Here is a 576,716-nt window from a genome sequence, read left to right on the forward strand (position 1 = left end):
ATCATAAATATATGTTTTTTCCAAGACATAAATATATGCATTATTTTTTAGAAGATCAGATCTTCTATAATCATTTATATTATAACCAAATATTTTCATTCTGCATTTATACTGATGTTTATTTATACCCCATATATACACACAACTGGTAGCTACTTGTCAGTTTATTATTTTAAAGTAATTATTGGCAGCATTATACTAAACTGGAAAATAATTGCCACTACTTGCACAGCCATTAATTCAGGTAACTGAACTGGGTGGTGAGGGAATGAAGAAAAAAGATAAACAAACACATAAATAGAGAAAAAGCCGGATCTCAGTGGTGCACTAGCACCACACATAGGAAAGCAGTGACCATGAACAAGTTTGACATGTTTATTATATAGGTTTTAACATCAAAAGGATTTATTGTGACAAAGTTTCTTCAAGATAAACAGAGCTGAAGTTGAGGGCATAAACACTCCAATTAGAACTCTCAGCTTGCACCCATAATTTTCTAACCTGGTCTTATGGCATTTGAACCTAGACCATGAACTGATGATTCCTTGACTTTCATGGACCCTCCTTTTGAACAGGGCATCACCACAAGAGGTGGGCAGTCTCAAATAGATGCCTTTGCATGGACAGTTCCTGGAAGGGGCATCGCTTCTGTTGCTTCTGTTGCCTCTGTTGCCAGACAGTTCAAGGATCATTATTCATTTACTGCTCCTGACAAAAAATCTCAATCATGTGATTTGAGGTATTATGAAAATTATACATTCCCAAATTATTATTTTAAAAAGCTCCTTTTACAAAATTCTGTTTGAAAAGTTCATGTTAACCTGCTAATGTCAAAGTATATCTAAAAGGCAGAAAAAAACATTAAAAGTGAAATATATGGGTCTTGGGCTCAGAAAACAACTTTGTTGAGAATAATAATTTGGTTATGATTAGAATACAATGCACTTCAAAGAAAATATATTAAAGAGATATTTTAATCAAATTTTATATTTCACAGATGAGTGACACATGAAGAATAATTTAGAGGAAAATATAGGAAGACAAGTTAGATGTTTACTATGTTCATCTAAATAATAAGAATGGTTGTTGTAATGAAAATTGAATACCATATTAACTACATTAGGAAGAGATTGAGAAAGCAAAATTCAAGGAACTTGGTGAATTGATGTTGATCTAAAGGGTGATTATATGAAACTTGCTCCATGGTTCACACTTAAGTTTAAATTAATAAGCAAGTCATGGCTTTTATAGTTCCCACAAATTCAAATTACGTGAATTTCTTTCACTCAGTTGCAGTGGATAGAAATATCAGATAGTATAAAATAGTATGTATTCATTTCAACAAAGCACATCTAGTTTTTCAATGGGTGCCTTTCTTTTTCAAATGCTTTTTATAGTGGCTTGTGAAACCATGGGTTCACTTGGAGATGGGCAGTCTGGTTAATGTAGTGCATAACTTATTCCCCAGAGAGATATACTGCTCAATGAAATGCACAAGATTTTTATTGATAACAAGTGGTATTTCTATAAATACTAAACCTCAAGTATTTCCATATATAAGATGGGTAGGAACAATGGCTTGTTAACTCATAAACTTCTTCTATCAGAAGCTGACTCTTTGAATTACTAGTCTGAATCCCTACTGCAGATTTTTCTTTCATTAAACTTAAGATGGGAGAAAAACAATATTTCATTTATATCTGTTGTACCATTAGATTCATACCCAAAGACTGTCAAGGGCCAAAATTTGACAATAAAATTAACATTCAGAAAAGAAGCAGTGAATGAGAAACAAGAGAAGTGTCATTCCTGTGTTAGGTTGAGTTAAATCACAACTTCATGGTAATTACAGTAATTCATGACTATAGGTCAATGAATTACCCCTTTCTCCATAAACTATTTTCCCTTGAATTTGTGAGTTCAAAGTCAATAATTTGGTGATATCATTTTGTAGAAATTATTTGTGACTTTTTTTTTGCAGTGCCGGGGATTGAACCCATGGTCAATCACTCTACAAGGCAAGCACTCTACCATCTGAGCTACATCTGCGGCCCTATTTGTGATTTTTAAAAGAGGATTCCTTTACATGAAAAATGAAATAAATTTTATTATATGACACACATATTTTTAATTATCTAGTTAATCAAACTGCAATAATAATTTGGGATTATTTACTATATTGGTTAATGAGCATATTTTACTATTATAAATATATCCTCATATTAAAGACTTAACTGTTAATTTCTGTCAATTCAATATTTGCCAGTTCCTTGGGTATTTAAAAACTTAAGGGTCTTCAATGGTATCATGACTTTGTGTTGTACAGCTTGATATGTCTAGAATTCCTTGTATTGATTTTTATGCAACACTGGTTGTAGCTGAAATTTATGTAAGTATACTTTAAAGACTTTGATATAAATGAAAATAAAATGTAGAATTAAAAAAATGCCAGTCAATATATTTACTCATCATTATAATCTTAGGTGTAAATACAAGGCTCGCAGTGAATAATAGGTTGAAAAACTATTGAGTCAATAGAAAATAATTCAAAGTATTTTATGTGTGAGATCTAAAGAAATTGCTGGAATTATAAAGTAATATATAGATATGATCACGCCATCATAATCTTGGCCTAAACATAATTAGTTTTTGATGAAGCTTAAACTCTGGCTGCATCAAAGCAACTGATTGAGGATCAAAGACAGAAAGTCTGAAATATTTAAGGAATATTTTTCCATTTTAATAACTACAATTTTGAAATAATTATTTGACCATCAATAATTTTATTTCTGTGAATATTAATGTCAGTAGTATTCTTTGTGTAGCTATCATAAAATTTACTTAATTAAATACATAAACATGTAATGCACACACACACAAACACAAACACACACATACATAGAAGAAATATCAATAATTCAGCTTAGAAAAACAGTAGTTTTCTGGGGTTTGCTAAATACCTTTAAAAATCTCACACTATCAAGCATATAAATGAAAAATAATTTTCTTTAAATATAAGTTAGAAATTCTACTTGGTTTTAATATCTCTTTTAGAAATATTAAACATTCATTTATTTGAAACTTTTCCCCAAACAGAGGTTATCATTGTAGAAAAATAGAAGATAACTTGAGTTTCTGAAAGAATACAGAGGAAAGCAGGGTCAAGCCCTCTGATATTGTCCTTAGAGCACTGTGCCATAATTACATTTTTACCATTACTTAGTCAGATCCTTAACAGAAGCATTCTGTCTTATTGAGATAACATTGTGATTCCTATATCACTCACTTATGACTATTCCCTGTGCTCTAATAATTTTACAGATGGTTGTAAATGACTTTACCACACATTTAGTAATAGCGTAGAATGGACCAAGCCTCCTCATTTGTTTTGTAACAGTTTTCTAGTTGGTTGCCAATGAAGGAAACCAAACTGGCATTACACTAGTAATCTAATTAGCACTCAGAATTTTTAAAATGCAAATTAATTGGCAACACCTAAAAATAAAACTATTTAATATGAAAACACATTTCTGCTTCAGAAAATTTGGTAAAAATCTGTTCACATGCCTAGAGAGACAATCCAATTGAGTAGCGGTTGTCCATTTAGATAAAACATCACTACTTCTTATTTTTATTTCTTGTGTCTTTTCTTTTCTAATTTGTGTTAAAGTATGGTGTCTTTAGCTCTTTATGATCTACTTCATGTCCAGTCATACGGTGTATGCTAGTTTCTTGGATCCAATAATAAAAATGTAATGTAATGTGAAATCATAATGGACTAGTTATTTGAACTCTAAGAATAGTGTTGACACCTTAAAGTTCCAATGACTGCTTATATTATGGGTTCTAAATAGCAAACAAAAAGTTGTAACATAATATATTTTGATAGGGAACAAAAGATCATCGTAAAATAAGAAATATACATAAGTTTTAATGACTGTAAGTGCAAAATTGTTGCCCATGTCTATTTCTGTAGGTAGGTAGAATCAGTTTTCCCATTTAAATAAAATATTATATCATGTGAGAAGTATTAGTTCTGCATATGTGATGCTACTGGAATTCTTGTGAGTGTAATTAATCAAATAATTTAATTATATCAAGAATTTCTGTATTCTGTAATGAAAAAGCAATGTTTTTGTACAATTTCTACTTATCATCTTAGAGCTTTTTTATCAATTACAAGAAAGTGTATAAAAATCTAATTTTAATTGCCACTATGACAAATCAATAAATTGGTTTTGAAAAGTCTTTGGAATTGGTAAAATATGTGAGAAATATTTGCTTTTTTTAAACATTCAATCTTAATTAGACTCCAACACTTTTGTTTGATTATGAGTTGAAGGCATTATATAAGAACAACAACAACAATAGAGCTTGCCTCAATTATTAGAATAAATATTGTGGGATCCAAGATGGCGGCCTAGAGGGTGACTGCACCCCCAGTCGCTCCAGAACCCAGGAGTTAAGAAGGGGAGGCATTGAGAGACTCGTACTGAAATAGAGTCATGGGTGAGTCTGCCCACTGGGTAAAGCTCGGCACGGGTGGCAGGCCCAGATAGAGGTGGCTTATCGGAGCCGGGCAGGGCAGCTAGAGTCTTCCACAGGCAGCCCTGCACACTCTGGCGGTGGGCCCCGCCCACAGAGCCAGCTTCTCCAGGTTCTCTGAGCAGGCCCCCTAGTGAGAGCCTTTCTGAACAGAACAAGCTCCAAGTCCCGGAACCAGCGCAGCGCAGCGTACCCCAGCACGCAAGCAGCTTCAGGGACCAGGATAGGGCAGCCAGAGACTTCCCCAAGTAGCCTGGACCTCTGCGGTGGGAGGTGCCTTTCAAGGCTAGCTTCTCGAAACAGACCGCCCAGTGAGAGGCTTTCTACATAGAACCAGCCACAAGATCCCAAACCAACGAAGAGCTTCAATCCGCAAGCAGCCTCTGGGATCAGGGCAGGGCAGCCAGACACTTCTTCAGGCGGCTCTGCCCACTCCGACCGCAGACTCTTTTCACGGGGCGATCCAAGATGGCAGCCTAGAGGGTGACTGCACCCCCAGTCGCTCCCGAACCCAGGAGTTAAGAAGGGGAGGCATTGAGAGACTCGGACTGAAATAGAGCCACAGGTGAGTCTGCTCACTGGGTAAAGCGCAGCCTGGGTGGCAGGCACAGATAGGGGTGGCTAATCAGAGCAGGGCAGGGCAACTAGAGTCTTCCACAGGTTGCCTTCCACACTCCGGCGGTGGGCTCCTTCCACACGGCCAGCTGCATGGTGCAGGCCCCCAGTGAGAGTCTTTCCGCACAGAGCCAGCTCCAAACCCTGGAACCAGTAGGTGGTTAGGGGCAGCTTTCTTCAGATGCACTGCATTATCAAATTCCTCCAAGACATCAGGCTACTGAAGGCTGGGAGGTGATACACTGGAAATCTACCGGGACACTATAAGCCAATAGCGGAAATCTGCAATATCTCAGGGTTCCACTGACAGCTGACCAATATGAGAAAACAAGGGAAGAAAATGCCCCAAACAAACCTAGATACTACATCAATAAAACCCAATGACAGCACAGCAGAAGAAATGTCAGAAAGGGAGTTCAGAATGTACATAATTAAAATGATCAGGGAAGCTAATGAGGAGATGAAAGAGCAAATGCAGGCATTGAAGGAGGAGACGAAAGAGCAAATGCAGGCATTAAATGATCACACCAATCAACAGTTAAAAGACCAAATATGGGAAGCAAGAGATCATTTCAATAAAGAGTTAGAGATACTGAAAAAAAAACAAACTGAAATACTTGAAATGAAGGAAACAATAAACCAAGATAAAAACTCCATAGAAAGCATAACCAATAGAATGGAGCACCTGGAAGACAGAACCTCAGACATTGAAGACAAATTATTTAATCTTGAAAACAAAGTTGGCCAAACAGAAAAGATGGTAAGAAATCATGAACAGAATCTACAAGAATTATGGGATATCATGAAAAGGCCAAATTTAAGAATTATTGGGATTGAGGAAGGCTTAGAGAAACAAACCAAAGGAATGAACAATCTATTCAATGAAATAATATCAGAAAATTTCCCAAATCTGAAGAATGAAATGGAAAACCAAGTACAAGAGGCTTATAGAACTCCAAACATACAAAATTACAACAGACCCACACCAAGGCACATTATTATGAAAATACCTAACATACAAAATAAAGACAGAATATTAAAGGCCGCGAGAGAAAAGAATCAAATTACATTCAGAGGGAAACCAATAAGAATATCAGCAGATCTTTCAATCCAGACCCTAAAAGCTAGAAGGGCCTGGAACAACATATACCAAACCCTGAAAGAAAATGGATGCCAACCAAGAATCTTATACCCAGCAAAACTTACCTTCAAATTTGATGATGAAATAAGATCCTTCCAAGATAAACAAAAGCTAAAGGAATTTACAAAAAGAAAGCCAGCACTACAGAACATTCTCAGCAAAATATTCCATGAGGAAGAGATGAAAAACAACGATGCAAATCAGCAACAAGAGGTGCTAGCCTAAAGGAATAGCCAAATAAAGGAGAAACCAAATCATGTCAAAAACAAATATGAGTCAATTGACTGGGAATACAAATCATATCACAATAATAACCCTGAATGTTAATGGCCTGAATTCATCAATCAAAAGACATAGACTGGCAGATTGGATTAAAAAGAAAAATCCAACAATATGTTGGATGCAAGAGACTCATCTCATAGAAAGAGACACCCATAGACTAAAGGTGAAAGGATGGGGAAAAACATACCATGCACACGGACAGAGCAAAAAAGCTGGAGTATCCATCCTCATTTCAGATAATGTGGACTTCAAACCAAAACTAATCAGAAGGGATAAAGAAGGACATTACATGCTGCTTAAGGGAAGCATAAATCAGCAAGACATAACAATCATAAATATCTATGCCCCAAACATTGGCTCATCCGTGTACGTCAAACAAGTCCTTCTCAATTCCAGAAATCAAATAGACCACAACACAATAATACTAGGCAATTTTAACACACCTCTCTCACCACTGGATAGATTGTCCAAACAAAAATTGAATAAAGAAACTATAGATCTCAACAACACAATCAACAATTTAGACTTAACGGACATATATAGAATATACCATCCAACAAAGAACGAATACACTTTCTTCTCAGCAGCACATGGATCCTTCTCTAAAATAGACCATATTTTATGCCACAAAGCTACTGTTAGCAAATACAAGAAGATAGAGATACTACCTTGTACTCTATCAGATCATAATGGATTGAAATTAGAAATAAATGACAGAATAAAAAACAGAAATTTCTCCAATACCTGGAGATTAAATAATACACTATTATATGATGAATGGATAACAGAAGACATCAGGAGGGAAATAAAAAAATTCTTAGAAGTAAATGAGAACAAAGACACATCATATCAAAATCTCTGGGACACTATGAAAGCAGTACTTAGAGGAAGATTTATTTCATGGGGCGCATGCAAAAAAAGAAGTAGAAATCAACAAATAAACGACTTAACACTACAGCTCAAAGCCCTAGAAAAAGAAGAGCAGACCAACACCAAAAGTAGTAGAAGACAGGAAATATTAAAATCAGAGCTGAAATCAATGAAATCGAAACAAAAGAAACAATTGGAAAAATTAACAAAATAAATAGTTGGTTCTTTGAAAAAATAAATAAAATTGATAAACCCTTAGCCACACTAACAAAGAAAAAGAGGGAGAAAACTCAAATTACTAAAATTCGGAATGAACAAGGAAACATCACAACAGACACGAGTGAAATAAAAAATATAATTAGAAGCTATTTAGAAAATCTATACTCCAACAAAACAGAAAACCTCGAAGACATCAACAAATTTCTAGAGACATATGAATTACCTAAACTGAACGAGGAGGACATACACAATTTAAATAAACCAATTTCAAGCAATGAAATAGAAGAGGTCATCAAAAGCCTACCAACAAAGAAAAGTCCAGGACCAGATGGGTTCTCAGCCAAGTTCTACAAAACCTTTAAAGAAGAGCTCATTCCAAAACTCCTCAAATTATTCCATGAAATAGAAGAGGAGGGAACCCTCCCAAACTCATTCTATGAAGCCAATATCACCCTGATACCTAAACCAGACAGAGACACATCGAGGAAAGAAAATTTCAGACCAATATCCTTAATGAACATCGACGCAAAAATTCTCAACAAAATTTTAGTAAATCGCATACAAATATATATTAAAAAGATAGTGCACCACGATCAAGTGGGTTTTATCCCAGGGATGCAAGGTTGGTTCAACATTTGGAAATCAATAAATGTCATTCACCATATCAACAGACTTAAAGTTAAGAATCACATGATTATTTCAATAGGTGCAGAAAAAGCATTCGATAAAAATACAGCATCCCTTCATGCTAAAAACACTAAAAAAATTGGGGTAGTGGGAACATTCCTTAACATTATAAAGGCCATCTACACTAAGCCCATGGCTAATATCATTCTAAATGGTGAAAAACTGAAACAAGGCAGGGATGCCCTCTTTCACCACTTCTATTCAACATCGTCCTTGAGACTCTAGCCAGAGCAATTAGACAAACCAAAGAAATTAAAGGGATACGAATAGGAAAAGAGGAACTCAAACTATCCCTGTTTGCTGATGACATGATTATATATTTAGAGGAACCTGGTAATTCCACCAGAAAACTTTTAGAACTCATAAGTGAATTCAGTAAAGTAGCAGGTTACAAGATCAATGTTCATAAATCCAACGCATTTTTATACATAAGTGATGAATCTTCAGAAAGAGAAATTAGGAAAACTACCCCATTCACAATAGCTTCAAAAAATATAAAATACTTGGGAATCAATCTCACAAAAGAGGTGAAAGACCTCTACAATGAGAACTAAAGAACACTAAAGAAAGAAATTAAAGAAAACCTTAGAAGATGGAAAGATCTCTCATGTTCCTGGATAGGCAGAATTAATATTGTCAAAATGGCTATACTACCTAAAGTGCTATACAGATTCAATGCAATTCCAATTAAAATCCCAATGATGTACCTTGCAGAAATAGAGCAAGCAATTATGAAATTCATCTGGAAAAATAAAAAACCTAGAATAGCTAAAGGAATCCTCAGTAGCAAGAGCGAAGCAGGGGCTATTGCAATACCAGATCTTCAACTCTACTACAAAGCAATAGTAACAAAAACGGCATGGTATTGGTACCAACATAGACAAGTAGATCAATGGTACAGAATAGAGGACATGGACACAAACCCAAATGAATACAATTTTCTCATACTAGACAAAGGTTCCAAAAATATGCAATGGAGGAAAGATAGCCTCTTCAACAAATGGTGCTGGGAAAACTGGAAAACCATATGCAATAGAATGAAATTAAACCCCTATCTCTCACCCTACACAAAACTCAACTCAAAATGGATCAAGGACCTCGGAATCCGACCAGAGACCCTGCATCTTATAGAAGAAAAAGTAGGTCCAAATCTTCAACTTGTTGACTTAGGATCAGACTTCCTTAACAGGACTCCCATAGTACAAGAAATAAAAGCAAGAATCAACAACTGGGATAAATTCAAACTAAAAAGCTTTCTCTCAGCAAAGGAAACTATCAGTAATGTGAAGAGAGAGCCTACAGAGTGGGAGAATATCTTTGCCAACCATACCTCAGATAGAGCGCTAATTTCCAGAATCTATAAAGAACTCAAAAAACTCTACATGAAGAATACAAATAATCCAATCAACAAATGGGCTAAGGAAATGAACAGACACTTCACAGAAGAAGATGTACAAGCAATCAACAGATATATGAAAAAATGTTCAACATTCCTAGTAATAAGGGAAATGCAAATCAAAACTACCCTAAGATTTCATCTCACCCCAATTAGAATCGCGATTATCAAGAACACAAGCAACAATAGGTGTTGGTGAGGATATGGTGAAAAAGGAACACTCATACATTGCTGGTGGGGTTGCAAATTAGTGCAGCCACTCTGGAAAGCAGTGTGGAGATTCCTCAGAAAGCTTGGAATGGAAACACCATTTGACCCAGCTATCCCACTCCTTGGCCTATACCCAAAGGACTTAAAATCAGCATACTACAGAGATACAGCCACATCAGTGTTCATTGCTGCTCAATTCACCATAGCCAGATTGTGGAACCAACCTAGATGCCCTTCAGTTGATGAAGGGATAAAGAAACTGTGGCATATATATACAATGGAATATTACTCCGCAATGAAGAATGACAAAATTATGGCATTTACAGGCAAATGGATGAAATTGGAGAATATCATGCTAAGTGAGATAAGCCAATCTCAAAAAACTAAAGGACGAATGATCTCGCTGATAAGCGGATGAGAACATATAATGGGGGTGGGTGGGGTTACCATTAGGTTTATCGTTAGGTTTTGGGTTAGGGATAAGGAGTGTGGTAAGAATGAAGGAAAGAAGGACTGTATAGTGGGGAAAGAGGTGTGGGAGGGGTAGGTGGGAAGGAAAAAAAAATAATCAAACATCATTGCCCTATGTAAATGTATGATTACACAAATGGTATGCCTTGACTCTATGTACAAATAGAGAAACAACATGTATCCCATTTGTATACAATAATAAAAAAATAAAATAATAAAAAAAGAATATTGTGCCAAAAAACACAAATTAATTCTAATATTTTACAATTTTTTGATAATATTAATGAGGATCAATTTAAAATTACAAAATCTATGTGAATACATTTTTTCCATTTTTTTAATTCATTGGTTTTTCTGAGTATGTTAGTAATCCAATATTTTTAATATTCTTTGAAATTCAAAATAATTCGGCATGATCATGTGGATTCTGAAAAATCTTTAATATCAAAACAGAGACCTACGCATGGAAACTTAGAGATCAACTATATCCATACTCTAAAAATGTTGCTTTGATAGTGTGCAATTCGTCTGGAAAATAAGATATTGAGTATTTCAAAGATGTCTAAATAATTAAATGAAATACTTCCATTTCTAAGAAATAATCGTATAGATTATTTTGACATAGGCAAAAAGAGATTACCATTTATAATAGAATAAAATTATAAACTATATATTAAGCAATTAGTGCACAAATATTTAATAGAATATATATGTACAACAGTACATTGTAAACTTTTTAAAATTGTTTTACAAATACTTTCTATAGTACTATAATATTGGATCTTTCTCATTGTACAATATAAGCAGGAGGCTAGAATTCAAAGCATAAAATAGTATTCTACTAGTTCCTTCAGTCTACATTTATGATAATATGTATGATTGATTATGACTATTTAATGATAAAAGAATAAAACATGGAATTTTCCTACATCCCTATGCAAAACATTGATCTTATCTTAAAGTAATTGCTAAAGAAACAACAGCATCACTTAGGGATTGCCATCAGGGAGAGTAAGAAGGAGAAACCATCTCAGTGGGTATAACTGTTGACAACACTCAATTTCCACTTTGTGTGGATGACCGGGGGTATGAATTTATACTGATACTGACTGATAAACACTGAGTTGTCTAGAAAGGTGGACTTTCAGGGACAAGGGATCTGAGAGATATGTATGCTGAATGATCAAGGAAATTTGGTAGCTCCTGTTTCTTAAAGATTTTCAAATGAAATTTCTCATTCCATATTTCCATCTTCTGCTCTGTGTCTCAGATATGGTTTTAGCAAAGAGGGCCTGTGAAGGATGAACATGTCCTCTCTTTTGCCATTCTCATATCACATAACATCAATGACCTTCTCCTTTCATTGTCCTGACTTTCACCATAATTTACCACGTGGATGCAAGAAGAATCTCTATTAAAGATGCCAAAACGTACCTCTGCTTTGCATAGTGTGCCTTAATTGACAGATGCCCTGAGTAGCCTATAATGATAATATTATAAGGATTTCCAATGTATCCAGTCCATCATTACCAAATCAATGTTATAGCCTAGACTTTATCCATCTACCCTATTCTCTACCTTCCTTCTGTACCACAAACCAATTAACCACTGATGAAAACTTTAGTGACTGTTAATTTTGCAGTACATAAAAGATTGTTCCTTAAAACACCTACATGAGCACATAACATTGATCATAAATAATAATGCTGCTACTGGCTTCCGAATAGCAATGAATGCAAACCTACAATCAATATTGTGAATATTTTCACATGTTCTCCTGATTCTATTAATTTTTTATTGAAATCCTTCACTAAATCAAAGCATGAAAAAATAATTTCTCTAAATTTCTGTACATGAAAATCAGTTCATATTGTACCTTGGGGTAAATAAAGAAAAATAGGTCTAACATACAAATTTAATTGCAGACATTTATGTATAGTATTATAGAATATGTTTTTTTATATTTTATACATAAAAACAGTGGAATGTGGAATATTTCTTTATACATAGGAATATGGAGTGCTTATCATTTTTTCCCTTCTATTTTAAATTAATTTTCCCCCGCTTTTCTTTGCTTTCTTCCTTCCTTCCTTTCCAATTTTTAAAAATTTTTCTTTAACTTTTCATTTTTGTGAGGTATAAAGATAAAAATATCAAGACAAAAGACTAAACCAAAGTCAAATAGTGGACAGTATTATCCATATATTTTTTCTCCCATATGTGAAATGTGGTAGCATAAAAAATATTAATCATATTTTCTTAATAAACAAGAACAAATCCTGAATCTCTTAATTAACTATTGCCAGTTTTATTAGCTATACAAAATAACCCTTTGTTTCAGAGTTTACTAATAAATATGGACTGGAGTCAAAGTGGTGCATCTCTAATTAGCAGTCACACTAGAAAACATTTCTTTACTAAGGGAATTTCATTTATTCAGATGGTTTATGTAGTGCAGTAATTAAAATCTTCTGTGATAAAACTGAAGGCAAAGTTCCATAAATAACAGGACTAAAAATTAAACATAAAGTCAGGTTTATGAAGGGATCTTATCAGATGTATATTTGTAGTATACTTTCTAAAAATTTCTCTCCTCTTTTGTAATACAATTATCTTAATGTTATTGTAAACAGTGTAGATATCCAAACTCTAAAAGTAAATGCTATTTTTTCATTGTCATGAATCTTCAATCATTCCAAAGTAATTGTCACATGAAACTTAATTTATCTTTTCTTTGTAAACCATGTACATATTTCTAAATTTCCTCATTTGCCAAATGTTTGTACTTTTTGTTATTATATTTATCTGTTCCTCCTTTTTTTTTAATTTGGCTTTTAATTTTTTACAGACTGCATTTTGATTCATTGTACACAAATGGGGTATGTAATTTCATTTCTATGGTTGTACATAATACAGATTCATACCATTCGTGTAATCACACATGTACATAGGGCAATGATGTTTGTCTCATTCCACCATTTTTCATAACCCCTCGCTCTCATTTTCTTCTACATATTCTAAAGTTCCCCAATTATTCTCTCAGTAACCACCCCCAACCCCATTATATATCATCCTCCACTTATCAGAAAAAACATTCAGCCTTTGGTTTTTTTGGGCTTGGCTTATTTCACTTAGCATGATATTCTCCAATTCCATTCATTTATTTGCAAATGCCATGATATTATTCTTCTTTATGGTTGAATAGTATTCCATTGTGTATATATCTCAGAGTTTCTTTATCCATTCATCTGTTGAAGGGCATCTAGGTTGGTTCCACAATCTAGCTATTGTGAACTGAACTGCTATAAACATTGATATGGCTGTGTTACTGTAGTTTGCTGATTTTATCTGTTCCTTCTTTAGGCTAAATATTATTAATATAATCAATAACTCCAGATAAATATTGGTCTTAAGTTGGTGTTACACAAATATTGCTACTGTATGAATGGTGGTAAAATCATCCTTAGCTTACATCTGCATACTCTGCTGGTACATATAATCACTGAGACTTCCTTCCATATAGTATCAGACTTTATACTGAACAGAATGAGAGAGGCAAGAATGTCAAAGAACATGACTCAGTTTTGATACTTACTATTTTGACTCAGTTGTCATTCATTTTAAGGTTTCTTTCCTGGTGTGCCATATGAGAATATTGACTTTGGTAATCTTCCAAGTCAGGTGTTAAACTTCTTATTCTGATAATCAATTTGTGAAAAAGATTTCACACATTTTAGAGTAAGGTAGAAATTTATTAATAACTAAAAATAATAGAAAATACCTGTCCAAAATCTTACTTGGGTTCTTAAAAGCATTGATTTGAAAAGCCTATTATCTTCTTTTTTAGTTGAATTATTTAATTTTAATGAAAACCTAAAGGATTATGAACATTTTTAAAAAAATTTCTACACTATAAATGGCTTACAAAAGGTCATTGCATTTTTGTGTTATTTCCCAAATAAAGCAGATGCATGTATATGAAAAGTAATAATAACCCAACTTTGAAATTTTTAATAATGTCTTCTGTGTCAATAGATTCAGTTATGTTCTATTGTACTTTTACAAGCAGATTCAGTTATGTTCTATTTTATTTTTACAAGCACTTCAATGTAAATAATCTAGTTATTAAAGTCTGTTAGAAATACAATTTGTTAAAGGGACAGAAAAAGCAATCCCCATGAAGGAATAAATTATATGAATTGGACATTGAGCTAATAGAGATTGAATTCACTATGTTTATACTAGATATACCATTAATTTTACTTTGCCCTTTTAAGTTAAATTGTATCACTAATATGGCTAAACAAATTGTAGCTAACAATATTTTTCCAAGTGTTTTGAAAACTTTACATACTTTTCAAGTAGGTTGAAAAGGAGCAAGAAGTACTGATAATTAAAGTGATGATAAAGCAGAATACAAAGACACTGAAGGATTTATGCAATGTCATCATTCATTGCTTGTTTGATGACAGATTTTAATAATTTTAAATTAGTTTAACTTCCTGAAGAATGATAGTAAGGATGATCTGATCACTGTGAAAACAAAAAGGACTTAATCAGAAAGTTAATAAACATTAGATATAAGGCAATTTTAAATCAGTAATCTATTTTATATTACCAAAAATAAAGGTTATTTTCATGAAAGCTGAATGATTATAGTATTTTTTCTGTGGAATGATTAAAAAACAAAATGACATACATTTGAGAAAAGATAGCCTCTTCAACAAATGGTATTGGGAAAACTGGAAATCCATTTGAAGTAGATTGTAATTGAACCCCTATATCTCATCCTTGTACAAATCTCAAGTCAAAGTGGATCAAGGAACTTGGCATTAGACCAGAGACTCTGATCATAGTAGAAACAAAAGTATGCACAACTCTCTATCATATCAGTTCAGGAACATACTTCCTCAGTAAAAACTTGAAAGCACAAGAAGTGAAACCAAGAATCAATGGGATGAATTCAAACTAAAAAGCTTCTTCACAACAAATGAAAAAATCAAGAACATGAACAGATACCTTAGAGAATGGGAGAAAATCTTTACCACCTGTACCTCAGACAAAGCATCAATCTCCGGGATATACAAAGAACTCAAGAAATTTACCACCCAAAATAAAAATAACCCAATCAATAAATGGACAAAGGAACTTAACAGGCACTTCACAGAAAAAGAAATACTGGTGTCAAAAAATATATGAAAACAATGTTGCACATCTCTAGCAACTAGAGAAATGCAAAGTAAAATTACATTGAGATGCCAACTCACTCCAGTCAGAATGGCAATTATCAAAAATACAAGTGACAATAAATGTTGGCAAGGATGTGGGGAAAATGTTCACTCATACATTGCTGGTGGGACTGTAAATTGTACAACCACTCTGGAAAGCAGTATGTATACTCCTCAGAAAACAAGGAGTGGAACCACCATTTGACCCAGTTATTCCACTACTTGACTTATACCCACAGGACTTAAAATCAGCATACTACAGTGATACAGCCACATCAGTGTTTACAGAAACTCAATTTGCAATAGCTAAGTCATGAAACCAACCTAGGTGTCCTTCAACAGATGAATGGAAAAGTGCTATATATACACCATGGAATATTACTCAACTTTAAAGAAGAATGAAATTATGGCATTTGCCAGTAATTGGATAGAACTGGAGGATATCATGCTACGTGAAATAAACCAGTCCCAAAAATACAAAGGTCAAATGTTCTCTCTGATATGTGGATACTAAATAATAACAAGGGAGGACACAAGAGGAAGTATGGAAATTTATTGGATTAAACAAATGGGAGTGTTGGGAAAGAAAGGCAGATGGAAATAAGCAAGATAGAAGAATGAGTCAGACATAACTTTCCTAAACTCATATATGAACATATGACCAGTGTAACTCTACACCCTGTTCAACTAGAAGAATGGGATTAAAATTAGAGTGGGTAGCATCCCATGTATGCGTCAGATGTCAAAGTACACTCTACTGTCATGTATATCTAAAAACAACAAATAAAATATTAGATTTAAACTATAAGAAAAAATCCTCCTTTAATTACATGTTTGACTAAATGGTAAATAGGAAAAAGTCAATTTTGATTAACAAATTTGAATGAACTTTTAAACTTCATCATGAAAAAAAAATCAATTATGAATGCTAAGACTTTAAAAAATTCCATCAAAAAAAGGAACCACTAGTAATACTAAGAAGATAAATGAATCCCCAGGCACAGTGACTGTACAACCTTAATCCCAGTGGCTTAGGAGGCTGAGACAAGAGGATCGGCAAGTTTAAAACCAGCTTCAGGAATTTAGTGAAGTCCTCAGCAATTTAGCAAGACCCTGTTTCACAATAAGAACTAAAGATGACTGGGGATGTGGCTGAGTGGTTGAGTAACCCTGGGTTCAACACCAAGTATTAAAAAAAAAAAAAAAAAGATAAATGAATCAATTTTTAATTAGGTTCTTTTAAAACTGATTTTAATTCTAGAATGTCCACCATGATCAAAATGATTTTATTTTATTTTATTTAAGGTAAAATCAACACTACAAGGACTGTCTCTAAAACATGAATAAGAGACTGCGTCCTTCTAAACAGCAGACTAAATTTACCATCCCCTCACTAGAGAGGTCTTTTGAATGCATAGAATAATGTTTCTAGACACTTATTTATTTTTATTTCCAAATTAAGGGTGGGAGTAAATAGAAATATTTATAGTCCATTAAAGAATTAATGTGAATGATGTGGATGAAGAGATAACATGGTAACAAAGTACTTCACAAAAATCTGCAGGATGAAATAGAAATATGGACTACAACCAAAGAAAGAATGATCACTTTAGAAAATAACATCAATGAAAACAACTGTCACTGTCTGTAAAATACATATAAGGAGCCTTTATTTTGCATGTCTATGAAGCTATGGGGGCCAGTGAGCATGGTGTCAAGTTGCTGCTTTGGGGTGCTGCCTTTACTTGATAAGATGCTGCTTTGTCTTTCTGTTGTCCTACCTGGCTCTTTATACTTGTTCTCTAAGTTTGCTGCTCTCAACTTTCTTCCAGCACTCTGATCCTGATTTGAAGACTTTTCAAAAGACAGTTCTTAAAGAGTTAAACCTATACTCCAGCACTCCATACCAAATATTCTCTAGCCAAACTTCCTCCAAATGCACTAAATTCATGAGTAACCTTTTTAGCATTTGTTTTTCTTTACTCCCTTTGATATCTACTGAATTATAAAACTTTTTTTTAGGATTAAACATAATTTCAGATTTTATTTTATATGAAATCTCATCTGCTTTGTAATGGCCCAACTATCCAAAAGTTATTTTCTGTTTTAATACGTAATTTAATATATATTTTATCTTTCCACCATGTTAAAATTTACAGACATTGAGAGCAGAGCCTTTATTATATATATTCAACACTCATTGTCTGTGGGGAGATCAGTTTCAGGACCCACTTCTCTTGGATGTAAAATCTGTGGATGTTCAAGACCCTTTTATAAGATGGTGCAGTATTTTCATATGATCTAAGAACGCTTAAAATCATCAAAGATCACTTATGATATTTAATAAAATGTAAGTGCTGTCTTAATAGTTATTATGCTGCATTGTTAAGGAAACAACAAGAATAAAATAGGTCTATAAATGTTCTTTAGAAATGCAGTTTTTTTCTGAATAATTTCAATTGACAGTTGGTTGAATTCATGGATGCAGAACCCACAGAAACAGAAAGCTGACTGTATCTAAATTTAAACTTACAGTAGGTGAGAGCAGAAGTTGCATATTCTTTCTCTCTCTCGCTCTCATATATATGTATGTGTGTGTGTATATATAATATTCCCACCTACTCTAAATTTTAAATTCCTAAATATGATAAATATTCTTTTCGTGGTACATAATGCAGTCATCACCATCTGAATTTCGCCAAAGAATGTCATCAAAGGAAACTGACTAGATTAGCACAATCAATTCTGAAGACCTGAAAAGACAGCAACAACACAATGATCATTGTCTTATGCCACTAAGTTCTGGGGTGATTCATTATGCCACAATAGACATCTCAGACGATCACTATTGAAATTTTTATACTATTGCAGCCTTCCTTTACAGACAATATCTAAATGTTCAAATATTTTATATCTTTGTAAGCATTTCACTTCAGAGTAATTTTATTTTACACTGAGAGAAATTCCCTTAAATTGCTGTTACCAGAAGAACACATGATTTTGAATAAAAAACACTGTTAATGAAAGCAGTGTTAATGAAATAACAAATGATTTAGCCAAAGAGTCAAAAATGCAAAGCAGATTTTATTTACATGCATTTTAATTCCTGTTATGAAAAAAAGAACTTCCTTTGTTCAAAGAAATTGTTTGCGAGCTAATAAACATTGCATCAGAATGCATAGAAATATCTCTTATTATTATTATAATTGGAATTATTTTGAAAGGTTAGTTCAGCTTTATTTGAGAGCTTATCTATAATTCACATCATGTTGGAAATGCAGTGTGATCTTCAGAAATTTTTAAATATAATTTGCTACTAAAAAATCTGGATATTTTCCACATAAACTTTACATATTCGTAAAATTTAATTAATATATTTTATAACAATGCAAAGTAAAGAAAGGACTTAGCTAGAGTTGTATACTCATAGTCACTGACCATGTTGCTCAAAGCTATCTACTACTACAAGGAAAACCAAAGCCCTTATCAAACATTAATATATTTGACAATTTGAATGTGTGCAAACTCTGAAAACTGTCTACCCTATTGTTACCATTTGTGTTACCAAAGTTCTACCATTTGTGTCAAAATTTAGAAAAATTGAAAAGGATTAACCTCATAATTTAGGAGATTATCTATAAAATGGATTAATGGTCTATAGAACATATACTATGCACATTAACTGAAGTGATAGTGATATAGTATTCTGTTAAGTTTGTATTTGTTTTTCCTATTGGATTGGAACCTTATTTTTTTTCATAGGAATCCTGCCTTTACCAATAAATTTTGTTTAAAAAAGTGCAAGTAGAGCTATAAAATCATTTGTACTTTGAAATAACAAATGCAATATCTTATCCTTAGATATCACAAAGTAAAACAAAGATATAATCCACCAACTTACTCCCTCTCTAGATAAAAATGCTCATCATATTCTAAGGAAAAAAATTGAGGTGGGAATTATTATTATCATTTGCAAAAGATATTCATCAGACTAATCTGTTAATATAACAGTTTTCTTTGGGTAGAGTAAGAAATAGTGTGAAGATTTCTGGAAAGAATGTTCAGATCAATAGGTCACTTATACTTTCAATATTTTGTGTTCTACCAAATAAAATAGCATGACAACACTTACAATTTATACAATTTTCCTACACTATGCATTGTCATATTAAAAGTAAAAGACAATTTAAGAAAGGTCTATCTACTGAGACATTTACATATTTTAATTATATACTAAAGTCCTCTTCTCTGCAATGCTACAGTTTCTTTAAATAAAATTTACTAGAAATCTTTTATCTCTCCATGAGACTAGATTTTATTTGATTTAATTATTTCATAAATGTGTTAATGCTGATATAACCTTCTTTAAATGTAAAATGGATTCTGTGATACCAGTAGTAATGATTTTTTTTTCTATATAGTACCAGGACATTTTGACTTGGTTTTGATTTTTCATAAATAACCAATATATTACTGACTATATGTGAAAATGTGAATCAAATAAAACAATTAAAAGTGTATTTTTTTAAAATGAAGAATAAGCAATTCCTGCAGAGTTATTTCATTGGCCTATACATATATATATATATACACACACACATATATAAAGAGAGAAACTGTTTATCATATTCCCAAATGTAAATAAGAAATTCATTTTCCATTTACCAAGATATTAAATTAGAGTGAAATTTGCATATATAAAGACATATGTTTATTTATAAACACATATATATATTTCTAATAAAATTCTTTACCCAGGGTAAAGAGCAAGAATAAGCATAATTGAGACTCATTGAGACTCATTCATCAAATACAGACCAGAAATATATATATATATATGTGTATATATATATATATATATGTGTATATATATATATATATATATATATATATATATATATATATATAGAGAGAGAGAGAGAGAGAGAGAGAGAGAGAGTAAAGATATTATCATAGGTTACTTGGGGGCTTAATGTCATATATATAGCCTACTTGTTCTATCATTCTTGAGACCCAAAAGATATTATTCAATACATGAAATAAAGCACCTGGAGTTTGCAAGTTAATGTGTAAATATTTCTCCTTCCTGTTATTTCTTCTGCCTTCAATAATTTACTCATCTAAGTGGATTGAACTGCATGGTATTAAAAAAACTTACATTTTCCCAACTGGTCTCCAACTGGTTATTAGAATCTTTCTTCTCACCTTGGTGGGACAGATTTCTGGGTCAAGGGGTCAGTCTCCCCTAATGATTTTCCCTGTCATGTGTTCTAGTATTTTCCTAGCAGCATCACTTGGTTTAAATGGAAAAGAAAACACATACTCCCTTGTATGGAGTTGTGTCTTTGTTTAAGTTTCCTTTGAAAAGTCTGTTTCTCAATGAACCATTTGGCTTCTCTTTTATGTAGGTTGAGTAGTATGATAATCATCTTTCTGTCACTGTGACAAAATATCTGATAAAAATCAATTTAATGGAGGGAATTCTATTTTGGGTCACAGTTTCAGAGGATTCAGTTTATGGTCACTTGGCTCTGTAGTGTCTGGGTCCATTATGAGGAAAAATATGAATATGAGGAGGCTATGATAAAGTAAAACTGCTCACTTTAAGGTGACTGAAAAGCAAAAAGAGAGGGATGAGAGGTTGGAGACCCAATGTCCTCTTCAAAGGAATGACCCAACAATGTAACCACTTTATACAAGGCCACGCCTCTTAAAGGTTCTACCACCTCCCAATAGAAAATTAAGCTAAGGTTCCATCAATGAATTAATTCACTGATCTGGATAAAGCCCTCATGATCTGATCACCTCCCAAAGTTTTCCACCTTTAAAGGCCTGGCCCTCAATACATGAGATTGTGGCAGGCGAGACATTTAATATTCAAACCATAACAGGAAAAGAAAATTGTAGAGGCAAGATGGGGGGGGGGACAGGGTGAATGGGTAAAAGTCCAGAAAAGCCATCTCTGAACAAGTCCCTTAGAATGGGATTAACCTCTCTGTTAAGAAAGTATAGGCACGTGGTACTAGGATTCTCATCTTTTTGGATCCTTTCTCAGACCTTCTGAAGAAAAGGTAAAATATCATTTACCATTTTGTTCAATTTGGTTTTCCACAATGAGTCATAAGCTTGAACTAAGGGGAAAGTTAAGAAAGATAATGGAAGGAAACATTTTACATTTCCAAAGAATCAGGTTGTAATGTCCCTTTAGCTGATCAAAGTATTTCCATCAAAGTGTTTTATTTTCAAACACTGCTCCTTTCTGTTACCATGTATAACTTGAATTGAGCAGAAAATGGTGTTGTATTTTAACCTAATAAATGATTCATTACTTATAGCTGTAATTCACATTGACCCCAATACCTTACTTTTAAAGCATTTTTACACTTATACAGTATAAGCAAATACAACCAACATATAGGAAGTATAATATTTAATATACTATATAATGAACAAATTTGTTTGTTCAAGTTTTTGTTTGAGAAGAATCTATTTTTGTAGAACTGTTGAGGAAGTTCAGGGTTAACTTATAAAATAAAAATTCCCATCATTCAAGGGGCAATATGTTTTATCTTATAATTTAATAAACTATGAAAAAAAATTAGCCAAGATATTATATAATTATTTCTTTCAACAAGATATGCATATTAAAAGGATTTGGTACAAATTGAAACATTTTACACAATTACATTGAATATATTATCATGATCAATATGAAATACATAAAACCTATCGCTAGGAACTGTTATAATTTGCAATAACTCTAAGGTATAGTCCTTGATTTCAAAACTTACTTTCTGGTTAAGGAGGCTACATGAAAATAATAATGATGATAATAATAATAATAATAATAATAGTTACATAATAACATTGAGATTGCAATATCAAATGCAAAAACACTCAAGAAATATGTAAGGAGGTCATAGAACTTACATTGGGTTAAAGCATGACAACTTAAATGAAGTCCTGAATTTACATGGTGTGATAACTTGCAGAGGTAAGACTGCATAAGTATTGCCATTGGGCATGAAACCATCAATAGACAATATGTAAACCAAAGAATATGGTAGTATTTCCAATAGTATTTTATTTGTAGATACTGATGTTTTAAATTCATTGAATAGTAACACATTACAATATTGTATCCTTCTTTTAAAATTTTTCCCAACCTAATAAAAATGTAGAAACCACCTTTGGACCATGCAAAAATAGAAAGGTCTATATTTTGCTTATGGACTTATATACTATATGTCAAGGAGTAACAGAAGTAAGTAAAAATATTAATACAAAGTTGTTAATTCTTTTGTTTCCATATGTAGTTCTCAATTAGATTTATAAAAGATATGGCAACTAAAAAAAAATAAAATGATTTTTTTTCTATAGCAGTGTCATAATTATCAAATCATTAGCAGTTCAAACTCTTACCCTTTTTTATGCCACAGTTTTGTGAGTAAGTACAGCTCAAATGAACTGTCTGCTTACTATTTGTAAGACCAAAACCAAGGTTTTGCCCTCATAAACTCTGTGTTGATGCTCTGGGTATAAATCTATTTTCAGACTCAGTTGAGGTGAGAGAACCATTTCCTTGCTTATGTGGGAATGAGTTCCCCATTTTCCTGTGGGACAACACCTGTATTCTTTCTCATGTAGACTTCTCCATCTTTAAGCCAGCAGAATTATGCCCCCTCATGTTTTCATTCTCTCTGCCTTCTTCTATCTTCCTGTATTCACCATCTCTGAAAAACAATTCCGCTTTTTAGGATCCATGTTACTAGATTATGCTTATCATGCTAACCTGCTCTTTTAAGGTGAATTGTATCAGATAACTTAACATTCCTATTTTAATATCTCATCATATTCACAGATTCTGAGGGTTTCAGTCTGCATCTTTTCAATTCTTCCCACTATAATACCCATTTGAGGGACTTCAGTAAAAGGTGTGTAAAGTAGGAAGATAAATTGAGAAGAAAGATTAATATGTCAAAAATCTAGATGGTGCCATGGATCCACTTTGTCAGCTTTCTAATAGCAAATGAAAGAAATAAAAATATGAGCAGGTGATCTCTTAGTTTTGACGAATTAACAAAAATTTATGGTTCCCTTTAATAGGGCTGGATAGCAAATCACCCTAAAACCTACTCATGTGAAAATGAGTCATTATGTCATGGATTCTTTGGGTCTGTAATTCTGACAGGTAGCTGTAGGAACAGATTGTCTTTGAGCTATGGTTTCTGGGGCTTCAGGTAGAATAGTTCAAGATTGGGAATTGGAATCATTTGAAGACATGTTTACATGTGTGTTTAATATTGGATGCTGGCTGTCAGCTAGGACTTTTGACTGATACACCTCCGTGCAATCTCTTCATTTGGACTGAACTTCCTTAAAACATAACAGCTGAGTTTCAAGGTCATGTATCTCAAGAGAGGGAAAAAAAAAAAAAAAAACTAGTTAAATTTCACAGTGCTTTTTATAACCCAACCTTGGAAGTCATACTGTCAATTCTACTGCAATGGAAAAATGTACTTCAGAATAAGAGAAGTACAATTGTATCTAGCTTTTGAAAGTTGAGAACAAAGTTCCAGAGGAGCATCAGGGATGACAAATATTGTAATGGACATTTTGAAAAACAGTCTGCTGTACTTATTGTTCAAGAACAAGCAGCATTCTATATCATGTTAGTACATGGAATACTAAAGCTAATAAGAACATACATATTAAATAAAATAACTTGTGCAACAATGAAGTATTAAGATACTTAGTGTTTGTTGAAATGTGTATGAACACAAGCATTTTGTAGAGTTGTAAAGAATGATAGTATAGAGAAAAAAATTGAAAAGGGATTCTACTTTTAAAATAAATGGCTATAATTAACAAGTTTGTTCATATAGCAAATGTTTCTAATGTTGATCATGGGACACTTTTCTAGATTTTTTACATTTTAATCAATTTTATTAAAATATTTCCATTGACATACGTAATAATATTTTAAAATGATGTTCTGAAGACAAATTTGATTTTTGTCATTCCACTTTGTTTACGATTTTCTTCAAGATGTATAATTCTTTTGATCAGTCATTCACAGTTGAGTGTCTTCCTTTTGTTCAACAAACCCTTACAAGATACCTCACATGATGCCATGGAGCAGCTAAACTGTAAGATCTCAGCTTGCTACAGCCAGTGGTGTTGGCTACTGACTGCAGAAGGGCATGTCATCCACTTTCTGTTTAACAAAGCTGTTTCCCCTTTGACTCAGTCTCACAAATCTTTTCTATCTCAAAAGGACAAGATAAACATATACCACTGAGAGCTTACAGGAAAGAGAGCTACATAACTCCTAACAAATAGAAAAATCATCATGTCTATTAAAAAATATTGGTAGAAAGACAATTTGAAGGGAAAAAACTTAATTCACAGTGAATTCAGATCATACAATAAGTTGTAAATTTCTCTTATACAGTACCCATATATGTAACTCTAAATTTAAGTAAGAAGCTCAATTCCATAATGAATTCAGGTATCAATATTTAGTTTCAATTCGCAAAGAGATGGTGGCAAAATGTTTGGTGATACTATAATCTGTGTTCCTATTTCTCTACAGGAAACGAGTGGTATTCTGTGCATTCCCCATCACTATGCCCCTGTGGTATTCTTTCCTTCTTTAGGATTTTCAATTCCTAATTTCTTTTAGGTAATAAGTAAGTGTAGCACTTAAGAACATAAGTTACGTCCTTATAACATTGTTATTGCTAAAATTGTGCTTTCTAACATGATCATGTAAACCTAGGATTGGTTGCACTATGGTGCTATTCTTTGAGAGAAAGAGTTGTTATGCTATCAGCACTATCAGTTCTGAATTCCTGATCTTTTCAGCTGACAAGCTTTTTCATGTTCAGCCCATTAGTAAATTATTTTACCTTTTTTTTTTTTTCTTATTTTTGGTAGGGGTATGTGTGTGGAGATTAAAAACAACCTGAAATGGAGTTTGGGTTGATTTGATTGGAGAGAAAAATGTGAAAATATATATAACATCCTGTTCTGAAATTCCTGTGCAATTATCTCACATCAGCATGCTTGCATCACTTAAGGTGGTCAGGAAACAGAATGAGAATGTGCAAAATTAAAATATTATTTTAGACAGAAAATTTTGAAACAAGAAAGAGTAGTCTGTACTTTATTCCAAAGTCTATAAATTTACATCACTGTTCTTAACCAGCAACGTAAAATTTCATGTGACCTGCTATTCACCATAGTCCTTGGTATTAGCACACAAACTCACCATCCTAATGCTCATCAACATTATTAGGTCATCTCAGAGCATGTTAATAATGGTGATATATATATATATATATATATATATATATATATATCTGTTCCATGTATACTTTGATATATTTAACAACCTATACAAGCACCAAATCTTCAGCTAAATAACATCATTCTATTCTAGAACTATAAATATTATTATTATTTTAAAGTTTGTCAGTTAACCATTTAAAAATACAGCAATTCAATTACAGGTTTATGTCAAAAAAATTGACATAAACATATACACACATATACAATACATGCATATAAATTTATGAATAAACTTGCAGTGAGTTGTACAAATATATTTGCATAGTATGTGGTACTGTGAAATTTTTTTCATGATAGAGATTAAAAGAGGGAAGTTCCAGACTTTACTTGCATTTGTTGGTTTGTGTATTACCCAGACAATACAGTCAGTCAGAAGCAAGAAATTGAAACTTATTTAAATCTGACCAAAACAGGTAGAATGGTAGACAGGGTCCTATTGGAAATAGATATGGATATTAAACAAAATCTGAAAAAATGGCAAAAAGATCAGTAAGTTTACACAAGATTCTTTTACCATAAGTGGAAAGTCAAGAATCAAGATAGAGTAAAAAGAAGAGTTCCAGAAAGAAAACAAACAAACAAAATCTGGTTTGTATTGGTTTTGTGTTTGATGCTTTTTTTTAATCTGTCATGGTACTTGTTTCAACATTATCTTTCATTTGTAATTACAACTTCCATCTGTCTGGGGCAACATGACATAGGTTGGTTTTCCTACTTCTCTCACTGAGAAAATTTGTTATATTCCAACATTCATAAAGAATAAAATTATCCCAGAAAATGACCTGACCAATTTAGTTTACACAATACTTATTCATAGGTTATCTGGTATAATGGTGCAAAGACTTATATGAGGTTATGGCCAAAGTTTAATTTCTACTGGGATGAATTTACTTAGGTTTCTATTTCTGTGTAGTATATTATATGGAATTGCAGAAATTGTTTATTTCATTTTTCTCTAAGTACTGTAAGTTTCCTTTTCTGAAACAAATGACTTCATACACGTGTTTGTAGTATTGGCTTTTACTTACCCATAAAAGATAGTTTTCTATGTTTTAAAATTTAATTTTTAAAATCATCCTTATCTAAGATTATCTTTATATATCTATTTCGATTTATCTCCAAAATAAGCAAAGTAATTTTATATATCTCATTACAACCATATACCAAAATAATGAAATCAGTGACTAATATTATTATATTTGCTTCAACATAGAAATACTACCTTTAGTTATTTTTGAGTCAGAGCAAAAATAGAAATGATCAAGTAATTAACAAAAGCCAAGTCAAAATAAGTTTGAATTTTATTTTCCATAAGTATTATTTTATTGTGTAAGAAAATCTAAAAAAAAAAGCCGCATTCTTCTCTTCTTATAGGTAAAATGAAGATAAAGTACAATTTGTTTTATTAATATTGTTAAAACTCAAACATTACCACTGCCTATAATTATTTTATATCATTAATTTTACTTGCATAAATGCGATTGGAGAATTATAACATTTTTTAAAGAAAGTGACAGCACATTCAAATCTCTTATAGTTTCACTTAATCACATGTACAAGTAAACATTGTTCAGTAATGGCATGTTATGGTAAATTTTACATTTTAGTTACAAAAAGCTATTTATTCCATTAGTAAAAATGTAACAAGAGCAATAAGATTAACTTGATGAGTTTTAAAGTACTAAGTAGGAGGTATCTCTCTATTTCTTTAACATGTTCAAGGTATCCATTCATTTTTAATTATTAGAATAGGTCCAGTAATTTAAAGCATTCCTACTGGTCTTCTTCCAAACAGATAGTCTTAGTGATATTATTGCTAAGATAGAGAATTCAAATTCCATTATCTCCCATTATCTTACAAAGCATGTTACTTCTGCTAGCTTTAATTAAGTTAAAATCTGTTTCACTTACATTACTGATTAAAACTAATTGAGTTTGTTGCTTAATCCTATCAAGAAAGTCTTCTATTGCTTAGAATAGGTTCACTCCCAAATGGAATTGTTATGGAGGGTAAGTGAGTACAATATCATGACTAGATTTTATTTCATTTATTTTATTAATATATTCTTTGAATTTATGCCACTTTGGAAAACATGTCACATTCAAATCCTAGAGAATATTTCTTTACCTTTAGCAATAATAACTGTCCATAGTGATGATAATCTTTTCAATTTCATGAAAAAAATTGTCAAAATGACAGCTTTAGTTTGTTTCAAGTCAGAGAATAAACACTGACCTGCTTTACCCCTCCTATCATTTATTTTTAAAAATGTGTTTCTGTAATTTAGGAATAATTATCAATAAATACTCAAAGTGCTGAATTATAAAACATTGCACAAGATATCAAATATTGTATACAATGTGTCATAAATGTGTTGGCTAAATTTTTTAAGAACTAAGAAAAAATTAAAATACAGAAACCATTCATTTTTCTTTTCTGAATTATTAAAAATAAGACTTTAAAACCAATGAATACTGTTCCAAATTTACAACTGATGCTGTTTTATAAATTTTCCAGCTCGTGTAGCTGAACCATTGTACTGTAGCCAAATCTCATAGGAGCTCTTTTAATCTTTTGCAACCACTGAGAAGATGGCAAGAATTTAATCCTCAAAGCAGAGTAGAGCTAGGATAAAACACAAGTCCCAAACTCACTGGCCTGTGGCTCACAGCTGGCTGAAGTCGACTAAGTCATTCTTGGGCTTCTCTTGCCTTCAGCTCTGTCCAAGGGCAGTTATACCTCTGGCAGAAATATAATTTGTAGATAGTCAAGGGGGAATAATAAGATCTAAGTTGGATCTTTGCAGTTATCACTGATAAAATTTTCACAATTATGATAGCATGATTTTTTTAAAGATATAGTGCTATCTTGGTAGATTAGGACTGAACACTGTTTTCATGTACCAAATGTTCATGGCTTCTTGTCACTTGGTATATAGTAGATGTGAATCTTATGCCAACTTACTAGTTAAATAAGAACAGCTAATTATATAGCTCACATAGTGCTTGCAAAGCTGTTATTGGATGATACATGCTGATTTTTAAAAAGAGCACAATTCAATTTCTTTTGTTAAACCATATTTTCCCAAGGAAAATCCATTAGCAATATTGGTTACAAACATAAAGAATATTTATAAAGGTTTCAGAATATGAGGAACTTGGACAATGAACAAGCAGGCAACTCGCTACTAAATGTAGTAGTGAGTTCACTGCTCTTAAATTTCATCTTCAATGAAGCTTAATATAAACAATATTTTTGTATTATATGTTGCTATTAATTATGGAAAACACTATAAGCCTTATCAGTCAGACTGATAATGCTACCTTTAGGATAAAGGTCATGTCATGTTATTGAAATGATATCAAAAGAGAAATGAAATAGTGACAGCAGCTTACTAGTTGTTATAATTTATAAATAAATTCAATGCACTAGAAGGAGAATATACCCTCAGTGGGAGATAATATTTGCTTGCCCTCCCAAGAGGTTAAGAAAAAAAATGACAGAGAAGAACTTGCCCATATAAGACATTCATCAACTGGCAAATGTAGCTTAAAATCTGTCTGTGAGTCCAACATTGCCTGTAATCAAAGCTACTTAGGAGGCTGAAGCAGGAGGACAGCACATGCAGACCAACCTGGGCAAGTTGGTAAAAAACCTGTATGAGCAGAGCTCTTAGCTCTGTGTGAGGCTCAGGTTGGAATACCTGGGCAAAAGTGGGCAGAGCAGTCTGTGAGCAAGGTCTTTGATGGTCTTCAATTATATTTAAAGACACTCTTTCTTATATAATTATTTTCAATGCATATTGTGATATTTGATAAAAATTTAAAGATCATATATATATAGAACATTTTTAAACATAAATATAAGAATCAACCTGATCATTAAGCAAAATCAATGTTCTGCTTTAAAATATCTATCATTTGGCATTTGAACATTGTAAAATGTATACCTTTAGAATCTGAAGAAAATACTAAGACTACAAAATTTTTTGAGAAAATAAATTACTCAAACATAATTCAATGTTTGAATTTAGTTCAATGGAACTAAATTTACAATAACTTCAAACATTACTTTCTGTGTTAAACATAAGCTCCCTAATAAGCCATTTTTATTCTAAACTGCAGACTCATTTGAAATATTTATTTTTAAGTAATGCAGACATTATAGATATAAGTACATTTCTAAAATTTGTTCAGGAAACATAATTGTTAATTATTACATATTTTTAAAAAATCCCTATTTGTAGAACCTCATTTTCTACATTTCTAATGAGTCTTTCCTAAGACTACTAGTGTTCTAGTGTCATGTTACATCTCTCAGAGCCTTCACAGCTAGATAATTCCCTGTGTATCAGTGAATGACAATAATCCTGTGCTGAATTTCAATATCTCCAGTTCTAAGTAATTCAGTGGAGAGTAAAGATGTATCCTAGATGTACTTTCCTTCAAGCAATGCCATATACTATAGTCACTCAAAACCTCAGAGACCAGCGGCTCAGCAGTATCTGGCTCAAGCTGGCTACATGCCTGTAGCAGCATTAACTTTTGATTTTTGCTGGTGCTTGTTTTCTATTTTTAATATTACACAAGAGTGACAGAATCCAGACTGTCACAGAAAGGGTAATATACAGATACCTTGGGATCTGTGACTCTATTGCAACCTTTCTTCATTTCCCTTGCCCCTCTTTAAGCATATAATTTATCTTTAAGAATTATGATGAAAACATCATCCCTTAATAATTCTTAGCAGTTTGAGGGGACAGTAAAAGTAGGGGTAGAGAGAACACCTTTAAAAAAATAAAGGTGCTGTGTACCTCTGACCCTGTGATTTTTACCTGTCTTTGTTTGATGATTGAAGACCAGTTTTACCATTATTGCAGATTTTGTATTGTATTGAAAAATAAACCAATAAATTTAGAGAAGTCATAATGGACTCTTGTTAATCTCAGAATAAATGAATGATGAAATTTAAATATCCCTTAAAGTCTTTACTTTTTAAAGTCATATTAAACTAAAAGCCAACCAATAATTTATAATAGAATTGAGAGAAATAGTTCCTGGGATAGTAGAGAGTAATATTACAGGCATATTTGAATGTACATAGTTACACATGAAATGAAATGCAGCAACATATCACCCTCATGAACTCGGCTTAAAAATAATTCTGCAAAGGTCAAACAATTGCTTTAATATTCTTTTATTAGAACATAGTTTTATCATATTTTCTTTCAATTCTTCACTTAAATACTTTACTTTCAATTTGTAGATATTTTCAATAAGTGTAGTAATTTGATGTCCTATACATAAATATGATTCAAAGAAAAATTAAGAGGGGGGAAAATACACTAGAAAACATACTGTACAATTAGAAAAAAAAATGATCATTGACTATAATAGAACATGAGAACACTAATACACAATACAGTGGCATTCTGATATAATTTCACACAAGATTAAATGATCCTGAACCACATAATTGACCTCCAGGATGTAAATGCAGTAATTTCAGCACAATTGCAATATTACGATATTTAGGAATGATTTCAACACTTCTCCTGAAAAAAGTTGAGATAAATATATGGTTCTGTCACTATATTTGCATAATACAAATAGATTTTCTTATTAATATTTTCTGAATAAATGTTAAAGTTTTGAATAACAAATTTGAAATGGACAATCTTCCTAAAAGGAGAGAAAAGAAGTTCAAGATTCTCCTAATATTTATTTGTCAAAAAATGAATTTGGAAAATTTCCATTTGATGCATGATAGTCTGTAAATAGTTACTATATTTTTATAAGTATTCCAGGAAAATACTAAAATAATTAATAAAAACTTAGCATTTAAAATGTCTCAATGATTGAGGCAAAATATCCTTAATGACAACATTTAAGCAGTATTAGGAGGGACAGGCTAGTGGGTGAATGCTTCCATAATGTAGCCTCCTTAGGGGAAAACTCCCAAGCTGAGAATAATTTCAGCTGACCCGTATTCTGTTATGCAATTAAAGCAGAAGAGGGGTAGAGTGGATGTTAATAGACTCATCAAGTGCAGAGCAAGACCTTAGACAGAGGACATTCCTCAGGAAATTTCAAGGCAATTCCAGTGTTGTTATAGAAATCTCTGTAGCAGATTTCTCATTCAAGATTGCCACACACAAGGAGGAAGCCTCAGGATGGCCTCAGGCATTGTTCCATAGAAAGGAACAAACAGTATGTTCAGATATTCTTCCATCAGTTTCTTATCATCTCTTGGTTCTTCTTTCTTTGCACTATGATTTCATGCTTTTGTGTTGTAAGTTTCTTCCTCCACTTGGTTAACAGAGATAGTCACTTGAAGTCATTCTGGGTAAAATCGCTTCACATTTCTAATAATGGGTTCTCAAAAGCATTATCTGTCTTAACTGGTGGTAGCAAAATAGAATTGAAAAAGACTTTCATTATCCTGACAGAGTTTATATATCTCAAGCTGAAGAAATCACTGCGGTTCAAAGAACATAAAACCACAATTAGGAAGTCTAAGTGAAACGTGCTCTTCTTGAAAGTGTTTGGGAACAGAACAGTGTCTCTACCTGGTTTACAAGTGGGAGAGGTGCAATTATCCAAAAGAAATGCTAGGCAGGTGCAAACTGGGCATTTCATGGTCACTTGAAACAGTGGTGCTCAGGGAAAAAAAATAAATACTTTAAATGGAAAGGAAACTATTTGGCACTTTATAGGAGAAGAACACAAGCCCATACTTTATGGAAGCTACTGAGAGATGGACCAAAAGTAGGTATGAAAATATATGAGAAAACAAAATTAAAACAAACAAAGGTGATCTATTGTAAACACTGAATCTCAAATAACCAATTTCTACTACAATTAACAGTAATATTAGTGAAATTTTTTTGGCACCTATGCCAGGCTAGCATGTGATGCAATTTATCTCATCCAATTTTAAACAGAAACTCAACGAGATGGATGTTATTATCCTAATGTAACAAATGACAAGACTAAAACTTTCCTAGTTTTATTAATTTGCCCAAGTTCATAATTAATAGAAGCAAGGATCAAGATTCTGAATCAAATTTGATTTTAAATGCCATGTTCTTAACTAAATAGCATATTATACTCTTTTTCTCCTAGCAAGAAATGTGCTTCTAGAAATTTGTAGTTCAGTTCCTATGATTTCATATATCGTACAATATAAGAATAAGTAAAACATTTTTTTCTTGAAATGTTACTAGATTCATTCACTCTTTCATTAAGAATATATTAGCAGATGGTCTTAGAAGTACTAGGTATTGCTTTGACCATCAAGACTGAATAATTTATATCTTAACAAAAAGGATAGGTAGACATAAACAATGAAAATAGTAAAAAAAATAAATTATTTACCTTCTCAGAGCTAATAAGTATCTTGGAAAGAAATTACACAGGATAAAAGGTGATTAGATATGCAAACGGTGAGAGTGGAGCAGGTAGGTGGGAATATAAAATAGGATCAGCCATGCGACTATTTAGCTGTGATCAGTAATGGACATGAAAAGGTTATAAAAATCAGTGAGGGTTCTTTACTTTTCTGGAGTCCCTTTAATGGTTCTATTTTATACTGTGTTTGAATTTTTAACCCATTTACCACATCAGCAGAAGTATCATAGCGTGTCTTCTAAAAATATGAAGTAGAAGATAGATATCATGAATTTAGATTGTCATACACATAAAAATAAAAATCCTAACATTTACATAGTAATGGCTGAGATCTGAACTGTTAAACTCTGTCTAAATGTTAGCACAGTGGATAGAAAGAAGTGGAAATATGAGTTCAATTCATTTTATCATGGTGTATTGCTGCTGCCCTAGTAATAGAAAGAAAAAGAAAACATGTTTTTGTCTCTAAAGGAAAAGCAGATATTTATCTTTCCTTACCTGCTAACTATATAATAATTATGGAAGAATTTAGTATTTTTATTGTGTGGAGAATCTAAAATTATCACATTATTAATTTATTACAGAAAACATACTTATTTTCTTGAATAGTAATTTTTAAAAAAATATTAAAGAAAACATTTAGGCGAAGGAAAGGTGATATAATGGGAAAATACAGATCATAGTAGTGTTCTTTTGTTATTTTCTCAAAGAAGGATAACTGAAAGGCCATCTTGGTGGTAAAACGTTTAATATCTCTTAAGAACAAATTTGTAGTTTGTTATGGTTTGGATCTTTTTAAAAAAAATTTATTTTATTTGTTAGTTTTAGATATACATGACAGTAGAATGCATTTTGACATATTATACACATATGGAGCATAACTTATTCTAATTGAGATCCTATTCTTGTGGTTGTATATGATGTGGAGTTACCTTGATCATCTATTTGAATACAAGGATAGGAAAGATATGTCCAGTTAATTCTGCAGTCCTTCCTACTCTGCTCTCCTCCCCCTTTCCTTCATTCACATTTGTCATGCTAAGTGAAATAAGCCAGTCCTAAAAAATCAAAAGTCTTATGTTCTCGCTGATATGTGGATGCTGACTCAAAACAAGGGAGGATGGGAAGGGTCTTAGAATGATGTGGATCTTAATCATCTCCCAAAGGCTCATGTATTGAAGTATGTTTCCCAGTTGATTACACTATTGGGATGTAGTACAATATTTAGAAAAGAAGGAGGAACGGTCACATGAGGGATACTGACCCTGTCTGTCCTTTCTTTCTCTCTTTTTTCTCTGCTTCCTGGCTGCCAGGGTGAATGGCTTGCTTCCACCACACAGTTCTGCCATATTGAACTGCCATTCAACAGGCCTAAAAGCAACCAGGCCAACTAACTATGGACTGCAATTTCTGAAATCATGAGTCAAAATAAACTTTGCATCCTTTAAGTTCATATCATGTATTTTGTTATAGCAATGGGAATCTGACTCATAAAATTAGTATATAGAATTTTTATAAGCATAAATGCAATAAAAATGTTTTAGGTACTTGAAAATAAAGTTCTCTTAAATATTCAAATCTTTTCTGGCAAACTTATTTATTTCATTTAGTTAAACCACAAAAGAACTGTTTAACTAACAAAAGAAACTTTTGCCAGATGCTATGTAAATTACCACTTATTCTGAGTTAGTAAAATCCAAATAAATGCTTTTTGGTAATTTATTATCATGGTTACCATTTTAAATATACCTGTCAAGTAAATAAAAAATGGTGCTTCTTATTTGAATATATGCTTAAAATCGAGACTACTACCAGCTAAGAAAATTTGTTAGAATCATAGTTCATGTAAGATAGTATCCATTCACAATCTTAACAATATGGTGGTTATTATGACTCTTGATAAAATCTGTAAGGAATATTAAAATGATTAAATAATATATCTTAAAATCACTGTTTCTCAAAAATAATTAAGTATAAATAGCATTAAAATTGTGACATCTGAATTTAAAATGCTATCTCAATCACTTACTAATGACTTTTTCTGTATCAATGAGCTTCTTTTTCTTAACCTAGGAAAGAATAAAAATAATACCTAATTTCCAAGGAATTTTTTGAGAATTAAATTGACAATGTAGCTGAAATTGCTTTGTCAATGTCTAAGTATATTACGACAGCATAGATATATTATTTTCCCAACAAGGTAGCAGAATTTGTTTGTTTCCCTCCAATCCTAGTTCCTAGCACATAGGTGAGTTGCTGGTGGTGCTGTTATTGCTTTGAATAAAAGTCCACTGGCAGAATAAATTGTAAATGAAGTTCCTCAATAAATACTGAACAAATAAACACACACACGCACACACACACACACACATACCCACTAGTTTTCAATCATTTGTGCATGTTTGCCAAGTACCTAAGTATAAAATCTATATGGCCAATCAGCAGTTAACCTTAAAGATTAAAGAGGAAAAAAAAAAAAAAAGCTATGAAAAAAAAAAAAAAAAGGTTACTGCAGAGCAGTTGATCCATTCTGTCAAAATGCCAAATATATCTTACTCTATGCTCCTGGATATTATTAAATCTGGCTTCAAGGCTTCTCTGTCTCTTTCTCTCATTTTCTTTCTCTCTCCTTGTCCCAATCAACATGCTGACTGTGATGCTCAATTACTGGACAAATGAAACTTCCTGTCCTTCTCTGCTCAACCACTTTCATAGCAGCGCTAACAGATGCTATCATTAAGACCCTCAATGGGAAATCATGAACCAAGTATGTTCTGTGCCCTTCTTGCTTTTCAATTTTCCTTAAAAAGAGAAGCCATCTGTTTTAACCCCTTTAAAATTGCAAGTTTTTTTTTTTTTTGTAATGTCAGTCTTTCATTTTCCTCAATGATGAACAGATATTTAAACACTGAGTGTAGAAGTTTAATTTTATAGGTATATTTGTTGGTAGTGAAATAAATTGAGTCTTATATCATAGTATGGGTCTCAATTCCCGATGCTATTTTTGTATTTTAATTGTACATATAGAAAGTAAGAATTGTGCTTGCCTAATTTTACCATGTGCAATGTTAGCAAATAAAATAAAATTGATAACACTTCCACTAACATAAATTGCGATCATATCCTGAGGACACTAAATAATTATTGCTTATGAAAACTTCCATCATAATATTACATGGACAATTAGAAATGTTAGTGATATTTATATTTACACATAAAAATTATCAGTCCTAGCCTTTTAAAGCTAAAATACAAAACTAAATATAGGGATATAAATCTTAAATGTATATAGATTATTAAAGGAATATCTCAGAATTAATTCAGAATATATGAGCAGTGTTAGCAATTGTATTTTTCAATCCATAAATCACTATTATATAAATGTTAATTTAAAAGAAAATATACCATTATTCTTTCACATAAAGGCTGTGAATTATAAAGACAACTACAGTAGTTTAAGAGAGGTAAGTTTTGAGAGTTGGATAGAGAATGCAGAGGAATTACCAATTGTTCCTGTGTTTTTGATTGCTATATTCAAGCATGCAATTGTGCCAACCTCCATCAGAAAAAAACAAACTTGAACTGTATTTTGTGGCATTAATAACAAGTAATTTTTATTTGTATTATTCATTGTTCCTAAAGTAAAATCAGCATCCTTTTCTACTTCTCCTTTCACAAGTTTTCCTCATTTTTACAATTCTTTCTCTTCTTGAACTCTACAGGTGAGAGTGCCCTGGCATTCTATTATTTCTTAGGATTCACCCATACCTATGATGCTTTGCATACTGTTAGTGTTAAATACACCAGTGATTAAAAAAAAATATTTCAGAGACTTCTCTCCTGACGAATGGACATTTCCATTCTCATATTCCCAACTGAGTCCTAACTCCTTTACTCCAAGGTCCCATTCTTCCTGCTCATATGTTATTCATATATAGCTCAGTAAATATAATCTTACCCATTATCCTGTTGTTCGTTTTGTTGTTCTTCAGAGTTATTTTCTTCATAGTCACAGAATCTGGGAAAAGAACCTAGAAATCTTTCCAAGAGATTTCATTCTTAATATTATAAAAAAGCCAGGATATGATCACTGCATAATATATATATAGTGTGTGTACATTGTTCATTTGCCCATCACCACTATACCTCAAAACATATAAAGTCTAATGAATAAATGAATAATGAATGAGAATATTAATGAATACTACTGATGCTGGGAATATAACAACAACATAAAAATGGAATACTGTATGTGTTTTCTATTCTGCTATAATATATCACACATTGAGCATCTTTGAGGGTGAATTTTTCTCATAGTTACTAGTTCTTCTTAAATATCTGTTTGATCTTAGCAGTGAATCCTTCTGGTATTGAACTTTACATTGATGGAAGACTTCTGATTATTGATTTAAACTCATTATTCATTTTTGGCCTCTGTTTCATCACAATTCAGTCATAGTGAGCTGTTTGTGTCCAGGAATTTGTCTGTTTCTCTCAGACTATCAAATTTGTTGGTATATGATTATTCTCATATTTTTGTATTTCTGCAGTGTCAGTTGTAAAGTCTCCATGTATACTTTTTCATCTCTCATTTATTTACTTGGATCTTATCTTCTTAATCCGGATAAGGGCTAAGGGCATAAGGGCTTTTATTTATTTTATTTATTTGGGTTTTTTTTTTTTTTTTTTTTTTTTTTTTTTTTTTTAGTATTTCAAAGAGCCAGGTCTTCATTTCATTGATTTTTTGGCAACTTTTTAAGGTTTCTATATTATTTGTTTCTGCCTAATCTTTATTATATCTTACCTTCTACAATTTTGAGCTCTGTTTTTTTTTTTTTTTTTTTTTTTGTTTCCTTGTGATGAAGCAATGAGTTGTTTATTTGAGAATTTCTGGTTTGTTATTATAGAATTGCAACAAATTTTCCTTTTTTTAAAATTGTTTTTGCTATATCCCTTAAGCTTTGGTATGTCATGTTGCCATTTTCAGTTACCTCAAGAAATGCTTTAATTTCTTCCTTGTTTTATCCATTGATTCATTTGTTATTCAACAGTAAATTGTGTATTTCACATGTATTTGTGTAGATTCCAAAGATTTTGAGTTACTGATTTCCAGTATTATTGCACTGTAGTTGGAAGAGATACTTGACTTGATTTCAATTTTCATAGCATTTTTGAGACTTGTTGTGGAGAATAAGATCCATTCCAGAGAATATTTCATGTGCTCATGAGAAAAATGCATTTTATAGGTGTTTGTTAAGTCCATTTGTCCTGGTCTACTGTTTCTTTATCAACATTCTCTCTAGGTGATCTCTCTATTGAAGAACATGGGGTGACAAAATTCCCCAACCACTACTGTATCAGATTCCATATCTCTCTTTATTATCTCCTTTAGGTCTATTAACATGTGTCCTATACATCAGTGATCCAATATTGGATGAGTAAATGTATATTAAACTTTTATATGTTTATAATGAAAATTTCCTTTTGGTGAGTTGACACCTTCATCTTATATAATGAGCTTCCTTATCTCTTTAATTCCTTATACCTTAAAGTCTATTTTAACTGATAAAACTATGGCTGTTTGGAGTTGCTTTAGGCTTTCATATTTCATGGAATATCTTATTCTGCCCCTTCATTTTCAGTTTTTTCATATTGTTAGAAGTGAAGTGAGTTTCTTAAAAGTAGCATATAGGTGGATCTTGTTTATTTATCCATTACTCTATGTCTTTCCTTGAAAAATTTAATCAATTTATATTTGAGGTAATTACTGACATGAAAGATTTTAGTATTACCTCTTTGTTACCTGTTTTCTACTTTTTTGTAATTCCTTTTTTCTTTCTCCCATTCTTATATTCTTCCTTTTTTAGTGATTTTATTGAGTGTTTCTGAGTCTTGTTTATCATTTTTATGTACTTATTATAAATTTTTACTTCATGGTTATTATGAGACTTAGAAACATATGTTTGATAATAACTTGATAAGATAGGAAAAGAAACATAAAAATCCTAAAAATGTACACTAGAGCTATAATCCTCACCATATTTAAACTTTTGATGATGACCCATTTTGTAACTTTTCATATTATATATCTTGATATATTAATAAAGTAATAATTTCAACTATTTTGCTTTTCATTCTTCATACTTAATCATATAAACATGGCAAGTCATATAAATTCACCAAGTTTACAATATTAGAAAATTTTGAATTGGTCTTTATACTTATGATTTCTAAGTTTTATAGCCACTGATGTATTATTCTTATTCATGACACTGTATCTTTCAGTTTGAAGAAACTGAAACTAGGAAACATCTAAAAGAAAACATGAATAAATGATTTATAACATTGGAATGAACAAGGTGTATTTTTTTTAAGTCCCCAGAAAAAAATAAACAAAAGCAAAAATAGAAAAATGGAACTACTCAAACTAAAAAGCATCGGCATAGCAAACAAAACAATGAATAGAGTGGAGAAAACAGAATTAGAAAACATTTGCAAATTTTACATCTGTCAATGAATTAATATCCAGAATATATGGAGAATCCCAAACAAATCATTACCAGAAATGCAAAAATGGGCAATGAGCCTAAATCAACATTTCTCCAATGAAGAAATACAAATGGCCAATAGACTTGTGAAAACAATGCTTAACATCATTAATCATCACAAAAATGATAATCAAAACCACAAAACCTGCACTTCAGTAAGAACAGCTATTATAAAAAACAAAACAAACAAAAGGTTATTATTTCTTGCACTTTAGGGATGTTGTTAAGGAAGTTGAGGCCTGTGCATATGAGTTGGAGTGTTGAGTCTGTGTTTTTTTTTCTAGCAATTGCAGAGTTTCTGGTCCAATTCTTAGGTCTGTTATTTGTATAAGTTGATTTTTGTGCAGGGTTAGAAAAAGGGGTCAAATTGCATTGCCCTACAGAAGGATTTCCAGTTTTCCTAGTACCATTTGTTAAGAAAGTTCTTTTTCTCCAAAGTCTATTTTTGGTACTTTTATATAGTATTAGATGACTGTACCTATGTCAATTTGTCTCTATGTGTTCTACTCTATTCCACTGGTCCACATTTCTGCTTTGGTACCAATACCATGATGTTTTCATCACTATAGCACTGTACTATAATTTGAAGTTCAGTATTATGATGTCTCCAACTTCACGTTTCTTGGTCAGTATTACTTTGGCTCTCTGGGTCTCTTATTCTTCCAAATAAATTTTAGCACTGCTTTTCTTTTTTAGTTCTGTGAAGAATGTATTGGTATTTTGATGGTATTATGTTAAGTATGGATAATATTTTTGTTAGTGTATCATTTGACAATATTAATTCTGCCCATCCAAGTACATGGGTTGTCTTTCCATCTCATAAGATCTTCTTCAATTTCTTCAGTTTTCTGTAGTTTTCATTGTAGAGGTCTTTTGTCTTCTTGATTAGATATATTCCCAAATTTTTGTTTTGTTTCATTGTGTTTTGAGGTTATTGTGAATGAAATAGTTTTCCTAATTTTTTTTCAGCAGATTCATTATTGGAGTATGGGAACCAAGAATCAATAAATTAGATAACATTAAATTAGCAAGCTTCTGCAGAGCAAAGGAATCAGTTAAGAACATGAAGAGTCTACATAATGAAAGAAATGTTTACCATTTAATCCTTAAGGAAATAATATCCAGAATATTTAAAGAACTCAAAAAATTTAACACCAAAAATACAATTAATCAATTTGCAAAAATTAATAAGTGGGCAAAAGAACTAAATAGATACTTCTTAACAGAAGAAATACGAATGGCCAACAAATGCCTGAGATTTGATCTCCTTCTAGTCTTAATGGCAATTATCAAGAATATAAATTATAAGAAATGTTGGCAAGGATGTGGGAGAAAATGTACACTCACATTGTTAATGGGACACCAAATTAGTATAAAGACTGTGGAAAACAGTATGGAGATTCCTCAAAAAACTGGGAATAAAACAACGCATGACCCAGATATCCTACTCCTCAGTATATATTTAAAAGATCTAAAATCAGCATATTTTAGGGATGCAGTCACATTAATATTTAAAGCAGCAAAATTTACATTAGCATAGATATAGAACCAACCATCAAGAGAAGAATGGGTAAAGAAAATTTGCTGTATTTACACAATGGAGTTTTCATCAGACATAAAGAAAAATGAAATTATGGCATTTGCTGGTAAATGTAGAACATAATGATCGGTGAAATAAGCAGACCCAGAAAGTCAAGGATTCAATGTTTTCACCCATATGCAGAAGCTACACCAAAATGAACAAAAAAAGTGTGGGAGAAATGGAATGAAAATAGAACAGAGATTACTGAGGAAGAGGAAGGGAATTGAGAGGAAAGAAAGAGGGAGATTAAAAGGAAGACTTGGTGGAATGAATCTGACCAAATGAGTCTTATGTGTATATATAAATAAATCACAGTGAACCTCACCTTTGTGTGTATTCATAATGAATTAAGTTTAAAAAGCTATGTATAAATAGAAGAAAGACAAGTAGCGTAAAGGGAACAGAGGAAGAAGAAGGGAAGGGAAAGGGAAGTACTGGGGACTGAATTGGAGCAAATTATATTTCATGCTTGTAAAATTACATCAAAATGAATTCCAACATTGTGTATAACTAGAATGCACTTAGAAAAAGAAAATGCAAAATAAAATAAAATAAAATAAAAGGTAGCAAATGCTGCCAACGAAGGAAGAAAAAAAGAAAAGAACCTTACGTATGGTTTGTGGTAATGTAAATTAATAAAATTGTTATGGAAAACAGTGTCAAATTTTCCTAAAAAAAGTAGAAAAAAGAACTACTATGTACTTCAATTACTTTGGATATATATATATATAGCAATCCCATTACTGGGAATGTATCCAAAGTAATTGAAGTCAGTATGCCAAGAAGATATCTCCACTTCCATGTTTATTGGAGCACTATTCACAATAGCCATATGTGGAAGTAACCTAAGTGTTCAACAGCTGAAAAACAGACAAGAAATTGGGGAGAGGTGTGTGTGTATGTGTGTGTGTGTGTGTGTGTGTGTGTATGTATAGATAGAAAATTTCTTTGGGGAGATATAGATGTGTATTTACACACACATCTGATATATATAAATATACTATATATAGTATATATAATATGTAAAATATATAGTATCCATACAATAGATTATAGATACACCACATATGTATATTATATACAATGTGTATATACTTTATTATTCAGATATATGGTTACCCTGGTTTTAGCACTATAGAATGAATGTAATCATTTAAAAATAACAGTCATCCCATAAATACATAAAATTTATATGTGTCAAAAAATAAATGAATTTTTGGATAATCTACCCTCTTGTAGATGGAAATAATATGTCAGGTTATTATTTCATGTGTATCTCAAAATAAATATTCAAATAGTATTGTTTAGGAAAAGGGGGAGAACATAATCAAAATAAAAATACAGAAAAGGCATTGTTACTATCTTAAGGAATAGAAAAAGATTCTAAAAATAGATGTTAATAGATGGATCATAAAGGGAAAAGTAGAACATATAAGAATGAAGTTTGGACAACCACATTCATACTCAAGATTGAAAGGTAAAAATCAAAATAAAAAACATAGATTTTGCAAATATAATAGTCAATATGTTAAAATATTTTATAAAAACATTGAAGTCTATGAAAAATACAAATAATCAAGTCAAATGCATACCAAAAATTTTTTTTAAAAAGTAATTTTAAAAAAGCAAAACTATTTGACATAAGGGCTGCTAATATAATGATTCCTTTAAGACACACTCTTCATGTCTTTTTTTAAAATTTATTCTCTTTATTTATACATTACAGTAGAATCCATTTAGATAATATTATACATCATAGATTATATCATATTCTAATTAGGATTCCATTCCTGTGGATGCACATGATGGTGAGATTCACTTAGGTATTTTCATATATGTACAAATGAAAGCTATGTCGGATTCATTTCACTCTCTTTTAAATTATCAAAAATTTGAACTTGGTAATACTACATGCCTACAAGGTTTGAGTATAATACTAGGAAATTTCTTAAAAATTTAATGTAAAATTATTAGTGGTATTTCATGATGGATTTGTAAAATGAAAATCTGAACTTTGAAGTCAGCAGTTTTTCTTTTTCACTTGGTAAATATTACAAATTACCTAATTAATCCAGAAATTTCTACCAAATATCTCAGACATTACAGGGTAGGGGAGTGTTCCATATTAGTATTTTTTTTTTTCAATTATGGGAAATGCCCTTAGAAAACAATAAAAAAAAAAATCCATTACTATGATAATTATAGTGAGAAGTGACTGGAAGAAAAATAATAGCAGAAGTAGCATGGAAATTAGTTAGGTGTCATCATGAGAAGCTATGTTGTCTCAAATTACTTCTGGATGTTTTATTAAACAGCATCATCAAAAGAAACAGCTAATGGAGAATGATAGGCCAATATTATTTCCTTCTAAGAACAAATAGAAATAAATAAATAGCATTGATTTTAATAACATTCAGAAATGCATAGAAATAGCAAGATTGAGTGCATAAAAATGTGTCCTAAAATTTTAATGATTTTTTTCAGATGTTAAAACAACGTATTACATTGATTTTCCTCATGTCCACCAAATGCATTTCAAAACCCACCTATGTTGATGTATGTTTTTATTTCATTTTATTTGACAAAAATCATAACTCACTTCAATCCAATTTTATTTCTATAAAACAATGAGGTGTGGAGAAAAATATGCATGCACATAAAAATTGCACTTTAGTAAAATCACTCTACCAACTTTCTCAAAATCTCACTGATAATGGAAAAGAATTCTTAGTTTTATTCATGTCAACGATTACCTTACAAAAATTGCTAATGAACTTTAATTATCTAAATAACATCTGTCCAGTCCCTCTTGCTTTTTCTCCTCCTCTTCTGTCCAATATTATTTATTCTAATTGTAAAATTTGTCTTTTCAGGATCACATTTTTCCATGACATTTGTGAAGAATTGAAATTCATTTTAAGAGCTAACTATGCCTAGAAGTCCTAGTAGGTTTAGATAACAAGTTGGATATTTTGTCATTTTCTGTGTTATATATTATTTTGCCCTTATCTGCCTGAATAAAATAAAGTATATTCCTTCTAGCCTTTTCACCACAAGAAGAATGAAAACAGGTATTATAATAATATTTTTTCTTAAAATCATGTTAGAATAGATTCAGTTTGCTTGCTTGTTTGTTTTTTTGTGGTGTATTGCTGTTATTAGTTTGTTTCTGTTAAACAAAATGTGTGATGAAAAGGATAAGAAACCACAAATGATTTGCACTTTAGAACTTAAAGATGACCTTCTCCTCAATTTAGAAGTTCTAGATAGTGGATATTTAGATTCTTTCAAGTATAATCAGTTACCTATTTTATAATATTGTTGTGAGTGCATGTGTGTGAATTATTCAACTGATTTATTTTATGTGTCTTACTTTATATCTTCTTAATAATTAGGAAGACAAACACATTTGTTATTTATGTATTTTCATTCTGCCTTCATATATCTCTAGCAGATACGTAGGCTAGTCCACATTAACTGAGAATCTGAATCTTTCCATTTTCTGTTATTTTCTAAAGTACAAGATTGTAAATGAGAGTCAGAGAAATTCAAAACATTAATTATGTAATAGATATGAGACAAACATCCCTGGAGAGGAAAGTAGGTTCCAGGGACCCAAGCTCACTTCTATCACCACCTTCCTCACAAGTGACTTATTTGTATTTATCACCAAGAAAGGTGCCAATGACTATATTTACTTCCAGATGCAGAAGTTTTCTTTTTTATTTCAATATAATCTTAGTCATTTGTGATTTTAGTGATTTTAACTTGGTGATCTTAGTGATTTTAACTGTTTTCACATAACACATACACACAGAAATATCTGTTTAATGAAAGCTACTATTAAGTGTTTGCAGGTAATGTTTTTTGAAGACTGCTTTATAGTAGTATAGTTAATGATCAGGTGGTTGGATTTCTGTGTGCTCCCTGGATGTCAGTTTCCTCATGTTCACAGGGTTAGCACATTCTTAACCAATTGGTCCTGAGGTACTTAACTTATGAACAGGTGACTCTACCCTCATTAATCTTTTACCCTGTGGACTTTTAACCACCATAAGAAAGGGTTAAGTTAATCATTATTACATTACACATTGACTACTTTGCACATGTCTTTAAATTGACCTTTATTTTCTCTTAAAGTCATATTTGAATTGGTTAAACTAATAGCTCTGTTGTTATGGTTTGGATGTGAGCTGTCTCCCAAAAGCTCAAATGTGAGACAATGCAAGAAGGTTCGGAGAAGAAATGATTGGGTTACAAGGGCCTTAATCCCTTAGTCAATTAACCATCTGATGGGATTAATTGAGTGGTAAATGAAGGCAGGTGGGATGTGACTGGAGGCGGTAGTTCATTGAGGCCCTGACTTTGGGGTATATATTTGTATTTGACAAGTGGAGATCTCTTTCCCTCTCTGCTTTCTTACCATTCTGTGAGCTGCTTCCCTCTGCCACACTCTTCTGCCATGTTGTTGTCACACCTGGAACCCTGAGGAATAAAGCCGACTGTCTATGGATTGAGACCTCTGAAACTGAGCACTCAATTAAGTTTTTCCTCCTCTACAACTGTGCTGGTTAGGTCTTTTAGAAAAAGTCCCAAAAAGCTGACTAAAACATCTGGTCTCCTGGATGATTGTTTCTGCCTATTTCGTCTTCCCCTGATAATTTTTCTCCTACTTTCCAATTTAAAATGATATAATGATGATGATACCAAGACCTCTCTGTTTCATCCCTGTTTCCTCTCCTGGATTCTATTTATCTTCTATTATTCAAAAGAATGAAGTAATGCTTTACAGTTACTAGTGGCTGTGTCTTCCAAATTATTTTATAATCTTAGTCATTTTCGGGGAATTATATATACTTCCGTGAAAAGCTTATAATAACCTTTATTCCTTCTCTTAATATAAAATTTATTAAAGTTCATTTCTGCAAAATATTTAGTTCATAAGTTTCTTCATGTGATGCACATGGAGTAATCCATTGAACACACAGGTACCCTACCTCTAGGTCAAAAACTGCTGTTGTATATCTTTCCTTTGAAAAGTCAAATTCACTCTGTCCTACAGCTGGTAATCTTGGATCATTTAGAAACAGTGCGATGTCAACTCCCTTTCTTAAAAATGCTTGGAAATACAAAGGTCAAGATTCATTTGCCTTTAACCACTTGAATAAATAAACTATCATATCAACTAAGTTTACACTGATGAAAAAATATCTAGGCTTTATAAACATTTGGGAAAGGAAAATGTAGAGATGACTAATTGAAAAAGTCTATATATTAGGGATTTTTTTGAATAAAGCATCAAATATACAAAAGTGAAAGCTATAGACACAGATGATCTACATATCACAAGTTATTGACCATGGTGTAGATTAGGTATATCAACACAGTGCAATAATTGAGTACAGATGCTTATAGGCATATATCATATTGAAAGAATGCTTGCGTTAGAATTTCACAATGGTGTTCTAGAGGCAGAGAAAAAGAGAAGAAAGGCAGCAAAAAGAAAAACACACACACACACAAAAGATATGTGACTTTAAACCCTGTAATTTTGTACATATAGAAATAGAAGCAAAACGTGATGAGACATGCTACACAACAGCCCAACTAACTAAAGCCCAGCAGGAAGACAGGTCTGCAGTAGACTGAATGTAAGAAAGGTCTTAGTCAATGTTCTACCATGAAATTAAATATTTGAGACAATTAACTTAAAAAGAGAATAATGATTATTTTGGTTCGTAGTTTTGACAGTTCCGTTCCATGATCCATTGGCTCCATTGTTCTGAAACTTTATGCGGCAGCACATCATGGCAGGAGTACACGGTAGAGGAGAACTGTATACATCAGGAGCCAAAAGCCAAGAGAGAGATGAGGAAGAAGACTCCAGTTTCTCATAGTATGAAGACCATCTCCTAAAGATCCATAGCCCTTCCGCGAACATCACTCTGAGGCCAATCCTTTAACACATGGAACTTTGGGGGACATTTAACATTCAAACACAGCAAAAGTTGCCTGCTGGAGCTGAAATTATGACTCCACTTGTATAGAGGATTGTATTTGCCACTCTAATTTAGCATCAGTTATTTAAATACCTTATACCTCAGGATTTTCACAAAATGAGCATTATGGCAAGACACTTTCCACATGGCAATGTTATAAGAATTAAAATTCAAAAACGCTGATTCTGTTCATGACCTGGGCACAACCTCAGTACTGTGTGATGTTAGCCATCCCTACTATTAATGTCTCAGCCCAGGTCTGTTTGTATCTTTTTGATAGCAATCATTGATCTTAATATAAAAACCATATTACTATGGAAATGATGTTTATATAAACATTACAAATATTTATGTATGGCTAGTTTTATATCAATATATCCCAAATGGACAGTTTTCACATTTAATATTATTTTTCAATGTCTGTTGGCAAAGGCTTAAAATATTCAGAATTTCTAAGTTTAACTCAGCTCTTCCAAGTACTTCTTTCCCTTCCTTTTCTCACCAGCATCCTCAAAGATGAATAATATTTTAAGACAATATTTCTACATCTAAAGCCTAATAGACATTCCTCTTTCCTTTGTACCCTCTGTAAAAAGTCTTTCTAATGGAGAATACTTGTCTTTGCATTTTGCATTTTCCCATATCTAAAGAGAGGGCTGCCTGCAGGCAGTCCCTTTGAGTTCTAGGAGGTTGCTATAACCTTGTTTGTGATTCGATTACCAGCACTCTGCTGCTTTCCTGCACTGCATTTCTAAAACTCTAATGAAAGGAAAATGATCCAAACAATGACTTCCTATGATTATGTGGGGCGACAGGTGGGTCATTATTCTTTTCTCAGAAAAAGAACACATCTCTCGCTTTTACTTCAATATTACTTTGGAACACTATGGGTTTTCAGTTTTCTTTCCCTTTTACTTTAAGATATATAATAGAATAGTTTAAAAGGAAAGCAAGATTAAAGCTGAAGATTTCCAAAATCATAAAGGCTAATGATTTATAGCTTCTGACAGAATTCTTTTAATTTGTGTATTTTCTCTAGTGTTTACATCATAAGTGTTTAACCTTTTAAAATGTGTTGTTCTACTACTTGGTAAGAACTAAAAAACAAAATGCAGTATATAAGCAATCGTGTAATAAATTCTACCAAAAACATCAAAACAAATGTCTCTGGCTTGAAGTATCATCAAACTAATGCATAAAATGTTAATTTTCCTAGTTAAGTCAGTGGTATTCAAATCATGCATAAGAAGGGTTGGTAAGTGAATGTTTGCATTCTGGCTTTGGAATGCAATTTAATGAATTGTAGGAGTGCAGATGATCAGAGTTATAGGCAAAAAAAGACAAATATTATTAGGTCTGAAAATGAAGGTTCCTTCAGGAGATGAAAATGAGCTTGAATTTTATGAGATAGAATAAGAATTTGAAGAAACTATAGACAATCTTCTTTCCCAACTCTATCAGAGAGAACACATACACTTTAGTTTAATTTTGTTTGTTGTCATTGGTATTGTTTTACAAACAGTCAGAATTTGGAAAAGGATGGCAGTGGAATAGACAGTATAAATGTGAAGTGGTATAAGAGGTATCAAGACAGCAAAATATTCCATTCCGATGAATCTGGAATAGTGTATTGACAGTCACTAGTGCTACAGTTCACAGACTGCCAATAATCCAAAAAAAAAAAAAAAAGAAAAAAAGGATCCAGAGGGGCTATCATAAAGAGAAATTTACAATATTCTCTCTCTCTCTTCCAATTAAGGATTATGCATTCCTATTGTGATTCACATTCAGGAAAATGAAAGAAATGGAAAATATGAAAAATATGGAAATATATATTTTGAGAAAGAAGCCTGAACATTATGAGAGAAGCCACATAATTTAAGCTATCTGGAAAAGTTTGGTGTTTTTCCAAACACTTTGGTGCTTGATCCAGAATTTTAAAGAGGTCATTATGAAGCCAGAATTAAGGACAGGTAGTTAGTGTAGAAATAGAAAATCGGGTCAATTCAAGGAAATGAAGCCATGAAGCCATCTGCCTTTGGAAGTTGGAGACTGCCCCTGGAAGAATGGAATATCAAAGATCTCCGGAGCCCATTGATTACCAAATTTACCTGCCTTTATCAAGGACTGCAAACAAGGAGCTGCTAATTAATGCCCCCTGGCCCTTACCCGCCTGAATCACCTTGGCCCTCCCCCTGCCCTTGGCTTCTCACTTATGCAAAACCGGGCCTAGTCACGAAGGCAGGAAGGAGAGATAAGGGGGGAAAGAACTGGAGAACAAAAGAGACTTTAACCTATAAAAGATGCAGGGTGTGCTCACTTCTTGGGACTTTAGAACATCAGCCATGGCCCCCTTCTCCCTGCCGGGAGAAGTCTGTATTATTCCCTTTAAATAAACCTGCTTAATATGCTTGCCTTGGCGTGCTTCTCTAGTGCTTAATCTTCAACATTAGAAGAAGCAGAACTCGTCACCGGTAAACGGCGGTATCAATTATACAAAGGCAAAGATAAAGTGATAGTGATAGTTTGTTACTAACAGCATTTTTAAATTGGCACACTGTAGTACAATACAAATTGTCATCTTTGTCACCAAAGAAAAACCAAAAATCTTACATTATAATTTTGGTACTGTCAAATATGGATTCTTAGCTGGGCATGGTGGTATAGGCCTATAATTCCAGTGGCTCAGGAGGCTGAGGCAGGAGGATCATCAATTCAAAGCCAGCCTCAGCCAAAGTGAGGCACTAAGCAACTCAGTGAGATCCTGTCTCTAAATAAAATACAAAATAGGACTGGGGATATGACTTAGAGGATGAGTACCCTGAGCTTAATCCCCAGTAACCCCCCCATATGAATTCTTAAACAATTAATTTCTTCAGGAGCTGTACTAAACATTTCTCTAAATCACTCTCCATTTTGTAATTCTATAATTCCATGATAACCTCCCAAGAGTGCTGATTGTATCACTATTATAGTTGTGTAATGAAAAATGATATGCTATTCACAGAAATGTGATATTCATGTTTAAAAACTTCGTATTCCTTTTTAGCTCTACATTTTTATTACTTTGGAATTAACTCATAGATTTAACAAAAATATAATTATAATAGGAACTCCATACCAGCACTAAATTAGAATTAAAGTTAAAATACCAGGTAAAACAAATTAATTTATGCTGTCATGAAACTTCCTGTCTGCAAATACACAAAAATAGTTAAAATTTAAACACATAGATGTCAGGGGCGGGCTCTGAGGGCCCCAGAGCCGCACCGTGGCCTAATCTCTAAAATGGCGCCTGGCAGCTTGCCAAACAATGCTGCACTCATATATAAGTTTTAGGAAGTAACTCTGGTTGGCTGTTGTACATGAAGCGATCCTGATATCTGCCTGGAGACTGTTCCTTGATAGGCTGACTTTCCTGGTAGTCTACTCTCTGATAGGCTGATGTTCTCAATATGTCTGAGACTTGTGGAATAAAGCCCTTTTGGTTCCTGTGATCAAGAAGAGCGTATGCGTTGTGATTGTCCCCACGGGCGGTTGCGATCATACATAATAAGAGAGAAAACAACCTGGGCATCTGAAGAACAGTAAAGGAAGTTGCCTAAATTGTTGGAAAGGCTTCCATTTCAGTCATCCTGCAAAGCTTCACAGAAAAGTTTGTGTTGGAGGTGAAAAGTAAAAAAATTACAATGAGAGGTCCTGAGCCAAACAAAGGGAAGAATCCAAAAGTAGAAGGAACTGGACTCAAGAAGAAGCCCATGAATTTTCAAAGAGTAAAGGAAGGTCAATGTGGCTAGAGTGTAGTACTCGGGGGAATGAGTGGGTGAAGGTGATGTTGGAAAGAATGTTGCACCTCAGTTCTGAAAGTGCTGTGGAGGAGTACTGATTTTATGGGAAAGTATTTGTATGACTCAGGGTTCTCTAGAGGAACAGAATCAACAGGAAGTATGAATATAAAAATGGGATTTATTAGATTGGTTTACATGATTAGAAGCTGGATAGTGCACAATGGCTGTCTGCAGGCTGAAGAGCTGGGAGAATAAGTAGCTGCACAGTAAAATGGCAGAAGTCCCAGAACCACAAGGATCAACAGTGCTACCCTAGTCCAAGATTAGGGCTTCTGGAAACTACCTGGAGAATCACTGGCAGAATGTTTTGGAAGAGTGAAGAAGAGAGTCCAACATCCTCAGATGATTGAAGCAGCAATCAAGAATCTGTTCAAGAAGAGGTGAGCTTACATCTGCATCTGCTTCCTTGTTCTTTCAATTTTTATTCCATTGTACTGGGTAGTGCCGCCCACACTTATGGAGGGGCTCCTCTTCAGTTGACTATCCTACATGCCAATTATTCTTAAACAAACCCTCATCGTCACACTCAGAAGTTACTTAATCATCAGCATCTATTAACCCAATCAAGTTGACATTTCAAATTAACCATTATGGTATTCATAATGAAAGGAATTTATAATCTATTGGGGAAATATGAACAAATATACAGTAAATATGAAAAATAGTAATAGCTCATTAAATATAAGAATACATAAAAAGGGCATGTGATGAGTTTGAAGAGTGAGTTTTCCTATCAAATGTGACATCCTTTCAGTATAAAAGGAGACATGAAAACCAAGGACTAGATTGGCAAAGGAGGAAAATGTGAAGGAAGGAAAGAGGGAAGTAAATAAAGGAGGAAGGCTGGAAGAGAAGGAAGAGAGCTAAGGAGAGAGGGATAAAGGGAGGAAGGGAGGAAGGGAGTAGGGAGAGGAAGCTTTAGGAATGCACATGCCATCATTCAGAACCAAAGGGCTAAGCTTTTTTTTCTTTGCTACAAAATTATAGAAAGATAAAATGTGGGAATTTGCTTTATTATAATGCCCTTACTTTATTGTAGTGCCTATAATGCCTATCTGCATAATATACTTACAGTGGTAAAGAATATAAAATAAGAATGAGAGGGAGTTTAAGACTCAGAAGCAAAATTAAATGCTGGGATTTGCATTTGGAAAATGAAATTGGCATTTGCCAATTCTGAGCAATCATCTGTTACAAAATAATTTTAACATATTGAAAGAGCTAGATGAAAATTTTCCATAGAAAAATTATACAAGAAAGAAAGAGGCATGGAAGTGTTGTGAATTCCTTAGTAGAAACATGGAACTAATATTATTGTAATGTTTATGCCAAAACTGTGTGAACCTGTGCTTAAGAATTTACTAGAAATTGGACTAGTGATAACACAAACATGAGGCTGGAGAGTTAATAAATATCAATTTAAAAATGGGTACTTCTAATGACTTTTCATGATAAATAAGCCACCAAAGGATTTTAGCACTTTTATAATTTTGAATTATAAAATTTCTATGTATATATTTAAATGCATATATTTTAGTGCTTGTGAAATTCAAACCAAATAATAATGGAGAAAGAGTTTAATAAATAGCTTTATAATGAAAAGCACAGCATTCTAAACTATTTCATTTCTGCTCTACACAGGAAAACACTTTTTAATTATTTTGTGGTGATTATTTTCTTTTTAATGACTTCCATTTACTAAATGATATATTTAAATCATTTTGCACTTACTGTTATAATAAATAATAATTTAGCCTATGTTAATACAATTAACCACAATTAGTCAACACATATTTCATGACAAATATGTAATTTAGGGTCTTCTATTGGCTTCTTTATAAATTTAAGAAATACAATCACATTTGCTTTTGTACCAATAATACTACAGTCATAATTTTATTAACCTTAAATTTTCCTGATTCAAATAACAGTTCCAGAACTTTCTGAAACTTCTAACTCAAATTGACTTGAGTTAGAAGTTTTGCCTCATTTTGCCTATTTCCTCTTTTTTAAAAAATCAATAAGAATAAAATGATAGTGTAACGGAAGTGGATCACGGAGGGAGGTAGAACAAGGGAAAGTACTGGAGAACAAAAATCTACCAAATTATGCTATATCCATTAAAGATAATACAATAAATTCTACTTTTATATATAATTATACTTCACTAATTAAAATACTACTAATAATACTACTACTAATAATAGATAATAGAAGGGAGATTAGAAGAGAAATGTGATTGATCAAATTGTGCACATGTGAAATATGGCACAATGAATTCCATCTTAAGGATAAATATAATATACCAATAAAAATAAGTTAAAAACAGAAAAGAATATACCTCATAGTAGCTGTTAGAATTAATGTTTTTTTGTTTTTTTAATTTTGGAAGAAAGTGGCTCATAGTGAGTTCTCGGTAAGTATTAATAATTGAAAATTTTCATTGTTTGACCAGGTCTAATATGCACAGTTTCGCTGATGACCAGGATCATACTTTAACTATCAATGTTCTTTCTTTGAGGTACGTGAGATAACAATGAATCCTACCATTAGGATTCCAGTCTTAGATTCCATCTAATATTTTTTTGGTTTTTGTTTGTTGTTTACTATTTATATTATTGTACTTAGGGAATATATCTTAAATTTGAAAACTAAAATGGTACCCATATTACACAAAATGAAATATGGTTAATGCAAAGTTACTTAAAATACCGTGATTGAATGAAACAGACAGTATTACCCTATATATATGTATGACTACATTAATGGTGTGAATATACATTGTGTACAACCATAGAAATGAAAAGGTGTACCCCATTTGTGTACAATGAATCAAAATGTGTCTGTAAAAATAAAAAAAATATTTTAATAAAAAAAATACTGTGATTGAGTTTTTCCTTAGAATGTCTTTCTCACTTGGAAGCCTTCCTCCTAGAGGCCGTGCAGCATTTTGACATAGTCTTTACTGAATTCTAATCAGAAGAGGAGAGGAGAGGTGTCCATGGAGCATTTTATTGCTTTCCTAATTTGAAACTTTTATTACTTCAATTCTATACCAAAACTTATTTTGCTTAAGTACATTGTGCATAACATGCCAGTAAACAGGTTGTGAAAGTTTTATTTTCTGAAAGACTTCTTTTTATGGAATTGTCTTTACATTGCCTTCATTATTACTTAGCAATTTAGTTGAATTTTATAATTCTGCATCAATTATAATTTTTCTGATTTTTAAAATTAAAATTTTTTATTGCTTTTTAGCATCCATTTTTGCTTGTAGGAAGATTCGAGTCTGGTTATTGTTTAGATTTGTAGTCATCTATTTTATTGTTCATGATTGTTTGGTTTATTGTGGCTTTTAATGTTTTCTTCATGGAAGCTTTGAAGTCATCTGTGTTGTGAAATATCACAATATATATGTAATACTTTTTTATGTAGTTGTGTGCATATCTTTGTGTTATAAACTAGTATCTTTTAATCTATGAAATTTTATCTTTTGATTCTGAGAAATTATCTTGTACTGTTTCTTTGGTATTTTCTTGTTTTCTTTTTTTTCTTCTAGAGAATGAGAATGACTCTGTTCTGAGTCAGATAACAAGTTCAGATTATCGACATCCTTCGTTAACCTGCCTTCTTTCCCTCTCTGACTCTGAGGATAACTCTGAGGATATTCATTCTTGCCCATTCGATGCAAACTTTGGTAACTCTTACTTCTATAAAATGTTTATGACAGACTGAGAATTAGTAGATGGTAGCTTAAGCTAAAAAAGAAATGTTTATTGTATGACTAAATGTTTGTATCTATAAAAAAAACTTGTAGAAAATATGTGATGGATAATATTGACAATTGAAATAACATTTCCATAGTACCTAACTGTGTCAGTGGAAAGGGGAATTAATTTTATTAGAAAACGGAAAAATCTGATATTATATTATGATGAGTATAAAAGAAGTAATAAAAAAACTAGTAAAATACACACCCAAGAAAGTACAAATCTCAAAACTTTCATAGCCTATTGAGGCATGGATACATGAATAAATAAATAAGGTTAAGGGGATATTTGCATGCTATAAAATAAATGTATAAAAGTCATGCTGATATTTCATAGAATTAATCCATGTATTTCCAAGTTTGAAGAGTGGGAGTAGAGAAAATGTTGGGTTTCTATAGTTTCTGAATTAGTCATTTATGGTGTGGTAAGGACATATATGAAACTGAAGAGTACATACCATGAATCACATATATAATTCCTTTATAATCATAATCCTTGTTAATTGAAAAATTATAATGATCTTAGTAATTTAAAAATATATTCCTAGGTTCTTTCACTTAGTGATTTATGGAGCAGAGTACTGAAATGTTGAATGTATTTGGAGAATAAAAGTGACATGAAATGTTAATCATCCTTGAGTGTCAGGCTGAAGAATGAATTGTATAAATTTGGAAACAGGGATTTGAGTGAGTCAGAGTAGATAAATATATTTTCAGAGGGTGGTGTTATTATCATCTAAAGCTCAGTATTAGGATATCCTTAGTAATTCATACCCTAAAAAAACTCACTGTATTATTTCAGCCTAATAAAGAAATCATATAATTAAAATTACTCTTAAGATTTGATATATCATCTAGTCAGCTTCTACTATTTAATCTAAGGAAAATGACCAATACAATGCTGGAAGTACACACCCTTTTCATATTCTGGAATTACAAAAATGATATTGATGTTTAGGATTCTTTAAATAATTAAAATCAGTTTGGAGCTATTTCAAAGAATGCTTAAGATTTTGTGATCTTACTATTGCATGTAGGCCATATGAGAGTTTCATGTTTTACATTCTGTACAGTTGATTTATGTCAACACATTAGCATTAATTTCCTAAGTATATATTTTTATTTGTTTTAATTAGTTATGCATTACAGTAGAATGCTTTTGATACATCCTATATAAATGGAGTATAACTTCTCATTCTTCTGGTTATATATGATGTAGAGTCACACCATTTGTGTAACCATATATGTACCTAGGATAATAATGTCCTATTCATTCTACTAAGTATATTTTTAAAGCGGATGGATGTGTAAGACATCTTGTATTTCTGGGTTTAGTCTTTGGAGAGAAGCAAGTATTAACCCAAATGCTATAGAATTAATAAGAAAACATGGTTCAATATGCCAATGACTCGCTTTACTAATATATTTTATTTGGAGATACTGGGAAAATATAATGTAGTACAATTTCATAACTGATGTCATATGGCATTACTTGAGCTAATCACATACAAATTTTCAACTTTTATCTGCCTACTGTTTGTTCCATCTGTTTGCTTGGTTCTCACCATATATTTTAGCATATGAAAGCCACTTGAATTTTTTTAACTTTTCAAGTTTTAACATTTATTTTTATGCACATTTCTTCAAATGTAAACTTGAAGGAAGGTCACTGAAAACATAAAAACTTAGATTTTGATGAAAATATTTGAGAAACCTATATTTTATAGCATAAATATGGGTAACTCACTTTTTTTGGAGACACCACTCTCTAAATGTCCACCCACCTATTGGAACTTGATAAGAAAGGACTTTCACTTTACTTTAAATGTGTTTGGGATCCAATGAAGTTGTAGGAAGTGAAGTGAGATAGAGGAGATTTGGGGGTACTGATTCAGAATGCTCTGGAGAACTACTGAATGTGCTATTGAACTTTATCTGGACTCTCTCTTATCTAAAGAAACTAAAAGAGTGAGATAATTGTTCCTGCTAGTATTTGGGATGAACTCAATACTGTCAGGTTAAAATTTTCTAGAGAAATTTTTGCAAGGGCTCTCCTCCACCAAGAGTTATTAGTACTAAACTTATGCCTTTCTTAATATTTACAGTTTATATAAAACTATCAATGCTATTTTATATCTGATAATTTCATGTGTAAATATATTCTCCTATATTGGTTTAGTACTTTCAGTTTCCTAACTTATATCCTTAATCCTATAAGAAATTCATTGAAAGCAAACATCATTTAGATGATCAGTTAGTTTTGTTATTTAACTCTTACTCCATAGTCTATGACTATTTGTTCCCAAAGTTTTCAAATCCATGTTATATATTTGAGCTATTCTTTCACTATTACTTCTGATCCAGGTAAGCATATGAATACATATTTTATTAGTCTATGATAGCCTAGAAAAATAATCCCTATGCTGAACCCCTTTCTTGTAAGTTATGATGTCTTTAAGGGTCAAATGTGTAAATATTTGTATTTCAAATATTTATTTTTCAATATATAATAAAGAAATTGAATTTGGTTAAAACTAATATAATGTATTATAAACATAACTTGAATATTCTAGTTGATATAACATTGAACTAATTGCCATTTTAGACGCAGAAAATGTCCTCTTCCGTCAATCTGTCTTTCAATATTTATGTCCATGAACATAGTAAGTGTAATATTTTTCACTCAACAATTGCTTATAAAATGATTTCTAGGGTGCTTTGCTTAGAGTATCCTCTTTTAAGGATGACACCTGATGTTATAATGTTTTACATCAGTTCTTTACATTGAGAATCTCTTCAAAAAAATGTTCCTGGGAGGGCATCTCAATTTTTCTCCCTTCCTGATTTCTCTCCCTTCTTGTTTTGGTCATGAGACATCTAAGTGCTATTGAATTCCCATAATGTGAAAAATCTTCAGAATAATCAGATGATAGGAAAACACTGAGTTTATCTTTATTGACTTAAAGAAGAAGTATACTTTGTCAGATTTTTAAAAAAAATTGATACATACTAATTGTACATGATTTGTCAAGTTTTAGTAACACATCAGTCTGAAATGGAAGGAGAATAAAATTGGGATGTTTATGAGGTTTTGAAGTCTATGTTGAATCTTTCAATTTTTCAGATTTGATTATATGTGGATCATAATGTACTGGGTTAGAATTATAACATTTGTTCAATGAAATCCTCTTCAGAGTTGACCAGTTTGATGTTGATTTTGAGGGAGAAGACAGAATTCTGCAATAGTAAGTAAAATTGTTCTCAACTTTTTGAAAATCCTAGGCAATACTTTCCAGTAATAATGAAGCCATGTTGATATAGTGGAAAACCAAAGTTGAATTACTGTACACAGTAGGATCTTTCGACTTAGATGGATTCAGGTCTTAGGGTCTTTCCTTGTGCTTATTCTGGAACCTGAGCTAAATAATTTACCATTAATATATAGAAGAATGAATAATCCAGATCCTTACCACATGAGGTGTTAGGCTCTCATCTCGAGTTACCTGGTGTGGTTGTTCAAATCTCCATATGTAAGTAGACTTTCAGTGTGTGTGTGTGTGGGATTTGTCTTACTGAACAAGATGGCTCCTGCAATGCAAAACTGAAAATTCAGAAGATCAAGATTTGAAAATGTCAATATAAAAAGATAGCAAGAGGAAGAATATCATCTGAATTTGTACCTCATGCCCGATGCCAGGAGTGCCTGAAGTAAACCAGAAGAGATTCCATCCACAATCTGAAAATTCCATGGAAACAGATTTGGGAACATATTTTGTTCTACATTTTTAAATTCATTTGATTTTCAGATCTCATTTGTAGAAGCAAAAGTCCCAATGAACACCACAGGACTGAAAGCACAACATGCTGTTCCCATGAAAGGCTAAAATTATATCTAAAGTGGCTCTCCCATGACCCACTGCTTATTCAACTTCTTGAGTGTCCTAGATGAAGATGTCTATGGTCTAGGTCAGAATGATCTTCTCCAAACCGTTGCACAATAAAATCCATCCTATTTTATGGGCCTCTTATAAAGCATTAGTCAAAAGTCTGAGTAGAAAATAAAACAATCCAAAATTACCATTGGATGGTTAAGATGTTGGTTCTTAAATAGAGATATAATATTTCATTACTTCCTGAATTAAGTAATTTTTATATATATTTTAAAAGCATATAAACTGATGGTATAAAGAGGACCTTGGTGGTAATGCCTTACTGGAAGAAGTTAGTTTACCAAGTTTATACCAGTTAACAATAGTGACCAGTTGACCTTTGTGCCACAGATCTAATATCAGGCATCTGACACCATAAAATGATCTGCAATTACCAAAATCCCTCAAAGAGAACTGTTAAATCATGTTGTGATGTTATGTACTACTTATTCAGAATATTTCAGTGTCTGGCAATTAAAGTTGGCAAAGATGAGATCTTTAGGTAGATCTAAAGCAAAAAAGAAGTTGAGTCTTAACTTGTAAGATCTTTGAAAATGAGACAGGCTCCAAGTATGCACCATCTGTTCTCTCTTTCCTTTCTGAGTTCTATTTCTCAAATTTTCATTTACAAAAGTTAGTTCCTATGTAAGGTCCTGAAGATATACTTTATTGAATGAAAGAATCTACCTTTCATCCTACACTGTGATAGAATATTTAGATTACTGGTATTTGCCATCTATAAGATCATGAATAGGTTAAATCAACTGGGAAATCAACTGATTCATTACAAAGAACTAGTACTAAAGGAAGTTAGTGCTTCTCAATAAATATGTATACAAATCCAACAATCAATTTTTTTATTAACTAATACTTGAGTTGTGGACTCATGCAAAAGAATGTATCAACACACAAAAAAGCAATATTAAAAAAACAACTGCTTTTCCAGTTAACAGAATTAAAGGCAGCCTTCAACCAACAAGGAAAGAAGATACCTAGGCAAATGAACAAAGGAATGTAGATTAAAACATGATGATCTGTTGTTTTTGTGTGCTTCTTCAGTGGATGTTATGTATAGCTCATACGATCTTTGATTTTATCCAAGAGGCTTGGATAGAAATCTCTGAAATTAAGAACGTCATATGCTTTTGGAATTTTCCTAATGAACATCAGCTTCAAGACTCCAGAAGGAATTATCTCCCAATGAATCAAGAATGTTATGTCTCTTTAATTGGGAGATATGAACCCCTTGAAAATTTGCTGCTGTGCTGTTTGGTAACATTATATCATAGGCACTTTCCATTCCATCTATCTCTGATACTTCATCCAGAATATTAAATCTCCAGGTTCTAAGTTATGCAAAATTTTTTTGAAAGATGTTCAGAAAAGGCTTTTCACTTCTGTTGATGACAGCTCCAAGGACATTATTTGAGTCCCCTGCAAATTTTGTCCAGGTCTTGCAATATGGTGATGTCTAGAAATAGAGAAGCCACCACTAGATATATGGTCCTGCCTATTACTGGCACACAAGGTAATAATTAATGAGACCCAGATGGAATTGATCATATTGTCATTAATCCAGTGGTAATTTAAGACATAAGAGTTGAAGAATCTTTGAGTTTTACTATTTTCAATTTTAGAGTTACATTCATTCACTTCTCTAAGAACATAAAATTTTCTTTTCCTTTCTTTTTTTCTTTCTTTCTTTCTTTTTTTGCAACATTCTAATCAAATGGGTACCTCTGTCTCTACAGGACACCTGAGGGACAGGTTGAGATTCCTAGGGAAGTATCAAAAAATCAAGTAATGGTCATTTTAGAACTCAGGCAATGAAAGATTTCAGTTCATCCTGAGAATAAGAAAACAGTGACACACATACAAAACCATTCAGATGTTAGTTAAATTAAATTTGTTTGAATATAATCCAGGGAGCACTGAAATTTGGGCTCTTTTCCACATCCCATCTTTATAGTTTTAACAAAAATTATACTGATAACTAATTAGATGTAAACCACAGACAGCCTCAAAAATGTTATCAAAGTTTTCCCACCAATGTTCATTGGATGCAGTGTTTCTTTGTCTTAATTTAGGGGGTGCTGGGAGCGGGGGCAATTTCATGTGTAGTTGGTGATTCCATTTTTGGTGTGCCAGGGCTTCTAGGCAGCCATCTTTGGGAAATAGTCTCATGTGGTTAGCATTCATACTTCTTCCAGTATTTTTTCTGACTCTGGAGCCTATTGCTGGTATAACATAATAGGTTGTTTAAAGCTTTTCAAAGATTTTTCTCTTTGAATATCATAAAGGCAGAAATGTTAGTGAGAGTTCTCTTTCTGGCAAAATGAGCATCCTAGGCACTTCCTTTCATCCCATGTCATTCCCTATAACCACCTACTACAGAAGTATTAAAGCACACAAAATCACATAATGTGTAGAATGTTCCGGGATGAGGTCAAGAACCCTCCTTGATCCTAAAACATTCCAAAATTATGGTACATGCCAAAAGTGTACCCATTACCACTGTCTCCATTGATGCTCTTATCTTTAGCAAACTGATAAGCTCTGAGGAGGGTGAGGATTCCTGCCTTCTGGGCAGATTTTGCCTCTGACAGGAAGTCATTGTCTCAGGATAAAGTGAGATCTGTCAGAGGTGCATCAGCTGATGGTTTCCTGTTTCAGTCTTAAGATGCGATCAATTAACTTGTAAGTCTGAACATTCCAGAGGCTTTTTCTAATAAATCTACTTAAATCATAACTCCTGAGAGAGGTTAGGCAATTGTGAGTCTCTTTTTCTTTTTGTAATGGAATAAAATTAGCAGGGCTTTAAGTATTACAAAGATGAATCGAAATGTATGGATAAGAAAATATAGAAATTCATAGAAAGTAGGGCAACTTGTTGAGAAATATTTTGTTTTTATTAATTAACAAGCATAAAATAGATGGGACCATAAAATTTAAAGAAGATCCAAAAATAAAATTGGTAGAAGCCTCTGCCAATTTAACTACTGTTTATTATTCCTATAAAAAAGTGGATAAGATCTTGCTACTGGATCAGGAATGATATAGTTAGCTATGTGACTAGGTCGTTCCCAAAATATTAATCAACAACACTAAGGGCATGTCCAAAGGAGGTCTCACGTATAAATAGGAAGAATGCTTGTAATAATTACATAAGCACATGTGCAATATTTTTAAAAAGCTAACTTTAATTCTCTCTCTCTCTCTCTCTCTCTCTCTCTCTCTCTCTCTTTCACACACACACACATGCACACACACACGCACAATCTGTCCTTTCACTTTTTCAGGGAAGAGACTCTATTATCAAGGACTTGGTTAAGTCACATAGTTTTAGTGATTTCAGAAAAAATGATAACCACTGCTTGCAAGAGTCAATAAAATCCAAGAATTTCTTTAACTGTCTCTATACCATTGACTTGGTGAAGTCTTGAGTGACTTACAGTCCATCATGAGGAAGAGATTTACCTTCTTTTGGGTAAATCATGTCCTAGTAGGAAAGAACTTTATTCAGAAAAATGGGTAAATTCTGTTTGGAAACAACATGATCTTTCTAAATTAAAAGAGCAATTATACATATAGAATAAGTATTAGAGCTATCATTATTTAAAGAAAAAAAATGGTAATATACATATTGAGTAAGGATAGAAAAGGAGAAAAATGTAACATTTCCCTTTTGAGAACTTGTGAGATGATACTTCATTAAACTCCTAGGACATAATAATTTTGGTGTTATCTACATTCGTTTGCTTTTGGTTGTTTCTTTTCCATTAAAAAGGCAAACAAAAACTGACTACATTGATCTAATCCTAAATAGATAGCAAAATTTAAAAAAATGAAGTAGAACAGATCTACAACAGCAAAATATGCAGTCAGAAGCAATGTAATGAAATGATTATCACATTGTTTATAGTCCTTACATTCTAAACAAGCCTGCATATTTTCCATGTCCATGTATTTTTGACAGGTAGAGCACTATAAGAACAAGGAAATGGACCAAGAGTCCTTTTCCTATTATTTGGTTTTCAATTATTAATTTTTATTGCTATTTAACCTGATTTAAGAGCACATTTTGTGAGCTTGTTAGGGGTTTACATGTGTCCCTGTGAATGTAAACTAATTCAGCACCAATAATCTTACTCATGTAAGTGGATTTACCCCCAAACAAGTCAGTATCTAGTTGACATTCTCCATGTGGGTTGGGTTCAGGTGCAAAGACAGCAGTTAGTCAATGTCCATTTAATGTAGAACTTATTTTTGAAGAGGGAAGTTCTTACAGAACTTAGGAAAGAAGCGATAGGTGAATATTTACGCTAGCAATCCCATTTGCCTAGTGAACTCCTCATTACTAAGTTAGCGGGTGTGTTCTCAAGCAGTAGGAAGAATGATCTCTGTTTAAACCTGTAAAGTAACAAGTTCAGGCAGGGGTTATTAGGGATACCCACAACCTGAGTAAACTTATTACCTGTGAAAGAAATTGCTTAACAGCGACCTGAATTAAAGCAATGATATAGTATCAAGATAATCAAACGTTTCCACAGCTGTCCTTTACAATGACATCCAAATTTTTATTTTTGTTTTTATTTTATAGCTTTATTTGAATATATTTTGTGTACCATAAAACATACCTATATAAAGCTCCCACTACAGTGATTATGCATTCACAGAAGCTATATTTCAGAAAAATAGGACAGTAGTACACTTTTCAACATTCCACAAAACCTTCGTACATACTAAGTGTCATTACACATTCTCTACCATCGCTTACTTTGACCCCAGAGAACGATGGGTGTAACTTCAGCATGTATGGATTTGCCTATTCTGGAAATTTCACATGAGAGAAATAAGGTAATATCTGGCTTTTGTGGTTGATTTCTTTGATATACTCTTTCATGGAGGATGGTGTCTTGGATCACGGTCTCTGACTGCTTCATGGCTGCTGCTGCACTTGCGCTGGGAACTTTCTGTGCAGAGGTACAGGCAAGAGTGCCCAGTTGCTATGGTGATGCCCTGCTTATCAGTCTTGTCCCTGAATTCAGACACCAGCTGCCAGGGATAGAGAATTATGAGCACAGCTAGATAATTATAATTTCTTGCCAGTGCTTCCACCTTCAAGCTTGCTTGCTTTGAAGAAACTTTCCCACAGAAACCCTTCTGAGGATAAAACCTATGTAATAAACATGCTGAGCTAACTCTGGGTCATTGTATCTCTTTCAGAGGATTGTGTCCCACCCTTTCCAGCTTTCTCTCTGTAAGTGTATGTTTTATCTATGTTTTTAGTATGTGTATGTCCTTTTTCATTTCCATGTAATATTCCATTCTGTGGATGTAATTTTTTTTTTTTTTAATTCATTCATCAACTGATGGGAAGTGGTTTTGTTTCCACCTTTTGGCTATTTTGACTAATGCTTAGTCTGTGTTCCTTTGTACAACACTCCCACACAAATTCTTGTATCTGTGTACAAGTTTTACCTACACAAATGTATTCACCTCTTTTGGATATAGCCTAGGAACAGAATTCTTGGGTCACAGTACCTCTATTTCAGAAATTTGAGGAATAACAAACTGTTTTCTAAAGTGGCTACACAGCTTACATTCACAAACTCAGTGTATGAGTGTTCTAATTTACCCACATTCTCACCAAAACTTCTTATTCACTGTATATTTTTTAAGTCACATAGTGACATTTTACCATGGCTTCAACTTGCATTTCCCTAAAAGCAAATGAGGTAGTATAAGGGTTCATATGTTTATAATGGCCATTTGTATACTCTTTTTTAAAATGTTTATTTACATTATTTGCCGATATTTTAACTGAGTTGCTTATCTTTTTATTGTTGAATAATATGAGTTTTGCATACATTCTGGATATAAGTCACTTGTTAGTTACCTAATTTGAAAATATTTTCTTCCATTCTTCAGATTTTCTTTTCATGTTCTCCATGGTATTGTCTAGAGCATAATTTTTATTTTTAATTTTGGTGAAGTCCAATCTCTGCAATTTTTTCGTTTGCTTTTGTTTCAATGTTTTACCTGAGAAATTTTATACAAAATTACCCTCATGTTTTCTTCTAGAAATTTTATAATTTTAGCTATTACATAGACCTATACATACTAAGATAAACTTAGTGTACGGTGTGAGATAGGTTATACATCCATGGTTTCACATGTACATATCTACAGAGTTTGGTCCAGCATCAAATGTTAAAAGACTGCTATTCTATTCACACACTGAATTATCTTGGTACCCTGGTTAAAAACAAATGGAAACATATTTAGGATTACCTGTGGACTCTCAGTTGTAGTTCATCAACTCACCTCTCTAATCTTATGTAGACATTCCTTGCTTTGAATTCACAACTTTTCAAATTATTTGAAGCTATGAAGAATGAGCCCTGTGGATTTTTTATTTTAAGCATATCTTGTTCCTTTTATTTCCATATGAATTTTAAGTTTATCTTGTCAATTTTTGTAAAAAAAATTTTAAAAATAGCAGATAGTCAAGAGTTTGTCTTGAATCTGTACATCTATTGTGGTAGAATTTATCTTAACAATGTTAAATCATCCAGTCCATGAACATGGTTCTCTATATTTATTTCAGTTTCTGTCAACATTGTTTTATTGTTTTATAATTTCCAGCACACAAATACTTCACAATTTTTTGTTAAATATAGTCTCAGACTTTTTTTTTTTTTTTTTTTTTTTTTTTTTTTTTTTTTTTTTTTTTTTTTTTTTTGGTACCGGGTGCACATTCTCAGCCTTATTTTGTGTTTTAGGTTCTCACTGAGTTTCTTAGCACCTCACTTTTGCTGAGGCTGACTTTGAACTCGTGATTTTCCTGTCTCAGCTTCCTGAGCCACTGGGATTACAGGTATACTCCACTGTGTTGGGCTATCCTTAACATTTTAATTGTAGCTATTATTTTAGTTTCAATTTTGTATTGTGCATTACTAGTGAATAAAAATGCAGTGAATTGTGTGTGTTAACATGAATGAAGCCTATCACATTGCTAAGCTAGTTTCTTAGTTTTAACAATTTGGGTGCATTTCTTCTGGTTTTGTATTTTGTATACATAACATTACACTATTCAGAAATAGAATATAAGAATTGACAATCTAGGAATTGAAGGAAATTAGCTCAACCTGACAAAAAGCATTTGTGTAAGCCAAAGCGAACACTACACTCAATACTGAAAGACTGAGTGTTTGTCAGGCAAACAAAATGAAAAGGAAGACATTTTTTCATTTAATCATGAATGGGTTTTAGATTCTGTGAAATGATTTCTCTGTACCTATTGAGATGATCATGTGTTTGTTTTTCTTTTATTTTTCAAATATGGTGTGTTACAATGACTGATATTTGGATATTAAATGAACCTGGAATACTGGGAAGAATTGCCACTTGTTTGTTGTGTATTGTTTCTTTGTTTTTTTTCTTTTAATGCATTCAAGTGTTTATTATTTCTTACATAATAAGTACAGATAGAGATCTGGAGCTTATTTTAAAAATTAAAAAAAAAAATTAACCAAGGCTCAAAATAAAAATATTCAGTAGGGAACAATAGTCATGTAACAATGTAGCCTTTAGCAGAGCACCTTGGAATAATGAATCATTGTACTTGATGATCTTAAGTGTATGTTTCTTTTTCATTATTGCGGGATTCAATTTTGTTGTCATTTTGGTAAGGATTTTTAGGTCTTTTCATGGAAGATATTAGTCCTTATTTTTCTTATGATATCTTTATCTGGCTTTTCCATAAAAGTAATGCAGAGAATAAATTGAGAAGCATTACTTTGTCTTCTATATTTTGAAAGAAATTGTGAAATTTTGGTTTAAATGCTTCTTGAAATATTTCATAGATTTAGCCACTGAAATCTCTGGACTCAATTAAGTTAAATATATTAAACTCACACATATTATGTGTTCTGATTACAATAAAATTAAAAATCAACAACAAAAGTAAATTTGTGCACTTTACGAATGTGTGGTAACTAAAATCATCCTCCTAAATAACCAATACATCAAATAATAAATCACAAAGAGAATTACAAGATATTTTAACATGAAATAAAATCAAACAATGTATGAAATGTTATGGGATACAGCTAACAATGCATCTTGTGGAATTTTTGTGTATAAAATACCTTTACTTGAAAAGTGGAAAAATATAGCATTAGCAAGAAGTAAGAGGTTCTTTGTCCTTCCACAGGTCTTCCTTGGGCACATATACAACTTTATGTGGGATTTCCAGAAAAATAAGAACTTTTCAAAGTTCCCAGTTGTCTTCAGAACATCTTTTTAAAATGCTTGCACATGTTCTTGTTTTCCTTAGCTGAAATCATACCCTTAGGTAACCGAGCTTGCTATTACATAGTAATGATAATGGAATGAGATTACCTCCAACCCACATCCCTACCACCACCTACTGTCCTGGGTTCTGGGTCAAATCAAATATCAATCACACTCTCAAAATAGAGATTTGCCTGGAGACTGCAAGTTTCAACAAAATAACTGACTACCAATAATTAGGGTACATTTAGTGGGGCTTCAAAATAGAGGCTGTCTGTTGTTTGCTGTGCTATTGGTTTTGTCCATTACACGACTATGGGCTTGTGGGGCTGTGGGGAATAACCCCAAGCTAAATGCCATAGAATTCATCGTCTGAGGTTCAGCAATTTTATTAAATACTTTTCAACTCTTTTGTGACTTTGACTAAGTTCCAGAATTCTAATGCAATTATTTTTTATTCCCTTGCTGTGTTTTTGTTTTGGAAAGAGAATTTACTGAGGTCTTGGCTTCACCATTGCCAAAGTCTATATCTCAAGGTTATCCTTCAGATAATAGGAAATTAGGGTACTTAATTTTCTTGGTATATCTTCATCAATCAATATTATTTTATTTTGTTTTTCATAGTCAGCATAGTATGTTCACCAACATATTCAACTTGTCATTACTTACAAGGCTGAATCATAGCAAAAGTATTTCATAAGGAAAACTTGGAATATAGCCACCAGAATATCATGTACAACATTGACAGTTTTGTTTTGTTTTGTTTTGTTTTCCCTAAGCACTTTTGATTTTCTGTTTAGTTTGGAGGTTTTTAAAATCACTGTTTGAATCTTCCCACTCTGTATTTTCTGTCCTTGTTCTTTCTTTTTTTTTCAACTAAGATTTTCTCTGAAATATGAATTAACAGATATATATCTCAGAGCCCTGGGTATACATTCTTGTAACTAATTTATATCCTCTGCAAATTTATTTTTATCTTGCATAGGCTATGAAAAAATCTTTGATGATAGCTGTCAGTTCCAAGGAAGACCGTTTCTTAAAATGCTCCTTCCTTGTTCTAAGAGTGATTTAAGTTTAAGAAGGAATTGAGTTTGGGGGCTTTGTGCTGTCTAAGAGGAAAGGAGAGCAGTTCAGAGGGAGGGTTGGACAGAGGAAAATGCAGGAAGAACATGGGGAAAAGGTTAGTAAAATAAAGACATTTCACTTCTATTTATGGTGTAGAAGATCTACAAGACAGTTTTACATTTTAAGGTTTTTTAAAAATTTTATTTTGCTTGGACAAATATTTCCTTAAAGAAGTAATTCTGAATAAGAATTTCTTTTGGAAGTATTCTCTTATGAATAAAAATGACAACATTTTTTGGTATTTTTTTTATCCTTTCTGTTCTAAACAAGATTTTCAAATATTCTTGCTAAGAAAACCATATTTTGAGGTTATTTACTAAGGAATTAATAATGTATAAATATATATTCATTTACCCTCCAAAATTTCCTGGAAGGAAAAATAAAATCATTTACAACTTTAATCTTTCTATGCAAATATTATCAGGAATAATAATCATGTTAATTAGTTCAGTGGATAGAAGTGTTATGTTACAATAGACACATTAACTGTGTTTGTGCAGATGCTTTCAGTTCTCAGTGGAAATGCCCAGTGAACAGCTGAACAAAAATATATGTGAAATTTCTTCCTATACAATTACATTTTCATTCATAAAGTTAAAACAGATGATTCAGATCATAATTTGAGGAAAAATTTCTACATAACTCTTTTTGGATAATTCTTATTAGGTACGTGCTGTATTAGTAGGACTCTCCATAAATGTAAAATATAAATGATTTTTTATGATAAATTTTACTGTACATTTTATGTTAATGTGGCTACTTATAAAATATATTGTTAATCTTCTTTTGCTAATTTTTTGAGGAAAATTAGTCAAACATGAAGTTTAGTGTGGTGTTTACACGGTTAGCAGATAGACAAAAGGTAAAGTGTCTTGTGACAAGTGTGTGATGCTCTGAACAAGTGTGACATTGGTAGGATGTCACACACTCACCTACCAATGTGTTCATGAAAACACCCAATCATATCCTTTACCCAAAGTATCCTGCCTAGTATTCCTCTCCTCTAGAATTCTGTTGAAGAGTAGTGTGGCATAATGGAATGATTATTGATCCAATGCCAGAAAACAGGTTATACTCATTGCTACAGCTCAAGTGCTGGTGTCTAAAGCAGGTGAAAAGTCATTGAAGATATTTTCTTGCCTTAAAATGAGGATAATCTTGAAACAATAATAAGTATGATTTACCAAAGATCAATTTTGGAAACACTGTCATGTGTAATATCAATTAATCCTCTTTTAAAGTCATTTCAGTAGATAGAGATGCTAAGTAACTTATGTGAAATCACACATAATGCAAAAAAAGCAAGTTTCAAGTCATTTTGAAATATGTAAAATAATTTGTACATATGTGATATTTTTGTTACAGTATATAAAATATTAAAAATTAATAGATATTAAAATTATTTTTAAAAGTATGGTAAAACATGTAAAAGATGAATTTTGCCATTTTAACCATTTTAAGCACATTATTCTGTGCCACTGACTACATTCACAATCTTATGCAACCATCAATACTGTTTCCAAGTTTGTTATTATCCTAAATCATAGTATAATTAGGAAAATATGCTCCATTCTGCTCTTTCCCCACATTAGTTCCTGTTAAACTCTAATCTGTTATTTTTAATCCTAAGAATTTACCTATCTCAGATGTTTCATGTAAGAGGAAAAACATAATATTTGTCATTTCAATCCAAATCATTTCTCTTGGCATAGTGTCTTCAATATTCCTTCGTGTTATTGCACATATTAAAACTCCATTCCCTTTTGATGGTTGACAAATATTCTATGTGTGATAGATCACATTTTGCTGATTCATTCATTTGTTAATGGACATTTGGGGTGTTTTCACCTTTGACTATAGTGAATGATGATGCAATTAATATTGGTATAGAAGTATCTGTTCAAGTCTATCATAATCTGCATCTGGAATGTCCTCTAAAGGCTCATGTGTTGAAGCCTTGGTCCCCAATGCAGCAGTGTTCAGAGGTGTGGCCTTCAGGAAAGTGAGTGGATCTTGGACTTTAATCTCAAGTGGATTAATCCATTGATAGATTCAAAACATGATAGAACTATTAGGAGGTGGTATTGGAGGTATGCACTAGAAGAGTTTATCTTGTCCCCAGTGTCCCCAGATCCTTATTCTCTCTCTTCCTCTCGCTAGGCTTCCTCAGGTGACCAGCTTTGCTCAGCCATGCCTTTCTGACATGATGTTCTGCCTCACTCACTACAGCCTCAAAAACAATGGGACCAGCCAACCGTGAACTGAAATCTCTGCTGGCTAAAATAAATCTTTTCTCCTTCAAGTTATTTTTCTCAGGTATTTGTGAAAGTGATAAAAAACTGACTAATACAAAGTCTTGTGTTTTCTTCAATCTCATTTGAGTTTCCTTAATACACCTTTGTGAGATCCATATTGATTGCTGATTGTTCAGTTTCTGGTCCTTATTGTAAGAGTTAGGTGTGATCAGGATTTTCTGAACATTGTTGATGTTGTCAGCATAAGGCAACTTCTAGGATTTTGGTGTGGTTGTTTTTCCAGAAATTCCAGTTAGGTCACTTATTTTCTCTGAGTCCATAAACATCTCTATTTCAGCACTGTCTGGGGTCCAGGTCCCGATTTGCCTAGAGTTCATGTTTGGTGTGTCATCATTGTTTCAACAATAGAGGGTGATCCACATCCAGATTTGTATCAAATCCACAGTTGGTTTAATTGGATTGAACCAGAGGAGTACATATGGTAGACCATTTCTACAACCTCTCCTTAAGGGTAGGCCCAAACATCTGTCCCTGGATACTGGTCTGTTGTCAGTCGTTGTGGGATTGTTCCTGTTGTTGGGCTAAATTAATGATTAGTCCCAAACCAGGTTTCTTTCTGTGGGCATCAATGCTGCCAATGCTGAGCCCAAAGCCTGCCAGGTTCAGGACAGTACTGGTGAAGGACCAAAGCCCATGCTGCTTTTGGCTGTCTATAATTGAATTGGATTTATCCCCAAAGGTCAGTGCAACAAGCTGACACTGACTGGGATGGTAGTATGATAGCCTGGGGCCATGCAACTCTGGTATCAAGGTTGTTCCAGAGACTTCATCCATAGACAGATCTGGTTTCCTTAGCTCTTGTGAAGGTAATTTATTGCCCATGAGGCTATTCAACTTGTGTCTCTAAAAAGATGATTACCAGAGGATCTTGTCTATCATCTTGTCCTCCCCTCCTTGTTTTCAATTCTTTTTAGTGTATACCTAGGATTAGAATTGTTGAGTTATATTGTGATTCAATGTTTATCATTGTGATTTATCTCTCTTTTTTTGAAACTATTTATCCATTATATTACCTGTGTATTTATCCATTGATGGATTTGCCATAATTGTTTTTTTATTTATCATTTTGCTATTTTTTATTTTTATAGACTGCGTTTTGATTCATGGTACACAAATGTGGTAAAACTTTTCGTTTCTATAGTTGTACATGATGTAGATTCACACCATTTGTGTAATACATGTACATAGGGTGATGTCTATCTCATTCCACCATCTTTCATATCCCCCCTCATTTCCCTCTACACAATCCACAGTTCCTCCATTCTTCTCTTACCCACCCAACCTTCCACCCCCTTTATGTATCATCATCCACTTATCAGGGAAAAATTTGACCTTTGATTTTTTGGGATTGACTTATTTCACTTAACATGATATTCTCCAATTCCATCTATTTACCTGCAAATGCCATAATTTTATTCTTCTTTATGGCTGAATAATATTCCATTGTGTATATATACCACAATTTCTTTACCCATTCATCTGTTGAAGGGCATCTAGGATGGTTCCCCAATCTAGCTGTTGTGAATTGAGCAGCTATAAACATAGATGTGGCTGCATTACTGTAGTATGCTGATTTTAAGTCCTTTGGGAATAAACTGAGGAGTGGGATAACTCCTCAGGGTTGGATCCATCCCAAGTTTTCTGAAGAATCTCCATCCTGCTTTCTTGAGTGGCTGTACCAATTTGCACTCCCACCAGCATTATACAAGTGTGCATTTTTCCCCCCACATCAACACCTATTATTGCTTGTGTTCTTGATAATAGCATTCTAATTGGAGTAAGATGAAATCTTAGGATTGTTTTAATTTGCATTTCTCTAATTATAGAGATGTTGAACACTTTTTCATATATTTGTGAATCACCTGTATATCTTCTTCTGTCCAGTTCCTTGACCCATTTATTAATTGGGTTCTTTGTATTTTTGGTGCAAAGTTTTTTAAGTTGTTTATAAATTTTGGAGATTAGTGCTCTATATGAAGTACACATGGAAAAGATTTTCTCCCACTCCGTAGGCTCTCTTTTCACATTATTGATTGTTTCTTTTGCTGAGAAAAAGTTTCTTCGTTTGAATCCATTCCATATATTCATCCTTGCTTTTATTTCTTGTGCTTTATGAGTCTTGTTAAGGAAGTCTGGTCCTAATCCAACATGGTGACGATTTGGGCCTACTTTTTCATCTATTTGGTGCAGGGTCTGTGGTCTAATTCTTAGGTCCTTGATCCATTTTGATTTGAGTTTTGTGCAGGGTGAGAGACAGAGGTTTAATTTCGTTTTACTACTTATGGATTTCCAGTTTTCCCAGCATCATTTGTTGAACAGGCTATCTTTTCTCCACTGTATGTTTTTGGATCCTTTGTCCTAGTATGAGGTAACTGTACTTGTGTGGGTTTGTCTCTGTGCCTTCTATTCTGTACCATTGGTCTACCTGTCTATTTTGGTGCCAATACCATGCCTTTTTTATTACTTGCTCTGTAATATAGTTTAAGATCTGATATTGTGAAACTTCCTGCTTCACTCTTCCTGCTCAAGATTGCTTTGGCTATTCACGAGGTCTCTTATTTTTCCATATGAATTTCATAATGGTTTTCTCTATTTCTATGAGGAATGTCATTGGGATTTTAATTGGGATTGCATAGAATCTGGAGAGTGCCTTTGGTAGTATGACCATTCTGACAATATTAATTCTACCTATCCAAGAATATGGGAAGATCTTTCCATCTTCTAAGGTTTTCATTTCTTTCTTTCTTTAGTGTTTTGTATTTTTCATTGTAGATGTCTTTCACCTCTTTTACTAGATTGATTCCCAAGTATTTTATTTTTCTTTTGAGCTATTGTGAATGGAAAGGTTTTCCCAATTTCTCTTTCTGAGAATTCATCACTTATGAATAGAAATGCAATGTGTCTTGATTTTATATCCTGACACTTTGCTGAATTCATTTATTAGTTCTAGAAGTTTTCTGGTGGAGTTTTTTGGATCCTCTAAATATAGAATCATGACATCCACAAATAGTGATAGCTTGAGTTCTTCTTTTCCCATTCATATTCCTTTAATTTCTTTGGTGTGTCTGATTGCTCTGGCTAGTGTTTCAAGGATGATGTTGAATAGAAGTGGTGACATAGGGCAACGCTGTCTTGTTCAAGTTTTTAGAGGGAATGCTTTCAGTTTTTCTCCATTGAGAATAATGTTGGGGGCTGGGGAGATAGCTCAGTCGGTAGAGTGCTTGCCTTGCAAGCCCAAAGCCCTGGGTTCGATCCCCAGCACCGCAAAAAAAAACAAAAAAAAAAACAAAAAAGAAGAATGTTGGCCTTAAGTTTAGCATAGATAATCTTTACAATTTTGAGGCATATTCCTACTATCCCTATTTTTTCTAGTGTTTTGAGCATGAAGGGGTGCTGTATTTTATCAAATGCTTTTTCAGCATCTATTGAAATAATCATATGATTCTTAACGTTAAAGTCTATTGATGTATGAGTTGTGTTTATTTTTACTATTTTCTACAGCATCAACACCATTTTATATTCCTACTAGCAAAACATAAGTGTTCCAATTATTTCTCCAGATCTTTGTCAGCACTTGTCATTTTCTGTTTTACTGAATATAGCTTTCCACATGGAATGGGATACTTTACCGTCATTTTTAAATTAAATTTTAAAATGAGTACTCAAAGAAAAGCTTTTGGACTCTCCATAACCCAACATAATGCTGCATATAAGATTCCTGTTTCAAAAAATGTGTATTCATTTGAGCTAATGTATTGGTTAAGGAAAACCATATCCATTGGTGATTTGCCTATGTGGTGGGATTTGAGATTTAAGCAATTAGCACTTCAGAAATGCTTGAGAATAATTTAATCATTTTCAATTACTTGTAATAATATATAGGTAATATGAAATTTTATAGGGAGTGTACATATGACAACTTTTGAGAGGTAAAATGAGGAAGAAATATCTCTGGAAAGTGGGCGCTGGAAAAATTCTTTTCCAAAGGAAAGCAGAGTGAAACTCAACTAGAAGGAAAGACGTGCATTTTCCTCAGAGGTACTACCTTTTGTGTATGATTATCCTTTCCAGTTTCGACTTTCTCATATTGCTGACAATGATCTAACTTTATCAGTTTCTGTTTTAGGGGTTTTCTGTTGTGGTTGTTTGTTCGTTTGTTTTTTGCCACTGTGACCAAAAGATCTGACAGGAACTTAGAGGAGAGAAAATTCATATCAATTTGTGGTTTTAGAGGTTCAGTCTGTGGTCATATGACTTCACAACTCTGGACTCCAATGTGATGCATCATGGTGGAAGGAGGGCATGGCAGAGAAAAGCAGCTCAGGACATAGCATCAAGAAGCAGAGAAGATGCTCTGGCTCACCAGGGATAAAGTATAAAAATCTCACACCCTCAGTGACCTACATTCTCCAGCAACACATTGCCTGCCTAGAGTTACCATCCAGTTAATTCATATCAGTGGATTAACCCACTGAATAGATTACAACACTCATAATCTATTCAATTTACATTCTTGCATTGTTTCACAAATGAGCTTTTGGGGGATACCTTATATCTAAACCCTAAAGCTTCCATCTCATTAAATGTTCACAGTGACTCCTCAGTCATTGTGATGTGATGAAATACCTACGCATTGCACTTGGAGAAACATACTTCCTAAGATTAGAATTAACTGCTATAGAGTGTCTGTTAAGGGGTCTGACATCTGAAGTGGAGGGCAGAAAAGAGTTAAATGTCCTAGAGGAAAGAGTTTTAAAACGGACTAGAAATACACTATTTAAAAATGAGAACAAGTAGAATATACCTTTAAATTATGTATTTTGGTATTTAGGTATTCAAAGGAGAGTGTGAGGAGAATTCTCAAAATAATAAAAGTAGGTATAAGTTCTAACAAAATTCTATAAAAGAAAGTGTCACAACAAATTCAAAGAAAGAGTGAGTTGTGCAGACTGGAAGTAACAATTTTTGTCTTTCATATTGAACTATTTAACCTTCATTATGGCAGGGGCGTGTTCAAATGTATCCATTTTTGAATCTCTAGCAAATAACAGAATTCTTAAATTATCATAAATCACCCATTAAGAGTAGGATCAATAAATTAATGTGTGAATAAACAATTAGTAGATTTAAATTATTAAGACTACTTCATGCTGCCTAAATTTTTTATTTTCAAGGATTTTTTTCCAGTTATATTCCACCTTTGGACAGGTAAATAAATTATCCTTTCATATTCCCTCATTCTTGTTCTACATTTTAAATCAACCACATGTTCTACACACATTACACAATTTCATCATCAAATGAAATTTATCTCTGGGATGCAGGGATAATTCAAAATATAAAAATCAATGATTAAGAAATATCTCTTTAACAGAATAAATTATAAAAATTCATACAATCTCAGTTGACACATAAAAAGCATTAAAGAATTAACTGTGTAATTATCTGCAAATGTTGCAGTCCTTGGGTTGGGTTTGAATGTTTCAGTCCTGATATCTTTTGTGTCCTGGTTTGTAAGCAGTTTCTCCTCTTCCTCCTCCTCCTCCTCCCCCTCCTTTTCTTCCTTCTCCTCTCTCTTCTTCCTCTCCTTCCACTTCCTCTTCTTCTACTAGAAGGAAAGTGCTTTTTGTTTTTCCAAGATGAATAAAATGCCTCTAGCTGGGAAATATGCCATGCCTTACTAAATACGGACTTTGCTCACAGTAGCTACTGGATCTACCTAGGTTCCTTATTCTGTGGTGAGACTGATAATTTACATGCCTGGTGGAGAGGAGAAAAAAGTGGGACAAAGACAAAGGACAATTGAAGATTGGTGGAAAGCATCATGATTTCAATTTTAGAAGGCAGCATTATTTAATATCAGGAAAAGCTAAGGCAAAAATCAAAAATGTGCAATTTTCCTGATTTTTCAAATGAAGTTGCATTCTTTAATTATTTGATGTTAGTGATTGTAAATATTAGCTGCACAGTCAGACTGCCTTGTATATCTAGCTTTGCCACTAAATATTAGATTTGGGCAGTTATTTACATTTTGTGTATATTAGTTTCCTACCTGTAAAACAAAGGGAATAATAATCCTGAACAATAGCATTGTGTTATTGGTAAATGAGTTATTGCCTGTACAATACTCACTGTCTGGCACATAGTTATTATATAATAAATAATAGTTATTATGATGGCCCCTTTGAAGCTTGTAAACATTTGAAGGAATGAAAAATATTATATGTCACCATTTGTCAATGAAATTATTACTATGATATTGAAAGTTCAAAGTCAATATGAATAATAACTGAGGTAAAATAAAAATAATAGTTAATATTTCAATTTATCTAAAAATGTTCTGCTACAACAAATAACATAATGTACCTGAAAAAGAATTAAGATACAGGTAAGGATATAATTTCTCTAACAAACTTTGGTAATGTTAAGTATTGAGTTTCCATAAGTCATTTGATTCTCAAATGTTTTTAAAAGGCTCTTTCTTTTAAAACCTATTTGTAATTACAAAAGCATGGATTTGATTAATGTAGTTCCTGATATAAGACATGAAACCTGAATACATGTAGATATGAACATAGTGTTAGAAATGTTGATATTTTGTGCACCTTTCCAATGGTACATTTTTTGTGGAGGTTGTACCAGGGATTGAACTCAGGGGCACTGAACCACTGAGCTATATCCCCAGCCCTATTCTGTATTTTTATTTAGAGACAGGGTCTCACTGAGTTGCTTAGTACCTCCCTTTTGCTGAGGCTGGCTTTGAACTTTCCATCCTCCTGCCTCAACCTCCTGAGCTGCTGGGATTACAGATACATACCACCATGCCTGGCTACAATTTTTTTTTTTTTTTTTTTTTTTTTTTTTTAGTACCAGGAATTGAATCCACTCATTGACACTTAAACACTGAGACACATCCCCAGACCCTTTTTATTTTTTATTTTGAAATAGAGTCTCACTAAGTTACTTATGGACTCAATAAGTTGCTGAGGCTGGTTTTGAACTTAGGATCCTCCTGTCTTAGTCACCAGAAGCCACTGGGATTATCCGACTTCCATGGTACAAATTTTTATCAAGGCAAGACAATTTTAAATGAATGCTTCACACAAAAACAATCAAAAACCCACAAAACCAGTTTTCAGGGTGGACAAGGTTAGAACTTTTCTCTTCCTAGCAACACATTGAAAGGAAACCTTTTAGTTATCCATTACTCTTATTAATTTTTTTTAATAATATGAGCATTATGATTGTGTGATTGGCCATTGAATTTCCTGCCATGTCATTTCTTTGTTTTGGAAATAACACCCTTACTCTTTTTTAAGAATCCAAGCTATTATCTGTCCTTCAATATTTCTCCAAGTAAGTTATGAAATTTAAATCCCTATTTATTTTAAAAATTATTTTTGATGAATTTATTTTTAATAAATATCACAACTTTTAGTTCTTTTATGTCTATTTATTTCCAGCAATTAAATATATTGCTTGCAAATAAAACTGAGAGTGCTTTTACTTTTGATAATTTTATTACTTACAAGGGGGATGCCAAAATATCTACATAGCTTGGCCTCTTCATAGTTCTGATTTTTAAATGGTCTAAGTTAAATTTTGTTATTCTTCATTGATGAGAAATGGACATAATATATGAGGGAAATTACAACAGAAAATACAGAGGAAGTAAGATAGTGCCTAATATACAGGAATCTGGAAGTTATGATACTAAATATGACAAGTACTTTGTATATAAATAAGGCTATCCTTTTATTTTGATAATGGCTAATGATTAATTCATGAAACATTTATAGAAACTGCTAAGAGTCAGAAATCATGCTATTTAACTTTACTCTGGCACCAAAGGAGAGAAATAAAATAGAAACTCTAACCATATAAAGAAAGCATTCATTCATCCATTCAATGTTGCATGCATACATTTATAATGAGCAATTATACCAAACCAGATAAAGATACATGTGATATAAGCAGATGTATACACACATCTTGTTTTCTACTCCCTTATTGGATATTGCCAATACACAAAATTATACTGGTATGTATTTCAGCAGAATGTAAATCATGTATTTATTTTAAAAATGTCAAGTTCACCCAATAGAGGAGCATTCACTCCAGATAGAGATTATAAACAAGTGAAAAATAGTCCAGAAAATTAATTATACAATCTCCTGGAGAAGAAATAGAATTGTCCACATAATGTAATCTCATGGATCACTATTATGGTGTTAAAATATATTTACACTACAAAATATATCCTGCTTTTCAGTTAAAAGATTATTAAAAAGTTTAAATCTTTTCTCTTGCTTTTCTCTCCTACACACTTACTTACTTTCTCTTCCTCGCTTTTCACACTCTTTCTTGATGCGCCCTTTCTCTTTCCCTTTCTTTTCCTCTCATTTTCTCTTACCCTACAGGTAGACACTCTGTTTGTTTAAAAAACCCTCTTATGTGAAAAAAAAAAAAGTTTAAAAGACATTGAAATAAATGAAAAAAAAGTAAGTACAATTAATATTATAGTAACTATTGTATTTAATATTTTTTCTAATCAGAGACCAACTCAACTTTAAGAGGAGAGTACCTAAGTGTGCATCAACTATTTTTCAAAAAACTTCTTTCTAAATATTTTTGGAAAATATTCTACATTCTCCATAGATTATTTCTTCAGTAAAATATTTAATGTCAAATTTAGAAATTTAATTATTTATATAATAATATTTTTATCATCTTTTCAAGGTAAAATTTCAAATTAAAATGTTTATATATACAAATATAGATATATGCATATGTATGTATGTAGATATGTTTATATCTCTTCTCTCTATATATATATAAAATAAAATGCATATATATATATATATATATATATATATATATATACCTACCATGCACCTATTGTTTTTATATGCATAAATTTTGGAATGTATAAATTGAGCTAAACTTTGATTGTCCTAATGAGCAAAGTATTATCTTAGATATTTAGAAACATGAATGCAAAAATATATAAATTTCTTAACCTATAGTCAAAATTTGATATTTGAAATAGTAATGTATTTAAAGGTGGAGCTATTTTATTGTCAATCTTACATTTAGTGTTTGTATTTCAATAAATTGATTTTGTTCTATTTTAAATAAATTTGTTTTTAAATTTTTTCCCTGGAAACATAAAACAGACACTCATACCACCCTCTTAGCTGTAGGGCTGAAATTACCAATATAAGGATTATACTTAAGTCAAGAACTCATGAAACATTTTGACTACTGCATTTTGGCATGTCATTATCAATTTGTGTGTATAAGTGTTCAGTGGGTATTGTTATCCTTAAACAGTAAGAAAATGACACCTCAGGGCTATCTAATTTTTTATGGCTAAATATAATGTCAATACTGCAGAGTAAAGCAACACTGGTATAATACCAATGCTTGCATTCTTCATAATGCTGCTAGAGATCAATACTTGTTTGTATTCTATAAAGCACCTGCATTCTGTTCACAGAAGGTGCCAATGAATATATACTCTTTCCCCAATTGGGGAGGGAGTATTCAGTTATATTTAATAAAAATTGATATAATTCTACTGTCCTCAGAAAAAAATTATGCTTTAATTTTTCATGGGAAATGTGTTCAATAGCAAATCACATGTGAGATAAATAGCAATCAGATTGATGTAGAAAAAAAATTTTAAAGATACTTAAGTTCTTAATGCACACTTACTATGTTGATCTTAGATACATAATATAATTAAAAGTACAGGTCTTTATGAGTATCAGTTTGTAGGAGAGGAATCTTAGTTGCATGCAATGAAAATTGATTTTGACTAATCTAAGCATTAGGAGAATTTTTTATTGATTGGTTATGGATACCTCAGAAATCACCAGAAAAACAGGAAGATAAGGTTTAGAAAAAGGGAAAGGAAAGGGAGAATTTAAAGAATAAAGGTTACAATCCAGAATATACTATGGAAGCATTCTATGAGTATCATCCTGCCATAAATGGACACAAATTGCTTTAGCTTTCACCACTACCACAAAAGTCATCAAGCACCAATTTCCAATACTGATAATTTTGCTACAGATTCCCCTCAGAACTAATAAGGCTACCATGAGTGTCATTATCGAATTGAATTTTTTCTTTGTCTCCACTATTTTATTCACTAGGCTTACACTAATTTTAGTCACTAGGCCAGAAGTAAAGCTACTGTTGAGCATGTCTCACTAAAAATTCCAGTACTTTGATGGGATTTCACCATCCATAAGAAAATGATTCAGTTGCTTGGCACCTAAACGAAGAGAAATATTTGCTATATTCCATATCATGGAATGAGATACCCATTTGCACCAGTGTTTCCTGATTGTGATTCCAATTATAAAAGCAAACAAACATGTTCTTTTTGAAATGTAGTACTGAGAGTTCCAACTTAGAGAATCAACTTCTGTCTCTCAGCAAATAAGTGAATAATGAAAATGCAGGGGGCGATCCAAGATGGCGGCCTAGAGGGAGACTGCACCCCCAGTCGCTCCAGAACCCAGGAGTTAAGAAGGGGAGGCATTGAGAGACTCGGACTGAAATAGAGCCACGGGTGAGTCTGCCCACTGGGTAAAGCTCGGCCCGGGTGGCAGGCCCAGATAGAGGTGGCTTATCGGAGCTGGGCAGGGCAGCTAGAGTCTTCCCAAGGTAGCCTTCCACACTGCGGCAGTGGGCTCCTCCCACACGGCCAGCTGCGCAGTGCAGGCCCACAGTGAGAGCATTTCTGCACAGAGCCAGTTCCAAACCATGGAACCAGTAGCAAGCTAGGGGCAGTTTTCTTCGGATGCACTGCTTTATCAGATTCCTCCAAGACATCAGGCTACTGAAGGCTGGGAGGTGATACACTGGAAATCTACCAGGACACTATAAGCCAATAGCGGAAAACTGCAATATCTCAGGGTCCCACTGACAGCTGACCAATATGAGAAAACAAGGAAAGAAAATGTCCCAAACAAACCTAGATACTACATCAATAAAACCCAATGACAGCACAGCAGGAGAAATGTCAGAAAGGGAGTTCAGAATGTACGTAATTAAAACGATCAGGGAAGCTAATGAGGAGATGAAAGAGCAAATGCAGGCATTGAAGGAGGAGATGAAAGAGCAAATGCAGGCATTAAATGATCGCACCAATCAACAGTTAAAAGACCAAATACGGGAAGCAAGAGATCATTTCAATAAAGAGTTAGAGATACTGAAAAAAAAACAAACTGAAATACTTGAAATGAAGGAAACAATAAACCAAGTTAAAAACTCCATAGAAAGCATAACCAATAGGATAGAACACCTGGAAGACAGAACCTCAGACATTGAAGACAAATTATTTAATCTTGAAAGCAAAGTCGGCCAAACAGAAAAGATGGTAAGAAATCATGAACAGAATCTACAAGAATTATGGGATATCATGAAAAGGCCAAATTTAAGAATTACTGGGATTGAGGAAGACTTAGAGAAACAAACCAAAGGAATGAATAATCTATTCAATGAAATAATAACAGAAAATTTCCCAAATCTGAAGAATGAAATGGAAAACCAAGTACAAGAGGCTTATAGAACTCCAAACATACAAAATTACAACAGACTCACACCAAGGCACATTATTATGAAAATACCTAACATACAAAATAAAGACGGAATTTTAAAGGCCGCGAGAGAAAAGAATCAAATTACTTTCAGAGGGAAACCAATAAGAATATCAGCAGATTTTTCAATCCAGACCCTAAAAGCTAGAAGGGCCTGGAACAACATATACCAAGCCCTGAAAAAAAACGGATGCCAACCAAGAATCTTATACCCAGCAAAACTTACCTTCAAATTTGACGATGAAATAAGATCCTTTCATGATAAACAAAAGCTAAAAAATTTACAAAAAGAAAGCCAGCATTACAGAACATTCTCAGCAAAATATTCCATGAGGAAGAGATGAAAAACAACAATGCAAATCAGCAACAGGAGGCGCTAGCCTAAAGGAATAGCCAAATAAAGGAGAAACCAAATCATGTCAAAAACAATTATGAGTCAATTGACTGGGAATACAAATCATATCACAATAATAACCCTGAATGTCAATGGCCTGAATTCATCAATCAAAATACACAGACTGGCAGATTGGATTAAAAAGAAAAATCCAACAATATGTTGCCTGCAAGAGACTCATCTCATAGAAAGAGACACCCATAGACTAAAGGTAAAAGGATGGGGAAAAAAATACCATGCACACGGACAGAGCAAAAAAGCTGGAGTATCCATCCTCATTTCAGATAATGTGGACTTCAAACCAAAACTAGTCAGAAGGGATAAAGAAGGACATTACATGCTGATTAAGGGAAGCATAAATCAGCAAGACATAACAATCATAAATATCTTTGCCCCGAACATTGGCTCATCCACGTACGTCAAACAAATCCTTCTCAATTACAGAATTCAAATAGACCACAACACAATAATACTAGGCGATTTTAACACACCTCTCTCACCACTGGATAGATTGTCCAAACAAAAATTGAATAAAGAAACTATAGATCTCAACAACACAATCAACAATTTAGATTTAACAGACATATATAGAATATACCATCCAACAAAGAACGAATACACTTTCTTCTCAGCAGCACATGGATCCTTCTCTAAAATAGACAATATTTTATGCCACAAAGCTACTGTTAGCAAATACAAGAAGATAGAGATACTACCTTGTACTCTATCAGATCATAATGGATTGAAATTAGAAATAAATGACAGAATAAAAAACAGAAACTTCTCCGATACCTGGAGATTAAATAATACACTATTATATGATGAATGGATAACAGAAGACATCAGGAGGGAAATAAAAAAATTCTTAGAAGTAAACGAGAACAAAGACACATCATATGAAAATCTCTGGACACTATGAAAGCAGTACTTAGAGGAAGATTTATTTCATGGGGCGCATTCAAAAAAAGAAGTAGAAATCAGCAAATAAACGACTTAACACTACAGCTCAAAGCGCTAGAAAAAGAAGAGCAGACCAATACCAAAAGTAGTAGAAGACAGGAAATAGTTAAAATCAGAGCCGAAATCAACGAAATTGAAACAAAAGAAACAATTGGAAAAATTAACAAAATAATAGTTGGTTCTTTGAAAAAATAAATAAAATTGATAAACCCTTAGCCACACTAACAAAGAGAAAGAGGGAGAAAACTCAAATTACTAAAATTCGGAATGAACAAGGAAACATCACAACAGACACGACTGAAATACAAAACATAATTAGAAGCTATTTCGAAAATCTATACTCCAACAAAACAGAAAACCTCGAAGACATCAACAAATTTCTAGAGACATATGAATAACCTAAACTGAACGAGGAGGACATACACAACTTAAATAAATCAATTTCAAGCAATGAAATAGAAGAGGTCATCAAAAGCCCACCAACAAAGAAAAGAAAAGTCCAGGACCAGATGGGTTCTCAGCCGAGTTCTACAAAACCTTTAAAGAAGAGCTCATTCCAATACTCCTCAAACTATTCCGTGAAATAGAAGAGGAGGGAACCCTCCCAAACTCGTTCTATGAAGCCAATATCACCCTGATACCTAAACCAGACAGAGACACATCGAGGAAAGAAAATTTCAGACCAATATCCTTAATGAACATCGACGCAAAAATTCTCAACAAAATTTTAGGAAATCGCATACAAACATATATTAAAAAGATAGTGCACCACGATCAAGTGGGTTTTATCCCAGGGATGCAAGGTTGGTTCAACATTCGGAAATCAATAAATGTCATTCTCCATATCAAGAGACTTAAAGTTAAGAATCACATGATTATTTCAATAGATGCAGAAAAAGCATTCGATAAAATACAGCATCCCTTCATGCTCAAAACACTAGAAAAAATTGGGGTAGTGGGAACATTCCTTAATATTATAAAGGCAATCTACGCTAAGCCCATGGCTAATATCATTCTAAATGGTGAAAAACTGAAAGCGTTCCCCCTAAAAACTGGAACAAGGCAGGGATGCCCTCTTTCACCGCTTCTATTCAACATCGTCCTTGATACTCTAGCCAGAGCAATCAGAGAAACCAAAGAAATTAAAGGGATACGAATAGGAAAAGAAGAACTCAAACTATCCCTGTTCGCTGATGACATGATTATATATTTAGAGGAACCTGGAAATTCCACCAGAAAAATTTTAGAACTCATAAGTGAATTCAGTAAAGTAGCAGGTTACAAGATCAATGCTCATAAATCCAATGCATTTTTATACATAATTTCTCTTCAGAAAGAGAAATTAGGAAAACTACCCCATTCACAATAGCATCGATAAAAATAAAATACTTGGGAATCAATCTCACAAAAGAGGTGAAAGACCTCTACAATGAGAACTAAAGAACACTAAAGAAAGAAATGAAAGAAAACCTTAGAAGATGGAAAGATCTCCCATGTTCCTGGATAGGCAGAATTAATATTGTCAAAATGGCCATACTACCTAAAGTGCTATACAGATTCAATGCAATTCCAATTAAAATCCCAATGATGTACCTTGCAGAAATAGAGCAAGCAATTATGAAATTCATCTGGAAGAATAAAAAACCTAGAATAGCTAAAGCAATCCTCAGTAGCAAGAGCGAAGCAGGGGGTATTGCAATACCAGATCTTCAACTCTACTACAAAGCAATAGTAACAAAAACGGCATGGTATTGGTACCAAAATAGACAGGTGGATCAATGGTACAGAATAGAGGACATGGACACAAACCCAAATAAATACAATTTTCTCATACTAGACAAAGGGTCCAAAAATATGCAATGGAGAAAAGATAGCCTCTTCAACAAATGGTGCTGGGAAAACTGGAAAACCATATGCAATAGAATGAAATTAAACCCCTATCTCTCACCCAACCCAAAACTCAACTCAAAATGGATCAAGGACCTCGGAATCAGACCAGAGACCCTGCATCTTATAGAAGAAAAAGTAGGTCCAAATCTTCAACTTGTTGGCTTAGGATCAGACTTCCCTAACAGAACTCCCATAGCACAAGAAATAAAAGCAAGAATCAACAACTGGGATAGATTCAAACTAAAAAGCTTTCTCTCAGCAAAGGAAATTATCAGAAATGTGAAGAGAGAGCCTACAGAGTGGGAGAATATCTTTGCCAACCATACCTCAGATAGAGCGCTAATTTCCAGAATCTATAAAGAAGTCAAAAAACTCTACACGAAGAAGACAATAATCCAATCAACAAATGGTCTAAGGAAATGAACAGACACTTCACAGAAGAAGATGTACAAGTAATCAACAGATATATGAAAAAATGTTCAACATCCCTAGTAATAAGGGAAATGCAAATTAAAACTACCCTAAGATTTCATCTCACCCCAATTAGAATGGCGATTATCAAGAATACAAGCAACAATAGGTGTTGGCGAGGATGTGGTGAAAAAGGAACACTCATACATTGCTGGTGGGGTTGCAAATTAGTGCAGCTACTCTGGAAAGCAGTGTGGAGATTCCTCAGAAAGCTTGGAATGGAAACACCATTTGACCCAGCTATCCCACTCCTTGGCCTATACCCAAAGGATTTAAAATCAGCATACTACAGAGATACAGCCACATCAGTGTTCATTGCTGCTCAATTCACCATAGCCAGATTGTGGAACCAACCTAGATGCCCTTCAGTTGATGAATGGATAAAGAAACTGTGGCATATATATATAATGGAATATTACTCTGCAATGAAGAATGATAAAATTATGGCATTTGTAGGCAAATGGACGAAATTGGAGAATATCATGCTAAGTGAGATAAGCCAATCTCAAAAAACTAAAGGACGAATGATCTCGCTGATAAGCGGATGAGGACATATAATGGGGCATGGGAGGGGTTAGCATTAGGTTAAGGTTAGGTTTAGGGTTAGGGATAAGGAGATCGGTAAGAATGAAGGAAAGAAGGACTGTATAGAGGGAAAAGAGGGGTGGGAGGGGTGGGGGGGAAGGGAAAAAAATAAACATCATTGCCCTATGTAAACGTATGATTACACAAATGGTATGCCTTGACTCTATGTACAAATAGAGAAACAACATGTATCCCATTTGTATACAATAGAAAAATAAATAAATAAATAAAAAAAAGAAAATGCAGCATTCATATGCACAATGGAATACTATTTAACTTTAAAAAAGAAATTGTAACATTTGTGACAAAACGGATAGAACTGAAGAAGATTATGCTATGTGGACTAAGCCAGGTACAGAAAGGCAAATACTGCACATTCTCACTTTTACGTGGAATATAAAAAAGTAAAACTTACAAAAGGTAAGAACAGAATGATGAATATCAGAGGCTGGATGAGGGAAATATGGAAAGAGTGGTAAGAGGGTAAAAGTCCTCAGGAGTAAGTTATTGAGTTTTTTTTCTTTTGAATAGCTATTATATAGCACAGAGAATATAGTGAATATAGTAAATAGCAAAGTATTGGACATATAAAAATTGCTGAAAGAATAAATTTAAGCCAGGAGCAGTGGCACACACATGCCTGTAATCCCAGCGGCTTGGGAGACTGAGGTGGGAGGGTTGCGAGTTCCGAGCCAGCCTCAGCAAAAGTGAAGTGCTAAGCAACTCAGTGAGACCCTGTCTCTAAATAAAATACAAAGTAGATCTGAGGATGTGCTCAGTGGTCAAGTGCCCCTAAGTTCAATCCCCAGTACTCCCACAGATAAAAGAAAAAATTTAAAATGTTCTTACCATAAAAATTTGCATTTTTATGTATTTCAGGCAATGCTTAATTGGGTTGATTTAATTACTTTATATAGTATTCCTAAATGTTAACATAACTTTTTACATCATAAACATATACAAATATAGTTTGTCAATTTACAATACAATTTTTTTTAATGCAATGATCTCTTTACAACCATCTCTCTACAAAGGAAGAAAGGAGAGGAGGGAGTGAGGGAGGTAAACAATGTGTAATTTTATCTTTTTAGGTTCAGGTACAAGTTCAGAGTCTTTAGGTGGAAATTATTTCTGGTTTGGTTTTATTTCTGGTATCATGATGATATTCTTCAGCTTATAGATAAGGATGTTAAGAGAACAGAATGAAGAATAAATTACCTTTAATACCTAACCTTTCATTTTCAGCATGTACAAGACTTTAGTTATTGAACTTGTGTAGACATAAGTTAACTTTCATTAATATTTTCCTCTGGACATGGAGTACATAAAAGATCTCAGGGAAATACCTACATTCTACTTATTTTCTTACTTAACTCTGATACATGGAAACTTCCTTATTTACCTTAGATGGTCAATCACCCCAAAGACTGTAACCTCCATTCATTTCTGCTGACTCAGAAGAAGAACAAAAACTCAGAGTTTGGGAGGCAGGTTCAATTTCCATTTCAAAAGAGTCATCTTATAACTCTTTTCTTTTGAGTGTTACATCCTTAAAAGTAAAGAATTCAGAGTTTTAGAGAAAAGAAACAGTGTTCATGAGGAGTTCAGTGAGTGATAGTGACAAGTGTCACTCTAGTTTTTCATCCCTTGATGTGTGTACACATACACCTTCATTAAGGAAGTTCAACATCTGCTGATAAGTAATTTGGTTATATACCATTTATTGAGGGTCATAATTTCATTTTTGGAAGAAATTTTGTCCTTCTGAAACCATAACTGCATCTTAAAAAAAATTATTCCTCATTTCAATAGGATTAACTTTTGAATATTTTATATTTATTACAACAATAATATCATTGTCAGCAAAGGATTGTATGAGGTACCATTATGCTGAATATCATAATATTGTTGGCAGAAAAATATTGACTGTGGAAGGTTATCTTATAGATGACCACAATTTCTTCCTTTTAGGTATGTGGATATCATTTACCTTTGAAATGTAGCATCTTTTCCTTTTTCACCACTTAATGACCTGATTGTCTAACAACATCGTCTATAATAATATCTTGGAGTCTTTACACTTATTCATAATAAGCCTGTGGCTGCTGCTTAGACTTTGCGGAGTACATGCTTCTGGAACACTGAAGCAATTGATCTAGGAAACCAGGCACATCTGAAGAAGACCGTGAAGAGGCCAAAGCATGCAGAAAGGATCTAGAAAATACATACCAGAGAGAGAAATAAGCTAAGAGACACCAAGAATCAAATGTATAAGAGGCCAACTTAGAAGTTGATACTCCAGTCAGTCTCACACAAATTGATGCCACAAGACAGAAATGCACTGCCAAATTTTGTGGTGGGCAAGACCCAGGGCCCAGGGTTACGCCACATGCATCTAAGATGGTGACTGGCAGAGAGCCAAAGGGCGTGCTGAATGCACCATGAGAAAAACAGGAAGCGTTTACCATTGGCTGTATGATAATTAGTTCAGCCGCCTAGCGCGTGGACAGATATATCTTACATGTATGCTTGAGCTCGTGATCGCTTGACCTTTAATAGGACTGGATGGACATATCTGATTACAATTGCTTATGCATGAGACTGCTTATATATTGAGGGTGTTATCCGAATAAAGCGGAAGCTGCTTCATGAACTTCTGAAGAGTACATGTAGTTTGTCCCGCTGGTCCGCGGCAAGCAGTAAAATTTGAAGGAATTTTCTTATGTAGATAACTGAAATAATGATAGGTAAAAATAAAATCCAAATTCAGTATAACTTCATGAGAACATATCACTGTCCCATGTCTGAACAAAAGGTTCACTATAATCCATTTGCTATCAAGTGGTTTCCTTTCCACTCTTTCCTATAGCGTCATATCAGAGGCTCAGGTTTTTCTCTGCTAATGGCAACATGAGCACTGAGAAATTCCCATAACTAGACTGACTCTGGTATGGAGAAAATGTACTTTTTATTCCATGAACAGTGTCTATTTTGACCATTCTTCTTACTTCATTCGTGGGCCTATTATACAAATGGGGAGATGGAGATGATTGGCATCACCTTTATACTTGATCAATTTTCACAGTGGAGTTTGACAGAGAGAAGTCAACAGGGTCAAAATATTTTTACAAATCAAATCCATTTTGAGTAATTTTCTCTCAAAATATTCTGCATATCTTCATTACTAGTCCTCCAATCTAATTTCTGTCATCATTGTTTACAAACTGTAATCATTTTAGATTCATTAATGTATATGTTCATCTTTATCTTTCCTCTAGGAAAATCAACAATACTGTGCTTTGCTCAAATCTATATCTTTTTCACTTATACAACACCTTTAAATTGAATTAAATCAAAACAATACTCATTTTACAACTGTTTTCAGCTTGCCATGAAAAATAATATGTGAAGGAGATTCTAGTCTTTTCAACTTTTTAAAAAAAGTAATTTACATTTTTAAATCACTATTTAAAATTTTTTAATGACTAGTCATAAAACTACTTTTGAAATAATATTTGTAAAAATATTATTTGTGGTTTATGTGACTTACTGTGCATCAACCCTGAGATGCAGGTAGGTACATCCAGCTATATTAGATATATCATGTTCTACCCAAGTAGGTCAAATGGTAAGACCTCTAGTCTTCTATGATTAGTCACATGTCTTTAAATTAAATTATTAAACCATGATCTATTTTTTAAAATTGCTTGGCTCCCAAAACTCAGTAAACTCCATTTTAATTCTGTTATGAGGGATTTCTACAGCCTCTTCACATCTTTGCCAATCACAGATGTTTTGATATTATGAACTGCAAGTTCTGGTTCTCAATGCTGTTTATAGTGCAACCCAAATCAAATGAAAATTTTCTCTCTAAAACATATTCAAAGTTGCCAGTTTTCCAGTTTTTATGCCATTAAGAGAATGAGATCACCATAAATATTTTGCTTTCAAGAGTCCAAAAAATTAGCCTATATTCCAATATTTTAGTGGTACAGGGTACAAGATACGATATAAAACTGCTCTCCTTTTGAAGAGATAACTAGCATTTATCAGGTAAATAAAAAAGAAATTTTATCAAGGAGCAGGGCATAAGTATTAAGACAGACCTTTAGTCTGAAAATATTTTGTCACTATAATGAGGAACTTATCTCCATGTCCAAATAGTATTATTTATCCTAAATGTTTTTAGTAATGCCTTCTGTAACCTTGACATGACAAAGATACCTGGAATTTACAGTGGTATTGAGCCAGGTGAGTACTAAGGCAATATAGGAAATGTACATTGCTGTGTATTCCAGATGAAGCTAGCAGATCATGATGGTCTTTGTTCTTTGAACTAAAAGTGTTTTCCATTTTAACAACTACAAACTGATTGTGAGGGATTGTTCAATTTGTTCAAGCAATAAGTTCACCTCACAAATAATAGCTGTAATTCCATTTCCAAATGATTAATCTTAAAACATACTTCCATTCTCAAATGCAACCTAACTCTTACAGTAGAGACTAGAAATATGGTTGTGGTAAGAATCAATACTCTTAATCCTTACAATTCTTCATTTTGACACTAATTATTGTAATTCCTTTAAGGTTATATGATTGGAAGTGATTTGCTATTTATTACTTTGGTAAGAAGTAGGAGTACCGAATCCTTCCAATTGACTTTTTATTATCATGATAACCATTAACGCTGTGTCAGAATGACATTGTGGATGTTCTTCTAGTTGGTAATAGTATCTGTTGTAATAATATGCCCAAGGTATGAGCAAAAATATAATATGAGTGATAGATATGATCCAGCTACCATGTAGGTAGGCTCGGGTAAAAATGCCATTTATCCTAAGTTTACTCTGACCCATAAACTACAGCTCTATTTTGGAATCTCTAGGAGTTAGTATTATTTTCAAATCAGTGTCCAATTATGTCTCCCAGATCTTGATGTCATTGAATGTATGTAGTATACACAGTGACACTGAAAAGTTGTGAGACATAGCAAGTGATTTGTGGATGGCCAAAGAATTTTCATTGTCCTTCTTCACTCTGAGACTGGGACAAAATGCCTCCCTAAGGATAATTTTTCTTTCCATATTAAACTCTTTGGTAATAGAATTTTGTTGATAATATCATCTTAAAATTTGTTCATATACTAATCTAAGTAAAGATGTCTATTTGAAATTAGTAGTACTTAAATTGTTACAGATTACAATGAATGAGACGGTTTTCAAAATATGGTATGAACTGGATATGGTGGCACTCGCCTGTCATCCCAGCAACTTGGGAGGCTGAGACAGGAAGATCATCGGTTCAAGGCCGAATTCAGCAACTTATTGAAACCATGCCTCAAAATTTAAAAAATACAATAAAAAGTGTTGGGGATGTAACTCAATGATAAAATATACTGGTTTCAATATCTGGTACCAAAAAAAAAATATATATATATATATATATACACATAAATATATACATACATATACATATATATTGGTATGAAAGGTATAGATCTTGACGAGAAGATGGGTTATTTATTGCTGCAAACTCTCAATTTAAAAAGCATACTAGCTAATAGAAATCAACATCATCTTTCATGAAAAAACACATGAATTATACCAATACAAGTATTTTTTTTTCTATTTCAATTTCTTCCTATCTTTACCTTCATGTTCATTTACTTTAGTAGCTATAAAACTCAGGAACAAACTTGATAATTCAGAAGACAATAAAATTAATTATTGTAATACCTCAGGAGAGTTTATGCGAAGTTTTTTGTTGCTGTTTTACTACATACATTTTACAGTATTCACATTACTATTTTAAGAACTTTGCCTCTCATATATATTTTCTCTACTGTAACATTAAGTATAAGTATATTAAGGATTCTCTAGAGTAATTGTAATTAGTGCCTGATAGAGGGCTTAATTAACAACAAAGAAAACATTAAATGAAAAAAACTGCTTTTGATTAACAGTTTTTTGAAATTAATGAATATTATATTAATATTCACTAAATATTATTTTAAAAATGACTAGAATGGATAGAAAGTATTACATTGCACTCTACATACTTTAGTATTAAAAAACAAAAAGTATGAATTAAACATTTAAAGGTTAATGATATCTATATTAACAGTATGTATTTCAATTAATTAATTTTTGTTTCTTCTTATTTTTATATATGGTATATTACATTTGATAAATAACTGTGTCATCAAAGAGGCCTTTCTGATATAAAAAAATCAAATGACATTTGCTCTCCAAAATGTGCAGTGATTAGCTTAAGGGAAGAATTATTAACTTCTAAAAGAAGACAGGGACCTAAGTGTCCCACAATTTCTTAGTTTATTAAATATATCAAACAAAATAAATGCTGAGACAGTCTTCTTTCTTTGGATTCTTAAATTAAGAAATATTCAATATGTTTTTACTTTACTTTGTGATAGATCCTAGTTATATCTTTTGAGTAAAATAGGTACCAGTTTCTGCTGTGGAGTTTACTGCAAAGTTATTTTTCTGACTCTTCCAATTAAACCCAGTTTAGTTTTTAATTGCCTTGTTATATTGTACTTTTCTCCTCTTTCAAGTCAGTTTAAACATTGATCTCACTGAATTTGTTAGAAACACTCCTTATGAAATGCATGAAACACATTAACATTCTTACAAGTACTTTATGACTATGGAATTTGACCTTGTGGAAACCCTTTTGTGCATTTTGAAAATCGTTTTAATCCATTGTTCAATTCTTAGACACCCTTGTAGAAGATGTGGGTTTTTCTCTTTGTCCTCTTCCTTCTCTTGTCTCTTAAATGATTGTGCAGTTTTACAATACTTTTAAAAAAACTTTCCACTCTTTCCCTGGGTATGTGCATCATCCTGCTTCATACCTACAAACAGGGAGAAAGTTCAGGAAAACTGAAAAGCACATAAACAGTTTTGATGTCTAGTGATGATCTTTTCATAGACTTTGCCAATAACAAGGCCGCTACTCCTGCTGATTACACAGTTCTCAGAGGAAATGATTCTAGTGTGTAACTGCAACTCAGAGAAAAAGATGAGAACAACAAAGGCAATCTGTGAACATTTACCCTGAAGCCGCTTGGAATCCAATGAAAGAGTCTATCTCAAGAAACAAGCAGGTGAAGAAGTGGACAGCAGTAACCACATGCAGTGTTGGCCGAGGGCAATTTTGTGGTTATGAGGGGGTAGGTGAAGTTCTAAAAGAAGTAACAAAATGTTAACATGCAAGGGGTAGAAGCTGAGGTGCAATGTTTGTATAGGCTGTTTGCTTACAAGATTATCAGTAGGTCTAAAAATGGTTTTATGAACTTAATGTTCTGTGTGACTGCTGTTTTTGAATTTGTGAGTCACCTGTACTTTACCTATTATTAAGAGAACAGAACTGGTAAGAAGGTCCTGTTATTCTTCAAACCTTTAAAGAAATGTCAGCTTTCTCCATCCCTAATTTCCATCCTCTAATGTTCTGTGTAACCACAGGAACCACTTGTAGCTATTCCTGTTTGGGTTCACTGCTCTTGTTGCAGTATGAACTGATTTCTATTTGCCAAATACAAATAGTGTTCTTTTTGTACTCCTCATCTCACCTGCCTGTTCAACATTAGTTAATATTTTATTATTCTTTTTTTTCTCTTGGAAACATTTTCTTAGCCATGCTTCCAGGAATAATCCACACCCTATCTGTCCTACTCTCCCTCTCTTCCTTCCTTTTTCCTTCCTTCTTTCCTTCCTTCCTTTCCTCTCTCCTCTTTCCCTCACATTCCTTTCTTCCTTTCCTCCCTCTTCTCGCTTTCTCCTTCCTTTCTTTCATCCATCTTTTTTTCTTTTTCTCTCTCCTTCCTTCCTCCCTTTCTTTCTCTTCCTCTTTTCTCTCTGTCATATTTTCAAAATTCATTCTTTTCAGTTATATATGACAGTAGAATCAATTTTGGTACATTAACATATGCATGGAATATATTTTATTCTAATTAGGGCCTGAGTCTTGTGGATGTAAATGATGCTGGGATTCACAGTGGTATATTCATGTATGTACATAGGAAAGTTATGTCAGATTCATTTCATTCCACTGTCTTTCCTATTCCTCTCTCCTTTTCCTTCCCTCCCTTCCCTTTTGTCTAATTCAATGAACTTCTATTCTGGTTCCCTTACGTGTTAGTATCCCCATATCAGAGAGGATACTTGGCCTTTGTTTTTTGGGAATTAGTTTATTTCACTTAGCATGATAGTCTACAGATTCATTAGTTTACTATAGAATGTCATAAATTCATTCATTTTAATGTCTGAGTAATATTCAGTTGTGTATATTTACCACAATTTCTTTATCAATTCATCTGTTGAAGGGCACCTATTTGATTTTGTAACTTAGCTATTGTGAATAGTGCTGCTATAAACATTGATATGGCTACATCAGTGTAGTATGCTGATTTTAACTCCTTTGTATATATACTGAGGAGTGGGATAACTGGGTTAAATGGCGGTTCCATTTCTAGGTTTTTAAGGTGTCTCCATATTGCTTTCCAGAGTTGTTGCGCTAATTTGCAGTCCCACCAACAATGTATGAATATTCCCTTACCCCCACATCCTTACAAACATTTACTGTTACTTGTATTCTTGATAATTGCCATTGTTGTTGGTGTGAGGTGAAATCTCAGGGTAGTTTTCATTTGCATTTCTATAATTGCTAGAGATTTTGAACACTTTTCACATATTTGTTAACCATTTGTATTTCTTTTGTTGGGTCTGTTTATTTACTTTGCCCATTTATTTAACAGTCTATTTGTATTTTTGGTGTTAAGCTTTTGAGTTCTTTCTATATTCTGGAAGATAACACCCAATGCCAGGTGCAGGGGCCAAAGATTTCTTTCCATTCTGTAAGTTCTCTCTTCATACTCTTGATTGTTTCCTTGGCTGTGAAGAAGCTTTTCAGTTTGATACAATCCCATTTATTGACTTTTTATTTTACTTCTTGCACTTTAGGAATCTTTTTGAGGAAGTCAGCTCCTAAACCAACATGTTGGAGTGTTGGACCAACATTTTCTTCTGGCAGTTACATGGTTTCTGTTCTAATACCTAAGTCTTTGATACACTTTGAGTTGAGTTTTGTGCAGTGTGAGAGATAGGAGTTGAATTTCATCTTACTACATATGGGTTTATTAAAGGGATATGTCCCTGCTTTTCCTATGAATAAGAAGAGGAGAGCTTGAAATATCTTTTTTCACCAATGACATGATCCTATATATAGAAGACAAAAAAACAAAAAACAAAAAACAAAACAAAACAAAAAAAAACCTCCACTAGAAGATTTCTACAACTCATAAATGACTTTAGCAAAGAAGAAGGATACAAATTTTATAACTGTAAATCAAATGCATTCTTAAACTCCAAGGACAAATCATCTGAAGGAGAAATTAGGAAAACTATCCTATTTACAATAGTCTCCAAAAAAAAAGAAAAAAGCTTAGACAATCTAACGAAAGAGGTGAAAGACCTTTATAATAAAGACTACTGAACACTAAAGAAAGAACTAGAAGAAGACCTTAGAAGATGGAACAATAGCCCATGTTCCTGGATAGGTATAATTAATGTTGTCAAAATGACAATACTACCAAAAGTGATATACAGATTTATTGCAATTCTTATTAAAAATTCCAGTAATGTTCTTCATAGAAATAGAAAAAGCAGTTATGAAATTTATTTGGAAACATAAGGTGCCCAGAATATTCAAAGCAATGCAGGAGGCATCACAATACCAGACCCTGAATTATACTACAAAACTATAGTAACAAAAATAGCATGGTATTGGCACCAAAACAGGCATGAAGAACAAGGGAATAGAATAGAAGACATAGAGACAAACCCACATCAATACAATTTCTCATACTAGACAAAGGTGCCAAAAACATACTTTGGATAAAATACAGCCTTGTACTTTCTTAATAGCTGCTTTCTCCTGGTTCCTTCTCACCTCCTTTTATCCTTCATTCCTTTACATACGGACAATATCCCTGATCTTAGTCCTTAGATTTCCTACCACACGCAATTCCTTGGTGAATTTATGTGACTGTCAAATAAATATCAGGTTCATTTTTATTCATTAAAATTCATCTTGTTTGTCAAACTGTCTATTCAATATACTGACTTGGTTATATGAAATTTAGCATGTCCAAATCTAAATTTGTAATCATCCAGTTCAACCTGTTCCACTTCCAATATTTTCCATCTTTGATTGTGAAAATTCTATTATTCCAGTTGCTTTTAAATTGCCATTGGTCTTCTGTTTTCCTCATATCCTACATCTAATATTTCAACAGATCTGGCTGGCTCTTCCTTAAAAAAATATAATAGGATAAATCAACCTCCCACTTTTATTCACTGTTTCCATCTTGGAAAACCATGATCTTTCACCTGGACTGTTGTAGTAATCTGTTATGCGGCCTACCAGTCTTAACAATTTTTCCTCATAGTCAGTTCTCAGTACAGTTGCCACAGTAATTATTTATAAAAGCATGTTGTCCCGCGCCATCATCTCATGGCTCCTAGTCTTATTTACAATATAATGAAATTTTACAGATTATAAAAAGTCTATACATGTAAGGGTACATTTTGTGTTATTTTATACTCCTCTCTTCCTTGACTACACATTCCTACTCATACTGATTTAGCTGGGTTTTCATTACCCCAGAGGATCCCTTGGCTCTGACCTTTGTGCTGGAAATTGGCTCTTCTTCCAAATATCTGTCACTCATTGCTTTGTTTTCTTCAATTTTTGCTTATGTTTCACCAGATCAGTGAGATTTTATCTGACTACTTTTAAAATTGCAAGATGCTTATTATATTCCACCTTATTTCTCTGTTATAATTTTCCATAATATTATAACTTTTTAAATATATTACCATTTATTTTAAATGTTTTTTTTCCTCTCAAACTGTGTTATTTATAATGTTTAGCATATTGATATGTTTTTCCTTCTTCTTTCCCTGGAATCTAGCATAATACTTATGAAATAACTATTTAAATATTGAATTGAATGAAGGTACTGAGGTTATGAAAAACTCTCTGGATTAGAAAGAGCACCTGAGTAGATATCATATGTGTCTTGTCCCTGGACATTTCACCTGTTTCTAACACAGAACACAAGGGGCCCTTAGTAATTTATGTTGATTTAACAGATGACCTCCATAACAAAATTATTCAGCAAGTACATTGACTTAGAATACATCCATTTACATTTTGACAGCAAAGTATTTATCTAAATAATTGAATAAGGAAATTTACCTAGTTAAAATTGTATGAAATAAACTATGTGAAATTAAAATAGATTCCCTCATAAAGAGATTTTTAGTAGTCATAAATTTTATATATTTGTGATACATATAACTATGTCCATAGGCATATATAAACATACATATGTGTGTATATTTGTATACACACATATTTTGGTTTGAGAAATTATATCATATTAAAAATAGTCCAGAAAGAAATTATTGTAAATATTGATGAATATCTAACATTAACAAGCATCTAAAAATAACACATAAGTTTAGTCCAATCAATATTGTATATTCATGAACACTATAGATTCAACCACCAAAAAATCACATAAAGCAAGCTAAAATATGAAAAAGTAAACTAGTTTTGAAAATATTGAAAGCATTCATAATAATTAATTAGATTGTAATTTGTAGAATAAATATTTACTTATAGGCACCAAAGCTTCTGAACTAGTGATCAAACTCTATAATTAAATTATGCTAGAAAAAGATGAAGATGTAGTTTAATTAACAAGATTCTTCTCTTCTGGTACCTTTGATCCTTTCTTCCTGGTCTATCTTTATATTTTGTTCTGTTGCACTAATACCACATTAGCTGATAAAAATCAACAATAAGCTGAAGAGAGTAGGAAACACCTGTCACATTGTTGAATTGCTCTAAATAAAACCTGATAATGAATGATGCAGTTTGAAAATACATCCACATGCTTTTATCTTGCTTAATATGAGCAACATCTATTATAAGAATTTGAGACTTTAGTAGCAGTTTTTCAATTAGAATATATAAAAATGAGACCTTATACTTATCTACTGTTAATGACATAATTATTCAATTAATTCATGAATTGGTTTATGCTGAAGATATAAGCTGAGCATCTTTACTGAAATTACTTTATGGAAACGTGCTTTAGTAAGGTTACAATTGAATCTTGCCTATTTTAGAGACGATAGTAATTTAAAAGCAGAGGAAGGTATGTATGCAACTCATTAAAGAATACAGAATGAAGTGAGTTCAGAGACAGAGTATAAAAAGAGATGCAGGGAATGAAAGGGAAACAAAGATTATACTGTAACAAAGAAAGAAAGACTGAAGAGTTGCCTGTAGTGATATTCTTGCTTTATTTGTTTGAAACTCTTGAGAGTGGAAGTATTCAAGTCAAGGGCATGCAAACTTGTGTTTTTATTTTAAAGTTCTGAAATTCAAATGATAAGAAAAAATTATTTGCCCAAGCAAAAGTAAGGGGTTTTAACAAAACCACATAAAAAGCATTAGCACTAGGTGTTTTTGGTAAAGGGATTCCATCTGTCCTGCTTGCATCTGAGCTTACTCTGCGTAGGGAAATGGAAGAAAGGAAGAAGTGCCTGTGGACATTCTTCATTACCCATGCCAGTCCTGAGCTACTCACACTGTGCAGGGAGAATTCCTGGAAATTAAGTTAGCTGTCTAGGTTGGCCTGGATAGTAGATGGAGTAGCTGGAATTGAAGGAAGATTGCATTAGCTATTTAAAATGAATGATGTCAGAATATTGGGTCATAGTCTTGTGAGATCCCCGATGAGACACATGTTAGCCCTTTCATGATGGATCATGGGGAAAAACCAGAAACTTCTCAAAAAGAAGATAACACAGATTTAGTTAGGGGACTAAAGACTGTCAATTATTCAATGAGTAAAAAGAATATTAAAGTTTTAATGAAAAAATAAGTTTTCATGGCATTGGTTTGTTATCTGCACTTTAAAAATTTTATATAAATAAAGCAAAAGTATCAACGAATCCAACTATCTAGTCTATTTCAAATGTATTAAATATGATTGGGATCTACTAGGGAATATAATATTACTTACAAAACTTTTTTTCTTTAATGTCTTCTGAAATTTTCATTCCAAAACTTGAAGCTTTGTTTTTCTAACTCAAACTGGAAAATCTAATTATAATCCTCACACTAACAGTAATCTTTCAACACATATACCCACACATATATTCTGTATATGTAATTCAATTTTATTTTTAAAGTCTAAAATACTGTGTACTGTGATCTTGGTGTTTCTAATAAAAATACAATAATTTTGTATGTAAGTAAAACAATGTTAATAATACTTATATCCTCTTTTTGCCATTTCCAATAAAGAACTAGTTTAAGGAAGTTATGTACTGTAGAGTCACCTTACATTAGAAACACTGAGTACAGAAGCCTTAGTAGAGACTTTCTCCTTTCATTTCAAACAATGTTTTCAATGTAAATATTCTGTCCTTGACAGTTTAATGAGAGTGATAATAAATTGTTCATATGATAAGTTTTGTACAGCATATAGTCATGCAGCTTCAGAAAATATTCTTCACATTATTGCTCGTATTTTTCCTGAGTAATAGTAAAGATTGGTACTCGTTTGCCCCTAACAGGATTAACGGGATGTAGCGAAGGTGGTGGGATGCCACTCTCAGGTTCATTGCATTGTATAAGACTTTATCATAGCAGACTCTTGAGAAACCTTTCTGTCAGTCTTGAAGAAGTCAGCTGACTGGTCTCTTTCTCTTTGGCAGAGGAGTCATTCTGTCGTCTTTCTGGGAGACTTTTAGTTTTCTCATAATCAAAAGTATGTTGATATATTTAGTGTCAAAATATCATAAGTAATGTATAAAAGTGTGTTTTCTTGCATTATAGTTACTTAATTTCAAAATCTGCAATAATTGTGAATCTATGGGTCTGTGTTAAAATCAAAGTCAAAGAAAGATAGTACAATGAAACAGATAGTATTACCCTATGTACATGTTTGATTGCATGAATGGTGCGAATCTACATTGTGTGCAACCATAGAAATGAAAAGTTGTACCCCATTGGTGTACAATGAATCAAAATGCAGTCTGTAAAAGTAAAACAAAAATAAATAAATAAATAAATAAATAAATAAATGTAGGAAAAAAAAAAGAAAAGTGCAAAGTACTTGATGCTTCTTCTGATCAGAATTTTTATTATTATTTCTGCTTTTGAAGGTGCTGGGGACAGAACCCAGGACCCTGTGAGTTTAAGGCAAGCACTCTTCCAACTGAGCTATATCCCCAACCCCTAACCAGAATATTCTTGACCCTACCAGGATGGCAGATTTGCTCTTGTATCTAACCTTACAAATTACAGATTTCTTCTTTGATGAACATTTCTAAATTCTCCTTTCTAGAATAACTACATCTCACAACCCTTCTTATTCTCTTATCATGAAGCACCTATCATTGTCTTTGCTTACTGATTGATTGTGGTTTAATTGATCGTTGTTCTAAATTTCCTTGTTCACATTTTTCATCACTACCTTTATAAAAGTAGTGTCTCAGACCCGGTTATTCTTTAAGGAGTATGTGTTGAATGAAAAGAAACTGTGAAAGTAAAGTTGTTTAATTTCACTAAACATGTTAAAAGTTGTCATAATTGTTAAAAACTCATATGAACTCTCAGAAAGTGAAATGTTACTGAAACAATTTAAGGAAGAAAGTCTGCTGGAGGTAGGGTTATAATTCTAGCATCAAAATTAGAACATCTAAATTTATTCAACATGCTAATAAAACATGAAAGAAAATACGAGGATGAAATTTTATAATTTAGATTGCTCTCTAGACCCATGTAAAATTCACTCTCATCATATTCTTATTTATCAATGTAAAATTACATATTTAATATAAGTGCAAAAGAGATACTTTTGCATACAACTGCATGTATGCATGTTATTTTAACTCTATTAATGTTTATTAGATATCACTACAAGTATTTTGCTCATTAATTATATTCAAAGACAGAAAATTACTTCATGGTTGACAATGAGAGATGTATTCATTACCATATTATATATGTGAAATAGAAACTAGTCCATTCAAAGGGTTATCATATCACAAATAAACTGTCTTCAAGTGACTAAATACTTAATTACATCTCTATTTTTTTCCTGAACAATGAGATACAATTATTAAACTTTGTTAATGTCCCTTTTGTTTCTTGTGAACTTCCAATTCTTTGTCTTAGTTTTCTTGAACATTTTGAATATTGCTTCCCAGTCAATAAAATATATTTGTAAGTAAAAAAAGATGCTGAGCTGTATGAAAGCTGCAAACATACTGTCAGAGAATAAATATTTTGCTACTTTGTCACTATATTTATTTGGCAAAGGAAATACAATTCTATTTCATTTCATTCAAGGTTTAATGATTTGATAACTGTGAGTGTCTATACTGACTAGGAAATCAAGAAGATGTATTGGAATCAAATATATGGGAGAGAAAAATGCTTCATTACATGAAAGTGTTTTAATTTATTATGCAGTTTAATGTGTATATTTACTGATTATGTAACTATATAATTAGTAGGAATCTTACATTCAGTTATTTTGAAGAATTTTATAACCAAAAGTCAATAATACTACCTCTCATTTTGTTGTCTGATCACTGGCATTATCCACATGCTAAATATTAAAAAACACTAAGATTCAATACCAAAATAAATTGAGAACAAAGGGTAGATGCCATTTTAATCTGCAGTTCTTTACAATAACATATGTTGTTAAAGCCTTATAACTAGATTAAAAATTGTTGTTATAATGGGGGTGGAAAAGTGATTGAATATTCCTGTTCTCTGTTAAGTATTTTGATTGTTCCACTTCTAAATCACTGAAGTGAATTTTTAATTTATATTTGGTAGTTAAATTACAGGGAAAATTCTTCATATGAATAATTGACTTCTTTTTTTGGTTATTTAAGATATATCTCACTAGTTGCAAACAAACTCAAACCTGAGTTTATGCAACTCATTCCAGCTTTGTACCTTTCCATACCCTGTTGAAAACATTCACCCAGCCATCTAAATCATTAAAAAAAAAAAAAATGATACTGACACATCACATGCTTTCTATTATTTCTAACAAAGGGTAAACAATATGGGTGTTAATCTTAGTTGTGCTGAACCAGGAATATATAATATATGTTCCACACACACAAACACACACACAAACACCTCTCTACCACAAGGAATTGGCCTGTGCTTGTATTGGAGGATAATTCCAGTGCTGTTATCATACATTTATTATCTTAAAATAAATGTATGGCAAATTAATTTTATAAAGATAATTTTGTATTTTGTAATTAATAATGAAATTGTGCAAGTTTAAAGTCTGGCTAAGCATTTCTGGTCAGGTTATGGGCAGGCTGGAAACTCAGGAACTGAAGCTGTAGTCAGCAAGGAGGACTCCTTCTTCTTCAGGGAAATCTGTTTCTGCTTTTCAACCATTCAGTTTCACTATTCTACATGTAGGACACCTATCAAAACTTAGAGCAAAAATATACCATTTTAGTAATTAGTAAAGTAAATATTAGGCTTTTAGAGTTCTATTATTTTGAATTATTGAATGAATAAAGCATTCAAAAAACTATATTAAATATATATTTATATATGTATTTTCAAAAATAAATATATATATTGTGTATATATATGTACTATATTTACATATGATTTATGATATATAAGCTCTAGATCATGATTTATACCCTATTTTAATGCACCTGCATCAATTTTTGGAATATTCACAGAACTGAAAAATTGGGACTTAGTGGTTTAAGGTATTTCAACGGAATGGATGAGGCCTACCTAGATTATTAATTATAATCTTCATTTAAAATCGATTCATTGTAGATATTGACTATATCTATAAAATACCTTCATACGAACATCCATATCAGTATTCAATGAATAACTATATACTATTTCCTAGCGAAATTGATACAAAAATATGTATAAAACAATTGAAAGAATAGAAAATATATTTTTTCTCTATGTATCTATAGGATAAAAAATTGGCTACCTAGTAAACTTGTATTGGAGGATAATTCCAGTTGTTATCACACATTTATTGTCTTAAAATAAATGTATGGCAAATTAATTTTATAAAGATAATTTTGTATTTTGTAATTAATAATGAAAAAGGCTTTTAAAAATATATACATGCAAAAATACAAATGATCTCTGTACTGTGGTATGTCAATTATGTATTTTTCCATTCATTCACATTTCTAATGAAACAAAGATGATATATCTTGATATGTTATGTGGTGTTTGTGAAAAACAATGAAACAGCATGATATATGAAGATAGATGCTAACTGTAAAATGTTCAAAAGAGCAGTGTGTGTCTGATTGCAGTAATAAAAGCATTATTTCATTGTGAATGAACTGTGTTTAACTACAAAGATATATTAAAGTTTTTCAAAACTACATTTTTTGATTTATTAGCCTTTGGAAATGTTCTGCTAAAACAATCAAATCACTAAAATTATCACTAATAAGTGCTGGAAATTTTTATTTATTTATTTATTTTATTTTTTTGCAGTGCTGGGGATCTAACCCATGGCCTTGTGCTTGCAAGTCAAGCACTCTACCAACTGAGCTATCTCCCCAGCCCATGGAAATTTTTATTTTTATGCAAGAAAATAATTTAGAAATAAATGTCTGAAAGTAACCCAATTTTCATTTTTAGTTACTCAAAATGTGATTGAAATTATTAATAGATTGTCTACTATCCCAAACACTATTTAGTAGAAAGCATTTCAAGTAGGGAAAAATAGCCACATTTTTACCAGAACAATTAATTGTTAAACAAAAGTGATTCTAATAGTTACCTATAATACATTAATAAGGTTAGTTAGGGCAAGATTTTAAGAAAACAGGTAATATTGATACTTCTAGATCATATCCAGTAGCAAATTTTATTCTAGTTATCAAATAAATTGAGGTTAGCTACACAAAAGAAAAAACAAAAATACAGGCAAAAATACCTTTACCATGTTAGAGTACATGAAGCCTTCTAAGTAATGATACATGGGAATGGTCACTTCATGATGTGGAGACTTTAGCTCTTTGGATCACAAAGTAAAATGCTTCTTTTTTTTTTTGTATTATAATTATTCTATTATTTTTATACATAAATAAATAGTTCACTATCTCAGATTAACAGAATGAAAATACATTGATTACAAAATCACAGTGCATATACTATCCTTTTAAGAAGAGTAAAAATAATGTGACATGATTCTTGATCCCTTATTGTGAAAAATATTGAAATAATTATTGTTTTCTCCAAAAAAATTAAAAATAAAAATAAAAACTTATGCAAGAGTACAAAAAAATCTTTAACTTACAGTTAGCCTAAACCTTATTTTAAAATTAATATTCTACTACTTTTGAATCTCTATATATCTATATTATATTCCTTTGAATGTTAAACATTTCTGCACAAAATTTAAAACTTAAAATATTTAATTCCACTAAAACCTACAAGCCTCTACAAGAAAATGTAGGCCCAATTTCCCATCATGTTGGTTTATGAACTGACTTCTTCAATGAGACTCCTAAAGCTCAAGAAGTAAAATCAAGAATCAATAATTGGGATGATATCAAACTAAAAAAGCTTATTCACATCAAAGGAAACAATCAAGAACATGAAGAGAGAGCCTACAGAATGGGAGAAAATCTTTACCACCTGCACCTAGTTAGAGCATCAATCTCCAGAAGATATAAAGAACTCAAAAACTTAACACTGAATAAAGAAAAGAAAGAAAGAAAGAAAGAAAGAAAGAAAGAAAGAAAGAAAGAACCCCATCAATAAATGGATGGCCAAAGGAACTGAACAGACACTTTATGGAAGAAGAAATATGAATGATCAACAAATACTTGAAAAAATGTTCAACATCTGTAGCAATTTGAAAAGTGTAAATTAAAACTACCCTGGGATTCCATCTCACTCTAGTCAGAATACAATTATCAAGAATAAATGTAACAACAAATGTTGGTGAAGATGTGGAGAAAAAGGTTCACCCTTATTGCATGTGTGACTGTAAATTGTTGCAACCATTCTAAAAAACTGTATGGAGATTCCTCAGGAAACGTAGAATGGAACTACCATTTGACTCATTTAAATCACTACTCAGTATATACACACAGGGCTTAAAATCAGCATAGTGCAGTGATGAAGCCACATCAATGTTTACAGCAGTTCAATCCACAGTAGCTAAGTTATGGAAACAACTTAGGTGCCCTTCAACAAAAAAATAAAGAAAATGTGGTATATATAGACAATAAAATATTAGCCATAAAAAAGAATGACCTTATGATTTTTGCCAATAAATGGATGGATCTGGAAACTATCATACTAAGTGAAATAAGCCAATCCCAAAAAACCAAAGCCAAATGTTCTCTCTGATATGCAGATACTAATACACAATAAGGTGGGGAGGAAAAGAATAGAAGTTCATTGGATTAGACAAAGGGGAAGGAAGGGAAGGGAGGGGAGATGGAAATAGGAAAGACAGTAGAATGAATCAGACATAACTTTCCTGTGCTCCTATTTGAATATATCAACAGTGAAATGCCACTCATGTAAAATCATGAGAACTGGATCCTAATTAGAATAAGTTATACTCCATGTATGTATAATATGCCAAAATACACTCTACTGTCATGTATATCTAAAAAGAACAAATAAAATAATAGAAGAGCCATGCTCAATATTAATATAAATAAATAAATAAATAAATAAATAAATAAATAAATAAATAAAACCTATAATACTGAACAGCAGTTAAAAGTTAAAGAAACACAAGAAAACTATTAAAGGTAAATGAATAAATATCAGTCTTTTATAATACAAATATTATAAAATGTTATTCATTACTTAATAACAAGCAAAATTCTATAATAGTTTTAAAATGTTTTATTTTGATTGAAAATTTTTCATATGATAAAATGTTTATAATTTTTCATGTCAGATTACACATCTGTTTGGCCAACATTGATTTTGTTGCTATCCATTGAGGTTGAGAAGACTGAGAATCAATGGTTATATGCATATAAGGAAAGACAGTAAGGATTACAGTCTGGTATAGTAGTCTGACAGCTTGCTGTTCTCATTAACTCTCTATCGTAGTTTTATGCTATTAGAAACTGAAATTTTTTTCTAGTCTAGGTGCTTTAAATATGGTAGAAATATATTAGCAATCTAGGTAATTTTGTTCAACGCTGAAAATTAAATATTCACAATTCCAGACTTAATATTGGACCCAAATAAAGCAAGTTTTGTGATATTTTATATACTTTACTTTTGCTTGATGAGGAAGTAATTCTTGTTCTTTGAGAAGGTAACCAAAAATTTAGATATATCAGACAGTCATTTTTAAAAGAAAATGGAATTTGTGATCTTTTGCTGAGAAGTCCTTCTGGGGAGATGGGCTTTCCATTCTGGCATCATGGGCATAAAATACACAATCTCTTTAATACTCCTGATTAAATTTGAGATACACACAAACTAGCTTGGAAACCTTCATTTCAATTAGCATGCCTTAGAATATTTTATTTCTTAAGATAATGCATCAGTTTACTATTTGACCTGAAATAGTAGATAATTTCTGTAGTCATGTCTGTTGGTTTCCTTTTTTATTTTAATAGAAGTTTTGTTTTTCTATTCACAGAAACACTAATGAGGTTTTCCAGTCTTATAATTCTGCTTAAGGAGCAGTAACATGAAATGAATCTAATGTTCATTAAAGGTGACTGGGATAAAGTTTTAAAGAGATAAAAAAATGTGTACATTTATATATAGCTCCAGTCCTTCCCCCAGTGAAAACTACACAATGTAACTATAAATTACAATCCATTCAATTCTTCAGTGCATGAGTAAAAAGGTGTGAGAATGTTCATTCATTTGGGAAATCAAATTGACTTCATAACACCATAGTGAAATTGTGGGAGTGTTACATACTTACTGTTTTGAAAATATATTTAAATTTATGTATGCATTTGCAGAAATAGTCATCTTGTCTCTCTACACATATAATAAAAGCAATTTATTCCAATATAAATCAACTTTCTGTCATTCTGATATCCTCAGGAAATATTCAAATTTAGTTGATACTGTAGTTACGGGAAACTGAGGCTTCATGAGATTATCACATGAATCCAATTTTACTTTTGACATTTATTCTCATGCATTTCTTTTAATGCACAGGAAAATCCATATTTTTCTGTCATCCTGTCTTATCCTGTCCGTTTAAATATACATTTGCAGACATCTATTTGAGAAAAGTCCTGGTGTAATTTACACGTATGTTTTTTTAGTATTAGGTATCTAGAATACAAAATCACCACATATAGTTTAAGCAGTTACAGATAAAATGTGGGAAAATCAATTCCTGACCATTTCTTTTTCAATCTGTGGCCAGTTTTTTTCATGTCAGTCAAGAGCAGCCCTGTATTTCCAGATATTTTTTAAAAAAATATATTGAAATTATCCTTGAGTACTCTTTCCAATCATATTCAACAAAGTATTAGTCATAAAATCATATTGTCATTACCCCCCATAATCTATCCTAAATCCAGCATCTTTCCACCAATTCATAGATTATCAAATGCTAAAGATGCTAAACTCAAAATCTTAGGATGTATATGAGTTCTGATCAGACAATGGTTTCAAAGTCAAGCCTAATTCCTAAGACTATTCCTAAGCCTAAAATTTATTATTATTATTATTATTTTTTTCTTCCCAGCACTACAAAAGGAAGGAAGGGAGCTGCCCTGCAAAGGGATAATCCCATAGAAGCTGCTTGTGCTGTGGGAACATTCATTCACCAAAACCAAAAATCCTTTAAGTTTATCAGTATTTTGGGCAAAAAAAAAAAAAAACCTATATAAAACAGTAAAAAATCAACACTGAGGGCTTGACTTTCCTTTTATTGTGGTGAGAAGGGAGGGAATAAAAACCTGGATGAGGGAGAAGACTTGCTGTCTTCTCAAGACCCTGTCAGGCAGAAAGGTGGGCTACCTCTCCTCACCTATCTTAAGGGTCAGGGTCAAGGACCCTATAACAAAAGCCAGGTTAACAAGATGAAAGTATAATAAGTTGAATCAAAGTTTCATGGGACACAGGAAGTTTCAGAAATGAAAACCTAAAGATCCTGAGAAAACAGTCTGTTTTTATGCTTAGGATCGATGGAGATTGAACAGCTATGTACAGGTGAACAAAAGGGAATGATCTAAGGATAATAGACTGAGGAGAACCCAGCAAGACCTGTCAGTTTGGATTCTGTGTAGCATTCCTTCCTCCCAGGCATGGGGCAGGACCCTTCTGGAATGAAGGTCTTCAAGGAAGAAGGGAGTGGAGGACTGTCCCACGTCGGATGCCTTGTTTTGAAGGCCTGTGGGGTCTAGTTTTTACGACCTGCCCCAGGGAAGAGAAATTCTGGTTTTTGTGACTTCCTACTGGGAAGACAGTGTTATCAGCACCCTGGGTCAGAGGCCTGACTCTAGGAGTCCCCACAAACCACGTCTGACCATATTCCCCAAAAAAAGAGCAGAAAAGGTAATGAAGAAGAGCAGAAAAAGAACTTTAATGGATACGGCCATATTGGGAAGGCAAAGTGAGATCTCAGGCCAGTCCTCAGAGAACTGACCAAAGCTTTAAGTTTAAATAGAGGAAGAATGGGGGCAGGGGCTAATTAAGCAGTCTTGGTCAAGGTGTGGTCTGATTGGTCATTGTCTCAGTTCTGGCGCTGTGAGGTGGCTCTGGAGAGGTCTTATCACCTGTCACTCAGGATGTATTTTCTACCTGTTGTTTTTTCTACTTGTCACTCAGGATGTTTATCCATGAGTCCTGGGATCCTGGAAGGGGGCAGTTCAGCTTCCATGAAGATGATTGCTCCTGCTTAGGGGAGCAGTGTCATCCTGGGGTGATGTGCCTGCCTCCCCCTGTTCTGAAAGGTATAGGACAAGGACTGGAGCTTTCTAGGCACCACATCAGGGATCTCAAACAAGATGCTGTAAATCATCCTGCAAATCTGACCCAGTCTTGAAGGGGGTGAGATAGGTTGGGTAAATTTAGGGCTAGTAAACCTCCTATTAGTAGTTTTAGATGATCAGTCCTTAAAGGCTTAACATGCCTATGTGCAGAGCTGAGCAGGAACCTGACACACAGTTTAATGTAATAAAGGAGACGGATACAAACTGATGGCAGAGATGCCAAGCTTTATCCTGCTTTATCCACATTTGCAGGTCTGGGTAGAGTCCCTGATTTCAGCAAAGGCTGCCTCTCTAAGTCCCTGCTACAACAGGAAGGCAGGAGAAGATCAGACAGAACTTGCTTCTGAGACATTTCTGATCTTGAGTTCAAAGTAATTAGCATGCCAAGGTGTCAATCTTGGGGGCTACCAGGTTCTGAATGCTGCCACCCATCACAGTACAAGGACACCTGGATGGGACATTAAGGCAAATTTCTCAAAGCTTCTAGACTAAGTCATCTTTCTTTGGTACAAATGGGTTAAATCATATTTGTCGAGCACCCACTAGGCACAAGTTTCTGTACTTAACAAACTATGTTGAAATTGGTTTTTTTATTGTACTTTAAGATGATATATGAAACTCATTAAAATTTTTTTCTCATATTTATATAAACAGTAAGCACCTGGTTGATTTGCATTTGATATGTGTTCAATCCATATTAACAGATACATTTTAGCTCAATCTCTTGAAAAATACTTTTGGAATCTTAAACATGCAATAATATTGGCACTAGAATACTTACACACGGTGCTTCTGATTCTCACAAATAGTCTGCAAGTTGCCAAGGATTTCCCCTTTGTTATAATTAAAGATACTGGAATAGTTAAAGAGAGCCTGTTTTACCAGCATTGTTTAATTTTAATAATATACAGATAACTTTAAAATGGTGCCTGGTACTCTATTTTTTCTGCAAGTACACATTGCTTTATATGAAATTTGGCAAACTTCACTGGTAGTTAGTTTGGGAGTAAGTATCTTTATTGTGTTGGCTACTCAGTCTCTTGTTATAACTTCACAGCTCTGTTATTAGAAACAGAAAACACTCATAGGAAATAAATGTAAATGAGTAGATGGGCTGTACTCCAAGAACGCTTTATTTACAAAAACAGGTGGTAGATCCGATTTGTCCCTTGACCTAGAATTGGCTGACTCCATGCTATACTACAAAAGTCATGCAAATGTGATTATACAAAAAGTGCTCAGGGAAACTTTTTGAACTAATGTTTATGTTACTTTATTAAATTCACATATTTTTAGAAACTATAAGAATTGGAAAACATTTTGTGTTCTTACTGTCTTCATTTAAAAAAGTTATCTACAATTGCTTATTATTTATTTATTTTTTTGATGGGGTTTACCAGTGATTGAACTCAGGGTCACTTGACCACTGAGCCACATCCCCACTCCTATTTTGTATTTTATTTAGACACAGGGTCTCACTGAGTTGCTTCGTGAATATTTCTTTTAAAATAACTTTATTAAATATAATTCACATAGTATCCTATCTAATCATTTAAAGTATGAAATTTAGTGTTTTTGAGTTCATCACAGAGTTGTGCAAATATCACCAACACTTAAATTTAAAATCTTTTGTTTTCATGTATTTGTTGATATGAGCAATCAACAAATACATGAAAAACTGCTCATCATCTCTAGTAATTAGAGAAATGCAAATAAAAACCACCTTCAACTCATTCTAATTAGAATGGTTATTATCAAGAACACAAGGAATAATAGGTGTTGGTGTGGATGTAGGGGAAAAGGCACACTCATACTTTGCTGGTGGGAGTACAAATTGGTGCAGTCACTCTGGAAAGCAGTATGGAGATTCCTCAGAAAACTTGGAATGGAACCACCATTTGACCCAGTTATGCTACTCCTTTGTTTATACCCAAAGGACTTTAAAATAAGCATACTACAGTAATGCAGACACACCAATTTTTATAGCTGCTCAATTCACAATAGCTAGATTGTGGAACCAACCTAGATGTCCTTCAACAGATGAGTGTATAAAGAAACTGTAGCATATATACACAATGGAATATTATTAAGCCATAAAGAAGAATAAAATTATGGCATTTGCAGGTAAATGGATGGAATTGGAGAATATCATGCTAAGTGAAATAAGCCAATCCCAAAAAACAAAAGGCCAAATGTTTTCTATGATGAGTGGGTGATGATACATAATGTGGGGGTGGCAGAGGGGTAAGAGGAACTTTGGATTGTGTACAGGGAGATGGGGTGGGGGGGCAAGGGAAGGAAAGATAGAGGATTGAGACAGACATCATTACCCTATGTACATACTTGATTACACAAATGAATCTACATTTTATACAACCATAGAAATGAAAAGTTGTACAATGAATCAAAATGCAGTCTGTAAATATAGAAAATAAAATAAAAATAAAAAAATTAAAAAGAACCTTTCCTTTCTTTTTTGTGTTAAATAATATTCCTTAATATGAAATTTCATATGTTGTCTATTCTTCAGGTGATAGAGTTGTTTCCTGACCAGCTGTTGTGAATAGTGTTTCTAATGAATATTTATGAACAGGTTTTATGTTTATTTCAATACTCTTAGGCATATATCTAGGAGTGGAATTGCTAAGTTGTTCAGTGATCCTATGTTTAACTTTTAGAGAAAGTTAAATATTTTTCACAGGTGATCACACCACTTCACATTTCAACCAGCAGCTTCTCCTGGTCCTCACTAATACTATTATAAGAATTTTTTTTTATTGTAGCCATTCCAGTGGTCGTAAAGTCACATTTGAATGCAGGTTTCATTTGCAATCCCCTAATAATTAATGATACTGTGTATATTATATGCTTATTGACCATTAATTAGTATATCTTGTTTGGAGAAATATCTCTTTTCAAATTGTTCATTCATTTTGAAATTGAAGTATTTGATTTGAACAAATTCCTTTCATATTTCTTTTTGTATCAGATATGATTTGCAAATATTTTCTGTCTTCCTCTAGGTTGTCTGCTTTTTTTCTTTTATATTAAACTAATTTTTAGTGGAATACATAATAATGTGGGGTTTGTCGCAAAGAGTATCATGTGATGGCATACATGCATACTTTGTGCAGATTAAATTTATCTATCTCCTCAAATACCACTTCTTTATGATGAAACGTTCAAATTCTTTCTTCTATCATTTTTGAGATACAAAGTACATAATCACTCCTTATAGACACTGTCAACTAGAATTTCTTACTACTATCTACAGCAATTTAGTACCTATTGATCAACATTTTCTCATCTCTCTTCTCATTCTTCCCACCTACAAGGACAAAAAAATTCACCAAATATTTACTTCATATTTCTGATGGATTATATTAATAATATGCATGTGTAATACATATAATTATGTATTATACAATAATACATACAATACAATACAATAATATGCATGATAAGCATAATATAATATGATATAATATGCATGAATTGTATTGCAATAATATGCAATACAATAATATGCATGATATAATACCTATATATACGTATATATATATGTAGATGTATACATACATATATAGTACATTATATATATAAATAAGTTTATTAAGTACATATGAATATGATTTGCTAGTGAATAGCTTAGTTTATACTCCTTTACATTAATTTTAATATATATAAGCAAGCATGTGTGCTAGACTGGTAGAAGAATCTGTAACTTGTTCTATCTGCTCTCAGAAAAATAAACAGATATGTCAAAATATCAAATGAATTTCTTCCATTTTTATGTATGGTGTGGGGTAATGAAATACTTTTTTGGGGATGTTTCATCCAGGCTACATCTTTGTTCTAAGTTCAACTACCAAGTTGAAAAATAGATACAGGATTTAATTGTACATGAAAATTGACAGAGATATGTTGAATATTAATCTAACATAATTTGCAAAGCATCTGCATGGATTAATAGCTGAATGTATTTCATATGGTTAATTATGTATTTAATATGATATAACTAGAGGTATCTTTCTGAAAGATATCTAGTTCTGATCTTTAAAGATGGTATAGGCAGCACATGTTTAAATGCAGAAAACAGTACAACTAAATTTAAAAGCTTATAAGCAGTGAAAAATAAGTTAGCAGTTCATATACCCCTGAGGCTATGGATTAGTTCTTGTGTTTTTCAGTCCTTCATATTTGGTATATTTTTGAAAAGTATTGTATATGATTTATATAAAAAATCTTGGGTGTTGCATTGATTTAATTCAAGGATTATAGCTCATCCAACTTCAAAGTTGTTTTTTTAAGTATCTAAAATTTCTAAAGTTGTTTGCCCAGTTCTTACAACAAGCTGTATGATTCCAGTACAGCAATGACTCCTGTGTGTTATTCAACAACAAAATTAGTGTGGAATATTGATAAATTTAGTCTAAAAGTAAGAACTTTTTAAAGTATAACACACACATATATAATACATTTCATGATTAAAAAGAATATTCAGCTTTAATAATATTGTTTCCAACTTGACCTGTAAATTTTTAGACTTAATAAAGTTTATTCAACCAAAATTTATTACTAATTACATTAATTGTAAGTACTTATTAATTATCATGATACTACTTCACTAATTGTGTTTCCAAATATGATTTACATTTGAATATAGTCTAAAAAGATCACACTTGAATCAGGATTGGTGGCACAGCCTAATCAAGACACTGCAGAGGTTGAGGCAGGAGAATTACAAGTTCAAGACAAGCCTCACTAACTTAGTGAATCTGTGTCTCAAAATAAAAAATAAAGTGCTAGAGATGCAACTCAATGGTAAAGCATTTCTGGTTCAATCCTCAGTACCCCTGTTAGAAAATCATATTAGATAAATTTTTGACTGCAATTTGTTTTTTAAAGAACAAAGGAAAGTTCATCTTCACAGAAAAACTAGTGATAATTTGTTTTATCTATAGCTTTGGATATAAATATTCTCAACTATTTCTGATTAAAACCAAAACAAACAGAACAACAAGGCTAGGCATTCTAGTTAATGACAGATGAACGGTGTGGTTGGGTAGACATGGAGGGGAAGAAAGGAGGCAACTGTGAAAGCTTGATGTACCGTGCATAAGGGAAACTTGGTAACAAAGACAGGGAGCCAGGGAAGTGACTGCCACGCAAGATACTATAGATCATAGATGCTAGGTTTCTTTATTTTTCTTATTTTTTCTGATTTTGTGATTTTTAAAATTGGTGTTGTAGAGTGAATTAAATTCACTTAAAATTAATTCCTTGAAGCTCTAATCACCATATGACTTCATTGGGAGCTACCGTTTAAAGAGGTAGATATGATTCATTCAGATCACAAGGGTGGGACACTGGTCAACTTTGACAGGTGTCTTTATAAGGACAGGAAGAGATTAAAGACCTGTGGAGGGCAAAGTGAGAAGGTAGTTACTTGCAAGCCAAGAACAGAGACCTTAGAAGAAATCAGACCTGCAGGCATCTTGATCTGGGACTTCTAATGAAAAAAGAATCAACTTTTGTTGTTTAGGATACCAGCTCTCTGATGTTTCCTTATGGCAGTTCTAGCTTACTAATATAAGTGGATAACATACACATGAGACTGCACAAATTATAAATTGTTGAATTTTCATATAGAACATAGTGTATGGAACCATTTCACACATTAAGATACATGTTAACTGGCATTCTCAGAAACTCTACCAGGATCCTTCTGTTCATTTCATCATTAAAGGTAGCCATTTGTTTATACTGTGCCCCACCTCCATATACATATAGTCTACTTTCTCTGGCTATTCTTTTCTCTCTAGCTATTTATCTCAACATTATGCTTCTCAAATTCTTTTTTTGTGATACGTATTTGCATTCACTCACTTTTATTGCATTGCATGCTCCTTTGATGAACATAACGCAATACAGTTATTCATGATATTAGTTGCTATTGTAGATGGGTATTTGGGTATTCTCCAACTTAGAACTATTAAAATGGTATTTGTATTCACATTCTTATTTATGTCTTTAGCTGAACATATGTACCCATTTCTACTGGGTATATAACTAGAATTAAAATGACTGGATTTATATATTCAATGTTAGATTCCGCCAAAATGTATGCCAAGTTGGTTGTGCCAACTTGCACTGCCTCTGGCTCTCTGTATGAAAACTCTCACGTTCTATAACCTTTACTGAATTTGGCATTGTCAGAAATTTTAATTTAACTGTTGTGGTGCTCTGTATGGCATTTTAATTTATATTTTTCTATGCCTACCTAAGTTGAGAAACTTAGGTTTAATGACCTTCTATAGAGTGAAAATATTTTATCCAATAAATCTCTGGTGTAGCTCTTCATATGACTAGAATTATAGTGTAGCTACTTCATTTGTGACCATAACAGAAACTGAAAGGAGAGACAGAGGAGGAAGTTATAGGTGTTTAGCTATGAGAATTTTACTGGAATTTTACCATAGATGTCCTTGTGGCACCATTGTTTTAGAAAAGTTAGAAATTAGATTAAGTTTATATCAACTGAAAAGTATACTCATATACTTACAGAGGTTTAGAATATAGAAATAGCCATGCATGAATTTTATCTCTTCATTATCACCATTTGCTCTATATCTGTCCTCGTATATTTATTTCAGAGTATTTATTTTTCTGCTGATCTAAGTAATTTAGGACTCTCTTAACTTGTCCTAATATAATGCATATCTGTTGTTTTATCAGTGTTTATGTCATTTCTTGAGGATAAGGTAGAAGGTAAAAGTCACATTTTATAATTTAATATTATATTAAATATTTAGAAATAGTCAAAACTAAACCTCTTATTTAGTGATCTGAGGTATGTTATGAAATGAAGTTTCCTTTTTTTAGATTCATCATTTTATTTCAGATCTTTATCATCTCTTGGTCCAATAATTGTCATAATTTCCTTTCATATACATCAACCTCAACTTTCTCTTCATTGGTATTCATATGAAATTTGCTACGTGGGATATATTCCACAAAGAATAAATGTCAACAAGTTTTATTGTATTTTCCCCTGACTCTTCCAGCTTGGCTCCATAATTCCTTTGTCTCTTCAGGATACAAAATCTGAATTCTATCTGGAATAACCTCCAGATAAGTCATTGACAACTTTGACTTTCCTCTACCATTTTAAATATATTGTAATGTAGTCTAATTACATTGAATCTGGTCCTGCGAAACATGGCTTTCCCCCTTGGTTTTCCTTCTGACTTGTATAGTTACAACTCATTCCCTTCTACTTAGTATATGTGGAAATTTAGTAAGGTTATAACTAATGTCTCTTTCTGTTCTTGCACATGGCATCTTGCCTTTCTCAATTGTTCTTAGAATGTAAATATTAAAGTGAATAATGCAAAATCTGAGGCACTTAAAACTTATAAAGTAAATACACATTTTGTGTTCATATGAAATTTTATTTATTTATTTTGGGACCACGGATTGGACCAAGGGAAGCCTAATCACTAAGCAACATTCCCAACCCTTGTAATTTTTTTTTTTTTTTGGGGACATAATCTCGTTGATTTGTTTAGGGACTCCCAAAGTTGCCAAGACTAACTTTGAACTTGTGATCCTCATGCCTCAGCCTCCCAAATCCCTGGGATTATAGGTATGCACACCCATGCCCAGCTGAAATAAAATTTTCTAACAGAAGCAGGTTATAAATAGTATGCCTCACTATTGACATATCTAACCATGGCATATAGGCACACTCCTATGTTAGTCAAATCCATCTTTAGTAGTTACAGGGACATGGACTTTAATGCAGAATATTCTTGTGCTATTTGCCACCTGAGTTATCCTAAAAAAGTTAGATTCCTTTATTAAATCACACTTTCCTCATTTGTGAAGATAAAAGAAAAAACACCTGGTATGTTGTTTTGGTGTACATGTGGCAAGTATGCATTATTGGAAACATCACAGAGTAGGAACAGTGAATTCCTGAGAGTTAGGCTTCGAGTAATATTGTAAACACCATAAAAATATTTTTTTTTCCTTTCTAACATCAGAAATACAAGATAAAGAAAAAGAAGAAAAAAAGAACCTGAAGCCTGCCTCACAGTCCAGTAAGAAATTGGAAATACATGGCTTTCACTTTCCTTGGATCCTGTGAAATTTATTGTTCAGAAAATGCAAGGACTAGGGGCTGGGCTCTCAGGAATACTGCAGAAGGAGTGCAAAACTTATCTTCCATGCAGGCTGTCACTGTGACTTGAGATGTGACTCTTAGAAGTGAGGCATTGTGTCTTTCATTATGAATCATCCCAAGGGCGTATGGTTTTAATACATTTCCAAGTACCTAGTTCAAGATTTATGTTTCTTTCTCTTCATTTAATTTGAACTGATTTTAGTCTACAGCTTTTAAGTTTGAATGCAACACATTTGTAAAATTGTTATGTTATGACAAATAATCAAAAAAGGATAAAACATCTTTTTTCTCTTTTATGAAGAATTTTCTGTAGCTTAACTCTGACACATTACATGATTGCCTGTCTAAAATCTTTATCTGTTTAGATCATAATATGAATATTTTTCTAAATTATAAAATGCTTAAGTCAAAAGGAATATAATAAAAATGGATTTTGTTTCATATACATTTTGTCTGCTGCTTTTAGAAAGGAATTTTCACATCAGTAAGCTCACTTTCAGATCTAGGAAAAAATGCTGAGCATTTGATTACCTGTTTTTTTTTTTTTTTTTTTTTTTAAGTAGACAGTCTCTCACAGATTCATACAGGACTTGCAATTTAAAGTTATCCATGAATCTGAACTATTATTTCATGAAGCAAAATGAATCTAAGCTCTGCCTGGAATTTGTCTCAACTGGCATGTTGGTACACACAATATAAGTGACCTCTTTCTGGGTGGAAAGATGAAATGTATACACAAATTAATGTACTTCTCCAGAGAGTGCTCACTAAGCAGCTACTTATTAGTCAATTTATTCACTTGATTAAAGAAGACTAGTCATATTGTATTTTGAAGAAGTTATATATTCATTTGAATCAAAGAAACAGGACAGTCAATTTACCTTGGCCACCGAAATTGTGTGTGGAGGATTGGACAGTTCACTCTGTCATACAGGGGCACTGATTAAGCTTGGAGAACAAATATCAAGTTGCATCTGTTGTAGTCCACAGAGGTGAAAATGCAGATAAGCCTGTGATCTTTAAGGCAAACAGAGTCTGTAGTTAATTGATAAAATATGTAGATCCTTCCAAAAGTGTGTCTCATAAAGTGAATGTAAAAAATGCATGCTAAATGGAAAATCAATTCATTAGATTAATCTGGATTGTTTTGATTTTGGAAATATTGAGTTAAAAGGAATTTATTGTAGCGGCATTACATAGTGCCATTTTCTTTTCTCGATATGGAAGTGTTTATTTCTTATGAGAGGTGAATGTGACATGCTATCCTTAATTTCAAATGGAATTATTTTTCCTGATAATCTATTTACATAGATATGCTTGATATAGGTAACGCAGGGTTTTAGTAACATAAACCTCTTTAAAATAATGCTTCATTTTTCAAATTTCCAACAAATTATCAGGTGAGCTATAATATCTTCAAAATGTCTTGTGAAGGTAGATTAGGGTCATCATGGGCAGAGGAATTATCTTAAGTTGTGTTTCCATGGGAAACACACTTCTTTCTAAGAGAATTGACAAAGATGTCATCTTTTCAACTAAGATTATTTAATCAATTAACATATGGAAGAAGTTTACAGACTAATTTAAAAACCAATGCTAATTCTAACTCTCAGAAATAACAATACATGACATTAAGGTCAAACAGTTGTATTTTTATACATTTATTCAGATAGATTAAAGGAAAAGCTTTTGTGAAAACAAATTCATATAATATCTGCTACATTTATCTTTCAAAAATGATGGGTAGAGGGGATAGAGCCACACTCAACTGGTTTCCCCTGCCCCAGCAGCCTTCAGATATTTCACCACGATATGAGCAAATTCATGGACTCTGCTCCAGATCAAGAGGAGACATGCAGATATTCTGATCCTAGTGGTCTCATGGTCAGTGACCAGGTTTGGTCCTCCACTCCCATAGCTGCTACCAATGGGACTTTGCAGGTGAGGAGACAAGGGGGCAAAGACAACCATTTTCATCACAGCTGATAATTCCCAATAGAGTTATCAGTTCCAAAGTTCAAATGTTTTAATTCATGCCTTTTGATGCATGTTTATAAGTTTATTTAGAATATACACTTGGAAGTAAATCACAGAATTTTCTAGTTCTTTCCCAATATTAATCATCTCATTTTTGTTTTAAGATAAACTAGACATCTTGTGCCATTACCTAGACACATGACTCAAAGTGTAAATTAGACTAATTGGCAGTCATGTTTGAAAATGTGATTAAGTGGGGATCAAGGAGAATGAGGTAGAAAGTTTTGGTTTGTCAAGTTAAATCACAGATAAATCAGATCTTACCCCTTATTAAGCTTTACTAGTAATTTCAGGTACACAAGTAATCATGAGGTTAGGTAAAAAAAGGATGTCCAAGGTGGTTTCTCATAATCATTCTCACTTTATCAGACTTGCTCTGGTCCTGATTCACATGTGTAGTAGCTAAGGGATATGTGGAACTATACAACTTATAAAAACACAAGTCATCTCAGTTATGAAACATTTCCTTTTTATATTAAGACACTAATACAGCTTTAGTAACAGGTAATCATTACCCACAGATACACAGATTTTTAGTTTTTTTCTTATCAACTGCCTTACACAACCTGAGGACTTCTCCTAAAAGTGTTCCATACATTCAGTCTGCTGCTAACAAATGTGGTTAGTTTGTTTGCTAGGAAATCTTGATTAACATGCCTAAAAAGTTATTAAGATAGGTCACCTGATTTCTTTATCTCCTTTATTGTGATTGTATTCTCAACTTTTTTCTCACATATAGAAGCAGAAATCAATGTTTATAAATTCCAGACAGTAGCTTTAACATTCATCTTATCTCCTTCCAATCAGTGTGTGGGTGTAGTGGTGGACAGTTACCAGTCATTGTGTCCTCTGATATGACCTTCAGAATGAAGATTTCCCAACTGCAGAAACAAATTTAGAGAAGTCCAAGTCACTATAGATTGGGGTGACATATATGGACTATCCTGTCTGCTTCTAGCCTTTTTCAATATCACACCCACAAAAAAACTGTATTGTTTAAATTTCAGTTTTTTATTATGTTTTGAAACTCTCGCATGACTCTAATCCTTATAAAATAAAATTTTGGAATCCAGAAGAGGAGTGCTGTATGCAACAGAACCAAAAATATGTGAGGTTGAAATAATAGAAGCAGATGGGTAGCAGGAATCAAGTACTCACATACTGCAGGCTGGCAATCTGATGAGGCCTGTTATAGAATGAAAGTCATATCATCACATATTTCAACAGAATTAAAGAGGCACTAGGGGGAATAGTTGAAAATTAAAAATATTGGTTTTGTTTGTCTATGCTCCACTCTCTATTGAAGTTTCTTTAAGTGGGGTTAAAAGAGAATACAGAATTTGTCTTTTGCTAAGCACAGGAAACTCCATGACTAAACTAGAGACTTGACGGGTTGAAAATCCAATGGATTCTGTTACCCATATCATATCATTACAAGCTCTGGTTGTCAATCAGTAGAGTTCACAGATAATCAGATTAAATAATTCTGACTTTGCCAGCTCCATGTGGCTATGTTACTAAATTTTGCCAAATAATGTAAATAGAACTGTGATCAATTTGGGGGAACTGTCCTTAAATAAAAGAGGCAGTAACATTTTTTCTTATCACCTACCGGTTGAATGTATATAGAATTGTTAGAGCTTCAACAGCAACTTTGGAACTAACACGGTCTTGAGTATGAAAGCCAACAGGACACAACAATATGGCTGAATAAGCCTGTGACTCTGTCTAAATGTAAAATAACAGCAGTCCTGGATTTCTAAACTTCTTGGATTAAATTCTAACAAGAAGTTTCTGTCATTTGAGTTGTTTCAGTTTCTAACAAAAAAGCAAGCACGACAGAGTTGTAGAAATTATTTTGAGATGTAAAATGTTATAAAAATGTTGACATTAAGAACATAAGGGAATATTAAGAAAAAGCAAGCAAATGAAATACAGAAATTCATATTGCATTTACATGCATGGGAATTTGGTGCTGAAAACATAAAGGGTAAAAGTATTCACTGATAGAAGTCTACATCTTCTCCTCCAAAATATTAAAAATCTTAAACAAATGCACATCAGGGAAAATGGGTTAAATGTTTAAAGTGGAGATTAGTTGGAATGTGAATTCGGTTTCTGACAGTATATTTTTATTAGCTAATCTGAAAATGCATAAATATCTAAAAATACAAGTGATAAGTAAAATTACAACAGATTAAAAACAAAGTAAAATTAGGAATATGAGGAAACTATCAAGCAACAAAGCCAGTTTGTGATTTGATAGTGGCAATTGGGCCTTGGACACACTGAACTTTTATTTTCAGAGTAGCACAGGAGAAAAGTTGGAGGTTCACCCAAATTTGGGAATCTAATTGAAATAATATCAGAATTTAGACTCAATGCACCCTTTGCAAAAAGGTAAATAAAATAAAAAGCCAGAAGGATAAAAACAAACTCTCCCTCTCTCTGTAACATTGTCTATGAGTTGGTGTTGTTTCTTCTAGAGCAATGTAAAACTATTTCATGAGTAGAGTTTAAATTAAAAGATCCATAGGTTTAGGGGATGGGGATATGGCTCAGTGATAGGGAGCTTGCCTAGTATGCATGAGGCCCTGGGTTCAATACCTAGCGCTGTCAAAAAATAAAATAAAATAAAACAAAACAAAATTTAAAAAGTCTGTGGGTTAGTAGTACTTTGAATGACCAGTAGGACTACATGTACATTGTTTCTGGAGGAAGACAACTTCAAGCTAAACTTCAAATAATTCTCAAAGAAAGGGTCAAAGAAATATTAGCATACACTGCAAAATATCTCAAAAATAAACACAAACACAGGAGAGTTAAAATGTGATGATCATGCAGGTGTGGCACAAAAGGAAGTATAGGAGAGGTAAAAGAAATTAACCATTATTTACTCAATGGTCCCAGAGAGATGTGTCACAGCATACCATACAGGGCCCTATTGAAAGCACCAGGTTTTGGTGAGGATTAGAAGACAAGGGAAAGGAGAAAGCCCAGGGCTATTGCTCTTTGAGAATATTCTCAGGAAAGGAAATGCAGGGTAATGAATTGAGGATTGACTTATTCAAATAATTTTTGTGGATTTTTGGATTACAGGAGTAGTTCCTGGTACTGGCACCAGAGTAAATAAGGCAGAGTGCTATTGTCCCATAGGACATACAGTTCAGATAGAGGAAGATGGATTTAGACTGTTTATTTTATATCAAAGACAAACTGGTATTACAAATGTATCAGGCTCTTCTTGTTTGTTCTATGTCCTGGAAGGGATACAATCATGGCAAGTTATACCTCAGTAAGCAGGGGTACACCTACTACTTAGTTATAGTAAAATCATTATTTCTAAATATGTTTCTTGAGTACTTTGCACCTATCCTACATGTACCTCTATTATGAAAACTCAAAATTATTTCATCATAAATCCATGATTAGAGTGTCTGTGATGCTAATAAAGTCTTTTTAAAAGAATTATTCCAAAGGCCATCTCTTTAATTGTAACTTCTGTAAACACTATATGCAGACATAGACATACTATTTTCGTAGTAATTCATGTATTGTCCCATTAGTATACCCTGTTGGAGTTATTTGTTTACATGTCAGTTCAATCATATGAGCATTAGTGACACTATTGATTCCACTGAGAGTTTTGGATTGAAAAAAAAAAAAAAACACATTGGATAAATAGATAACAGCTATAGACACCAGGAGGTCTAATATATTCATTCTGCACTGTGCTTCAGAGGTTATGAAAACAAAGGTTCAGAGAAGAATTGAGAAGCACATTCCTGATAAACAGAAGCTGACTACACTTGCAGAATTAGCATTTTATTTATTGCCTTTATGTAAAGAATGCCAACATTTAACAATGTCATGCTTGCATTATTGTCTCGTGCCAAAACAAAATGTAGAGTTTGCACATAGGAAGTAGGAAAAAAAAATTAGTGTTACTACTTGATATAGTCGCATAGCATAGCAGAAAATGTAAGGAAAAATAAGCATTACTGGAAGTAGAAAGGATACATTATTAACCCAACTGCTCTTCAAAGCAACCCTTCTTACATGCATGTTAAGATTGATGTTCGTAACAAACATTTAGGGCTATCTATTCACCATAGATTTTATTTTCCTAAAGGGGAGTATATAAAAGTTGTAGATATTTATGTGTGTCTGTGTGTGTGGTGTGTGGTGAGAGAGAAAACTTTTAGAGTCATTTGATGTGCTTTTTTATCATTTTTTTTATTTGGGTTTACCAGAAATTGAACTCAGGAGCACTTAACCACTCAGCCACATCTCCAGCCCTTTTTCATATTTTATTTAGAGACAGGGTCTCACTGAATTCCTGAGCTAAGTTGATGAGGCTGACTTTGAACTTACCATCCTCCTGCCCCAACCTCCCAAGCCACCAGAATAACAGGAATGGAACACTGCGCCCAGTTTCAATGTGCTTTCTAACAAAATAATAACAATGGCCTACAAACATTTTAATGCTGCATTGAACTTCAAAATTGAACTACCATTCACATCAATTGTAAATCTAACAATCTTCTTAAAATTATTTGGAATACCAATCTTGGGGTCAATCCTTGAGATAAACATATATGATATGCTTAATTTTTATACAGATCCAATTATCTTATTAGTCAAGTTTATAATCATAAAATTATAAGTCAAAATGAAAATATACTCAAACTGGCATTGTACTAATGCCTACTTTTTAAAATGTTGAATGCTATTAGGATAGTTTCAAAGATTTAACTTCACATTTTGAAGTGCATATGGCCAGCTGATGGCTAAACACTTTGAGCCTAAAGCAACTGACAATACCGTAGAAAAATATTGAAGGTCTATGAAACTAAGTGTTCTAAAGTATTATATAGAAATGTATATTATCTTTAGAAAAATTTAGCTAGATAAGAATTTGCTCAAATAACCAACAAATGTGCATGGGATACCCAATAATGCTTCACACACACTAGTTTAGAAAGAATTTTCAAAATTTGTTCTTTGATCTCATAATGGTCTAATTGTGAGATTTTTTTTTCCTGTAGCACAAATGAATCAGCATTTTCATAAATACCTTTGAAGCCATGCACTCCCCCAGACGACTGAAAATAAAGACCTCTGTCTCTGTTCAGACTGCTGTAACAAAAGCTCTATGCTGAATGTTGAAACTTCCAAATATTTCTCACAATTCTGAATGCTAAGAGTGCAAAGTCATGGTGTGGCAGATTCAGTTTTTGTTGAGAGAATAGTTCCGGGCTTTCTGATGGCCATTTTCTTGTTGCATCCTCCAAAAACAGAGAGATAAAGTTCTGGAGTCTCTCTCCTAATGGCACTAATCCTATTGTGGAGCTCCACTATGATGACCTCATTCAAACCTAATTTGAATAAGGCCCCACTTCCAAATCCCATCACATAGGGGTTAGTGTTGCAGCATATAAATTTGGGGGGCACAACAGTCAGTCTATATCAGACTTCCTATGTGGTATATAAGTAAAATCAAGGAAAATACATTAAAATATTTTCATATCAACTTCTGAACTTACTTGAAGTTGTCAATATATTTCTCATCAAAAGTACTTTATAACATCTACATTTTATTCATCCACGTATTGACCAGGAAATCAAAAGGACTACTGAAAAAGAGAAAGTAAGGACATATGTCAGGTGATCTGTTCTGTACACATGATGAAAATATATATTAGAGCCCAGTGCCATCTCCAAGTTCAATCCACGGGGAAGTGTAAGTCATGCCATGGTGGATCATACCAAGGACCTTCCAGTCCCAGTCTCATGGAAAGTCCTCCCAGATTGCAGGGCAGCTAACCTTGTCCAGAAAGAGCAAACACTTCACTGGCCTCAGCCTCCAACAAATAACCCATGCTGTTTTCTTCTGATTGCTGAATGTGAAAGAGGAGTTAATGCAAAATAGAAAACTATCTAAAGTTACTCCAATTATGTAAAGTTGGATTTTCTTAATTAATTATTTAATTAAATTAAAACTCCTATAGGCTTGCCAGAAAACTCTTGTTATCAGGTCAGGGTCTGGTATATATAAAAAGCAGCACATATTCTTTATTCAATGCCCATATATGAATTTTGCAGGAATAGTGATTCAAGTACATTATGTCATGTTTTCTTTAAACTTGAAATTAAATCTTTACTAGATAAACAAAATTCACTCAATTTCCTCAAAAGGTTGAGATTTTTGAGGTCTTTAAGAAATAAAAATTAAAAAAAAATAATATGGGGATTTGCATGTTTTAACATTAGCATAAGCTCAACTTTGAGAAGGTTGATATTGTACCTGGTGTTAAACCTTAATACTTTGATTTTGGAATATATGCTAAGCAATTGCTTTTATGAAGCACCTGGGTCATAAACAGCCCTGCATCATAAGTGACAACTCTATTTCCATTATGCATTCACATTTTTAAACTTAATATCATAATCTCTTATTTGATGAATAGATATTTTAACATAGTAAAAATTGCTTATGCAAAAGTCTTTGTAAAAGCAAATATACTTTTGATCACCTTTCAATATTCTCAGAATATCTGTTTAGGTTTCTTAAATTTTATAACCATTCATGATTGTAATAATATAGGCATGATATCCTTAACATAGCTTTTAAAGTTCTGTTCTCTGTACATTGCCCTTTCTCTTTTCAATAACACTAAAGTTTAGCAAGAATATTTTCCTCTACCCTATTCTATTATGGAACAATTGAGATTTAGGCAGATGAAAAGGTAATCCAAAGTCACAAAGCTAAAAAAATATTTAGAACTGAGAGTCAAATGCAAATCTAACTTATTTCAAATAATCCCTTTTGGTAAAGCATCAAGTTTCTCCTTAACTTTGACCAGTAGCATCTGGTTAAGCATTGACCCTATCAATTAAGGTAGGAAGGCAGACAGCAAAGTATTAGAAATGAAAACATCTTTGTCTAGTCTCCTCACCTAGGACTCATTTGTGTGTTTGGGTATACATTTAAAATTTATATTGTCTTATGTTTAAGATTTGAAAAATATTAAAATCCGGTATCTGTAAAATTTTCTATATTTAAGTTTCTAGATAAAGTGCTTTAAATAAATTATTTTATGTAAGTTTTGTCTTCTGTCTTAGATGTATAGAATATTATTAAATACCAACATTTTGTAAAGGAAAAAACTGATCTACAGGAAACTAAACTGCCTTAAGTGACACACCTAAGTATTTGTGATATTACGATGAAATTCAAATTTCCTGGTGTCTTAATAGATATGCTATATAGACTTAAAAGTCACTTTTTGAATTAAGCAAAATGGTAGAAGTTTCCTGTTAAAAGTTGAAGATTTAATAACAACTTATTTTGAGGTTGCTGAAATTTAATTAAAGAAGGTTGATAATATTGATTGTCCACTAAACAAGTCATATTCTAAAAGGCTGAGAACAGATGAACACAGCAAGAAAACAAAAGAATCCACATCAGAACAATCATTTTGTTACACAATTTATACTTAATCCTTACAGCAAGTATGTTTGGTACACACTATTATTTACACTTTTGCGTTGCAGAAAATGAAATTGAACAAATATAGAGATCTTGTTCAAGATTAGAGGTATAGAATATTTGAAGTAGAAAACAACAGCATAGTTGGAATAAGGACTTAATAGAAACAATTTGACTTCAGAAGTCTGGATATTCAGCAAGTTGAATAATGTCTTAGTAGCTTCATTGAAATATTTGCAAGGAAATTTTTGCTGCTGCTTGAAAAAATAAATTTGAAAGTGTGATTGATTTTGATTATGATCTGATTAATCTGGATCAGTTTTTGATTGACAATGTATAGATATTAAGTCTAGTCTTTGGTGTGGTTATTTTTCTGTGGTAAGTGTGATCAGCCAAATGTAACAGTGATAAGCACCAGACCTCAGAGAGTGAAAGGCTCAGTAGCAACTTGAATCAACTGAAAAAAGAGTCTTACAAGCATTTATATACATATTTAATTAACTATTTATATTTTATTTATGTATGTATATTTATATATATTTTTTCACTCAGACCTTGATATACTGCTGTGGATTTTGAGGTCAGGACCAATCCAAATATTGACCAGGTATGTTTGAGGAAATCTAGCTCTATTTTCTAAACTCAGCAAACAACTGTACTTGTTATATTTTCTTTTTATTTATATTTGCACTCGAAATTATATTCACTTTATACCACAGTTCTCAAAATTGGATCCTGTAAAGTCCCTATCTTAGGTACTATTTTGGTAGTAATCTCTTTCCACAAGCAAGACTTGTCTGAGCATGTCGTACTTAAAATATGATGAATTGGGCACTATTAATAGACTGATGTCAAACACCTTGAGATTCTTCATTTTTCTTTGAGTCTGAAGCAAATTTCTTCAAATTCATATTTTATTTCATTGACCCTTAAAATTTGCTGGGATACCACCAATTTCTTTTAATATCTACCATATAAAACATTATTAACTAACTAGCCTGTCACACCAATCAATCTCATTAATAGTTGTGGATACCATCATTCATTGGAACAGGATTGGACAAGCATGGAGGAAACTCAGTCTGGAATGTGCCTGATACTCCCAGATAATGGACTGACAGTTGATCTAATTTGATGAGAATCACAGGTCCAGGAATACAACAAAATAGCTCTCAATAATAGATAAGTAATAAGCACATTATCCTAGTAGGTTAAAAAAAATAACAAAAGCTTAGTAATGGTGAATATGAGAGGATAAAAATGTCTTATATCAGGAAGTCAACATTGGCATATTATCAAAAGATTTGGATGCTGCTTGTTATTGATTTGCTCTTTCTGATTTACTAACTGATAGTTACACACAGTAATTCTCTAAAATTTCTGAGATTTTTGAAGGTACAGGGTTTAGTCTGCATATATTTTGACATCTATGTTTCTTAATATGAAATATGAATCCTTTGAAAATCATATCTAAACATAGGGACACAAGAATCTTGAAAATGTTGAGCAGTGCTAGATTGACTAAATTAAAGAATTAATTGATTTCTAGGCATGTTTACATTTTATCTGGTAAACTCACGCTGGGAATGGAATATCAATATGGTTTATATTACAGAAATAATTAACTATTCCAGGAAAAATTAATTGGTTAATGATGGGAAGATAGTGTTAGATCAAAAAAATTTTAAATGTCATTTTATGAGGTACTGAGGGCCTGGACTCCATCAGGAAGAAAAGTACAGATGAAGTACATTTCATGCCAGAAAAGACACTAGTATGTAACTTATACACAAGTCATATATGAATTAACATGAATACTGATATACATCCTACTGTCAAAATCCATTACTCACTTTCCTATTATCCTTTCATTTGAATCATTTGCCTTTTTTTGTTCAAAGTGTCATTTATGATTCTAACATGTAAACAGAACTTGCTTATCCATCTATATAAGTTTCTTATGTGTAATATTCTCTACTCATGTTTTAGTATTTGAATGTTATAATAAATTGCTTTTTGCATCAGAGATGTAGATTATGATAAATAGATTATGGTATAAATATGGTATAACTTGAAACAAAACAAACATGACACATGGAAGAGAGAAAAAACATATCAAAAAGACTTGTCATTCAAATTTTGGAAACAGTTATTCAAAGGCATAGACTGGGTGTTAGTAAATATTTTTGATTCACTTACAATATGAGGATGGGAGACATGAACATCCTCAATTTTTAAATGATTGTTAATTACTTAACTAATCACTACTTCCTATTTGTGGAGTTGACTTAATTTGAAATAATGAGATCGTCATGTCCATTTCACACTTTTGAGTCTTCCTAAAATAGGCAATGAGACAGCAAATAGAATTGAAAAAATGATGCTATCTTTTTTCTTTTCAGAAAGTAAATATACAACCAGACCATGTAAACCCATTGTCACTTCATATAGTAGCAATCTAGACTAAAATAAAGATGAAACTGCTTCCCTGGCTGGAATGAAGATATCAACTGCATTAAATTAGATTTTTTTGGTACTTAAGTGAAAGACAATTTTTCCAGTATCTGAATTACCTGCCTCAAATCACTCCATAAATTGGACTAAACAGTATTGAGTTTGGGGGTTGTTTTTCTATTCCCTTTGCTTGACACAAAGTTATAGTACTCCATTTCTTCTTTAACTATGAGAGATGCTTTAATAACAGGGTCTACATAAGTAATATAGAAATGAAATGCTTCAAATTGCATTTGTGTCCCCAATGTCTACTTCAGACTTGTCCCAAGAAAAGCACATATTTTGAAGTAGTTTTAAAGGGCTCTCTTTCTGAATAGATAATAATTTTTCATGAGACTCACATTTTCTCTCTTGAAAGTAAGAGAAAAACAATTCCTTTGTTCGCTTCTCAGTATAATTGTCTGGAGAATGTTGATGTTTATACCAATCACCTCTTTTCAACGTTAGAATATATACTTTAATCCAGGTGTTGGTGCGTGTGGGGTGCGTGTGTGTGTGTGTGTGTGTGTTTGTGTGTGTGTGATTGTGTGCTTGTGTAACCATGAATCTTAACATGACCTTGGAAATAGTTATGTAAATACAAGCTTATTAATCTTGCAGAAGGAGGAAAGTAGTGACTTCTCATAATTCTATACTGTTTCAGTATCCATGTTGAAATAACTGAACTTTCATAAATCATAAACAGGGCTTAGTCACACATGACAGATTTTACAGTACTACCTATACTCCCAGTTCTTCAAAATCGTAGATCCAGATATCTGCCTTATACAAGTGAGTACTGATTACCACTTTCCTAAGGGACAGCTTGAAACCATCTGCTTAACTGGGCCTGTTTATCCCCACACCTCTCATTTACTGTACAGATATTCCATAGTGATCACTGCTCAATTGCAGAATCATATCCTGGAACTTTTGCCTACTTGCTTTAAGCCACCAATTAAAACTCTCCATGGGAAATCTGGATGATTCCCTGCACCCCAATAAAATGACTTGACCATGAACTCCTATTTTTTCTCCCTCCATGACCTCTAGGACCTCCATTATGTGGCCTCTAGGCATGCCATGTAAACTCCAGGGTCTGTAAGCCATGAAATTTCATTTTCATCTCCTGTTTGTTCTGCTTGTTCAAGAGTTGCTGTCCATCTGAAAAATCTTAAAACAGCAACAGATATGAACCTGTTCACTATACCCAGAGAAACGGACTTTCAAAAATAAGAATGTGGCAGAAAGTAGTACTAGAGTAGAAATTCAACATTTATGTTATCCTTTAAAGAATATTGCAAAAATATAAATGAATATCTAATAATTTTGAATAGCAGCAATTAATTTTAAAATCTTATCACTGAGGTACTATTTAATCAATTACAAGGTTTATTTGTTTGTTTGTTTTTTGTTTTTTTGGGTTTTTTTTGTTTGTTTGTTTTTTTGGGGTGCTGGGGATCGAACCCAGGGCTTATGCTTACAAGGCAAGCACTCTACTAACTGAGTTATCTCCTCAGCCCCCAATTATAAGTTTTTAATAAAACTATTCCAGTGGAGATTGAATGAAATATTACATTAAACCAAACTTATCTCATAGCAACTGAAATACTATAAATATAAACACTATATTTTCTGAACCTACTAATCTTGAAATGTACAAATAGTAGTTTCCTAATTGATACTTATGGAATTAAATTTATAGGACAAGGCTTTTACAAAAATTAAAGAGTTAATACTACATTCTGTTGTGTTTTGGCATAAAGGCTATTAACTTTATATCCATAAATTATACCTTTGATTATTTAAAATAAATCTTTGTTTTTACTTAATTTAAACTAGCTCTAGGTTTTTAAGGATTTAGTTGCTTGATTTCAAGCTAGATATCTTTACTTTTGCATCAGATATTTCAGAAGAAAAACCAAGATAACTGAACATCCAATTGTATCTTTATTGGATTTAAGTGGTACTTAAATCAATAACATTCAAGATTAAAAGAGGCTACTTGATTTTCAAGATATTTAATTAAAATTACATTCCATTAGCTGGAATAATCTGAATTTACCCTGATCTATTGAATCATTTTGATCATTTTATCAGTTCATTCCCTGCTGAAGATTGTTGATTTGGTTGTTCCTCATAGATCCCTCCTCCTTACAGAATTTTAATTTCCCATGAGACACCTGATAATCAGACTACTAATATCTGAAACCACATTTTACTTTTACTTTTAGCACAGAAAAAAGTAGATATATCTATTGAGACTTACTATCAGTGATTACTGTATGGATAGCTGCAATAAAATTAAAGTCATAATTTCTCCAATGCATGTGAGCCACCATCTCTTTATACTTACCGACTCTTTCTAAATTCATGAAATTTATGATAACACATGATGGAGAAGTGTAATACCAAACATGTATACTCGTCTAACTTTATTGGACCATATTAAAGAGCTATTGAGAATATATCCAAAGACAATGATCATATATCATTGCAAAATATCTAGAGTAATAAATCACACTCCCCTTCTGAAGGGCATTCTACATAATCCATATCCTCTTAATAGATTTATTTTAGGCACTATTTTGTGCTTAAATACAATGCATTTTTAAAGTAATATGATTTTAAATACTTCCTTTCTAAACAATATCAAATATTTAATGATTATATTTGTAAATATAAAACCCAGGTATACTTTCCTAGTCTCTTCAATGGGTATAATGAAATTGTGTGTGTGTGTGTGTGTGTGTGTGTGTGTGTGTGCGCACATATATTTTAATCTTACATTGTGTAAGATTATCAATTGTCATTCCTCAGGATCCCATCATTAGCCTTATAATTTCTGTTAGCAAAACCTTGATGGTTTTCTAATAATGATAATAGCATAAGAACTGCTACTATCTATGAAAAAAATGACTGTTTAGGCACTGTTTAAGATATTTAAATATTATGTTTAAATTAATTTTTAATAGGTTTTATGAGTTGTCAGTTTTTTTCAGATAAAATAGTACACACACATAGGCTAAAACACAATAAATAGAATAACAATAATAAACAAATAAAATCACACCATCCCATAACAGCAGAGGTGGATTGCTTCATTTTAAGCAAGTATTTTTTGCGTGCTTGCCTTCTTAATACTTCCTTATCTGTGGACTCTTTGTGTCTTAGACACTGGTTTTCTCATTCTTTGCCAGTCAAGTAGAAATCTGGTAAGTTGTTCTTCTGAATATTTAAACACACACACACACCTTTTGTGTTCTTTCTGTTCTTCAGTTTTTAAGTGTTCTCATACTAAATGTGTTCTCAGTGTCATGATTACATATTTGAGTCTTTAAGAAATGTATTGAAATGACACTATCCAAGCATCCTAAGGTTATCTACACATTCTATGATTATTTAATAATTTATAATTAAAGTATATTTATTGATATTTATGTGCCAAATGTTGATAAAGATCAAAGGATAAAGTAGAGAGAATAATGGATAAGTTCCCTCCAAGTAAGAGGCTAATTGATTAGTATGGAAAAAGACATCATATACTTAAAATGATAATAAGTGATCAGAAGCAGATACTATATCAACTTTAACAGGGTACAACTCCAAAGTGTTGGATAATTTTTTTTTAATTTAATCTTAGAATGTACTTGTTAGCAAATGTCCAGTTTATTTATAATTGCTGGTGTATTTACATTCATGAATTTAGTCTTCCTAATGAGTAAATAATATGTTGATAATTTATTCAGATAAAAAATTGTGCATCTGCTTCCTCTTCTTCTCCCCCTCTTACTCAAGTATTCTGAAAAGAAGAAAGAGAAGTAATTACCTAGCCCTGATTGAGTTACTTACGGAGCCTAGCACAAGACTATATTTGAATCAGTTCTCTAATATTTCACTCCAGAACTAAATTAACTGTTAGCTCCCTAAGGTTACCATATTATCACAAGCTGGAAGACTTCAAACAATAACAGATTATTCTCTAAGAATACGCAATGCTAACAGTTTTAAATCAAGGTGTTAATATAGTGCATACTTTGACTGCTCTAGGAAGAATCTTTTTCTTTGCCTCTTCCTAGCTTCTGGTGATTGCCAGCAGTCCTTGGCTTTTTAAAAATTTATTGCAGCTGGTTCCTGCATTCATCTTCATGTGGCTATCGTATCTATATCTCCATGATTCTCCAAATACCCTTCTTATAAAGATAGCAGACATGGAATATGGAGCCCACCCTTATATACTAAGACCTCATCTTAACTTGCTTAAATCTACAACTTGTTTTCAAATAAGGTTATATTCACAGGTTCCAGTGGACATGAATTTTGAGGAACACTATTTGGCCCAGTATGTTAACCCACCAACTCACACAAGTAATACCAGGCAACTGTAATATCTGATTGCATCAGCATGTAAGCACTGAATAAAAAACAAGATACACTTGCTTAACACTGCCTGTCAAATTCCTTCTCAAGTCCACCACTTAGAAATCATATTTCTTGTCCTTAGGAAGGCATAAAGGAGAAAGAATGGGAGATCTCTTCTCTTTGTTGTTCTTACTGCAAATAATAGCCAAAGGCAGAAAAACCTGGAGGAGAAAAGAATGTTCTGCCCTATGACAAAGAGGAGAAAAATGGGAAAACAATGCAGATGGACAAAATATCCGAAACATGTTGTACTGTGTATTAGTCAATAAGGGACCATAACTGAATTCACTGAAAAAGAATGACAAAAGTCTTAATAGAATGATCATTATTCATAAGTTTTATATTTGTGAACTAGCTTAATTTCTGAATTGTATTTGCAACCCCTAAATGAGTGATCATACTGCTTTTGAGATTATTTTTAGACATTCTGTAACTACCAAAAGATGGAGGTGCCCAAGGCACACATTCGCAGCTGTGGCAGAATAAAGCAAGTCCTGCCTTCCTGTTTCAGCTCTTATGCCATAAGAAAGTAGCACTTCTGCAAACTATTTAGTACTGTATTTCTTCTATTTCTCTGATGCTATGATTTTTGATGGTGGTTTTGCTAGTTTGGGGATAGATTCAGCTATTTAATACTGAAGTGCTCCCTAATGTTTCTGAGCTCAAGAAGGCTGTCATGTTTCATGGAGAAAATATGCATGTTAGCTAAACTTAAGTTCAAGCATGAAATACAGTGCTATTGGCCATGAATTCAATGACAATAAATCAACAATATATACTTTAATACAAGCACATGTGAGATAATTATTAATTGATGAAAATGTTCTGAACAGAGGCTCCCAAGAACTAACCCAGTATTTTCCAAGCAGCAGTCAATGCATTGAATACCTATTCACTTATTGTTCTTCACAGTAACTTGATAGAACATAACAACTGTGAATAATAAGTATGGACTACACAAAATAGAGAACACAGAGAAAAGGAATAGGTCAATGTGATAGCAAAAAACAACTAAACATATTCTATAAGTAAAATAATTTGAATATACATCAATATGTGTGCAGTGATAGTTTTCAGGTGATGATGTTTCTTGTTTTTTTTTATTTGCTCTGCCTTGTCTGCTTTTTCAAACTTTTATTTCATGATCATTTGCCATATTTATCTTTAATGTTAAAAAACCTAATAATAAACAATTCTTAAAAAAATTGATCTAAACAAAATATTTAATGTTATATGCCTTAACAGTATCTGGCATAACAAAAATTATTTAATCAAGGATAACTTTCATCCTCATTTCCCTTAGTACATAGTGAACTGAACTGAATTCCCATAGTGAACTGAATTGAATCAATAACCACATGATGAGCCTAGAAGAACTGCTTTCAGTGGAAGAGCGTTTCAGACTCAGCTCATGTATTACAGCCTTATGTGAGACACAGAGTCAAAACCTCAAGTAAGTCATGCAGACTCCTAATTCACAGAAACTGTAGCAAAATAAATGTTTGTTTAAGCATTAAGGTTCATAGTAATTTGTTATGAAACAATTACTGATAATGCAGAGAATGTGAGTATAGATTAAGTTTGTTGAATTTAACAATTGTAATGTGATGGCAAATTAATATGTATAGTTTACTAGTAAGGACAGAAGCAAAGTCTCAATAAAAATGTATCAAGGTAAAAATGAGCAATTAGGAAGGAGATACAAAAATATGATGATACTCTTTAAAGAGAGCTTACAGAAAATATCTGCAAAATAAGCAGAGTTTCTGAGTTACTGTGATCACAAGGGGGCGTGAAAACTTGGGAAAAAGCAATTAAAAACTGTATTATAAACAATTTTAAAGTATATAGAGGCTCTTTAAAAAAGTTATTACATTAGTTCATAATGAAAGAAGTATTACAATTTCCTCACATCTATTCCCAAGAACGCAGAGATAATTTAGAGTATTTTGGCAAATAAGTTGTACATAAATACTAATTCTTTCATAGTAAAAAATAATATAGTAAGGAAAGCAATAAAAAACTACAGTGATACAGAAATTTCCTACATCTACGACTGAGTATATGTACATATAGGTATATGGCTGTTAAATGAACACAAATTTACAGTACCTCAAGTCTAAAAATGATACATATTGAGTCTTTTGCAAAGTATAAAAATATTTTTTTGTTGTATACAAATGGGGTACAAATCTTCATTTCTGTGGTTGTACACAATGTAGATTCACACCATTCATGTAATCATCCATATGCATAGGGTAATACTGTCTGCTTCATTCTACTACCTTTCTGTCCCCCACCCCCTCCCACCCTATTTTATTCTACACCATCCAAAGTTTCTTCATTCTTCTCCTCCCACCGCCCCCCCCTTGTTATATATCATCATCCGTTTTGTATTTTAAAATATATATCTTATATATACATATGTATATGCCGTAAGTATGTGTACTGCATATGTAGTAGGCCAGAGAAAAGTACAATGCTACACAAAGTGAAATATCTTCATTGAACATATTTGATCTTTGGTTTTCTTATTCTTTTTCATATGTATGTTTTTTACTTTGAAAAATAGCCACTTTTGAAAAACTAAATAAATATAAATGATAACACCATCATTTAAGAAAAAGCTGCTAATATGTGAAACATTTTTAAAATAGTATAAGGTCTACAAAATCAAAATTTTCATTCTATCTGGGTTAAGAGATCAACTGTGTTTAAATCAATCGTCCCCACTCAAAGTTAGTTTGAGAGCTTCTCTAAATTTAACAGCCTTCTTAGAGGAGCACAGAAGATTCTCTAAATCTTTCACATCATTCTATAGGTCATGAGGTTACAAATACATTAGGTTACCTATACTCATTAAACTAACATCTGAATCCCAGATTTGCCACTTGTTAGTGTGTTTTTTACTGAAATTCTGTGCATCCTACCTTCACTCACCACTCACTCTATAGTGACAGATCTGATCACTGTGAAAGCCTTTATCCCAAAAATGCTCAGTTTACCCCATGGACAACTATAACTGAGCATTCCACAAGCAACTTACATTTAATACCAAACTGAATATTCTACATTTTCAGCATAATCTCTTCTTTCTCATGTAAGTCTTATTTGAGTCAAGGTACACCTTCTGTTCAGGTTAAAATGTCAGTTCTTCATGAGCCCATCTATCAATGTCTTGGTAATACCCTATACTAAATTATTAATAGTTGGGTTATTAAAATAATTGGTATTTAATGAACACTTAATACATAGTAAAAATATCATTAGTAATATGAAACATGTGTATGTACATATACATATATGTATATATATTTCTTTAGTCTAATTCTCAAAACAACCTTATAAAGTAAAATCTACTAGTCCCCTCATCATAGATAACTCAAGACACTTAAATATGAGCCTAAGTAAACTGCTCAAGATGCATATGTAGTTAGCAGGAAAAAAAAAAAAACATGATTCAAATTAAGATAGAATTTATCTTCACAGTTTGAAAAGTAACAACTCCATATAGTGTATTTTAATTCTTACTGCTCTTTATTCATTTACATTTATTATGAACTTTTATCAAATTGATCTCTTGTCACTCTCTGTATTACATAGTTTTTCCTTTATTTATTTATTTTTTTACTTATTTAGATTGTTCTCTACAATCTCCACATAAAGTCCTTAAATGTCTTCTTCATCCATGGATTTTTATTTGGCTGTTGAGTGCAACCCTGTTACGGTTTGAATGTGAAGTACCCCCCAAAAACTCATATGTGAGAAAATGCAAGAAGGTTCATAGGAGAAATGATTGGGTTGTGAGAGTCTTAATTCAATCAGTGAATTAATCCCCTGATAGGGATTAGCTGAGTGTAACTAAAGTGGTAGGGTGCAGCTCTCTCCTCTCTCCTCTCTCTCTCCCCCACCACCCCCATTATCATGTGAGCTGTTTCCCTCTGCCACACTCTTCTGCAATGACGTTCTGCCTCACCATGAGCCATGAGGAATGGAACTGGCCTTCTATGAACTAAGATCTCTGAAATTGTGAGCCCTCAAATTTCTTCTCCTTTAAAATTCTTCTGCTCAGATCTTTTAGTCACAGCAGTGAAAAAGCTGACTAAAACAAGCCTGTTTCTCTGAATTTACAACTTTTCCCCTATCATAAAACCTACTGTAATATGCTATGTCAATATGTATTAAAATGACTGAAATGCTTAAGGTAGTATGTAACAAATATTCCAAGTGCCAGACTCAACATTCTGAGTGTATTGTTTAAATCCATATCCTATACATCAGATAATATAATAATTTTCATATTCCACATGAAAGAACTACAGCATAAAGGTAAAAATGTTCAAATTCACATATAGGTGGAATAGTGATTTGAACAGAAAAGTTCAAGACAATCATCTATAGTATGTGTTTTCATGGATCTTATTTGAAATTTTGAATTTTTTAAGGAAGGAATTTATAAGACAAGTAAAGTCTTATAAGTAAATGTAATTGAAATAAAGTGTAAATAGGGTCAATATGCAATATATTATTCAAATTAAGATACCTTTGAGAGTACATGTGATTCAAAAATTATGCCAGGTTAACATGTTTACATCAGGTCCTGGGTTTAGAGTCATCCTATATGAGTGTAAAACTAAAGCAGATAGTTGTTAAGACATGGGATTTAGTCTTGCTATATTCAAATCATTCTCACTCCAGTTTCTAAATCAGTACAAAAACATTCCAAAGATCTCCATTCCACTACACCCCCATCCAATATGTTGGCCCTTTCAGACTTTTGAATTTCTATGCCATTGAGTCACCTTATATAATCAGACTTATCATTTAGGAAATCTATGGAAAAATCATTCACTCAATTCTATTATAAATTCAATTTTGCCTTATTAATCTGACTTATCCACATTTCTAGAATTAAGCTTCACCTTCTATTCCTATTCTTTAGGGACAGTACCCAGTTCTTTATTAGTCCTCCCTACTTAGAAACATAATCAGAAAACCTTTCCAGTGGCAGAGAATAGATCTCTTCTGTCATCTTAATTTTCATCTTTTAAGATCAGACTTTGTCATCATATCGAAACTCACAGCTTGGATGTTGTTGATGATAATAAGTCAATTATCAAACCATCTTATGGATGTTTATGCATTCAACAAACTAACTATACTCAAGTTGGAAGAACTGGGGACAAAAGGCAAATAAGATGTAAAACCTACCATCAAAAAAATTTTGCAATCAGGTGGTAGAGACAAAACATTAATGGTTAACATATGTCATCTGAAAGGCTGTTTTTAGAGAAAAGCTTTGCAGCTGGATTCATTTTGTTTGTGCCCATATTGTTCAGCTGGACATATGTCATAGTGTTATGTGCCTACTCATTGCTAAAATAGCAATTTAATCATACTACTATGTTTTGACACAGAGCTTAGCAGTCATAACTCTATGCTTGGTGAGGAACAGTTGAATAACAATGAAATATGAATTAAATAGCAAAATATCTTCCTCCAATCTTGCCTTTACCCATAGAAAACCAAAATATATTTTCTAAAATATGAAAATAGTCACCACACTAAAAAATCAAATATGTTAATGAGAGAAACAATGAATAGTGAACATCCTTGCTCCCTGATTTGTAACTTCCTTGTTATCTTCATAAATTTCAGGGTCTCCCTTCATCATATAGAGAAAATTATTTTGTTTTTAGGATAATAAAATTCTTGAATCTCTTGTATCAATGTTCATTAAATGTAACTATTATGTGATGGTGCACTTCATTTTAAACACCCATGCAATGTAATTTACTGTGTATTTAAGCATTGACATCTAAATGCATTATACTGATTAAGATATTAATTAAAACTGAAGACTAAATCTACGAATTATGAACCAAAAATTTCTTGGTAAAGTAAAGCTTATCACAGAATCACCTGTCATTTTGTGTAAATGCACAAACATGTAGATTTTTGATATAATTTATGTTGGGTGAAAATTAATACTCAGATTTAGGTGTTTCTTATTTTTGTACTCAAAATCTGCATGTTAGGAAATTTATTTTACAAATTCAGTTCTGAGTACTGAGATGAATACAAATAAAATATTGATCTTCGATTTTATTTCTAGGACTTTCTATATAGTAGAAGAATTCAAGACATATGCTTACTAAGTAATTGATATAAAATAAGACACAATTCTCCTGAAGGAATAAAGGGATTATTTTTTACGACTGTTAAAAATGAATTGAAGGAACACTGGTCACAAAAATCCCTAAGGAAAAGTCAAGATTTTAAAAATTAGAAATGTGGAAGAGATAATAGGTAGAGACTCATTCACTCAACTCTAAAATGTGAGTGTGTTTTAGGTAGAATAAATAAGTGTGTCAGAGTGAAAAAGGAAAATGCACTAATGAGGATTGGGAAATGATTCAATAGAAGGTCAGATATATTGAACTTACCTTTCTTACCTACTAATATGCTAGTGACAATTTTTCTTTTATATTCTATTTTTTCTAACTTTAGCTACATCTAATTATGATGTATAATCGTGTCCAGAATTTTGAGAGAGGATGTTTTGTATACATGTACATTATATTCCATTATATAGAACTAATATAGTGTAAGTGGGTACACTTAAACTAAAATGGATTAATAGGTTATTATTTCAAATATCTATATTATACTTTGAATTATTCTTTGAACAACCAATAAAAAAAAGTTGTGTTTTTACTTGGTTATGCCATTAAATCTTAATTATGCTTTTAATCAATGGAAGGATTGATATCCAATGTGAAAACTTAGCAAATGTCCAAATTTTATCCCCAAAAGTGAAGATTTGACAAAATAAAAGTTGCATATTCCATCAAGGCAAATATTTTTACTTTATAATATGTAGTATGGGAAAAGAAGTCTTGAATATTTAAGTGATTTGAAGTTTGTATTGCTTAGTGTTGAAACATATAAGATCTAAACGAATTTCAAAAAATTATTTGTATTAACTATACTTATTGTTTTATCAAGGATAAAATTTGTGATTTGTGATAATCTACATAATTTTTTCATTTTTGAAATTTTAATTTTGACAGTCATATATTAAATCTGAAAATCTCTAGATATTCTTTGTATTTAAGGTTCCATGATAAAATATATACTTTTTGTTTAGTCAATTTCCAGCAGTTCCTCCTTATATATTTAATGTTATCTTCTTGATAAAACAATCAAAACAAGTTTTTCCATCTTTCAAATCTATTACTTAACATTATACTATGTATTGCAAATCTTTATCATATATCCAGTTAAATGACAGTTTAAAAATATGAATTATTTTGGACAAAATGAATGGAAATAGCATGCAAATAATATTTGAATAAAAGTATGATTATGTCAAATGAATAAAGATATTTAAATGTAAATAGTTGTTCATCTAGCTTCTATGTTGACACTACAGATGAGTAATTTATATTTTCCTCTTAAGTTCAATGTTCAGTAATTGTAATAAAACACCACTCCATACTTTTCAATTTCCAAATTTATGCTGATGAATAAAACAGCATGTAATTCATGTATTTCTTGGTTTACTTCTCCATGTAATTTGATTTTACAATTCATAAGAATTTAAAATAATCAGAACAAATTATCAAATCATAGAAAAAATCTTATGAAAATTTTTCTTTTCATTTCATCCACATAAATGATTATTACTTACCTTATCTATTATGTAAGAAAGGACTGTAAATTAATTATCTTAATATCCCCAGGTCATTCTTAATTTTAAAAAGGTGTGTTTCTAAGTCATATCAAGAACCTATGGAACACATTATCTCCTATCAGCAATGCTATATGCAAAGTTGAAATTTTCTTGCTGCCCCCACCAATGTCTATTTTTTCAATAATGAACTTGAGCTATAGCAATATATTGAGTGTTTCAAATACAAATATCTTTAATGAATTAATTTCTGTAACAATATGCATTTATACTCAGCAAAAGTAGTCATAAATTCAAAACTTTCTAGGCTCCTTAATCACAGATCCCATCAGCTATTCTTTTACAACTTCCTACCAGTTCTTTAACCTGACCAGGATGGCCATGGCTAGATCTTGATTAGCAAATACAAACCCAGATGTTATGGAAGAAAGTGAATCATAGACACAAGGAATTTTAAAGTAAGTGCAGACTGAAATCTGGGTAAATAAATAAAGCAAGAGTTAAGTAGACACTGTGAATAGATTTCTTTTGAAGAAAATCTTTTTTCTAACTCCCTAATAACTTTCCTCAGTCACCGATGGTATTGCCAATATGGGATGAATGTGGTATTCAATTAAATGTTTCAATCAGATATAGCAGTAGCAGATAGATCTTGGGAATATTGGGGTTTTACCCATACTCCCTTCTCATATTAATATTTAACATGAGCTATATTTTTACCTTCAGAATAAGGATTCATTATTATACAGTATCCATTTCTGACCTGTTTATCCAAACACATGTGTTTTTTAAAATGGTGTTCTAGAGCAAAGGAAACCCAGATGTTCTACCTTATACATATAATCTTTCTTTGGTATGATACTAGTGAATAATCAGAGTATTGGCTTGCCTAGAGTAGACCACTGATTTTTAAGTAGGTTATGAATGTGATTGTGAAAGAAACCTCTTCCATTTCCATTTCTTATAGCTGAACTCATATATTTTTTTGGAAGGGGAAATGACATCCTGTATTAGTCAGTTTATTATCCTTATGAAAAAAGAAATTTATAGTCATCTAGGAATTATTACATATTTTATATAATTTACATATTCTCTCTTTTTTAAAATTTATTTTTATTGTAAAAAAATGGGATACAACTTGTTTCTCTGTACATGAAGTAGAGGCATACCATTTATGTAATCATACATTTACATAGGGTAATAGTTTTTGATTCATTCTGTTATTTGTTTCCTTCCCCCCACCTCTCCCACTCCTCTTTTCCCTCTATACAGTCCTTCCTTCCTCCATTCTTGCCCCCCTCCACCCCCCATTATGTGTCATCATCCACTTATCAGTGAGATCATTCGTCCTTTGGTTTTTTGAGATTGGCTTATCTCACTTTGCATGATATTCTTCAATTTCATCCATTTGCCTGCAAATGCCATAATTTTATTATTCTTTATGGCTGAGTAATATTTCATTGCATATATATACCAGTTTCTTTATCCATTCATCAACTGAAGGGCACCTAGGTTGGTCAGCAACTTCTGAAAGATGCACTATATAGTAAGATCAAATAATCCCATGAGCAATAGTATATGAACATTTCTTTTTTTTTCTTTTTTCTGGTACTGGGGACTGAACTCAGGAGAACTCAACCACTGAGTCACATCCCAAGCTCTATTTTGTATTTTATTTAGAGACAGGGTTGCTTAGTGCCTTGCTAAGCAACTGAGTTGCTTAGTGCCTCATTAAGTTGCTGAGGCTAGCTTTGAACTTTTGATCCTCCTGCCTCAGCCTCCCGAGCTGCTGGGATTACAGGTGTGCACCACTGCACACAGCTGATCATTTATTTAACTTTAAAGATCATTTTTGTTTATAATCAATATTGTGGATTAGATCAAATGTTGAATAAACTATTCAGTTAATTTCCTTAAGGTCAAGTTAACTAAAATATGTAAAACATTAATTTCAAACCAATAGAGTTTTTTTTTTTTTCCTCACAACGAGAAATATTTAGTGAACAAAAACCTACCACTGTACTTGCTGATTCACTGAAGGTACGATGCCACATATGATTGGTTCATGTCATGACACATTGTACCTCTTCTCGTACTTTAGCCAAGTCAGACTTGGTGAGGGAACAACCATCTTGCTAAGCCTGTGCATGACTTTTGCCATGCCAACACTGTCATTTGATTCATGAATTCTTTGTTTAAGTGTAAGAGTGTTTCCTTTGCTGAGAGAAACCTTTTTAGTTTGAATCTATCCCAGTTATTGATTCTTGCTTTTATTTCTTCTGCTATGGGAGTCCTGTTAAGGAAGTCTGATCCTAAGCCAACATGTTGAAGATTTGAACCTATCAGCAATGTGAAGAGAGAACCTACAGAGTGGGAGAAAATCTTTGCCACTCATACTTCAGATAAAGCACTAATTTCCAGAATACATAAAGAACTCAAAAAACTCTACACCAAGAATTCAAATAACCCAGTCAACAAATGGGCTGAGGAAATGAACAGAGAATTCAAAGAAGAAGATCTACAAGCAATCGACAGATATATGAAAAAATGTTCAACATCTTTAGTAATAAGAGAAATGCAAATCAAAACTACCCTAAGATTCCATCTCACCCAAATTAGAATGGTGATTATTAAGAATACAAGCAACAATAGGTGTTGGCGAGGATGTGGGGAAAAAGGTACACTCATACATTGCTGGCTGCACTAATTTGCAGCCACTCTGGAAAACAGTGTGGAGATTCCTTAGAAAACTTGGAATGGAACCACCATTTGACCCAGCTATCCCACTCCTTGGCCTATCCCGAAAGGACTTAAAATCAGCATACTACAGAGATGCAACAACATCAATATCCATAGCTGCTCAGTTCACAATAGCCAGATTGTGGAACCAACCTAGATGCCCTTCAGTTGATGAATGGATAAAGAAATTGTGGTATATATATATATACAATGAAATATTACTCAGTCATAAAGAATACTAAAATTATGGCATTTGCAGGCAAATGGATGAAATTGAAGAATATCATGCAAAGTGAGATAAGCCAATCTCAAAAAACCAAAGGACAAATGATCTCACCGATAAGTGGATGATGACAAATGGGGGGTGGAAGAGGGCAAGAATGGAGGAGGAGGGACTGTATAGAGGGAAAAGAGAGGTGGAAGGGGTGGGGGGGAAATAACAGAAAGAAAAACAGAATGAATCAAAAACTATTACCCTATGTAAATGTGTGATTACATAAATGGTATGCCTCTACTTCTTGTACAAACAGAGAAACAAAATGTATCCCATTTTTTTACAATAAAAATAAATAAATAAAAAAGAATAAGTGTAAGAGTGTAAAAAGCTGACACCACTGGCTTCTTCACAGTGGAGTCAATGATGAGCATAGGACACAGGTGTTCCATTCCTGGTACATTGAAGCAGATCATTTACTTAACTCTTTCCCAAAGCTCATAATTGAAACTGCAGCATGACCATTATCAACTCACTGAAATGTACTTGAACAATTAATGCTGATAGGTTGATATCTCCACCTCTGTTTTTTTCTTAATAAAAATGGCAGTGAAATATATCAATAATATCTTCAGCTCAAGATTTCACTTGTCCGCTAACTTTTTATTTGAGTTTTAATATGAAAACATTTAATTCTTTGCTGGTGCTAGAAAATTATGTTTATCTAGTTTTAAAATAAGCTTAGAATATTTTTTCTGAGCCAACTATTCATGTGTAATGTCCATGAAACAATTACTGTAGCTAGAGAAAAGAATGGTAGGCCAGATGCGTTAGGTTTATGTAGATTACTTGTACCTTCAAGAGCTATTTGAACCTGGTTCCAACTAGAGTATTAAATAATAAATATTTCTCTGTAGTTCTGTCTTCAAAGATCAGAGAATACCAAATCATGATGGACACTGAGTATTATGATCACCTGGAACCTAGAGTAAAGCATTCAAATTTCGTCATTTTTCAGAAATGATAAATTCTATTTCTTCCCCCCCCCCCAGAGGCCATACATTTGCTCCCAAACTCTAAGGGAATTTACTTTAGATCCACTTGGTAATTTCTCACATACTTAAACAGAATCTTATTCTGTTATATAATTATTAGCTATCATAACTAATAGGTCAGGATTATTACATATGATTGAGAAGGTTGGAACTCCTTGACTTCAGTGGTACCATTGATATTTTCAACTTTGGTGTCCCTGGAGTTTCATAAAGAATGGAACTATGTGACCTGAACATCGTATCTCATGTATCAAATGTTTTTTAATAACAAAGAAGAATATATTTGGTAAAATATAAATCTTAGTCCTAATGAATACGGGAAGAAATAACCACCTTAAAAATTCTAGGTATCAAATCATTCTGATAATCTCTCTGACTTCACTTGTATAATGTCTAGTATGTACCTGACAAAAATTTAAAATGGTCATCATTTACCATTGACAATCTGATTCCCAGAATGGCCATACCCATCCTGTTCACTTATGTATGTTCTTACCTTATTTAAGGAGAAAGGAATTTTTTCTGGACTTTCTTAGTTTGGGAACTAGTTTAGGATATTACATGTGACAATTATATTCCCAAGTTATTCACTTTCTTTCTATATCAAAGAAATTTCTAGATTTGACCCCTATGTTAATGTGAATAGTCTTTTAATCATAATTAACCATACGATCAAATGATTGCATATAAGCAAACTAGCTCAATAAACTCAGAATCTCTAGTTACACACCAGTATTTCAACTTTCCTTAAAATCATGGTTTTCCTTTTTATCCTCTTTTTAGTACACACAAAGCATAACTTCTCATGTGTTTTCTTGTTTTCTCAAACACATATTAACCAAATCCTGTATTTTGGGGATTAAAAGTATTTTTATTTCCTTCTGTGTTTGGGTATGTACTGACATGGATTTGCTGGGGTCTGATTTTTGCTATAGGTCTGAAGAATGTGACAACGATTGAATTCTTTGCAAGAAACTCCTTTGTTCAAATAATTGTAGGTTTGCTTGGTAGGGAAGGCATAGTCACATAAGACATGTCTCAGTTGGAAATACAAGTTGATTTAGAATGTGGATATTTGGTATATTTTAAGACACCCAAATCCCTCAATATGTCCTTATACCTACACTTGGTATTTTATTCTTTTCTTATCAAAGCTCTGTCACATTTGATGTATTGTCAGACTGTTAATTCAACCTACATAAGTTGGAACCCTTAGGATGAAACTTTTACTTGATTTTCATCTATCTCAGCCTAAAGGCAAAAAGAGATGAGAGATGCTGAAAATCCTTGGTTGTCTTTCTTGAGGTTTTAGCTGAGAATTTAAGACCTTGAGCTTGTCATGTCTTTTCTTTAAGCTACCCAGCAAAATTAAAAGCAAGCAGCCCACCCTAGAGCTTTGAATTCCTACGTTCTTCATTCTGTTCTCTTTGAGAGGTGACTCCATCTCTCATATTTTTGTCACTAATAGACATTTCGTTCTTGGGGACCACAGGTAATAATTTAACTAGCCGTTTCGCCACTATGTGCCACAGGTTGCCAGAAGCCCATATCTTAATCCAACATGAATGTTCTCTGCTTTTATCCACAAACAAACTGGACATCAAATCCAGGTTCCTCTACTGTTCCTAAAAAATTCATGCCTACATTAATCCATTTATTAATTTTTATATCAATCAGTGATCTTAACTGTAAACACCCAAAGCCTACTCTGTATGATTAAGCAAACAAGTGTTTATTAAACGGACACTAACTCAAAATTGTGTTGAGGGCTGAGGATATAGAGTTTGTGCTGATTCCAAAAAGAAGTACCTCCAAAAGTAGTGAAATGCTTCATTATTACTGTGTCCTATAATTTCTCAAACTTCTGTATCAGGAAGTTAACCAATACAAATCTAAACTCTGTGTGTGTGTGTGTGTGTGTGTGTGTGTGTGTGTGTGAGAGAGAGAGAGAGAGAGAGAGAGAGAGAGAGAGAGAGAGAGAGAGAGAAAGAGAAGAGAGAGAGAGAGGGAGAGGAGAGATTTGTATATATGTGTGTGGGAAGGGTGATTCCGGTAGAAACAGCTTAAAACCTGGAGAATAAAAATGACAGAAAAAAGATCACTACACTGGACATCCTTGGTTTTTGTTCAAGTTTAATTCTTAAACACATAGTCATTTTGTATGTTTTGGACACTTTTGTGAAAAGATTCACTTTAGATTGATGGATTGGGGAGCAAACTTCTGTACTAAAGGGTAACTATTATGCTAGAATATATATGTGAAAGCTATAATTGCTATTGTTTTCATGTCTGAATTGCAAGAGGAGAGAACGAGGAAGGTTTGGCATGATTTATTTCATGCATAAATCTTAATTTAATCCTTGTTTTCTGCTCTACTCAATAAAGCTCTGACTTAAGTAATAGATATCTCTAAGTAGTAAATCTAACTATGTATCCATGTGCTTTTTTGACTGTTTTCCAAAGTGAGTCTCTCTGTGTACATAACTTCAGTAGTATTCTTTCTTACTATAATTATGGGCATTAGGAGGCTCATGTGTCACACTGTCACCTTGAGTCAAAGGGAATGAAGATGTAGTTTTGAACCTAAAATGTAGTCACAAAGTATAACTCAGCTTTATAAGCAAGAAAGACAATAAAAACAGATAAATGATGATCAATGTTAATGAATTTCTTTATAGACCAATTTTATATCAGCATTTCCTATAGAAATAGAATGTCCAAACAATATGAATAATTCCATGTCTAAAATTAATTTTGTTCTTTTTGAGAAATATGTGGTTCCTATCATCCTAAACTAGATTTAAACATACAGGACCCTTGGGTCAATTTAGATTGCCTGATACGAGGTGAAAGAAATCAAATTACTTATGACAATAAACATCAAAATAGTGGTTGGTTATATATGATCAGTTCATCTCTTTTAAGATAGTAATGTGAATAAGAAATAAAAATTTTATTGTTTTCTTATAACTTTATAACAAGTTCATTCAGAAAATAATTTTTAAAACTCTTTAAAGTCCAAAGATTGATCATTATTTGTCATTTGTCTTTTCTCATCTATTTTACAAATTACTCCAATAAACTGCCTTTGCTCTCAATTCTATGTGGTAAAGTAATAAAAGTTGGAGTTCAATGTCACAAGGAATGTGGTCTAATAAACCCTAATATTCTGGATTAGAAATCCAAAAAGTACTATTATAAAGATAAATAAAAATAGGTATACTTCACAGAACCTGAAAAAAAGGATTCGATGCATATCATACCCTCTTTAGAATATGGCTAACATAGTTACTTCCTACTTCCAGAAATATACGTAAATATATCTAAAGTAAGAGGAGTACAACCTAGCTACAATGAACATTTAAAATATTTCATGAATATTTATAAGTACATAATCAATGTCCAACACAACATTGTATAATATTTAAAAAGAGCAATATTGCTCTAAATGTTAGATTATAAGAAATACATTTATTACTTGACTAAATATATGTGATTTGAATTCAGCAAATGTTAGAAGCCTCAACTTTAGAACCAGAGAATTTAAATTCCAAAAAATATATATAAAATACAATGATAAAATAGATGAAATTAAGAATAAGTCTTTAATAAACCTGAGTTAAAAGATGAACAAAAACTGGAGAATTAGTGAAATAAATTCTAATTTTTCACCTATAGAGATTCAGAAGAAAAAAAGAAAGACAATAAGACAGAAACAAAAACATTTAAAGATATAACCGATGGAAATTTTCTAAAACATAGTCTAAAATTTTAGAGGCACCATAGCAGAAAAACTCCAAAAAATAACTCAGAATTTCATAGCAAGACTGTTGACATTCATAAGACAGCAAGATCTCAAAATCAGAAAAAGAAAAATGATAGATCCTCTTTAAATAAGTAATAGGGCTAGCATGTTTTTTCTCAATAGCAAACAGTTGAAGTCAATGATGATGGAATATTTTTAAAGTGTTAAAAAAAAAGTACTTATATAGGTTTTAGATCCATGAATAAACATGAAATAAATTTTCATACAAAGATACTCTGAAGGAGTGTGTCTAATTTGAGGAGGCACTGAATGATTTTCTCAAGGCAGAGAGAAAGTGATCACAGATAAAAGTTCAGAAAAAGATTGCAGGGTAAAAATTGGTAAGTTATAAAATTAATATTAAAAATATTAAATGAATATTAAATACATAATGTATAAAAATATGGCGGTGAGGGGTTAGCATCAGGGTTAGGGTTAGGGTTAAGAAGGGTGGCAAAAATGGAGGAAGGAAGGACTGTATAGAGGGAAAAGAGGAGTGGGAGGGGTGGGGGGAAGGGAAAAAATAACAGAATGAATCAAACAACATTACCCTATGTAAATTTATGATTACACAAATGGTATGCCTTGACTCCATGTACAAACAGAGAAACAACATGTATCCCATTTGTTTACAATAAAAAAAAATATGGGGGTGAAGAATTAAAAAAAAAAAACAAGCAAGTATTTGTGACTTAGTAAAGACAAAACTATTCTAAGCAAACTACTTAACAGAAAGTTGATTAAAATAAATGAATTTATTACAAATTAGACTTTAAGAGAAAAGAATGTATATAAATTTTTTCAGAGTATTACATAGGAATAGTTGAATATTTTAACACACTTTTCTTAGAAACTGATAGGACAAATAGAAATCAAGAAATTCCATACAGATATAGTATATTTCAAAAGTAATATTACCTTAACCATCATAATTGAAACTTAAAGGACATGGCATCCAACATTTGCAGAATATATGTTGTCACTAAACACACATATAGCTTTTACACAAACTAACCATACTTTGAGCCATGAGCAACAAAACAAGCAAAAAGAAAAAAAACAAAGGATTGAAGTCATACAAAGAATATTTTCTGATCACAATGGAATTAATCTAAAAATTTATTTTAAAAAGATATTTAGAAGATCTCCATCTTTCAAAAATAACAAATATATTTATAAATCTCCCAAGAGTACTGATGAAATTTCAGTATACATTGAAAAATGTTTTTAAACTGATGTAAAGAGAAATGCCTTACATTTGTAAATTTTGTTAAAGTCATGTAGATATAGGGATTGCTAAACTGAGCATGGTGTGGCATGCCTGTAATCCTAGAAGCTCAGCAGATTGAGGCAGGAGGATTACTAATTCTTAGCCAGCCTTAGCAACTTAATGAGGCCTTAGTAATTTAGCAACACCCTGTCTCAAAATAAAATATGAAAAAGTCTGGCAAAGTGGTTCCATGATTAAGTACCCCTGGTATCAAAAAAAAAAAAAATAGGAATTTTTGTACTTAATTAAATATATTAGAAAAAAATAATTAAAAATGAAAGAGAAAATTACTTTGAAGAAATTATTAAATTCATAGAAAAGAAAATTCAGAATAAAAACAAAGATATTTGTACAAATATATGAAATAGAAGGACAAATAAGAAAAAAATCTTGAAATCAAAGATTAAGTGATTAAAACTCTTTCTTAAAAATGTTATTGGTGCATATTAATTATATAGAACAGAAGGTTTCATCATGGCCTGTTCGCACATGCACATGCTTATCAATGATGAATAGCTCTAATGTTCATCAAGGAAAATTTGTTGCAGACATGAAAAATCTATAAAATATGATCACACTTCAGAATCCAGGGTGGGTGGATTATAGGAACAACCCCTAAATATACCAAGCCCTTGGGTGTTCAATTCTCTTCCATAAAATGGCACAGTATTTGTGAAAAAACAATGACCATCCTCTCATATACTCTAAATTGTCTTCATATTATTTATAATATATGATATAATGTAATTGATATGTAAAAAGTTGATATACTATATTGTTTAAGGAATGACAAGGAAAGAAGACAATTTAAAATTATATTTTTTCTTACCACAGTAGGTTTAACCCTCCATATGGAACATGCAGATATAGAAGACTGAATGTATATGAAAAAGTGACATCACCAATAATCCTGATGATGGTAAAGTGCATGTAATGATAATAATAGTTAAAGTTACTTCTAATTCTCATATTGCTAGAAAAATGAACTCTAATTGGAATTGACATAAGAAAATATCAGAATTATTTTATAAATGTTGAATCAATCCCTTGTCAAATAATTTCTTACAGCAAAAAAGCAGTCCTACAAGGCTTCATTGTGTGGGATTTTACCAAATATATAAGAAAAAAACATGTCAATCTTGACATAAATTAAGATAATAAAAATATGCAAATACTGGGTAAACTCATGTATTGGTGTCATAATAATGTACTATGAATTTAATTAATTTTATCTGTCAACTTGACTGGTCCATGGAGTGCCCAGATATTTATACAAATGCTCTTGATATTTCTGTAAGGTTGTTTTTTGAAAAGAATAAGATTTATGTAGGTAGAGCCAATAGAACAGATTATTATTCACAACATAGATGAGTCTTATCCAATCAGTTGACAGCTTCAATAGAAAAACAATGCTTACCCTCTCCCAAGTAAGAGAAAATTCTTTTCACTCAGTGTCCCTCAAACCATGAATTGGCTTTTCCTGTCTTTTGATGGGAAATGAAATGTTGTCTATTGCTGGGACTTGAGGCTATAAAACATTTGGATTAAAAATAAGCCAGGTGCAGTGGCACTGGACTGTAATCCCATCCCCTCAGGAGACTGAGGCAGGAGGATGGCAAATTCAAAGCCAGCCTCAGCAATGTAGATACATTCTGTCTCAAATAAAAAATTTTAAAAAGTGGGGGATGGGGGGCGATCCAAGATGGCGGCCTAGAGGGAGACTGCACCCCCGGTCGCTCCACAACCCAGGAGTTAAGAAGGGGAGGCATTGAGAGACTCGGACTGAAGTGGAGCCACGGGTGAGTCTGCCCACTGGGTAAAGCTCGGCCCGGGTGGCAGGCCCAGATAGAGGTGGCTTATCGGAGCCGGGCAGGGCAGCTAGAGTCATCCACAGGCAGCCCTGCGCACTCCGGCGGTGGGCCCCGCCCACACAGCCAGCTTCTCCAGGTTCTCGGAACGGGACTGGCCCGCTAGTGAGAGCCTGTCTGAACAGAGCACGCTCCGAGTCCCGGAGCCGCTGCAGTGCAGTGTACTCCTGCAAAGAACCAGCGGAGAGCCTCGATCTGCAATCAGCCTCAGGGATAAGGGCAGGGCAGCCGGAGACCTCTTCAGGCGGCTCTGCCCACTCCGGCTGCGGGCTCTCTTCATGGGGCGATCCAAGATGGCGGCCTAGAGGGAGACTGCACCCCCGGTCGCTCCACAACCCAGGAGTTAAGAAGGGGAGGCATTGAGAGACTCGGACTGAAGTGGAGCCACGGGTGAGTCTGCCCACTGGGTAAAGCTCAGCCCGGGTGGCAGGCCCAGATAGAGGTGGCTTAGCAGAGCCGGGCAGGGCAGCTTGAGTCTTCCCAAGGTAGTCTTCCACACTCCGGCAGTGGGCTCTTCCCACACGGCCAGCTGCACGGTGCAGGCCCACAGTGAGAGCATTTCCGCACAGAGCCAGTTCCAAAACGTGGAACCAGTAGGGGGCTAGGGGCAGTATTCTTCGAATGAGCTGCTTTATCAGATTCCTCCAAGACATCAGGCTACTGAAGGCTGGGAGGTGATACACTGGAAATCTATTGGGACACTATAAGCCAATAGCGGAAAACTGCAATATCTCAGGGTCCCACTGACAACTGACCATTATGAGAAAACAAGGGAAGAAAATGTCCCAAACAAACCTAGATACTACATCAATAAAACCCAATGACAGCACAGCAGAAGAAATGTCAGAAAGGGAGTTCAGAATGTACATAATTAAAACGATCAGGGAAGCTAATGAGGAGATGAAAGAGCAAATGCAGGCATTAAATGAACGCACCAATCAACAGTTAAAAGACCAAATACGGGAAGCAAGAGATCATTTCAATAAAGAGTTAGAGATACTGAAAAAAAACCAAACTGAAATCCTTGAAATGAAGGAAACAATAAACCAAGTTAAAAACTCCATAGAAAGCATAACCAATAGGATAGAACACCTGGAAGACAGAACCTCAGACATTGAAGACAAAATATTTAACCTTGAAAACAAAGTTGAACAAACAGAGAAGATGGTAAGAAATCATGAACAGAATCTCCAAGAACTATGGGATATCATGAAAAGGCCAAAATTGAGAATTATTGGGATTGAGGAAGGCTTAGAGAAACAAACCAAAGGAATGAACAATCTATTCAATGAAATAATAACAGAAAATTTCCCAAATCTGAAGAACGAAATGGAAAACCAAGTACAAGAGGCTTATAGAACTCCAAACATACAAAATTACAACAGACCCACACCAAGGCACATTATTATGAAAATACCTAACATACAAAATAAAGACAGAATTTTAAAGGCCGCGAGAGAAAAGAATCAAATTACATTCAGAGGGAAACCAATAAGAATATCAGCAGATTTTTCAATCCAGACCCTAAAAGCCAGAAGGGCCTGGAACAACATATACCAAGCCCTGAAAGAAATGGATGCCAACCAAGAATCTTATACCCAGCAAAACTTACCTTCAAATTTGACGATGAAATAAGATCCTTCCATGATAAACAAAAGCTAAAGGAATTTACAAAAAGAAAGCCAGCATTACAGAACATTCTCAGCAAAATATTCCATGAGGAAGAGATGAAAAACAACGATGCAAATCAGCAACAGGAGGCGCTAGCCTAAAGGAATAGCCAAATAAAGGAGAAACCAAATCATGTCAAAAACAAATATGAGTCAATTGACTGGGAATACAAATCATATCACAATAATAACCCTGAATGTTAATGGCCTGAATTCATCAATCAAAAGACACAGACTGGCAGATTGGATTAAAAAGAAAAATCCAACAATATGCTGCCTGCAAGAGACTCATCTCATAGAAAGAGACACCCATAGACTAAAGGTGAAAGGATGGGGACAAACATACCATGCACACGGACACAGCAAAAAAGCTGGAGTATCCATCCTCATCTCAGATAATGTGGACTTCAAACCAAAACTAGTCAGAAGGGATAAAGAAGGGCATTACATGCTGCTTAAGGGAAGCATAAATCAGCAAGACATAACAATCATAAATATCTATGCCCCGAACATTGGCTCATCCACGTACGTCAAACAAATCCTTCTCAATTCCAGAAATCAAATAGACCACAACACAATAATACTAGGCGATTTTAACACACCTCTCTCACCACTGGATAGATCGTCCAAACAAAAATTGAATAAAGAAACTATAGATCTCAACAACACAATCAGCAATTTAGACTTAACGGACATATATAGAATATACCATCCAACAAAGAATGAATACACTTTCTTCTCAGCAGCACATGGATCCTTCTCTAAAATAGACCATATTTTATGCCACAAAGCTACTGTTAGTAAATACAAGAAGATAGAGATACTACCTTGTACTCTATCAGATCATAATGGATTGAAACTAGAAATAAATGACAGAATAAAAAACAGAAACTTCTCCAATACCTGGAGACTAAATAATACACTATTATATGATGAATGGATAACAGAAGACATCAGGAGGGAAATAAAAAAATTCTTAGAAGTAAACGAGAACAAAGACACATCATATCAAAATCTCTGGGACACTATGAAAGCAGTACTTAGAGGAAGATTTATTTCATGGGGTGCATTCAAAAAAAGAAGTAGAAATCAACAAATAAACGAGTTAACACTACAGCTCAAAGCACTAGAAAAAGAAGAGCAGACCAATACCAAAAGTAGTAGAAGACAGGAAATAGTTAAAATCAGAGCCGAAATCAACGAAATCGAAACAAAAGAAACAATCGGAAAAATTAATAAAATAAATAGTTGGTTCTTTGAAAAAATAAATAAAATTGATAAACCCTTAGCCACACTAACAAAGAGAAAGAGGGAGAAAACTCAAATTACTAAAATTCGGAATGAACAAGGAAACATCACAACAGACACGAGTGAAATACAAAACATAATTAGAAGCTATTTCGAAAATCTATACTCCAACAAAACAGAAAACCTTGAAGACATCAACAAATTTCTAGAGACATATGAACTACCTAAACTGAACGAGGAGGACATACACAACTTAAATAAACCAATTTCAAGCAATGAAATAGAAGAGGTCATCAAAAGCCTACCAACAAAGAAAAGTCCAGGACCAGATGGGTTCTCAGCCGAGTTCTACAAAACCTTTAAAGAAGAGCTCATTCCAATACTCCTCAAACTATTCCATGAAATAGAAGAGGAGGGAACCCTACCAAACTCGTTCTATGAAGCCAATATCACCCTGATACCTAAACCAGACAGAGACACATCAAGGAAAGAAAATTTCAGACCAATATCCTTAATGAACATTGATGCAAAAATTCTCAACAAAATTTTAGCAAATCGCATACAAATATATATTAAAAGATAGTGCACCACGATCAAGTGGGTTTTATCCCAGGGATGCAAGGTTGGTTCAACATTCGGAAATCAATAAATGTCATTCACCATATCAACAGACTTAAAGTTAAGAATCACATGATTATTTCAATAGATGCAGAAAAAGCATTTGATAAAATACAGCATCCCTTCATGCTCAAAACACTAGAAAAAATTGGGGTAATGGGAACATTCCTAAACACTATAAAGGCCATCTACGCTAAGCCCATGGCTAATATCATTCTAAATGGTGAAAAACTGAAAGCATTCCCCCTAAAAACTGGAACAAGGCAGGGATGCCCTCTTTCACCGCTTCTATTCAACATCGTCCTTGAGACTCTAGCCAGAGCAATCAGACAAACCAAAGAAATTAAAGGGATACGAATAGGAAAAGAAGAACTCAAACTATCCCTGTTCGCTGATGACATGATTATATATTTAGAGGAACCTGGAAATTCCACCAGAAAACTTTTAGAACTCATAAGTGAATTCAGTAAAGTAGCAGGTTACAAGATCAATGCTCATAAATCCAATGCATTTTTATACATAAGTGATGAATCTTCAGAAAGAGAAATTAGGAAAACTACCCCATTCACAATAGCATCGAAAAAATAAAATACTTGGGAATCAATCTCACAAAAGAGGTGAAAGACCTCTACAATGAGAACTACAGAACACTAAAGAAAGAAATTCAAGAAAACCTTAGAAGATGGAAAGATCTCCCATGTTCCTGGATAGGCAGAATTAATATCGTCAAAATGGCTATACTACCTAAAGTCCTATACAGATTCAATGCAATTCCAATTAAAATCCCAATGATGTACCTCGCAGAAATAGAGCAAGCAATTATGAAATTCATCTGGAAGAATAAAAAACCTAGAATAGCTAAAGCAATCCTCAGTAGCAAGAGCGAAGCAGGGGGTATTGCAATACCAGATCTTCAACTCTACTACAAAGCAATAGTAACAAAAACGGCATGGTATTGGTACCAAAATAGACAGGTAGATCAATGGTACAGAATAGAGGACATGGACACAAACCCAAATAAATACAATTTTCTCATACTAGACAAAGGTTCCAACAATATGCAATGGAGAAAAGATAGCCTCTTCAACAAATGGTGCTGGGAAAACTGGAAAACTATATGCAATAGAATGAAACTAAACCCCTATCTCTCACCCTACACAAAACTCAACTCAAAATGGATCAAGGACCTCGGAATCAGACCAGAGACCCTGCATCTTATAGAAGAAAAAGTAGGTCCAAATCTTCAACTTGTTGGCTCAGGATCAGATTTCCTTAACAGGACTCCCATAGCACAAGAAATAAAAGCAAGAATAAACAACTGGGATAGATTCAAACTAAAAAGCTTTCTCTCAGCGAAGGAAACTATCAGAAATGTGAAGAGAGAGACTACAGAGTGGGAGAATATCTTTGCCAACCATACCTCAGATAGAGCGCTAATTTCCAGAATCTATAAAGAACTCAAAAAACTCTACACGAAGAATACAAATAATCCAATCAACAAATGGGCTAAGGAAATGAACAGACACTTCACAGAAGAAGATGTACAAGTAATCACCAGATATATGAAAAAATGTTCAACATCCCTAGTAATAAGGGAAATGCAAATCAAAACTACCCTAAGATTTCATCTCACCCCAATTAGAATGGCGATTATCAAGAATACAAGCAACAATAGGTGTTGGCGAGGATGTGGTGAAAAAGGAACACTCATACATTGCTGGTGGGGTTGCAAATTAGTGCAACCACTCTGGAAAGCAGTGTGGAGATTCCTCAGAAAGCTTGGAATGGAAACACCATTTGACCCAGCTATCCCACTCCTTGGCCTATACCCAAAGGACTTAAAATCAGCTTACTACAGAGATACAGCCACATCAATGTTCATTGCTGCCCAATTCACCATAGCCAGATTGTGGAACCAACCTAGATGCCCTTCAGTTGATGAATGGATAAAGAAACTGTGGCATATTTATACAATGGAATATTACTCCACAATGAAGAATGATAAAATTATGGCATTTGTAGGCAAATGGTCGAAATTGGAGAATATCATGCTAAGTGAGATAAGCCAATCTCAAAAAACTAAAGGACGAATGATCTCGCTGATAAGCGGATGAGGACATATAATGGGGGGTGGGACGGGCTAGCATTAGGTTTAGGGTTAGGTTTAGAGTTAGGCTAAGGAGAGCAGTAAGAATGAAGGAAAGAAGGACTGTGTAGAGGGAAAAGAGGGGTGGGAGGGGTGGGGAGGGGTGGGAGGGGTGGGGGGGAGGGGAAAAATATAATAAACATCATTACCCTATGTAAACGTAAAAAAAAAAAAAAAAAAAAAAAAAAAAAAGTGGGGGATGTTGCTCAGTGGTTAAGCATCCCTGGGTTCAGTACCAGGTACCAAAAATAAATAAATAAATAAAAAATAAAAACAAAATATCAACTCTCCTGGTTCTCAGGCCTTCGGTTTTAGACTGGTACTCAACTATCGGCTTTCCAGGATCTCCAAATGGCTGATTTCTGTTGCAGATTAGGGTTCATCAGGCTCATAATCATATGAGCAGATTTCTTGTAATAAAGAAATATAAAGACACACATCCTGTTTCTATATATACCTATATGTACAATGTATTGATTCTGTTGCTCTGGAGAACCCTGAGTAATATAGGAGCATAATCTGATAAAACTATACAAAAAAGGAGATTTATTGGCCTATTTTCTAAATATAAGTTAAATTCTTATAAATATAATATGCAATTTGCAAAATAGTAAGCCACAATAAATCTTATGCAAAATACATAATTGATATAAATTGAAAAATAAATAGAAAAAATAAAGGAGATATGTTATATTATGATCTTCATAGATGCAGAATGAACTTTTGCTAAATCCAAATGTTCATTGTGATTAAACACTTAGAACAGAACAATTTTATATTGTGATAAATGGAGTATACAAAATGTCCATTATAATCATTCCACTTAATGGTAAAATTGTTAAAGATTTTCTTCTTTCTTCAGGATCCTGCTGTTATATCCATTTAATTTTCCTAGAGGATTTAGTGCAATAAGGTAAGGTGTAGGATAAGGATTGGGAAAAAAAACAAACTAAACTAGCACTATTCACAGAGATAATATTATCTATTCCTTCAAATCTAAAAGCAATCTAAAAGTACATTGATTTACTTAGCAAGAGAGTTTAGCAAGATTGTTGAATTTGAAAAATCAATTGTGGACACTGATCATGGTCCTCTGTATGCAGCTGGTACATTAAGAGCTCAGACAGCCTGATTGCAGAGACAGTCATGCATCCATTTTTCCTCTTTGGTAAATTCACCTTGGGTGAGAGTACCAGGAAACATCCACTGGTCCAAGTATGCAACATATCAGTGTCTTTAGCAATGTCTGTGCTTCTGACTTAGAAACCAGGGAAGCATGGGATAGTTCTACTTCCTGGATTGGATGGGGAAGCACAGTTCAATGAATAAAATATGTAAGTATGATTAATGTTTGAAGTGCTACAGGCTGTGGCCTTCTGAGAAACTGAGGCACTGCATAGATAGACACCCCTTTGAATTTTTATGATTGAGGCAGAAAGACTTCATGCACTTCACTTAGGAAACATGCATGAGTCTATTGACAGGATAGGAAAAGGGAAAGGGGACATTCTTAAGGGAAAGAGTGGCTTCTGACAGAGTGGGGATGGACAGTGCCTCTCCTACACTCCAGTTTTACTGGGATCCCAGAGCAGTTTCCAGTGAGTCCTGTCCAAGTTCACCTCTTGACTACTGACTGACAACAAGATGACTTCAGACTTTCAAGTCCTCACTGCCATGACACTGTAGGTCAGTTTGGCCCATGCTAACTGGTTCCTAATTGAAATCTTAACCATAAATTCTTACATATTTGATGGTTAGGAGTAATTTTTCTTATCTTCCTGAGTTTTAGGATTTAGTTTGTGAAAAGGGTCTAAAAATCTCCCCCTTCGGGGTAATTTGAGTTTCTCTTGTCAACCTCATTTCGGGCCTGAACTTTTCTTGCAGGAACAGGTAGTTTTCTGAGGAATGTGACATATCCTGTCAACCTAAGCCAGGCAGGGCTGTAGGTAAACTGCTTCCTGGAAAGGAAAGCATGTGGTGGTCAGCACCATTTTATAGAATTATTCCCTTAACCTTGTGTTTCTACCATTCTCATCTGTCTGTCCTCTATCAGAAGTACATGCTACTATGTGAGGGAAAGAAGACACTGCCCTGGTGCCAGCAGCCATGTGGCAGAGAACATGTAAGGGTGACAGCCTTGATCCTTTTCAGCTTGCACAAGATGCATCCCTTTTATTAATTTTGGCTAATGCAGTTCTTTGAGTGCAGGAAGAGGGAGTTGGCTCAAATGCCTCTTTGCCTCCTGCTCTTACTTCTCATAATAACCATATAACGTTCAGAGAATGCATGGTTTGAAATAAGGAGAAACTACAGACTAAGAAAGGCTCTGTCCTTGCTCCTTCTAGAACAGAAGAGTTTTCAATTGTTATGTTTAGTGAGCCAAGTAGTGACCCCATGGTATAAAACTCAGGGTGGACTTTTTTTGGTTTCCCAGGAAAAAGGATGCAAAATGAGGCATGTGCAGACAAGATTCCATCTACTCTCTGCACTTTTCCTGAGCCTTATGGGACTGCTTGGTATGGATGTTGGGCTTTTATTGATTCTTGCTGTTTATCTCTGAGTAATAAATTTGATTTCTTTGTTTTCCTGACTTACATGACTTCTTTGGTTTACTGGATGTGTATTCTGGTAGCTGGATTTATGCAAAATCTCTGTTGTTTGTGCTTGTGCAATATACCTCCTGCCAGACCTGAAACCAAGCTTGTGCAAAATCTCTTGCGACTGAGCTCTTGAAAATCTATCAGACCTGAGAAACTGTACAGTGAAGTGATAGAGAATTTCCTACTCTTGCTGGCTCCTAAGGTCCTGCAGCCTACAGGCATTGCACCATACTTTCAGCATCATCTGCTCCTGGAAAAGGAATATGATATATTAAGACTTTTACAGGCCCCTTCCTTGATTACCTTAGGCCCTGGTTATAAAAAGCCAGCTTTAATTATGTGGGTTATAAGTTCAAGTTGAAGATCATGTGCTTGCTCAAATAGTTCATTTCCTTGTAACTCTTACCAAGATGAAAAAAGAGCACATTTTGGAAATCTACTCAAAAGTGGAAAATAAAGGCCACTCTGAACAAGTCTTTATGAATGAGTTCAAAAGTAACCTAAATAAAGAACAAGTCTTATCAGGTGCTCTATGGTGGCAAAAAAAAGCGCATGTTCTTGCAATAAGCCAAGGACCTAATGTCCTATGTGACATCACAGAAGTCAATCAATAAAAATTATAATAACTTAGTGTAAAAAAATGAAGAAAGGATCTGAACAAATATTTCTCCAAAGAAAACATAGAAATTTTCAACAGGCACATGAAAATGTTATGTTCTCAATGTCACCAATAATCAGGGAAATGCCAATGGAACTAGGACATAATACCTCACACCTTTAGAAAATCACCATCAAAACATAACATAACAAACCAAAGAAAATCCCAGAAAATAAAAAAAAAATATTTGTGAGTATGTTGAGAAATTGGAAAACTTGTTTACTGTTGATGTAAATGGAAATGTAAATTAGTACGTCCATCATCACCAACACTATCAATTTTTTAAAAAAGAAATACCATATGATTCCCTAATATAACCTCTGAATAGTTAGCCAAAATAATTAAAGCAGGATCTTGAAGATATATTGGCACTCGCATCTTTATTGCAATGTTATTCACAACCACCAAGAAGTGGTAACAACCTAAATGTTCATTGATGGAAGACTAGATGAAGAAAAGGTGATATATACATACAATAGGGCATCAAAAAGAGGAAATCCTATCATATGCTATGCATGATTGAAGTTTCAGGACATTATACTAAGTAAGTTATTCATAGTATGCATATTCATGCATATGCAAATATTGCATGATGTTTTATATGAGATATCTCATCTGAAGGAGTCAAACTCATGGAAGCATGAAGTAGAATAGTAATTTCCAGAGGCTAGCAAAAGGGAGAAATGGAAAGTTGCTCTGCAGTGAATATTGCTGCAGTTATGTAAGATGAGAAATTTCTAGAGTTCTGCTATACAATAATGCATATATAGTTAACAGTACTGTTCAAAATTTGTTAATAGTGATAGGTAACAGACAAGAGTGGTGGCAATATGAGATTAAGGGGATAAGAGTCTACTGACTCCCACAAGTTTTCTTTTAAAAGAAATTTACCTGCTACCCTTCCTGGTTTAAGTCAATAGGATAAGTTACATTTTTCAACAAACTACCTGTTATGTGCAGGAGTGCAAAACTGAAAGGCTCCTCTTAGTGAATAAGAAGAACACAAGTTACCCTGAAGTAGGGGTGAATGGGGGCCTTTTATGAACATTACACAGATTGGATTTCAGAAATCAGGGAGATATGGTAATTAGAAACAAGCCCCCTAACCATAAAACCTGTAAGAATACCTTCCAATTAGGATGGTCAGCATTAGCCCAACTAACCCAGAGTTGTCTTAGACCTTTAGCATACCAATATAATAGTAAACTCTCCCCTCCATTGGGTAAGATCATGCACAGTAGGGACTTGGAAGTGTGTTGTATCCCATGGGGGCTATGTAATGGGGGGTGAAGGGCGCAGTGTCAACAACCACCCAGACACAGGGAGCCAGGTAAGAGCAGGCGAGAGCTGCTGACTCCTTTATTGAGGAAGCTGCTTCTTCTTTTATTGAGTACCTATCCAATCAGCGCGTCACACCACTCGAGACCACCAATCATTTAGTCTCCTAGAACCACCAATTATTTGAAGGTTTTGTATTTTGACCAATGGGTATATATGACTCCACAGAAGTGTATTGCAATCATATTGTCAATAAAATGTCAAGAAGTGGGTCTGGGAAGGACTCTCTGGAAACTTCCCTGGGACTCCCAGTAAAATAAGAGGGCATGAAGGGCATGCCATCCCTTTCCTCTCTGAGGTGATCCACCCTCACTCAAGAGTGTCCCTATTTTCCCTATAACCTACTCCTTCTAGTAAATTCATGCCTGCTACTACATGTGTTATGTCTGAAATCTTTCCAGTGCGATGGCTAGAACCATTGAGGGAGAATATTCACATTTACTTAGGCTCCATGAATGGTCTTTCAACTGTGAATGACTTTCCTCTGCCACAACAGGATGGATTTTATTTTGTGTTTTTAATCACAATTCTTTTTAAAAGATATTAAACATGTTACCTCATCTAATCTCAAAATGCAAACTTAAATAATACTTTTAATAGTAGTTTGTCAAATTGAAACTAGACTTTGAGATGAAAGTAGATTATCTGTTTCACTAATTTTTTTCTGGATTTTTTTCTCACATATTTGAGGAATAAAATCCATGGACAATAATAGAAGGAAAGAGTGAACTCAGTAGAATTTATTTGAGAGGAAGAGATAAATTCCCAGAAGGTAAGAGGGGAACTGATACCAAGTTTTCCACCTCAACATACTAGTCTAAGGGCTTCAGGATATGGACACTGATCAAGATTCATATTGGAAACACTTATTGGAAAAGTGGTAAGCTTATTGGTTTGGTTCACTAACCTACAAATATCTATTCTTGAGTCTGAACTTTCCCATAATTTCTATTTGTGTCCATCTTCACTTCTATTTTCTCTTAGCTCCAGGACAAAGAAGTTGACTGGAATGTTTGCAATGTTTCTAAAGATTAACCTCATTGACTGTTCTTTACATTTGAAAAAATATATATAATAAAAAAGCAAAACTTGTTTGAGGCCCATTATCCTGACTGCCTGACCATGGACTTTCCTTGTTTAAAAGGTCATGAGGTATAGAGATATATTTAATAAGATCATGGTCTTGCTATTAGATGATACATTCCGGAGTAGTTAGGAATGAATGCATCTCATATTTATAATTTTTTCTCAAAAGATTCAAAGAAAAATATGTGTTTATAAATTCTTAGATTCATTTTGCATTATCAATTGTTGAGACATAAAATATTAAACAACAAAAGGGGAAAAGCAGGATACAGCTGAAGTATTTAAAACCCTGAGTGCCATCATCTGATTTATATTCTGGTATGATTCAATTTGAGAAAAAAAAAAAATTCCAGAAGAGGCAAACTACAAATAGATCTGAAGCTAACTTACCATGAATCTGATAAACTTTAGGCTTCAAGACCCATTTCTTGTGGGGTACTTTCAAAGGCTTTGGGGAAAGTTGCACCTACCTTGGAGTTCACTTAGATACTGTTAGGGGACAGATAGATGAGACAGGTGGGAACACGAGGTTTAGTGAAAAATTCTATAAAATCAGCCCACTGTACTGACCTCCACATCTTTTTTCATCCAAGATGCAATTTACCTGGAGTCCTGCCTGGCTTAAGTGGACAGGATATGTCACATTCCTCAGAAAACTACCTATTATCTGCAAGAAAAATGCAGGCTCAAAATAATGTCCATAAGATGAACCCAAGTTACCCTAAAGGAGAAGACTTTAGTGACCCTTTCCACAGACCAGATTCTGAAATCCAATGAGATAAATATAATTCCTCTTAACCATAAGGTATGTAAAAAAAAATATTGTGGTTAAAAGTCCAATTAGAACCAGTCAGCAAGGGCCAAAGTAACCTAGAGCTGTCATGGCATCGGGAACTTGAAATTCTGAAAAAGTCAAAAGTCAAGAGGTAGTCCTGTATGGGACACTTTGAAAAGTTTTCTGGGATCCCCAGTAAAAGTGGAGTGCAGGAGAGAAATCCTGTCCCTCTCTCTGTATTCCTTGGGACTGTTCCCTTTCCCTTTTCCTATCCCTTCAATAAATTAATGCTTGTTACTCTGAGCAACATGTCTGAAATCTTTCAGAATAAGAATCAGATAAGAATCAGAGTTTGAAGGAGGGAAGGATGTTTGCACTGCCTGAGTTTCTCAGAAGGCCCCAACCCTGTAATATTACCACTGACTCAAATATTTCAACTAAAGGTTGCTGTGTCATCTGACAAAGGAAAATGGAGACATATGCTCAAATTCAGTTTTGCAAATCACTCCATCCCTCTTCAACTTTATTTTACTCTAAAAAGGGGACTATCTTTCTAGAATTCTTGCCACTACTACCCTTTCTATCAGAAAGCCAAATGGGATATAGAAGATCATATTGAAAGGCACAGCTGGAACAGAGAGCTACATATCTATTTGACTGTGAAATGAGAAATTTTGACACACTGGGACACTTCTGATGGCTCTTTTCTTCAGTCTTCTCCCCAAATATAGGGATCCCCACCTGAGCTACTCATCTCCATGCCAAACATACACAATTGCCCTGATTCTAGTATTAGATGGATATCATCCTATGTGGTTGTTACCCAAAACTGTCCTTATCCCCAATGCCAATCCAATAATGAAGACAAAGTTTCCAGAAAAAGTAACAAGAAATTTTATTGCTTTGCCAGCAAAGAAGAAATAGGTTACTCCTGTCCCAGAGTCTGGGATTCTCTCCATTAAAGGGAACAGAGGGTTTTTGTTTGTCTTTTTTTTTTTTTTTTTTTTTTTCTAGTACTGGGGATTGAGTCTAGGGGTGATTTACTACTGAGACGCATCTCCAAGTCCTTTTTATGTTTTATTTTGAGACAGAATCTCACTAAGTTGCTTAGAGCCTTACTAAGCTGCTGAGGCTGGCCTCGAACTTGGAATCCTCTTGCCTCAGCCTCCAAAGTCACTAGGATTACAGGTGTGTGCCAAACCATTTGGCCTAATAGAGGATTTTTAAGGTGTGTGTGGGGGGGTCATAATTCACCTGTTAATTAGGGAGAATTCTTAGATCTTCTGGATCTATTCTGAATGACTTAATTCCTGTGGTAGGAGTGTGCTCAGGACATAACTCAGCCTAGGATGGGAAAGAAAGGTAATCCTCTGTTCCACCAAGATTAGGGAGGGAGAAAGAGGGAGAAGATAAAAAATGGCCGTTTAAAAATATAAGTTGCTGTGGCAGAGCAGCAAGGGATGTATTCAAAGTATGATGTGGACCACTATTATATCACCACAGTTCAGTTCAGCTCATGGCATTTGTGAAGTTTCCCCCAACTCGTTGAACCCTGGACATTTTAAAACAAGAATGGCTTCCTTACTCTTTCTCGTGTTCACATATGCCCCCTCACTATAGTATAATTAGATACTTTTAAGATGTTTTTCTGGAAATGTTGAGAATTTAATTTTGTTGCTATCTATAAAAACCGTAATGGGTTTGTTAGTTTTCCAAGGTGGGGTCTCATGTCCCTTATATCCCTTACATTTATATCCTCCACTCATTATAGCAGCAGTTTAGATTGGAGATTTGGGGAGAATGGGAGCAACTAAAATGATGTTTTTTTTTTCTTAGGTTGATGGGAAGTCACTATCTTCTTTACGATGAATATACATATATATTTAGATGATAGATAGATAGATATGTCTTCCTTCCTTGTACAGTTAGTGGTATAGTGTGGCTGTAGAGGCGAGGCTGTGTACTTGCTGACTTCTAAACTGGTGGCGACTCAGGCATCTCAACCTTCTGATCGACAGTCCAGTTCTTTGGTGCTTGCATTCCCAACTTCTTGAGCCTTGTTTCTGAAGGAAAATCATTTGGGATTCCCACCAGCACTCCATCACAATCCTCTTGCCTTCATCTGTTTTTAGGATTCATCCACAACATTTGCCAATCCTTTTCACTGAAAAAATGAGCAGAAATCTAGGTATATTCATCAGACCGCTCCTCAAATATTTAGCTGAGAATAAATTATTGCAAATAAGCCCCCTTATAATTCCTCATATGACTTACTGAACCCTGGCTTTTTCTTTTAAGATTGCAAAACAGGAAGGGGACAAGAGTGTAATATTAAAGTTTTTTGTAAAGTAATAAAACAATGTGTTTTACATGTAAGTATCTGTGGTATATTAAATATTATAATAATTTATATTAAGTGAGTAGTCCAGTAGAAAGATTTGTTCAGTTCCTCTGCTAATTTCAATTTGAGAGAATTTTGAGACCACTGGGAATTTGCTGTTCTTCCAGCTCAATTGAGTGATTTTGAGATTTCCAATTCTTCTATGGCAATTTTTAAATGTATATATTTTAGATCACATGTGGCACAGTATGTGCATATATAGCTGAATTCCAACCACATTTAAGAATGACCTATACCCAAAGATTCATATTTGATGTGTTTCTTTTGTACCTTTCAGAACTGGCAATTCTTATCTTCTCCTGAGAACTCTAGGTTTTCATTTCTAGATTGCTACTCTAGCACTACCATAAGTCCCTTAACCAGCCATTATGCTACAGAACATAAAAACTTAACAACAACAACAGTAACAACAAAAGGAAAGACTAATGTGAGAAGAAAAAGTCCAATGTATCTATAATTATGGAAAACTATGTTCACAGACTAAAATACTGCTATTTCCCCAGGTCCAGCTGCTTGCCATTTGAAAACTAAGCACATTTTTTTTAATCGTCTGAAGTTTTGACTTCATATCCAAATGTGCATCTAAATTTCATTCATCTCTTCTATATGGAAAACTTGTTTGATGATGATTGAAATGGCATCTTTATTGCTTGTTTTAATTCTAAAGCTAAAAATGCATAATTTCAAAAGAAAACACACTTAGATGCATGTTCTCTAGTAGCCTATATATATTTCAAAGTAGCAATATATAGAACATTTGTACATTAGAGAAATTATGTATTGTATATAACATGCATATATAATCTTGATTTAAAATCTAATTTATTCAGTGATTCATGATTTAATCAAGGTTTTTTCTTAAAACAGTAACAAACATTTTGGGGGAGAAGTTGATAATTACTTTGAAATTCTTTTCCTAAAATTTCAGATTCTAACCTAATCCCACAATTAGGGCTATTTTTCTACTTGTATTCAGTCTCTTGAGCCATTCCATTAAAAAATGCAATTATATATATATTTTTAATTTGTTCTAATTAGCTATACATGACAGTAGAATGCATTTTGACATTGTATACAAATGGAACACAACTTCTCATTCTTCTGGCTGTACATGGTACAGAGTCATAGGGTGATAGTGTCCCTCTCATTCCACCATCCTTCTCACCCTGACACCCCTTGTCTCCCTTCCTTTCCCTCTGCCCAATCCAAAGTTCCTTCATTCTTCCCTACCCACCCTCACATTATGGAACAGCATCTGCTTATCAGAGTAATTATATTCTGACTATTAATGACCTTATGTTACAACTTGATGCCACTCGGACTGAATCATTATTTTGCTGGCATAACCATATCTGTTCTTCTTATAAGAAAGATTGAACTTCTGTCTCCTGAATATCTGGTCATTCCTTTTTCTAATATTTGTTTGGTATATGTATACATAAACTTGATTTTTACATAAGGTTATTTTCATTAGAAATTGAATTATTTTCAATTTGTGTACAAATGAAAGAAAATAGATCATAAAGAGCATACTCAAGTACAATAACTGAATTGACTTTTGATAGATTGCAAAAGATACCTCAAAATAAGCTTTAAAATAGTAAGTACAGCATGATCACAACTTATAATTATCATAATGGTGTATGTGTGAGGTGTTCGTAATCAACTAATGATAAGCAAATTGTTGGCTTTATTTCTTTGTTTTTATTTTATAAGAATACTATGCTTTTAAAATATTTTGTGGGGTAAGACAACTCTTCAACTTTGTATAGAGTTTTCTTTACTTATTTTTACCTCAAAAATTATTCATAAGACTGTATTTGTACAATCCTTGAATGTTTGATTCACAGTTCAGTGCTGACTGAGCTAGTACATGAGGAAAATTTGTGTATACAGGTAATCAAAAGTATATCATAAGAGCATCCTCAAGTATGATCACTTAAATAATGACTTATAAATGGTGGTAATTTTAGATTTAACCATGCATATATTTTTGGGATTTAAAACCTAGGATATTTTTTCTCCATCTGGTACTAAATACTTTGGTTAGCAACTGCTTTTTCTATATCTGTGAAGAATGTCATTGGTGTTTTGACAGGGATTGCATTGACTCAGTATATTGTTTTTGGTAATATGGCCATTTTGACAATGTTAATTCTGCCTATCCAAGAACATGGGAACTCTTTCCAACTTCTAAGGTTTTCTTGAATTTATTTCTTCTGTGTTCTATAGTTTTCATTGTAATCTCTCTCTATCTCTTTCTCTCTCTCTCTCTCTTTCTCTCTCTCTCTCTCTCTATATATATATATATATATGTATATATATATATATACACACACACACATATATATAAAATATAAGTATGTATTTAATAAATGAAATAGTTTTTCATGGTAACTTGACAGCTTATGATATGACATTCCTCAATTAAGAATCTTTCTTATTTCAGGTGCTACAGTACTCACACCTATTTTGAGAGAAGGGATTCACACTGTTCTGCCTCTAGGGAGGAATCCTAAAGTAAAAGTACAGAGAATTTTTGCAATCTCTTTAATCAAATAATTCAATATATTCCATTTTGAATGCAAACAGAACATTTAAATAGGTTCTAAGGGTGTGTCTATGTCAAATTTGTCAAGAACAATCCACGGTATAATTTTTTTAGAGTGTTTTCAATTCCTCTAATTATTTTGTATTAAAAAAAACTTAGAGAGATTTCCTTACTTATTATTATAAGCCAAATTTTAATGAGTAAACACACATAAAAAAGTCATTCTTTCACTTTTATGACTAACAAGAAGGTAAAGAACTATTTCAATATTAATTTGGAGTATCTCATTAAAAGGGAACAGGAAAGGAAGATTCTGTTAATACTTTGGACCTGACTATATGCTTTTATAGGTTTGTTTTTTTATATCATCTTCTGGGTCATAATTTTATATAATGAATATCAAATAAAATTACAATCTAAAAAGCATGGACTGGTTAATTACCTAACTAGTCACAGAAGTTTGACTCAAATGTAGCGTGTACATCACTTACACAAAAAAGAAGAAGTACTTAACAGAGCAAGCAATATAGAAAACAAATAATCATTTTAAAAGAAGAAAAAAATTGTTAAAGGCATTGAAATATTTCTTTATTAATTATTTGGTTTCCATATTGACATACAAAGCAAAGTTCAGATAAAAGCTTAATATATTTTGTCACTTAACCATTATTAGACTCAAAATAATAAAGTACAGATTAGTACGGTTTCTAATCCTCTCATTATATTTTTTTAAATTAATAAATCATGCAAAACACATTCATGCACATTAGGATTATATTGCAGAATTTAAGATCTTATTGCGTATTTATCTCAGTTCAGCAATGAGCACAAACGGATATTTGAATTGAAGTTTAAAGACAAATTATGTGTCCATAACAGAGATTATCCCAAGCTAGGCATCCCTGCCTTTTTGAAAACAAGAACTCAGCTATATTTAATCAACATTTACTGGGTAGTTATGGGAAATTATTACTTAAATTGTTTGATCAGCCAGGTGTTGATAGACAAATATTAAACACATTCATGTGCTTTCTAAATCCCCTTTATTTTCTTCATCTCTATCAGCTGCAGACATAATTCAAGCAAAGCCTTTGCAAAAAAATTTTTCACATAATTACAGATTAATTTTAGTAAGTTATTCCTTTGAATATATACCTTTGTTTCTGAATTAGCCTATTTATGTTTTATCATTAGTCACCAATATGAATGAGTGTTTCCTTTTAATTAATTATGTGCTTCTGAAACCAGTCTCTCTAATATACTACATCATCAGTGGGAATATAAAATTATTTCTATGGAAAATGAGATACCTCTTGACATATATCCAATTCTTATTTTTCTTGCTTGTTCATATTATACTGCTGAATTTTAATAGTCTGGTGATTCATTAATAATATTTACATACAAGTTAGTTAAATACTAACCCTAAAATTAAAAGTTATCACTATACAAATAACCACCTACAACTCTAGTTTAACATTAGTTGCTTTTATAAACATATGTATGACATAATGAAAATAGCTTATTTTTTTAGAACAGAAGGAGGGTCAAAAAGCAGAAGCATTTTTTAAATGTATTTATCAAGTTATCAAGGACCTTAGGTAAAAAAGATGCTATATTAAATACTTAGAGTGATTCAGATTAAAGGAGGATACAGATAACTTCTGTTCCTAGAAGATGACAGGCTGGGCTATTCAGATCAATGCACTCTTTCTCTCTCTAAAAATGCATGTAAATATTGCAAGACATCTTTCTAAACACCCTAATATTAAAGAGAAAATGAGAAGACACTCGTGGTAGTGGAAATCTGTAATTGCAGCTACTCAGGTAGCTGAGTTAGGAAGAAAAAGTCTTGAGACCAATCCAGGCAATTTAGAAAGGACCTTTGAGAATATAGATCAGTAGTAGAGTGCTTGCTGAACATGTAAGAGACCCTGGGTTCAATTCTCAGTATCAAGGAAAAAGGAAGGAAAAGACAAAAACAAAACAAAACAAAAAAAAAACACAAACGAAAAAAAAAAAAAAAAAAAAAAAAAACACCCAACTCCAAGCAACTATTTAGAAAATCAAAAAGAATTTAGAGAGAAGACCAAAGCAAAAATGACAGTGTCCAAACATGTCCCAAAACGTGAATAATTTTTTTACAACCTTTTAAGACTAAGAGAGGTGTGAATCAATATTTGAGGTCCAGTCAAATGGAAGAGTTTAAAGAACATCATGTGTGTATTTGGCTGGATTTCCAAGTGATTATACTTTCATTTTGAAGTTTAATTCTCAATGTAGAGGTGTTGTGTGGTCTTCAGGCTTTAAAAAAGTGATAGGTCAATAAGAAGGATTAATATTTCTCACAGGAATACATTAGTTTGTGTGAGAATAGGCTCTTATAATGCAAGACTGCCCATTCTGTTTTGCATTTTCTTCACATATCCACTTTTTTTCTGATTTCCACCACAGGTGAAACAGCAAGAAGGCCCTCAGGAGATGTGACTACCAGATCTTGGATTTCCTAGTCACCAGAATCCTGAGCCCAAAATAACCTGTTTTCTTCATAAGTTACCCTGTTTCAGATATTCTATTATAGTGACAGAAAATGCTTTATCTATATATGTTAAGGAATATGATGTGAGTCATTGGAAGTACAAGTCAGGAGAATGCATTTACAAATAAAAAATAATCTTAAAAAATTTGAAGAATCACCCAAACCTCAAGTGGAATTTGAAATCTTAAAAGCATGGAATGGACTGTAGTTATGAAGGTCACAGCATGAAGAAACAACTTTCACTTCTCCCAGATATTCACAAAATCGAAAACTTCTCCAGAACCTGAAATTCTCAAACTAAAATTTAGAAAACTGATGTTCTCTGGACTTTCAAAAACTACCAAACACATTTGAAGAAATCTATATGAATTTGACATAAAAATGTTTAACACATTACAAAAAGAAGTATTCTTCAACCTGATAAAGATAAATGTGAAAACAAACATGATACTTAATGGTTAAAGCAAGAATGTTTTCTTTCCATGACCAAGAGATTGGACAGCATGTCTTTTCTTACCCTTATGTTAAGCATTCAATGAACATCATATGTTTTATTAAAACATCACGTTTTAATGCTAAATAAACATAAATTTGAAAGTTTAGGAAATATCAACATTGCTATTGTTTGCTCTCCCTTATAATATCAGAGAGGGCCTGGCCTATCCCAAATAAAAATTCGAAACAGCACAGTCATGGGACAGGTTTCTTTTTCTGGAATCTAGAGTCTCTTCCTTCTTGACATTTGCGTGATGCTTACGGTGAATAGTGATCTGAAAACTTGCCACTGATTCTGTATTCATTTTCCCTCCTGAATACTGCTCCAGTGATTGGTGTGTATGCTACTTGCTCAATTCTTTTGTTTTTATTACAAAAACAAAAACTACCACAAAACTCAATGATACAGTAGAAATAATTTCCTTGAAAAGGAAATTTAGACCATATGTTATGCCACAAACCAGTCCTTAGTATGTTCAAATAAATAGAGATACTACCTTGTATAATATCAGATCATAATGGAATTAAACTAGAAATCAATGATAAAATAAAAAACAGAAACTATTCCAACACCTGGAGACTAAACAATATGCTATTGGATGAAGCATGGATAACAGAAAACATCAGGGAGGAGATAAAAAAAATTCTTAAAGGTAAATGAGAATGATGAAAAAACATATCGAAATCTCTGGGACACTATAAAAGCAGTACTAAGAGGAAAATTAATTGCATGGAGCACATTCAAGAAAAGAATAAAAAGCCAATAACTAAATAACCTAATATTATATCTCAAAGTTCTAGAAAAAGAAGAACAGAAGAATACCAAAACCAGTAGAAGACAGGAAATAATTAAATTCAGAGCTGAAATCAATGAAATTGAAACAATTCAAAAACTTGACAAAGCAAAAAGTTGGTTCTTTGAAAAAGTAAACAAAATAGATAAACCCTTGGTCACGCTAACAAAGAGGAGAGAGAAAACACAAATTACTAAAATTCATGATGAAAAAAGAAATATCATGACAGACACTATTGAAATACATAATTATATAATTAGAAGCTATTTGAAAACCTATAGTCCAACAAAATAGAAAATCTTGAAGACATTAACAAAATTCTAGAGACATATGATCCTCCCAAACTGAACCAGGAGAACATACAAAATTGAAACAGATCAATTTCAAGCAGTGAAATAGAAGAAGCTATCAAAAACCTACCAACCAAGAAAAGCCCAGGACCACACCAATTCTCAGCAGAGTTCTACAAGACCTTCAAAGAAGAACTTATACCAATATTCCTCAAAGTATTCCATGAAATAGAAAAGGAAGGAACCCTTCCAAATTCATTCTTTGAAGCTAGTATCACTCTGATACCAAAACCAGACAAAGACACATCAAGGAAAGAAAACTTTAGACCGATATCTCTGATGAACAGAGATGCAAAAATCCTTAACAAAATTCTGGCAAGTTGCATACAAAAACATTTTAAGAATATAGTGCACCATTATCAAGTAGGGTTCATCTTAGAGATGCAAGATTGGCTCAACATCTGGAAATGAATAAATGTAATTCATCACATCAATAGATTTAAGGTTAAGAATCATATGATTATTTCAATAGATGCAGAGAAAGCATTTGACAAAATACAACACTCCTTCATGTTCAAAACACTAGAAAAAATAGGAATAGTAGGAACATATCTCAACATTGTCAAAGCTATTTATGCTAAGCCCAAGGTCAACATCATTCTAAATGGAGAAAAACTGAAAGCATTCCTTCTGGAGCAAGGCAGGGATGCCCTCTTTCACCACTTCTATTCAACATCATCCTTGAAACACTAGCCAGAGCAATTAGAAAAACCAAAGAAATTAAAGGGATACAAATAGGAAAAGAAGAACTCAAACTATCACTATTTGCCGATGGCATGATCCTATATTTAGAGGACACAAAAAACTCCAGAAGTAATAAATGAATTCAGCAAAGTAACAGGATATAAAATCAACACTCATAAATTTGGTGCATTTGTATTCATAAGGGATGAATCCTCTGAAAGAGAAATTAGGAAAACTACTCTGCTCAAAATAGCTTAAAAAAAAAATACTCGGGAATAAATTTAACCGAAGAGGTGAAAGATCTCTACAATGAAAACTACAGAACAATAAAGAAAGAAATTGAATAAAGCCTTAGAAGATGGAAAGATCTTCCGTGTTCTTGGATAGGCACAATTAATATTATCAAAATAACCATACTTCCAAAGGTGCTATACAGATTTAATGCATTTCCAATTAAAATTCAAATGATATTCTTCATAGAAATAGAGAAAGCAATCATGAACTTCATCTGGAAGGACAAAAGACCCAGAATAGCCAAAGCAATCCTGGGTAGGAAGAGTGAAGCAGAAGGTATCACAATACCAGACCTTAAACTCTACTATAGAGCAATAGTAACAAAAACAGTATCGTATTAGCACTGACATAGACAGGTAGACTAATGGTACAGAATAGAAGGCACAGAGACAAATCCACATAAGTACAGTTATCTCATACTAGACAAAGGTGCCCAAAATATACAATGGAGAAATGATAGCCTGTTCAACTAATGGTGCTGGCAAAACTCTAAATCCATATGCAGTAAAATGAAATTAAACCCCCATCTCTCACCCTGTACAAAACTCAACTCAAAATGGATCTTATCTAGGAATTAAACCAGAGACCCTGCACCAAATAGAAGAAAACATAGGCCCAAATCATCATGTAGGCTTAGGACAAGACTTCCTTTTCAAGACCCTCAGACCACAAGAAATCAAAGCAAGAATCATTACATGGGATGACTTTGAACTAAAAAGCTTTTTCTCAGCAAAAAAAAACAATCAATAATGTGAAAAGAGAGTCTTCAGAGTGGGAAAAAATCTTTTCCACACAAATTTCAGATGGAGCACCAATCTCCAAAATTTATAAAGAACTTACAAAACTTTACACCAAAAATACAAAGAACCCAATCAATAAGTGGACTAAGGAACTGGGCAGACACTTCATGGAAGAAGGTATACAGGTGATCAACAAATGTATGAAAAAGTGCTCATCATCTCTAGTAATTATAGAAATTAAAATTAAAACCACCCTAAGATTTCATCTGACTTCATTTAGAATGCCTATTTTCAAGGATACAAGCAATAAAAATGTTAGTGTGGATGTGGAAGAAAAGGCACAGTTGTATATTGCTGGTGGAATTTCAAATTGGTGCAGCCACTCTGAAAAACAGTATGTAGATTCCTTAGAAAATTTGGAATGGACCCACCATTTGAATCAGCTATCCCACTACTCAGTTTATACCCAAAGGACTTAAAATCAGCACATTATAGTGACGCAGCCACTTCAATATTTATAGCAGCTCAATTTCATAATAGCTAGATTGTGGAACCAACCTAGATACCCTTCAATAGATGAATGGATAAAGAAACTGTGGTATACATACACAATGGAATATTACTCAGCCATAAAGAAGAATAAAACTATGGCACTTGCTGGTAAATGGATGGAGTTGGACTATATCATGCTAAGTGAAATAAGCCAAGCCCCAAAATCCGAAGGCCGAAAGTTTTCTCTGATAAGTGGATGATGATACATAACAAGGTGGTGGGCAAGAGAAGAATGGAGGAAATTTGGATTGTGTAAAGAAAAAAAAAAGGAAATTTAAAGCAAAGTTTTGATCAAATCTATGCAAGTGAATCTCAAAACCTTGTCAAATTGAATGCTTTTGTGAAAAAATATGATTTTCAAAAGAAGCAAAATATTCAGAGCAATTTCTTTTTTGGAAGCAGGAAGGATGTCAACAAATTTCCATAGCTCCACTTAAAAATAACTATTGATGTTACAAAGTAACTCCACCCAAGATTTTCAAGACAAAGAATGCAAATGATGTTTAAATACTTTAAAAAATTAAATCACTAATAGAAGAATTTGAAAGTACGTTAGTCACAAAAAGTAAGACAAATTAATTCATAACTATTGAAGTTAGCACCCTAAATAAAATATTGACAAAAAATAATCACACAAGGAAACATTACACATTAGGAACAATTAGGTTTTATTTGTGTAAGGCAAGAACTTTTTTTCTTAGAAAAACTAACACAGGTATTATTTAATACACATGAAAGGACACATGCATTCAAAGCATGGCACCCAAAGATCATAATTTCCTAATAAAAGAGAATTGCATCCACTTTTGCTAAGGAAGGGCAATATTCCTATTGTAAGAACCAGAAAACAGGATTATATTTTAAGTTATATTTTTAAAGACAGTTGATGAGTGAGAATTACATTAATTAAAATTATACACAGAACAAATTCTTCCTATATGATCCAATAATCACTATAGCTATTTGATGGAACAAAGAATATGCTGATTCTAGAAAAATATTCAAGGTGATCCTAGACAGATTCTAATGATGGAAAGGGAAACCAACGCCATTTCTGACATTATATATAAAAGTGGAGTTGGCATGTTTGATTAGAAACTAAAGAAGTTTAGACCACATGGATATTTTTCCCCACAGAACTTAAACTCCAAGCTGCAGAAGGTGTTTAAAACTGGGGACACTAAGCCAGAAATCTTGAAACCCTGAAACAAATTCTCTGCAACCTCATGGTGTCTAAGGAAGAGTCCTGTCAGAGAGAGACCTTTCACCCACACAGGAAATTTCTTTGTTGGACACTTGCAGGGTTTTGTGATTTCACACAATGGGGGATTTAATTCCTAAACTCAATATCTCTGCTGTGTAAATGTGTGCTCTTATAGTTTTTTTGCAGTGGTCTGAAGTTCACAACCAAATCATGGAATGTGACTGCTAAATTAAATCTTACTAAACATGCAATCCTACTCTAATCTGAGTAAACAACTAAATTGATTAATTTGGGTCAGTATTCCTAAAATTAAGACTTCGGATGGAGATTTTTGTTCAAGTGATTTATTAAAGGAAATTCTTTCAATAGAAACCTGTACCAGAGTGAAAAAAAAGAATGATTGACTAGGAGAAAAGAAAAAGAGAACATTTTAGGAAAAGTCTAGTCTCACACTGAGTGCAACAAGAGTTTTGATACCTAAGTCACAGTCACACTATTTATCTCAAACTGAAATGAAAGGGGTTGCTTGTCTGTAATATCGTCAGAGCCATTAGCCATTTGCTTCAAGTTAATCATTATGACCTGAAGAGAGCGGTTATACAATCTTGGACATCTCTAGACAAGAGTTTACCCTATGTAATCTTTGTACAATCTTTGTAAATATCCCACTTTTGTGATGGTGGTGGTGGTTGTTTAGTGCATGGTGTCTGACATACTGATTCTAAAATTCATATCAAAATGCTCATATCTGTATTAAGAAAACTTTAAAGAATAGGAGCTATATTAATGAATTCATATAACTAGATTTCAACATTTATTCTGAAGTGCCAGTAATAAAAATAAAATTGCATTAGTTCAAAGCCAGACAATAAAACATATTAGAAAAAGAGTTTTAACAGTAGTCACTTGATATACAGTTTGTGAACAATTCACTAAGGAAAATCTTTTTAATAGCTTTTGACATTTATCATTTCCATATTGAAAATTAGTAAACTTTGACCCCTCATTCATACCCACAAAAAATATATGACTCTAAGCACTAAATAAAAATATTGAAAATTGAACTTAATGCAAATTAGTTTTTTCACCTAAAGATGCAATTAAAAGAAAATAAGACAAGCCACAGGAAAAAATGAAGTGTCACAATATAAATATCACACCAACTACTTACACAGATTATATAATTGATTTTTCTATGTTAATAAGAAAAGTTCTAAATGTTAAATCAAAAAAATGACTAAAGACTTGAAAAGGTGCTTTACCAAAGAAAATTTTAAAATGGCCAATAAGCACATGAAAGGGTGTTTGCCAACATTAATCATCAGTATAATACAAATTAACACTGTAATCTCTCTCTCTCTCTTTCTCTCTCTGTCTCTCTCTCTCTGTATATATATATCATTCTCTACACATGCAAATTTAAATTGTGTAATTTAAATTTTTAAAGACTCACTCTACCTTACATTACTATTGATGTTAGAGATCAATGAAAACTCAAACCTGTTGCTCATGGAGGAACTAATCAGTCGTAAAAAAATAAAGTCAAAAACTGCATGGAAGCATTCTCTATACTTAGAGATGCACGTGCTCTATGACTCAGCAATGATTTGCCTACTGAAGTAATAGAAATGAGGATGTACATGTGACTAATAACTACAGCTTTGTCAAAATAGTCCCAACTGGAACAAATCAAATATCAATCAACACTTAATAAAATAAACATGAGAAGATATAGTCACATTTTGAAATAATGCAAACTAATGTAGTTGTTCATAATTCCTGGGGGCTCCAGGCCCTTATACAAAACTGCATATATTTCCATACAACTTATGTACATTTCCTATGTATTCTATCATCTGTAAATTACTTATAATACCTAATAGAACCTAAATACTCTGTATATAGTTGTCACACTGTACTGTTTAGAGAAGAATGGCAAGAAAAAGAAGTTTGTACTTGTTCCATACAGATACAATTTCATAAACATTGTTTTTATAGGTGATTGGTTTAACTCAAGGATGGAAAACCCATAAGTAGAGAGGGAGCATTATATTTAAAAATAAATTACTGATTCATAAAACCACATGACATTGAAAGAAATAGGTCAAATGAAGCATATTATAACTGCACAAATCCATTTATAAGAACAGCAAAAAAGGCATACAAAATTTTATGGTTAAAGAATCCTGGGAGAAATGTCTATGGAGGGATAGGAGCCTAGTGTTGTCCTATATCCAAATACATGACATACATATGCATAAATAAATAAATAAACATAGCCCATATATTAAAATTTACAATAATAGAAAGTTGAAACAGTTTCAAACAAATCAAAAATGTCAGAATATATCATTGGCAGATTCACTAGTGTTTTAGTCAGCTTTTTTCACTACTGTGACTAAAGGACCCAACCAGAACAATTGTAGAGGAGGGAAAGTTTATTTGAGGGCTCATGGTTTCAGAGGTCCAAGTCCACAGAAGTCCCACACTGTGCCTCAGGACTCCAGGTGAGACTGAACATCACCACAGAAGAGTGTGGCAGAGAGAACTAGCTCACATGATGATCAAGAAGGAGAGAGAGACCACTCTGCCAGATACAAATATAGACCCCAAAGTCACATCTCCAATTCCCACATCCTCCCACCACACCCTACCACTCAGTTAACCCCTCTCAGGGGATTAAATCACTGATTGGATTAAGACTCTTACAACCCAATCATTTCTGCTCTGGACCTTCTTGCATTATCTCATCTGTGAGCTTTTGGGGGGCTATAAATGGGTGAAATAGTATAATAAAATATACAACATAGGAAACAAATAGTACATTTACATGCAAATATATCAGCATTCATTGTATAGGTTAATGAAGAAAATATAACAACTAAATAGATTGTCATGTTGGACTTAAAAATTAGTACTTTTTACAAATGATGAGTGCTTTTTACATAAGGACACAAAAAAGGGTAGGGGGTTCAGATACTCAGTGGTAGAATTCTTGTTAGAATGTGAGAAACCCTGAGTAGGATCTCCAGCGATGCAAAGACACCAACCAAAGATATAGAAAATGTGGTGTATCTGTCATGGCAATCTTATTACACTGAGAAATGTTGAAGCATTTTCAAACCGAGAAGCAGTCTCAGTTTTCCATATCATATTAAGTCGATCTGAAAGCAGGAAGTTGAAAATTTCAACTTAGTGATAGCAGTAAGAGATTATTAATCTGCCCTTTGGTTGATTTTAACTTTGGAAAATATTTCTTTGCATTGAGTTGCAGCATTTGGCTTTTTTCCAAATGAGCTCAATGATATGCCACTGAGTGCTTTCTCTGATGTAAGAAGAAAAATCATTAATATTATGCTATCTGCACTACAGTTTGACTTCCTAAGAAATTCTTATATTTTATTTTCCCATTAAAAAATATCAAAACACTTCTAGCTCTAAGTGATAGGATCAGGTTTTTGAAGTACTGAATTTAATTTTAAGCAATATGTTTCAACAAGTCACTTGAAATCAGAAAATGCTGTCAACTGGCATTGTCACATTTTGGAGAAAATAAGAATTATTTGTCACATAAGTACTATTTGGAAAATTTCCCACAGTATTAAAAAACAAAAAAATAACAACATGAAAACACATGTTGTTATTATTACTTTCTAAGTACTATTGCTAATAGTCCTTTTTTGCATACTTCCAAGTGAAAATTTGGAATGCAATTGTCTGCTTTATGTCAAATTATATTTAAAATCTTTTGGTATTCAATCAACACGATTTGACAAATTGAGAGGAAAAAATTGTGGTCAGGGTAGTTCAAGGACATATTTTTTTTTCTCTAAAACTGTACATGAAATTAAAACCAACAAAATTAATAACAGCTTAAATCTAATAAGAATTTGAGATATGGTTATAAAAGTATTCAAAATTCATGCTTTATCTCACACCACCATCCCTGCTACCTACCCTCCAACACAGACTCAGCTTATTTTCTTGGCAGAAATGCAAAACAAGTCAATTTAGTTCAGCACAGAAGATAACATGCATCTTATGTGAATATTTCTTTAGAATATATTATTTCTATTTTCTCATGGACAAAGTAGTTTTAAATGCATTATAAACCATATTATATAATTAAAAACAAAATTTAAGACTCAGCTGCTGTCAGTTGCTGTGGAACATGCCCTTAATCATAGTGACTTGGGAGGCTGAGGCAGAAGGAGTGCGAGTTCAAGGATAGCCTCAGCAAATTATGGAGAACCTCAGCAATCTAGCAAGACCCTGTCCCAAAATAAAACTGTAAAGGACTGGGTATGTAGCTTAGTAGTCAGACCCCAAGGTTCAATCCCCCTGTGTCAAAACAAGCAAACAAAGAAAAACAAAAAAGATTGACATATATATTTAAATATCAGAGGCGTTGCTCATATGTTCTGGATATTAAATGATTTCCAAGGTTCTGAATTTTTCATCTGTGTAATGGGTATAATTATTTCTCCTGTATGGGGCCATTTTCAAAATAAAACAATGCATATGTAAAGCATTTAGTCCAAACAGGTATGTTACAATAATGTTACTTCCCTTAACACGTCCCTTCTATTCTTTTTAAAACTTGCATAAGTTCTTTACTTCTTTTAGAAAAGAGAGATGATAATTGTCCTTGTTTATTACTTGAAATTTAAATTTCTCATATTTTAGCATTGTCCCAGTGAGACTAAGACTGTACACAAAGTTCTGAAAATAGGAAATTGTTTTAATTTCTTTATGTCTAGCTAGTTCTTATATATATACTCTATTGAAATTATTCATTGAAAGTTCAAACTGAAATCATGAGCATTTGCTGCAATAATTTCCAATTCACTATTGTTAAAATAAAATAGATACTAATTGATAGCAATGAGAGAAGACTATAACTGAACATTTTTTGGGGGGACATGCTTATTTTTGTTTCTATGTGAAATAAAGTGAATAGAAATAAAATGGGGTATATACAAAATTCAAGATTGACATTTTTCAATTTATGTTAGGATAAAATAATGATGCCAAACTTAATCTACCATTTTCCACTTTGATGTTTAATGAAAAATAAAATCATCTGGTTTGTATTATTTCAATCATATGTATATTCCTTGAGTTCAATCGTCTCTTTATCTGAAAGAGGATAACAATAAATAAATACCATTTTTTAAAGGAAACTAGTAAATTACTGGAAAAGTAGAACTTTGTGAACTTTAAATATTCTCAAGTGCAAGTTTGAGTCAGAAAACAATAGATGCCTGATGAATTGCATTTCTGAAGTTTCTTTTAAATAGCTCATAATATTAAATTATGTCTGTTTAGTACTTTCAAGGAAGAGAGATATTTGGTCTTCAAAAATCTTAAATTTTGGAAAACAAAACTGCATTCATCTACATAATCATCCCTTTAGGTTTTTAGCAATTACTTTTATCAGAGGCACACATTATGCTTCTGTAATACAAATACTCATTTTCTGGATTCAAAACCCCTCTGATTGCAAATGCCAGAGTTTGTTTATGGTGGCTTGATAGTTGGAGCAGACATCTCACTGTCAATCTGATTGTTCTTCCAAGTAATAGTTTGTTACTTCCTAAGTAGCTGGGACTTCTGCTTTTTATTTGATAGCAATCAAACAATGCCCAGGGAAGATACTGGTTACAAAGCGTTTTTTGAATTCCATATGTGACACACTTATAAGTGTATTGTTATCCTTTTGAATTCTATTGTAAGACATAGCAGCTTTTATATAACATTTGAATGCACTGACATGTCAGATAGTAGAGTAGTATATATTTTTTCATATAATAAAATGAAGAATATGACTAAAAGAGTGAGAGGTTTTAATTATGAAATAATTTTTACTATTAAAGTAATTGATAGCGAGTAAGATATTGCTTTTGTCAAATATTATGCTAAATAATAAGTATAAAAATTTTTAACACAGAAATAATAAGATCTGGAATAGGTACATTGGGACCATCAATGATGTAAATGATCGTTTGATTTGATGCATATTAATAAAAAAGGTTATGATACCCATTCTATTTAAACCATTGAACTGCTCCAGAAGCAAACATTCATAAACACAGAAAACTGAAAACTTTAATGTCTCAATGGTGATGGTAATGCTTACTTGTATTTTGTGGTTAGTAATTTTAAAGGACCCTGACCCTTATCAAAATGTAAACAGTAGAGTAAAACAGCTTTAAAATGCATGCCTAATTTATTTTAAGTTATTTTCAACAAAATTCCCATTAAGGTAAAGGTATACCAAGTTATATATTTTATTATATACATATTATGTCATGTTATATATTTTATTATATATGCATATATATAATATTACATATAATATGTATTATATATGCATATTATATATAATGTACATTTTTATGTGTAACATATAATAAAATACATAACACATTTACATATCCATATTATAAATGCATATGTAAAATGTAGGATATATATAAAATATATAATAAATTAACCAGTCATCGCTTTAATTATTTATTTATTCATTTATTTATTTATAGTGGGGATTGAACCCAGGGGTACTTTACTACTTAGCTACATCCCCTGTTCTTTTTTATTTTTTATTTTGAGACAGGGTCTCGCTAAGCTGCTGAGAGTCTCACAGGATGCTGAGTTTTCCATTGAATTTGAGGTGGCTCTGCCTCAACTTCCAGAATAATTGGTATTGTAGACATATGCCACTGCACTCAGATAATTTTTAAGTACAAACCATACTGCTAGTATATTATCTCTTATCCACTCTATCATCCGTTTCTCAATATATGTCATAATGAGTAATATGTACAAAAATAAAAAGCATGATTTTAATTAAGCATGTAAGAAAGACAGAAGGAAATAGAGATAAACATATTTATGCTTGCTAATTCTGTCACCATTTGATTCTTTCATTCCTAACATATAGGTGGCAATTGGCTGTCAGAGACTCCTAGAGAATGTAGTATGCTTTATAAATAATGATATAAATTTTAGAGTGTACCAAAACTAAATTGTTAACAAATATTTACAGAAATTAATTTCTATTGTGCTCACTTCTTACAAAGCCAAGTAATATGGGCTGCATGAACATAGGATAGTCCTTTAAAATATTCTACTTCCACTATTATGTTTTATTCCTGACATAAAAAAGGGGACAAGCACCTCAGTGGTCTACTACCAAAATGGCTATATCATAATAAAGGTTGTAATTCCATTTTCAGGGGAAGCATTTAGCATTGGATTAACCACTGTTACCTTTTAAATTTCAACATTTTCTGAAGATTTTTTTTCAAATTTTTCTGCAATCATTATTGGGTTATTAAAATGCTTAAAATACATAAATCTATATAGCATATATCTTTGCATCATCTATTCAAATAGATGAGATAATCAGAAACAGAAACCTAAGAAATAACTTGCCATTTCATGAGTTCTCTATACCTCATGTAGGTTTATAAATTATCATTTTCTTCAGAGGCAGGTTATGATTTGGGTGTAGAATGAAGTCTTTTATCTGTTACAGACCATAAAGTAACAATTATATAAACACATATCTTGATGTACTCTAGCATAAATATATTCATTTACTCACTCATTTATTTATTCCAAATTCAATGTTTATTTACTAAGAAAAACATGCAACTTAATTTTATGTTTTCTGGATATGATGCAAATTTAAACATCACTTTTTTTATATGTAACAAAAACAACTCTAAAAAGTGGAGGTAAAATATATTAGAGAAGGAGAGTCATGCTGCACATTATTAGTTGCCATGGAGGCACTCCCATCTCTGATATCTTTTATCAATACATTTTTTTGCACTTTTGCTTAATTTTCTTAAACTGCTTTTCCTCAAATGGGTTATTACATGGCATTAAATTCTTATGTTTAAGCATCTATGTAAATAGAAATTAAGGTAAATAATTAAATAATGAACTTTGACTAGTCAAGCAATAAATATAAACTATCAAGAGTAACTCAGTTAATCTTCATAAGAGTCCTTGAATAAAGCTTAAAACATGGTAACCCATTTTGCCACCAATTATCAAAATACCAGAGCTTGCAAAATTGATATAAAGCACAGAGATCATAACTTCTACCATATCTGTACTTGGAAGCCATATTATTCTTATACAGCTATAACTAAAAATAATTGTGGTTTTAGTTACCGTAGAGTGTTTGCTTCAGATTGACATATCCCATGGATAAGTCTGGTGTGACCTACCCCAACAAAACCTGGGGAATTGATATTTCTACATACTCTTTGGGAGGATGTGCTATTTAAGTGCCAACAAATTATTCTCATTCAAGATTCCCAATAAAGCAAAAGATCTCATGCCTGTGATTGACTGCGTCATTTGGGCCCTTATAAATGGTAACTTTGACTATACACCCTATGTGAAAGAGTATCTCTGGGGAAATGACAGGATTTGTGATTTGTAGTCAACATAATAACCTGATTTATACTAGTAGTAATTTCCAAAAGGAGTTTTATTGCTGTTACATCCGTGTCACATACATACATGGAGATATTTGCCTACCTTGTTAGTCATCTTTTCATTGTTGTGATCAAGAAACATGTACAAGAACAACTACGAGGAAGAAAAGTTTATTTTTAACTCATTAAGAGGTTTCAATAGTTGTTTCAGTTCATGGTCAACCAATTCCATTGCTCTGGGCCTGAGGTGAAGCAAAATATCATGGCAGAAAGGCATGATAGAGGAAATTGTTCAGCTCATGGCAGCTAGGAACCAGAGAGAGAAAGAGAGAGAGATAGATAGAGAGAGAGAGAGAGAGAGAGCACCTGGGGCAACATCAAGCCCCCAGTGACCTGTTTCCTGCCCACTTACCTAAAGCTATGACCCAGTAGTCCATTCAAATTTATTAATCTATCAAATGGATTGATCCACTCCTGAGGGGAGAGTTCTCACAATTCAATGATTTCACTTCCAATCATTGCTGCATTACCTTATACATGAGCTTTTGAGCTTTTGAAGGCATTCAAGATTCAATCCATAACATTATCTCTCTGGTCCTCAGGTTTATGCCTGTCTCACAATAAAAAATGCTTTCAGTCCATCTCCAAGTGTTCACATAGTTTTAATAGTTCTAGCATTGCCCAAAAGTTCTAGCCCATAGTCTCTTCCAAGACATAAGATAAATTCTAAGCTATGAACCCTTACAAAAACTCAAAAGCAAGTTGCATGTTTTCTATATGTAGTTGCACAGAATAAACATCCCATTCCAAAAGGGAGGGATAGAAGTACAGAACAAAAGAATCAAACCAAACCAATAATGAAACCCTGAGTAAATGTTAAGACCTGTAACTCCATGTCTAGCATCTGGGACTTATGATGATGAGATGTGGTCTCCAGAGAGTTTTGGCAGCACTGCCCATATGGTTTAGTCAGTGTAGCTGTCATGATCTCTTGTTTGGCCAGGTGCTTCTTGTTTCCTAAAGTTTTCCTCACAATGCAGTCCATATTCCTGGCATCTCTTAATTTCTGGGATTTCCACTGCAACTTTGACTTTAATCACACAGTATCATGTATTGGCCTCTCACGGGCTGCCCACAGGGATTCCAATCCTGCTAGTATTGCCTGTTCTTCCAGGCTTTCCTTTGAGATAATGATGGAAGCCTCCATGACACCCTAATTCTGGCATCCTGCATTCCTACAGAACCAGCACCATGTGGACAATGTTGAGATTTGTCACCACCTTGCAATATTCAGGGTCCTTGGATGATGGCTCTAGTAGCTTCTAAGTGCCTGAATGACTGAGCACAAAGAAATGAGTCCTAGGGAAACACCATTTAAGGTATCCTGTTGGAGTAGGTAGCTAGATAGACATCAAAAATTTTTCAACAAGGCAAAATTAGTGCAAGTGCCCTAAGCCATGACAGCAATATGACAGTAATTGCCCCAAGTATATAATATATGAGGAAGAAGGTATCCAAGCCCAAGCACTTTATCTCTCTTGGAGGTGACCTGCTACATACATCTCAGAGCATTACTTCCATTTCATTATTTAAACCTTTATGTTTTCTTAACTGTGTCTTCTCTGAAATATTTCTTTTAGGAAGATAAGAACTGAGGAAAGATCTCCCAGGTAATACTCCTGTAGGAGCAATGTATCCTCAAGGTTTCTTCTCAAAGAAGTTATTACTTTTAAACCCTTGAGCCTGTGATGGATGTGGCATCTTCCTGAGATACCCTCAGCATATTTCTTATAGTCTCTGTTCAAAGTACTTCTTTTTTTTTTTTTTTCCTTTCTTTAATAACACTTATCTCTTCATCAACTACAATGTCTTTGGCCCAAATTTTACAAGTACTTTTCTGGCCAAAGTGTACATTTTAAAAGTATTTCAACTCTGTTTTCTGCTCCCAACTATCAGAGTAAACCTGACTTAAAGCAATACACATGCCACTGAATGAATGCTGTGTTACCTTGAAATTTCCTCTGCCAAATAAATTAGTCAATCAAGTTTAAATTCAATCTCACAGAAAGTATGAAAAAAAAGTATGACGACAGTATGAACAAAATCTAAACAAATTATTTTCCAAAATGGTACACAAATATCCTCTATTCCCTTTCTCAGTCAAGTTCTCATTCCCATCTAAAACCTAATGAGCACAGTCTTTATTGTCCACATTCTTACCAGTATTCTGGTTTACTAAGCTCCTACCAGAATATCCATTAAACTTTGCTTACAACATTGTAAGTCTTCTCAAACCCTTATCCTCAAATATTTCCAAAGTTGTCTCTCAAACGAGTTCTAAAGGTCTCTAAACTGCATCATCAAGTATAGCCACAACAATGACACCACATCGTGCTACCAATTTCTGTGTGAGACCATACGTGTATAGCAAAACCAGGCTTGGCTGAGCAAAAGAGGTCAGACTCCTAAAAACTGGCAGTCATGAGAGATGGTTTCAGATACTCTGGGATGGGTGTCCATGAACAGAGTTCACTCACCATCTAAGGAAATGCTAATTCTCTAAGTAAATGACTTTCCTAACTCCACCCCATACTGTTCCTCACAGAAGAAGCCCCTCCTGGTCTGGGCCCCTTTACATGTGGAACTATAAATAAAGGGGAAGGTGGGCTCCTCCAGATCTGGCATGGCCCAGCCCACCACAACCCCTTCCATTTGAAAAGATTATTGGCTCTTGTGTTTATTTGAGTAGATAAGTTTCTTGGTGATTAATTGATAGATGGCACCATCCTCCAACAGAAACTCTTCCCTTCATCCATGTGGAACATGGCATGAGAACCCCCCTCAAATTTCTATGTTAGCTTTTTGTTACTGGGACCAAAATAACTAACAGAACAACTCAGAAGACAAAAAAGTTTATTTGAGCTCAGAGTTTCAGAGTCCATGTTGGCTGATTGCCCTGCACTGGGTCAGAGGTGAGGCAGAACACTGCAGTAGAAGGGTGCAGTCAAGATAAACTGCATAGTTCGTGGCATCTGGGAAACAAAGATCAAAAGAGAGGAGTCACAAAGACATCTCCTCTGTGACCTACTTCCTTCATTCATGCTGCTAATTGTTACCATTAGTTCATTTAAATCATTCATAAATGAATTAATCCCCTGATGAGGTTATAGCTCTTATAATCCAACCTTTCTATCTCTGTGCATTGCTGAATTGACTAATGTTGTGACCTACACAATGGTTATATTCAGGAAACTGAATTAGGGGTGATGGGGGATTTGAAAACAACAAATAGACACACAAATAGAGAAAAGGGTAGGTCCAAATGGGCTCTATATCCTGATGGAGTACAATTGTCATGAGTCAGGTCAGCACATTTATTATACAATTTTTTCACAGAAAGAGTTATTGTGGAAAAGTTTCTTTAAAGCAAGTGGAGTCAAGGGCATAAGTATAAGCAGCATTATTATGATTTTCAACATGCACCCATAACTTTCTATTCCTGATCAGTTGGTATCTGAAACTCAAAGTCAAGAATTGAATAACTGTGAGTGGCACAGTAACTCCTATTGAACAGAGCATCATGATAGAAACTGGGCTATCTCCATTGGAACCTTCGCCCTGAGAGTTCTCCAGAGGGTCATTGCCTCTGTCACAGGATGCTTTCAAAATCCATAATTCAGTCACTGTTCCCAACGTCTACTCCTTTTTTTTTTCTTTATTTTTTAAGCACAAGTGATGGGCTATTATTTAAAGTTCTCAGATGTCTTCTCAGAAGATATAGCATCCTATTGTTACAACACAAAAGAGAATTGGTATCAAACACATAATTCCAAAAATGTACCATATTGAATGTTTTAACATATTTCAAGGATTAAAGGCAATTAAATCAAGTATTTGTTCAGCAAGCAATGCAGGATACACAGGATAGTGCCTGATTTCCTAAACATCTTGGAAGTGATGATCTAAATCCTTTAAGGTCTAGATTGTTATTAATTTTTTGCCAAATTCCCATTAAATTACTTTACTTTTTCCCAATACCATTGGGAAACATTATATCTGGCTGTTGTAACAAAAACAGATTTGTAATGAGCATGCCATTGGAGCCATTTAAATTTGAGTGCTGCCAGTTCATTTCATGCATTTATGACAATAGGTTCCAATGCTTCTGCGTTTTTCTCTCACCTCCCACCCCACAACCCCATTATGTATCATCATCCACTTATCAGGGAAAACATTCAGCCTTTGGTTTTTGGGGATTGGTTTATTTTACTTAGCATAATATTCTCCAATTTATCTGTTTTTCAGCAAATGTATAATATTATTCTTCTTTATGACTGAATAATATTCCATTGTGTATGTATACCACAGTTTCTTTATCCATTCATTTGTTGAAGTGCATCTAGTTTGGTTCCACAATCTAGTTATTGTGAATTGAGCTGCTATAAACACTAATGTGAATGCATTACTGTAGTATGCTAATTTTAACTACTTTGGGTATGGTGGTATGAGACAAACATCATTATCCTATGTACATGTATAATTATATGAATGGTATGAATCTACATCGTGCACAACCATAGAAATGAAGTTGTACCTCATTTGTGTACAATGAATCAAAATGCAGTCTGTAAAAATAAAAAAAAATAGGTTCCAAAGCATTTAATTTAGTCTCAATCTTTTCATGATTCTGTAGGGCATTGGAAGTGTTCTGAGTCAAATTATTAATAAATTGTTAGTAAATTATTAATAAAATGAGCATTTTGAATTCTTTTGGAGAGGTTATGGCAGATGTAATGGCAGAGACCAAAACAGATATCAAAGTTACTACTTCAAGTACAGTAATACCAATAGTGCACCATTCTCTGTTCAGCTGGGCATGCATCTATTGTAGGACTTGAACTCCAGCATCAAAATACCAGGGCTTTGAAACTCAAGTGGTCATCTTAACATAGAATAAGGTAAGAGGCAGAATCTTAACTCAGGTGAGGTGACCTCTTGACAAATCTTGGGTAAAGGGTTATATTTTTGAAACTGATCTTAGACTTTTTCTCAAATATCATTTTATTAAAGTTGTATATATCATTTTTTGAGTCTATATGAATTAGTTCACATAATTTCATATTACATCTGAAACATGAATCAAACAAGTTAAGAGAGCTTTTGCGCTCTTTATTTTTGGAAAGTGGCAAAATGTCTTTACCTCCCATATTGTCAGCCTTTAAATAAAGAGGGTCTCCTTATTGTCCTTTAATAATATATTTAAGTTCTCATTTCAGTGTGAAGAATAACACAAAATTTTATAACTTACGGCAGATTATCTTTAATTACAAAATGTCAAGTGACAAATTTAAATTTGTTATTTTTATATAAATTTATAATAGATTACTGTTACAGACAATTTTATGTTGGAGAAAACCAACTTGGTAAAATGTTCTCTTAAATCTTATAATTTAAAGATTTGTACATTAACACTTTTAGAATACAAAGAAGCCCATAGCAGCACCATAATTACACTAATGTTCTTGTATTAATGAAGTTTAACTTTTAAAGAAAAAAGTAAGTTTGGTAATATAGTGTAATACTCTAAAATAAGTTGTTGTTTAAATAGAATTGTAAAAAATTTAATTTAAGGCTAGTTTCTCTAACTAATAAAACTTAACAGACACAGAAAGTATCTTGCTCATTGAGTGCATATTAATATTTTAAGGAGTCCTTATTACTTCAACACATAGAGGATTAAAGTTTGGATTGTATCAGTATATTAATATTTGGCCTGTGTCTGAGGATAGGGTCAGTTTTTATTTCCTCTTGCATTCTTTATTTAGGAAGGTCGATTAGCCTCTTGAAATGTAACAGATGTCTGTGTAAGAGGCACTTTCTTTTCTCTGATTTTGTGAGCATGTTCCATGCCAGGCCTTCAGTCTTATATATTAGGACCTTTCTTTTTAAAAGAGGAAAAGTCCTTAAATAACTTTAACTGATTGTGGCAACTATACACAGTCAATTTAATTACACATAAATGCTTTGAAATTTATTCTCCATAAACTTTTGTAATTTACTAAGATATTTATGAGCTTTTATTTTATCAGAGAGACTTTTTTACCCAAAACATATTCTTTTACTTATCATATTAAAATATATTTTTATACCTAAAACCTCCTTGTATCTCTTTCCTACTGACTCTTTACAAATTTATTATTTTAATTCTTTTGAAATTTTTGAATGTAGACAAATACTCCACTTTTATAAGATGGATTATTTTTGTTTTTATAGTACTATAATTGAAACCAACCCAAAACTTCTTATACTTTTTGTATATGAATCACACCTGATAGAATCCTAACTCCAAGTTACTCTGTTTTTGGAAGACACAGAAACAAAGCAATCTCAAACCTTTTTTCCTTTTACCAATTTATGAAAACATGTATAATGTTTAAATATATTTAAGTTAAGAATGCTTGAGTATATATTTAGCTGTTGATATTTTAACCCTTCAACTTTGTAAATTAATCAGATGTTTTCTTCAACAAATACATTTATGATTAATCTCTTTTAAGTGAAATCTAGTTTACTCATTTTTAACTACAGAAACCAAGATATCAGACAAATGTAGTTAGCAGTATTAACCATCTCTTATTGAAGAAAAATCCTGGAAGCAATAGATATTATATTTTAGATATTTTGTAGAAACCACCACTTGATTGTTTGACCAGCTAGAAAATCTTGTGAATTAGTAATTTGAAGACATCTTTATTTTTATCTGTTTACCCAATTTCAATTGAACTTCTTTTTTAAGTCACAAGAATTAAAAATTTTTGGATCCATGTCTTATTTTAATTTTAATTTATGATCACTCATTTATCTATATGTCAATCTTAACACCATGTACACAATATATAGACACAAACACACGTGTAGACACAACAATACCATACACTGGCCTGCACACATACACAAAACAGGAAACAAAGATTTCATAACTTTTTGTAAGTGGAGCTCAACAGACTGGAGGCAATGCTGCAGATGTTTATTAAAGTCTCTAGTAGATTTAACATAATAGAAATTAAAATGTAACTCCTCAGACTTTTACATTTTGACTTAAATATAGGGCAGGCTATACAGTTGGAAATGCTAGGTGTGAGATCTGACAGCCATGAAAGACACTGAAAACAAAGATTCAGACAGCTGGGAATTATTTGTCCTTGATGGCTATCAGACCTACCCTCAACATCACCACATCTATGTCCTTTTTAGGATTATGTAAGAGGAGATTTTTTAATGTATTTTGAGAGTCATCCCTTGAAAAATTTGACCTTTGAACAGAGTGTGAAACCTCTATAATTAAATAAAACATTACTAATCAGGAAAATACACTAAGTTAGGCATGCAAGATCAAATGTGAATTCAACATAAAACCATGAGCTTAAACATAGAATTAAAAAAAAAAAAAAAAACAGGAGTTTTTAAAAGACATTACACAGAAATACTTAATTAAAAGAGCATGAAAAACTTCTTTATCAGTTCAGAGTTTACTCGTAACTTAGATTAGAGCCAGTTCAGATATTTAAAGACTATGGGAGCCCGTAAAAACTTCAGAAAAATGTTGTTTTAAGAAAAGGAAAGCTTGCACATTTGGAATCTTTCCATTTTCTTCTCCCAAGTGCTGTAGCATTAGAGAGGAATTTGTTCAGATAGCAGGGCAGAAGAGTGCTAGAAGTAGACAAGATAGCCAGCCATGTCTGATGTGACTTGAATTTAAAGGTGACACTTTTAACCTTTTGACTTAACCCCCACTATCTGCAAGTCTTGTTTCTGGAAACTTCCACAATTTACATTTTAGTTATAAGCTTAAAAGAGATAGCTAACAAACTAAGAAAGGAGGAAAGCTGTTGTTTTATAACTATTTTTTCATTTTAGTTTTGCTTGGTTAGCCCTCTCCACCTCCAATTCCTGTTTACTCTCAGTAGACAAGGGCTTTGTTGGGGGAGGGAGAGGTGCTGTAAGCAGAGGACCTGCTGTAAACTATAACCTCTAATGAGGTTTTTAAGGCTTGGAATCATGTCACAAGCTGACCATTTCACACTTTTGTGAGATAGGTCAAGACAATCTTTACCAAGGATCACAAAGTAAAACAAGTCGCAGGGATCTTACCTGGTTCCTTGGCTGCATATCTAGCACACAGCTGTTTACTGAGTTTCTCCCATGTCTCTACATTAACAGAATATTAAGAAACTCAAGGCAAGTTTAGTAATAAATTTTAAAAACTGTGACAACTGTGCCAGGCTATACTGTTCTCCTCACATCTATTTAAATGACAGCATCCTCCAGGAGGGTTCTCCTCATCTGATGACTGAAGCTCCTCTTTATCCTGTCCCTGATCAGGTGCCAACTGTGGGGGCCTACACAAGATTAATCTAGGAAGCCAAATGAGAGGAGATGGGGGATTAGAAAACAACAAACAGACATACAATTAGAGAAAAAGCTAGGCCCCAGTGGGCACCACACCCTGATGGAGTGAAGTGACCAGGAGTCAGCTCAGCAAATTTATTATATAAGTTTTATCATAGAAAGGGTTATTGTGGGGAAGTTTCTTCCAAACAAACAGAGCAAAAGGTCATGAGTATGAGCTGGGTGATTATGATTATCAGTGTGCATGCATAACTCTCTACCACCAAGCACTGGCATTTGAAAGTCAAGGTCAAGAACTGAATAGCTCTGTGACTGGCAAAGAAATACCTATTGAACAGGGCATCACCATAGCAACTGGACTATCTCCATCAGCACCTTCACACCAAGAGTTCTCCAGAATGGCACTGCCTGTGTTACAGCCCATAATTCAGTTGCTGCTCCAGACAGCCTAACACATTTGCTTTCTTGAGGTCATTCAAGATTCAAACCATAACACTACCTATACAAATACAAATAAATACATATAGATATATAGATATGACTACACACACACACACACACACACACTCAGTCCCATTGTCTCCAGGCTTATTTACTTTTTCTTTTCTTCATAAATGCATATGTATAGAATGTATATACATATATACATGTATGTATATGTATGGATGTATATGTATATGTATATATGTATTGTTGTTAATTTATATAATTCTATCTCATCTAACACGACCCTTCTATAGGAAAAAATATGCAGAAAAGGGAAAACAGAGAACTCCTTGTTATCATCAAATATTATGTAAAATAGAAACCTAAATTTGAAGACAGTGTGTTCATGAGAAAATCTACTCTTTCAAAGAAATTTTACGTAACTTCTCTTGATAAAATGTGTTGTCAAACTATCATAGCTACCTTAGGCATAAATAGCATTCATCAATTATAGAAAATGAAATATGGAATATGGAAATATTTTAAAAACATGAAATTTTCTATTTCCTGTACTAATAATTATTAAGGGCTAAAAACATTATTTGAAAACATAAATTTTGCAAATCGAGAGCTAGATTGAGCACTGAGATTCTACTATTTCTAGCAACAATAAGCAGTCCCACCTCTGCAGCAGGCAGAATCCTAAATCAAGAAAAACATAAACTGTTGAAAAATGTGAACATGTGATTCAAGGATTAATGGGCTCCCCATTAACAAAGTGTACAGGCATAGTCTGGATGATAACTGGTGGAGTGCACTGGATACAAGGCAGATATTAGTTAGGGGGAATCAGATCTTAGGGTGATAAATTCATCTAATCAAGATAAAGTAAAATTTCTTTGAAAAAACATTAATTTATAAATGTCTGTGTATTTTATTGCTTTTCTTGTCATACACAGCTATAAACTAAGCATTGGTGACATATAATCTTAGAGACTTCAGTGAAAATTCTAAGATGTGTACAACAGCTGTTACCCATATAAAAATGTTAGAGCCAGTAGTGTAACTTTGGTCTTTGCTAGTAGAATTTTACCTTCTTTTACAAAAGAAATTTTGAAACATATTAATACCTCAAATATGCAAGTTTTTAGGTTTAATAAACTTACCAGTTGTTGAAATTACAAAATTAAAATATGGTGTCTTAAAGAAGTATCTTTAATAGTTTATGGATATTTCTTTTATTTTTTAAATGAAATATGTTCAAAAATAAAGTAACTTAATATCTAGGTATTTCATATAGAGTAAAAACAATCAAAGGAAAGTTAGTCGTATTTTTACTGAACCTTGGAGTTTCATTTGTGTTTGGTATGAGAATTACCAAATATATATAAAGAGTTATTACAACCAGAATACATATTTTTGAGAATTTTAGGGGCAAAAAGGAACATTACCAGGGTTAAAATAAGTATAAATACACATGAATTTGAGAATAATAAAAAATATGGGGAAGAGAAAAATTAATTTTTTATAAAGAGCAAACAATGAAATAGCAAGTGTAAGTGAAAAGATAGATAAACAGGGTATAGAATAGGTAAGTATACAGAAAAGGCCTTAGATTCCCCCTAAAATCTTTTTTCCAAGATAGTAACTGACACCAAAGAAAAAGGAGAGAAATATTAAAAAATAGAAACACCAGTAAATTCTTAAGAGATAGTGGAGAAGGGTTATGCAGTTCCCAATTGTTTATTCTGCCATGGGGGAAAAAAAGGCATCAACAAGAATAAATGAAGGAATAAAATACATATTTTAATTCCTTTTTAGCAAAGTATTTTAATATCTTATTTTGTAACTACAGTCTACCATAATATTCACTAATTCAGGTGTACATAAATCATTAAAAACAGCTGCTACACAACTTTTTATACTTTAGGAAGAAAATGTTTTTCCCAAACCTCAGAACTCCTAATCATAAAATTCTTGAATTTTGAATATATAACTACTCATGGGATTTAACAAGAGGAAGAATTTAACTGACTTGTTACCTATTTTCATTTTATATGCTGGCAAGTTTACAAAACAGAATATTATGTATCCGTTAGGACAGAAATAAGATTGTTTTATTTAACAGCAAATCATGTCAAAACCAGAGCAATTAAATTAAGGTGAAGATGGTTAAAATATTCCCTGCTAAAGACAGGAAATAAAATATGCTCTCAGGTCAATCTTCATTTTTTTCCAATTCCTTGACGAATTCTGTAAATGAAAATAAAAATTATATCAATTTCTACTTCAAATAAATCTGATAGACATAGAAAATTAATACAATCTATCATTTATAACTCTTAGAGTAGATTATTTTCTGTTAATGTAAATTATTTAAAAATGCAGAATATATTCTAGAAAAGTCTTCCCTGTCTGACTTCACAATTCGAAAATTATAATCAAACAATGGTATTTAAGACAGTGTGATACTGATTCTATATTAAACCAATTAGTGGAATAGACTATAAAGTCAAGAAGTAAATCCATACAAATAAAATCGCTAATCTTTGAGAAAAGAGCAAAGGCAATACAGAGTGAAAAAAATTTTTTTCATGAAATGCTGCTGGAACAACAGTATATCTACATGTAAATACCATGAACTCAGGAGCTGCCAACGTTACTCAGTGGTACAGCACTAGCATGTTGCCTAGAATGTATGAGGCCTTGGGTTGGATCCCCAGTACTGGGGGGAAAAAAAAAAAAATACATATATATATATATATATATATATGTATGTATATATATATATATATATATATATATATATATATATTGTGTGTGTGTGTGTGAGTATATATATTTGCAAAACTTAACCCAAAATAATAGATCATTGGCCTACATATTAAATGCAAATCTTTAAAACTCATAGAAGATAGTATAGGAGAAAATCTAGATGATTTTTGATTTGGCCATCAGTTTTTTAGATATGACACGAAAGGCATGAACCTTGAAAGAAGTAATTGAAACAGTGAATGCCAGTAAAACTAAAAACATTTGCACTCTAACAACACTGTAAAGAGAGTAAGACAAGTCACAGAGTAGAAGAAAGTATTTTCAGAAGTCATCAAAGGACTATTATCTAAAATATATATAAAAACTCCTAGAAGTCAAGAATAAGAAAATAAATAATTCAATTGAAAAATGAGCAAAAGACACATTGCCAAAGAAGCCATAGGAGTAGCACATAAATATGAGAAAAGATATTAAACATATGTCATTACAGACATGAAAATTAAAACAGAGGTATCACAATATACCTACCAGAATGGCTAAAATTGAATTCTCGGACAATACCAAATGTGGTGGAGGATGTGGAACAATAGCATCTCTAATTCGTAGTCAGTGGGCATGCAAAATGGTAGTGATGCCTTAGAAGAAAACATGAAGGTTTCATACAAAATTAATTATACTCTTAAGTATGTGATCCAGCACTCATGCTCCTTTGTATTTATCTAAGAGTTTGAAAACTTATGCATACTGGATGCTTATAGCTGCTATATTCATAATCATCAAAACTTGGAAACAACCACAATGGCTTTCGTTATGTGGTGGATAAACTGTGGAATATCCAGACAATGGAATATTTTTCAGTGTTAAAAAGACAGGAGTTATCAAAACATGTAAGAATCTTAAATGCATGTTAGTAGGTGAAAGAAGTGGATCTGAAAACACTGCATACCTTATGATTTCATGGCATTCTGGAAATGTCTACATTGTGGAGAAAGTGAACAGATCAGAGGTTACCAGTGGTGGAGGGAAGGAGGAATGAGTAGGCAGAGGAGAGAGCATCTTCAAATCAGTCAAAATATTCTAAGTGATACTATAATAATGCATATACATCTTCATAACTTTGTTAAAAACAATAGAATACAAAAACAGAATTTTGAACTTTAATATAAATGATGGACTTTGGGTAATAACAAGGTGTGAATGTGGCTACAGATGTTACATCTGTCAGTGGCATGAATGTAGCATTTTGGCAAAAGGTGGTGCTTTTGGGAGAGCACGTAGGGCACGAGAGGTATAGAAGAACTCTCGCTCAATTTTGCTATGAATGTAAAATGCTTCTAAAATTTAAAATCATTGATTGATTGATTGCAGTACTGGGGATCAAGTTCAGAGTCTCACATGCTTCATAAATACTCTGCCACTGAACTTCAACCTTAGTTCTAAAATTATTTTTTAAAAATAAATGAATAGCATTAAGGTTTAAATTATTAGGTCCTAGGATATAGAAATGTTAGTGCTTCATAGTTGTATAAAATATTTCTTATTAAGATTGTGATATCTCTGATGTAGGTCAATTTTAACATTATTTTTCAGCTTGAGCTATTCAAGAATATATTGATATATAATATAATTGATAGTCACTACCTGAATGTGACTTTTTATGTAAACTACCTATCCAGGACATAACACAAGTTTTTGTTATTTTCTCAACAGTTTCAACAGTTGGCCAAATGTTTTCTAGTCCTTTCAAAGATGAGGATGCATTTTCAGATCCAAGATTCAGGTTACTAGCTTTGTACATAAAGGAAGACTATAAAAATGTCCAGTGTTATGTGAGCCTGAGGCCATTTTCTCTTCCTCAGGGATATTAATATTCCAACTTGCAGTTCTTAAAACTAATTGAGGTTTCAGCTATTTTTTTCCTGCTTTAAACATAATTTCTTTTAATTCTGGCATGGGTAGAATTAAAGTTTGTTTTTCATCTTGCTATGTATTATAATTATCAGTTTTATAACATTTATCTATACTTTTAAAAGCAGGAGAGAAGGTCTGCATTTTTTAATCAAATAAGATTTTTCAGTGGTAATTTTTTCTGATAACTCATTAATGCTATACAATTATAACTTTGTTCTTTGTTTTCTCAGAAGTTATTTTTTGAGAAAACATGTTTTAATTTTATACATTTATCAATTTTTTGTATGTCTGGTATTTAAGAATATTAATTAACTAATTAATTTGCAATTGGAGTGTTGTTATGTTTCTGAGGTGATCCTAAATTCCTGAGCTCAGGTGGTCCCCTGATCTTAGTCCCCTAAGAGGCTGGAACTACTATGGGTGCCACAGCACCAGGTTTGAAAATATTATTTATAAATGATTGTTTCACTTTGAATTTTTTCTGGAAATTTATGCCTTTCACTATTTTTGTTTTAAGATTTTGTCATAAATTATGTCATAGATGTTTGGAATTTCTTTTAGTTACTTGGAAACAGTGTTTACTCGTTAGGGAGTCAGTTACCACCACAATGCAATTTATTAAATTAAGAGATCTAGTTTGAGGATTCCTGAATTGAATCTTTGCTTGCCACGTAATGATTTGCTGAGCCACACAATGCTTCTGTTTGGGAATATTAACTTTTATTAGTTTTTGTTACTGCCATAATAAATTACCAAAAATTTCCTGAGTTTAAACTATATAAATACGTTATCTTACAATTCTGTAGGTCAGAAGTCTGACGTGGATATCACTCTCTACAAACAAAATGCTGGCAAAGCTGCCTTCTTTTCTGCAGGTTCTAGGTGAGGAGCAGTTTCCTGTACATTAAGGTTGTGGGCAGAATTCAGTTTCTGTAAGTTCCAGGATCAAGTCTCCCATTATTTCATTGATTGTGGCTGAAAGTTCAAGATATTTCCACATTACCTAACATGTCTACCTTTCTTGTTGTATAGCCTCCTATCTCCATCTCCAAAGCCAATATAGGGTAGCAGTTCTCTAACCCTTTTTCTGTCAATCCACCTTTCTCTGAACATGGCTGTCAAGAGGAATCTCTTTTTAAGGACTCATGTGACTAGACTGTTACCTCTCTGATAAGCAAAGATAATCTCACAATGTAATGGTCTATACCCTTAATTACACTTGTAATATTCCTTTGGCTATGGCAGGTAGCTTGATTACAGGTTCCAGGGGATAAGACGTGAACATTTTTGGGCTACTTTTAATCTGCCTACCAGTCATTTTGTAAAATGGGTCTCCACATTTTTGAAAATTTCCTTTATTTTTTCAATTTCACTTCTCCAGGAAAAAAAAAAAAAAAAATTCACACACACACACACACACACATACACGTATAAAAAATCTTTGTTTTAGTTCCAAGATCCTTAAGCTCTTTTTCCTGTTTTCTACTTTTATATCTGTTGGCAGCATTCCTACAGCATATTCTCCAATTCCTGAAGACCTTTGTGTATGATCTTCACTGACTCCCACACAGGAACCATCACTGAAGTGTATGCATATTAAAGTCCATTTATTTTTTTCTAAATGAATCAATGCAAGTATCAAATCATTCAAAGGATCTTCCTTAATATGTGCTTATATATGTGTCATTGTGACACCTATTGCAGCATGCTTAATTTATTTCTTCTCTTTGTTCACTTATCCATGATAATGCAAGGTGCATTTTGAAAGTCAAATAGCTGTCCTATACACTTCATTGTTTACAATGATGTATGTATTGTCACAGGCTCTTAAAGACTACTTAATAATTGAATGAAATAATGCTTAAGGTAAATGAATAAGTAAATTACCACATTCAATGACTTCTGTCTTTAATAGGACACCTTGATTAGAAATACTGCTAAAATATTCCTAAAATATGATTATTTTAGGTTGATTTTCCTTGGTACATAGGTGTCAAAAGCAGGAAATGCATGTTAACATGATGAATTGACCTACACAATTATTTTGGAAACAAACTTATAAATTCTCATTACTACCCAATAAAAATTTGAAATCATATTGTAGATTAAATTAATTATGTTTTCATTAATAAACTTCAGGGATTAAAGAATAAGCAATAAAACATATTTTCATAATATAATTATGGAAAAGATAATTTTAATTAGCTAGATAAGAAAATCTGGTATATTTACATATATGTGTTAAATACACAACTTGTATTTGTTCTTAATGTATTGATGCATACTTTTTTTTGTTGTTGTTGTTACTGGGGATTGAACTCAAGGGCACTCAGTCACTGAGCCACATCCCCAGCCCTATTTTGTGTTTTATTTAGAGACAGGATCTCACTGAGTTGCTTAGCATCTCACTATTGCTGAGTTTGGCATTGAATTTATAATCCTCCTGCCTCAGCTTCCTGAGCTGCTGGGATTACTGGTGTGTGCCACCATGCTGGACTAATTCATTATTTTTAATATAAGAAATACATGAATGGTAATTGTGTTTTGATAGTATTTCAGACTAAAAAGTCTTTCATTCAATCATGGTTGTGCCAGTACAAATTTGAATAATCTATTCAGATCACATAACCAATCTGAGTATATTTCCTCACCTGTATATTAAAAGACTTCTAGATAATGTGCATACATTGTCATCCTGAAAGTCTGGTTGTGGATCTCTGTGTATAATGATTTTTTTCGTACATCATACTTTATTCAAATGACATCTGTGTAATTCAAATTATTAAATGCTTTCCTTTATGGAATAAATAAGGAACAAATGATAATGCTTCCAAAAAGTAAAATGTTAAATCAGACATTTCTAATTAAGACATAAAAAACAGTATTCTGTCTGATATTCTATTTGTTGAGATTATATATGAGCATATAAATAATATATATATAATTACATATCACATATATAATTTATTTGAACCATATGTGTATCTACACATTATTAAAACATGAATTCTAAAAATTTACAGTTAACAAAAAGTGTATGATATGGTGACTATTGCTGGGCGTGTTGGCACATGCCTGTAATACAAGCAACTCAGGAGGCTGAAGCAGTAGGATTGAAAGTTCAAAGACAGTCTCAGCAATTTAGCAAGACCCTCAGTAATTTAGTAGGACCCTGTCTCAAAATAAAAAATTAAAAGGGGCTGGGAATGTGGCTCAGTGATTAAGATCCTGAGTTCGATCCCTGTAGCAAAAAAAAAAAAAGAAAGAAAATATATGGTGACTATTCATTTTTACACAATACAGAAATGCTTTAATCTTGGTAGTTTAGCACTATTATAACATTTTATAAACAAATGCATAGCTCAATGATTAGGAAAATTGTCTAACCATTAATAAGGAAAAATTTACTTTTGTGGTCATGTCCTATTGCTATTTAACATCATACAGCTAATTTTTAGTATGTTATTTTCAATAACAAAGTTGTGACTTTTTACAAAAATCTTTTTATTTAATGTTATATCTTATAAGATATTCTAAATGAGATGTTGATTACTAATATGAACTTCTGTGAAATGATTCTACACTTACGGTTAGAAATCCACTATGATCTTGATCACAGAATTCTAAGTTCTTTAATATGTCTTTGTGATTTGTTTTTGAATTAAGAAATCCTAAAAATGTGGTGCTCAATATCCTAAAATAAAGTCAAAACATATAAAACCTAAGTTATCTTAATGATCATGTGAGCTGTTTTACTGGAAATAAGTCTAAACTGAGTTACTTTTTTTCATTCTGTATTTCTAGTCATCAAGATGATTCTAAATTTAAGCCTGCCCCCCCCCAAAAAAAAGGCATTATGGATATGAAATACAAGTTTCAACCTTGTTTTGCTCCCATTCTAATGCTACTACATAGTAAAAGCAAACTTGTGTGAATTTTCAGAGCTTACAAGTAATTTCCTTCCAGTAAGCCAGTACCAATATTGGTCAAAATCGTTGATTTAGTGATTTCTGTCCTAACCTATGGTTGCCTAATATTATAATTCAAATATCTTTTATACACATAATGAATTCCATGTCAGATTCTCACTAACCAAACAACTGGCATTGAGGAGGTAGGAGAGTGGCTTGGTAATGATACTGTCTTTTTGAAATCTGATCTCAATCATATCATAGCTCTTTAATTTGGGGTACTTTACCTTATTTAAACATAAGCATGGGACTCTGCAATTACAAAGGAAAAAACAAAGATCTGAACTCAACAGTGTTTATTTTAAAATCCAAGTTCAGGTTGCAGGGTGGTAGAAAATAAATCAGAAGAATAAAATAAGAAAGAGTGAGGGCAGAACCCAGTGGAGGAGAGTTATCAACAGCTGTTTTAAAGCCTGGATGTCAGTCTCGGTCAAGTAATCACCGGAGAATATCTCAGATTAGTCATGGAATGTGTTGCTAGGTTTATTTTCCATATCTAAAATTGTTGGCTTAAATTGAGCTTATGTGTGGTTTGACATTATTTATGCTTACTTCTTAGGAGGAAATATTTTATATCACAAAAAGTCACAAGGAGCAGGCACTCTGTTATGAGGGGTTTTGAGTTTTTTGACCTCTATTTTGGTCTATTTGAGGGAAGTAGACTTGGTAATTTCTTTATGACTAGCATGCAACATAGTTAAGTGAAGATTATGCCTGGTAAACAGATACTCGATTGGACAAAGAATTCATGCTCAAGCCACATAGTTCCAGGGACTGTATTTCATATAGGAACACAGAGAAAGTAAGTATTTTATAAAGTACACTCTTGGTGCATTAGTTGATAACATGGGAAAAGAGAAAGAACAATGCTTAAATTCATGTGAAACTTCAAATATTTTGATATAGAGCAAAACTAAAAATGTGTTCCCATCAACAAGAATTTTGTACAAATTCATGTCATCCCTGACATTACTAAACGCTGTTTTATAAGGAGGACAAAGCAATTCAGCCAATAATAGATTTGCCCCTCAGAAAATAAGCAGGTAATTTTGCTTTATCATTTATAACAATGAGATGTAAATATTCAGTTTGCATGTAATAATCTTAAGAGAGATGGACCATTAAAAGCACACTCTATATGAAAGCCAATTAGTGGAGCTAAATCAGCTGAGATTATGACATGTACTGGGTCTTAGGGATACCTCCATATTTCTTGTTTGGTGTTCTAAAAATTAGATAACATCATCTCCAGCTTGTCAATTAATTTGTTTTCCTTCTCCTTTTTTCTTTAGTAAAAAAAAAAAAAGATACCTCCTTTTATTTCTGATACCTATGAGATTTCTTGAAATTTTTTTGAATATTCATCTATAAATATTATGCATATTATAATGCATTTGTTAATAGCATCCGTTATAGAATTAGTATGTATGTTGCAAAATATTCTTTACAAAAGTCAAGAACATGACTTATAAGTATGCCCATGTGTCAAAGACTTCTTTGTCTCTTGTCATCATACTACAGTAATACAAACATAATGATTTTTATAGCTGCATAATTCAAAACTAAACAATGTAACCAACCTACATGTCTATCAATGGATGAATAGATAAATAAAATGTGGTATGTGTACACAATGGAGTTTTATTCAGTCATAAAGAAAAATGAAGTTATGTCATTTGCAGGAAAATGAATGGAACTAGAAACCTTTATGTTAAGTGAAATAAACCAAACTCAGGAGGTCAAGGTCGTATGTTTTCTATCATATGTGGAAGTTAGGGAGGAAATAGGAAAAGAAGGGTGGGGGACAAAGCAGGGATTTCATGAAAATCAAAGGGAGATCAGTAGAGGAAAGGAACCTGGGGTTGGGATGAGGGGAGGTAGAAGGGAAGTGCTGGGGAGTGATATTGGCCCGATTATATTGCTATATTGTGTGTATGTACAAATATGTGACCACAAATCTCACCTTTATCTATGACTATAATGTACCAATGTGAAAAGAGAAAAAATAAATAAAAAAGACTTATTTATCTCTATATTTAGGAAATCAATAAGATAATAAAGATACTTCCAAGGAGAATTCAGATATAGTTTGTGATGGGAAAAACAAAGAAAACAAACAAAAATGCTAAAATAAGATTGCTAAAGTAGAAACTAAGGTGTTAATTTTCTGCAAGAAAGCATTTGGTGTTCTCTCTTGCATTTCTTAAAATATTTTAGAATTTAAATCTTAAAGTCCAAGAATTATTTTAAAGGATATATAATATTCTTTTTGCCATGTTTTTACTTTAAATACTTCATTTTAACAATATACTCAATCTCCACAGTTCCAGTTCGAATATTTGTACGTTTTCCTACCTTCTGAGGTTTAACTAGAAGTGGCTCATTCCTGCATTCCTTGCACTATGGAAAACCCAGTTTCTTCCAATCATTTGGTTCCTTTTTGGAGAGAGATTGTCTAAGCTGTTAGCTTCTGTGAATCTGTTGTTAGCTTCCTATGGTGGGTAATTCCTATCCATATCTGTTCCCTACACCAGATACTCACTAAGTTAAACACCCTCTTAAATTATCACACCACCAAGCTGCTCACACATATGTAGTGTTCTTAGTGGAAACTTTAAAAGTTTCAAATTCTATTGAAAAGTTGTAAGTTACAAAGCACTGCAAACAACTTTTATTTCAATTTTAGTAATACCTGACCCCCAAGAAATATAATGTTGATTTCTGTCTCCCAGTTTGTTACTGGCCATGACCCTACCTTCTGCTACATAATCTTGGGATCATCTCTCATGCATAATCTTCTTTATAGATTTCACAATTTGGGAGCATTCCCTCTTCTATGATGGTTAAACTTTGTACCAAATATTTGAAAGGGAAAATGAAGTCAGGGTTCATTTCTATTCCTGCAAGTCTGCTTGCCACTGAGGAGGGAAATGGTATAACCTAAAAAAAAAAAAGAAAGAAAAAACTCCTCCTACAATGAATGAACTCTATAGCACTTCACATTAGGTTTGTTAAAAATGTTAAACAAGTGCCTAGAAATGTGTGGATTTCAACTGATGTATTTAGTGTACTGGGTTAAGCAAGGCATTCAGGTTGTGATTTTGTTTGGAATGAGAGATGCTTTCAGTGATAGTATTTCTTTAATGTCATTTTCTCTTGATGAAAATATAAGTGGATTAAGGTAAAAGAGGATCCAGTGATAGGTAGATTCTAGACTTGAAAATCAGAACAATGGGGTTTGAATTCAGGCTCTGAAATAAGGATAACAATTACTCTTCTCTTAGTGTGGTTGTGAGGATTAAATTAGACCACACATGTTAAGCATTTAGGAAAGATGTCAGAATGCTTTTTGCGTTGGTTTGTTGTTGTTGTTTGTTGTTGTTGTTGTTACTATTACAGTTATTCAACAGGGTAGCAACGTGCTGAATGCCCACATTCCTTGTTCCAGAAGGAATATGTAGATAAGTGATTTAAGTGATTATCAATCTCCAAAATATATTTTCCCCTTTTTTCATAGAAAATATGAATCTTGATCGTTAACAGAAAGAAAGAAAAAACATATTGCATAAAATGCACGGACAGAAAATATTCTAGAGATGGACTTGAGTGTGGGAGGACAGCCTGTGGAAGAAGTGGCAGCCACAGAAACTGAACTTCGAATCTTGATAAAGACGAAGATTGTCATGAAGGGAAATGATGTTCAGTCCTATGTTGCAAGATAGAAGGAAAATGATGTTCAGTCCTATGTTGCAAGATATTTATTCATAAAAACTGCAAGAATTAAGTTTTTTCTCAACCCCTCTGCTTTTATTTGAGAAGTTTTTTTGAGACAGAGAGGGAAAGGGAGAAATCAATCAACATGGCAACATAGACTAATATTTGTCAAAATATTTACTGTTAGCCTTACTGAATAACATATTAAGAAAAATATTGTTCATGTGGCAAGAATGAACATACTTTTTTTTTTCCATAATCACTTTAAACAAGATATTTTCCTGTCTGAAGAGTTGTGTTCAACTGGATGTATCTATATTATTTGGCCATCCAGAAATTATAATGTGGAAAAAGACATTATCCGTTTCAATGTACTTTTAAGGTGTCCCTGCTTAAAAAAAAAGAAGAAAGAAAAAAAAAGAAAAGAAAAAGGAAAGGAAAGAAAAAAAAAAAAAAGAAAAGAAAAAAGCCATTGCTTCTAATATCCACTCCATGGAAAGTAATGTCATTAGATCATTATCACAGTTCCTTTCACTGTGTTAAATGAGCTGAACCTTTTTGAACAAAAAAGCCTGTGTTCTTTAATAGGGCATAACCGAGAAGCCTCAGCCACTGCTTGTGGCCTCTACAGTGAGATGTCCTCATTGTGTTTTTTCATGTCATTATCAGATACTTGGATTCACTCTCACTTCAGAATCCAGAAGAGCCAGTTGGAACTAATTTGCCATATCAGCTTTATGGACTTAGCTGCCTGATTAAATATAATGTACCAAAATGGAAAACCTCCATTCCATTTATTCTTTCTGACTGAATGTCTATAATATGTGAATTACTTCATTGTTAAGGGTGTTTTAAAGAACATGTAGTAAGAATATTCTAAAGTTCCACATGAGCAGTCATAATGGAGTTTAATTGCTCAATTGTTTAATAAGCTCTGGTGTTGGAAGCATCTGGTTTAAATTTTGACATTATGTTACAAATATAGTAATAGATTTTGTCAATTCAATTGAGGGATCATTGCTTTTATTTTGTTTTAATATTTTAAAAAATACTTTAGGCAAAATGCTGATATCTTTTGATTACCTCTGTAAATGGTCATGGATGTAACAGAGAGACTAAAATATATATGTTAAATGTGTTTGGGCTGGAATTGATCAAACAGTGGGCACTGATCCTAAAATAGATGTCATGCTTAGAAACATGAGAATATCATGCTCTACTGTAGGAAACAAACTGTTGCAATTGTATAGCCCACTAACTGCATATTTGCATAAACCTTATTTGATTTTCAACATGATCACTGTAACACAGTATAGCAAGCATCATTATCTACATTTTAACAAACAACTGAGGCTGAGATTGGTTGTGACTTGACTTTAAAATGCAACAGACTAATGTAGAGGATGGAATAAAAATACAAATGCCTGTGCATTACTAAAATAACTGGATGAGCATCTCTGTGGGAAAGATCCCAGTTTCCACATTTAAATAATCTCCCTAGGTAAGATTGAAGATTTACTCTTCACACTGTGAATTATAGTTGAGCCCAATTCTCAGGAATCAGGTGATGAGAACACTAGTGGGACAGACGTGAACTTAGAATTGTGTGAGTGAGGGAAATTGGAATTTTTATTTTTTATTTTTTATTTTTTTTTTTTATTTTTTTTTTTGCAGGACATTTCCAACATTTGTACTTGAGGACTCCATTTCAGGTCCTTGCATCTCTGACAGAAGTACCTTGTCAAATAATTCTTTTCTGGAACTTTCCAAAAAGGAGAAAGGCAATGGGACAGCAAGGGATCATCGTGAGCAAGATGCACAAACGTCCCCCAAATCGCTTTCTTTTTAGTTTAAACAATCCAAAACCCATCACAGTTAGAAAAGAGCTCCAAAATTTTAAAAGATCCCCACACCCAGTAGACCTTAAATATTAATAGCAAGAGTGAAGTTGAAAACTCCTTTCCCGTGGGTCTTAGGCATCCAGTTTTTTTTTCCTCAGGATGGTGTATTGTGTTTCTGCTTTGGGATAACAATAATTCGGGTAATTTCTAAACAGACTGAGAAATATGATTAAGTACCATAAGTCATGTGTAAAATTTCAAGCTCAGTTTAAATCTGAATAAAAGGTTGCTTTCTTATTTTTTTAAAGGAATAGTTTATATTTATTTTAATGAAATAGTATATAAATGCACCAATCTCAGATATCCTATAAACATTATGTCCTTTTCTTGCTTACTTTTCCACCCGTAGGCCTTGGAATTATAGTAACTCACAGCTTTATTGTCAAGGCCCCATCACCACTTTTCAAAGCTTGAGATATTGCATCTTGTACAAAGATTCCATTTTAGGGTCTGATTTTGAGTTCAGATAAATAAGCAGAGTATTACCTCTGCAATTGGAGATTTACAAGATAGTAGGTAATGCATGCCTGCCTATCTGAATTCAAAATCTAAACTTTCAGATAATAGCCATCTTAATCACCTCACATTAGCTCATAACATTTTCTGTTTGTTCAGTTTTTTTTAACAAAATCTCTATGTATCTTCCCAACACAGATTTTAGTGGATATTTTAATGTTTTCTTTAAATCATGCCTTAGGCTATAGAAGATTGTTTTATTTCAGATAGGAAAGAAAAATTAGATCCATTTGATACTGGTATGATCAAATTTGATGTGACAAGACTACAATTTTCATAAGTAACCTGCTTTGACTCCAGAGGTAATTACACAAGATACTTTGCAAACTTAAAATAAATTTAAAATACTGGAGTTTTATATGGAGAGTTTGTCCTCCCTTCTCCCCTCCCCCATTCTTACTTTCACTGTCTTATTTCAGAATAAATGATAAGGATTATATTTTTTTTTAGGAAAACACAGAAAGATAATATTATTAGTTTATAAAATGGTACACAGAAGAAACCATGTAATTGTGATTTCCAGAAACACAAAATTTTATGTTAATAGTTGTGCCCTCAGTACTAGAAAAAGATGTTCCATAAATATTAGATGAAAATATAATGGATTGAATAATTGTGAACTTGGGGATATTATATAGCTCATCTCCAAATAATGTTTTACTTATCTGAAAACATTGTGATAGGTATTAAATAGGTTAGCATGGTATCAGGGACACTCAACTGAAACTATACTACTGTGTGTATTATCATGAATATTAGTTGTAGTAGTTTGATTGTAGAATCAAACTTATTATTTGAATGTACATAGGTTTTGAGGTAAATCAAAAGAGGATTTTTATGTAGAGCATGAATCTTTGCAAAATGACAAGAGTATAAATATCTGGTATTTATAAAAGGTATCTAACTTTTCAAATTGCTTATTCTGACACTAATTGGTAAAAACAAAACTAAAAATGTTAAATATATTTTTCCACTAGAAAGGCAGGCAACTAACAAAATGGAATGGAAATCATACATATGAGTTAATTTAAGGTACTTTTGCATTTTTGCATTGTTATTCTGTGAATAGGAAAGGAAGGAATTTTGTATTCTATGAAAGTTGTGAGTACTTCCTCCTTGTTTACCCTGTCTTCCAAATGGATTATATTTCTCACTAGAATCTCTCCATATGAGGATTCTTCTTCTTTTTTACTTAGTATTAAGAATAAATATTCCAGCAGGTATTTAGAGGTATGTATCTATGGAAAATAATGCAAAATTATATCTACATAAGGGCAAATATCTTGAATGCAATATGATATATGCATGTAGTTTGGATGACCTTACAGCATGTTAATGGTCACAGTGACTTATGTTTCTTTTCCACTATATCTGAGAAACCGCATTGAGTGAATGCTCCCCTTGGTGTGGAAGGATTCTGGCTGAATAAAATAGTCAATATGATATACTAAGTTTTATTTCTCCTAGGCCCCTGCGTCTAATACATGATTGGTTTATGTATCTTGCTGAGGGACAGAGAATGACCAGCCAAAGTTCTTTTCTTTCCTATATTTTTATTTCCCTTCAAACTGTGTTACATTCTGATTGTCATCTACCTTAGTTTAAATTTGCAATTGGAGATTAAAGAGTCTGCTTATTTATTTATTTATTTTATAAATTTAAGTGTTAGATTCAGGAATGATAAGAGGGAACAGTGAGAATTCTAGAATGCTATTCATGTGGAATATAACAAGACACTGGATTTAGCAAAAGCTTTTTAGTTATAAGAATCATTGTAAAATCAGTGGCAGTACATCTTAATAGTATTGGACATACAAAAGTATAAAGTACTAGAGTTTTTTATTTAAACTTAAAATATTTGTGTTTATGTACATTACTTTAACATTTAGAGAAGTCAAAATACAGGAAAAAGATGGAATTTCTCTCCAGTCTCCTGTTCTGTTTTTTGTTTTTGTTTTTTTTGTTTTTTTTTTTTTTTTTTCAGTGCTGGGGATCAAACCCAGGGCCTTATGCTTGCGAGGCAAGCACTCTACCAAACTGAGCTATCTCCCTGGCACTGAGCTATCTCCCTGGCCCCTGTTCTCAGTTTAATATAGGAACAGATACAGTTTTAGCAAAGTAATTTCTAGCATACTATAACTTATAGGGTCTAAAATCTGTAAGGAGAAGAATTAAAAGTTGACCAATAAGATATTTAGACTTGTTGTTAATTAATGAATTTCACAAATATAAATCTCTTTCTTGTTAAGAATGGGGCATTATGCTAGTATATAATAAAGGCAGAGAGAAAAAGCATTTGGACCAAAAGTCAAATGCCCAAAGGGTAAACATCAGTGTTCATCTGTATCAGCACTACCAGGTGGGCCTCAGGTCTTCAACAGGTGGGATTTGGCGGGGGGGCATTTCAGATCCAAACCATAATATCTTCTGAGGCCCAAATTTATCATTAAGGAAAGAGACACACACAAATCTGAAATTCTGTTTTAAATATATTTTGAAGTAATACTTGATAGAAATATATAAATTTTTTAAGGTATAATAGTGGAATAATAATTTCTCAAGTGTCAGATAGTATGTTTGTCCCGGCATCACTAGAGGTTATCTTTGTTAGTATACATTTTTAACCCTAACTGGATGCTCATGTCCCACTGTGACCTGTACTGGAGCAAGATATCTATTGACTAACTCTATAGAATAATAATAAATAATAATTTTAATTTTCTTGTAAGACACATGCTGACAAAAATAGAATTAAGTGACTCTACATGAACTGTAAGGGTTATTTTGCATAGTGTCATGGATACCAATGCTCTAAATAATTCAACAGAGATTTAAAATTCTTACATTTGTAACCCTTTGTATTAGGTTTATACTTTCATTTACATTTTTAGACTCTTGTTGTCGAAAAGTGAATGTAACAACGTCCCTAAAAATATTCACCTAGCACACTAATTGAATTAAGTATAAATATATACTGTATCCTTGTGTTTATTTGAAAGATATTAATTATTATTTTTGTTTAGAAATCTGGCAATTTTCTCAATGTGCATTAATCACTGCAGCATTTTTCCCTTATGATTTAATTCAACTGACATACTATTTAAATATGTAAAGTATGAGAAATGATTTTTGCTTAAGATTATATCAGAAGTTTAATTACATTGCAAAATGAATATTCAGATATTCACCAAAAGACCGAGAGACATCCTGTCTGTGTTGTTACATTACTCTGGTGATATTTTATAGCAGCGTATATGGTGATATGATCACTGATCATGTATAATTTCTTGAATGCCAGGACATGCTGTATGAACTGAAGCAAGTGTGTGGAAAGAATGACTGTTGAAATGTTTATGATACATGATATACTAAGACAATGGCCTATTTGAGATGGTCACTTAAGATGCAGAAAGCTTAAATATTTGTATTACCATATTAATAAGAAGTGAAGGGAGGGGAGGTACATTCAAGAGTTTGTCCAGTATAAATCCACAAGGTGATAGGAGATGAAAACCTTGAACACAATGCAATAAGAATTTGAACCAAGGTTAGGAAAGGAGAGATTGGAAACATAGGAGGAAGGGTCCATTGTTTCTAGACTGCCAGGGAAAACCAGGATCTTAAGCAGTGAGTGACTAACACTGTCAAAAGTTATTCCAGTTTGTAAGCAACCAGCCATAATCATGTTTACATATTTACAAATTGGTATTTCAGTCCATAGTTAAAACTACCATTCTTCAATCCCATTTCCCTTCGGGTTTTTAAAACAAAAACTAACAAATATCTTATTCTGTCTTTCTTATTTACTTGCTGAGATTACCAACTGGTGACTCACTCTTACTTTCAGAATAATTCTCCTATCATGTTATTTTGACTGCTTTTGTCTTAACCCATTGAGCCTTCTGGGAATATCAATGCAGTTCCAACAGCTATTTTTCATGATTTATATAAACAATGTACCCAATAATCTATGAATATGATTCCATTCTTTGCTAGTTACTGCTTATCAAAACATCCCGGTACATCAATCACGAGTTTTATTATCAAATAACTGATTATTCTAATAATACAAACAATGCTAAGGTTGAGTTCCTTTCACCCAAAATGTGTCTGATGATACCAACTAACTCCTATGAAAATGATAGCTAATACACAGATATTTGATGATCAAATGTGAAAATATGTTGTCTTAATTGAAAGAAATAATAAATATTATTACATATTAACAAATATTGTACAATAAATAATTGATGTTAGTTAATTTTTGGCAAGGAATAACTCCTTTAATAGAAGTTATTACTATCTGAAACTGTGTATTATATTCTGTATAGAAGTTTTGGTGCCTTTGGCTCATTTTATTCCCACATATAGATGACTAACCAGTTCTAGAAACCAAGCAAGAAAATCACCAACTTAAACATTTTCAGTGCAAAATCTGATTATCAGATTCCTAAGCAATGTAAGAAAGGACCAGTGAAATTTCAGAGAAGGAAAGAAGACAGCATCTTCTATTTTGAGAGCTTTTTCTCCTACAAATAATTCAGTTCAATACAAAGGATGTTAAAAGTTTTTTTTTTTTAGACTCTAAGGTGTTATGATTATTTCTCCCTTGCTATATATATTTATTTTTTTTACGTTTACATAGGGTAATGATGTTTATTATATTTTTCCCCTCCCCCCCACCCCTCCCACCCCTCCCACCCCTCCCACCCCTCTTTTCCCTCTACACAGTCCTTCTTTCCTTCATTCTTACTGCTCTCCTTAGCCTAACTCTAAACCTAACCCTAAACCTAATGCTAGCCCGTCCCACCCCCCATTATATGTCCTCATCCGCTTATCAGCGAGATCATTCGTCCTTTAGTTTTTTGAGATTGGCTTATCTCACTTAGCATGATATTCTCCAATTTCGACCATTTGCCTACAAATGCCATAATTTTATCATTCTTCATTGCGGAGTAATATTCCATTGTATAAATATGCCACAGTTTCTTTATCCATTCATCAACTGAAGGGCATCTAGGTTGGTTCCACAATCTGGCTATGGTGAATTGAGCAGCAATGAACATTGATGTGGCTGTATCTCTGTAGTATGCTGATTTTAAGTCCTTTGGGTATAGGCCAAGGAGTGGGATAGCTGGGTCAAATGGTGTTTCCATTCCAAGCTTTCTGAGGAATCTCCACACTGCTTTCCAGAGTGGCTGCACTAATTTGCAACCCCACCAGCAATGTATGAGTGTTCCTTTTTCACCACATCCTCGCCAACACCTATTGTTGCTTGTATTCTTGATAATCGCCATTCTAATTGGGGTGAGATGAAATCTTAGGGTAGTTTTGATTTGCATTTCCCTTATTACTAGGGATGTTGAACATTTTTTCATATATCTGGTGATTACTTGTACATCTTCTTCTGTGAAGTGTCTGTTCATTTCCTTAGCCCATTTGTTGATTGGATTATTTGTATTCTTCGTGTAGAGTTTTTTGAGTTCTTTATAGATTCTGGAAATTAGCGCTCTATCTGAGGTATGGTTGGCAAAGATATTCTCCCACTCTGTAGGCTCTCTCTTCACATTTCTGATAGTTTCCTTTGCTGAGAGAAAGCTTTTTAGTTTGAATCTATCCCAGTTGTTGATTCTTGCTTTTATTTCTTGTGCTATGGGAGTCCTGTTAAGGAAATCTGATCCTGAGCCAACAAGTTGAAGATTTGGACCTACTTTTTCTTCTATAAGATGCAGGGTCTCTGGTCTGATTCCGAGGTCCTTGATCCATTTTGAGTTGAGTTTTGTGTAGGGTGAGAGATAGGGGTTTAGTTTCATTCTATTGCATATAGTTTTCCAGTTTTCCCAGCACCATTTGTTGAAGAGGCTATCTTTTCTCCATTGCATATTGTTGGAACCTTTGTCTAGTATGAGAAAATTGTATTTATTTGGGTTTGTGTCCATGTCCTCTATTCTGTACCATTGATCTACCTGTCTATTTTGGTACCAATACCATGCCGTTTTTGTTACTATTGCTTTGTAGTAGAGTTGAAGATCTGGTATTGCAATACCCCCTGCTTCGCTCTTGCTACTGAGGATTGCTTTAGCTATTCTAGGTTTTTTATTCTTCCAGATGAATTTCATAATTGCTTGCTCTATTTCTGCGAGGTACATCATTGGGATTTTAATTGGAATTGCATTGAATCTGTATAGAACTTTAGGTAGTATAGCCATTTTGACAATATTAATTCTGCCTATCCAGGAACATGGGAGATCTTTCCATCTTCTAAGGTTTTCTTGAATTTCTTTCTTTAGTGTTCTGTAGTTCTCATTGTAGAGGTCTTTCACCTCTTTTGTGAGATTGATTCCCAAGTATTTTATTTTTTTCGATGCTATTGTGAATGGGGTAGTTTTCCTAATTTCTCTTTCTGAAGATTCATCACTTATGTATAAAAATGCACTGGATTTATGAGCATTGATCTTGTAACCTGCTACTTTACTGAATTCACTTATGAGTTCTAAAAGTTTTCTGGTGGAATTTCCAGGTTCCTCTAAATATATAATCATGTCATCAGCGAACAGGGATAGTTTGAGTTCTTCTTTTCCTATTCGTATCCCTTTAATTTCTTTGGTTTGTCTGATTGCTCTGGCTAGAGTCTCAAGGACGATGTTGAATAGAAGCGGTGAAAGAGGGCATCCCTGCCTTGTTCCAGTTTTTAGGGGGAACGCTTTCAGTTTTTCACCATTTAGAATGATATTAGCCATGGGCTTAGCGTAGATGGCCTTTATAATGTTTAGGAATGTTCCCACTACCCCAATTTTTTCTAGTGTTTTGAGCATGAAGGGATGCTGTATTTTATCAAATGCTTTTTCTGCATCTATTGAAATAATCATGTGATTCTTAACGTTAAGTCTGTTGATATGGTGAATGACATTTATTGATTTTTGAATGTTGAACCAACCTTGCATCCCTGGGATAAAACCCACTTGATCGTGGTGCACTATCTTTTTAATATATATTTGTATGCGATTTGCTAAAATTTTGTTGAGAATTTTTGCATCGATGTTCATTAAGGATATTGATCTGAAATTTTCTTTCCTCAATGTGTCTCTGTCTGTTTTAGGTATCAGGGTGATATTGGCTTCATAGAACAAGTTTGGGAGGGTTCCCTCCTCTTCTATTTCATGGAATAGTTTGAGGAGTATTGGAATGAGCTCTTCTTTAAAGGTTTTGTAGAACTCGGCTGAGAACCCATCTGGTCCTGGACTTTTCTTTGTTGGTAGGCTTTTGATGACCTCTTCTATTTCATTGCTTGAAATTGGTTTATTTAAGTTGTGTATGTCCTCCTCGTTCAGTTTAGGTAGTTCATATGTCTAGAAATTTGTTGATGTCTTCAAGGTTTTCTGTTTTGTTGGAGTATAGATTTTCGAAATAGCTTCTAATTATGTTTTGTATTTCACTCGTGTCTGTTGTGATGTTTCCTTGTTCATTCCGAATTTTAGTAATTTGAGTTTTCTCCCTCTTTCTCTTTGTTAGTGTGGCTAAGGGTTTATCAATTTTATTTATTTTTTCAAAGAACCAACTATTTATTTTATTAATTTTTCCGATTGTTTCTTTTGTTTCGATTTCGTTGATTTCGGCTCTGATTTTAACTATTTCCTGTCTTCTACTACTTTTGGTATTGGTCTGCTCTTCTTTTTCTAGTGCTTTGAGCTGTAGTGTTAACTCGTTTATTTGTTGATTTCTACTTCTTTTTTTGAATGCACCCCATGAAATAAATCTTCCTCTAAATACTGCTTTCATAGTGTCCCAGAGATTTTGATATGATGTGTCTTTGTTCTCGTTTACTTCTAAGAATTTTTTTATTTCCCTCCTGATGTCTTCTGTTATCCATTCATCATATAATAGTGTATTATTTAGTCTCCAGGTATTGGAGAAGTTTCTGTTTTTTATTCTGTCATTTATTTCTAATTTCAATCCATTATGATCTGATAGAGTACAAGGTAGTATCTCTATCTTCTTGTATTTACTAACAGTAGCTTTGTGGCATAAAATATGGTCTATTTTAGAGAAGGATCCATGTGCTGTTGAGAAGAAAGTGTATTCATTCTTTGTTGGATGGTATATTCTATATATGTCCGTTAAGTCTAAATTGCTGATTGTGTTGTTGAGATCTATAGTTTCTTTATTCAATTTTTGTTTGGACGATCTATCCAGTGGTGAGAGAGGTGTGTTAAAATCGCCTAGTATTATTGTGTTGTGGTCTATTTGATTTCTGGAATTGAGAAGGATTTGTTTGACGTACGTGGATGAGCCTATGTTCGGGGCATAGATATTTATGATTGTTATGTCTTGCTGATTTATGCTTCCCTTAAGCAGCATGTAATGTCCTTCTTTATCCCTTCTGACTAGTTTTGGTTTGAAGTCCACATTATCTGAGATGAGGATGGATACTCCAGCTTTTTTGCTCTGTCCGTGTGCATGGTATGTTTGTCCCCATCCTTTCACCTTTAGTCTATGGGTGTCTCTTTCTATGAGATGAGTCTCTTGCAGGCAGCATATTGTTGGATTTTTCTTTTTAATCCAATCTGCCAGTCTGTGTCTTTTGATTGATGAATTCAGGCCATTAACATTCAGGGTTATTATTGTGATATGATTTGTATTCCCAGTCAATTGACTCATATTTGTTTTTGACATGATTTGGTTTCTCCTTTATTTGGCTATTCCTTTAGGCTAGCGCCTCCTGTTGCTGATTTGCATCGTTGTTTTTCATCTCTTCCTCATGGAATATTTTGCTGAGAATGTTCTGTAATGCTGGCTTTCTTTTTGTAAATTCCTTTAGCTTTTGTTTTTCATGGAAGGATCTTATTTCATCGTCAAATTTGAAGGTAAGTTTTGCTGGGTATAAGATTCTTGGTTGGCATCCATTTTCTTTCAGGGCTTGGTATATGTTGTTCCAGGCCCTTCTAGCTCTTAGGGTCTGGATTGAAAAATCTGCTGATATTCTTATTGGTTTCCCTCTGAATGTAATTTGATTCTTTTCTCTCGCGGCCTTTAAAATTCTGTCTTTATTTTGTATGTTAGGTATTTTCATAATAATGTGCCTTGGTGTGGGTCTGTTGTAATTTTGTATGTTTGGAGTTCTATAAGCCTCTTGTACTTGGTTTTCCATTTCGTTCTTCAGATTTGGGAAATTTTCTGTTATTATTTCATTGAATAGATTGTTCATTCCTTTGGTTTGTTTCTCTAAGCCTTCCTCAATCCCAATAATTCTCAAATTTGGCCTTTTCATGATATCCCATAGTTCTTGGAGATTCTGTTCATGATTTCTTACCATCTTCTCTGTTTGTTCAACTTTGTTTTCAAGGTTAAATATTTTGTCTTCAATGTCTGAGGTTCTGTCTTCCAGGTGTTCTATCCTATTGGTTATGCTTTCTATGGAGTTTTTAACTTGGTTTATTGTTTCCTTCATTTCAAGGATTTCAGTTTGGTTTTTTTTCAGTATCTCTAACTCTTTATTGAAATGATCTCTTGCTTCCCGTATTTGGTCTTTTAACTGTTGATTGGTGCGATCATTTAATGCCTGCATTTGCTCTTTCATTTCCTCCTTCAATGCCTGCATTTGCTCTTTCATCTCCTCATTAGCTTCCCTGATCGTTTTAATTACGTACATTCTGAACTCCCTTTCTCACATTTCTTCTGCTGTGCTGTCATTGGGTTTTATTGATGTAGTATCTAGGTTTGTTTGGGACATTTTCTTCCCTTGTTTTCTCATAATGGTCAGTTGTCAGTGGGACCCTGAGATATTGCAGTTTTCCACTATTGGCTTATAGTGTCCCAGTAGATTTCCAGTGTATCACCTCCCAGCCTTCAGTAGCCTGATGTCTTGGAGGAATCTGATAAAGCAGCTCATTCGAAGAATACTGCCCCTAGCCCCCTACTGGTTCCACGTTTTGGAACTGGCTCTGTGCGGAAATGCTCTCACTGTGGGCCTGCTCCGTGCAGCTGGCCGTGTGGGAAGAGCCCACTGCCGGAGTGTGGAAGACTACCTTGGGAAGACTCAAGCTGCCCTGCCCGGCTCTGCTAAGCCACCTCTATCTGGGCCTGCCACCCGGGCTGAGCTTTACCCAGTGGGCAGACTCACCCGTGGCTCCACTTCAGTCCGAGTCTCTCAATGCCTCCCCTTCTTAACTCCTGGGTCGTGGAGCGACCGGGGGTGCAGTCTCCCTCTAGGCCGCCATCTTGGATCGCCCCGTGAAGAGAGCCCGCAGCCGGAGTGGGCAGAGCCGCCTGAAGAGGTCTCCGGCTGCCCTGCCCTTATCCCTGAGGCTGATTGCAGATCGAGGCTCTCCGCTGGTTCTTTGCAGGAGTACACTGCACTGCAGCGGCTCCGGGACTCGGAGCCTGCTCTGTTCAGACAGGCTCTCACTAGCGGGCCAGTTCCGTTCCAAGAACCTGGAGAAGCTGGCTGTGTGGGCGGGGCCCACCGCCGGAGTGCGCAGGACTGCCTGTGGATGACTCTAGCTGCCCTGCCCGGCTCCGATAAGCCACCTCTATCTGGGCCTGCCACCCGGGCTGAGCTTTACCCAGTGGGCAGACTCACCCGTGGCTCCACTTCAGTCCGAGTCTCTCAATGCCTCCCCTTCTTATCTCCTGGGTTGTGGAGCGACTGGAGGTGCAGTCTCCCTCTAGGCCGCCATCTTGGATCGCCTCCCTTGCTATATATAAAGAAATAATTATAAATTAATTTGTCAGTGGTAATGTATGTCTCTAACTCAGTTGCAAATGCATGATAATTCAAATTCTCTTCTGCCTAGCTGCTTCCTTTACTCCCCATTTGTTGTGCTGATCTCAACAGCATCCACTCCCCAGTAAAGTTCTTTCAGGAAAATCTCAATCACCAACTCTGTTCTCAGGGAGGCTGACTTGCAACATGGAGCATGGTTTCAGATTTCTCAGTCCATAGATGGTTGGCATTATTTTTTTGGACTGGAGGTGAGGTAGACCATCATGTTGGAAGAGTGTGAAAGAGGAAAGCAGCTTAGGATATGTCCATCAGAAAACAGAGATGGAAAGCATCATTTGGTTTCTTAAAAGGAAAATTCTCCAAGATATTGACAAAATACGCTAGATTTTAACTCACTTTGAAATTCATTTTGATTTAAGAGCTTTAGATGTGTTGCTAAGGAATGGAACTCTATCTCTGTGAAAGAGTGATTAGCAAGAGTAAGGTCCTAGGTTCAATCCCTGGTGTCAAAAATAGAAAAAAATAAAAGGCATTGCTGGTGAATTATTTGTCATTGTCCATTAAAATACCAATTTTATAGTATAAAAATTCTAAATATCCTTCACTTTCAATGCACAATTCAGTAGAGTGAACATTGACAACATTTTTAGAATTCAACTCACAACTTTTTACTCTTTTTTTCACACTTCTTCTATTAATATTTGAATTATTCTCTTTTAAGGTATACATGTAATTAACTATAAGCACATACTCAGATTTAGTAAAGTAACAAAAATGCAAAAATTTTTTCTGAAGAATTTTCAGTGAGATCATGTATAAACATAGTTCCTTGTGCCAGTTTCATTAATTGTTACAACTATTAAATATGCTCCAACTGGTAAAAAAAAAAAAAAAAGTACAGGACTTTAATAATTTCATCCATTTGTGGTTTAGTATTATATAAATAAAGTCTTTGAGTGCAATATTCAAAACCCATATTCATTTTTAAAAATGAGTAGAATACATTATTGTCATCTATAATTATTCTACTATGCAATAGAATTTTCACCTCCCAACTGACCTGAGTTTACTCAATCTTTTCCAGTCTTCCAAGCCTCTGGTTACCAGTATTCTACTTTCGACTTTCATGAATTTGGCTTTTCTAAAGTCCATATGTAATTCAGATCATGTGGTGCTATTCTTTCCATACCTGGCTTACATTCAGTTAACATAAAGATTTTCAGTTCCATCCATGTTATCACAAATGCCAAGATTTCATTCTTTTTAGTAACAGAATTGTCTTTCATTATGTCTATCTACATATTTGCTTTATCCGTCAGTAGATGAACAAATAATGTCTTCATTGATGTATTCTTTCTTTGTGTTCTAAGTAAAAGAACAAGAAAATCTCATGATGCAGAACTATTGTGATTACTGCTTAAATTATTGCCACCTGATTTTAAACTGTGATTCAAATATGCCTAGTTTTAATTATCTTCAACTGGTATTACTGGTATTACTTGTGTCATAATTTACCTAGTTAAAAGGGAACAATTATTTTCATCTGTACTGATAACCTCAATTTTAAAAATATTCATGGAGCTCCTCCAATATTCTAAATTTGAGAATTTTAATGTTTTTACCACCTATATTATAAAAAAGCAATTGCTTAATAATAAAGATATCTTCAACTGGTATATGTTATAATAGAATTTACATTATACTTTTACATGAATTTTTTAATTGGAAACTTTAGAAATGCAAAACACATCAAGAGGATGATTTCTATTATATACTTGAAGAAAGTACGATTCATGTTAATATAGCATGAAGGTATGGGCACTATATAATTGCTTAAATTTGGAGTGTTATCTTCTTTTGTTGAATCCTTTCTTATAAACAGATATTTGTACTATGTAATAACTACACATGTAGTTTAATTGATCAATATTAAGATAACAATGTCATATATGTTTAAATAAATAATGGTAATTCTATATATTAATGGTAAAATAACAATTATTATAATTTATATAATAATTCTAATTTAAATTTGTATTATATTGGCTATCCACATTGCATTTCTAGCCCTTACAGAAACCTGTCTACAGGGTAAAAAGTCTCCATTTTATAGAGAAGAAATGGCAGGTCTAGCAATTATCCCTTTTGATACCACATTGACTAGCTTACTCGATGGGCATATTCCAGCCTTCAAGACCAGAAAAGAGTTTACACCCTATGGTTAGGTGTAAAAATGAGTAGAATACATTATTGTCATCTATAATTATTCTACTATGCAATAGAATTTTCTATTAGGTGGGACTTGAGGCAGTTCAGGCAAACATCTCATTTAACTTGACCCCTTAACTTGGAGGAGGAGTCCACATGATTAAATCGGATTTTCTTTCTCCAGAGTCCTTATGTTTTGTCTCCCATGTTAACTTCTGCCACATATATCTCTAACTTACACTCAGTAAAGAAATCATGCTTTTAGTGTAATACAGCATAATTTAGAAGCTAATTTTTGTTTATTTTTTGTGGTTCTGGGATTGATCCAGGGAGTATTCTACCCCTAAGCTATATCCCCAACACTTTTTAATTTTTATTTCGAGATAGTCTTGCTAAATTGCCATATTAGGATGCTGTAGAGGAACAGAACCAACAGGAAATACTTATAGGTATGATAATAAAAGTGGGATTTATTACATACCTTGTACCACCAGAAGCTGATCAGTCCCACAATGGCCATCTGCAAGCTGCAGAACTAGAGAAATCAACAGCTGCACCATAAAAACTGAAAACTCAGAAAACAGAGATCAATGTTGCTCCCCCAGTTAGGGACAAAGGCCTGGAAACTTCCTGGAGAGTTCCTCGAAGAGTCTGCTTTGGAAGCATGAAGGAGCTGGAGTCTAATATCCTCATGCTAGATGGCAGCAGCAATACAAAACCCTTTCAATAAGAATTGACCTTGCATGTGTTGTAGATTCCTTGTTTTTCCCACTTGTTTCATCTGAGCCTCCAACCTATTAGATGGTGCTGCCCACACTTGTGGTAGGTCTCCGCTTCTGTCCCTCATGCCAATCATTCCTAGGAATACCCTCATTGATACACCCAGAAGCCTCTTAATATTAAAGGTCTCTTAATCCAATCAAGTTGACAATTCAGATTAACCATTATAATTGCCAAGTTTGACCTCCAACTTGGAATCCTCCTGCCTCACCCTTGTAAAGTAGCTGAGATTACACGTATGTGCAACTATAATCAACTATATATATATACATATACATATGCATATACATATATTTATATATACATATACATATATATATTTATATATATATATATATCCATCATCTATCTAAACTGCTTATCATAACTTTATTTTTTTTAATTGTGTGTCTATGAAAAGTACAGTTACAAAATAATGGCCATAATATTTTCTACATTTTAACAACAATGATATCATGTATATCCCAAAGCATTAGAAACATTTAGAAAATGAGCCAGATGCAGTGAGGCATGCCTATAATCCAAGGGACTAAGGAGGCCTCAATTCCCAGTATCAACAAAAAACAAACAAACAAAAATTTAGAAAATGCATTTGTTAACAATTGGTCAGTGTTTTCCAAATATAATTAGTCCTACAATTTGTATTTCCTTTCATTCTAAAAATATTCATTTTCATTTTCCTCTTAAAGATGTAATAATATTTCAATTATACTTTTGCACATGTCAACCAGTTAATCATGTAAGACAAAATTGTATTTGCGTAAAATATCATTTGTTCCATTTTCAACATCAAAAACCTATGAACTTTAGCTGAGCTTGGTGGCATATTCTGTAATCCCAGTGACCTATGAACTTTAAAGAAAATAACAAATAAAGAATATGTAGAGATTATTCATATTTATTATTTAAATGTTATTAACCTTTAGTAAGTATTTTAGATTTTGGTATTTTCATAGGTTTTAATTGCTAATAAGCAGAATGTCCTTGCAATTAACAAAAGGGGTCTTAACTCCTATAAACCTCAGTTTCATTACTTTTAACAGTTTTTAAAAATTTTCTTGGTCCCTTATAATTATACATAATAGTGTGATTCATTTTTATAGTTTGTACATGCACATAGCATAAATTGCTGTTTTTTTGTTTCTTCATATCCCCTTTTTTCCTCCTGAACTCCATTTCCAGATCCTCTTTCTCTACTGCATTGGTCTCTTCTAGTTTCATGAGTTCTACCTCCTGACCAGCCCCCGGCTCACTACCCACATCCTGGATTATTCTCTTATTTATTTATTTATTTTTTCATTTTTCACTCTAGATTCTGCCTATAAGAGCAAACTCTTGACTTTCTGAGTCTGGCTTATTTTACAGAGCATTTTGTTCATTTCCATCTATTCATCTATTTTCCTGAAAATGCCAGAATTCCATTCTTCTTTATGGTAGAATAAAACTCCATTGAGTGTATACACTGCACTATCTTTTTTTATTCATCAGTTGATGGACACCTGAGTTAGTTCCATAAATTGGCTATTGTGAATTGTGCTGTTGTAAATATCAATATGCATGTGTTTTTATGACATCTGACTATTTTTGTATAAATACCCAGGAGTGATGTAAATGGGTCACATAGTGGCCACCTTCTAGAATTTGAAGAACCTCCATACTGATTTCCATAATGGGCGTACTGACTTAGAATGCCACCAACAGTATAACTTTTCCCTTTTCCTTGCATCCTCACTGGCGTTTATTTATTTTTGTATATTTACAACTGCCATTTTAATTGGAATGAGATGAAATCTCAGTGTAGTTTTGATTTGCTTTTCCATGATTGATAAGGGTATTGCACATTTTTTTCATATTATTTCATATTATTTGTTCCATTTTCAACATCAAAAACCTATGAACTTTAGCTGAGCCTGGTGGCATATATAATAATATATATTAATCAACTGTCAGAAGAGTAGTTGACAAAGATTATCTTTTCTTCTGTAGGCTCTTTCTTCATGTTCTTAATTATTTCTTTTGCTGTGCAGAAGTATTTTAATTTGATGATATCCTATTTATTAATTCTTGGTTCATTTCCTGAGTGTTAGGAGTTAATTGAGGAAATTGATGCCTGCACCTCTGTGTTGGAGTGTTGATCTTGTGATTTCCTCTAGCAGTTGTTTCCTCTGGCAGTTTCTGGTCTAATTTCTAGGTCTTTGATCCACTTTATGTAAACTTGCATACAGGGTGAGAGATAGGAATCAAATTTCATTCTACTATACATGGATATTCAATTTTTCCAGCCCATTTTCAAAAAAGGCTCTCTTTTCTACAACATATGTTTTTGGTGCCTTTGTCAAGGATCAGATATCTGTATCTTTGTGGGTTTGTCTTTGTGTCTTGTATTCTGTTTCATTGTTCTATGCATGAGCTTTAATTCTAGTACCAGGCGTTTTTGTTAGTATAGCCCGGTAGTATGATTTGACATCTAGAATTCTGATGCTGCCCGCATTGCTTTTACTGTTCAGAATTTTTTTGGTTATTTGAGGTCTTTGATTCTTCCATGCGAATGTTAGTAACATTGTTTCTAATTCTGTGAAGAATGTCATTGGTATCTGGATGGTGACTGCATTAAATCTGTATATCACTTTCAGTAAATGGCCATTTTAACAATATTCTGCTTATCAAGAACATGGGAAGTTTTTCTATCATCTTGTGTCTTCTTTGATTTCTTTCTTCAGTGTTCTATAATTTTCATTGTAGAGGTCTTTAGCCTTGATTTTATAATGAAATTCACATACCTCAGTTGGCTGTTTTGAAGAAATTGCCCATGTAAAGTACACAGGTCATTGTCTAAAACTTTGTAATGGCTTACTTGATGTTGTTATTTTTATGCCAATCTCATGCTATAATTTTCTCTGAAAAATAAACACTCTCAGATACATAGTGGACTACATTTATTTTTAGATTGGTGAGCCCTCAACACCATCCAACCAGCTTTTAAGAAATAAAGAATTCTCTCTCTCTCTTTTTTTTTTTTGTACTGGGGATTGAATTCAGGGGCACTTAAACACTGAGTCACATACCCAGCCCTATTTTGTATTTTATTTAAAGACAGAGTCTCGCTGATTTGCGTAGGGCCTCATTGAGTTGCTTAGGGCCTCCTTAAGTTGCTGAGTCTGACTTTGAACTCAGAATCCTCCTGCCTCATCCTCCAGAGTTGCTGGGCTTACGGGCATGCACCACCATGCCTAACTAAATTATTGTTTTTTATTCAAGAGTTTGATTCAGTAGGAATGCACTAGAGTCAAAAGATTATGTCTTTAAAAACATGATCCATGGTTTATTTCGAATGAATTGGGCCTCTACATATATGCAAAGTAGTCTTTTTAATAGTTTACCTGATTCTCCTGTTTAAGATTATAAATTCATTAATATAAGACACATGCTAGTTAATCTATCAATGCTGACACAAGTCTAGTGCCTGGCTTCATTTGATTAATATGTGTGGGAAAGTACATGATAATGGCTATAATTTTTTACATAATTATATATAATATCATTTAACTAAGATAAATTTATATTTCTATTCTTTTACATTATCAAAAGAACAATTTAAAAATAAAAATCAATTATTGTGAATTACTCTAATATCCTAATTATTTGTTTTTCCTAAAACCTCCTGATTTTATTTATAGTTTTAGCATTACTTTTCCTCGAAGCATCTTAGGTATGTAGTTATATTTCTTCTCTGATTTTTTTTTTTTTCCATTTGGGGATACAGTCATGTTGTAGTTTAATTTATATTTTAACCTATATTAAACTAAGAAAGACATTTTAGAGGAAATATTTGCCTGATATTAAATATTCTTTAAACATTTATACCACTTACCAAATTAATGAATCCTTTCTTATCACACAGATACCATATAACCTGATGAATAATTGAAGTTAGAATTGATAAAAGTTATTATAGTTGATAACTTGATATCATTTATCTTGTATAATATTAGGTTTGTATTTCATAGCCCATATGGACAACAGATAGGTATGTACACATACCTTCAAACACATTGTTGGCATCAGATCTGCTATTATTCTCCCTCCCTCACACCATTTTACAACCCAGATTGTCAGTCTGTGAACATTCCAGTCAGCTATTGGTCCACTCATCAGCCTGTGAACATTCTCGGTAGTCATTGGTCCAGATTGTCAGTCTGTGAACATTCTCATCAGTCATTGGTCTGTTAATAGCCTGCAAAGTACTGAAGAATAGCTCCTGTGCCATTTTCTTCTCTCTCTCCTCCTGTCTTTCATGCTTTCTCCTCCTGGCTTTCACTCTCTCTCTTGCATACTCTCTCTCTCTCTCTCTCTCTCTTTTCCTCTCTTCTCTCTCTCACCCTGCAGAGAGCTACTCTGTCTGTTTGCTTAATAAAATCTCTTGTGTGAATTCCTGTATCTGGAGTGGTTTCTGGGTGCTTTCACACATCCTCCCATACAATCATATATATTTTTTTAATTAACATAAACTTTGATTTTATATTCGGGCCTCAACAAAAAGTATGATAAAAATAGTCACTGAACATCCAGGAATAGTGTATAATATAAATCAAATTTAAATTTGATGCATATTTTGTGTATGCAATTAATAATCCAACACACATTTTGTTTGTCTTCTTATATTATTTGCCTATTTTTTTCTTCTTTCCAAGATCTTAGTCTCTATTTGCCGATATGTATTGTTGTAAGTAATCTTCACTCTGTGAATGAGTTGGGAGTACATGACCCCTATTGATTCACTCCATGAATCCCATCATTCTAGGTAAAGCTAGAATTGTTCTGGAGGAGAAAAAGTTCTCTACTATTTCAAACTTACATTTAGTGCATTTGGAGGAACAAAGAAGCCAGATTTAGGAAAATTCTAACCAAAGAAGGCAGGGCAGACCAAAGAATGAAAACTGGACACTGGTTTCAAGTTGTAGCAAATTAATTAAGCCCCACAACACCAGAAATTCCTTGAGAATTTTTTATTGAAATTCATTCACCTAATTATACATAGAGCTAATTTGAGTACCAATAAATACAAAAGTATATGTTTCAACTGGTATTCTTTCTAATCATTCTTATAAAAGACAGCATAGACTATTGTTGTCAATGTAAATTATTATAAATTCACTGGAGGGCAACTTAGCAATCTCTCTAAATACTTTCAAAATTTTTCAGAAAATTACACATATCTTTCACTTCTTGGATTTATCTCAAAACTTAGATTTAAATCTCAAAACTTAAACTCTGCTAATCTTTATACTTGTAAAATGAAAAACACCAGAGCAAAAAGTTGCTCTCAAACAGTTGCTAGGTAACCTGAATTGTAGACTAATTTTATTTAATAATATGTATCATTGCCAACTCCTTCCTTCAGGTTTTAGATGCTGGTTACCTAGGTTGATCTTGTAATCAATAAGAAAAAGAGGTCACTTGCCAGAGTGAAACGGGAGCTAATAAGGACAATAGAATTGTCATAAATCTTCACTATTATTAGCAAATAGGAAGGTAGAGTCAGTCGTACAAATGAGAAGTTACCACAGTATTTCTTGTAATACATATTTAAACCATAAGAGTGCTAACTTCCTACAGAAGAGACATCTTCAATCTATTTTGTATTCCTTTTAGTTTCAGGCACAGAAAATTACAAGTTCCATAAACATTTCCAAAATGAATTGATGAATAAGAAATAAATATCCTCAGTTTTTGTCCTTAAGCATTTCTTTTATCAAAATTAATATATGAAATTGTTTAAGGGAAATTGAGATCTACAGAGTAGAATACCACAATTATAACACAAAAGAAACTAAATGAAAAATAGACCGTGATTTGTAATTTATACTTACCTTAAATATGAATGTTAACAAATTAGACATTCCATTTTAATTCACATAAATTAAAATGATTTTAGTTATTAATAATACTAGAATGAACTTAAAAACGAAAGATTACTGATGTTAAGTAACTACAACATTTTGACATAAAATGTATCAACATTTCTCATAATTTTCACCCTAATATTATACAAAATTGGAACTTTAAAATAATGTCATAATAGTTATTAATTCCTTTGGAATTAACTATGAAATTAATCATAGTAATATCACTCATTAGTACTACATTATCATAATTTCACATATACTGCACATTTGTTAAATTAACTTCAATATTTAATTAATTAATGTGAAATGCTTATATAACTTTTGCCCTTTATCATGGGGCACAGCGAATTAATACATTATTTGTCTTTATTTCAGTATAAAACTTCAGTTATAATTGAAAGCAGATTTTAAGGAAAATCATGGAATATGAAAAAAAATGAATCTAAATTGGATAGGAAAACTTTAAAGATTGGAAATTCATTTCTAAAATGTTTCTCAGACAAGAAATTTGTATATATACAACTTATGAAATTATGATATTTGGTATAATTTTCTATCTTTTTGAGAATCTACTTTGTAGGACAGTATGGCTCTTTATAGGTAAGAATGTGAACAACGTAGCAACTGCTAGGATATAATGTAATAGAATACATATGGGAGGAATGAAGAAAGACTGGAATGATGTCTTTCATTGCTATAGTTAATTAGTAAATGTATGCATATAATGTGTCTAAAGTGCTGAATGAAAAACTGATGAGAGGAATTAGATTAGAAAGGAAGCAAGAATGGCAAGTCAATTTTGATGTAGAAACAGGACGGAAAAGAAAGTGGAGATGAAGTATACATAATGAGCCCATGGTAATGCACAGGTTGTGAAGCAATAAGAAAAACTTGACATAGCAAAAACAAAGAGAAAAGCACTTTTGAAAAAGCCATTGTTGGCTTTCGAACTATTATTTACAAATGTTTAGGTATGATTCCGTAGCCTTCAGTTTGGAAAAAATAGGCCATTTTTTTGTGTCATTTCCATTTTCAAATGAGTTATTGCTCATGTATATTTTATTGCTATTGAAAAAGAGGAGATAATGAGAATATGATTATCACCCTGGAATAGGTGAGAAAAGAAGAAACTAGACTTTGGAAATTATATACATAATCTTTATTTTCAAAACTGTGCAAGTCTTTTATATATAGAAAATATAGTGACAAGTAACACAAAACTAATTTCATATTAATATTGCATGATTACTGTAGGAATATAAATAGTGTGTTTAGATTTGTTCAGTACAGCTAAAATTAATTATGTCCATTTAGAAAATGAATGATTTGTACTTAGTAATGGTCTTATTCATAACACTAAAATGGTCAGAGATTAGTTGATTTTAATGTAAACCTATATCTAGATATAACCTACAGTCCCTGTTATGATTTGGATCTAAAAAGTTTCCTGGAAAAATTCATGTGTTAATGGAGGGATGTTCAGAAGTAAAATATTAGATTTTTGAGAACTATAACCTCACCTGTGGATTAATTCATTTGATGGATAATTTAATTAATAGTTAACAATTTAAATAATAATTTAAATGAAATACTGAATGGTAACTATAGATGGGTGTGATGTGGCAAGAAGTAGGTCACTAGTGTTGTGCCCTTTTGGATTATACCTTGGCTCTGACTCCTTGCATGTGTGCTCTCTCTGTCTCTGTCACTCTTTGTTCTTCCTGGCTGCCAGGAATTAAGCAATTTTCTTCTGCCACACTCTTCCACCATGATGTTCTACCTAATCTCAGGCCCAAAGCAAGGGAGTCAGTTGACCATAGACTAAATCTCTGAAACCATCAAGCCAAGATAAAATTTTCCTCTTCTAAGTAGTTCTTGTCAGATATTTTTGTCACAACAAAGAAAACCAGACTAGCCCAGTTTCTGACCTATTTTAAGGGTGTAATAACTATTTTAATAAGAACATAAATAATATATTTCTGCAATGTTAAGGGGGAAAAGGGGATAGAGAGAGAGGGGGATGAGAAAAAAAAGAGAAAATGTGCATAAGTAAGTTTTTCTTACATCACATAAATGTTAGTGGTAAAATCACATGTTAAGTCCAAGATTCTAAATATTCAGACCCGATTTTTACTGTGCTGGGAATTAGGAAAGGGAAATTAATAATTATTTAGCATTTATTATCAATCAGGTATTGTGTATATGTTCTTGCTTAAATTTCCCCAAAAGAAATAGTAACTGCAAATAATACTATTCCTGAAATTTGTATTGAACATAATGAGACCAGGTAGTCTCTCTGTTCAAATTAACTTTGCCTTTATCTTCTTCATGAAATATTCACCTGTGGAATGACTGCAAACAAATCAAAACCTTACTTATTAAGATTAACCTCTTTCTGATTGTGATAGACTTTAAGATATTTGCTTTGCTGTGGCCACCAATCCAAAATTATTACATCATGCATTCTGGTCAATTCCATCTATCTCCCTTCCTTGTAAGATTCTTTATTATATTGCCAATCAACAAAAAGCTGATGATCACTAGTTGCTGCATAGATTAATTAGTTTAATTTAGCTACTCCAACAGTGTATACATATTTCAAAGCATTGCAAGCACAATGAATATATAACATTTTTATTTTTGAATTACATAGAAATTTTAAAATCTAAGTCCTAAATCACCAAAAAGATCTTTATCTTTCACAAATTAATATATTCTTAAATCTCTGTCAAAATGGTGCTCACCCTGACCTCGATAAGTCTAATAAATTTAGTTTTGCCTGGTCAACATATTTTAATAATGGTATTAGAGGAGGAAAATATCACAATCACAAGATAAATTTAATTATTCTAATGTATTCTATTTGGAAAAAACTGTAGTTCAGAACATTTTATTTGCTCGGGGTCAGAGTTACAGTGAAGGTTTAGATTAAAATCATAGTCTTCTATTTTCCAATGTCCATTGACTTTGCATTAATAAAAATTGGTTTCATGTAGAAATATTTCTACATTTACTTATTCTTGATACAAATTCTATTGCTTTTCCATAATTTGCTTAGATTTAACATACTTTAAATTGTGTAATAAAGATTTTTAAAGATTTTCTGTAGGTGAAAATATCATTCATATGTGATATTCAAGCAAAAAGTAAACTATTCAGAGTTTTTTAAAAAATAAAGATGGATATAGTCTTAAAAAGGATAATGATTTTGGTACACAAGATCTAGCAATATAACTTAAGGCTTTATATTTTTGTATGTGGCCACATTCTATTTTAAAAATATATTTTATATTCTGAAAATTAGTGTCATTTTAAAAAATCTGATGGTATATTAACTGACCTCAATTTTAAGCCAATAACTCAGAATAACCTTTAAACTGAAGCTTAGAACACTCATACAGAGACTCTGAAAACTTCGGTTTTTCTTTGAACACAACATTTGCAGAATGAACACACAAAAAAAATGCTCTTAGGCTCCCTTTATATCCCTTTTCATCAGAGATGAATGGCTAAAAAAATCACATCATTGCAAGCTTCAGAAGCAGCCTTTAACTGAGTAGTATCGAAAACCTCTGAAAACTTTCTGCTTAATTTTTATATAAAGTATGAGAACTCTCATTGATTTCAGGGCATAAATGCATTATTTAAAAGCTAATTTTACCAAAAAGATAATTGAGAGATGGAGCAGATTCAAATGGGTCACATAGTATTCTTTTCTTTATGACTATGAAAAAGTAAACTGTTTCTTTTAGATTTTCAGACTTTTCTCAACTATTTTGACTAGTGTAATATAAATAATGTTTTTAAAATATAATGATGATATTATGTCATATTAATCAATAATAAAAACACTTTATGTACTTGAGATTTCTCAAAGATAAACTCTACTGTTTGTCCATTATATTCTAACATTGATTAAACACAGGCCCATAATTTGTTTTATTTTTTTTTAATCACTGAAATTTGTACTTCATTTGACTTTCATGAAATTCAACATAAATCTTCAGTGAGGATCAGAATCTAAATATATGTACTTATTTTCATCAATATTACTAATGTTTTTTTTTTCTAGTTGAAAAATGTATCAGAGTAAATCAAATGAAAATCAAGTAAACACCCAATGCTCAACTTACTATTTTAGAAGAAAAATAAAGCAGAAAAATGTGCAGATGTTATCATTGGTAAATTGTGAATAATAAAAATTAAATTATAGTATATTATGAAATTACAAAGGATAAAACTTTAATAGATATCTGAATCTCATAAGGATAATAATGTATTATAAGTTTAATTTTCTTCTTTATATGTATTTTGCTTAAAAGAATAAAGCATTTAAATATGATTAGTAGAGCACTGTGTTAATATTCATATCAACTTACTTTTTTTATTCTATAAATCTGTTCAGATATACAGAATATTTTTATTGTGATTAAGATAACTAATTGCATGAGAAGACGCACTTTCACAGATTTGTGCAGTAGCTGACGATTTGCAAGAGAAAACATAAAATTTTCTTGGGTTGTGTTATATAGTATAATAAGTTTTACAAAATGTGTGTCTTTGAGAATATTATCAGAAAGTTACACACTTTTCACAGAATTACATAAGGCATTAATAAACACTTGGATAGTTATCTCAGGAAAAAAACAGTAAAAATATCTCTGCTTATGTGAATCTATTAATGTAAAACTGCCAAAATCCAAACTCTTTGAATTTTTGAATCATTTAATATTGTCATTTTTTATAGTAAACTAACTCAACATCTATATTGCTACTTTTTTGTGAAAAAATATTGACCTTTCCAATAATTTGCTATTTAGAAAACAATTCTATCTACTTATAACCCATTAAAGCCTATGAAGATAAAAGAAGTCGTTAATTTTTTTCAAATGTTTACAAACTTATTACCTGGATAAAGAACAAGTATTCATTTACATCTTTGATACTGTTTTTTTAAAGATATTATATTGACTCTTAATATCCATTCTTAATGAATAAATATTGTCTCTTTTCCTAGTTAAACTATTACCTTACTTTAGAAAATACTATTGTACTTTCATTATTAAGTTACCATCTTTGGGAAAGTGTGTGTGAGTGCCTCTTGTGTGTATTTTGTGTGTCTGTGTATGCATACATATATGTGTGTGTATATTTGAGTCTATATATTCATATAAATTAATATATGAATGTACAAAATATAGATACAGAGTGAAATCTAACCATGTATCTCTGAGAATAGTATCTTTTATGTGTGTGCGTGTTTGTGGGCATATACAAATATCCACACCAAAGTAATTTACACATTTGAAAGTATGTCCTCCTAGATCACTTAAAAATAATGTTAAGTAATTGTAATTCTAAGTTTGCCATATTTTAGCTCTCTGTTCCCTTTACCTAAAATTGTAAAATTAATAGTTTATTATATATTGTTATAAATATAAACAATGTTATATAATGCCATAAATTTATATAATGTTATTTAATATTATTTAAAGTTATATAATGTTATAAATATATCTTTAAGGATATGTAATGGTTTTTAGAAAATGGAATTATAAGGTGCTTCTATTTATTCAATATTGTATCTAAAACCATAAACATTGCATTTAACAACAATATTTTATTTTTTGGTACCAGGGATTGAAGTCATGGTGCTTAATACATCCCCAGTATCCTCCAGTATCCTCTCCCTCCTCCATCTTTTTTTTTTTTTTTTTTTTTTTTTTTTTAAGTCAGGGTCTTGCTAAGTTGCTTAGGGCTTTGATAAATTGCTGAGGCTGGATTTGAACCTGCCATTCTGCATCAGCCTCCAGAGCTACTGGGATTACAGGCATGTGTCATTGTGCTGGTAACAATTCTATATTTTTGTATGTCTTATCTTAGGATAGTCTTTCAAGGTTAGGCTATTTCATCTTTTATTAGAATATGTAGAAAGTACATAGCTTGAAATACATTTTAACGCCTTGAAGACAATAAAGAAAATTCCACATTATAAACTATAACCCCTAAAATATACAGGATAGCCATTTTTTTTGTTCCCTGCATAGAGTATGGTTAGGGGCTCTATTTTTCAGGTTTTATTACAATATTCCAGTTTCTTAACTTATACACACACCATGTAAACACAATTTTATGCCCCTCTGCTTTCTTACCATTGACTTTTAGAGCATATGGAAGTAAATACTCTTGTTAAATTATGAACATTTGAATTTTAATACTTATTTTAGTGGATAGCTAGGAAAGATTATATAAGGATCAAATATCAATTTAGACAGCCATTTAACATACTTTGCATGTAGAATTTACGATAATGTGTGAATAAAAGACAAAATTTCAGATATTTATATAACCTAGATAATTGTAGAAAATATAAAAATATGAGAGATTTAAAGCATCACTTAATAACAAATATTTTATTTACTATTTTCTATTTAGCAGAAAGTATTTTGATTTTCATGTAACATGTGAAAATATATACAACTCCAAAAATATCTAACCAATTTTAGAAAAGTTTTTGAGTACTTTAGTATGTAAATGTAAAAAGTTCAAAAGAAGAACACTGGAGAATATCAAGATAGAGATGAGATGGATGTTACAGACACCATATGAAATAACATAAGTTATCATATTGGTTATTTAATTTGATGACTGATTTTAGACATAACGGCAATGTATAAACACTCAACTGTATTTCAGAGGGTTACAAAAAATTTATAAATGCTTACCCATTTTCCCCTGTGAGGTTCAGTTAGAATATTATCCAACATTGGTAGGAAAACCTACTGGACAAGAGATTCAAAATTTTTGTTGGTTGTTATTGCTTTGTTTTCTTATATAAAATCTTGCTGTGAGCATCTGGTAACATAAAGCTTCCATTCAGTAAAAGAAAAAAAATATTTTGGAGTCAGGGTGAGAGGAAGATTAAAAATGGAAGTTTCAAGGTAGTTTTCTCCAGTGTGCTTTAGAAATGAAGGTCTGTCAAGCGCATTTTGTGTGCTTATTGATTATTGCTTCCTCTAGAGCTTATTTCCAGGTGATTTATTCCAAATTTTTCTCCACTTCTCCTTCGTATTGCTTGGTTTAGCCCTTGTCTTTCACATTTACCTGCTGAGTTATCTGCTAGTTCATCTTCACAACTTCTCAAGATGCTCCTTAAATCCTGGGTTTTCCCACCATTGACTTTCCTTGCTATCCAAAATAGTGAATTCCCTGGGAAGACTTATCGGTGCTTGTGTTCACCAGACCACATATATATTTATTCTGTGTGTCTTGGGAGAAATAGCAGTTCAATATTTGCTGAGCATTGCGAATAAGGCATTCTTCTTTACTCTTTTTACAGCATTTAAAATGACAGCTAGTATGGAATGTGACATAAAATGTTCTCCTTTTAGAGTTATATTGGTTAAAATTGCCTTGTAAGAAGTCAATGGGAACTCACAGATTTCAATTTTTATCGTCTTCCATTCCCAATCAATTTTCACAGGCATTATTTTATTTACTCATCAAAATAACCATGTTAAGTCAGTGGAATTAGAAAAGATGACATTATCTATATTTTAAAGACAAGGAACCCAAGCCAGAGGACAGTAAAAAGGTTTGTTCAGGAAATTCTGAGCAAGGTAATGCCAAGGTACAGATTATATTACATGTCTCTACTTTCTAAAAGCACTGCTGTGGTCCTAGGGCACTTTATGGACTCAGTAGTAATAACCAATAAAAGCCGAATGCTGTTTTGGAAATGTATATGATTTGAACTTTATAAGGGAGTTGTGGGCACTATTTTAGAAAAAAAAATATACCTCTTTTAAAAAACGCATTGAAAAAATAATATAAAACAATATGAAAAAAGTACATACTTTTCATGCCAAAGTTCTGCTTTTTCACAAACTGATTTACTACTGAATATATCTCTAAATAAAACTAAGTAAAAATTGAGTGAATATCCAGATCTTAGTTGAAAGTTGCAGCAATGAGAAAGATGACCAAAACACCCTTTGTGCTGATATTTCTCCTTGTCTTCTGAGCATACTTAAAAGTGCTGCTATGTACTCCTTTTCCAATGATCTCAATACTATCTTATGTTGGGATTGAGATTTTCCTTTTCTCTTGAGCACATGGCTTGCTTAACTTTATTTGCATGTATTTGTTGTATAACTTTGAGCTGTACCTTACTGTTATTGATGTGGTAGATTTCAGATTCTGTCACATTCCTCTTAAAAGGGTTATTAGTTTCTGTCTTATGAGTCAATTAACCTGATAGGAACCAAATTGTATATTGTTTTTGTTTGTTTGTTTGTTTTTGCTTTGTTTTGTTTTTAGGAGAGTGGGTAGATCAAACATAAGAGCTTCGTTTTATTTTGTTCTATTTTGTTTCTTAAGTACAGATTGTTTGAATCAGATCTAAGCAGCAAAAGATTTTGTCTGGAGAATTTAGTAGTAAATGTACAGAATTTGGTGTTCTCATATTTCTCTCTCTCTCTCCTTTACAGCATACACCTCACCCTCTGAATCATCAATTTTTAGTCATTCTGCTTTCTCGGTGTCTGTTTTTTAGTTCTTCAGACCAGAAACATGCCAGTTTTCTATTAGCTATTTAGTCAATGTATTCCATGTTGTGACCATGGTATTCCCTCAGGCTAAAGCCGTCAGTACAGGAAAATCACTCTTTACTTCCGGTTCACCACTTTCTCCAAAAATACATGACTTTTTTTTCCCACTGTCTGTGCCCTTTAGGTAGATTCTAACCTTCATTGTTCACCTTCATCATCATAAGGGAGTTCAGCCTGGTCTAAACCTATTGAGGCATAATGGAGGTTAGATTATTTGTATTTAACTGCCAGATTTTCACTAGCCAAATATATATAATCTTTTTTTCCTCCTACATGTTAAGGTAGAATATAACATATTTTCAGCAGAAAATCCAGCATTTATTTGAAAGTATTAAATATGTGTTAGTTTTTTGGATGTAACTTTTGGATATGAATCAAATGTGTCTTAGATATAGTTAATGCATTTAGATACCATGAAGAAAACCTCACGTTAAAAATTAGGTGGAGAAACTACGACAATGTATTAGTTATGATGATTTTCTTTCTTTTGCTATTGAAATGTCATTGGAGATTCGCCTTTTGCTATATGCCTTATAAGGTTAGGAAAATGGAATTCTTTCTTTGCTTTAGTTCCAAGTTATTTAGTATCATTCTATCAGCCATATTTATTAGGTCTAGAAGAGACATGTGACCCAAACCTGTCTGAAGAATTTTAAGATATATATATACTGAGGAATTCTAGGGTTAAATAATCCCCTTTTTCCTTGGTGATTGTTGAGGTAATCAGATGTGTAGTGGAACATTGTTGTAGGCATTTGTTCAGGATCAGAGATAATAATCATAGAATGAAGCAGGCTACCCACACAGCAGAATGGAAGATAGAGAAAACTGGCTTCTTAGACACTTCATTGAGCAGTTGAACCTGGAACACAGTTCTTTGTTTATCAGTCACTATATCTTTTTCATTGATCCAAATAATTTGAGGTTTCTTTTTTTTTTTTTTTTTGATAAATGTAACATAACATTTCAGCTAACACACCTATTTTCTCAAGAGGTAAAGGCAGCCTTACTATTCTCATACCATATTTTTATGTCCTAAAGACTTTATGTTTCTAAATAGACAACTCTCTTTAATTTAGATCAAATTATTTTGCATATTCCTATTTATTTCTGTTTCCTTCCCAGAAAAACAATTAGCAATATTTTATTTTTTTACTTTATTTTTATCGTAAACAAATGGGATACATGTTGATTCTCTGTTTGTACATAGAGTAAAGACATACCGTTTGTGTAATCATACATTTACATAGGGTAATATTGTTTGATTCATTCTGTTATTTTTGTTTTTCCCCCTACCATCCCACCCCTACTACCCTTCTTTTCCCTCTATACAGTTCCTCCTTCCTCCATTCTTGCCCCTCCCATTATGTGTCATCATCTACTTATCAGCGAGATCATTCTTCCTTTGGTTTTTTGAGATTGGCTTATCTCACTTAGCATGATATTCTCCAGTTTCATCCAATTGCCTGCAAATGCCATAATTTTATTATTCTTTATGACTGAGTAATATTCCATTGTATAAATATACCACAGTTCTTTATCCATTCATCAATTGAAGGGCATCTAGGTTGGTTCTACAATCTGGATATTGTGAACTGAGCAGCTATGAACATTGATGTGACTGCATCTTTGTAGTATTCTCCTTTTAAGTTCTTTGGGGATAGGGCAAGGAGTGGGATAGCTGGATCAAATGGTGGTTCCATTCCGAGCTTTCTGAGGAATCTCCATACTGCTTTCCAGATAGGCTGCACTAATTTGCAACCCCACCAGCAATGTATGAGTGTACCTTTTTCCCCACATCCTCGCCAACACCTATTGTTGCTAGTATTCTTGATAATCACCATTCTAATTGGGGTGAGATGGAATCTTAGGGTAGTTTTGATTTGCATTTCTCTTATTACTAGAGAAGTTGAACATTCTTTCATATGTCTGTTGATTGCTTGTAGATCTTCTTCTGTGAAGTGTCTGTTCAATTCCTTAGCTCATCTGTTGATTGGATTATTTGTATTCTTGGTGAGGAGTTTTTTGAGTTCTTTATAGATTCTAGAGATTAGTACTCTATTTGAAGTATGGGTGGCAAAGATTTTCTCCCACTCTGTAGGCTCTCTCTTCACATTGCTGATAGTTTCCTTTGCTGAGAGAAAGATTTTAGTTTGAATCTATCCCAGTTATTGATTCTTGCTTTTATTTCTTGTGCTATGGGAGTCCTGTTAAGGAAGTCTGATCCTAAGCCAACAGGTTGAAGATTTGGACCTACTTTTTCTTCTATAAGATAAAGGGTCTCTGGTCTGATTCCGAGGTTCTCGATCCATTTTGAGTTGATTTTTGTGCAGGGTGAGAGATAGGGGTTTAGTTTCGCTCTCTTGCATATGAATTTCCAGTTTTCCCAGCACCATTTGTTGAAGAGGCTATCTTTTCTCCATTGCATATTTTTGGCACCTTTGTCTAGTATGAGGAAATTGTATTTATTTGGGTTTGTGTCCATGTCCTCTATTCTGTACCATTGATCAACCTGTCTATTTTGGTGACAATACCATGCTACTTTTGTTACTATTGCTTTGTAGTATAGTTGAAGATCTGGTATTGCGATACCCCCTGCTTCACTCTTCCTGCTAAGGATTGCTTTAGCTATTCTGGGTTTCTTATTCTTCCAGATGAATTTCATGATTGCTTGTTCTATTTCTGTAAGGTACATCATTGGGATTTTAATTGGAATTGCATTAAATCTGTATAGCACTTTTGGTAGTATGGGCATTTTGACAATATTAGTTCTTCCTATCCAAGAACATGGGAGATCTTTGCATATTCTAAGGTTTTCTTTAATTTCTTTCTTTAGTGTTCTTTAGTTCTCATTGTAGAGGTCTTTCACCTCTTTCGTTAGATTGATTCCCAAGTATTTTATTTTTTTCAAGACTATTGTGAATGGGGTAGTTTTCCTAACTTCTCTATCTGAAGATTCATCACTTATGTATAAAAATGCATTGGATTTATGAGCATTGATCTTATATCCTGCTCCTTTACTGAATTCACTTATGAGTTCTAAAAGTTTTCTGGTAGAATTTCCTGGTTCCTCTAAATATATAGTCATGTCATCAACAAATAGGGATAGTTTGAGTTCTTCTTTTCCTATTCTTTTCCCTTTAATTTCTTTGGTCTGTCTAATTGCTCTGGTTAGAATTTCAAGGACAATGTTGAATAGAACTGGTGAAAGAGGGCATCCCTGCCTTGTTCCAGTTTTTAGGGGGAATGCTTTCAGTTTTTCACCATTTAGAATGATATTGGCCATGGGCGAGGCATAGATGGCCTTTACAATGTTAAGGAATTTTCCCAGTATCCCAATTTATTCTAGTGTTTTGAGCATGAAGCGATGCTGTATTTTATCAAATGCTTTTTCTGCATCTATCGAAATAATCATGTGATTCTTGAGTTTAAGCCTGTTGATATAATGAATTACGTTTATTGATTTCCAAATGTCGAACCAGTCTTGCATCCCTGGTATAAAACCCACTTGTTCGTGGTGCACTATCTTTTTAATATATTTTTATATGCGATTTGCTAAAATTTTGTTGAGAATTTTTGCGTCGATGTTCATTAAAAATATTGGTCTGAAATTTTCTTTCCTCAATGTGTCTCTGTCTGGTTTAGGTATCAGGGTAATATCGGCTTCATAGAATGAGTTTGGGAGGGTTCCCTCCTCTTCTATTTCATGGAATACTTTGAGGAGTATTGGAATGAGCTCTTCTTTAAAGGTTTTGTAGATCTTGGCTGAGAACCCATCTGGTCCTGGACTTTTCTTTGTTGGTAGGCTTTTGAAGACTTTTATCTTATTACTTGAGAGTGATCTATTTAAGTTGTGTATGTCCTCCTGGTTCAGTTTAGGTAATTCATATGTCTGTAGAAACCTGTTGATGTCTTCGAGATTTTCTGATTTGTTGGAGTATAGATTTTCAAAATAGCTTCTAATTATGTTTTGTATTTCACTCGTGTCTGTCATGATATTTCTTTGTTCATTCCGAATTATAGTAATTTGAGTATTCTCTCTTTTCTCTTTGTTAGTGTGGCTAAGGGTTTATCAATTTTATTTATTTTTTCGATGAACCAACTATTTATTTTGTCAATTTTTTCTATTGTTTCTTTTGTTTCAATGTCATTGATTTCAGCTCTGATTTTAATATTTCCTGTCTTCTACTACTTTTAGTATTGATCTGTTCTTCTTTTTCTAGAGCTTTAAGCTGTAGCATTAAGTCATTTATTTGTTGATTTTTAATTCTTTTATTGAATATGCTCCATGAAATAAATCTTCCTCTAAGTACTGCTTTCATAGTGTCCCAGAGATTTTGATATGATGTGTCTTTGCTCTCATTTACTTCTAAGAATTTTTAAATTTCCCTCTTGATGTCTTCTGTTATGCATTCATCATATAATAGTATATTATTTAATCTCCAGGTGTTGGAGTAGTTTCTGTTTTTTATTCTGTCATTTATTTCTAATTTCAATCCATTATGATCTGATAGAATACAAGGTAGTATCTCTATCTTCTTGTATTTGCTAACATTAGCTTTATGGCATAAAATATGGTCTATTTTAGAGAAGGATCCACGTGCTGCTGAGAAGAAGGTATATTCGCTCTTTGTTGGATGATATATTCTATATATTTCGGTTAAGTCTAAATAATTGATTGTGTTATTGAGATCTATGGTTTCTTTATTCAATTTTTATTTGGAAGATCTGTCTGGTGGTGAGAGAGGTGTGTTAAAATTACCTAGTATTATTGTGTTTTGGTCTATTTGATTTCTGGAATTGAGAAGAATTTGTTTGATGTACATCGATAAGCCAATGTTTGGGCATAGATATTTATGATTGTTATGTCTTGCTGATTTATGCTTCCCTTAAGCAGTATGAAATGTCCTTCTTTATCCCTTCTTACTAACTTTGGCTTGAAGTCCACATTATCTGAAATGAGGATGGATACTCTAGCTTTTTTCCTGTGTCTATGGGCATAGTATGTATTTTCCCATCCTTTCACCTTTAGTCTGTGGGTATCTCTTTCTATGAGATGAGTCTCTTGCAGACTGCATATTGTTGGATTTTTCTTTTTAATCCAATCTGCCAGTCTATGTCTTTTGATTGATGAGTTCAGGCCATTAACATTCAGGGTTATTATTGAGATATGGTTTGTATTTCCAGTAATTTGGCTCAAATTTGTTTTTGATACGACTTGGTTTCTCCTTTATTTGGCTATTCCTTTAGGCCAGTTCCTCTGTTTGTTGATTTACATCATTGTTTTTCCTCTCTTCCTCATGGAATATTTTGCTGAGAATGTTCTGCAATGCCGGCTTTCTTTTTGTAAATTCTTTTAGTTTTTGTTTATCATGGAAGGATTTTACAGTGCAGATTGCTCACTGTCAGGCATCTATCATCCACCATTTGCCTGCCTCTCGCCTGTCCATCATCTGCCTTACACCTATCCATCACCCAACGCTGGAGGTTCACCTCCCGATTGTCCAACAACAGTCAGCAAACTGATCGCCAACTGCCAGTGGAGCACCAGCTGCCTACTGCTGCCTGGAAGTTCACTGTTACAGTACCTGCATGTTTGATTACACGTGGCTGCCAACATTTTGAGACAACAGCCAGGCCCCATAGGACCCCTGGCCGGACTGACTGAGCCCCGTCTCCAGGATCCCTCAGCCCGACCGATCACTCCCTGCCTCTGGGGCCTTCACATCAACTGACTGCTCCCTCCTGTAAGGACCCCCAGACCAACTGACTGTGCCCTATCATCGGGACCCCAGACCGACTGATTGCACCCAGCCTCCAGGATCTCACAACCACACCAAACACACCGGACCTACAGGACCCCTGCCGGACCAACTGCATCCCATCTCCAGGACCTCCAACTGACCATGTCCACCCCTGAGCTGCAGCCCCCCATTTGCCAACACATTTTGAAGCCAGAGCGGCCGTCTTGGATAATCCTGGAAGCCAGAGCTCCGATCTTTGGATGGGGCAAATCCCATCCTGCGACACTGCTGGAGGTTTGAAGTTCATTGTCAGGTACCTCTCATGCATCAGGCTACTGAACACTGGGAGGTTTCATTAGTATATGACTGTTATACAGTAGATTTTCTTTTTTCTCCTTTTAAAAAAAATTTAAGCTTTTATTTCTTTACTTTTCTTGTTCTCTTTTCCTTTTATTTACCTGTTCTCTCAGAGTCTCTTTCTCCCTTTTTTGCATGCTAACATCCGATTTCTTTTGATTACACTCTCACCCTTTCTATTTTCTAGAAATTCTGTATATTCTTTTCTTATCCCACTAACAGCCACATTCTACATCCCTCTGCATCCTCTTTGTCCTCCTTCAGAAACTGCAGACCTTATTGCAAACCTGCTTGTTTTACCGAAGATGATATTTGAACTCATTTTGTTTATTATTGTACCCATAGGGGCTATTTGGTCTAAGATTGCATAGTGTCTGATTTGGGCACCGCTAATATTGATCTCCCCTTAAAGTAAGGGTTTTGGAAACCTATAGGGCCACTATAAGCCGATAGGGGAAAATCTGAAATACCCCAGATCTGCACTGCTAGAGGGGAAGATACATGAACAACATGGAAAAACAAGGGAAGAAAATGATCCAAACAAATCTAGATTCTATAGTAATAGAATCCAATGACAGTATGTTAGAAGAAATGTCAGAAAAGGACTTCAGATTATACATAATTAAGATGATTCACGAAGCAAAAGATGAGATAAGAGAGCAAATGCAGGCAATGAAGCTGAAAGAGCACCTGCAGGAAGCAAAAGATCATTTCAGCAAAGAGATAGAGATTCTCAAAAAAAAAAAAAAAAAAAAAAAAAAAAAAAAAACGGAAATCTTTGAAATGAAGGAGACAATAAACCAAATGGAAGGATTTTATTTCATCATCAAATCTGAAGGTAAGTTTTGCTGGCTATAAGATTCTTGATTGGCATCCATTTTCTTTCAGGGCCTGATATATGTTGTTCTAGGCCCTTCTAGCTTTAGAGTCCAGATTGAAAAATCTGCTGATATCCTTAGTGGTTTCCCCCTAAATGTAATTTGATTCTTTTCTCTTGCAGCCTTTAAAATTCTGTCTTTATTTTGTATGTTAGGTATTTTCATAATAATGTGCCTTGGTGTGGGTCTGTTATAATTTTGTGTATTTGGAGTTCTATAAGCCTCTTGTACTTGATTTCCCAGTTCATTCTTCAGATTTGGGAAATTTTCTGATATTATTTCATTGAATAGATTGTTCATTCCTTTGGTTTGTTTCTCTGTGCCCTCCTCTATCCCAATAATTCTCAAATTTGCCTTTTCATGATATCCCATAATTCTTGTAGGTTATTTTCTCTGTTTGGTCAACTTTGTTTTCAATATTAAACATTTTTTCTTCATTGTGTGAGGTTCTGTCTTCCAGGTGTTCTATCCTATTGGTTATGCTTTCTGTGGAGTTCTTAATTTGGTTTATTGTTTCCTTCATTTCAAGGATTTCTGTTTGTTGTTTTTCCAGTATCTCTAACTCTTTATTGAAATGATATTTTGCTTCCCATATTTGCTCTTTTAACTGTTGATTGGTGTGATCATTTAATGCCTGCATTTGCTCTTTCATCTCATCCTTCAATGCCTGCATTTGATCTTTCATCTCCTCGTTTGCTTCTCTGATTGTTTTAATTATGTACATTCTGAACTCTTTTTCTGACATTTCTTCTGCCATGCTGTCATTGGGTTTCATTGATATAGCATCTAGGTTAGTTTGGTACATTTTCTTCCCTTATTTTCTCATATTGGTCAGATATCAGTGGGACTCTGAGCTTGCAGATGTCCTTTATTGGCTTATACTGTCCCTATAGATTCCCAGCATATCACTTCAGTAGCCTGAAGTCTTGGAGGAACTTGATAATGCAGTGCTTCAGAAGAAAGTTGCCCCTGGCCCGCTGCTGGGTGTGGGATTGGAGGATGGGTGTGCTCAGAAAGCCTCTCACTAGGCGGGCCTACTCTGAGAAGCCTGCTGTTAATGGGCCTGCCACAGGAAGGAGTCAGGCTGCCCAGGAAAGCCTCAGGTCCCCCTGCCCTGGTTGGAGAAGCTGTCTGAGGACCGGACCAAGGCATCTTGGAGTAGGCCTTCCTGTTGAATCCTTTTACAGCAGAAGTACAAGAGAATATGTGCATGCAAGACAAGAAGAGAGACTGATACTGAGAAGTGAATGACACTGAACCAAGATCATCCTTTTATCAAGAGCCCTCTTCCATGATAATATCATTAATTCATTCATGAGAGCATAGCCCTTGTGACCTAACCCTCTTAAAGTGTCCACTTCCAAAGCTGCTGCACTGAGGGTTAAGTTTCCAAGATATGAACTTTGGGAGACACACTCAGACCTTGGTAGTGATCATGAAAGCACATGAGGAGATGGAATCACTATCAGCCTGGGTCATTGAGTAAACTCTGTTGGACATATAATATTAGAAAAACATAATTTGTTTTTGGTAACCAGTATGTATTTGGTCTGTTTGACACCACAACATTATCTAGCATAGCCTGAAAGAAACATAAAGAAAAAAAGCTTTTTGGAGAAATGGATTAAGTGGTACTTGGTATGGTTATGAGGGATTATGAGTGTCAACTTGTATTAACTAAATATTTAACATTAATAATGAATATGGTACTATATAAACCATTTGACTTTAGAAATGAACTTTAAGTTAATATGCTTTTAATTCACTCATAATTAATTGTGGCCCCGAGATACATTTTTTCAACAATTGTTTAATTCATTCAGTGATAATTATCCTATAACTAAGGTCTCAAATATAATCTCAAGAGTTGGGAGGAAATTCTGTGCCATAGTTCATAATGAAAAATACAAATTTCACAGATTCAAACTTTCTCATATATCTTTTGTTGATTCTTCATCCATGGTGTTTTTCTAAAATTCATTTTGATTCAGGTATTTATTTCATAGAATTCTAACCAACTAGTCCCTCTACTCATTGGTTTTTAGATTCTTCTGCACCTACTAAAGTTTAAGATGTATGAAGTATTATAATGTCCCAGTGCTGCAATTAGAAGTTACAGAACTATCATAATAAAACCCCAATTAAGTTAATTAACAATTGGTTTTGTCTTTACTGCATTATGTTTGCTTAATACAAGCTTATTATTAACCATATATGAAGTCTATTCTCTCAGTTATTGAAATAATCATTAATCATACAATACTATATATGCATATACACATACTCTTAAAAACAAACCATTACAATATGTCTTTTCAGAAATCATGTTCTCTGTATACAGAACAGTTGATTTTAACATATGAGAGAAATCAAAACAGCTGAAAAGTAAAAATGTAACTCATATACTATAATACAGTATAAGTAGAATATTTGATTTCACAAAAGAACCAATATTTCAGAGATGTAAGCTTAACAAGCAAACCATCATTAATATCTGAAAAATTATAGAGAAACCTGTGGGGACACATGCTGAGCAGTTAGGCATTACCTGTTGTTGTCAAGGTAACAAGTGAGCACTAATTCCTACTAACAGATTCCTTCTAGATTATACTACAGATAGTATACTTGGTGCCATGCACAACTAATGTGAATGTCTTGATGTTATACACAGGAGGACTAATCAATATAATAGTTCTCTTGATATATAAGACATTATTAGAGAACTCAGTAAGATTGTTCCATTTGAGCACATGTTCTATGAACTTTAGTGAAGTTATACGTTCACACTAAGAATTAAGTAAAAGTTGTCAGCAAGTCACAAAATAAAAACATAAATAGATGAAACTAAAGAAAAGATATTCTGCATAAAACATTTCCGTTAAGTTCAGAAATTAGCTTCCATGAATTAAGATTTAGAAAGAAGCTGGGTTTCTATTACATTTCATATTGCAGTTTGTCTTAGCCTCTTCCATTTTGCTATACATGAGGCTGAGTACTTTTTAAAGAAAAGAGGTTTATTTAGTTCAAAATTCTGTAGGTCTAAGAACATGGCACTGACATCACATTCTGATGAGTTCCTCCTGGTAGATATTATCACTTAGCTGGGGCTCCTTCCAGAGAGGTCACATAGTGAGGGGAAACAAGACTGTCAGCCCAGGGAGTTTGAAAGTTGTACTTGCTATATAACAACCTGCTCTTCTAGTAGTAACCAATCTCATCTGGGGAATAAGAAACATTCCCAGGGGAAAAAAAGGCACTAATCCTTCTGGATCACTTAGTTACCTCTTCCAGGCACTACCTCCCATATTACTTGACTGGGGACCAAGTCTCAATATGAGTATTGGTGGGAACAAACCACATTTACATTATAGTATATATTTAATATGAAATTGATAGAATTCAATAATTTGTTAAGTATAGATCTTCAGAAATAATATAAGATATTCATTGTAAGGATGAGAAAACTAGGGATCAGATTGTTTAAAATTAATTGTGAAAGTCTTCTACCTAGTTAGGAAGGGCAAATTCTAAAACCTTGATTTTCTTTTTCTCCTATTCATATGTGCTTTCATGTATGCAACACTGTATTTCAGCAACTCTGATAATTGATGATAAGAGAGAGAAACATTTTCACAGATAAAGAGGGGGAGTGGACTAAATGTGGGAATCTATAGGCTAACTATGCATCTAAAGAATCAGATAAGTTAAATTATCCTTCTATCTTAAATATGACCTAATTGACTGATTAGAATGAACACTCACTTTGTATCTAAAAATATTATGAATTTTCTAATTTCTAGGACTTTTACAAAGTAATTTAATCCCACATTTGTTTCTTCTATGAAAGGTAAATGAGAGTTATTGCTCACTTGAGAGTATTTTGAACTGAATGAACCTATACTTTTCAAAGAATAACAATGGTGGTTATGATAATGTTCACATATACGAAGGAATAATGGAGTATATAGATTTCATTTTTTTAAGATTTTAAAAAAGTTTATCCATATTTGTCATTAGAATTTGATAAAAATCAAAGAGTATTTAAACTCAGGTAGAAAAAGGAAGAAGATGGAGAAAGCTAACATTTCTTGAGTAATTTCCATAAAAATTATTTGCTATACGTTTTATACAATATTACTACTTGACAATCACAATTAATACAATAGTTACAAGGCAACACACAAATCAAGCAGACTAATAGTTCAAATTGAAAAAGTTTTATTAGTTATGGAAATATTCTATTCTAGGTTAAAATTTGACTACTTAAAATATTTTAGGTACAATGACACCAATTAAATATAGTTATTTCGATTGAGCACTAACACCACTTAAAATTTTTATCATATTATTATGTCAAATCTGAAGACATTGTGATTTGACAAGTAGATCTTAGGAAGTATGAAAAGGAAGTTTTATATAAATAAATACTGAGTGACAGATAAAGTTCTACAAAAATCTGAGTTTTATTTCTAGGAAACAATACAAAAAGACATGACAGGAATCAAGTGGGCATAAAACATTCAAGGTGCGTCAGATGTACCAATGTTATGGAGGTGAGGCTTTCTGAGAAACTGAGGCAGTGCAACGACCCCCGCTTAAAATCCTGATTTTTGCATTCAAGTCAGAAAAAGTTAAGACTTGTCTCTCAGTAAGCATGAGCTTATTGAAGAGATAGAGAAATGGAAAAAAGGGACTCTCTCAAGGAAGAGAATGAGTTCTCTCAGAGAGGAGAGGGACAGTATGCATCTCCTGCATTCCAGTTTTATTGAGAATCCCAGAGAGAAATTTTCCAGAGAGTCCTGCTCAGGTCAACCTCTTGATTTTGACTGACAGCAAAATGACATCAACTTTCAAGTCCCCACAGCCATGAAAACTCTCCATCACTTTGGACCATGCTAACTGGTTGGATTTTTCATTCTTAATTGGATTCTTAACTATAAATTCTTATGGATTTTATGGTTAGGAGGAATAATTATCTCCCTGAGTTTCAGGATCTGGTTTGTGAAAAGGGTCACAACAGTCTTCCTTCAAGGTAAATTGGATTTTTCTTATTGATATTATTTGGGACCTGCAGTTCTCTTGCTCATAATAGGTAGTTTGCTGGGGAATGTGACATATCCTGTCCACTTAAGCCAGGAAGGACTGTAGGTAAATTGCTTATTGCAAAAGAAAGCATGTGGGAGTCAATGTGGTGGGCCCATTTTATAGAATTTTTCCCTTAACCTCATGTTCCCACCTATGATATCTGTCTGTCCCTTATCAGCCAGAGAAAAGAAAAGGATATTGGAATATAGATTTCAAGAATTTTTCTTAGCCCCAAATTCAACAAAATTCAAATATATATGTATCAATTAAAAGTGAGTAAAAATAATGGAACATTCTAGGATGTCTACTCTAACTTTGAACATTAAGAATTTCATCCTAAAGATCACTAGTTCTATTCACATGGATGGTGAATAATCTCACTAAGTCATTTAAATTCTTTCAGTGAAAGTGTGTATGCCTTTTTTTCCAAATTGATTTTTTTGTAATTAAAAAGAAAAAAAACTGTTTATTTTTATCTATTTCTATTTGAGATTATTAGTTTTTAACTCACTTCAGTTAATTTTTATTCTTAACCTTTTCAACAAATTTTAGACACGGGGATCATGAAGTGACAGGGTAATTAGAAAAATAATGAGTAGGTTTCATTATCCAAACAAGGCAATGAGTTGGTTGTATTTTATCTCCTACTCACCTCTGTAGAGATTTTTCTAGTTCCTGCATTGTTCAGTCAATATCCCATTTAGCTGCAGGATAACTCCTTGTTTGTAATAACCTCCTAATAGAAGAAAATGCTAGAATTACCATAAATAAATCAGTGAATTTGATCATGCAGGGAAAGCAGAAGCAGTCTACTTCTATTTCAAGGTAGTCATCGCGCATCTGGACAACGCAAGTACAGCATTGTTGCTTATTCTTTGAGAAATTCATTCTTTATGGGAGAAGTTGAGAATGTCAGGTCTTCAGTATGTGTTTATAGAATTCTGATCATATCAGGAAATGTTCTACGCCAGCTGATACATTAATGGGAGAATGAGGGGAGACTTTCTGAGGAAGGTTTCCCAGTGTGACCCAGGAGGTTTAACTTGTTGAAGTTTTTAACCCTTTCTAATATCACAGATTAGGAATTTCTTGTCATTTAACAGTGACAATTTGGTATCAGTTGTGCTGCTGATATATAGGTATAAAGGAAAAAGATAGATAAAATTAGGAGGCTGAAAGGGAAAAAAAAAAGGGATACTCTAGTTACAAGTCTTTCAAAGTACATGATCAGACATATTCCCCAGACCTGTTTTCTATCTAGACAAGTCACTCCCGAATTTCTGAGAAATCTACAGATCTTAGAGTTATTGTAAATTCACTCATCCATGAATATTGACTCATTTTGATTAAAGCTTAAGTGCACTGTGAGACTACAGAATGCATTTTCAGATTAGATAAAGCAAAGGGAGATGTATTCTAAGAATTCTGTGTTATAGGAACATTCTGAACATTATCTAAATAGAAGAGATAATGTCAACCTGAAGATCCTGAAAGAAGAACACACCACCATAGATGTCTTTTGATCCATGATCAAAGAACCGAGTGCACCGGGCTGAAAGGGTGCAGTGGTTCCCACCTGCCTTCCCGTGACCACCTCTCACAAAAATTCATTTAAGAGGAAAGTTCACGGTCCCAAAAGTTCATTTCAACTAAGATAGCCCACATTATTGTCAGTGAATGCCTGTCTTCACTTTTCACTTTATAATTAAGTCTTCCTCTTTGTTAAAACCCGAATGTGTCCTTAAGTCCTTTGTGTGATATATCAAGAGCCCAGAAGGTCTGAGTAGAGTCACCTCTGCACCTATAGAGCTCTCTGAATCCTCTTACAGTGAGATGTGCACAAGGGCAGGCAGTCCATGGGATAGTCCAAAGGCAGCAAGGCAGCAAGGGCCAAAAGGTGTCAGTGGTTGCCTAACAGAAACAAAAGCTCAGATTCTTTCAGGAGTATGACACTTTAAATTCAGATGCTGGTAAAATGACTCCTGAGGTAGTTTAAAAGATAGGCCCACACATTTTTGATACCTGTGCCCTCAAGAGGTGAAACTTAATTCCTTTCTCCTGGATTGTGTTCTGGACATAGTTGTTATAGTTATTTGTTTCTGGCCAAGAGAATGTAGCAGAGAGTATGATGGTGCACCCAAATTAGGTTGTAAAAGGCTTTCAGCCTTCCTCCCGGAGTTGTTTCTCTCACATCTGAGAGAAGTCAGAGCCTTGTTGCCAGGGCAAGCCAACATAGGCCTGCATGACAAAGAACTAAAGCCTGCAGCCAACCCTCAGCAAAGATGTGAGTGTATTTACATGGAGATGCCCTGAGCCTGCCAACAACCAAGGGACTGAACTTGGGACAGTACTGTCCCTCACTTAAGGTTTAGGATAACTGACCCACAGCTTGATCATAACTTTTTGAGAGACCGTGGTCTAAAATATGAGACTAAGCTACTCCTAGATTTCACATTCACAGAAATTGTTTATTTTTTTAAGTAGCACATTTGGAGTAATAGTTAATAATTAGATAACTATATAATTCCAAAATATTCAGGCCAAATGAAATAGGTATCACCTTGACTGAATATGAGTGTTTCCCAATTTTAAAATGATTAGGGTTTACATGACATGCTTTGGCTAGGCTTAAAGTTTTCTTAAAGTTAGACTAGTAATGATAACAGAGAAGTTCTATAGATCTTCTCAAATGTGGCATACTTCTAGCACCTCATCTGAGTTAGTACTTACACAAAAGTAAAACAATAGACTTGATGCCTGTGCACTTGCACACACTCGTAATATACTGTCGGGGTTTAGCCTCGGGCATAGTCAAGATGGCGCCTGGCGCTGGGCCAAAAGCGGCTAGCTATACAGTAAACAACCAGCACATTCTGATGAGTGGCTAATTGATTAGAGCATGCCTCCCTCGCGTAACTGTTCTATGCCTGCAGCTGTCCGCGCGTTTACCTCGTGTACTCTCCCCTGATTGGTTGAAGTGTATATAAGCTTGGCGTCTTCCTGGGGGTGGGGGGTTATGCAGAAGAGAGTGCAAGAGAGAGGTGGGAGGCGGTCGCAGAAGCGGATGAAAGCAGGAGAGTGCAGAAGCGGCCGAAGCAGGCGAGAGCAGAGTGAGAGAAGGAGAGGAACGGCTAAGTAAGAGGGAGAGAGGAGAGCGCAGGAGGGGGAAAGTGAGAGAGAGAGAGTAAAAGAGAGAGGGACAGAAAGGAAGGAAAGGAAGGAAGACCGTGCACAATAAACTTCTGAAGCTTCAGACGTATGTCGTGTCTTTCTGCGGCCAGAAAGGGACGCGGTGGGACGCGATAATATACTGTATATGTAATTTAAATAATCTTTAAAATTTTAAATTTAAGAAATCCACTTGCCTTTTCTCTACTTTTATGATTACAACCAGGCAAACGAGATTTTATTCTAAAAGAAACATGATTCCCTGTAGCTTTTATATTCTTTATTCTCACATCAAATCTTCTGCTATATGTAATTTTTCTTTCTTTTTTTTTTTTTTTTTTTTTTTTTTTGCAGTACTGGGGATTGAACCCAGGGTCTTGTGCTTGCAAGGCAAACACTCTATCAACTGAGCTATATCCCTAGCACTTGTAATTTCTTTAAAAGAGTTATATGAAAAGCTTAAACAATTTATCTCTTTTTTTAAACTTTTCACTCTGTAAGGATATAAGACAAAGTATTGTTAGAAATGAGTCAGATTTCACCTTCTGGTGAAAGAACTATTTATGTTTCTTAAAAAAAAATGAATGAGAAGTGAAAAAGATAATACCATGTAGTAATAAAGAGATAATTGAAAATTATAATTTGTTTATTGATACTGAGCAGTGGTTTTTCAAGAGGAAAACAAATACAAATCCTGCCCTATTTTTGTTTCAAAGTAAAACATTGAAAGAAAACAAACAAAAAGGAACAAAAAACACCCTTTGAAAACTATATGTAAAAGTTGTGCAGGGATGCTCATTATGTAGAGTAGACAAAATAGGCATAAGATTTGTTTGTCTCAAGATGGATTTGAAAGTGAAGATTTCCATTAAAAAGAGAGAACAAAGATTTTTCACTCAGGGCCCTTGAAGCATTGTGGGTGTTGATTTTCTGTTCTGGAGTCTTTTTTCATCTTTTCTTGTATGTCTGGTTTCTTCCCTCTTTTATGCTTTGTCAGTGCTGTTGAATGCTGATGAGACAGTACTTAGTGTAAACATCCTAAGGCAATCATTTTCAGATGAAAAATTTACGATCTGAAAATGTAAGCTCTACTTTTATGGGTGCAATGTGGGTCAGGTTGCCCAATTACATATGATAGCCATGTGATTCTTGATATAGATAGAGGAGAAACAACGAGATGCCAAATTTAATGGGTTTCCAGGAAATAATAATGATAAGAGATTATAGAAAGTAACTCATAGAGAAGTCCTAAGTAATTTTACATACAAAAAAAGAAATCCAAAATGTGATGTCTCGTGTAATAGAAAAAAATAAATGTTTAAATGTGAGAAAGGAAATTGTTCTACATTGGATAGAGTGAGTTACATAGGAAAATAACAAGTTTATATTACAGATGATCAGACTGCAATATCACATTGCCATTGACTAGGTAAATGCCTCTGAAATGCCACTTATTTTCCAAATATCTTTGGCATTGAAACTGATGACCTCTATTTTTTCTCAGGTTTGTTTAAAGGATCAAATTATGTAATTTACAAATTACTAAGTACTCTCAATTTTAAGTGACATTATTAACCAAGATGTCAGATAGGTTTATTCAGCACAATAACATTAAGTGTTCTTTTAAAATTATAATTTAAGTTATATATGCACATAGGTTAAAAATCACACTGGGCAAAATAACTGATGACAAAAAAGGGCAAATCCCTAACCTGCTCCTTTCCTTCCCATTTTTTCTTATTTCACACTTTCAAGTAACAAGAGAAACTGTTATTTTTCCCTTCATGAATTCCAACATTCTCTACTAACATCCAGTATCATGGAGGGAGATTTTCATTTTTCATACCAATATTTTTCTAAAATCACTTCTGCTCTTTCCATTCTTTCAATCTAGGTTTACCACAATTGCTAGTTAAATCAGTGACTAATATATAATATAATATATAATTATATATTATACTTTATATATATTATATATTATATTATATATTATATATTATATTATATATTATATATTATATATTATATATTATATATTATATATTATATTATATTATATATTATATATTATATATTATATATATTATATATATTATATTATATATATTATATATTTTTATATAATATTATACTTTATTTAAGGGTTTAAAACACAACATGTTTATTTTCTTTATTACGAATTTATTTTTCCTGGAGTTAATATTCTCTTCTATTTAAGAACTTAATTTTATTGTAAAATATACATTACTATTTCAGTTCTTTCACTCAGGTACTAAACACCTGAAGATATTTTCAAAATGCTCAATTGTGAAAATGCCAATAATTATTTTTTTCCACTAGCAAGTTCCCTCTTGGTCCCATGTGGACTCTCTGGTCTAATACCTTACTAGAGTCATGAGATGTTCCTTTCATTTTGAAAGTTTCTACCCAGACATTTTTCTATGAGAAAACTCTTTACTGAAAAACTTTTAGTAGTCATTCCTGGTTAATTCATCATTTGGTGAGGCACATCCACATCAAATTCCAAGAAAGAGTACATGGGTAATTTGCCTAATTATATAAAAAGCTTTTATTTTATATATTCACCTGCCTAATACTTTTATTAAAATGTTGGGTTAAATGCTGTTCCTCAAAAGATATGTCTGTGTCTTACTTCCAAAACCTATAAATATGACTTTATTTGAAAAAGAGGTCTTGCAAATGTAAATACATTAAGGATTTCCAAATGATATCATCCTGAATTTAATATGTTTTCTAAATTCAATGACAGCTATCAATGTAAGAGAATGATACAGGAAGTCTTGAAACACAGGCACAAATGGGAGAAGGCCTTGTAAATTTGGAATAAACATTAGAGACATGCAGTCTGAAGCCAAGGAATATCTGCTACCATTATAAACTGGATTAATCAAGGAAGGATTCTTCCTTAGAGACATGAGATGATTCATGATCCCCATTGATTAATTTTGACTTCAGTCCTCACAAGTATGAGAGAATGATTTTGTGTTGTTTGAAGGTATTTAATTTGTGGTTTTGTTTGTCAATTCTGTAATATAAATAAAGTAGAATAAAAATTTTGATGTAGAAAATGTTTTTATTCACTATTGTGTTTTTATACTATTTAATTGTGTTGTATAAGAGTTCAGTATCTGGAAAATGCAAGAAATATGTGGTTTTCAATATTTGTATGTAACATAAACTTTGTATTTTCTTATTCAAAGTTTTAAGATATTTACTGTGTTTCAAAACTGTATATTCATAATCTTACTTTAAAATAATTAATATATTTTCCATTATATATTAATATTCATATTCATTGGATATTTCCAACTAGAAAACTCAGGTATGTGAGTTCTAGAAAGATTTTTTGTTTGTATATTTTAGTATAAATAAATGTTCTATTTAGTTTTTTTCCCCCTCTTCTTCCTATCACTGTTATTTTTGATTCTTAGAACTTGTTCCTAATTGTCTATTTGTTTTTCTCAAGTGCTTTGCTTTTTGTTTTGTTTTAATTTAGATTTTAGGAAATCCTAAATTTATTCATCAATTGAGATTATTTAAATTTGTACAATTGACATTCATATATTTAAATAACCTCTCATTTTTGCAGTTTTCATATTTCTAAATGAACATTTGTGAAATATAAAACATATTATAGTAATTATTTTTTTGTTTATATTTCTGTTTAATCAGAATATTGTTTTCATATAATTTTTTTTTATCTCTTAACTGTGGAAATATTCCTTCACATGTTCCCTATTGGTTTTTTCATTCATTTTTATTTGTAAATTTTATGTTTAGCCCTGTCAACATTTGGGCTATTCTAACAATATAGAAGGGAGAATCAGTTAGAAAGGATCAGATGATGTCAGTATGTCAATATCTATATCTATATATATTCTCAAGAGCACATTAGTTTCTTTAGGAAAAAAAAAGCAAAAATAAAAATACCTCCCAGTATCTGACAACTGAAGTTCTGATTATGGAGTTTGAAAGCCAAGCAGAAAGAAGAAACTTGGTTGTCCTTTGCTCAGAGTGAATATATTTTCCACTTCAATTTGCACTTTTTCAAATATATGTCTCTTTAACACCCACTTTTTGGCTTCACTTGAAGAAACAAGGCTGAAAATTTTTCCAGAAGATAGATAAACATCACTAAAAGGGAACTGGGAAAATCACAGGTTGAGAGTGGAGGGGAGGAGATCTGAGGCCTTAACAGTGATGGTTTTCTTACTTTTCCTGTTTAACCTGACAATTTACACCTTAAACCTGAGTCTTGGCACATTCTGCTAGAGAGATTGCTTGGTCTTCCTCTGGTTTGTTCTGTAGGAATCAGGGTTTATTTCATATTCTTTTTTCATTCCTGTTCTACACCTCCAGCATTGTCTTCTCTCAAAGGTTGTGTCTCTTTTATTGTGGAGTCCTCAGTTTTCAACACACTTTTTGAAAGATACCAGATTCTATAATATTATAAAATTACCTGCGGATTGTTAAAGTATAAGATTCTATGGTCCATAAATTTTTAAATTATAAGCAAGAGCTATAATCTTAACAAAGTGTCTCATTATAAACTCATTTCTTATTTTAAATTTAATATTCCAGTATAAAAATTATAAGAAATATATATATCAAAAGTAAATATAGTTTTCATAAAATTATGAAAGGAACAAATTAATATGAAATTTTCTAAAAGGAAGATACTTATTTTATTAAGATTTGAAGAAGTGGACTTAAAATTTGGGAAATGATGGGATGTTGTACTATTATATATTATAAAATGCACTCCAAATTAAATCTCTATGCATAATTTTAGACCTGATAGAAATGCAACTAAGTAGTAGTAAATGGATCTACATAAATATATTTAGTATATACTTGAAATTAACATAAATTTATTATAATCAATAATGGAAGGTATGTTTGTCAGTAAATTTCCAAGTATTTGATTTTAAAACTAAAGAAAAAGAACCAAGAAAAGGAAAATGATTTTAACAAAAAACTGTGATATGATGAATTTGTCCTAATGATTTGGGATATCATAAATATTTCACTGTGAAGGAAATTTTCAATGAAAAGATGATATTAATCATGCTGTCTTGAAAAAGGATGTAGAATGAAAGAGAAAACTTCATTTAAAAAAGAAATAGTGGTCTGAGAAAAGAGCAAATTGAGTAAAATAGTTACATCAGTCATAAAGACAAAAACAGTGTGAGAAAAATATCTAAGATTTTATTACTCATACAATCATAATTTAAAAAACCACAATAGGAAGATAATTCTAGACTGCTTTCATCCTAGAATCTTGCAGAAAAGCCAATGATGTCAAGGATGTGGATTATATCTACTTAAAAATGGCAAATAAAATATTTCCTAATGTCAAGGAATGCTGATAAAAAATTCAAATTGACTTGGATAAAAGCAGAGCCTTGCGGATATTAAACTGACTGAAGTATAACAAACAAAATGTCAGTGTATTTAATGGAGTGCCACAGGGATCAGTGTGAGGGCTGATCTTATTTAACAACTTAATTAATGATCTGGAAGATGGAGAAAACAGTATGTTAATGAAATTTGTAGCTGATATCAAATTGGAAGTTTTGCCAACACCAATTAAGATAGCAAAATTATTTTAAAAGAGAAGTTTCAGAGGTTATAATTGTCAAGAAGAAAAATAAATCATATATCAAATTTGTTAGAGAAAACCAATAAACTTTGGGAAAAAATGCTAACATTTAAAATGGTTTAAGCAAAATAAGAATATTAACATTTCAAAAACAAATTAAAATCTTCAAAAAGAATTTTCACACCTCTTAAGGGTTCAAATATTCTAAAATGTGAATTTTTTTTCCAAATTGAGGTGCATATCTCTATATTAATGTTTAGAAAATAATATAATAAAAGTAAATTTAATAGTAGAAATACGATGTCATTATGACACAAAACAACACATTGGGAAAAAACCTGATTAACAACTTTTCTGTTTATCATAGTCAGTACAGTGTGATTTAAAGCTGAAAAATAAATATATCTATATGAGTTGCCCTAATTTGAATCCCCCAACTCCCTCAAATTGATCTTTTTTGAATATATTTTTTTTAATACTTAAAGCTACATAATTTGTTGAGGTATAGGAAGATAAAATACTTCAAATTATGAGAACTACACTTGTATGTGGATGTTGGTTACAATCACAAATGATCTTATTTTGTGAATTGGGTAACTATCCAGATTTACAGTATTATGATAGACATTAAGAGAAGCGTATTTTAAAACTATCAAACATCATGCCTGTCATATTGTAGATGCTCAATAAATATTAGTTCACTGTGTTTGGAATTTATCCCTGCAACAGATCCAGTGAAGCTTATGAATTGCAAACTGATAATCATTTGTAAGGATTGTGTAAATTATTTTAAGCTTTAATAAATATCAATGGTGAATGTCATGCACAGTAACTTTCAACTCTCACCAAAGTCAACCATGTTGCACACATTAACAAAGACACCTTTGCTATTTGTTAGAGGCAGAATATAGTGATATCAGGCATACAAGGAAAAGAAGAATCATAGTTCTCATTTTGGATGGAAACATCAGTGGAGGAAATTCTACAATATGTTTTTTGAAGTGATTTCTACTAGAAAAATTTTCTAGGAATATTCCATTCAAGTAGAACCAATATTAATGACATCTACCTACTCATCCAAAAAATAGCCATTGAGTGGATACTCTAGGTTAAGCATTTTTCAAGGTACTGTGAACTCAATGGAAATAAAATAGCCAAACAAAAATCAGCCTCTGTTTTCCCAAATTTTCTATGCTAGATAAACAAAATAGATAACCACCCCCCCAGAGAGAGAGAGAGAGAGAGAGACAGAGAGAGAGAGACAAAGAGAGAGAGAGATTATTCTATGTGACAAGCTACAAGTGCTGTATAGTAAAGCAGAGATATAAAAGAGAGGTAAGAAGACCAGGCATGGGGAAGGAGGAATGTATGGGGAAGGCTCAGGAAGATATTTAACCAGAGGCCTGGAGTAAATAAATAACTCTATAGGGTTTTTGGAGATTGACTTTTCAACCATGACCAGAGCAGGACAAAGTTCCCAAGATAGGTTGCAGAGGAAAACGAAGGAAGCAACAGGATATGAGGTAGGAGAGTCTTTCCTAACACTGGTGATAATTAGACATCTTTGATAGCTATTTATTAATATCTATAGTTAGATATCATTTTGGGTACAGAGAAAAATCGTCAAATGATAGTAAATGGAAGATTAAAATTGTGTTATTTGATTTTTTACTAGAAGGCCCCATCTGTGGAGAGATGAATAATTACAGGAGTAAAGGTTGTAGCACAGGGACCATTCAGGAGTCAATTGCAATAATGCTGGTGTCAGACAATGATGGAGGTGGCGAGGAGAGGTCGTACCCTGGAAACGTCTAGAAAATAAAACTCTGTTTAATACATGCAAAGGATGAGAAATCAAGGCTCATTTCAGAAACTTAACGTGAGTAAATAAGGAATAGAATTTCTGCTTACTAAAAGGGGTATGACAGCAAGAGGAGAAGGTCAATTGCTTATAGAAGAGTAGAAATCAGGCCTTCTATTTTGTAAAGATTAATTTTTTAATTACCTAATGTGATAAATAGAGGAGGAAGTAAGATATACAAGTCTGGAGTCCAGGTTAGATCAGATCCTCAATATATCAATTTGGAGTCATCAGCATATAGAAAGTATTTAAAGTCATGATCCCGATTGAGTATAGACAGATGGTGTAAGAGATTTCAGTCTCTGGGCTTCTGGGGTATAACAGTTAAGAGATGAGGAAGTATCAGGAAAGAAGATTCAGATCTGGTTTTGGAAAACTTGTTATTGTCTTATAAACTACAGTAAAAATGTGTGCTGCCTGGAGGCCTAGTGAAACGTGAAGGAAGAATGGTCAAACTGGTTTCAAGAAATTATTTGAGGAACGAAATAGAGAGAGTAATTTGAATAAACTTTTAAATGTCTTTACTCTGAAGGGGAGCAGGGTGATGGGACGATGTGAAGTCAAGAGACTTCTCCATCGTGCAGTGAAATTACAGGGTCATATGATCAATAGGATGATTCCAGAGGGAGGGAAGATGGATGCACTAATTGAGATAGGATATGTAACTTTTAGAACTGAGTTTTAGTATAAACTGTGGGCCACATAAAAAGAGGATGATGTCAAGGTACAGTAAGACTTTCTGTAACCTTAGCAAATCACATTGTTGCCTCTGTGCATGCATACAGATGTATAGGAACCAACAAATAATAAATACACTGAGTGCTATTTAGACATAAGTTTTTTGTAAAGCTTATTTATAATACCGTCTATGTTCTTGTTATTAGGAAAAACCAGCTGAACTTCCCAATTTTATAAAACCTCACTAAACAACATCCCAATTTAGTGGGACCCCTGCTCCAGACACTTTGGAGTTTATTAAGTCCTAAGAAAACAAATGGAAAAACTAAAATGTAGATTTTCAGCATCATCACAATCCTAAATCTCTTCAAAATTGGTACTCCTTGCTCCCCAGTATGCTACATTTCACATAGTTATTTAGGATGAACTTGAGATACAGAGATTAGATGAAAAGCTATCCAGTTCACTGCAGTGTTGTTTCCCATATGGTCAAATAATTGTTAGAAATGAGGGAATGATTAGAAACACAAGTGGTTTGGTAGAAAGGCAGGAAGATGATTCTTAGAATTGAAGGTACAGAGCTATTGGTAATAGTAATGTCCACAGTACAGCAAAGAGACTGGTGACAGAAAAATAGTATGCATAAGAGCTTTGAATGTGAAAAATTCAAGTACTAAAGAGTGAGATTATAGGAAGAATCAATTATAAGTATATTAAAATCACCAAAAATTACCAGAATTTTGAGAAAAAGTAAAAATGATCCAGTTGATTTTATTTTAAAATAATTGGAAGAATTTATTTTCTAACTACTGATGAGTAGAGTTTAAAAACACATACACCCTCGATGTGTGAGGTTAGAGCAGATAAAATCATTTGTACATGGAGAAGACATGCAAGGAAATCATCTAGGATAAGAAGCAATGATGCAGAGAACAGCTACAAATGGAAAGAACTCCAGAAGAGGAGATGTGCTAAGGAAGAACAGAAGTTTGTTGGTTAGGGACAGATGGTAAATACTGTTCAAAAAGGGACTGGAAAAACCAAAGGATGAATGATCTCACTGATAAGCAGATGATGACACATAATGGAGGGTAGGAGGGGGCAAGAATGGAGGAAGGAGGGACTGTATAGAAGGATAAGAGGGGTGGGAAGGGTGGCGGGGAGAAAAAAAATAACAGAATGAATCAAAAACTATTACCGTAGGTAAACCTATGATTACAAAAATGGTATGCCTCTACTTCATGTACAGAGAAACAAGATGTATTCCATTTGTTTACAATAAAAATGAATTAAAAAAAAAGGGATTCAAAATTTTTGAGAATTTAGTGGGCAATGGTTGGTGACCCACCACCTCTAGTCACACCCTACTCACCTTCAGTTACCATTCAATTGATCCCATCAGGGGATTAATTCACTGATTTGTCTAAGACTTTCATAACCCAATCACTTCCCCTGTAAACCTTTTGCATTATCTCACACATGAGCTTTTCTGGGATACCTCATATCCAAACCATTACAAATCCTTACTCCAGAAGGGAGAATGGAATGTTGTAGAACAGCATCTGGCATATTTTAATTCACTGGGTAATACTTATCACTTCTAGATGTGACAAGAAAAAGGGAAAAGAAATGAAAATAGAAGAAAACTTATGATTCGTGACACCCTATATTTAAATAGCAAATATACATAGTTTCTTTCTGAATTCTTAGCAATTATGTGATTTGAATGATACAGTATTTCACTAATAAATCTGTTATTAAATTACCTGGTATCACTTTCTTTGGGGAAAATACTAGGTGACAACAATTAAAACCATAACACTAACTCCATGATAATATATTTATAGTTTTACCAAACTAGATAAGTTATTCAAATATTGATGTTGAGCTTAAATATCAACACAATTCTTTGGCCCAAATTATACATTTACATATTTTTCTTCATTGCATTTTTCTTTCATTTTTATCTGATTTACAGAAAGCTATTTTTTTCATTGGAATCTCTCTACTAGTGCTAATAACTTATTTTTACAATTCTAAAAATATAATTTAAAGTGTTTCTTTAATAATTGTGATAATGAATTTCAGATTCTAATTCAAGGTAAAATTATGGTTCGATTTCCATTTTATATTTTCATGTTGGCATTTATTTTTTTTTAAAGGGATTGCTAGACATCTTGAGAATTTCATCATTCAGGGGATTGTAACAGACATTAAACTGGTACGTATTTGTATGTGATTATACTTGTATTTATTTCCTAAAGTACTAGATCATAAATAAAAATTTTAAAAATGAATCAGAATTGTTTATTTGTTTTAAGATGCAAAAAATACTTAAATTTCTCTTTATAAGAAAATAGCTTTTAAAATTAAAATTGATTTATAAATTACTGAAAATAGTCAGCAAAAAAATCCATCAAATTCAGTTAGTTTCCAATTATCTATGGAAGGTGATAATAGAAGCAAAATGAAATTTTCATTTGCAGTGAAGTACTCATCTATCAAAGTGAATTAACTTTTCAACTAAACAAGAACCCTTTAATCAATGATGTCTTCTCAACATCTGTCCAAGTTGGCTTATAGTACAAAAGAGTTTTATCCCTGCCTGCATTTGAGATTGCAAACTCCTGAGCAAGAGATGCTGCGCTGTTACAGATGCTCTCTTTTCTGGGCTCTGTTGACCTTCTCCCTTTGCTTCAGTTCCACTTGCTGAAAGTTGGCTCTCTGTTCCTGTTTGTCTCAAGTACTTTATATCAGCATGATCGTTAAGGTTTTGCCTGCTTTAAGTGTAACGCAACTACAACTCCTTCCGTGTTTACAATCTGTCCACTCCTTTTGGTCAGAGATTATTGGTTTACTACACAGATACTTATAACTGGTAGTTTTTAATGATGAAGATGAAATAACCCTTTCTCCTAAAGAACTTTAAGACTATATGGGAAGAAAGAAATGTATGTAGAAATATAAAAGAAAGCAGAAATATAAAAGAAAGCAGAAATATAAAAGAAAGCAAAAGAAGCAGAAAGAACATTTGACTAAATATAATTTGTTTTTATCCCTCTAGGCTTAATGCATAGAAAATATGGCCCAAGCAGCCTTCTTTAATCTTGATAAAACTATTGAAAGCCTTCTTGAGAGTTACAATTGGATTTAGGGAAAACGTGCTGCAGATGAATGAAATCCTCTGACCACATTTCCTCTCATTTTTCGCTGTTATTCATTTGATGAAAATGGAGTTCATAAACAAAGCTTTATCAGTCAACAGCATAATTTTCTTTCTGAGAAATCATCTGTTGATCTTCAATGGTCATGCTGGGAAACAGTATTTCATTGTATTGAATACCGTGCCTTTGTGCTTCACAAACATGGAACACTAAGGAGATATTTAATAATTATATTTTAATGTATAAATAAATAATGTGATGAATAACTGAATAGAGCCTGTCCTAATCTTAGGAGAGCTCCATCTCTAGTTCTCAGATGTAAATACACGTGCACACACAAACATGTACTTTTGGGATCACTGATTTAAACAAATAAGTTCATTAAAGTTTTTATTAATGACTCTGATGTTGCTCTCCAAAGTTTCTAAAATTGTTAAGGGATGAGTAATCATTCGGTTAATTAACAGATAAGGTCACACTATTCAATGACTGATTTAATTCAGTTTCAGCTATTTTGGCCCCTTTGGGATTATAGTCTGAATAACACACCTCCAATATTAAGTGTACAGGATCTTGAAATGCATTATGATCTTTAAAAGAACAAGATGGCTTTACTATCATCAAGTGATTTCATTTTTACATTTAAGTTATTTTCCCAAATGGATATTTCCTTTGTTCTAATGGGTAAATAAAATTAAACACATATATACACATACAGCATGACCTCTTCTTTATACTTAACAATATTTAAATCTAACTCTATATTTAGACTGCTTTACCTGCTGTTCGACTGTTCTTGACATACAAAACAGACTTTAATAATAACCAGGCATATTCTATAGATATTACATAAACTCAAAATATGACTACAAGTTTCAGAAAATCAGAATGCTACTGTAAACATAGTGTGATGATGAGTTGATCAATTTGCAAACCAAAAGGACGGACGCTCTTTTATTTTAGAGCACAGGACTTTCTTAGAACCTAGGTAAATAACAAAATTAAAATAAATATTTATTCAAATGCCAAAATCTCTAAAGAATATCTGTCCCTAAAATGTTTTTGTTGCATCAAAGAAAATGAAAATGAAGGAAAATGCTGAATACAAATGATTAAAGACCATCTTGGCTCTTTGGAAGATTTGAGACTTCATGTGGTGATTAATGGGAGGCAAGCAGAAGGTTTTACAAGACAGAGCAATGGATGTGTTCTTGCAGAGTTCTCCTGAGTGAAGTAATTGAATACCTAAAAGACTGAAACCGAAGATGAAGTGGAGAAGTCAATTTAAAGCATAAATATACAAAAATAAACACTAACGGAAAGAAAGAGACTTTAGGGAAGAGCAGAGGACTGGAAGTGCTTTGATTGAATATTTCTAAATTTTGAAATAAAATGAGAATCCTTCTGACAGCAATAACTAAGAGATGATGGTCTGTATGGACTGAATGATTTCCCTGAAGTTATAGGAATGATGGTCTGAGAATAAATATTCTGATGGAAAATTCTACTCTGTTGAGTTTAACTCCACAGCTCTTGACTCTGGAGAGCAAAGATGAAAGTAGAAACCTTTTCCTGCTTATTAAAATTTATTTTTCTTATCTACTATTTTTTCTGAAACACTTTTTTCAAGGACCTAGAATCAGTGATCGCAATATGAAAAAAATATCATCACTTTTGTTTGTTCTTGGGAAACACTTTTATTTACAGAAATTAGGGCAAATTTTACAGTCAAAAATCATGATCAAGCCTTGTAAAGACTCCCTTGGGCTCCCTAAATTTTTTTTCCATATAGGAATTGTGCTATAATATTCTATGACATGTTAGAAAAGACAAAAGACTGAGGAAAGTAACCCATTTTTACCAGGAAAATTTGAGAGTAAAATACGAGTTCCAGAGTACAGACCTTATTAAATAAAACCACAATCTATGGTTTATAAATGAAACTCTTAAGGTTTGTTGTTATTGATATTAAAATTTTGAGTTACCTTACTGATCCTAGGTTCACTCATCTTTAAAGGTAAGTATAAAAATATTCAGCTTATTGTTATAAAAAGTTACTCTAGAAACAATATTTGGTAAAGTAGATAATACATTTATCTTGTCCCTTGAAGGGACATTATCCATGACAATGGATGTTATATATATTTTAACTATCAATTTTATATGATAGTTGAATAAGCCCTATTGAATATGAAATAAAATACCAGAGTAATTAAAAGATAGAGTGATTAATCATTCAGAGTAAAGTGAAAGGCATTGATAATTAAGGATAAATCTAGGGAAATGAAGCAAAAATTATATTTAGGAAAGTGAGTGGAACTTATAAGAATCATGGAATGACTGGAAAGGGGAATGCTAGCATGATAGGAAAACCAGAAGACCCCAGATCACAAACTTAAACAGGAATCTCTTAATGAAATTCTAAATAAATTTAGACACAGCTTTTTTTCCTTTTAGTATCCAGCCCTCTAAATTTCTTAATAAAATATTTTGAAATGAATATAGAATGACAGTTTTAAAAATTGCTTCTAAAAATAAAGAACACCTAGAAATCTCGCCACATTAAAATATGCAGAAAAACACAGCCTCTTTTCTTTTTTATACCTTATGCTCATTCTGTATACCTGTCAAATGTATCCCTTAACAATAGACCCTTTCTGCAGCACCAAGTGACGTTCCTGCGGAGGTAATGTCTGCAGATGCTCGCGTTGTCAGGGCTACTTTCAAAAGGTGTTTTCAGGGTGTCATTCGCAGGCATTAACTTGTGTTGTGATATTTTCTGCACGTTGACCTCACAACCTGCTTGATATGCATAACGCTTTGGTCTGTCTTCAGAATTTGTTGTTTGAGAATGCCCTTGTCTCGTGTCCTTTCACTTTATACAGTGTTGGGATGGTAGGTGCATTATTCTTGTTGATAGGCTTTCTGAATTTCTTGATAGGCCCTATGAATTTGGATGCTCTTTTTTTTTTTTTTTTTTTGTAGTGCAGATCAATCCTCAGTGTTGAATTACTAAGCTCACTACACACATTCTCAAGAGCAACTACTGTGTTTAAATACACATGAGAATCTTTACTTTTTTGTGTTTGTTTACATTTTTTTCTTAGTATGTTGTTTAATGATGGAAAATGGTAAGAACAAGTTGTATTCCTAAGAACAGTTTTATATCAAAATGTGTAAATTAAAAATACTGTAATCTCAAAATATAAAGAGTTGAGAATTTAAAGTTTAGTTTTATTGAAAGCATATATTTATCTAGAAATATAATCTTAAATATATCACTTAGAAATTTTGTCATGAATATAGATTTATAAATATGCATGTGCATTATGGAGTTGAAATAAATTTTTAAATGGGATTTTTGTTTTCAAATTCAGGTCAAAAAAGAAAAACATTCACTTTCAAGGCAGAAAAAGAATATTAATTGTGTTTAGGTCACATAAATCATGAAGTACTTAGTGAATATTTTGCAGTCCTATCTTATGTCATTCCCTAACTCTGCTGTCCTCACTGACTTTATTATTTTTTTTTTCAAACCTGGATTTATAGCATTGTGTTTTATATTCCAAAGTCTATATTATCAATTTAAGTTTCCTGAATCATGATATATCTGTGTAAAGTAACCCGCTTCACCCTTTTTAAATAAATAGACTGCATTCTATTTTTTAAATTAAAATAGTATACTTTCAAAAATGTACATTTCACAGGATATTAGACAATAGATAAAAAAATGAAGACTTTAAGAAAACTTTATGACAATAAAAAGCTCTAGTCTTCCACTCATAATTAGTGGGCCACATTTCAATGTAGTTAAGTCTAATGAAACTATGAAATTTCTTTTCAAGGTGGGGCCTATATTAGTAATTATCTATATCTATTTTTTGATCTATTTCCCATTCCATCTATCTCAGTTCCAATATTTAAAAGTCTTGTAAGTTTTCACTGACCTATGTACAACAAGAATGAGACTAAGCAAACACAACTAATGTCCTTTTTTGAATCCTGTAGAGTACAGAGGTTACAGGGAAACTACCATCCTCAAATTTGGAGAGAGGCAAATATGCAAAACCATAGGTGAGATCAGTTTACTTAGAGCAGAAGTTGTTGGATTTGATACAAAATTCCAAATTTTCAAAGAGGGAGTTTAGAATAGCTATGATTAAAATGTTAATCACTTCTATAGCAAAGAATTAACCTTACCAGAGAGATCTTAGCCCTGAGTTCCCAGGACATAATCTGTAAATTCTAAGGAGTTCTGCATAAGGGTGTCTTTGTTTTACTCGGACCTTTGAGCTACATAAGAGAGACCATATAATTTATGGTTGGTATATTCAGATTTATGGAATCAGCTCTACCTCCCAAGGTCTTGGATACCAAAAACCATGCGAACAGCCATGTCAATGTGACCAAATCACAGTAAGAACTCTCTACATCCTGGACAACAAGTTTTAGATGCCCTTCTCTGGTTTGAAATATTTCAGTTATATTGGCATGTATTGTTTCTAGGAAAATTTACACTATCTGAAGCAACTGGAAGAAGAAAACTGAGGAAACCATGTTTAGAATTCTCCGAGACTCTGCTCCATGTGTCTTTTCATTGATTGATTTTGATTTGTATTTTCTCATTGTAGTAAACTAACTTTCAGCATAACAGCTTTCATTGTATTCTGTCAGCCTTCAGAACAAATTATTGAACCTAAGGGTGGGCTCTTTTGGATCCCCCAAAATATAATCAATATCAGAAGTGAGGGTGGTCTTAGGGACTACTTCCAAACTTCATATATCTATAATAGAAAAAGTAGACAACATGTAAAAACCAGACAGAAAAGGGAGAGAGAAGAAAAAGAAACAAAGAATAAGTGCAATAAACATGGTAGATGTTAATTTAAACCTACCAAAAACTACTTTTCCTATGAATGATCTAAATTCACTACCTAAAAGACAGAGATAACCAAAGTAAATATTTAGAAATGCCATCTACAAAAATCCATTTAAAATATAAAGACACAGTTTAAAAGTAAACAGATGGAGAAAGAAATAACAAACTAACACACACAAAAAAAATTAGAGTAGGTATATTAATTTCAGATAAAGCAGATGAGACTAGAGAAACTCTCATGATTAGGAAAATTATTGTATAATGATGCAATAATGAATTCAAGATGACATGTCAAGGCACAGTGGCACACGCTTATAGTCCCAGCAGCTCAGGAGGCTGAGGTAGGAGGATGGCAGGTTCAAAGCCAGAATCAGCAAAAGCTAAGCAACTCAGTGAGACCCTGTCTCTAAATAAAATACAAAATAGGGCTGGGGATGTGGCTCAGAGGTTGAGTGCCCCTGAGCTCAAACCCTGGTACCCCTCCAAAAAAATGACATGCACGTGTTTAGAATATATGCAGTGACATCAGATCTTCTAAAAAATCAGGTAAAAACTAACAGAAATGCAATGTGCAATGGAAAAATTCACTCTTATAGCCAGAATGTTAATGTTAATGTATCTATTTTTCAGTAAATGAAGTTCAAATAGACAGAAGTCAATAGTAATATAATTGACCTGAACAAACTATCATTCATCTTGAATATAGGATACTCATTCAACAACAATCTGTTTTCTCATGCTACATGGACCATTTCCTGACCAAGTTCACACCAGAGGTTATAAAATGTATCATATCAAATCTAAAGAAATAGAAACCATACAAAATCTGATAGACCACAATGGAATTAAACTAGAAGTAAATAATAACAATAAATACAGTGACAATATATATGGTGATTAAAAGACATACTTCTACAAAGCATATGGATCAAATAAATCACAAGATAGATTATAAAAATCAATAAAATAAAACTGAAAAATACATTAAAATATTTAGTCAAATTTGTGTAATACAGTTAAAGAATTATATACTATTAATGTATATAAAGACAACTCAATCTATAAATAATAAATTATTAAATAAATATGTGGAAGTAATTAAACATTTATAGGCATAAAATTAATCTAGTTATGGGTCTTTCCTAATAACTAATTTAAAATAATTCAGAAACTTATCTTCAGAGTGCAGAACTATGAATTTCTAGAAGAAAACTGGTAGAAATCTTTAAGAACTTTGGTTGGTGATGACTTTTTGACATAACAAAAGCATAATGAGCAAGAGAAAAATTTAATGAAAAAGATAAATAGGACTTACTTAAAATTTAGAAACCTCTGATCTCTGATAATTAAGATAACAGAAACGGATTAGAAGAAAATATTTTCAAAAGATGTAATTGTTAAAAAAGACTTATATACAACATACATAATTAAAATTCAACATCCTCCCCCCAAAAAACTCAACTTGATTAAAAATGTAAAAAGTATCTGAACAGACACCTCACCAAAGAAAACCATCAGATAAATCCCAGTTCAAGGATATTTTACAATACTGCTCAAAACTGTCAAAGGAAAGAAAGAGAAAGAAAAGAAAAAGAAAGAAAGCAAGAAAGAGAGAGAGGGAGGGAAGAAGAAAAACAAAAAGTAAGAGCTAAGTAACTGAGAAGACAGGGAAGGTGATACCCAGACAGGATGTAGGGACTAAAAAAACAAGTTAGGTAAAAACTAAGGGACAATTGGAAAAAATGAAGAAAGCTGAATGAACTGTGGTGTTCAATAGTAATGTGTCAATATTTATTCATTAACTGTAATATTCTAATGTAAAAGGCAAAGGACATGTGAAGAAACATGTGGGGAGTCTCCCTGTAATATTTTCAATGTTTTTGCAAATCTGAACTTTCTGAATGTAAATTATTTATTTAACAAAGAAATTTTATAGGTAAAAACAAAATAAAATTTTCAACTGAGTAATCAATTTATTTCAGGCAAAAATTATAAGAGATGAAGATATATCAATGCCCCTCTGTCATTTACATCATTTTGGAGCTCAAGTTTATAGTACTTCTCATGAGGTGCATGAATATTTGCATGTCTTCTGGTATGTCTTCACTGGAAGACATATCAGTTTCTCTCTAGTTGATCCTCATTAAATGCATTTGAGAAATAAGCTTGCTATTTTTGAGATATTTCACCTAGAAGAGCCATGATTTTCTTGAAGGAATTATATTGGAATCATTCACATTGCAGATACTGAAGTCAGAACCCCTATTTCGAATCCCCAATTCATTACTTATTACTGGGATAATGCCCTTACTAGGAACGTTTCCATTTTGTGTCTCAGTCTTTTCATTCGTGAAGTGTGTAAAATCAGAGAACTTAGTTTACAAGATTATTGAAAGAACACTTGAAGTAGTAACCATAGCACATGCAAAATAATTCCTGATACATAGTGCTAAATGAGTATAAGTTGTTATTCCCAGTGGCAAAGGTTTTATTTCAGGTGTCTGTGACTGTGCCCAAAATGTTTGACTTGTGGTAGGTCCACATTGCTTAAAGGAAGAAATGTACAAGATCTATCATACTGCATAATGAATAAATACATATTATTCTGGTTAATATGCAATCTCAAAACCTAAATTCTTTTCTTGATGTGAATAGAAGATATTCTCAACCCTTTACTGACCTTGGACTCTAATTATAATCACATAGCAGCTGAAATAAAAGAGTCACAGGCAACCACATTGGAAAATTTTAGAAAATTAATGGATGGTGACATTTATGTAAAACTGAGTAGCTTGAGAAAATATAGTATAAGCTTTAGATCTGGCTTTTTTTTTTTTTTTTCTAACCTTATAAATCACTTAGACCTTAAACATGTATGTCTATTTCTGCGGGTCTGGGGATTCGAACCGTGGTCCTCGTGCATGCTAGGGGAGCGCTCTCCAAGAGGAACTATCTCTCAAGCTCCAACATGTATGTTTATTTCTAAGGACTAAACATCAAATCATTTCTCTGGTAATATTATCGTGTTTTCACAAGTAACATAATTTTACTGACTTAAGTATAAGAAAATCTGATCATCCTGAAGGATTACAAGGAGATCACTTCAATAAATGGATCAAATAATCAATGTATTTAGACAAAAATAAATACATATGAATTTTTCTAATCATTTGCTAATGATTCGGTTCTCTTTCATCGAAATTTTTGAATGTGCAGGAAGAACACAGCTGGTTAGTTTGGTTTTTATTACGCTTCAGAAAACCCTTGAAGTTTATTTACATGAACAGTTCTCAGATGCGTTGCATCTACATTCAAGAAATTCACCTCTCTTTATTTCTCTTATATTCATACTGGAAATTACATGATAGACAATTTCTAAAATTAGCCAGTAAGGTTTCTTTTAAAGATACATTCTCCTTTGATTAAAAAATATTGACCAGAAATTTATTAAAGAATCTTGATTGTTCAACTAAGTAGAGATATTTGGCAAATGAAAGCTTTTAAACCAAGACTGTATCTTGAACTGGTATCTGGGTCTCCAAAGGGAGGAGTAATGTTTAGTAAAGTAAAACACTTCTGTTACAATGGAAGAAGGGAGAAATTGAGTCGGGAGGGGTGAGGAAATTGTGTAGTCCTTACTTCGTTCGTTGGATGGACTCAAGAGGACAGGGGTTAAGCGGGGCAAAATTAATTACTGTGGTATGAGTCAGTCATGTACGCATAAATGATCCAATGTAGCAATACAGAAAGGGCAGCAGGGCTTCAGGCAGGAAAGATGTTCACGTTGAGTAATAATAACATTTCTTCTGAATATGAATTTATTCTCAACTTTGCCATCCTCTGGAAATAATATGGCATCGAAATGAAAAAAAGGCTTTTCCTTCTGACAGGCAAGGATACATAGTATATTAGGACAGATCCAAGAGGATGGTGGAATGTTCTCAGCTTAATGAAGAACTGGAAGGGGAGACCTGAGAAGACAAAGCGAAAATACTATAGTATAAACTGAGAAGAGGGATGCAAGTGTATATCCCATTGAGCAGGCTGGACGACCACTCTAAAAATTCAAATAACTCCTCAGATAATAGCTCCCAAAAAGAATGGATATGAAAGTATACAGTCTATACCAAATTTAAAATTTTAAACCACTAAATATTTGTACATTTTTTTTTCTTCAAGTAAGACTATGTTAAAGTAATAGGAAGTACTATTTTATTGCTTTAAACAAGTAAGTGCATTCATTTTTCTCACAAAGAATAAGTCCTGAGTCGGGCAGATCAAGGCTGATAAAGTGGTTCTTTAATTACCCAGAGAACCCAGACTCATTTTTTCTTTCTCTTTGTGTTTTGTCTTCTAGGTTACAGGATGTCGGTTGCTTCTCTAGCCCTTCACTTTTATTTTTATTCAGAGAGAAGGGAAAAGAGATAAAGGCCCCTTAGTCAAAAATTGGCTTTATTCATGAAGGAACACAGTTCCTTTACACAAATTTGTATGTAACCCTTTGACCATGCTTGGTAACACAGCTACCACTTACTACAAGGGCAGGTAGTAACTGTGGTAGGACCATTGACCCATTTCCCAGATGGTTTTCCATATCCTCACCTTCCAGTATACAGGCCCTGTGTAAGCTAATTCCCTCAGTGTGGGCAAGATATGTAAACACAAAGGAATAGTCATTCTTTACATCGTTTTCTTAAATGAAATGTTATAGGAACAGACTGGAGCAGGCTCATGCTTATTTATTTATTTATTTATTTATTTTTAAACCAGGGATTGAACCCCGGGTTGTTTAAGCACTGAGTCACATCTCCAGCCCTTTTATTTATTTATTTATTTATTTTTTTTTTTATTTTGAGACAGGGTCTCTACAAGTTGTTTAGGGTCTCACTAAGTTGCTGAAGTTGGCTTTGAACTTGCAATCCTCCTGCCTCAGTCTCTGGAGCCACTGGGATTACAGGTATGCACCACCACCATGCCTGACCTCTGCTTGTTTGAAAAAGTAAGCTACTAGGGTGGGATATGATATGAATAAGATGTGTGGCAGTTGAGAATGATGCCCAACCAGAAATAAAATGGGTCCTTCAGTTCTATAATCTCAGGGAACTGTGTTCTGGTATAACCCAGATGAGCTTGGAGGGAGATCCTAAGCACCAGGTGAGAATACATCCTGATCAAGTCTTCATTTCAGCCTTCTGAGACTCTGAGCAGAGATCATATTTGTGCTGTACCCTAATTTTTTGACCTAGAAAAATAGGAAGAAAATACATTATTTTTTAATCTGCAAACCGTGGTAATGTGTTAGAAAGAAACAGATTTACTAATATAGGAACTGACCACTTTGACAAGACATAGTGCTACCCCAAACACAAGTGCTTGGTCAGAAATAAAAAAGAATAAGTCCTAGAAGAGAGTAATTTTATCTGTAAAATACTTTGCACAATATTTGCTTATCTCACTCATATGGGTAAACCAAATCAGTAACCACTGCCGAAATTTTCTCTTATTTAACATAGTTATCAATATTTTGACTGTACCATGATTTTTCCTCATTTTTGTCATATATTTTCTTCCTTTAAATTTTGATTTTCTTTAATACTATGATATTTTTCTAGTTTTTAAAAAAATTGTATGTATTCTCTTTTCCAAATGTAGATATCACTTTCAGGTAATGTAATGAGTTAAATGGATAAACAAATGAATAAGAGAATAATTAAATGAATACACCTATGCCTAGGATGTTCACCATAAAATGTCTAATCCAGTAGTTATCAGCTTTGGCAGTTAAACTCTTTCTTTATAAGAGCTTTATGAGGTCCTGATCCAATAGTTGATTTTCATTACAGCTTTGTCATCATTTCAATAAGCAATATTATTAAATGATTAACATAAATTACTTTAAAAGGACGTGTTGAATTATAAGCAACATTTGTTTTATTTGTATGAAATTCAGCAGGCATCATTTTGGACCTGAAGTCAGGTGGGAATTTTTGCCTCTCTTAAGGAGAAGTGCAGCTGGAACTCATGTAGCGGTTAATGTAGGGCACCTCCAATTTAATTAGTTTAACCACTTGAGTCCTGCTGAATGAGCCTAGTACATGGGGTTAATCACTTATCAGTGGGAAAGGATAGACACATGTGCAGGTACAGAACTATCAGCCAGCAGGTGATAGTCTGAATTATGTGCTCTGCCCTGCCCACTGGGTGGCAGAGCCAGTGAAGCATTCAGCCATTGAATTTCTTGGAGGTTTAAATGACTCACATAGTACTCAGGGCATATTAGCCTTGAGGATTTCTTCTGCTACTTTTCCTTAAATGCATGCATCTTGTTTGCTGTGTCTTTTGATTGCTCAAAGATGAATTTTCTTCCAGATTTCTAAAGGAGCTAATTTTTTTTTCTTCTTTGTCCTTTCAAAAAAATAACAGATGAAAAAAGAAAGAAAATAACAAATAATCATTATTGATTCCCAGAAGAAAATTATATAGGATCTCTTTAATTGATATTTAATTTCTAGTTGTCACCTAAAATAAATATAAAAAAATAAATTTTAAGTCTTGGAAAAGTAATGGACTTCTAAAACATTTGCTCAACTCTTCATTATATCAATTTCAAGACTATGGTAGATTTGTACCTTCCAAAGAACATTTTATTAACAGTTGTATGGGACAGTCTTTGAATAATGACTAATAGCTCATATTCATGAGAATAGGAAATATAAAACTGATAACTTTAGAACAGTTAGCAGATATAAATAATAGGACAGATAATCAAATATTACAGTTAATTCCAAAAGATCTGTTTAAATTCAGTTAAAGAAATTGCTCGCTCTAGAAATGTTAAACCTCATATAATCAAATAGGTACCATATTTAATGTGAATATTTAAGAATTAACATGTGAGATCTTGAGGCAAATCCTGAACCTTTGATTTATACTGAAGTATACATTGTATAAATTTTGGCCTATGACAAAAGAATTGAGTTTCATCTATGGATAATTTTGGCCATGACAGACAACTAATTGGAAATAAAGCTTGTGATGACAAGGGTTAGACCCAAGTAATCGTTCTTTCACCTCATCACAAAGAGAGAATGTTGACTATAATTATATAAAAATATTTTTCTTGAATATGATACATAATTCTCTCAATATTTCTATTGTCATGCAGAAAGAGTAAAAAAATACATAGTAAAGTTAAGGAATTCCCTACCTTAAATTAAGATGAACTCAGGTGATTTTCCATTATCCATCTCTATATCTCAACTGTACACATGAAGGCTGATAATACAATACTTACCATTTTATTCCCTTTATTCATTTTCTCAGCCACTTAAACTTAACATGCTATCATATCACTGGCTATGAACAATGAAATCAGTGAAGTTGTGTCATTTCTGAGACAGCATTTATCAATACTTGATACTTTCCCTTTTTTTCCCAACTGCTTTAACTGGGGAGGTCATATATTAGAGTTCAGTTAGTTACTGTACAGTGGAACCTCCATCAGCCTTGATCACTGACTCACTGCTGAGAAAGCTGTTTCCTTGGATGTTTTCCAAGTCCATAACAGATTTCAAGTTACTGAGAAATAACTTGTTGTTTTTATACGACTAAACTTTGGGTCTCTCTCTCTCTCTCTGTATTATTATAGAATACTCTATCCTATTCTGACTGATAAACTATAAACTTTCTACGTAAGTCTTTTGATTTTGATAAGGAAAAAATGTAATATTTTCACAACACCTGGGCATTTTATTAAGAAATTTCACCGTATTAATTTTATCTCTATTTTTAATTTTTTAAAAAAGGCCCAGCTCCTATTTTTCTATTATTTAGACTTTTAATTACTGTCATTGGTTAAGCATGTTTCAAATATCTTTTAAATGCTATTGCTAAATTATACTCTCTTCTGAATATGTCAGAAAATAGCAATGTTTGACAAGCCATTCTTTGCAACTTACTTTGCATCTATAAGGAGACACAAGACGAATTCTTAAGTATTAGGATCATAAATACCTTTTATCAATAATCAAGCAAATTCTTAGTGATCACTTACTACATGGCTTTAACCATGTAATTCATTATTCATGAAGATTTTATCAAGATCCTATTGTCAAGAAATGTTTGTTATTCGAGATACAAACAATGAAAATGATTGACAAAGACTTAGACTTCCTGGGCTTATGCAGCACTTTTGCCTTTGCATGCCAGTTATGCCAACACATCAAACTTTACCACAGGTGCCCAGAGAAGGAATGAGCACTTCAAGATCACACATGTTTGACAGTAGGAAATTACCCATAACAGGCCTGCCCCTTTTTAAATTTATTTTTTATTTTATTTATTACTTTTTTGTGTGTGTGGTGCTGGGGACTGAACCCTACTCTTGTGCATGCAAGACACTCACTCTACCAACTGAACTCTATCCCCAATCCTTATATTTTATTTTTTAAATTTGTTCTTTTCAGTTACACAGGCTAGTAGAGTCTATTCTGACATATTTATACAAATATGAAGTGTGTCTTATTCTACTTAGGATTCCAGTCTTGTGGATGTACATGATGTGGAGATTCACTGTGGTGTATTCGTATATGTATATAGGAAAGTCAGATTCATTCCACTGTCTTCCCTATTCCTGTCGCCCCTACCTTCCCTTCATTCCCCTTTCAGTTTCGTCTACATATGGAACTGAAATATTTTAGTTATCTCAATCATGCCTCAGTGGAAAGATCTTATAAATAGGAGGTTAGAAATCACTTTGGAAGGGTATCGATATTCATTCATTTTTTTCATCCTCTATCTGAATAAAAATGAAATTACACATCAGTAACTCTTTGATTTCAAGCACTTATGTTACTGTATGTATCCAGTTACTTCCGGGCATTCTCTTTCTTGAATTTTACTCTATCTCAGTATCAAAATGTTCATTGTCTCCCACAGACATCATAGTCTTCCATTTTCATTTGTCCCAGCCCAAGTTATCACTTCTTTCATAATTCGTAGCCTTCCGTCACTTGAACTTCCCATTCTTGTCTTCTACATATTATCTACATACAACTTTGTTAAACAACCAGGAACCCAGTATCCTATAATATAATGCCATTGTGTACCTTTATCACAACACTGTTATATATACAAAACCATTCATTTACCTGATTGTGAAGTCATACTTTATAAAATGCATTCTTCTTAATAATCTTATTTTTCAATGAAAGATTGTACAGGTGTAATTGTCAGTCAAGAAATAATTTTGAGCTCTTACTTGATAAAAGCCTATATTTTAAAGGTAAGACATCATCTAGATGCAATACAATCTGAAACCATGCAACAGATTTGAATCACAATCGTTAGTTGTTTAAATATAAATATCCTAGCACCTTAAAAACACATTGCTACTTTGACCAAGTTCTAGTTAAGTTTACAAGAGTCTGTAATTCCTGGTGGGAAAAATACATATTGAAGTCATAAATCTGAGAGTGTATACTACTTTTTAGTAATTTTTGACATTGAGAAAATAATTTTACCTTAGGTTTTCCTTCTGTAAAATGGAAAAATAGTAATAATACCTCTTGTATCACAGAAGATATAATTGGATGTGAAGCATATGCAAATTATACTTAAAGAGCACTTTTAAGTTTTTCTTGAAATTTATGTATGTTAAGTGTGCTATGAAATTGACCATTACAGAAATTTAATTTTATAGTCACCCATATTACTCCTAATTCTAATCCATCTACATTAATTAAATGTTATATCAATTTGTATTTTAAATATATTTGTGATACAACAAAAAGCTGCACTTAAAAATGGCAAGATAGAAGGGCCGTGGCATGTAGCTTGGTGATAGAGCAATTGCCTATCATGTGCAAGTCCCTGGGTTTGATCCTGGCACCATAAAACAATAACAAAAACAGAACTACAGACATAAGTAGGTCTATGACAAATGTTTTAATGCCCTCCCACAAAGTGCTCAAACAAATCTTTAAGTAGCCATTACAACTATCACTATTTGCTTATAAAATGTTTGCTTAATATAAGGCCTAAAATTCTAATATGAATATGATTATGTATAACTGGAATATCACCTTGACATCCCTTGTTTGTAATTCCTAGAGAAAATCTTGAGGCATTTGTATGTAGTGCAGATGAATTAACATTAACCCACCCTAAAAATTAATTGGATGCTTATATTCATATTTATTTTCCCTCTAAAAGGATCTAAGTATTGGTTGTAGTATTTGACACTTGATCTAAGCTATTCTCTGAATTTATTATCTCATTTTTCTTTACTTGACTCAAAATCACTCTTTCAGATGCATTGTGAAGATCCTATCAAAGCCCTCTTTTTTTTTTTTTTTTTTTTGGGGACCAGGGCTTGAACCCAGCAGAGCTTACCACTAAGCCACATCCCCAGCCTTTTTTATTTTTTATTTTGAGACAGTCTCACTAGCTTGCTTTAGGGCCTTGATAAATTACTGAGGCTGGCTTTAAACTTGCAATACTTCTGCCTCAGTTTCCTGAGCTACTGGGATTACAGGCGTGAGCCACCATGCCCTGCAATCAAAGTCCTTGTGATAGTGAAACAGCCCATTCTTACCCTCCAGATACACTAGGAAAATTCATTCATTTAATTATTCATTCATTTATTTCTCCATTAATAATTATTTATTGAACATCAATTGTATGTCAGATGCTAATTTAGGTATTTAAAAGATTTGTAAATGAAGCAGATAGATTATTGTCATTTTTTTATATTGTGATACATTTCTATTTTGATTACAAATTTCATAGTTTTTTTTTCTTCTTACCTGTTGGGGTCTTTAGCCCCCTTGCTCTTCTCGACCAGAGACAAGGGAAGGGAGCACTCCCCAGCAAGGCCAGACCAGGAAAGGTAGGGCCGACTGACCACCCGCACCCAGCCCTCTGGGCGGAGGACAATCGGACACATCAGGGGGACCAGTCACAGCAGGAACTCGTTTATTGAGGAAGTCACACAGCTTTTATGTAGGGTGGAGGCTAGGTGGGAACCAATCAGCTTAAAGGTCAGCAAGAGGGGAGGGGGTTTCACAGCAGGTGAGAGTCCCATAGGACTATATGGCAAGCACGAGCTGATCACATTCAGGGAACTGTTGTTAACCCAATCCCTGATGGTGGTCCAATTTATTGTCATTAACTTTTGAAACCACCTTTGAGGCCTTGATCTTGCTCACCTGCCAGGAAGTAAGGAGTCAGCCTGAGTTAGTTAACGTGTCATTAGTACCAACACCTACCAAAGTAATTCTGATAGCATTGTGCTTCCTAAGTCACAAGGTGGCAGCCACAAGCCCTTGTTATTGTGGAACAACTGTTCAAGTAATAGAGATATGTTTAAAGTTTCTCTGGGAATTGTTGATTTCTGTGACTCAACAATTCCTTCCAAAGGATTTGCCCTTTTTCCCCCTTTCTATAAACACCTCAGAAGAAGACCTCATCACAATAGGGAAAGATGTGTGTACCTATAAACTTGTATTAATTATCCTACTCCTATCTTCTTTCTAGAACTCATTGGCATTAAACAAATTTGGATTTAAGTTAGACTTGGTCTTGATGATATCAAAGGAAACCCTTGTTGAGAGCTGGACTCACTACTCCTTCTCCTTCCTGGAATTTAGTTATTTGTTGGAATAATAGCCTTTGGGATTTATTTTGTTGATCATTCTCAGTGTTTTTTCCCCTCTGTGTATCTGTGCCTTCCATTCTCCACTGTACTTGTTGGTGAAGTCAGGACAAGATTTAAATTCTACTCCTTGTGGTATTCAAGCACCAAGCAAGTGAGAAAAGTTAGGGTACTGGTCATAGTGTCACGAAATATCCCCAAAGAGTTAGGAAACCGGGAAAATTCTGCCCCTGAACTTGTATATCTGCTGTGTTCCACCATCATGTATGTAATAGATACTGAAACACTTTGACAAAAAAGACAAGATGTGGGTAATTTACTTACCTTAGTCACCTTAGTTATTGTGGTGTAACACATTACCAAAAATTATAGCTCAAAACAACAATTAGCATTTATTATCTTAGACAGTTTGTGCAGATCAAGTACTTCAGAGCAGCCTACCTGGGTGGCTGTGGCTCAATGTCTCTAATGAGGCTTACTGAAGTCATCTGGAGACTTGACTAAGGATGAAGAATCTTCTTCCAAGTTGGCACCATCACATGTTTGTTGGCAGGTGGCTGCTTCTTACCATGTGGACCGCTTCATATTGTTCATTGAGTGTCTTCATGGCATGGTGGTGAGCTTTTGGAAAGCAAATGATCCATGTTGTGATGATTTTCATGACCTAGCCTTAGAAGTCACACACTGTTTTTAATTCCTTAGGCAATATATACCACACCTCTTCAGTGTGAGGAGATGCTACACAAGGGCATACATAACAGGAGAGGAAGTCAGAATTTCACCATTAGTCTGAAAATCAAGACTTTTAAACATGTAACTGGATCATGCACTGGGAAGCTGGTGTTGAGAACATCATCACTAATGCAGGAAGAAAACTTACACCTCTTTGTAGGCAAATGTGCTGAAACTGTCAAAATTTTCACCAAAGATGAATGGGGATGGGGTATTAATGGAAGGGAATGTACTCAAAGGTGATTTGAAGAGGTCTGAAAAAATTGTCTTCCAAAGGATTATGCCATCTTTCAAAAGATTATGAATTTATGAAAAGCAGAGAAGTTTGAGGGTAATAAATCACCAATATAAGGTGGTGTAGCAAGAATAAATAACCACATGGCAATACAAGGAGAAACTCTCATCTGCAACAATCAATGGCCAGAAAAACTTAAGGACTATTCTTTTGATGATCCATATTCTAATCACTTGATAACAGCATTCATCAATCCTCATTGTAAAATTGTTACACTTTCTGAATTATATAGTACTGCTCTGAAAAATACCACACATTTTCAAAGTTTCAATTATTATGTCTATGAAATTGAACCCCTAAATCAAACATCCATATCTGATTATTATCATGAGTTGAAGTTCCCTATGTCCAGTATCCTATAAAATATTTCTACTTTAATAATCAGTTCAAAAATGATAGAAACTGATTCTAAAATTTGCACCCTTAGGCTCTCGCCTCATTCTCTTTTAACATTCTGTTAACAACAGTGCAAAATCTAAGAGCATTATAGGGTCTTGAAAGCTCGTGCAATTATTTTAATCCTCCTAGTCAACAGATTCTCTCTATTTTAAACTTTCTGGAACTATTCTCAATGCCACTAATAGTTCTAGCGATTTTAATATGACATTCTGGATTGCAAAAAGTCATTAATAACTATGCTTTAAAATACAACTAATTATTAAGTACTCATTTGGAATTAGTAATATAATACTAGGTATTTTTTTCCCTTAAGAAATAGGTGAGAACCCCAAATCTGTGGTGAATACAGAAATTGTCTCTTCAACAGAGTAAAATCTGTAAAAAGTGAAATTCAAAATATACATAAATATATTTATGCTCTCATGTCATAGAAGCCCAAAAGTGAAATTATATATTATATATGTAAAATATATATTATATTTATAAATTTTTAAAATTTGCCAGACTTACAGAAATTTGAAATAGGTGACAATTATAAGTGTGCTCTGCATATAATGGCAAAAATGTATATATACAAATTTATATATAAATTAAATACTTAATTTGTGTGTGTGTGTGTGTGTGTGTGTGTGTGTGTGTGTTGTGCTGGAGATTAAACCCAGGGCCTTAGGCATGAGAGGCAAATACTCTATCAACTGAGCTACATTCCCAACCCAGTATTTAATTTTTAATAACTACTTATCTATTACTGAATCTACTTCCTAATCAACGAATTATATTATGGTCTGAAGTTTAGTCAAGTCAAATGTTCTGTTCAGATTTGATCTTTGAGTACAAAGATTTTGATCATTTTTGAGGAAATTAATGGTACCTTTTTTGTGTGTGGTTTAAGAATGGTTGCCAAGTTTCCTTTAATAAGAAACACAAATTTAGTCACTTCATTGCACAAACCCAACTTTGAAGTAAAATATCTATACCCAGCATTATAACATATAGAAAAGAGAAAATTGTCTTTGGATAGACACAAACCTTTATTATTGGACTGCATCTTAGTATCTGCATCTTTAATTCCTTTAAAAAATACACAAAGAAATGAAGTGAAGGACATAAGTCAGGTGAAGAATCAGCAATGTCATATTGTGTCATGCTATGACCCAGCTCTTGTGTAGATAAGAACTTATGTCATTTCGTATCACTCCTCTGTCTCTTTTAACTTATGCAACCCATATTCCCCTGATATACAAAGTTTTCCTATTGTAAAGCAAGTTTTTTCTAATACTGCATTAATAAGTCACTAATGATGTATTTTTGTGGGGGACTACAGATGAAACCCAGGAACACTCTACCAATGAGTGTTATTATTTTTTTTATTTGTTATTTTTGGGACAGGTTCTTATGTTTCCCAAGCTAACCTTGAACTTGCTATCTTCTTGCCTTAGTTTTCAAAGTTGCTAAAATTTTAGGCATGTGTCACAGTACCTGGTTATGACTTTTTATACACATAAATCACATTGGTTCACGGTCAACTCTGATAAACTATTTACTTGCTTCTGCTTAATCATTAAGAGTTCAATAAAAACAAATAACACATACTGAGTATCTGCAGTATGTATACCATCTGTGGTATTATACACTATTCTCATGGAATTGTTGATAAAACCCAGGGAATCTGTTTTACTCTTATCTATATTTTACAAATGAGGAAGCAGTGTTATACTGTTAAAAACTTACCAGTGATTGCACATTAAAAGTAATACACATAAGAAATTGGTGGAACTAAAATTTTTAAATATGTAGAATATACCAGAATCTTTACCTGAAACTATTATACTACTGTGCACAAGTAACATTTGTTGATTTAAACAGTTGTCAGCACACCATATTTAAAAACAAAGGAAAGGAAATGTTCTTAAAATAGACTTTACTTCATACACAGTTTTCTTTCTCTGATACCCTCACCCTGAAACTAATATGCACCTCAATTGTACCACATAAAATTATTATTTTCTGTCTAATAATTATAAGTACATTCCATATACATTTATAGTCTGTGGATGTTTAATTTAATTTTGTTTTTAAATACCCTAAAATTCATGAATATGTTTTCTTAAGTGTCTCTGAATCAATGGACATATATTTTCTTGGAAAAGTATTCTGTACCTGGAGAGTGAAGCACTTAGGGCCTGAGAGATCTAGACTACGTATACTGGAATAAGTAAACAAACCAAAAGTATACTCAAACACAAAATAACAAGGACTGTTGTCAAAATGACAGAAAATACACAAACAATGTAAAGACAGTGAAATTAAATATAATATTCAAAACAATTCATATTCCAAAATTGTTTTTGCTCTTTTGAGAGTATGATATTCAAGTCTGGCACCCTAGTTGAAAGCTAATTAAATATCAACTTGAAATACCCTAATTAAATTAAATGTTGCATATGGGTAGGAAAATCAAGGGTATTCCAACCTTAGTTAATGATTTCTGTAACTGAAAACCTTGAAAAAGTAGGTGGGTTCCATTTTTCTGTGACTTGCTTAAAAGAAAATGAAGATATTTAAATTAGGGAAAAAAAATGTCCCTATTTTCTAACCTGTTTTAGCAGTCCTTACTATGGATTGAAAGTTTGTGTTACCCTAAATTCATGTGCTGAAGTCCTAACTCACAATGTGATGGTATAGAAGGTGAGACTTTGAGAGGTAATTAGGATGGGAACTTCATTATGTAATGAGTAGCTTTATAGGAAAAGAAAGAGACCTCTCTCTTCCCCATGTAAGGATGCAGAGAGAAAGAGTTATTGGTAAGCCAAGAAGAGGGCCCTCAGTAAAAAAAAAGGACTATGACATCTAAATATTGGAATTCCAGTCTCAAGAAATATAAGAAAATAAATTTCTGTTGTTTGGACCAACTAGTTTTCTGCCTGCTATAGCAACCTGAGCTGACTAATATCTCCCCCATCAAATAAATAATTATGGTGCTTTATTATTATTTAGATAAGTGTAATATATATATATATATAATTTGAATGGAGTAGAATGCAGGATGATTATATATGAGTATATAAATATGGTTGTATGTCGCCGCCCATGGCAATTTGTCACTGCCTGCAGCAACACTTTGCGCGGGTATAGAGGATAGAGGAACTGAGGTTTGCTTGCTTTGAGAGAAGAGAGAGAGGCTTTGCATAAGAGAGAAAGACTTTGTTTAAGAAAGAGACTACACTTTCAGAAATCCATGTCTTCTCAGTTTTGCTGCTGCTTCTTAAAGGTGCGTCCTGCATCCTGTGAACTAAGGGTCCGTTTACCTAAGGTGCTTTAGGGATGTGTCCCGTGTACTGCAATCTGTGATCTGCAACCTAAAGATGTGTTCTCAGTTCTCCGCTCTGCGATCTATCTTCCACTGCTGCCCCTACTAGTTGTTTCTATCTGCTTGCCGCTTCTTCTTCTTCCTTTCTGCTAATGGCTTCTCTGTTTCTTTCTGCTAGCTGCTCCTCTTACTGTCACTCCTTACTCCTTGTCACTTTTCTCTGCATGCTGCTGCTCCTTATCACTTTTCTCTGCCTGCTGCTGCTCTCTCTCTATTACCTACTGTCTGCTTATATTCCCTCCAAGAGGCGGAGGGCGGAGCCATGCCAGTTGAGATCAGGTGAGGAGCCAGCAGCTCAATCATGAACAGGCGCAAGCAGGAGCACTTGAGAACACCTGTGCACACCTACCTTCAATGTGATCAAAACAGCTTCTGGCTAGCTGCCAGGTGCCATCTTTGGCGAGTTTGCATGGCATAGCCCCCAACAGTTGTATATCTAATTAGTTAGCTAGTTTCTCTATAAAACCAACAAATTCTTTATAATTAAAATTTTAAGACAAAAATAGTAGAGAAAAAGCTACTAAAATTGACTAGTGAATAACAAACTGTTATCATCCATAAATAGTGATCTTGAGAATATGCAGCCTGAGGCACTGGCCTAACACTAGGGACAAAATATCAGTCCTTGGCTTCTCTGCTAGCATTTACAATTCTGAAAATGAGAAGAAGCATACTGACTTTCTCAATGGGAGATGTTATAAACCAGACATCCCATTTCCCATCACTCAAACAGTGTATTCAGAATGACACTGGGGCAGTGGAGTAATTCAGTTTTCAGGAGTTGTCTAAGACAGATGAATGGAAATAGCAGGATGAATATGAGAAATGAGTGGAAATGTTCTATGCGGAGTGGTTCAAATAAGTTGGATGGGGAAATCACAAACATCATAAAGAAGACACGATGATCATATGAAGCCTTACATATCATTTTTTTTATTGTGTACTGCATTTTTTAGGGCACATTTTTAGCATCATAGACTAGGTCCTAAGCAAGGGTAAAATAAGGCAATAGAAAAGGAAAAATGATAATCGTTATCATTAAAGAAGCATATCTCTCTGTGAGGTTTAATCCATTTAGTTGCAAGTTTTTAATTCTGCAAATGTTTCAGTGAAATTAACACAGATGCATTAAAGTAGGTTGTAAATCATAACCCAGAACCACATATGGTTATGTATTATTAATATAAGTGTACTACCATCATTATGATATAAGTATAATATTATTATTATAAATATATAATTACATGTTATATTTAAGTTTTTAAGTTTTTATAGGTGTTCCACATCTGTAACGATGAGATGAGACAATAATTCAATAGAGAGGAACACTAGACTTCTTGAACAAGAAGGTTAGATGGTGAATGAGGAGTGATATGACCAAAATTGAAGTTATAGGATTTCATCGTCCTTAGTTAATAACAGGATCTTGGATAGGACCATGGAAAAAAGAAACTAAGGTGGTGCTGGGGAGATAGCTCAGTTGGTAGAGTGCTTGCCTTGCATGCACAAGGCCCTGGGTTCGATCCTCAGCACTGCCAAAAAAAGAAAAGGAAGCTAAGGCATAACAGATGGCAACATCATTAAAGTTACAGGTGGATGGAGTAGAGGATGATAGAGAAAAATAAGAAGAAGAGATCAAATCAGGAGAGGAAAAGCCAGGAATTTTGAAAGATTAGCCGGATATTAAAAATTGTGAAGAATTATGAATAAGTACTATGGAGAATGATGATGATCTAGACATTAAATTTTGTATAGTAAGAGAAAGTGATCCAATTTTCATATTACGAATTTTGAAGAAGGTTATAGTATGTTGTAGTAAATTGAATAATTAATCCTAAATGCCAACAAAAAATATACACCTGATATCTGCTAGAGAAATTTTCTAGCATAGAGAGAATGCTTTTTAATCCATAGACTGGGTGTAACCACATGACATGCTTTGGAAAACAGAATGTGAATAAAAGCAGGTAAATATTCTTAAGCTATAGGTTACTTCTGCAGTTGTGTCTTTCTTCTTTGTGAGTGAATGACATCCTAGATAAGTGTCGTCCTTTCAATGACCATTTAGAATAAAGTACTCAGCAAATTAGGGATAAAGGAGAAATTAACAAGTCTTACAAAGTATGTATTTGAAAATTCAAGAGTTAACCTCAAATTTAATAAGAACTGCTTTTCCCTAAGATATGGAACAAAAGAAGGTTGTCTGTTCCTGCCACTTTTATTTTGTTGAGGTCTACACAGTGAATGATTTTTAAAAAAATAATTGTAAGGATTATACAGAAAGAAACTGGATAATTTTACTCACATACAATGGAGTTGTGTTCATAGAAGATCCAGTGAAATTAGAAGCATACTGCAAAAACTAAATTTAGCAAACCAACAGTTGTAAACTCAATATAAGAATATCAATTGTTTGTAGGCATTAGGGGAAAAAAAAAAGGAATCAGATTTGACTCTGAGAGAGATACTGATGGAAGGAAAGCAAGGAACACTTTAGGATGGTAGAAATGTTCTGTGACATTCATGTGATAACAGGACAGCAGGATGCATTTCACAAAACTCCTTGGTATTTTACCCATAAGGTCTACTCATTTTATTGTTTAAGATGCCTAAGTTGTTTTAAAAAGAAAATATACTTAAAACCCAATGATGAGTGAAATAGTTTATATTAAACAAAGTTATCTTCAAAAATAATGAAGTAGAAAATAGATTTGAATTTAAAGACCTCATTTATACTACTCAAAGAAAAAAATAAAACTTTTGGTTTGAAATAAAAATAGTATTCAACAATTAGATGATAATTTTTAAATTGTTCTTAAGAAAATGAAAATATTTGAATTAAATGTATATCTTAATTGTGGGTGCCATACACACCTACCAAAATCTACCCCCCTCATCTAACAGCATTTATTTTAGAACTTGATAAGAAAATAATAATGTTCACCCTACTGTAAAAGCAAATGTGTAAGGATAGGCTACAAGAAAATTCTGAAAAAATTAATGACATTGGGGATTTTTGATATTCAAAAGTATTATTAAACTATTATGAGTACTTGAAAAATGTTGATGTTTCCTTATAAGACAAAAGAGACTTTGCAGATAAAATTAAAGATATTGAATAGTGAAGATCATCCTAGCTTTTCCGGATGCTTCTTATAAAGTCACCAGGAGCTCCAAAAGAGGGAGACAGGAAATTACAATGAATAGTCACATTTCTTGGGATGGAGGAAGCAAAAGATAGGAAAGGACCAAGAATGGGACCATAAGTCACGGAATGTATACTGCCTCTAGAAGCTAGCAATAGGAAGAAATGGATTCTTCCCTTAAGCCTGTTGAAGGAATGCAATTTTGTCACTTTCTTGGTTTTAGATGTCTAGCCTCGAGAACTGTGTAAGTATAATTCCTCTTTGTTTTTTTCTTTTTTTAAACTACTAAGTTTGTGGTAATTCACTCAACAGAAATGGAAAATGAATATTGAAAGCTGTGTATGTTTTAATATTCCCATAGGAAACAAAAATGACAATGATAATTATGTGAATCTTTTTTATATAGATTGGGCACAAAAATAGTTTTTTTTAAAGTATTATTTTTAGTTGTAGATGGGCACAATATTTCTGTCTATTTATTTATTTTCATGTGGTACTGAGGATCACACTTACCACTGAGATACAGCCCCAGCCCACAAAAAACAGTTTTAAAAGGAAAGTAACTAAAACAATTATGGCAAATATTTCCCCTTTGTTAAGTATTCCAGGTATCAATGTGGTGTTTATTTTAGTGTTCTTATTATTTACATTGCATATTTTATAATAAAAAGATATAATTATGATTCATATAATACATTAATCATATCAAATAATGACTACTACTGAGAAAAATGGAGAATTTCTGACAGAGAATAAGAGAAATAATCTTGGGTATGGTGACCAGGGACAAATATATCTTTGAGAATGACAGTTAAGTTGGAAATGAGTAGGAATGAGTTTTCTAAGATAAGAGAGTTAAAAAAAAAAACAAAAAAAAACAGGATTCATAAAGAGTAATGAGAAAAGAAAAGCATGACCAATATAAAAATTGGGAAATTATCAAGAGCCAGATTATATCAAGACTAAAAATCTGTATAGAAACATATTTGAAATTATTTTGAATAGTTTGTGAAGTCACAGAAGAGTTTTACACAGGGGGAGGGAGATAGTTGTATTTTTACTTTATAAATTATTATACCTGCTATGTGTTGTCATGTATGAAATATAGTGATTCATAGATGAAATGTAGGAGTCTGTTGTAGCTCTTTAATTAAGAGTAGATGGAAGTTGATATAGGACTGCAGTGGAGAGGAAAAATAAATGAAAATAAATTTGTGCACATGTGAAAAAGTTGACAGTCTTTGCTGATGAATTAGATGTGGGACTGAGGCGAATGGACAAGGAATAATATGTCTTTACTGACAATCTAATCTTCTTTCTTTAAAAAAATATGGATATTTGGTGTATTGTAATAATATTTTGTCTTGAATTAATACAGAAGAATTTGTATTTTGCTTAACTTGCTTTTCCTTAACTTTATAAAATTCACTTATTTTTTCATTGGCCATGTTTGTAAACAGAATTTCTTTTTCAGTATGAAGTCAAAACATTGTAACTTATGAATTGCATTTATATAAAATATATAAAAGCTATACATAGATTTAACAAAATTTCTGTTTCTTGTCACAGTTTTCTAAAATTTCTGTTTATTTTTAAACTGATTATTTCAAAAAGTATTATAAATCTGAACACTTGGATGTTCAATGCAAAAGAAAACATTTTACAAAATTTAATATTTGTGAAGTTATTTCAATATATAATCAAGCATTTCTAGGCAGGAAATAATCTGTCATATTTCTGTGACTTTTTTCTTTTTACATTCCTCTAAATTTTCTCTCATGTGTTATCGAAACACGTATTGATTTGAGTAGAACTAAACTGAAGGATTTTGTCCATATTTTTGTTTTTTTTAAAAGAAATACTAATCATTTCCAACTTCAATATCCAGAAAATTAAACAAAGTGGCAGTTTACAATTTAAAATTTATTAATATTGGTTACTCATGGAAGTATGTAGTTCACATTTGTGCTCTGGTTCCTTTTGTATTGAAAAATTAAAAGTAAGATCCAGTTCAAATGATTACAATAAGTATATAAATAATTTTAAATGGGTGCAAACTATTTCATTAAAATCATTAGTATTTCAATATGTTCAACCCCAAGCTGATAGTTACTTCAAATGACATTTTGAATAATGTTTGGAATATTTGAAAACATTTGAAAAATGTTAACAGAGGCTTTCTTGAATTAACTATATTCTGAAAATACCAAATTGAGAAATAATGTTGTAATCCTAAAGGTAAACTTCTTCTGCTTTTTGCTAGTGGCTTTGCCAATGAGAACTTGCAAATGAAGTTATCACCTGACTGTGTATGCATTCCTCTCTCAGAATTCATTTCTTTCTTTTCTTGTAGTGACACTGTCACTTGATATTTCTTGTCCTTTATTCCATAGGATAAGATGGCAAATATCAATTAACAATACTTTGGTTTATTTTTTAAATTTTTTTGATTTTTAAAAATTTTTAAAGACTGCATTTTGATTCATTGTACACAAATGGGGTACAACTTTTCATTTCTATGGTTGTACATGATGTCGATTCATATGATTTGTGTAATCATACATGTACATGGGGTAATGATGTCTGTCTCATTCCACCATTTTTTCTACTCCCTCCCCCTCCCACCTCTCATTTCCCTCTACTTAATCTAAAGTTCTGCCATTCTTCTCTCATTGCTGGTGGAGTTGCAAATTGGTGCAGCCACTCTGGAAAGGAGCATGGTGATTCCTCAGACAACTTGGAATGCACCCTTCCTTTTGACCCAGTTATCCCACTCCTTGGATTATACCCAAAGGACTTAAAATTAGTATAGTACAGTAATGCAGTCACATCAATGTTTATAGTAGCTCAATTCACAATAGCTAGATTGTAGAACTTTGGTTTATTAACAGTGAAGGCAAGAAGGAAAGAAGGAAGACAGTCAGGAAGGAAGGAAGGAAGGAAGGAGAAGGTGGGAGTCCAGCTGGCCATACAAACTTTTTTTTTTTTAATTGCAGGCAAACACAATACCTTATGTTGTGCTGAGGATTGAACCCAGGGCCTCACATATACTAGGCGAGCACTTTACCACTGAGCCACAACCCCAACCAGAAAGAACTTCTCATTCCTCTGTCGGTTAATTTTGTCTCTGGAGTCCTATGGGGATGATGTATATACATGACCAGGTGCATGTTACAAATGTAGTGCTTATGTTTCACAGCTAAAAAATCCTGAATTGAATGAAACCCCGTTTTTTTTAAAAAGACTCTGAGTAATCATGCTGCCTAAGAAGGAGATATTATCTTATACTCTCCAAGAATTGAATCCGCCCTCTGCTCCAGATGAAGACATTAACTTTATCTTCCAGGGCTATCAGCTGTGCAAGCATCTTTTTTAAAAAGTCTCAAACAAAAGCTGCCAGTGCCTTTACTTACAAGATTTGCAGAAATAAAACTAGGGAAAAAATTCTCCAATTAATCTACCTACTAAATGACAATACGCTTCACTAAATATAAATCCATGAGATAGGTCTCGGGGATAGTGTTAATATACTGATACTATTTCAGAAGACATGTGTAAAATCCTATGTTCTGTTTGTGTTCTGATTTAGGTAAATTACTAAACCTTTTGAATTTTATTTTATCCACAGTTAAGATGAAAGAAATTGTATATGCTAGTCATCCCAAACAAAAATATTATAAAATTCAGTCTAATAATATAGGTCAAAAGTTATGTGAATATGTTTCAGTTTTCAGTTATTATATAAAATAATTAGAGCTGACAATTTTTTAGTTTTACTATTAAAATTATTTTTTAATAATTGATAATTTACCTATATTATAAAAACAAAAATTATTTTGGACATTAATCATTAATGCTTTGTAATTTTTTGTTCATAAAATATTTATAACAAAAAATATACTTATTTCTGTTTGTAAGTGCCTTTAAAAACATTCAAGTACTAATTTCAACATTATTCAATAACACTACTGTCCAAAACTATAAGAATTTAACTGTCAGAAGTTGTTTTTCTTGAGCATATGTATTTCTGCTCTACTTAGTTAATTACATTATATAATTTTACTGCAGGAAAACTGAAGTAAAAATGAATTTCAGGTATACATCTTCTTGTTAGAAGCAAACTTATTTCTAAATATTTGTTTTTAGATTCCTACCAAATTAATAAAAATAAAAATCTGAGGTCTGCAGTACTTTGAAATGGTAGACTACCAGAATTCTCATCTTATTTTTACTTTTAGTATTTGTCTTTAAAATTTAAAAACATATAAAACAGCAAGCATGAAGTAAAATAATTAACCAAATGAACTTCCTCTAGATTAATCAAGAATTATGATTATAGTGGCCTATAAGGTGACTATAAGCCTATAGGGGGAAACTGAAATACCCCAGATCTGCACTGCTGGAGGAGAAGGTACATGAACAACATGAAAAAACAAGGGAAGAAAATGATCCAAACATGGGGCTGGGGAGATAGCTCAGTTGGTAGAGTGCTCACCTTGCAAGCACAAGGCCCTGGGTTCGATCCCCAGCATTGCAAAAAAAAAAGATCCAAACAAACCTACATTCTATAATAATAGAAATCAGAATCAGTGACAGCATTATAGAAGAAATGTCAGAAAAGAAGTTCAGAATATACATAATTAAAATGATTTGTGAAGCAAATGCAGGCAATGAATGATCACGCCAATAAGCAGTTGAAAGAACAATTGCAGGAAGCAAAAGGTCCTTTCAACAAAGAGATAGAGATTCTCAAAAAAAAAACAAAAAACAAAAAAAACCCACAAAAACAAACAGAAATCCTTGAAATGAAAGAAATAATAAACCAAATAAAAAAACTCAAAGGAAAGCATCACCAACAGACTAGATCACTTGGAAGACAGACCTTCAGACAATGAAGACAAATATTTAATCTTGAAAATAAAGTTGACCAAACAAAGATGATAAGAAATCATGAATGAAACCTCTAAGAATTATGGGACGTCATGAAAAGACCAAATTTAATAATTATTGGGATTGAGGAAGGCACAGAGATACAAACCAAAGGATTGAACAACCTATTCAATGAAATAATATTAGAAAATTTCCCAAACCTGAAGAATGAAATGGAAAATTGTTTACAGGAGGCTTGTAGAACACCAAATGCACAAAATGACAACAGATCAACACCAAGGCACATTATAATGAAAATGCCTAACATACAAAATAAAGAGGATTTTGAAGGCTGAGATAGAAAAGCATCAGATTACATATAGGGGGGAAATACGGATGTCAGCAGATTTTTTAGCCCAGACCCTGAAAGCAAGAAGGACCTGGAATAACATATTTCAAGTTCTGAAAGAAAATGAATGCCAACCAAGAATCCTATACCCAGCAAAACTAACCTTCAGGTTTAAAGATGAAATAAAATTCTTCCATGATAAACAAAAGTTATCAGAATTTACAAATAGAATGCCTGTGCTACAGGATATTCTCAGCAAAATATTCCATGAGGAGAAATTGAAAAACAACAATGTAGGTCAGCAAAGGGAGGAACTACATTAAAGGAAAAATCAATCAAAGGAGAAACCAAGTCAAGTTAAAAGCCAAAAATAAGCCCAAATTACTGGGAATAAAAATTATATCTCAATAATAACCCTGAATAATAATGGTCTAAACTCATCAATCAAAAGACATAGACTGGCAAATTGGATTAAAAAGAAAGTCCCAATAATACACTGCATTCAAGAAACTCATCTCATAGAAAATGACATACACATGCTAAAGGTGAAAGAATGGAAAAAAACCTACTATGCACAGGGACTCACTAAAAAAGTGGGGGTTTCCATTCTTATATCAGATAAAGTGGACTTCAAGCCAAAGATAGTCAGAGATAAAGAAGGACATTTCATACTGTTTATAGGAACCCATAAATCAGGAAGACAGAAGAATTGTAAATATTTATGCACCAAACAACCATGCATCCATGTATAGCAAACAAATCCTTCTCAATTCCAGGAATTAAATAGGACACAACACAAAATTCTGGGAGACTTTAATACACCACTGTCACCACTGGATTGATCTTCCAAACAAAAACTAAACGAAGAAATCATAGAACTCAATAACACAATTAATAACTTAGACTTAACAGACATATATAGAATATTCCATCTATCAATGAACAGCACATGGGTCTTTCTCTAAAATAGACCATATGTTATGCCACAAAGCAACCATTAGTAAATGCAAAATAGAGATACTGTCTTGTGTTCTATCAGATCATAATGGAATGAAATTAGAAATCAATCAAAAACCAGAAATTACGCCAGCACCTGGAGACTAAATAATATGCTATTGAATGAAGCATGGATAACAGAAAATATCAGGGAAGAGATAAAAAAATTCTTAGAGGTAATTGAGAATGACAATACAATATACCAAAATCTCTGGGACACTAAGAAATCTGTACTAAGAGGAAAATTCATTACATGGAGCACATTCAAGAAAAGAATAAAAAGTCAACAACTAAATGACCTAACATTACATCTCAAAGCCCTAGAAAAAGAAGAACAGAACAACACCAAAAGTAGTAGAAGACAGGAAATAATTAAAATCAGAGCTGAAATCAATGAAATTGAAACAAAAGAAAGAATTTAAAAGCTTGACAGAACAAAAAGTTGGTTCTTTGAAAAAGTAAGCAAAATAGATAAACCCTTAGCCTCACTAACAAAGAGAAGGAGAGAGAAAACTCAATTTACTAAAATTCATGATGTAAAAGGAAATATAATGACAGACAACACTGAAATGCATAACATAATGAGAAGCTACTTTGAAAATCTATACTCTGACAAAATAGAATATATTGAAGACATCAACAAATTTCTACAGACCTATGATCCTCCCAAACTGAACCAAGAGGACGTACACAATTTAAACAGATCTATTTCAAGCAATGAAATAGAATAAGCCATCAAAAGCCTATCAACAAAGAAAATCCCAGGACCACATAGATTATCAACTGAGTTCTACAAGACTTTCAAAGAAGAACTCATTCCAATACTTCTCAAAGTATTCCAGGAAATAGAAAAGGAAAGAACCCTTTTAAACTCATTCTATGAAGCTAGTATAACCCTTATAACAAAATCAGAAAAAGACACATCAAGGTAAGAAAATTATAGACAGATATCTCTGATGAATATAGATGTAAAAATCCTTAACAAAATTCTTGCAAATCACGTAGAAAAACATAGTAGGAAGATAGTGCACCACAATCAACTGGGGTTCATTCCAGGAATGCAAGGTTATTTCAATATCTGGAAATCAATATATGTAATTCAACACATCAATAGGCTTAAGGTTAAGAATCATATGATTATTTCAATTGATGCAGAGAAAGCATTCGACAAAATACAACAGCCCTTTGTGCTCAAAACACTAGAAAAACTAGGGATAGTAGGAACATACCTCAACATTGTAAAAACATTTTATGCTAAACCCATGACCAACATCATTCTTAATGGAGAAAAACTGAAAGCATTCCCTTTAAATCAAGACAGGGATGCCCTTTTTCACCACTTCTATTCAACATCATCCTTGAAGTACTAGTCAGAGCAATTAGAGAGACCAAAGAAATTAAAGGGATACGAATAGGAAAAGAAGAACTCAAGCTGTCAATATATGCTGATGACATGATTCTATATTTAAAGGATCCAAAAAACTCCACCAGAAAAATTATCGACCTCATAAATGAATTTTGCAAAATTGCAGGATATAAAATCAACACACATAAATCTAAAGCATTTTTATTCATAAGCAATGAAACATCTGAAAGGGAAATGAGGAAACCAACTCCATTCACAATAGCTTCAGAAAAATAAAATACTTGGGAAAAGAGGTGAAAGATCTCTGCAATGGAAACTACAGAACATTAAAGATATTGAAGAAGACCTTAGAAGTGGAAAGATCTTCCATGTTCTTGGATAGGCAGAATTAATATTATCAAAATGGTCATAATTCCAAAGGTGCTATACAGATTTAACGCGATTCCAATTAAAATCCCAATGACATTTCTCATAGAAATAGAGAAATTAATCATAAAATTCATCTGAAAGAACGAAAGACCAGAATAGCCAAAGCAATTCTGGGCAGGAAGAGTGATGCAGGAGGTATCAAAATACGGTGTGAATCTGAAAAGAAAAAAAAAAAAAAAGAATTATGATTAAATACCATTTCCCCAAGATACACATTACAACATTATAACTACCAGTGTGGGTCATAATTCTACACCCATCCCCCACAACGTCAAGAATTAATAAATCCCTGGCTAACAGGGAACTGTCTTTTGAGCAGGGTGTCACCATAGAAAAAGGGTCAGCTTATCTATACCTTTGCACCAGTTCCCAAGAAAGCATACCCTGTCTCCGGACAGCTCAAGGACCGTAATTCAGTCAACATTCCTTAAAATCTATTGTTAGGAACACTGTATTAATACTTGCAGTTCACGAAGAGAGACTTTAAATGTTCTTACCACAAAAAAGGCAACTAGGTGAAGTGATGAATGCATTAGTGAGCTAGATATTGGTAATCATTTCACAACATATACCCATATCAAAAAATCATGTTGTAGATATTATTTGAATTCAATTTTTATTTGTTATACTTCAATAGACCTGGTGGGGGGGGAGTGGTTCTAGAGGATTCCAATGACAATGATGTAATATTCTGAGTGTATTTGATGGAAATTTTGGTCTGAAACTTCCCTTTCTCTTCCTTTTACTATCGACACCAGATTCTTCCATATCACTTTTGCTTTGGTCCTATTCCATCATGACTTACATTCTGATTTTGGGGATAATTCATCACAGCTTATGAAAGAAATTATTAAACTTTTTAAAACTTACTGACCTTTTCTGAAACTGTGTGTGTGTGTGTGTATACTTAAGTCAATTGTGATTAATGTTCACTCAATGCATTATCTTCAATCAGAAGGCAATTCCACCAAAGGCTGACAAGAATAGATGAGTCCCATGTACTTTTATTCATATTTATATAAATGGTGTCAAACAATATATTTTTATGTCTGTTTGTTTTTGCTCACCATTAACTATAAAATTCATTCATATTTTTTATTCTAATTTTTTTATCTCAATTCTTCTATAGTATTCCATTGTATAAAAATGTTGAATTTTTAAAATTTGTTATATTTAGTTACACATGATAGAATCCTTTTTAATTCATTGTACATAAATGGAGTACAACTTTTCATTTCTCTGGTTGTAAACATATAGTGTCAAATCATTCATGCAGTCATACGGTATATAGGGTAACAATGTCCCTCCCATTCCACCAACTTTCCCAATCCCTGGTCCTTCCCTCCTCTCATTTACCTCTACCAAATTCATTCTTCAAGTTTCTCCATTCTTCCCTTGCCCCTCAACCCCCTGCCATTCTGTTTCAGCATCCACTTATCAGAGAAAAAATTTGACCTTTGATTTTTGGGGGATTGGCTTATCTTGCTTAGCATGATATTCTCCAACTCCATTCATTTACCTGCAAATGCCATAATTTTATTCTTCTTTATGGTTGAGTAATATTCCACTGGGTCTATGTAACATATTTTCTTTATCCATTAATCTATTGAAAGGCATCTAGGTTGGTTCCACAACTCAGCTACTGTGAATTGAGCTGCTATAAACATTCATGTAATTGTGTCACTGTAATATGCTCATTTTAAATCCTTTGGGGTATAGGCCAAGGAGTGTGGTAGCTGGATCCAATGGTGGTTCCATTCCAAGATTTGTAATGAATCTCCATACTGTTTTCCAGAGTGGTTGCCCCAATTTGCAAACCCATCAGCAAAGTATGAGTGCACCTTTTCCCCCACATCCTCACTAACACTTATTGTTGCTTGTGTTCTTGATAATTACAATTTCAATTGGAGTGAGATGAAATCTTAGAGTAGTTTTGATTTGCATTTCTCTAATTACTAGAGATGTTGAACATTTTTTCCTATATTTGTTGATCAATGGTATACTTTCTTCTGTGAAGTGTGAGCTCAGTTCCTTAGTCCATTTATTGATTGAGATATTTGTATTTGTGTTGTACGTTTTAGAGTTCTTTATAAATTCTGGAGATTAGTGCTCTATTTGAAGTGTGTGTGGTGAAGATTTTCTCTCACTCTGTAGGCTCTCTCTCCACATTATTGATTATTTCTTTTGCTGAGGAAAAACTTTTTACTTTGAATCTATTCCATTTATTGATTCTTCATTTTATTTCTTGCACTATGGGAGTTTTGTCAAGAAAGGTTGGTAATAAGCTAATATGATAAAGACTTCAGCCTACTTTTTCTTCTATTTGGTGTAGGGTCTCTGGTCTAATTTCCAAATCCTTGATCAATGTTGAGTTGAGTTTTGCGCAGGTTGAGAGATAGGGGCTTAATTTCATTTTGCTGCTTATAAATTTCCAGTTTTCCCATCACCAATTGTTGAAGAAACTCTCTTTTTTCCATTATATGTTCTTGGCACCTTTGTCTAGTATGAGATAATTGTATTTGTGTGGGTTTCTCTCTGCTTCTTCTATTCTGTACCATTAACCTATTTTGGTGCCGGTAACATGTGTTTTTTTGTTACTATAGCTCTGTAGTATAGTTTAAGTTCTGGTATTGTGATTCCTCCTTCTTCACTCTTCCTGCTAAGGATTGCATTGGCTACTCTGGTTCTCATATTCTTCCAAATGAATTTCATGATGGTTTTCTCTATTTCTATTAGGTATGTCACTGGGATTTTAACTGAAATTGCATTGAATCTGTATAGCGCTTTTTGTAGTATGGCCATTTTGACAAAATTAATTCTGCCTATCCATGAACATGAGAGATCTTTCCATCTTCTAAGGTTTTTCTTTCATTTCTTTATTTAGTGTTCTGTAGTTTTCACCTCTTTTGTTAGATTGATTCTCTTTTAGAGGATTCATCACTTATGAATAGAAATGCATTAGATTTATGTGTGTTGATTTTATATCGTTACTTTGCTGAATTCATTTGTTAGTTCTAGCAGTTTTCAGAATTTTTTGGATCCTTTAAATATAGAATCATGTCAGCAAGTAATAATAGCTTGAGTTCTTCTTTACCTACTTACATCCCACTAATTTTTTTCATCTGTCTAATTGTTCTGACTAGAGTCCCAGGGACTATGTAGAACAGGAATAGTGAAAGAGGGCATCCCTGTCTTCTTCCAGTTTTGAGAGGAAATGCTTTCAATTTTTCTTCATTTAGAATGATATTGACCTGTGTCTTAGCCATAGATAATTTTTACAATGTGGAGGTATGTTCCTACTTTCCCTATTCTTTCTAGTGTTTTGAACATGAAGTTGTGCTGTAATTTATCAAATGCTTTTTCTGCATCTGTTGAAATAATCATGATTCTTAAATTTAAGCCTATTGATTTGATGAAATACATTTATTGATTTCTGGATGTGGAAACAATCTTGCATCCTTGGAATGAACCCCACTTGATGATGGTGCACTGTCTTTTAAATATGTTTTTGTATGCAACTTGCCATAGTTTTGGTAAGAATTTTTGCATCTATGTTCATCAGGGATATTGGTATGAAGTTTTCTTTCCTTGATATGTCTTTGTCTGGTTTTGGTATAAGAGTACTACTAGCATCATAGAATGAGTTTGGAAGGGTTCCTTCCTTCTCTATTTCATGCAATATTTTAAGGAGTACTGTAATTTGTTCTTCTGTAAAGGTCTTGTAGAAATCGACTGAGAATCCATTGGGCTTTTCTTGGTTGGTAGACTTTTGATGCCTTCTTCTATTTCATTGCTAGAAATTGATCTGTTTAAATTGTGTATGCCCTCCTGATTCAGTTTGGGTGGATCCTATGTCTCCAGAAATATGTCTAGGTCTTTGAGATTATCTATTTTGTTGGAATATAGATTTTCAAAATAGCTTCTAATTATGTTTTGTATTTCAATTGTATCCATTGTGATATTTCCTTTTTCATCATTAATTTTAGTAAGTTGTGTTTTCTCTCTCCACTGCATTAGTGTGGCTCAGGATTTATCAATTTTGCTTAATTTTTCAAAGAACTAACTTTTTGTTTTGTAAATTATTTCAATTGTTTCTCTTGTTTCAATTTAATTAATTTCCACTCCGGTCTTAATACTTTCCTGTCTGCTACTACTTTTGGTGTTGATCTGTTCTTCTTTCTATAGGGCTTTGTGATGTAATGTTAGGACATTTGTTCTTTGACATTTTATTCTTTTAATGAATGAACTCCATGCAAGAATTTTCTTCTTAGTACTGCTTTCATAGTTTCACAGATATTTTGATATATTGTGTCAAATTTTTCTCATTTACATTTAAGAACTTTTTGGTCTCCTCCCTGATATCTTCTGATATTCATACATCATTCAATAGTGTATTATTTAGTCTTCAGGTGTTGGAGTAGCTTCTACTTTTTAATCTTATCATTGATTTCTAATTTTATTCCTTTATGATCTGATAGAATGCAAGGTAGTATCTCTACTTTCTTTTACTTGCTAAGAGTTGCTTTGTGGCATAACATATGGTCTACTTTAGAGAATGATCCATGTGCTGTTGAGAAAAAAGTGTATTTGCTCATTGATGGATGGCATCATCTATATATATCTGTTAAGTCTAAATTATTGATTGTATTATTGAGTTCTATGCTTTCTTTGTTCAATTTTTGTTTGCAAGATGCATCCATTGGTGAGAGAGGTATGTTAATGTCACCCAGTATAATTGTATTGTGGTCCATTTGATTCCAAAATTGCAAAGAGTTCATTTGACATACTTAGATATGCTCCATGGTTTGTGGTTTAAGTACTTATGACTATTATTTCTTGTTTCTTTATGATCCCCTTAAGCAGTATGAAATGTCCTTTTTCATCCCTTCTAACTTAAGTTTGAAGTCAACTTTATCTGATTTGTGGATGGAAACCCCCACTTTTTTAGTGAGCCCATGTGTGTGGTAGGTTTTTTCCCATCCTTTCACCTTCAGTTTATGGATGTCTTTTTCTATGAGATGAGACTCTTGAAGCCAGCATATTGTTGGGTCTTTTTTTTTTTTTTTTTTTAAATAAAATCTGCCTGTCTATGTCTTTTGATTAATGAGTTTAGGCCATTAATGTTCAGGGTTATCATTGAGATATGATTTGTGTTCCCAGTAATTTCGGCTTATTTTTGGTTTTAAATTTGACTTGGTTTCTTCTTTGATTGACTTTTCCTTTAATGTAGTTCCTCCCTTTGCTGACTTTCATTGTTGTTTTTTATTTCCTACTCATGGAATATTTTGCTGAGAATGTTCTGTAGTGCAGGCTTTCTATTTGTAAATTCTTTTAACTTTTGTTTATCATGGAAGGATTTTATTTCATCATCAAATCTGAAGGTAAGTTTTGCTGGGTATAGGATTCTTGGTTGGCATCCATTTTCTTTCAGAGCTTGAAATATGTTATTCCAGGCCCTTCTAGCTTTTAGGGTCTTGGCTGAGAAATCTGCAAATATCTGTAGAGATTTCCCTCTATATGTAATTTGATGCTTTTCTCTTGTGGCCTTAAAATGCTAAACCTTATTTTGAATGCTGGACATTTTCATTACAATGTGCCTTGGTGTGGATCTTGTAATTTTGTGTATTTAATGTCCTGTAAAACTCTGGTATTTGATTTTCCATTTTGTTTTTCAGGTTTGGGAAATTTTCCAATATTATTTCATTAAATAGATTCTTCATTCTTGGTTTATATCTCTGTGCCTTCTTCAATGCCAAAAATTCTTAAATTTGGTCCTTTCATGTTATCCCTTAATTCTTGGATTTCTTACCATCTTCCTTGTGTGGTCAACTTTATTTTCAAGATTAAATATTATGTCTTTACTGTCTGAGGTTAGATCTAGTCTGTTGGCAATGCTTTCTATTGAATTTTTAATTTGGTTTATTATTTCCTTCATTTTAAGGACTTCTGTTTGTATGTTTTTTTCAGAATATCTCTTTATTGAAATAATCTTTTGCTTCCTGCATTTGCTCATTTAATTGTTTTTCTATGTGATCATTATATGCCTGCATTTGCTCTCTTATATTTTCCTTTACATATCACTTTAATTATGTACATTCTGAACTTGTCTTCTGACATTTCTTCTATCATGCTGTCAATGGATTCTATCAGTATGCATCTTGGTTTGTTTGGAGTACTTTCTTCCCTTGTTTTTTCATATTGTTGGTGTATCTTCCCCTCTAGCAGTGTGGATCCAAGGTATTAGTTTCCCCCCCATAGGTTTATAAGTGTCCCTGAAGGTTTCCAGTACCTCACCTTTAAGGGGGAGATCAATATTCATAGTGCCCAATACAAACAATAAGCAGCCTTAAGCCAAATAGCCCCTATTAAGACATTAACAGTATGTCATAATAAACAGAGATGATGAGTTTGACTATTATCTACAGCATAAATAATCAGTTTGCAAAAAGGTCTACAATGTCTAATGGTGGACAAAGAGAATTGGAGAGGAGTGCAGGATGCAACATTAATGAGGTAAGTTGTTAGAATACAGAGGTACTAGATCATAGTAAAAGTGAAAGCAGAATCAAAAGAAGTTGGTTGTTAGCATGAGAAATAGAAAAAAGAGACTCTGAGGAAACAAAAATAAGAGGAAAATAAAGAGAGTGAGAAAAAAAAATTAAATCTACAACAGAACTGTAATATACTGTTCAAACCTCCCAGTCTTCAGTAGCCTGATGAATGAAAGATACCTGATTTCAAAGATGATGGGGATGTGAGAGTGGGAAATGAAAAATTTAAAAAGTGGGGAAAAGTAACAAAAAGAAAAAAAAGTTTTGAACAAAAATCGGACCATTTTGTCTGTTGGAGTTCAATGTCTTCTCTGCCTCCCTTCTCTTCTGATACGTGGGTTGTCTGAAATTTGCTGATAACTCCACTCTTAGGATGATAACAGGTATTAAAGTGGGAGGATTAGACTTGGAGGTAGGATTCTTGGAGGTAGTGTAAAGCAATTGCCAATTCCTTTGGAAGACTACACCCCAGGATGCTCCTTTGTGGTTCACTCATATGATACAGGATCCTGGTCTTTGCCCCTTCCCTCACTTTTGGATCCCACAATTCCTGGCTTACAATTTATTTTCTAAATTGTATCTCTCCTGCCCCTGCCCTTTTGGTTTCCCAATCAGGAAACTTTCTCCTTGGAAGTCCTGAGGGATGAGTGCTAGGACCTGTGTTCCTCTCTCAAAAAGTTTTTCTGTATTGGGCAAATCAGAACTAGAAGTTGAAAGTTGTATGCCAGTTACATAGAAGCAGGCACTGGGCCAGTTGGTGTCCAGGTGATGGTTATGAGACTGGGGACTGAGGAGCCAGTAGGCCCTGTTGGTTGCCAAACAAGAGGGACCAAGTGCTTGGTGGAGTTGTGAACCAGACTAATGTTGGGTCCCAACAGGTACTCCCAAGGTGTCTCTGGAATCCTAGTGGGTGCCAGGCTGGTTGACTAGACAAGCTGGGAACAAGAAGACCTCACATCCTTTTCCTATCTACCACCCCCTTGCAAGGCTCTCTCTTCCCTCTGCAGCAAGCTGGTGGCTATTAGCAATCCTAGCAGGGATACCTCAGGGCTCTTGATGATGATCTTTCAGGGCCTGGCTGATATCCCTGGATATAAGTGGGCATGTCCCAAGTTGGTGGTAGCAGCAGTGGCTAACCTATAGGCACATTGATAATGAGTTTCTGTTCTCTATTAGGTGTCCCAGGATGGAAGCTGCCCCAAGTAAAGACGGTAGCAGCAGTGGTGGATATAATCCAAGATGGCAGCTGAGGTGTTCCAGTGAATTAGTAGATGGGAAACCACAGCATGTCTGTATTCACATGGGGCACAGACTTGTGTCTGCGTGTGGCTTGGGCTGACACTAGAGATCTGAAGTGAATTTGTCTCTTCTAATTAATTTTGGCTTGAAATCTTTTTTGTTGGATATGAGAGTAGCTACTCCTGTTTGTTTTTAGACTCCATTTGCATGCTATATCAATTTCTATTCTTTTACTTTCAGCCTGTGTCTGCCTTTCCCTGTACTGTGGGTCTGTTGCAAATAACATATAGTTGGGTTTTGTTTTTTGAATTTTTCAATTCATTATGCCAGATTATATCTCTTAATTGAAGAATTAAGAACCTTTATATTCAACAATATTACTGAGGGATATTTATTAATTCCTGTCACTCTAATGTGTAATTTGATCTTGTTTCTCATGTGCTTAGCTTCTCTTCAAATGGAATTTGCCCTTTTGTGAGCTCTGTGTTTTGTTTACATTTTCTGATTATATTATTTGTTTTGGGGGTATGCAAGGGATTGAACCCAGATATGTTTAACCACTGAGCCATAACCATAGCCAAGTTTTAAAAACTTTTTATTCTAAAAGAGGATCTTGCCAAGATGCTTAGAGTCTCACTAAATTGCTGAGGCTTGCTTTGAACTTGCAATTCTCCTGCCTCAGCTTCATGTGCTGTTGGGATTACAGGCATGGGTCACCACACCCAGCTTGATTATAGCATTTCTTTAATTATTTTATGTAATGCCAGCTTAGTAGTCCTGAATTCTTTTAGTTTCTGCATATCTTGGAAGGGTGTATTTTTTCCTTTGATTCTGAAGGAAAGCTTTGCTGGATATAGTAATCTTGGTTTACACTTATTTTTTTAAAGTATATGTGCACCAGTAAGCACAGCAAACATACACACACGCAAATAAACAAACAATAAACAAAAAATAGTTTAATAAAAACTTAAATAATTGATAAGCCAAATCCAAAAAAACCAAATGATGAATGTTTTCTCTGATATGTGGATGCTAATTCACAATGGGGATGGTTGAAAGGGAAGAATAATTACTTTAGGTTAGGTAGAGGGGAGTGAAGAGAGGGGAAAGGATATGGAGGAAAAAAGATAGTAGAGTGAAACAGACATTATTACCTCATGTAAATATAAGACTGTATGACTTATGTGATCCTATAATATATATAATCAGAAAAATGAGAAATTATACTCCATTCATGTATGATTATCAAAATGCATAAATGAATTCTACTGTCATGTGTAACTAATTAGAACAAATGAAAATAAATGTAAGGAGCTGTCTTTATGAGGTGGTCAATCAAAAATGTTGGTAAGGATGAATGACCGCTTCTATGCCTGACTGTCCTTTCCATTTCTTCTTGTGCTATGTGTTGAGAGAAGAGAGAGAGGGAGAGAGAGAGAGAGAGAGAGAGAGAGAGAGAGAGAGAGAGAGAGAGAGAATATGCTCATGCAAAAAGATTGGGGGTTATTAACGCTTCATTTTTTTATGTGTTGGTCACCAAGCTTCCAGATATAGTGGTATAAAACTGAAGCTGGTTTTAATAGCTTTCAACTTTTCTTCACACCACTGTATGTTAGGATGAAATAAGAAGTACTGTCTATGAGAGTATTTTCTGGAGTAACATGATTACTATGCAATTTCAGGGTATCATAGAATTCTAAGTGGGGATATTTGGCAGCTAGAGCTTAGATCTAATTAGGCCTTAGGGATGTTGTTGGACAGTGTCTATTCTGGAGAGATTAGACCAACAATCACCTAAGGTTGAACAGATGCCAATCTCTGCTGGAAGTCTGGATCTCAGGATCATCCCATGAACTCTACTCATGGGACTGGGTAGACCATATGTTTCTTTCTACCTTTTGTTATCCCTTTCCTCTGCAGTAATCCAATACCACTGAGACTGCTCCAAATGGCTTGGCTCCAATGTACTATTTCTTTATATCTGTTCAATGCTTCCAGATTTCTGAGTCTCTAAGAGACTCTGACTATCTTATGTTGAATTTCAGTAAATTCACTCCTTCATCCACCTCACTGATTAGCAGTAGTGCTCCTGTTTGTATCCTGAGCCATTGAGCAACTGGAAATCTGTCCATGTGAACTTTGATCACTTGGCTAAGGTACTGTTTTTAAATAGAATTTTGTTTATTCTTTTTTATTACTGTACTTTGTAGAAGTATGTCACTGTGCACAATTCATGTTTAAGGAGTAGGGAGTTTGCTCTACTTCTTCAATGGCAGAAATATTTGGAATAATTTTGTATGAGAGATTTGTTTCTCCTTCCATAAATACTTGCTATTTAATAATTTATTTTCTATAAGTATAGACACTTGAATATTTAGTTTCTACTTTATTTTATAAGTCAAAGAATACTAGTTTATCTCATTCCTCAAATGGTTTCATATACAGTCATTGCAACTCTTGCAATTGGCCATGGTAACCTTTGAAATATTCCTATCATCTGTCTTTCCTGTGTGTTCATTGCTACTGATGGTTCATTTTAGGTCATTTTATCTGATAGACAAAAACATGCATGCATGTTTAGTAACTGGTATATATTCAAATATGTATGATTAGTTTATGTATAATCAGATGTAACTCTATTTAACAAAACATTATCTTATATTGATATCTCATCTATAATCCATGAAATGTGATTATATCTTTTTTCTTTTGAGAATCTATCCTTTTCATATATATACATATCTTTGTTAAATATCTGTTCAGATATTGATACATGCTTCATATGTTTGTTTTCTAACTGTGGAATTTAATAGATCTTTATTCATTTCAGATATAATTACTTTATCAATATCATCTACATAATTTGTTAGAATTACACCTGAGTATGTCATTTTTTTAGAAAAATCACAAATACTTATGTTTTTTTAATTTCAAATTTTAATCTATTATAAATATGTAAATAATATTTGTAAAATAGCCTATATTCTTGCTATATACCTTTATTAGCATTAGATTTATTTCCCTGTCCATTCTTTGGACTATTCCACATTAGCCATTACATAATATGAAACAGAGAGAAGGTATTTTTTTCTTTTACTGCATATGTAACTATCGTTTACTTTTTTTGTTTTATTGCACTATCTAGGATTTCTAATACACACTGAACAAAACTGAGAAAAGAGAGTATGCTTGTGTTCATGATCTCAGGATATATGTTTTCTCATCATTAACTGTTTTCTATGACTGCTTTAGTGTTCTTGATCAGGTTTAAGAAATTTTTCTGTATTTCCTATTTTGTGAATATTTTTGTCATAAATAAATATTAGATTTAGTCAAGTGTTTTCTCTAAATCAAGATGGCCATGATTTTCCTTCTTTATTCACTTGATATGATGAATTGTATTTATTTTTTCAGTGCAGAACCAGGCTTGCAAATCTGCAGCACATCCCACTTGGTCATGATATATAATTCATTCTATACATTATTAAGATAAATTTCCTAGTATTTTGTTGAGGTGATTTTGGTTTTAGATTTGTTCTTATTTTTGAATTTTTTTCCTTGTAATGAATACCTAATTTTGGTATTAGGCTTCATGAAATTATACTTCATAGGTTCTGGTTTTGTTTTGGCCTTACAGAATGATTTAGGAATCATTGTTTCATCTTCATCTATTTTCTGAGAGATTATGCAGAATTGGTATCACTTTGTTTTAATATTCTATTTAAGCAAAAGTTATGTTTCTTTCCTAACTATACCCCTCCCTATGACAAGGCTTACCAGCTATACTCCTGACCAGAATGTGCTAGATGATATTAAATAAAAAAAGGATTATTTTTATCTTGCTTTATTTATGTTTAAATATATTTATTGACTCTTTACCAAATTAAACATCTACCTACTGCTTAATTCCCTTCACACAGAAACAAAGCTTTTCTTTTTCATTGGAATGTCTCCTGTGCCTAACTCAGTATATAGTAGATACTCAGAAAATATTTGTTGCCTCATCATGAAACCTATACACAAAGGCATTGGGCAAAATGTTTTACAAACTAAAAAATTCAAGTTGATCACTTAGTATAAAGAGGAAATATTTTATAACTTTTTAGTGCTAATGAAAACAGTAGAAATTTGCTACTGTAGACAGATGAGACATGGTAAAATATCTAATACCAACTTGTCTCCTACAAATGAACTGAATAAAACAATTGTGGAGCTTAATTTTCACCAAGTCCTATTGCATATAAGCAGCCATATGCTTTTCCAAAAGTATTCCATAATGTGAATGAGATCATTGAAAAATGATAGGTGGACATTGGCATATTAACATTATAAGAAGACCATAATTTTCAAATTGTTAAAATCCTGTCATACAAATAGATAATGAGCATATGTCAATGTCACATTTTACACATTAATGAGAGTGCCAGCAGAATGGCAGAGCTTGTTAAATTTGGGTGTGAGAAACTGGGACCTACACAGTGTGGAATGTAATGCTGAAATAAGATTACTAGTTTCAGGAACTATGAACGCTTGAGAATTTTATACTACTTTAGGCTAAAACTTAGCTTGACATAGTTTCATGGATAGACCCCTGGGTCAGAATTAGAAGATAGTTAATTATTCACAGCAGTATCAAAATCAGAATGTAGCTTTGTTTTCATTTCCCCCTCAGTTCTCTAAGTTCTAATATCAACAAAACAATATGATGAAAGTTTAATGTATCAGAAAAATTATACCAGACAAGTTAAACAGGTTTTGGTAGGCTTTAAGACAGTATTAGGGGTAGAGAAAGTCATTTTCAAGAAAATTGCCCCTGGGATCCAGAGGGTGTCTCCTGTGCAATCCTTCCTGGAGGGTCAGAAGAATCACTGCACAATCCCTAGACAGAGTCAGAGAAAAACAAGAGATTTAATATAGGAGAGAGATTGAACTCAACTCTGCTGAAAGGAAAGGGGAGAAAAATTGTAAAGTGCTAATTCCACTAACAGTAAATTGGTAGAAAAATACTTGGAGACATAAAAAGGCAACATGGTCTGTGATTAGGTCATCTGTGTTTGTTAATTGATAGTATTATTAAATGAGGCTTCTAAGCTCTCCTAGAAGCAGGACCACTATCTTTCTTTCTCTCTTTCTTTTTTTTTCTTTCTTCCTTCCTTCTTCCTTCCTTCCTTCATTCCTTCCTTTTTCTTTCTTTCTCCCCTTCTTCCCTTTTTTTAGATAGGGTCTCATAAGTTGCTGAGGCTGGCCTTGAATTTGAGATCTTCCTGCCTCAGCCTCCCAAGTCACTGGGATTATAGGTGTGTGCCACCATGCCCCCAGGTACACTGTCTTTCTTTATGCTTACATTTCAAAGGAATGTCCTTTGGGTACTTCGGAAAAACATTCTTAGGTAAGCCTGGCAGGAGTCTACGGAAAGACTTAGGTCTCAAATGGGCAGAACATTAATTTATTCTATTGTAAATCTCTAAAAAGAGAGGTCAGGGGCCTAGAATCAGGCATTTCCTGAATAAATTTTAATAAGGGACATTTTGGATTAGATAACACCTTTACACAGAGGGTTGCCTGACAGGAGAGCAATTCTAATCCCAAATCTCAACTTTTTCATGCAAATTTTATAAGTAAAGAAAAACAAAAATAAAGTATATAGATTTCACTAATTGTAAATCTCTAAAAAGAGAGGTCAGGGGCCTAGAATCAGGCATTTCCTGAATAAATTTTAATAAGGGACATTTTGGATTAGATAACACCTTTACACAGAGGGTTGCCTGACAGGAGAGCAATTCTAATCCCAAATCTCAACTTTTTCATGCAAATTTTATAAGTAAAGAAAAACAAAAATAAAGTATATAGATTTCACTAATAATCTACATGTAAAATCAAAATATCAACAATGTATGTATAGCAATTGATACACTATTTTGGCAGTGGTCTGTGAATTTTTGACAACATATAGTGTATATACTGTTCTATGTGATTCATTTACATAGATGCAGTAAGTTGTATTAATTACCATACTTGTTTTGTCAATGAGTAGGAAGTCTTAGGGTATCATGGATACAGGGTAAACTTCTATCCAGGGACGTTATGAAGCAGAGGATGAGTAACTCTATGGTTATGGCACCACAAGCAAAAGAACAGGCTGATCACTTATATCAGAACCCTTTGTTGTCATCATTAAAAAAAAATAAAGTGTACTTATTGTACTGATTTTTCTAGTACTTAGTGTGCTTATTTTTCTAGTAGACTGTATCCAATAAAACTAAGAAGTACTTTTAAATTAGTATGTCTGGCATACACCTAGTTATGAATTATGCTTATTTAAGAGGCAGATGGTAGCAATGAGGACACAGCTTTAAACACATGTAAATAATTATATTGTCATAACAATATAGGGGCCTGAGTGAAAGAAAGCTCTATGTAAATGTCAGGAGTCAGAACAGGGTACTCTGAAGTGTAGAAGTGTGGAGCCTTGGCATGCTGAACACCGTGAACTGAAAGAAAGGAGCTCAGAGGCAAGATCTTTTGGACCCTCTACTGCTACTCTTTCTCCTGCCCCACTTATGCCTCCAAGGCAGGTTGTAGGAACTAGAGCTCCCCCCTCCAAGGAGAGTCATAGGAATTAGATTCCCTCTATCTCAAAGTCAACCTAAAGACACTACATGAAAATGAAACCTAAAAGTGTGACTTTAACATGAATAGGAAATGGCTATGAAGAAATTCTGACTTTCCTTTTCTGATAGCAGATGGTAAGACCCTCATTCTAAAAGGGGTCCTACAGATGGGTGAGTGGAAGGAATGTCACATAGAGAGCCCAAGAGCAATCAGAACAGACCTTGCAGGTTTCCCCATTCACTCTATTACCATCAGGTTACACCCTTTTGTCCAATTAAGTTTCAGCATTGCTGTCCATTCTTCAAAAAACCTAAACATGATAAATAGATAATTTCCCCCTGGGGGTAGGGAGTCTTTGAGTTTTTATTTCTAAAGGCTCCCATGTCATGTAAAACCTTGATTAAAAAAATTCATTATATGCTTGCCTTACTAACCTGTCTTTTGTTGAAGGAGTGCCAGTAGCGGCCTTTTTAAAAGGTATCACCCTTTCTCTCCTTCCTGTATATTGCTGGTTCTTGCTCTGAGAAATTGGCAGATAAGGCCAGGAAATTAAGGTCTATATTTTACTGAGTCATTTTTCACATTCACTGAATGTTGTCTTATAATTTACATTAAGATTCTTAACAATTCATGAATCCTGAAGAACATGTTGAAACCAGATATCATCATTGCAGATGGTATCTACTAAATCGAGACAAATGAGAAAAAGTATGATTTTTTCACAAATACCCATCAGAAAATAGAGTATTTAAAACAATATCACATTCTTTCCCAGGTCCTTGCTTCTTATATGATCAAGAGAGGAAGATACAATAGTCCTTCTAAAAAGGGCCAGGCCACGTGAAGCCCACTGCCTCCATCTGCTGAGCCTGCTGAGTTCCAGGACATGGCCATTGAAAGTTCATTATGAAAATACAATAGAGGTCATCTCAGAAATATTTACAAAGCAAGTGTTTAAATATATATGTGCTTCCCGAGCTGCACATGAACCTACATACCACATGATTTGTGTCACTCATAACCAGTCCGTCACTGACCATTTTTATGAACCAAGGAAAGGACCAACATCTCTGCCCTGATACAGACCTTCAGGTGCTGCCCCATGACCTCTGACCAGGGACTTTTACAAAGCTGTGTCCTTTAAGACTAATGAAAAACTAGCCTCTGTAGGGGAATGTGGAAATTCATAGAAGCAAAAAAAAAAAAATTCAAAGTAAATAATCACAAATAATGTTCCTCAATTAATTTCATTCCTTTCTAGGTGATTTATTTCAAAGTCACTGGATACAGTGCTATAAGTGTGTGTTTGCAAAGTATTTGCTCCTGAACAGTGATCCTTGAGGCCCTGACCCAGTTCCCTGCTTCAGTAATAAGGTTATTGTTCATGGCAGCAATATTGGTTTACATGAGGTATCTATTCTCAGTAATATCAGTAATCAAGGATTTGCTGTAGTCCTCTTTTTCTGATATTGTCTTTGATATTCTTCCACTCAGAAAACCCAAGACAGAGATTAAAGTAATACAAGGTGTCAGGAAAGCAGAGAAAAAATTCTTATTGGGGGTATCAGGGATTGAACTCTGAGCACACATCCCCAGCCCTATTTTGTGTTTATTCAGAGGCAGGGTCACACTGAGTTGCTTAGTGCTGTGCTCCTGCTGAGACTGGCTTTAAATTTAAGATCCTCCTGCCTCAGCCACCCTAGCCTCTGGCACTACAGGTGTATCCAACACATCTGGCAGAGAAAAACTTATTGCTGAAGAAAAAGTTGAATTATTATCAGAATTATTTTAATCAATTAATATACCATATCAGTTTGGAGAAGAGTAGAATCCTATATTAATATAATAAGGAACTAATATTGTTAGTATTTGATCAATAGATACAAATAAGTTCAGCTAGGGTATATTAAATTCTAAAGTCCTGAAATATATTTTAACTAATATCACATTATTTATTCAAAATAGACCACTTAAAGGATGAATTTTTCTTTCACATTCCTAATTTTTTTCCATTGTAAGTTAAATAAACATCATGACTGAAAGGTTATGGAAATAATATTCCTGCAAGATAGCCCCTGAAGAAAAATGGAGGGACAATGCAGCTCAGGAGGAGGGAGGGGAAACTAGCCAGGGATTGACCTCCCGGTAAATTCTTTCCTAATAAATGTGGGCCCTGGGGGAAAGGAGCGAATACTGAATGTTGGGTCCTGAACTTTTGACCTTCCCCATGGCAAATTAGTCCTAAATGGAGGCATAACAAATATTGTAACTCTGGCTAATCATGGATCGCAGAGAAAGTAAAACAATGGGCAAGATTTGAGTACTCATCCCTTGGGATCTGGATTTCTATCACCGAAAACAATGAGTTTCAACCTTTACCCTCATAACCTGTACAACAAGCCCCTAATTGCCCAAACTGTGCAACTTCCAATGATTAAACCATCCTCAATACCCTATAAAACCAAAATCCCCTTTGTAACTGAAAGCCATTTTCACATCCAGAAAATGAGCCCCAGTAGTGCCTGAGTCCAGGAGTGAATAAGTTTTCTCTGAATCCCTTGAGGTCTGCATCCCATCCTTTTGCGCTTACAATGACTAATAAAAAATAAAAATCTTACCAAAATCTTTCAAACTCTCCTTTTGCATTTGAGTGACAGTTGGCGTTTACAAATTGAGAAAGCAAGCTTTTCATAATTTGGCCATCTAGGAGAAAACAAAGTTTACTTTTGTTGTTAAGATCTCTGGCAGTTTAATTTTTCTGAATTAGTAAGAGAAAAAGTTATTACAGGAGATTAAGGTGGAGCACACATGAATGGCCATTTGTAGCCTCATTAAAAGTAATATTACTTCAGCTCATGCCAAAGTGAGAAACTTCCATTCACAATTTTAACAAATAATTATAAGACTTGATAAAAGTTACAAGAAATTAATAGGTTCTTGAAATAAAATACTATAAAGAGAAAAGAAACTTCATTATCTAGGCAGATTGCAAGAAATGCAAATAATCTTTTAAAAATTATAGCAAAATATACAAAACATAAAATTTAACCATTTTAAGTGTATGGTTCAATACTGTTAAGTAACTTTACATTTTTATTCAACCAATCTGCAAAACTTTTTTTAATGTTTCAAAGCTGAAACTGTACACCCATTAAAAATGAGGTCTTCATAGTCTCCTAAATCCTGCCCTTAAACAGCTCTCATTCTATCTTCTATGAATTTAGTGCCATAAGTGAAATCATAGAGTAACCTTTTTGTGTAATTAGCTTTATTCACTTAGCATATTATCTGTAGGGTTCATTCAAGTTGTAACACGTCAAAATTACATTACATTTTAAGGATAAAAACATTACCTTATGTGAAAAATGAAAGTTATGTTTTCTTATCTTTTAATCTGTTGATGGACAGTGAGGTTGTTTTCATCTTTTGGCTATTGTGAATAAAACTGCTATACTGAGGGTACAAATATCTTTTCAAGATCTGTTTTCAATTCTTTTGGATATCAAACCAAAAGTGAAACTGCTGGATCTGATCATACTTCTGTTTTTAACCATTAGGAGCCATCACAGTATTTCACATGGCGACTGCATAGTTTTCTACTCCCACCAAAAAGGGTTTCAATTTCTCTGTCAGAAAAACTGTTATTTTTTTTTTAATCTAATAGACATCCTAGTGGTGTGCAAGGTTATCTCACTGAGGTAATAGTAATATTTTACTACCACTTATCAGTAGGAAAATCAAATAATCGAAAAACAAGTTTAAATGGGATATTTTCTATTACCCATAATTTTTTAAACATTATTAACTTTAATATGATTTATATTAGCATTTTTAATGTTCTCAAATATCTACATATATATCTATATGCATATTTATATATACAAAATAGGTACACATATATACTTACATGTATTAGAAGACAAAATTATTTAAAGCTTCAAACTTAAGTAAATAAAGGTTATATATTGATTAGCATAAAATTGTAACTAATTACGATAATTTTATTTTATCATATAAGAAAAGGTTTTATTGATTGTGTACCATCTATAAACAAAGGGAAATGAAGGGAAGGGAGGAGAGATAGTAATAGGACAGACAGTAGAATGAATTGGACATAACTTTCCTATGTTCATATATGAATACATGACCAGTGAAATTCCACATCATGTACAACCACAGAATGCAATCCTAATTAGAATGCATTATTTACACTCTAGGTATGTATAATATGTCAAAATACACTCTACTGTTATGTGTACGTAAGAAGGACAAATAAAAAACTGTGTATATAAGGTTGTGTTTAAATGAATAGATTATTATATAACTGTAACTGAAATATAACTAGTCATATATATATATATATATATATATATATATATAGTATAAGGAATGGTATTCTACAGTATTCTTTCTCATTTATAAAACCAAATATAAGAGTAGTTCTTAGAAACCTATTATTCTCTTTTTTCATGAGTTTAAGTTCACATATGATTTTCACATAACTAAAGACCCTCACTAATTATTGCATTTCAACAATGAACCCAGGGTCTTAAAGTGATTGAAGCATTTAGGACATGATATTTAAGAACTTAATTTTAGAGAAACACAATCATCTATATCTATATCTATCTATCCATCTCTTTCTCTCTCTCTATGTGTGTGTATATATATGTCCATATATATATATGGATAAGTTATATATCCACATATATAATTTATTGTGACTATGAACACTTTTACACAGGTTACCCATGAACTATCTAAGTTAGTTAGAATGAATTACTTTGGAATAGATATCTATTTTTTAAAGTCAACCTAATTGCACACATATATTTAAATTTTCAGAACTTTAAATGTTTTGTAGAAATAATGGTAACTTCTCTGCACTGTGAAGTTACTCTGGAAAAATTTAAGAGGTCAAAATAATTAAGTTTTTTGTTTAGAAATAGCCTTAAAACCTTATATAGAATCAAAATTACATATGGGTTATACTCTAGACTATTATATTCAATAAATATACATTTAGTTCTATTTTTAATCAATTCTTCAACAAGTTCTATTTGTTCAATAATTAACCTTACTTAAGGTTATTCCACAAAATTGTATCCAGATGTAATTCTGCACTTATTACAATGCTTTATGAAATTTTCCTACTTTCTTACTTTTTTTTTATAACACTTTTAAAAAATGTATATTTTTTAGTTGTAGACAGACACAGTACCTTTGTTTTATGTTTATGTGGCACTGAGGATCAAACCCAGGCATCATGCATCCAAGGCGAGTATTCTACCACTGAGCCACAACCCCAGTCTCATATTTTTTACTCTTAATTGCCAGTTTGATTACCTATTTGTATTTATTTTATTTTCTGTTGTCAAAGATCACTCGTTTTGTAGTACACATGAATGAGAGATTCGAGTGATTGATTTCCAGTAGTATACCCCAAATCTGACCACAATTTCATGTGGTAGCAATAATAAATACACCATTATAATTAATTAATTACTCTGCTTCTTTGGGAAAGGTGTAAAAGCTTTCTTCTTTACAGACAATAGGGATCTGGTAGATACTTCAATCCATACAACACTAAATATGTGTATGACACTGTAAAAAAAAAAAAAAGAAAAAATAAACACTTGTAAGCAGAAAGAACCCAAATAATGAATAGTTGTTCAATTTATTTATGAGAATTTTTGTCAGGACCAGTGATTTGAATTATGGTCTCTGATTGTCTGGTAACAGGAATGTGCCTGAGCTGGGAACTCCTGGTGCAAAGGAATCGCTGAGACTGCCCAGTTGCTATGGTGATGCCCAGTTCAAAAGAGGTTCTGTGCTTGCTATGGGATTATCTGTCTTGGCCCTGAATTTGGACACTAGTTGCTGTGGATAAAGAATTATGAGCACATAAAGATGATTATAATTGGTTTCCCAATTGGTCCTGTGTACTTTGAAGAAACTTTCTCACAAAAAATCTCTTTGATGTTAAAACCTATAATATAAATGTGCCAAGCTAGCTCTGGGTCATTACATCTCCATCAGGATGTAAAGAACCACCTGGTGTCAGCTTTCTCTTTATGTGTGTCTGTTTGTCTTTTCTAATCCCCCATTACCACTTCTGGAGTTTCTGAATTAACGGCTGTGCAGATTCAGACAAATTTTCTCCATTTTTCACATCTGTTAGAAATAAGTTACAGATTTCTTGAACTTTGCAGTACCCAGATCCCAGAATCACTCAAGTAAATTGATTGTAAATAACCATAAAACTAATAATCTTATTACTCTATTTATTGTTCTTCTATTTGGTTGTTTTGTCTAAATTCTCCTCTAAGACATGATCTGGAATTGTCTGGAGACATATTTCATTGCCACAGCCAACACAATTGGGGTTTGGAGTGAGGTGTTAACTGGAATTTAGAGAATAGAGGCCAGGGATTCTGCCAAAACCCTACATGGCACAGGACAGCTCCTGTCTAGTCAGTTTTTCATCACTATGAACGAAATATCTTACAATAACAACTTCGAGGAGAGAAAGTTTATTTCGAGCTCACCATTTCAAAGGTTCAGTCTATGGTCAGACAGTTCCATTGCTCTGGACTTGAGATGAGGTTGAACATTCTGGCAGAAGGGCAAGGTAGATGAGAGCTGCTCTACTAATGGCAGTCAGGAAACAGAGAGAGGGTGAGGGAAAGGGTTTCAGGGAAGATAAGAGCATGCCTCAAATGATGCACCTCTTCCAGCCACACCCCATCTGCCTACAGTTACCACCTAGTTATTCCCTTTAAAGGAGTATAAACTGATTAGATCATAGCTCTGACCTAGTCATTTTACATCTCATTATTCCTTCATCAACATAAGAGAATTTGGGGGAGACCTCAATCCAGAACATAATAATGCCTAAAACAATTATTAAGCCCAAAATATCAACAATGCTGAGGGTGAAGAAACTCTGCCTTACTTCATGTTTTCACAGCTTTCACAGACATGTAGACAGAAAAGCTGTTTTTATTTGCACACGCAGGGATCTCATGTCAGGTATCCAGCTTCAAGTCCCATGTGATGCCTCTGATTTGCACTCTTAGCAGATCTTAAACAGACCAGATACACGGAATATTCATCAGATTTTGTTGGAAGAGGTTCTGAAAATGCCTCATATATTTCTTCAACTTCACAAAAGTTCATCATTTGTTTTAAGATAAAGGATGTGGAAGTTGATCTGTGTTTCAATGTGTTACCCAGGGGAAGTCCAATTATAGTCAAAATAATAGACTCAAGGAATGTACTGCCCTTTGCCTTCTACAAGAGGTACAGTGCTAAGGGTGCCCCCAGCTGAAATATTTCATACTAATTCACTGCAATGTTTAGTTACTATAAAGGGTCAGAATATAACAAAAAAAAAGAAAAAAAGAAAAAGAAAAAAGAAAAAGAAAGGGAGCATGAAAAGAAGAGGCATAAAATATAAAGATAAGGAAACTGTAAGAATACTCAAGGGGCACCAAAATAAGGACAAAAGCAAAAGTAAAACAAAACCCAAAACAAAATACTATTTTTATTACAGGAGCATCCTTTAAACCTGCAGTTTTAAAGGGTGATCATGATAAACCTTAGTTAAGATGAGTTTGTTCTGGAATGTCCTGGCAATGGCAAGAAATTGATGTATATTCATACTAGTTTGCCTGAAATTGAAAAAAAAAATATTGTGCCAATGTTTATTTTTTCATGTTATTAAAAGTTATATGGTACAAAAGCTGTATTCTACTCTAATTACATTTAAATTGATTTCACTTAAATAAAATATATTCTTAAAAATAGTTCATAATAGGTTCTGAATTTTTTTCCTGGAACTCTGTGGTACCATTTTTCCATTATTTATAATGCAAATGGCCTACAAGTATAAAAAATTAATACTTTCAATATAATAAAATATCCTGTGTTATATTTATTTGTAAAAAAAAAAATTACAAGTTTACCCTATCCCTGTTTTTATTTAAGAATAAAAATTAGATTCCTACCTACATGGTGAAGTTGGTGAATATAGGATTAAACAATTTATACAAATATTGATTTGTGAAATACTTTGGTTAAAATTGGTAATTCATAATAAAACATTCGTTATACTGACATGATGCCAACAAGAATGAATTAGCATGTTGTGTTGTGATCTACATAGATTTCATGTTGATAAAATACAGCTCAGATAAATGTATTTTACATAATCAAAGATACAAATGCTTATTACGATTAAAAATCTTTTGGTTAAGCTGGACTCCTCCTACTCAGAATAGCACAATATCTCATTTTCTATTCTGTTGAGCAGATCTTGGATGTAGAAATTAAATTTTAAACTGTGACTAATGCACCAGAGTCCTAATTCTGCCTGTGTCTCAGACACACTTATCATCAATGTGCTTCAGATTTTTCATATCTAAATATAGCTTTAAATGCATCATTATTTGCAGAAATATTTATTTTCATTTATTAGAAATTATTCACACTGAGTGTAATTAATTATGCATTTTTGATATTTGCTTTTAGGAATCATTCTTTGGGGTACTGAGAGGAATTATTACTTGTTATATAGTTAATATGACTCTTAAACAGAGAAAAATAGTGCACATCATTCTTCTCTCCTTTTTCACATGCAAGACAGACTAATTTAAGGGAAATGTTTTTGTTGTTGTTCACACTCTTTTCCTCCAGGTCCTTGAAAATGTCATTTAACTTTTAGTGTTCAGTGACACACCTTCTCTGGAACTTGCTGAGTCTGGCAGCCTTGGCAAGAATACTTGACAGCTTGTCAAGCCCAAGGCAAATGCATGTAATCTTCCCTCCCAGTAATTAATAATTAATTATTGTTCATTAATCTGTAATGAATAGTGGTTTCGAATAATGTAGAATTTAAAAGGGAGGAAAGTAAAACAAAGTCATGGCTATTTCAAAAGGGACTTTTTACAGGATTTTACAAGTCAAACTAAATCTGAGTCTAATTGTGAAAAACAATGAGGTAAAAAAAAACAAAAAAGAATATATTCTGGCATAAACCCCATCACATAGTGGTCACAGGATCTCTAAACTCCAGATAAACTCTGAATCCCTCCTAAAGTTTAAATCACAAAGTACGCTTATCCTCCAAGGCACAAAAGAACACACCAAAAGAGGTTTGTTTAGTAGAATGGCATGTTTTCTCTTAAGCATCTGAAAGAAGTGACTTTCTGCCAAAACTGAACTTTGATTGCTATTTTGTACATTAACAGAGAGATTCTTTCCTGAGCAATAGAAATTTTCTGGTAAGAAAAATAAATAAATAAATAAATAAATAAAATGATAATAAGAAAAGGCTGATAAAATCATTTTAGTAAACGTGAATCATTAGATGTTATTTGTATTCAGCTTTGTTCTACAGATATTCACAGTGTCACTAGCTGTAATGACAATGTGTTGAGTACTTATTTGATGGGGAAAAAGCTGAAACACCTTTTCCTTTTCTTTTGACATTCATAGAAATGATGAAAAGAAGAAAAAAATGTCCTTTAAAACTATTGAAACTAATGACATTCCCCAGTGCTAGGGAGATAATACTCCTGCTTGTGTGGAAATCATTTCAGAATTTCTCAATGCAGTAGGAAATAATCCCTTTACAATCACTCTGTGCAAATAACAGAAGAGGTAACTAAGCTCATCATACATATATGAATATGGGTCAGGGCTTGTAAATACAAATACGCATAGTTATTCATATCTTCTCTGGCTAACATCATAGTCAATGATATATGACAAGGCATAATTCTCTCCAGCAAAGTCATACTGAATAGAGGGATTAAATCTTTCAGACTCTCCTTTATCTGTCCTCCCATTGTTTACCTCTTGCATTTTAGAATTTTTGGTTTTACCTTGTGAATGGATCATTCCAGTTTTGCCAAACTTCTTTTTGTTGAACCCCATGTCCCAAACCCTCATACCCTGCACTTCTGAATTCATGCATCTTCTGCCAGTATGGGTTAAAATAAAGTTTTTCTCATTGCTCAAGTGATTTTTAAGCACAGAACATTTTCTTTTTGTGGCTTTAAATATTATAAAATAAACAAAAAATAAATCATATTTTAAAATTTATTTTACCCTGACATAGAAACTTCAACTTTACTCAAGATGTTCTTTTTATTGTAATATGTACATCTGTTCTTTGGGAAAATACATTGTATAAAGATAAATAATAGCTTTAGAGTCCAAAGAGTTGGTGATGGAATTTATACATAAATCCCTATACATATATCCAATACTAATGAATGACAAATCTATAATATTTCCAAATATTTGTGAAATAGCAATAACTCAATGAGGTATGGATAGTAAGAAATACTATGTGTAGTAAAACACTTTGACCACTGAAAAGCATAAGAGAAATGACTATCACAGTATACTTTATCATTGCTTATTACTTTGTCTTGAGACAAGTAAAGTTCAAGCAAAAATGAATGGAAATAAACAATTGAAGCACTAGACATTAAAAATGCATAATTTTTCTAAAAGGTTTTGGAACTATCTTAGCAGCATTTTAAATCCTCCTTATTCTTCGTATTACATCTGAGGTTAAATATGTTTTGTAAATATTTACATGTTGTGAACTTTGTTTTTTGGTTTTTTTTTTTTTTTTTGGGTACCAGGGCTTGAACCCAGTGGTGCTTAACTAGCGAGTCATATTCCCAGCCCTTTTTTATATTTTATTTAGAGACAGGGTTTCACTGAGTTGCTTTAGGATCTCACTCAGTTGCTGAGGCTGGTGGCTTTGAACTTGCTATTATCCTGCCTCAGCCTCCTAAGCTGCTGAGATTACAGGCCTGTGCTACTCAGTCCGGCTGTTGTAAACTCTTTACGTGACAAATTTGGCATTTGGTTAAGTTAATTTGGCATTTCTATACAACAGACTTAGTATGTGTATATTCCATTTTTATAAATTATATATATATATATATACATATATATTTCAGATGATACCACCAAAGAATTTTAGGATAATGATGACATAATTGGAGATTAGAAAATAATAAGGTTAATTTCTTTTTGCCATTTCCAATATAAATATGTTGCTCTAAATTGTGCCTATATGTTTAAACATTAAAAAATTATTATATCAGGGTGATGACAATGAATAATTTCATGTTTTAGTTTTCATCTGTACTCATAATTTTTCACACTACATAAATAGGAGTTACAATTACAAAAAAGTTATAAACAATGTTTTTTTTAATATTTTTCAATAGGAATATATATATATAAATAGGGCATGGAAAAATTTAGAGAAAATTTAGAAAATTTAGATACAAACTTCTCTGGTTATTGGGAGTTCTGATATTTCTAATGTAATCTTTATTAATGAATTACCTCATATTTTTAAATGTGAAAAACTAGTATAAATGCATAGAATATAATCTATGATTTAGGAGTTATAAATAGCTGACATTATGTGAGTTCATCTGTTAAAAATTGAAAACTATGGAAGGAGACAAAGAAATAGACGTACAAGCAGAGTTCTAACATACATTTGCATGCACAATATGCATAAAACAATTCTACACTCATTAATAAACCATTTAAATAGCAACCCAGACACTACAAAAGTAATAAAGAAAAATGGTAAATAAAGAGATTTCCAGAAGCAATTCTAGTCATATTTCAGTAGTTTGTGTGTGTATTATTCAGTATTTTGAAGTTATAGCTTTCCATACAGATTAGTCTTATATTTTCATTCCACAATACATATGTTCATGCTTTGCATCCAGAGAAACTCATTACACAATAATTGTTGTCCTTTATGATTTCCTTTTTGTTACTTTTTACATACTTGGTCAGACTCTTTCACACAAAGTTAAGTTGATTTCAATTTTGTGTCTGAAGTTACAACCTATGGGAAAAAAATCATAAACAAATCCAGGAATACCTATTTGGAGATTCAGAATTACAATTTTATTATGCTTTCTCATCTGTTTCAAAATGAAATAAAATACTTTGCTTTTGCTTTTGACCAAAATACCACATATAATCAATTGTGCCAAACAACTCCCTACATGTCTAATTATTTCCATGTATCACCCCATTTGATCTTTATATAATTTTGTCACCTAGAGAGAACTGATGTTATTGGCTTTACATTCTTGATGAGAAAGCTTAAAGAAATTATATGCTTGAGACCAAATACTTAACTCATGTAATTCACAAGAAATTAGTAGTTATTACAAGTTCATACTCTTCTCTCAACACGTAGTAGGTGGTGTGTATTTCTTGGGCCATTGTTACCAGGTTTATATTCAGTTATTCATCCTAAATACTAAAATTAAATAGAGATTATATTATAAAATACATTGAAAATTATTACATTGAACCTTATATGACTGTTTGAATCAAGAGAATATCTGTCAATCTTGGAAATAAAATACATTAATCACTTTATAATATAAATTAAATAGTAAAATCACATTGAATTTTATAATGTAAACTGAATTGAGGAATTGAAATTGACACTGTGAATAATATAACCCAAATAATATTTTACTTATTTATATATTTCTATGTACCTTTTTATAAATCATAATTATAAATATGATTTTAAGGTATTGATCCATTTAACAAATTAATAATATTGATATTCAGACTGAAAATTATCACATTATCAGAGGTTAGAAAATAATCAGGTTAATTCAACAGATAGATAGCTTTATAGAAGTTGGGGAATAAAATCTGTAAGTACAAGGACAACAGTAATGATATAAAATGTTTTAGACTTGTAACCTCTATTTGCAACCTGATTAAACCAATCAGTCTCTCCTTCATTAAACTGAAAGATAAAATCAAGAGAATAGAAAGTTTTAAAGTAAGCATTGCAAAAACAGAAGAGTAAAAGAAATATATATTAAAACAGCAATAAATTTCTTGATAAGTTAAGCAATTTTAAGTAAAATATTTTATTTTATTGTATACACTATGAACTTATACTGAATTAGGAAAATACAGTTGATCTTAAAATTATGCCCCATTAGATACCATTTGAGATTTTATTAATTTTTGTTTGACCATATCATTTTTCATAAAATTATTGAAATATAATATAATATAAAATGGCTATTTATATTTTTAGAGGAGAAATTCTTAAGTATGTAAGATTAACTATACTGTGTTCCAGGCCCAGGCCTTGGACTGCGTTTGGGAAGGGACTCAGGGTTCCTGCCTGCTTTAGGCAGCTTTTTCACTGTTTTGACTAAATGATCTAACCAACACAATTATAGAGAAGGAAAGGTTTATTTGAGGATTCATGGTTTCAGAAGTCCTAGTCCATAGAAGGCTGGCTCCATTCCTTGGGGCTTAAGGTGAAGTAGAACATCATGTCAGAAGAATATAGAGGATGGAAGCAGCTCATATCATCAGGAAGCAGAGAGACTCCACTCTCCAGATACAAAATATATACCCCTTAGCCACACCCCAATTTTCACCTCCTCCAGCCACACCCTACCACTTCAATTAATCCCATCAGGGATTAATTCACTGATTGGGTTCAGATTTTTACAACCCAGTCATTTTTCCTCTGAACCTTTCTGCATTGTCTCACATGTGAGTTTTTGGGGACACCTCGCATCCAAACCCTAATACTGCCCTTCATACATTTGTATACTCTAGAGATAGGACAGTGAAAGAATTCCTGTGGTAGCCCGTAAAACTTACAATAGCTAGGTTCCCTGTTTGGAATAATGTGCATGGCACCCCACTTCAAAGCAATACAGTGACAGACTCCATAAGAACACAGGAGCAATTCTTAAGACAGAGCATAACAGTTACTACAATGAAGGAAGTTTTCACTGGCCTGAAACAATGATCCAAGACCACCCAAGGTCATCTGTGGTCTTATTCATTACAACTTAAAATTAAGACAAATACAGGAGACAGGAGAGGAAGTAGAATGTTTCCTTTCTGGAGATGATCTCCCTCTGAGCTTCTCCTCTCTTGCCTGAAGCTCAAAGATAATGCATCTGCAGGTCACCAAGAAACTATTCTCTAGTGTTTTGGGTTAAAATGAGTTGCTACATCAGGTTCAAGTGTACCTGCTGCAAAATGCTTCATACAGCTGGTCTTATGGAAGCAAAGCCAACTTTATCCATTCAGTAAAAATAAGAAATTCAGTATAGCTGTTCTTGAATGAAAACTTGGCAAAATTTATACATTTTTCCTTCTTCTGATTTTAAATAAGTGAATCAATATGTCTTTATAAAATTAATAAGAGCACTGAATTTAAAAAATTGTTTCCCATTGTAACTCATATAGCTACAATAATTATAATTATTTTACTTTTAAACTTTTAATTTTGAAATAATTATAGACTCATAAGAATTTGCAAAATATGTAAAGAAAGGTGCCATCAAAGATTACATCAAAGATAACATCTTATCTAATTGTAGTACTGTATCAAAACCAGACAGTTGCTATTGGAAAATATAATAAGCTGGAGTATATATAGATTTTGTTCAGATTTCAGGAGTTTTTTAAAATTAATGCATTGTAGTTACACATAATATTGGGGTTTATTTTGACATAATTATATAAGCATGGAGTATAATTTTCTCCAATTCAATACCCCCTTTCCCTTCCAATCTCTCTCCTCTATTCACTTGCTTCTACTCTTCTTGTCTTCTTTCCATAGATTTACTTATAGCATTTTTTTTAGAGCTTTGCAGATATACATAAAGGTGAAATGCACTGTGGTATATTCATATATGTACATAGGAAACTTTGGTCTATTTTATTACACACCATTCCTCCATTTTCTCTCCCTCCCCTCAATCCCCTTCCTGTACTCTACAGATCTCTTTCATATTTTCACAGAATCCCCGTTTTTTGTTTCTGATTTTGCTCTAGTTTCCACATATGAGAGAAAATCTTTGACCTTTCACATTCTGAGTCTGGTTTATTTCATTTACATGTACATGGAATTTTTGTGTGTTTGTGAATGTGAAAATTCTGTGGAACTACATCATGCCTGTGGAAAAAATTTCATAGAGCTATCCTTAAAAATGTAATAAAATTCCAAGAATCATGATTCTCTTTATTCATTGGATTTTTTGTTCTCCTGCTTTTGCATTGATTAACTGACAGAATGGTGGTTACCAGGAACTAGAATGTTTGGGTAAAGCAGTTGGAGGGATGTTGGAGGGATGGTCATCAAAGTGCACAGTTAGAAGAAGATCCATGATGCATTGTTGGTTACTACAGCGGGTAACATGTTGTCTTGAAAAATGCTAACTGTAGAGGTAAAGTATTCTCACCACAAAAAACGAAATCTATGTATGGCAATGTGCATGTGAGTAACTAGATTTAATCATTCTACATTGTATATATACACAAAACATCATGTTGTTAATAGCAAATGAATAAAATTTTATGTCAAAAAAATACTCCCCCCCAAACTGCAAAAAATAATTATAATTTCAATTCAATATAAACATCTTGGGTTAAATGATAGTAAGGAATGCTAATTACATTAATTTTTTTTTTGATTTGGTGTGAAATGACAGTTGCATTTTATATTTAAATAGACTGCAAACAGTTCCCTTTTATTAGATAGCTTCTCTGTAATACCTTAGAACTGACTTTTATTGCCATCAATCTTATGGCTATCAATTAAAATTGAAGCAACCCAGGGACAAAACAGAGAAATAATTCTGTAAAAAATAATGTGAGGCATTAGAAATTTAATATGAGTTTTTTCACCCTTTGACAAATCTGTTTGCTAATCGGAGACTAAATATCAAACACTAGATCTCATTTAACAATATTTTGTTAGGGGGGACTACATTAAAGTTTGTCTTTGAAGTTTGATATTATGAATAAATATTCTAAATGTGAAGAGTTTAAAATGAATGGTTGAATGGAGAATAAGCATTAATTATCAGACATATCCAGACAGATTATCCTAAAATAAAGATCAAATTAGTCAAAGTTTTATATTTGTTAAATTAAAATTTGTATGTTGTTTTTGTAACTATGGTACTTGATTGGTTTCTTTTCGAATGTGGTATCAGTAAAAATAATTTCTATCATTTACTTATATAACCAAATCTATCCCAATGGTCAACCTATCTCTACCTAGTTCTGAATTGCTAGGATTAAAGTTGTGTACCACCACACTCAAATTTTTTTTCTTGTTTTTAAAAACTTATTTATTTATTTTGATTCATTGTACACAAATAGGGTACAACTTTTGTTTCTCTGGTTGTACTCAAAGTAGTCACACCATTTGTGTAATCATACGTGTGCATATGGTAATGATGATTGTCAATTTCTGTTATTTTTCCTTCCCCCCACCCCCACCCCTCTTTTTCCTCTATACAATCTATCCTTTCTCCATTCTTGCCTCCCTCCCACCTCCAATTATGTATCATCATTCACTTATCAAAGAGATTATTCAGCCTTTGGTTTATCTCACTTAGCATGATATTCTCCAATTTCATCCATTCACCTGCAAATGCTATGATTTTATTCTTCTTTATGAGTGAGTAATATTCCATTGTGTACATATACCATGGTTTCTTTATCCATTCATCAATCAAAGGGCATCTACGTTGGTTTCACAATCTAGCTATTGTGAATTGAGCAGCTATGAACACTGATGTGGCTGTATCACTATAGTATGCTGATTTTAAGTCCTTTGGGTATAGGCCAAAGAGTGGGATAGCTGGGTCAAATGGTGGTTCCACTCCAAGTTTTCTAAGGAATCTCCACACTGCTATCTGGAGTGGCTGCACCAATTTGCAACCCCACCAGTAATGTATGAATGTACCTTTTCCCCACATCCTCGCCAACACCTGTTGTTGCTTGTATTCTTGATAATTGCCATTCTAATTGGGGTGAGATGGAATTTTAGGGTAGTTTTGATTTGCAATTCTCTTATTACTAGAGATGATGAACATTTTTTCATATATCTGTTGATTACTTGTAGATCTTCTTCTGTAAAGTGTCTGCTCATTTCCTTAGCCCATTTATTGATTGGGTTATTTGTATTCTTTGTGCAAAGTTTTTTGAGTTCTTTATAGATTGTGGAGATTAGTGCTCTATCTGAGTGTGTGTGTGGCAAAATTTTCTCCCAATCTGTAGGCTTTCTCTTCATATTGTTGATAGTTCCCTTTGCTGAGAAAAAGCTTTTCAGTTTGAATCTATCCTAATTATTGATTCTTGCTTTTATTTCTTGTGCTTTGGACTCACGTTAAGGAAGTCTGGTCCTAAGTTGACATGATGAAGATTTGGACCTATTTTTTTCTTCTGTAAGGTGCAGGGTCTCTGTTCTGATTCTGAGGTCCTTGATCCATTTCGAGTTGAGTTTTGTGCAGGGTGAGAGATAGGGGTTTAATTTCATTTTTCTGTATATGGATTTCCTGTATTCCCAGCACCCTTTGTTAAAGAGGCTATCTTTTCTCCATTGTATGTTTTTGGCACCTTTGTCTAGTATGGGAAAACTATATTTATTTGAGTTTGTCTCTGTGTCCTCCCTTCTGTACCATTGATCGACCTATTTTGGTGCCAATACCATGCCATTTTTGTTACTATTGCTCTGTAGTATAGTTGAAGTTCTGACATTGTGATATCCCCTGCTTCACTCTTCCTGCTAAGGATTGCTTCAGCTATTCTGGGTCCCTTATTCAGCTATTCTGGGTCTCTTATTCTTCCAAATGAATTTCATGATTGCTTGCTCTATTTCTATAAGGTACATTATTGGGATTTTAATTGGAATTGCATTGAATTTTTATAGCACTTTTGGTAGTATGGTCATTTTGACAATATTTATTCTGCCTATCTAAGAACTTGGGAGATCTTTCAATCTTCTAAGGTTTCCTTTAATTACTTTCTTTAGTGTTCTGTAGTTCCCATTGTAGAGATCTTTCAATTCTTTGGTTAGATTGATTACCATTTTTTTTTTTTGAGACTATTGTGAATGGGGTAGTTTTCCTAATTTCTCTTTCAGAGAATTCACCACTTATGAATAAAATTATTTTCGATTTATGAGCATTGATTTTATATCCTGCTACTCCAAATTCACTTATGAGTTCTAGAAGTTTTCTAGTGGAATTTTTTGGGTGCTCTAAATATAGAATCATGTCATCAGAAAATAGGGATAGTTTGAGTTCTTTTTTTCCTATTCAGATCCTTTTAATTTCTTTGGTCTGTCTAATTGCTCTGGCTAGTATTTCAAGAACAATGTTGAATAGAAGTGGTGAAAAAGTGCATCCCTGCCTTTTTTCACTTTTTAGGAGGAATGCTTTCAGTTTCTCTCCATTTAGAATGGTGTTCACCTTCGGCTTAGCATAAATAGCCTTTACGATATTGAGGAATTTTCCTACTATCCCTATTTTTTCTAGTGTTTTGAGCATGAAGGGGTGCAGTATTTTATCAAATGCTTTTTCTGCATCTATTGAAATAATCATGTGATTCTTAACTTTAAGTCTGTTGATGTGATAAATTACATTTATTGATTTCTGGATGTTGAACTGACCTTGCATCCCTGGAATGAATGTCACTTGATCATGGTGCACTATGTTTTAATATGTTTTTTATGTGATTTGATATAAGTTTGTTAAGATTTTTTGCCTCTATGTTCATTAAGGATATTGGTCTGAAATTTTCTTTCCTCAATGTGTCCTTTTTTGGTTTTGCTAGCAGAGTGATACTAGCTTCATAGAATGAGTTTGGAAGGATCCCCTCCTCTTCTATTTCATGGAATACTTTGAGGAATATTGGAATGAGCTCTTCTTTGAAGGTCTCGTAGATCTGGGCTGAGAATTGATCTGGTCCCGGACTTTCCTTTGTTGGTAGACTTTTGATGACATTTTCTATTTAAAATTGATCTATTTAAATTTTATATGTCCTCCTGATTCAGTTTGGGTAGATCATATGTCTCTAGAAACCTGTTGATGTCTTCGAGATTTTCTATTTTGTTGGAGTATAGATTTTCAAAATAGTTTCTAATTATGTTTCATATTTCAATAGTGTATGTCATAATATTTCCTTTTGCATCCTGAATTTTAGTAATTTGAGTTTTCTCTCTCCTTCTCTTTGTCAGTGTGACTAAGAGTTTATCAATTTTGTTTATTTTTTCAAGGAATCAACTTTTTATTTTATCAATTTTTTCAATTCTTTCCTTTTTTCAATTTCATTGATTTCAGCTCTGATTTGAACTATTTCTTCTACTCTTTTGGTGTTAATCTGTTCTTCTTTTACTAGAGCTTTGAGCTGTAATGTTAGGTTGATTATTTGTTGACTTTTCCTTCTTTTATTAAATGAGCTCCATGCAATGAATTTTCCTCTTAGTATTGCTTTGATAGTGTCCCAGAGATTTTGGTATTTTGTATGTTTGCTCTTGTTTACCTCTAAGAATTTTTTCTTTCCCCCTGAGGTCTTCTGTTATCTACACATCATTCAACAGCATATTATTTAATCTCCAGGTGTTGGAGTAGTTTCTGTTTTTTATTTTGTCATTGATTTCTAATTTCATTTCATTATGATCTGATGGAATACAAGGTAGTATCTCTATCTTTTTGTATTTGCTTAGGGTATCTTTGTGGCATAACATATGGTCTATTTTAGAGAAGGATCCTTGTGCTGCTGAGAAGAAAGTATATTCACTCATTGATGGATGAAATATTTTATATATGTCTGTTAAGTCTAATTATCAATTGTGTTACTGACATCTATGGTTTCTTTGTTCAATTTTTGTTTGGAAGATCTGTCCAATGGTGAGAAAGGGTGTGTTAAAGTCACGTAGTATCATGGTTTGTGGTCTATTTGGTTCCTGGACTTGAGAAGAATTTGTTTGATATACATTAGTGAGCCATTGTGTGGGTCATAAATATTTATGATTGCTATGTCTTGCTGATTTATGCTTCCCTTCAGCAGTACAAAATGACCTTCTTTATTTCTTCTAACTAATTCTGATTTGAAGTCTGTTTTATCTGATATGAGGATAGATACCCCCACTTTTTTACTGAATCCATGTGTGTGGTATGTTTTTTCCCATCCTTTCACCTTTAGTCTGTAGGTATCTTTTTCTATGAGATGAGTCTCTTGAAGGCAGCATATTGTTGGGTCTTTCTTTTAATCCAATCTGCCAGTTCATGTCTTTTGATTGATGAGTTCAGGTCATTAACATTCAGGATTATTATTAAGATATAATTTGTATTCCTGGTCATTTTGGCTTATTTTTGACTTTTAACTTGACTTGGTTCTCCTTTATTTGGTTATTTCTTTAGGGTAGTTCATCCCTATGCTAACTTACATCATTGTTTGTCATTTGTTCCTCATGGAATATTTTGCTGTGAATGTTCTGTAATGCTGGCTTTGTATTTGTAAATTCTTTTAACTTTTGTTTATCATGGAAGGATTTTATTTTGTCATCAAATCTGAAGGTAAGTTTGGCTGGGTATAAGATTCTTGGTTGGTATCCATTTTCTTTCAGAGCTTGAAAAATGCTGTTCCAGGCCCTTCTAGGTTTTAGGGTCTGGGTTGAGAAATCTGCTGATATCCATATTGGTTTCCCCCTGAAAGTAACCTGATTTTTTTCTCTTCTAGCCTTTAAAATCCTATCTGTATTTTGTATGTTAGGTATTTTAATTATAATGTGCCTTGGTGTGGATCTGTTGTAATTTTGTACATTTGGTGTCCTCTAAGTCTCTTGTATTTGATTTTCCATTTCATTCTTTAGATTTGGGAAATTTTCTGATATTATTTCATTGAATAGATTGTTCATTTTTTTGGTGTATATCTCTGGACCTTCCTCAATCACAATAGTTTTTAAATTTTGTCTTTTCATGGTATTCCATAATTCCCAGAGACTCCATTTATGATTTCTTACTATCTTCTCTATTTGGTCAACTTTGTTTTCAAGATTAAATATTTTGTCTTCCATGTCTGAAGTTCTGTTTTCCAGGTGATCTAACCTGTTGGTTGTGCTTTCTATTGAGTTTTTAATTTGGTTTATTGTTTCCTTCATTTCAAGGATTTCTATTTGTTTTTTTTTTTAGAATCTCTATCTCTTTGCTGAAATGATCTTTTACTTCCTACGTTTGCTGTTTTAATTGATTGGTGTGATCATTCAATGCCTGCATTTGCTCTCTTACCTCATCATTTGCTTCTCTGAGCATTTTAATTACGTACATTCTGAACTCCCTTTCTGACATTTCTTCTGCCATGCTGTCATTGGATTTTATTGATGTAACATCTAGGTCTGTTTGGGACACTTTTCTTCCTTGTTTTCTCATATTGTTCATGTGTCTTCCCCTCTAGGAGTGCAAATATGAGGTATTGCCATTTCCCCCCTATAGACTTAAAGTGTTCATGCAGGTTTCCAATACCTCACCTTGAAGTGAGAGATCAATATTAGAGCACACCATACAAACAATATGCATCCTTAACTCAAATAGTTTTTTTTTAAATATTAATCATATTGTCTTAATATATAGAGCCAATAGGTTTGCAATAAGAACCACAATTTCTAATGGTGGACAAAGAGGATGGGGAGGGGTGTAGGATATATTATTTATGAGCTAAGAAATGTATCTATAGAGGTGCTATGCCATAGGAGTTGTGAAAGCGAAATTAAAAGAAATTGGGGTGTTAGCATGTGAAAAGTGAGAGAGTCTCCAAGGAGACAGATAGATAAGAGGAAAATAGGATGAGAAAAATATTAATCAAAGAAAAGTGGTACTAATAGTATGTATAATAGGAATAATAGTAATATTACTAGTACTAATAAAAAAAGCTACAATAAAACTAATACAGTACTGTTCAAACTTCCTAGTCTTCAGTAGCCTGGTGTCTGGGAGAAAATTGATAATGCAGTGACCCAAGAAGGGTACTGCCCCTCTAGGCATGGTGGCCTCCAGGTGGGGTATAATCCCAGCTAGTGGGCAGAGGCGTTTCCAAGGGTTGACAGATGATTAACGACACTTGGGTGCTAGACTGTGTACTGGGACTGGGCTGGGCTGGGCCTCGTTCTCTGGGCTGGGACTCCTGGGTTCGGAAGTCTTGTGCAGTGGTGCTGTACTGGGCCTGGGTCTCTGGACCTGCCTGCCAGTGCAGAAGTCTTCCAAAACTTTTTTCTTTATAGGATAATAACATGGTGGATAAATGCATAATTTTTTAAAAATGAAAAATTTTTGGTATTTTTCTCAGTAAATGCATATTTTTTCCTGCCTCCAGGTTTATGTAGACATCTCTCCTGCCTCTCTGATCATCTAGAATTCCAGTGTAGATTTTTCTGAAAAACTCTATTATTCCTTCATATCCTGCATCCTTATAGTATTGATTTTTCTTTTCTTTCTATATTTTGGCACTGAGGTTTGAATCTAGGGGAACTTTACTGCTGAGCTACAACTCAGTTCTATTATTTATTTACTTACTTTTGAGACAGGTTTTGTTTTGTTTTAAATCTCAGAAGTACTGAACCACTAAGCCACATCCCCAGCCCAATTTTGTATGCGATAGATCTCCTGATTTGCTTAGCACCTTGCTGATTCTGAGGCTGATTTTGAACTCTAGATCCTCTTACCTCAGACTCCCGATTATAGGCATGTGCCACAATGCCCAGCGGAAACATTCTAAGTTACTTAGGATATCCCTAAATTGCAGAGGTTGGACTCAAACTTGAAGGCTGCCTCATCCAACCTAGTTCCAGGTTCCTGGGATTAAAGGTGTGTGCCACCATACCTGTATCTTTTTTTTTTTTTTTTTGGTATAGAATAATATCAACTTTTACTTTGTGGATAATATAAAATTGGTTGCCTCACATTCCCTTCTTTTATATATATTTTAAAAAGTTATTTTTTTTTGTCATAAAGACATGCTGTCATAAAATGAGGACAACAGTTTCATCTTTTCTTCATTATAATTTACTTGATATTTTTGCTTGGAGATCAAAGATAATTTATTTCTTTTATACATTCCAGTAATTTTACCCTCAATGATAGCCATCAGTATCAATTTTCTTCCATATGGTACAAATAGTTGGTAGCACATTTTCTCTTCCATTGAATTAATTTTTCTTTGAATATTCCTATTATATATTATTTGGCTACTTTGTGCATCCTGCTTTTTTTTTTTTTTTTTGCAAAGTGTTTTTCTCCTTGTATATCTCTTGCAGAAATAGATTTTAAAAAAAGAGAGAGAAAGAGAGATCTGCAATGTGAGAGGAAGTGTGAACTGTGACAAAATTATGTGGACTGGAACATATTTGTCCATGTCGGTAAGGTAATAGGAGAGAAACTTTTCCTCTGACAGGGAAAGTTGAAGATATGGGAGAAGAACATGAATTACTAACATCCAGGCTTTGGTGGTGATGGAAGGAGGTAGGTATCAGTGCTCTGGGAGAGACTGCTTGCTTGAAGCAAGGGGAGGGGACAGCACAGCTAAGAGTGAAGAAAGGCAGTAAGAACATGTACATTTGTACCTACACATTTGTAGGAAAGGCCATTTACATCTAATGGCTAGAGGTCAGATCATCTAACGGTAAGGAAGATTGATGGATGAAGGGATGGATGGATAAAGGAGAATGATGACAATTGTGAATAATTAATGAATAAATTGGAACTGTGTCAGATGAAGAAAATGTAGAATGATTTTAAAAACACTGTTGCAGTTCAAAACAATTAATTTGTCTTAATACAGATCTACATGCTGTTTTAGGTCTAGAGGGTCTAGCTCAACCATCACTCAAAACTTTGGTAAGGTATTAGAAAAGACAGAGTATAGATACGACACATTTATAGATAAAGTGTATGATTATGGTTGTCAGGATAAGTAACCTCACCTTGATTTATACTTAAATACTTCTGGGGGTATAGGTGTCATTGATCATGATTTTTTAAAAATGTTTTCTCATATTTCCTATTGTATAGTCTGGGTTTGTTTTATCAGCAGATTATGCTCCTGGAAAATGACTTAAATAGACACACATATTCATACTATATTTTATTTCCTGTAGAAGAAAGGAAATTAATTGTCTAGGTCATTATTCATATGCCTTTATATAGTCTTGTAGACTAATTATCAAATGAATCTATCAAAATGACTTCATTACATTTTCAATTTCAAACTGTGAAAGTAATCTTTTATGGGTTAGACATAAAAACAGGTTATATTACATAGTTATAAGCCCACTATATTTATCTGTAGATCTATAAATATCACACTTTGTAAAATTAGCACAATGAGATTTCTTTAATGATAAGTATAGAAATGCTTTACGATGATAATGTCTCATTTAATCTATAATTAACCAGTAATATGACAGAAGACCATTTTACTTGAGTGCCAATAATTAGTGATTTTATATTTATATGATTTAATGAATGAGAGCATCTTACTGCTAGTGATAATTTAATTCTACAAATTGGCCAAATTCAGAAGTTTATAGTTCCTTCAGAGTCACTAAATGCTGCAGTTTATCAGTTTAAGCAATAATCTGGACACCATAATGGGAGAATCTATTGGAAAGAGTATACTAACTTTCAAAGGAATCTGTGGCTTTTGGTTAAGGAACTTAGAAGGAGATGTGCTTTCTTGGTTTTCCTTTTCATCTCTCAGCTTCATTTCTCTTAGAAAGAGAAAACTTGCATTTATTTTAAAATTATTGATTCTCTGTATATTTCAGCAAAATATGTGTTTTTATTTTTTAAATTTCAGTCCACTACCTATGAAGAGACTCTAAGGAATATATGAGTTGTCTCCACTTCTAAAACAAATATGTCCTCCATGTAGCAGAACTTGTTTTCTATGTTCAAAACTGTGGCCAATGTAAACATATTATATTCAGGCAGGAGATAATGCTGTCCAATTGTTCACATAAAAGCAGTGAGAGAAACAATTCAAGGCTGCCATGTTATGTCTCTCCCTGCAAGCTACATATGGTTCTTCCTTGTGAAATAGTACATATATATGTCTGTGACACAGCTCCATCTTTAGACTAACTCTACTTGCATTCACATTTCCATTTACTTGACTTTAACATCTTTAAGTTTCAGTCTGTTCACTGGTAATAAGCATATTATGACTGTACACACTGAATAGGTGCATGGAAAGTTTATATCTATCTGATTCATGGTTACCACTCAGAAGATGTTAACAAGTATTAGTATTACTCATGCCAGTCAATAAATGGCATACTTTTAAAAAAATATTATTTTTTGATATATACTAAATAAAATGAATAAAAAATAAAATAATTAAATAAAATGCCAACTACATTAAATAAATTAAATACTAAATAATTTTTAAATAATATTTTTCCTTTGTCTTTGTTTACTGTTTCATTTTCACATAAAAACTTTGTGACACATGAATAAATGGTACCTGATAAGTCATGAAGGACCTTGATAAATAGCCATTTTTTCTATTTTTTGTCATGCCCACTTATCGTGAGATGATAAGAGTCAAGAAACAGAATAGAATAAGCAGTTGTCTTAAAACTACAGTAAGGATCTAATTTAAATATACACTTAATACTTAAACATCCAATGTCTAAGTAATATGAAGTATGAAATGGTTAAATAACTTCCATCTTCACCAGAGTTGCTTCCTATATGAAAACCAGTGCTTCTGATGGAACTGCTACTTTTATAGTTCAAGGTAGTGCTGAGGGCTATTGTTAGTCTGCTTGATGAGAAGTCTAATTCAAGTACGAGGAAATATATTAGAGCTGCCTCTACTTATCATCATATGTGTGAATCACAACCTACTGAGAGTAATGATATGTTTCCCTACAGTCTTCTGATTCTTACTGGGTTCCATTTTTGACTATGTTCCAAACAGGGACAATACAATGAGGGAATTCTGAAAAACATTTTCCCCAGCTTTAGAAGAGATTGCTAGTTTCAAGATGACAAAGTGTCATTCAGCACACTTTATTAAAAGAGAAAGTTATGTCCCCTCATAATCTGACCACAGAAATATGAAAAAAATAAATTATGGAATGTAGTCTTCCCAAAAAGTAATGTGAAGTAGTTGCTTTTCAAAAAGTCTGCATAAAATATCTAAAAAAGAATCTGTTTAGGTAAGCAGTAGGTAGAAATGCAGTGCCATAAAACATTAAGGAAAGTCTCACCTATGCAACAAATACTATCAGCAATAAGTTTTCCCAAGACACTGGCAGAGAGAGGGTTGCCTTATCAGTAAAATTGATGAAAATTAAATTTTATGTAAACTGAATTATAAGGTCCTGGTTAAAAACTACAAACATAGGCATTATCTCCTTGTCTTAAACTTTTAGGTAGAAATGAGATTTTTATATAAATTATTATAGCCCACTTAGCATGAGATGATAAGAGTCAAGATGCCGAATAGAATAAGCAGTTATCTTAAAACTACAGTAAGGATCCAATTGAAAGACACCTGCAATTGTATCAGAAGAATGTTTGAAAAGTGTAAAATGGTATTATATGAAAGAACGTGTAATTTTAGTTTTTAAATATGTTTATATATTAGTGAAAAAAAATGATGTATCTAGATTTCCTTCTAGAATATCACTTAACTTTGTCTTAAGTCTTTTTTTTTTAACCCACTGATCATATCCATGATATGCTGATCTGAGTGATCATCATTTCTTTCCAGAATTATTTAAATATCATTTTAGCCTTTCCCTGCTGTGGCTTTTGTCTTTCCACTGAAATGGAAGTTTGAGATGAAACTCAATTTGTCGCCTCTGTTGGCATGTGGAGTCTGTGTAAACTGGCTTAGAAAGTCCAATTCTTCTCTGCTACCATTGAGTGGGGGGTTGCAGCTCTCAGTACTGCAACTCTGAATTTGGTCCATGCCCTCCAGTTCTGCACTAGACTCTAGAAGCTCACCAGAAATTTCACTCTAGATGCTTGTCTTGCAAATATCAAGAATGAAAATTATTGACAACCGAAGGCCAGAGTGAAAGAGGATTTTTTCCAGTGTGAAGAACAGAAATAGAACTCTTGCAGGGCAAAAGGGGGTTGCCTCCTGAGTGGGCAGATCTAAGGGTCTATAGAACACTTAGGTCAAAACTATTGGTTCAAACATGCTGATAGCAGTTTGGAAGGCTACTGTTTAACTCTTAAGTCTGAATGTCCATTCAGGTCTGCCCCATTTCTGTTTTGTCACTTTTGGTTGGGGAAGTGGGATGTTGAGGTCAACATCTGGTAGGCTCAGGATTCTGGCAGGGGCACTGTATGGAAAGGGCATCCTCACAGGCCCTGCCAGGACCACCATAGCATGACAGGTCATCGTGTCTTGCCTCAGTTAGGCCATGGCTTACCACACCTAAGTCCAGGTACAGGCGTGGCAAGCTACATCCAAGCTCCAGCCACCCTGTCCATGGTTCTGCAGCTCCAGGAAAAGGACCTGGATTCCCCACTGTATGCCTGCTTTCAGAACCAGTTAAAACAATGTTACTAGCTTAGACCAAATCATATTATTTTTCTGTTAAAATACTTCCAAGTAACCCACCTCACGAGCAATAAAAGACAAATTATTTACTCTTTATTCTCTGTCCTCCAACCAATTGTCTCTGAGATGAATTTTCCTACTAATCTCCTTTCCACCCAGTGAGCATAAAAGTGGCCATTTTGCAGTCTTTAAACATCCAGACATGCTCACACCTCAGGGCCTTTGCACTGGTAATGTCTTTAACTAAAATTTATATCAGATATTCGTAATCCATTCAATAAACTCTCCAGGTGTTTATTCAAACATTACTTTATTCTCAGTGTAATCTAAACTGAACTCCCTAAGAAAAATGCCTATTAAATCTTCTAATTGCCCAACACTACTCTGACTTTTCCCTGACTTTTTTTCCTCCTTAGTATATTTCAACAAGTAACATGGTACATTATTCACTTTTTAGTGTTGAGATTGTGGTTTTTCCCTCTCAATAACAAAATTCCTGAATACAGGGGCTTTCTCTCATTTTGGTCATTGTTGGCATCCCAAGCAGTCAGAAGAATGCCTGGTTCACAGTCATTTGCTCACTGCAGACTTTTTGAATGAAGATCAATAAAAATATACAATATTTGGAAGTTTTGGTATATTTTCATGTCATCATCTTAAAAATGTTTTAAGTATCTGCACAATAAAATATTTTAAGCACAAATTAAATGGGCAACTGTCTTGAAATTACTAACATAAAAAACAATAAAATTTGTTGTTGGTAGTGTATATGTCATCATATTAATATTGGAATTCAGGGATTATTAGAAAACAAAAATAACTGCCTTTATAGACTCCTTCAACAAAAATATAAAGTCAATCAGTTCATGATGATCACATTTACTATTTCTGAACACTTACAGAGACAAACATTGCTTCCATATGAATATTTAAATTGAAATATTATGCTTGGTTTAATAAAATGTTCAAATATGTGTCTGTAAACACTTTTTGCACCAAGAAAGTGTGGATAAGCTTTCACTCAAAAGTAGAATAAAAGAAGTGAGAATGAATGGCTTTCTGACAAAAACAGGTGTTATTTCTAAACTCAGTGAAAATTTTCTATTCAAAGCATCAAGTTTTAATGCATAAAATATAAGAAAATGGTAATAACTTTGGCAGCCAAATATAAGATATAGAAAATCATTCAGATTACCTTAATATTAAACTGATATCTCAAGAAGAAAACTGCACTTAGATTGCTTTATTCTGTTGTAAAGGAGATTTCTACAGAGTAAAACCTTACTGGATAATTTATGCCTGTTTTGTAAACAAAAATTGTGTATGCCAAGGGAAGTGTTCTATATTAACTCTAATTAAGCCAAACCTATAGCATGAAATGAAATTTTAAATAGTTATTAGAAGAAATGTATGTGCTTCTTATAAAAAATAATAATAATTGCATTTTAAATTATAGGCTGGGGTGCAGCTGAGTGATAGAGAGCTTGTCTATCATGTGTGAGGCCCAGGGTTCAATCCCCAGTACCACAAAAATAAATACTAATATAAGCAATGAGATTTATTAAGTGTTTAAATGCATGGGTAACTTCAAAGATGAAAATGTAATGAAGAAAGTAAGTCATCATTTAAATACTAATATTTAATATAGAAATTAAAGTTATTTTTGTATTAGTTTTCCAGACTTTCAGAAGCATTTTATTGAGAAGAGAAAAAGAGATAAAAATATAAACTATGTTCTGAAAAATTATATTTATCATACATTTTAACATAAGTTCTATGAAGTATGGGCATTTTTAATTTTAGAAATGGATTTTTATGAAAAAGAAAAACTGCATGAGAAACCAGAATTACAATCAAAGTTTCTATTAATTGATGTAAACTACAACTATGTAGAAATTTTTGCAGATATGAAATCCCCATAAACAAAGTTGTTGAAAATCAATTCCCACATACATTTTGAACAACTCTGTCCACACTGGTGGGGCTTGGTCATAGTTGAGGAGTCTATGTGCATGGCCAGTTGGTATTATATGGGAACCCTGTATTTTATTCTCAGTTTGATAACCTATAGCTGTTCTCAAAAATAAAGTCTAGTTAAAGAGCAAAAATCCATAGCTAAGAATAATAACAACAAAAAAAAGATAATTTAATGATAAAAGCTGAGATATTTTGTTTAGGCAAGAAGAGTTTTCTCTTTTGTTGAATATTTGTTCTGATTTAGAATTACTGATTTTATTAATGTCAAGTTATCAAACATGTTTCCATTAAGTGTTGCTTTCAGTCATGGACTTTATAAACACTGCAAAATTCTTCTTTGGATTCTTGAGCTTGATTCATACAAAAATTTCCTTAGATGAGTGATTTCACTATTTTCTATTGCCTGGAAGATTTGAAGAGTAATTTGGCAAATGACAAACTACATTATGATATGTTTTCAGCTAAGAATTAGATAGAAAAATAATTATTCTACACAATACATACGTGGAAAATTAAAGTATGCAATGAGTTGTGGATTCAGAGGTGATGGCAATAGCACAACAGGTTTATACAGTTTAACCTTAAAAACTGTAAAGTAAATTAGTAACCCTGTTACCAACTGTTTTCTCCATGCAGAATTGCTTTGAAGAAAGTGAATGCAATTAAAAAATGTACCCAGCTTTGGTATTTGCAGAGGTATGCCACTTTTGTACTATTTATATATGAATTAAAACAAAGAATTTTGAATTTTTCACTGCATTTTATTTTATTTTTTTCACTTCTGCTGAAATAAAATCAAAATTTGTCATTTTCCAATTTTAGAATAAGACACTGCATTGTATTTAGTCTAAGACTATTAAAAATGTCCTTTTCATTTAACATAATTAATCACAACAAAATATATTAAACCAATTCATTGGTATTGTTTGCTTACCAAATCTTTTTTCTATATGTATATTACAAAGAATTTTTAAATTATCAGATATGCTTAATATTATACTGTATTTTCTCATTTCCAAAAATGCAATAGAATTACAATGTTTAGGTACTGGAACTGATACTAATGGACATAGTATGTTTTCCCATTATATAATACAAAGAATGTAGGGAGAAAACATTTTAACATGTCTCTCAAATATTTATGCAAATTTTAGGTTACAGGTTTTATGTCATGGAACCAATAATAGTTCACAATTTACTTCACTTTTCCCTTCTTAATTATGAACTTCTTCAAGGGCATCTTACATATTATCACTGAATTCCAGTGGTTAATCCAGAATCTGATAGAGTGACTCTTTAACTAAATGTTTATTATGTTTATTAAATAAAATGACATGACTTAGGATTTTTGAAAATATAATATTCATTTTAGTGATAAATGCCTGTAACTGAAGATAGATCTCAAATATTTATAAATTATAAACAACAGAATTTGTTGAAAAAGGAGAAAATTTTGAAAAAGAACAGTTAAAATTTCAAATAACTGTGTAGTCTAGAATATTGTAGGAAAAAATTCAGAATGGCTTTAAAACCACAGAAATTTTAAAGATTGGTTGACTTATTAAAAGAGTAGTTGACTTATTAAAAGAGTACCAGCTGGCGATTTATCTTGGTGGTAGAGTGCTTTTCTAGCATGCATAATGTTTTGGTTCAATCTCCAGTACTAAAATAAAAATAAAAATAAGACTTTGTGCTTTTGAATTTTTAAAATACATGACACCAATTCCCATAGGTGGAGTTTGAAAGTAATTTTAACAAGACAATAGTATGTGTCTTGAAAACATTTATTTTGGCTTTTAATTGCTGTACAACAATTAATTTTTCAAGCTAATCTTCCGATGAAGTTTTCCAAAAGATGAGGCCAAAGCTATATTATTTCAAAGTATGTACAAAATAAATGCACAGGAGCAAAAGGGCCAATAGTAATTAGAACCTGCTATTAACAAATGTACCTTACAACTTAAGTGTAGTGGATAAAGGTAATGATGACCAAATAGACATCTCCCAGAGCTAGACTCTCTACAGACATACTGAAATACCAAACAAAAATTGTCAGAATCCAATTTGTTAGAACTCTAAAACATAGTATATGGTTTGTAGACAATACTGAATCAGAAAAAGGTAACCAAAACGTGAGGAACATTTTATAGCTTTGTTACCTGCATTATATACTCCCATCCCTGGTTCAACAGCAGTCTTGAAGATGCCAACTGATGATCCCAGTGTGAAATCCTAATTATGGGCTCTGAAGAGAACAGAGAAGACCACATTATCAAGAACTGTGTTTGTTGGTTTTAATCTATCTAGAAGCTAACTGCAGGAATGATGCATAATGCTTCATTTGTTTCACTTAGAACAGAACACAACAGAATAGCAGCTTGAGGAGGGCATCCTTGAACACATTGTAAGGCAAAATCTTCCTAGGGTAAAAACTTCAAAATGACTAGAAGGAAAGGTTGGGGAGAGTATTTCTCTGGGAAATTAGTGTATTGAATTAGGGTATGAATTTCATATATATATATACACACATGAATTTAGAAAATGAATGCATTCATAGGTACATAGGGCAGGACATAAACCCAGGAAGAGCATAAGTTTTCAAGTTTAGCTTGTTTGAGAAAGCAACTTTTGGAGTACTCCTCCAGCCTGGTCCCCAAAAGCCATCATCTGCAAAAACCTGCAGAGGGTTTCCATTACACTCTTTCTTGTATTCTTGTATACTTGCTCATTTTTCTTTACATTTGCATTTTGTTGTCAGGTATTCAAAGAAATCTTTCTAAAAATACTAGCTCACCTCAACTTACACTCACTCCCCAAAATAAAAACTAAAACTAAAACAAACAAACAAATAAAACCAAACTTAACAAGAAGCTAAACAATATAAAACTAAACTCAGAGCAGGAAATATAAACAAAGTCTGAAGTAGGATAATTTGATTTTCAGATTCATCCCATTACAATTTTCACATTGTCTTATTTTCAACAAAAACCAAAAGGCACACAAAGAGACAAGAAAGTAGAACTGACCCATTAAAATGAGCTTTTAATAAAAACTATTCTTGAGGAAGCACAGACATTAGACTTAATAAAGATTTTAAATCAACCATACTAGATATGATCAAAGAGCTAATGAAAACCATGAAGAAAGAATGGAAGGAAAAGTATAACAACTCAACAAATAAAGAATACCAGTGAAGTGATGGAAATTATAAAAAGGAACCAAATAGAAATTCTACAGCTGCAAAGTGCAATAACTGAAATAAATCACTAGAGAAGATCAACAGCAAACTTAAGTGAATGAAATAGTTGGCCCTGAGGATAGGATTATTGAAATTATCCAGTCAGAGAAGCAGAAAGAAAAACACTGTAAACAATATATGAACAGAGCCTATGAGACTCATGGGACACCATCATGCCTACCAAAGTATTCACTAGAGTGGCTATAATATTAACAGTAAGTAACAATAAAAATAACAAGATGGACAAAAGATATGGAGAAGTTTGGACCCTCACAAATTGTTGGTGGGAAAAAAACATGATGCAATGCTGAGAAAATTAATTTTGTGGTTCCTCAAGTTTTAGACAGAATTTCCATAGTTTAGCATTTTGTGCTTTGTATATGCTCCCAATAAGTTAAAATAGACATTTAATCAAGAGATTACTCTCAAATGTTCATAGCAACATTATTCACAATAGCCAAAATTTATAAACAATTCAAACAAATATGGATAAATAAAATGTAATATACCCACAGAATGGAATGTCAGTCTAAAACACAAAGGAATAAAGTACTGATACATGCTGTAACATAGATGAACTTTATAAACATTATGCAAAATGAAGGCAGACTCAAAATGTCACATTCTATGTTATTCTCTTTATATAAAATATGCCAAGGAGGTAGGTTCATATACAGATAGCAGTCAGTACTGGTTACTAGGTTCTAGGAGAATGTGGTAGTTGTGAGTGATTACTTAATGGATGTGGGATTTATTTGGGAGTGATGAAAATATTTTGGTAATTGAAATAGGTGGTCATTGTACAATACTGTTAATATAATTGATTTAAATTTTAGATTGTTTAATTTTATGCTGTATAATCTTTACTTCCATTTTTGTAAAAAATGTATTCAGTATTCTCATTGAATGATTGCATCATTTTCATTGACTAATTCATATTGTAAGGTTACAGTCTGACCAAGTGGCTTGAATATTTTAAAATGTCTATATTTTATAGATTCTATTTCTGGCTCTCTCATGATGCACTTTATGAACTAATATTAGCAGACTTTTTTAAAGGTTCTTAACCTGAATGGTTGCCATATTATCTAGCAAAGCTGTGTACTTCCAAAGGCCTGAAAGTGAAAATAACTGACTGACCACTGTGCATATCTAACACTCTTCCCAGGCTCTTTGGAACTCACCTGGCATCACAAATCCACATTCTATTGTAAGAGAACAAGAATTGGTTAATGCTAACTCTTTCAGGACTTAGTTGATGGTTGTTTCTTTTAGATCCTCTCTCTGGGATACATTTCACTGAAAACCTACACTGACATACATTCATAGAACCTGCTGGGACTAATACCTTTGCTCATACTAACTTGCTGATCTGTATGGTCCAAGAGTCCAAGAAACAACTTTAAGGATAATCTGAATCAATAATTTACTAAAAGACATAATTCAGGATTACCTCCAGTGAAGAAGTTCAGAATTCTATCAGTGAAATTTGTAGTACTAGTATTTTTCAACACACTCGTTACTGCTCATTTAAATATGACAAAAGTGTTAAATGTCTACCTAGTATTCAGTCTAACACTTTCAAGAATTTTAAAAAAAGAAAAAAAGGAGAAAAAAAAAAAAACTCAATATTTTGAAATTTGGGGCAATCCAGAAAATTTAAAACATAGTTCACTTAAGCATTGTAGGACTGAAGTAACTAAGAAAAATGAACTCATGTGAAAATTAAACAATGAAAAACTATGAATTTAAAGTTCCAAATGTGAATATGGAGATATTAGTTAACAATAAATATAAGAGAAGAGAATAATAAAGTCTCTGATTGACCTTTAGTTGAAAATTAAGGGACATAATTATTCTAATATAGACTGGTCATCAATTGACCATTGGATTCATAACTTGTATCAAATGAGTAGAAAAAACTCGAGTGATATGGTTAATTATTTCAGAATAATTCAGTGTCAAGAAGATCTTCATTGTCATTATAATTGGAGTACTATCGAGTACAATACTGAAATTTGCCCTAAGGTTCCATTTAGATTGATATGCCCAAATTAATAGTTAAATGCTTTAATTGTGATTACGGTGGAGAATGTAAAAAATAGGGAACTTGGAGCTGGGCAGCTGCAATTGTATTTATAGTGATTGATCTTTCTGGTCAAATTATTGAAAAGTGTTTTTTTTATTTTTCAAAAATGCTATTTCAATATTCCATTATGAGAATGTTTATATCTATAGAAGAATGATACACAAGAAAGAAAGTAGTATATAATGAAGTATACATCTTCTCAACAGTTTTAAAGCTGGTATTACTACCTGGTATTACATAACATAACTATCTATTTATTTGTTTATTGTCTGTCCCATCTTCATTAAATGGGAAAATTGCATGTCTTATGAACTGCTTAGAAAGGTGCATGGTGCAGAAATAGCACTAATTAAATATCAGTAAAGTTGATGAATAAATGAATACACCTGACCAGATGGTAGAGTATTGAGAGAAGGTAATCATAAAGAGAGGTCCTTTTTTGTGTACGCTCTCTTCCATGATGAAACTAAATGTGCTCTGGTACCTCACCAGTTCTGGTCCAAATCTTTAACTGAAGGGCTAAGTCTGAGACCCACAGAAACTTAATTTCATCACTATTAGATAATGATCAACTTCCAGCCAGTAGATGAAAAATAGAAGTTCCATTCCTGTGGAAGTGATGGAGTCAAAATATAAAAATTTGTTCAAATCAATGTCCTTATTAATTGAGAAGTATAGTTTCAAATTTAAAACGAAGGTGCAGGTAAAATAAGGGTGGCAAAAAGTCTGAGATACTTATCCAAGTCAGTGAAGTCTAACAAATTTGGAGTAGGACTACTTTTGCTCTGTTGTAGTAGTCCACATACTAGTTCACAGAGACCAATTCATGGATATGTCTCCTGACACTATATTCACTGTCCAGAACAATATTAAGCAATAATAAAATATTAACAATTGTTTCAGCCGTTGGGATTTTTTCCACCAAAATCTTAACAATTCTTTCTACAACCTATTCTAGGAGACTTTAAAGTGTTTCAAAAACACTGGAGACAACTGTTTTTAATAGGAGAAATTTAGAAATAACTTTATTACTTTCCTTGGGAGACAAGTGTTAAGCTTTAGTAATAGCAAGCCATAATACTTTTATCTGATGTGAGGTAGGTTCAAAGAACAGGACCTTTTCTGCTTTCCAACAGCATTAAAAGAGCAAGCAAGTAAGTGAACAATGATGTCCTTTGGCCATAATATTTGTAAGTTATGTCATTGGAAAAATGCACATATAGCTTGCATTATGTACTTATTGGCTACAGTACTTCAACTTTTTTTTTTTACTTTTCCTCAAAATGAAAACACCTTTAGCAGAAAGTTCATGATGGGAAATTTTAGCCTGGTATATGCAAGAAGAAGATATAAGCCACAAGAGAAAGAGGAACACAGGGGGAAGTGAAAGGTTGAAATTAAAATCTGAGGGAGTAACAGTGCTTTTTATGCATCCAGAGAATGCACCAGAATAATAGATTCATTGAAAATTATATGTCAGATCTATAATTGACTAATTGCTATTTATTATTTTGCTTCACTTTTGTCCTTGTTAATTATTCTATATCTTTACCTATTGTTTAATACACTAATAGGATAACTCCAGCATTTGTAGATGAGCTAAATTTTTATTTATAAAATAGAAACCATTTAATAACAATTCTTTGATTTTTGTTTATTTGTACATCTTAACTTACAATAAAAATAATGTGGTGATATTTTCTACTTCCCATCACAGAAGTGGTATACTGGATAATTTCTAAGTTGATCAATGAACTGAATCATTCTTTACTTACTTCTTTGGAAAAAGATGTTTGGAAAACTAGAAATGAACTTTAATATATCTTGTATACTCTTATGCCTTTTACTTCAGTTTTAGTTGTACAGACTATAAACACAATAGAAACTCTTTAGAATATACATATATTCTAAAATATATGCATAATAATTTAGACTTTATGTCAACTTTCTTTCCTCTAATACTTTTTGGGGGAGGTACCAGGGATGGAACTCAGGGGCACTCAACCACCACGCCATATCCCCAGTCCTATTTTGTATTTTATTTAGAGACAGGGTCTCACTGAGTTGCTTAGCCCCTCGCTTTTGCTGAGGCTGGCTTTGAACTCAAAATCCTCCTGCCTCAGTCTCCCAAGCCACTTAGATTACAGGTGGGCACACTGTGCCCAGATTTTCCTCTAATTTTTCATTGTTCTTCACTTTTCTTTGTCCGACTTTACAATAACTTCAAAATCTTACACATTTTATCAATTTAAATATAGAAAACCAAAAATATAAAGTGTATTTTTTGCAAGTGAGAGTTTCTGAAATTCTGTTATTAATAATCATTACAATTAACATTTGATGCACTATTCTCATCTCTTTCTGGGCATACTCAAACATGAAGTATATATTTGTAGCAATGCAATTAGTACTTACTGTATTCTGGACGTTTTTTACTATACCAGTAAAAGTAGATACTGCATATTTTTCTGCAATTAGTTTTAAAAATAGGTGGCAGAACAGCCTCAGCCTGGGGTTTTCAAGATGGCGGACTAGAGGGCGGCTGCATTTCATGTTGCTCCAGGATGCAGGATTCAAAAGAGGAGATAGTGAGAGACTTGGGACCAACTCAAAGCCGCCTGGTGAGTCTCTCCCGTTGGGGAGGCGTCCGGATGGGGTGGTAGCCCCGGAACTTTGTGAAGTAGAGTTGCTTGGTGAGACGCCCCTCCCCCCCGAGCGGTTAAAAACGGACAACTGGGATCATCGTAGAGGAGGCGGCTCAGCACAGCGCTTGGGCTCCGGGCGGCTACTTGAGAAGGAGCTGCGTGGTGAGCTGTTTGGACTCAAAGCGATCGCTTCTGAACACTGGGGTTTGCCCGGAGGAAGAGGAGAAGTGTGGCGGGTCACTTGGTCTAGGAATGACTGCATCAGAGCCACAGGCGGGTGCCAGAGGAGGAGCTGCGTGGTGAGTTGTTTAGACTCAGAGCAACCGCTTCTGAACACCCAAGGGGTTGCCCGGAAGAAGAGGAGAAGCGCGGCAGTTCGCTTGGTCTAGGAGTGACTGCATCAGAGCCACAGGCGGTTGCCAGAGGAGGAGGCGAGTGGTGAGTTGTTTGGACTCAAAGCGACTGCTCCTGAACACCGGTGGCCTGCCTGGAGGAGGAGTGCGGTGGGTCGCTTGATCTCCGAGCGACCGCTCCTGAACACCCGGGGTCTACCCTGAGGAGGAGGAGGAACAGGGTGGGTCACTTGGACTTGGAGTGACTGCCTAGGGCTACGAGCGGTTGGCGAGAGGAAGAGACGAGCGAAGTGAGTTGCTTGGACTCCTAGCGACTGCCTCATAACACCGGGCGGCTGTCCTGAGGAAGAGGTGTGTGGCAGGTCTCTGGGTCTTGGAGCTATTGTATGGGGCTCCAGGTGGCGGCTCAGAGGAGGGGCTGCATAGCCAGGCGATTAGGTGCAGAGCAGGGTCCCAGGACCTAGGTGGCTTCTTGCTGGAAGAGCCGCACAGAGACACGCCTAGGGGCAGAGCGAAGTTTCCATGACTGCGGGCAGATTCTCTGAGGAGAGGCAGCCTAAGGAGACTCGTCTGCAAAGGGTGAGGTTCCCAGGCCCAGGAGGTAGGTCCGGGCCCCTGGGAACGTTGCAGAGGAAGACAGCCCAGCCCAAGCGGTAGTTGTACATTGAGGGGAACCTCTAGGAGGGAACTGACCAGCAAGACCTCCCACCGGGTGAGTCTTCCCTGCCGGGTAAGTTTTTCCCCCAAGGATGGTAAAACCAGAGACACAGGCCCAAACAGGCCGTGCCTCAGCCCGCAGCCTAGTTCCCCTTTGGATGACCATTGGTCAACAAGTGGAGGGCAACTCTGCCCACTATCAGGGAATATACCCCACCTGAGGGTCACCAACCCTAGAGAGGCAGCTTCCTTGTGGAGCACCACATTATCAACTTCCTTCAAGACTGCAGGCCACTGAAGGATAAGAGGGGATATACTAGCAATCTTCAGGGACATTATAAGTCAATAGAGGAAATCTGCAATATCTTAATGACCCACTGATTCCTGAACAATATGAGAAAACAAGGGAAGAAAATGCCCCAAACAAATATAAATATTACATCAATAAAATCCAACGACAGCATGGCAGAAGAAATGACAGAAAGGGAGTTCAGAATGTACATAATTAAAATGATCAGGGAAGCAAACAATGAGATGAAAGAGCAAATGCAGGCATTGAATGATGAGATGAAAGAGCAAATGCAAGCATTGAATGATCGCACCAATAGACAGTTAAAAGAGCAAATACAGGAAGCAAAAGATCATTTCAATAAGGTAGTTAGAGATATTGAAAAAAAAAAACAGAAATCCTTCAAATGAAGGAAACAATAAACCAAATTAAGAACTCCATAGAAAGCATAACCAATGGATAGAACACCTGGAAGACAGAACCTCAGAAATTGAAGACAAAATATTTAACCTTGAAAACAAAGTTGAACAAACAGAGAAGATGGTAAGAAATCATGAACAGAATCTCCAAGAACTATGTGATATTATGAAAAGGCCAAATTTGAGAATTATTGGAATTGAGGAAGGCTTAGAGAAACAAACCAAAGGAATGAACAATCCATTCAATGAAATATATCAGAAAATTTCCCAATCTGAAGAATGAAATGGAAAATCAAGTTCAAGAGGCTGATAGGACTCCAAATACACAAAATTACAACAGATCCACACCAAGGCACATTATAATGAAAATACCTAAATACAAAATAAAGAAAGAATTTTAAAGGCTGTGAGAGAAAAGAACCAAATTACATTGAGGGGGAAACCAATACAGATATCAGCAGATTTTTCAATCCAGACCCTAAAAGCTAGAAGGGCCTGGAACAACATTTTTCAAGCTCTGAAAGAAAATGGATGCCAACCAAGAATCTTATACCCACCAAAACTTACCTTCAAATTTGACAATGAAATAAATCATTCCATGATAAACAAAAGCTAAAAGAGTTTACAAAAAGAAAGCCAGCATTACAGAACATTCTCAGCAAAATATTCCATGAGGAAGAGATAAAAACAAAGAAGCCAATCAGCAAAGGGAGGAATTATCCTAAAGGAACTGTCAAATAAAGGAGGAATCAATGTGTGTCAAAAAAATAAATAAATAAAATAAATAAAATTTTAAAAATGAACCAAATGACCGGGAATACAAATCATATCTCAATAATAACCCTGAATGTTAATGGCCTGAATTCATCAATCAAAAGACATAGACTGGCAGATTGGATTAAAAGAAAGATCCAACAATATGTTGCCTGCAAGAGACTCACCTCATAGAAAGAGATACCCATAGACTAAAGGTGAAAGGATGGGGAAAAACATACCATGCCCATGAACTCAGCAATAAAGCTGGAGTATCCATCCTCATTTCAGATAATGTGGACTTCAAGCCAAAGTCAGTCAGAAGGGATAAAGAAGGACATTTTCATACTACTTAAGGACTTAAGGGAGCATAAAGCAGCAAGATATAACATCATTCACATCTATGCCCCAAACAGTGGCTCATCCATGTATGTCAAACAAATCCTTCTCAATTTTAGGAACCAAGTAGACCGTAACACAATAATACTAGGTGATTTTAACATGCCTCTCTCACCACTGGACAGATCTTCCAAACAAAAATTGAACAAAGAAACCATAGATCTCAATAACACAATCAATAATTTAGACTTAACAGACATTATAGAATATACCATCCAACCAAGAGCGAATACACTTTCTTCTCAGCATCACATGGATCCTTCTCTAAAATAGACCATGTATTATGCCACAAAGCTAATGTTAGCAAATACAAGAAGATAGAGACACTACCTTGTATTCTATCAGATCATAATGGATTGAATTTAGAAATAAATGAAAGAGTAAAAAACAGAAACTACTCCAACACCTGGAGATTAAACAATATGCTATTATATGATAATGGATAACAGAAGGTATTAGGAAGGAAATTTAAAATTCTTAGAGGTCAATGAGAACAAAGAAACATATCAAAATCTCTGGGACACTATGAAAGCAGTACTTAGAGGAAAATTTATTTCATGGAGTGCATTTAATAAAAGAAGTAAAACTCAACAAATAAACAACCTAACACTACAGCTCAAAGCCCTAGAAAAGAAGAACAGACCAACACACCAAAAGTAGTAGAAGACAGGAAATAGTTAAACTAAGAGCTGAAATCAACGAAATTGAAACAAAAGAAACAATACAAAAAATTGACAAAATAAATAGTTGGGTCTTCGAAAAAAATAAACAAAATTGATAAACCTTTAGCCACACTAACAAAGAGAAGACGAGAGAAAACCCAACTCACTAAAATTCGGAAAAAACAAGGATATATAACAACAGACACGACTGAAATACAAAACAGAATTAGAAGCTATTTTGAAAATCTATACTCCAACAAAATAGAAAATTTCGAAGACATCAACAGGTTTCTAGAGACATATGAATTGCCTAGACTGAACGAGGAGGACATCCACAATTTAAATAGACCAATTCAAGTAATGAAATAGAAGAAGTCATCAAAAGCCTACCAACAAAGAAAAGTCCAGGACCAGATGGGTTCTCACCCGAGTTCTACAAAACCTTTAAAGAAGAGCTCATTCCAATACTTCTCAAAGTATTCCATGAAATAGAAGAGGAGGAACCCTCCCAAACTCATTCTATGAAGCCAATATCACCCTGATACCTAAACCAGACAGAGACACATCGAGGAAGGAAAATTTCAGACCAATATACTTAATGAACATCGACGCAAAAATTCTAAACAAAATTTTAGCAAATCGCATACAAAAACATATTAAAAACATAGTGCAACCATGATCAAGTGGGTTCTTCCCAGGGATGCAAGGTTGGTTCAACATCAGGAAATCAATAATTGTAATTCGCTATATCATAGAATTAAAGTCAAGAATCACATGATTATTTCAATAGATGCAGAAAAAGCATTTGATAAAATACAGCACCCCTTCATGCTCAAAACACTAGAAAAAATAGGGATAGTGGGGAACATTCCCTTAACACTGTAAAGGCCATCTATGCTAAGCCCATGGCTAATATCATTCCAAATGGTGAAAAACTGAAAACATTCCCCTAAAAACTGGAACAAGGCAGGGATGCCCTCTTTCACCACTTCTTTTCAATATCGTCCTTGAAACTCTAGCCAGAGCAATTAGACAGACCAAAGAAATTAAAGGGATACAAATAGGAAAAGAAGAACTCAAACTATCCCTATTTGCTGATGATATGATTATATACTTAGAGGAACCAGGAAATTCCACCAGAAAACTTTTAGATCTCATATGTAAATTCTGTATAGTAGCGGGATATAAGATCAACGCACATAAATCTAAGGCATTTTTATACATAAATGATGAATCTTCAGAAAGAGAAATTAGGAAAACTACCCCATTCACAATAGCATCGAAAAAAATAAATACTTGGGAATCAATCTCACAAAAGAGGTGAAAGACCTATACAATGAGAACTGCAGAACACTAAAGAAAGAAATTAAAGAAAACCTTAGAAGATGGAAAGATCTCCCATGTTCTTGGATAGGCAGAATGAGTATTGTCAAAATGGCCATACTACCAAAAGTGCTATACAGATTCAATGCAATTCCAATTAAAATCCCAATGATGTACCTTACAGAAATAGAGCAAGCAATTATGAAATTCATCTGGAAGAATAAAAAAAACCAGAATAGCTAAAGCAATCCTTGGCAGAAAGCGTGAAGCAGGGGTATTGCAACACTAGATCTCTCAACTCTAACTACAAAGCAATAGTAACAAAAACGGCACGGTATTGGTACCAAAATAGAAAGGGGATCAATGGTACACAATAGAGGACACGGACACAAACCCAAATAAATACAATTTTCTCATACTAGACAAAGGTGCCAAAAATATGCAATGGAGAAAAGATAGCCTCTTCAACAAATGGTGCTGGGAGAATTGGAAATCCATATGCAACAGAATGAACTAAGCCCATATCTCTCACCGTGCATGAAACTAAACTCAAAATGGATTAAGGACCTCAGAATCAGACAGAGACCTTGCATCTTATAGAAGAAAAGTAGGTCCAGAGTTTCAATATGTCGGCTTAGGACCAGACTTCCTCAACAGGACTCCCATAGCACAAGAAATAAAAGCAAGAATCAATAACTGGGATAGATTCAAACTAAAAGCTTTCTCTCAGCAAAGGAAACTATCAGCAATGCAAAGAAAAAGCCTACAGAGTGGGAGAAAAATCTTTGGCAACCATACTTCAGATAGAGCACTACTCTCCAGAATCTATAAAGAACTCAAAAAACTCTACACCAAGAATGTAAATAATCCAATCGACAAATGGGCTAAGGAAATGAATAGACACTTCACAGAAGAAGATCTACAAGCAATCAACAAACATATGGAAAAATGTTCAACATCTCTAGTAATAAAAGAAATGCAAATCAAACCACCCCTAAGATTCCATCTCACCCCAATAGAATGGCGATTATCAAGAATACAAGCAACAACAGTGTGGCGAGGATGTGGGGAGAAAGGTACACTCATACATTGCTGGTGGGGCTGCAAATTAGTGCAGCCACTCTGGAAGCAGTGTGGAGACTCCTTAGAAAACTTGGAATGGAAACACATTTGACCCAGCTATCCCACTCCTTGGCCTATACCCAAAGGACTTAAATCAGCATATTACAGAGATACAGCCACATCAATGTTCATAGCTGCTCAGTTCTACAATAGCCAGATTGTGGAACCAACTAGATGTCCTTCAATTGATGAATGGATAAAGAAACTGTGGTATATATATATATATATACAATGGAATATTACCAGTCATAAAGATGATAAAATCATGGCATTTGCAGGCAAATGGATGAAATTGGAGAATATCATGCTAAGTGAGATAAGCCAATCTTAGAAAACCAAAGGATGAATGATATCGCTAATAAGTGGATGATGACACATAATGGGGGGGAGGGAGGGGTTAGTGTTAGGGTTTAGAGTTAGGGTTAGGGAGGCGGGCAAGAATGGGGAAGGAAGGACTGTATAGAGGGAAAAGAGGGGTGGGAGGGGTGGCGGGGAAGGGAAAAAAAATAACAGAATGAATCAAACAACTTACCCTATGTAAATTTATGATTACACAATGGTATGCCTTTACTCCCATGTACAAACAGAGAACAACATGTATCCCATTTGTTTACAATTAAAAAAAATAGGTAGATATTTTATGCTAAATATGTAAGCTATTATTTAGCCAGGCATGGGGGTGCTGGCCTGTAATCCCAGTGACTCTGTTTCTAAATAAAATATAAAAGCAGGGCTGGGGATGTGGCTCAGTGGTTAAGTGACCCTGGGTCAATCCCCACTACCAAAAATAATGTATATATATATATATATATATATATATATATATATATATGTATATATACACATATATATTTAGAATATCAATACTTATACATATTGGTAGTAATACAAGTTAGCCGTGATATTCTGTTTGTGCATTAGTGATTGTTATTTTGCTAAACACATATCATTAATATGAAACTTTATTTCTTATATTTTCTGCTTCTAACATTTGTCATGGATTAAAATTTTCCTTGATTTTAAAAATTAATTTTGAAATAATGAAGGATTGGGACAAGGAGATGGATATGATGTTCTTAATACCATGTCTTTATTTCATTCATGAAGTAGAATTTATTTTAGGTAGATTATGATATACTAAGAATACATATGATATCTAGAGAAACCACTAGTGCATACAAAGAAATATAATCATAAGAAACAGAAGAGATAATATGCACTCCTAAAAGTAATTCAATCATTCTATAAAAGTCAAGAAAGAGGAGGAGGTAGGTAAAATAATAACAAAATGAAAGACTTAAATCAACTTCAATAATTGCATTAAATATGAATATACTAAACAGCATCTAAAAGCAAGAGGCTGTCAGTCTTGAATTATTTTAAGACTGGGACTTTTCCCTGGTAATAAAAGAAGCACTATAAATGTAAAGAAACACTGATTGAAATAAGAGGGTGGTAAGCATATACCATGGTCAAATAGGTATCAAAAACAGGGTGATTGTATTAATGTGTAATCAAGTACCTCTCAGGACAGGTAGAATTCCCAGACAAAATGATAACTTAAAAGATAAGCTTTGATTTGTCAAAAAGTTATTTAATCATAAATGTATACATACCAACACAAAGTTTCAGGATACATGATATAGTTAATAGAATTAAAGGAAAAATAGACAAGTAAAAACATGATGAAATCACATTTATATTTTTCTCATAAAATGATAGAAAAATTAGAAAAAGATCAGTAGCAATACAGAAAAAAATCTACACAACTGAATCCCATGGATTCATTTACTTATATTTGCTATGATTTTGATCCCTCTCTCAAAATTCATGCATTGGTTATAGGCCAAGGAGTGGGATAGCTGGGTCAAAAGGTGATTCCATTCCAAGCTTTCTGAGGAATCTCCATACCGCTTTCCAGAGTGGTTCCACTAATTTGCAACCCCCACCAGCAAGGTATGAGTGTACCTTTTTCCCCACATCCTTGCCAACACCTATTGTTGCTTGTGTTCTTGATAATTGCCATTCTAATTGGGGTGAGATGGAATCTTAGGGTAGTTTTTGATTTGCATTTCTCTTATTACTAGAGATGTTGAACATTTTTTCATATATCTGTTGATTGCTTGTAGATCTTCTTCTGTGAAGTGTCTGTTCATTTCCTTAAGGACTTAAAATCAGCATACTACAGAGATACAGCCACATTAATGTCCATTGGTGCTCAATTCACCATAGCCAGATTGTGGAACCAACCTAGATGTACTTCAATTGATGAATGGATAAAGAAACTGTGGCATATATATATAATGGAATATTACTCAGCCATAAAGAATGATAAAATTTTGGCATTTGCAGGCAATGGGTGAAATTGGAGAATATCATGCTAAGTGAGATAAGCCAATCTCAAAAAACAAAGGACGAATGATCTCGGTGATAAGCGGATGAGGACATATAATGGGGGGTGGGAGGGGTTAGCGTCAGGGTTAGGTTTAGGTTTAGGGTTAGGGCTAGGGAGGGGGGCAAAGAATGGAGGAAGGAAGGACTGTATAGAGGGAATAGAGGGCTGGGTGGGGTGGGGGGAAGGGGGAAAAATGGCAGAATGAATCAAACAGCATTGCCCTGTGTAAATTTATGATTACACGAATGGTATGCTTTACCTCCATGTACAGAGAATCAAAATGTATGCCATTTGTTTACAATAAAAAAAAACTATGCAAAAAAAAACAAACAACAACAACAACAACAACAAAATTCATGCATTGGAAATGTGATTCCCACAGTGGCAATACTGGGAGGTGGGTTCTATTTGGAGGTATTTAGGTCATAGCAGCTCCACCCTCATGAATGGATTAATGCTGTTAGTAAAGAGTAAGTTTGTTATAAAGGATTAGTTTGACCTCCTCTTGCTCCCTCTGTTCCCTATCTTGCCCTCTTGCTTCTGCCAAAAGACGATGCAGCAATAAGGCCTTTGACAAATGTCAAGAACTTCATTTGGCACTTCCCAACTTCTGAAATAGGAAGAAATACTTTCTTTTCTTCATAAATTACACAGTCTCTTGTATTTTGTTATAGAATCACACAATGGAATAAGCCTTATTTAAAATAAAATCTTCAATAGCTGGAGTGCTTACATTCAAGGGTCAGTCAATTGCCATTAGACATTGCTAAGATGAGTCAGTGGTGGGAATCCTATAAGTCAATGGTTTCATTTTTCACTGCAACAGAAGAAAATAATAAATTAATAACACTAATACATCTAGAAACCTATCAATAATTCCAGAATAATGCCAATATCAAATAATTAAATGCAAAGATTATAGAAAATATTTTGAACTAAGTGATAATAGAACATATCAAAGTGTGTGGCTTGCTGCTAAGAAGTCTATAGAGTGACATTTATAGCTTTAATGCTTATATTAGAAGCAAAGAGGTTAAGATAATCAAATATTAAACATTAAAACATTTTTAAGTAATAAACAATAATAGAATAGAAAACAAGTGAACATGAAGTAAAAAATCAATACATAATATTAATAAAATAACATTGATTACATTAAGAGTACTAAATCAACAAAATCTTGAGACATATCTTCAAGAAAAAAAATACAGAAACTATCAGTGCACAGATTGAAAGAGGAATACCATCACAGATCTTACAGATATTAAATTCATGTAAGTATAGGCTATGGGCAGCATTATATAAATGAACTCACTGTTTTACATGAAATGATAGACTCATTGTAAAATGCAGCTTACCAAATTTACAAAATAAGAAATAGATGTTCTGAATTGCCCTATACACATTTATCTAGAATGTAGAACATAGATTCAGAGGTTATTGTCAAGCTTGATGATTTTATGTTTACCTGTTGGGTTTTGAATAGACTACTATTAACCCGGAAGCAAATTTTCTGTATCTCTCAATCTGTGAAAGCAAACAAGTTTTATGTAAAATAAAATTGCAGGATAGACATAGGATAGATATTTCCATTTCAAAGGAAAAAATAGAAAGAAGAAAAGGAAAACAGGTACAGTCCCAATTCTGGGGTAGAAGTTGGGGTCCAGGATATCAGAAGTGGCCATAACCCCACAAGTTTTCTGGTTATTGTCCTAGTGAGAGCTCTTGCAGTGACTACCCTTTAGCAGTACTCTGCCTAGATCCTGAGGCTCTCTGAGGCATTTTTTGAAATACAGGTAGAGATAACCATGCCTCCATAGCACACCTGCAGAGTTGTTACCATCCCATTGGAACTTTGATAAAAATTTAATTGAATTTATAGATCACTTTAGTAGTATGGAAATTTTAACATCATTTATTTGAAACTGACCATAGACTGTCTTTCAAAATTCTTTGTCTTCTTCAGTTTTCTTCATCCATGTTTCAGAAACTCTGATATTGTTTTCTTTAAATTTATTTCTCAAATATATGTATGTGTGTGTTTGTAGGTATATGCATATTATATATATACATATATATGCACAAATATGTATGTATATATTTCAGTATCCTATAGCTATTTTATGTCTTTTGTAATATGGTAATTATTTATGTATAAAAATTCTATTGATTTTTAAATGTTGATTTTTCTTCCCTGTAATTAAAAAAAAATATTATTTTTAACTTTTTTGTGTGTGGAATCTGTTTAACGAGAAGACACTAGTGTGGTCAAACAAACATTTGATAGGATTAGTGCAGATGGAAGGAAGACAGGTGGGTATTTAACAAGACAATGGAAAAATGATCTCAGATACATGTTCAGATATTTCCATGCTGTGACTCCCAAATTTGGTACAGGGTTCCAGGACCTCCAAGGCAGAATTGTTTCTAGGGGATCCAGGATGACCCTGGGACCTGAAGTTTATGACCTAACACCAACTCACTCTATGTCTTTTGATAAGAGAGTTTAAATCCACTTACATTCAAGTTTATTATTGATAGATAGGTACTTCCTGCCATTCTGGTGTGTGTTTTGTTGTGGGGTGGCAACTTAAGAAGAGACCAATCAACACTGAGAAGTCCAAATTTGAGAGTCTTTATTAAGCTGCCCAGCTGACTGTCTCACACAATGCCCAAAAAATGGCTATTGGGAGACCAGCCCTGACCACAGGGTTGTAGGTGCTCTTATACCAAAAATCACATTAATCATAAGTGTCTGTTGCTATGATTCAAAATTACACATTAACATCATGAGATCATTGACAGAGGGGGAAGTGGGTCAAAATGAACCTTACCTAGGTACAAACTAAAGAATGGTTACTAACATTCACACAATCACTGTTCACATGGTACATTGTTTAGGAGCAATAAGGAATCAAAAGAGAGCAATTCTTTACTACATAGGAGTTGCCATTGTATATTATTAAACATGTCACACTAAGTAACTGATGATGGGCACAGAGGCGGGGTGTTCCCATGGGAGAAGCTTATTTCCTACATAAAACGTAGCAAAATGGAGTCTGTTTAGTCATTTCCTTAGAGTCTGGCCTATAACATTCTCATGGAACCAGATCTGTCAGCCCATCACGTTTTCTGTTTGTTTTGTGGGACTTTGCTTATTTCTTCCCCTCTTATTATCTACCTTTGTGACTGGATGATATTTTGTATGGCTAAATTTTAATTATTTTCTGTCATTTATGTATCAGCTACAGTTTTGGGCATGTGGTTACTATTGGGTATATATAAAATAAGTTATGTTTATAATAAACAACTTTACTCAGAATCCTCAACTTAGGAAGCTCCATATGAAGTCACAAGTAGCTTTGGTGTCTGCTGAAGGCTCATTACTTATGGAGTGTGTCATATAGGATCTTCATATGGTATAAGGGACTGAAGGACAAAATAGTGGAATATCTATTTGCAGTCCTCTTGGAGACTAATTTTCGACATATGAATGTTAGAAAGACACACATTAATACTTAGCATGAAGTTTTACTGCATCTGTATTTTTTCTAGAGTTTATATATCTGGCCTGAGACATGGAGAAAATTTGATGTTACCTACACAGAGCTTAAAGGAAGGGTGTTCCAGACAGAAGAAATACTGCAAGACTTAGAGGTAAGTAAATGAATGGCATGTTCGAGAATATGAGAGTGCCTTATTATGTATGGAGTGTAGAGGTCTAGTAGTAAATATGAAAAGAGTAAGACAGTTGTGTGAGTTAGGTGGCAAAATGAACAGTTTCTAGCTTGTGATAATAACATCACCCAAACCCATAATTGAATCCCAAGAATGTTGGTGAACCACTGAGGTTGCAAAGGTAATACAGGTTAGAGGAGCCACTCTGCTGAAACACAAGAGACAGAAAGAGTCAGACTAGAAGTGACAGAATCATAATGAAAGCTATTATTCTGAGGGTGGAGAAAGACCAGCAGATTGTAAGTATATTAATGAGTTGGAATTGACAGGAGATGAAGATTTGTTTTAAGTTCAACAAACTTTTAAAATTAAAAAGTATCATAGCTTTTGGCATCTTTTCAGGGAAAGGTAGTGAAGGAGATATGAACTTTTGTCTTGTAGAGTACCTCATCTAGAAAAAAGTACAGCCAAATACACAATAGTAAAGAAAAGCAGGAAGGGTAGTTCTATATTATGTATCAGTGGAAGAAAATTAAGTCTGAATCTGTGGCTTCTTTGATTGTGTATGATGGGAAGGATAATTCAGGTGTGCCAATCAAGTTGCTGATTAAATCATAGGATTGATGGTTGAACATTGACAGGAATCTGAATGTAAGAACACAGTTATTAGTAATTGTCTCTTGAAAAATCAGAGGGCAATTTCCAGGCAGGTTAAAAACAGAAATTCTTTATCATTAGTTTCTGAAATATTTGCAACCACTTTAGAATGAACTGATTATATGACTTCCCATGTGAAAAAACAGCTATATGTAGATAATATTTTTTATCATGAATTGTCTTTCTGAACTCTCAGTAGTCTTCTACTGATGTAGATATAGACTTCTACTATAACCAAATCCATAAACAGTCTATACAATTCTAAGAATTTTGAAAGTTTAACACAAGTAAGCTTATCATAAATAGCAATGGGAAACTAATTGAAATGTTTACCTAGATGATTTTTGCAAATTATTTTAAGGAGTGTAATTTGATCACAGACTCATGTTATCTGATTATTAAGGGATATGATATTCAAGTTACATTTTTATTATTATTATATGATTATCATTTTCTGTACTTTTATGACTAGAAATCAAGGATATTGACATTTCATATCTTTTTTTAAAGTTGATTCACAATGTATTTCTTGAGAAATTAATAGTATTCATCTTTGTCTAATTGGGTATGTGTTTTTAATCTTTTAAATTTACTAAAGCAGCTAATTATTAGAGCATCTGATTATTCCCAGTTAATAGTAACATAGACCAGTTTCAATATGTACTTATTGGGTATAGAGTCTCAATTGTTATTTCCCAATGACTTTCAAAAACACTACTGAGAGAACTAGTATTTGTAAAGGATTACATGAAGCATGAAATCCAAACAGTTTCCTGATATTTTTGAAATCTTTTGCTAGTGTTAATTAATTGAAATAACGTGAAGCAAATACTTATTTTCATTCCCATTGACTTCTTATTTAATTACTATGGCTAGCTTATACAAACAATGCCACATGCCTACATGCTAAAACTTTTGGAAAATTTTCTTATAAAATTGTCATTGTATTATTTACAAAGATGCAAATAAAGATATTTAATACATCAAGCATATCTTGTTCCATCAATTATCATAAAAATATTTGACTGGTTTTGTTTTAGAGATATTGTACTCAAGAAAATGTTGTGATTTCACAAAACTAAAACTCTAAATTTAAAAAATACATCATGTGTGAGAAGTGACTCAGCTGCTAGAAACTTGAATACATATTTTAAGGAATATTTGGCTGGCATAGAAAAATCTAAGCACATTTTTAATATAGTACTCTGAAGCATGTACCTATATTATTTTTAAATTTTTATTCTTACTTGATCTTATTTCAAAGATATTTTAAATATGTTGTTTTGAATGTTTTGAAACTATAAGATTTTAAAATGACAGCAGATATAAGAAAATATATTTGATATTTACAATGAAAGGAATGTGATTCATAACAATTTCACTATTTTATAATCCTTTCTAATCATATTTTTATATTACTTTCACTGTTATATGCCTAGAAAATCTGTTTTTAATTTTTAATTTGTCATTATTTCAATAAATTTTGCTTCAGTAACAAACTATGTATTACATGAGGAATATGAAGTTTGAAAGAATACCATTCTCTGATTTTGAAATTATTAGTTAAAATAATACACATGAACATGCCATTTAAGTGTGGATGATGCAATGAGAGAAGTCTGTAAAATTATTGTGCAAAAAGCAATCAATTAAATACTTAGTATATTCTACATAATATGTCCAGAGTTAGATACATATACCTTTTTTACTTTTATTCTCTAAAGTAAATATGTACATAAAACATTGTTCTTTACTAGAAATAGTTATTATTTATTCCATTAGACATTTTTTAAATATTTAAATGATTTCTTTATTAATCATTTCCTATATCTACATATTAGTAATCTTACCAGCATTAATACACATTTTTGACATTTTTTTTTTTTTTTTTTTTTTTTTTTTGTAGGCTGGGATTGAACCCAGGGCCTTATGCTTGTGAGACATTTATTTTTAACAGTTTTCTTTTAGAAAAGTTTCAGAGTTAAAAAATTAGTGAAAAGTTAGCATAGAGAGTTTCTGTGTAACCCACATTATTTCTCTTATTTTTAACATATGTTGGATATTTCTTGCAATTAATTTAAAAATAATAATATTATCAATGAAATCCATGCATTACTTAGATCCTTAAGTTTACCCTCCTGTCTCTCTCCCCACAAGATCCCATTGATGACTCCACAGTTGTGTTTATTCATGTCTTCTTGAAGTTCCAGTACTAGATGCCTCACCCTTATTTCATGTTTCTGCTATTGTTGTAAAATTATTGACTTTATAAAGTGTCCTGGTTTCTGATATTAAAAATTGTGGGAAGCTGTCCTTATTTAGCAGAATCAAACTAGGTTGAGCCAGGGGAAGCAGAGGCCTGTCAGAGGAACTGACAGGAAGCACATGACTCTGCGTGGGAGTGGTTCCCTGTCTCCTTCTGGATATTCCTCAAAAGAGCTTACTTCCCCTAACTCTACTCTATCCTGTCATCACAGAAGAAGCACTCCCTGTCTGTGCCCCTTTACCTGTATGTTATAAATAAAAGAGAGTTGGGCGAATTGCTGTTCTAAGAGTCCCGAGCTGGTATGGCCAGACCCATCATGCCCCCTCTCATTTAGAAAGAATATTGACTCTTGTATGTTTATTGAGTAGATAAGTTTTTGGGCAATAGATAGAAAACCGCCAACATCATCTTCTGGCAGTTAACCCTTCTCTCATGTACACTACTTGGATGTGGCAGAGAGAACCCCACAAAAATTGTATTAAAAATACATAATAAAGAAAATGGTATTAAACCAAATCTGGTTGCTACACATGCTAAGGGCTTCTAGAACACTATTGATACAGTACCCTCCAAATGACACAGCATGGGAAATACATGAGTATTTAGAAACTAGAGTCTAATTGATATAAATGCGGATATATGTTTAATATTATATGTGTACCCATCTCTATCAATATAAAAGAAAAATACAAATCCATATACATGCTTCCTACTCTGTTTTTTCCACATGTATGCATACAGCTTCTTCCCTTATGTGAAGCATTCTACTGCAACAGTGAAAAATTTCGTTCTCAACATTTCCTTTTAACTACTAATGTCATTATACATTACAGCAATTTCAGACTTATTAAAAAGCTATCCCATCAACATCTAGACCACATACACACACAACACACACCACACACACACATATACTCTTTTTTTCAGTACTGATACTGGGGATTAAACCTAGGGAAGTAAGGATACTTTACCATAGAGCCACAACCACAACCTTTTTCAGTTTTATTTTGAAACAGAATCGCTAAGTTTGCTGAGACTAGCCTCAAAACTTGTGGTTCTCCTCTCCCAGTCTCCCAAATCACTGGGATTATAGGCATGCACTACCACATCTGGCCTGGCTTTTAGTCTTACAGATTTCCTCTCATTATAAATATATATATTTATTTTTATCTGATATATAAAGGCAAAAATTGTACATATTTATAGAGAACCACATGATGTTTCAATTCTTGTATACATGGTGTAATATTTAAATCAGGTTAAATATATTCATCTCCTCAAAATTTATCATGTCTTCTTATTACAAAACTTGCTTAGATTAATGTTTTATTCTGTCATTCCCTCAGTGAAGTTTTTCATACATTTTTAGCACATTTAGATTATTTTGTCACATTATGCATTCCATCTTGGTATCCTTCTGGTGTACTAAATGGAATTTTTATTATTTTCTTGCCTTAAGTTTACTAAACAGAGTAGAATGCATAATATTTTGTGTTCACCATTGCTGTGCTGTATAGAATAGCCTTCCCACCCTAACCAGACTGTCAGGGGCGGGCTCTGAGGGCCCCAGAGTCGCACCATGGCCTGATCTCTAAGATGGAGCCTGGCAGCTTGCCAGACATAGCTGCACTCATAACAAGTTTTAGGAAGTAACTCTGGTTGGCTGTTGTACATGAGGCAATCCTGGTATCTGCCTGGAGACTGTTCCTTGATAGACTGACTTTCCTGGTAGTCTACTCTCTGATAGGCTGATGTTCTCAATATAAGTCTGAGACTTGTGGATTAAAACCCTTTTTGGTTCCTGTGATGAAGAAAAGCGTAAGCGTTGTGATTGTCCCTGCAGGCGGTGGGCGATCATAAGTGGTGCCGAAACCCAGGACCTCGAGTTATAAAGAAGAAACTGATCAGGTAAATACAGGGAAAGTAAAGTACAGTCTGGCCAGGTTAAAGTTCCGGGAAAAAGTGACGAGTTAAAGTTCGCGGGAAAAGCGACAAGTAAAGTTCACAGGAAAAGCGACAAGTTAAAGTTCACGGGAAAAGCGACGAGTTAAAGTTCGTGGGAAAAGCGACGAGTTTAAAGTTCGCGGGATAAGCGACGGAGATTGAGTGTTTGTAAGTGCTTTTGCTTTTGTTTTGCTAGTTAAAGTGCTTTGCATTCTGTTAGTTTAATAGAGAAAAATGGGCACTGAAATGTCACGAATGCGCATGGAGTTCCCTTAAAGGATTTGCTCCGGGCCAATGGAATTCCTCTTGAAACTAAAACACGCCCGAACCAAATGCAGAGAGGCCATAAAACAAGGGGAAGAGGTTTTGGAGAAATAAAAGAGGGAAAGGTCTAAAGCATCAGAAAGGGTGTCAATAAGATCAGAGACAGACAAGGAAAATGAAACTGGGTGTGAGGAACAACTTGTAGGAAGAGGGAAATCAGTTTAGGGGAGGGTCCCCCATTAGGAGTCTGCCCTACGTTATCCGCCCTTAAGGCCTGCTTCTCTCCAGGACCTCCCAAAGGGGGCTCCAAGTTTCTCCCCAAAGAGCCGTCGCCTAAAGAACCGCCGGCTCCTCCCCGTTGCGTCTCCTTCCAGAAACTCACAAACTCTAGCCTCCCCCCTCCCTGTAGGGCCTTCCCGGTAAATGTTAAAATGTTAGTTTGGGAAGGAATGACTACCGATAACAAATTGGCCTGTGCAGGGATGAAAGATGGCTCCATGGGAAGGTGGATTGTGGCTACCAAAGATATTGGCACACAGCTTCTGCAAGTGAGCGGGCAGATGGAAAGGGATTCCTTATCTTCAAGTCTCTTCTTTCTTATGCTTCTATGCTAAGTCCTTCTCCTCCTCCAACTTCGCCCCACCCAGCCCACCTAGTCCTCTGTGCCATGAGGTCCCACATATGCCGGTGTGGAGGGAGTAACCAGCCCAACCATCAGTGGCATGTCCTAGTAAGGAGTATGATATAGTAGCCCAGTCCCCACAAATATTGGGAGATAATTGTTTCACAATTTTCTGCATCCAAACCTGAATTGATTACTACCCAGAATTAAGGGTTAAATGCCCTAGGCATCAAGTTTCTGCTGGAACATTTTAGTCCCTTCCAGATCCAAATCTCAGTCAAGGCTTACATTGAAATGTAAATAGAGAAAGCCTGAAGGCTCAGTAGGAGACCTGTCTCAAACCCCCCCCCCCAAAAAAAAAAAAAAAAAAAGAAGAGCAAAAGTCTTACCTGAACTCCAGCAAAGTAAATTTTATGGTGCTTTACTAAAGTAATTAACGGCCGCTTCATTTTTCCAGGACTCTTGTTTTTTTTGAATTCTACATTTTTTTTGAGCTCATGACTTTTTTGATCAGTTCCATTTTTTTTTTTTATTCAACTAAAGTTTTGAACATCTGTTACATTGCAATGGAGATTCACCTATAAAGTTTCAAGGCCTTTGATTTTGTGTTATTTGTATGTCGTGCTGTCTGATGTCATGTTTTGTCTGTATCAAAACTGAGCACTCTTAAAATTAAAATATAAAAAATGGATCCAAATACTTTTAATTCACGTGATTTAAAAAGGTTCAATTTAATTTGGGTAAACTAATATAAGTAAAATGTCTTGAAAATAACTTGCAAGTCTCTAGGTGGTCAAACTAATAAAATGTTGATGTTAATAAAATGTCTAACATCAATTTTTCTAGGACTTTCCTCCAACAAGAAAAAGCTGGCAAATACTGTTCAGGACACTTGTCTAATATCGTGGGTTTTTTTTAAGAAAATAAGTGAATTAGAATTGACATGCATGGGATTACTCAAATGTGTTTGTACAGAAAATTGCTTTGTGTCATCACTAAACTAAAAAACAAGGTTACTAAGAGTTATGTCCTAACAGGTACAATTCTATACACAAAGGGTTCTAAAAGTTTCAACTGTGTTTCAATTAGAGTACTATAAATAACAAAATACTTAATCTTGTTAAAATAGAGTAATTTATCTAAATTCAGAAATTTCATAAGAGTTGTTTTCAGAATGTGAACAAAGAGGTCAACAGGAAAGAAAAAAATAAAAGGTTCTAGATATGGAAATATATCTAGTGAAAAACAAAATGTTTCTGGGTAAGAAAGTGCTTATGTGATAAAATACATAAGGGTCTAAATAAGTGCTAAGAAAGTCTGTAAATAAACAAAACGGGGAATAGGGGAGACCTTCAGGTCCCCTAAAGATAAACTTTCTCTTTGCCTCTTTATTTTAAAAATTTTTAACTCTGGATAATGAGGGTCGCTGTGCCGCTGAGAGACATGGCAATCATAAACAACATGATAGAGCGACGGTAAAATGGAAGGATGTTCTTACAGGACAATGAATGGCCCGGAACCTGGTGCTTTACTGGAGCCGTGGCTCGGTTTGTGTGTTTCCACAGGATAAAATATCGCCTACCTGGATTCCTGAGCGACTAATTCGACCAGTGCCAACGCTACCAACAAGTAACTCAGACCAACATACTCTGATGACCATGATGCTCATAGCCCCCCTTGAACTAACTTACACCTCTTTTAGTCTCTTAGGATGCTATCTCTCTCAATTTGGAATGCTTCTAGTTCCCGCTGGTAGTCTTAATGTGTGTTCCTACCTTCCTACCAGTCCCAGTCTCTGTTACAGATGCGAAATTGCCAGTGGTACTATCAAGAAACAGGAGAGATTTTGGCATCACAGGCAGCCGTGGTCGCCACGGTAGCAGTCTCTGCAGCTGCAGCCGCAACCGCAGCAGCAGCATTGACACAACCATACAGACAGCAACAAAATCACTTGGCCGAAAACACAGCTGCAGCCTTACAGACTAAAGAGACCCTAAACCAACATCTAAGAGCAGGCATACTCCTTGTAAATCAAGAGTGGACTTACTACAAGAACAAGTGGATATCTTGCAAGAACTTTTGGGACTGGGATGTGTTTATCCTTTAAGAGCAGTGTGTGTCACCCCTATTGCTTATAATAACCTTAGCTCTGTGGTTATGTTATCTAAAAATCTCTCTGTCTACCTTACTGTTAATTGGTCATCTACGTTTGATACTCAGAGTCAATGCCACCAGGGTTCAGTTACATCAGTATCTGAGATGTTCTCTTTGTTATCTAAAGCCCCGGGATTGACAAAACAGTGGGCTGGAACAGTAGCTGTTTTGATTATTATCTGCTTAGGGATAGCCTATGTTATACGCAGCCATTGAGACAGGCACATCCCCCCAAGTATGGCTAAGCATGCTGGACCAGTAGTCAAAGACGGGTAAGATCCGTGGAAATGCATACCAACCTAAGACAGGGTTTCTGACGCCTGGTGGTCAGAATTCCAATGGACCGGTAAGGATGTAATTTGCCTATGAACAACCTAAGACAGGCATGGTCCCCAAGTCATCTTTTCTTTATTTAAAGAATAAGGGGGAGCTGTCAGGGGCGGGCTCTGAGGGCCCCAGAGCTGCACCGTGGCCTGATCTCTAAGATGGAGCCTGGCAGCTTGCCAGACATAGCTGTACTCATAAACAAGTTTTAGGAAGTAACTCTGGTTGGCCTGTTGTACATGAGGTAATCCTGGTTATCTGCCTGGAGACTGTTCCTTGATAGGCTGACTTTGCCTGGTAGTCTACTCTCTGATAGGCTGATGTTCTCAATATAAGTCTGAGACTTGTGGAATAAAACCCTTTTGGGTTCCTGTGATGAAGAAAAGCGTACGCAGGCGGTGGGCGATCATACCAGACCATCCTAATTTTACCGGTTCCACGTGTTCTCATCTGTCACCAACTTTGGCAACCACTTAGGTTTTTTTTTTTTTAATCATTTTACAGAATGTCACATAATTGTAGTCATTTACTATGTAATTCTTGTAGACTGGACTTTTTCTCAAAGTGATAAACCTAGGAGTTCATCCTTAGTTTTTTTTTTTTTTTTTTTTTTTGTCATTTTGATTGTAGTTTCTTTTTTTTGGTGAGATAATATTCATTATATGTGATCACTAAGTTTACTTATTCTTCTTTTGAAAACATTTTAGTTCTTGTTTTGTTGATTAAGAATAAAAATTCTTTACACAATTTATGTTAAACTTGTTTTTGAAATACATATTAGCAGCATGATTATTAGTTCATAAGGAAGACTGTTTAGTTTTTGAAAAAAATTTAAAACTTCTGAATTGCCTTATAAAGAGTGGTTGTGCCATTTTTGTATTACCATGAGCAATGAACATGAGTTCTTGTTTTTTTTGAATGCTCATCAGTAGTTTTTAACTGTCTGATTTTTGGATTTTGGGCATACTATGGATGTAGAAGTGCTGCATATTTGTTTTTACTTGCAATCTGTTACTGAAATTTTCTGTAAACATCTTTTCATATTTTCCTTCCCATCAGTATATCTTTTGGTCAATATCAGTTCAGATAATTTGTCTATTTTCCAATCAGGTTATTTATTTCTTCTTGTTTTGTATATTTTAGATAGATAAAATCCTATGTTGGATATGTTTTGCAATTTTTTTTCTCCTACTTGTCTATATTTTCATTCTCTTCATGTAGTGTCTTTCACAGACGTTTAATTTTAATCTGGATTCTTCCTTTTTATGGATTACGTTTTTTTATGTTTTAAAATATATCCCCAAACATAAAACATGGACATTTATTCCTAAGCTATCTTCTTGAATTTCATTTTTATTTATATCTAAATGTATTTTGAATTAATTTGGAAGCAAGGTATGAGTTTTGTACCTAGATTTCTTTTTTTTTGTCACATAGATATCCAATTTTCCCAGTCTCATTTCTTGAACCTTACTCTTTCAACATTGATTGCCTTGCTTGTTTTGTCAAAACTTAGTTTATTATATTTCTCTTGCTTATTTCTAGATCTCTATTCCATTTTTTGACAAATGATCTGTTTTTACCAACATAAGTCTGTCTTGATTACTATAGCCTTAATTAAATAGGTAGTGTACGGCCCACAAATTTTACTTCCTTAGGAATACTTTGGCTCTTCCAGTGAATAGTTTAGTAAGAAGAGAAACAATATTCTTGTCTTTTTCTGTATCTTGGGGCAAGTTTCCTGTTTTTCACTATTAAGTCCGAACTCATCTACAAGTGTTTTTATAGATGTTTTTGTCAAGTTGAAATATTCTCCATACATTTTTAGTTTGCTGATTTTTTATCAGAAATGAATATTGTATTGTGCTAAATACTTTTTTCAGCATCAATTTATAGATTATATTATTTTTTTCCTTAGATTTGTTGATGTGTTGGATGATACTGACTGAGTTTCAGAAGCTGAATATTTTGAGCACACAGATGAATCTTACTTGTTTGTGTTGTATAATAGTTTAATAGTTTATGTACATTGTTAGATTTGATGATATTTCATTGAGTTTTTTGTCTTATACCCAAGAGAGATATACATTATTTTCTTTTTCTGTATGACTTGTGTTGTATTAACATTGCTAATTGTCAATTCTTTGGTAGCCTACAGGTGGAATATTAGGATATGTTTTCTAAAACTAGGGAGAGTGGATATCTAGCAAAAATTAACTCCTTTCCAAGCTAGATATTATATTGGATATTTACCTAATATCTCTGACTCTGGCCTTTTTTAAGGGCAACATTAAGATGTACTTTGATGTGTTCTTACTGTGAATAAACATATTTGTACACAATAAAAGATCTATATAATGTTCAATGTAGAATAATTTTTTAAAAAAATATATTTTTAATGATTTCTATCAATTACATGTTAAAATATAACATTTTGCTTTAGTGAGTGAAATAAAATATACTAAGGTTTTATTCTTTTTTTTATGGATCACATGTATCCTTATACAGAAAGGATAGAATATTATAGATATTCTTTTGAGCATTCATTTTTAACTTTAACAGTGTGTCCTGGAGGTATACCATATCAGTTCATTGAATCTTGCTCATTCTTTTTTTTTTTTTTTTTTTTTTTTTTTCCTTTCTGGGGCCTGTTCTCTACAGATAATTTTATTCATTTATTTTTTATTTTATGTACTTTTTTATGTAAACAAATGGGATTCATGTTGTTTCTCTGTTTGTACATGGCGTAAAGGCACACCTTTTGTATAATCATAAATTTACATAGGGTAATGTTGTTTGATTCATTCTGCCATTTTTTCCTTTTCCCCCCACCCTTCCCACCCCTCTTTCCCTCTATACAGTCCTTCCTTCCTCCATTATTGCCACCCTCCTTAACCCTAACCATAAACCTAACCCTAACCCTAATGCTAACCCCTACCACCCCCCATTATATGTCCTCATCCGCTTATCAGCGAGATCATTCGTCCTTTAGTTTTTTTGAGATTGGTTTATCACACTTAGCATGATATTCTCCAATTTCATCCATTTGCCTGCAAATGCCATAATTTTATCATTCTTTATGGTGGAGTATATTCCATTGTATATATGTGCCACAGTTTCTTTATCCATTCATCAATTGAAGGACATCTAGGTTGGTTCCACAATCTGGCTATGGTGAATTGAGCAGCAATGAACATTGATGTGGCTGTATCTCTGTAGTATGCTGATTTTAAGTCCTTTGAGTATAGGTCAAGGAGTGGGATAGCTGGGTCAAAATGGTGGTTTCATTCCAAGCTTTCTGAGGAATCTCCATACTGCTTTCCATAGTGGCTGCACTAATTTGTAACCCCACCAGCAATGTATGAGTGTTCCTTTTTCACCACATCCTCGCCAACAACTATTGTTGTTTGTGTTCTTGATAATCGCCATTCTAATTGGGGGTGAGATGGAATCTTAGGGTAGTTTTGATTTGCATTTCTCTTATTACTAGAGAAGTTGAACATTTTTTCATATATCTGCTGATTGCCTTGTACATCTTCTTTGTGAAGTGTCTGTTCATTACCTTAGCTCATTTGTTGATTGGATTATTTGTATTCTTGGTGTAGAGTTTTTTGAGTTCTTTATAGATTCTGGAAATTAGTGCTCTATCTGAAGTATGAGTGGGCAAAGATATTCTCCCACTCTGTAGGCTCTCTCTTCACATTACTCATAGTTTCCTTTGCTGAGAGGACAGCTTTTTAATTTGAATCTATCCCAGTTTGTTGATTCTTGCTTTTATTTCTTGTGCTATGGGAGTCTTGTTAAGGAAGTCTGATCCTAAGCCAACAAGTTGAAGATTTGGACCTACTTTTTCTTCTATAAAATGCAGGGTCTCTGGTCTGATTCTGAGACCCTTTGATCCATGTTGAGTTGAATTTTGTGCAGGGTGAGAGATAGGGGTTTAATTTCATTCTGTTGCCTATAGTTTTCCAGTTTTCCCAGCACCATTGTTGTGAAGAGGCTATCTTTTCTCCATTGCATATTTTGGTCCCTTTGTATAGTAAGAGAAAATTGTATTTATTTGGGTTTTGTGTCCATGTCCTCTGTTCTGTACCATTGTTCTACCTGTCTATGTTGGTACCAATACCATGCCGTTTTTGTTCTATTGCTTTGTAGTATAGTTGAAGATCTGGTATTGTGATACCCCCTGCTTTGCTCTTTCTACTGAGGATTATTTAGCTATTCTGGCTTTTTAACACTACAGCCAAAGCCCTAGAAAAAGAAGAGCAGACCAACACCAAAAGTAGTAGAAGACAGGAAATAATTAAAATCAGAGCCGAATCAACAAAATTGAAACAAAAGAAATAATCAGAAAAAATTAACAAAATAATAGCTGGTTCTTTGAAAAATAACAAAATTGATAAACCCTTAGCCACACTAACAAGAAGAAAGACGGAAAAAACTACATTACTAAAATTCTGAATAAAGGAAATATCACAACAGACATGAGTGAAATACAAAACATAATTAGAAGCTATTTGAAATCTGTATTCCAACAAAACAGAAAACCTCAAAGACATCAACAAGTTTCTAAAGACATATGAATTACCTAAACTGAACGAGGAGGATATACGAACTTAAATAACAATTTCAAGCAATGAAATAGAAGAGGTCATCAAAAGCCTACCAACAAGCAAAGTCCAGGACCAGATGGGTTCTCACCCGAGTTCTACAAAACCTTTAAGAAGAGCTCATTCCAATACCCTCAAAGTATTCCATGAAATAGTAGAGGATGGAACCCTCCCAAACCATTCTATGAAGCCATATCACCCTGAAACCTAACCAGACAGAGAACATCGAGGAAAGAAAATTTCAGACCAATATCCTTAATGAACAGCACAACAAAATTCTCAACAAAACTTTAGCAATCACTTACAAAAAATATTAAAAAGATAGTGCACCTCGATCAAGTGGGTTTTATCCCAGGGATGCAAGTTGGTTCAATAAATGTCATTCACCATATCAACAAACTTAAAGTTAAGAATCACATGATTATTTCAATAGATGCAGAAAAAGTATTTGATAAATACAGCATCCCTTCATGCTCAAAACAGTAGAAAAATTGGGTAGTGGAAACATTCCTTAACATTGTAAGGCCATTTACACTAACCCATGGCCAATATCATTCAAATGGTGAAAAACTGAAAGCTTCCCCCTAAAAACTGGAACAAGGCAGGGATGCCCTCTTTCACCACTTCTATTCAACATCGTCCTTGAGACCTAGCCAGAGCAATTAGACAAACCAAAGAAATTAAAGGGATACAATTGGAAAAGAAGAACTCAATTATTTCTGTTTCTGATGACATGATTATAATTTAGAGGAACCTGGAAATTCCACCAGAAACTTTTAGAACTCATAAGTGAATTCAGTAAAGTAGCAGGTTACAAGATCAATGGAATACAAATCCAATGCATTCTTCTACATAAGTGATGATCTTCATAAAGAGAAGTTAGGAAAACTACCCCATTCACAGTAGCATCAAAAAAATAAAATATTTGGAATCAATCTCATGAAAGGTGAAGACCTCTACAATGAGAACTACGAACACTAAAGAAAGAAATTAAAGAAACCTTAGAAGATGGAAAGATTTCCCATGTTCTTGGATAGGCAGAATTATATTGTCAAATGGCCATACTACCTAAGTGCTATACAGATTCAATGCAATTCCAATTAAAATCCCAATGATGTACCTTACGAAATAGAGTAAGCAATTATGAATTCATCTGGAAGAATAGAATAAATGTTTAATGAAGTGTTGCTATTAGTTCATGTTCTTTGTTTTCAAATGATACAGAAGAACTTAGAGGCATGATAGTTGCTGAATACAAGTCATATATTTAATTCTTAATGTGGTGAGCACTTAATGTAGGAAAGATTATGAAAAACTGCCCTCAACTGTAGTTCTTTAAGATTGAAACATTAGAGCACCTTATGCTTTATACTTATACTTTATACGATCCTTGTAAAAATATATGTTTATAAATTTCTGACAGTTTCTTAGTTTGTAATGAATTTGATCATTTTGATTGTTTCACATAAATTTTAAAACACTTGTATTTATATTGTTGCCAAACATTTCAGGTTCTAAGAAATCAGAATACCTTTACAGAAAATAACCATAAGCCACTAATTCATCAAATTTATTAGATCACTTTGCAAAAGCCACATATAGATAGAACGTAGACGGTTTATATAAATCAAGAACGTGCCTAGATTATATTTAAATCCATTTTAGCTAAGAAGTAGATATATCAGTTTAAAATATATAACGATTTTATTTAAGTAAAGCAATGGTATATTATAGTAAATTCTAATTAGTTTTCCAAATTTATAGCTCTCCTGAGAAGAATAGATCTATTACTATTCAGAAACATCTTGTGAAATTTGGTTCCATAATCATTTGTTATGTGTAACAGCTTCTAGTGTTATCTTAAAATCCCTTGCTCTGGGAAATGTTAAATGGAAATAGACTAAAAGATATTTTCCAGGATAAATGGTTATAGACAAAATTGTTATGACAGAAAAGTTATGCACTGAATTTGATTTAGTGTTCTACAGGGAACTACAGAGATATCCTTTTAAGGTAGCTAAGAACTCAGTGTTGACAAAAGAACTATCTATTTGTTTACAAAGATACTAAGAGGTTGGTAAGGAAATGAAAGCTTGTTTAATTATAACAATTTAGTATTTTAAGAATTTAATGCTAAGCAAAAAAGAGATGAAATAAAGAAGGTTAAAATTATTTTAATTAAAAGATTATATACAATTTAAAAGTTGTAATAAAACTTATTTTTAAGATATTCTAGTAAATACTAAAATAGTTGATTAGCAAGTGGTCATATGTATATTTTTATTAATTTTAAAAACAATTTTAAAAAATAGCTTTCTCAATTCTCTGTAATCACATATGTAGATAATGTCTTATATAACCAGTTTGTTCCTATAGGTTATCTATATAGTTCAGTCTCAGCATACATTTAGTCCTTGGTTTCTCAGCTGAGTCCTCGAAAGGATATCAATTAGTTCCAAACATCATGGTAATTGTTCAGTGTGACCATCTGTCCACTTAGACTTGAAGTTGATGAAAAACTCATTTACACAGCTGCCAGATGGCGTTGTGATCACTGTGACCCATCTTAAATGTAAACAATAGGACTAATAAAAAATTGTTATATTGACATTTATACATTTTACTTCAGATGAAGTGTGGCAATTATGAACTTCTGACCAAAGTCAATGATTCAGTTCTATTTGAATTAAATGGTTAGAAATATGGTAACAATTACTATTTCTTTGCATTCTCCATATCCCTAGTTTTAATAAGTGTAAGGACTTTATCTTCCAGAGTTACAAATTCTTGTTTTTCAACATATAACATTTACTTAACTTAAATGCTGCTGTTTTAAGATATGTCATTTGTCCTCAAATTAGAGTGCTAAGACTATGAAAATATTATAAATAACAATATTTTGTATTTTGCAAACTTGTATAAAATATGATACATAATGAACTCTGGAGAAATGGGATAGACATTACTTATAGTATGCATAGAGAAAATAAGGCTTTAGAGAACTTATTTTATTTGTCCTAAACATTATTTACTAAGATAACTATTAGAGCAAAATCTCAGTTTTCACTCTAATCCAAGCATACCTCTGGTAACCACTCTGTCTCTTCACAGAAAAAAAAGTAGTAATGATATATAAGATTTTCTCTTCTACTCCATTTGCACCTATTTCCTAACTCTGAAGAGGAGGATAATTTGTAGTTACTGAATTATTACTATGTTGAAAGTTATATTTATCATAATTTAATTCAACATTTAATATTCATATGTCATATAGCATTTATCACTAATTTCTGCAAGTTTCCATGACCATAAATGGAAAATAAAATAAAATACTAACTTCTATTAGTAAAGCACTTATATACCATCTTGTTGAGAAACTGTTTTCATGTCAACTCTAAATATCCTGGTCTCCTAGATGCTTCTCAACCCTCTTAGGGCTATTCATCAAGAAAACAATCACTTTTGAATTAAATTACAAAAACAACCAAGGGAAAAAAACACCAATATTTCCTAGTTCTTGGATTTCCTTCCATTCTGCCAGGAAGATCAAAACTAGCTATGGAAAATTGTTCATTTGAAAGCACATAGTTGGTTTACAGTGAATAGGACTCTTCTCTGTGTGATATAAAAATGTCTCCTGTACTAATGTTTTCTAGAGATTTGGGTTCATCATAGCCCCTCACTAATGATGATATCCCAACCTTTCCTTATCTTTTATTTGAGACAAGTGAAAAGAAACTGCTTTTTCCAGTGTTACCAAGAGTGATAACTCCAGTTATGTGTTACCATAGCACATTTGAAGTTACCATAATTTGTTCAAATGAAGTGGGACTTTGTAATTATTTCTGTCATACTCCATTCCAGTCAGTTGAATGACTCCTCCCAATCTTGACTAATTACACTCTTCCAGTGACAAGAAAGAAACACTATTCCAGGAATTATCAAATTATTTAATTAGATACATTCTCCAAACATGTCTCCTGAATCACAACCCACTCTTTTGTACTATATGATAAAATTTGTGTTCTGATGATGTATATGTGTCTTCTAATCAATGCAGTCTGATATATTCAAGTTTACTTGTCCAATCTGTCCTCCGAGATTCTTGACAAAAGTTTGGACTTACTTTAGATCAGAAAGTACATTATACATGTGCAGAGGAAAACACTGTAAAACATCTTCCAAACTCATGGAACATGGTGTCCATTCAGAAAAGAATGTTGATAGACATTTGATAAGTACCCTATTAAATTTAAGACATACATGATTAAGCAATAATACAAAGAAGAAGCATTTAGCCAGGATTTTCTAGGACAATGAAGCCTGAAATTAGTCATTAAGGATAAGTAATAATTAATTAGGGAACAAAACTTTTGAGGGAATTCTAGGCAGGAAGAAATGCATAATTAAAGACACAGAGTGTAACATAGCATGTTGTGTACTAGATAGGCAAGAATTATACTGTGGGAGGTTAAGTTTGAAAGGATATAGAAGATTTAAAAAACAGCTTCCTGGATATCTTGATTGAATATAAATTATTATATTAGGAATTTTATAAAAATAGAAAACACTGAAATGGCTTTAGCAGGCCCACATACATAGTCGTTACACTTTAAACCTTCTCACTGCAAGTTCAGATAATATATTTAAGGAAAGAAAAATGAGCTCATAAAATGTTTTAATTATTTCTATTCAGACCTTAAATGAGGTAAGTGGTTGACAACTTGGAAGAATGGCTATATTTTAAAATCTCCCAGATTGTGTAATACCCAATACTTGTAATTTTATTTTCAATTTAAACATTTGTCTTTGCCATTGGTATGAAAAAATTATTATTTTGTAATCTGAAATATGAGCTTAGCTTCTATACCTCTTCAATATTTCTTTATCTCTTGCATAGTCTTGAATTTAACTCTGCCTTAATTTATTCTACTTTTAAACTGATTATTCTTGAATGGTAGGTCTTTTTTAAAGTCTCATATTCAAATATCTGACAACTAGGTAAATTTCCTCTTTTTCTTTGAAATAACCCAAGTGATGGAAAATAAAAATAATCAGCAAACTCCAACTTGAAATAACTAACAGATTTGTGATCCCAAAAGACAGCATATAGAATGGGTTTTAGTATACAGTGGTTAAGCAAAATAAGACTGCAAGAGTAGAAGGTATCCATGCAAATGGAATCAGACAGGAAGATCAACATATTACAAGGTAGGTGGTAAATTTTGGAAAGAAAACAGAGAAGAATTCTATCTATCATCTATCAAAGAATGTTTTCAATAATGAAAATATAGCTTGATTTGGGCAAAAGATTAATGATATTGAATATCTCCTGTGCTTAGTGGCCAACCATATTTACTTGCCAACTATAAATTATCTGCTGAAATTCTTTGCTGTTGTTTCGGCAGATTTATTGCTAAGTGTTTTATGCAATTTACAATTTTTTTAAATTCTTTACAGACTGCATTTTGATTCATTGTACACAAATGGGGTTCATCTTTTCATCTCTATGTTTGTACATGATGTAGATTCATACATGTATAGTGTAATGATGTCTGTCTCATTCCACCATTTTAATACCCTCCTCCCTCTCATTTCCCTCTACATAATCTAAAGTTTTCTATTCGTCTCTCATCCTTCACTCCCCACCCCCATTATATACCATAAGACAATAATCAGAGAAAACATTCCGCCTTTGTTTATTGGGGATTGACTTCTTTCACTTAGAATGATATTCTCCAAGTCCATCCACTTACCAGTAAATGCCATAATATTATTATTCTTTATGGCTGATAATATTTCATGGATATATATTCCAGTTTCTTTATCCATTCATCTCTTGAAGGGCATCTGCATTGGTCCATAATCTAGCTATTGTGAATTGAGTGCTATAAACATTGATGTGGCCGAGTTACTATAGTATGCAAATTTTAAGTCCTTTTGGTATGAACAGAGCAGTGGGATAATCGGGGTAAAAAGGTGGGTTATCCCAAGATTTCTGAGGAATCTTCACACTGCTTTCCAGAGTGGTTGCACCAATTTGCAACTCCACCAGCAATGTAAAAGTATCCTTTTTCCCCACACCCATGCCAACATCTATTATGTTTATGTTCTTGATAATAGCCATTCTAATTGGAGTAAAATGCAATCTTAGAGTTGTTTTAATTTGCGTTTTTCTAATTCTAGCGATGTCGAACACTTTTTCATATATTTATTAATCGCCTGTATATCTTCTTCCGTAGTGTCTATCCAGTTCCTTGATTCTTTTATGATTGGGTTTTTGTATTTTTGGTGTACAGTTTTGTAAGTTCTTTATAAATTTTGGAGATTAGTGCTGTCTGACGTGTGTGTGGAAAAGATTTTCTCAGTTTGATTGTATCCTTTGCTGAGAAAACTTTTTTTAGTTTGAATCCATCCCATTATTGATTCTTGCTTTGATTTCTTGTGCTCTGGATTCTTGTTAAGGAAGTCTGATCCTAAGCCAAGATGATGAAGATTCGCACCTACTTTGTCTTCTATTTGGTGCAGAGTCTGTGGTCTAATTTCCTAACTCTTTGATCCATTTTGAGTTGAGTTTTGTGCAGGGTTTAAAGAGGTTTAATTTCATTTTTGCTGCATATGGATTTCCAGTTTTCCCAGCAGCCTTGTTGAATAGGCTGTCTTTTCTCCATTGTATGTTTTGGCTCCTTTTTCTAGTATAAGGTAACTGTATTTATTTGGGTTTGTCTCTGTGTCTTCTATTCTGTACCACTGGTCTGCCTGTTTATTTTGGAGCCAATAGCATGTAATTTTGTTACTATTGTTCTGCAGCATAGTTTAAGGTCTGGTATTGTGATACCTCCTGCTTCACTTTTTCTGCTCAGAATTGTTTTCTTCCAGATGAAGTTCATGATTACTTTCTCTATTTCTATGAGGAATGTCATTGGGATTTTAATTGGAATTGCTCTAAATCTGTACAGTATCTTTGGTAGAATGGCATTTTGACAATATTAATTCTACCTATCCAAGAACATGGGTGATCTTTCCATCTTCTAAGGTTTTCTTCAATTTCTTTCTTTGTGTTTTGCAGTTTCATTGTAGAGATATTTCACCTCTTTTCTTAGATTGATTCTCAAGTATTTTAGTTTTTTTTTAAATAATTTATTTTTTTTGCGGTGCTGGAGATTGAACCCAGGGCCTTGTGCATTCAAGGCAAGCACTCTACCAACTGAGCTACATCCCCAGCCCTATTTTATTTTTTTGAAGTTATTGTGAATGGAGTGGTTTTCCTAATTTCTCATTCACAGGATTCATCACTTATGAATAGAAATGCATTAGATTTATGCATATTGATATTATATCCTGCTACTTTTCTGAATTTATTTATTAGTTCTAGAAGTTTCTAGTGGAGTTTTTTGGATCCTTTAAATATAGAATCATGTCATTGGCAAAATGTGACAGCTTGAGTTCTTCTTTTCCTATTCATATCCCTTTAATTTCTTTGGTTTGTCTAATTGCTCTGGCTAGTGTTTCAAGGATGATGTTGAATAGAAGTGGTGAAAGAGGGCATCCTTGTCTTGTTCTAGTTTTTATAGGGAAGACTTTCAGTTTTTCTCCCTTTAGAATGATGTTGGCCCTAGGCTTAGCACAGATAGCCTTATAATGTTGAGGTATGTTCCTACTGTTCCTATTTTTTCTAGTGTTTTAAGCATGAAGGGGTGATGTATTTTGTCAAGTTCTTTCTCAGCATCTATTGAAATAATCATATGATTCTTAACTTTAAGTCTATTGATGTGATGAATTACATTTATTGATTTCCAGATGTTGAACCAACCTTGAATCTCTGGGTTAAACCCCACTTCAAGTGAAATATAAATTCACTATATTTTAAATGTGTTTTCATATGTGATTTGCCACAATTTTTTTTAAGATTTTTTTTTATCTATGTCATCAGGAATATTGGTCTAAACTTTTCTTTCCTCAATGTGTCTTTGTCTGCTTTCAGTATCAGACTGATACTAGCTTCATAGAATGAGTTTGGAAGGGTTCCCTCCTTTTTTATTCCCAGAATACTTACAGGAGTATTGGTATTAGTTCTTCTTTAAAAGTCTTTCAGTATTCAGCTGAGAACTCATCTGGTCCTGGACTTTTCTTGGTTGGAAGGTTTTTGATGGCTTCTTCTATTTTGGTGCTTGAAATTGATCTTTTTAAATTGTGTATGTCTTCCTGATTCAGTTTCGGAGGATCATATGTCTCTAAAAATTTGTCAATGTTTTTGATATTTTCTATTTTGTTGGAGTATAAATTTTCAAAATAGTTTCTAATTATGTTATTTCAATGGTGTCTGTCATGATCTTTCCTTTTCATCACAAATTCTAGTAATTTGAGTTTGTCTCCTCTTTCTTAGTGTGTCTAAGGAAATTATCAGTTGAAAAATTATCAATTTTTTTTACCTTTTCAAAGAATCAACTTTTTGTTTTGTCAATTTTTTGAAATATTTCTCTTAGTTCAATTTCATTATTTCAACTCTGATCTCTTTCTCCCTTTTCTCACACTAAAGACCAACTTCTTTTGATCCCGCTCACACTATTCCCTTGATAATGTACCTCTATTTACTCACTTCTTTTCCCATTAACAGTCACATCCTACATCTGCCTCTACATCCTCTTCATACACCACTAGAAGTTGTAGAGCTCATTGCAAGTCTATTGGTTATACTGTAGTAATAATTGAACTCATCCTGTTAATTATAATACTGTTAAATTCTTTACAGGGACTATCTGGTTTAGGGCTACACATTGTTTGTATTGGGTGCTGCTAATATTAATCTACCCCTCAAAGGAGAGATACTGGAAACCTGCAGGGTCACAATAAGCCTACAGGGGAGAAGTTGCCATACCTCAGATCTTCACTGCCAGAGTGTAATATACAGAATCAATATGAAAAAACAGGGGAAGAAAGTGTCCCTACCAACCAAGATTCTATTTTGATAGAATTCAATAACAGTATGGCAGTAGAAATGACAGAAAGAGGTTAGAATCTACATAATTAAAATGATCTGTGAAACAAAAGATGAGATAAGAAAGCAAATGCAGGCAATGCATGATCACTCCAATAAACAAAGAGCAAATGTAGGAAGCAAAAGAGCACTTCAGTAAAGAGATAGACATTCTGAAAAAAACAAACAAACAAACAGAAATACACGAAATGAAAGAGACAATAAACCAAATTAAAAACTCAGTAGAAAGCATCACCACAGAATAGATCTCATGGAAGACAGAATCTCAGACAATGAAGACAAAACACTTAATCTTGAAATAATGTTGACCAAACTGAGAAGATGGTAATAAGTTATGAACAGAACCTCCAAGAATTGTGGGATATCATTAAAAGACCAAATTTAAGAATTATTGGGATTGAGGAGGCACATAGATACAAACCAAAGGAATGAACAACCTGTTCAATGAAATAATATCAGAAAATTTCCCCATCCTGAAAAATGAAATAGAAAATCAAATACAAGAGGCTTACGGAACAACAAGTGCACAAAATTACAGTTGACTCACACCAAGGCACATGATAATGAGAATACCTCATATACAAAATAAAGATAGGATTTTAAAGACTTCAAGAGAAAGTGTCAGATTACATATAAGGGGAAACATATGGATATCAGCAGATTTCTCAGCCCAGACCTTAAAATCAAGAAGGGCCTGGAACAGTGTATTTTCAGATCTGAATGAACCTGGATGCAACCAAGAATCTTATACACAGCAAAACTAACTTTCAGATTTGATGATGAAATAATATCCTTCCATGATAAATAAAGATTTTAAAAGAATTTACAAATAAAAGCCCGCGCTACAGAACATTCTCAGCAAAATATTTCATGAGGAGGAAGTGAAAAACAACATTACAAGTCAGCAAAGGGAGGAACTACCCTAAAGGAAAAGTCAATCAAAGGAGAAATGAAGTCAAGTGAAAAACCAAAAATAAGCCAAAATAACTAGGAATAAGTCATATCACAATAATAACTCCGAATGTTAATTGCCTAATCTCATTAATCAAAAGACGTAGACTGACAGGTTGGATTAATAAGAAAGACTCAATAATATGCTGCTTTCAAGAGACCCATCTCATAGAAAAAGACATCCACAAACTAAAGGTAAAAGGATGGGGGAAAATATACCATGGACATGGACACTGTAAAAAAGCTAGGGTCTCCATCATCAAATCAGATAAAGTGGACTTCAAACTTATGTTAGTCAGAAGGGATAAAGAAGGACATTTCATACTGCTGAAGGGAACCAAAAACAGGAAAATATAACAATTTTAAATATTTATGCCCCAAACAATGGGGAATCTATGTACATCAAACAAATCCTTCTCAATTTTAAGAATCAAATAGACCAAAACACAATAGTGGGTGACTTTAACACATTGTTCTCACCACTGAATAGATCCTTCAAACAAAAAACTGAACAAATAAACTATAGAACTAAAGAATACAATCAATGATATAGACTTAATGGATATTTAAAGAGTATTTCATCCATCATCGAGCAAATACACTCTCTTCTCAGCAACTTATCGATCCTTCTCCAAAATAGACCATATGCTATGCCACAAAGAAGCCATTAGTAAATACAAAAAAGTAGAGATACTGCCTTGTATTCTATCAAACCTAATGGAATGCAATTAGAAATCAATGATAAAATAAACAAAAAAAAAAAACTACTCCTGTATCTGGAGACTAAATAATATGCTATTGAGGGATGCAATGATAACAGAAGACATCAAGGAGGAAATAAAAAAAATTCTTAGAGGTAAATGAGAACAATGACACAATATATCAAAATTTCTGGGACACTCTGTAAGTAGTACATTAAAAAAATAAAAAAGTCAACAACTAAATGATCTAACATTACATCTCAAAGCCTAGAAAAAGAACAACAGATCAACTCCAAAATAGTAGCAGACAGGAAATAATTAAAATCAGAACTGAAATCACTGAAATCAAAACAGAGAAACAACTCAAATAATTGACAAAACAAAATGTTGGTTCTTTGAAAGAGTAAACAAAATGGATAGACCCTTAACCACACTACAAAGAGGAGAGAGAAAACTCAAATTACTAGAATTCATGAGGAAAAAGGAAGATTACAACAGACACCAGTATACAATTTTAAATAGCATTTAACATTTAACTTGTGACTCTTTTGCACATGTGCATACACACACACACATACATATATATTTATACACACAAACACCACACAGTATACACACATTTTTTAACTGTTTCCTATAACTTTCCTAAATGCATTGTTTATTAATTTTACCACTTTCTTTACCTAAGTAATACTAGTGTCATGTCCTAAAAGATGTTATCCTTCTTCCGTTCCAAATGAATTCCTTTTATTTAGTTTTGTACTTAATTTAATCTATTTTCTTGACTTAGTACAACTAGTATAATGTGAAATTGAAGGGTAACAAAAGAATCATTTTCCTTTTTTTTTCTCACGTTGGAGGAAACCTTTCAGTTTTTAAGGGTGATGCATGTGTGCACTTAAAAACACTATGGTATTCTGTGATGTTTATTAAATGTGCTATAGTGTCTCTTTTAGCTCAAATTGTTTAATAGTGTTGTTCAATTATTCATATCTTACTAATTATTATTCTTTTTCTGTGAATTATTGAGAGAAAAATTCTGTTTAATTTACTCTTACTTTATATTGTCTGCTACTCTTGAAACCTGTTTTTTTGTGTCATGTTATTTTATTTGAAACTTGGTTCCTAAACATTTTTATTGTTCTTAGATTTTAATATATTAACTAGTTTTATCATGAAGAACTGTCTTAATTCTATTCCTCATAATTTTCTTTGTTGTGAAATTTACTTCAATATGTCTATAATTGTTTTCCCTTTTTTTAATATTAGCAGTACATATCTTGTAGTTTTTTTTTCTTTCTGTTTTCTTTTTCTTTCTTTTTTTTTTTTTTTTTTTTTTTGCTGGACATTAGATTATAGGACTTACACATGCCAAGCACATGCTGTACTATAGAGCTATACTTCAATCCCCAGCAAATAGCTTTTCATAATTTCTGTTCTGTTCCTTTCCTTTTACCATGTTTGTGTCTTTTAATTCAAGGTTTGATATATGTTATTGGGTTTGTGTTTTCATTTAGCTTGGCAATATCTACTCTTTTTTGGTATTTAGACCATTTATATTTAATGTGATTATGGGTATGGTGATATTTAATTCTATTTTTTTGCTATTTATTTTGGGGTTTTTTTGTTATTTTTATTTTACTTTCCTTTTTCTGTCATATTTCGTTTGAACCATTCCAAATTTTTAGATTGTTAAATATCTTATAATAGTCTATTTGCATTTCTTTCCTCTGAGCCTTTCTGCTATTGCTTTTGAACATTTTACTTATACATGAATAAAAAACCAACCAAATGCTATTATTTATTTCTGTTTAAACGTTTAATGTTCTATTAAGTTGAATTAGAAGTTAAGAAAAAGTTTAGACTATATGCTTTTGTATTCTTTATTTTGGGGCATAATCATATTTCCCTGGACACTGTAGAGTTTTCTTTCTGATTGAAGGACTATTTTAACATTCTGCATAGTGTATATCCATGGTTATAGGGACTGTGGTCAGTTTAGAACAATAAGCAAAACTAAATTACTAATCAAGTCTCAGTTCACTTATTAGAGTGGTCTACGCAAGAGTCACAGAAGGCTGGCTCCTAAGGGTTCAATTTTCCATATGGATAGTCAGGAAAAAAAGGGTCCCATGCCATGTACAGGTGGCAAGAATCTTTCACAGATGAGAAATCCCAAGCAAATGCCCCCTGCCACCACATAGACCTGGAGTTTGGAGAGGATTGAGTGGGACAGTGAAGAATTGAGGTCGAAAAGTAGAGTAAAAATTGAGGAAAAATACCTTAGCCAAGGATCTCCCTATGTGAAGACCTTTACAAGGTTCCTAATAAGGGTCCTCTGAGTGCCTGGTCTAGGAGCCCAGGTATGCTGTGTATGCATGACTGCCCCAAGGAACTGGAGTCCTTGAGTCCAACTCCTTCCTGAAATGGCAACTTCCTAACTGTGCAGTTAGGAAGTTCCTTCCCACAATTAGTCTGCCAAACAAGCTTATAATTGCTTATGGCAAACTTCAGAAAACACACACAGAATTCTGGAAGGGAGCCAGACACTTTACTTGTGGCAATATGGGTCTTATGCACTTGAAAATGTCTTTACATCTTTTTCATTTTTAAAAGGTACTTCATTGGACATATTTTAGGGTCCTAATTTTTTCAGCACTAATAAGTAATTATTCCACTGTTTTCTCCTTTGTGTGTTTTCCTAGGTGCTGTCATTTTTACCTTTATCTGTGGATGTACAAGTATTTTTCCCTCTGGTTTCTTTTATGATATCCTGCTCATCAGTAGTTATTAAACAATTTGATTGTGATGTGTTTAGGTATAGTTTTACTCATGTTTTCTGTTAAGTGTTTAATCAACTATTAATCTCATTCAATAAAGTTTTTATCTCAGACATTATTGTTTGAATTTCTAGAAATCAATATGGTTATTTGTATAACTTCCAAGTCCCAGCTTAGTTTTCTTGAATGTGCAGAATATAGTTACAATAATTCCTTTATTTACAGCCAATTCTAATGGCGTGCTTGTTCTGAGTTGGTTTGACTTGAACTTTTTCTCTTCATATTTTGGTAATTCTTAATAAGCTGATATTTTTTATTGAATAGGAATACCATGCATTTTTATCTTGCTAAATACTGACAATTATACTATTTATTAACATCTTAGAACATGTATATGGTGATAATTAATTTAATTGGAAATAGTGTGATGTCTTCAGATATCTTTTACAGTTTTATTGGAAGGATCTCAATAGTATTTAACCTAGGATGAGGTTTCTGAACCTCAACATGATTAGCATGTTGAGCTGTTCAGTTCTTTGTTATATGTTTATGAAAGGGAACTGATGTGTACAATGAAGATCAGTACTCTAGCCCCTACCAATCAGATAACTATCCTACCTGAGTTTCAACAAACAAAATAATCTCCAGATATGATTTTATACTCCCTGGGGAAAAAAAAACTCCTGATTAAGAATAACTGTTCTATAGTTTGGTAGCCCTGCTCTTTTGGCCATTTTCTTTTAAGTAGCCTACTCAATGTCCCATGAATTATGAGGTTTCCTAGTCTTCTGGATGGTGAGAATAGGCGTGCTCCAGTTTTGTGTGAGCATCAGGTACTGTTTCTTCTAATCCTTTTTAACATGTTCCTTTGTATGCCCTTGGATAGGTTTTCTCAAAAGGTTTGCCGATCAATACTCTTTTGAATGCTTGGGAGGTACCTGCTGCACAATTCCAGAGTTCTCTACCTAAGTTTCTCTTTCATAACTATGCCTTTTGTATTCCAATGCCCTTGAGGTCTCAGACTCTCAGGTTCATCGATTCAGTTCAGGAATCCATTGAGCTCCTGGCTGTCTTTCCCCTCCTAGAGACACAGCCTGGGAATGTTCTTTCTGCAGTAAACTGAGAAAATAGCAGTGCTGTCAACATTTTTTCTTTTCTCTCTAAGGGATCAATGTCTTTGCTGTGTGATATCTAATGTTCCATTGTGACTTCATTTTACTATGGTTTTAGGTAGGAGAATTAATCTGATCCCTTAAATGGAAACAAAGCTCTAACATAGTTTTGAAAATAGAAAATCCAAATTATTTTCCCAAGAAAGAAATATTTAAAATAAATAAATACAATTCCCTAACATTTATGAACAGTTGTACCACATTGGGATGTGGCATGGAAGTATTAGAACTCCTAACATTGTTTATTATTTCAAATAGAACATGACATGTGTTCAGTAAATACTGAAATTTAATACACTACTCGATAGCATGCTCAATAAGTGCATGTCTGACTCCATGTTTCGCGTTTTTATTAAAGAAATAGAAAAATCTACAAGAAAGAAAGTCATCTTATTCTTTGGTTGTTGTTTTTATTCAGCACATCATGACAATGTGAAGTATGTCTTAGAAACTAATCTGTGAATTTAATATGGTTACTTTTAAGAAAATAAGAAATTAAAATAGATCCATTATAATGCCAGTAATATACTAGGTAGTGTCTCTGAAAAGCTGTTCTGTCATTGAGAAGTTCACTGGATATCTCATATTGAACTTAAGCCTGAGTTATTTTTCTTTTACAGAAAGACATTTCCAAATTTGCTGACATCTTTACTGATAATAATTCACTGTCAATAGATGCTGCCTAGCAGATTTAAAAAAAAAAAACAACAACAACATACCTTTAAGCCAAAGGAGAGTTAATGAAAAGACTGCTTTCAAAACAAGAACATTGTATGGGTACAGGTTGTTGAAAATGAGTGTTTTTAAAAGCTTCTCATTTACAGAAAAAAGCACTTTTTTTCATTTCCAACAGTGTGTCTGTATGATTGTTTTTAGCTCTGATCAACCATCAAACTAAATTGTACTTAAAATTAGACTTTGATTCATTATATCACAGTTACATTCAGATGTTCTGAAATAATAAGTATCATTATATTATGTTGCTCAATAAAGTTAAATAGTTTGGGGATTAATATAAATATAAAATGATAATCATAAAATATTTTCCTCATGTTCATCTTTAATTACCAATTTATGAGTACATCTTAAAATGCACATTCAGTATGAATATTATGGCATTATGAATAATTTATAAACATATTCATGTATAAAACCATAGAGTGCCTACTGTTTTCTTTGCCTTTAAGGATGTGAGATAAAAACAATTTAGACAACCACTCTATGAGGATTACTTCTATTTGGGTCACTAAAAGGGTACTGCTTTGGGATATAATGGTCTGATTTTTGACCATTGCCTCAAAGACAACTGCCACTTTCCAATCACTTCCAGTTTTCATAAGTGTCATTACATTTAAAAAAGGATATTTTTAAATATGCATTAAAGAGTTGAGACATTTTTATTTCATATTTCTAATCTATCTGAATGACTTTTCTGTGTTGACTTCAATTTAGTTTTGATAGATATTTTATCTAGGGAGAGATAATTATATCTGTGGTAGACCTTCATAAAATTCAAAACCTGAATTACCTGTAAAGTAAAATCATGGACTTCTAAATTAGCACTTAATAAGAACTGATTTGTCAGTACAAAATTTTACATTTTGACCTTAAATAGTTTTCAAATTTTTTTTCAATGTATACCTTCATATCTTGGTTTCTCATTTTGTATAGCAATGAACTCACACTTTGAGGAATTTTTTTGCAATATTAGGACATAAACCAAATAATGTTTTTAAATTTATGCAATATTTCAAATCAACATTTGTGTATACTTGAGTCATTTAAATGTATGCAGTTTTTCAATTACTTTATTGTGCTTTTATGATTATTCTTACTATTGTAAAGTCAGTGCGATTTTTTCATTGGTTTTCTCAGAACCATCATATGTGGAAGAGAAGTCTATTATGTTCTCAATAACAAAACATATTGAAATGAACCTATTTAAGCTTATATGCTTTGCAAATTAAAAGCATAAAACAAAAGCAATGGTTGGTTTCTGTTTCAAGAGTAGACTTAAGACATATTATTATGGGATCTCAAATACTACTGTAAGAAAAGACCTACTACCAGGAAATGCATATCTAATTAGAAACAAACCTTGCTTTTTTCTGGTCAAATTTAAATAAGACCTTGTTAGGCCTCATCTCATTATTATATGAAATCAGTTATGTATGGATCTAAACATGTACCTGAAATACAAATTCATTTAGAATGTCATAAAAAATCAGAAAATTATTTCGTTGTGTTTTAGGATTCAGGGTATTTTTACCTCTCCTTATATAAATTTTAAGGACACATTAAATTTTAACTTATATTTTAACTTAATTAATGTAATTAGTTAAATTTTATGCTTAATGTTCCTCTTTTTGATGATTAAGAAACTGAATGAGATTAAGCTGAGTTAAATAGGTAAAATAAATCATAACTATTAGGAGGAAAACTTAATGTTGCTAACTTAGGTAAATCATCTATATTTTCACCACTTTATCATGAAGTTTAAAAAAAAACAAACAATATATAGAAAATCTAGGACAACTGGTATCATACAAATCACATGAAGGATAATCTTTGAATATTACTAAAAGTGTTGGTTATCCAAACTAAGTAATTGGAGATCATTTCTCAGGATTGTTTCTTAATTATTCTTCTTTTAAATTCAATATTGTTCCAGTTGTCATTAAATATTTTTCTTTTGCTATTATTCCAGTAAGAATAAGCTCCATAGGATTAAGTAAATTATGATTTAACACTATTTTATAAGAAAAAGGACAATCTCAAAAGACCTATCTTGAAGCATGATTGATAATTGATAAGACTTAGAGATACAGTGCCTCTAAATAGCTAAAGTTTGTATGCAAAGAGCTGGAAAGGGGAAACAAAAGAAATAACCATCATTTCTCCCACCAGATAGCCTTATGTTTGGGAAAGGACAAATCATGTGGTTTATAAGAATAGAGTGAATAATTTGGCCCAAAATGTCATAATCTTTCCTAACCTTGACAGGCCATTTTCTTTCTTTGTGCCACTTTCTAGTATGCATTCCATATATATGCCAATTGTTTAACTCTTTTGCATCAGTTTACATTCAAATAAATGCATAACTGCAAAAATTTGTACAACATCTTCCCATATCTGCTTCTTAAAGAATTTTAAGATTCTTTAATTTTTTTTAAGTGGCAAAGAAAATCTCTATTTACGTTGATGCATAAAGTTATCCAATATTTTTCAGGAGCAAAGAAACACATGAAATGATGCACAGGTTTATCCTTGAGCACATTAGATCCTCTTTGTTTTCCTCCTTCCACTTTGACTTCTGAAACAATTCTTACTAAGTAATCCTCATTTTTAAGTATCTCTGTTTTTGTGCAATTAACACCCACCATTTTCTCTTAAAGACTCGTTTCCTAGACTACTGCACCCGGGTCAATAACTTTAAATCCTATTTAGATAAAAATGACTCCATCTTTCTGTCAATCAAGTAACTTCCATTCTCTGTCACCAGGAATAGAAATCTGAATCCTTGTCCTACCATATCTTGGGTTTGCTGAGGAAAACAAAAGGCAGTCAATCACTTTGTTGGAAGAAACTTTTATTCCATGCAGGAGTCTAAAAAAAAAAAAAAATCAGCTGACAATGGATGCTAGTTCCTTCAGGCCAGGTGATCCCTTCTGGCACCCTATGCAGGTCTATTGACCTGCACACAGTCTCTTATGTGCAGTGGAAGGATTCTCATCCCCATTCCTACCTCCACCAAAGTATAGACTAAAACAGGGAAAGATATTCCCTTACAAGATAATAAATGCAGCACAGGCTTTGAAAACCTTTTTATTTCTTGAGAAGGACATACTGTAAGTGAGGCCCATTCATTTTCAGCCCAGCAGGAGTCAAAAGACTGCATGCATGAGAATACCCTTCCCCAAAGTATCTTTACTCCCAGCTTCTCAAAATCTCAAAATTCATGTAAAATTAGCATGGTCAAACTAATTAGACATCCCTCCAAATCTGTTGTATAAGTGATATTCTCAAACACAATGCATGTTATCTTTATTAATTCATATTTTTAGCCCCCCCAAACATGGAGTCATTTTTAAATTTTAACTTTCTCTTCTCCTTCCCATTCCATTCAAAATTAAATCCTGTCAGATCCATGTATAATTTGCATCATGCTTGTACCTAATTCTAATCTCCCTTACCAATACTCCTTTGGCCCAAGACACTATCATTTTTTACCTAGGTCACTATAATAACCTAACAAGTTTATTTCCTGTTTCCAGTCTAGTTCTACATTATATAATTTATTTATTTCATTACATGATTTATTTATTGTTTAACATTATGTGATTTATTCATTTCGTGAAGCAAAAATTGGAAGATTTGTGATAAAATTACTTTTTAATATCATTTCAGACTGTTTTAGTGCTTTATTCAAGTTATTGTGTTTCATATTTGTTTCTTTTAATTTTCTATTTTTGTTGTTACATATATTCGTTTTTTTTATTTTATGAAAAATGTGTACAAACCTTCTTCAAATGTGTGAAGTACTTTTCTGGATCCTGATAGAAAAAAAGAAATCATATTTTCTTCATCCAAGATAAGCGACATTTTATCATTTCCAAAGCTGTGTGATAGCAAAAATCTGGACGGAGTTCTCAGTCCAAAGAGAGAAGTGTCATTTATTTATCATTTCAGAAATCTGTAGGTAAAGATGTAGCATTCTCTTTCTCTTTCTCTCTCCTTTTATTTCATTGCCTGTTTATACATTTCCAACTATTTCTCATATTTATTTCTTCTACTTTATGTCCATGACTATGATATTCTAATTTAAAAACCAAAATTTAGAGAAAATATATAAATTAAAAATGAATGTTCACACTATTAATAACTTAAAATACAGTCTTCCAATCTTATGAATGCTCCTTCCTATTATACTCTTCAATAAATTTTTAATTTTTTGTTAAGTATAACAGACGGTCTATTTTGTTATTAAATTGGATTAGAAAAAAATTAAGACAGATTACTAGATTGTTAAAGGAATAACATTTGGATTTATGTAGTCCGAGGCTGCCTGTATTATTTAATAAAGGTTATGCTTTATATTCTCAATTAAAATGTCAAACGTTAATTTTCTCCTTCTTAGTGTTTATTTTCTCCTAGTAATATTTAGGGTTTTTCATATTTCTCCACTATATTACTCTTCCCTTATCTTTGTACTTTCTCCAAGTTCATCTGATCTAATTCCTCTTTCATTATTATCTTCAAAAAGACTTTGGACAGACAGGGCTAGAAGTTGATGTCTTATAGTTTCACTTTCATTACTAACGTCTTCCCTCATTTTCCTCCATCAAAGTACAAGAGAAATTCATATGGGTAAACCTAACTCATTGAAAGATGTAGAAAACTAGACAGATTTCCACTACTTTTCAGGTCTCCACAAGCATCTGGGGAATTAAATAACCATATACCCAAATAAGTAAGGGAAGATGGAACTGATCCCAAAGTATAGCATACTAAAATTTCATTTAGGCATTTAAAGCAAGAAGAAAAAAATGCCAGGAAAACAAGCCAAAATAATAATAATAATAATAATAATAATAATAATAATAATACCATGCATTGAAATATAACATCTACTCCTATAAAAAATCTCAAAAGATAAAAATCAGAAAAATTAGCAAAAAAGATTCCAAGGACCACATCAACCAACATCAATAATTATCGACCATTACTGAGTTGTGTTTTTGTTTTTGTTTTTTAATCCCTTCATTAATGTTCGCCTTCATTAATGGATAATCTGAATCAAATTGTAAATTCCAGACATCATAGCATTTATTTAGCTTAGATAATTTTAAGCACATATACAGAATACAAAAACATACATAGTTTACACATACAAATAAAAAAGTTAACACAGAGGAAAACATTAAATTAGAGTGAATTGAAACATTTGAAATTACCATTTCAAGATGATTAAGGTTAGACAATAATTCAAGTATTTCTTCCCTTTGGCATCATTGCTATACTAAGCATATTGAGAATTGAATTAGCTTCATATATTTTTCTTCTGTTCTGTGTTTATTGCTTGATAAATATTTTTCTCTGCTTCTTTTCTTGCCATGTATAGCAGTACTGTCATCTGCCTGCAAAGAATGACATGACTGAAAAATCTACCACCAAGATTTTCAAACTAAATACTAAACAGATTAATTACAGTGGTACGATTCAACTGTTCATTTATGAATTCACTTTTATTCAACAAATATTTTATAACTATTTAACAAATATTGTAAGAATAATCAACAAATATTATGAGTAATTAAATTATCAGAAATTAAATAAAAATTGCTAACATAACAGAGTATTGGTAAGTTTTGTTATTTACTGATGGTGATTATTACAGCACTTAGATTACTTTCTCTTGGAATATTTTGCTCTTTTTCCTATTTCTTTCTATACTAAGGCTTGCTGAGAGATCAAATATTATTTTCTCTTCTATTTTTTTTTGTATTTGGTTGGAAATTTTTCATTCAGATCCCTCTGTACAGATACTATTGGTCTTAGTCTATGCCCAGAAACAAAAATGTTTTTAATTTTGAGAGGGATATTCCAATAAAAAGGTAAAATTACAAAATAATACTAAGACTACTAAGTGTCATTCAATATACTCTACATAAATCAATAAAATTATGAAACAAAATATTACCAAAATATTATAGTTATTTTAATGGTTTATTCTTAAATATATCTTATGAAGCCATAGTTGATTATGTCTGGATTATAGAGGCCTATTTTCTATAACTGTTTTTAATATAGATTATAATCATTCTTAACATATTCAATCTTTTATATATTAAATAAATTTCTAATTTTCTTCAGGGAAGGGAAAAAACCAGTTTTGAGAAACATATAGTGAAAAAAGAAGGCGATATTCAAAATCAGTGACAAACCGTATCTGGCTGTCAACCAGCAGAATTGAGTGTACAAAGTGGTAGGAAAATGTATTCAGAGTGACAAATCTTAACAGGGACAAAGGCTTGGTATTTTATAACTTTGCAATATTTCTAAGTAGCTCAACGAAGTAGAACAGATGGTGCAATTTTGAAATTATAATGATCTTAAATAGAGAGGTAAAACATTAAGTTATACTACAAATTGGATTAAAAACATACTTTGCTTCAGTAGTATATCATGGACTTTCTATTAATTTATACTTAAATTTTTGTTCTGCTTTTATGCTTGAACCTCTCTATCTAGATCATCTTGCATTTAGAAACATTTCAGAAGTCACATGTAAAAGGTCTAAAGAAAACCTAATTGAATATTATTAATTTTTGTTCTTTATTGATACTTTTTGCAGCATTTAGATTACTTTCTTTCATAATATTTTTCCTTTTTTCTTGCTATCTTCTACATGAAAATTTTCTTTTCTATGATTTTCTAGTTTGGGGTTTTATTTTTTGTTGTTGTTGTTGTTTGTTTTGTATTTTTTTTTCCAGATGATAAAATTTGAAATATTTTCTCAAACTAAAAAATCTTCAGATGTAATTTCCCAGAGTTGTGTCATTGGAAACATGTTTGTATATGAAAATAAACATGCTTATTTCAATAAAATTAGTATTAAAGAGAATATTGTTGAGAAATAAAAATTTTGCCTTCTACATTGATATAAAACTTCACAGGTTTCAAGGCACTTTCATCCACCAAAGTGCTTTTCTCCATGGTTTTCCTTCCGCTGTTCCAATTACCATGTAAGTGGGCTTAGAAAACATAATATGGAAAATTACAATGATACATGATTTGCATCCAGTTGTCCACCGTTCTGAGTATGCAGAAATCTCAGAAATCATTCTCCTCTTTCTTGTCTTTGACATGAATCAGTCTTGCAGGGTGTCCAGGTTGTATGTGTCACCTGAGATTTATTCACAGTAGTCATCTCAGTTTTTTTTACCAACTCTTGGTATCACAGTGCTTGTATATGAATAAACCTTAATTTACTTAGTAATAGCTCCAAAGCTAAACATTGCTAATATTGGCAGTTTATGACAGTATATTTTTATAATTTTTCTATTTTGTTATTATATATGGATGTTAATCACTATATCTAATTTACAAATTAAGCTTTAACATAGGTATGTATATATGGGGAAAACATAGAATAAATAATGTTCACTACTATCTACAGTTTCAGGCACCCACTGGGGGTCTTTGAAGATATTCTCCATGGATAAGGAAGGACGATTATATGTATATAACTTTGAACACAGAAAACCCTGTGTATAGTATTGTTCAATGAATATGAGATTCTGACCAAACAGACAAGAAGAAGCACCAATAGAAGGAGGAAGATAAGAACAGAAAGTCTGTGATGATAAGAGAAGTGAAGTGATCGCCTGTCAAAGGGGAACAGTAGCTTGACCTTACCCTAAACATCAAAGAGACATTGTATTTTGAAAACAGGCACAAAATAAATCTGAATAGTTTATTATAATTTTATATTGTTGATATTTTTATGTGCTAGTAATTCTAAACTCTTTTTGAGTGTCACTGGCGAGAAGTAATTCCTATAGTAGTCTCTAAATTTTATATCTTTTTGATCAGTACCACTTGATGGTTCAATCTGTAGTAGGTATGGGAATGTGTGGCACAGGAAGGCGAAGAATCGTGTGACCCTCCTGAGCAACTGAGCTTGAGATGATTTCATCCAGTAAGGACATGCCTGCTTCCGTTTTTTCAGTGTCATTTCAAACTCGTCAAACTTCATGTACTCCACTCTTCCAGAAAGTAAAGAATTATTTGAGAACTTAAAAATATCACTATGTCCATCTCACTTTCACAAACTATTGAATTAAAAGAAAAGGATTAAGTAGAAATCACCATCTCATCTCTTGTATTGTCTCCTTCTTAGCAAAGATTTAATATCTTGTAGAAAGATCATAACCTAGAAAGAGAAAAAAGAAAAACGATGATCTATTTTTAATCCATGGGTAATTTATCTGATATGAGAATCATAAACAATTTAACAATTTCAATTATTTTGAAGGAATCTCTTATAATAAGATTTTGTGGTACTAGATTGTCCATTACCTTGGGAGAATTCCTTTAATCATTCATTCCTTCTCTTACAGGATAAGATTAAAAATAGTCCTTGGATTTCAGTTTTAGAAAGTATATTTCAAGATTGTTAAAATGTAGGTTTTAAATATTCTCACTACAGAAAATAATAGGTATGTGAGTTGATTGATATATTAATCAACTTGATTTAATTATGCCACAATTTAAACATATATCAAAGCATTCCAGTGCATTCCGTAAGTATGCATATATAAATTTATATTTATATAATTATATATATATATGTGTGTAATTATTTGTGAATTTAAAAAATGCTGGCACTTCCTCTCTCCAAATCCTGAGCCCTTCAGTTCATATAAGTGCATGCATATTTAAATAACTTTATTTTTTGTTTCTTCTTTGCTCCACTTATATCTTGCATCCTGGTGTGCATCAGAGGACTGATCCTTGAGAATGGCACAATTCTTTCTAGAGAGCAAGTTAACCCTTATCTATAATAGTCACACATTACCAAGCAAGATTTCTCTCCTTCCCTTTACTCAGTACCTCAAACTCCAGAACTGTTTTAACCCTCAGGTACAGTAGAGCTTCCTGACCTGAAATCTCTGCAGTTTATGAGATCTGCCTAGTGAAAAATATTTTTCTCTTTGCCTCACATACCTCTGCTACAAAATGATTCAACGGATTCCTGAACTAAAGCAACTGCCAATATATTTTCCCAATCCTGTGCTTTTGGGGACCCTGCAAGTTCCTGTGTAACATAAAGTATGACACAAAATTATGCCTTTGATGCTTATATTTTTTATGCTTTTGGTACTGACCCTTGGAAGAAATAATGTGTATATCCTTGATTGAAGTATTAGGACCTGACTGTTATTTTTTCTTTTTATTTTATTTCCCTTTTTGTTTCCTTTTATTTTTATTTTATTTTTTTAATTTTCATATCCTGTTTACAATTTTAAGGTTAGCTCTATTATTTCCCTTCTCTTTTGCAAATCACATTTTAATTTTTTCTTCTTCTTTTCCTTCCTCATATTTTATCATTTTTGGAGGGTAGGCAAACATTTATTTTCCTTTTGGAAAAAAGCTTGAATTTCCCAAGAAAGAAAGGAGGCTTATCCTTTTCTTTTCCTAGCATTGACTCTTTTTACTGCTTCTACTACAAAAGGGACTTTGCCATTATGCTGTTGGGTGATTCTCTAATGGTGATTTGGTCCTGGGAATAAACCCTTTTTTGCATTCTTCAGTGTCTAAGAATAAATTATTACATATTCCTTAAATTTCCCTAGGTTAATTAACCTCGACCTTAGTGAGCTGTTTCAGCTCCTTTGCATTAAAACTCCTTTGTCTTCTGCCCATTACTGTAAGTTGAATGATAGTTCGTCCTTAATGGTCACACACAGACAAAAGCATCATTAAATGTGGTATTATTAAATGTCACTAACTGAGCTTCATGTTTACAAGGTGGAATTCTTTCTTTCCCCTTGCTCTCTCTTTCTCTCCTGCAACAGTTCTCACAGCTTGTGCTTGACTTTTTCTTACTTCTCTTCCTCTCTTCCAAGCAATTTCAGTTTCATGAAGCAATTCATTAGCAATTAAAGAATCCATACTTTTCCTTGTTGTCTCTACTTAACTGTGCAGTTTTCTAACTATCCAGGGCATAAACCTTAATCATTCAGATTCTAGCAATAAGATATATCTTTAATCAATCATTTGATTCTTCAAACACAAGCATTTTGGTTCTTAATGAACCAACTGTTCTCTGACTGACTGTGTTGGATCCACCCAATCATACTTTTCCAGGCACATGCCTATCACCTGATATTTTGGAAAGTTTATTTATTTTTTCTTTTTTTAATCAACTGGAGGGGTGCAGTCTTGAATTTAAATAATCAATTATAAAGGGAATGATGCAAATGGATTCTAATTTTTAAAATACTACATAGATGCACGTCCTCAGCTAATTTTATAAAGATTTCAAAAATACTGGTTTGATTAAGGCTTTCTGAAACATGCTGTGACCAATCTCTTGTCATATTTTCAGATAGTACTGTTTTCACTGAAACCAACCAACACATACACTGAAAAGAACTTGACAGTATAAATTGGATGGCAAACTTTAAAGGATAAAGGTTTTTTAAAGATTGCAGAATGGTATCATCTTTAACCACATACCATTGTCTTACTTCCATCATTTCTTATTTCTTTCTTCCACCTTTATGTGGCCAATGACCGTTTTTTCAAGCTGTGATTTCACCTCCACTTAAAACACACATGCATACAGACACAAACATTAACTTCTTAACCCACCTCCAAAACTATACTAGGTATCCATATTATTTTTTTCTATACTGTATTGTACATATATGGATCTCATCACGTAGTGCAATTAATTATTAATTATTTTTTTCTAGTAAATTCTTTCCCCAGAACACACTGCAAATTTCTACACTAGTTTCCTTTTGGTGTCTGTATTCCTATAACCCAACCAAATACTTCTTAAGTGGTAAAAGCTCAAAGAACATTGGTTGGATGAATGACAATCTAAATAAATTTCTAATTTTTTTTTCAAATTTATTGAGGTAAAATTGACAAACAATATTATTCATATTTCAACCATACAATGTGATGACCAGACATAAGCATACTTTGTGAAATGGTTAACATGATGAAGGTTAATGTGAAATGGTTAACATGATGAAGGTTAATTAATACATCTACCACTTTGCATATTTATTTTTGTTTTGTTTAGAATGCCCAAGATGTACTCTCTTAGCAAACTTCAACTACACAATGCAGAATTATTAACTGTAGTCACTATGCTGTACACTGTATTATCAGGATTTATTCATCTTACAACTTAAAATGTATATTCCTCAAACATCTATTTCCTTCTTTCCATCCCCATGAAACCCTGGGCACTATCATTCTACCTTGTGCTTCCATGAGTTCAACTTTTTTTTTTTTTTTTCCATTTTTACCCCTTTGACTCCACGTATAAATGATAGCATACAGTATTTGTCTTTCCTGTTTGGCTTATTTCACTTAATAAAATCTCTAGTTTCATCTATATTGTCAAACATTGAAGGATTTCTTTTTTTTTTCTTATTTTTAATTAAAGGTTGAATAAGTTTCCACTGTGCGTGTGTGTGTGTGTGTGTCTTGGCTATTGTGAATAATATGGCAATGAAGAGTGGTAAGTAGATTTATTTTCTATAAACTGTTTCCATTTCTTTTGGATAAGTATCTAGAAGTGAGAGTTGCTGGATCCTATCATTGTTCTGTTTTTAATTTTTTTGAACCTCCACAGTATTTTCCATACTGTACCAATTTATATTCCCTCTAACAGTGAACATGGACAAGGGTTCTCTTTTCTCCACATTATTGCAACACTCACTATCTCTTCTCCTTTTCATAACCACCTAACAGATCTGAGGGCTAATCCATTGTGATATTGAATTGAATCCCCCTTGATAATTAGTAATGTTGAGCATCCTTTGGTGACCTTCTAGGTTATATTTAATGTCTTTTCTGAATAAACATCTACTCTAACACTGCCAATCTTTAAGTTGTATGATCTAGGATTTTTTTGTATGAATTACTGTATATTTTAAATATTAACCTCTTAACAGATATCTGGTTCATACATTTTTCTCCCATTCTATAGGTTTCATTTTCACTTTGTTGATTCTTTCTTTTGTGGAGAAGCTCTTTGTTATTTTTGCTTTTGAGCTTTGGTGTCACATCTACAAAAGAAAATCAATGCCAAAACCAATGTATAGGAACTTATTCACTATATTCAATTCAGTATCTTTAAGGTTTCAGATATAATATTTAATTCACTTCCAGTAAATTTCATAAGTGGTAGGATAAGAAGTCATGTTTTCGTTTCCTTCCTTCCTTCCTTCCTTCTTTCCTTCCTTCCTTCTTTCCTTCCTTCCTTCCTTCCTTCCTTCCTTCCTTCCTTTCTTTCTTTTCTTTCCCTCCTTCCTTCTTTCTTTTTCTCCAATATGGATATTGTATTCCCAGAACCTTTTATTGAGGAGATCATCCTTTCTTTTCTTGTTCTTGACTTGCTTTTAAAAATTACTTGAAAACTTGGTGTTATGGTTTGTAATGTGGTATCCCCCAAAAGCTCACGTGAGAATGCAAGAAGGTTCAGAGGAGAAATAATTGGGTTACGAGAGCCTTAACCCGATCAGTGAATTAATCACCTGAGGGGTTTTACTGAGTAGTAATTGAAAGCAGGTGGAGTGTGGCTGGAGGAGGTGGGGCATTTGGGGGTGGCTTTGGGAGATCTCTCTCTCTCTCTGCTTTCTGATCATCATGTGAGCTGCTTCCCTCCACTACTCTTCCATCATGATGTTCAGCCTCAGGTTGAGCCCTGAGGAAAGAAGTCTTGCTGTCTGTGGTTTGAGACCTCTGGAACTGTGTCCCCCCAAATAAACTTTTGTTCCACTACAGTTTTTCTGGTAAGGTCCTTTAGTCACAGTGTTGAAAATGCTGACTAAAACACTTGGGTTTTTTGTGAGGTCTCTCTTCTTCTATCTCATTGTGTCTGTTTTTATACTACTATTATGCTACTATTATACTGTTTCATTATAGCTTTGTAATACAGTGTAAAATAAGGAAATTATATACCTCTAGTTTTATTTTTCTTTCTCAAGAGAGCTTTCTCTATTTAGGGTCTTTTGGGTTCCATATAAGTTTTGGCAGTGTTTTTGTATATTTATGTGAAAATTATGATTGAATATTATAGAGAATGCATTGAATTCTAGATTTCCTTGACTAGTTTTGATATTTAAATGGTTACTTCTTTCATCCTGTAAACAAGATATCTTTCTACTTATTTGCTCTTTTAAATTTATTTTATCACTGCTTTATAGTTTTCAATGTATAAGACTTTTACATCCTTTATTGAATTCATTCCTGCTTATTTTTAAACTATTACAAATGCAATTGCTTTCTTAATTTATCTTTCAGATAACTGTTAGTGTATCATATCATTGCTGATTTTTGTATTTTGAATTTTGTATTCTGCAACTTTACCAAGTTTTTTTTCTTATTTATAACAGATTCTGCATATTCCTTTGGACTCTCTCTATATGAGATCATGTCTTCTGCCTGGCATGGTGGTGCACACCTCTAATCTCAGGGACTGAGGAGGCTGAGGTAGGAGGATCACAAGTTCAAAGTCAGCCTCCGCAATATACTGAGTCCCTAAACAACTTAGTGAGACCCTGTCTTTAAATAAATAATTAAAAGGGCCTGAGATGTGGCTCAGTTGTTGAGTGGCTCTGGGTTCAATCCCAGGTACACTCCTCCCCCACCCCCAAATAAAAGACGATGTCATTTGCAGAAGCAATTTTACTTCTTCCTTTCTAATATGAATGACTTTTACTTATCTTTCTCTCTTAAAATCTTTGATGGAGCCTGGCAAATGGAAATATTAAAAGTGGGCATCCTTGCTTTGTTCCTTATCTTAGAAGAAATTATTTCAGTTTTTCACCATTGAATATGAAGTCAACTGTGGTATGATCTTTATTATGTTGATGAACATTCCTTCTATACCTATATTGCATTATTATACAAAAAATGCAGAAATATTAAATTTTATTAAATGCATTTTCTGTAACTATTGAAGTGACCTTTTTGCCTTCATTCATTATTATGGTAATCACATTTATGATCTGTAGGTATTGAAACACTCTTACATTCCTGGTATAAATTCCATTTGATCATGGCATATGATCCTTTTATTTGCAATTGAATTCAGTTTGCTAATTCAGTTTGTTGAGGGTTTGGATCTCTGTTCATCAGAGATATTAACCTTAATTGTATTTTCTTGTAGCATCTTTATCTAGTTTTACTATGTGAGTGATATTGACCTCCTAAGGTAACTTTAAGTGTTTCTTCCTCTTAATTTTTGGAAGAGTTTGAGAAGGACTGGCTTTATTTCTTCTTCAAATAAATATGTTGTAGAATTTTCCACTGAAGATATGACCTAAGCTTTTCTTTGGCGAGATATTTTTTTAAAAATTATTATTATTGATTCAATCTCCTTATAAATTATATATCTATTCAGACATTCTATTTCTTCATGATTCTGTAGTGGTTGGCTTGCGTTTCCATGAATTTATCCTTTTACTCCAGGTCATCTATTCATTAGCACATAATCATATGAATATCATGGGTACCTTTTCAACAAATAGGAAACATCCTGTGTGAGTGATGGAGAATGAAACCAAGGTTCACAGAAAAAGTGTACCAGGCAGTATTTCTTGCAACCTTTAAGGTTTTTGTTCCTACACAGGTCTGCCCTAACTTTGAGTCTGGAATTGGTACATCTTCTTCATAATATCTAACAGCTGAAAACATTGTTTCTATGCTCCAATCTGAAGTAAAGATATGTCTAATATTTTTTGGCCAATCCAATAGAGGGAAAGTTACTGCATTATTGCCTCAATTTTACATTGTCTAATTCTTAATATTTGTGGGATTCTGTGACATCTTCCTCTATTTTTTGCTTTCTTGTACATCTGTGTCATTTTTTAGAGGGATGTTGTGTTTTTCTTGCTTATTTGCAGGAATTCCCAGTCTATACTAGATATTAAGTGTTTTTTTTAAATAGTTATATTAGTGCATTATAATAATATATAATATTGGGGTTCATTTTGACCTATTTATAAACACATGGAATATAATTTGTTCCATTTGAATCCCCAGTTTTTTTCATTTGCCCGCCTCTCCTCACTCTCCCTGCTACCTTCCTCTACTAAAAACTTCTACTAATTTGTCAGTTGTCTTTTAAATCTGGATCAAAATTAAAAAGAAAAATAAGTTCTTGAAACCAAAGAATAAAATGTAAGTAAATATCATTATGACCCTGGGGCAGGAGAGCAAGAAAAGTCATGTTTTAAAAATTCATAATAAAAGATCAAAATAAAAATATTTGCTATTTTTTATTTAAATAAACAAAGATTTTAAACTCAAAAGGATAAATCATAGCCAGCCATGTTGGCACATGTCTGTAATTCCAGCTACCTGGAAAGCCAATGCAGGAGGATCACAGGTTCAGAGCTAGCCTTAGCAATTTAGCAAAGTCCTAAGCAACTTAATAAGATCCTGTTTAATAAATAAATAAATAAAGGCTGAAAGTGTGGCTCAGAGGCCAAATGACCCTGGGTGATTATGGCCCTTGTTAAAAGAAATTTCTTTTCTTCTTCTTTTTTTTTTTTTTTTTTTTTTTTTGATCATACCTTGTATTGTTGCTTTTAAAGCACCAACCACTATACTGTTACTGAAATTCATTTATCTTGCTTCTAAAGCTCAGTGTTGTCCTGAGCGATTGTGATACAGTGTTACATCTACATACTTCATTTCTTGTAGCCCTTCCTTTTTAAAAGAAAAAAATATATTTTTATTTTTTTATTTTTACAGACTGCATTTTGATCCCTCGTCCTTTCTTATCCCATTTGTTGGCTATTCCTCCTGCGTTCCACCAAACTGATGCCCCTTAATGTCTGAATTGGAAGGAATCTTCTGTCTGCTCTTAGCAATGTCTGATTTAACAGTATTTGTTGTACAAGTACTGTATTTGAAATTAATTTTGGCTTAGTGAAAAGCAGAGTGATACCCTGGGATAAAGAAGAGACTCTTAAGACATACACTTAGTAGAATAAAAGAGGAATATATGGTCACGTATATTTCAACAAGGGTTACTGGAACTGAAAGCTCAAGGGAATCAATGCTATTTATTAAGCACAAATATTTATTTGTCCCATCAATTTCACATCCTCAACTGCCATTACTTAAAAGCAGATGAGTTCAGACATTCAACAAAACATTCAGTTCTACTCGTGTTATTATCTCCTGAATAACATTTATTCTCTGCAAGTCCCTGGATTCTAGTTCCAACTGATACAAATGTGAGAAGGAAATAATTTTGTAAGTATGTTACTTTAAAACAACAAACAATTCAATGAAAAATATAGTTACACTAATTACGTTTATATGTAGGAAAAAGTGGAGGAAAAATTAGTTTTAAGCATGTTTAAAAATATGAAAATAGCAAGTTGTTCTGTGACCATGCTCTGTAAGTTAAACAAAAAGACTTCATTTCTGAAGTGCGGCAGTCAGGAAAGGAGGCATTCCAGTAACCCAGCAGTGACATCCACTGAATTGGGTCTCCACAGCTGGCACCAAGCCAGTCTTTTTACTCTAGAATTTGTAGTTACTTTATTTTATCCTATCCTAAACTCCTATAAGATTACTTGTCTCCTTAGAGATTACGCCTGATTTGTAAAATTCCCCTTTGCTTAATTGGCAATAATTTCAGCTATAGAATATCTGTCTAGTTTTGTTTTATATTCATATGAGTGTTGCCATCCTTTGCTGGCATTTAAGTACTGTTAAGAAATTGACAGAATATTATAAAGTACCCCTGGAGCCAGAAACCAGAGAAACTGACCTTATTTCTTCACAGGACAAAGTTCAGAAATGCTTACTTTCATATAAAGACATCTTCAAACTAAGATGTAGACAAGAATGTCATATAAAATATTAAAATAAATGGATCATATGCATTTTGATAGAGGGTGTTAGTCTACATATCTTATATAACTCATTAGGTTTTAATAAATATTTAAATACTGAATAATAGATTTTTGGTAATGTTAACTTTTTAAATAAATAGTAAAGCTTCCATAGAAAATGCACTTGTAATGAGCAAAAGTACTTTCATTTCCAAAAGATCAACAATTCTATTCAGAATTTTTAAACCCATTTACCCAAAATCAAATAATCTATTGTGTTCTTTTATCTCTGTGTATTTATGCCTTATCTATGATCAGGCTTCTCTTAGAGTCTTAATTCCATACTTTTTTTGTCTGTGAATATTCAGGATATAATAGCAATTCTTATGAATCTCTCCATCAATTAAACTTCCACCAGGAGGCTTATTAAGGAATTATTGGGTGATTATACTGATTTTCCCAGTCTTTAATTCCTTTGTATTAGGTATACTTACTTAAATATTTTATTGAACCCCTATTAATCTCCCATTATTTTCTTTAAGAGATGACATTGTCATAATTTCCTGAATCCTCATCCTCTATGAATTAACTATGGAGTAATTTCATTCAGCCCTCTGAAACTGTAAACCTCTTCCTCACTTTGGTTATCTGAGAAAATAATTAATTATTAATCCAGTAGTATCTAATGCAATTTCACTTTATTTGTTCTCTTCTTTCAAATAGTGAGACTAGGGTATATTTTATTTTTCCTTTCTGATAAATCTTCAGTGGACTTGAAGATCATGCTTCTTTGCATATCCAAGGAACATCTCCTCTAAAATAATAACTCATTAACACAGGAAAGCATACATTTTTTTTTCTTTTAGCTCAATTAATCTCTCTTAAAATTATGTCCTACCCCTTTGGGACACAAAAATCAACCTACATGATTCCTACATATGTTATTAACCTCTTTAGATTCCTAGAAAATCTGTTTCCTTGTGTCTTTCAAACAGACTTTTTAAGTTTACCTAAATACAATGGAAACTGAGGGAGGCTACCAGCTCTGCTCAAAGCCGGGAAAAACTTAAAGTCGAAATACCACAGACATATACTCCATTGTTGACATGGGACCTGAAGTTTTAAGTGCAGATATGAAACATAAAGACAGTAAGAGCAGAAAAGTAAGTTCTCTGCCCCTTTATGTTCAAATAGACTATACATACAGCACATTTTTGTTTCCCCAATAATTGAATAATGGTCACTTTCAGGGAAAGTTGTACCTGAATATTCTGAAGTTTTCAGGAAGCCCCATGAGTTGAATTGTTCATGTCCCTTTATCATGAGAAAAAGTTCCTATACTTAAACCTGAGTCTTTGAACTTGCTGAAAGGCATTTCCATAAACCTAAAATTGGAATATCCTAAGGTTAGGCTTCAGCTACACACCAGCAAACACTGCTCTGTTACACCAGCTTCTGCCACAGTAGCATGCTACACATTGCCTAGCCATGAGAAAGGATTATGAAGGTGCTCACTCCCATTCCTTATTATTTTCTCAAGAGTCTCAGCCTAAATAATTGGTCTAGCATTTTATTTTATCCAACAAAAAATATTAATATTTTTCCTTAGCTGAAGACTGAACAATTGAGAGATATTTAGGGCATGAACATTCAGCAGATGATGCTCAAAATGACTATGTATGATTCTGAAAAAGTCTAGATTGGAAAAGTGTGGCTTTAAGCTAAAGGGCTCCTTAAAGCTGCATCAGGAAGAAATTTATTACTTCCTCTTGCCAGAACGTGTGGGCAAATTTATGACACCCCTCATAGGGACCTATTCCTGTAAGATTTAAGTGAGAAACCAGAACACGGGCTTTTATGGTCAAGAATCCTTTAAGCAGTAGAGAGGGGAAGAGATTCTCCTCCCAGAATATCTGATTGCATTCATTCATCTTTCATCCTATATAGAAGTGAGGGAGCTGAGAGGGGTGAAGGGTTAACCCAGTAGTAGCCTTTCTATAAGGGAAACAGCAACAGCCTATTATGTGAGATCTGTACATCCAGGAAGGCATTGTTTCCTCCTGAGATGAATGAATTTGGTTTCTACCCCACATTGTCCTTCATTGGGAAAAGTCTTATTCTATTGCCCTCAGATGTCATGTCAGTAAAAGATATATTTTCTTTAGAGTTGTTTTGGAACATTAGAAAACCACCTGTGCTATTTTGTTTTTGTTCACTTCAAGAAACACTGACACATTCAGCATCAATTCTTCATTTGTTAGAAGTTCTACTTATGTCATATCTGTCCCTTGCAGAGAAATTTCCTAACTTGATGACTGTAAACCTGTGTTTGGGATTGGGCTGAGTTGCTTTGTTGTCACAAGTAAAATTTTCGAAAGCTGAGAAAAATGGCAATAACAGTAACTGAGGCAAATTGACTTTGAATAGTTTTCATGATTTCTAAAGTAAATGAGGGATGTTCATGGGGAAAATGATTTAGTCTCAATTATTTTGAGGAGCAGACTTTATTGTGATTACCTGTGAGGGTATTGGATACTTGATTCTTCTTAGTTTCACAAGAATCATACATCAGGAAATGATAGAACAGGAAAGAAGAAAGAAATTAATAGAAAATGACAGTGAAAGAAGTGAAAATAGGCTACAATAAAAAATATGACAAAAAGAAAACAAAGTGGAATGGATTATGAGAGAGGAGAAGAGAAAACAGGAATCACTGGAAACAGAAATCCTACAGTGGAAACGAATGAGAAGGAAAAGTATTTTCAATATTATCATTCTGCTGAAAGGAAAGGCAATTTTATTTTGTGTGACAACAGGTGGCAGCACAAATTGTGTTATTTACAAGGGAGTGAGACTGGTGACAATTTGACTCTCCATAATAACTTGACTGAATACATGAGGAAGTTTTGAAAACTTTTCGCATCTTGAATATGGCATGATGGAACAATGAGTAATAACTGGGCTGTTGAATTAAAAAAATATTAATTATAGTAAAATAATGAGAACTACAAGAAGTAAATATTCTTAAACATGGGTAAAAAAGCTCACTGTCATTCCATCTACAATTATAAGTTGCATTACCTGGGATTCTGCCAACAATCATTTGACTGGACTTACTCTTTGTAACATCTATCTATCATTCGTTCTGTAATTTGTGAGGAGACACTAAATATTTACTTGTTGAACTGTTATTTTAATTTTTTTTAACCTGCACCAACATTTATAATACATTTAGCCAATTAAGTTGTAAAGAACTGTAAAGTGCCTCACAGAACTTCATTGGTATGAACTTGAGCAGTGTTTTCACTGCCTTTTCCTTTAATACCCTCTCCACTTCCCCATGATCCCTTTCCTTCTTGATCTCTATGGAAGAGCAAAATAGAACTTCTCTGGCTCTCGAGATACACTCACTCTTCTTCTGGCTTCCTGTAACTAAGATAAATTATTGCTAAATTATTTTCTGAATGAATTATATACAAATTACATGTGATCTTGCAATGTTCATAAGTAATAGCGTACTTTAACCTTCTACTTGAAGACAAATATATGTAAAAAGTAGCTATTTTACTAAATGGTTTTTATTTATTCTCCATTATTCTAGTGAAGTAACATGAAGTAATCTAAGGGGTCTCTTCTGATAAAATGCTGGAATATGACATTTATCCATTCTTATCCTTTGGTTATTATGTATTTACTGAGTTTTATAGTCAGGTTAAGGGAGCATTCTGTAGTCACTATTTTCAATGTTACTGAAAACAGAATAACATTGCATCATAATTAATTGTAGAATTAATTAAAGGCTATTAAAATTATAATTAGCTATGTTAGTAAAACTATTTGAAAAACAAACCCTGTTTTATCCTTAATTATTAGTTCACATTGAATGTTTCTATGCCTGTGTCTTCTATTTGCTAAAATATATACTTGAAACCCCTTTATTAAGGTATTATTGACAAACATAATTATAAATATATTTAATATTTGAGATTTGATGAACTTGGAGATAAGAACATGTGGCCATGAACTATCACCTCAGTCTGCTCCATAAACCTATCCATCATTTCCACCTTCTTCTTCTTATTATTATTGTTATTAGTGATAAGGACACAAGGTAAGATCTACCCCCTTACTAAATTTTTAATTATACAATACATTATTTTAAACTACCATCATTATACTGTAGAGTGGATTTCTAGGACTTATTAATCTTGAATAACTAAATCTTCGTGTTCTTCTAATACCTCCTCCAGTTCCTGGAGACAACCTTTCTACTCTCTGCTTCTACCAGTTTGACTATTTAAGATGCATCATAGAGTGATATCCTGTAATAATTGTATATTAATTAGTTTTAAGTGTCTTAAATTATTACTGATATATTTCACTCTAATTTATCAAAATCAATTTTTATTTGCAGTTATATCTACATTGTTTTGGACTACACTAAACTTCTGATGATAAAGCTATTGGAACATGGTATTATGAATTTTACAAATTTCATTAATGATATAAAAAAGTCAGTGAGCAAGTATTTATTTTGAGTCTAGAAACATGACATGTTTCTTAAATTATAATTCATTATAGTGTGTAACTGAAATTTTATTAGGTTATTTAATGCATGGAAGTGAATAAGAATGAACATTTATTAGAAAATAATGATTCCAAATCAGTCTTATAATAAAGGGAACCTAATATACTGAATGCCTGTCAAATTTTTCAAAATCATTATTAACATATCAGTATATTGAACTTCAAAAAATACTTTGAAAATATTCCCATATGTTTATGTGCAATTCTTTTTGTGAAAAAGCCTTTGAACTCATATTCTTTATCATGTAAAATTATCTTTCACTATATGACTTTCTCCTTCTAATGTATTTTTTGGTGTGGGTCTAATACCCAAGGGTCTTTACTGTTACTGCTATTAATTCCCCTATTTTAATTACTAAAATGTTTCTTAGAAATTTTCTTCAGTTCTGAGAAGAGTTTATGCTAATACTCTTTTTAAAATCAGTGCCATAAAACTAATTTCTAAATATTAAGTAATATCAAACCAAAGCACCATAAATATAAAAAAAAATTAATTTAATTACTCTACATATGTCTATATTTATCTGCAGTAATTATTTTTCGGTTAGTTAGTACTTTTTTTTTATCTTTTCAGTGCTTTTATTTCTAAATTGTGTTTTAAAGTCACCTTAGCCAGTTAATTGCTTCTTGGGATACTTTTAAAGACACTAGAAGAACAAATATCCTCTAAAAAAGGTAATTAATGTTTTATTGAATTGAAATGTATATGAATAAATAATCAACTTTATTTAACCAGGGTGTGAAGAAATGTGAGGAGTTTGTTAAATGATAGAAGAGAGGAAAAAAGTGAGATTTGGAAAAATACTTCTTGAAGAAAAGTAGGATGTTGCACATAAAAATGCTTCTGTAGAACTGTTTCTTTATATCTTATCTGAAGTATTATGCAAAAAAAAATCACATTCATTTACTTCTAAACTTAAGAATGACATTTTAATTAAAGGAAGTCATGGATTATTTGTTAGTGTATCCAGAATAGAGATCCTTGCATCCACGAATACTTCCTAAGGATTGTGTTGATAAGCATATATTGCTGTCATACACACAGGGTTGGGTTGGACATCATGGTTATAGATATGTATCAAAATATATGTGAAAGGGATGAATTTACTTAGGTGAGAAATTAAAAACCCTTTACCCTTATACTGACCTCTATTCTCAACTTATTTGAATCTCATTCTTCTGAGTTTTCCTTCTGTTTAAACTTTCTGCCTCCATCTTGTCTTGAGCTTGTATTATCTCACCTTTGCCTTGCTGGTTCACCAATTTGACACCAACATCATGGGCTGCATCTCTAGCTTCCTGGTTCCATGATACACAGACCAGCTCTCCAGTATTTGGTCTCCTTTATACAGTGAGCTTCAGGGTCATGTCTCACAAACTCCCTGACGTCAAGGACCCACATCCCAGTGTTCCCTTGTTTTCCAGTTACAGGTTCCAAAAGCAAAAGTATCATTTTAAATTTCATTTAGCCTTAATCAAGTGTTCAGGTCTTACTTTTAAAGGAAAATAAAACAAATATCCAAACTCACATAGCATGAAAAATTACCTAAGGAACTTACAATGTGATTTTTGTTTTAGAAAATTTTTTTAATTGGAAAATTAGAATATCAGAGTTATGTCTGTCAGATGTTAGTTCTATTCATAATTTTGGTCTCATAATGACTGGCAAGTCATATAACATTTCTAAGTTTTGACTCTTATTTGTAAGAGTTTAATGTAGGTGATGAAAGAAAAGTATTCATCTCAATGACTATCAAATGTTTTCCAACATTTTTTCTACCCACATAAAAATGGTTAGCTTTAAAGAATTTATAAGCACACTAAATACTTGTCTCTTACCAAATAAGATGCTATAAAATTGCTTTTGAGATAATGTATTAAAGTGGCACATAAAAAAAAAAAAACAAAAACAGCATGTCATGAAGAAACTATAAAAATAAGTGACAAATCATATAAACTTCACAGTAAAGGCTGTTGAAAATGATATGGCTGCATTTTTGTCTTAAACTATTTTGAATTAAAACTAGAATTCCAATGAATGTGTTCTTTGTGTTGAAACGGAAAAGGATTGAAAAATACAAATGCAAAAAATACCCAACAAATAACAAGAACAAGCAAAAACAAACAAAAAAAAATGAAAGAAAAGAGAGAAGAAAAGAAAAATGGGAATGCTGAAGAGGTGAAAGAAGGCTTGTGGAAATAAAGCTGAACTGGAAGGTTTAATTCTTCAGTAATTGAGTACGTACCTATTTATATCTTGTGTTTCTCATAATATCTGCAAGAAAGCAACATTTAGGTGAAAAGTCGATGATAGAGAAAATATCAGAAAGAGTGCAAGAAATATTAACTACAGTTATACGTATAGAAAATTAAGCAATGCTACTATATATATTGCAATGTTACTATATATTGTTATTTATATGTGGGTATATATATATCTAGTTATGCATATATGACTATATATAAATATTTATATATGGCTAAATATATACATAGCAATAGTACTTTTAAAATATAATTATGTGATTAACAATTCTTGCAGTTGAGCTATAATTGTCTTTGCTAGTTAAAAAGTTAATCTCAATTTCTTTCAAAATGTTATGTTTATTAAGAGAGTATGTAAAATGAGCAAGCTCATAAATTACTCAGAAATAATGTCTGTAGTCAATGAATACCATATTCATAGCAATGGGAGTATGCAACCTGTGTATTGCAACAGGTGTATTCTGAAGAACCACTCAAATAACTTGTGATTTCTCCCAGATTGTAATACAATTCTTTGAAATTAAGAGTTTGCAGAGCCATCATATGGAAGTTATTAATAACTACAATGAACAACAATAACTGTTGGCAAGGATGTGGGGGAAATGGTACACTCATACATTGCTGGGGGAAATGCAATTTGGTGTAACCATTATGGAAAGTGATATGGAGATTCCTCAGAAAACTTGGAATAGAACCACCATTTTCCAGCTATCCCACTTCTTGGTTTATACCCAAAGGATCTAAAATCAGCATACTACAGTGATGCAGTCATATCAATGTTTATAGTAGCTCAATTCACAATAGCTAAACTATGGAACCAACCTAGATGACCTTCAGCAGATGAATGGATTTAAAAAATGTTGTTCATATATATATATATATATATATATATATGTGTGTGTGTGTGTGTGTGTGTGTGTGTGTGTGTGTATATATAATGGAATATTAATCAGCCTTGAAAAGAATGAAATGATGCCATTTGCCAGTAAATGGATGGAGGTAGAAAATATCATGCTAAGTGAAATAAGCCAATACCAAAAAAACAAAAGCTGAATGTTTTCTCTTATATTTGGATGATAATTCAGAATGGGGAGGGTAAGGAAGAATAGAGTTACTTTAGATTAGGTAGAGGTGAATGAAGGGAGGGGAGAGGGGATGGGGATAGGAAGGATAGTAGACTGAATCAGACATTATTATTCTATGTACATATATAACTATACAACTGGTGGGATTCTATATCACGTATAGTCAGAAAAATGAGAAATTATACTCCATTATATATGATGCATGAAATTGCATTCTACTGTCATGTATAACTGATTAAAACAAATAAAAAAACTTTAAAAAAAATAGTAACTGCAATGAAGAATTGAGATAAACTTATGACACTTAGAAATAAAATAATTACAGGGTTAAGGAAATTTACTTTCTTCTTAATGAGTTGAACTTCAGGCAAATATTAAAGTTAATTCCTATAAGAGATACCATGATGTTTGCCACTAAACACAGAAGTTAATAATGTCAGGATTGTTTTTTATAGATGCAAATTAACGACTCATTCAAAGAATGCTTCAAAACATAGCAGATAAATGCTCCAAATAACTTGTTAAAAACAGGGTCTAACTGACATGAACCCCTGGGTATAAAGGCATTGCAATTTGTTTTCTATTTTGACAAATACATACTGATTGAAGAGCTATGACATTCAAGTACATGAGGGGTTTTGAGTATTTTTCTGTTGATGCTCTATCCCAGATTCATTTTTTAAAGTTATTATCATCCTAAAGTTTCAATCAGGTGTTCAATGTGGATGAGGTACCATTTCATCTCCTTACCCATGGCTAGGGAGTCCAATGTCTGATTCATCTGTTGCTATCAACAATAAGATTTTCCTGGTGTCAACGTATCTTATATCCTATTGTATTGACCAATTGACCAGGCCTTTATGTTTTTCTTAACTTGACTAAACTTAGACAGTCTTGTTTCTGAAGATAGGCCGCTGACTTCCTTTTCCTCAGATTAGTTCTTTCAGAAAACTTGCTATTGCAAATTAATTCTCTGTTCATTGTGTTGTAAATCTTCTCCCATCTGCTTGTCAATTTTACAACTCAGGAATGCCTTTCTTAGGATCATCGTGCCTTCCATTTAAAATGTCATTATCAAGAAACACAGTGCTCCTAATTCCCAGTCTCTGTGAAGGAAAGGAGTTCAACTTTGATCAGTGTCTGTTAGCCAAATAACAAATAGAAATGGCCTAATTCCACTGATAAACTTTCCCGTTAGGTTTCTCCAGCAGTTTTCCAATAGCTTACCCTGATGCTTGAAAAACCTCCCACCTTTTGTTTCAGAGGAGTGAAACTCAGGCATATGAAAGTTTCTCTCTTCTACTGCAGTAACCTAAATAAAACATGACATCATTTTTTACAAAAGTCCAGTGACATTTTTCTTTGATAATACTTTATTTTATATTATGTTTCCCTATAGGATCATCTTTTAAACTTCAAAAACAAGCAGGTTGTGCATTTAGGATATAGTTTACATACAAAATATGTGGCAGATTTGGAAAAATGTCATAAGGAAATTCTTGTCAGATTGTTTCATATCTTGTTTGAATTTATGGATTCTTTTTTCTTTTTTCATTTTCAAAAGTACATTTTCTGTTCCTTTCTCATTCTGAGAGGAAGAAGAAAAATATGACATTAAGATGTGCTTTGGTAGGAGGCGGAATGGAGGGAAGTGCTATTGTAAGTAAAACGATCTCAGCAGGATGTGTTAGAAAGTCTGGCTGTACTTGTATTTCTCTTTAAAATTCAAAGAAATCTTAATTAGGAATGTAGAACTGAAAGTCATAGAGCCAGGAAAAGCATGTTAGACATTATCTTGCAGATTGAGGAAAGTATAACTTCTACAAGAGATAATCTGCTGGCTTCCTTACACTCATATACTTAATAAGAAGTTTCAATAGAAAACTTCTTTATCTGTGATTAATTCTATTAATTGATAATGTGAAAAGAAATGAATAAAGCACTGTATGTAGATATGCTTGATAAAGTAGCATATATGTTAATAAAAACAACAGTGATAATGTTGTAGTAATATTAAGGTATTCATCTATTAAGTTTTACAATGCGCTAGCATAGGCAGATATGCATCTTTAGCCCTTCAATATGCAATATCTCTTATGAATCTAGCTTTGAATTTCAAGATATGCACTATGCAGAGTTTTCTGAGTAAACATCTCTGCCCAATCTTCAGAATGACATACTACTGTTACAGAGATGGAACCTTTTGGGAAACTGAGGCAATTTGAAGAACCACACTTCAAACTCAATTCTTGCAATGAAGTCAAAAATATTTCAGAACTGTCACTTGGAGTAGCAGAAATGAGTTTTTTTTTTTTTTTTTTTCCCCTTCCCCCCCAAGGGATAGGAAAAGGGAGAGAGGACACTCTCAAGGAAGAGAATGGGTCATCTCAGAAATGAGAGGAACAAGGTGCCTCTCCTGCACTCCAGTTTTATTGGGGATACCAGAGAAGTTTCCAAAGAGTCCCACCCCTATTCATCTCTTGATTTTTGACTGACAGCAAGATAACATCAGACTTTCAAGTATAAACTGCCATGATGTTCAATTCTAATTGAATTCTTAACCATACATCTTAGAGATTTTATGGGTAGGAGGAATTGCCCTTATCTCTCCAAGTTTTGGGATCTGTTCACCAAAGTCTCCCAGATTCCTCCCAGTGACATTATCTCCAGTCTACATTTCTCCTGCAGGTAACAGGTAGTACATGAGGAATGTGACAGATCCTGTCCACTTAGGCCAGACAGGGCTGCCGGTAAATTGCTTCTTGGAAAAGAAAGCATGTGGGGATTGGGACAGTGGGCCCATTTTATAGAATTATTCTCTTAACTACTTGTTCCCATCATCCTCATCTAATAATAATATATCATGTTTGAAATGTTTTCTACTGGGATACAAATATTAATGTGTGTTAGTCATCTTTTCATCACTGTGGCCAAAATACCTGACAAGAACAACATAGAGGAGAAAAAGTTTATATTGACTCACAATTTCAGAGCTGACTCCATTGTTTTGGGTGCGAAGTAAAGCAAAATATCATGGCAAGAGGGCATGGCAGAGCACTGCTCACCTCAGAGTAGCTAGGAAACAGAGAGAGTGAAGGCTGCAGAGAAGATGAGCCCTTCCAGGTCATACCCTCAGTGACCTACCTCCTCCAGCCATACCACTCCTGCCCACAGATCCTATCCAGTCAGACCATTTAAATGGACCAACAACATTATATTTTGATAAGCTAATAACCTCACTTCCTGCATTAACCCAAAAACTTTGGGGGCAACACCTCATATTCAAACCTTAACAATGTGTATTTCTGAGTATTACATACAGACTAGATGGAAATATTTTAATTCTTTGGTAAGTGAATATTAATTCAGACTCTCTGAACTTGCCTATTTGAATTTACTGATTCAAAAATTTTTAAAGTTTAGTTGATTAGGTTCTAGCAGAAATAAGAAATGATATTAAATGAAAGAGGAAAAAACTGATACGGCATAGACAAGTGGTCTATGTAAAATATACATCTTATATATTTTACTATGACTCGCTTATTGATTATTTTTAAATATTTTATTTTTTTATTTCTTAACTTTTTTTCTCTGTGAACTTCATATGAATATCTTCATTACTCCTTATTTAACTGTACAATAGATATTCAAATGAATTCAGTATATTATACTTCCTAATATGACATTGATCCTTATGTATGTTTTTCAGTCAAAGAGATCTTTGAGGAAAGAAAATTAGATTTTCTCAAAAAAGAAAAAATTTACAAAATTATAGTTGAAATAGATATAATAAGGTAAAATATTTCTCCTTTGCCTTTTTTTTTATCTTAAACGGTAGTTTATTTTGTTTTAAAAATTATTTTACAATAAAATGTATATTTTTCTTTTTGTATACATTTCTATGAATTCTAACATACACATTAATTTATGTAACTACTATATAATCAAATGCATTCCAGTTTGATCACTTTAAAATATTTTTTCATGTTATGAAAGTAGTACACTCTGCTCCCCTGGTCTCTGGCAGTCACGGATTTCAAATGTCATATCATTCTCTAATTTGCTACTTTTGTCTTTTCAAGAATAGTATGTCAATGCAATCATAAGATATGAAATCATTTTTGACTGGCACTTTCATTCAACATCATTCTTTAAGATATTTCCAAATTACTGCATATAAAAATAGTTAATTCTTCTTCATTGGTGATAAGTATCCAATTGTTTAGAACACAGTTTGTTTATTCTTTTACCTGTTGAAGACCATTTGACTTGCCTCCATCTTTATAATTTACAAATATGCCATTATAAACAATCATATATATACTTCTTTATGTATTAAAATTTTATTTCAATAGTGAGAATACCTAGGAAGGGGTTGATGGGATCTTTGGCAGGTACATTTTTTGATTTATGAAAGACTAACAAATTATTTTCCTGAAAGGACTATGTAATTTGCTTTCTCACCACCAATGTGCAAGAGTACCAGATGGATCATATCATGAACTGCGTGATTTTTAAATCCCCGAGTAGTTTTTGTTCTTTTAAATTGAAATTGTTTACATATGAATACACTCTTAAGGATGAAAATTTCATTATATTAAAATATATGGATTATATGATAAAGAACAATTCATAATATTATAGCCATTAAAAGTATTCTAAGTAGTTTTTAATGATTCAAATACTGGATGAAGTTAAACATGTTTGATAAACAAACATCTTCCAGAATGATAAAATATATAGTTGATGTTGTAGAAAATACTTTGTATATAATCCTCCTCTCTACAATGCAACATAGAGAAAATTTAACCTAATTTATATATAATGACCTAGACAGTGGATCTGGCTTACCCAGTATTATAGTAATCATTATATGTAATGACAATCCAGAATGAGTTAATTCTAGTTACATTCTCTTGTTACTATTATATGCAGAAATGAATTGCAATTTATTTTCTGTGTCATGCATATCAATTTGATGCTACTGTTTTCACTTGCTTGTTTTTGATATTAGCTTTGATTTATTTCTTTAATTTTTGTAGGAGAATGAAAATGAAAATACTGTGGTCATACTGTACAACTTACTGGCTAAAGTTCAGGTCATCACAAAAGTTGGTAATACTGATATAACAAGATAGTTTAAAAGGAACAAACCATACAAGCCAGAATAGATGGCCAGTGACCAGTAAGAAAAATAAATAAAATATAGCAAATAAAATGAGAGGAAATACTTTAAAATATTGGAAAACAAACTCCAAATTTCTACCATACATGCAATTTAAATCAAACATGAAGAAAGAGAAAGAGTGAGATGAAAAAACATTTGAGGATTAATGTTCAAGAAACTATCAAAACAAGTGAGAGATTCAACACACAGATCCAGTGTGTGGAATAAACCTCAAGCAGTAAATAAATGAGCATAAACACACACAAGCCTGTCATGATAAAACTGGTAGATATTACACATGAGATTTAAAGCATCTAGAGAGATGGAAATCACAATATTCTCACAAGGTCAACAATAAGAGTAAAACCTAAATTTGCAACAGAAATGATGGGAATCCAGGGAAAAAAACTGAAAGTGAACAGTATAGCCAACAACTCTAAGTTTTATATTAAGTAGAAATAGTCTCTGAAACTCACTTAAAATTAAGATAATTTTAAGTATACACTTAAACAAAATCCTGAGGAAATACATCACCAGCAGTTAGACATGAAAGGTAGTAATAGTTCTTACAGAATATGATCCTATATGGAAGCATAAAAGTATAGTCAGGAAGGAACCCTGGAAATGAAAAATGTTGCAGCCTGTGCAGCACAAAACAGTTCTCCAAATGTAGGTAATGAGCAGAGTGGAAAACATACGGAGAATAAGAAATAAAGACAAAAGACACGAAAATAGGTGAAAGTGGGACCCTGTGAGGAGCCAGCCATGATACGGTCTGGCTAAACCAAAAGCGGGGCTTTTCATGCATTTATTATATACGTTAAAACATCAAAAGCATTTATTGTGAGAAAACTTCTTCAAGGTAAACAAAAGCGAGGTTGTGAGCAGGAACAGGACTAACTGGGACTTACCAGTTTGCATGATATCTTTCTAGCTCCGGGCAGCTGGCACCTCAAGACTACAGAGCTCGCGCTTATTTCTACTACACCCGGGCATCTGACGTTTGAACACAAAGCTGTTGAACTCATAAATTCCATGTCTGGCATGGAATCCACCCCATTAACCGTGGTCACCTGCGAATGGGTATTTCAGCACTCTCACACGGAAAGCATCTCACTGTCCAGGGCTACAGAGTTCAAAGCAATGATTCATTCACCGCTCCCGACAAAAAAAAAAAAAAAAGTACAAATAAATATGGAATTATAAGATAATAAGTAAAACATATTAAATGCAAAATATCCATAAAAACAAAAGACAAAGACCTAAAAGAAGACAACATATTCTAAATTCTAGCAGTGTTAGAAATGATTAAGTAATGACTTGATATAAATTGGTAAGAAGGCAAGTTGTAGTCTCCATTGCAGCTGCTGAAAGAAATATAAATAAATAAGATGAAAATAAAGTGAAAAATGGAAGGGAAAATTATGGTCAATTCAAAAGATGTTGAGGAAAGCAGGAGAAGAAACATGGTCAATTAGGAAATGAATACTAAGATGGAGGAAATAGTTCCAATTATAACAAACACAATAAATGGAAACACTAAATACAACAGAAAAAGGCAAAAATGAGAATACTTGTTTTAATAACAACAACATAGAATGAAAGGAAAATTATGAAAAAGGATAAACCATGCAAAGTACAAATCGAATATAACTTAATGCAAATGCATTAATATCACAGAATTCATCTTTGAATAAATTGCAATACTGGAGATAAAGGGATATCATGGCTTTAAATTTGTGTGCATATAATAGCATAACTTCAAAATATATACAGTTTATATATATAAATTATTGAAACAAATGAAATCTTTAATTATGTTGATATTTGAATGCAGCAACGATCTTATCAAAATTATAGTAGGTCTGAAAAATTTATATTGACTTGATTGAAGAAGTATATGTAACATTATACCAATAACATCTGAATTCACATTTTTTGAAGTATACATACAATATTGGCCATAATCAACTCCGTATAACGGAGACTAGAGACTCCAAAATTATTAAGAACCACTTCCTCAACAAATTCCAAAATATTAAAATCATTTATTTTGTTTTGACCAGTGGTTGAATTTTGTTAAAAATCAATGGCAAAATGATGCTTTTTAAATGCCTAAATGACTACAAATTCAACACTATTTTAATTCACACTTGTGAAAAGAAAACATAATGGAAGAAATCAGAAAATGTTTTGAATTGAGTGATACAGAATTCTTTTTAAATAGTTTGAATTATAGCCACAGAGAGTAGTAGAAGGAAAATTTCAGTCATAAATACATTAGGAAAAAGTAAATTTTGGAAAACATTAAATTATTCAATTTACTGATTAAGGGGAAGGGAGCAACAACAAACCCTTAATTAAATCAAAGTAAATTATATGGAAAATAATAAAGTGAAAAGTCAATGAAAAAGAAAATATACATACTATAGAAGTAGTGACCACTTCTCCTTCAATTTATTTTTTATAAAAGATGAATTCACCAAACTCTACTCAGAATTGATCAAGGAAGGATACAAATCTCAAATTATTAATATTAGGAATTAAAAGCAGATTTCAGAACTGATTTTGTCAGAATAACAATTTTATACCAATATATATGACAATTCAAATGAAATGGACAATATTTAAATATACCAAATACAAAATTAAATGCATAAAAATCTGAACGATAATCTAGAAAAATAATGTATCATGTAGTAATGTTTCTCAGAGAAATTCACTGATTCCTTCATCAGGGAATTCTTTGGTTTTTAATCTTATATAGAATCTTAATTCTTATCTTAATCTTAATCTTAATTGGTCAATTTTCACCAAAATCTTCCAAAGAATAGGAAACATAAAGTAATCTCTTCCCAAATCCTTTTGAAGTCAATATGAATATGATCCTACACATTACTGTATTGTTTTCTTTTACTGCATTGAAATAGAACAATTGACAGGTTGACGTTAGAGCAAAGATACAGCTTCAATTTCCAGTGTGTTACTTCCTTGATATGACTGAAAACAAGTTATTTGGGGCTGGGGAGATAGCTCAATCGGTAGAGTGCTTGCCTTGCAAACACAAGGTCCTAGGTTTGATCCCCAGCACCCAAAAAAAAAAAAAAAAAAAAAAAAAGAAGTTATTTGACCTTGTGAAAAATCATTAATCATCAATATGTTTTCACATATGGCTAATATAAATATGTATACTTACATTAATTCCAATATTTATCTTAAGACTACACATGTAAATATATATATTTTATTTGATTTCAGATGAATCTTTATAAATATAGATATGTGTACACATATGCACATATACACATGTATTTTCATATACAGACATAAAAATAGAGACTCCTTTACACACAGAAGACTTGGCATATACTAAGTAATCTGTGTTTGATAGCACTATTAATAATAATGTAGTTGGTAAGTGTGTTTATTGATAATAGTAATTACCATTTTCATTTTGTCAAATACATCTTGACTCAATAAAAGTATGCCTTTAATAGTCCTTAAAAGCACTTCTCCATTTTTCTTTACATGTTTAAACACATTAATAAGACTTATGAATATATTTTTGGTAAATATTTCAATATTTATTTGGAGAGCCACTTTAAATGTTCTACATTCCATATGTCATATGCTGTATTTAATTATATCCTCTTATTCAATTTTTAATAACCTCTACTGCAAAATTAGGAGTGCATTACATTCTTTATATAATGAGTTATTTCAATTTGCAAAATTCAGGAAATTCTGATTATGTGTTCTCGCTAGCCATCTTTCTTTATCCCTCCAGAAGGTTCTATGGCAGCTATTAGTAATTCTTAAGTAAACAATAAATGCTTCTCCCATGCCTCCTCCCCCTTTATAGTAAAGCTTTCTAGAGGGCCAAACCTCTGAATTCCAAGTCTGCAGTCAAAATCTAAACCTTGCTGCGTTCCAGATTGACATTAGGAACAACATCAAACTTCTGATCCATAAATTAGATGACCAAGTCCTATTTGGTGATGGAGGAGGAAATGAGAAACAAAACAAAAGAAAAAACACCATGAGGCCTTAATGCTGGAAGAAGTGCCCACTCATCCTTCATATAATGTGGTAAAAAGGCCTGGGATCTATAATGGGTAATAAATCTTAAAAAGGAACTTAGAAGAAATACAGTTAGACCCGAAAGCCATGGCCAAGTAGAAGTAGAAGATGTAAATAAGAGAAAATTTCTTTTTCTGATTTGATAATGGTCTAGTAAAAGGTAGTCTTCTAAAGTAAATGATCAAGGAAAGATACAAGTAAATGCTGTGGTAATTCAAGAAAAAAAAATGCTCTCTGTAAGGTTCCTCGAGTTTCTTGGCTACCTAGGCTGGTATTTACATTAATTCACAAACTAAATTATTTAAAACCATCAATTACTCAGAAAAACCAGAGAGGTAGGTGGAAGCCATAGCCAGGTGACCAGAGAATGCAGGGTATACTCTAAGAAAGAATTAAGACATTTGGAAAAGTGGTAAGCAGAAGTCTGGCGAGTCATTATTGCCATATAAGAATTAATAGGAGGCTATTTTCTACTTGCGGTTATTGCTGAGTAGACAGGATTTGGTTGATGAGGGTCCCCACAGGCCTGCAAACTATTATTAGTACTATGTACTTATAATGTACTATGATAACTATCCATGTACTATGATGACTATCTTATTACAGTGAATGAAGGAGAGGGAATGGGTAAACCCACTGAGAACTGGAATTATTCCATCTGCTCATTGACTCTAAAATGGATTATTTCCTTACAAATCATAGAGACCTAGACTGGCCGTTTGATAACTAATGGATCACCTCTAATTTAATGTCATTTATGCAAATGATGATAGATGATTGCCCAGCTCAGGGATACTGTGTGTACAATGGAACCTATATGTTACACTTCAAAATGTTATTTCAACAAGAAAATCTTACTCATATTAATTTAATATGAATACTTTGATCTTTGCTTTAAGGTCAGATGTTTCACAGAATTTGTCAGCAATGCTCCTGACACTGTGGTTTGCCACCTCTTTGTGTGTATTAATTTTTTGCTAGTTTATGCTCCCCCTTTCCATCATCTTTTATGTATTTTTGTTTTATTTGATGGGTTTAAAGTAGGAAAATAAACTTTTTGGTGTTTTTAATATCTTTTATTCCAACAAGTCAGTATGAGTGCTGATAAAGACATTTTAATTTTGTTAGTATCATTCTAATTTATTAGTGTCGAAGCTACCAGAAATGTCTTAACAAGCTCTATTTTCTCTTTATCTGTGCCCACTTTTATGTCTTCTGTCCTATAGTCAACTATATCAATTTCAGATGCGACTATGTGTAGTATTTTACACATGATATGTCCATAGGAGCAGTTGAAGGAACTGAGAAGAGGTAGATTAATATACTATAGTTTTTCTTCTAATATTGCCCTTTATTTGCTTATTATAAATCTGAAACAGGTTCTTTCTGGATTTTTTTTACCCTACCATACAACAACCAACTTTCTTTCTAACACTGTCTTAAAGTAAACCAATTTATATCTGAACTGTGAGTGGCAGCTATATTTCATTGCATGTTCTGAAGTTATAGAAGTGAAGAGTTATTACCCTTGCATTGGTAGTAGTTAATAAAAATATCGTATTTATGAATTTTTAGCTCCATTTTCCTAGACAAGTTCTATAGAATTTGCATTGCTAGAAATGTCGATCAATCCCAGTGAGATGGAGATCTTCCTGATGTATAAATTCAGCAATAAATCAGGCAAGAAAATGATTGGGGAATTGTTATATTACTACCCACAGAAAAGGTGATTTTGCATTTTCTTACCTCTGAAGATGTATGTAGTATTTCTATCTATAGAAATGTTATCACACTAAGAAGCTAAAGCAAAGGAATGGTTAATTTTATCATTGATCTCTCTCACAAGGAATGTATGATTGTAACTGCAGGAAATAATTTTCTCTGATATTATCCCAGTTGCTAAATTAAGTTTCTTATGATTCACAGGGGACATATGAATGGCATATTTTAATATTAAATTAGTTGAAATGTTACATTAAATATAAACCAATTAATCATGAAATTAAGAATGCTTTTTATACCAACGCAAATTATTAATGCCCTGTTTCATTTCACTTTTTCTTACAGATTATTTACAGGGTAAGTGACTTGTACTTACTAAGTGTGCTAGAAAACTTGAGATTTGAATATGAACCCAAACACATACACAAATATCCACATCCATTTACATATATCTACACATGCATACAATTTAACATTAGTTTATTAATAAGTTCTTTACTTTTTTTTTTACCAGATTACATGTAATTTCTTCTTATGCCACTTCAGTCTAAAAACAAGTGGTTGACCTTGCAAGTTTTCTTTGTAAACACAATATGAGAAAAATAAAATTATGTTAATAAATATTTAATAGCAAAGAGCCAGGATATTCTGCTATATAAATCTGCACAAAAATTACTGGTTCATTGGTCTGTTCAGTATATAGTGCATGAATGGGTATTATTTTTTTTTCTTTTGTTACTTATTTTGAAGTTATTTTTAGCTAATCTTTTTTTTCTGTTTTTTCTCAATCTTTGAAATACATGATTTAGATAGGTGAAAATGTCTCACTACGATTATAATCAAGACTTCCTCACAAGAATGTCATTTTAGCTGTATTTTTCTCTGGTTTATTTCATCATATGCTAACTATATAACTCAAATTTCAGAACATCATTCATGCTTAATTAAATAGTTTTGACAGATAGTAGTTACATAATTTTATATTTCAAATGCCTTGTTATATTTTATTTCACTTTCCAAGATGTTTCATGTATGCCACCCCCTCCCCAATTGAACCTAGGTTAGAGCTCAGTGATAGCAGTGGCTTTATGTTTATTAATCTTTTCCTGAGTTCCAACAGCTGCATGTGAAAGATGTCTTTAAGGATTCATTGATATTAAGAAAATCCAAAACAAAAGGCAAAACTTTCATGTAAGAATAGAAAAAATACATTAAACAGCAAGCAAGTTATTTTATTCTGTATAGTTGTAACTATTAAGTTTTACTGAATGATCATTGTGCTAGATAGTACATAGGAGTGTAATTAAAGATATGAAAAAGGGAGTGAACCTCTACTCACAAAAATCTTGTATTTATTTTTATTGCTTATATATGTAGAAGTAAACTTGAAATTAGAATATACATTTTGAGTTTGTATGTGAGAAAGAAAACTGCATTATTCAGTGTTGAGGAATGTAATTAGGCATTCTAATAGTTATTAAAACAATTTTATCCACTTATAATCTTCCTCAAAATATATAGAATAAAAAACATATGAATAGTATGGTTTAATTGGAAAAGTACCTACTTTGAACATTTAAATTCTAGGTCAAGTTGACAATGGCAAGATGTAATTTATTAGACTGAGAATATTATGAAGAGCATACCAGGAAAAGACAAAAAAACATTGAAAGTGAGAAAAAAATACAAAGAAGATTTTTTTACATTCATTCATACAAAAGTTAATCCCACTACATTAGAATAATCTTGTGACTACAAAAATGATTACCCCTTCTCACAACAACATCCTTTTTCCATGTTATTTATTTTCACTATGAAGAAAAATACACTGGATATTTAAGCTTTCTGGGAAAAAAATCTAAAAAATTTTTAGATTTTTAGATTTCTGGAACTATTTTTTAGATCTGTGAACTATAAATCCAAAATATGGAATTGATATTTTAAAAAGTCATATAGAACTTTTTGAAATATAGAAAATATTCAATGTCTAAAATTATATATTACTAAATTGGTAAATTAGTAATAATTATTGAATGATTAGCTATATAAATTACTATATTAGTATGTTATAATAAATTATATGTTTTTTAAAAATAGACATTGTATAGCCTAAGGCTAGTCACTGTTCTGTTTATTGGTGATGGTATAAGAACAAGAGAGACACAATAATTTAGTTTCATAAAGATTTTACTTTACTTTGGGGAGATATTAAATTAAAAATTAAACACATGAACAAAAAGTATAGACTTCAGTCTGGGTAGGCAAAAAGGTCTTTGAGAAGATGAAAGTTATGCTGGGATTTAAATGGCAAGTTTGTGGGGATAATATTCCAAGAAATGAAAATGAAGGAATTTGGCATGCATGAGGAATGGGATTGTGGAAAAGAATAGTATGAGGTAGCACTGCAGAATGTACAGTACTGTAATTAAGATAAAGAATATTAATGCTGAAAAGATTTTCATAGATGTCATTTAACCCAGTTTTTCAAAACACAATTTGACAAGTAATCATTAAAAATTACTCAATTTATTAAATCAATCATTATTTATTTATTTATTGTGCATAACATAGTGTTCCAACAGACAGACACATTTAAAAATGACCAAATTAAACCATTAGCTTATGAAGTACCTAAAATGATTATCATTTTCTTATAGTGAGAACACGAAAATCAATTTAGCAACTTTTTAACATACACTATGTCATCATTGTAATCACCATGATGTAAAATTGATCTCTTCAATTTATTTCTCCTGACTGAAATTGTTTGTTCTTTGTCTATAATCATCTTAACCTCCTTAACACCCCACAACCTCTGGTAGCCACAATTTTACTCTATGTTTCTATTCAATTTTTTTACATTCCACATATATGTGTGACCATACAATATTTGTCTGGTTTATTGTGCTTAAGATAAAAATTTTAAGTCATTTTAAGTGCAAATGAATGGTTTGGAAAATTGTAAGCAGAGTGGCCATTTTGATTTCTTTCCTTACTTTTAAGCATGGAATTTAAAAGTTAATGGTAGACTTAAGAATGTCAAAGATGAAGGTTTTTGTTTTTGTTTTTCCATAGTTAGTCACTTGAGAAATAATGGTAGAAAATAAAGAAATATACTCATTTTAATTATTTATTATATTTGTATAATGTAATTATTAAATATTCTCAACCATATTAGGCAAGTAGATAGAAAAATGTAGGGATAGATAGATGATAGTAATAAGAAATATGTATTCAGAGTCCAGAATGGGGATGGAAATTTTTCTCTGTAAGGTGGGATAATAAATATTTTATGGACAGGCCATAGTGTTCTGCAACAAATCAGCACTGTCCTTGTAACATGAAAACAGACATGGACAAATAGGTAAGCCTGTAGTCCAGTTAAAATTTATGAAAGTAGACAATGGGTCAAATTTGGCCAAAACTTTGCAGCTTCTACTCTAGACTATAGGAGCTGTAATTTTTAATCTGCTACAAAATTTAATAAATAAGAATTTATTAGCAAATTTTATTAATTTATTTTGTATAATATGATGTCCTGATAGATATATAAAATGTGAAATAGCCAAATAAGCCAATAGGCATGTGAATTAACACATAGGAATTAATATATAATAAATTATATTGACATATTATTTAAGTATATTCATCATAATATAAGTTTATTATAATATATAGTGTATATATTATATATCATATTTTATATAACATGTATGTATAAAATGAATATTGCCACCACGTGCTAGCTAATGTTTGTGTCATATAATCTTATTCTATTATATATCATGTCATTATATATACTTATAAAATTCCACAATGTTTAATATGTTGACATTAATATCATTCATAAAATGTTAAGGATGATCTATAACGTAGAGTAGATAATATATACAGTATATCATAGCAAATGAAAGTGTAATATAAAAATAGTTAAATATTGGGCTGGGATTATGGCTCAGTGGTAAAGTGTTTGCCTATCATGCATGAAGAACTGGGTTCGATCCCCAGCCCCACATAAAAAACTAAATAAAAACAAAATAAAGGTATCGTGTTCATCTACAGCTAAAAAATATTTTAAAAAAATAGTTAAATATACTATTCTTTAAAGTTCAGATTCTTTTTTGGTATACAAACATGAGATAATGATGCTTAAAAAAAGTAATTTAAGGTGTGCACAGAATTCACCAAAGATGTTGTTATTTACTTGAAGGAAAACATTGCCACATTCTAAAGTTATTTGAGCACTTTACATACTTGTTTACAAGTAAACAAGATAATAAACCAAATAAATCTGTTTAAAAAATATTTATCAGCTCTATGTTAATATTCTTGTTTGTCTATATAGTAGCCCAGAATTTACTAATAGTTGCTCCTACTCTAGATAGAGATTTGGATTCCCAGGTCTCCACATTTCTGACCATTCCCTATTGTCTTTCTACTCACAGCCCAATTATTAGTTATCACTTCTACAACCTACTTTGTTGTCAAAGTTATGTTACTTTTCTGGTGTCTTCTGGCATCCATAATTGAGACCTGCTGCCTTTGAGCAAATACTTAACTTTCAAAACCTTATCTTAAATAATTGCACATAATGTATAAAGCCTTCTTTTTTAACCTTCTGTTATTTTTTAGTTATTTAATGAGGGCTTTAAAAAAAATTGTACCATACAAGGGTCTGAGAATAAGTTCACAATTCTGTCTCTATCTCTGCATGCTTCTTCTGTCATTTTATAGGGAAAACCCTTTATTATATTTTTTTGTTTTTTGTCCCTATGCCTTTCTTGAAAAGGAAGTATATTTGTTTTTGTTTTCGTCTTTGCAGCCTTTGTACTCTGGATTTATGTGTAGATAATTGGTGGAGTCAATTACGTCAAACCTCTCTTGGCACAGTGTGCCTGTTCTGGCTAAGCATATGGCATGCTATGAGTAATCAAGACTATATTTTAAATTCAATCTCTTCTATCATTCATTTAGCAGAAAACTTCTCCAGGCAATAGCAAACATTCAGTGTGGTTGCCAGACTCAGCTTATTGTGTATACTCAAGGATATATTAAGGGGAGATGGAAGAATTTTGTGTTTGGAACTGAAAACTATTGCAATGATGTTACTCTCAGCAGATGTAATCTGTTTAACTGCCTGTCTCTGCTACTCTTCCCTGAACTCTTGGACGCCTGGTCTTTGAATCTCCAAAGCCTAGAACAGTTAATGACATACAATAGCCATTCAGTAAATATTTACTGAATAAACCATCCCTCTGAGAGTTGTACCTGCTCTGAATTGACTTTATATCTGTCTTTGCAATGCTGTCAGTCTATGAAAGTAGTGAATGCCTTAGATATTCCATGTCAGTATCCCTAGGGTAATTCTTGATTTCACTTTATAAACATATGTGAAAGATAAAGGGTACACGAGTAAACAGGGAAAGAAGAAATAATCAATGACTCCTTTCATAAGGAGGAGTTTGTGTTTCCTTTGTCAAAGAGTTACGGTGGGTCAAATTTGCCAGGTTCCTCCACTGTCACTATTCTAACTGTAAATATTTGAATAAAGTGATATGGTCCCTGAATTGGTGGTGAAATGCTGATATATAAGATATGGGAAATGTGAAATTGAAATTATTGCTAAAATAAATTGAAGTAACGTAGTTTCTTTGTTATAAGACTAAATAAATGCATTTGACATTTATAAACAAATAAACATATTTAATTATTGGAATTCTTGAAAAACTGAGAATCTCTAGGACATTGAACCAGAAATTAAAACTGGAAATATCAAAGAACAGATAGAATGCACTATTATGTCTGCTATTTTATATTTATTACATAATTTAGCCGCTATTTTTAAAAATGTGGAACAGTCAATCCACACTTTAAAAGGATGATTATGAAAACTGTGGCAACAATTGTTACTTTGAGAAGTCTTATGGAAATTCATCATTAGTTAAGTTTTAGAAAGAAAAAAAAATTCCTGCAAATTAAATCAAATAATTATTTAAGTTGCAAATGTCACTGTACAATTTATTTAAGTATAACTATTTTCCTCTTTGTTAATGTTATTTAATATCAATGTCACTGAGAGAAAATAAATATGTGTGGCTACATTCATATATTTTCTATAGTCATTTCTCAGTAGGGTGTAGTGTTGATTGACCTGAAAAAAATATTAAAGCCATATTATATATCTGTCAACTGATATCATACAAATATGGTTCTATACATTTCTATATTTGAGTGCATGAATGCACATAATAACATGTAGTACTAGAACCTCAGTATTAAAATTCTCAGATCTTAATAAGTGTTGCAATTGTTAGAAATTTGTTAACAGTTAAACTTCTATGATCTAGTTGAATTTCTGTAAAATTCTCAACAAATTGCAATATTCAACTTATTTTACTTAGTTTATGAATTTAATGTCAAGTTAAAAATAGTAATGTATTTAAAATTACTTCAAAAAGTATTAACATTTGCTTATATACATGTTATAATACTCTTTAGGTAAATTATTTTATGAATATTATGCTATTCTCTACCAACGTCTTGCAAGTAATTATAGTCAGTATACTCTCCTACCTTTTACAGACTAGTCTTTATTTTAAAGACCTATATTCACTACATCAGTAATTCCTTACCATAAAAGAAGAATAATGACCTTTCATCACTAGAAAATATGTTAGTTTCTGGTGAAAACTTCATTCTTTATCCTTATCTTCATTTTTATCTGGTGTACTCTGTTCAGGAACCTACTTAGCAATTTAGTAATGTGAACACACAAGTTCATGCATTTCTAAATTTTTGGCCAGAAATGGATGTGTTTCATCATCTCAGGCATTATGCCATTTGTGGCATTATATAACATAATGGCCTTATACTCTGACAAGAAGAATTCCCAACTGACTTTTGAAAATGTTATCTTTTGTTTGTGCTGATTACAAGTATTTGATTCATGACTAGATAGTTAGGTCATTGAAAGCATGAATTATTTTAATAGTTTTACAGATAAAGATATGTTTCTTGGTTTTGGCATATGATTTTAAGTGTATCAGTAAAATGAAATACAAAACAAATTTACAGTGCATTGGGACCCTTTTTTTCTTAACTAAACCTATTCTATTGAAGACTTCCTACACAAAAAATTATACATTGGTGAATATACTTCAGAATCCATATTATCTAAATAATTTATGAGATAAAAATAGGTAATTTTTAATGTAATTTTTGCATATTTGGGTACATAATTGCCTTTTATTCTCATAGCTTTTTGGCATAATTTGACTGCTATGATAGAAACTATAAAAAAATGAATGTTTAGCTAGATAAAATCTAGTAATTCTACATCCCTTTTATTTTTTAACTAGTGTGCGATATTATAGAGTGAAATTTAACACAAAAAGTACTCAATTTCTCTAAATAATTATGTAATTTATGAAAAGGACTTGAATTCTTTTACGCAAAACTTTTGAGTCATTGTTTCTTTCTTCAGACGATCTCAAAGAATAACAGCAAATTTTTAGTTGGCTTCTCCAGCATGAGATGCAGATTTAGTGGTAGTTTACCATATCCTGAGGGTAGAAAGAAAATATTTATATTTTCCTCAATACTCAATACTTAAGAAATAGTATTTTATACTAGGAACAGGAAAATTTCTTTAGGAATTTGAATACCAGAGTTCTATTTTTTGCTTTAATTTCTCACATTTCTTTAAGAAACATGATTAGATGATAGACATTTCCTTAATTATAGATATTAAAATTATTTTTATTTTGCTTTATTATAGCTCTTCTTGCAGGTTCTTTAGTGGTAACATATTTACAAATGGCACACACAACTCAGCTTATAGCAGTAAATGTGTTATGCTGACATGTTTCCTGATTTCTTTGAATTCTCTTCCTTTATTAAATTTAGTCAACTACTAATGTATTTTTATTAAAGTATTATAGTGCATTTTATTGACATAGTTTATGAAGTATAAGATGCCATTTATTAAAACTGCAACACTGATTTATCTTTTCTTAATAACTAAAAGTTATGGATAAGGTATAATACTATACTTTCTATTTTTTCTCTTCCTTCCCTTCCTCCTCCTCTTTCTTCTTTTATCTTTCATTTATTCCAGTATCAGGGATTGAAAATGTGAACATCAAAGTAATTAATGATAATATCGGAAATGAAAAAGAGAACAAACAATAACTCCATAACGAGTCCATGATAATATTTATAAATAAATCAATGAATAAATTGATATGGATTTAAAACAGGGATCCTCTGTCAGTGAGCTACACCCCTCTGCCTTTTATTTTTATTTATTTATTTGTTTGTTTGCTTGTTTTTACTTTGAGACAAGACCTTGCTAAAATGCCAAGGTTGGCCTCTTCTTAACTACTGTGTTCTTTTGATGTGGCAATGCATTTTTCTTGACTTATTTATTTTAAATAACTTTAAGTGATTAAAAAACTCATATTCTATAAAACTTACCTATGGTAAATAGACAATTCCATATGTTTTAGTACATACATGCAGATATACACTCATCATCAGAGTGCAGATTACAAAGACTTTTCTTCACCCAAAATGTCCCTCCTTCACTTTTCAATCTGTCTTGATATCCCCAAGAAGCTCTGGGCAAATCATGCTGGTTTCTGTCTTTTCTAAAAGTTCTGTATAAATTGAATCACACGAGATGCAGTTGTTCAGGAATCTTTCTTCAGTTAATCAGACAGTAACTACTTTTTGATATTCACCGTGTTTGTTGAATGTACCTGCAGTCTCTTGTTTTTAATTAGTCAAAAGTATTCCAAAGCATGGACATACCACAATGTATTAATTTATATGTGGTGGACATTTATAGCATTTCTACTTTTACCTATTATGAATAATGCTAGTGTAGTGGGATTATATATGTGTCTTTATGTGCACAGATGTTTTTGTTTTGTTTCAGTTTTGCAATAAATGGGAGAGAGAATCAGCATGGTGTTGAGAGAATGCGCGCAGGTAATTTTTCTTGATAGGAGCCACATTGCTCTGCATTGAAGATGGCAGAGCAAAGTAATTACATTTAAATATGAATAGAAAAACTACAGGGAAACAATGTTATCTTGAAAATGTAAATTAGAAGTAATTTTAGGCAAAAATCAAATGTTTGTCCCAACAGTTAGGTTATGTAATCAATGAGTAAGTAATTAATGAATGAATTAATATACATTGGAAATTTTACTTGTGTGGTTAGTATCAAGAGAAAAAGGAAGATAAATATTAATTTCAAGGCATTTATCAATAATTTTAAACTGTAGAATAAGAAATCAACAAAAAAATTTGCACTTTCCTTATATGATAGAATACTTATTTATTCAAACAATAAAATATATATCATTTGAACCCATATAAGTCAGAGATTAACTGTTACTCATTTACAGAAAAATAATAAAAATAATAATTTATTATACTTTCAAAATCATATTTTTATTTCATATTTAACTAATATCTATTTCTTTATATATTACTAATTTGCCTTTAAACATATTTTTTTGTTTTAATTTTAGTACTGGAATTGAACCCAGAGGTATTTTGCCACCAAGCTAACATTCCCAGTCCTTCTTGTATTTTATTTTGAGATAGTTACTGAGACTGGCCTCAAATTTCAATACTCCTGCCTCAGCCTCTAGAGCCACTTTTGTTTTTAGGAGTATCCTACCATGCTCAGCTTAAACACATACTTTTGAATATAATCGGTTCTTTTCAATGTTACCTCAGTTGAATTTCAATTATTGAGAAACTTTTTAAAGATATGTGAAGACAATTAGTTCTATAGATTCAAGAGTCTAACAGGTAAATATGATTAACTGAGCTATACATACCAGGAAGTGAAAAGCAAAAGCATTTAAAGTGTTAGGAAGAAATATCTTTTCCATAAATGTAGCTCTAAATTATAGAACTGTCAGCATTGCCTCATTTTACTTGCACATAATAAATATAGTACTTCCAAAATGATCTTATTAAAAAGTGCATTTTCTTTAAGTATGACAGTACAATTTAGTAACTTACTGTAATTTAACTCTAAAGATATAAGACTGGATATATATCTTGTCAAATCAATGAGGATTCCAATAATTTCTACTTTATCACTGTTACTGTCTCAATAACCTTAGAAAGAAAGTGAGAGGGAGAGAGAGAAAGAAAAGAGATAAAAGGAGAAGTGAAGAGAAGAGAGGAGAGGGGAGGAGAGAGGGAAAAAAGGAACATAATGGACAATAAAAGAGAAAGAAACAAGCTTATTTTTCTCATATATCGTATGTTTAAGACTACTTGGAAATAACCTCATAAATTATAGTAATCAAAATCAACGAGTATGACCATGCATTTTATAAAATACTAAACACTATTAAGAAAAATGTAACCTAAATAACTTATTTAGATTAGTAATTCATGCTAATAAATCCAATTTTCCTTTAAGACTGTAGTATACCATCTATATCTCTCTAAAGTTTCAGGTGAAATATCTTTTTGTTTATAAATGGAAAGTTATGAAAAAATCCATTATCAAATAGATTCTATAAAACATTCTCTGATCATATTCCAAGTTCTCTCTCTTACCTGGAACTGCGAGAAATAAATGTTGGAGAAAGTTAGGCTAAGTAAGTGTACCATTTTCACTAGTAAATTATGCAAAGGATCATCAGTTTTCTCTGGAAAATGTAGATGTCAATATTTACCTACTACAGTTATTATGAACATAATACATAAAAATGTATGTCATATATAACACTGAGTTAGTAATAATTACCAATATATTATTTTATTATTATATATTTTGTTAATATTCCAAACAATTTAAGCTATATTTGTTTTTTAACTGATACATAAATGCACAATGCTATATATTAATTAGTTACTACGTGAGGTTTGATACATGTACACATCATGTAATAGTATCAAGCAAATCTATCTCCTAAAACACTTATAACTCTGTTTTTTTAAGAAACAACAAACTTTATTTCTATGCCATTTCATTTATTTACATAATGTTAAATTAAATTATAAAAACACAATATCAAGTACAACTGGCATAAACAGATTTGAACAACACAAATAACTCATAGTAGAGCAGAAACAGACAGACTCACTGGAGAGGACTTTCCTAGTCATAAACATTTAGCATGATATGGGAGTTAGCCATTTATGACTTACAAAAGAAAAAGAGTAGTTGACTGGAGGTCACTTGTAGATAGAGTGGGAGAGTATCTACTGTGCCTGTTTAATTATTTGAGAATATGTGTTTCTTCCTCATGGAGGCAGAGCATCTATTCTGAAGGCAGAGCTTGGGCATAACTTTAATGGTAAAAAACATTTAAAATCCTTTCTTTTAGCTTTTTGAGATGTATGCAGTTGCTATGTATAGTTACCTACTGTGCAACAGCACTCCAGAAACCCTTATTACCCCTGTCCACCTGCAGTTTGGAACTCATTGCTCAGCCTTACTCCATTCATTCTTTCCCAAACTCTGGTAATTGCCATTCCATTCTCATTCCCAATAAGATCTACATTTTATATTCCACGAAAGAGCAAGATAATGCCGTACCATGCTGGACTTATTTCAGTTAACATAATGATCTCCAGTTCCATTAATATTGTACCAAATTACAAGATTTCCTTTTTTTTAATAGCCATAGAGGCAATGTATATATGGCCATATATACAATGATATTCCATATTTTCTTTATTCAGTCATCAGTTAATGGACACTTCTTTTGTTTCTATTAATTGGCTATTTTAAATAGTACTCCTATAAACATAAGAATGCAGATGACATGATAATTTTCTTTCATATGTACCTAGAAGAAAGGTTGTAATAAAGTATGGTAATTTTATTTTTAGTTTCTCGAGGAATATCATTACTCTTTTCTATACCAGCTGTATTAATTTAAATTCTTGCCAGTGGTGGGAAAGTTATTTTTTTTTCCATCCTTGCCAGCATTTGTTATCTCTAGTATTTTTTTGACAGTACCCATTATAATTGGTATGAGATGGTATCTTATTGTGATTTTGATTTGCATTTCTCTGATGACCACTAATGTTAAGTACTTTTTTCTTTTTATTGTAAATAAATGGGGTACAACTTGTTTCTCTGTTTGTACATGAAGTAGAGACATACCATTTGTGTAATCATACATTTACATAGGGTAATGGTGTTTGATTTATTCTGTTATTGTTCCTTCCCCTCCACCCCTCTCACCCCTTTTTTCCCTCTATACAGTACCTCCTTCCTCCATTCTTGCCTCCCTTCCACCCCCCCATTAAGTATCATCATCTACTTCTCAGCAAAATCATTCTTCCTTTGGTTTTTTGAGATTGGCTTATCTCACTTAGCATGATATTCTCTAATTTCATCCATTTGCCTGCAAATGCCATAATTTTATTATTCTTTATGGCTGAGTAATATTCATATATATATATATATATATATATATATATATATGTATATATCACAGTTTCTTTATCCATTCATCAGTTGAAGGACATCTAGGTTGGTTCCACAATCTGGCTATTGTGAATTGAGCAGCTATGTACATTGATGTGGCTGTATCTCTGTAGTATGCTGATTTTAAGTCCTTTGGGTATAGGCCAAGGAGTGGGATAGCGGGTCAAATGGTGGTTCCATTCCAAGTTTTCTAAGGATTTTCCACACTGCTTTCCAGAGTGGCTGCACTAATTTGGAATGTACCTGGTATCCATTGGCATCTTCTTTGAAAATGTGTGTTTAGATACATTGCTCATTTTAAAATAGGTTATTTGTGCTTCTCCATGCGTTTATGTGTTTTTTGTTATTTTCTTGCTATCAATTTCTAGTTTTATTCTATTCTGATCTGATTGGATATATTGGATTATATCAATTTTTTGTATTTTTTGAGATTTACATTGTGACTTAGAAAATAGTCTGTTTTGGAAAAAAATTCCATTGACTGTTGAGAAGAAGGTGAATTCAGCTTTTTTGGGGTGAAATATTCTTAGATGTCTTTAGGTTCATTGATTTATAGTATTGATATAACTTTGTTGATTTTATATTTTGATTACCTATCTACTGGTGATAAGGATGTGTTGAAAACACTCAGTGTTATTGTGTTGTGGGTCTATCTGTGATTTATTTTTATGGAGTTTCTTATTGTCTATTTTTTAATGTAGCTATGTGTGTTCACAATTAAGGCATGACTATTTGCTATTATTTTATCTGATTGTTGTATTTTTCCCTTTACTAGAATAGAGTGATCTCCTTTGTCTCTTGGATTAATTTTTGCTTGAAATCTGCTTTTTCATATATGAGAATAGCTGCTTTTGCTTGTTTTCAGATTCCATATGCATAGGAAAAATATTTATAGTGTTTTTTTTTTTTATCCCTTTTAGCCTGCAGAGTTTTGCCTACAAAATGAGTTTCTTGTAGACAGCATATAGTTGGATCTTCTTTTTTGATACATTTCTCTAATGTTTGACTTAAGTGGGAAGTTGAGAATGTATATGTGTTTGTGATTTCCTGCAATTTCGTTTTTTGCTATATTAAATACTGTCTTGATTCTCATGTAGTGGATTACTCTTCTATCAATCTTCCCCTTTTGGGGAGCTTTGGAATTTGTTTTTGAGTTCCACTATGTGTAGTTTATCTTTTAGTAATCTTTATATTGCTGACCTGTAGTCATGTAGTCTGTACTTTTTTAGTTTATCTTTCTCAGGGAAAGTTTTTATTTCTCCCTTGAATTCAAAGCTAAGCTTTGCTAGATGTAGCAAACTTGATTGGCATTTTTTTTTTTCTTTTAGAGCTTGAAATATCTCATTCTAGGCCTTCCTCAATTTTAGGGTCCGAATTCAGGAATCAGAATTGAGTCTTATTGGTTTGTCTCTTAATGTGACCTCATGTTTCTCTTTTGCAACTTTTGATATTCTTTCCTTATTTTTTTCTGTTAGGCAATTTTATATATGTCTTGAAGAACTTCTCATTTGAATTTGTCTGTCAGTCTTCTGTAAGTGGATGAATATGTCATTGCCAATATGGGAAATATTTTCTGTGACTATCTTATTGAAAATCTTCTCTTCTATCCTAATGATTTTCAGGCTTGGTATTTTGGTGTTTTCCAAGAGTTTTAATATATTCTGATCATGTTCTCTCTATATTTTTTTCCATTATTACATTGTTTGTTCTCAAGTTCATATACCCTGTCTTCAATACCTGAAGTTCTGTCTTCAAGGGCTGACACTGTATTTTTTCCCCAATCTAATCTGTTAGTGATGCTTTCAAATGAATTTGTAATTTAATTGATTTTATCTTTCCTTTCTAGAAGTTCTGATATTTTTTTCAGTTTCTATTTCTTTATTGAAGAAGTAGTATTATTATAGTTACTGGTATTTCATCTTCTGCATTTGCTTTCTTAAATACTTTCTTAGATTTTCTTTAGCTCATTGAATATTTTAACAGCCAGTATTATATAATCTTACCCTGGGCTTTCATCCACTTCACTGTCAGTGGGATCCATTGTTAGATGGTTGTGAATTTTGGGGGGAGATTTTTATGTCAGTTTCCTAACGTTTTCAGAAGTCTTGAACTTGTATATTGAATTATATTCACCTTTCTTCTTTTACCTGTGTCCTTTTTGTGCAACCATCTTATTTAACATGGGATTTGTCTCTGCTTATGACATATGAGTAGATGTCATAAGGTGAAACCTGATCAGTATTTGCCCTGGAGTGTAGATGTACTCACATGACCACAGTAAGCCTCTTTGCAATAACTCTTACAAGGTGTATTATGGAATTTTTTTCCCTGGGTATCCAGAGGCCCAATGGTTCAGGCAAAATGTCCTTTGTGCTTGTTTTCATCTCTCTGGTTCAGACACTCTCTGGGATTTCTTTTTTTTTTTTAATTCTTTTTTTTTTTTTTTTTTTTTTTTTTTTTGTCAGTTGCTGGTAACTTTATGAGTTTCCAGTTCCCAGTCTCTGTTTACAGGTGTGATAACTGCATGGCTAGCTTTCAGTTCCTGGGAATGTTTTCCTCACCAGTCAACTTGTTCGAGGCAGAGGGCTGCCTGCAGGGAGGGTATGTTTTCACATCATGCTCATAGAGGACTCACTGCCCCCATGGAGTGCTTTTGCCCCAGCAGACTGCTTTGGATTTGTTTTCCCTGAGAGTCTTACCCTACCAATTCTGTGTCCTTTGAAGTCAGCATTCCTTTGTAAGTCACAGGTTTCCCCAAGTCAATTTTTCTTTATTTTTAAAATTTCTTTATCCACCAGCCACTTGTGTCCTTTGTCCACACTCCTTGCCCCCCTCTGCTGCTGGTCAGAGTTGCTGTGTCTCTAAGGTATTATTTCTTATGCTCAAGTTACCAATTTTCTTTAGGTCTATAAATATTTTTAAATTACAGTTCAGTTTTATGTTTCAGTGCAGTCCCCTTGTTACTCACCTCGTGGAGGAGAAGTCTTCCAGCTTTGGAAGTGTGGTACTGAGAAGATGCTGGGTTGTACTTCCTTTCTTTTTCCTCTGCTAACTTTCGCTCTACTACTTTTTTTTTGTATTCCACTGGCTTGGAATATCCTATTCCATTTCTCCACTTCCGTTCTATGTTTGTACTTACTGACAAAACCAGAGTCATATAAGTAACATATAGTAGGTTCTTTATTTAAAAAAAAAAAAAAGTCCATTCAAGCACATTATGTTCCTTGGTTGGAGAAGTTAATCCATTGACATTGCTGGTAATTATTGATAAAGTCTTACTTTAGGATCCAAGATGGCGGCCTAGAGGGAGACTGCACCTCCGGTCGCTCCACAACCCAGGAGTTAAGAAGGGGAGGCATTGAGAGACTCGGACTGAAGTGGAGCCATGGGTGAGTCTGCCCACTGGGTAAAGCTCGGCCCGGGTGGCAGGCCCAGATAGAGGTGGCTTATCGGAGCCGGGCAGGGCAGCTAGAGTCATCCACAGGCAGTCCTGCGCACTCTGGCGGTGGGCCCCGCCCACACAGCCAGCTCCTCCAGGTTCTCGGAACGGAACTGGCCCGCTAGTGAGAGCCTGTCTGAACAGAGCACGCTCCGAGTCCCGGAGCTGCTGCAGTGCAGTGTACTCCTGCAAAGAACCAGCGGAGAGCCTCGATCTGCAATCAGCCTCAGGGATAAGGACAGGGCAGCCGGAGACCTCTTCAGGCGGCTCTGCCCACTCCGGCTGCGGGCTCTCTTCACGGGGCGATCCAAGATGGCGGCCTAGAGGGAGACTGCACCCCCGGTCGCTCCAGAACCCAGGAGTTAAGAAGGGGAGGCATTGAGAGACTCGGACTGAAGTGGAGCCACGGGTGAGTCTGCCCACTGGGTAAAGCTCAGCCCGGGTGGCAGGCCCAGATAGAGGTGGCTTAGCAGAGCCGGGCAGGGAAGCTTGAGTCTTCCCAAGGTAGTCTTCCACACTCCGGCAGTGGGCTCTTCCCACACGGCCAGCTGCACGGTGCAGGCCCACAGTGAGAGCATTTCCGCACAGAGCCAGTTCCAAAACGTGGAACCAGTAGGGGGCTAGGGGCAGTATTCTTCGAATGAGCTGCTTTATCAGATTCCTCCAAGACATCAGGCTACTGAAGGCTGGGAGGTGATACACTGGAAATCTACTGGGACACTATAAGCCAATAGTGGAAAACTGCAATATCTCAGGGTCCCACTGACAACTGACCATTATGAGAAAACAAGGGAAGAAAATGTCCCAAACAAACCTAGATACTACATCAATAAAACCCAATGACAGCAGAGCAGAAGAAATGTCAGAAAGGGAGTTCAGAATGTACGTAATTAAAACGATCAGGGAAGCTAATGAGGAGATGAAAGAGCAAATGCAGGCATTGAAGGAGGAGATGAAAGAGCAAATGCAGGCATTAAATGATCGCACCAATCAACAGTTAAAAGACCAAATACGGGAAGCAAGAGATCATTTCAATAAAGAGTTAGAGATACTGAAAAAAAACCAAACTGAAATCCTTGAAATGAAGGAAACAATAAACCAAGTTAAAAACTCCATAGAAAGCATAACCAATAGGATAGAACACCTGGAAGACAGAACCTCAGACATTGAAGACAAAATATTTAACCTTGAAAACAAAGTGGAACAAACAGAGAAGATGGTAAGAAATCATGAACAGAATCTCCAAGAACTATGGGATATCATGAAAAGGCCAAATTTGAGAATTATTGGGATTGAGGAAGGCTTAGAGAAACAAACCAAAGGAATGAACAATCTATTCAATGAAATAATAACAGAAAATTTCCCAAATCTGAAGAACGAAATGGAAAACCAAGTACAAGAGGCTTATAGAACTCCAAACATACAAAATTACAACAGACCCACACCAAGGCACATTATTATGAAAATACCTAACATACAAAATAAAGACAGAATTTTAAAGGCCGCGAGAGAAAAGAATCAAATTACATTCAGAGGGAAACCAATAAGAATATCAGCAGATTTTTCAATCCAGACCCTAAAAGCTAGAAGGGCCTGGAACAACATATACCAAGCCCTGAAAGAAAATGGATGCCAACCAAGAATCTTATACCCAGCAAAACTTACCTTCAAATTTGACGATGAAATAAGATCCTTCCATGATAAACAAAAGCTAAAGGAATTTACAAAAAGAAAGCCAGCATTACAGAACATTCTCAGCAAAATATTCCATGAGGAAGAGATGAAAAACAACGATGCAAATCAGCAACAGGAGGCGCTAGCCTAAAGGAATAGCCAAATAAAGGAGAAACCAAATCATGTCAAAAACAAATATGAGTCAATTGACTGGGAATACAAATCATATCACAATAATAACCCTGAATGTTAATGGCCTGAATTCATCAATCAAAAGACACAGACTGGCAGATTGGATTAAAAAGAAAAATCCAACAATATGCTGCCTGCAAGAGACACATCTCATAGAAAGAGACACCCATAGACTAAAGGTGAAAGGATGGGGAAAAACATACCATGCACACGGACACAGCAAAAAAGCTGGAGTATCCATCCTCATCTCAGATAATGTGGACTTCAAACCAAAACTAGTCAGAAGGCATAAAGAAGGACATTACATGCTGCTTAAGGGAAGCATAAATCAGCAAGACATAACAATCATAAATATCTATGCCCCGAACATTGGCTCATCCACGTACGTCAAACAAATCCTTCTCAATTCCAGAAATCAAATAGACCACAACACAATAATACTAGGCGATTTTAACACACCTCTCTCACCACTGGATAGATCGTCCAAACAAAAATTGAATAAAGAAACTATAGATCTCAAGAACACAATCAGCAATTTAGACTTAACGGACATATATAGAATATACCATCCAACAAAGAATGAATACACTTTCTTCTCAGCAGCACATGGATCCTTCTCTAAAATAGACCATATTTTATGCCACAAAGCTACTGTTAGTAAATACAAGAAGATAGAGATACTACCTTGTACTCTATCAGATCATAATGGATTGAAATTAGAAATAAATGACAGAATAAAAAACAGAAACTTCTCCAACACCTGGAGACTAAATAATACACTATTATATGATGAATGGATAACAGAAGACATCAGGAGGGAAATAAAAAAATTCTTAGAAGTAAACGAGAACAAAGACACATCATATCAAAATCTCTGGGACACTATGAAAGCAGTACTTAGAGGAAGATTTATTTCATGGGGTGCATTCAAAAAAAGAAGTAGAAATCAACAAATAAACGAGTTAACACTACAGCTCAAAGCACTAGAAAAAGAAGAGCAGACCAATACCAAAAGTAGTAGAAGACAGGAAATAGTTAAAATCAGAGCCGAAATCAACGAAATCGAAACAAAAGAAACAATCGGAAAAATTAATAAAATAAATAGTTGGTTCTTTGAAAAAATAAATAAAATTGATAAACCCTTAGCCACACTAACAAAGAGAAAGAGGGAGAAAACTCAAATTACTAAAATTCGGAATGAACAAGGAAACATCACAACAGACACGAGTGAAATACAAAACATAATTAGAAGCTATTTCGAAAATCTATACTCCAACAAAACAGAAAACCTTGAAGACATCAACAAATTTCTAGAGACATATGAACTACCTAAACTGAACGAGGAGGACATACACAATTTAAATAAACCAATTTCAAGCAATGAAATAGAAGAGGTCATCAAAAGCCTACCAACAAAGAAAAGTCCAGGACCAGATGGGTTCTCAGCCGAGTTCTATAAAACCTTTAAAGAAGAGCTCATTCCAATACTCCTCAAACTATTCCATGAAATAGAAGAGGAGGGAACCCTACCAAACTCGTTCTATGAAGCCAATATCACCCTGATACCTAAACCAGACAGAGACACATCAAGGAAAGAAAATTTCAGACCAATATCCTTAATGAACATCGATGCAAAAATTCTCAACAAAATTTTAGCAAATCGCATACAAATATATATTAAAAAGATAGTGCACCACGATCAAGTGGGTTTTATCCCAGGGATGCAAGGTTGGTTCAACATTCGGAAATCAATAAATGTCATTCACCATATCAACAGACTTAAAGTTAAGAATCACATGATTATTTCAATAGATGCAGAAAAAGCATTTGATAAAATACAGCATCCCTTCATGCTCAAAACACTAGAAAAAATTGGGGTAATGGGAACATTCCTAAACATTATAAAGGCCATCTATGCTAAGCCCATGGCTAATATCATTCTAAATGGTGAAAAACTGAAAGCGTTCCCCCTAAAAACTGGAACAAGGCAGGGATGCCCTCTTTCACCGCTTCTATTCAACATCGTCCTTGAGACTCTAGCCAGAGCAATCAGACAAACCAAAGAAATTAAAGGGATACGAATAGGAAAAGAAGAACTCAAACTATCCCTGTTCGCTGATGACATGATTATATATTTAGAGGAACCTGGAAATTCCACCAGAAAACTTTTAGAACTCATAAGTGAATTCAGTAAAGTAGCAGGTTACAAGATCAATGCTCATAAATCCAATGCATTTTTATACATAAGTGATGAATCTTCAGAAAGAGAAATTAGGAAAACTACTCCATTCACAATAGCATCGAAAAAAATAAAATACTTGGGAATCAATCTCACAAAAGAGGTGAAAGACCTCTACAATGAGAACTACAGAACACTAAAGAAAGAAATTCAAGAAAACCTTAGAAGATGGAAAGATCTCCCATGTTCCTGGATAGGCAGAATTAATATCGTCAAAATGGCTATACTACCTAAAGTTCTATACAGATTCAATGCAATTCCAATTAAAATCCCAATGATGTACCTCGCAGAAATAGAGCAAGCAATTATGAAATTCATCTGGAAGAATAAAAAACCTAGAATAGCTAAAGCAATCCTCAGTAGCAAGAGCGAAGCAGGGGGTATTGCAATACCAGATCTTCAACTCTACTACAAAGCAATAGTAACAAAAACGGCATGGTATTGGTACCAAAATAGACAGGTAGATCAATGGTACAGAATAGAGGACATGGACACAAACCCAAATAAATACAATTTTCTCATACTAGACAAAGGTTCCAACAATATGCAATGGAGAAAAGATAGCCTCTTCAACAAATGGTGCTGGGAAAACTGGAAAACTATATGCAATAGAATGAAACTAAACCCCTATCTCTCACCCTACACAAAACTCAACTCAAAATGGATCAAGGACCTCGGAATCAGACCAGAGACCCTGCATCTTATAGAAGAAAAAGTAGGTCCAAATCTAAAACTTGTTGGCTCAGGATCAGATTTCCTTAACAGGGCTCCCATACCACAAGAAATAAAAGCAAGAATCAACAACTGGGATAGATTCAAACTAAAAAGCTTTCTCTCAGCAAAGGAAACTATCAGCAATGTGAAGAGAGAGCCTACAGAGTGGGAGAATATCTTTGCCACTCATACTTCAGATAGAGCGCTAATTTCCAGAATCTATAAAGAACTCAAAAAACTCTACACGAAGAATACAAATAATCCAATCAACAAATGGGCTAAGGAAATGAACAGACACTTCACAGAAGAAGATGTACAAGTAATCACCAGATATATGAAAAAATGTTCAACATCCCTAGTAATAAGGGAAATGCAAATCAAAACCACCCTAAGATTTCATCTCACCCCAATTAGAATGGCGATTATCAAGAATACAAGCAACAATAGGTGTTGGCGAGGATGTGGTGAAAAAGGAACACTCATACATTGCTGGTGGGGTTGCAAATTAGTGCAACCACTCTGGAAAGCAGTGTGGAGATTCCTCAGAAAGCTTGGAATGGAAACACCATTTGACCCAGCTATCCCACTCCTTGGCCTATACCCAAAGGACTTAAAATCAGCATACTACAGAGATACAGCCACATCAATGTTCATTGCTGCTCAATTCACCATAGCCAGATTGTGGAACCAACCTAGATGCCCTTCAGTTGATGAATGGATAAAGAAACTGTGGCATATTTATACAATGGAATATTACTCCGCAATGAAGAATGATAAAATTATGGCATTTGTAGGCAAATGGTCGAAATTGGAGAATATCATGCTAAGTGAGATAAGCCAATCTCAAAAAACTAAAGGACAAATGATCTCGCTGATAAGCGGATGAGGACATATAATGGGGGGTGGGAGGGGCTAGCATTAGGTTTAGGGTTAGGTTTAGAGTTAGGCTAAGGAGAGCAGTAAGAATGAAGGAAAGAAGGACTGTGTAGAGGGAAAAGAGGGGTGGGAGGGGTGGGAGGGGTGGGAGGGGTGGGGGGGAGGGGAAAAATATAATAAACATCATTACCCTATGTAAACGTAAAAAAAATAAGTAAATAAAAAAAAAAAAAAGTCTTACTTTAGTCATTTGTTACTTTATGCCTTATTTTATTGTTATTCTTTTTTTTTTTCTTGCTCTGTTCCAGTCTTATTTTGTGCTTTAGTGATTTACTCTGCTAGTGTGGTTTGATTCTTTGTTTATTATGTTTGGTTTGTCTACTATAGATATTTGCTTTTGGTTACCATGACACTTAAAAATAGTTTGATTATCATGAACTATTTTGAAATGGGAGAAGATTTGTATATATCATAAAGTAAAACACTCAGAAAACATTGCTTATAGCAACAATGACCCATTTTAATGTGGATATACCCATTAAAGCCCTTTATTCCTCAACTATGGTTGTACCCAAGAGAAATTCAAAAAGGAAAATATTTAAATCTATTTTTATTTTCTTTCTTTTTTTGTCTTTTCTCTTGTTGGTGTATTTTAAGAAATTCTTTTTTAAAATTTAGAATGCCCTAAGGTTGAGAATTTCCCCTTTTATTTCCAATGCAACATAATATGTTTAAATGACTCTTTTACAATAAAGATTTTGTGGCTAGAGTTGTATTGTAAACAATGTACCAATAAAACTGACTTCACTAGAGTTATTGGAACAGATGCTTTAATATTATGGGAAAAAAATTCAAATAGAATGGGCAGTTTGGGGACTCTCACATCTGTTTTCCTTAGACAGGGATTTTCTATCTTATTTTAATAGCAACTTTTAAATATTTAAAATATTTCATAGTAATATACTTTTGTTATTCATTTACAGAAACACATAAAGTGTATCTATTATATACTTTTAAATAACAACAAAATTAGAATGATTATGAAAACACTTAATTCATTTTTTTAACCTTTCCATATTTCATAGTTCCTCCAATGTTGTTCCATCATATAGAAAAGAATAAAATGTAGATGTCATAAAAAAAGATGAACTGATGTTAAAAGAATGGCAGAAGTTTATGGTTTATATGACCAGACCATTGGTAGAAGTGCTTTTTCTTTGTTGTGTCTTGGCAAAGACTTTTCCTTCCTCTAGGATTTCACAATTAACCAGTCAACTAAAACTGCTGTAGTGACATAAAAACAGAAGCAAAATGTCTCTTTTTATGTTTCCCATTTATGTCCCAAATACTAAATCTTTTTCTGTGACTCCCATAATATTCTTCTAGCTGATATATCTACTTCTGTCCTTCCTTCTCTCCTGTAGTTTTTTAAAAGCTATCAAAACCATTATGTTACACTGTGTACTGTAGCACATCGTTCTTCTGATCACACTTTCCAATGTCACTTTGTCTCATTCTGAGTAAATGTCAAGTTTCACAATGTCTGGCAATTTTCTAGAACCTAGAATCCCTGTTTTTGACTTCATCTCCTACACTGCACCTTGACTTTGATATAGGTACCCTGATCTACTTGCTATTCCATGTGCACAAAAGAGGCTTCTAACAAATTATTCACACTTGCTATTCTAACTAAATTCTCTCAGTTCACCTATAAGTTTTTCTTCTCATTTCATTTAGGCCTTTATTCAATCATCACCTTCTCAATGAAGCATAATATGTTATACTATTAAAAATAAATATCTCCTAACCAGAACATATTTCTTATGTTCTGTTATTTTTCAAAATTACTACTTTCATCACCTTATGAAACACTATAGACATTATACAATTAATAGTGTCCATTGCCTCTCACCTACTAGTATTCATTGTAGCAATATTTTTTGTGACATCCTCTATTGTTGCTTGCCCATAACATGAATGGCTGCCTGACTCATAGTAAATTTTCAAAAATATTTGGATGAATGAAATAATAAGTGAATTCATTATTTAGACAAGTAGAAGTGTCCATTGTCAGGAACAGTGATTGAATTACAGGTTTCTTTGAACCGGCCCAAGGCAGAGGTGATTCCCTTATGAGAACTCTCAGTGGAAAGGTGCCCATCGAGATTGCTTATTTGCTGGTGACACCCTGTTCAAGAGGTTTCTGTGGAGCTCACAAATTTTATCAGTTCATGACCTAAAGTTCAAATGCCTGTCACCCAGGAGTGGAGAATTGTGGGCACAAGCTGATGACTGTAATTGGGCTGTTTAAACTTTTGTTTTCGGTTCTTTTTGAATATAACCTTCTTATCATAAATCCCTTTGATACTGAAATCTATATAATAAATGTGGGAAGCCTGCTTGTGGCCAGTCTCTCTCCCATCAGGAGTTTGGTTGACCCACCAAATCCTGCTTTCTCTGTATTTGTCTGTTTGTTTGTTTTTTTCCAATCTTCTCACCACTCTTTTGGGGAAACAGAATAAATGTCCCATAGGTAGTGACAGTTCATCATTGGAATTTGGGGCAGTGTTAGTATTCCACGTTCCTCCTTTTCTCCTATTCCATCAGATTCTGTTCTGACATGGGACATTCAGGTCCTTTCAGTATCACATTTTAGAAACAGTAGAGAGAGCTAATGAACTCAAGCTAGTGGTCTTAGGAACTTTCACAATAAAGTCACAAATGGTGTTATTGTTTTCACTTCCAAAAGCTTGTATATATAAAAACCATGACTGAAATCCTCCTCATTCTACTAGGTTTCTCAGGTAGGGTCAATTTTCAGAAAACTATTTAGCAGTGAGCTATAGCTGTATGGCAATTGATGCTTCCTAGGTACACAATGGACTCAAGTATTATTATATGTGATTCATGGAAATATAGTTCACCAAGAAGTTTCCCTATTTATACCTCATTCAGTTGCAATATGGAAAGAGTAACTGTATAATATTAATTCTACAATCAAACTGCCTTTGATTTAGCTCCTATTTATCATATTCTCTTCCATTCCTTCTTTTGAATACTGGTTCCAATTTTATCTCTCCTAAGGTATACACAAACAGGCTCACTTCCCTGACTTTTTCTTTTTGCAATTCTACTTTTACTCCATGGTGATATGAAATTTTGTCCTTAAATGAAAATATTTTTTCCTTTGTTCAACATTCAAACTTTTGTAAATCATATGATATTTGATTTACAGTATCAATGTCATGTTAATTCATTTTTCTAATCATATCTTCTGCTTCTTGAAAAGTAATTTAGAGGAGAGAAAGTGGTGAATTAAAGGAAAGAACATCTCACAACAGCTCCTCAGCATTTGACTAACAAAGCAGGAAGACTGCCTCTTACAGAGGTGAGTAACTGAAGGCAGACTCACTGAAATTTAACCCTGGACTGTTAAAAAATAAAATCATACAAACATGAAAAGTCAGAAACTTGATTGAAAGAAATAATAAGAGAAGGACCAATTTGGATGCCGGTGAAGGGGAGGTGCCGCATGGACAAAGAATAAAGTGTCCAGTCAATAAAGAAATAAGGGGGGGAAAAGAAAATAAAGAAAAGTAAAGAAAGAAAAAATGACTTGGGGAAGCCTGTGTTTTAGAGAGGAAGGATGATTTTATGGACAGGGTTGGTAGGGGAAGCAGCTTAATATAAGCAAATTCAAAATTAGTTCTCCCAGATCGGAAATGCTCTGGCAGGGGAAGAGGAAGCAGTGCTCTAAATGCTAAGCTGAAAAAGCCACCTCAGCTGTAGCCAGGCTGTGCGGGCACACCTGTGAAGGAAAGCATCCACCACAGTAACCAAACTTGCTCTGCACACAACCCGCATGGGAAATCCACGGTTGGCAGGGCCCTGGCACTGCTGCCTCAGTCCATTCACATGCTTGACAGAAAAAGTCACTACCATCACTACCACCACCAGTCACTGCCACAGTCCTGTGAACACCAAACGGGAAAAACCACTTCTGACGCCTCTCACACACCCAGGACAACTGTAGGCATTGACAGAAAACTGGGAACACCTGCAACTGACTTAAAAAAGATTCTCAGGAGATATCTGAACCAGAGAAACCAAAAGAGGCACAAAGAAAATTTTATCTGGGCCAGTCAGAGTCTGGATCCCAACGGGAAAGCTCCATTTATTGCTGGCACCATAGTAGAAAGAGAGGAGCATCTGCACTGAAGAGCAGACACCTGTGTTTCACATGCATAGTGGTGAAGCCAAAACCTGCAGAGGTTTTGTCTCTATACCCTAAAGTGCATTTTACCAGAAACCTTAGAAATTCAGACATCCTGCTGTGGATTGGCATCTCCCCAGTAATAAGGGGTGTTCAACAATTCTCAAATTCTTACACAGAGTTGCAAAGTTCAGTTGAGACAACCCTGTTAGGAGTATCTCCAATGTAGAACGCTACAACTTCCACATCACAATGTGTCAGCACTCTAATTGTGATACCCCACCATACAGAGGGAGACTAGAAACAGATCTATCACACCTAGCTGTGCCTCCTATCCTCAAAGGCAGGCAGCAACACTTGACCCAAAGGCTACAGAGAGAAAAACAAATAGGAAGATTGAAATTCCATATCCGACAACAGTAATGATCACCTCAACAGAAACAAGTTCATTATTTCTCAGCAAGATTTTTTTCTCTTCTCTCTTTTAAATTTTTTTCTTTCTTTTTCTTTTTATTCCCCTTCATTTCTGATTTCCATACTCACATTTTTATTTTATTGTTCTAAATTTTTTTTTTTTTTTTTGGTACCAGGGTTTGAACTCAGGGCACTGGACCACTGAGCCACATCTCCAGCCCTATTTTGTATGTTACTTAGAGACAGGGTCTCACTGAGTTGCTTAGCACCTCACTTTTGCTGAGGCTGGTTTTGAATTCTTAATCTTCCTGCCTCAGTCTCCTAAGCTGCTGGGATTATAGGTGTGCACCACTACATCTGACTGATGATTCTTTAAATTCTTTTTTAAAACATTTTAACAATTTAAAAATTTCCAAATATCATTCGATTGTATTGTATTAATTTTTGCTTTGTTTTATTATACATGATTTTGTGTATGCGTGTGTAGTTATATATGTGTGTGTGTGTGTGTGTGTGTGTGTGTGTGTAGCACTCATTACATGGATAAGTTTGGAAATATATATGTATATTCTTAAAAATTTACCATCACAATTGTTTCCTTCTGCACTTAATTATTTAGTCTTGATTTGTCTTAGGTGGTGTTCAAGTTTACATGGATTCCAGTTGATATAATCTTACAGTTGTGGGTTTGCTCATACTTTGGTTCTAGCACCTCTTATTTCCCCTTCTTCATTCTCTTTCCCAACTAATAGCCAAACTTTCCTATTCCAACTTCCTTTCTTGATTTTAGTACTTTCAGTTAATCTTTACTTCTTTCTTCTTTACAGCTGACATCTGCTACCTAACTCTTGCCTTTCCTCTGTTAGCTTTTTTCTTAAATATTTGAAATTTTCTCCCATTTTCTAAGCCTATTTTTTCTTTACTCAAGAAACTATAATTCCAGGAAATAACAGAATTAGAAAATTTGTGCAATTTATGTCCCATTCATACTGAAGTGATTTTTAATACATTGGATGACATAGTAGACACTTAATGTCAAATGCCAGATCTAGTTCTTAGTTTTGTATTGCCAGTACTAATGTTAATCACTGACCCCACCACTGCCATGTATGTGGCAATTAATGCTGTGGACATCAAAGTGGACCCCAGACATTTATTTTACACATCACTTGCTGACATTAATGTTCTTCCTAGCTACCCCTCCTTCTAAGAGGGCCTGGAAAGTGGTTAGGAAACTTCAAGATCACAGAGATGAGATTCTGATTCTGAGAAATTCCTTCTACCTAGCCAAACAAGAGTGAATCTCACCCTACATAAGATCTAATGCCACCTGAGTCTAAATATAATGTTAATTCATAGAACTAGGGAGACAAAACTCCAAAGCAAACACCAGGCAGCAAGGAAAAACCAGAGGGGAACTTCAGATCCCTCCTGTGATACATACTCATATATTAAAAACAAAGAAATCGTAGAATTAAAACAACTACAACAACAAAAATGACACACACAAGGATATGCATATTAAAGAGAAAGGGGAACAGACCTCAACTGATGTGCAAGTCCAGGATCTCTGAAAACATGGAGACACAGGCAAAATATCTTTCCATAAACCCCACCACTCCTCAACAAAGCATCCTACAAATACAGAAGTAGATGAAATTCCAGAAACAAGAAGATAATAAACTGATTATTAAAGTGTTCAAAGAACTAAAAGATGATCTAAGGAATTAATTAAGAATGCAAATTCAGAAAATGAAAGATTATTTCAGTAAAGAAATAAAAATACTGAAAAGAAATTAATCAGAATTCCTAGAAATAAAAACACAATGAATCAAATTAAAAATTCAATTGAAATGATCACCAAAATTAGAGCTTGCATAGAAAAAAACTTCAGCCCTTGAAGACAGAACTTTAGTCCTTGGATAGAGGAAAATGACTGTGAATACACTGAATACAATAAAGGGAAAAATAATATCACATGATTAGAATATACAAGAACTCTGGGACAACATCAAGAGGACAAACCTAAGAATCACTGAGATAGAAGAGAACATGGAAATAAAAGCTAAGATGTTAAGAATTTTTTCAGCGAGACAGAGAAAACTTTTCCATATCATAAAGGAGACAGACATCTACGTATAGGAAGTTTACAGGACCCCAAATAGAATTAATCAGAAGAGAAGTTCTCCAGGACACATCATAACCAAAATAGATAACATAGTAAATAAGGAAATAATATTGAAAGCTGCAAAAGAGAAACATCAGGTCACATTTGGAGACAAACCAATAAATCTCAAATCTGATTTCTCAATGAAGACACTAAAATAAATTGGGGCCTATAATGAGATATTTTAAGCTCTAAAAGAAAACAGTTGTCAAACAAGTTTGCTAAACAGCAAAACTTGTTTTCATATTTAATGAGGAAATAGAAACTTTCCATGAAAAAAATAAAACCAAAATACTAAAAGAATACATGACCCTCAAGTCAAAACTTCAAAGAATCCTCAAAGATAAATTACACAAATCTCCCAAAATTCAAATCTTCTATTTAGAAGATCAATAGAAGATTAATCAGCTATATGAAAATTAAGATAGAATTAAATATAACAAAAAAAGGCAGTCTACTGCAAATTCTTCCATAATAATACTGCATATAAACGGTGTCAATTCCAAATTAAAAGACATAGACTAACAGAGTGGATCAAAAAACAAGACGTAGTTTGAATCCATCCCACTTCTGATTCCTGATTTTACCTTTTGTGCTTTAGGATTCTTGTTAAGGAAGTTAGATCCTAGGCTGATACTGTGAATATTTGGCCTACTTTTTCTTCTATTAGGCACAGGATCAAACTAAAAAGATTCTTCTCAGCAAAGGCAACAGTCAATAAAGTGAAGAGAGAGCCTACAGAGTGGGAGAAAATTTTTACCACACACATTTCAGATAGAGCATTAATCTCCATGATATATAAAGAACCTAAAAAACTTACACCATAAAATGCCCAAAAAACAAAAAAGAAAAAACAAATAACCCAATCAAAAAATGAGCTAAGGAACTGAACAAACATTTCACAGAAGAAGAAATAAAATTGATCAACAAATATATGAAAAAATGTTCATCATCTCTAGCAATTAGAGAAATGCAAATTGAAACTACTCTAAGATTTCATTTCACTCCAGTCATAATGGCAATTATCAAGAATACAAGAAAAAATAAATATTGATGAGGATGTGGGGAAAAATATACACACATCCCTTGTTGGTAAGACGGCAAATTGGTGCAACCCCTCTAGAAAGCAGATTCTTTCTAGAATGGTGATTCCTCAGAAAACTTGGAATGGAACTGCTATTTGACCCAATTATTCCACTCCTTGACTTATACCCAAAGGACTTAAAATTAACATATTGCAGTGACACAGCCACATCAATGTTTATAGCAGTTCAATTTATAATAGCTAAGTCATGGAACCAAAGTAGATGCCCTTCAACAGAAGATTGGATAAAGAAAATGTGGTACATATGCACAATGGAATATTACTCATCCTTAAATAAAAATGAAATTATGACATTTGCCCGCAAATGAATGGAGCTAGAAAATATCACGCTAAGATAAATAAACCAATCCCAAAGAACCAAAGGCCGAATGTGTTATCTGATATGGGAATGCTAATTCACAATAAGGGCAGAGTGGCATTGGGAAGAATAGAGTGTCTTTGGATTAGGTAGAGGGGAGTAAAGGGAAATGTGGGGTATGGAGGTAGGAATAATAATATAATGAATTTAACATTATTACCCTATGTACATATATGACTACATGACCAGTGTGATTCAACATCATATGGGACCAGAAATATGAGAAATTATACTCATTTATGTATGATGTGTTAAAATGCATTCTACTCTCATGTATAACTAATTAGAAAAAAAGAAAATAATTTAACTTAAAAAAAAGTAAAGAATTAGAATCAAAACTACAGCAGTATGATCAAACATGTTAGTTATGGCAATAAATATATTCAACTTGCACTTTTCAGCTTAAAAAATACAACTGAGAACAAAAAATAAACAAACAAAAAAGCAAAAACAAACAATATCTAACTGTATGGTTTTTGCAAGAGACTCATCTCATGCAAATACACTAAAAGTCTATAGATGAAAGTATGGGAAAAAATTACCTGCAATTGAAATTTAAAAACAAGCCATAATCGCTGATAAAGCTGATGTCAAGCAAAAGTTAACCAGAGACAAAGCATGCCATTATATCCTGGTAAAAGGAACAGTTGAACAAAATAGATATAAGGATGTTAAATAAATATGCACCAAACATCAGCACACCTAGTAACACTTAAAAATACCCCTTGACATTAAAACACAGATATATCCCAATATAATAATACTGAATACTTTCAACTCACCCTTATCACCAATATATAAGTAATTAAAGTATACAATCAAAAAAGACATCTCCAACCTAAATGACAGTATAAATAAAATGGACCTAATAAGCATCTGTAAAACATTTCATCCAGTTATGCTGAATACACCTTCTTTTCAATACCTTATGGAACCTTTTCCAAAATAACCCATATTCTAGGTCACAACATAAGTCTTATCAAACACAAAAAGATCAATGAAAGTCCATGCATTTTAAAGAATTATGATGAAGTGACATTAGAAATCAATAATAAGGAAAATAATAGGAACCATACAAACACATGGAGATTAAGCAATACTCTTTTAAATTGATTAAATAAAAAATTAAAGGAGAAATCAAGACACTCTTAGAAACAGATAAAAAAAGATACAGGATATCAAAAATTTTGGACAACTGTATAAAAACTGTACTGAGGAAAAGTTATTGCTTTGAATGCCTACATTTAATAAAACTAGAGCTATCCCAAAATAAATAAGGTTATGCTCCACCTTAAACTCTTTGAATAAAAAGAACAAATAATTCCAAAGTTAGTAAAAGACAATAAATAATAATAATCAGACCTATAATTAATGAAATTGAAAATAAAAATAATAAATAGGATCAATGCACAGAGTTGATTCTTCACAAAGATAAATAAGATTAATATACTCTTAGTCAAACTAACACAATAAACCCTTAGCCAACTAACCAAAATAAAGAGGAAAGAAGACAAATCTATAAAATTAGAGATGAAGGCTGTGATCCCAGTGGCTTGGGAGGGTGAGGCAGAGGGACCACAAGTTCAAAGCCAGCCTCAGCCACAGTGAGGCCCTACGCAACTCAGTGAGACCCAATGGTCGAGTGTCCCTGAGTTCAATCCCCAGAACAGCAACGACAACAAAAATAGAGATTAAAAAGGATGTATCACCAGAGATACTTCTGAAATTCAGAGGATTATTAGAAACTATTTTCTAAATTCATATTCTAATAAACTGCAAAATCTAAAAGACACTGATGGATGTCTAGAAATACACACCTTGCTGAATTAGGAAGACATGGAAAATCTAAACAAATCAAAGTCGAGTAACAAAATTGAAACCACAATTAAGCCTACCATCAAAGAAAAGACTGGACCAGAAGGACTCTCTGCAGAATTTGATCAGATCTTTAAAGAACTAATCTCAGTCTTTTTCAAATTATTCCATGATATTGAAAAACAAGGAACATCCCCAAACATTCTATGAAGCCGCTATAGTCCTAAGTCCCTATAACCAAAGTCCTATCCACAAAATAAAACTACAAATCAATATTACTGATGAACACAGATACAAACATTTTTAATAAACATTTGAAAACCACATTCAAAAACATCTGAAGAAGATAATACACCATGTTCAAATGGGCTTCACCCCAAAGATGCAAGAAAGTTTCAAAATACACCAATCAATAAATGTAATTCGCTACTTAAATAGAACTAATAACAAGTATCATATGAATATCTAAAAGGATAAAGAAAAGGCCTTTGATAAAATATTGTAAGCATTTATGTTAAAAACACTGGAGAACCTTGAGATAGAAAGAACTTACGTCTACATCATGAAAGCTATATATGACAAGTTCATATTCTATTCAATAGCATACTGAGGGAGAAAAAGAAAAGCTTTTTCTTTAAAATCAGGATCAAGGCAAGGATGTCTACTCTCACACTTCTATTCAATATAATTCTCAAAATTCTAGCCAAGCAATCAGGCAAGAGAAGGCATTAAAATGTTACAAATATATGAAGAAGAAGTAAAATTCTCACTGTGTGCTGATGACATAATCCTGTATCTAGCTGATTCAAACAATTTCACCAGAAGGTTTCTTGAGCTAATAAGTAAACTTAGCAAAGTAGCAGAACACATTATCAACATTTATAATCAATAGCTCTTAACAGCTCTTAACATTTATAATCAATACTCTTAACAGTGATTTGGCTTCTTTTTCCTGAAAGAAATCAGGGAAACCATTCCCTTACAATAACCTTAGAAAAAGAGAAAAAGAAAAAAAAAAATAACCTGAAGAATTAAACTATCCAAGGAAGTAAACCATCTCTACTATGTAAACTAAAGAACACCGAAGAAAGAAATTAAAGAGAACTTCAAAAGATGAAAAGCCCTCTCATGTTCTTGGATATGCAGAATTAATATTGTCGAAATGACCATATAACCCAAAGCAATATACACATTCAATGCAATCCCCATCCAAATAGCAATGCCATTCTTCGTAGAACTAGAAGACTATATGAGATAGTCCTAAAATTTATTTGGAAGAATAAGAGACCCAGAATAGCAAAAGCAATTCTGAACAAGAACAGTGATGAAGGAGTTACCAGAGTATTCAATTTCAAATTATACTATAGAACTACAGTAGCTAAAACAGCATGGTATTGGCATCTAAATAGACATGAAGACAAACAGAATAGAAAAAATGAGTCAGAGACTATCGCGCTCCCTCTGGCCGCAGAGAGAGACACGACAAACGTCTGAAGCTTTGGAAGTTTATTATGCACAGTCCCTCTCCTACACTTCTCTTACTCCCAGCTTCCGCGCACTCCCAGCTTCTCTTCTCTCAGCTTCTTCTCTCAGCTTCTTCTCTCAGCTTCTTCTCTCAGCTTCTGCGCACTCCCAGCTTCTTCCGCAGCCTCCTTCTTCCGCAGCCCCCAGCTTCAGCTTCTGCCCCTTACTCCCCCACCCACCAAGCTTATATACACTTCAACCAATCAGGGGAGAGTACACGAGGTAAATGGCGGACAGCTGCAGGCATAGAATAGGTACACGAGGAGGGGCATGCTCTAATCACATCGTTAACTAGCCAATCATTGGAATTCGCTGGTTGTTTACTGTATAGCTGGCCTCTTTTGGCTCAGCGTCAGGCGCCATCTTGACCGTGCCCAAGGCTGGGGGTCCTGGAAACCCCGACAGATCCCCCTTCTTTATTATTAAACTAAGGCTCGGGACCGTGTCTGTCTTAGGTTGAGTGGTCAGCATATGTCCTTACCCATCATCAGAGCCTGCAGAGCATGCTGCAGCTCCTGTCTTAGGTTGGTACATAGCCACCTCCTTCATTACCCGTCTTTGACTACCGGTCCAGCATCAAGAGCCATACTAATGGGGGGCTGTCGGCCTTTAGGGCGGTCATGGCCTGATGAAAGATAATTTGATCTCTCTATTGGCTAGCTCGTAGATGCATGCCAAAACGAATGAAGAGAAGGAGGCCAAGGCAGAGGAGTACCACCATAGCTCCTAAGCCTGCCTGCTGTTTGACAAATCTATAAACAGAAGAAAAACCATATAGTCATATTAAATACAGAAACAATATACATCCCAGTAGTGTTACAATACGGGCAACACAAAACAGCTCTCAGGGAATAAACGCATCCCAGTCCCAAAAGTTCTTGCAAGGTATCCACTTGTTCTTATAATGAGTCCACTCTCTGATAGAGTCTCTATGGTCTGCAAGGCTGCAGCTGCATTCTCGGCCAAATGATCGTTGTTATGGTTGTGTCAATGCTGCTACTGCAAGGACTGTGATGACAATGATCACGGCTGTTGCAATGTCAAAGCCTCTCCTGCTTCTCGACAATAGCACTGGCAATTCTACATCTGCAACAGAAACTAGGACTGGTAGGAAGATAAAAATGTGCAAATTGCACGGGTGGCAAAAGAACCATTCCAGCATTGTGAGAGATAGCACACGGTTAGTGAACAGTTAAGAGGTGTTATTAGAAATGTTAGTTGGTAGAAACATAAAAGGGAGGAAATACACAAGCTGACGTGGGAGGAAAAGCAATATTACAGCTAGGGTCAGCAGAACGAGTTGCTCTACTCTGGGTCTGATTTGTAGTATGATTCCAATGGCAAAGTGCAGAAATTCCTCCTGTTAAAGCAAAGAAAGGCTAGAGATATCCTTGTTACCAAAAACAGCACGACCTGAAAAATCATCAGTAGAATTGACAGACTTGTAGAGGAATTGGTGAAAAACAAGAAAAGAAAGGATAAAAAATGTGTTAGTTAGAAATGAAAAATATGGCCAGGCTAACAATGGCCCATAGGTTCCGGGTTTGCCTTTCCATCTGAGTTTTTGTTATTGGAGGAAGGCTCAGGCTCGCCATTGCGAGGAGGAGCAGCATCACTTGCATGCTGCTTTCCCTCAACAGTAACCAATTTGCATTCATTAGCCCAACGTGTTTCCCTTCTGCGCCTTGGGCAAAGTCCTGGGGCATAAGGTGTAACAGATTTTACTATAGTTATCTCTTATCTTTTGTTAGGGCATTATCTCCTTGCTGCTGATTTTGTGCATCTATTGAAGCGTATTGGCCTTCTCCTATTAACATTTCTATCGGGAAACCTTGCCACTATGTTTCTGCAAGCAGTTTCAACAGCTATTTCTTGCCACTGAGCTCTCCAATTAGACATTGTCCTCCAGATAACACTGCTCTGCATACCTGTTTCCAAATAGTCTTAACTGCCTCTTTAAAGTTTTTTCAATGGTTGATGGTATCTCCATTTGCTCCTCAAATACGGGCAGGTTCTACAAATTTTGAAGCTCTTTTATTAGGCTTAGGTTTCTCCTACCTTTTCCCCTTGTTCTTAAGTTTTCACTACCACTTGGTTATTCCTTTTGGGGGTTCTTTGTGTTAGACTTAGTTCCCTTTTTTCCCTTGTTCTTAAATTTTTTTGAGCAATTATTTTCTAGGTCACCACCACTCAATTTTTCCTCACTTTATTCTCTTTAAGCGTTCTTTTCTGTTACTATTAGATCATGTTCATGAAGATCCCCCTTGTGGCACACTGAGCAGCTTTTCTTACTTTAGCTGTTTTTTCCTTTAATGGCATTCCATGGTTTTTTAATAGCTCCCTGAGGGGTTGCTGCATTCAGACCCCATTGTTACTAATTTGAATGGCTTTAGTCATGGCAGTTACAATAATAAACAGTGGCCTAGCTGCCAGGAGCAACGAGATTACTGAAAGGAAAACTATCAAGTGTGCATTAGAATTTTTATAGCGGCTTTTCACGTACTACCTACACCCTAATTGGACCGCTTCAAACGTGTTTCTACTTTCACTTTAATTGGACCACGTTCCACGCGTCAGGACCGCTGATGGCGTATCCCGATACCTTTTAACTTTTTTATAACCGGTTTAACTTGTATAAAAAAATTTTTTTTAGATATCTTACCTTGTTTTCTTTATAAGGTTTTCATCTTCCCGGGTTTCGGCACCAGTTATCGCGCTCCCTCTGGCCGCAGAGAGAGACACGACAAACGTCTGAAGCTTTGGAAGTTTATTATGCACAGTCCCTCTCCTACACTTCTCTTACTCCCAGCTTCCGCGCACTCCCAGCTTCTCTTCTCTCAGCTTCTTCTCTCAGCTTCTTCTCTCAGCTTCTTCTCTCAGCTTCTGCACACTCCCAGCTTCTTCTGCAGCCTCCTTCTTCCGCAGCCCCCAGCTTCAGCTTCTGCCCCTTACTCCCCCACCCACCAAGCTTATATACACTTCAACCAATCAGGGGAGAGTACACGAGGTAAACGGCGAACAGCTGCAGGCATAGAATAGGTACACGAGGGGGGGCATGCTCTAATCACATCGTTAACTAGCCAATCATTGGAATTCGCTGGTTGTTTACTGTATAGCTGGCCGCTTTTGGCTCAGCGTCAGGCGCCATCTTGACCGTGCCCAAGGCTGGGGGTCCTGGAAACCCCGACAAGAGACAAACTTACATATGGATAGCCATCTGATACTGGATAAAGGTACCAAAAATATATGTTGGAGAAAAGATACTCTTGGTGCTAGGGAAACTGGATAACTGTATGTAGAACAATAAAACTAGATCCTTATCTTTCACCTCACACAAAATTCAAATCAAAATGAATCAAAGACCTAGGAATTATACTGGAAAACTTGCAACTTCTAGAGGAAAAAAAAAAGATCAACACTCCATTGTATAACTTCCTCAAAAAGACTCCTGAAGCTTAATAATAATATCAAGTATAAATAAGTAGGATGCCATCAAATGAAAAACTTTTGGACAGCAAAGGAAATGATTAAGAAAATGAAGAGAGATAGTATGGAATGGAAAAAATCTTTGCCAACTACTACTCTGAAAGGGGATTACTATACAGAATATATGAGGAACTCAAAAACAATGCCAAAAAATCCCAATCAATAAATTGACAAAATTACTAATCCAACATTTCAAAAGAAGACATGAAAATTATCAAATTATTCAGCATCTCTAGGAATTAGGAAAATGTAAATCAAAAGCTATACTAAGATTTCATCTTACTCTACTTAGAATGACAATTATCAAAAACAGATTTGGGGGAAAGGTACAATCTTAGATTGTTGGTGGAACTGAAAATTAGTAAAACCACTTTGGAAAATAGTATGGAGATTCCCCAAAAACCTAGAAATAGAATAACCACATAACCCAGCCATTTCCTTTTTATGTATTTAGCCAAAATTTCTTTAAAAAAGCATATTACAAAGATACAGTCACCTCAATGTTTATAGCAGCACAATTCACAATATCCAAATTATGGCATCAACCCAGATGCCTGTGAATAGATGAATGAATGAAGAAAATGAGTTGTATATGTACACAGTGGAATTTTACTCAGTCATAAAAAGAGTGAAACAATGCCATTTGTCAGTAAATGGATGAAAATGGAGAAAAATCATACTAAGTAAAATAAGTCAGATCAATAAAATCAAAGGAAGAATATTTTTTCTCATATGTGGAAGTCAGAGCAAAATAAAGGAAAACAGACAATTGAGACGGGGGCTCAGATATCATAAAGACACAAGGAAGATCAGTGGAGTAGAAGGAGTACCAGAGTGAGGGAGGAAGGAAAAAGGGGAAGATACACGAAATGAATTTAACAACATAATGCTATATTCATACATAAAGTTACCAAAGAGAACTTCATCTTTATGTATATGTAGAAGAAAGAAAGTTTAGTAGAGGAAGGAGAATGGGGGCGGGGAGGAAAACAGAGAAAGTGGGGTCAATGGGGCTTGAAATCAAATTGCTTACATGTATGATTCTATTAAAATGAGCCCCAATAATATACATAATTATAATGCTCTAATAAAAAGGACTATAAATATAAGCCATGATATACTGAGTGAATTTTTGCATTACATTGAAGCTCATTATATATAAATATGCTATTTTTTCTGTGTGAATTACCTTCTGCTCCTGCTTGCTGCTATTCCTTATCTAATCCTTCATTCATTCATTCCTTGTCTAATCCTTCCTTCCTTCCTTCCTCTTTCATTCATATAGTTTTGTCATTGTTGTTCTTTTTGTACTAGGGATTGGACACAGGAGCACTTAAACACTGAGCCACATCTCCAGCCTTTTAATTTAATTTAATATTTTAATTAGAAACAGGGTCTCACTAAATTGCTCATGGCCTCACTAAATTCCTGAGACTACCTCTGAACTCACAATCCTCTTGCCTCAGCCTCCTGAATTGCTGGGATTATAGGCGAGCACCACTGTGCCCAACAAATTCATTCATATAGTTTTTAAGCCACTATGAAGTGTTGAAACCTCTTCTGTTACTAGAGGTTCAACAATAATTATTTACGGTATTTGCTCATCACATTTATAATCTAATTTTCAAGAGTTTTGTTCTTATTCTTCAAGTCAACGGAATGAGCTTTGCCTGATTCCTCTATCCATATTGCTCTTATAATCATTCACAAAGCCCATTTGAATATAGTTTCACCCTGTTTTTACATAAAAGTCCTTGTATTATATTGAAGGGTTCCCAAGGGCAGGAGACTAGCTTAAAAGGCAAAGAGGATAGTGTATGAAAACATTATCAGTAATTAATACTTTTTGACTGAATCAATAAATGTATTTATGAATAACCTATTTTCAGGAGGCTTTATATGTTAATAATTAAAGCATTAAACAATTTTAAAATGATACTTTGCCTTAGGGATATTCTAAATCTTTAATTATACTAATCAAAAAAATTGTCAGGCAAGGTGGAATCTCTGGTTTTCTTTCATGTTCATAGAGAGTGTTATCTAGTTTGCTAAAAGCAGAAAACATAACTTTGGATAAAATCATCTAGTATTATTACAAAGCAAAAATTCTAAAAGTGTGCTATTTTTCAGAATCTAAAACTTTAATTTTTAGTACTCATTTATTTGCTTATTTTTGTAGAGGTTGTGAGAAGTGGACCCAGGGTCTGGTATGTACTAGTCAAGTGCTATACTCTTTTATCTTTTAAAATAAAAACTTAACAAGTATTTCTTCCCAATAGAGTGGTACCTACTCTATTTGGGGGATGCTCTGCAGTATTCTTAAATTCAAAGTTACTATTTATTTCCTTTATTCTGTGTGTTTTATTCTGATATAAAGCTTAACATTACATAATTAATTTGCAGTAGGTGAATTTTTTCCTTCCATCTTATAGGCAATTATAGGCAATCCCTCTCTGTTGATGAAACACTGTTGACTAAGAATAATTTAGTTAAAAATTTTGTATTTCCCTAAATAAGAGAAACTTAAAAGAGCATTTTAGCATTTTAGAATCAACTATTTTTATTGAAGTTATTTCAGACATGTAAATGGAAAAAACAGACTATAATACATAGTAAACATGCACATGATGGTATAATATGGTTCTATTTATATCTGAGTAGATATCAGTTTATCTACATCTGCACTAGAACATAAAGACAGAGTCAGTAGATTGTGTAGTTCACTCTTTTGATAAGGTTCTCAGTCAGCCTGTAGCTACTGGTTAAATTTCAATGCTTTAGGAACTCCTATGCACTAAGTGTGTGATATGAGCTAACAATGTGAAACAGAATAATAGCAGTGACATAGCAGTATTTATATCACAACAGTGATGCTTATAATAAAGTAATTATTTAAGCCAGCTAACAAGGAGAGATATCAGTAGAATATTTATAAATTATGTCTAAGGCAAATATCATGTTCATTTATTGCCTGTGTGTAAGATATGAACCAAAGTTGACTTATGTACTTATTAACATGATAGCATTTGATATAAAATATGATCAAAGGAATTTTTTGAAGCAATTAACCTCAGAAGCTATATATTTCCTTAATATATTACCAGAATGGTATGCTGCAAAAAGTATTTTCAAGTAATCATCTAAAAACACCCACATAACTAAGTGTAAATCTAGTGTTCATTAGTCTATTGGTTGACATTTTCATGATATTCTCACATAAGATCATCATTCTGTTAAAATGTGTGCTTTTTACTTTTAATTATGCAACTCAATTGTGCTAATAATTGCCTTGACTGTATTTTCTTATTTTTAGACAACTGTGAAGTTCATAACATATGTTGAAGATGCTTAAATAAAACTTCTGTGATACTGGGTGCAGAGGCGCATGCCTGTAATCCCAGCAACTCAGAAGGCTGAGGAAGGGGAATCCAAAGTTCAAAATCAGCCCCAGAAAAAGCAAGGCACTAAGCAACTCAGTGAGACCCTGTCTCTAAATAAAATACGAAATAAGGTTGGGGATGTGGCTCAGTGGTCGAGTGCGCCTGAGTTCAATCCCCAGTACCGGCCCCCACAAAAAAAAAAAAAAAATCCTTCTATGATGATATGCACTATTTTTCTTGACCATTGTCATGTAATGCAATTTGTTTGTGACATTTTGGCTTGTGTTCCTATAGCGAAATTGCTATTTCCATCCCTTTGGAAACAATGACATGTGAAACTATTACAATGTGCAATATCCCAAGATCCGGTTTATATTCTTTTATTTATTTATGCTCAAACTAACACATCCATGAAATGAAGTAGTTGTTTTTAAAATTTTCTTTCCATCCAGTATATGGTCTATTAATTCTAATTTCAGCAGTAAATAGTTTCAGCAGTGAATCTAAGTAAGTATGATTCTCTTTCAAAATAATGAAAATTTCAGTTGGGCTTGAACCAGTGTATTGAAACTTTATCAATATCATTGGACTAATTTAAATATTTGCCCACATAGTAATTCTTATTTGCTATCTTATGCCTACCTACACATAGGTTTAAGTTAAAGAAATCTGACTTGTGTTACTAAGAGATTCAATTTACATGGCAAGAGACAATTTAGTCTGCAAATGAACAGTGATTTTGCAAAAGATGCATGATTAGACTGAAAAATAGCTTTGGTCTGAAATAAATATTGCCTAGACTGTATATTATTATTAGTTTTTACTAAAAAGGAAAAAAATCCATTATATTAAAGTAAACATTTTATCCCTTATGTTTATTTCAACTGATACAAGTAGAAATGTTGTTTAAAATGATATATTACAATTGATCAATAGTCATCATTGTTTTTCAATAGTAAATTGAGATCCTTTAATAGTGAAATACAATATTGTTTAATAGCAATTTTAGTAGAAATTAGTATTATTTAACAGGAACAGTGACAGATATAGAATAAAGGAGAAACTAAACTTCAATACTACTCATGTAAAAACTCATGAAAGTTTGAAATTAAATATCCTGAATCATTTGCAATAAAAACTGAAGTATCTGTTCTTTCAATTTCTACATCCTCTTCACAGTTAGTCAAAATATATTTTTATATTCTTCCTTAATCATTCTTGTGTTGAGTAAGGATGCTGTAGCCTAGGTGATTACTTTGGGGGCCATTAACAGGTTAGAAGAATGTTTGTGTATTTTACACTCTTGTTATTTTAAATGTGCTTATATTTATAAGGATATTCTCTTTCAATTTTGAGGATGGATAGCATTTCCTCATATAGAAAAAATGGTTAATAGACAAAAGTTAGATTTTAATTTAAAATAGCTTAATATAAACTGATAGTAGAAAATATAGAATGTTTTATGTCCAGAATTTGTTGTTCTATATATTTATAAAGAATTGCAGGCACAGAGTACAGAAATTGAGTTATAAAATCAATATCACAAGCAATTATAAATTAATATGTCTTCTTCAGAAAGAGAAATTTCACTGTGTAATTACTATATTTCTTGACCCAAGGCATGAAAAATTGTGAAATTAATTTCTTTGATAATGAATGATTTTTGCCCTTCTTATTCTAGATATTTTTACTGAAATTGTAACTAATTGAACACCAGTATGATCACAGAATATTATGTATTTGTTGGTAAAATGAGGTTCTAAAATTTTTTTCTGATTTTAGGCTAGTTTGGTTTTAGGCTAGTATAATATATTGCAAATAAATGAGCAATGATAAATGTTTTAAGTAGTTATTTCAAATAAAATCTTGTATATGAAGTAAAAATTTTACTTTTATTTTTATGTCATACATGGTGCTTTATCTTATCATAATATTTACATTAACAACACCCTTAATTATTTGGTTACAGTAAAATTCTGATATAATTCATTAGCATCTCTTTTAAATAGTAAAATTTCCACACATCCAGAATGTCAAAAACATTCAGAACTTACATCTTCAGAGGTTGTTTATATGCAGGCATGAATGCATTTTTGGAGGTACTTCACTATACAATTATGGATCTTGAATTTACCAGTAACAATTGCAGCAATCTTTCAGAGAAACCTCATAAAATAAACATTGAAAGTAGATTCCCTTGGCATTAGCTAAATAGAATAAACTTCGAATAAATATTCTCCCTACTCCTAGTAAAATCATTGCAGGAAAGTACAGTTTACCATTTGGAAAAAAAATCATTGTTTTGATTCCTAGAATTGATTTTTAATAAATTGTTGTTGATCAAATTTCATAAATACAATTCTAAAACCAAACCCCCATTAGAATATCTTTTAGCTCTTTTGTTCTCAAGTGAGAAATCATGGTGTCTGTAAGTTGAAAGCATAAAAGCAAAAGTTTTTACTCTTGAAATGTGGCATTCATGATTTGTTAATAGTTACTAATTTATTTCCCATTTAAATATTAAGTAAAAATACAAATTTGCCTTTACATAGGCTTATTGATTATAAAGAGTTATAATGCTTGAGTTTGATAGTAACAGAACATTGATTATGCTTTGGGTAATGTTTTGCTCAGCTTTTTCTTTGCTGCGTTTAAAGGACCCAACTGTCACAATTAAAGGGAAGAAAAGGTTTATTGGAGGGATCATGGTTTCAGAGGTCTTAGTCTAAAAAGGACTAGCTCCATTCCTTGGAGCTTGAGGTGAGGCTGAATATCATGGTGGAGTGTGTGGCAGAGGGAAGCAGCTCACATGAGATCAGGAAGCAGAGAGAAAGACTCCACTTGCCAGATACAAATACATACCCCAAAGCCATGCCTCAATTCCCAAGTTCCTCTAGTTACAGGCTACCACTGAATTATCATTCAGTTAATTCCTATGAGGGGATTAAATCACTAATTGGGTTAAGACTCTTACAACCCAATCATTTCTGCTTTGAACCTTCTTACACTGTCTCACATGTGAGCTTTTGGGAGACATCTCATATCCAAACCATAACAAGTAATGGATCTTTCCATTTTCCTGGGTCATCTAAGAAGAGTGACATTGTCTATCTTTCTCATCCAATTGTCAAATACCCAATTTATTATGTGGTAAAATTTTCAGGTACATACAAAGAGTTTTGTTTTTTTTTTTCATGAAAATTGCTCTATTTGGTTAGATGTTTTGGTGTTTATAGGGAAGATTTGGGTAAAATACCACACAATTTCAGTTTTTAAAAAATAACTGTGGTTCAAAATTTGTAAGTCTGATGACAATTAACATTTTAAATGTGAAGCATAATTAAATCATTACTTTTATATGCACACAGACTGATATTGTGATATTCATTTAAGCATAGTCATTTGGTTCATACAAGTGCCTTTCAAAAGCAGGATACAGTTCACAGATATATATATGGAGATCAGAGAAGTTACTTTAATCTTTGTAATTCATCTCAAATCCCTCTAAGAATGTTGTAGTAATAGATAAGATATAAATATTAGGTACTGAATTAAAACCTTTTAAGACTTTCTTAACAAAACAACAATTTACTAAAATATAAACATTCAATGTAGACACATGTGTTTGAAACATGCCTTCATTTTAAAAGTGGAAATCATGATGGTACCTACACTATAGATTTGTGTACATGTAAAGCCTTAAAAATCATCTAACTTAGATTAGTTTAGCATTAAAATTATCCCCAAATAACTCTTTTTTATGTCAAATACTTTGAGGAAATTATATAAATAATGGTAGGTATAGCAGAAAGGTATTTAAATTTTTTTTCAAATTCAACTGCAAATGTAGAATGTTAATGTTTTTGAGTCTGGACTATGTCCCAACTCACTCAGAGCTGACATAGATCCTTTTTCATGGCAAATACCATTGATAACTTGTTAACTTGCTCAATAATTCTTTTGCCTTTGATTTCTTAGTAACTTCCATCAATTCATATAGGAATTGACCTTATCAAATGTTTTTTTTTTTATTAGAGCTAAATCAAAGCTCAATTGACTTGGTAATTCCTATATTATATAATCAAAAAGCATCTTACTCACTGGATTAATTTTTAGACTCAATAAGATCTAGCAAATTCACTTAGGTATCTCAGTTAAGATCTGACATTATTGGACTGTTCCACATTAAACAACCATTACTAAATATGCTACATGAAGACCATTCAACTAATAAATACTAGTAAATACTAATAATATACTATAGAACACAGTTACTTATACTAGTTACTCATATTAATAAACATTATTGTTTATACTAATAACTGTGAAAGTGCTCAACCCAAATCAAATGCACATTTATACAGTAGTTTCCTAACATGCACAGTTTTACTTTTTCCACACTGTCAATTATCCATGGTGAATTATAGTTTGGAAAATATTAAACTGGAAATTCCAGGAACAAATACTTTAAACAGCATTTATAAAGCATATTATTATATGTTCTATTTTTATCAAGTATTAATCTTTGATTATGATTCAAAAAATGAATTTTATCATAGGTATGTATGTACAGTAAAAAACATAGTATACGTAAGATTTGGTACTACCCATAGTCTCAGTCATTGGTGGAATATTTTGGAATGTGTAAGGGGAAACATGTTAGAATTTTTTTATAAAACTAACTTCCAAATTTTAAAATTCTCAGCTGAATATTGGATTTTACATCAATTCTTCTAGCAATCTGAAAACACATATTGCATGAGATATGGATTTTTATAACTGTTATTTTAATTCATAAAAATATAATATTAATATAAACCTCCCCTATGAGTAAGGATAATTGAGACATAAATTTGTGAAACTTGTTTAAATGCTGTTAATACCAACACATCAAACATCCTGACACATTGTTATAGTTTAGATATGAGGTGTCCCAAAAACTCTCAATTGAGAAACAATGCAAGAAAGTTTAGAGGTGAAATGGTGAGTTATGAGAGTCTTAGTATAAACAGTGCATTGATTTCCTGATAGGGATTAACTGGGTGGTAACTGTGGGCAGGTAGAGTGTGACTGTAGGAGGTAGGGTGTGACTTTGGGGTTTATTTTGTCTCCGGAGAGTGGAGCTTTCTCTCTCTGCTTTCTGGTACAATATCCTGAGTGGCTCTTCTCTGCCCCAGTCTTTTGCCATACCTCAAGCACAGAGCAATTGGGTCAGCCATCTATGGACTAAGACCTCTGAAACTGTGAGCCCCCAAATAAAACTTTTCCTCCTCTAAAAATTGTTCATATTAGGTGTTTTTTTCACAAAGGTTAAAAATTGACTAAAACACATTTTCTCCAAATCTGTTATCTACTAATCTTTCTACTTACCTACACACACACAGGACCATCCATTTACATACACAGAAACTTATACAAATTATTTTCATCTTAAAGACAGAATTTCTATGAAACAGAATTTCTTTATTATGCTATAAACAGACTATGCTTTTCTTTTTAATTTATACATATATGGGGGATTTTTTCTGGTCTCTGTAGAACCCATGGTGACAGTCTGGTACAGTGGTTGTACAATTATGCTCTGGAACTGAGCTCCACTTTAACCACTGTACTTCTTCCTAGTCAAATACATTTGAGTAATTTAATCTCTCATAATTCATTCTCCACACATATAAACTGGAAATAATAACAATAAGAAGAAACATAACATTGAGTTATTTGAACTTATAAATGGATTAAATCATGCAAAATTCTTAGAATACAGATATGGAAAAATAAATCAGTAAATGTGAGCTCTTTATTATTATTTCCTATTTTACAGCAAGAATTAAAGTTTCTGTGAAGATTCAATTGCAACAACAAAAATATTTCCATTTCCAGTTTTCCAATGTCACATTAGATGTAATTTGTTGGTGTTTGTTTAAATAATCTACCCAAGACTCTAAATTTGTTGTTAATATGGCTGTTAAGATAATGAGATTTATCAAGAAAACTAACTTCCCAAAACAAAACCTTTCAGATATATATTATGAGCATCACATTTTAGAAGAAAAAAATCTATATATGAGCTGCTAATTGTCTTTTGTTTTTTAAAAATATCTACATTTAAAAGTTTGCCACTAAAAATTTGGTCTTGCTTAACTAAATTCAATTCCATATATCACTCCTAAAGATATACTCATACTTGATGATTAAGCAGTTCTTCCTCTTTAATTCCTACACTATATCAGATTAAATATGTGGTTTCCATATGTTAATATCAGCAATTTCTAGATTTTGGATATTTCCAATATTCCTTAATTGATATTTCAGATAACTATAATATAGCTATCTACCTCTGCTCTATATGAAAATTTAGACATTAACATTTTAAAATTACATGAATGAACCTGTTCTGAAAATTAAAGTTACTAAGTTACTTCATCCTTACTAAGAAAATCAGTTTTGTTCATTTCAGATCTTCTTAAAGTGTCATTTCTAAAGGATATATTAACTTATTTTTAGGAATAGGTCATTATCATTATATGTACAGCTATTTCTTTTAATATGGTAATGCAAAATCACTTTAACATTTTAAGTGTAGAAAATTGGGTTATTATATTTTTCAGCTCACAACACTTGAGTTTCATTAGCCCTTTTGAACCCTTTTCTTGAATTGTGGAGGCAGGAAGGCACCCATACATGTGTCTACTTTTAATCCCATGTATTATTCACATTCTATTCACTCAAAGGTAACCATATAATATTTATTTGCACAGCTGAAGAAATAGCTAGTCTTGGAGAGTGCTCACCTAGCATGTGCAAGGACACCGGTTCGAATCCTCTGTCCCTCAGAGGGGAGAAAAAAAAAAAAGAGATGGATAATTTTTTTGCTTATAATTTCTTTTAACTTTTTTATCTTCTATACATATAACTTTAGCTTAATTAAGTGGTATTTATATCCATGCATGTGGTATCACAGAGATCAAAAGAGGACAATGTTCCAGAAAGAAGGGATAGATCAAACATTATAAAACATCCTGAAAAGTGAAGTAAAGTTAAGGCTACATCTTATCCATTGAATTTAGTAACATTTGTTGTTTTTACAATTGTAGACAAGTTGAATTTATAAGGCTACTTTAGAGTTATATGGTTAATGATAGGAGCTGGAGAAGAAAAAGTAGGTGTAAACAGACACTTCCCTTTATTCAAGTTTTGTTCATTGGTTGGTTTTTACTTTAATAGAGAAGATTGCTGATATTAATTCTCATAGCAAAAACTTACAGGGAAAATGAAAACGAAAGTAAGAAGATAGAACAAGTTTACTGTCCCTAAGAAACCTACATAGAATGATATTCAGAGAAGAGGGGAAGGATTCAGTCATTTCAGTGTGATTTAAGAAATGTGAGTCCAGAAGTAGATAGTGTTAAGAACAGTTGAAGGAAATTTGAAAATTCATGTCATAAACTACATTTCAGTTTGAACAGAGAAAGGGCCTTACATGGGTCAGATGTGAAGAATGAGAAAGGTGTAAGTTTTCTATTGTGGAAAAAGACAGATTGAGATGACTCAATAAATGAATGTTTCCTGGGGGTTTTGAGAGTTCAATTGCAGAAATTAAGTTTGTATATTGATATATAAATTATTATATTTATACTATTTATATACTCTCATATATTTTTATATATGACATATTTGTTTTTTCCAGTAATAAAAATACATATCTGAATGTATATAGATAGATAGATAGATAGATTGATAGATAGATAGATAGCAATGTCTGGATGCATCTGTGGTAGAATTTTGTCAAATAGGGTGTCTTGGGATATTTTAATTAAGATAATGTAATATTGTATGTCATGGAATTAAGTAATTGAGGAGGGAAAGTTAGAAGCAAGATGAATCAAAAAGGAAAAATAGCAAAGAAAATTTGTAAGTGAAACCCTTGAATTTGAATTTTGGAATACATGCTTGAAGAGTAATTCAGAAGAAAGGATCATTTCCTGTGTTAACAACCTAAAATGTTTGACTGTAGAAGCTATTTGTGAAGGCAAGTAAAGAATGGGTTTTTGAAGAAGTGAAATATTAGAGAAATTAGATGATTGGATGTATTGTTCATGAGAATCCTAAGGTCCTTTGGATTCTTGGCAATACTGAGTAAGAAAATCACCTGCAAAAGAAAAAAATGTGAAATGAATGGAGGGAATTGTCTTAGAGGGCAGGGATTTGTATACTTCATAAGAGGAGGATATGGGAGATGAGTGGAAGAAGTTTAAAGCAACAGCAAAAAAACTGTAGAATAATAAATAATGACATTGACCATCAGGTGAGCTATGTAATCCAACTTCCTGACCCTGAGATAAGTCATGTAAGATAAGATGATTTTGGTGAAACCAATAGTTGATATACAAATTTTAGTTAAGAACAGAAGATTTAAGAAGTAGTCAGTGAAAGCATTCTGAGTTAGTGTGGATGAAGAAAAGTAATATTTGTTAAAATTAATGTCACTGAACTTGAAGATATTAGTGAAAATTTTTGTGATGCAGGAAAGGAGTGATAGATTGAATCTGGGGATAGGAAATAGTGAAAATAAGAACATTCTGGCAGAGAAGATGTGTGAAAAGTTGCTTGAATTTTATTGATCATCAAGAAAAACATGAAGATATAAGAAAAAACAGAAGACAGATATGAAGGACAATTGAAGAAGACTAATCAAATATACCAAGAGAATAGGGAAAGGGTCAGATATTTTATTTTATTTCGATAGGATTTTTATGCAGTTTCAAGGATGCATAACGTCTTATGCTTACAGAATAATAAAAAAGTTGAAAATACAGATGATTCATCTTGTAAAGCTCAACTGAACATGTTAACAGAAACTGATAAATACATTTAAAACTATAGAACAATTTCAGTCATAAATATAGTAGATGTCCAAATCCAAAATAAAATGCCAACAAATAGAATTTAACAACATATTAAAAGTTTAAGGTGTTATTATGAAGCAGACATTTCCCAGAACTCTGAAGACTAAAAATTGATTAACATTAGGAAATGTATTTTTATATATACCACATCAGCAATCCAATAAGAAAAATATCCTGACATTCCCAGCAGATATTAAAAAAGCCCTTGATGACATTCAATGTGCATCGATCAAAAACTTAGCAAATTAGAATTAGAATGATAATTTCTCAAAATGATAAAGAATATTAATCATAAAATAAGTCAATATAATGTAGACCCAACTGTGATGTAGGTTTTCATATGGCTCTTGTGTTTAAATAATGCAATTGTCATTCATTTTAATGTGGTATAAATTATAAAATCCAAAATGCAATCTTCACCCTTTGGGTTTTACCCTTCTCATTCATGTCATTTCAGATGCCCTTTACATTGCATTCTTCATTCCCATTCTCAACCATCAGCTGGGTTGGTCTCTTCCTACAATCAAGGATTTCCCTTTGAAATAATCCAACATATTTAGCTTTCAGAGAATTAGTCTCTGGTCATCAGATTAATGACACCCTCTAGTTATTTGCTCTTTTTTCAGCAGATTTACCCTCATTCAACAGCATTGAAATTCTACTAAATTTCTTTATTTCCCCTTAAACTGTTTAATGTAATAACTATAAAAAAATTGAATTTATCCCCATTGCAGACATTGAAACATAATATTTATACCCCTTACTCAGAGGATTTTTCACAACATAAATATTTAAGGGAGGCAGGTTCTTTCTTCACCTCAGAATAAAAAAGTAGTGGGTATTAATTTGCTCTCCCTCCTAGGAAGTATGATATATGCAGGCATGTGATGTAGGATTGACCAATCAGCCATTTCTATCAAAAATTCTGACTTTAGAAGGAATGATCAAAGGAGCTCTTTGGCAGCAAGATTAAACATGGACTTCTTTGTCTAGCAGTCATGGTGGTGACAGTGATGATTGACATTGTCAGTGCAGTGACGACAGTGTCCTGAATTGACAATTATTGTGATATGCTATTGGTTGAAGTCTGGCTACCCAAAATCTCAAAGTTTCATTCTATTTTTTTAAGTCTGTATGTAAGTTTTACTTAAGATGTTGTGAATTATATAGTTTACTTCTTTGAATGTTATTGATGAAGTGTTTTTTTTTAATTAAAAATGTAATAGAGATAAAACCTAAAACATATGGTTAGATTAAGGAACTTTTACATCTTAAAAGATAAGTGGGTTTTTATCAATAAATAGACTTCAGAAAAGAGTGTCCATAAGAAAGCTCTCTAAGGTGCCCAATCTTCACCAAAAGCATACAAAACCAATGTGACTCCTGTCTCACTTTTATTGCAATCATGTCCCAATTGGTCATTGTTATATGAAACATCACCCTGCCAATAGAAGGAAAGAAAACGTGTCTACAGTTACCTATGTAGATACTTATCTACAAAACTTTTGCTTCCCTATCAACCTGTCACCACTTTCAGTGATACTATCAGTTGGTTGTTTTCATTTCTTATTAATTCATCAAAGGAATTATTATCATATTCTATCTTCATTTGCTGTTGAAATAAGTATATGAATACAAACTCTCTCTTTTTTTTTTTTTTTTTTTTTTTTTTTTCCAGGTGGTGAGGATACCAGGGATTGAATTTAGGGGCACTTGACCACTAAGCCACATCCTCAGTCCTATTTTGTATTTTATTTAGAGACAGGGTCTCACTGAGTTGCTTAGTGCCTTGCGGTTGTTGCTGAGGCTGACTTTGAACTTTCAATCCTCCTACCCTCAGTCTCCTGAGTTGCTGGGATTATGTGAGCCACAGTGCCAGGTACAAACTTTATTTAAATCTATCTCAGAGTAGTTTGTATTAGAAAGATCAGGTAAACTTTTGAATTTTTCTGCCATTGTTTTAAAAACACTGAATTTTTTTATGAGTTTTCAAATTTGACTATTTTGTTTAAATGTCTTAGTTTATTGTTTCCTAATATATGAATTCATGATTCCACAAAATATATCTGAGGTATTTTCATTTTTTATAGTTACTATCCATTTTGAGTCAGAAATAATGCCAATAGGAATATCCTATGGCATCTGAGTACTTTTGACCTGATCCTTAGAGTCACCTGTGACTTTCTGTCCATCCATCACATCAAATTCTTCCCAAATCCTCTTATATATTCTCTTCTCCAGAACTGAATTTAGGTGATTCTCCATGGAGTTCAAATTTTTGGAAAGGGATATTTCAAGACCAAATTAGGGCAATAGACTGCACATAATTAATTGATTACATTATTTCTTCATCTTCCCAATTGATAAGATTTTGGGTGAATGTATGTGTGATAGGCGGATACATTAATATATAAATACATAGTATGTAGATAGGTTTGGAGATAAAATCCTATCACAAATTCATAGTCTTATGTCTAATTTAAATTCAGGACTAATGTTCATACCCAAATCCTCTTTAGTAATTTTTTATTTATTTTTCTCCATGATAAAAACATGTTCTGAAGAATGCACAAATGATGGAATTGAAATACTGTGTGATAATAAAATTATATAAAAATAAAAGCAATATTTATATTGGGATCTAAATTGATCGCTTTGGTTGTATACAATTCATTCTAGTAAATGCATGAAAAAAAGAATTGAAAAGAATCCAAGGTTGAATGCAAAAAAATGAATTCATTTAACAGAATAAATTAATAGTTTCCTATTGCCTTTCCATGTAATAAATGACAATTATACTGTAACCTAGATTTTCTCTATGCTCTGAGGCAGAATTTTTCTGTTCATTACAGCTACTTCTCATACCCAGATATGTAATTACCAAGCAATACTTAAAGAGGCACACATTAAGATATTAGCTAATTATACCTTAAAGATAGTTTCCACCCATATGCAAAAACAAAATTATATTTTTGTTGTTTCAGAAATAAACCTATTATTTTAGAACTCTTCTAATTTTTATCATTATAAGCAAAATATGAAGGTTGTCATTAAAAATGCATATAATTGCCATAATTAAAAATCTTTGACTTCAATACTTGAATTGAACCTTTCAATTTCATGTCTGTATTTCATGAACCTTTCTGTTTTCATGTCTGTATTATAGCAGATATCTTAATAGTTGTATTGACATAAAAAGTTGTGCTATTACTTACCATGCACAAGCCAGTCCATTAGCACTTAAATTTGTATCCACTTAAAAAATCTATATTTAATTCTTTGAGGCATTTTTTTGTGTTTGTGAAATTAGAATATTTGTAAATGAGTCTACTGTCATTAAGTAGAATTAGAGAAGAAACTTCATATAAAAGCAAATCAGGGATATTTTTTCAAAGCAAAGTGGAGAGTTAGCAGAGTTCTTGCCAATTAACTGCCACCAAAACAGTAAAAGTTTGATGATGTTCTTGGTGGACTGCTCATTTGACATTTTCATTCATTTCTATTGCAGTTTTTGTATATTTATTATTAATTTTGTAAATTATTTATATGTAGAGCTGAAAATTAACTGTGGTCCATAAGCCAAATTCAACATCCCATCTGTATCTCTACATAAATCGGAAACAGCTAAGCTTAATCATTTTCAAGTTGTCTAAGCTTCTTCATGTTACAGTGGCAGAACCAAGTGGTCTTACAAAAACTGTGTGGTCTGTAAACACTAAAATATTTGCTATCTGGCTACCTGATATTGTCAATCTCTCTTCTAATCACAAGTCCTGTAGCAAATCGCAATATGCAAATGTAGTTGCAGAGTCTCTTTTTGGTTTTGCATTCTATTAAGGGTGTTTTAATAAGAAGAATTCAAAATTTTAATGCAATCCAATTTATTAGCATTTTATTATATTAATTATACATACCTATTTTTTTTCTTTTTTTTTTTTTTTTTTTTTTTGGTACTAGAGATTGAACCCAGGGCTGCTATACCACTGACCTACATCTCAAGCCCTTTTATTTTAATACTGAGACAATGTCTTGTAAGTTACTTAGTTCTTCGATTAGCTGCTGAAGTTCGCCTTGAACTTGTAATCCTTCTGCCTCAACCTCCTGAGCTGCTGGGATTACAGGCATGCTGCACAAAGCCCAGTTATTAATTATAATAATTTTTGATGTCTTCTCTAGGGAATCTTGATTTAATGTCAAAGCTCAAAACTTTTATTTGGTTTTTGCCTTGAAACTTTATGAACTTTAGGGTATTTATAGCAGGTCTATAGATTCAAAATTCTTATGTTTTTCAGAAGAATATCCAATTGTCAGCATTATTTGCTTAAAAGGCAAATAATTTCACCTGAATTGCCTTTGAATTTTTGTCAAAAATCAGAACTACAAAATTTTCTCTATTTTTTACAATTGATCTATTTTTCTATCTTTATGTGTATACCACACTTTTTTGTTTATTTGTTTGTTCTGTGATACTTGCACATTCTAGGCAACTACTCTACTGCTGAGTGACATCCCCAGCTCACAAGGTCTTGATGATTTTAGCTTTATAGTGAGTTTCCAATTCTTTTAGAGTAATTCTTGTACGTTGTTTTTTTTCTTAATTTTTACAGCTATTTTAGCTATTCTATATATTTTGTACTTCCATATGAAATGAAAGAAAGAAGAGCATTGTTCAATCTCTCCTTAAAGTGTTCTTATACATATTTTAAAATATCCTTATATTGACAGTTATGTTGTAAGAACATTATGGTGTTCTCACAGTCTTTCCAAAGATGATTTTCCTGCTAAGATTTTACATGACATGATAAACTTATAATTAAAAAAATGAATCTTGGTAAATTAGTATCAATTACCAGATTTTTCCAGATTCTACACTAATAAATTTTCATGTTTAATAGTTAATTCATCCATAAATATTCAAGTTATACATTTTGTTGGTTGATTTTAAAGCTCCAGCTACAATGATTGATCCTGCTGGGCAAACTGAAATGATCATGACATTCCTGTTTTCAAGAAGGTCACAGTCTATCAGGTGCTTAACAATTTAAACTAAGACTAGTACAGTAAGCAAATACCACTTCAATTTGGAAATGTCAGAAAAATTAAAACTGTATTATAATTTATAAGGTAAAATACTTCTATTATAATGTTGCATTTTAAAAACACTATTTTTTAAAAATAATGAAGCTATAGTTTTTTTTTTTGTTAAGAATGTATTTTCTTAAGATTTCTTCTGTATTTGTTTCTACAGCAACAGGGGGTATTGCAAAGTTATCATACTATTTCTTTAACAATTGTATGTCATTTTATAGACAATTCCTAAGTTATTGTTTGTTCTGTGTAACATTAATTTTTATTTCTTTGAAAAAGTCATTTTTATCAATAATTTTTAATTTTTGATAAAAGAATACATAGAGATGCAATTATTTGTATTATAGAGAAGAAAATATCTAACACAATTTCACAGATAGCAAAAAAGTATTTTTGTGTCAGAGATAACATGTTTTACAATAGCATTCTAATAGTAATTACAATTAAAAATGCTGTTTCCAGATTGTTGATTAAAAAGTTTAAGATTTCTAAAATTGATTGCACTCTCTCATGTTTGAATTTAATGTTAAATAACATTATATGACATTTATATAACATTTAGTAAATGCAATGTATGCAGATTTAACTTTTGTTTACTATTTGAGAAATTTCATAAGAAAATAAGTTTATTATCAATTTTTAGCATAGAAAAATATTTTCCACATAGGACATTCTGTGAGGGTTCTAGCCCTAGTTTTCTAAAACTCGTCTTGCACATATATATTTAGACGTTAGAGAATTATAGAGGAAAAATTCACCTCTCAAATGATTTAGGTCAAGATTGATTGTATCAACTGTGTGGGTAGGATGTTTCTAGGGTTACTCTTTACTGTTTCACACCCTTTTCCTTCTCCTTTCCCTGTTAACATGCACTAGTCCCATTTGGATTATGTAGAAGAGGATGCAGTAACTCATATTCTTATAGTTATCAAATAACACCATTTTGCTCAGCACACTTCAGTAACTGGAGGATTGGAGGACCTTGTTTTCCAAGATGCGCTATCCTTTAGTGGATGTTATTTCTGCTCTCATAGAACAGGTATTATATTGAAAAGTTAGTAAGAGGATATAAGCCATTAAGTCTATCTAGTTCCACTAAAAACCATAATGAAAAGCAGAGAATCTAGATTTTTCTGCAAGATAGAATAGAGAATATACTATAAATATGTCAGACTTTGGATGACAAGCACTGTTAAATTCAGAAAATTTTAGTCTCTCAATAAGTTTAACAAATATACAGTATGGAAAACCAACACCAAATGATCTCTAAAAATGGAAAAGAAATCGTAAAAGTTGTATAAACAAATAGACAAATTACCTGAATTCTATACTCAGTTCTCATCTTATTATATAAATTTCTACTGTAAAATATTTATAATTATATTTTGCTGACTTTTTATATTTATTAAATTCAGAAGTGCAATACCAAGATTGAGAAAATTAGTGGCTTACAAAATTAAATTGTTTCATATTTTTTGCTTGCAAAGAATTTCATAGGTTGATAGTCCCTCATTGACATTTCTAAGAATTCAACAGAAACCTTGCCTGAATTGTTCTGGCTCATTTTTCTACCTATCTGTGATTCTAATTGACAAGGATACAAAAAGAAAATATGGTTTCTACGGATTTTGGTCATTGCCTTTACAGTGCAGGCAGTGGGCACACAAGACAGTAAAAGCATATGTTCTCTATTTAAAGAGTCTTCCTGAAATCACCCACTAATCTTATCACAGCTCATTAGTCAGAAATTTGCCACTTGGCTACAACTAGCTACAAATATAACTTAAATTATCTCTTTAAACCATAGTGGAAAGCTGCAACAATAAAATTAGTGTATGTATCTAGGAAGATGATAAGGGATAATTAATTAGAGAAAATTGGAATTTTCTGTAACATTTGGATGTGGAAATGAATTTTAACATTGATCTTGGATCTTGGGAAAGGCAGTTACCTTTCACAAAATTGGTTAATTCAAGTGGTTTGTCAATTTCTTCTTTTTAATATTATCAATTATAAAATAACGCATCACAAATAATAAATGTTTAAACTTTTCCTTACATATATTATTCTTTCTTGTCTTAAACTGACTGGAAATGACAGTAAAATGTTATAGACTAACTTCAAATAATTTTGTTTTATTCTAGGCTTAACAATAACATTCAGATTGTTTGCTGCTTAGCAGAAAGCTTCAATGTAAGAAATGTGATTTCTCCAAGCTTGCTAAGTTATATTAAAATTTTCATGTTTTTTTTACTTAGGTTTATATACAAATTTACATTACTATAGTAACTCATTTAATTTTTCTTGTGTTGCTGAATTCAAATATATTTATTAATTTTTGTGTCCTACTTATGTCTCCCCACTTCATTTGCTAATGTCTTGTTGTACTTTTGAATACAGTTTAATATATAACATTTATTTTTAATGTTTTATTATATTCATGTAAAGAAAACCTATATATACACACATATGCACATATACATACACAAACAGCCGTATATATTTTTTCCATTTTTATATGTTTGTATGGTGGCTTCCTGCATTAATTTGTGTGGATTCATTCAGATGGTTTCCCTATGATCACAATATATATAAAAAGAAAATCACCTGCTCTTTGAAGGCTTTTTAAGACTCACTGGTGTATAAGTCATTTGTTATTTTAGAAAGAGCTCTTTCATGGTGGACTGTTTCAACATGCCTATATCAGTAGAGAATAGGAGGAAAAGAACTGAAAACAACACTTAGATAATACTTTTAAGATATATCACTGTAAAAGTTATCAGGTAATTGGGGAGTAATTGCAGGAGAGTTTTGGATAATGTCTAATACATACAAAGAACAATACCAACCAAGGTATGTTATCTGAGGATTTATGTCTGAGGGATCTGACTGGCTAAGATAAAATACCTGCAAATACAAATACTGATGTTTATTTATTCTGTGAATATGAATAAATGAATAAATGGTCACAGCCAATCAAGAATTTGTGTAAGTCCTTAATTAATAAGTGGATATAAAGATATTTTATAATAAATTTCTTCATATATAATTTAAAAACTTTCCAAAATTCACTATTTTAGGTATAAGATGCTGCTATCATATAAGCATCCTATATATATTTATATATCAGTTTTTCAGATTTCTGAGTGCCTATGTTTTAAGTACATAGGTGGCAGTGATTGGCAGGAGCAGTCAGTGGACAGGCCAAAAGCTAAAGTAAAATCTCTGAGAAATAAAAAAGAAAAAAATAGATGTACAAATACATGAAAACAAAAATTGTACCTATTAATGAGGTACCATGTAATATTTTATTATATAAAGATATTTTTCAATTTTAATTCAAGCTAAACATGTCTGCCTCCACAAACAGCTATCACCTTTTTATACTAAAGATGATCAAAATAGTATCTTTTGCATTTTTCAGATGTGCAGTAGATAATTTTTATCTGTAATCACTTTACTTACTCTTACTTACACCAGAGCTATTTATTCCTAACTACAACTTAGTAATCCAGTCCATTGTCCCTCTACTCTCACCCATCTGTGGGGACCACCACTCTACTCTCAACTTCTATGAGATCAGTTCTTTTAAATGTCACATATAATCTCATCATTCAGCATACTAGTCTTTTTGTGACTGGTTTGTTCCACTTAACATAACAATTCAAATTTCCTCTATGTTGCCACAAATGACAGAATTTTACTTCGTTTTTAATGGCTGACTAGTATTTTTATGTATCAGTTAAATTATAAATGCAAGCCAAAAAACATTCATTTGATAGAATTTTCAACATTTATTATTTGATAAATAAACACCTTTTGAAGAGCTAAGAGGAATAAGTTCTATTCTACATAACAGTATGGAAATTATAATTTATAAAGACACTAATACCTTTAATTTCCTGAAAAGTTACAAAAGGTGAACTGTAAGGTTTCTAGCATGAAGATATTATAAAATTGTGAACATGCTAATTATCCAGAGTTGATCATTTCACACTGCATGTGTATTGAATTATTAAATTTTACCCCATAAGTCTTCACATTTGTGTGTGACAATTAAAAGTGAAAATAAAAAAAACTGCATAATTTGGGGAGAACCCTCTCAGAGGATAAATTTGGTCTAGAATAGTCAATATCATAAAATGTAAATCATTCCGAATGATAAAAGTAAGAAATTGAGGTGAACACATTAATGAACACATTAATGATGCCAATTTATTTCATGTGAGTTAAAAGGAGGAGTTTTCTTATTATTCCTTTGAGCAATAAACACAATAAAGAACCAATGAAAATGATATAATTTAGTCAAGAACACTAAGAATAAATTTTATAACAATTCAATGATGGAAACCAAAATGAGGAATATATTGAAGTGGTATTTTGAGTTTTGGAGACATCTGATTTCTCAACAGCAAGAGTGACACTGAAAAGCAAATAGAGTATACCTTTACTTGGTACTGGTTAAGTTGAGTAAATATAGTTTAAAACTCTTTACAAAATTCATATTCTGTGTACTAAATTACAGGAGCTACCAGAAAATGTTTTGTTTTTATAAAGGGAGTGGAATGCATGGGATCTAGAAAAACACAGGATTCAACATAGGAAAGTACAAAATAGATCATTAAGAAGAAGGTGAAAGAAAGTCCAAAAACAATTTTGGAGCAAATGCTAGGGGAAATCATTCCAGGAGTATAATAGAACATACCTGTTGAGGTGCTTTTAAGGGGGGAAATGCTGGAAGAGTCAATGAATCTAAGGAAAAAAAGATCAATCTTAAAATTACAGGCAAAAGAATTACCAAACATTGAATAGATCTGTGTAATCACCATCTAGGTTAAGAAATAGGAAATTACCAACAACTAGCATTGCCCCATTCTAAAACCTCAGTTAGTATCACAATTGTCCTGTACAAGAAAACCATTACTATGACATTTACATGGGATAAAATTGGAATTCAAAGCATGAATTTTTTTGTCATTCTTCTTCCATTCAGCTTTCTACTTGATAAATACATTTTGTTTTCAATGAACCACATTTTGCTCATTCTCATAATTCAGTTATTTTCATTGCCATATAGTATTCTATTCCTTGAATGTTGTACAATTTTATATTTATTATTATGTTTCTGAACATTAATGTGGTTTCAATTTTTTGATTATTAAAAATAAAGGTGGGCTGGGGATATAGCTCAGTTCGTAGAGTGCTTGCCTGTCAAGCACAAGACCCTGGGTTTAATCTCCAGTACCGCAAAAATAAATAAATAAATAAATAAATAAACAAATAAATAAATATGCCAAGAATATACTAGTATATTTTGGGGAACACATAGGCACATATTACTGTCGTAGACATGTCTATGAATGAAACTGATGGGAAATAGAATATGCAAATGTTCAATTTTAGTAGGAAATGTCAATTTATATTCCAACTAGTAGTGTGAGCATTTCTACTTTACAGGTTTCTTTGCTTTTTTATTTTATTTTTTTCATTCTTTGCCAAATAGTAGTCTCTCTAGTGCTTGTAATATATTTGTTATCTTATTATGATTTTAGCTTATATTTCTCCTTTAATATACTGATTGTTCAGTTAGATATTCTCTTTTCTAAATGTATTCCAATTATTTATTTATTTTTATTGGGATATGTTTTTATAATAAATTTGAAGGAATGGAATTGAATAATTTGAAATTATTTTCTCATATCCAAGAGTACTTTTGACTTTCTTAGTACCTTTTTTACTTAAAATAAATTCTATTTTTTTAACCTGAAAATGTACCCAACTGCTCTTCACCTCTGAGCCACATTCCCAAACCATTTTGTATTTTATGTAGAGACAGGGTCTTGCTATGTTGCTTTTCTTTCCTGTTTCATTCTTCCTGCTCACTGGTGTGCTTCAATATTTCTTCCATATTCCTTGTATCTTATACTATTTTCTGTATTCTTTATCATTTTGTCCTTTGGTGCTTACATATATATTTTTTTCTCACCATATTTTTGTTCCAGTTTGCTATTAAATCCAGGCCTTGTGATTTACCAATTTTATATTTTTCTTTTGATAATTCACATGGTATTTCTTTCAGAGTTTGCTGTACCCACCCAAAATTCTTCATTAATGTATTTTTCACATATGTTGTGTACTCATATCTGTCTGGTAAACACACTGAGAAGATTCTTTCGGTTTATCTGTCTATATCATCTTTATGGGTCTCAGTTTTGGAAAGTTATTTTGGTTTTGGTTGATTCCATTCCAAGCTATTTTTAGTAGACTACTAGTTATAATGTATATAAAGATTTTTGTAAGATAATCTGAGACTCCCAATGACATAATTTTCTATCTAGAGGATTTACTTTTCTTCCAGCAAGTGATTACCACAGGAGGTGAAACTTTAACATGCTAAGGCTTGTGATTGAAAGCTAAGCTTAGATCTTTACGTTGGTTGATTTATTTAATTCTCCTTTTGATGAACTTTAATTCTAGCATATAGAACTACTCTTAGGCTTGAGGCTCCATTGAAAGCTTTAGATGTTTAATAGATCCTCTAATCCTCATCAGTCCTGAACTTGAATATGTACCCAAGATCATGACTGAGAAAAGCTCTGGTCAGTTTTTTATCCTTTCATCCTGTCACTTTCTAGCTTCTTTCTAATCATTAAATTTATGAATAAGAGAAGAGATGTTTTAGTCACTCAAAGGTTTAGACTTCCTCTCACTTCAGTGATTTAAATTCATGAGTATTTCTTTGGAAGTTCAGTGATGTCTTCAAATCTATTTTTTCTCATTGTTCTTTGCAAAGTGTTGCAAAGAAGCTCTCTCATTGTTGGAAGCAGTCTCTCACAACAATGCTGGATGTCTTCATCCATTTGTGCTGCTATGATAAAATACTTGACACTGGGTAATTTATAACGAACTGAAATTTTTCTCAGATCAGATGCTTGGAAGTTCATGGTCAAGGTGATCCCAAGTTCACCATCTGCTGAGAGTTGCTTGCTATCTCCAAGCTGGTGCATTGTCACTGCAACCTCACATGCAAGAGGCAGAAGGACAAAAGGGCTAGCTGGTTATCTTAAGGGATTTTGTAATGTACTAATCCCATAGAGGAATATGGAGCCCTTGTGGCCTAATCAGTTTATAAAGGCATCACCCCTTAAACACGTTACATGGGGGATTCAGTTTCAACCTGAATTTTGGTGTGATCAAATTTAAAGGAAAATGTATTTTTAAGATAATTTAGCATTCATATTTTATCTGTATCTTCAGGAGTGTGCAACTTTACATTTATATTTTAATGAGTATATACTTGTGAACAATTAAATTGAAATAAAATTTTCAGCAGTCATCACATGTTCAAATTTAACACATGAAGTAACAATTTCAATATATTTTAAAATTTGAGTCAAGAGAATGATGATATATAATATAATCTTTTATTGTAGTAATTATTTTATATTGTGATTTCAGACAGTTTACTTAAACAATTAAATCACTATTGCTGTATATAAGATAGCAATACCTAGTTACTCTTAGACTAATGGTCTTTTCTGTGGAAGAAAAGGCAAAGGAAGTGATTAAATGGGATTTTTTGGAGGTAATATAAGGGTCTATTTCACAAAACCATCAAAGAACTGGCATGACAGACATAGGTTTGAGTCTAAAGTACTGAAGTGAAGAGCAATCTAGGAAACTAAGAGTGACATGTAAGATGTCTTCTCCAATTCACAAATTTTGTAATTATAATGAAGTTGGAGAAATAGAACCAATCAATGTACAGTTTGTCATTATTTTGGAAACTAGGTCATTTTATAGGGAATAGCCACAATTCATTTTTTATGCTTTCATTTTTTTCATTTTCAACCAACATTTTCATTTTAAGGTAAAAGGGCATACACTCAATAAGAGAATACTAACAAATATGAATGAAAAATGACCCAGATGAAAGATAGCAGAACAAAATAATAAGGATTGATTTTAGTATCTCTTAAGGGCAGTTGTGTGAGGGTGATGCCAAATGTTCTAAAGCTAAAAATCATCATCAATATTTGCATCATAAATAATAAATTTATTTAATTTGTTGTGAACAGATTTCTTTTAAGAAAATATTCTACTTAAAAATAATACTCGAGCTCCAAGTCCCGGAGCCAGCGCGGCGTGCTCCGGCCCGCAAGCGGCTTCAGGGACCAGGACAGGGCAGCCAGAGACTTCCCCAAGCAACCGGGCCCCCTGCGGTGGGAGGCGCCTTTCAAGGCTAGCTTCTCGGAGCAGACCGCCCAGTGAGAGCCTTTCTACACAGAGCCAACCACAAGGCCCCGAGCCAATGGAGAGCTTCAATCCGCAAGCAGCCTCTGGGATCAGGGCAGGGCAGCCAGAGACTTCTCCAGGCGGCTCTGCCCACTCCAACCACAGGCTCTTTCCACGGGGCGATCAAAGATGGCGGCCTAGAGGGTGACTGCATCTCCAGTCGCTCCAGAACCCAGGACTCAAGAAGGGGAGGCATTGAAAGACTTGGACAAAAATAGAGTCACCGGGTGAGTCTCCCCCACTGGGTGAAACTTGGCTTGGACGGCAGGCACAGATAGGAGTGGCTTATCAGACAGGGCAGGGCAGCTAGAGTCTTCCCCAGGTAGCCTTCCAAACTCCAGTGGTGGACTCTTCCCACACAGCCAGCTGCACGGTGCAGGCCCCCAGTGAGAGCCTTTCCACACAGAGCCAGCTCCAAGCCCTGGAACCAGTAGGGGGCTAGGGGCAGCTTTCTTCAGAAGCATTGCATTATCAAGTTCCTCCAAGTCTTCAGGCTACTGAAGGCTGGGAGGTGATACACTGGAAATCTACCAGGACACTATAAGCCAATAGAGGAAATCTGCAATATCTCAGGGTCCCACTGACATCTGACCAATATGAGAAAACAAGGGAAGAAAATGTCCCAAACAAACCTAGATACTACATCAATAAAACCCAATGGCAGCACAGCAGAAGAAATGTCAGAAAGGGAGTTCAGAATGTACATAATTAAAACAATCAGGGAAGCAAATGAAGAGATGAAAGAGCAAATGCAGGCATTGAAGGAGGAGATGAAAGAGCAAAGGCAGGCATTAAATGATCACACCAATCAACAGTTAAAAGACCAAATACGGGAAGCAAGAGATCATTTCAATAAAGAGTTAGAGATACTGAAAAAAAAACCAAACTGAAATCCTTGAAATGAAGGAAACAATAAACCAAGTTAAAAACTCCATAGAAAGCATAACCAATAGGATAGAACACTTGGAAGACAGAACCTCAGACATTGAAGACAAAATATTTAATCTTGAAAACAAAGTTGGCCAAACAGAGAAGATGGTAAGAAATCATGAACAGAATCTACAAGAATTATGGGATATCATGAAAAGGCCAAATTTAAGAATTATTGGGATTAAGGAAGGCTTAGAGAAACAAAACAAAGGAATGAACAATCTATTCAATAAAATAATATCAGAAAATTTCCCAAATCTGAAGAATGAAATGGAAAACCAAGTACAAGAGGCTTATAGGACTCCAAATATACAAAATTACAAAAGACCCACACCAAGGCACATTATAATGAAAATACCTAACATACAAAATAAAGACAGAATTTTAAAGTCCGCGAGAGAAAAGAATCAAATTACATTCAGAGGGAAACCAATACAGATATCAGCAGATTTTTCAATCCAGACCCTAAAAGCTAGAAGGGCCTGGAACAACATTTTTCAAGCTCTGAAAGAAAACGGATGCCAACCAAGAATCTTATACCCAGCAAAACTTACCTTCAAATTTGACGATGAAATAAGATCCTTCCATGATAAACAAAAGCTAAAGGAATTTACAAAAAGAAAGCCAGCATTACAGAACATTCTCAGCAAAATATTCCATGAGGAAGAGATGAAAAACAATGATGCAAATCAGCAACAGGACACACTAGCCTAAAGGGATAGCCAAATAAAGGAGAAACCAAATCATGTCAAAAAACAAAAATGAGTCAAATGACTGAGAATACAAATCATATCACAATAATAACCCTGAATGTTAATGGCCTGAACTCATCAATCAAAAGACATAGACTGGCAGATTGGATTAAAAAGAAAAATCCAACAATATGTTGCCTGCAAGAGACTCATCTCATACAAAGAGATACCCATAGACTAAAGGTGAAAGGATGGGAAAAAACATACCATGCACACGGACACAGAAGAAAAGTTGGAGTATTCATCCTCATTGCAGATAATGTGGACTTCAAGCCAAAACTAGTCAGAAGGGATAAAGAAGGACATTACATACTGCTTAAGGGAGGCATAAATCAGCAAGACGTAACAATCATAAATATCTATGCCCTGAACATTGGCTCATCTACGTACATCAAACAAATCCTTCTCAATTCCAGAAATCAAATAGACCACAACACAATAATACTAGGCTATTTTAACACACCTCTGTCACCACTGGATAGATCTTCCAAACAAAAATTGAACAAAGAAACCACAGATCTCAATAACACAATCAACAATTTAGACTTAACCAACATATACAGAATATACCATCCAACAAAGAACGAACACACTTTCTTCTCAGCAGCACATGGATCCTTCTCTAAAATAGACCATATTTTATGCCACAAAGCTACTGTTAGCAAATACAAGAAGATAGAGATACTACCTTGTACTCGATCAGATCATAATGGATTGAAATTAGAAATAAATGAAAGAATAAAAAACAGAAACTTCTCCGATACCTGGAGATTAAATAATATACTATGATATGACGAATGGATAACAGAAGACATCAGGAGGGAAATAAAAATAATTCTTAGAAGTAAACAAGAACAAAGACACATCATATCAAAATCTCTGGGACACTATGAAAGCAGTACGTAGAGGAAGATTTATTTCATGGGGCACATTCAACAAAAGATGTAGAAATCAACAAATAAACAACTTAACACTACAGCTCAAAGCCCTAGAACAAGAAGGGCAGACCAATACCAAAAGTAGTAGAAGACAGGAAATAGTTAAAATCAGAATGAAATCAATGAAATTGAAACAAAAGAAACAATTAGAAAAATTAACAAATAAATAGTTGGTTCTTTGAAAAAATAAACAAAATTGATAAACCCTTAGCCACACTAACAAAGAGAAAGAGGGGGAAAACTCAAATTACTAAAATTCGGAATGAACAAGGAAACATCACAACAGACACGACTGAAATACAAAAAATAATTAGAAGCTATTTTGAAAATCTATACGCCAACAAATCAGAAAACCTCGAAGACATCAACAAATTTCTAGAGACATATGAATTACCTAAACTGAACGAGGAGGACATACACAACTTAAATAAATCAATTTCAAGCAATGAAATAGAAGAGGTCATCAAAAGCCTACCAACAAAGAAAAGTCCGGAACCAGATGGGGTCTCAGCCGAGTTCTACAAAACCTTTAAAGAAGAGCTCATTCCAATACTCCTCAAAGTATTCCATGAAATAGAAGAGGAGGGAACCCTCCCAAACTCGTTCTATGAAACCAATATCACCCTGATACCTAAACCAGACAGAGACACATCGAGGAAAGAAAATTCCAGACCAATATCCTTAATGAACATTGATGCAAAACTTCTCAACAAAATCTTAGCAAAACGCATACAAAAATATATTAAAAAGTGCACCACGATCAAGTGGGTTTTATCCCAGGGATGCAAGGTTTGTTCAACATTTGGAAATCAATAAATGTCATTCACCATATCAACAACCTTAAAGTTAAGAATCACATGATTATTTCAATAGATGCAGAAAAAGCATTTGATAAAATACAGCATCCCTTCATGCTCAAAACACTAGAAAAAAATTGGGGTAGTGGGAACATTCCTTAACATTATAAAGGCCATCTACGCTAAGCCCATGGCCAATATCATTCTAAATGGTGAAAAACTGGAACAAGGCAAGGATGCCCTCTTTCACCACTTCTATTCAACATCGTCCTTGAGACTCTAGCCAGAGCAATTAGACAAACCAAAGAAATTAAAGGGATACGAATTGGAAAAGAAGAACTCAAACTATCCCTGTTCGCTGATGACATGATTATATATTTAGAGGAACCTGGAAATTCCACCAGAAAACTTTTAGAACTCATAAGTGAATTCAGTAAAGTAGCAGGTTATAAGATCAATGCTTATAAATCCAATGCATTTTTATACATAAGTGATGAATCTTCAGAAAGAGAAATTAGGAAAACTACCCCATTCACAATAGCATCAAAAAAAATAAAATGTTGGGAATCAATCTCACAAAAGAGGTGAAAGACCTCTACAATGAGAACTACAAAACACTAAAGAAAGAAATTAAAGAAAACCTTAGAAGATGGAAAGATCTCCCATGTTCCTGGATAGGCAGAATTAATATTGTCAAAATGGCCATACTACCTAAAGTGCTATACAGATTTAATGCAATTCCAATTAAAATCCCAATGATGTACCTTACAGAAATAGAGCAAGCAATTATGAAATTCATCTGGAAGAATAAAAAACCTAGAATAGCTAAAGCAATCCTCAGTAGCAAGAACGAAGCAGGGGGTATTGCAATACCAGATCTTCAACTCTACTACAAAGCAATAGTAACAAAAACGGCATCGTATTGGTACCAAAATAGACAGGTAGATCAATGGTACAGAATAGAGGACATGGACACAAACCCAAATAAATACAATTTTCTCATACTAGACAAAGGGTCCAAAAATATGCAATGGAGAAAAGATAGCCTCTTCAACAAATGGTGCTGGGAAAACTGGAAAACCATATGCAACAGAATGAAATTACACCCCTATCTCTCACCCTACACAAAACTCAACTCAAAATGGATCAAGGACCTCAGAATCAGACCAGAGACCCTGCATCTTATAGAAGAAAAAGTAGGTCCAAATCTTCAACTTGTTGGCTTAGTATAAGACTTCCTTAACAGGGCTCCCATACCACAAGAAATAAAAGCAAGAATCAACAACTGGGATAGATTCAAACTAAAAAGCTTTCTCTCAGCAAAGGAAACTATCAGCAATGTGAAGAGAGAGCCTACAGAGTGGGAGAATATCTTTGCCACTCATACTTCAGATAGAGCGCTAATTTCCAGAATCTATAAAGAACTCAAAAAACTCTACACGAAGAATACAAATAATCCAATCAACAAATGGGCTAAGGAAATGAACAGACACTTCACAGAATAAGATGTACAAGCAATCAACAGATATATGAAAAAATGTTCAACATCTCTAGTAATAAGGGAAATGCAAATCAAAACTACCCTAAGATTTCATCTCACCCCAATTAGAATGGCGATTATCAAGAACACGAGCAACAATAGGTGTTGGCGAGGATGTGGTGAAAAAGGAACACTCATACATTGCTGGTGGGGTTGCAAATTAGTGCAGTCACTCTGGAAAGCAGTATGGAGATTCCTCAGAAAGCTTGGAACGGAACCACCATTTGACCCAGCTATCCCACTCCTTGGCCTATACCCAAAGGACTTAAAATCAGCATACTACAGAGATACAGCCACATCAATGTTCATTGCTGCTCAATTCACCATAGCCAGATTGTGGTACCAACCTAGATGCCCTTCAGTTGATGAATGGATGAAGAAACTGTGGCATATATATACAATGGAATATTACTCCGCAATGAAGAATGATAAAATTATGGCATTTGCAGGCAAATGGATGAAATTGGAGAATATCATGCTAAGTGAGATAAGCCAATCTCAAAAAACTAAAGGACGAATGATCTCGCTGATAAGTGGATAAGGACATATAATGGGGGGTGGGAGGGGTTAGCATTAGGGTTAGGGTTAGGTTTAGGGTTAGGGATAAGGAGTGTGGTAAGAATGAAGGAAAGAAGGACTGTATAGAGGGTAAAGAGGTGTGGGAGGGGTGGGGGGGAAGGGAAAAAAAAATGAATCAAACATCATTGCCCTATGTAAATGTACGATTACACAAATGGTATGCCTTGACTCCATGTACAAATAGAGAAACAACATGTATCCCATTTGTATATAATAATAAAATATAATAATAATAATAAAAATAAATAAATAAAAATATTACTCCACTAACAACAACAAAATACAATAAAATTGCATCAATTACTCGAACAATTGCATAGTTAACATTGATCAAATTTATTATACCAGTTATTGTTATATTATTACAGAAAATATAAAGCTGAAGTATCACTTCTGTGATAAGGCCTAGTTATGATAATGTGCACTTATGAAACTTCAAAACAGAAAGGGTATACAGAGGCTACCTTTTAATCACTCTTTCAACTTTCCGAAATTAAAATTCATTTTAAAACATTGAGAATTTAGATTAAGTATTTGATTAAAAATTCTATTTTATTGAAATGTGACTATGAGGAGTTTCTAATGACTGTCTCCATGGAGAGATTTAGAGAGTGAACTAACCTATTCAGAATAAAACAGTGCTATATTAATTAAGTTGATGATATTTAAGTCCACCTACATATTTTAAAAATATATTTAGGTCATAACAAATAATTTATGGATAATTTATAATTTAATGTTCATAACATATTCTTAGGTTGAAATTGAGGAACATTCTTGAAAATGCTCAAATACAAATGTCAAAATATCTGTTTTCAGACACTTTAGTAAAGTTACAAACCTGGAAACTTAAGATGTCTATGAGTAGAGTCATATATTAACTTAGTAGAATAATGATCTATTATATGTCGAATTGTTTTAACAAATATTGAAGCCTTATGTTAAATACAACCCTAAGGGAATTTGCCACAAGCAACTGTGAATAGTTATCAGGGTACAATCATTGTCCATTTTTTTTTAGATATTTGTAGACCACTGAAGAATAAATCAGCCTTAAATGAAAGTTTGATTTATAAAACTGAATTTCTTTCCACTAATCTGAAGACTTTTTATTTTAAGAGTAAACTACTCTTATGAAATAGTACTACATTGAATTCTTATAATTTTGTGTTGCCTTGATATTAATTTTGAGTATTAGTTTAGGTTTTTTCATACCAGAAGTATGGCTTAGCCACCCTTGATACAGTTTCCATTTCTACCTCTATCTGGGATTTGGTTCATTCAGATATCTTCTTTATATACAACCATCTGCAGGTAGCCACCTTTTAATGGTATAGTTGTGTACAACCTACTGGACTCACCCTACAGACCCCCACAACCCTTATAAATAATGCAGATGTGCTACAATGACCCTCTGTTAGTCACGGTGTGCCTCCACATAACTTGAGCTTGCTTGATTTGAAGAGACAAACATCATTACCCTATGTACATGTATGAATACACAAAAGGTATGACTCTACTTCATGTACAACCAGAGAAATGATAGTTGTACTCCATTTGTGTACAATGAATCAAAATTTTAAAAAAATTAAAAAGAAACCAGAAACATAGAATTTACAATTTTTAAACATATTTTAAACAAGATCACAAAACATTTTAAAATCATATACATAATAGAAACAGTATGTGGGACAGTACAGAGGACCATGTGGTAGGGGTATTTTTGTACTATCATCAAGAGCCTATGCACTAAAGAACACAGAAAATACATTAGCCACCAGGCTTTAAAAATAATGAAAAGAATGCTCGTGGTCAGGAAGGTCTGGGGGTGATGTTATGCCCCTTCTGATTTTATAAGTATGTAACTTTAAGTATACTGTGTTTTTAAGTAATATATATTTAACTATTGCCTTTAAAACACTGTGTGTACAATTAAGTTTTTTAAAAATTTCAATTAGAGTAATTTTATGTGTACCCAAGTTAATGTTTCAAAATCATCCAGAAAAAAAATAAATAAAAGACATAACGTAAAATATGCATGTGAGAAACCTGCTTAGGTAACGAATGTGCCAGACCCCAATAAAGGTTTCAGCCAGGATTCTCCGTCTATTTTCTTTTTATTGCCCCTCATGTGCTGATTGAGAGTGTTTCCTGGACAGCTCCTTGCTTCCCATTGACCCTTCAAGTCATGCTGTCCTGGTCTCTCTGGGACATGTAAGTAATAAGACACTGTTTCTGTTGATTTATATGTCGTGTCTCTGTGTCTCACTTAACTGTTACACCCAAACCTAACACTTCTTCTAGTCAGGAGTCTCCTAGACAGTGACTATCTTGGTAGGGAAAACCTGGACACAGCTAGGAAAGAGCCACAAGGAGTTCCTCTGGGATAAACAAGTTTCTGTAAGAGCAACAGTGATAACAAATCAGACACTTAGGCATTAGACTGTCAGCAACAATAAAGTATTCCATGAAGTCACACTGTAAATATCCATGATGACCTCCTCTGGATACCATCAAGGCAGGTCTAGAATATATAGTCACTCTCCAGACATACACCTCAAGCTCAAATTAAAGGAAAATGCAAGTATTTGATTACAATGAAAAAAAAAAGTAATTTTCAATAAGTTTGAATAAAGTTATCTGTCTTTTTAGATGTTACTAAATTTTCACTTATTTTTACTTTATTATATAGAATGTTTCTTCTATTTATTTCTCACATACGATACTTCATATATTTTTGGAAGAATATAGATTTAATGATTAATCAAACAAAGAACAATATAATATGAAGTAAAAAATAATTTTAAATAGTACTAAATACAACAGATTTCTCAAAATAGAAGTAATAGCCAATGAGGAAATATAATAAATACATTCCACTAGCTTCTCAAATGCTACCAGTATGATTCTCAGTCCTGACCATAGGCAATTACAAATGCGTCATATAGCAGACTTCACACCTCTGCTCCTGATAACCAGACATTCTATGCAGTCATTGAATGGTAGACTTCCAGAGGCATTTCAGTCAAGGATCTGGGACCATCTTCCTGATCATCCTCTAAAGTATTTGAATTCTAAGTCTAGGTATATTGCATCTGGAGGTCCTTAATCTGGATCCTTAGGCAAAAATCTTCCTCAAGTGCCTTTGCTGATATTGCCTTATTGGAAGAAAATTGGCAACTCTGAAGACATTTTTCTCCACTCTAGTATTATGCATTTCTCCTTAGTTAGCTCTTCTCCCCTTGCTCTATTTACCCCATTTTCCATCTCAGGCTGCATGCAACTGCAAACCCCTTTGCCGGGGGCTCCCTGGCAGTGACCTAACTTCTGCTTCTGTGCTGAACACTGGATCCTCCACTTGTTTAGCGTGAAGGGCAAGAGGAGTGGGGAGGAGTCAGGAAAAATGGAACTAACACTTTCTCCAATTTAACCTCTTCTTTACATTATCATAGTTTAAGTAATGAAGGAAGGTCTTCATGGCTACCTTATCTTCTAGCTTGTTGCTTTGACAATTCACAAGAGAGGGATGAACTTCCAGGAGTTCAAGTAGCCAACTAAAGTAATCAACTGGGGTCTAATATATAATGAGTTAGGCACAAATATAAATAAAAAGTGTGATAAAATAATTGTGACTTTTGGGACCGGTCTTTGAGCTTAGTCAGAAAAGGGCCTTCTAAGGAGGTAATGCTGAAAACACATATTATACACCAGTGTTATTTTTGTTTTTCACTTTCTGTCATCTCAATTTGAGCTTGGAACAGCTTGTCTTGTACTCAGTTGTATGTCAGTGTCCAGGAGAATTTCAAATATTATGTGTCCTCTATAAGTTTTTTATTTACTACACTAATGAATGATATTTCTATAGTCAGTAATTAAAATTTTATTTATGTCAGAATGAATGTGTGAAATGTTTGAAGGCTGACAATTATGGATATTTTAAATACCAAGTTGTACCAATAAGTATGGATTATTTCCATTTAAAACAGTCTGTATACTGATACTATTTTTCCTGAGAATAATAAACAAAAAAATAATCATCCCTCTCTCAACGAACAAATTCAGGTAACTGATTTTCTCTATGTGTGTGTGGCAGTGTGTGTGTTCACTTTGGAAATTATTAGCTACTTGGAGGTCAGAGAGTTTGGAACAGAGAAGAAATCAAAAGCAATCTCAGTGTTAGCATTTCTAAGACCTTGTAAAAGTCTTCCTATGCTGATAGGAAGGGTGCTAGATTCAAGGATATAATAGGACCATTAAACTTCATTACTTTTGCTTTTTATCAATTACCTTTGAACTCTACAAGACCACAGGTCTTGGAGAAAAAGGGTTTTCTGTTGTTCAAAAAAATAAAAGTAGAGGCACCATATTCTTTATCACACACAGTCCAAGTTCTTTGTTCATCTAATTTTTCCTATCCATTTAATCTCATCTTCTGATATATCCACAGCAGGAAGCTTTCTTATGTTATTTGCTTAAATCTTAAATCTTCTGCAACATCATGTTTAATGCCATTAATTTCAACTTCAGTTAGCAAGTTTCCTTTCCTGATGGCTTGTCTCCAACCTGTTACATTATGTTCATTTATTTAATCTCATAGTCAGCTCAGGATATTTGTTGATAAATTGCTGGAATGTTTTCTATCTGTATATGATTGTAGTATTTTCCAATTGAATAGTTCCTGTAAAACAGCACTTACTTTAATCTTATGCTTAAAAATTCCAATTATATTAGCAGAATTTTTTAGTTATAAAATTCTCCTGCTTTGGTCTACTTGTAACTCCCAAAACAATTTAATAACTTGCATTAAAATGCCCTCAAGTCCTTAAACTTTGTGAAATATTTTATATTTTGTTGAAATTCCTATTAATTGACCAAACAATGATTTCTGCCTTTAATTTTGATTAACTCTTTTGAAAAATTTATCAAACTACATCATGGCTATATTCAGCATTTTGTTACTTGATTTATTGCTGTACAGAATTCTACAGTCACCTTCATAGGAATGGCAGGAAATGATATGGATAGAGTGTATGTAAAAATATATCATTTGGGAAAGTTTATTAACATGGTACCTATGAGTATATGCAGTACTCCAAATACATTAATTAGTTTTATTTGGCTACAAGACAACCCATTAATTTTGATGTGTTACCTGTAAAAGAAATGGATACTAATACAATTCCCTCTATATTCCTAATATAACATGCATATATATATATATATATATATATATATATATATATATTATGAAATATGTTGAGGAGTAGCTTACCTAAATAAAAACAAAAGGTCATTACTTGAAATATACAACTCAATAATTTTTAACAGTTGTACATTTTCACAAAAGTTAATAACATATTCAAGTTATAAATCATTTTAATTTATTCTAGAAATTATTGTTGAACATGAGAATTAATTTGTCTTTCCATCCCTGATCCCAGGTATAAAACGTCCACATGTTGGTAGCAGAGTGGAATTTGCATTTGTTAAAAATAGGATAATATAAAATGTACTATTTAATTTCTGATATCTTTCTTTTAATGTAAGTTTTTGAGTTGCATCTACTTTGATGCATGGAGCACAGTTTTTTGTTGTTTTATTGCTGAGATTTCCATTTTATAGATGTATTGCAGTATGCTGATCCATTTATGTGTGGTTTGGCATAGAAGTTATGTCTAGTGTTGACTATTGTGAGTAAAGTTGCTATGGATATTTGTGCACAAGCCTTTTTTGAACATAAGTTTTGTATTCCTTGGATACATAAAATGTCATTTATAAGATACATGTTTTTCAGCCATCTATTTCAAATTGGTTGTTTTTTGTATTCAAATTGTTTTTTTCAGATTTTACATAATTGGATCTTGCTTTTTCTTTCAGTCTTCTAAAATCTGCCCATAAATTATAACATTAGGCCATTATCATTTAATATAATTGTTAATATTGCTGGATTTGGGTTTATCTTTTATAATTTGCTTTTTTTTGATATGGTTCCTTCCCTTTCACCATTTTTTAACCCTCTCTCTTCCTTCTTTCTGATATATTTTTTGCATATTTGAAAATTATATATTAAAACATACAAGAGTTTCTTAGCTCAATTTGTATTACATTAAGGACTATATTGATAGTAAATAGCACGTGCCTAATGTTTTAGAATGCATTTATGGACAGCATCATACAACTTCAAATAACATATACAAACCCTGCAATTAATATGCACATTTATTGTCTACCATTGTTTACATTCTGCTTGTATATCTTTCTGTATATACATTTTAAAATAAAAAACTTTCAAATTTTTTCCATGTGTATTTTTAAAAAAGAAAGACAAAATTATTTTATATTTTTAACCAATATATTTCAATTTTATGAGATTCTTCACTTTCTTCAGAAGATGTAACTTTGTCTCTTTTTCCCTTCCACCCAAAGAACTTCCTTCACTGTGTTTTGTGGTTCCCATCTACTGAAGCAAAGTCATTAAGATTTTAAAAAATACTCTACTTAAAACTTGAAGGCATTTTTGTGAGAAATAAAGTTTATTGTTTTTTTATTTTTCGTTTGCATTGTTTTGCTTTCCTACAACTATATAAAAATATTAGTGCACAATACTTGGGCCTTCTTGGTTTCTGGAACTAAGTCCACAATCTTTCAAATATTTTTACCTGTGTTTGTAATGCATCTCTTTTCTCTGGCTAATCTGAAGATTTTTACTTGGTTAGTTAGCTTTTGGCAATTTGACTGTGAAATACCTGGGCAGTGATTTCTAATATCTTATGGGGGGAAATCACAGCTTCCCAAATCTGTAAATTAATGTTTTTGACGGAATTTAGGAACTTCTTTGCTTTTGGGTCTTCAAGTATATTTCTCTGCCATATACTCCCTTCACCTTCTTACCCCCATATTTCTTCATGCTACTGCTTTCTAAATTGGATCACATGTCACTGAAACTTGGTTCAATATTTTATTTTCTCTCTTCTATGGGATGACTGAATTGTATTTATCTACCTCAAAGTCACAGACACATTCGTAATATTTTTAATTTATTATTGAGATTTTTTAGTTTTTTATTCATTAAAAGTTTATTATCCTTTACTTTATGGACCATGTGCAAAATAGTGGATGTAAAGGTCTTATCTATGAAATCAAATATTTGAGTCATTTTGAGATTAATATCTATTGATTATTTTGCTTATTACTCATTGACTTACATTTCCTGGGTCTTCATAGTCTGATAATATTCACATTACATCATGGATGTTTTAGATATTACTTGTGAATTATCTGGATTCTGTTATATTATTCTGAAGATTATTTGTTTACACAGGTGGTTAACTTGGTCATTCTCAAGCTTCAGATTCACAGCTGTACTGTGTAGAGACTCAGACTTCAACTCTGTTCTTTAAATCTCCTCTATTAGCCACTTTTCCATTTGTACTGTTTATGATGTTTCAGGCATTTACCAGAGATTAGGAACTTAAGAAACGGATTTGGGGGTTTCCATTCTTTGACATTTTTGGCTCTTCACTCTCTGGAGCCTCTAAATCTCCAATCATTCTCCCTTTCTCTAGTCAGAATAGTGGAGTTCCTGTCAGAATGGCGGCTGTCCCTGATCCACTGTCGAAATACCAGCCACCTATAGGTCAAAGTTACAAACTAGGAACTGACTGTGTGACATTTGTTTGCTTCAAAGTCTGACATTGTCCAGTCTCCAATAACCCACAGGAAGTTGATTTTGTATGCTGTAGTTGATTTTTGTATGCTGTACAAAATTAGTAGCTATAGTCTATGGGGAAATCAGTTTGATATGTGGTCATTTTTTCATCTAAAACTAATGCACAATGAAGTAGTTAACCTTAGCATCACCAACTTGTTCTGTTTCCTTTCACACTATGGGAAGAGATCTGACAGTGAAAACCCCATTCACAAGGTAAACACAAGATCACCTTAATAGATCAGCTTCACTTCAATATAACAAATCACAAAATGTTATGCAACATCAATATTGTATCAGTGCAGGTTTATCTCACCAAGAAATTTTGTTTTATACAAGTTAAAAATTAGGGTTATAAAAATGTTTTTCCAGATTGAATTTTAACATTTAAAATCAAGGCTCAGTATAAAATTTTATTATATATTTTCCAATACAAATTTTGGTAGATCTTATAACCTTCCAGTTATATTTATAACAGGATAATTGATATATTATATGTATAATTGATATATTATATATATCAATGTATATTGGCTGAGGGAAACGAGTTATCACCATCAACACAGTAGCATGTTTTTTGATTTTTTTAAATTTTCACATATTTTTATTAGTGCATTGTAGTTATAAATAATATTGTGACTTAATTTGACATAATTATACATGTGTAAAATATAATTTGCTCTTTTCAATTCCCAGTACCTCTTCTTTCCCACCCTTCTTCCATCCTACTGTTTCCCTTTCTCTACTCTGTTGGTTTTTCTACTATGCATTTATTTTTTATTGTTTGTTTTTTAAATTGATGCCTTATAGATATACGTAAAAGTGAAATTCACTGTTGTCACTCATTTATGTATATAGCATAATTTAGTCAATATCATTCCATACTTCCTTCCTTTTTCTGTCTCTCTTCCAATCCTCTCTATCCACTTCCTCTTCCATCGATTTTCTTCCTATATTAAAGGGCTCACTCTCCCACCTTTTTCCTTATTTTGCTATAGCTTCCACATGTGAGAATAAACATTTGATCCTCGATTTTCTGAGTCTGGCTGATTTCACTTAGCATGATATTCTCCAGTTAAATCCATTTTCCAGCAAATGCTACCATTTGATTCCTCTTTGTGTCTGAGTAAGACTCCGTTGTGTATATATCATGTTTTCTTGATCCATTCAGCTGTTGACAGGTACCTACCCAGTCTTGTTCCATAACTTGGTTATTGTGAATTATGCTGCTATAACATTGATTTGTCTGTATCACTGTAGTATGCTAATTCTAGTTTTTTTGGATAAATACCAAGGAGTGGGATAGCTGGGTCATGTTGTGGTTCCATTTCTAGTCTTTTGAGAAACCTCCATATTGCTTTTGAAAGGAGTTATGAAAATTTTCAGTCCCACCAATATATGAGTGTACTTGTCCCCCATATCCTTACCAGCTTTCATAATTATTTTTATTCTTGATGATTGCCATTCTGGGTGAGATGAAATGTCAATGTAGATTTGATTTGCATTTCCCTGCTTTATGGGAATGTTGGACATTTTCTTCATTTATTTGTTGGCCTTTTGTATTTCTTCCTTTGAAAAATATTTGTTTAGTTCTTTAGAGCATTCACTGATTGGGTTATTTAGTTTTTTGTTACAAAACTTTTTAAGTTCTTTATACATTTGAAATATCAATCTCTTGTTGGAGGAATGGGTGGCTAATATTTTTTTCCATTCTGTATTCTGATTTTTATTTTTTGCATTTTTATTAGTTCTTTGTAGTTATACATAATATTGGGGCTAGTTTTGACATAATCTTGCATGCATGAAATAGAATTTGCTCCATTTTGTCTTATTACCTTAGAATCTTCTAGATCTTTATGAAAAAAATTGATGCCATCCAGCTTATATAAACATTTTTCGAGTGAAGCAGAGAGAATCATGTGTTTTTCTTTCATTATCTAATGTATTGCAGTATGTAAATGGAGATATTTGGGGCTACAATTGAACATATTTTATATTGGGTAATATCTGTTTTCACATTAAATAATATTAATTATCAAATATATGCTTTTGCTCTTTAATTATGTAAATTATGGAGTGCAATGAACAATAATATCTGCTTTACTGCAATACACAAAAGTTTAATAAAAACATCTGATTAGTAATGTCTCATAATTGTCAATATAAGGAATAAATCAACAATCCAAATACATATAATTAGGTAACAGAAAATGAGAGGACAAAGGAAAAATAGGAAATAGCAAGAATTCCAGAATGAAATGACAATTGAGCTGATTTTAGTATAGTTAAGACTCAAGAGGCAAAAGTAAAGATATAACAATATACCATTCAAAGTTAAGTGGTATGCAAAGAGTAAATTGAATAATTTCAGGTTAGAAAGAAATATCAACAGATAATGTAGTTTGCATGTCTTAATTGTCAAAATGCATGATTTAAACCCTGAATTTTTATAATATTTATATTATGTGGTATACTTATGTGTTGCTTTATTTCATTATATTTTGCACATATGTAACATATACATAACACAAAATATATAGATAGATTTTAAATTCATTATGACAATTTGTTCTTATGTTAATTTTATTTTCAAGTCAAGATAAATAAATATGGGTACAGAGATTGAGAGAATAAAGTGTTGTGGGAAAAGCTCAATATATATGATATGGTCAATTATTAGATCTTATTAGCTTAAGACCAATATAAGCTAGTCCACTAATGTCCTGTACTCTTTTTCTTCTGATTTTTTTGTAAAATGATGAATTAATAATTGTTATACCTGTGCTAGTGGATATAAGCCATTATGTTCTTTATTTTTCCCCATTCCTAATGAAAATTATGTATATTTTCAATGAAAAATAAATAATTATAATTCAAAACTCTTAACAAAATTATTGATTGTGAGGAAAACAAGAGAAAAAGACTTAAATAATTTTCAGTAAATCCATTACTTCAGTTGACCAAAAGGAGTCTTCACAGATGGGTTTACGAAGAGGGTATTGCATTGGTGAAGCATTTCTCCCTTGAGCATAAGAAGCTAGAAATTGGATACTGAAACTCATGTAGTAATACATTTAGAAACAAGCAAACTATTACTTTGATATTTAATTACTGAATATAAAGTAACAGTAAATTTTTTATCACATGTGTCTGGGATCTGTATGCATGTGGACTATCCACAGAAAGATTATAAGAATTTCTGCAAAGAAATATAAATTGTAAAACTGCAGGCCAAATAAAATGCTGACTCATAGTATATTTCATGTAGAAAATATATATACAATAAAATAAAAATATATTTTCAGAAAATTTTTGCAGAGAGAAATTAAATTAAAAATTAGTAATTTTTAGTCATATTATATAAATCATGTGATTACCCAAATAAAATTTTGAAACTTTATATCCTTCTGTATAATACAACTGCATGGTTTTTTTTTTTCCTCTTTATTCCAAACAGAGGTCTTTGCCATAAAACCCTATTGTTTCCTATCATCAGTACAGTTACAATGGAAATTTAAGTAACTTCTATTAAAAATGTTCTCATTATTTGTTGTATTAAAACTATTATAATTTGTTTATTTATAGTTATTATTCCATTCTTCTATGAAGGTTTAAATATCTTTCTGCCTTTCTTTAAACCAATCTATGCTTTCTGTTATTTAAATATGACTAAAATAGGTATTAATTTCATACCTTCTCTGTAACATACTAAGCATCTTGCTTTAAGGATGTTTCTTTTATTGGTGTTTCAATTTTTCAATAAATCATCTTTTAATTTTTTTTTCATGATTTTGATTTCAGTTCTATAGGACTTAGGTATTATAAAGCTTATCCTCAAATAGATATAAAATATATACTCTGAAGAACTTTAAAATACATTTGAATCCATAGGAGAGTGAACAAAAGGAAAGAGGTTCATTCTTTGGGGGAAAAATAAATAAAGGGTGAGTTCTAACATTTGCCTTTCCCTTTTATATATGCTTTGCAAAACTTAAGCTGGCATATGAAACTTGCATGAGTTGATAAGACACCATTGATCCTATCAGATTAAAGAAAGAAAGAAAAGAAATAAACAACTGGGAGAAGAAACTGACCAGAGATTCAGGTATTGTGTACTTCACAAGAGTTTGTAGTTTGATACCCATAGTACTAGAAATTTTGCAGTATAAAAACATAAAATTAAGCCAAATAATATCAAGGTTGAGTACCTTATCATTCTTTGTGGGACAAGTTAATATAATGCAGCTTATTTGCAATATATTATCCACAGTTTCTAAGTGTGAAAACAAAACAACTATATACACAGAAATTCAGAAAAATGTGATCCATGTCAAAAAGATGTGTCAGTAATAGAAAATTGAAAGATAACTGAAATAGTGAAATTAAGAGACAAAGATATTAGTGTCGCTACTATAAATATATTCTAGAAATCAAAGGAAAACATGGCAACAATGAGTAGATTATATGAAGCATTTCTGCTAAGAAATGTAAATTGTAAAACTGAAAACTACAATTTTGGAAATGAAAAACAAAAAGATGCATATACTACATAAGCATATGGATTGTATAAGAAACAATAATTGCACTTGAACTAAGATAAATAGAATCATAAAAAAATGAGCAAAGTTTAAAAATAGAGGAAGAAAAACAATTCAAAAAAGAACAGTCTCAAGAACTTATTAGGCAATATCAAGTTGTTCAATACATGTGATTCAAACTCCATAAAGAGATAAGAAATAATGAATACAGAAAAGTATGCCATGACATGTACCATAAATGATAAAGGTCTTTACAACTTCAGACTTTACTTATTTCTCCCTATCTCTCATTCATTTTTCTCTTCTTTGTTCATCTTCAAAATATGTAATCAAATTCCAGTTCTTGGATCTTTAGCATAGTTGCTCCTTATGCCTAAAGCAATTGTATGAGGAGATCTGTGTGAATACATATCACTTCATTCACATCTTCACCAGTTGTTACTTCCTCAATGATACTTGCTAATTGCCACTATAGGTTAATCTCTTAATTTGTTCATTTTTATTGTCTCTTTATCTTCATGCCTAAAAGTAAAGCATCCACATCAGAATGATAGGGATAATTATCTTATTTGATCATCGATATATTCTGAATCTAGAATATGGGTTGGCACATCATTACTTGCACACAAAATCTGTGTTGAGTTAGTATATAATGAATATCACTCTTCAATAGTAAGTGGTGCTTCTCTACATGTACAACTAACTTGAACTTTTATAAGAAAAAAGATACTATTCACAATTACAAAAATCAAGGTAGAGGGAAAAAATGGCACAGAATGTTTTAGAATTTTGTAGGAAAACATTTTTTTTTAAATCACAGAAATACCATTAAACTAATGAACAAAGTCAGGAATGAAATATATGTGAGTACAGTAATAATTTCCTTTAAACTAGAAATACTATGTTATCCAAACTGAAATTCCTGTTAAAGTCTTAGAGTGCTAGACAAAACTCTGTAATTGACATGAAAAATAAAATAATTAAATCAGCTTTATAAAAATGTTTGATGACCCATCTTAATAGATATTAACAAGTGTTTTTTGAAAAGGTACAAGACACATAATGTTGTATGGAGAAATAAATTGTTGAAGTCATACAGGAAAACAGTATGTAACACTTAGAGAACATACCACACATTTTGTGTGTGGTATTGATGCACTCACTCATAGCAGGTTTGCATCATGGAAAAATGCATGCATTGATAGTGAATAAGCTGTGCATGGCTTTTATTATTTTTTTAAGGTATGGGATGTTGAAGACAAACTCAGAAACCATTGGTGGAGAATTTAAAAAATGGTGAATACAGTAAGACACAAGTTGAATATTAATTCAGCAACAGGAATATTTCTCAAAAAATAAAAATTAAAAAGGCAAATGTTGAGTGAGAAAAGGAGATAGGATTAAGCTTAAAGATAAATTTAAAGTGTGTCCATATAAAACTTTTGATATATTTTTAAAAATTCATCTATACAACCCTACATATATTCAAAAACAATATGCATGTATATGTATATTTATATATATAGTCTATAATATATTGCTTATTTGTGTATGTACTTACATATATATATATGTATATATATAAAGGTATCATATGTGAAGTCATTTTATTAATCATTTTAAACCCTGATATTGTGTATGACAGAACCAAAGTTTGTGGTCTCTATGTTGACAATTTGAAACACCAACTACAAAAGCAATAGAAATGAAGAGAGTGAAAGACATTAGAGAATGTGGATATAACCATTTACTAAAAGTCCTCAGGCATTTTCATGATCAAAGAGACATGTTTATAATGTTCACACTTGAAATTCTAGAGGCTGTTGGGTTTCTCGCTTTCATATTTCTGTTAAAATACAGAATTTATCACTTCACAATAGTGGAGGCTCTGCAAACTCACAATTGATACCAAGAAAAATGTGTTATGATATCATAAAATGGGTAAGTATATCTTATAAGTGGGTATAATTGATGTGTCATGTAAAATAAAGCCTTTGGGAACCAGGCATATTGATTTATTTTCTCCACTTCTTGGAGATTTATCTTAAAAGAGTTAACTCAAAACATCAGAGTTTTATTAAAACTAACAAATATGTAGAATGGACATATACTATATGGTTGAGCTTCTTATCATTTACTTATAATTGAATGAGTAATTTTGGTCTTCGTCTTAAACATTAGATTAAGTTTAAAGCTCAATACATTTTTTTTCAAAATTATAAGTAAAATCTTTCCTTCACTCTTCCTTGTATCACTCTTTGTTTATTCCCTAATAGGTAGTAATCTTTAGTCACAATGATAGGAACTTTATCATTAGCAACAGCACACTTATTTTAAAATAAAAAGATCTTACAAATTCTGTTTAAAAATTTGCAAGTATCTATAAGTAGATTCTTTTGTAAAATCAAAATGGAATTCAGATCTGCTTAAGAAAGTATTTTATCATTGGATACAGCTTTGAATTGGAATTTTAGTATAAATGTTTGATGTGTATTAAAAAATGACCTACTGTATAACTTTGTATTTAACTTTTATTTATTCCAATTGCAAATAGATGGTGAATCTCACCATCTATCATACTCTGTAAAACCATAATATCTCTCCCCAGTCAGATACAGGTTTGATGTTCTTTAAAAGTTTTATGTACCTCAACATTGAAGCCATCCACTCCTGAACTTTTCTTTTTGGGAGATTTTTTGTTTTTAAGAAGATGCAACAAATTTCTTACCATTTGTAGTTACAAAGATCCCAAGCTTCTGTTATCTCTTTAGGCTGTTCACAAGGTGTTGTCTTCTACACCAGTCCATAGTGTGGAGATTCTCTTTCACCTTTATCCCTATGGAAGGGAAACTCCCACTCCTGTGGTCAGGCTTCCAGCTGCTGGGGAAGCCTGTTTCTCACCCTACACAGTTTTCCCAAGTCTCTGGATTTCACTAGGTCCCCATCTTTCTGGATGAATTTCAGGACTTTTTATGATCACTCACCTCAACATTCAGCTACATACCTCTTGCTTTGATTCAACATGGATGCGTTTTGATGCATTTGTATAAGATAGAAAATCCAAATACTACTTACTATCTAACTCCGTTTGCGTGACTTTCTGGAAAAGACAAATTTGAAGATAGAAATTAGATCAGGAGTTGCTTATGGTTTGTAAGCAGATGGGTTTAACAATAAAGGCAATGCACAGGGGAAAAAACAGAAAAGGAACTGCTATGTATGTTTCTATGACAGTAAACACATATTTCTATAGATTTATTAAAATCAATCAAAGTATACAAAGAGTGAACTTTAGTTCATTTAAACTTCAATCAAATTGGATTAATGCAGAGGTAAATTTCAGACTGTTACAAGTTATTGAATATTATTACAAATGAGTGGCATGATTTTCTCAAGGGAATACAGTTAAAAATATCTGATTTAAATAACTCAGAAAAATGGTATTATGGCTACAAGCTAGCAAGGTAGAGAAAAAATGAATTATACCCAGGACACTGTGCTCTTGGTGATAAATTTATGTCTTATAGGGAATATAGATTATAATTCTGAATATATACCTGTGCCTTTATTATCAATAAGCAAATAAGTAAATGTTGAGATATACCTAAACCCTTTATATAAAATCTCTAATTTTCAAGCTCACACGACAATACTATAAACAGTCTTATAATATTTTGTTTAAAATTATATGAATCTGATTTAGTATAATTACCACAAACTTTATTAAAAATCTTTTTCAAAGGTCTGAGCAAAAATAATCTAGTTTCTTCATCTTTAGTGCCAATAATAATTAAATAAATTAAACAATAAAGAATTATATTTACCAAGAAATATTCATTAAAATTTCTATTTGATGCTATGAATACATGAAGAATGTAGTTAGATACAATGAAGAATTCTCCAAAATTGTGTTGTCTTCCTTCTTCTTAATGAAAAGTAACAATATTATAGATGTGTTTAGTGCTATAAATGTTATATACTTATGTTTTGTAATATCACAGGAGCACGTTTTTCTTAGCAAAATAATTATATATTTTAACTTTCTTTCTTTCTGAGATTTCCAGTTTTTTCCTACATCTCTGTACTAAGACTTTCCAGCTGACTCATCCATACACAAGTTGATTTTCAATTCCGTGTATGTGGGCAAAATGAAAAATTAAAATAGCAAATAGTATATTTATGGTAAATATGTAAAAGTATCTAAGAATCTGAATAAATATTATGATAATTGTATGCGTTCTTATGCAGTATATAATTTAAAATTCAAAAATATAAACAATATAGAACATATTTATATTATAAGCATATACATACACACAGCAAAGTTTCATTTAGCAAGCAAAGAATGTAGAGTACCTAGACTAACTTGTTAGACATTTTTTAACATTAATTTGTAAGATCTGACTATAACAGATCTGGGCCATAGCTCTTTGCAGAATATGAAACTGTTTGAAATAATATATTGAAAACTTGATAATTTTAAAACAAATTTCTTCCTTTTTTGTAAAGCGAGTCTATCATTTTTAAATACAGCTTGCTTTCTAGGACAAAGTATTAGCTATTATTATAATGGATAAAGAAATGACTATCTTTCAATTTTTTGCAGTATTTAACATTTAATGGAAGTTTCTAAATTTATGACTAATTTCAAAACCTCTAAAATTAAACAACAGTGCTTTTAATTTTTTTCTTTCTCAAGGTACTTGAGTATATTGTACATTGTTTAAATTAAAGTGTCATTGCATAGATGAATTGTTGGGGACAATTATCTCCAAGCAAAAAGATCATTATACAGATTAGTTTTGTTCTTTCACAGTCCCTCTTCATTTGGAGAGTAGAGTTACTGTTTTGATGCAGTAGAATGAGCAACTCCCTTTGGTCAATTATGAGACATCTGTTTCTTAATTATGTGCCATATAAATTGTTAACAGTAAGCTCTAAGTTCCTTATTCATTGCCTGGTTTAATAATATGTGCCAAGAAGTATCCGGTGATTTTGAAATGCATGTAAAAATCATATTTCTTGGAAATAGATATTCTGAGATAACATTTTTGTAAATAAACAAAAAATGGATAAAATATTCAAAATCCAATAATTAATTCAACCATGTAATTTTACTTCTCATTTAACTCAAACTTTCAAGATGTTCTCCAATTACTTATGCATATCATTTTACTTAAAGAGAATATATAATGAACTGTGTACATTATTTCCTTTATTTTGAACACACTGACACCACAAATACTCTCATTGATGAAACCTATGGTATATTTTAAAATACTGAACTGAAATGCTAAATTGCAGTGCTTGGAAAAAGGACATCATCTTTCTCAATTTCTTAAGCATTGTTTAAGTATTATTATTATGCCGATTCTTCTTGTTCCTTCTAATATTTTCTCTTAAATTATTCCTTTACTTCTTGTATTCCAACATATCAAGAAGCAGAAATTTTGCATTTATGTTACTGTAATAGGCATTTTTGGTCACAATCTAGACAATTTAAGGAATGCAAACTATAATATTAATGTAGGAACAGGAATAATTTCATAAAAATCCAAGATGTCTCCAAAGAATCATAATATTTTTGTGCACACACTAGATTTTAAATATATTTAAAAAGTACTTATTTACATGCATTGATAAAAATGCAAACAATGTAAAATGGCAAATCCATTTTCTACAATCTTTATCTATAGAAAAAAAATCCAAAATGCCTTTGAATGCAAATGTCTTCACAAAGTAATTCCATTATCTGTTCTTATACTGTGCACATTTAATTCTTCCAGTTCACCACTATTCTGCCATTCTCCCCTCACACATCTCTATAACCTCTTGAATTCACTGTGTGGTCCAACTCCCTGGAGTATTATTGTTTTTATTATGGGCCACAAATTCTTGTTCTGTTATGATTTTGCTGTGGTATTCCAAAAAATGAAATGTCCAACCCTTTCTATCCTATTGTCTCTACAACTTACTCTTTATTCAAGTTTATTTAGTATAGTTGACAAGTAAAAATTGTATACATTTAAGGTACACTTATTTGATGCTTTCATATACATATACATTTTGCACTGATTCACTAAGAAATAAATAATCTTGTTCTTTAGGTACCATCTTAACTTAACCCCTTTCTTGATTATGTCCCTTCAAGTGTGTGAAAATTAAGAGCTTCCTTCTCTACTCCTTTTCAACACTTACGCTTATGAGTTTATAAAACTTATATCCAATACTAGTAATAATTTTCAACTATCATTTTAATGTATTCTTAACCAGAGAAAGTAACATGGTCCTGCCTACTTTTGAAAGAGTTAGAAGTACATTCTTTCCCTTTGCCCACACCTAGAGAAAAAACAGACATTTGGGGAGCCCTGGAAGCCTCTAATGTAATTGGATCTTTGGGTACTGGCTGATACAAGTCAGAGCATTTAATTGTTTGGTACTAAGTAAACATGACCATTTGAAACACTTTATAATCCGAGATGCTAAATTTCTCCTTCCTTGTGAAATTTCACATGGGAACAGGATGTATATAATCAATGCAACAAGTGAGAAGTCTGATTAGATGATCTTCATAGTTTCTTCCAAGTTATTAAGAATTTACTTCACTACAGAGAATAACAGAAGAATATACCATACTTAACACAATCATTTAGTGAGTACTGAGGGGAAATTTTACTTTCTAACTAAAATTCTGCTATTGATTTTCCTGTAGGCGTCTCTTTGCAGTCTTACCATTTTGAAGAAAAAAAAAAAACAATAACACAAATTCAGTGATTTCCTGGGCCATTGTTTATTTAACTAACAATTTAAAAAACATTTTGTATAGTCTTATGTGAAAAAAATTAATATTTAGCACAGAGCCCAAGTGTTTTATTCTGTAAACCATGTGCTTATCTTGCTAACATGTATGTGATACAAGGAGACATTTTAATACAATTGTAAAAAAAAAAAAAAAAGTCATATAAATTAGTGGATGGAGTAAATATTTACCGATGGACTTTTTTACATTGAAGTATCTACTTTAAAATTGTTAGTGATATTATTGTTTTAAAGGAATAATTCTTGAAATCTAAAGGGCATAAGATTAGGTCAAATGGATGGACTACTGTAACTGAAGTGTCTTGGATATGGTAAAAGAACTGCTTATAACAGACATCAGGGGAGCTACAATATACTAAGAGCAATTTGTAGATTTCTGTCAGGCACCTGATGATGAGCTCAAACTAGAATAAAATAATGCTGATATCTGTAATAAAGGAGCCTAGGAACTTTAAAGTCTATAAAGAAAATGATAATGAACTCTATGGCCATATTTGCTCAATTGCCACTGCAATCCAGCAAATATGCAAGTGCAATTTTCAATAACAAACTCTGAATATAGTGGCTTCTATAATTGTGTTACTGTTTTTATAAGTGCATTTTCTGCCATGGGCAAATTTTATTTAGATGAAAATAGACTTGTTTTTACTTATTAAGTATGAATTCCTATAAAAGAATCTTATGAAGGTAGAAATTGTTTTCTTGCTCTCTTGGCAAGATCAATAAAGAAAAAGAAATTCTAATTAGTACCTTTATTACTAAGCTTTCTTTTTTTCCCCCAAAATAAGCTTTCTTAAATGAATTAAACTTTCCTTAAATTAGACATTATAAGCTAAACTTTTGCTCTAAATATGTAAATTATTTTGTTTCAATAATTCAGATAAGGTCATATATTAAACTGCCCTCACACAACCAAGCTTTCTTAGTAATAAAACTCATACTATTTTAAGTATCAATATATTAATAAGTGTAATATAGCTCATAATATTCTACATATCAATATATATTGTGCTAGAATAAATAACAATCCATACTGCCATAGTTCCCCTTTTTTCTACCATCTTATTTGAGTCTCCCTGGAGCTGCCAGGCATTACCAAATGCATATACATTTATGTAGAATGCCTATCAATAAACTGTCTGATAATATCAAACTACTTTTCTTTCTTTAATCCACATACCCTACACAAGCAAAAGAAAAGCAAAGAAAATGCACTAAAATATTAGTTTTAAAGCTTTAAGAAATTATGAGATCTACTAGTACCTTTCTATTTGCTCACTGAAAGTGAGTAGTATTTTATGTGATTGTACTTTTTGTGCTTAGGTATAAATCTTTCCTGAATAATAAACATTTTATGAAAACTATAGGCTGCAAAAACGTGATTTCAATAAAAAAATTGAAATGAAATTAATATGGTTTTATATTTTTTCAGAATATTTTGAATTTCATAATCTTTTTATTTTTTTCATCCGGGGATTGAACTCAGGGGCACTTGGTCACTGAGCCATATCCCCAGCCTTGTTTTGTATTTTATTTAGAGATAGTGTCTCACTGATTTGCTTAACACCTCACTTTTGCTGAGGCTGGTTTTGAACTCGTGATCCTCTTGCCTTAGTCTCCCCATCTGCTGGAATAACAGGTGTGTGCCACTGCACCTGACTGAATTTCATAATTTTTTGGTTTTAAATGTCACCATTAAATAAAAGAAGTAATTATATGCACTATGTAACATTAAAAGAAATTGTAATTTATAAAAAAATACAAATTGCTTAAGCTGCTGCCTGTAACCCATGACTACTAATTCCCAGTCACTGTTTATTCTGTTGGCCAATAGTGGCTTCCTTTGCAGTTTCATAACTATTTTAAAGAAATGGTTTTATACCAAAAGAAAAACTATGAATGTTTTGGGATGTTTTTAATTATTTATCATATGTCTACCAAATTCTAATGTTAAATACTTCAATTTGATCTCAGAAATTAATTTACATATGTGTTGCTTTTCTTGTTCTATAAATTGGTACTTTCTAAATTATGGATCTGAGACTTCAAATCAGATTAATCAAAAATGGAGTGCAGTTCATAATATTATGCATCAAGAATGATAAAATTATTTTGTAAAAGAATTAGTAAAATTCTCAAAAGTTGTGCACAAAAACCAACTAAATTACATAGGATGGATAATTAGGAATACATTTCTTTTATAATGTAATGGTATTTAATGATTTTTGTGGAGAGCAGAATGCCCAAACCTGGTGACGGTTTTCTCCTTCCCAAAACTGCCTTTCTAACTTTGAATAGATTTTTGATTCATCAAAACTACACTGAATATAGAAATTTGTTGTGATGGATTCTATAACTTTGCATACAATTGAAAAAACACAATGCTACACAATGTGACATAAATTCATGCTGGGGTGATAGAATCTAGTCAATTTGAGATGTTACTCATGATTTTAAGTAGTTTGATGTTTGCCATTTTCCTCTTCATTAGAAAGGGCCCATTTATAGTTAAAAATGCCCTATTTCTTACTGTTGAGGTTCAGTGATACATATTAGCTAGAATGTGAAGCATACTGAGAATAGAACATATAGAGAGAGTCCCCCCCATCCCACTGAATACTGCCATCCATAACCAATCTATAGCCAACCTCTGGTGCATTCTGGTGCATTTGTAAGCACAAGCAAGAATAGTAAAAGAACCATCCAGGTAACCCATAGCACAGAAGAAATAATAAATTGTTGTTTAAAGTCACTAGATTTACAGGTGGTTTGTTAAACAGTGATAATTTGTTTTTGTTTTTGTTTTTTTTCTTTTAGCTGCTATTTAAGTAAAAGTCAATGGTTATCTGGTAGTTCCATATATACTTGTTTGGTTTCTTCTTAAAAGTTTATTTCATTTCTGGGTTTATTTTTCTGTAACTTTTAACCTCCTTTCCACAATTACTAATTATGTTTAAAATAATTGTGCCACTTATATTAATAGTAATCATTAATGAATATTATTATATAAATGTTTATTAAGAACAGAACTTTTCATTCATTTCATCTTTCAATGCACAAAACATAAATCTTTTTTCTTTATTGTAAACAAATGGGATACATGTTTTTTCTCTGTCTGTACATGGCGTAAAGGCATACCATTTGTGTAATCATAAATTTACATAGGGTAATGTTGTTTGATTCATTCTGCCATTTTTTCCCTTCCAAAACATAAATCTTAATATGAAAAAGTATTAGTTTATCTAGTTTAATGTGTCAGATTGAGTCATTTAAATATGCCCTTAATTTGCTTGCTTTTTTAAAGTCAGAATTTAGTTCCATTCTAGAACCATTAAACTACTGCAGATGTCACTTTGCAACATTGTTGCCACCACATAAATCTCTGTCTTTGCCCTGCTGGCCTTAGATATAGTTCACCTTATGTGATTCTTTTCAAATAAACATATCAAAACTCAACAAGCAGCTGAACATTTGAACACCATTGATGTAGCCAGTTATATTTGGTGCATTCAGCAAAAGGAATCCGCTAAAACTGACATTCATACATACCGCATTACAAAAGGATAAACAAGATCCTTCTGGGTGATGATAGCAGAAAGTCCACTTGTGACTCAGTTTTGGAATTAAATTTATGAAATAATTATAACCCAGCTCACACATTTTCACATTGTCTCTTCAGTCTATTCAAGAGGCACTATACCAGAGATCTATCAATTCTATGCTAATGAAGTAGGAGTAATGTTCCCTTTTTTGATGCAATGAAGATGTACAGTGCTCCCTGAGAAAATTTGTTTGGTTATTAAGAGTTTCTTATTTTAATAGTTTATATAAGTGGTTTATAATTGTCCAGCAAAGAAATAGCTCTGTGGCTTGAGACAAGAACAATCCCCTTATGTGACTTTCAAGCTCAGTAAAAATCCAGCTTGGGCACAACTATTTGTAACAATGAGATTAGAAAGGTCATTTTAGCTTATTATTGACCACTGCTTACAAGAGGTCTAGAAAACTGGAATGGATTATGATTATACCAATTACAATAATAACTGAAACTGAATTATCCTTCCCATTGAATAAGGAAAGAAATTAAAATTTTAATATATTATCAAGATGTTTCATAACTTAATTATAAATTTAACAAAGTACATTCACTTCGAAACTATTGTTTCTAATTTATCTTTATCTCTGACATATTCTCAACTAACTTTGAGCTTGACCTATTTATCTGAGATATTGTTGGTAAGAGTCTATGTTCTAGTCATGTTGTGGTTCAAATGATTAGAAATACTATGTTTTAGTCAGCATTTTTGCTCTGTACTAAAGGACCTGACCAGCAATACTGATACTGAAGGGGAGGAAAATTTTATTGGAGGACTCACGGTTTCAGAGGTCTCAATCCATAGAGAGCAGGCTCTATTCCTCGAGGCTCAAGGTAAGGCTGAACATGAGAGAAGAATGTGGCAGAGGGAAGCAGCCCACATGGTGATCAGAAAGCAGAAAGAAACTCCACTCTCCAGATACAAAATATATACTCTGTATCGATGCCCCCAATGAGCCACTTCCTCCAATCACAACCCACCTGCCTCCAGTTACCATTCAGTTAATCCCATCAGGGATTGATCAACTGTTTAGGTTAAGACTATAACCCAATCATTTCATTTCTCCTCCAAACCTTCTTGCATTGTCTCATTTATGAACTTTTGAAGGACACCTCACATTCAAACCTTAACACTGCTAATTATTTGAGCCACAATTTTTACTCATTGCATTTTATCAGTCTTGAAATGCAAGAAAATTAAAACAAAATTCAAAATCATATATTTTCTCATACATATGCTTCATACAGAAACATACTATATTTGAGATGATACTTCAATATTTGATGAAGATCATTTTGATTTTAGTTATGTGTCACATATTGTTTTATTCTCTGCATTTAGTAAACTAAACAAAGTAAATCATTTCAGCAGACAAAAACCCGGGGCAAGGGAAGTGGAAAAGCTTTTCCTAACTTATAAACCTCCCGATAGTCCCCAGAGAAGATTAGTAAATAGAATCTAACACTTCAAATAAGAATTCCCTAAGTCAAGTAGATAGAAAATGGCTACTATTATAATTCAAGGCTCATGAGATCTTAATTAAACATTTAATTGAAATAAATTTAAATTGATGTGACATACACAAATTTGCAAAAAATGATTTAACATTTCATAACGTCAAACATTTTTCAGTGAAACCTACAAACTATTTGCTTCAAAATACACCACTTATCCTAGTAATAATTCAGTTGCATAAAAAAGGTTAAACCTGAAATTCTCTGATGTAGGAAGTTATTTGCTAAGAACACCATGTTACCCTGGAATGAAAAGACATTTAGAGCTATTTCATAAATGTTAGGTACAAAGTTTAAGTACATTTTGATACTGAGTATGAAAAATTTAATTTAATGTCACTAACCTGACATTTATAGAAGTCTATTGTCTGATTGTTTTGTGAAGCAAACCTGAATCATTTTTCCAGTTACTTCTTCAGTAAATTACAAATAAATATTAAAAGGATGATATAATTGCATATATACTTCAAAAAATACTCATGGAAACAAATTAAATTTTGAAAACTTTTTTTCTCCCAGTTTACCTTCGTTTGCCATATTGAAAATGAACTTCCTCAGTTCATGGCACAGGATGACTTTTGATCTTGTAGATATAATATCAAAAGTCTCCATGTTAACTTGCTCTAACTACCTGAAGGTCCAACAGCCATTCCCAGTATTAGAAGGAAATTTAGAATTCATGATTTGTTTTGCTGATTGAGACAAGCTTGTAAACCTTTTATAACTCCAAACTGCTGTAAATGCACTCTGTATTGAAGCATTAGGTTAGTTTCAGTCCATAACCTGGTAACCTAGTACTATATTTCATTCACTGTGCCTTTCCTCATCTTGTCTATTTTCTATCAGAGATTGGGATTCTATTGCACCCTAGACCGATAGAATTGTTCAGGAAACTGATGAATCACTCAACTATTCTATCTATTTTTCTTATACTTTTTCCTATTGCATTCTAAGCACTTCTGTAAACATTTTGCCCAAATAGACTGTTTTAAATTGCCTTATGTTCTCATAAACTACTTCTTTAAAGTGTGCTGTATCACATACCTATACATATGTTACTATACATATAATACATACAAATCATAAATACATGATACATGTATTTATTGCAATAACTAATACTAATGGATTTTTTTATTATGTGCATGCAATATCCTGAGTAATTTCTGTGTATCAATTAATAACAGGTGTTATTACACATAATTTTCATATGAATAAACTAATGTACATGACATTTAAATCAGAGGGTGTTCTTAATTTCATGCAGTTGGTAATTTAAAAAATAAGAGCCCACACACAGAAACGAACTTTCCAAAGAAAAATAGTTCATTATACATATGTAAATTCTAAGGAAACTTCAAAAGCCTTGAAGCCATACATTGAAGGTAGTATTCTCTAGGTTTGTCCTAGGAGATAAGATTTTGCCTCTGCTAGCAAGGTTTCCTGACAGTGCCTCAAGGGAACATGGTTGCTTTCTCTCATCACACCACAATTTTCCTGTAGTCAGACCTTAGCCAGCAAGTTGGGAGAAGATTGTTATAGGCAACTCTGAGGATTGCCTCTAACCTTGCTATAAGGCTTCTTGCAAATGAAAATACATAAAAATACTTTTACCTTTCAGGGAAGACTTGGGACTGGGTGATAATTCATGAGAAAAAGTTTGCTGCTTGCCTCCCGTATCCATTGAGTTGAAGCATTCTCCATATGTGGAAAATGATTTGAGATTTAGAAACAGTCAAAAATCAATCATGGTCTAATAAATTACCTTTTCTCTAACATGATTCTACTTAGATAATTATCATAGTATTTTTATAATATAAATGTTGTGTGACACTCATATTTCCAGAATATATTTTTTTCCTGATATGCTTTTATAATTTTGGAATCATTTAATTTAACCTTCTGAATAAAAATATACTCTATTCAAACCCAGCAATATAGCATATAAATGAAATAAATATAAATATCCAACATTAAGAAAATCATATTTATCCTTGATATTTTAATAGCTACCATATATCTACAGTTAATGCCTATCTATACATTCTAAAAAATTGCAATTTGAATTTTGGTGCTTAAGCATTTGAATTCATGTTATTATTAACTGTGACTGTATCTATAGCTTTGGCACAAGTTTAGCATGAGAACTATAATCTATAGTATTCTGTAATCTACTATAGTATAATGTGTAATTATATTCTATATTCATTACAGCTTATATCATATTGACTATAATTATATTTTATAATTATATAAATATAATTATATTTTTACCCAACAGTAAGCTATAATCCATAGTATTCATAACTTAAATTATGATATATTTATTGCAGTATATGAATTGATTTACTTTTATTTATACACTTATGTATAAAAATATATTAATGCTTGTTAGAGATATTTTAATTTATTAACATAAATATATTTTAAGTAAAATGTAACTTAAAATATTTCACACTTTGTATTTGTATGAAAACCCATCTTTGAACTATCTTCATTCTGTTTAACTGTCCTCACCAACTGCCTTTATTCTTTTAGTCAGAAACTCCTTCCAATTCTTTATTTTCAATGTTTAATATACTATCTAATATGCAAAAGATTTTTTTCTCTTTTTCTCATGTTTACAGCTCCAAAATATATTGTTTTTCTTATGAGATAAATACGAACTAGTTTATTTACAATTTCCTCTTCATATCAAGTTAATAATTGTTCTATTTCTTATTTCCTTTTTTTCATACTTTCTCTTTACAAAATAAAGAAAAAGTCTTTAGAATCATACTACTGAAAGGAAAACTTCAATCCTCCTTTTTTATGTTTTTATCAATGCATTCTAATTAAACATAATAGTGTGATTCATTTTGACATAGCATACATGCATGAAATACAATTTGCTCCCCTGTACTTCCTCTTTCCCACAGGTTCTCCCACTCACTATTTCACTTCCTCTATTCTACTGGTCTACTTTCTATTTATTTATTCTTTTTTTTTAACTGGTAGTTTACAGATATACATAAAGAAGGAATTTACTGTCGTATATTCTTATAAATACATGGCACAAATTGTTCAATATTATTCTACAGTTCCTCCTTTTTTCATCCCTCTTCCCTCTTCCTTTGTATCCTTCCTCTACTCCATTGGTCTTCCTATTATTTTCATGGAATCAATCCCCCTCTTGTTCCCCTTGTTTTGCTATAGCTTCTATATATGAACGAAAACATTTTTTCCTTTCTGAGTCTATTTATTTCACTGAACATGATATTTTCCAGTTCTACCCATTTTCCAGTAAATGCCATGATTTCATTCCTCTTTATGTCTCCATTGTGTATACATACAACATTTTCTTTATTCATTTATCTATTGACAGGGACCTGTCAATAATGTGGCTATTTTGAATTACACTGACATAAACAGCAATGAACCTATATCACTACAGAGTGCTGATTTTAGTTCTTGTGGATAAATAACAGGGAATAGTATAGCTGGTTCTTATGGTGGTTCTATTCCTTATTTTCTGAGGAATTTCTATACTTCTTTCCAAAGTGGTTGTAACAATTTGCAGTCCCACCAATATAAGGATACCTTTTTCACCACTCTCACTAGCATTTATTTTTTAATTTTATTCTTGATGATTGCCATTCTAATTGGAGTGTGATAAAATCTCAATGTAGATTTGATTTGCATTTACTTGATTGATGAGGATGTTAAAATTTTTTCATATATTTATTGGCTATTTGTATTTCTTCTTTTTATATCTGTTGAGTTCTTCTACTTATTTATTAACTGTTTTGAGGGGGGAGGTTTGTTTGAATATCATAATCAAAGTTTCATTTACTCCTGAACTTTTCAAAATATCTTATTAAATACTCTTTGAAATTGTGGCATTAAGAAGCAAATTCTATGAATTAATGTCCAATAATGTCTGAGAGAGTGTTTCCTTCTACTAACTCTAAATAATTTATTTTTAGTGACACAGAGCATAGTATTCTCTTTTTTATTTATTGCATTGCAAATCTGAACATCCAGTGTTATACAATAAATGGTAGCACTATGGGAAATGCAATACAGCATGATTATTCAGAAAGGTTCAATACTTAAAATTAAGATTTTAAAAATGTAAATTCATAGATAGTATATAGTATAGTAACATGTATTGTATAGCATAGCATATTAATCTTTGTAGTATATTTAAATATTTATGCTTTATTATGTAAATACATTTATTTATTTCATTGTATTCTCAAGACCAAAGCAGTTGGATAGGATTTTTAATCATATCATTAATACAATAATATAATTTAATGATTTTAATTATATCTCTCTAAAACAGATAATAACATAAAATTTTATCTAACGAGTAAACATGAAATCAGTTATCAGATTTACATTTGAAAAGATTACACTGGCTGGTATAGGAATAGCTGCTTAGATATAAGTAAGGGAATGGGAAGAAGAAGTCATTGCAGGAAGTCCAATTAGTTTTATTATAATGATTTTCTTTATGAGTACTAAGAACTAAACTCAGAAATATTTAATAGTAATATCATTAGGTAAGATTTTTAAAAAATATGGGTGTGCATACTTGTGCATGAGGAAAGGTAAGAAGTAAGATGTAAGAATTTAGAATAGCTGCTACAATTTTGTTTGGGAGATTGGGATCATGGCAATACCTGAAAATAAAATAAAGCAAAATCATATGCTCGTGTGTGTGTGTGTGTGTGTGTGTGTGTGTGTGTGCATGTGCCCACATGCACACATACCACATACCCATACACTGAGGAGGTGTAGATGAAAAAAGTGTAAGTATGCTAATTTTGAGTTAGTAGTACCTTGGGACATCCAATTCATGATATTCATTGCTGTGGTTAAGATATGGTTTGTCCTCCAAGGGTTCACATGCTGTAAAGTTGGTCCTTAGTTTGGCAGTACATAAGTAGTATGGAACACTTCATAGACTCAGCCTAGAAGATATTCCTTAGGTTAATAAGGGACCTGACATTAGAGGAGAATGCAGATTTCCTGAAGGAAGTTCTTATGAGAGTACAATTTATTATAAAGGCCTGATACTGAATTATGGGTCTTGAATTGTCCTGTGACAGAGGCAATGCCTCTCTTGGGAACTCTGAGTGCAAAGGTGTTCATTTGAGACTGCTCGGTTGCTATGGTGATGCCCTATTCAATAGGAATATCTGTGCCACACATGGAGTTATTCAGTTCTTGACCTTGGGTTCAAATGCCAGTTGCTTAGGGGTAGAAATCTATGGGTGCAAGCTGATAATCATAATCTAGTTGCTCATACTCATGACCATGGTTCTGCTTACTTTGAAGAAACTTTCTCACAATAAATCCTTTTGGTGTTTTTATCTATACAATGAATGTGCTGAGCTTGCTGTGTTTCACTACCTCCCTACCAGGGATGTATTCAACCACTGAGACTTGGCTTTTTCTCTATTTGTGTGTCTGTTTGTCTTTTCTCCATCCCCACACTGGCAGCCTGGGAACCCAAATTAACAACTGGGTAGGTTGAGGCAACTGAGCCCTGAATTTTACTCTGACTTCTTGTTTTAAGATGTTATCTCCACTCCCTTGTGCTTCCATCCACCATGAGGTCTTCACAAGATATGAACCCATGTTGTTGCCATGTCCTTGAATCTCCTAGAACTGTGAGGTAAATAATGCATTTACCTTCTCAAAGTTACTCAGAGACTTTGTTATGTCAATGAAAAAGGATGAAGATACCTTTAGATATTTGTTCAACTGGTCCTAGAAAACAAGGACAAAATTAAAAACTAGTGTGTATAGATGTAGAACTATTCATATTTACATAATAAATAATGCATATTGAATTATTTGGACTGGACATAGAGGAAGAAGTAAGAAAGCTAAAAATTAAATTGGAAAATTTTCACATTTGAGAAAGATTAAAAAAAAAAAAAAAACTCAGTGGCTGATTCTGAGAAAAACACTTAGATTAATTTGAAGAAAGGAACATCCTGGAACCCAAATGAATTGTACAGTTTTGTTGGCCTGAGATACCTTTTTTGAATACAGAAACATTTGATTAAACCTAGATCCAGTTATGCTATCACCCCAACACAACTGTAAAAGTAACTAAAAAAGTGTATGATTAGTAATTACACCAAGACTCTTAGTCATTTTCTAAGTCTTTTTTGAATTTTCTTGAGCTATGCATTGTAATTGTGATTTTTAAAAAGAAACGATCTGGTTATACCACTTTTGCCACAATATTTTTCAAGTATTTCCTAGGACTTAGTTTCTAGATTAGTATTGATAAAGCAGATATTTTGTATGGGCTATTAAGATAATTGTTAAAAATAATTTAAAATGTATAACAGATGAGATTTAATTTAATGATATTACTATTACTTAATGAAGGTTTTTTCCACATGCTTTATTAATGAACCTACATAAAAGTTTTCCAAACCTCATGTTAGAGTTACCACTGAAAAAATGTTTAATTATTTTGGAATTGTGTAAAAATTTTATGTAGTACACTATAAATAAATAAGATTTGTCCCAACCAATGATTAGGCAAAGTAATTTTACTTATAAAATAGAGCTTGTCAGGATTATATGCATTTTCCTACATAATTTCTGTCCTAATTCTTTAACACTTGAAAAGACTTATTACTAATTTCTGTGTTCATTAAATCTATGTTTATATTATCTAAGAACTATGCATCACTATATTCCTGAACAATTTACTACATCTCTGAAAAACATTAATATTTGTCAGAAGCAGCCATTTTTCTGATATTTTTAAAATGAAAAATTAAAATTATGCTTATAAAAGGGATACACATGATATTTTAGTAGTTATAAACATTGCACAGAATTCAAATTGCACATCTTTCTCTTCAAAAATTTACCCTTTCTTTATGAAAATGTTCAAAACCCTTCCTTTTAGTTTTTCTGAAATACATAATACATGATTATTATTTTGTCAAGCTGCCATTCAATAGACCAGAATAGAATTCTCCTAACAAACTATAACTTAATACTTTTGCCAGTATTTCCCTATCCTTCCCTGATCCCACTCTCTAAAAAGAATTATATTATTTTTAATTTCTATGAAATCAACTTTTTAAAACTTCACATATGAATTAGATCATGTTGTATTTGTGTTTTTGTGCCTGGTTCATGCTCCAAATCTACCTATGTTTTTGCAAACATTAGTTCTTCATTCTTTTCAATAGCTGAACAGTACTTCATTGTTCATGGATATCTTATTTTATTTAATCATTAATCAGTAGATGGACACATAAGTTGTTTCATTTCCTGGCTATTAAGAATCATGCTGAAATGAACAAGGGACTGTAGATATCTCCTCAACATACCAATTTTATTTTCTATGGATATATGATCAGTAGTGAAATTGCTACATATTATGGTTATTCTGTTTTTAATTATTTGAGGAAACTTCATAATGTTTCCTACAATGGCTGAAATAATTTGCATTTCAACAAACAATGGATAAGAGTCCCTTTTTCTCTATACCCTCTTCAGAATTTGTTATTTTTTTTTTTCTTTCTGCTAATAGATATTCTAACTGGAGGGAGATAATATCTCATTGTGGTTTTGATTTATATTTCTCTGATGATTACGAATGTTGAACACTATTTGATATACCTGTTGGTCATCTGTATGTATTTTCTACAGAAATACCTTTTAAGATTATTGCCAATTTATTATTTTTAAAACTATTATCAGTATTATTATTATTATTATTATTTTGATATTGAATTGTTTGTGTTCCTTATGTATTCTGATGATTAACGTCTTGCTGTATAAATATTTAGCAAATCTTTTGTCCTATATTTTAGGCTGTCATTTTGATGATTGTTGTCTTTACTGTGAAGAAACTTTGTAGCTTTATGCAATCTCATTTGGCTGTTTTGCTTTTGTTTTCTTTGTTCTTAGTGTTTTATCCAAATAAATTCTTGCCCATGCTAATGTTCTGAAGCATTTCCTTTCTGTTTTCTGTTTGTTGTTTTTTGATACTGGGGATTGAACCTAGTCTACCACTTAGTCACTTCTTTATTCTTATTTTATTTATTTATTTGTTTGTTCCTTTAATTTTATTTTGAGACAGGATCTTGCATAGTTACTTAGGGCCTTGCTAAGTTTCTGAGTCTGACAATCCTCCTACCTAAGCCTCCCAAATCAATGAAATCATAGGAATGTGCCAGCACCCCTGGATCCTCTACACTTTCTTTCAGTAGTGTCAGAGTTTCATGTTTTAAATTTAAGTCTTTAATTCATTTTGAATCAATTTTTGCAAATGGTTAAGAGACAGGGCTCTAGTCTCATTATTCTGCATGTAGATACCCAATTTTCTTAACACCATTTTTGGAAACACTGTCCTTTCCCCTAATGTGTGTTTGTTAGCACTTTTGTTAATGATCTGTTGTGTGAAGATGTGTGGGTTTATTTCAAGACTTTCTATGTCATTCCATTGAAGTGTGTTTGTGTGTGTGTGTTTGCGTGTTATTTCATGAGTAACTTCATTGTCTTTTTGATAGGGAATATATTGAATCTATAGTTTCCTTTAGGTCATATGAACATTTTCACAATATTGATTCTGTCAATCAATCACTATAGGATTTCTTGCCATATTTTTGTGCACCCTTTAATTTCTTTGTTTTTATTGTAGGTGGGGTGAGTTTCTTAGTTTGTTTGTTTCATTTTGTTTTTGAGATGACAGGGGTGGGGTGTCTCACTATGTTGCCCAGGGTGGCCTCACACTCCTGGTTCAAATTATCCTCCTGCCCCAAACTCCTGAATATCTGAGACTATAGGCATTTGCCATCACATTTGACTTGTGTCCTCTTCAATTTATTGCATCAATATTTAAGAATTAATCTTTATAAAGATTTTTTGCCACTATATTTAAATAATTTCTAGGCATTTTACTGTTTGCAAATGAGTAATTTCTCGACTTCTTTTTTTCAAATAATTTGCTCTTGATGTATGACAACTTATTTTCTATGTTGATTTTGTAATACAAAAATTTGCTTCTTTAGTTTCTTATTTCTGATAGTTTTTTTGGTGGAGTCCTTGGAGTTTTCTGTATGTGTCATCATGGCATATGAAAACAGTTATGATTGGATTTATTCTTTTCCATTTCAGATGTTTTTCTTTCTTCTAATTACTTTCTGTATAAGATCATATCACTTACAAATAATGATAATTTGATCTCCCCATTCCCAGTTTGATACTCTTCATTTCTTTCTTTTGTCTGATTGCAATGGTTATGTCTTACCAGATTTAATAAAACTGGAAATAGTGAACATCCTACAACAAGCATTTTAAAATATCTTTCCTCAAGTACTACTTGATGTATTGCATGTTTTCCTGATTTTTTTAATAACTTATCATTTAGTTTTTTGTAGCATAGGTCTCAAATTAAATCATTTATTTTGCAAATTAGTTGTCTTTATATGAAAAGTTCCACTGCACCCAAAACCATATGCACTTTCCTCCATGCTGTACTCACAACATATAACATGGAACTTAGCAGGGAATCAATAAATACTTGCTGAATGAATTCTTAGCCAGTTTTGTTTCAGCTGTTTTTCAAACACACGTTATTGCTAATATTTTTTTCTTCTGCAGAATTGATTTCCCTGTTTTAATATCAATAATTTCTTGACCTCATAATCTATGAACCAACATTACCTTTACATGTTATCATTATCTAATAAAGATAGCAGCTGTTGATTGAATAAAGAAGCAAGATTTAAGAATATTGAAATATAACCAAAGCACAAAAAGTATGGAATGCTTCATGACTTTGTATGTCATCCTTGTGCAGGGACCATGCTAATCCTCTCTGTATCCTTCCAATTTTAGTATATGTACTACTGAAGCAAGCACCCCTACTGTCGTGTCCCTCGCCCGCAAGAAAGCACGACACAGGAATCTTCCTTCAGCAGTTTAATAAGGACCTTAATATTATAAAACCATGGTTTTTCTTCTTCTTTTTCTTGAGCCGAATTCATACACTTTTATACTCTTGCAATAGCCAATCTACTCCTGCCACTTGGCCTATGTTCATAGGTGCTCCCACTTGCAACAGTTGACTTAACCAAATATGGGCTTGTTTACCTAGAAAGCACTTCAGGAAACCAGCGCCATCTTATCATGGTGGCGAGGCGGCTTGCCACACCCTACCTTTTCTTTATATTGCTCAATTTTGTGACCCTTCTCTACCTTAAGTGCTTCTTAAAAATGACCTCAAATACTTAAATGTCTATTAGGTTATAATTCCCCCAAATGAGTGCATTTTAATTTCATCAGTCTGTGTTTTCCCTCTCAAAAACATTAACACATTGGTCTTACAGAACTAGTAACTCAAGTTCATTTCAGATATTTTTAGAGCTGATAATAATTATCTCTACATTTTTCTATATCTCTTATGATATTGCTGTACAAATGGATAACCAGTGTTGTGTTGACAATTGTACAACTTTTATGTCCACTTTCTATAGTATAGTGATATATAATTTTTAAAGAGATATGAAATTATGCTTCAGGATCACATCATGGAGTGATATTTAAGTTGCATGTTAGATATTTTTAGGTACTGCATTTCACTGTTTACTAGAAAAAAAAACAAAAATCTATTTTATATAAGGCGATTTTTTTATTTTGGAGAGAAATTATCTCACTACCAAAAGATAAAGGAAATCAGTGCTTTGCTAAGTCCTTTATTTATTTTGTTTTGATGTAAATTTTTATAGGTATATGTGTGGAAAGATATATGGACTTGATGAATTCATATAGAGTGTGTTATGCATGTTTGTATATTTGAACATGAAAAATATCTTTCCTTCACTTGTAAACAAATTACACTCACCAACATGAAATGCGAGCATTTGAAATGAACTGTTTACCTCCATTGTTGAGAGAATAGTCAAAGCAGAATGCATGAAAGTTATATTACGATGGTCCTTCAATGTCCTTTTCCATTTACTGATATTCAACCCAAAATCTTGAACAATAAAAGTGTGGGCACAGTGTTAGCACTAGTGATATACTTTAAATCTGATAATGTATCCTAACAGCATGGAGATTAATTACTCTTAAAGCAGAACCCTGATTTAATGATACTCAAGAGCCACTTCAATCCCTAGCCAGTAAACACTTTCTTACTTTCAAGATATTGGCTATAAAATCATTCAAGGATAAATAACTAAAGACTGTGGAGCAATTAAAAGCATATTGAAAATGTGTTTATTTGAAGAGCCATTTTACAATTTTTTTATTATAATGCAGTTCCTGTAGTTGTGCTGTTTTAAACACATAAATAGTAACACAAATATCAGATAAGGTGAAAAATTACAAATAAAGATTGATTTACAAATTGATACTTAGTGATCCCTAACAATATCATGGAGTGAGATAAAAACTCCATGTTCTATTTGCTGTATGGGCTTAGTGATAAGGAGGATAAATGGATTGTTTTGTATTTATCACAGTGTCAGAAAAATCACAGAATAAAGTCATAGTTAGGAAAGATTTGAAGGTTATGTAATGTTCCCCAGAGATAATAGAAGAAACAAAACCTTTCTGCTCAATTTAAATGAAGACATTATTGTGTTGCTCTATCCACAAAATTTCTCATTTGTCACTTGATGTGGATTTCATATGGAAACTGTTCACATTATTTTGCTTATTTCTGCTTCTTTTGGCAAAATTTAGACTAAATGATATTCATTTGTGAATAAACAGCCCTTGACAATTACATTAATCAATCATACCAGTAAATTTCTAGCTCTACCATGAATCAGTGTAGAGAAATTTGATGCTACTCAGTTTGTTTTTAGCAGTCTTTACATTATCCTCAGGTTTTGTCTCAGAAGTTTTCTACAAGTTGTATTTTCCTTTTTAAAAAAACAATGGGTATGTGCATTTGCTTGACTTTACTAATCACTTTGTGTGTATGCATATCAAGGTAAATATATCATCATGTTGTACATCCCAAATATATACAATAAAATAATCAATTAATTAATTTAAAAAAACATTTAGATGAATGAAAATAAATTCCCCCCAACTTGTCTTTTTCTTTCACAAATTTTCCTCTATAATTGTCTTCCATTTTCTGTTCCTATTGAATGTCTCGAAATTATATTCTTTCTTTATTTTTAGGTCAAATCTGTTATACCATGCTGAAGTCCCTGCAATCATCAAAACCTCATCTTTCAGTCTAACTGTATGTAAGATGTTATTCTTGCTCTAACTTTGCTTCTTGAACTACAGGGTATAGTCACTGTATCTACTCTCTCCTTCTGAATAATGTTGTAAGACCCTACCTTTTCAATGGCTCTAAGCGCTGGAACTGCAAGGATTCATATACTTGAATCACTGTCTAATCTTGTTTCTTACTTCTGGTTGAATGGGATGATCATATATTATATGCTCTTTAAAAGATAACCAACAAAAATGGTATGCCTTTACTTCATGTACAAACAGAGAAACAGTATGTATCCCATTTGTTTACAATAAAAATAAATTTTTAAAAAAAGACAACTAACAAAGGCTAGAGACTAGATTAAGGGTAAATTACAGTTTGTGATAGATATTACTAGCTCATAGGGTTCCCTCTATTAGCAAGTCCATTGAGGATTCCTGTGAATCAAGGTATACTTTCTATTTTACTTTCCTTCTACCTTTTCTGAATCTCCTGCTTTGGTTTGCCATGCTGCTGTACCCTTCTTTGCTTAATCGCTTCCAGTTCTGCTATGTCATTAAGATTTTACTCCAGTACCAATTTTTCTCTCTTCTGGAAGCGTGTCTGCCTGGTGTGCTGCTCTTTGCCCCTGTGAGTTGATGAACCAGAGTGTTCCACCAAAGTTGTAATACTTAAGAAATTACCATTCACTCTTTCCCACATCTGGCAAATGGGAAACAAAATATTCTTAATTTTCTGTATTGTTTTCTGAAAATTATTTCTTTCATTCTTAGACTCTGAAATGAGGAAAGTTTGAATGAGGATTTCACATTTTTAGATTATGTCACTGTGGCACTTTTAAAATTCTTTTGTGTGGATCAGACTTGAACATTTCAATTTCCCCATTCTCAAGATGATTATTTTTTCAGGAATCTCTCAATATCTTATAAAATATGACTACATTGAATGTCCAGATATGTTTTTATTTCAAAAGTGACTCTTGCTTACTTAGATGCCCACTTTGGATCTCAGGCCATTAGAAAATTGATAATTTTTTATACTTATTTATAAATATTAAATAGGTAAGCTATAACTATTTCATAGTTAAAACATTGCTTGATCTATACAATAAATTGTCTCTTATCTTCTAATAAACTAGTTTTTCTGTACAAATAGCTTTCATTTCCAAGTCAACATTTAAAAATGATTCAATCTTTAATAAATTATATTATTTTCATTACCATATTATTTTACATATTTAAAATTTGAATTTAAGTGACTTTCTAACAACTATATCAAGGGCATGGCTATCTTACCTAGACTAGTGGCTAGCATATAATAAGGATATAAACTTTTTTAAAAAAATTCTTGTTGCAATTATTTTAAATCTAGAAGAAATTTGCAAAGATACTACCAAAAGCTCTTCACACCCATACCCAAAAAATTCTAATGCTATTATTTTATATTACCAATGTTTTACTTATTATAACAAAAATAATAATATTGATGCAATACTGTTAAATAAATTGTAGACTTTGAGTTTGAGTTTGAGTCCGCTCAATTTTACTACTTGCTAATTTTTTTTTTTTTTTTTTTTTTTGGTCTCAAGAACCAGTTTAGGATACCACATGGCATTTAGAGGACAATCTGTGACAATGTTTCCTTATCTGTAAAGACACTGATATTTTGAAGAATACAGGTCAAGTAAACTGGGGTTGTAATATTTGAAGATGAATAAAAAGGTCAAAGTATACTTCTCATCTCAACATGTCAGGGTACATGACATCAATGGAAATTACTACTGGTGATATAAACTTGATCATTTGGGTACAGCAATGTCTCCTGCATTTTGCCCCTGTATGTTACTCCTTTTATCTTTTAATGTTCTAAGCATTAGTGGCAGTTCACCAATTCTAATACAAAGGTCAATGAATAAGACTGGAAGAAAGAAATACAAAATAATTTATGCACATATATAAAAATTCCAGAATAATTAATGGATGTTTTCAGAAGATAGTTTCTTTCAGGTATAGTATCAAAAATTCTTTTTTAAGTTTGTCCCACAAATTTGTTTTTGGGGTGGTACTACGTACTGAACTCAGGGGCACTCGACCACTGAGCCACATACATCCCAGCCCTATTTTTTGTATTTTATTTAGAGACAGTTTCTCACTGAGTTGCTTAGTGCCTTGCTTTTGAACTCGAAATCCTACTTCCTCAGCCTCCAGAGCCAGTGGGATTACAGGCATGCCCCACTGTGCCCAACTGTCCCACAGATTTTAGCATGCACTGATGGATCATTCACTAATGAATTGCTTTGATGTTCTAAACGTGTTTTTTTTCTTTAATTTGCCTCATGGTGTTCTAAAATTATTGAGAATCTTTTGTAAAGATGATTTCTCCATCTTTATTCATTTATTATATAAAAATTGTATAAATTGTATAAATTTATAATATAAATTATAATATAAATTTATTGTATAAATAAAATTGCATAAATAAAATAATTATAATATAAGTAAGTATAAATAAAATAATTGCTTTATACATAAGAAACATAGAGTAATATACTTTTACATGTATCTATAATTCTACTTGTATTTATATATACATACACATATGTACATGTTTCTATTTGCATAAATTCAGAGAGATATTGAATAATCCAGCATCAAAGGGCTTATTTATTTACAGCTTCTCTCCTTGCAAGATCTTGAGTCTCATTTTCTCAAATGAATTTTACTCAATGTGATCATTGTATCCATATAAAGTGATGAGAGAGATACTAACTCATACCCTGTGAGAAACATATGATCACATATTTATCAGCCAGGATCTGATATTTGTGTATAGTTCTTCTATGTCTTTAGGTTTATGTCATTCAGTTATAATAATATCTTACAAATATTATTTGCTGTTTATTATTCTATAACTTCAGTTCTAATTTTTGATCATCTGATAATGGAATTAGTATGTTGTTTAGTTTCTTGCAACAATGAGTTTTTTGTTTGTTTGTTTTTTTCAGAATGCAAACCATATAATTTCTGAGTTTAGCCATAACATAAGCTCTGTAGAGTAGAGAAGAGTGCCGGCATGTTAAAAACCATCTGTGTATCCTTGCTTTAGTCAACACCACCCTACCTGGAAACCATTTATCAGTTGTGTGTCCCTTTCTATTCAGTCCATCAATGGAGTGTACCTATGGAAGACAATATATTTAGGCATAGTTCACTGACTTCAATGTTAATCATTTCCCCAAACACCCTTCAAGTTGACAGAAAAAAGTAATCATGATATCATTCTTAATTCATTAAATCATCTTTGACATTGTCAAAAGTTACTTGACTCTAAGTCTTATTTCTGGGTTCTCCCTTCTATTTTGTCTGTGTTTTTGCCAGTATCGTGCTGTTTTGTTAAATATAACCAAATAGTAAGTGATACAATTGGGTAATGTCAGTGTTCTGTGTTCTTTTTGCTTTTGTTGATTATTTCACTTTATGTAAATTTCTACATATTAAAGTAAGATTTTGACACCTACAAAAATGCTTCTTTGGGTTTTAACTGGATTGCACTGAATTCACTGATTGAATTAGGGATTTCTGATGACTTCCAAATATTGTTTTCCAATAGAGCAATGCATCCTTCCATTTGTTTAAGCCTTTGATCTTTTTCTTCTTTTACCTTTTTCTTCTGTACTTAATGCTTTCTTTCTCCTGAACTTGTTGAAATTTCTTCTTTATTTATGTTATGATCATTTATTCCAGTGTAATTTCCCTAGATTTCTTGTGTTTGAGATTGAATATATTAGTTTACAATTTTCATTGAGTTTGTAGAATTTTAAGCTATTATTTATACAAATATTTATGTTCCTTCCCTTTTTGGGGGGAGACTTCATTTTTTTTATATAGTACATTGCTTGAAATTGTTCCACAGATTTGACTTATCTCTGTTTCTTTTATGTTACTTTATTTCTATAACTTGTAGTTATTTCAGCAATAACTAATTATCCAGTAAGTTCATATATTTTTATGTCACATATTATAGTTTTCTCTCAAAATGTTCTATGTGAGAATCATACCTTCATGTCTCTACTCAAGTTTTTGCAAACTTTGAATATATAGATTGAATTACAAATCAAACATCTACATCAATAGTTTCTATTTCTATTTTTTTTCCCTTTCTCCTGATTGTGCATATATTTCCCTGCATCTATTAATTCCTGGCAATTTGTTGTTGGGTAATAGATAGTAATTTAAATTTCTTGTGGAAAGAATTTTTTTATATTTCTTTGAAGATTATTGTATTTTGTTTGTAATGTTTTTCATTTACTTAGACACATTATGTTTTAAGTCTTGGTTTTAAGATTTATAAGAAGTCAGGCACAGTGACTCATAGCTGTAATCCCACCATCTCTGGAGAATGAGGTAGTAGATTCACAAGTTTGAGACCAGCCTGAAGAACTTAGTAACACCCTGTCTCAAAATTTAAAAAAAATATATATATTATATATATATTATATATGTTAAATATGTTATATATGTTTTATGTACATATGTATATAACAAATAAATGAATAAACACATTATGAGGAAATATGGGAAATGTTTAGTGCATGACAAATTTTTCCTCTATCTGAGACAGGACCCGTTTTTGCATTTAGCTCAGTGCATTATAAATATTTTGTTCTTTATGGACTAGCTATAGCAGACAGTGTTACTCTGCCAGTCATTTTTATTTCTAACATTTTCAAATATTTTCCCAAGCATTGAATAGTTTTTTCAGTAGTTTCATAGTGTTCTTAGGTGGAGTGATATTCAGCCAATTACATAGGAACCTTTGCCAAACTCTGCAGTGCTCTCTCTGTGCAGTACCCACCTGTAGGTACTATGTCCTGTGGGTTTATATGCCTTTATGTTCTTAGACTCTCAGTTTTATTTCAACTCATGAAATAAATCAGTCTCCAACTGGATCCTGTGTTGTCATTTGGAGATTCCTTGTTAAAGGCAGATGCTGAAAACCCTACCATCAAAAACTATAAAAATTAAAAATATTTTTATGATTCTTCAGTATTATACTGATTTTAAGACTTGAAAATGATTTTTAAAAAATTTAAGAAAATAGAAAATGATTCATATGAACTGCCAAATAAGAGAATTGGCACACCATTTCCTTATAAATTTTAGGACAGTAGTAAGATAATAATGTGTAAAGTATTGATTAAAATATTAGTATACTTACTAGAAAGTAAGGTAAGTGTTATAAGTATCATAATATTCTATAAAATCTCATAAACCAAAGGAAAACAATAAAAACCAATAATTAAATTCAAAGATCAGAATAAATTCATACATATGTACATGCATATAATTGCAGCTGATCTCAAAATAATTTCATTATTAATTTGAAGTTTCTCTGCAAAGTATCATAGTATATTTTTGTAACCTTTTTTCTAAAATTATATATAGTTAATAATTTACTATTGATATGTTTTCCTATATGTATACATAAAAAGGATATAGGAAAATAAGTTATTGGAATCATGGCTTCCCCATGCATTATTAATTTATGCTTATATATAATAAATTTTACATATTATGATTAATATGACTCATACATATGGGTGAGATTAATATGACTAGATAGTTTATCCAAATAGTGTTAATCATATTAAATACTAGTGTATTTAAATATATAGGAAGACATGGATAGGAATATAAGTTTGTTGAAAATATTATAATTAGGTGACAAATAAAAAGAAATATCATAGTCAAATATTATTGAATGGAATTAATAACAAGATAATCACATTAAAATACTAATAGTATGTATTTTAAAAGGCATAATGAAAATATTATCTCCAAAATCATCTACTCTTAAACTCAAAAATAAAATAACTAATATGGATGTTATCTCTAAGTTCAATCCTCTTTGTGAATAGTAAAACAAATTTTATGATGATAAAGTATTTAAATATTATATTTACTGTACCCAGGGAACAATTATTTATTCTGTTGTTTCTTTATGAATTTTGTTTAATAGTATAAATTCTTTTGTGATATAAACAGATCTGAGCAGTAACCCCAAATTTAAAAGCATTTGGATGACTTAAACTCTCTGAGCTGTTTTTATAACATACAAAGTTGATGAGTCTGGATAATAAAGTGCACATAAAATGAGTTGCTGAGTGCTCAAAACCCACCACATTCCCAATTCACATTTAAGTATTGTTACAACAATTACCCATTGAATACTTTGTTAAAAATATTCTAGATGCTTGGGATGCAGTAGTAAACAAAACTCACCTAAACCTGATTGCAATATATTAAGTAGTGCTTAATCCTGTTTTATTGTCTCACATATACCAGGTCAAAATCTATACCAGTTCATCAGTATCATTAATAAAAAGTCTACTTATTGATATTTTGCACCGGGTGTCTGTATTTTGAATCTGATATGCCATCTATGTTTCTTTTGGATAGGAAGGTGAATAAAGGTCTCTCCTGGAACAAGACTGACAGTCTCCTTTCACTTGTGCATCATGTACAATCCACACTAGTTAGTAAGGTCTCGGACTTATACTGTTAGCCCTGGCCCTCATGTTTGCCTGGGCAGTCCTTCTCTAGTTATACCATAATTTTTGCTTTTTTTGCAGAATTTCTTGAACCCTTTCAATTATCTGATTCAGAGTTCTTCCTGCACTTTATTATTCTATTTGTCAATATAGCCATTTGTGTGCTACTACTTCATTCATAATTACCTAATTGAATAAAAATTTCATGTATAATTGGGCACAATGCTCTATTTGTGGCATTTTTTTCCTATAGATATACACAATTAAAATAAACTTGGTAGATTCCCATGCTCCAGAAATCTACTTGGATTTCAATTTATGAGTACTTTCATTTTTATATAAACTTGGGAAGATTTATAGATTCTAAATGGTTTTTCCTTCTGATTCTTGAAAGTGCTACAATAAACAGGGAATGCCTGAATCTCTGAAGTAAGTTCTACTTAATTCAGGTAAATATGGAGGAATGGAATATAGCTGGATCATATGGTAGCTCTATTTTTACTTCTTGGAGGAGGCTCCATATTGATTTTCATAGTGGTCGTACCAATTTACATTTGCACCAACAGTGTGTAAAAGTTTCCTTACTCAGGCCTTCATCTTTCCTGAGATTTCTGAATAAATTGTTGGCTTTTTTTCTTTGTTTTTGATTTAATAAAGGGATTATTTTTAATTCCATTCAAACATTATTGTTAGGGTTGTAATACTAGGAATGGCAATCTTTCCACATTCCCACATGCTAGGCAGTAATCAGATGCTGGGCTTGTCTGGACATTTGTTCTCTGATTACAAAAAGATGGAGTCTAAATTCCTTTCCCTTAAATACAAAAGTGCTTTTATGATTTCTTTTTATGAAATGAAATGTGACAAAATGATAGTACTTGATTTTTTTCTTCCGGAGTAAAAGGTAGTTCATTCCATTTTTGATTCCTCAGACTATGTTCCTCAAAAGTGCTGAGTCTTCATAAAAGGGTTCTGGTTCATGTGAAGTTACCACAGTGAACACACAGAGGTAGAAGGTATGCCAAACAAACTTCTTGAACAGTTTCATTACATTCTTTGAGTCATTGGCTTCTACATCAGACATCTGAGTAAGAAAGCTACAAGATGACTCCAGTCCTTAATATCCGACATACGCCTCATTTGAGACCATGAGGAAAATATTCAGTGAAGCTTCTCTGAAAATTCAAACCAGCGGAAAAAATGAGAGATTTTAAATGTTTTGTTATTTTATTTTATTTTATTTTATTTTATTTTATTTTATTTTGTGGTTCTGGGGAGTAAGGCCAGAGGTGTTCTATCATTGAGCTAAGTGTCCAGCTTTTGTGATTTTTTATCTTGAGACACAGTCTAACTGATTTTCCCAGGTTGGCCTTGAACATGGGAACCTCTGCCACAGCCTCCAGAGTTGCTAGGATGACCACCACAACACCTGATGATTTTGTTATTTTAAACTTTAAATTTCTCCATTAATTTGACAGGAAGCAATGAATAACTAATAAAGAATATTATTTATTAATTCTAATTTGCTTTAGAAATTTTGTTCGAAATCTTCTCATTACTTCTCAATAGTACTGGTATTTGTTTCTTCCCATTAAATTTGTAGTATAAATGAACAGAATGAAGATGATCATTAGAATAACAGTGTTCCAGAACCAGATTAAAAATAACAATGATTAGTTGCATTTTTCCCAGTTCCTTACAATTATGACAGAAACTATTTGCTTTGAATTGTGATCTTACCAAATTGAATAAATAGAAATAAGGCTATGTAATATGAGGACTGAAAATCTTTAATTAATTACTAGATATTATTTGAAGCAAGACCAGAAGAAAAATGGGTATACCTTTAAAAAAAATTTAGTTCATGACCAGACCATTCCTTCTACCTGAATATTAGCCAAATCATTTTGTAAAGGTTTCCTTTGATTCCACAGTTATGTTCAGACCTTCTCTTTTGGTCTTTTGTAAAGTTATTAGTTTCATCGTCTCAAATTTATATTGCAAATACTGGCTTACCATAAGAAGAAGCTATTTAAGGACAGGGGTTATATATATTTTTCAGTTAACAGCAAATGCTGGTGAATAATAGGAAGCAGTATTTGTTGAATATTGAAAGGGTTATTATATGAACCTATCAGCTAAAATATCCACTTCTGTGGGTAACAGATATAAAGTGGGCACTAGTGTTCAGTTTTTTTCTTTAAATTCTTGCTGTTTGTGTTAATAATTAAGTGAAATATTTAAAATATTTTGTTATTTTCTGTTTAGTATCTTTGGAGTTCAGAGCAAATGAACAATGTATGAAGCTTTCTAGTAAACCGGTATAACACTAGGTTTTTTAGACATAGTGTTGGAATGTGATAAACTTTAATATTGGAGGACATAAGCAACTATATTTGATGATCACAATACAAATATAAGAAATTATTGCCCATAGTAAATGAAAACATAAGTGATCAAAAGTTTTTCACCCTTCAATTTGTTTTCTTACTTGTTAAGCAGTATAGATGATACAATGTAGAATCAGTCTGCCTAGAAATAGAAGTATATAATCTTTTAAGTCTTAACCTGGTACTGGGAACTGAAGTGTATACAAAAAGAAGGAAGGATACCACTATAGTTTTTTAAAATTAAACCATCAAAATTATTGTCTTAAATTTATTTTAATGACTATTCTGTACCTGTTAAATTTGAATTTTTAAAAATTTGAAATTATTATTTAATCAGTCAAACCCTATATGGCTTTAGCCAAAAAATGGAAAATTGAACAATTACAGGTTTTTTTTTGCTGAATTGGGAGGGTTTTACTCAACTTAACAGTAGGTGCATATAAATTGAAATAAACAAAATAATTTCTCCTTTTCTACTAATTTTGTCTAAAATTAGTCCTTGATTAGGGTAATGAGTTCATGAAAAAAATAATATGAGATGTCCTAAAAAATATGTCAGATATGAAACATTTTTTTATTTTATACAGCATGTGATTGTTTTCACTACTAAGGATGAAATTTAGGGGCTATATTACCAGTCATTTAAAAAATTTTATTTTGAATCAGGGCCTGAATAAGTTGCTGAAGCTGGTCTTGAATTTGCAATTCTCCTTCCTCAGTCTCCCAAGTAGCTAGAATTACATGCATACAGTAGCATGGCTACAACATTTGATTTTTAGTTCACATTTGAAAAACATTTTTTTATGATTTGCTACAGGTACTTTTAAAGTCTTACCTTGAGTCTACATTGTGCTTTGTTACTATTTGCTTTTGTTTTAAAGGAGGATTGATCTGTTATACTTCTTTCTCACAATATGTAATTTTTTACAATTAAATAAAATTTATTTTTCTTTACTCATCTCATTACTGTTTTAGCATTTTGTTGACCTACGAGTATCAGAATTGTCTCTGCCTTCTTGACTTTCCCTACCTTCAATGCCTAATCAACTGTATCAATGGAAAAATACCAGTATAGGCTAATAGCTTTGACTTAGAGCTCTGCTTGTTGCTAATTCAGTGACCTTGAGAATAAGTCCTCAAATCCTTGTGGGCCTGTTTTCTTGTTTATAAATTGGAAAGTACTCTCATATGATAATGTGGGCAAATAAATAATGTATCCCAAACCCTTGGTACTATGTTTAACAAACACAAAATACATAATACATTGGTTTGCTTTTCTCTACAGTAGAAAACCTGTCAAATAAGTGGTGTATCAGGATACCTAAGATTGGGGATTATAGACACAAAATTCTTAGATTCTCATCTCAGTGCTATCCTCTGGTCATCTTGTGGCATGTTTTTAACATCTTTTGATCTAAGACCTTATCTATAAAATGATAATAATACTAGCAACCTATGCCATAGATCTTTTGAAAATTAAATAAATCATTACATTTAACTGTTCAGGAAAACGTCTGGAATATAATGAGACTCATTATCCAGAAGCAGTGGCACAAACCCGGAATCCCAGAGACTCAGGAAGTTGGATCAGGAGGATTATAAGTTTGAAGCTAGTCTGGGCGATACAGCAAGACTGACCCAAAAAACAAGAAAGGAAGAAAAGGAGGAAATAAGAGAAGGAGGGAACAAAAAAAGAAGAAGAAAAAGAAGAAGAATGAGAAAGAGGACAAAGAAGAGGAGGAGGAGCAGAAGCAAATAGGAATGGTAATGTACTCAGTGGCAAATTTCCCGTGGGTTCAATCTCCAGAAATGCAGAGAGAGAGAGAGAGAGGAAAGAGAGAGAGAGAGAGAGAGAGAGAGAGAGAGAGAGAGAGAGAGAGAGAGAGAGAGAGAGAGAAATACAGAGAACTCACAAAGTGTCAGCTATCATTATTTATTTGTTTATATGTGGTTTACCCTTACCTGAGATAGCACTTGAACTTTTGTCATGGAATTTGATTGAATTTCTTAATGGAAATAAGGACACTTAAGTTGTAATGTGGGGTAATGTGTGCAAGTGTCTGTGTATAATATCATAAAAAATCATCTCCAAAATAATAAGTAAAGATTTACTGTTTTTATGCTTATTGTATTCACAACTTAAGAGAATAATCACATTTTTTTAAATGACAATTTATACTATCTATTATTTAACTTAATTGTGCTAGAGGTGCTCAATTATGCTCAAGACTACCCTAAGGTTTAATGATTTACTAACAAGAGCCTCAGAAATCTATTATATTTAGTTTGGGTTTATTTAGATGAAAGGATACAGATTAAAATCAGCAGAGAAAAAAGATGCATGGAATATATATCAGAAAACATATTTTCCAGATGGCCACACCCAGTGGAGTCAAACAGAATGCACTTAATTCTCCAGCAATGACATGCCACATGTGCCAAGTGTTGTCAATTAGGGAACCTCATCCAAGTGCTTTCCCTGGGAGTCAGTCATGCATGCATCTCATTCAGTTATTAAGGCTCCAGAAAATGACCTATATCCACCAATGTTGAAAAAAAATGTGTACTGCATATAGCATTGCTAGAATAAACTTATCTGATCAAACTGATGCACCAGACAATTCCAAAAATATAGGGTGACTAAGGTCACAAACACAAAAATTCCCTCATTAGGAAGAACATGCTAAGAGCTCAGAGGTTATCTTCCAGGAACTGACCAAGTTCCCATTTTGAAAACAGACCTCTCAGTGGTGCAGGTTTTGATCAAACTCAAAATGCTGAGTTTATCCTTTATTGATGATTGACCTCACTGCTGGCATTTTTTCCTATGGTTTTCCCCATTTAAATATTCCTTCTCTGTGGTATATATATATATATATATATATATATATATATACAATGGAATATTATTCAGTCATAAAGAAGAATATTATTACAGCATTTGCAGATAAATGGACAGAATTAAAGAATATCATGCTAAGTGAAATAAGCCGATCCCAAAAAACCAAAGGCCAAATGTTTTCCCTGATAAGTGGATGATGATATATAATGGGAGTGGGGGCTGGGGGGCGAGAGAAGAATGGATGAACTTTAGATTACGTAGAGGGAAATGAGAGGGAGGGAGTATGAAAAATGATGGAATGAGACACATATCATTACCTTAAGTACATGCATGATTACACAAATGGTATGAATCTACATCGTGTACAACCTTAGAAATGAAATGATGTACCCCTTTTGTGTACAATGAATCAAAATGCAGTCTGTAAAAATAAAAAAAAAATTAAAAATTTCTTCTCACAATTTTATAAATATGAATATATTCCAGATACTTATTTCACAATAATTTAACATAACACTAATTATTTCCATACTTCATTTTTTCTTATTAATGTTCCATCTTTTAAAATATTTGGAATGTTTTATATATATTTTATTTTCTGCATTCTACATATGCTTAATGTTTCTCTTTGAATGTCCTATTGTCTTTTCATCCTGTCAATTCTGTGAGCTGTTTTGTTTTTATTCTGTATGTCAGTTGTCATTTTTACTTTGTTATTATTATGATACTCAAAAAATTAAGCAATCTCACTATAGAAACTGCTTTTTTAAAATCTTAGGCTTACATCTATATTTTGTAATTTGAGTGGTTATTCCCACAGAAAAGAAAATTGCTGAAAAATATCTTTGTGTGTTCTTTTTAATTTTCTTTGGAGTAGTTGGAACTAAAATATTCATTAGTAAATCCCTTTTATCCACTGCCAACTTACTTTATTTCAAGAAACACATCAAAACAATACACATAAGAAAAACATAAAATAATATAAACTCAAGTATTAGTTTATCACCGTTTTTGCCCAAATTATTTCATAATTTAAGAAAGGAATAGAATATTTTGGACTATAAGATATATATATATATTTAATTAATGTCCATGACTATTATTGTATTTACATAAATTTTGTTTATAGCAAAATTATTTTTTATCTGAATCAAATCAAATCATTTTGAAATTCCCTTGGGGCAATTCTAAATAAAAATATTAGTTAAGGTACATGATTTTCATTATCATAACAAAATTAATAGAATCACTAATACAAGGTATTTTTCCATTATTGCTTGGAATCTCTAAATTTATAATACTCAACGTTCTTATATTAAAAATAAATAAGGAGGAGTTGTCTAGAGTTCCCTAATATAAAATTAAGCAAATGTATGATTATGTTGTTAAATGAAGATTTCTGAAAGGATATTGTGAACTATATGATCTCCAATGGTACCAAAGCAATCCTCAATGTTGAGATACTGAGAGAGTTCAAATTATACACACACACATTGCACACACACAAATTTTCAGTGCATTTGAAGATTATTCAGCTTGTTTCTTTCAACTTCATCATGAAAAATTTATGTCTCTTCTGTGTTAAGGTCTCTATGTGAAATTGAGATTTATATTTATTTTGAAGAAATGGCAAAATATTTGATCTTTTCATTTATTGCACCATCAATTCTGTATTTTTCATTGGATGCTAAGTTGTTTTACAACAAATATACACACTACTTGCAACTGAAAAAAAATACTCAGTTTCAATAAACTTGGATAAGTTTAATATCAGTCTAGTCTTCATATTGCATGTGAAGCACGTCACAATTTTTATTCCATTCAGATTAGCTATGGAGAAGTCAGAACTGCTATTAGGTTTTTCTGCTGTCACTTTAATACTCTGTCATCTATCCTGCTAAAAATCACTCAGAAAAAAACAATCAGAACTTCCAGATATGCATCAAACTGAGAGGGATTGAAACTAGGGAATTCATAAGTCTTGATTTTATGCATTCTTATAGAATACTGCTTATTTTGAAGAAAAAATGGTAGAAAATAAGCAGTAAAATAAATTGTTACCTGAAGTTGTAGGAAACGGGTGTTATTTTCTGTAAGTTATTAATGTTATTCAGCAAGACAAATTTTGCTTTTATTTATAATAAAATATCAGCAAAGCTGTGATTAGTAACAAGTCTCAAAACGACAACTGATAATTCAAATCCGCTAGTGCTGTGTTGCCAAGTAATCTGATAAAAACTGAAAGGAAAACCCACTAGATTTTTAGAATCAGAAAATATCAAATTGTTCAGAGTTCCCCAAAGATATTGCAAATTTCCCCTTATACTGGCAAATAGTTTTCATTGACTTACTAGTATGTTTTAGAAGCACTACTAAAATTCTTAAAAATAATTTTAATCCAAACACTGAAGAATAAAGTGGAGATCACTTGTGATGAGAGAAAAAGAAAAAAAAATTGGTAATTTTGGAAAGTTTGCTGAGATGGTTATCATTTTAGCAGTACAAGCACAAATGATTCTGAAAAAAGAAAACCATAAAGGTTTATGTTAGTTCCAAAAAAATCTAAGAAATCGATATCACCACTTATTTAAAAACAGAAAACATGTTGCAATTGGAAAGAGGAGAATCTAAAAGTATGTGAAGTGTCACATTTATTCTAAACATTGGTTCCAAATGCACTAAGCAGAATGAATTGAAGAACTGTCTGCCATTCCAACAGAAGAGAGATCAACATTATATGACTATACTTATGTGATCAAATGACTTTTTAAAAATATATATGGGTTTATAAAATAACTTTTTAAAAGAAAGGCCCATATTCTGTGTCCAACATAAATAAATAATTAATAAATAATTAAATAATTATATTTAATTATATACATATAATTAAATAATAAATAATAATTAGCACTTGCAAGAGGAAAATATTATTGAATTTTTCAACAAATGTCAACCTGTACTGTATTTATTGGTCAATTAAAAGTTACATTGACCAATTTACTATACAGGAGCTTTATTTATGCATTATGATTATTATAACAGGATCAGTAAAGGTTTCTTATTAAGCGACAGGAAATAGGCTTTGCAGGTCAAGAGACAAAATAAATACTTTTTATAAAAGTATTACATAACAAGGGAAAAATCACAAAAGACTTCATGAACAAAATTAAAATAGTAAAATGGTGATAATTGTATAAAAATATTGGTAATACAAATCTGTTAATCGATGGCCTCGGTCTCTGACAAAGACTTTCCTTGCTTCTCTGACAGATAGTGATGTCCCTCCTGAGATGCATGCCCTGTACTTCCCTTTTCATAATTGCATACTTCCATAAGTATAGGGTTACTTGTTATGGGGACAAGCAAGCAGGAACATAACCTCTGGAGTAGATTGTTTTAACTTCTCCAAAAATTTCATTTTCCCCAACTACAAAATATACAGTATTACTACCATAGTGTTGTTTAAATGTTAAATTAAGCAGTTTGTTTTGTTGTTGCTATAAGTTTTATATATTCTTGGTCCTAGGTCTTCATCTGAAATATGATTTGCAAATATTTTCTCCAGTTTTGTGCATTTTCTTTTCACTCTCTTGATAATTTCCCTTGATGTGTGCTTGCAATTTTGATGCAGTTTAGATTACTGCTTTTTTTCTTTAGTTGATTGTACTATTGCTGTCACTTCCATGAAAACATTGCCAAACCTAAGCAATATGTCTGTTTCAACTGGTTTATTTAATTTTTTTGGCGTTTTAAAGATTTTAGTTTTTCATATCATGCCTTATGATTTCTGCCACGTTCACAACTTTTTATCTTGGCATCAACTCTGATTTTAGTGATTTGAGTCTTTTTTTTCCTTACTCTAGTAAAATGTTAATTTAATTGTGTTCATCTTCCCAAGTGGCACATTTTGGGGTTTCGATTCTAATTTATTAATCTCCACTTTATTCTTCATTTCTTCCTTTTGCTAGCTTCAGATTTAATTTTCTCTTCTTGTTCTAATTATTTAAATTTTAAAGTTAGGTTATTTGAGATCTTAGTTGTTTTTCGATATAGCATGATAGGTAAAAATTTCTACTGACCACTGCTTTCATTGCATGTCATGGGATTAGGAATGTTGTGCTTTCATTTTTATTCATCTCAAATATTTTTCTAACTTAATTTATGATGTTTTTCTTGATCCTTTGTTAAGAGTGTATTGTTTCATTTACATATATTTATAAATTTTAATTTTCCTTCTATTATTGAACCCCAGTTTCATTCATGGTTTAAAGTGAAGATATTGTTAGGATTTCAATCTTGTTAAATGCATTGAGATGTTTTTCTTTTCTTAATCCTCTTTTTCCCTGTAATATGGTTAGTTTATTTTGGATAACCTCCCATGTTCATTTGAGAGGAATATGAAATATGCTGATTTAAGGGGGAGTATTCTAGGTATATCCACTATTTGCTTGATATGTTGTTCATATTCTTTATTTCCTTATTGATATCTGCTGTGGTTTTATTTTCTATTGAAAGTGGGTGGTAAAATCTCTGACGATTATTGGCAGAATTGTCTGTTTCTTACTTTGGTTCTGTCAATTTCTCTTTCATATAATTTAGTCTCTCGTGTTAAGTGCATATATGTTTGCAGTTGTGACAGATTGGCCATTTCATCAGTATATAATGTACTATTTTGGTCTCCTGTAAGATTGTTGGTTTAAAGGCAATTTCTTATGATTTTATTATAGCCACCCTAGATTTCTTTTTGTTATTTCTGAGTGCATTTAAAATAAATTACATTTGATCAGTTTGCATTTTTGTATCTAATTATGTTGTATATTGCACATACTTGGGTGATTTTTAAAATAGGGTTTTGGTAATCTCTGCCATTTAATTGGAGCATGAAATTTGTTTTTTATTAACATAACTATTTTTAAGCAAGGGCTTACTTCTGCCTGTTTGCTATTTGTTTTCTGTGTTTCTATTTGTATATGGTCATTTATTCTTCACTTCTTGGTTTCTTTGATGTTTACTTGCATTTTTCTAGTGCACCACGTTAATTTTTTTCACTTTCTTTTCTAAATTTGTTGTCATGTGGTTTATTAAATTCATAAAAACTTTTGTTTGAATTAAAATCCACTTAGTTTTAATCACATACAAGCACAGGGCTTCTGTATAGCTCCTCCCTCAACTTATGTTGTTATTGACAGATTGCATTTTTTAATTTTATGTGCCTATAGACATAAATTTATAATAATTGTTATACTTAATTGTATTGTGAATAACAGAAGAAAAAAGAGGAGGCAAAAAAATAAAAATAAAATATTAGCTTTCATATTTACCTATGTAGTTACCTTCAGTTTGCTTTATGTCTTTCTGGCTTCCAAATTCTACCTAGTGTCATTTCATTTCATCCTGAAGAATTGTATTTAAAATTATCTTTAGGGAAGATCTGCTATTGACAAAACCTTTCTACTTTTGTTTACGGAGAGTGTGTTCATTATTTCTAACTTTAGAATGGCGGTTTGGTTGGAGAAAGAATTTGTGGTTAACAATTTTTATCATCTTAAGTCATCCTGCTGCCTTCGGGATTGAGAATTTCTGATGAAAAAAATGATCATTAATCCTAAAAGTTATGAGTTGCTTCTTTCTTGCTGTTTTTGAGATTTGCACTTTATCAACAACTTAATTATATATGTGTCACTGTGAATCTCTTGAGTTTTTCCACATGTAATTCATTGAGTTATTTGGATATAGAGACCCATACTATTGTTCATATTTGGGAAGTATTTGGTCATCATTCTTTTTTTTGTTTCAGCCCCTGTCCTCTGTCCTTCAGGAATTCATTTTGTGTCTATATTGGTATGCTTCAGGATGTCCCAAAGGGCTTAGTCTTTGGGCAGTGTTTATTTTTTTCATTCTTTTTCTTTCTGTTCCTCAGATGATAATCTTAATTGATTTATCTTTAGCCAACACATTCTTTCTTCTGCATACACTAATATATTATTAAATTCCAGTGTAGTTTTTATTTTAGTTATTAACTTCTCTATTGATTTTCATTTAGTTCATACAGTACTCCCTATGTTTTTATTGAGATTCTACATTTGATGAAATACCATAATCCTAGCTTTTTTTTTTCTCCTAACTCTTTAAGAATATTAAGGATAGTTGTTATAAAGTATTTGTTTGTTGGTTCTGAATGTGCACTTTCCATTGATATCTTTTTCTCCCCTTGCACATCCTTTCCTTTCTTCTAACCCTCCTCTTCCCCCTCCCTTTTCCTCCTCCTCCTCCTTCTCCTCTTCATCCTTTTTGTTAAAAGTTAGGAATTCTGAATGTTATGCTGTCATAAATCTGGAAGTCAGATTCTGTACCTTTCCAGTGCTTTGTGTTACTGCTTTTGGTAGTTTGGGCTATTTGTTTTGGTACCTTTTAAAGCTAGTTTTGTCAACTGTATTCCTTTCAATGTGTCATTGAACTCTTTGTTGAATTGCCTTAGTGGTGTTTGTTACTTAAAAGAGATTTCCCAAATCATTTTGAAACAAAGGAAAAATGTGAATTTCTGGGTTTTGTGATCACTTTTACATTGTACGTTCCCTCAATGCTATTCAACTCCTTTACACTTGCGTCATAGTCATTAATTCCTACTTTCATAGAGCCTAAAGGTAAGCCAGAGATGAAAGTCAAGGATCCATTCAGGTCCCAAACTTGCACATGGCCTTTCATATTCTTTTGTATAAATGACAACTCTCTTCCTTGTCTGGCCCTTTGATCTGTCTGTCACTCAACTCATTTATTGTCCATTGACTAATAGTTGCAACTTACATTTTCCTTTAAACACTTTCCGTATTTGTGCTGAAAATATTCTGAAGTAGGTGAAACAAAGGCAAACAAGCTCCTCAGACTTCACCCCAAGAAACCACCATGAAGGTAAAAAGCACACACCAGAATTCTTTGAGTAGAAGTTTAGCATTGCCCCCTCAGCACCAGTAAGCTGTGCCAGGAGCATGTCCCTCCCCAAGATCACTGGCAAGCTGGGGAGCAGAAGATAATAGTCAAGTTAACATGCAGCCATGTCCTATTTTTTGAAATTTAAAGACTTCTTTCTTTATTAAGTATTCCCCAGAGTATTATAAAATCTTCACTAGTTTTCAGAGTTCTTAGGAGCTTATTTTGAAAAAGGTTTGCCAGTTTAATCATTGTTTAGTGAAGAGAGGGATAGTTTCAGTGACATCACTATCAAAATGTATATGTTTTTTTGTGCTTAGAATCTAGTTTGATTAAATAGCTTCTTTATATCATGTGTACTATCCAGGATTTCTATATGCATTTTATTTCTTCAGATATGGGCATTAAAATATTTTGAAGTTATAAAAATGACATAGATAATACAATCACAATGAGAAAAAAATCCCATCTCTCTGAATCTTCTAAAGATATGCAAAGAGTAAATCAAGGTACAATCATAGTCAGAATATTTGGAATGACTTTCTAAATAACCCAGATCTTCATAAAACAACAGGATTGTTTATGGGTAAATGACATATACCATGAATATGAAAGATCGTGCTCACCATGTGAAGGTTCTATTTGGTTAGCTTGAAATAGAGCTAGAATAAAATTTTACAATATGGATGGAGAGCATTTTATATCTGTTTATCTACAGTGAAAAATAGCATCAACTAATATCTGTCATCGATATAATATATATTTTCTTCTGATTACTTCCTATTTTATTCTATTCCTAATAAACATGTTATGGTTTGGATGTGAGGTGTCCCACAAAAGCTCACATGTGAGACAATGCAAGAAGTTTCAGAGAAGAAATGATTGGGTTAAAAGAGTCTTAACCCAATCAGTTAATTAATCCTCTGATAGGGATTGACCGAATGTAATTGAAGTGGTGGAGTGTGGTTGAGAAGGGAGGAATTGGGGCATGACTTTGGGTATCTGTTTTGTATCTGGAGAGTGGAGTCTCTCTCTCTCTCTCTCTGTTTCCTGATTATCATGTGAGATGCTTCTCTCAAACACACTCTTTGGCCATGAAGTCCTACCACACCTTGAGACCTGAGAAATGGAGCCTACTGTCTATGGATTGAAACCTCTGAAACTGCAATCTCCTAACTAAACCTTTCTTCCTCTACAATTGCTCTGGTTGTGTCTTTTAGTCACAGCAGTGAAAAAGCTAACTCAAACAGAAGATACCATGGTGTTACTACAAAATTGAAAATTTCATAAATATTTTAGAAGATTTTCATTATATTGGTTTTGTATTTATGCTAAATAACCTTGCTTTTTAAAACCATTCAGATTACCTATCTCTCCACCTACCAATATATGTGTGAATATATGTTATGTAGAATCTGCATTTCATGCTGAATGTGACCCTCATATCTTGAGAAAATACAGATGAACTGTTCAATCTACTTAGAATCACAAGAGAAACTTTTTTATGTTTTTTATATTAAAATGTGTGAATTCTAGTAAGAAAGAGCGATTATGAATCTAGTGATTGGTTGGAAAACAATGAGGAGAAGCAGTGTTCACATGACCTGTAATGTTATTTTCTCCCTTCTTTGAGCCTGGAATTTTCTATCAGAATCCCTTCCTTGTTCCTTCCTATCCAATAGCAGAAATAGATAAAAGAAGACAGTAACAAATCATGCATTTGGTTCTTTATTATTTCAAGTCTTACCTCAGAATGTTTATTGGAATCAGTCATACAAGTGCATATATGTGAAAGAAGCCAAAGTTCTACTTCGTTTCAACAGTAATTATCAATATCTGGTCCTAGATTCCTAAAGTTTCCATTACTCCCTACATGACAACTGACTCCTGAAGCAAGAGAATTCCAAGGTTCTGTACTCCTGTCTTTATAAAATGATGAGGGAATCTCTCTCAAAAGACAGTATGGAAAGTAATAGAAAGAGAATATCGTGAGATTTCTTTTTGTACATTACTTCTACATCATAAAATTCTCCAGTTGTTATGTTTGAGAGGAAGATAATTAATAATGAGAAAGTAAAATATTTATGTTGGAAAAATCTTTGATATAATGCCTTATTTATTATAAAATTAAGACTTATCTAATTTTAAAGTGTTCTTCTCATACTTAACAATTACTTCTCTTTAGCGGTTTCAATGATTTAACTTCAGACCTGAAATTAAATAACATTTATATTATCAGAAATAAATATTTTAGATCTAAATATCGCAGGAGGTATAGGTGAAATTCTTTTTCAGCTGATTCATAACAGTTTGTTTATAATACAAATTTTATTTCAACCAGTTTTAACCTGTTTTTAGAGTCTGCATTCTGACTAAATATTTTTGATAGCTGAGTCATGTATGATTCTCTGATAAATTTTCATTCAAAATTTTTGTTTTTGTTCTTTTGTTAATATTTGCCTAACATTATAATACCTAAATTTACAACTTATCATCAATGATCACCAAACTTCTTATCCAAAAGCCCCATTTCTTGTAAATATTTTTTTTATTCAGAAGGAAAAAATATTTTATTTGCAGAGAACCTTAAAGTTCTCACCATATGTAATATTTTTACATATGGAATTTTATTGTAGAAATATACTTTAATTTGCTTTTGATTTTAATTTTTTTATTATTTTTTAAGTTTATCTGACTTTTAATGACGATTTTTTTTTTCCATTGCAAAACTTGTTATTCTAGAAAGTTTAGGAAGATGAGAAAAACTACTAAGAAAATTATAAAATTTAAATACATTGTCACCACATAGATGAAATTAGGGTCAACACAGTCATCAAAACTCCTCCAGTCTCTTTTCTACCTAAGTCCTTATTCAGTTGTTTATTAACAAAATTGAAACCATGGTGTGCATACCATTTTATGAACAGCTGCTTTGGCTAACACTTGACAAAACTATTTTAGAAAAATTTCTACTTTGAAAAATTTTTTATTTATTTTATTTTTTTTATGTTTACAAACTGCATTTTGATTCATTGTATACAAATGGGGTACACCATTTTGTTTCTATGGTTGTGCAAGATGTACATTCATACCATTTGTGTAATCATACATGTACATAGGGTAATGATGTCTGTCTCATTCCACCATTTTTCATACCCCCCTCCCTCTCATTTCCTTCTATGTCATCTAAAGTTCCTCCATTCTTCTCTGGCCCCCCACCTCCCCACCCCCATTATATATCACCATCCAGTTTTCAGGGAAAATATTTGGCCTTTGGTTTTTTGGGATTGGCTTATTCGGGTCAAGGAACTGGACAGACACTTTACAGAAGAAGATATACAGGCAATTAATAAGCTTATAAAAAAGTGTTCAACATCTCTAGTAACTAGAGAAATGCAATTTAAAACAACTCTAAGATTTCATCTTATTCCAATTAGAATGGCTGTTATCAAGAACACAAAAAATAATAAATGTTGGTGTGGATGTGGGGAAAATGGCACACTTTTACATTGCTGGTGGAGTTGCAAATTGGTGCAGCCACTCCAGAAAGCAATGTGGAGAACCCTCAGAAAACTTGGAATGGACCCACCTTTTGACCCAGTTATCCTACTCCTCAGTTGATACCCACAGTACTTAAAATTAACATACTACTGTAACACAGCCACATTAATGTTTATAGCAGCTCAGTTCACAATAGCTAGATTGTGGAACCAACCTAGATGCCCTTCAACAGATGAATGGATAAAGAAATTGTAGTATATGTACACAAAGGAGTATTATTCAGCCATAAAGAAGAATAATATTATGGCATTTGCAGATAAATGGATGGAATTGGAGAATATCTTGCTAATTGAAATAAGCCAATATTGTAAATAGTTTTAGAACATTTTATTCTAATTCAGACTATGTTCTTTCCAAGCCCGCTGTAAGTGGTCCATCCAAGGACCTTTCTTGGGCCTCCTCTGGGAGGCACTCTGCCCCTATGACTCCTGGGTCTTGCTTCACTATAATTTTGTAAGATATCTTTTCCAGAAACTTTTCAAAAATTTTGAGAGTATGTGAGTACTTAGAAATGTATTTATTTTACATTCATGCTTGTCCTCGATATAACTGGTGCAGAATTGTGGTGTGGAAAATAATTGCCCTCGGATGTTTAAATTCCTAGATTTTTTATGATATGAATTCCAATGTTATAATCTTTTAAAACTAGTTCTAGATCATTTAATTCTGTCTTTCTGCTTCTGTTTCTATCTCTGTGTACTGATGTGTTCTCTCTAGATGCTTTAAGAATATTTGCTTTTACCTCTACCATTTCAGATTTCAAAATTTGCAATAAAATGTATGGTTTGTGTGTGTGTGTGTGTGTGTGTGTGTGTGTGTGTAAGTGTGTGTGTGTATGTGATTTATTCAGTAGACACTTTCCATCTGACTCATTTAACTTGTAAAAATTTATTTAAAATAGTTGCTCCTTTTCTCCCTTAATATTCTCTGATGCTATTTTTTGTGATTCCTTCTACTTTTTTGATATATCTCTTGACTTATTACTCTAATTTTTCCTCAAAAATTTAACATGTTTTAATATGAATTTAAAGTTTTTCTTTTCCTATATCCAAAATTTCTAATACTTTAGTCATTTCCATTTTAAATTTCAAGATTTTTTTTATTCCATAGTAGTTTCACATCATACACTAAATTAATGGAGCAATGACCTCTTTAATAATCTGAGTTTTTAAAATTTATTTTTCCTATGCAATGCTTTAGATTTTTCTGTCATTTGATTTTTTATTTGTTTGCTTCAGTTGTTTTCATATATTAGAACTTTTTTTTTCCCCAAATATATATTAAACCTCACTGGCTTATTTACACTTAATATGTCTCCAAAGAGACATTTGAAAACTGTGTTTGGTAGCTAAAATTATGATTAGTGAGCCTTACATTGCTTAAACATTGACGATTTTTTTTTTTATTTAAGGAAAATTTGCTGCTATTAACATTGATATGGTCTTTTGGACTGGCATATTTTTCCTAAATAAATTGTAGAACCTCATATATGCTATATTGAATTAGGCATCCTTCAATATCAGAATATGGTGCATGAGGGCATTGCATCCCTGTTCAGTATGCATACTTTCTTAATTTTTCTCATTGTATTTGTATATTCCCTTCTCTTCATTTGTGCTTCAAATCCCCACACTATCTCTGAACCAACCCTCCAAAGGGTATAAATTTTCATCCTATTACAAGGTTAGGTTTGTATACTAGTGTCCTATGGTTGCTATAATGAATTACCCAGAGTCAGTGACAAAAAACAAACAAACAAACAAACACATTTTCTCTCACAGTTAAGAATATTAGTAGTCTGAAATAAAGGTGATGGCAGGGTTGTGTTCCCTCCAGATGTTTTAAGAGATAATCCCTCGTCCACAGCCTGCAAAGGGAGGGAATAAGTAACTCTCCGAGAAGTGGACTGGTTGGAAATAAAAAGTCTGAAAAAGTAATATCAAGAAATAAAGCAAAAAAGGCAGGAAAATATTTTTAAAGCAGGGTGGTTTTATGGTGGAAGAGACCTAACAAAGGGAAAATGCTCCAAATGCTTTATTTATAGTGAAAAACATCAAAGGAATTCATGATGAGGAGCGGTTCTTCAAGGTAAAGAAGAAGTGAGAAGCTTTGGGGAACTTAACCTGATTGGGTTCTTATCACTTATGCAATTAATCTTCCTCCTCCAGGCAGCTGGCACCTCAAGCCTAGGTGGGCACTGATATTTCTCTCCACTTCTGGGGAGTTGTGTTTGAAACTAAGGCTGTCTGATCCAATCAATTCCGCAGTATCACAAAATTCTCTGTGAGTAGGACTCTGCCAAAATAATGGAACAATCTCAGATTGGTGAAATTGCACCAAGATTTCTCTGAAGGGCCTACCTCTGCTTTGGGGTTAGCTCAAACATGCCCACAGTTTATTTGCGTTTTCCTCTAAAGACCTATTACTTGTAACTTTCGTTTCTTCTTCTTGTCACTATACCTTGACTGGCAATTACATCATTCATGTCTTTGCCTTTAGTTCTCCTTGCTTTCTCTATTGTCTTTTTTCTTCTTCATCAAATCTGTCTTTCTCTTACAAGGACACTTGCCACTGGATTTAAGGCCCAATGTGTAAATACAGAATATGTTCATCATTTCAAGGTCCTCTAATTAGAATAATATATATTTCATGCTTGTATACACATATTAAAATAGATTCTACTATCACATATAACTGAAAAGAACAAATAAAAACTATAAAAAAGATCCTTTTCCGAATAAGGTAGTCTTCACAGGTCCCAATGATTGGCATAAGGACATCTTTTTGGAAGATAGATGCCTTGGTAGACAGAATCAAGAGTTGCATTTTCTTACAGATTTTTACATCATTCTTCTTATTTTCAGTGTTATATCAAACACTTGCTCTGAAAGGCACTGCATTTCTTTCATTTTCAAACACATTCTGGGATCTAGATCACAGAATGTTTATTTTTTTATTACAGGTATTATTCTTGCTTATTTCTGCTATAATTATTCATACTTATCCACCTATTTTGCAGATATCAGAATTACTGAATCTCTCTCAAATATTGATGCATTTCTATTCTCTTGGTCATTGCTTTGAATGACTTATAAAATCCATCTATGAGTCTCCAGAAAACTTTAGCAAGGAAAGAGAAATAGAGAGGCATGGATTCAATGTAAACACTGAATTTTCTAATAGTTTGAGGTATTATAACTTATTTTTCAAACCATAAATATTAATAAGCCTTTTTTGAAAACACTGTTATTTTTTAAAAGTTTCAAAGCTGCCAGAAGAAGAATATAATTTCAGGCTACATTTTAAGCATAGAAATAATAGTACACAACATTTTAATAATCTTCATTTATTAGTGAAGTACCACAAGGTGGATTTTGTTTTGCTAATTTCTATCAACAGACAATAAATTCTCAACAGCATTAAAATGCCTTGTGAAGATTATAAGTGCTCTCTACTGAAGCCATTTTTCATTCTTTGAATACATTTGGCAAATTTACTGTTTCATAAATCAGTAAGCTTTGACCTCACAAATAAAATAATTAAAAGAGGGAGTGTGCAAATCACCACTCATAATTAGTGTATTCTAAAGACCAAGTGGATCTGAAAATATTTGTCATTTCAAATCCACCTAATGCATTTATATGAGTATCTTAGATTATACATACTGCCTCTTAATTCACCATGCTGATGCTTATTTCTTTTTTTTTTTTCAACCATTTAAATGGTTGGAAAATGATCTATTAATCTAGCACTTAACAGCTGCTCATGTGTGGTCAACTTGTTGACCAAAACAAAAAGCCTGCAGTTCCAATTAAGTTAACTAACTAAATAATATTTTAAAATAAATAAAATATAATAAAATGAAAATTCATATAACCAAAGTTAAAATACTGAGATAACTTGTGGAATTCATAGTAGACTAGTGAACAGGATCAATGTATATTGATTCCAGTTCTTGTATGACATAGGCCAAGTGAATCTATTTTCTGAAGTTTAGTCTTTTTTTTTTTCCCTAAATGGAGGACATCTGTTAACCATTGTATACCAAAATTTCACACATGGTACACATTCAAAGTTTTTTAATAAGTGTATTATTTATTAGAAGGATTAAATTGTGGATGAATTAAATAATTTTAAAATTTTATTAAAAAGTTAAAAATTATTAGAAAAATATTTGTTATTATTTTAAACTTCCAGAAAGCAATAATTTTGTTGGACCTGCTAAAATGCTTGCTGAAAGTAAATATATAAAATCTGTTTATACCTGCCAAGGAGAAAAAGCTATGAGAGAGATGCCTGACTCTCTGTGTATTTTAATTTGTTTACTTCTAAAATATAACAATCAGGAAAATATTTTAGGGGAGAATTGAACTTTTATGTTTACTTTTAAATCCCAGTGGTATCTTTATTATGTTTTCTATCTACTTACTTTATTTTATGTTTTCAGTGCTAATGATATCTTGCATAAATGATATGCTAGTTGGTACTCTATACTTAAAGATGTCAACTTGGGAATGAGGTTAATATCCTATGAATTTCCAAATCTCTACTGTAAATAAAGTTATAACTTGTAGTAGGAGAAAACATCTACTTCCACTGTGACTTCCTTAGCACAAAAAAATGCCTAATAGCTAAACATACTAAAATAATAATCTGTAAAGTCTTTGACTAACACATCTTGCTAGTTTTGTGTGCCAGTGTGTTTCTTTCACAAAAAGAAAGAAAACAAATGTTTCCTATTATTAGTTCATATAATTTTAGGGTGAACAAGAATAAGACTCATAAAACTAAATAAAGGTATACCATTTCAAAAGTAAAAAGGATAAGTACATATAATAAATTAGTAACAAATTTATAAGATCTATTAATTAAATAAAGCAACATATTAACATATTCAATGACAAAATGTCATAAAGAAGTCAATGTCCAAAACTGCAGAAACAGTATGCACATTGATTGACTTTATGAACTATGTAATTACAAAGACCTACTTTTGAAGATAAGAATTAAGCCCATATATAATTTACCTATTATCATCACGATTTTGATGGTCAGACAATGAAAGATCAAAAAAATCAAAATTAAATAATGAAAGCTTATTTCCAAATATTGACAGCTATCAATGGGTATTTTATTTATTTTTAGATTATCTTTGTATATTTCTCTGACCTATCTTTCTCTTCCAGAATTTTCTTACTTTTTTTGCACAAACTTGAACATAGAAAAGATAGATCAGGTACCTAAGTTGTGCCAGATGATGTTCTAAGTTCATTTCATATCTCATCTTCATCTCTATCTCCTTACTTTTAAATAAGTTACTGTAAGGGTAAACATTAATATTCTCAATTTGTACCAGTATACCTTTTCTCTAAAAGGTTATAAGACTATTTTAATTTTGCACAAAAAAAATGGAATGAAACCATGACATACTCACAAGGATGCCCGAGTCTAAACACTTACTATTATTAGTGACCTCACTGTGATATTATAGATTACTATAAGAAGAGGAAGTAATTGAAAAGCAATAACTGTTTAGAAACTTAGGCAAATATTACATAGGATATGTGATACTTGTTTTCAAACTTGAAATATAGGGGGTAGTTTTTCAGAGAAAAGAAAAAGTTATCAAGAAAAGAAAACAAAGTAAAGCTTTGGGAAAGCTACAAAGTTTTGGGAAAGCTACAAAAAATACAAAATAGCATTTTTCTTCAAATTCAGCAAACAATTTTAGTGCCTACTACTTTCTAGCTGTTATAAGAAATCTGGTAATGTTTTGAATATCAAAAAAAAAAAAAAAAAAAAAAAAAACCCTAGCTCTATCCTTTTACCTTTGACTCCTTTAAAATATACCAGACCTGCTTATCCATCTGTCACCTTACATAAATATCCAGGCCTGATCCAGCCTCCGCCCAATTTAGTATTGAAAAAATAAGGGTCACATTAGAAAAACACAATAATTGAAGCATGCCTAGGATCTGAGAAAAGGAGTTTATCCCCGCTCAAGAAATCATAGAAGACTTCAAAGAAGATGTGACACGAGATAGACTTCATGAGCTTAGCATGATTCAGCACGGTTGAGGGTTTTCAACAAAGACTGGAGAAGGGAGCACAGGGAGCACAGGATCATCTTTGCATCACGATATGGAAATAACTAACACAGGCTACTAAAGAAAGATTTATACAGGCTTATGTTTCTAGAGTTTCAAGTCCAGGACTAGATGACCCAGTGCTCCGGCAAGGGCAGCACATCATGGCAGGAGACTGAGTCCTATTGAGGGCTCCATAATAAACCAGGAGGCAGAGAAACTCAAACAGTAGGATCCCCTAATTCCTTTTGGGGGCATGACCCAACTCTCGACTGGGTCATATGATTTAGCACATCTTACTAAAATTCTGCACTGTCGTTTAGGGTACTTCTAAACTCTTTATCTTTTAAAAAATCTTTTATTTTTAAGTTTTTTTGTTTTTTTTTAAATTTTTGCTGTGCTGGGGATTGAATCCAGGTCCTTGTACTTGAGTGGCAAGCAATCTATGATTGAGCTACATCCCTAGTTCAGTTAGCCTTTTTATTCACTTGTTTCTTTTTTATGTACCCAAAGTTGAATAGCTGGTTTTCATAGTTGAATTGATGAAAGAAATACATTAAAATTTCATGTATTTTCCTAGCTATATCTTCACAAAATATATGAACTATGATCAAATTAAAATTTATTTCAATGTTTATAGAGTTATTCAATGTCAGAATATAGAACAAATAAAAATATTTGATGTTGTGGTTTGGATGTCAGGCGTCCCCCAAAAGTTCACATGTGGGACAATGCAGGAAAATTCAAAGGAGAAATGATTGGGTTGTAAGAGTCTTTACCCAATCAATGATGGGTTTAATTGAGGTGATAGGGTGTGGTTGAAGGAGATTGGAACTGGGGTGTGACTATGGGATTTATGTCTTGTATCTGGAGAGTGGAGACTCTCTCTCTGCTTCCTGATGATGCCAGCTGCTTCCCTCTGCCACAGTGATGTTTAGCCTCACCTCCAGCCCAGAAGAATGGAGCTCGCCTCTGTGGACAGAGACCTCTGAAACCCTGAGCCCTCAAATAAACCTTTTCTCCTGTATAGTTGTGCTGGTCAGATCCTTTTAGCTACAGCAACAAAAAAGCTGACTAAAACATTTGGTTTTTCTCATTAAAATTCTAAATTAATTATTCACTGATTTGATTTATCTAAATGATTTTCATTCTTTGATATGTAAATCACTCACATAAAATATTCTGAAAGAAGGTAAATACAACTGGTAATAGCTCCCAGTTTTCAATATTTGTTCAAGCCTCTTTTACCCCATGCTTTAGAGCATTTTTTCTGTCAGTTAACTGTTATTATTATAAGTACTTCTTTCAATCAGTTATCTTGTGAATATTTAACTTATTACTTTTAAGACATATATGTACACGAACATTATGTTATTATGTGATTTAGACCCTATATCAGAAGATGTAATTGTAGGTCACAAAGATTAGTCCCAATTTCCTTAAGTTATATGAATATACAACTTGCTAAACTGTTAAAACAGAATTTCAATCCTAACCACAGTCCCTACATGGGAAAGAATATGCATTCTTAAATGAGACTTTGTGTTTTGTCTTAAATAGTCTAAAATTTCTTAAAACTTACTTGCTAATTTCATTTTATGAAATGCTTTGGTTAAATCTATGAGAATGAGAATCATCATCAACCATGATCTACTGCTGACATTGAGACACCACTCCCCAATTTAAATACCTTATAAAATCCCCTATGTAAACCATACATAAATTAATGGGCAAATGAAGGGGTAATTATAGTTTGGGGTTTTAATTGTTTTAATAAAAACCCCTTTGATCCATTGATAGACAAAACATGCCTTATTTGAAAATAATATATAATTTTAATAAACATTAGAATGTATTTTATGAAAAAATAAACAAAAGCAGATATGTTAATTTCACATATTGTTAATGAATAGCTGATTCCTTGGGGTTTCCCAATTTTATAGTGTTTTCTCTCTAATCTGATAAAATCTATTCTGTCCTAAACAGCACAAATGCAAGTTTAAATTCTCAAATCCTTTAAGTCCTACTTATTAACTGTGCTTGAGGATTACACTAATATTTTGTTTATAGTTATCAGGGTCACTTTACAGTATCAAAGCTGTGTTGGATTGTTTGCTACTACCATATGTTGATACAACATGTTTTATTAAATGTAAATGTGCCAGAAACAGCATATAGTGTCTCTTCACCTATGCTTAGAGAGCTTCTCACAATTCCAACACAGTTATTTAGAAATAACCCAGAAATCTCACTTTTTAGACTCCTATAGATCATTAGTTTCATAGAGTTAAATCACCATTTTATTTGAACTTAATGAAATTTGAATATGAAGTGAAATACGTCAAGTGTGGCAGTGATAATTTATATCCTTTAGGTGTTTTTATTTGGTGTTTCTTTATTTAGATCTTATAGTTCTTCCTAGCAACACAAAACAATATAATGATTGTGTCTTTAATCTAAAATCCTCAAAATATTCAGTTCAGAGTATTTTTAACAAGTTTTAACCAGTTATGTATAATAACTCATAAATTTAAAAATATCACATAGCAGGTAAACAGATGCAAATTCCCTCATCAAAATGAAGCAATATATTCACGTATATGACATTTTTTCTGTAATTTACTGGTATATACACACTAAAAATTTCCACAATACCAGAATTTCTAATATTCTGAAACTAATTAGTATGGGGAAAATTCTGACTACACTTAATATTTGTTTTGATTTGAGGAAGACAAATACAATTTACTCCTAGTCCCTATTCTTCTTTACAGACTGTATTCCAGTGAAGGTAGAGTGTTTGTTAAGTTGGGACTAGAAGCCTAAGAATGCATAGGAAAGTTCCTTCTTTTGTCCGTTTGAGAATAATAGCGTATAACAAGGGTAAGGATTTTCCTTGGCTTATCAATAATGTAGTTGGCTTGTATGTCAAATGATGTTTATGATCAAGAAGCTAAGGCAGTCATGCTCAGATATTTGAACTGCTGTCCAGTTTGACCATAATATCAATCTACAAAAGACCAACTCATTTCCAAATGTAGTTGTTTTATTTGTATGCTTTTCTCCATATCTTTCCATTTCAAGTACATGGCACAAACAATCCAAACTTGTTCTCACTTTGTCTTTTAAAATTTTTATTAGATCATTCTCATCAGCAATCAAATAGTGTTATCTTCTTGTAACACAGAAATAAAAATTTCTCTTTTTCCTTCACTTTTCCTTCCACCTTCAGGCCTAACTTTCTTTTTCCTTTATAGCAAATGTGGTTACTTTTGATTCCCAGTTTTCTTCACACTATTTATTGAATCCACATCAATCAGCCTATTGTTGAATACCATTCTGACAGCATGTCAAGATCACCTGGGATCACCATGTTGATGAGCTCTTTTGACAATTCTCAACCTTCATAATTCTTGACCTCTGAGAAGCACTTGACACAGTTGATCATTGTCTCCTCTTGAAAGATTTCTTTAGTTGACTGGCAGCATTCTATCCTCCACTGACTTCATCTTCGTCATTACTTACCCCTTACTCTCTTCTACTGGCAATATAGAAAAAAAAACACATGGTACTAAAATATCCTGTGGATCTTTCCAGTGAATTTTGGTCTTCTGTATCTATATTCATTGTCTTGAAGATTTTATGCACTTTTCTAAGTTTAGAAGCCAAATATATGTGGTTCAGGACTACAAAATTTACACTTCCTCCAGTACTTACCATAAACTCTAGACTTATAAATCAAATGTCTACATCTCTATTTGGATGATTCACCAAGGAAAACATCAAATTCGATGTTTGAAGACTGAATTCCTATTTTTTTTTGTTTCTTAAACCTACTCACTGAACTTACTGAGCTTATAAATGGCGAATTCATCTTTCACAATGCTAATTGAAAAACTTGGATTCTTAATCCTTTCATCTCATTCTTCATCCTATATCATTAATTGTGGTCAGTTTTACTTTCAATACATGCACATTCTTGATTATTCTCATCAATATAATGCTATGACCTTGAGCACTAGGTACCAAAACCTTTCACCCTGATTATGGCAATAGCCTGCCAAATGGTCTCCCTAATTCCACATTGTTTTCAACAGGCAATTGAGAAAAGAGTACCCAGATTGAACCTGTAAAATATTATGTCATGGCAATCTTCAGATGTTCCAATTGTTTTCTATTTCATTTTAAATAAAATAGTCTTTTCAGTAGTCTACATGCATTTCATTATTTGACTCCTCTGACCTCATACTCTTCACTACTGTTTTTACCTGGCCCCCAATACAATCCACTAGACAAACCAAGAAGATAGATATTCTTGGACTATACCAAGAACAAGAATTTATATCTAACGTTTCCTGAGCTTACAGAATTGTTCATACAGTTATAACCATAAACACTCTTTTATATTTCAATCACTTAATCAGATGGCACTTATTTTAAATTGCATCCTTCCATCCTGCTTTATTAATCACCAGATACCTTTTCTTAACTTATGTGTTAAGCATTTATATATTTATTGTGCTTCTTCAAATAGACTCTTAGTTTCATGAGGAATTTTATTTGCTTTATTAACTATTCCAACTCCACCTAGTCAGTACTTCTCAGACTATCTACTTAATAAAAAATTGTACATAAATGAATACTATTTATTATTGCAACTTTGTTGCTGTTACAATTGATCCTCATTTAAAATTTGAATGCATTCTGGTATTAAATCATACCCTGATTCTCAATGAGATTTTTTTTCCCCATCATTTGAATATTTTTACTGTTGCTAAGTTATAATCTGCATAAATACTAAACATATCAGTAACATAAGAAAGGAATTTAGAAAACAAAAGCATAATTTACATTTATTTTCAAATATTTGAAACTTTTAGCATTTATAAAACTATAATTAATTGATTTTCATAAAGCAAGTACACTATCAGTATCTACAACTGAAGAAAATAAGAGAGAAATATTTGAGTCAAGAAGCTATAATTGATATTGATATAAAGATATTACATAAAATGTTCGCAAAGAGAATTCACTACTACATTAAGAAAATTATGCATCAGCATCAAACGTTTATATGAGAAGTAGAGAGTGGTTTAATATTTTTAAATCTATAAATTTATTATCATATAAAGAGGTCTAAGAAAGTATACATGATTATCTCCATAGTTTAGCAGTTTTTAATAAAATATTTAGCTTGTCAAATTTCAAAAAATAGCTGTTGGGACTTTGATGGAAGTCGCATTAAAACCATATATCAATCTGTGTAGAATTGACATCAGTATGTCTTTGAAAACTGTGCCATTATCATTTCACTATAGAAATTTATAACAGATTCTAGTCTTTTAATTGCCTCCTATGATTTTACTGTAGACTTGTCTTAAAAATGAAAAACAAAAATGATTAAATATAGAAATGCAAATACTATTATCACTATTTTGAACACATGTTTATTTTGTTCTTTTGTGTGGGTGTGGGGTGTGGTGTCGAGGATCAAACTCAGGACCTCATGCATGCTGGGCAAGCACATATTTTTAATGAATGTCTCCAATCAATCCATTACCTTAGATTTTCTTGCACTCAATCCTGATGCTTATTAATTCTATTACTGTGCTTATGAAGATTTCTCCTCCCTCCATCTCTCCATGCATTCCTTCATTCATTCGTTCCTCCTTCTTTCCCTATTTTTGTAGTTTGTTTTCCTTTTTTAAATTTTTCCTTTTTTAAATCTTTAAATTGTTGTTGTTTTCTATTTGCTTATAATTTCACTTTTGAAAACATATGAAGGACTTTTTTATTTTAGAACTCTTAGAGGCCAAAGTCAGGGTTTCTGATTGATATGCAATTTGTATTAATTTGTTTCTGACCTTTGCTATATTTTTAACCCAATAGCATTTTATGTTTATTCTTAAGCATAGAGTTCACAGATGATAGTTTGTATAAATTGTACCTCAAAACACATTTGAGGCCAGGCTTACAAATCTGTTGGAATATGTTGAGGTTATTTTGTTCCTTTCACCCTGGAATATAGGTTTTTGTTTTCATTTTTAAGTTTTCCATTGATCCAATTTTGTGATCTTGTCTAGAAACTATTTTATCTAGTAGTTAAGTCCACATCTAAGTACTTCCTTTATCAAACTCCCATACTCCAGGAAAAATACTTTTACCCTAAATTGCCTTGAGGACAAATATCAGACAAGTAGGGATAGATTTTAGGTGCTGTGAAATTTTTCAAATTGGCCACTTCAAGGGGACCCCCTGAAAAACATACCTAACCCCAACCTGCTTGCCAAAAGTAGTTTTGCTCACCTGTACCAGCTTGCTCTTATCCCACTTTCCCATGCAATTGTCCTGGTAATTCTGCCAGGCATCTTTTCTCATTTGGAGTTGTAAGTAATAAAAATGTCTGCCTTTCTTCTGCCTCAGTGTCAATGTACTGAATCTTGCCATTAAAGAAATCCTTAGGTCTTATAAAACAATTGGCACTGTAAACAGGATGATGTGAGTATGACCACTGTTAAGGTTTTAGATATGTGTAAGACAATGCAAGAATTTTCAGAGGTGAAATGATAAACCTAATTAATGGATTAAAGCACAGATTTGGATTAATTGAGTAGGGCAGAAACTGTAGGCAGGGAGTAGCCAAAGGAGGGAAGTCACTGGGCATGAGTTTTTGGGTATGTATGTTGTCTTTGCTGAGCAGGGCTCTCTTCACTTCCTGGTTGACATGTCCAGAACTGCTCTCCTTCACCATGGCTGTCTGCCTTGATGTTCTGTATCACCTGGAGCCTAGTGCTATAGGGTACAATGACCATGGGCTAACCCTCTGAAACTGTGAGACAAAATAGACTTTTCCCCCTCTCCATTGTTCTTCTCAGGTCTTTTGGTCAGAGTGATGCAAAAGCTGACTACAACAGCTACCAACTCTTGGATAGGTTCTTGGTGTGCCGGACACCTAGAGAGTAATCTGAGACAGAAATGTAATCTATTGTCCATTTGGTCTTTAAGCTTTGTTGCTTCATTTTCTGACTGCAAGGTGATTGGCAAGTCACTTCATATTCCAATTTCCTTGGAGAGTAAACTTCTATTCCAGGTAGAGGCCCAAGTAGGACAATAGAAGTGATTATTCACTAAAACTGCACTTCCCTGGGTAGGACATTCAGGTGAGTTTCTGGCCGAAATTTGTGTTTTGCCGGGGCCTATACCTGAGGTCTCTCATTTCTTGAGTGTTGATGGTATTTTGTTTTTTGTTAGTTTTGTTTTAACTTTTCAAAACTTATTAAAACCTTAGAAAAATACAAACAAAACCAAAAAATAAACAAAAGCCCATAATTGAGGTCTAGCCCTTTATTTGATGAAACGCTACGGAGGAAGATGTTCTTGGGTTTCTCTCCCCCTGTAAAAGTGTCATTCTAGTTTCATTGTCATGTTGCTTAAGTGGGGATAGTGAATTCTTTGCTTCCTTTGTTACTGTATACCTCATACTATTTCCCATGCACTTTATGTCTCTGAGACACTTAAAGGTACATGTAGGTTGTACCCTGGAAACCAATAGCTTAGTGCTTACCTCAAAGGAATCCTCTGGGGTAAGGAAAGCAATATTCCATCCCTAAACCCTCTTCTTCATCTGACATTGCACCTGCAGGTAGGAATGACCTTCTCTGACCCCAGTCCTTTGTTAGATGCCATGATGCTGTAGGAAATCACTCCTTTCCTTATCCTTGGCTACCTCAGGTGTCCCTCTCAATCAACTGAGTGAAAAGCAATGGGAGTTTACCATCATCAAAAGTGATGCGGCTTTTGGAATATAATTATTTTTCATCCCTTATCTAGGATGTCCCTGGTGAAGGATGAGACTCAAGAGTCAACAGAATTTGTCCTTGTCTGCAGAACTCATAAGTTACCATAATTATATTCTTAAAAACTACTCTATTATTGTGTAGGAGTTTCTCTTTTAGGGTAAAATCCTAGGAATCTCTTACTTTTCACTTATCCAAAGTATAAATCAAAGTCACACAGTTCTCTACATATACTGTGACCATAAAATAAGGCTACAGAAGGGTACTTCCACACCCTTTCAGAGTCCCACATGCTACTAATAGTAACAAAGTCATTTGCTCACAGTACACAGAAAACACAATACTGGACTCTTGTAAAAGACATTCAGTAGGACTTTCATTGCTCTAGAAGGGACTGTTTTAATTGAGAGACAAAGGGTCTCCTCCAACAACTTCTTTTTAAATTCTCCTTTTCCAGATGAACTGCTGAATGATTTTGTTTGCTCCAGGTTTCAAATCTTCTTAATTCAAGGTCCCCTTGACTAAATCATAGAACTTCCCCCCATTAAAAATTAATGGCAACAAAAACAGAAACAAACCTTACCTTAGCTCTTTCCTATATTTTAAAGGAAATTTGTCTTAGAGCCATGTATACGGAACTTTGTAATATATGAGGCCTTTAATAATGTCTCCCTCTATGATTATGAATTTTCAGACCTGTCTTCATTCCAGAAAGGCTTGTAACCAGAGGTATTCTCATGAATACCAATTGTGGGCTGGGGTTGTGGCTCAGTGGTAGTGTACTCACCTGGCATGCGTGAGGCCCTGGGTTTGATCCTCGGCACCACATAAAAATAAAATAACAGTATTGTGTCCACCTACAATTAAACAAAATATTAAAAAAAAAAAAAAAAAAAAAAACTGTTCCATGGGTCAGGCACCTGCTCCTCAACTATAGCACCAAGTAGAGCCATCATTTCCTCATCTGCAAAATTCTCAATAATCTGACTGTCTGACTGTAAGAATTGGATAATTAATCCACTTTCCCTTAATCTCCTCTGGAAGGTTTACATTATTGCTAAAGGGTTATTTTCTCAGAAAGAATATACTAAGAAATGAAATAAGAAAATTTATTTAATGAATAAATTCACATTTGTAAATAATAAATGAAATCACTATATCACATAATGATTAAAGCAGACAATGCCTTCTTAGTAATAATACATGCCTGAGAAAAATCAATATCAGGCAACAGAAGCCTAGGAAGTACAGCTACACATAATTTCATTGAATATTGGTAGTGTTACTATTAGTTCTTTTAAGGTATCTCATTCACAGCAGTGAAAAGCTGAATACCAGACAACACTATCCATTAATAGTGTGTACCTAAAGAAATTGAAAACATGGGCTCACAAATACCTGCACATAGATGTTTATTGCACATTCATAATTGACCAAACTTGGAAGCAACCAAGATGTCCTTCATCATATAAGTGAACAAATGAATTGTAGTGGACCCATGAGTGGAATATTGTTTAGAATTAAAACAAAATGAGATACCAAGACATTAAAAGACAAGGAGAACGTTAAATGCATACTGTTAAGTAAAAGAAGCCAATCTGAAAAGTATGCATACAATATGATTCGAACTATATGACATTCTGGGAAGGCAAAAATATGAAGATAGTAAAAACATTAGTATATAGCCTAAGTTAGAGTTAAGGAAGAAATGAATGGGTGAACCACAGAGGATTTTTAAAACAGTGAAACTATTCTATATGAGATTCTGACAGAAGATACATGTAATTATTTATTTGTCCAAACCCATAGAATATACAACTCTCAGAGTCAGCCATAATGTAAACTATAAAACCCATAGTTTTCAGATAGGTTCATTAATTATTGAAAGTATACCACTTTAGTAGGAGGTTTTGATAATGGAAGAAGATATGAATGTGTGATGCCAAGGGTAGATAAGAATTTGTAATTTCCATTCAATATCATTATGAAATTGAAGTGCACTAAAACTTTGTTTCTGAATTAAATAAAGAGCACTGTGACTTTACTATGTGATTTCAGTACTTTGCTCTATTAGTCCTGTATTAAAGAGGGATATCTTATGTGAGTGTGTGTGTGTACATTTGTGTCTGTAATTGGAAATCAGCTATTATTTTAAAGTCAGACACACACAAGTGCCTGTGTGTAATGTTATGCATTTTTGTGTATTTTAATGTATTTTTGGTGTATTTTATATTTTCTTATACTTTTGTAAAATAAGAAATACTCAGGGACAAGTTATTTCCATAGGAATTTAAATTTTTTTTGACTTTTTCTTGGTTAGTGTGACTATTAAATTTCACTGAAACTCACATTTCCTGCATGTTATTTGTTGCCTCCTATCTCGCTCTACATTCCACAACACTATTTTCTAGGACTGATTCATTAATGTTATTCTGGAAAATTTTTAATTGCATGCATATTGTATATTTGATTTCCTTGGTTTTTTTTTTTTTTTTTTTTTTTTTTTGGATAGAATCTATTATCATTAAGACATTTTGTCCTTGAAGGGGTTTTTTAGGATGTTATGTTTCCAAATCAACACATATCCAAAAATGTCTTATTTGATCTCTGATTTCCTTTTAACCAAAATATTAAGTTCAAGGAGGTCAATTCAACTTTTATAATATTTACTACTCATAAGTAACATGTTTTGATTTTTAAGATTTTATTTAGCAAATGATATCTCCCTACATAAAAGATTGTCATTTTAATAATAATATTATCTGACATTTGATGATCTACCTTTTGTTATTATGTGAGTTTCAACACATATATTACTATTCTAAAAAAAATCTACTTAGGCTTACAGGTATAGAGTGAATTATACTTATAATATTAAATATTATAAGACAGGATTTCAAACTTAGGTCTGAATCAGAATGTCATCTACCTTTCTGTGCTCGACACTGCCTTATGCCAAGTAATAGAAACGGCATTTATATTAAGGATATTCATCAAACAAATAAAATAAATATACATATGATATTCTTAAGCAACAATAAAATTCTCTTTGCAGCAGTATGGATGGAACTGGAGAACTTTATGTAAAGTGAAATAAGCCAGACACAGGAAGACAAGTACCACAAGTCTGCTCTCATATGTGGAAGTTCAAAAACAACAACAAAAAAAGTAGACCAGGAATACTGATTTGTAGTGGTGGGAGAGGATGGATTAAGTGAGGCTGAACTTGATCAGCACATGCTTGTGGAAGTATTGAACTATTGCATTAAACACCATTGTTATACATGACTAATATATGTTAATATTCTTTTTTAAAATCTTGAATGTAAGAAATACATAAAACCTTCAAATGCTGATGTAACAACCTTCCCTGGAATTTCATGTTTTTATAATAAAACCCATTCACCTATCAGGTACCCTTTTCCTTTTGTGGTACATTATATTTACAGAATGATGGACTGCGATATGTTTGTTTCTCACTCTTGCCATGAAATTATGCTTTATGAAGAAAACAAAAGTTTAAGATGCAGTTCCTCTTCTCCAGTCCTCAAATCCAGAAGAAAGTTCCCATTACGGAGCAGTGTGAACTGATCACAGACGCCTAAAAAGAGTCATGAACTTTGGGCAATACCATTTAACAGTATTTTATTAGTGTATGATAAAAGAAGTGTAACCCATTAGGTAAATTTACTTCTCCTTCGAACCATCATCACTCTTTCAGTTCACGAAACTAAAAACAACTTCACATTATTTGTTTTAACTTCTTGACAAAATTTGACGTAGCAGCCACTACTGCATTCTACAATTGAGAATATTTACTTATCTTTGTATTTTTGAGTTTGGTGTGCTGTCGTTGTTCCCAGTAGGAGAGACATCTCCTTCCTGTCTGAAGTTCTATAAATATAGTCCCTTCTGATTCTGGATGATTTTCAATCCACACATGAATTCTCCTCAGATAATAGATCTATGCACAAGAAAATATATATGAAAAACAGATAAACCAATTCAAATATTACATTAGTGGATGTTTAAAGAGTTTGGCTTAAATGAATTGATAATTTAAAAAAAATATACAAGTTATTTGTTTAATAATAAAACTTCATACACAAAGAGATGACAAGCGATTGGATTTGGAGAAGAAAAATTGTGTTAGAAATGATACAAAATGTCAAATTTCTTTTCGAGACTTTGCTTGTGATAATTAACTGACACAAAAATCAGAATGTTTGATATTTAGGTCAATGATGTCTGTTATTAGGTAAATTTGAGGATGTTTTAAAATCAGGTAGCAGAGAACAATCAGAACTGTAAATCAACAACTGACTTTTAGAGTCATTGAGGTTAAAACTATAAGAATGAAAGACGTGAGCCCTGTTAGGGAAGTGAAATGAAGAGAAGACTGATGACTTAAAATTTAGAAGCCTTCACCTGCATAGGATATAAGGACAGAAAGATAAGAAAAGGATGAGTAATAAGAACAATCAAAATTAAAATTCTTTCCACACACTAGAAGTTCTATAGAGATCTGCAATATAACTTTCACTAAATGTACCCATGATAAATTTGCATAAACAAAATGGTGACAATTTCAGCCATTTTAATTCAGATGTTTTCTTGGAAATGCTCAGATTTCAAAAAGTATTAATGTGCTCATTAGTAAGAAGCTGAGAATATTCTTATCCAAATTCATGTCTACCTTCACTATTACTCATGCAATTCATCATCTTATCCCAAGAAAATATACAACTATCAAGAATGCCATCAACACCAAAGTACTGAAGTAGCAAAAAAGATGCATCTTGTTATGTAGTCTACTTGCTGCAAATAAACTTCTGGCATCCTTTTTTATCCTCTCTTATTTCATCTGGAGCTCTGGGTCACCCTGGGTCCTGATCCTGTCTGATTACTAAGCAGATTCAGCATTCAGCACTTGCTGTCAGATGTTGTCTCTATTTTCCCAGTGGATGCATCCTGTGACCCTGACAAAGATGCATCATACCACTGATCCCTTTGATTGCTGTACTGATTTCTATGATTGTTGCCATCTGCTATACATATAAACATCAACAACAACAAAAAGAAGAGAAAAAAAATCCACAGCTAATGAATTCACTCTAAATGGAAGGATTTCAGATGTTATATACTATTTACTGCAACTCACAGAATGGAAATGAACTAAGCAGTCTAAACATCAAAGTTTGTAAAAGTAGAAGTATATTTTAAATATGTTAAACTTTTGTTAGTATGACAACATACATTATTATAATTAGCTCAAAATTGCACAAGATAGATATTTGGCTATACCTTTAAAGAACAAACAAAAGCAACCCAAAAGAAACCAAAATTCTAAAGAATTAATTTTCAGGAGAAAAAAGATAAATAATACATGAAACACCCTGACTTTGCTGCCATATTGAATTAGGTAAGATATATTTACCTATGCATTTTCATATGAAATATTTCATTTAAAACTCACAATAAAACATTTAAAGACCATTATTATTCTCATATAGATAAAAATCCTATGTTTCTGTGATTCCCACTAGTTTTAATTGTAGAGGATTAAGTTTGTTGAAAAGTGATTAATAAAATATAAATCTTTGACTCAGGCATTAATATTTTTTCCAAAGTCACCCTATCCCTCAGTAAATGCTAATATGCAATAACCATGTTTGCTGTAAATAAAGTCATTCATGAAACCAACTAATCATACAGATTTGGGAGGATAAATTCCATAGTTTCTTCAGTTTTCATCTTGATTATTCATCTCTTTAAATATGGTTTCAATTTTATTAATTAGTGGTCTCCAAGAAATTCATATATCTTATTTGTGTTGGGTTTGGCAAAATATTCTGAAGATCATTTTAGTGCTTCCTAGAATTTTCCTATTTTGAATTTCAACATGTTATATTTGAACTTTTATCCAGTTCTCTTTTTTCTTTGTTGTGCTATCCAAAATTTATTTATTTTGTTAGTTTTTATAAGGAATCAAAACATGGATTTATTTTGTAATTCTTTCATGTATTTCCCAATTTGTTAATTTACAGCATATTTATCTCTATTCTCCTTGCATTTCCTTGTATTTAATTTTTTCCCCTTCTCAATTCAACCGCTTAATTCATTTGTGTTTATTTTGTCCTTTTCTCCTACCTGCACCAGCATTTATAGGAAAGAACAGTGTCTGCTGGTGAGGTAGGCTGTACCTCCCCCAAGAGAAAAAAAACCCTCAAGTTTCTTCATAAAATAACTTTCGCTTTAGGCAAATTCTGGCTGACACACCACATACTCTGTAGTTCTGATTGCTTCCAGGTGTTCATATAAACTTCAGCAAAAAATCTGGACATAACATTAATAGTGTTACATCTTACCTTCTAAGGGACTGCTGTGGGTAATTGCATTGTGCCTCAAGTACTTTCTTACACTAGATGTCATTTGAAGAGAAAACCTCTCAGACACCCAGTTTTATGGATACTCAAAACTAGATTATTCTGCATTTTTGTAAACATAGTCCTATTCTTATCTACTATAGATTGAATATTTGTGTCTCCCCAAAATTCACATGTTGAACCCCGAAACCCACATGTGGTGCTAATAGGAGATGGAGATTTGAAGAGATGATCAGATCATGAACGTGGGTCCCTATGAATAGATTAGACTTCTTCTAAAAGAGATCCCTGGAGCTTTGTCATCTCTTTTCTGACTTCTGAACACTCAGTGAGAAGACAGCTATTTACAAACTAATACAGACCCTCACCAGACATGAAATCTGCTGATATCCTTAGCTTGGGTTTCTCTGTCTCCAGAACTATGAGAAATAAATGTTGCTCAACCCACCCAGTCAATGGTAATTTGTTACATCAGCCCAGACTGATTAAGAAACCACTGTAGTCTACTTCACCAAATCCTGCCTCTGTGCCTTTTGAAACTCAAAATAAAACTCTATTTACAGGATTTCCTCCATTTGTATTTAAGACAAAATTCAAACAGAACTTATTTAACCAAATATAAGTATGTTTATCTCCAGTGATAAGAAGTCAGTGATTAGATAAAGTGGTGCTGTTATGATGACGCAAGGATTCCATCAGGAACTCTATTCTTGGGCTTTTGATGTCTCCAACCTTAGAATGTGGCTTCCTTGATGATCCAAGATGGGAAAACTGAAAATCAAAAGCTGACTGAGTCAGCTAGAAAAAGGTTTTTTCTGGAAGAACTACCAAGCCCTTTCCCTTATACCTGATTGACCAGGCCCATGTTATATGACTCTATTCTGTAAGGGGGGTTGGGAAAAGTCTTTTCAACTGGGCATATTATCACCCCAAATGAAATAGGAATCTGTCTATGTAAGAAAAGGAGAAGAATGGATATTATGTGAGGCAATTAGAAGTTCAGAGAAAACCTATTTGTTCAGACTTTTCTGAGAATATCCTTGTACCTTCTTGTTCTGGTTAAAACTATAGTGACTTAGAAAATACTTATTACAAAATGTCCCCATATAGATATCCTATGGACTTGGGACCTAAAACTGGGAGTGGAGCTCTCCTTGTTATCCTTTACATCTTCCAAAATGATTTTCTTATTTTTCCTTTCAAAAACCCAAGACAATTTTCAAACAGAAAAAAATAAATAAATAAATCTGCTTCTCTTACATACCTCTGTCCCTTGTGAAACTCCTAGTGCTCCTCCTCCCTCCTTATTCACTTGATCGCCTTGCCTTCTGTTCTTCCTCTTAGCACTATTTCTGTAGTATCCTTCACAGCTACACCATCTGTCCTGAACTTTCAGTTTCTTGACATCCTGAGATCGAAAATTATATCCTTAATCATATTTTCAACTTCCATTGTTATAGTTATTCTTCTCTTTATTTCATTATTAGGTGTAATTACATACCTCTAAAATTTCTATCTGAAGCATTTTGCATTCTAATCACCACCTGCTGTCTTTGCAGGTCACTCACTCTCAACTAACTACCCCAACAATCCTCTAATACAATTGCCAAACTCTGGGCGTCTTTCTGCAATGAAGCTTCAACGCCTTGTTTCCTCACTTTCTCCTTTACCTAGTTGATACTCCACTCTCTTGAATAAATCCATGCCCTTTTTTTTTTTTTTCAGGTTATCCATTGCTCAACTAGTGCTCTACAATAATTTATAGTAGATTAGACTTAAGCTCCATCTGCATTACTGCTGGAGAAGTTTCAAAACTGTGTTGAATGATTTTACTGTTATGATCATAAATCTTTAATGGGTACTCCACACTGACCCTATAACCTTGAAATTTCAAAACTCTCCTCCCCGTGCTTGTGAAGGACTCATTAACTTGTATTTCACTTTAATGATCTATGAGCAACATTTTTTTTCTCAGCTTTTTGTTTTTATTTTAAATTCCATTGAGGAAAGTCCCCATTAAATGAAAACTGCCTCATTTTCCTTTTGGTTTATTTCCCAAACTACTTTCACCAGAAACTCATCTACTTTTTTCTCCCTTGAAAATGAAATAGAAGAACTGTTCTTTTGACTTTAACCTCAAACTGATCTCTGAACTTTTGTTGAATCATATCACTTCTTACATAATTGCATGCAGTTGTTACATTGCATTTTTCTCCTCTCTCCTAGGTTATTCAAAACTTCATATAAGCATAGATTAAAATGTATGATTTAAATCACCTCTTCAAAATCTTTCTATGCATTGAGTCTGCACCCATTTTATCTGTTCTTTCTCACAGAAGAATATAATTGAAAATATACTTGCATTCATTATATTCACTCCAAAACCTCTAATTAAATTACAAAAAATCCACTTTAATCCCTTGCAGAAAATAAAATATCTCTTGCCAATATAACCAAAATTGACTTTATCTTTCTAGATTTTGTGGTGAATTTTTTGTCCTTTTCTAAATTGGACACTCATAGGACTAGATATGAGATATTGCTAATTTAAAAAAATAAACTCATTGAAATACAATATACATATCAAAAATTCATTTATTGTATATAGTTCAATAACTTTAGCATATCTATGTTATTATTCCCATAATAAGTTTTAGAACATTTTTATAATTCCCAAAAGAAATCTTACATGCATTAGCAGTTATTCCCTTTCCCTTCACACACTCAGATCTCAGTGATCTCTATTATTCTTTTTGTGAGTTTTCTTCTGATCAGCATTTAATATAAATAGAATAATGTGAAATGACTCTTCTCTTTTCATTTAGCATAATGTTCTGAAGGTTTCCTGATGTTGTAACATGTCATAACGGTTTTGTATACTATACATTGTGTGGATATACTATGATTTTTTTTCAGACAGTCATCATTAAAAAACATTGGAAAGTTTTTACTATAGAGATATGAAAAATGCAAGCTGGGGTTGTAGCTCAGTGGTAGAACACTTGCCTAGCATGTGTTAATCACTGAGATCGATTCTCAGCACCACATGTAAATAAAAATATAAAAGTCCATTGACAACTAAAACAATATTTTAAAAAAAGAAAGGAAAATGTAATGATAATCATTTATGTACAAGTTTTTGTGAGGCATATATTTTAACTTAGATATACATCTAGTGGTGTAATTGTGGGATCATGGGGGTAATTCTACACTTATCAATTTGAGTGACTGATAACATTTCTAAAACAGCTATACAATTTCACCTTCCCATCAACAAGGGTACTGGTTTCCAAAATCTCATCCTTGCTAACACTTTTGGATATGCCTTTCTGGTTATAACCATCCTAATATGTGAGAACTACTACCTCTGATTTGATTTGCATTGTTGTAAAGGATAATTGTGTTGAGAATAATTTTGACATGCTTATTTAATATTTTATATACTTCTTTGGAGAAATGCCTATGAAAACTTTTTACTCATTTGCAATTAGTTTATTTTTTTCTTGTTGAGTTTTAAGATTTTTTAATATATTATAAAATTAATTATTGTTTAATTATTGTCTAATTATTTTTATCTATTAGATTATTTTATCTATTTTTGTCTATTTTATCAAAAGATAAAGATTTGTACACACTTTCTCCATAACTTCTTAAAATTATGATCTGAAGCACCAAAGTTTTTAATTTGATTCAGTCCCATTTATCAACTTTTTCTTTTGTCAGTTGGGCATTTTGAATCATCTAAGAAATGAGAATTCTAGTCCTATGCATTCATCAAAAAATTTGACAATTTCATGTCTTACTTACACTTGGATCTATGATATATTTTGAGACAATTTGTACTTACGGTGTGAGGTAGGAATATGATATATTTTGAGACAATTGGTACTTATGGTGTGAGGTAGGAGTTCAACTCCATTCTTCTATCTGTCTTTTTGTCCCAGCACTATTTATTTAAAATATTACCATTTGTCCCATTAGTTTATTTTGGCACTCTTTCTGAAAATCAATTGACCATAAGTGTATGAACTATTTCTCTAAGTTCTATTCCAGTGTATCATGTTTACACCTATGCCAGTATCTTGCTGTTTGGATTAGTGTAAATAAAGTAAGTTTTTAAATTGTTAAGTAAGACTTCTCCAGGTCTACTATTTTCAATTTCATTTTAGCTGTTATAATTTCTTTGTGCTTCCTTATGAATTTTAAGGGTAACCTATGAATTTTCTTGGACAGTTAACAGCTATCATGTTGTTAGGGATTGCATTAAATCTGTTGATCAATGGGAGGACTACTCTGATCCTAAAAAATATTCCATTTTTGGTGTGGTTTATCTTTTCATTCTTTTATATTCCTCCAATTATTTCAGCAATAATTTGCTGTTTTTAGTGTGTGTTTCACTTTTGTTAAATGTACTCCTATGTATTTTATTCATTTTCATGCTATGCTACATTGAATTGCTTGCTACTTAAATTTAAATTTTGGATATTGTATATTGTATATTGACCTTGTGTTATATAATCCCAATACATATTTTTATTAGCTTCAACAGTATTTTTTGCAGATTCTTTAAACTTTTAATATTCAGAACTATATCATCTATTATAAAAATTAATTCTTCCTTTCCAAATTGTATGTCTTTGATTTTTTTTCTCCTCTTTATTTCCTTTGCTTAATTGCTCAACCAGTAATTCAAGACAATGTTGAATAGAGGTGAAAGAATGTATCCCTATCTTGATTTTAGTGGATTGCTTTATTTTTGAAACATTAATATCCCTGAAAATCTCTTATTCTCCTTTCCTAATTTTCTTTCCTCATCATTATTACCCTATTGTTTTCAAGTTTGTCTTTCTTTTTATTTATTTTTTAGGATCATGTCCCTTTGATTTTTTTTTATTTTTTAAATT

At 32.8% G+C, this 576,716-nt stretch overlaps 1 non-coding gene across 1 annotated transcript; it reads right to left on the reverse strand.

Moving 5' to 3' along the window:
* Positions 1-526,847: 526,847 nt before the first annotated feature.
* Positions 526,848-526,954, reverse strand: LOC124986086 (U6 spliceosomal RNA). Its single transcript, XR_007108987.1, has one exon. It is a non-coding gene; the product is annotated as a U6 spliceosomal RNA (small nuclear RNA).
* Positions 526,955-576,716: the final 49,762 nt, after the last annotated feature.

The sequence above is a fragment of the Sciurus carolinensis genome, chromosome 5 (assembly GCF_902686445.1).
Source record: "Sciurus carolinensis chromosome 5, mSciCar1.2, whole genome shotgun sequence".
Taxonomy (NCBI): domain Eukaryota; kingdom Metazoa; phylum Chordata; class Mammalia; order Rodentia; family Sciuridae; genus Sciurus; species Sciurus carolinensis.